At 36.2% G+C, this 576,716-nt stretch overlaps 1 protein-coding gene, 1 non-coding gene and 1 pseudogene across 3 annotated transcripts; 1 reads left to right on the top strand and 2 right to left on the bottom strand.

Moving 5' to 3' along the window:
* LOC120366006 (uncharacterized) overlaps positions 1–16,472 on the bottom strand; it is a 19,677-nt pseudogene extending 3,205 nt beyond the window's left edge.
* Positions 16,473–108,050: 91,578 nt separating this feature from the next.
* On the bottom strand, positions 108,051–108,182 carry LOC120366235 (small nucleolar RNA SNORA51). The gene has a single exon (XR_005580970.2). It is a non-coding gene; the product is annotated as a small nucleolar RNA SNORA51 (small nucleolar RNA).
* Positions 108,183–175,604: 67,422 nt separating this feature from the next.
* On the top strand, positions 175,605–576,315 carry COL24A1 (collagen type XXIV alpha 1 chain). Of its 2 annotated transcripts, XM_039473942.2 has the most exons (60): positions 175,605–176,112; positions 185,282–185,343; positions 198,234–199,606; positions 210,212–210,265; positions 212,905–212,958; positions 226,883–226,936; positions 230,433–230,486; positions 267,183–267,227; positions 271,786–271,839; positions 273,231–273,275; positions 281,014–281,067; positions 284,019–284,063; positions 302,398–302,451; positions 304,393–304,437; positions 312,521–312,574; positions 312,651–312,695; positions 312,941–312,994; positions 313,191–313,244; positions 317,979–318,032; positions 350,034–350,087; positions 366,856–366,909; positions 367,978–368,022; positions 373,125–373,178; positions 376,836–376,880; positions 407,732–407,785; positions 409,125–409,178; positions 410,508–410,561; positions 411,900–411,953; positions 421,993–422,046; positions 422,340–422,384; positions 422,504–422,548; positions 428,412–428,465; positions 440,720–440,773; positions 442,528–442,581; positions 443,151–443,204; positions 444,592–444,645; positions 444,805–444,912; positions 463,635–463,688; positions 465,314–465,421; positions 470,965–471,018; positions 471,224–471,277; positions 472,065–472,121; positions 474,598–474,651; positions 487,801–487,854; positions 487,950–488,003; positions 493,500–493,553; positions 494,702–494,809; positions 524,328–524,435; positions 526,347–526,454; positions 526,547–526,600; positions 527,147–527,209; positions 529,189–529,242; positions 534,958–534,993; positions 544,240–544,275; positions 544,381–544,407; positions 560,603–560,668; positions 561,265–561,433; positions 568,085–568,194; positions 570,584–570,799; positions 574,800–576,315. In XM_039473942.2, the coding sequence occupies exons 1-60, from the start codon at positions 176,057–176,059 to the stop codon at positions 574,944–574,946; spliced, it is 5,145 nt and encodes a 1,714-aa protein (XP_039329876.2). In that variant the 5' UTR covers positions 175,605–176,056; the 3' UTR covers positions 574,947–576,315. The 2 variants fall into 2 exon arrangements, with proteins under 2 accessions (XP_039329876.2, XP_074237217.1); XM_074381116.1 differs by lacking the exon at positions 271,786–271,839.
* The last annotated feature ends 401 nt before the right edge of the window (positions 576,316–576,716 follow it).

Here is a 576,716-nt window from a genome sequence, read left to right as displayed (position 1 = left end):
AAATAGGGATGTGGTGTTTCATGACTGAGGGTGTGGAAGTATCCCAAACAGTGGGGTTAACTACGGATGGGGGATAAGGAAAGGTTGCATGTTTTAGGGTGGGAGGTTGGAGTAGAAGAAAGTTAGAAGCACCACAGGGGTCTGGGTGGATGTGTTGGGTACTGTGGGGAACATGGAAATGGACAGTAGTCTGGAGTTCTGAAAGGATGTCTCTGCCTAGGAGTGGAGTTGGGCATGAGGGCAGGACTAAGGAAGAGTGAGTAAAGGAAAAGGTGTTCAGGGAACAGAAGAGTGGAGGGGTGGGTCAGGGTTTGGAGACTTGTCCATCAGTTCCCACAACAGAGACTTTGGAGGACCTGGTGGGTTCTGAAAAATTAGGTAAATCAGAGTAGGTTGCCCCAGTATAGATTCATCAGGATTACCCTTGGCTTGGATGTAGAGATAGTAGTTGCCAGGGCCTCCATTCCAGGGCACCATCAGTCTACAGCGGCAAGGCAGTGAGATCAAATGGGAGGTTTTGGCTGGCTCAGGAAAGGATGGGGGCAGTCCTTCCCAGGCCACCACAGTCCGACTTCCATTGGGGTCCTCCACAGAGGGGGCACGGCCTGGTAGGCTTACCTGGGTTTGGGCATTATCTGGCCCAGTGGCCTTTATTGCCGCACTTGAAACAGCCACCAGGTGGAGGTGGATTACTAGGAGGCTTCCACGTGGAGCTGTGTCCCTATAGGCCTGTAGGGCCCCTGATGGCAGAGGCAAGCATTTGAAATTCTGCCTGTTTATGCCTTTTAGTTTCCTCATCACAATTGTTAAAGACTTTGAAGGCTAAATTAAGAACGTCTCATTGTGGGGTTTGAGGGCCGTCATCAAGTTTCTGAAGCTTGTGTGGGATATCGGGGGTAGATTGGGAGATAAACTGAAGATAGCGGTTCCTCTGGGCTGGCTGGGTCTGAGCTGATATACTTTCTCATGGCTTCAGTTAAACGAGAGAGAAAAAGGGCTGGGTATTTGTTGGGACCTTGAGTGATTTCTCAGTTTTTCATAGTTGACTGCTTTACAGGCACCCTTTTTGAGTCCTACAAGGAGACACACAATTACGTGGTCTTGATGGTGGTGTCCAGGGGGACCCTTTTGTTAATCCCAGTGGGGGTCCGGGTTAGGGACTGCTTCTGCGCCTATAGGCTGAGCAGGAGCCTGGTGGTGAATTGTATCAGCACGCACCTGAGCTAAAGTCCAGATATGGTCCTGGTCTTCTGGGGTGAGGATGGAAGAGAGGATAACACAGAGGTCATGCCAAGTTAGTTCCTAAGACTGGGTAAGTTACCAAAACTCTCTAATATAAGAGGTAGGGTCTTCTGGAAATGAACTGAGCCTTTCATTAATTTAAGAGAGATCAGTGAGGCAGAAAGGAACATGAACTCTTACATATCCTTCAGTTTCTGCTTCTTCCCAGAGGGCACTCTAGCACAGGCACTGAAGTAGAGGTGGGGCATGGGACAAGGATGATGCCTGGGTATGTGCGGAAGAGAAGGAAGAACCTGGAAGTGGTTCCTACTGAAGATTCAAGGGGGAAGGCGACTTGAATTAATAGGCAGTGGAGGATAAATAGGGGTGTAAGGTGGAGGAGAATAGGTACATGCAATGCTAGAATTGTCTTGTGAAGAGGATGCTGTAGGAAAAGAAGTGGATATTTTTGGAGGTGGTGCTTGCTGGGAAGATGGTGGCTGAGAAGACAAAGAGGAGGCTTGGGGGTTAGGGAAGGCAGTTGAGAGGGAGAGGCAGGGGCTGAGAGGGGTGGACAGCAGTCTGCTGGTTTGAATGAGAAAAAGAGATAGGGTTGGGAGGAAAAAGGTGATCTGGGCGGCCAGAATGAAGGAGGAGTATTTGAACAGGAGAGCAAGAATTGCAGCTGTCAGGTTGTGATCTGAGTGCAGAAAAGGCTTGGACATAGGAATTTCTCCCCGTTTTTCCAATTGTCAGCAATAATTGCTTAAGTCAGTTAAAGCTGTAAAGTCAAATGTTTCATTTCCAGGCCATTTGGACCCATTATCCAATTCGTACTGTGGCCAGACAGAATTTTAACAAAAGACAAGGCGCTTACGGCGGGTATCTTTCCTAAGGCCTAAGGTTTGCAGGTTTTTTTATGAGGCAGCCTAGAGGGCTGTCCTTTGGAACAGAAGACTGGGAAGTTCCTGTAACCGAGGGTAGGCTGGGGATGACAGGGAAAAGGAGACCATCCTGGATGGCTGGAGGGAGATGATAAAAGCAGTGATCATCACTGCTGCCCTTTTCATTCCTGGAATGGGATCAAATGGCTTAGAGGCATCCCCCTAAGACCAGATGATCAGTGAGTGCCTGGCATACACTGGAGTCTTCTTGGACCAATGTTGGATTTTTGGACCAGAGAAAGCAAGAGAGGCTGTGTGGATTTTTCTCTATTAACTGGGCTCCCAGGAAACTTACCAGTAGGCGAGATCAGTGACCAATGTGCAGTACAGAGAGGCGACTGGAGGCTGAGGGGCTTCCTTTGTCTGGCTGCTCTGGCCTGCTCTCTGGGGCAGAGGAGTAGGTCCACTGGAATGCGGACTGGAGTCCCTCCTGGGTCTTGGCACCAGATGCAAGGCTCTATTATCAGTTCGAACCCCCCGAAAGCACGCCAACAAACAACACGAGGCAGTGTGATGCAACACGCCATTTTAATGAGCACCTGGCTGCAGATGAGTGGAATCCTAAAATGGCATCAGCCCTGAGTGAGGGCGAGGCAGGGGTTTTATAACCTCCTGCAAACAGGAAGTATCCCGGTCTGACATAATGACTATGTGGTACATTGACAGCCTTTCTCTCAGTCTTCAGGGGGTACTTGTCTTCTGGCCTGGCCTCTTCCGGCTTCTGCTCTCTTGCTGACCCAGGCTGCTGGGGCAAGTTGTCTTGTACCTTGGGACCGGGCCTGAAGAGAGAGGAGTTATTCCCCCAAGCTTTCAGGCCTGGGGAGAACCTTTCAGTTATTACTTCTCCTGTTCCTTTCCTTCTCTTTAGTTAGCCTCCTGGATCTGACCTCCATGCAGCTTGGTCTGTTCCCTCAGTTTATCCGCACTGGGTCTCTTATGAGGTATTTTCTCCAGCAATTTTTCTGACCACTAATGTTATTTTCAAAGTCAGTCATTCCCTTTTTCTGTTGGATGTTGAACTTTTAATTAAGAAATCATTTGGGTGTTTTTTTTTTTTTTAGTTTCTGAAAATCTTTTTTTTTTTTTTTTTTTTTTTTAGTTCTATAATTCCATGATATTTTCATTAAAATTCTCTTCTGTCTCTTCCATTTGTTCTGCTTCAGTAGACATCTCTCTTATTTCTGTTCAGTAGACATCTCTCTTATTTCTGTCATCTTTCTTCCCATGCCCTGTAAATGAGTTTAACTTTTCCTGGCCTACTCAAGCTGTTGTTTCCTCAGCATCTGCCAGCAGCCAGTTATACACATCTCTGGGGCAGTAGCAAACTAAGTGGTGGGAGATGCAGTGGCTTCAGCTCTCATGGGTCTGTGAGACCTCTTACCATCTGTTGTGTTTCTGTGAGTAGCTGTTTTGCTCCCAGAATTTTTCAGTCTCAAACAGCCATTCTTTCTCAACTACAAAGATTGGAAAGCCCTTCACTAGAGAGCCACCTTTAAGGTTTTCTGAGGTCAGCAGGTCTGTTGCAGCAAACTGCAAGTGAGGTCCTCTTAGGAAGTGAGCCACAGCAGGGTCTGTAGTTTGAAAAATATACAGCAATTTAAATAATGAATTTGATCTATCTCTGCTGGCTTGCAGTTTGTTCATTATATTTAGGTGAAAAAAGTCACAAAATCATGTTTATTTTTATAATTAAACACCCCTCTGTATATAAGTTCACATATATTGGTATGTACATGGGGAAAGGAATAGAAACCTACACACCTTTTGGTTTGGTTCTGTGTCCCCAACTAAATCTCATCTCAAATTGTAACACCCATGTGTTGAGGGAGGGGCCTGGTAGGAGGTGATTTGATCATGGGGGCGCATTTCCTCCTTGCTGTTCTCGGGATAGTGAGATCTCATGAGATTTGATGATTTTAAAGTGTGTGGCAGTTCCCCCCTCACTCTCTCAATGCTCTTCCTGCTCTGCCATGGTATGACGTGCTTGCTTTTCCTTCACCTTCTACCAATTATAAGTTTCCTGAGGCCTCCCAGTCATGCTTCATGTTAAGCTGGTGGAACTGTGAATCAAACTCAAATCAGCAGGAAAAAAATAATCCCACCAAAAAGTGGACAAAGGATATGAATAGACAAATTGCCAAAAGAAGATATGCAAATGACCAACAAGCTTATGAAAAATTTGCACATCACCACTAATTGTCAGAGAAATGCAAATTAAAACCAAAATGAGATCCCACCTTACTACTGCAAGAATGGCCATAATCAAAAATCAAAAAATAATAGATGTTGGTATGGATGTGGTGAAAGGGAACACTTTTACACTGCTAGTGGGAATGTAAACTAGTATAATCACTATGGGAAATAGGATGGAGATGCCTTAAAGAACTAAAAGTAAAACTACAATTTGATCCAGCAATCTCACTACTGGGTATCTACCCAAAGGAAAAGAAGTTATTATGTGAAAAATACACTTACATATGCATGTTTATAGCAGCACAATTCACAATTGCAAAAATATGAAACCAGCCTAAATGCCTGTCAACCAATGAGTGGATAAAGAAAAAGTGATAGGCCCAGCACAGTGGCTCATGCCTGTAATTCCAGCACTTTGGGAGACTGAGGTGGGTGGATCATGAGGTCAAGAGTTAGAGACCAGCCTGACAAACATGATGAAACCGCATGCCTACTAAAAATACAAAAAGTAGCTGGGCATGGTGGTGAGTGCCTGTAATCCCAGCCCTTTCAAGAGGCTACTCAGGAGGCTGAGGCAGGAGAATCACTTGAATCCAGGAGGCTGCAGTGAGCTGTGATCATGCCACTGCACTCTAGCCTGTGCGACAGAGCAAGACTCCAACTCAAAAAGAGAGAGAAAAAAGAAAATGTGATACATACACATGGTGGAATATTAGCCATAAAAAGGAACAAGATCACAGCATTCAAAGCAACTTGGATGGAGTGGGAGGCCATTATTCTAAGTGAAGTAACTCAGAAATGGGAAAACCAAATATCATATGTTCTCACTCATAAGTGGGAGCTAAGCTATGAGGACACAAAGGCATAAGAATGATACAGTGGACTTTGGGGAGCAGGGAGAAGGGTGGGAGGCAGGTGAGGGCTAAAAGACTACACATTGGGTACAGTGTACACTGCTTGGGTGATGAGTACACCAAAATCTCAGAAACCACCACTAAAAAACTTATCCATGTAACCAAAAACTACTTGTTTGTCCCAAATTATTGAAATTAAAAAAAGAAATAATTTCATTGTAATAATACCAAAGAAAACCTCTTGAATGTCACCTGAAGGTAATCCTAAAAATCTGGATCTCTTGGTGCATCTAGGCTATTCACAACTTGTTGCATGGAAGCAATCATTGATGTCTTGTTAGTCTACTTACTGCCTCCACTTCTGCCTCTGTTCTTTCTCCATGTAGTATGTATTTTCCTCATCCAGAGGGACACATGATTTCCATTATATGAAATGCAGTGCAATTTGGCTTTGAAATAGCTGAGATAAAAGTTTTCATTTGCAATGGGACTATGGCTGAAGTAAAATGATAGATAAGCATTTCTTCAAGTGATATGTAATGGTTGGATTTATGCTTATTTTAAAATTTATTAAAATTTTTATCCTAATTCTGTATATAGCTTTCTTAGTTCTTTACAGTTGGTGAATGCAAATTCTCTATACAGGTCTCAGAAAAATCCCCTGACTTATAAAAAATGTAAACTCATGTCTAGTTTATAAACATGTTTTATTTAAACTAATTTATAAATGTTGAATAGATAATAAATTGGTGGGTTTACTGTGATACCTAGGTAGATACCAAATCAAGGGATGATTTAGAAGATTATTATAATATATTCACACATGACAGTTTAATTGATTCATTGTGATATCCTTTTATGGTAGCATAAATATTTAGAACAATGGTCCATGCTCATAGCATTAATTCTTACTAGGATTAGATTATAGTTGGACAATATAATTACATAAATGCACAAACTGAAGTAAGAGGAATAGCCAGAACAAGATTCCCTAGGCTGATTTACAGTCGTCCGATTGCTGCTGCTGGTGGAAGCCTTAGAGATGATGAGCTTGGTGTAGGAATATTAGTAGCAAGCATTAGCGAAGCAGAATGTTGTTTAATGAGGCGAGGCCATAGGAAATGGTAAAGGCTATGACCCCATAATAAAACTTTATGAGGCCACAACTTCCTAATTCTAAACAGTCAGAAATGAATTAACAACCTCAAATCATTAAAGGCAAAATGATTTAGTTGTTATTCTCCAACTTATAATGAGGCAATTCTATAACCACATACTTTAGTGTATGATTTGGGGATTCCTAAGTAAAGAGATACCTTTACTAAAATAAACTAGTAACTAAGTTGCCTATAATAAATTATTCATTAATAGATTGTAAGAAAGTAATGAAAAGGTGTATTATAAAATGGATAAAAGCATTCTTAATGTGTAATGATCTTTGAGGCAATTGGGAGAGAGGGTATAAAGACAGTTTATGTAGGTATTACTAATTATCAGTATAAATTCTATAATTTCTGTAGTTTTCTTCAAACCACTTATACAAATTTCTTTGTAAGATTATTTCTAACTGTTTTGGCTTTTTGTGTAGATGTTAAGACGTGTTAACCTCTAGTGGTTAAATAGTATAAATGAACACAAAAGTTCCTAATCAATTCTGTCAGTTTTCCCATTGATTCTCTGGCTTTTTCCGAAGAGTCTGGTATGGTAATTAGCAGTAGTATTAGTATTGTGTCACCGTTAAGTATCAATAATGTTTAAAATGTTTTCATAAATAGCTTATTCATATTGGGATCCAAATGAAATCCACATATTGCATTTGGTGGATATGTTTCTTGTAATCTATAACAACCCCCTCCTTTATTGTCATAACATTTATTTATGGATAAATTTGATCATGTGCCCTGTAAAATTTCCCACAATCTGTATTTGGCTCATGACATGTCAACATGTTTCTCCATCTATTCTGTTTCCTGTAAACCAGTAGTTAAGTCCAACATCTCGAATGAATTCAGTACTAAAATTCGGTACTTACCAAAATTTTTTGGCAAGTATTCTTCATAGGTGATACCGTCCGTATGCTTTCAATTGCATCATGCTAAGAGCATGGTAATGTCTGATTGTTACACTCTTATTAATGTCAAAATGGATCAGTGATTTCACATGATGTCAGACTGATTCATTCATTTAAAAACTTAGATCAACTTTTTTACCTAATTATTTTAAGCAGCCATCAATAATCATTACCAAGATCCATTATTTTGTTAAGGAATCTTAAAATGGAGATTTTTCTAATTTTGTCATTCTCCTCATTTATTACTCTGATTTTTCTATAAGCAACCTTGATCAACTGTGCTTATCCTCACATTCAGGTTATAAGAGAAAAGATGAATGTTTGATTCAATTTGTAGAATAATGAGGGAATTTGCAGCAGGCTCCACAAGTGACAGAATATTTTGATTTTATTTTAGTATATTCTGCAGAATATGGAGTGTACCATATAAAAATATAAAAATATTTGTATTTTTCATCTACTTTAATTTACTGTGTGTAGTATAGTTTGGAGTCAGGTAGCGTGATGCCTCCAGCTTTGCTTTTTTTGATTACAATTGTCTTGGCTATGCTGGCTCTTTTTTGGTTCCACATGAAGTTTAAGGTGGTTTTTCCCAGTTCTGTGAAGAAGGTCAGTGGTAGCTTGATGGGGATAGCATTGAATCTATAAATTACTTTGGGCAGTATGGACATTTTCATGATGTTGATTCTTTCTAACCATGAGCATGGAATGTTTTTCCATCTGTGTATGTCCTCTCTTATTTTCCTGAGCAGTGGTTTGTAGTTCTCCTTGAAGAGGTCCTTCACATCCCTTGTAAGTTGTATTCCTAGGTATTTAATTCCTAGGTATTTGTAGCAATTGTGAATGGAAGTTCACTCATGATTTGGCTCTCTGTTTGTCTGTTATTGGTATATAGGAATGCTTGTGATTTCTGCACATTGATTTTGTATCCTGAGACTTTGCTGAAGGATATTTTGGGCTGAGATAATGGAGTCTTCAAAATATACAATCAGGTCATCTGCAAATAGAGACAATTTGACTTCCTCTTTTCCTAATTGAATACTCTTTATTTCTTTTTCTTGCCTGATTGCCCTGGCCAGAAGTTCTAATACTATGTTGAATAGGAGTGGTGAGGGAGGGCACCCTTGTCTACAGTAATCAAAACAGCATGGTACTGATACAAAAACAGAGGTATAGACCAATGCAACAGAACAGAGGCCTTGGAAGTAATGCCACACATCTACAACCATCTGATCTTTGACAACCCTGACAAAAACAAGCAATGAGAAAGGATTCCCTGTTTAATAAATGGTGCTGGGAAAACTGGCTAGCCATGTGCAGAGAGCAGAAACTGGACCCTTTCCTTGTACCTTATACAAAAATTAACTCCAGATGGATTAAAGATTTAAACATAAGACCTAACACCACAAAAACCCTAGAAGAAAACCTTGGCAGTACTATTCAGGACATAGATACAGGCAAGGACTTCAGGACTAAAACACCAAAACCAATGGCAACAAAAGCCAAAACAGACAAATGGGATCTAATTAAACTTAAGAGCTTCTGCACAGAAAAACAAACAAACAAACAAACAAAACACCAACTATCATTAGAGTGAACCGGCAATCAACAGAATGGGAGAAAATTTTTGTAGTCTACCCATCTGACAAAGGCTAATATCCAGAATCTACAAAGAACTTAAACAAATTTACAAGAAAAAAACAACCCCATCAAAAAGTGGGTTAAGGATATGAACAGACACTTTTCAAAAGAAGACATTTATACAGCCAACAAACATAAAAAAATGCTTATCTTCACTGGTGATTAGAGAAATGTGAATCAAAACCACATTGAGATACCATCTCGTGCCAGTTAGAATTGCGATCATTAAAAAATCTGGAGACAACAGATGCTGGAGAGGATGTGGAGAAACAGGAACGCTTTTACATTGTTGGTGGGAGTGTAAATTAGTTCAACCATTGTGGAAGATAGTGTGACAATTCCTCAAGGATCTAGAAATAGAAATACCATTTGACCCAGCAATCCTATTACTGGGTATATACCCAAAGGATTATAAATCATTCTGTTATAAAGACACATGCACACGTATGTTCATCGCGGCAATGTTTACAATGTAAAGACTTGGAACCAACCCAAATGCCTATCAGTGATAGACTGGATTGAGAAAATGTGGCACATATACACCATGGGATACTCTGTAGCCATAAAAAAGGATGAGTTCATGTCCTTTGCAGGAACATGAATGAATCTGGAAACCATCATTCTTGGCAAACTGACACACGAAGGGAAAACTAAACACCACATGTTCTCAGTCATAAGTGGGTCTTGAACAATGAGAATACATAGACACAGGGAGGGGAACATCACACACTGGGGTGTATCAGGGGGTGGGGGAGCTAGGAGAGGGTTAGCAGTGGGTGGGGGGATTGGGGAGGGATAACATTAGGAGAAATACCTAACATAGATGACAGGGGGATGGATGCAACAAACCACCATGGCATGTGTATACCTATGCCAGAACTTAAAGTATAATTTAACAACAACAACAAAAAAGAATGTATGTGCGTGCAGTTATGTGTGTGTGGTTTGCATTATTTTGAGGTTTTGGTTTGTTCTTATTTTTCTTACTTCACATTTATGTTTTTAAAGTTGTTTTTTCTTTCATTTATTTTAATCATAGCAGTCCTCCCCTCATCCATGCTTTCACTTTCTGTGGTTCCAGTTACTCACTGTCAACCATAGTCAGAAAACAGGTGAATACAGTACGATAAGATATTTTGAGAGAGAGACAACATTCATGTAACTTTTATTACAGTATATTGTTATAATTATTGTTTTATTGTTGTTGTTAGTCACTTACTATCCCTGATTTGTAAATTTAACTTTATCATAGTTAAGCATGTGTAGGAAAGGCATAATATATGATATGGTTTGGATCTGTGTCCCCGCCCAAATCTCATGTCAAATTGTAATCCCCAGTGCTGGAGATGGAGCTTGGTGGGAGGTGATTGGATCTTGGGGGCCGTTTCTCATAAATGGCTTAACACTGTCTCTCTCAGTGATAGTTCTGTGATAGTGATTGAGTTCTCATGGGATCTCATCATTGAAAAGTTTGCCACCTCCCCCAACCTTGGTCCTGCTCCTGTCATATAAGACATCTGCTCCTGCTTTGCCTTCTGCCAGGAGTATAAGTACCCTGAGTCATCCCGGGAAACAGATGCTGCCATGCTTCTTACACACCTGTGGAACCATAAGCCAATTAAACTTCTTGTTCACCCAGTCTCCAGTATTTCCTTATAGTAATGTGTGAACAGACTAATGCAGTATATATAAGGTTTGGTACTGTTCGCAATTTCAGGCATCCACTGGGGGTCTTAAAATGCATACCTTGAGGGTGAGGGGAAATTATTGTGTAGTAAAAATATGGTCTTCATAATTTCTGATGTTGGGAATTTATTATCTTTCTCTACACCATCATTAATTTTCTATGTCTTCTTTATTGTGTTTATTATATCTATTATAGATTAATACTGTAAGTCTCCTACAGAGAGTGTGTTTCTGCCCATTTTTTCGTTATATATCTAACATTTTTATTCTGCATACTTTAGCAACCTCTACATATTTTTCTTCATATTTGCATAAATTGTGCCAATTTCATTGTTTCTGTTGTTCTTTGTTATTTTGTTTCAGTACTTTCTCCTGGAGATAAGGAATTTAATACTTTTCCTATCTTTTCTTCCCAGTCTGAGATTATAAATTCTCATTTATTGTTTTTATAAAAATAAATATGAATAGCCGGGCGCGGTGGCTCAAGCCTGTAATCCCAGCACTTTGGGAGGCCGAGGCGGGTGGATCACAAGGTCAAGAGATCGAGACCATCCTGGTCAACATGGTGAAACCCCGTCTCTACTAAAAATACAAAAAAAAAAATTAGCTGGGCATGGTGGTGCGTGCCTGTAATCCCAGCTACTCAGGAGGCTGAGGCAGGAAAATTGCCTGAACCCAGGAGGCGGAGGTTGCGGTGAGCTGGGATCGTGCCATTGCACTCCAGCCTGGGTAACAAGAGCGAAACTACGTCTCAAAAAAAAAAAAAAAAAAAAAAAAAAATAAATAAATAAATAAATAAATATGAATATATGCTTTCAAATAGCTAAAAGGATATTGAATGTTCCCAATACAAAGAAATGATCAATGTTCGAGATGATAAATATGCTAATTACCCTCATCACATCACTATACATTATAGATATGGAAATATCACTGTAAAGCTATGAATATGCTGAATTATTAAAATGATAAAAAATTAAGGTGTAACCATGTATAAAATAATCATTTAAATTTATAATTTTATTGTTAGCTGATTTCATGTTCTTTTTGATATCAAAACTCAACTGTTATTTTTGGTTTACCTTTAATTTTTCTAGGATATGCTTTAAACATTTTATTCAGTAATTATCCCTACTTGGCATATATTTAGCATTCTCTTATTCAGGATTTCTTTCTTGCCTTCATTTACAGGTGGAAATCTGAGCAGAAACTTTAGTGGGAGCAAACTTGGGGTTACAACTATTTCCTCCAAAGTGCTGTAGAGGTTGCTTCCACCCACAGAATAAATGTCTGAGGCCTTCAAATTATTTTTCTTTAGTGGGTAGCCTAAGTGTTTTTGCTGGGTTTCTATGGATCCTTTTTTACCCCGGAGGTCCCTTTAAGCAATATCATCACTGGATTGATGTCATTAAGTCATCTGACTTAAGATCCAGATATTTCACTTTCTGTCTAGTCTCTCCTTGTCAAAGTAGAATTTTTGAAGGAAAAAATGTGCCTGACACCATCTTTTCTAGAATTCTGTCCAAACAGGGACATATGTGGTCAAATATTCATTTATATAGATAACTCTGGTAACCATGAAGTATCGCTATGTTGTCAGGGAGGATAAGAATGGGTGAAAAGTGAGAAGGAACACTGGAGGCTAGGAGACCCAGTAGGTGACTGTGTCATAGTCTAGCAAACGATAATGAGGGTAGCAGTGGTAGGAATAATGAAAAGGGGATCAAGTCACGAAACATGAGAACATGAAATTCACGTGACTTGGTGACTCGCTGGCTTTTGTGGGGAGGGATGCACAGATTGCTGAGGTACCAGTTAGTGCCATCAACTAAACTAAAATACAGGAGGAAAAAGTGGGGTCGAGGAAGACCAATTTTGTTTCAGATTCCTTTTATTTTTCTTTCCGTATAAAAAAAGAAAATTGTTATTTTGCTTATATTTTGGGTCTGATTTTAACTTACGGGTTTGTCTAATTATTTTCCAATGTATTCATGTGTGTTTGTTGGGGAAGGAATATGATGTTTGATTTAACAAGTTACAGACTTTTTCTGTATTCTTTGTTACTGCATTGTTGCTCGTGTTAAATTTATTTTATTTCCAGTGTCTATATTATTTACATAATAAGTAAACATTTATCATATTTTCAAATGATATTTAGGACAGAACACTGTCAGCCTTTACAGTTCTAAACAAATGCATAAATTAGTTTCTAATGATCATAATAGCTTTGAGATTAGATGAAGCTCTAAGTTAATCACAGAAAAATTCTAAACAAATACTAACTCATTTAAGAGGTTGTAGAAAGTATTAGTCCAACTTGAAATTTATGTTATTTATTGTAAACTTCTTTCACTGACAAATTAAAACATTCCCTGTAAATTGTAAGAAGGGGCCCACACTTATTCTGGGAACTCTGACGATTAAAAAAAGCATATTAATGATACTTCAGAATTACTGTGAAAGAGCTGAAGAAGGCAGTCTTTCCTTCCATTCTTGAGTCACTGATATTTAAATAAGAGGGATTTGGGGCTTCCTGATTTATTAGGATAGATTTTTTTTCTTAAAAAAACTATAACAAAAAATAATACGTAATCTAAAAGTTTTTCAGTTTGAGCTTAATAAAATCTTAGGATTGGATCTTATTGTTTTGAAATTTATTTATATCACACATGAGGCTATTTTTCAAGTTTTAATAAAGGCAATTATTTTTCATACTTTATATTTTTGTTTCTTCAGTGATTTTGATCTCATAAAGTTTTCAACTTTAGTTTATCATTAATAATTTAAATACAAAAGTAGTAATTTTTTATTTAAAAATAAATTCCAACAATACCAAAGAATATGATGTGAAAATATTACTTCAGCTGCTTCTCATCCCAGAGCCCATTGTCCAAATTAAACACTATTCATTGTCTATTCATCATATTGCTTAACCTTTAAAGAAAGCCTAATTCTTTAACTTTAAATAATTTAGTCCAGGGGAGGAATAGTATCTGGTTCTCTTACAAATAAAGAACTAAATATCAATCATTTTAAATTTTAGTAACTCACGAGATACTGAATAATATTGGAAATGTTTGAACCTCTTAACTTTAGCAACATTAAGATTGTCTTATTGTTGCTAAAATGACCAAGTAAACTTTCTTCATTGTTTTGAGTAAGAACATAAGCTACACTTTTAAAAACATGTTTTTCTATATTTTTAATAGATATAGCAAGTTTCACTATTCATATCAAATCACCATGTAATTGTAGTGATCCTAGTACAATTTAAAATGAAAAATATAGTTTATCAATGCTATTTTAAATGTTATTCATCTTAATATAATCCTTTGAAGGCTTGGATATTCCAATATCCAAGTTTTAAAGTAGTTTGTATACACCCAACATGCTAGCCACGACTTTAATCATTTCCTCACCAGAACTTCAATTATGCCAAGCACTTTTTAATTATCCTGTTGCCCACAGGTCTATTCTTAGTAAAAGTCTGACTTTTATAGAGGCAGTCTTCTCCTCTGTGGCAAAAATCAACTCACCACTTAGCAACCCCACCCATGAAAAAGCCCCATGAATTAAAAGCTACTAAATTAAGTGTGTATTTTTAACAGCTTCAATTTTAAAGTCTATTTCGGCATAAAAGTTGAAGACTTTTTTTGAAGTACAAAAATGCTATGTTGGCATTTCCTGGTATTTTCAGAATGCAATTTGTTTTTTTGGGTTGTCCCTTTTACAAAGTTAGTTTCTTATAACATCATTTTTTTTTTAAAGGAAATATATGTAATCAACTTGCCTTATCACTTTGTATTTTTTATCTAATTTTAAAAAAGCAAATTCTGAACCAAGAAGAACCATGATAGTTAAAAAAAGAATTTATGTGTGAAGCAGGGCTGTAGGATAGAAGGAGAGGGTTTGGGGGCACAGGTGGAAGCAGAGGAAGCACAGAGCCGACGTGTAAATGGGCTCAGTGTTTCACGCACAGATCAAAACCGGAAACACAAATCCAGAAATTCAGAGAAAGTAAATCACGTAGAATTATTGTGCTTTTCACTATTTTCATTTAATAGTAATGGAAAATCTGTCTTTCCCACTTAGTACAAATAGAATACAAAGTCATTTTAGGAAATGCTTGTATAAGGCTAATGCTTATAAGATATATTAAACATGAGTATATAATATATTCATTCAAGAAATAATTAGAACCTGCCATGTAGAAGGTCCTCTACTTCTGTTGGGTCACAGTGTAGCTCCAGTACATGATTGTATTACGATCCACTTTCAGAAAATGCAGTGTCCAAAAGCTGAACTTAGGAAACATGACACATACTGTACCCTCAGTCAACACATGTTGTTCTTGTTTTTCCTGGCTTTCATCTACTACAGTAGTTGAAATATCTAAAAATTCCCCAGTTTGCCTTACAGATAAAAGTTGCTTGATGAGGTTCTGGCTAATGAGATATAAAGAGAAATCACTGATACCACACAGCCTCTTTCCAGTGTGGTCTAAGTGCTGCTTCATTCACCTCGGGTGGTGGAGCAGAGAAGCCAGAAGAGTCCTTGAAGGTGTTCTTGGCCCGCTATACTATCTGTGGACCTCCTACTCGGGACTTCCTATGGCATTAAATATAAACCCCTCTTCCTTGTTTAAATGACAATTTGCTGAGGTTTCTGTTACTCTTAGCTGCATGTGTTACTGACTCAGGAAAAAATTAATTGGGCAGTAAGCATGATGGCGGTCTTCACATTCCAAATTGTGATGAACAGTCTCTAAGATGGCTCACAATGATCCCTACTTCCTTCACAGACTTTTGTATTTCCTCTTCCACTCTTTACCAGGGTCAGTTTGTGTGATCAATAGGAAGTGGCAGGCGTGAGGGTTGTTGCTTCTGAGGTTGTAAAGGTTACAGTCGCTGGGGCTCTCTCTCTGATTCTTTGCTCTGGGGAAGCCAGCTGCCATGTTATATGAACAGCCCTATGGAAAGGCCTACACTATGTTAAACCGGAGCCTCCTGCCAACAGGAGCTTGGAAGCTAACTCTGTTGTCCCTTCAGATGATGGCTACCTCACAAGAGATCCTGAGACAAAGCCACTTAGCAGTGTCCCTTTCAGATTCCTAACCCTCAATAATAAATGTTTGTATTTTTTAAGCCACTAATTTTTAGGGTGATTTATTACTTAGCAATAGAGAACAAAGAAACAATTGGATTGATTGTAGTATCTTAAATGGTGTGCTTTAAAAATACTCAATTTGTATTTTATTCATAGTTCTTTAATAACACATTTTGGTATAGGAAATGGATATATCCTATATATATATATATATGTGGGCAAATTTTTTCATATTGAAATATAAGTCCTTAAATGTTTGCTATTAAAACTTTTTTGGCCTTCTTAATGTTTAAGTAGTATTTACTCACTCATTTAATATGTGATCTAGATAGAGTTCACTATACAAGTCAGAAAATATTCTGGCTTTCATGGATTGCTACTCTGGTGTGGGAGGCAAATAATTGAACAAATAAATAGACAGTTTTATATAGGACTAATAATTGGGAAGAAAATAAAACCATTAAATGATAGACTCAGGATGATGATGGCTGGGTTTTGGAGAGAGTGACTTAGGCTAGGAGGAAACGTTTTTACTGAAATCTGAATAGTTAGAAGAAGCCAGAAATGTAAAGGTCATCCAAGCAGAGCATGTAGAGAGTGCAGAGGCTAGGTGGGAATTCTTTTTTTTTTTTTTTTCTTTTTTTTTATTGCATTTTAGGTTTTGGGGTACATGTGATGAACATGCAAGATTGTTGCATAGGTACACACATGGCAGTGTGCTTTGCTGCCTTCCGTCCCCTCACCTGTATCTGTCATTTCTCCGAATTCTTAACTTGCTAAAGCAATAGAAATAAGGCCATTATGGCTGAACCACAACGAATGAAGGAGAATGAGAGGAGGTCCTGATTCCTTGAAGGTGGCTTCTTGTTGCTAGAAACAAAGTAGACAGGGCCAGGCTTTGTAGGAATGGTAAGAAGTTCAATGAAAGCCACTGGAGAATTCTAAGCAGGGTAACATCATGATTTATGTATTGGTAGCAATCTGTGGGGCTGCTGGCTGTAGGCTGAATAATAGGGCAGGAGGATGCAGAAAAGCTAGGAGGCAGTTGTGCTTGGCACACAGTAGGAACTGTATGAGTGAGTGTGTGCTAAGTGAATGCATGAATATGAATATGTCAGAGTCAGTCAAGAATGACTATAGTTTGGGTCAGTGTGGTGGCAGTGGAGATGGAATTGTGTGGACAGATTTGAACTATATTTTGGAAGTAGAAACAGTAGAACTTAAAAATCCTCTGGAAAAGTGCATCTGGAAAGGCAGAGAGGGAAAAAGCAGACTCAAGAAAAAATAACTCCCACCATTCTGGTTTAAGCAACTGGGTAGATGAACATGCATTTATAAGTTGGGCAAAGACTGGAGGGGTGGGGAGTATATTTGGGAGACAAAAGCTTTTGTTGGTTTTGAAATATCTGTGATACTTTCATGTGAAGATTGTAATCAGAGAACTCAGCTGGATATTTGACTACATTGCTTATAAGAGGGGTCAGGGCTGGAGAAATAAATTCAGGGGCCATCACCAGTTTCTCAGAGATTCATAGTGCAGGCTAATTCATATGGGCTTTCAAAACCAAGCTTCATTGGCTGTGAAATCTTGTCATGTTGAAGGGAGCCATCAGATTGAGATAAAAATATATAGATGCTGTTTAGATTATGACACTGGATGAGGTATAGCTCTAGAAGAAGACAGGGCTAGTGGAGCTTAAGGGCACTACAGCATCACAGTGATGCTTTAACTTTGATGCCATCAAAATAGAAGTCACTTTAGAAAATGTTCTAAATAGTTTCCAGGTGTTTGTAGAACTCTCTTTTTTTCAAGGAAATTGACAGAATTTTGTATCTCAAATTCATCTTGGCTTAGTACTTTCTCTAGCATTAGAGTCATGTGGCTTTTTGTGTCTTCTTAGAAATAATAGTCCTCATTTCTGGGATTGTAGATGGTTTTCTTGAAGTTATTTTTAAAATATGTAGTATTTTCATAGAAAAAAATAATGCAATAATGTACCTGCTGATACAGTACATTGATTATGCATGCCTTTACTTCTTAATACAGTCAGTATACAAAAGGGAGCACAAAAGAAAAACAAAGGAATTCTGCTACTCATGATCTTACAATTCTGTGTGATAGGTGTCTGTTAGCAATAATAGGAAGCTACTTCACACTTCAGTAGTGATCTGAAAACTTTTGAACTTGCCTTTGAGTTTGCCATGTCTGCATGCAATTCCTGCACTTATTTGAGTTACATGAGGTTGCATGTTCTTACAAATGAGAGTTGAGAGTTCTCATTTGAAAGCAGTCCAGTTTTGCAAAGCTCTAACAATGAAAGCAACTCACTCACCAGAAGGCAATGTAGATGTCTGGCTCACCAATGGAGAATAAGTGACTTCGTGGTGGTTAAGCACCAATAAGAGGCAGTTTCAGGAATCTAAGACAGGAAGGCTGCAGTCATGTGCAATTTAGTGGCAAGTCTAGTAAGTATGATCATTTCAAAGCAGCAATGAAGGTAAATGATATTTGGAGATATCTCTAACAACGGTAATGAGAGATGAAAATATCTGTGGTTACTATTGGTGGCAAAGTGACTTGTTCTGCTCCTACAATGGTGATTTGCTGTCTACATTCATAATGAAAGGCTAAATGTCAGTTAGAAGTTTAATGAAAATAGCCTGGGCTCAGTGACTCATGCCTGTAATTGCAGCACTTTGGGAGGCCGAGGCAGGCAGGTCACTAGAGGTCAGGAGTTTGAGAACAGCCTGGTCAACATGGTGGAACCTGTCTCTATTAAAAATACAAAAATTGGCCAGGCATGGTGTTGGGCACCTGTATTCCCACCTCCTCAGGAGGCTGAGGCAGGAGAATCACTTGAACCCGGGAGGCAGAGGTTGCAGTGAGCCAAGATCGAGCCACTGCACTCCAGCCTGAGCAACGGAGTGAGACTCTGCCTCAAAAAAATTTAAAAAAAGTTTAGAAGAGGCCGGGCGCGGTGGCTCAAGCCTGTAATCCCAGCACTTTGGGAGGCCGAGGCGGGTGGATCACAAGGTCGAGAGATCGAGACCATCCTGGTCAACATGGTGAAACCCCGTCTCTACTAAAAATACAAAAAAATTAGCTGGGCATGGTGGCACGTGCCTGTAATCCCAGCTACTCAGGAGGCTGAGGCAGGAGAATTGCCTGAGCCCAGGAGGCGGAGGTTGCGGTGAGCCGAGATAGTGCCATTGCACTTCAGCCTGGGAAACAAGAGCGAAACTCCGTCTCAAAAAAAAAAAAAAAAAAAAGTTTAGAAGAAATAAAGATGTGATTTCCTTTCCCCATCCATGTTTATGCATGTATTTGTGGACCCCAGGTAAGAGCCCTTTGTTTAAGTGTAAATTAAAATAATATGCCTGGGTTATTTTAACATTTAACATGTTGCAGTTTGAGGGGATCACTATTGATCTTTTTTCACTATTCATCTTTTCTTCCCCACCTGATTTTAGGACAAATTGAGAGTAACTGATGCAGGAATAAAACACAGAAATCAAAATAAAGGGTTTACTGCTGAAAAATCTGCTTGAACAAGCTAGTTAACATGTCTTTCCTGAATGAAGCCAGCTTATCCATATGCCTCCATTGTCCCTCAGGAGGCAGAATATGTAAAACTGGAACTCTGTAGACTGGAGGATCCCAAAGTAAGGGCCAAGCTGTACATTTATCAATCAGGAAAGCCACTCCACCCTCTATGCAGCCCCTACAATTTGAAACAAGCATTCTTCCTAACATAACACGTTAATTCATCAGTTTATCAGTTCATATAATTTTTTCCTTGAGATTTTTGTGAATAACTATAGAAAAATCTATTTCACCTGGCAATATATAGAAAAAGGCACAACATAATGCTGAAATGCAGAGAATATTGTTGCACGTAAGATGTTGATCAGATGTTCTAAATGCAATTTGACAACTGTGTGAGAGGGGAAAAAGGTATATTCAGAAGGACTTAGGTGAAGCTAGGTGAATATTTTCATGACAGGATATTGGTCATTGATATGAAGAAACTAGAGGAATGGACTTGCTGAAAGTTAGAGGAGTCTAGTTTATCTTCCAACAGGCTTTGCAGCCCTGTAAAACTGTAGAAATCAGAAATTTGACAATAATTTTAAGATAATTTATATTTATTTTTTATGGAATGCCATGTTTATCTTTCTATATATAACATTTCCTGGTCAGTATTAATATATATCCTTTATTCAAATTGGAAAATAAATAAAAATGTTTTATTTATTTATTGTTTAAAAAATTATTATTCTCATTCTTTTTTAAAAAAAAAAACAGTAAAGATCTGGGTAAATAAAAACATTTTAGAAAACCACTTGAGGAGTACTATGAGCCAGGCTCTTTTCTCCACTTAAAAAAAAATTATTAACTCACTTTTTTTCCATAACTTTTTGAGATACTATGACAACCACTTTGCATTTAGAGAAAAAGAGGCAGAGAGTGATTAAGAAATCTGCCCAACACTACATGGATAGAAGCTGGGAGAGCTGGGATTTGAGCTTCTGTATGCTAGTTCTGGCATTTGTGAAGTTCTCACCTAATAAAAATTATCCGAAATTGTAGCCAAAGCAAGTCAGTTCTATAGGCACACAGATACATTTGTAATGTACTTTTTTAAAAGCACAATAGATCAATTCCTGCTGGCATTATAGTTCCTTTAACTATCATAACTTCTCTGATTTTTCAACACCATCTGTCATCCATATTCTGCAGGCATAGCCAACTCAGTCAGTGTCCACTCAGGCAATCAGAATCAACAGACAGAATGTAGGACACAAAACTGGCTGCAAACATGTTGGAAGGGCTAGAGAAGCAAAAAAGGGAAGCTCTGTTACCTAGAGATTAGTAACTTCCAGAAGTCACAGCTATACTAGTGCAGGAGAAACAGAAAGGAAGATGCTGCTACCCAGAGCCTGTAATCATTATGCCCTTGATGCTGCTGGAACCCCACTGCAGGTGCTTTACATGAAACAGGGAGTTAATGCTCTTGCTGATACTTCACGGATCCAGGATCCCAAAGTCATCAGCTGCTGTCCCTGTTGCAGCCTAGGGAAGCTTTCCTACTGAGGCTGTTGGGATACCTGCTACTGCATCTACTGTCTGAGCCATGCTGCCTGAGCAGATGTCCAGGGCTCGGGCTTGCCTGCTGCCGTTGTTGCTGTCACCATGTTTTTCAGAGCTACTTCCGGAAGTGGAGAAATCCTCCTCATTTCCATTTTTTTCCAGTGCCTCCCATTTCCTCCCAGAATGTTAGATTCTCTTTGAGAAACAGTTGAAAAGAAAGTTTGAAAAAGCCTCAGATACATGCAGATTCTGCCTCCCTGCAGTAGAGGAAAAGCATAGGGTGGAACTGGAGCTGAGAGCTAATGACTAATGAACAAATCATTCTTCAAGACATTTACCTTCCCTTGAAATGTTTCCCTTCTTTTACCATATTTTCCATGTCATTATTCTTCCACAATTCTGCATGATATTCTCTGTTAATTATTGATGCCCTGGTTAAGTTTATTTGCTCTTTCTTAAGGTTAATTTTTCTCCTTTTCTTTGAAACTTGAATTTGCAGGTTCAGCTTGTGTGGGAGTTTTCATCTCACTCCTCTTCAAGACTCCTTCACTATCAATTTTTTGGTTGATTTCACCAACTCTCACCCCACCATCTCTAGACTGGGCCATGGTCTTAGTTGGTGTCTTGGACTCCTGTGGCTTGGTGTCTTTGGGGATATTAGAGATCCAGTCACTGAGCTGGCAAAGGAAACACTGTCCTTGCTTCTGGCTTCAGGAAGAACGCCTTGGTCTGTCACCCCACACAAGTCCAACTCTGCCTATGCTGCCTGAGGCTTCGTGTTGCAGGTAATCTGTTATCCTGCTTTTGAATGTGGCTATGACTTTTCTTTATATATCTTTAAAAATGTTATTACTGGCATATTTACAGTGAAAGGAAGAATGTAAAGCATGCACTGAAGTGTCACAGTAATGGTAAATTTTAATGATTATAGTTTATAATAATCCTATCTGTCATAATACATTTATTTAGTTGATTTGCTTGGATTTTCTAGGTAAGTAATCATGTTATTCAAGAATAATGAATGCAACCACCATGTAATCATCACTGACTCCATGGCAAGTCCACTCTACCTTGTGCTTTGTATACTTGTCAAGACTCAGAAATGGGCAAAGTAGATCACTGGTGTCTTTCAGTGGAGTGCTGGGCATTGCAGAGGAGTCTTGGATTATCTGACTGCAAGAATTGACTTTTTACTGACTGGGTGGTTTTGCAGCTCTGCAGAGGTAGCTGTTAAATTGTTGAAAACTGCTAACAATGCAGCAAATTCTTATTCATACCCATGCAAACAAATTTTGACTGGTTCATTATAAAGCTCTATAAGTCAGATTCTCGTTTGAACAAATCTTACTATCTTATTGGTTCCCTCAGTAATTGAAGAATTGAATAAAATCTTTGACATATGTTTATTTTATAATTGTAGAAGGGCCATAATATTACTGTTTTGAAAATTATACTTTAGCATACATAGTATCTTTTAGTCTTCACAACCTGAGAGGTAAGTATCATTCCCATTTAATAGATGAGAAAACTGAGACTCAGATCAAATGTTTGTCTACTCAATGTAAAATTAACTAGTAAGTGATCAAGCTGGGATTTGAATGCCAAATTTTGCTGTCTTCAAGCTTTGCCTTTAAGATCTATGCTCTTATATGTTTTTGCTTGCCTAGAGAAACCCCATTTACTCACAAATAAAATGATTAAAAAATATGAACTTTGATAAAACAATATTAACTAATATTTGTTAAGTGATTACTATAAGCCAAATACCAAACTAAATTTATTTGGATTAATTCATTTAAGTGACAATGAGAGAAGTGAATTTAAAGAGGTTCAACAGCATGCTCAAAGTTTTTCATGCTATTTCTAGTTTTTTCTCTTCTTTCTCCAAATGCCTAATTTTCCAATTAGCTGCACATTAGAATCATCTGGATATCAGCATATCTTAAAAGTTTCCTAGGTGATTCTAATATGGAGAATCACCATGTAATAGAGATGACTTATCCTGCTTCCCTAGTTGACACCTAAAAGAACTGGACAAATCTGCAACATTTGTTTTGGTTTTCCTGCTGTAGCTTAGAAAGAGAGTAATGGTGCTGAAATCTGTACCATCCTGAAGCTCGAGTGTCTAGATGAATGCAGGGCTTAGCTAAAAGCATTTGAAAAAGCATCCCAGCTGAAGGTCAAATCATAGCAGGAGCACAGCAATTGAGAGAAACCATGTTAGTGGTAAGAAAATGACTTTTACATGGACTCACTAAATGATTAAGAGCTGCCTTAATAATCCAAACAATAACATGTAAGTGTCAGCATTTGCTAAAATTATTTCTTCTTGTAATTTAGAAATGATTTCAATCACTTATTAATATTTTTTATAAACATCCTTATCCCCTTGTCCACAGAGGCAGACACAGGGGACTGGCTACTCCAAAGTCATTTACAATCTTTCCTTCTTGCCTCTTCATCATTCCTTGAAAGCTAAGACATTCAGCTTTCCAGCAATCTTTATATTAGAAATAACCATGTGACCCAATTCTCGAGCAGTAAGATGAAAGCAGTTGTTATGGTATGAAACTTTGAAACATCATTTTAAAAGAGATAAACTAAGAAGCCTCTGCCTCAAAAATATAGATAAGCCTTGAGGTGGTTGAGCAGACATCTTGTGATCATATAGAGAAAAGCCACAGGCCAAGAATGGTGGAGCAGAAAAATAAAAGGACTCTGGATTCTTGATGATACTGTGGAGTCATGTACCATTCCTCAAGAGCCTTATATCAGAAATTTTATCAAATAAAAAAGTCCCTTAATTATACTGTTCACTCTTGGTTGGTTTTTCTGTTGCACCTGAAGGAAACTCTAACTGATACATTTGCCAAAACATGGAAATAAAAATATATTTTTTGTTGTTGTTTTATTTTAAAACACACTGTTAAACAAAAGCTTCTGAAAGCAAATGACAGACAATTTAATCAAGCCCAATAGGAAATCTACACAAGTCACGTCTTTTGTTTTTAAGTTAGTCATGTATTGTTACCTTCTACCTTAGTTTCTATTCTGGTTTCAAATTGAGTGATAAACTCTAGTAATACATACCCAGAATTTTTCTAAACTAACTCCTATTATTTCCTCTTTTACAATAATAATTCATTACAAAACCTAACACTTAATAGAAACCAACTTTCTTCTCTTATATTTAATTGTAATGCAGAAATCTGGCAGCAGGATCAACTGTGATATTTTGTAATGTAAAACTCCCAAGTAACTTTTAGGCCTTTAAGCATCTCATCATGGGAAACATGATTAAATATATAGTAACATTGTTAGAAAAATGTGTCCTGTTTTATTGAAGCATCTTGCTGCTTTCTTTTTTCACCTTTTCTTGTTTTTTTTTTTTTTTATAATAATTCTACCCAATTCTCAGCCAGTCTTGTTTGTTCGTATTTCAGACTGGTAATGTAGTAAAGAAATAATTATTTGTGATCACTGAAGAATAGTTTGATCAATAAAATAGATTAAATCTAGAATATCCATATTAAAATAGTGAGTCAGATAATCAGAAGAATATCATAGTTGCTCACTTACATAATTTTTAATTTTTTAGAGACAGAGTCTCTCATTGTCACCTAGGCTGGAGTGCAGTGGCGTGATCATAGCTCATTGCAGCCTTGGACTTCTGGGCTCAAGCTGTTCTCCTCTCCCAGCCGCCCAAGTGGCTAGTACTATGGGCAAATGCCACCATGCCCAGGTAATATATATCTTTTAAATTTTTGTACGGACGATGTCTCCCTGTGTTGTCCAGGCTTGTCTTGAACCCCTGGCCTCAAGCAATTCTCCTATCTTAGCCTCCTAAAGTTCTCGGATTACAGGCATGAGCTGCCATGCCCAGCCTGCCCTATATAATTTTTAGATAACTTAGTATAATGTACTTAATTCTAAAATTTTTCTGACCAGAGTACATGGTCTTTTCTACCCAGTAGAGCTTACATTTCTTTTAAGAAAGTTTTCTTTTATAATTACCCATAGGTCAACAATTTTAGCCTTTTCAGAAGAAGAGTGAATTAACTTTTCAAAACTGAGTAAATTGTTAAACTCATTATGAATGATGCAAGTGACCCATCCAATACTATATAGATTTTCCTTCTTATCTTTATTATTAATGAAGTAAAACACAATCATTTAGAGTTTCTCAAAGGAGATAGAATTTAACAATATTTAGGGTGTGGGCCAGTGTTTTAGAATGAACATGTCATTTCTTCATAAAAGTTTCATTAAACACATTTACTGATGTTTTGCACTGGTGGAATTTTATATCTGTCAGAATTCATGATTCCATTCAGTTGTTATAAGAAAAACTTTAGACAAATTAAGTTTAATGGAGTTTAATTGATCAAAGAATGATTTGTAAATCAGGCAGCTCTCAGAACCAAAATAGGTTCAGAGCAATTCTGGTGCTACAGCATGGTCAGATAATATTTATGGACAGAAAAAGAAAAGTGACATTCAATAAATAGAAGCGAGGTACTGAAACAGTTGGATAGGTTACAATTGGACATTTGTCTTATTTGAACCTGGTTTGAATAGTTTGCTACCTGTGATTGCTCCTTGTTACAAGAGTAGGTTATAGTCTATTTACATATCAAGTTAGGATATATCTCTCTATGCATGGAGACACCTTTAGGCAAAAGTTAAAATATGTAGGGAGGCAGCTTTAGGCCAAACTGAATTTAACAATTACCCCTTCAACCTCTCAATTTTACCATAAACTTTAATCGTAATGTCACTTTCTGTCATTACTATAAATGGATAGACTTATTTGGTCTTATTATAGAATTCACAAGTTTTATTTGGTCTCAGCTCCCATCGGTTTTGAGATCTGTGTGCTTCTTAAAGGTTTTGGTTTGATTATGTGGAACATAAGCATAAGTGATTCCATGCTGGGTTAGTCTAGTCTGTTAGGGCCTAGTGCATGAGTTCAGTCCAAAATAATGGCCTTCCATAATTTTGTGTAGCAAATCTTAGATAAGAACATGACCAAAACTTAGAGCTTTATTTCTACTCTCAGTTACCATCACTTTGGGGTTCTAGTCTCAACAAGTCAGTCATAGGTAACAGTAGTGTGTCCTCATGATCACATGTCTTTGGGTTTTGTTATTCTAGCTGAAGAGGGACCATTTGGCATTCTGCAGATGGCTGCATGCACAAATTTAAAACTTTTCAAAGAATACAGCACATCAGGGAGACTACTATTATGGCTATCAAAAAGATAATACTAAGAGTTTGGAGTATGCTCCTTAGCCACGTTTCCTATGAACAAAACCAATCAAAATCAAATAGATCAAAGAATGAGCCAGAGGAGGAATGTACCCATTTTAACAAAGCAGCTTGTTGGTTAATCCCCTGTGACTGAGTCTCTATAATACCTGATGTATTCATTTATGTAATAAGAAGTTTCAAAACTGCACAGATTCCTCTCTTCATAGTTAATCTACAGCAATTTTATTATCTAATAAAACTTAAGCAAGAGAATTTAAAGAAGTCTGTTGTGCAACCATAGCCTTTGCAGCTGAACCTACTGTAGGGCCTATTATGAGTAATACATTTCTAAGCATTGCCTCATTTATATTTACTTCAAGCCATGGGAAAGGGGACCTAAAAATGATGCCCATCCAGAAGAGTGAAGACTTCCTGGCAATGTTCTTTTAACCTAAGATCTAGGTTAAGAGGAGTAAACAATGTTCTGTTTCTGATTGATGATGAAACAACTAAGGTACTATTAAAATTTCTAGCCCATATTGGCCCTTCATTTTCCATCCATCAAGGCATAAGTTGCTTAGGTACATGGTTGGATGCAAACTCCTCCACAAATTAAAGCATACCCCATTGGTACACACAAGTCCCCTTTCCCAGTTATATTGTTCATAGAGGTATAAGCAAGGACAAAATTAAGAGAGGTAAAGTTTTATGATGGCAAAGAATTCTTGATGCATGATGCTGGGAAAGCTGTCCATGTCCAGGATATTGTCTGCTTTTGGGGAAAGACTTCCCTGATTAGCTTTACCTTAAGGTCTCTAACAGGTGTACAGTTCTGAGAGTCTGAAGGGGCTGCTCTGAGTTGTGTGATTACAGCCATGGTTTAGTGTTCCAATATTTTGCTACAGTGTTGGTGGCAAGGGCAGACTTCCTCTATTATTGTTCCCATAAAACCCAGCCTCCAAGTTGTAGATCATGAAGGGTTTGATTGTCTTAAGTTGGTGGATCATGAAAAGTTTCCTTTACCTGGTGAAATACACTTTGGCATAAGACATTAACGTCTTGCAGCATTTAGTCATATCAGAGGTTATGAACAGAATACATATGAGTTTCTGTTATTAGGAACATAGGCCTTCCAGGTGACTATTCCATGGGGATCAACTTATGTTTCCCATTGGAAGTGGATTTGATTGTAATCAATTTATAATATCTTTGACTGAGACAATCCAGTTGATTCAGTTTGCTTTACCTAATGCCTTATTTATCTGTAATACCTTATTTAACTGTTTTATAACTTGTCCAGTAAAACAAGTAACTCTATTGCTGGAATTTCCTCCAGGAATACCCCATGAGGGAAACACATTTTCTAATAACCTTTTAGCTACTCTTGTAGCATCAACCTTCCTATATGGGAAAGCTTCTGTACAACCAGAAAATATGCAGTGAATATGGCAGTTGAATGAAATCCCTTCATAAATGACCCATCAGATTGAAGAACTGTACTTGAAATTTTGGTTCTCTTATCAGGATTATGGCTTTGACAAACCAAAAATTGGTCATCAACCATTACAGAAATTTAGAACAGTCACCACACCAATGTTTTTTTCCCCAAAATTTGGATCACTGTATCTCTTCCATGATGAGTCATGGAGTGCAAAGCTTATAATGAAGCTTTAAGGACTCGGGAAGCAGTCCAGGCTCCATGAGTCCATGCTTAACATTTGGTTTATATCCTCTTAAATTCCTGTTTTGTTTCTCTAATTCAGGTGTGTAGCACTCTTTTTGAAATGTGTTATCATAGGTGATTTGACTCGGGCCATGTACTTTATTGGAATTGCATATCTTAACAATTTCAGTACTTATAAACTTCGTATGAAAATCTGCAAATGTATTTCCTTGATATTTAATTAATTCTAGTCTGCTTGGGTAAGAAATTTTATAAACCAGTTTCTTTATTAGAGTTCTGAGAATTCTTACCTAGTCCAAATAATATGATCATAAAGTTATCAGAAACCTGTATTCAAGAGTGCTGGTCAGGGTCCTTTCCATCCTTTCCATGAACCTCCTTAAAGATACAACACTTTAGGATTATAATTGCTTTAAAGAGCGTTCAGAAAAGGCATCAGAATTAATCAATTAACTGGAGATAACCTGACTTAAAATGGTTATAATTAAAGACATAATTGACAAGAAAGTTTAAGTTTTTCTGTGGCCTACAATAATTTAACATAATAAACATAGTATCATGCCTGATAACATACTATAACATATCAGAATTTTAGAAATCTCATGCCATTTTGGAAAACAATATAACTCAGAAAAAGGCTAAACATAATTTCTTATTTGACAATGCTTGCCATATAATTCAACATATCAAACAAGCCTATTTATTATATCTCTTTTGAATGCTTCAAGGACTCTCTGTAGCACCCCAAGGTTAGTTTGAAGTCAAAAAGACTTAATTTTGCTTTTGAAATTTGATGTTGAGAAGCCCATCAAATATGTTAACAGTTTAAAACACCTGATCAAAATAGGCTCACAGATCACTCTGAAATAATAGTCATTCATTTAGCCAAAGTAATAATTAAAAGATTTTAAAAAGCAAAAACCTTTACTTTTTAATATAGGGAAGACCTAGTTTTCCAAATAATCAAAAGACCTAAAACAGACATCATAAGCACATAAAAAGTGTTTCTCTTTCTTTCCCCTGCCCCTCTTTTGCAGTTTACTCAAAAGGTGAACAAAAAAACTTTTTACTATCTCTTATTACATTGCTGAAAAATCTTAAAAATTTTTTCCCATGAGATATTCTAAGGAGGACCTGAGAACCTGTGCCCCACTGACACCTTACACTAAAATTAACTCCAGATGGATTAAAGACTTAAACATAAGACCTAAAACCATAAAATCCTAAAAGAAAACCTAGGCAATACCATTCAGGACATAGGCATTGGCAAGGACTTCAGGACTAAAACACCAAAAGCAATGGCAACAAAAGCCAAATAGACAAATGGGATCTAACTAAACTCCAGAGCTTCAGTACAGCAAAAGAAACTATCATCAGAGTGAACTGGCAACCAACAATAATGGGAAAAATTTTTTTGCAATCTACCCATCTGACAAAGGGCTAATACCCAGACTCTACAAAGAACTAAAACAGATTTAGAAGAAAAAACAAACCCATTCAAAGTTGGGCAAAGGTTATGAACTGACACTTTTCAAAAGAAGACGTATATGAAGCCAACAAACATATGAAAAAATACTCATCATCACTGGTCATTAGAGAAACGCAAATCTAAACCACATTGAGATACCATCTCACACCAGTTAGAATGGCGATCCTTAAAAAATCTGGAGACAACAGATGATGGAGAGGACGTAGAGAAATAGGAACACTTTTACACTGTTGGTGGGAGTGTAAATTCCTCAAGGACCTAGAAATATAAATTCCATTTGATCTAGCAATCCCATTACTGGGTATATACCTAAAGGATTATAAATCGTTCTATTATAACTACATATGCACATGTATGTTCATTGCAGCACTGTTTACTATAGCAAAGACATGGAACCAACCCAAATGTCCATAAATGATAGACTGGACAAGAAAAGTGTGGCACATATACACCATGGAATATTATGCAGCCATAAAAAACGATGAGTTCGTGCCCTTTGTAGGGACATGGATGAATCTGGAAACCATCATTCTTAGCAAACCGACACAAGAACAGAAAATCAAACACCACATTTTCTTACTCATAGGCGGGTGTTGAGCAATGAGAACACTTGGACACAGGGAGGAGACCATCATACACTGGGGTCTGTTAAGGGGGCTAGGAGAGGGACAGGAAGGTTGGGGAGGGATAACATGGGGAGAAATGCCAGATATAGATGACAGGGGATGGAAGCCGCAAACCACACTGCCATGTACATACCTATGCAACAATCCTGCATGATCTGTGCATGTACCCCACAACCTAAAATGCAAAAAAAAAAAAAAAAAAAAAGGAGAAAACAAAATTCTAGCTTTGTATTAGTATAATTTTGATAGTAATGCTCAGTGTTTAGAAAACACTTATAATTCCCTTCTAATTTTAGCTAGCTTAATTGCACATAAAATTCCTTTCACAAGATTCATCTTTCATAAACCTACAGTCTTTTCTCTTTTTCATTCTGGGACAAGCAATCATTGTATTTTAATACAAAAGTTCTTTTTTCCCCCTAAACTAAAACACATCTTTCGTGTAAGCTTCACTTACCAAAAACATGTCTTACTTTCCTTATAAAAGGAGTTGTTTTAATTACCATATGTTAATTAGATTTTTAAAACTCTAGTAACCTTAATTTATCATGAAAACGTAGAACATAAGCAATTTTGAACTGTTTTATACCAACATTTTTGTCAGTGATAACCATTTCTTAATTTTTAGAAACATGTTTCCTCATAACACAATTTTTATGTTTATTAATAAACCCAAATATATTTAGCTTCTCCATACCACATAAAAATGTATCAAAATGTATAAACTTAAATTTATGCTTAATAATTAGTGTTTCAGTGTTTTAACTGACTTAGAAATGGCCCAGACATTTAACAAGTAGCTATTACTTAATTTAACATGACTTTAAGATTCAAAATTGCTAAAAACAATTTTTGAAATTATTACAAGTACATTTATAAACTTTTATTTCATGACACATCAGATTTGATTTCTCATTCTTAATAAGTATAGCTGAAGTGCTTATTATACAAAGCTAGCCATTGAAAGATGTTACTTCTCTGTGCTTCCGTTTCTCATCTACAAAGGAGAAAATAATTATCCCTGTGTTCTAAGGATTAAACAAGATTAGATACTGGTAGCATTTAGAACAAGGCTTGACATATAGTAGCTATTTTGGACTAACTATAGGTAACTTCTTACTATTACTGGCATCATCATCATCTTATTTCCCTGCCTCCTTCCTTTGTGGCACTTTTCAAGAGCTGTAATTACATTGGTTATTTACTCATTGATTGTCTGCAGCACGTATAGCATGATAGAATGCAGGGTCCCATGGTAAGATGCAAAGTAGAGGGAGAGGGCCTCGTCTACCTCATTGGTTTCTCTCTCCTTTACATCCTCTTTGAGCCTGGAGCACAGTAGGTCTCAATACGTTAGACATTTCAGTCATTCTCATTATCTTGTACTACATTTATCATTGTTCACCATGCCGTATTTCTTGAAACTTTTTTTTTTCTTTCCTCGTCTTCCTCTGCCCATATTTTAAAATGCCAGGATGTGTTTCTGTGAGTGTAAAGGACAGAGCCAAGGCATGGATGGTTGAGACCAGGTGAGATTCTGGGTATCCAGTGGAGCTGGTAAGAATAGGAAGGATGCATGGGGCTGCTGATCATAAATGGAGAGGAGAACACTGGACTGAGCCAATGGGGTAAATTTGGGAGTAAAGGGTTTGGGCTTATTTTTAAGGCTCTAGATTAACTCAGTATAGATTAGGCCCCACTATGCATCACACTAAACTGGCATTAGATAAAAAATATAAACAAGAGAGTTTCAAGAATGGCATCATCAACAATGACAAATGTAGTATGAGATAAAGAGAATGGTTGAAAAGTCTAATGTATTGAGACCTACTGTGCTCCAATCTCAAAGTAATAAATATAAAGGGGAGAGAAACCAACAAAGTAAAGGAGTCTTCTTCCCTCTACCTTGCATCCTACCATGGGGCCTTGTTGGTCTTTGCCAACAAGGATATCAAAATATAGATGTGGATAAACAAAATATAAACCAATACTTGAAATTAACTATAGGAAGAGCTGTGTAGAGGTGTGCACAAGGTGCTGTGATGGTAATAAAGAGTAAAATCTGCTGTCTCAGGGCCTTGGGATAGAGAGAGGAGTAGAAATGTGAAGAGAGCCTTGAATGTATCGAACCAATCAGGAAAATAAAACTCAGGCTGCAGAAATAGCACATGCAAAGGTATAGAAAGATTTCTGATTAATATTCAATATGGTGGATGGAGCTGACATGAAAAGATCCCCAAACATACAGAGATCCTTAGCATTCCTGCAATTGTTACAAAACAGATCCAGCTTTGGGAAGAAAAAATTTTATATGGGCTTTAAATGAATTTCATTTTGGAGTAAATTGTTTCTATAATAATATTCCTTTTTGTTTTTTAATTGTACTATAGGTTCTGGGGTACATGTGCAGATCTTGCAGGATTGTTACATAGGTACACACTTGCCATGGTGGTTTGCTTCCTCCACCCCCTGTCACCTATATCTGGCATTTCTCCCCATGTTATTCCTCCCCAACCTCCGCGCCCCCTGCTGTCTCTCCCTTAGCCCCCACTCAACAGACCCCAGTGTGTGATGCTTCCCTCCCTGTGCTCATATGTTCTCATTGTTCAACACCTGCCTATGAGTGAGAACATGCAGTATTTGGTTTTCTGTTCTTGTGTCAGTTTGCTAAGAATGATGGTTTCCAGATTCACCCATGTCCCTGCAAAGAACATGAACTCATCCTTTTTTATGGCTGTGCAGTATTCCAGGGTGTATATGTGCCACATTTTCTTTGTCCAGTCGATCATCGATGGGCATTTGGGTTGGTTCCAGGTCTTTGCTGTTGTAAACATTGCCACAATGAACATATGTGTGCCTGTGTCTTTATAATAGAACAATTTATTATCCTTTGTTGGATCAAATGGAATTTCTATTTCAAGGTTCTTCAGGAATCACCACACTATCTTCCACAATGGTTGAACTAATTTAGACTCCCACCAACAGTGAAAAAGTGTTCCTTTTTCTCCACATCCTCTTTGGCATCTGTTGTCTCCTGATTTTTTAATGATTGCCATTCTAACTGACATGAGATGGTATCTCAGTGTGGTTTTGATTTGCATTTCTCTGATGATCAGTGATGATCATATCTTTCACCCACTTCTGAATGGGTTTGTTTGTTTCTTGTAAATCTGTTTCAGTTCTTTGTAGATTCTGGGTATTAGCCCTTTGTCAGATGGGTAGATTGCAAAAATTTTTTCCCATTATTGTTGATTGCCAGTTCACTATAATGACTGTTTCTTTTGCTGTGCAGAATTGTTTCCCTAATTTATGGCTTGACTTGATAGATAGAGCTACGACTTAATCTTGAGAATTCCTAACATTGAATTCTACCTTTTATGTGCCAATTTTAGACAGGAGTGAGAGTAAATGGTTATTTGGGATGGGGTTATGGGTGAGTTGACTAGGAGTAGATGGATAGGTGAAAGACTGAGAGATAGATGCCAAGAAATCCCATAGAGATTTCAGATGGTATTGCTTTACTGAAGTTCTGCTTGGACAATATACCCAGATGCAATAGTGACCTGGGAAAGCCATCTACATCTTCTTATGTACCAATTTCAGATTTTATTATCATAATGACAATAGTTATTGGTATCTACTGTGTATCTGACATTATCCTAGGTTCTTTCTATATATTATTTCTAATTATCCTAGAAGAACAGTTTGAGGAAATTGAGACCTAGAGAAGTTAGGTTACTTACCTAAGATAATACAAACCTCCATTTACATAAATCTAAAGCTCATATTTTTCCTACTGTATCACAAGCATGATTTCTACTTTATTCTGAGCAAGGACACAATTATTTCTGTGCCCATTTGCAAACCTAATCACTGGTCGCTTCAAGAATTCTCTCCAACTCTTGGAATACAAAGGGCAGCTAGGAATGACACTGCTATCCCATCTCCATGATACCGCTCCTTTAGTATAAATGATTTCTCTTCTAGTACTGAATGACCTTCTGCAATATCAAATGCTTTCTTTCATGCTTGGAAAGGTGGCTGCCACAGTCAATTTACTTCTGACATCTATTTCATGCCTCTCCAGAGAGAATTAGCAGCAATTATTACCAGCTATCAGATAATTTACAAAATCATTGAAATGGCTAAAAGAGCAGACTCTAGGCTGCACTACTAGGAAAAACTCCCCATTTCCAAAATCACCCAGCTTTTGCATGGCCAAGAATCTTAGAATCTCCGCCTGACATTTTGGCAGGAAACTGATAACGGGAGAACATTTTGTTAATGATAACCATTTCATAATTTTAGAAACGTGTTTCCTCAGAACAAAATTTTTGTTTATTAACATAAAACTGCTGTTGATGCCACTATCAGCAGGCACAAAGTGGAATGCTTTCTTTCCATTAAGCACCAGCTTCATGAGCAGGTGATCTGTGCATTCTTTCAGGGTCCCCATGCATGGAGTTTAATGCTCTGTGGTTACCATCATGAAATTCTTAAAAATTTATCTTTTAATTAAAAGTGAAGTCCTTTGCGACAATAGAGTATGTCCTGGGAGACCTTAGCTCTTCTTCTTGCCACCTTCCTTTCACAGCTTGTCAGCTAACAGCTCCCCTAACCCAGACATCTTCCTGGGCATGGCCCACCAATCATTGCCTCCCTTCATCCCTGGTGGAGCTGTGGGCATGGATAGGAAGAAGATTGAGGTTAATTAGAGTCAGGTGCATGCTCCCAGGGCATCCCTATGCAGGACAGGGTAGGAGAGGGCAAGGCTGTGGCAGTCCTTGCTCAGGATGGTAGCATTGCAGAACATTCAGTAGGTGACTTGGCAAGGCACACCTCTTATCTCCATCCAGGTGCTTCATGTATTTGTACATGAGGGTGACAATATTCTTGGGGGTGACTCAACAACCTTGAGTAGCTACGGCCAGCAGAGGGAAAAATATTCCTGATTGAACTTGTGGAGCCTTTGGTCTTGCAGCTGGTAGGAGGGAAACCTCATAGCCAGTGGGCTGCAAATACACCGGATAATAAGCACTGGTGAGAATCTGCCTTCATATCTGAGTATCCTCACATTCCTGGGACTATAACATTCAATAGCAAAAAAACAGACAAACAAAACACCCTGATAGATTGTGAGTAAGATCAGGGAAAGAAGAAAGGAAGAAAAAGCCTTTTCCTGCCTTTCATACAGGGGTCCTCACACTTTAATTTTGTATTGGGTCCCCCAAATTATGTGGCAAGCCATGTCTCCACTTAGTTAGAATCCAAGTCTTTTGAGTGCATCTGATTGGTGGAATCCAAATCACATCCTAAACTCTGATTATAAGGGAGTCTGAGAAACATAATTTCTAGCTTTCCAAATTCAGGAGTACTAGAAGGATGCTGGAATGGATACTGAGCAAAGCAATCCATTTTAGAGACCCCATTACCTCCACCATGGCTCTGGCAAAGAGTGGCACCCTAAGTTCTGTGGGGTAGGGGCTGCATCTGGCTCATTTACTTCTCTATCCCCAGTTCAGGCTATAAGATCTGCCACATAGTATGACCACAATATTTGTAGAGTTGAGTTGCAAATTATCCATTTTCATATGCTATATTTATGAACCTATACATTTAATGGTATAACCTCTCTTACCATTGTTCATATTAGCTGGAGCTCTTTGTTACTAGTGGAAAATTTGTACAAAAAATGCAGTAAGTTAGGGGAAAAAAGCAGGTAACTGAATTCTACTTACTGATTTCTTTTCATGTACTGGACATAGCTAATGCAAACATGACACCATATGTCCACTGCACTTAATGAATTAGATCACTTTCTAGGCCAGTATGAAAATATTATTAATGTTTATCTAGTCACAGAAACTACAAATATGAAATTACATTTCTTTCAGTCTTCACCTTTCAATGTTCACAAGCTGAGATTAATTTCAAAGGGAACATGTTTCTGGCTGAGGTATATTAAGGGTGGGCAAATCACTTTTAGAATATTCAATGGAAAAATTAGTTTGATTTAAAACAGGAATGCCCTAAGCAAAATCAAACTTTTCTTAATACTTCTTACCATCTCCAAAATGGAAAGTAAGGATATTTCCCCCAGAATGTTTTAATTAAAAAGGGTTTTGAAATATGCATGTATGTATAAAAATGTCTCTTAATTACAAAAATATAAAGTTAAAGCTTTTACCCGAGATTTAATTAATAATCTTAATTGTATAGTTCTGGAGTGGATGATGGTGAGGACAGCTGGGAATTTGATGGATGATATGATCATCCAAAGCAATTCAGGAAGCAAAGCTACACCTATCAGAACTTCCCTGACTATCCAAGAAGTGGTAGAGGGTAGAGGGCTTGCTCCAAAAATTCTTTACATTTAACAGGATAAAAAAGGTCTTTGGAATCTCCATCTTTAGAGGCTCTGCTCGGGGACTGTATCGTGGAAATCTGGCCTGATAGCCTGAAAGGTCCTGAAATAGATCTAGTTATAATTTAGAACATATGAGTTACTTCATGGGAATCAATGAGCCAATTGTGCATGGTTACCGGTTGTGATGGCCTGGAGGCACAGCCTGGCCTTTGAGCCAAAGTAGGGAGTCAGAGAATTCTGGGTTCCTTCAGGAAATGTGGAGCAGATAATGTTGATTTTTATTATCCAGGTAATCTTGTCTTCCACATCAACTTGACTGCAGGATTTACCCTAATCTCTTTTGCCTCTAAAGCAAATGCTTATATTTAGAAAGAATAACTATAATATAATTATAAAATATAATGACAATAAAGGTTATCCACCGGGATAATCCAGAGTAATTTCCCCATCTCAAAATTTGTAATTTAATTATATCTGAAAAGTACTTTTTTTGACATAAGGTAACATTCATAGGTTCCAGGGATTAAGACATGGATATGTTTTGGAAGGAGCCATTATTCAGCCTAACAAATATGCTATCTGAGGATTCACTAAAACTCCATCCAAATTACTACCTATTTTCTTATTTTTTATTTTTTTATTACAGAATGATGGAGAGAAGGAAGACTACTTATTTTTTAAAAAATTGTTGTCATAAACCTATAGTGGTATAATCAATACCAGGTGTTTTTTTCTTTGTTGTTGTTTTATGTTAAGAGACATGGTCTTGTTCTGTCAAATGCAGTAGCATGATCATAGTTCACTGAAACTTTGAATTCCAGGGCTCAAGTGCTCTTCCCACCTCAGCCTCCAGAGGAGCTGAAACTACCAGCATGTACCACCACGCTCAGATAATTTTTAAAATTATTTTTGTGGAGATGGGGTCTCCCTATGTTGCCCAGGCTAGTCTTGACCTTCTGGCCTCAAGTAGTCCTCCTGTCTCAACCTCTCAAAGCATTGGGATTACAGGTGTGAGACACTGTGCTCAGCTCAATATCAGGTTTTGAAAGAAGTTTATTTTAAAAGAGAGTTGTTTGGGGGAACATCTGAAAACACAATTTCTATTTTTAAATATTCAGACTAATTTATAAGTCTTCAAAAATCCTGAGGGTAGGGTTTGAATGAAATTTTATTGTGGTTCTGCTGTATATGTTATTGAACTTCCTAAATTATCATATGTTTCTGTGTGTTTTTGATCAGCCATGTGGAAACTATAAGACCTGGAATCTGGAGTGATTCAACACTATTTAATTTGGATCGCCCTGAGACTAATAGGTTACACTTTGAACTAAATTAAGGCTGAATTAATAAATGTTTTTTGATGAGTTTACACCAACAGGTCATTTAATATGTCCTAACTGATCTTGAGCATAGCTATTGAATTATTATTGCTGAAGTTTAAATGGAAAGGCAGATAGCTTGTTTCAGGATCCAAACTTTAAATACAAGGACAATCCCAGCTTTGTTCATTGTTGTAAGATTCTGAGTGCCATCTAACTTACTAAGCAATTTTAAATTTGTCCTGTTTTTGTTAAATATTTTGGTAAATTAGAAAATGTAGCCTTTAGAGCTCATAAACTCTCTTGGACTTGCCTATTTTCTGCTGTTTCAAATGTCAGTTATAGCCAGCCATTACTGTACTTGGGTCTTGTAGTTCTAGTTCTTTTAGTGGAAACATGTCTTCAGTACACCTAGAACTTCTACTGAGCATAGACTCTATGCCAGCCATGATGTGAGGGTTAGAGTAGATATGAAGATATCTAGGACTTGGTCCCTGCTACTTGTACCCTGTGAGCTCTGGACTGGGGCCAGGTTTTATGTAACTTTAATCTCCAGCATCTATCCCACTTTGTGGCACATAGTCAGCTCACACTGCCAGCTTGCAGTCAGCTCACATTTCTTCATTAAATGGACATTTGTTTAATGAAACTTTTGTTCATTAAGTAGTTACTGAATGAATAAGTAGTCTAGAAATTGAGCTGCTAATAAAATAAAATAACTGAGATAGAATGCTTATATCTTTAAATCACTTCTAAGTGAGGTATTGGAGGTCTGAACAGGGCACTCTGAGACCCCAGAGAATGGAGCTACTAAATCAGCCAAGGAGAGAGTCATGTGATTCAAGCCCTAGAGAAAAGGAGTCCAATTCACCGATTCACCACTTGTCTTAATGTACTTGTTCTTTTGTGTATTTAGTTTTGATGGCCTGATTCTCATTTGGTCTCCATAATAGTGTTTCATAGAATGTTGGGTTCCTTGCTGCTTATGCTGGAAGGAGCAGGGAGGGAGTGACTACGTGGGGGAGAGATGGGGAGCAGAGCCAGCACACAGTAAAGCCCTCATAGAGAGAAAAGAGTCTGGGGAGAAACTATGGGCAGAATGCTTGGGAAACAGAGAAAGGAGGAAGCTGGGGCTACTTCTTATTTCTAAGAATAATGTATTTATGCAAAGTTGTTATATTTAGGGATATATTCCATATGAATATATATACCCTGAATGTATCTTTCTCTTTATGACTCACATCCTCCATCTCATTGGAATCAGCAACATGAGCTGAGCCTACTTCCCATCTTGCCCCTAGCAGAGGTCTCCTATCTCTGTCCTCAGCCCTTTCCAGCTGCAGCAGCAGGAAGTTGGGTAAAGACAAATTAAACATTCCTTAAAATGCTGCTATGAAAACAAAATAAAAACTGGTCAACTAAAAGTTTACATAAATATTTAAAAGCTATTAAAAAGATCTCATTCAATATGAATTGCTGTAAACTTTATAAAGAGTTCTAAGGAAGAAGAAAATTTGGCAAACTCTTCTTGTGGAAAATTGGCTTTCTGAAGTTTGATTTTTGGCAAATTGACCCAAAACCAGTCTTGAAGAAATAATACACATTCACCTAGAATAGAAATGCAAATATTATGAGTGATAAAAGATATATAAACATAGATAAAGATTAAAAATATAAGTAAAATGATCATGCACAATTTTGGCATTCAAGAAAAATCTAGATAGAATAAATTGTTTACCCTAATCAAAATTAAGAAAAGGACAACAATCTCAATAAATCAATAACATACAAGAATTTAAAAGTATTTAAAACTACTTTTTTAGAGGCACCAGATCCAATAGATTTTTCTGATGACTCCTATAGTAACAAAGATGGCACAAAAATATCAAAGCATGTATCCCAATCTTGGATATGATAATGAAAAAAAATCTCCAAAAAACTCGAAATATATCAAGTCCAGAGCATGTAAAAAAAAAATAGAGTATGACAATAAACTGATTTAGTAGAGTTTTCCCTCTGTGATGCAAGAATAGTTTGAAACAGGAAGTCCAGCAATATAATCAACTATATAACAGATCAAAGGGGAAAATATAAGAACTTATTTCTATAAATATTGAAATATAAAATTTGTCATTCCTTCCTAATAAAAACCCATAGCAATAAAAGACAACTTGCTTAATATGATAAAAAGACTTTTTATACAAGTCAGCAACTACAGAAACAAATATGCCTGGTACCAAAACCTGGAGGCATTCTTATTAAAGCGAAGAATAAGAAAAAGAAACAGTAACATTATTGAGAATATTTTATTTTGTCTTCTAAGCATCTTACAGATTGCACTATTCCACCCCTTTGACATTTACATTTGAAGTAGCTTGTTTTAGCCAATAGGTTGCAGCCAGAAATGCTGTGATTCCTTTAAGGTCAGAGTAATTATTTCTGGCTGGCAATCTCTACTGCTCCCTGTTCTGATTGCAGAAGCATGTGTGCAGAAGGAGTTTCCATGGCAGGAGTAAGTCCTTACTTAATAATAACATCAAATGTGAATGGACTAAACTCCTCAATTAAAAGACATGGACTGGCTGAATGGATGAGAAATCAATACTCATTGATCTGTTGCCTGCAAAAACAACAACAACAAAGCACTTCACCTGTAAAGTCATGCATAGACTGAAAATAATGGGATGTAAAAAAAAAATTGCATGCCAATGAAAACCAATAAGGAGGAGGAATAGCTATACTTATATCAGACAAGATAGATTTCAAGACAAAAACTACAAGAAGAGATGAGAAAGGTCACTATGTAATGATAAAGGGGTCAATTCAGCAAGAGGATATAACAATTTTAAATATATATGCACTCAACACTGGAGCACCCAGATATATAAAGAAAATATTATTAGAACTAAAGAGAGAGATAAGCTCCAATATAATAACAGATGGAGATTTCAACACCCCACTTTCAGCATTGGACAGATCTTCCAGACAGAAAATCAACAATCAGCTTAATCTGCACTATAGACCAAATGGATCTAATAGATATTTACACAACATTTTGTCCAAGAGCTGCAGAATTTACATTTTTTTCCTCAGCACACGGATCATTCTGAAGACAAACCATAGGTTAGATCACAAAACAAATCTTAAAACATTGAAAAAAATTGAAATACTATCAAGCATCTTCTCTGACCACAATGGAATAAAACTAGAAATTAATAAGAGGATTTTGAAAACTGCATGGAAACTACAATATGTTCCCAAATGACCAGTGGATCAATGAAGAAATTAAGAAGGAAATTGGAACCTCTTTGAAAGAAATGATAAAAGAAACACAACATACCAAAACCTATGGGATACAGCAAAGGCAGTATTAACAGGGAAGTTTACAGCTATAAGTGCCTACACCAAAAAAGAGGAAACCCTTCAAATGAACAATCTAAGGATGAATCTTAAAGAATTAGAAAAGCAAGAGCAAACCAAAGCCAAAATTGGTGGAAGAAATAATAGAGTGGAAAGAAATGAAATTGAAATGAAAAAAACAATGAAACAAAAAGTTGCCTTTTTTGAAGTGAAGGAAAATTGACACACCTTTAGCCAGACTAAGAAAAACAAAAGCAGATTATTAAAATAAATATAATCAGAAATAAAATAGGAGACATTACAACTGATACCACAGAAATTCCATTAGTGGCTACTATAAGCAACTGTATACCAACAAATTGGAAAATCTAGAATAAATAGACAAATTACTAGATGCGTACAACCTACCAAGATTGAAGCAGGAAGAAATCCAAAACCTGAACAGACCAATAACAAGTAATGAGACTGAAGCCCTGATAAAAAGTGTTCCAGTAAAGAAAAGCTGGAGACTTGATGGCTTCACTGTTGAACTTTACCAAACATTTGAAGAACTAATACTAATCCTACTCAAACTATTCAGAAAAGTGCAGAAGGGAGGGAATTCTTTCAAGCTTATTCTGTGAGGCCAGTATTACCTTAATACCAAAACAAGACAAAGACACACTAAAAAAAAAAAAAAAAAAAAAAAAAAGAAAGAAAGAAAGAAAGAAAACTATAGAGTGATATCTCTGATGAATATTGATCCAAAAATCCTCAATAAAATACTAGAAAACCAAACTCAACAATGTATTAGAAAGATTATTCATCATGAAGTGAGATTTACCCCTGGGATGCAAGGATGGTTCAACATGCACACATCAATAAACATGATACATCATATCGATAGAATAAAAGATAAAAACCACATGATCATTTCAATTGATGCTGAGAAAGCATTTAATAAAATCCAACATCACTTCAAAACAAAAATCCTCTAAAAACTGGGTATAGAAGGAACACACTTCTATATTCAACATAATAAACACCATATATGACAGATGCACAGCTAGTATCATACTGAATGGGGAAAAACTGAAAGCCTTCCCTCTAAAATCCTGAACATGACAAGGATATCCACTGTCACCACTGTTATCAGCATAGTTCTAGAAGTCCTAGCTAAAGCAATCTGACGAGAGAAAGACAGATATAAAGGGAATCCAAATTGGAAAACAAGAAGACAAATTATTCTTGTTTGCAGATGATACGATGTTACATTTGGAATAATCTAATATCTCAACTCAAAAAACCTGTTTGAACTGATAAATTCAGGAATGCTGTAGAGTACAAAATCAGTATACAAAAATGAGTAGCATTTCTATATGCCAAAAGTGAACAATGTAAAAAAGAAGCAAAAAAGTAATCCCATTTACAACAGCCAGACATAAAATTAAATACCTAGGAGTTAATGAAAGAAGTGAAAGATCTCTGTAGTAAAAACTATAAAACACTAATGAAAAAATTGAAGAGGACAATGAGAAATTGATAAAACATTTCATGTTAATTAAGTGGAAGAATCAATATTGTTAAAATGTTCTTACTACCCAAAGCAATCTATAGATTTAATGCAATCCCTATCAAAATACCAATGACATTCCTCACAGAAATAGAAAAAAAATTTCTAAAATTTACACAGAACCATAAAGACCTAGAATAGCCATAGGTATCCTATACAAAAAGAACAAAACAGGAGGAATCACATTATCTGACTTCAAAATATACTATAGGGCTACAGTAACCAAGACAGCATGGTATTGCATAACAAAAGACAAATAGACCAATGGAACAGAATAGAGAATCCAGAAATAAATCCACACACCTACAGTGAACTCATTTTTGTCAAAGGTGTCAAGAACATATACTGGGAAAAAGATATTTATACTACATTTAATTTTCTTTATTTCATCCTGTTAAAATGTCTACTTGTCTGTATACATTATAATTTAATGCTCTATAAGGATACTAGTAAATAGTATATAAGTATGTATACTTAAATATGTGAACATTATGTAAAGATGGTTTATAGGTTTAAAAAAAAAAAAGCATTCTCTGAAAAGACATGTCCAAAAAATGTCCACTTTTTTCTATAACTGTTGCTAATCACTGTGAGCTGTGTTGTTTGAGTGAGAGAAAGCATACTGACCACAGCAAGACTCTGCTTGTCCCCTCCACTCCCCTCCCTCCCCTCCACTCAACATTCAGTTGACTGAATGTTAATAACAAAGTGACTCCAGAAGATCTGTCCCCAGGGTTCTGCATTTCTCCTTCAATCTTGTGGTGGGTCTTGGAAAGTCACTCTTAACACAGCAGCAACAGGGATGGTAACAGGTGGAACAAGCAAATAATTTTTTTTAAAAAAGTATGACATCAGAGGTCTTACCTACTAGGTATGAAAACATACTATAAAGCTTTATTACTACTATTATTTCTAATGACATTTATTGAAGGCTTACTGTGTGCCAGACACTATGCTATGTTTTATATACCTGATGTCATTTAATTATCTTCCAAACCTTACGAAGTGGATAGCAATTTTAATACCCGATACTTAGAGGAAGAAACTGAGGCCTAGAAAGATACACTTGCAAAAATTAAATAGCTAGTAAATAATAAAAATAGAATTCTAATCTAGACATTGTAACTCTAAAGCCATGTTATCATTACTATCAATATAATTTTGACTACATAAAAAAGAAACAGTAGAACAGAGTTTAAAAACAATATAGCCATATTTAATGGATTTCACCATATGATAAAATTGACATTTACATCAATCTAATAATTATTGAATTGTCTGTTCATTGAAAAGTAATTATTATGTCTCATACCAGAAAGATATGTCAGATATTAAAAAATAATTATATAAAAAAATAGAAATAGTACTAAAAAATATAGAACACATAGCAATCTGGTGGCTGTAAAAGGTAAGTCAGGACCCAGGCAGGTCAACGCTGCAGTGAGCTGTGATCAAGTTACTGCACTCTAGCCTGGGAGACCCTATCTCAAAAAAAAAAAAAAACAAAATAAACAAACAAAAAAAGAAAACAAAAAAAAAAAAACCAAAGCACCAAATTAGTGAGGGTTTGTACATAAGCAGAAACCTATTTGCTGTTTCAGCACCAAAACTGAGAATTAGTGAAAAGAAAAAGTTATAAATAAAGAAGTTTCAAACTTTGGCTGGAGACTGTTAAAATATCCTCTAAGAAGTATCAGGAAAAGGAAATATTTATCTTTCAGTGCTAATTCAATCATTTATTATTGACATTGTTTGATACATATGGATAAAAAATCCTGTATTAGTTAGAATAAAAAGGCACAGTCCCTGAATGGCATAATATAAGAAAAATAAGCCAGTTGCTCACACCTGTAATCTCAGCCCTTTGGGAGACTGAGGCAGATGGATCACAAGGTCAGGAGTTTGACACCAGCCTGGCCAACATAGTGAAACCCTGTCTCTACTAAAAATACAAAAAATTAGCCAAGCTTGGTGGTGGGTGCCCGTAATCCCAGCTACTTGGGAGGCTGAGGCAGGACAATCACTTGAACCCAGGAAGCAGAGGTTGCAGTGAGCCGAGATTGCGCCACTACATTCCAGCCTGGGCAACAGTGTAAGACACTGTCTCAAAAAGAAAAGAAAAATAAGTGAATAAGAATAGCAAAATTCGACTAAAAGTCTTGATCAATGACATCATGTATTTTTAAATTATATTATTTATATTACCTTGAAACTATAAAACAATGGTCAAAATAGATTGTAGAAACTTCTGTTTCTGATCAAGATGGAGTAATTGGAACCAGATTCTTCTTTCTACCTCTGACAACCAAAAAAGAAAAAAAAAAAGGCAAGAAAAAGGACAACATACAGGACACAGTAGTTATCAGGATGCTGGACATTAGGCATCCTAAGAGACAGGAAAGTAAGATGAGCCGTATGGTTGCCCCAGCTTACTCTCTTTAGAGAATTTCCAGGATGAAGTGCTGAGAGGGGACATCCAGGAGAGTACAGTGGACTCTGAGTTGAGGAGACAGAGCTGAGTGTCCTGGGAAACTAAGATGGCCAGAGTCATAGGACACAGTACTGGAGAGCAGAGACCTGCAAAGAGAGATAACTTAAGAGATCTGCAAAGGGGTCCTCTCAAGTAGTCCGACGAATACAGATTAGCACTTGCCTGTGAGGAAACTATGTGAAGCCCGAGAAGGAAATCCCCAAACATATTAGAGGAAGCAGTGCCCAATGCTCACACAAGGCTGAGAGTGGTGCCCGTTGCCACTATCCAGACTGAAAAACTCCATAATTCACCGGATATTTGCTACAGTGCACAGTAGGGTCTTGCCTCAGTGGTGAATAAGTAGCTCAATACTCAATGTATTGAGTACCGCTTTGGGCCAGCCTAACAAACCTGAAGGATAAAATTGTTTCCAAGCATCTCAGAACAAAGCTCACAAATACTTGTAGAAATACAAAAATATCCAGCACCCAGTAAAACAAAATGTACAATGTCTGGTAGTCAGTTAAAAGTTACAAGACAAACAAAGAAGCAAGAAAATATAAACCATATTTGGAAAACTTTTTCAATTGAAACAACTGAGAATTTACAAAATGTTAGAATTAGCAGACAAGGACACTAAAGTTATCAGAATTACATTTTATATGTTTATAAAGTTAAGGTGAAACAAAATATTTTGAAAAACAAAAATAAAACAAGCTACATTGAACTCTAGAGATAAAAGCTGCAGTGGACTCACAGAAGATTAGACATTGAAGAATAAAAGAGTAGTGAATTTGAAGACATAGCAACAGAAATGATCCTAAATGAAGCACAGAGAGAAGAGAAGTAAAAAGAGGAAAGGGCATCTGTAAGCTTTGGGACAATTTCAAACATTCTGATGTTGTGTAATTAGAGTCTCCAAAGGAAAGGAGAAAAAAGGAATAGAAAAATAAAGGAGTAAACTCTTAAAAATATGTTTTCCAAATTTTACGAAATCTCAAAATTTATAGACTCAAGAAGGTCAACAAACCCAAAGCACAGGAAACATGTAGAAAACTACACCAATGTGCATCATAATCAAAGTGCTCAAAACCAATGACAAAAAGAAAATCATAAAAAGCCATCAAAGAAGAAAGATGTTATACATGCAGAGGAACAAAGATAAGGATGACAGCATAATTTTCTTTGGAAATTGCAAGTTAATTCACCATGAAGCAACATCTTTAAATTACTGGAAAAAAAAAAAGTCAACCTAAAATTCTACATTTAGAATTCTATACCCAGAAAAAAAATCTTTAAAAAACAAAGGTAAAATACTTTCTAGGCATAAAACACTGAAAGAATTCATCATCAGCAGATCACCAGCACTACAATAAATGCTAAAAGATGTCCTTTGGACAAACGGAAAATTATTAACTATGTATAGAAGGATACATCACAGTGACAGCATTAAAGGACATGTGTTACAGTCAAAAGCTTCAAAGAAAAGGATTTGGAGAGGCTAAAGGTAAGCTCCAAATGTCCTCCCTCTACAGAGAGTACTTTCTTCCTAATATCAGAAATATGATCACGATGTCCACTTTTGCCACTTCTATTCAACATTGTGTTAGATGTTCTAGCCATTGCAGTAAGGCTAGAAAAAGAGTAACAGACATATAGACTAAATAGGAAGGAATAACACAGTTGTTATTCACAGACATGATCATCTACATATGAAACCCGTGGAAATCTGCAAAGAAACTTGCTAGAACTAATGACTTTAGCACGGTCACAAGATATAAGATCTATATACAGAAGTATCTCTACATACTAGTAAAAATATTATTTACAAAAGCAGCAAAAACATGAACAACTTAGGGATGAATCTAATAAAGGTTGTGAAAGACTTGCACATTGAAAACTATAAAACACTGGTGAGAAAAATTAAAAAAAAACCTAAATAGATAGATATGAGCTGGGTGCAGTGGCTCATGCCTGTAATCCCAGCACTTTGAGAGGCTAAGGCAGGCAGATCATTTGAGGCCAGGAGTTCAAGACCAGCCTGGCCAACATGGTAAAACCCCATCTCTACTAAAAAACCAAAAATTAGGCATAGTGGCATATGCCTGTAATCTCTGCTACTCAGGAGGCTGAAGCGTAAGGATCCTTTGAACCTGGGAGACAGAGGTTGCTGAGATCATGCCACTGCACTCCAGCCTAGGTGACAGAGCAAGACTGTCTCAAAAACAAAGCAAAACAAAAAACAAACAAATAAATAGATATGTCTTGGTCATGGGTCAGAAAACTTGCCCTGCCCCCTCCATTAAATGTATAGATTTAATGAAATTCTGATCATAATCCCAGAAGTCTCTTTTGTAGGTGTTGATAAAAAAATTATAAAGTTTATATTGAAATGCAAAGACCTAGAATAGGCAAAACAATGTTGAATAAGAACAAAGTTAGAAGACTAACACTGCCTGATTTTAAGGTTTATTATAATAGAGGAAGCAAGATTAGTTGTACTAGTGCAAAGATGAAGAAATGGGTCAGTTGAACAAAATAGAGAGCCTAGAGTACACCCACCAATTTTTGAACAACTAATTTTCAACAGTCTTTTTAACAAAAGTTGGAAGAAAAGGAACCCTCAGTCCATTTCTTAACACCATTTACACAAATTCACTACAAATTGATCACAGATCTAAACATGAAACGTAAAACTGTAGAACTTCTAGACAGAAACAAAATCTTTACTGTCTTGAATTAGGATAAGATTTCTTAGGCACAACACTGAAAGCATGATCTATAAAAGAAGAAGTAATATATTGAATTTCATCAAAGTTAAAAACTTCTATTCTTTGAAAGAAGAAAATGCAAGCCACAGAGAAAATACTTGCAAATCGTATATCTGATATATCATCTATATGATACATTTGGGTAAACTTATATCCAAAATATTTAAATAACTCTCAAGATTTAATATAAGAAGACAAATGAACTAATTAAAAAATGGGCAAAAGATTTTATCAGATTCTTCATCAAAGATGATGTATAAATCTGTTTTCTCATTGCTATAAAGAAATACATGATACTGAGTAATTTATAAAGAAAAGAGGTTTAATTGGCTCATGTTTCTGCAGGCTGTACAGGAAGTATGATGCTGGTATCTCCTGGGCTTCTAGGGAAGCTGAGCCAGAGCAGGCATCTCACATGGTGAGAGCAAAAGCAAGAGAAATGAGGGGAAGTACTACACACTTTTAAATAACCAGATCTCACAGTAACTCACTATCAGAAGAACAGCACCAAGGGGTTGGTGCTAAACCATTCACAAGAAATCCACCCCTATGATCCAGCCAGCTGCCACCAGGTCCCACCTCCAATATTGGGGACTACACTTCAACATGACTTTTGGTTGGGGACACAGATCTAAACCGCATCAGAAGACAATATGAAGAGAAAACAAACATATGAAAATATATTTAGTACTATTAATCATTAAAAACATGCAAATTAAAACCACAATGGATAGCACCACTTATTGTCAGAATCACTAAAATTTAAAAGACTTATCATACCACTGTGAAGGAACTAGAATTCTCACACACTGCTGGTAAGAATGTAAAATGATACAACCACTTTGGAAAACAGTTTCTAAGTTTCTTTGGTTGATAACACCATACGAACACTTGAATATAAAAGTTCATAGCATATTTACTTGTAATAACTGAAAACTGAAAATAACCCAAATGTCTATAAACAGATGAATAAACAACTGTGTTGCATTTATATAATAGAATACTACTCAGCAATAAAATAGAATTAATTGTTGGTATATGCTATAGCAGAATGAATCTCAAAACAATTATGCTGAGTAAAATTTAAAAGGTCAAAAAATACTACATACTGTATGATTCCATTCATTTAAAATTCTAGAAAATGCAAACTAACCTAGAGTGGCATAAATCAGATCAGCAGTTTCCTGGGGATCTGGACTTTAAAATTACAAAGAGGAACAAGGAAACATTTTTGAATGATGGAAATGTTCATTATCTTGATTGTGATGATGGTTTTGTGAATATATACATACGTCAAAACTAATCAAATTGTATACTTTAAATATCTGTGATTTGTTGTTATATGTCAATTACACATCAATAAAACCGTTTTTTTTTTTAAAGTTTGTATCTAAAAGGATAGTAAAAGTACTCTCTTTTGAAGGCCAGATTTCTATAATCTGCAGTTCTCTGTTGTAGAGATATGCATCCAGAATTTTTTTTTAAGCATGATGAAATGGCTTTGACAAAGCCATAACAGTCTGGCTAAATTCCTTATTTCCTAGGTGACCTTTTAAACTCTCATTCAGAGGCTGCTTGATTCTAGCACACTTCAATTAAGCTTGGTAAGTTATAAACAATACATTCGAAGAGAGAAAGGACAAATATTTCATGGAGTTCCAGTGAAAAGTGATTATCAGTACTGCAGGAAGTGAAAAGAATTTTGGACAGTAGCTGGAATTTCACTATGAAAGCATTATCTAGTAATGAGTATTCATTGAGATAACCAAGGAGATCGTCTTTTGTTTAACAAGCCTGGTTAAAATGTATGGACTACAAAAAGATTTCTGTCAAAAATAAGATGAAAAAGGTTTTTAATTGTAAAAAGATGATTCTTGGTTATGTGAAAATCTTATTTAGGTGGCATACCTCATTGACCCACAATGAAGTGCTTTTGAGGAAAGTTTTGAATATTACAGAAAACAGTTGGAATCAAGCTAAGTAAAATATTGGAAAGAATGTGAGAGAATATTCCAGCATTAGAGGCAAAATAGAAAGGTTCACTCCAATCCTTTTCCCTTTATGAATGTGCATGTGTCTTTGGTTTCCTAAAGTGCTTTTTGTGTTTAAATTGACAGGAAGGGAAGAACAAGTCTTAATGCCTTATGGCTCCAAGATCTGTTTTCCAGTCATTTCACATATGGCTCAGAATGTTAATAATGGAAAGCTGATCTATGTTGACTACTTGCCAGTTTTATTACTTAAACTCATTCCCTAACAATAAATCTTGTCCTTTCAAGGAAAATTCTGGAATTAAGCTCAGAATTCTGATGGTATAACTCTTCTGGTACTGAAAATTACATCTACCATTCAAAGCATTATGAACAAAGCATATGCTAAACCTGTAATGAAAATTTTTGCAACATCACATTTCTAGGAACTCCATAAGAAGAAATCATCCATTCAGTAAGATCAGTGAGAGCAAATGAACACTCCAACAGACTGAAACAAAAGCATCTTTACAGGAGACATGAGTGCCTGAAAGCAAAGAGAACAGGGTCCCCACTGGCATGGCCCAAGCCTACTGTGGCATGACCCAGAGAGATGAGTCAGCTGAGCTCAATGGGCAGCTCCCATACTCCTCTCACAGTTCAACAAGCCAGCATACAACCCAAGGAGATAGATAATAGTGATGCCGTGCTCTGTAGAGGGTAGTGGCAACAGCGGGATTTCTTCTGGAATCAATCTGTATGGGCCAGATGTTTCTTCTGACTATATTGCCTTTGACAGTGTATAATCCAAAATTGTTTCCTTGGCCTTCCAAAACATTTTATAAGCTACCTAACAGCTGCAATAAATCCCTTTCTTCTTAAACTAGCTAGAGTGGATTTTTGTTCTCTACAAAACAGATCCTGCCAGTAAGAACCCACTAGTTTTTGTTGCCATTATTAGGAAATAAGTTAAGCCATTATAAGGGGGGGAAAGCAGCTCCGAGTACAAGGGCTTAAATGTTTTAGAAGCTTCTTTTTCATATCACAGTTCAAAATGAATATCTGGGCTATGCTCCATAAAGTCATCTAGATACCCAGGTTGCTGGGGCAACTCTGCCTTCTTCTACATTTGGCTTTCCTCTGTAGATCAAATGTGTTTTCTCCAGTGGTCATCAACTTCACTGGTTTCACATTCCAGGCCACAGAAGGGAAAAAAAGAAAATACAAGGGGCAAACAACTTTATTTTGAAAATCACAAAGCAGAAGTTGTTGCTAAAACTTAGGCACAGCATGGTAGCTGACACCTATAATTCCAGCACTTTGAGAGGTTAAGGTTAAGAGGATCACTTGAGCCCAAGAGTTTAAGACCAGCATGAGCAACATAGGGAGATATCATCTCTACAAGAATTAAAAATAGAATAAATTAGCCAGATGTGGTGATGCATGCCTATAGTCCCAGCTACTTGGGAGGCTGAGGTGGGAGGATCTCTTGAGCACTAATCAAGGCTACAATGAACTGCAATCACACCCCTGCATGCCAGCCTGGGTGACAGAGCATGACCCTGTATCACAAAAATAAAATAAAACCTAGAAGCTAAAACCAAAACTAAAAGCTTTCCCAAGAGAATGTGGAAAACATAACCTGTAACTGTAGTAGCCATTAGTCTAGCCAAAACTCGACGGGTGTGGTAGTTCTCTTAGTAAAAGAAGAAGAGAGGATTGAACCTGGGAAAAACTCCAAAACTTTACTCAAGAGGGCATCATCAGCTTTTGAGACTTCAGTTGGCCCCTACAAATGGGCTTTTACTCTCCTCTCTTTCCTTAAAGCAAAAATTCCTGCAGGAAGCCTCAGAGCAGTGGACAGATCAGAGAGCATACTCCTCAGTCCCTCTATCTGAGTAGCAATATAACAGTGAGATGGTCATAGCTATCTTTACCCTCTTAGTACAAATAAAACATTTAGATTTTAAAACATCAACTCTACTTCCAATGTAAAGCATCCTCTGTGTAGACATTATGAGATACAGAAGTCAGCAAGGCTGGCCTGGCTGCTGCCCTGTAGATGCTTTCATTCTAGGATAGACAATTATACTGAGTAATTTTTTGGCAGTTGATTATTTAATTAAGAGTGCTCCAAGGAAGTATAAAATGGATATGTGTATAAATGGATATGTGTCATAAGTATATGATACAAGAATTTGGCCTAGGCTGAAGAGATTACAAATGTATTTTCCTCTTAAAGTGATATTTAAGTATAAAAAAATTATGAACAGATTTACTAGTGAAATAAATTTATTTCTGCAAGTTGGCAAATTGTTTACATAACCTTTCTATTTCACTCTTCAGTTACGATTTGGAGAGTTTTTTTTTTCATAAAAACATGTCTCAATATTTTTTGGGTAGGTATTCATTTACCAGGCTTAAACACGGAGTGTGAAAATGTAGGTGGGCATGATGGCTCACACCTATAATCCCAGCACTTTGGGAGGCTGAATCAGGAGGACGGCTTAAGCTCAGGAGTTTGAGACTAGTCGGGGCAACATGGAGAAACCCCTTCTCTACCAAAATACAAAAATTAGCTGGGCATGGTGGCGTACACCTATAGTCCTAGCTACTTAGAGGGCTAAGGTGGATCACTTGAGCTCAGGAGGTTAAGGCTGCAATGAGCCATGTTTATACCGCTGGACTCCAGTCTGGGCCACAAGGTGAGACTCTGTCTCAAAGAAAAGGAAGAAGAAGAAGAAGGAGAAGGTGAGGAGGAGGAAGAGGTGGTGTGGGGGCGGGGAGTTTCTATGGGGAAGTTAAGGGATAGGGGCTTCTCATACAGGAATTGTCCTTTGCAACATACAGGCTAAAATATTCTATGTGCAAGACAATCAGTAAAGCTTTACCATTCAGAAACCAGTCAATGTCCTTTTCAATATCAGTTAAGTTATGATTTCAGGGACTCAGGATAAGTTTCCTTATTAAAGAATGGGATGTAAGCCATGAATTATAAGACATCCCCCAGGTGGATTAATTTGGAAACCTGCCAAAGTGACGTCTAAGTTATCATAACCTTGATAAGAATTTGTATTTATCTGAAAGCTAATAAAAATCATTATTATCTTTCTTCTCCTTTCACATTACAGATAATAGGAAACTACACATTTTACCACCTGTTCTAGCTTTTTCACTTACTACAGCTTGGAGATATTTTGATTAAAAAACTTTTTTAAACAAAATCATAGTATTCCATTTTATAAATATACTATTAATGTACTTAACCAGTTCCTTATTGGTGAGCATGTAGATAATTTCCAATATGTTGTGTTGTAAACAGTGCTTCAGTGAGTTATATCCAAATGTATTTCATTCTTATGTGTTTGTATCTATAGGAAAAATCCTAGCCCATTTGGAATTTACCCTGGGTTAGGGTGTGAGCCATACATCAAACCATATTTTTTTTTCTCTATGTGGCTTCCTTGTTGTTCCCAGATGATTCACTGATAGCACCTTTTTTTTTTTCACTGATTTGGGATATCACATTTATTATATATTAAAATTCCATATGGATTTAGGTCTATTTCTGACTATACATTCTGTTGTGTTTGTCTGTTTGCCTATTCATGTGTCATTACAGTAATAATTACTGAGACTTTATCTGACAGAGAAAAATCTTCCTTTATTGCTTTTCGTTTGCAGAGATTTCCTATTTTTTGTTTCTATTTCCATATGAGCTTCTTTTTTTTTTTTTTTCTTTTTTTTTTGAGATAGGTTCTTGTTATGTTGCTCACACTGGTCTCAAACTCCTGGGCTCAAGCAATCCTTCTCTCTGAATAACTGGGGTTACATGTGCATACCACCATGCCTGGCTTATTTTCATATAAACTTTAAAATTACTTCTGGTCTAGTCTGATTCTAAAAAAAAAAACAACCAGATTTCACTTTTATTGAAATCACATTAAATTTATAGATTAACTTAGAGAGGTTCAACATCTTGATAATATTGACTCTTCCTATCTAAAATGCCTTTCCATTTGTTCACGACTTCCTTTTATCTTTCAAAGAATATTTTAGTGTTTTCATCCTTAGAATACTCAGCCTTGAACATTTCTTTTTAGGCTCATTACCTTGCTATGGGGTCTTTTATTCCATTGTATTTTCAATGGATATTGATTGTATATATGAAAAAATTTGCATATTAATTTTGCACGTTGCTAATTCACTGTTTTGTTCATTTGTAGATTTTTATTTAACCTTTTTGAATTTTCTAGATATATGATTTACATATAGTGATAGTTTTATTGCTTTGTTAATTCTCACATCTCTAATTTCCTTATCTTGCATAATTGCATTGGCTAGCACTTCTGGTACAATGTTAAATAATAGTGATGATAGGACCATTCTTGCCTTGTTCCTGAGTGGGGGTGTCCTAATATTTCTCCCTGAAATATACTACTAATTTGGGAGATGAAATAAATTTTTTCAGTATTCAAAGATGTAACCAATGATAAATTCTTAAGAATTTCATCAAGAATGGTTATTAAATTTTGTCAAATACCTTTTAAGTATATATGAAGGTAAAGATAATCAGATTATTCTCCTCCTTATACCTACTAATTGGTAGTTATCAATAGATTAATGGATTTTCTTGTATTGAAACTTCTTTGCAGACTTGTAATAAATCCTATTGGAAATGATACATTTTTCTTTTAATGTACTGCCGGATTTATTTAGGAGTTTTCTTTAATATTCATATATGATATTGAAGATAGTTTTCATCAGATTTTACCATCAGTGTCCTTTTTGCTTTATCAAAATAATCTAGAATTCTTTTTGAAGATCTTGTAAAATTGCTCAGAGAAATAATTTCTACCTGGTGTTTGGCCAGGGAAAATTGGGAAGAGGTGGCAGTAGCTCTTTGATGGATTTTTGAGTTTCTGTTTATGAAAATTGTGCTACTTAGATTTTATGTCTTTTCTAAGCTTGGGTAGAAAATTGTCCAATTTATTAAGATTATTTTTCACTTTATGTGCATTTCTTCTCATCACTTCTCATTTTATTAGCACATTTTTCATACTTTTCCTCCTTTTCCTACCTCATGTACATCACTAGCTTTAGAATTACAACTGTATTATGAAATATTCATATAGATTTACTTATGTGCCATTTTAAGTGATATCTTTTTACTCCAGATAGTACACATCTAAGAAAATCAATATATTTTTCACCTGCTTTCTTTGTCGTTTATCTTCCAATGTTTTTGTTATAATTTCTACCATATTAGGGCATACAATATTAATATTCTCTAATGTCACTCTAATCTCCACATTTTTAAGCCTCAGTTCTATTTTACATATATATCTGCATATATATCATGAATTAAGTAATTTACAGATGACATGATGAGAATAACTTATAGACATTCAATTATATATCTGCTTTAAGTAAATTAAGCAGAAACATCAGGAAATTATAAACTCAAACAAAATTGAACTCTTATATCCAACAATTTGAAATGAAACATGAACTAAAACATTTTTCTGGCAATAATCCTTTTCATTTGGCCTTTTCTGTTCTCTTTCCAACAACCCCACCTCAAAAAAAAAAAAAAATCAACCAAGAAATCAAAAAGCAGCTATACAGTATCCTCAAATCCATTTTAAATCCACATATGGTTTGGAAATATTTGAGACCTAGCCATGTATAAGCAAAGGCAGATGCTTAACTTTTCTTTTAGTTGACAATATCAGTATTATTAATTCTGTTGGATGATATTAGAAATACTCTCAGTTCTACCCACCAGAATATACCATTGTAACTTAAGACAACATCCTAGAATTGATAACCTCTTCTCCTTTCAGATCCAGGAGCTATTCCACAATTCATTCGTCTTGAATAGACTCCAAGAGCTTCAAGAGTGGGCTTCTGGAGCCCATTCCAGCTCCATTCTTGTTTCTTGGTCCCTCTGGAGCTGGTCTGGCCTCCAAAGGTCTCTAAATGTTTGATGAGTTCCAGAGTTAATTTTTGTTGATGCAATGGCAGTTGGGGGCACTACAAAAGAAAGTCATGGGTCTATTGTTTTTCTCTATTTTTGCATAGGTCACTTCACTTTTCTTAGTTTTTAAAATATGAATAATACCTTCCTTGCTGATTTCACAAACTCTGTTTTATTTGGATATGAGGGCTAAATTAGCAATGCATGTAAAAGTACTTTACACAATGTGTAATACTAAACAAATAGGAGAATGACATTATTTAATCTTGTTTGGTGTCAGGTAAAGGGGAGGAAATAGCACAGAATCACTTATATCATAGTCTCAGTGATAGAAACCGGTGGAAGAGAGCACATAGTAAGACTCTAAAATTATGTTTAATTTTCATTATTCAGCTACATACTGCCGTGTGCTAAATGTCTAAGTCTCCATTAATTATTCATCAGAGCTGGCAAGTGTAGCTTGACATTTGATCTATACACCTTGCCTGGAAAGTATATCAATGTCATCCCTATTCTTGGAGTTGCTTTCCTGAATAATTTTTATCAACACATTGGCACCAGCTGTAGCTGCAAAAACATTCAAAACAGCCATATTTGAATACTTTAAAATCTAGTGAATAGAAATTTTATTAGACCTAACAAAATTGTTGCCAAATAGGACATTTGAGAGCAGGATAAACTTTTGAACATATTTTAAAACACAATGGTGTTTAAAGCTTATGAATATAATTTTTTTATCTTGGGAATTTTGGTAGTCTGACTCTAATCAGTGTGTCCCTGAAACTCTGTCTGTGGAAGAAAAGGAATACAGCAAGTTGACCAAATAGAAGTTCCCACTGATTGTCCTGCTCTACCCCAACAAAGATACCCACTTAACAACCATCTTCATGAAAAAAGCACCTTAGTAAATACCAAAAATCAAGCAAGCATCCACAGTACCTAGTTTTAACTTCGTATTGCTGAAAGAGGCACTAAAGAGGGTAGGAGACAGCCTTGAATCACTGATGCCACTCTTCCCCCACTCCCCCCATTCCCTGGCAGCTTCTGCATAGCATGGAGAACGAATCTGTGTACTTGGAGCAATTGTGAGACATTGCACTGGATTCAGTGATGCCTTGTCACAGCAGAAAGCAAAACAATTCTGAAATCAGCTGACTCCTGCCCACAGAGGTAGTATTTAAACCAGCTCTAGCTAGAGGGTACTCACCCAGCCCAGTGGTTAGCAGTTGAGTTTTGGCAAGACTTGCCACTGTAAGCTAAAGTGCCCTGGGGCCTTAAATAAACTTGAAAGGTAGTCTAGGCCACAAGGATTGCAACTCCTAGGAGAGCCCTCGGCCTGAACTGGGCTCTGAGCTAGTGAATGGGGGCAGCATGAGACCTACTGAGTCAGTAGCTGGGGCAGATAGGGGAGTGTGTGCACCACCCCTCCCCCAACCCCAGGCTGCGCAGCTTGTAGCTCCAAAACAGACCCATTCTTTCTGCTCAAGAAGAGGAGAGGGACAAGTAGGGAGAACTTTGTCTTGTATGATGGATACTAGCTCAGTCACAGTAGAATAGGGCACCAGTCAGAGTTTGAGGCCCCCTTTCCAGGCCCTAGCTCCTGGACAATGTTACTAGATTCACCCTGGGCCAGAAGGGAAGCTGCTGCCTTGAAGTGAAAAATTTAGTCTGACAGGACCAAACACCTGCTGATTAAAGAGCTCTTGGGCCCTGAACAACCAGCAGTGATATCCAGGTAGTATATTATGGGCCTTGGGTAAGACTCTGAGACTTTCTGGCTTCAGGTGAAACATCACACATTCCCAGCTGTGGTGGCTAAGGGGAGAGACTCCTTCTACCTGCCAACATCAGAGGGGAAAGTTAGGGGGCTTTGCCTTGCACCCTTGCTAACAGCTTGGCCACAGCAGGTTAGAGCACAAAGCAGGTTCTTAGGGTCCCTGATTCCAGGCCTTTGCTCTTGGATGGCATCTCTGAACCTGTGCTAGGCCAGAGTGGAGCCCACAGCCCTGAAGTGTAAGTCCCAGGCCAGGCAGAATTCATGACAAGCTGACTGAAGAGCACTTGGGCCTTAAGGGAACACTGACAGCAGACTGGCAGGACTCCCCATCGGCCTGTGATGGTAGCCACTGAATGAGCCTTCTCTGCCTATGGAAAGGAGAGGGCAGAGTGGGAAGGGCTGCACACTGTAGTTGAGTGACAGCTCAGCCACAGTGCAATAGACACCAGGTAGACTTCTAAGGTTTTTGACTCTAGTCCCTGGCTCCCAGATAGCACCTCTGGACCCTCTAGGACTTGGGAGAACTTGCCACCCTGAAGGAAAATACACAAACCTGGGAGACTTTACTGCCTGCTGATTGTAGAGCTCCAGGGTCTTGAATAAACATAGGCAGTAGCCAGGTAGTGGTTATAACAGGCCTGGATGAGACCCAGTGCTGTGCTGGCTTCAGGTCTGACCCAAAGCAGTCATAGTGATGGTAGCCACAGGGGTGCTTGTGTCACTCCACCCCTAGCTCCAGGTGGCTCAGAACAGACACAGAAACTTTGATTGTTTGGGAAAAAGAGAGAAGAAGAAGGGTCACTGCCGGATAATTCAGAGACTTATTCCCGATCTTATCCAAAATCATCAAGGCAGTACTTCATGAGTCTGCAAGAACCAGAGTGTTACTGGACTTGGGATGCTCCCGAATGCAGACATAGATCACAATTTTAGGTCCTTTCAAATACCTGGAAAGCCTTGTCAAGAAAGACGGGTAAAAACAAACAAGACCAAACCATGAAGACTATAATAAATACCTAATTCTTCAATGCACAGACATAGACGAATATTTGCAAGCATGAAGACCATCCAGAAAAAATGTGACCTAACCAAATGAACTAAATAAGGCACCAGGGACCAGTCTTGGAGAAACAGAGATATGTGACCTTTCAGACAGAGAATTCAAGATAGCAGTGTTGAGGAAACTCAAATTCAAGGTAACATAGGAAGGAATTAAGAATTCTATCAGATAAATATAACAAATAGGTTGAAATAATAAGAATCAAGTAGAAATTCTGGAAATGAAAAATGCAATTGACATTCTGAAGAATGTATCAGAGCCTTGTAATGGCAGAATTGATCAAGCAGAAGAAAGAATTAAGGAGCTTAAAGACAGGCTATTTGACAATATATAGTCAGAGGAGACAAAAGAAAAAAAAGTGTAAAAACCAATGAAGCTTGCCTGTGGGATCTAGAAAATCGCCTCAGAAGGGAAAATCTAAGAGTTATTGGCCTTTAAGAGGTGGTAGAGAAAGAGATAGGGATAGAAAGTTTATTCAAAGAGATAGTAACAGAGAACTTCCCAAACCTAGAGAAAGATATCAACATCCAAGTACAAGAAGGTTGTAGAACATCAAGCAGATTTAACTCAAAGAAGGTAAGCACTTTTACCCCTGAATAGTATATCTAGTAAAAATGTTCTTCAAAAGTGAAGGAGACATACTTTCCCAGATAAACAAAAGCTGAGGGATTTCATCAATACCAGACTCATCCTCAAGACATCTAATAGTCAGACTTGTAAAGGTCAAGGTAAAGAAAGAATCCTAAAAGCAGCAAGATAAAAGAAACAAGTAACATACAGTGGAGGTCCAATATGTCTGGCAACAGACTTTTCAGTGAAAATTTTACAGGCCAAGAGAGAATGCTGAAAGAAAAGAACACATTTACCCCAGAAGATATATATCCAGGGAAAATATTCTTCAAACATGAATGAGAAATACTTTCCCAGACAAACAAAAGCTGAGGGATTTCCTCAATACCAGAGCCATCCTGCAAGAAATGCTAAACGGATTACTTCAATAAGGAAGAAAAGGACATAAATGAGCAATAAGGCATCATCCGAAGGCACAAGACTTCCTGGTATAATAAGTACACAGAAAAACAGAAAATATTATAACTATGGTGTGTAAACTACTCATCTTAAATAGAAAGACTAAAAGATGAATGAATAAAAAATAATAACTACAACTTTTCAAGACATAGTATAGTAAGATGTAAATAGAAACAAAAAGCAAAAAGCAGGGAGTCAAAGTATAGAGTTTTTATTAGTATTCCTTTTGCTTATTTGTTTGTTTATGCAAAAAATGTTATCAGCTTAAAATAATAGGTTATGAAATAGTATTTGAAACCTTGACTGTGATTTTTAAAATCAACTAGATTATTATTCAAAGAAGCCTACCAGTTGGGAAGAAAATTTTTGTTACACTGGACTTGGTTTACAATGATTGGATTTTTAACACCAAAATTCTGACAAAATGCCCTCTAATAGATAAGCCTCTATTACCCATTAGAGATACTCTGAACCCATGCTTTAGAAACAGGCTTAAAGTACACAAACTATCACAAGCATTGAATTGGAGATTGCAAACAGAAACAATCTTGCAAAATTCTAGCCTTTTCCATTTTTCTTCAGATTATTTGTAGTTTAGGAAGAGAAGGAGACAAGAAGTCTTCTAGTTTCCAAGGCTTTCAAGGCCTTTGAACTGCCAGTCTACAGAAATTTCCTTGAGCCACACATGAAGATGACAAAGACAATTTAAAGTGAGCATTGACCTTCATTTTCTATAATTAAAATTATTAATGAGAATATTTTGATAATATTGAATTTACTAGAATGAGTCAGTCAACATACTAAGTACTTGGCACACATGATCTTGTGTAATCTCATAACAGTCTCACGTGGTGAGTATAATTACTCCATGTCATCAGTAGGTTCAGAAAGCTCAAGAACCTTGTTGAGGTCTAGCCACAAAGCTTGTGTTCTTTCTAAATTTATTTTTATTTATTTATTTATTTATTTATTTATTTATTTATTTATTGAGACAAGTCTTGCTCTGTTGCCCAGGCTGGAGTGCAATGGTGTGATCTACGCTCACTGCAACCTCCGCCTCCCGGGTTCAAGTGATTCTCCTGCCTCATTCTCTCAAGTAGCTAGGATTACGGGTGCATACCATCATACCAGGCTAATTTTTTTGTATTTTAGTAGATACAGGGTTTCACCGTGTTGCCCAGGCTGGTCTCAAACTCCTGCGCTCAGGCAGTCTACCCGCCTTGGCCTCCCAAAATGCTGAGATTACAGGTGTGAGCCACTGCACCCAGTCCAAAGCTTGTGTTCTTAATCATGATAACCCCCCTCTTTTTTTAAATCTAAGCATGCTTTCTATTTTTTTAACTTTGGTTTGTAATACTATAGTATGGCAGAACTTCATCACTTTTCTTTCAAAAATTTAAGAACAATAAAGACTTGAGTAAATACATATGGACAATGTGGACATTTGGAAAACAAATGTTAATTTTTAGACTTCCTATTGATATTTTACTTGAAGAATTCTTCTGAAATATATGTATATTCATCCACCGAAACTGGCATTAGGCCAAAGTTGAACTCTCCTCATGCCCAGTGAATGATGACATTTCCCAAGCATCCATTTGACATACAAATATGCTGAACTATGGATAATATCTAACATGAAAAATGTGGAAAAAGAACCATCCCAAACTTGTGCTGATTCCAGGCAATTTATTTTCATCCCATCAAACTGAACTCATTCCTCCTGGAAATGCAATTAATTCTTTAGGTGAAGAGAATTTTAAAAACCTGCATTTGAACATCAACTTCCTCTTGGAGGAGCTGAAAACTAACTCAGGTTGCTCACAACTCATGCAATGTTGGTTATTTCAGTCTCTGGATGAGCTTACCCATTTCTGATCTTGCTCTATTGAGAGAAACTTGAGTTTAAATGCTACTATCAGTTTTATTAATTTTGTTTTACTAATTTTATATCTGAAAGGGACATAAATTAGTAACAAATGTTTTATTAATTTTTAATCTTACAGAATTTATCTATTCCAATGTGTAATCTTATTGGCCCAAAATAAAATTTCCCATAGGAATTTAATTTGATTAGATTTACTATGTATTTTTAGTTGAAAAAGACATCTACTAAAGTTCACTAATCTCATAGGTTTATGCAGACATATTTTTGCCTAAAGCTGAGCATATTTGAAAGTGAGGCAGTAGCTCAATAAATTGTGATGCTTTCAGTCAGATGATTTCTTTCTTCAGGTGGAAATGAGAGGCATTTCTGTGTTCCATTAACATATGCAAGTTAAATGTAAGGTTCACGTGACCTGTCCAGGCATGGAGATCACACGATTCTTTAATGACTGAAATATTTTTACATTTCAGCAGTGCTTTCTATGCTATTTGTGTTAAATAATGTTTTGGTCGTCTGTTTTACAGACAGGTCATCTTATCTTCACAACTAACTTTGGAAATATAAAGAATTCTGTCATTTTAACACAACAGAAAATTCTGTCATTTTAACACACATTTAAAAAATTATAGTATTATTAAGTCTTAGGCAAACATACACTACTTCTGGCAGTAGGCAATGACTGTGTATGACAAAAGCAATACAGTACATGAAGACTGGATTTTTTGTTGTCGTTAAAAGGGGATGGATTAAGAGTTTTATTCTGATAAATTATGAATTTCTGCAACATTCTTTGCACACCACCTCTTTCTCAGAGGACTAAGACTTGTGGAGAATTAGGAGGTAGAACATGGAAGCAGGAAGTTGGCTCCTTCCTAGAAATTTGTGGTATTGTACGGATAGATCCTCTGTGCCAGATAGCAACATTTTCTGTTTAGATGATCCTGCCAACATGGTATTGCTCTTGGGAAAGAAAAAGATGCACTAAAGGTACAGCAGCTCCACAGACCAGGCTTTTGCCACCCTGTACGCACCACAGAATTCCAGCTCAGGTTAAGAGAAGTCACTGGGAAAAACCGTTCTGAACTTCAACAACTTTGAGCAGTATTAGAGAACAGTTTGGTCTCTGTTGGCTGATTGAGAGCAACTACATTAAGCTTTCTAAGCCTCAGTCTCTTCTCCTGAAAAATGGGGTTCATGATACATATGAACCATAGGTCTGTTTAGAATTGAGTGAAACAAAGAATGAAAATACTTAACACAGTGCCTGACATATTTTAAGCTTCATTAAATGATAAATTTTCTTTATATTTTTATACCATGGCTCAAAATATGAAATTCTTGTTATTGCCAGAAAAAGTCAAGCTAGGAATAACAATTTATTTGGCTGGACATCTGTGAAATTTGCTCTGGGGAAGAGGTTTCAGAATACTGTATTAGTGCATTAGTGGCAACAACAAACCCAAAGAAGCAAATGTATAAAATCTTTACTTATGTGGCATATCTTCAACATATTTGAATGAGTGAGTCATTTATGCTGGAAAAAATCCCTTGTTTGTTATCGATAAATTTATCTCACACTCTATCTCACCTTTCACTGCCTTTTCTCTACAGAATAGTTTTAAGAAGTTTTTTTAAAGATGAAGCCTTGCTCTGTCACCAGGCTGGAGTGCAGTGGCATGATCTTGGCTCACTGCAACCTCCCCCTCCCAGGTTCAAGCAATTCTCCTGCCTCAGCCTCCCAAGTAGCTGGAACTATAGGTATGCGCCACTACACCAGCTAATTTCTGTATTTTTAGCAGACAGGATTTTACGACATTGACCAGGATGGTCTCTATCGCTTGACCTTGTGATCTGCCAACCTCAGCCTCCCAAAGTACTGGGATTACAGGCATGAGCCACCGCACCCGGCCAGAAATTGTTTTTTCTTTAAAGTTCAGTTTCAGTTTGCACTCTAAAACAGAGAGAAGTAACAAAACAGTAATAATCCACAGGCCACCTCAATGTATCCAGATAAAATAAATAATTGGGCGTTTGGTGGCTGTGGTGATAATGGTGATTTGGAGGAATTTGTATTTCTGACCATTAAGTTTGCCAAAAGTCCACAGACTGCCAAGAGTCTATCAGGAAATCAATAGAATTATTCTCTTTCCTAATTTATCTTCACTAAACTTTCAAGGAAGGCCTGATGTGTTATGTTTAGTACCGTGAGATCTATGATCCCTTAACAAAATCTGGTTCCTAATTTCAAAATACTCCTACTTCTACTGGCATGATCAAGAGACACTTACTATATACTTGCTATCTATGAGGCACTATGCTAGATTCTGCAATTACCAGAAGAAACTAGGAAGAATCCTTTTCCTCTAAAGTCTTATTATCTAGTTGGAAGAATAGGGCATCTGTAAGTTCAAGACTGAGTTCTTTGAAGATCAAACTATATTTTATTATAGACTGTCTGTAGGGTCAGGATGTAAAATGGCATCAAAATATTGGATCAGCTCTTACCTCTTGGCTCATTTCACTCATTGTTGTACTTAAACTTTAATGTGCTTCTGAATCACCTAGAGATCTTGTTTAAAAGCAGATTATGGTTCAGTGGGTCTGGGGTGCAACCTAAGATTCTCAATTTCTAAAAAGCTTTCAGGTGATATTGATGCTGAACACATTTTGAAAAGCAAGTCTCTAGAGCAGTGGTCTCAAACTGGGTGCACAAAGAATCACCTAGGAAACAAAAATCTTGATGTCTTCAACCCTCTTTACAGGTGGAAAACCCCCCAGTCCCCCCGATTCCACACAAGAATCTGGGAGATTTTGCCTCTCCTCAGGCTTCCTGGCCTCAATCAATAGGAAGTCAAGAATGTGCCCCACAAGCTTGGAGCAAGAATGCTCCTCTCCCAGTTTGGCAATTTTACATATTGCCTGCAAAGTGGGTGAAAAAGAAAGAAGATGAGAGACAGGAATCCATGTGTCATCAGAATCATGCAGCCACTCCAAAATGTTCCAAGTGTTCCTCCAAGTCATACTAATAGACCAAGGTTCTGTGGTGTTTCCTAAGTATTTTTAAACTAAAGCTTACAAAAATTGCATTTATTTGAGTTTCCACATTGGAAGTACATATTTATCACAGTTTCTTCACTGTACATGGGGAGGTCTTAATGTTAAGAATGATATTCAAATAAGAATAAGTATTAGCTGAAAACATAGGGGAATGAAAGCAATTATATATTTGGAATATTGAGTAGTTCGGATGTAGTGTTGACTTCTTTTGTATTAGTAGCTTCTAACTTTACCTGTATGAATATGCCAAATTTATAGATGCTGAAATTAGTGAGGATATAACTGATGAGGTCAGATAAGATAAATGTCTCTCTTTTTCTAAGCAGAGTTGAATTTTACGATTAACTGATTCATATATCTTCCTAACTACATGTGAAATATTTTTAATGCTGGTCCACCAAGACTTTTCAATAACTTCTTTGAGCTTGATTAATGACAATTTAATGATAGCAAAACGATAGTTAAAATGAAATCTTAGAAATTGAGGTTTTTCTTTTTTTACTCTCCTTATGAAATATATTAGTCTGATACACCATGTTCCTGCCTACCAAGATATTTTCTTTCAGAACACTGATTTTAACCAGTCTTTCACCAACCACTTCCCTCCCAAATCCTTCCACTGTGCCTTTGGAACACATAGTTCATCATGCTTTGTTGAACAAGGGTATATAATAACTACCCATAATTGTTACTGAGGGTTTTGTTGTTTAGCTTTGCTTTCATCGAATCATTAAAAACTTAAATCAAAGATATCATCTTAGATAATAGTTTTATTTTATTTTTAACTGAACTACATTAAAAGAACAAATGCAAATTAAGGAAGGTAGCATTGGAATAAATTAAAAGCATGCTAGATAACTGACTCTATTAGAAATCTTTTAATTTAATTTAATTTTGAGATGGAATTTCAAACTTGTCCCCCAGGCTAGAATGCAATGGTGCGATCTTGGCTCACTACAGTATCCGCCTCCTGGGTTCAAGTAATTCTCCTGCCTCAGCCTCCCAAGTAGCTGGGATTACAGGCATGTGCCACCACTCTTAACTAATTTTGTATTTTTAGTAGAGATGGGGTTTCACCATGTTAGCCGGGCTGGTGTTGAACTCCTGACCTCTGGTGATTCACCCAACTCGGCCTCCAAAAGTGCTTGGATTACAGGGAAAAGCCACTATGCCCGGCCTTGGAAACCTTTTTAACCGCATGATTTAGTCAAACAAAAATCATTACCTCTCTTTTTTTAAGCAAATAATCTCTACATATAAATTACAATGAGCAATGTATGGGATTATGAAGCATAAATAGAATTTTGATGGCATGTACTCACATATGCTCCCAAACATAGGTTAATATGCAGCACCCTTTCATTTGGTAGTTGGAAACTGAGACCCTGGCAGGAGTGATAAATATTGGAATTAGGATCTTGATAGTAGAGCATGTAGACATTTAATCTTCTACTTAGGATTTGAAATGCAATAAAATAGAACCAGTTTCACTCTCCAGATTAACGCTTACTTTTGCATGTTGTGCCTTGAAAAGGAAAGTAGCAGCAGCCACAGTGTCCACCTTCAGCACGAAGCAACACATGGTGGCAATTCCATGCTCACAAGGGGCGATTCAGCATGGCTACTACACGCCTGGTGTGATGCCTCAGATGCATGCACAGCACCAAAAAGGAGCTGGGTTTCTGCATGAAAATAATTTCTACCAAAGTGCCTTCCAAGAGAAGCATTCTTCTAGTTGGTGTTTGGCCTCTGATTTCATTCTTCTAGTCGGTGTTTTGGTTTCTTTTTCTTTCACTTCAAAGAACTTAATAAAAAAACAAACAAAAAAGTATCTGGAGTATGTACTTGCCATGGTACCCAGAGGCAGACAGGATACAAAGACCAGTCTACAGAAGGCACAAGCCCAGTGGGAACTTGGAGGGGCTTAATAATGGTAGCTGTTATATTATGGAAACAAAGGGCATCTGTAGGATCTCCAGACCTGGGTCCAAGCTAAGATTTATCCATTTCATATTTGAAATTAGTTTTGCTAACTGAATTCTCATGAGTAGAGATGAAATCTGCATGCTTGCCTGGATTTTACAATCAAGTCTATCAGAAAGATCAGCCATTCACTTCTCTGGGCTCAGGCTTTTCAGTATTTATTAAAACTCCCACCCCATGGTCCTCTCTGACTCTTGCTATGTCTGCCTTTTACAACTCACTGCTTCTACTTCCTCATTACTCAGTCTGGCCTCTGCTTCCACTTCCACAGCCCTCGTCTGTGCCTATCTTGTTATCAAATCCTTATCTTCCTTGATCTCTTTGCAGCAATTGACATAAGAAATAATCTCTCTGATTCAAAGTTCTTTCTATCTTGGTTTCCATGGCAGGTCTGGCTACTCCTTCCCAGACTTCTCCAAAGGTTTCTCCTCCTCCCGGGTGTGTTCTGTCTCAGCTCACTCCTTATCCTACACTTTCTCTTAGCAGTCTCATCCATTTCCATGACTTTAACCACCACATGCGTGCTAGTAAGTCACAAATCTGTTTTCTTAGCAGCAAGGGAACTCCAAATTTTTACATCCAAACTGTTAGTCAGCATTTGCACTTCTTAGATCAAAGACACTTTTAGCTCACATGCACAAAATGGAACTCATTATCTCCTTCAGGTCTGCCCCTTTTCACCCATTTGCTTAAGTCAACATTGTGTAGCTTTTCTTTTGTGCCCCCTAGCACTTTGCAAATAATTTTATTAAAATGTTTATTGCCCTATGTTGTAATTATCTTTTTAAAAAATCTGTCTTCTAGCCAGTTGTGGTGGCTCATGCCTGTAAGCCCAGCATTTTGGGAGGCCGAGGTGGGTGGCTCACCTGAGGTCAGGAATTTGAGACCAGCCTGACCAACGTGGTGAAACCCTGTCCCTACTAAAAATACAGAAATTAACTGGGTGTGGTGGTATGCTCCCAGCTACTAAGGAGGCTGAGGCAAGAGAATCGCTTGAGCCCGAGAGGTAGAGGTTGCAATGAGATAAGTTCGAACCACTGCAGTCCAGCCTTGGCGACATAGCAAGACTCTCAAAAAATGATGATAATATAATTATATCTTTTTTATGAAGACTGTTACCTAGCACATGGTTTGTCACAGAAGAAATCATTAAATGACCTTGGCACACAGGAATGCTAGATAATGTCTCAAACTAGCTGGGTTGTATTTCAATTTAAATTACAGCATGCTGGGCATGGTGGCTCATGCCGGTAATCCCAAAACTTTGAGAGGCCAAGACAGGTGGATCACTTGAGGCCAGGGGTTGGAGATCAACCTGGTCAACATAGCAAAACCTCCTCTACTGAAAAAATACAAAATTAGCTGGGTGTGGTGGCATACACCTATAATCCCAGCTACTCCAGAGGCTGAGGCACGAGAATTGCTTGAACTCAGGATGAGGAGGTTGCAATAAGCTACGATGGCGCCACTGCACTCCAGCCTGGGTGACAAAGTGAGACTCTATATCAATCAATCAATAAATTTATTAGTTAATTAAAATACTAAAACACCCACTTAAAGTGTAAAGTCATCTTTAACTTTAATGACTGAATTGGCTGTTTTTGCTGTTCACACAGGTAATGGATTTCTTTGCATTCAGTCTTTGTTAGGTATCAACATTTGATAATCTTTTTTAAAAAATCAACTTTATTTAATTAAAATTTATATCCAATATAAAATACACCAATTGAAAGTGTACAAATATACCCACTCATCACCCCAATCAAAATATAGAACATTTCTATCATTCCAAATATTTTTCTCTCCCTTCTTTTCACATCTGGTCCTAGGCAACTAGTAGTCTGCCTTCCATCCCTATAAATTAGTTTTGTCTTTTCTAGAATTTCACATGAATTAAATCAAACAGTATGTATTCATTATGCCAGGCTTCTTTGGCTCAACATTGTTTTAATTTATCAGTATTATTGCATGCATCAATGGTTCACCCTTTTGTATTACTGAGTAATATTCCATGATAGAGATATACTACAATTTTTCCATTCACCTATTAACAGATATTTGGGTTGTTTTCAGTCTGTTTGTTTTTGTTTTTGGGGGGTTATTTTTTTTTGAGACAGAGTGTCCCTCTTGTTGCCCAGACTGGAATGCAATGGCACGATCTCGGCTCACCACTACCTCTGCTTCCCAGGTTCAAGTGATTCTCCTGCCTCAGCTTCCCGAGTAGCTGAGATTACAGGCATGCGCCACCACGCCCAGCTAATTTTGTATTTTTAGTAGGGACGGGCTTTATCCATATTGGTCGGGCTGGTCTCGAACTCCCGACATCAGGTGATCCGCCTGCCTCAGCCTCCCAAATTGCTGGAATTATAGGCATGAACTGCCCCACCTGGCAGGTTGTTTCCAGTTTTGACCAATGGTTTATGTATTTGCCATGAACATCAATATGCAAATCCTTGTGTGGACATGTGCTTTGCCTTTGTTTTGGGCAATAACATAATAGCAGAATGGACTGTCATATGGTAAGTATCTGTTTAACTTTGTAAGTAACTGCCAACCTTTCTCAAAGTGTTTGTACCATTTTACACTCCCACTAGCGATGTATGAGAATTTCAGACAAGGTGTATCCTCCTCTACACTTGGTATAAGTCCTTTTTAATTTTAGCCATTTTACTGGGCATATAGTGATATTTCATGATTCAATTTGAATTTTAAATTTGGTTAATGATGTTGAGGACAGCCTCTTATTATGATGTTTAGTATCAGCTAGTTATTGTTAATATTATACGAGTCATCACTTTATCGACAAGCTAAACATTAACTAAAACATAATCCTTTATAATGCAGTGGCAATACTGTAGCCTTGGAGTCAAAGTCAAGTTTAGATATTGACTGCCACTTACCAGCTGTAACTCTGGGCAAGTTATTCTTAGCCTTGCAAAATCAGGCCAATAATACCTATATCCTAGCATTGCTTTATGATTTTAAAATAATAATCATAGAGTTGTTAGCACAGTGCCAGATGGTAGAAGCTCAATAAGTGATAACAGTTGTTATCAATCTAATTATTTTACCTGTACTCATACCTACAATTAAAAGATATGAACTGGCAAATTGTACCATCAATGTAAAGAATCTTTGCTAATTAAAATAAAAACACCAAATGCTGCTGATTTCTAAAAATATGTTTGCTGAAAATTATTTTTGCAATCCAATTGAGACTAGCATTATCAGTATTATATATAAAGACCACAGAGAATATCAAATGAGTTGGCAAACTATTTGTAAAAACAGAAATACAAACTAAGATTTAATATATACATTTGGCTTTGACTAAGCATCATTTCTTGGAAGATAGCAGCTTCAGTGGTTCCAGACATCTTGCAGCAGGCTCCTTCTTGTCATTATCTCTGAGAAAACTGCTCTCATCTCTAGAAAAGAGTAGCTCAGATTGCCGCTAGATTCTATTACCCTGAATTGTCTTCAAGCACAAAACTATATTGATTTTTCATATTCATTTACTCAGCACTAAATACCAAATGCATACTATTAAATTGTTTATAAAAATAATTTATCTTATTGCCTAAATCTTTAGTTCTGGAATGAAACATTACAAGTACTAGTATATATCTTATCTTGTTCATTGCTGTATATTCGGCACTCAATAAATTGTTGATGCTGAGGCCACCAACATGTGTAGGTAATCAATAAACATCTGATGAGTGACTAATCAGTCAATTAATAAAACAAGAAGTACAAAGTCTCTGAGATATGAAACACTGTGGCCTTTTTAGAAACTGCAGTTTGTTTAAGGTAAAGGCTATGTGCTAGGGACAAAAATAACAGTATTTGCTTGCCACTTCCGTGTCTGGTTATGCCGAGACTTGTACTTATGGTATCTCATTGCAGCCCATGACAACTTTATGAGATCAGCACTATTATTAACCCCACTTTATGGGTGTGCAGGCTGAAGCTCAGAGAGATTAAGGACAAACACTGGTCAGTAACAGAATCCAAAGAGAGACAGAGACTCCCAGATGACTGGAAAGGCTCTTGGAAGGAGTTTGAACTCTATCCTGCTGGCAATGACAGGACAGTGCAGATTATCAGACAAGAGAGTAATAAAAGCATATTCATCTTATTTGCGCTGATTTGTGTTTTAGGGAGATCACTGAGAGGTTGTACAGACAATAGAGTAGAAAAGGGCAGAAGTCAGGGAGCTCAGTGAGGAGGCTATGAAAACACTGCAGCAAGAGATCACGGCAGTGGTACCAAATAGGGCAAGAAGGGCTGGATTTAAGGGATTCCTAGGAGGCAGACAGAACTCAGTGAATAACCAGATGTGGTTATAAAAGAGGGGAGGCTCTGAGGATGACTCAGGGGATGGATGTGTGGTTTGGATATCTGTTATCTTGCATCCTTCACACTCCCAGTCCCAATATTTGTCATAGGCTTTCCAAAGCCCATACTTCCTTCGTGACTCTCAGGGAAAGCCTGAGAGTTAGCACACTGATGGGCTGTTGGTAATACTGGAGATCATGCTGCATCGTGAATATGAAGTACTAATGTGGAAATAAGTTAGGGACAAATAGTTTCCTTTCATCATAGTTCCACCCTGTAGAAATAATTATGTTATCTGTGACACTGCACAAGTAATATTTCAAGTACTACTCCTCTTCAGTGAAACCAAGGCAGAGATTAGGTTTCTGGAGGGTGTGTTTGTGTGTGTGTGTGTGTGTGTGTGTGTGTGTGTCATATTTTATTTTCAAAGGTTTTTATTGGTAGATTTTTTAAAAAGCTTCATTACATGTTCAACTAGTTTATTGTTTCTTAGTAATTTTCTCATTCTATGCAGCTCATATTTCATACAGACCTCTGAGGAGGCACTGAGCTCTTTCAGGGGTCTGTGTTGTGGTGTGCTCAACAATGTACTTCTGGCAACTCTGTGGATAGGAGGAAGAGCTCAACTCCTTACAGCTGCAGCCTCCCTGCTGCTCCTCATAAAGGAAACTGCCTCATTACACTAGAAAGCTTCCTTAAAAGAAACTTCTGAGGCTTTACTCGGTTCCAGAGATGTTCCAGACTCTTAAACACAGATCAAGGTAGGCTTCTACCAACAATCCAGACTATCCAACAACAGACAACTCACAATACAAATTCTGGGCAAGTAGACCCTGAAATTTAACTCCTCTCTCTCTTTAAGTTGTTTTTATTGTCTTCAGCCAGATAGATGGTTGAAAGGAAATGCTAACCAACAAATAATGGTTGTCTAAGGAACCCTCCCAGTCCAATGAAAGACTATGCCTTCCATACTATAGGAGACACCGTGTCGTAAGTGGGTGTTTCGTACTCAGTTGAGTAAAAAAACAGGTTGATCTTAAAACTGTTAATGATAGAACACATGGCATAAATTATACCGTAAACTCCAAACAACTCTGAAATTATAAACATTGCTTAGTCGAGGCTTTTCTTTTAACGACGCCCTGATGTCTCTGGCATAGGCTAGTGATTTCAGTCAATGTTATTTTACTTGAAAGGAGGAACTTCTTTTCCAAAAAAAAAGAGTCTCTCTAAGAAAAACTGTCTTCCTGGCTGACTTCATGAAACATCTTGCTCCAATGGCCTGTGTCATGTCATGCTCGGGGCTGAGGAGAAGCAGTATGAGGTGGACAGGGGTTTGCGTAAAGTCATGTGATGAGGAGAAACTGCAGGCCTGGTCCTGACATAGGCAGGAGGCTGACTCAAGTCAGTGCCAACTATGACTAAAGAGAGACAACTGAGCTCTGAGCCAAAGTGCTTAAGATCTGGTATGGAGTTAGCACTGAATTCAGAAGGGCTTCCTGTATTTGCCTATTATGATAGTTCTCTAGGAATGGGGAAGCAGAGAGGTGTTTCGTAAATGATAAGTATATGATTTACGTCATTTACAGCTGACTTTTATTGGGTACTTGTTAGAAGCTGGGCACCTTGACCAAATATTTTATGTAATTTTCTCATTTAATCTTAACCCTTGAGGTAGATACTATCTTTATCTCTTCATTATGGATGGAAACTGGTGGTTCCAAGAAGTTAAATTTTGCCCAAGGTCACATAGCAGGTACATGGAAGCCAGGATTCTAACCCAGGGCAATCTGACTTAAAACCTGTACCATGAACTATTAACAGCAATGTTATGCTTCCTCCCTGGGGATTAAATAAGATAATGTGTGTGTTTTAGAAATAGCAAATGCTATAGAAGTGATGGGCTTCTGGAGTCAGAAAAGCAGACCCATCCCACTTCTTAATGGCTCTGAATGCTAGATTTGTCAGTAAGATACTTGTTCCCCAGCCTTTTGCTCACAATATTGGAGATCCAAGTTGGAGACCAAAGAGTAGCCCATGTTTGGTCATCATGGCACATCATGGCCTTTTCTTTCAGTGCTGATCTGTTAACAAGTATTTCGCTGTCCCTAAGCCTGATTTGGCTGGAGGCTTTTCATCATAAGCATTTTTTGCTTGCTAACCTCAAATTACACTTTTACTCCAGGCTTGTCAGCCTGTAAATAATGCTATTGGTTAGGTAGGAGAAAGGTAAGAAAATGGAAACAGTTTGATTCAGTTAATTCCTGCTCTTGGAAAAACAGATGCATGCCTGCCCTCCAGTTAATGGAAAGGTAGTAAACACTCTCTTTGACAGGAAAAGGAAAACTTAAATGGAGTTAAGTATCATTTATTTATCCAGAACACATTTTCTCCTAGCCGAAAATAGATTAGGCAATGGATCTAGCCAGCACACCTCTCTAATCTGACAGATCCCTGCCACGTGGGGATGCTTTAGTGCAAATATTCCATAGTCCCTGAGTTAGTCATATGGTACATCTCCCTATGTCATACTTACCGAATGACTCCTCAGTAAAGTCTATACTCTGCACCAGGTGCTGTGCTGTTTGGATGATAAAGAGTCTCTGTTCCAGAAGGGGCCACAATATAGTGGGGAATTATGGTATAAACAAAAATCATAATAGAATATGAAATATGCTATGTGAAAAATGTTGAGTAAAGTTCTAAGGTGATGCAGGAAAGAGAACCTGTAAACTGCCTCTAACTCAGGGAAAATAGCGTGAGAGTAGCCTGTCTGTGTTAATCTCACAGCAGACTTTAGAGAAGCAGGCAGTAGACAACTTTGATTCTTCATTTCTGATTCATTTCTCATTCTCAGCAGCAAATTAGGGCATGTTGACGACTAAAGAAGTAGATATATAAGTAAAATTCAGTATTTTTACCCATCTTAATTTAATGAATGATAACTTGACAGTCACAGAGCCTATACCAGGTGTGATGGTAGGGGCTCCACCTGTAAGATGGGAAATACCTGCATTCTATCTTACAGGTGGTACCAAATCCAGCACTGGGCAAATTCAACAGCTTTAGTACCACATGGCACTGCATATCCAAATACAGAGATCTAACTAATGAGAGACTATATTTTATAAAGAATTATTTGTGAGAAGCCTTTAGATATCATGAATATAGCCTGTACTTATGAGTTACTTCTGTCCCTTAGTAGCTACGTGAGAGCCTAGCAAGTTGTTTGCTTTGCTTTGCTGTGCTGAGTCTCAGTTTTCCCACATATAACAAGGATAGTAAAAAAATGATTTAAATGCACATGTATATATGGCTTTTAATAAATAGCATTGAAAAATGCTATATATATAGCATTTTAATATATAGCATATATACATACCATATTTTCAAGCTTCAAAATGCTATAAAACAATGATTACTATTAAAAGTTCTGTTTAGGTAGTTACCACTATATGAACTCCCAAGAGCATCTTGTATGCAGAATACCACTAGGGAGATGGATAGAGGACAGGTTAGTCCCTTGAAGATATTTTGGGAAGATATTACAACACAGATACTCTTGAAATGTGAGCTCCTCTATGTCCATATCACATTTTCAGCAGTTTCCAGAATAGCAGTTCCTGACAGTGTTTCCACAGTCATGACCTGTGTTATTAGAACAATAATCTTTGAAAAAAGATGCTTATGAACATCACCAAAAATAATCATAATTTCTCCTGTAGTAATAGATGGCTAAAATAAATAATAATTATAATTTGGATTTGTGACTTTTTCCCTCCTTCTACTTGAAACTTGAAAACTTTAAAAAATTATCTTTGCAAAAAATAATTTTTTTTCTTTTTGGATGTAAGAACTGTGGCCCAAAATTCAATCCAAACCAAATTTCAAATGTGGAGTTATAACCCCTACCTCTGCATGGAAACCACAGAGCCCCTCAGCCAGAGTGGCAATTGGCAGTTCTACCTTGGTCTCCGAGGACACACACAGTGGGATACCAACCAAGAAAAAGAACAGGGGAAGAATATGAGGGGAATGCTAAAACCATCTGTACAGAGTTGGGTTTTATATGCTGCTGCTACAACAGGATTCTTCTTGTTGTCTTAACTAGAGTCCTGTCTCCTTCCCATGATGACATTTGAAAGAACCTCTTGCAATACTGATTTCAGAGAGTCAGTGTTTTTTAATATAGGAGTCATTAGAGTGGGGGTCAGGAGATAGAGTTCTATCCTGGCTTCGTCATCTCATGGCAGGAACCTTGCCCTCTCTGTGACTCGGAAGCATCATCTGTAAATGTGGATATTAACCACTGTAACCACTTTGCAGGTCATGCTGGGAAAAACACACTGAGATGTATATAGCATTACTTGAGGCTTTCACACTAGGACAGACCCAGGCCTAGCCCCTCTAGATACTCAGACTCTGGGGTGCTGATCAAGAGAGAACATAACTGTCCTGGAGCCCACATCCTCCGTTCCTTTCACTAGTCTAGAGTAGGGGAGAATTTTCTCAGAATACAGGCTCTAACAGAATTCTTTCCCTGTGGTCTGTGCCCACCACCCCTGCCTCCAGATTGTCCAGACAACATTGGGAGTAGTATCTACCTAGGACTGTGCCAGAAGGACCAACAGGTCACTGCCTAATTTTTGCCCATTATCCAGAAGCAGTGGTCCTAGGACCATGGGCCTGGGCCTCCAGGATGAAGGCCCTTTGTCACTGCCAACCTGTGGTCTGGGTCATGGATCCTATAACTCTGGTTCACAGTACCAGTAGTCACTTCTGTTTTCCAACAATAGCTAAGATTGTTCTTTTTGAATTCCCTGTTCTCTGAAAGAGGGAAATTAATTTAAGCCCTTAGACAAATATGTTTGAAAGATGGCTATAATGGGTTTTAAGTAAAAACAGAATGGAAACCAAGGAATCTAACAATTAAGGCAAAAATTAACGAACACCTCCTCTATCTGAATAGAGATATAAATCTCTGGTTACAGTTGTGCTACAACACCATTGTGGTTTATTGTCCCATTAAGTGGCCATCAATGTTGTCTTTTATTGGATCTGGTTCACCACATGATGGTCTTACCTGAAGATAACATTTAACAACAAATACCCAGTGAAAAGACTAGTTTTCTTCTTATATCACCCTCTGGTCATGATTTCCTTCTTCTTACCTTTCTTCTAGAATGTGTTTATGCATAACATGTGTGTGTAGTCTTCAAAAGAGACTAACTTATAACTAGCGCAGGCATAGGTACAAATAGAGACTGCCCCAGTATTTATTTGTGGATTATTTTTCTACATTTTTTCCATTTCTAAATCCTCCCAAAAGACCAATTTTCTTTGGTAACAGAGAATATATTTCTCTTTAAGTTTGTAAAAGGAGCTACATAAAATTCTCCAGACACATGTTGAAAATGTGTGGTCAAACTGGCATCTTTACTTGGAAATGGCCGGTGGTAGAGAATTTTAAAGTTTGTCTGATGATACCTCAAAGAGATTTTTTTTTCAGTGGAACATTAGGCCCTCAATTATGAATAGTTCCCACATTTCAGCCCTCCCAGTAGACCTTTCAATTTTAAGCTGTTTTTGTTATTAATGAAAAAATTCATTATTCATTTATGAAGTGTTTCTTCTTAGTGTTTTGACTTTAGAGAAGGATTTAATTTAGAACGTTAACCTGTGGAATAAACTATGTCCCACGTGAACTCATTTAGAGACAGATGAGTTTCTGTAGTATGTACTGTATGATCAATTGCATTTATCCAAAAGTTGCCATATTAAAGGGACTCAATAGGCCTATTGTTCATGTAAGATTTAAACTATGGAAAACTTGCTTTTCCAAACAATAAGAACGAAGTTCCCCTCATAGCCTGGAGTCTACTGCTTTGCTGATGCAAGATGTCAAGCCTGCTGCAGTTACCTGATGCAAGCAAAGATTAGAACACATCTGAAACACAGCTGAATATTTTATAAAACTGAAGCACAGAAATAGATGGAAAAGAAAATGACCCAGGCAGGAAGGAGGAAAATAAACTCACATGCCCATAAAAAATCTGAAAGGAAGGAATTGGGAGAAGTTAGTTTATTTCACATATGAAGCAAAGTTGGAATTAATTTGCTTAGAAGTTGACAAACAAGATGCTAAGGTGTAGTTAATTAGAGCCTGGATCTTGCCACCAGACAAATAGGGGTTTAAATTCCTGCTTGTCAGATTACTAGCTGAGTGACCCTGAAATTTGTTTATTTTCTCTGTGGCTGCTCCTTCATCGGTAAAATGGGAAAATAATTCCTACCTCAGAGAGTTATTGTGATAAGTAAATAAAAACAATTTTCCTAAAGTTCTAAGCAGTACTTGTCACTTTATTTAGTGCTCAATAAATTGGAAGAAGTCCAGAAAATTTCAGCTCTGTCATAGGTAAGAACTATTAAATGCTTTTTCTTTTACTATTTAAAAAAATGTTAGGGATATATAATTTATATACCCTAAAATTCGCCCACTGTAAGTGTATAATTCAATGATTTTTTAATATAAATTTATAGAGGTATACAACCATCACTGTGATCCAGCTTTAGATTTAGAATATACTCATTGCCACAAAAATTTTCTCATGTCTGTTTGAAACTGATCTCTGCCTAGGCAACCACTAATCTGCTTCCTGTCTCTCTATATTTGCCATTGCTGAATATTTTATATAAATGCAATTATACAATATGTCATCATTTGCGTCTGGATTCTTAGCATAATATTTTTTATATTTATCCTTATAGCATATATCAGTTTCTTACTCCTTTTTATTGCTGAATAGAATTCTATTATATGGATATATCACATTTTTACATTTATTCACCATTTACATTTATTTATTTGGCTTGTTTCCAGTTTTAACAGTGATTAATAATGTTTATGCATACATTCGTTTACATGTGATGTTTAGACATATTTTTATTTATCTTTCTTGGGAGTGGAATTGCTGGATTCTGTGGTATATTTGCATTTAACACTTCAATAAACTGCCACTGTTTTCCAAGTTTCTGCTCCATTTAGTATTTCCACCAGCCATGTATGAGCATTCGTTTCTCTGCATCCTCATCAACACTTGGTGTTTGCCTGTATTTTTTTTGTTATAGTCATTCTAGTGAATATGTGGTGATATCTCATTGTGGTTTCAATTTTCATTTCCCTAATGACTCATGATGTAGAGCATCTTTTCATGTACATGTTAGTAGTCTATATATCTTTCCTGGTGAAATATCTTGCTCATTTTTTAATTGGGTTTGTCTTTGTATTATCAAGTTGTAAGAATTCTTTATATATGCTAGATGCACATTCTTTATCAGAGATGTGATTTGCAAATATTTCCTCCCAGTCTGTAGCTGATCTTTTGCACTTAAAAAGACACCATTAAGAAAACAGTTCTAAATTTTGAAATAGAAATTTTAAATTTGTCTAATTTTATTAATTTTTAGTAGATTTAATGAATTGTGCTTGCTTTTCCTTTCATAATTAAAAACACTTTGCCTCACCTGAGGTCACAAAGACTTTCTCCTATTTCTTCCAGTTTTATAGGTCTAGCTATTAAATTTAGTTTTATAATCCATTTTGAGTTAATTTCTGTGTCTGGTTTGAGGTAAGAATCTAAGATCATATTTTTGCATGTAGATATCCAATTATCCCTACATTTATTTGTTGAAAAGTTTATCCTCTCCCTCATTGAATTATAATGGTACCTTTGCCCCAAATCAAATAACCATACGTGTTAAGTGTTTATTTCTAGGCTTTCAATCTGATTCCATTGATTCATATGCCTACCATCTTTGCAAGAGTCTTGATTGTGTGCAGGGAGTCTCCACTTACATAAATACCACGCTGTCTTGATTGCTGTAGACTAAAACTAAATTTTGAGATTAGGTGATAAGGAAGCATAAGTCCTCCAACTTTGTTCATTTTTTTTCAAAGTTGTTTTTGTAAATGTAGATTCTTTGCATTTTTATATAAATGTTAAGATAAACTAGTGAATTTCTATTAAAATGCCAAATGGGATTTTAATAAGCATTACTTTGAATCCATGGACCAATTTGGAGAGGATTGTTACCTTGACAATATGGAGTTTTAAGTAGATAAACATGGGATGTTTCTTTGTATATTTAAATCTTTTAAAATTTCCGTCAGCAATATTTTGTGGTTTTAAGTGTAAAAGTCTTACATATATTTTATAAAATGTAGTCCTATTTTATATTTTTGATGCTATTGTAAATGCAATTATTTTCTTAATTTTATTTTTAGATTATTTATTGCAAGTACAGAAATGTAATTGGTTTTTGTATATTGATCTCACATTCTGTGAACTTGCAAACTTATTTGTTAATTCTAATAGGTTTTTAATGGTTCCTTTGGTATTTCTTACATATAATAGTATGCTTTCTGCAAATAATGACAGTTCTTTCTTTCCAATATGAATGCTTAATTTTTCCCCTTACTTCATTCACTACAATCTACAATATGACATTGAGTGGAAGTGGTGATAGAAGAAATATTTGCCTTGTTTTCAATCTTAGGGAGCAAGTATTCTGTTTTTCGACATTAAGAATCACGTAGCTATGGAATTTTTCAGATGTTCTTCATCAAGTTGAGGCTATGTTCTTGTAGTCTTAATTTGCTGGGTTTTAATATAAAAGGATGTTGGATTTTTTTCAAAGTCTTTTCTGCATCTATTGAGATTCTCATGTGATTTTGTTCTATATTCTATCAATATAGTGCACAACAGTAATTGATTTTTGTAAGTTAAATCAACCTTGCATTTCCCACATGAATCCCATTTGGTCGTGTTGTAGAATACTTTTTATATGTTGCTGGATTCACTTTGATAAATTTTGTATCTATGTTTATGTGGAAATTTCTATTGTTTTACTGAAATGACATTTTCTGGCTTTGGTGTTAAAATAATACTGGTTTCATAGAATTAAGTGTTCTTGTCTCTGTTTTCTTAGAGTTTATAAAGGATTAGTATTCTACCTTTTTAAATTGCTTGATAGCATCCACCACTAAAGTCATAAAGGTACCAGAGCTTTTCTCTATGGGATGATTTTTAATTGTTAATTCAATTTATTTACTTGTTATCAATATACTAATATTTTTTATTTTAAAAATAATTTTTGTAGTTTCTGTCTAGGAATGTGTTCACTTTATTAAATAAGTTGTCTAATTTGTTAGCATGAAGTCATTCCTTTTCATTTCTGTAGGATCAGTAGTAATGAATCACCTTTTTTCATCCTTGATTTTGTTAATTTCTGTCTTCTGTCTTTTTTCTTAGTCAATCAGCTAATGATATGTAAATTTTGTTAATCTTTTCCAAGAAGCAACTTCTGGTTTTATTGTCTCTGTTGTTTTCTGTTTCTATTTCATTAATTTCTGTTCAGATCCCTGAGAAACCAACATAATATTCCAGAAGTCTCATCTTTACCTTTATAATCTGCAATTCTGACTCATTCAGAAGATGTTTAAAATTAATAAATAATTACCAAAATTTAACCGAAGGAAATCCTGAAATACAGTGTTGGTCTTTGATGATATAGGGAGTGTCTTCAAGCCTTCTCCAAGGGGCTTTTTCAACCCATGAATCTCCAAATTGCCTTCCTGCCATTTGCAAAGCTTTGCAGTCATATAGTGTCTACATTCAGTCCAATCATTCAGAAAACACTCTCCAAATCTGTTTTCCATAAATAGCCCATATGTATCTCTTCTTACAATTCTGTTTTGGAGAAGCCTCTTCCTTAGTAAGAGAACATGTAAAAAAAAATAATCTAGCAAAGGTAATCATGATATATAATTCATAAAATAAAACATCTTCAGCTCTCTTGCTACCTCATAATCCATTTAAAACAGAAAAATAATAAATGAAAGTCATTTTGTCCCTTAGTACACAAATTTGTAGAAAAAAACTATGCTTTTAAAAGCATCATTTTCTGTTGTTGTGAGGTTATGTTGAAATCCATTTCCATCAAGTACTTCTGCTTGAGGTTGAAGAAGACAGAAAGGAACTACCTTTTTAAAGCATAATAACTTGAAAACTGGTACGAGAAATATGGCAAAAGAAATAGAGTGATAACAGGTCTGCAGGCTGTGAATAAATTTTTTTTTTCTTTTTTTCAGAAAGCCCTTCAAATGGCCAATGTTTTTCTAAGGAAAACATCAAAGAAAGGACCCAACCAAGACTACTTGGGAAAGGTTTCAAAATCCTAAACCTAGACTGCCCTCTTGAAAAATGGCTCCTTGTAAACTGAACAATTGTAGTCAAGCCAGTTAAATGCACTATGATTACTCTGGCTAATATTTCCTTTTTTCTGTGGCCTCAAGATTTTAAAAAAACTACCTTGATATATTTTACAATTTTACCAATAGTGCAAAAATAGCTATCAAAACTTGTCTGCCCCAGTCCTATTCCATGATAGTGACAAATTAAACTACATCTAGCAGATTGCAAGGAGCAACTTCTGAACTTAGAAAAGTATTCTAGAACTAGCATGACATGAGTCCATAGGTTCCCAAGAGACTGCTGGGCGGTCCTGTATAGTACACGTGTTTTTGGGTTTCTGCTCAGCTTTCTGATATGTATTCCATGTCTTGGCTGCCTTACTTCTCTAGAAGTCATCCCCCAGGAATTGGAGTAAGCTTCTTGCTTTACCTGGATGTACTGCTTTGTACCACAACCCTGCCCAGAGGATTCTGGAATATCAGACTGGTAGACCTCCTTGTGATTTTGTGCATTGTGTTGTGATTTGGATTACAAGTGTCCCTATTCCATCCCATAACCATCAATGGTTACGCCTGTGTTCCTAGCAGCCTATGAAACAGTATGAACTCTGTACTAAGATCACACAAAATATAATTACATCCAGAGAGAGTTTAAAGGATCAGTAATGCAGAGATCTGCTGAATCTGTAGGGAAAATGTGCAGATGTTTGGAAAAGTCAGTGGGCTTACCAGTCCTTGTTTTTTTCCTTTGGACTTAAAGAGTAAATGAGAGAAGCCCTTCAAGCTGTAACAGAAACCAAAAGCTTTTAGTTGAAAGGTAGTAGTAGTCTTTTACTCTGCCTAATCAGGCCACAGATGAGAAAGCCAACTCAGCATCCAGCTTTCTACTGTGCAATATTAGGTTTCAATAGTAGCTACCCATGTGAAACCAAGCCAGGCGCTGGCCCAGCAAACTAATTCCAAAATGTAATTAGGGAGGTAGGATTTGCTTGGGGTGGAAGCTGGAAAGAATTAATGACAACTCATGAGTAGAGTGGGTAATGCCAGGAAGAATGGAATATAGCATAGTAACAGAGCATCAGGCACCAGAATGCCTTGCTCTCCTGCTGCTCTTCAACCCTACCCTGCCCACTTCCTTGTGGAAGCCAGGCGTGTGAGTCCCTCAGTAGCTTTCAAAATGAAAGACGCATGGCTGCAATCTGATGTGAAATGACCATGACAGCTATCATAAAAGGCAAACACTTAAGAAAATTTGCGGTGAATCTTATGAAGAAGAATTTGTGTCTCTGCCTGTCTGTTAATGAATCTGTCTGCTTCTTTCTTGAGTGTTAACCAAGTGAACACCTGCCTGACAGAACACTGAACAAGATGCCCAGTAGAAGCCCTCAGGGGAATACTGTTCATTGAAAGTGTTTTTGCCCCTTTAAAAAAATAAATCTGGGTTAACAAAGGGTTTATTTTCATGGTAGCAAGAGACTCAGCTATGTGTGGCCAACAGCTCTCTTCCACTGAAGATAACCTAAGAACTTTCTTGGTGTGGGAATTCCAAAAGCCTTTTCCTTGGAGCTCCTGTGGCAGTATTGCAAATGATGCTATGTCACGCTTGCCCCAGGAGCTCTTGCTCCACTCCTTCCTCTGTGAACTATTGTGCATTGTGTTGTTTGTATTCACTTGCAGGTGTATAAGAAGTATATTGCCTCTCAGAGTTTATCTCTTTAAATTACTTACTGAAAGTTGCATTTGAAATTAAGCAAGTAGCAAATTCTCATAAGGGAAACATTAGACAAATGCACTATAAATTTCTGTCACATAGCAGAGGGATGGATAGTTTCATGTCACTGTGAAACCATACACCGTTAAGAATTGAAAGGGACCTAGTAGGTTATGTAATATAGTCCTCAGCATGACAACCCCATTCTACCTGAATGAAATCTCTCAAGCTTAAGTAAAGAGTAAATATGTACTTCTTGGGATTTGGTGTGTTTCAAATCAACTATGCATTTTTTAGGGAAAATGTAAGTCTCTCTTGTTTTTATTGAGAAGCTACCAAACTGCAAGTTTCCATCCTAGCTGGAAGTGCTCTCTCTCTTTCCACTGTCTATCTGCTGTGTTCAATATATTTAATGCTTATCTGGCACTTATTTTGTATGATCTTGATTGCAGGTTTTTAAATGTGCCTACATAATCTCTGAATTAATCTGGAAATAAAAGTACATCAACTCTGGCTACATTAGTCTCTCTACCCCCAATTTCATCAGCTGGTATATGAAAAGTTTTTAAATCTAATTTTTTACTCCTTAAATCAAATTTTTCCAGCTACTTCTGAAAGGGCGGGTTCCAGGATACTTCATGAAGAGCTATCTACTAGATGGCCCTAATCTCAAACAAACCTTATGCACAATCTGAGCTTGAGCTTCCTCATCTGCAATGTAAAGACACATGACTCACTTAGTGCTTCTAAAACATCTTCATTTGGGAACCTCTGATGACAGGGAAATTAGTTCCTGTTTTCTGAGCTTGAGGCTACTGGCCATAAGTCTGACTTTCTTTTAAATTTCACTGTTTTTCTTCTTTTGTAAAGTGTCTGTTCATATCCTTCACCCATTTTTGAATGGGCTTGTTTGTTTTTTCTTGTAGATCTGTTTTAGTTCTTTGTAAATTCTGGATATCAGCCCCTTGTCAGATGGGTAGACTGCAAAAATTTTTTCCCATTCTGTTGGTTGCCAATTCACTCTACTGACTGTTTCTTTTGCTGTGCAGAAGCTGTGGAGTTTGATTAGGTCCCATTTGTCTATTTTGGCTTTTGTTGCCATTGCTTTTAGCGTTTTGGTCATGAAGTCCTTGCCTATGCCTATGTCCTGAATGGTTTTGCCTAGATTTACAGGTGGCCAACAAACATATGAAAAAATGCTCATCATCACTGGTCATTAGAGAAATGCAAATCAAAACCACATTGAGATACCATCTCACACCAGTTACAATGGCGATCATTAAAAAATCTGGAGACAACAGATGCTGGAGAGGATGTGGAGAAATAGGAACACTTTTACACTGTTGGTGGGAGTGTAAATTAATTCAACCATTGTGGAAGACAGTGTGGCGATTCCTCAATGACCTAAAAATAGAAATCCCATTTGATCCAGCAATCCCATTACTGGGTATATATCCAGTATACCATTACTGGGTATATATCCAGTATATATATATACAAAGGATTATAAATCATTCTACTATAAGGACACACGCACACGAATGTTCATTGCAGCACTGTTTACAATAGCAAAGATCTGGAACCAACCCAAATGCCCATCGATGATAGACTGGATAGGGAAAATGTGGTACATATACACCATGGAATATTACACAGCCATCAAAAACAATGAGTTTGCATCCTTTGTAGGGACATGGATGAACCTGGAAACCATCATTCTCAGCAAACTGACACAAGAGCAGAAAATCAAACACCGCATGTTCTCACTCATAGGCAGGTGTTGAACAATGAGAACACATGGACATAGGGAGGGGAGCACTACACACTGCGGTCCATTGGGGGGAAATGGGGGAGGGACGAGGGGTGGGGAGGTGGGAAGAGATAGCATGGGGAGAAATGACAGATACAGGTGAGGGGAAGGAAGGCAGCAAACCACACTGCCATGTGTGTACCTATGCAACAATCTTGCATATTCTTCACATGTACCCCAAAACCTAAAATGCAATAAAAAATTAAAATAAAATAAACATCAGTTTTTTAAAAAGGAAAGTAAATTTGCAGTGTATTCTGCTACCTATCTTGTACAGCAAAACAACTTTTGCCCCAATCTTCAAGTCAAATTAAAACTCAGGCTGTGCCATGTTATTTAACAGCTTCATGCACCTCTGGTGCAGAGTAATGTTTTTCAGTTTGAGACATGAGTCATCTCTCTATGGCCTTATACTTTACATAGCTATTCATTGTAATCCAGCCAACACTGGTAGAAGACATACTATATGTGTGGCACATAGCTAGACTGTAGTCTTGAACTAGGGTGTTACATGCCCCCACTGTTCAGAGGCTGATTTTTGGCCATTTTCTTGCATAAATGGCACATGTAGTGAGAACTTAGTGATTACAGTCATGAACTGCATAACCACATTTTGGACAATGATGGATTGTATATACATTGGCAGTCCCATACGATTATAATGGAGCCAAAAAATTCCTATTGTCTAGTGATGTAATTAGCCATTGTAATGCTCTAGCCCAACACATTACTGACTAGTTTGTGGTGATACTGGTGTAAACAAACCTAGTGCTCTGACAGTTGTATAAAAGTCTAGCACATTCAATTATGAACAGTACATAATACTTGATAATATTAAGAAATATGTTATCAGTTTACATATTTCCTGTATTTTTATTGTTATTTTGGAATGTACTCCTACAAAAAAAAAGTTAATGGTAAAACAGCCTTAAGAAGGTCCTTCAGGAAGTATCAGGAAGAAGGAATTATTATCATAGGAGATGACAGCTCCATGCATGTTATTGCCCTGAAATCCTTCCCCTGGGACAAGATGTGGAGGTAGAACACAATGATATTGATGATCCTGACCTGTGTAGACCTAGGCTAGTGTGAATGTTTGTGTCTTAGTTTTTAACAAAAACAGTTAATGACTAAAAATATTTTCTTATTATACTTCTAGGATGCATGTCCAGAATGTGCAGGTTTGTTACATAGGTGTATACATGTGCCATGGTGGTTTGCTGCTTCATTCTCAGCAAACTGACACAAGAACAGAAAACCAAACACTGCATGTTCTCACTTGTAAATGGGTGTTGAACAATGAGAACACATGGATGTTGAACAATGAGAACACTGGGGCCTGTTGGGAGGTCGGGGGCTAGGAGAGAGATAGCAGGTGGTGGGGGCAAAGGGGAGGGACAGCATGAGGAGAAATACCTAACCTGTAGATGATGGGGTGAAAATAAAAAAATTTAAAAAAATATTTATCGAGTAAACGTATAGAGAAAGAAAATATTTTTGTACAGCTATGCAATATGTTTGTGTTTTAAACTAAGTGTCATTACAAAAGAGTCAAAAGGTTAAAAAAGGGAAGTTTATAAAGTAAAAAGTTTACACTAAACTAAGGTTAATTTATTATTAAAGAAATAAATTAAAAAAAATTAGTGTAGCCTAAGTATATAATGTTTATATAAAAATGATGGTAGTTTACAGTAATATTCTAGGCTTTCACATTCACTCACCACTCACTCACTGAATCACCCAGAGCAACTTTCTAGCCCTGCAAGCTCTAATCATGCCCTGTAAGTGTCATATATAGGTATACCATTTTTATCTTTTATACAAGAATTTTACTGTACTTTTTCTGTGTTCAGATATGTTTAGATATACAAATATCATTGTGTTACAATTGTGTACAGTATTTAGTACAGTAACATACTTGTACAAGTTTGTAGCTTAAGGGCAATATCTATACCATATAGCCTAAGTGGGTGATAGGCTACACCATCTAGGTTTGGATAAGCACACTTTATGGTGTTCACACAACGAAGAAATCACCTAATAATGCATTTCTCAGAATATATCCCCGTTGTCAAGTGACCATAGCTCTCCTTGATTTTCAGGTCATGGTCCCTGGAGCCTGAAAGTGTAATGGCAGTGTCTTAGTCTCTACATGAAGGAAGGGTTTGAAGGAGAGACTGAGCTCTCCTTAAGCAAACCAGTTTTGCCTTTGTCTTTTTAAGTACATTTTTACTGAAAGCTTTGATTTTTATAGATATCCTTTATCCAGTTGAAGAGTTCTATTTCTAGATCTCTGAGGGTTTTGAACAATAATGTTGAATTTTATGAAAATTTTTCCCCAGCTATTGAGATTATCATATAGTTTTTCTTTTTTAGTTTAATCTGGTGAATTACATTGATTGATTTTGTTTGTTTGTTTTTGAGACAGGGTCTCGCTCTGTTGCCCAGGCTGGAGTGCAGTGACTGGACATAGCTCACTATAACCTCAAACTCCTGGACTTAAGGGATTCTCCTGCTTCAGCCTCCCAAGTAGCTAGGACTACAGGTACATGCCTCCATACCTGGCTAATTTTTAATTTTTTTTTAAAGATGGGGTATCACTATGTTGCCTAGGCTAGTCTCAAACTATTGGGCTCAAGAGATCCTCCCACCTTAGCTTCCCAAAGTGCTGGGATTGCAGGTGTGAACCACCATGCCCAGCCCATTGATAAATCATTTAAATGTTAAGTCAACCTTGTATTACTGGAACATGTGTATTATTCTTTTTATATATTATTGGATTCAATTTGCTAAAAATGTTTTGTTGTTCATGGGAGTTATAGGTTTGTAGTTTTCTTGTCTTTTTCTCATTTTTGTGTAAGATTAATGCTGACCTCATATTTTGGTATGTATTCTCTCCTTTTCAATTTTTTGGAAGGATTTGTTCAGAGTTGATAATATTTCTTCCTTATATATTTGGTAGAATTCACCAGTGAAGCCATCAAGGCTTGGAGTTTATTTTAGGATAAGGTTTTTAACTACCAAGTCAATTTACTTAACAAGTACAGGTCAGGTTGTCTATTTCTTCTTGAGAAAGCTTTGTTGTTTGTGTCTTTAAGTACATTTGTTCATTTCCTCTATGTTGGCATATTTATTGGCATAAAATCATAATATTCACACATTATACTTTTAACAGCTGTAAAATCTGTAATGATGTTACCTTTATACTCTTTAAAATTACTGTGTCTTCTCTGTTCCTGATCAGTCTAGCTAGAAGTAGGGAGTGAGACAGAGAGACAGAGAAAAACAGTCTCACTTTGTCACCCAGGCTGGAGTGCAGTGGCATGATCTTGGCTCACTGCAACCTCCTCCTCCTGGGTTCAACAAGGCTAATTTTTGTATTTTTAGTTGGAGATAGGGTTTTGCCACATTGGCCTGGCTAGTCTTGTATTCCTGGCCTCAAGTGAGCCACCCGCCTCAGCCTCCCAAAATGCTGGTATTACAGGTGTGAGTCACCGCACCCAGCCAGAGGTTTGTAAATTTGAGTGTTTGGTTTAGTTGATTTTTTTTCTATATTTCCTGTTTTCTATGTTATTGATTTGTCCATGAATTTTACTTTTCTATTTATCTTTGGTTTAATTTGCCCTTCTTTTTCTAGTGTGTATAGGTAAAATCTGAGGTCATTAATATCTTTCTATTCCTGGTTTTCTTGCATCCATGCCCTGATCAGTATTCAGGTGAAGCCTCTGCAGAGCTGCAGAGTTCTCCGTCTGAGCAGCTGTCTCTTCTCTGGTACTGTTTCCTATGAACCCTCACTGCCTTACTCTCCTTAGATGCATCTCCTCAACTCAAGATGTACTTTGTGTACCTCATATGTTTTCCCATACCCTAGAAACTCTTTTGTAGAAAGTTGGGGTACTTGTAGGGCTCACTTTGTTTGCTTCTCATCTCTTAGAAACCACCGTGCTTTGTTGCCTGATGTCTAGTGTCTTGCAAACTATTGTTGTATTCATTCTGTTTATCTTTAGATAGTTTTAGACAGAAGAATAAATCTGGTTCCTGTGACTTCATTTTGCCTCAGAGAGGAAGTCTGGACTGTGTTTCTAACTTTTTTCTGTGTTTTTATCCCCGTCTGTATCTAGTATAGTACCATTTGCATGGATCAAAGCTCCATGTGTATATATAAAGTATACAGGTATACAAGGCAGAATGCCTCTGTTTTAATCCCCTGTGCATGGAATAACTGATTATGTGCTTTGAGCAATCATTTAACCTTTTTAAATGTAGTAATCTATCCTACTCAGTCTAAAAATAGCAAGAATTATCATATAGTGAGCCTGTCCCATGTGACAAGCATGGTGCTAAGAGCTTTACATAATAATCTAACGCTCACAAAACAGTTTTGCAAAGATTATCCCATGTAATCCTCACAACAATTTTGTATGACAAATTTTATTAATCTACATTTTATGATGAGGAAACTGGTTCTTTGGCCAACTTAAGTATCTTGCCTCAAGGTTGCTCTACTCAGCTGGTTTTATTCTCAGAGTCCAAACAAGTCCCCTGCCTATGTCGTACTGTCACACATTTTGCACGTTTGTAAAAATTAAAAGAAGTAGAATGTAATGGTTAATTTTACATGTCAGCATGATTGGGCTAAGAGATGCCCATATAGCTGGTGAAACATTATTTCTGTATGTGTCCATTAGAATGTTCCCAGAAGAGCATAACATTTGAATCAGTAGACTGAGTAAAGAATATCACTCTTTCCAATGTGGCTGGGCATCATCCAGTCCACTGAGAGCCCAGGCAGATCAGAAATATAGAGGAAAGGCAACTTTGCCTTCTGCTTGAGCTGAAACATTGGTCTTCTCCTGCCCTTGGGCATCAGCCTCTCAGTCCTCTGGCCTTCAGGCTTAGACTGAAATTACATTATAGGATTTCCTGGGCCTCTATCTTGTAAGTGGTCAGTACTGAGACTTCTAAACTTCAACTAATAAATCTCTTTCTATATAAATATATATCCTATTGTTTCTGTTTCTCTGGAGAACATAGACTAATATATAATGAATACAAAAATGCTTTACAGAATGTATAGCCTCGTGAAAAATAGTAACATTTGGTAAATAATAATTCACTATCAGAAAATTAATCTCACTTCTGACTAGTTCTGTATATAACTCTAAAGCCAAAAACAAAACAAAACCATCAGGATTTCCAATTTCTAGAAGAAATCTTCAAGGACTTTGAGACATTTTGTTGTTTAACATGTTTGTAACTCATTATGAGCTGTAAACAAGAAGAATTCAAAGTTTACTTCACAGATTTGCTAAAATTGAAAAGTATTTCTCTTTGTTGCCTAAATCAAGATTGCAGATACAGGGCCCAGTTCATTTTCTACATATTGGTCTTTAATTATCTACACTTTGCTAGTTAGTGCAGGACTCAAATGAAGTGAATATTTTATCTTGTCATCTGCTTATCAGACACAGCTGGAGCAATAAGTTCATTCTGCCTGTCAAGCCAAACTTCAGGCTAAGTTAGAGCGTCTGCTCCATGGGGGGAAAGAATATGACTTGAAATGATCCAGGCAATGTACATTTGGACAGGCTTGCAGACTGTTCCACATTTGTTGTAAACAGTTTGGGAATCTACAGTCACATCTAAGGTTACATATGGAAAAAATGTGTGTTTTTTTTTTCTTTTGTTGTTGTTGTTGAATAAACTGTGCAAATAAGAGGAAGGAGGGAGCTGGCCCACTCCTTTCTTGCTATGTGAGAATGCTGACTTTACCATTTTTAACAAAAAGAACTCAGGCTTTTCCTTCTTGAATGGGCCCCGACACAAGGTTGGGTTCACTAGAGGGAGAAAAACTTTATGTGGACTTTATAAACAAATAGAACAGTTTTAGAGTTCTGATTGCCTTGTAAGTTTTTAAGACATGTTCTCAAGTTAAATAGCAGAGCACAAATCAATGTAGTGTTTTTAATGCATTCATGTAGAAAGCTGCTGAAATTGTGAATTCCAGCTCTCTGAAAGGACTGAAATGACAAACTAGAATGCTATTTATTTCTCTTCTTTGGAAATAAAAACCTGCTTGTTTGTTGTTTTTTTTTTCCCTTTAGTTTCTAATCTTGTCTAGCAGAAGTATTCACCCATAGAATGTATTCCTGTCCATCACTTCCCTCTGGTCCTACAAGCTATTTCATGTTAAGCAGAATTTGTTTCAGAACAAAAACACTAGGAACACTGAGTTTTATTTTCCAGTCAGAAAGTGCCAACATGCAGATTAAGAGTTCAGTACTGGGGATTCCTGGGCAAGGTAGCTGAATAGAAACAGCTCTGGTCTGCAGCTCCCAGCAAGATCAATGCAGAAAACAGGTGATTTCTGCATTTCCAACTGAGATACCCAGCTCATCTAATTGGGACTGGTTAGACAGTGGGTGCAGCCCACAGAGGGTAAGCTGAAGCAGGGTGGGATGTTAACTCATCTGAGAAGTGCAAGGGGTAGAGGAACTCCCTCCCCTAGCCAAGGAAAGTTGTGAGGGACTGTGCCTTGAGGAACGGTGCACTCTAGCCCAGATACTATTCTTTTCCACAGTCTTTCCAACCGGCAGACCAGGAGATTCCCTCTAGTGCCTACAACCACCATGGCCCTGGGTTTCAAGGACAAAACTGGGTGGTCATTTGGGCAGACACTGAGCTAGCTGCAAGAGCTTTTTTTCAGACCCCAGTGGCACCTGGAACACTAGCAAGATGGAACTGTTCACTCCACTGGAAAGGGGGCTGAAGCCAGGAAGCCAAGTGGTCTAGCTCAGCAGATCCCCCACAGAGCAGCAAGCTAAGATCCACTGGTTTGAAATTCTCACTGCTAGCACAGCAGTCTGAAGTTGACCTGGGATGGAAAGAAAACTAATGAACAGAAAGGAATAGCATCAACATCAACAAAAAGGACATTCATACAGAAACCCCATCTGAAGGTAACCAGCATCAAAGACCAAAGATAGATAAAGCCACAAAGATGAGGAAAAACCAGTGCAGTGTTCCAAACACCAGAACACCTCTTCTCCTGCAAAAGATCACAACTCCTCACCAGCAAGGGAACAAAACTGAATGGAGAATGAGTTTGATGAATTAACAGAAGTAGGCTTCAGAAAGTTGGTAATAACAAATTCCTCTGAGCTAAAGGAGCATGTTTTAACCTAATACAAGGAAGCTAAGAACCTTGAAAAAAGGTTACATGAATTACTAACTAGAATAACCAGTTTAGAAAAGAATATAAATGACCTGATGGAGCTGAAAAACTCAGCATGAGACCTTTGTGAAGCATACACAAGTATCAAGAGCTGAATCAGTCAAGCAGAAGAAAGGACATCAGAGATTGAAGATAAACTTAATAAGATAAAGCATGAAGACAAGATTAGAGAAAAAAAATAATGAAAATAAATGAACAAGAAATATGGGACTATATGAAAAGACCAAACCTGCATTTGATTGGTATACCTGAAAGTGATGGGGAGAATGAAATGAAGTTGGAAAACACTCTTCAGGATATTATTCAGAACGTAAAAAGATAAACCAACATTCAAATTCAGGAAATGCAGATACCACAAAGATACTTCCCGAGAAGAGCAACCCAAATACACATAATCGCCAGATTCACTCAAGTTGAAATGGAAGAAAAAATGTTAAAGGTAATCAGAGAGAAAGGTCAGGTTACCCACAAAGGGAAGCCTATAAAACTAATAGTGGATCTCTCTACAGAAATCATACAAGCCAGAAGAGAGTGGGGGCCAATATTCAACATTCTTAAAGAAAAGAATTTTCAACCCAGAATTTCATATCCAGCCAAACTAAGCTTCATAAGTGAAGACAAAATAAAATTATTTACAGAGAAGCAAATGATGAGAGATTTTGTCACCACCAGGCCTTCCTTACAAGAGCTCCTGAAGGAAGCACTAAATATGGAAAGGAAAAACCAGTTCCAGCCACTGAAAAAAACATACCAAATTGTAAAGACTATAGACACTATGAAGAAACTGCATCAACTAACAGGCAAAATAACCATCTAAAATCATAATAGCAGGATCAAATTTACACATAACAATATTAACCTTAAATATAAATGGGCTAAATGCCCCAATTAAAAGACACAGACTGGCAAATTAGATGATGAGTCAAGACCCATTGGTATGCTGTATTCAAGAGACCCATCTCACAGCCAATGACACATATAGGCTCAAAATAAAGGGATGGAGTAATATTTACCAAGCAAATGGAAAGACAAAAAAAAGCAGGGGTTACAATCCTAGTCTCTGATAAAACAGACTTTAAATCAACAAAGATCAAAAAAGACAAAGATGGTAAAGGGATCAACACAACAAGAAGAGCTAACTATCCTAAATATATATGCACCCAATACAGGAACACCCAGATTCATATAGCAAGTTCTTAGAGACCTACAATGAGACTTAGATCATACACAATAATACTGGGAGACTTTAACACCCCACTATCAATATTAAACAGATCAATGAGGCAAGAAATTAACAAGGATATTTAGGATTTGAACTCAGCTTGGACCAAGCAGACTTAATAGACATCTAGAGAACTCTCCATCCCAAATCCACAGAATACACATTCTTCTCAGCACCATGTCACACTTATTCTAAAACTGACCACATAATTGGAAGTAAAACACTTCTCAGCAAATGCAAAAGAACAGAAATCATAACAGTCTCTCATACTACAGTGCAATCAAATTGGAGCTCAGGATTAAGAAACTCACTCCAAACCACACAACTACATGGAAACTGAACAAACCCTCTCCTGAATGACTACTGTGGGTAAATAGCAAAATTAAGGTGGAAATAAATAAGTTCTTTGAAACCAATGAGAACAAAGGCACAATGTACCAGAATCTCTGCGACACATCTAAAGTGGCCTTTAGAGGGAAATTTAGAGCACTAAATGCCCACAGGAGGAAGCAGAAAAGATCTAAAATCAACACCCTAAAATCATAATTAAAAGACCTAGAGAAGCAAGAGCAAACAAATTCAAAAGCTAGCAGAAGACAAGAAATAACTAGCATTAGAGCAGAATGGAAGGAGATAGTAACACAAAAAGTCTTTCAAAAAATTAATGAATCCAGATGGGTTTTTTGAAAAGATTAACAAAATATATAGACCACTAGACAGACTAATAAAGAAGAAAAGAGAAGAATCAAATAGACAAAATAAAAAGTGATAAAGGGGATATCACCACTGATCCCATAGAATACAAGCTACCATCAGAGAGTACTATAAACACCTCTACACAAATAACTGGAAAATCTAGAAGAAATTCCTGGACATATACACTCTCCCAAGATTAAACAGGAAGAAGTTGAATCCCTGAACAGTCCAATAATAAGTTCTGAAATTAAGGCAGTGATTAATAGCTTATTAACCAAAAAAAGCCCAGGACCAAATGGATTCACAGCCAAATTCTACCAGAGGTACAAAGAGGAGCTGGTAGCATTCCTTCTGAAACTATTCCAAACAATAGAAAAAGAGGGACCCTGCCTAACTCACTTTATGAGGCCAGCATCATCCTGATACCAAAACCTGGCAGAGACACAACAGAAAAAGAAAATTTCAGGCCAATATCACTGATGAACACCATGCAAAAAGCCTCAATAAAACTGGTAAACTGAATCCAGCAGCATGTCAAAAAGCTTATCCACCAGATCAAGTCAGCTTCATCCCTGGGATGCAACACTGGTTCAACATATGTAAATCAATAAACATAATCCATCACATAAACAGAACCAATGACAAAGAACATATGATTATCTCAAAAGATGCAGAAAAGGCCTTCAATAAAATTAGACAGTCCTTCATGCTAAAAACTCTCAATAAACTAGGTATAGATAGAACATATCTCAACATAATAAGAGCCATTTATAACAAACTCACAGACAATATCATACTGAATGGGCAAAAGCTGGAAGCATTCCCTTTCAAAACCAACACAAGAGAAGCATGGCTTCTTTCACCACTCCTATTCAACATAGTATTGGAAGTTCTGGCAGCACAATCAGGCAAGAGAAAGATGTAAAGGATATTCAGATAGGAAGAGAGAAAGTCAAATTGTCTCTGTTTGCAGATGACATTGCTGTATAGTTAGAAAACCCCATGGTCTCAGCCTAAAATCTCCTTAAGCTGATAAGCAATTTCAACAGTCTCAGGATATAAAATCAATGTTCAAAAATCACAAGCATTCCTATACACCAATAATAGACAACCAGAGAACCAAATCATGAGTTAACTCCCATCCACAATTGCTCCCAAGAGAATAAAATACCTGGGAATACAACTTACAAGAGATGTGAAGGACCTCTTCAAGGAGAACTACAAACCACGGCTCAAGTAAATAAGAGAGGACACAAACAAACAGAAACACATTTTATGCTTATATATAGAAAGAATCAATATCTTGAAAATGGCCATACTGCCCAAAGTAATTTATAGATTCAATGCAATCCGCATCAAGCTACCTATGACCCTCTTCACAGAATTAGGAAAAAACTACTTTAAATTTTATATGGAACCACAAAAGAGCTCACATAGCAAAGACAATCCTAAGCAAAAAGAACAAAGCTGGATGCATCACACTACCGGATTTTAAACTATAGTTAAAAATGCATCAAACTACCTGATTTTAAAGGCTAAAGCGACCAAAACAGCATGGTACTGGTACCAAAAAAGATATATAGACCAATGGAACAGAACAGAGGCCTCAGAAATAATGCCATACATCTAAAACCATCGGATCTTTGACAAACCTCACAAAAACAAGCAATGGGGAAAGGATTCCCTATTTAATAAATAGTGTTGGGAAAACTGGCTAGTCATATGCAGAAAACTGAAACTGGACCCCTTTCTCGCACCTTATACAAAAATTAACTTAAGTTGGATTAAAGACTTAAATGTAAGACCTACAACCATAAAAATCTTAGAAGAAAACCTAGGCAATAACATTCAGGACATAGGCATGGGCAAAGACTCCATTACTGAAAGACTAAAAGCAATGGCAACAAAAGCCAAAATAGACAAATGTGATCTAATTAAAATAAAGAGCTCCAGCACAGCAAAAGAAACTATCCTTAGAGTGAACAGGCAACCTACAGAATGGAAGAAAATTTTTGCAGTCTATCCATCTGACAAAGGGCTAATATCCAGAATCTACAAGGAACTTAAACAACTTTAAAAGAAAAAAAACAAACAACCTCACAAGAAAAAAAACAACCTCATCAAAAAGTGGGCAAAGGATATGAATAGACACTTCTCAAAAGAAGATATTTATGTGGCCAACAAACATATGAAAAAAAGCTCATCATCACTGGTAATTAGAGAAATGCAAATCAAAACCACAATGAGATATCATTTCATGCCACTTATAATGGTGATCATTAAAAAGTCAGAAAACAACAGATGCTGGAGAGGATGTAGAGAAGCAGAAACACCTTTACACTGTTGGTGGGAGTGTAAATTAGTTCAACCATTCTGGATGATAATGTGGCGATTTCTCAAGTACCTCGTACCAGAAATACCATTTGACCCAGCGATCCCATTACTGGGTATGTAGCCAAAGGATAATAAATTATTCTACCTTAAAGACCCATGCACAAGTATGTTTATTACAGCACTATTCACAATAGAAAATACTTGGAACCAACCCAAATGCCTGTCAGTGAGAGACAGGATAAAGAAAATGTGGCACATATACACCATGAATACTGTGAAGCCATGAGAAAGGATGAGTTTATGTCATTTGCAGGGGCATGGATGAAGATAGAAACCATCATTCTCAGCAAAGTAACACAGGAACAGAAAACTAAACACCACATGTTCTCACTCATAAGTGAGAGCTGAAAAATTAGAACACATGGACACAGGGAGGGGAACATCACACACCGGGGCCTGTCAGGGGGTGGGGGGAGAGGGGAGGGATAGCATTAGGAGAAATAACTAATGTAGATGACCGGTTGATGGGTGCAGCAAACCACCATAGCACGTGTATACCTATGCAACAAACCTGCAGCACATCTGCACATGTATCCCAGAACTTAAAGTATTAAAGTGAGGGAGGGAGGGAGGGAGAGAAAGAGAGAGTGAGTTCTGCCACAGTTGGCCAACAAACTAAAAATATTTCTGTTGAAATAACCCAGAGTAATTATCTCTTCATTCATCCATTCATTCAACTATTTGAAAATAGTTTTTCTCTTCTGCTAAAAGGATGTAATTCTTTAAATAAGCAGCCACTAGAAATTCTGGTCCAATCACATGGCTTTTTTCATTGAGAAGCAGTTTCAGATTCCTGACTTCCATTTTGAAATTTTCTGTGGGCATACTAAGGCAGTTCAGGAAGATGGCAGTATGTCCTTTGGATCACCAATGGATCAATCAAGATGAGACCTATCTCATTTATGTTTGTATCCCCAGTACCCAGGTCAGTGTCTGGCATAGAGCAAATTCTCAATAAAGGCTTGTTGTGTGAATAAATAATGAAGGCTTTCCTGTCTGGATTCCAGTGGAAAATGATGAAAGGATCAGAAAATGATTTGTATGTTCCTTGAAAGAAACAGACCATATTGAGATTCAGTGATGATTCAGACTGGATTTCCAAAGTATTATCTGGATTTATGATTTTATAATTATTTTCAGCATTGAGTTTTCAACATTGTATGGGGTCTAGGTGGGAACGTGTCTTAGCCTTTTCGCTGAAAAAGCCTTCTTGATCATGATACTAAACTGCTTATGAGCAAAAATCAGAAAGCTACAGAAAGGTCTTCTTTCATGTTAGGTTTTCTTTAGCTTAACCTTAGCAGAGCCCAACTAACCAAATAAGAAACATTGTTTGAGTGGGAAATTATTCCTGCTAAAACATCTTAACTCTAGAACCTGTGTAAAGACAATGTAAATTGTCTCATAGGAAGTAATTATTCATCACTGACTTGTGTAGCCTTATTCTTAAAGTTTTGTCTGTTGAAACTTTAGTCTTAGTTTTATGAGCTTCATAGAGAATGCTTTAAAAAGCCAGTCTGTGACATGTAGCACTGATAAAATTAAGCTACAGATGTTTTGCATATTTTCACACTGTTTTAATGAAACAAAGATGATGATTAACACACAATATTGGAAAAAGTCACTAGTGAAGTGAAGGGATATAAGCACTTACTACCTGTGTGACTTTGAGCAAGGTGATCTATCTTTTAAAACTTCAGCTTTATCTATAAAATAGTGGTGACTACTACTGCATTAGATAGTTGTGTAAATTATTTTGGTTAAGATTTATTAAATGGATATCATATAGTAGGCATTTAAAAGTGTTAATTTTGAGACCGTATTCTAATTTCTCATTAATGTTCATATAGCATCATTCAGAAGTAATAAAGTTTTATGGATAAATATTTAATCATATCCTAAAAGCTTTTTAATGTGGGATAAAAAAGCTTACTGAGCCAAAGAAAGAACATGGGGCCCTAGTAGTGTTTCTGTCTCCAGTGAGTAATTTAATCTTGGGTAAAACCTCTTATAGTCTGCTTATAGTTATTCATCTCCAAGCCTGAACTTACATCATTCCAGGCCCCAGCAACTCCCTTGCTAAGAACTACTTTGCCATTATATAAGTTTCTTTTCTTTTAGTTGATTATATTATTGAATAATTTATTTTTTATTTTTATCTAAGTTGAACACATAAGTTTAAAATACTAATAGTACTGAGTCCTATAATGAAAAAGTTAGTCCTCCATCCTCCACCACTAATTTTAGCCAACCACTTTCAAAACACTTTTAATGGTTTCTTTGGGAATTACCACCACATATCTAAATAGCATTCTTACACTGGTATTATTGATTGTTTTGTCAGTCTCATTATTTATTGACATACCTGTATAGGAAAGAAGAATATAACACTGCTATCATAGATACACACACACACACACACACACACACACACACACACACACACCCCTTCTGTTCCATCCTTCTCATACAGTATGTCATAAATTTTGGTTAGATATTCAAAATTTACATTATTGTTCACAGTTAATTCAGTCTAAAAATATAATAATTATATACACTTGTATTGCTTTCCTTGCACAACATTTTTGTTTCCCTAAAGGTTATAAATTTATTGCTTTTCTGTTTGTTTTCTTCATAATATCACGAATTCATTCAAAAATCTTTACAAAAAGTATAAATATCATTTGGCTACATATAAATACATCTGGTAATGTCTCAGTTTGTAGAATAAATTGCACTTGAAGTTCTCCATTCTCTTACACCAAACTGGACTAGCTGCTCTGTAGCTGTACCATGTAACTGAAAACTTACCTCTTATCACCATCTTCCTGGAATACTCTTCCTTTCTGTAATGAATCCTCTTTTTCCTGGATTTACATCTTCATTTTACTCTCTCATTTTGGAAAAGCACATCCTCCAGGAGTGTTTTCTATAAAGAAGATAATGGTTTTTGTTTTTGAGATCTTTCATATCTGAAAATGTCTTTATTATATACTTATATTTGATTGATAGTGTACTGTGGTATAGAATTAAAGATAAGAAATATATTTTCCTACAGTTTTTTAAAATACGTATTTTATTGCACTTTAGGTTCTGGAGTACATGAGCAGAACATCCAGGATTGTTGCATAGGTACATACATGGCAATGTGGTTTGCTGCCTCCATCCCCCCACCACCTATATCTGGCATTTCTCCCCATGTTGCCACTCCTCAACCTCCCTACCCTCTGCTGTCCCTCCCCTATTTCCCCACAACAGAACCCAGTGTGTGATGTTCCCCTCCCTGTGTCCATGTGTTCTCATTGTTCAATGTTCAACACCCGACTATGAGTGAGAACATGCAGTATTTGATTTTCTGTTCTTGTGTCAGTTTGCTGAGAATGATCGTTTCCAGATTCATCCATGTCCCTACAAAGGACATGAACTCATAGTTCTTTATGGCTGCATAGTATTCCACAGTGTATATGTGCCATGTTTTCCTTGTCCAGTCTGTCATTGATGGGCATTTAGGTTGGATACAGGTCTTTGCTATTGTAAACAGTGCCTCAATGAACATATGTATGCATGTGTCTTTATAATAGAATGATTTATAATCCTTTGGATATATGCCCAGTAATGGAATTCCTATCTCTAGGTCCTTGAGGAAGTGCCACACCATCTTCCACAATGGTTGAACTAATTTACACTCCCAGCAACAGTGTAAAAGTGTTCCTATTTCTCCACATCCTCTCCAGCATCTGTTGTCTCCAGATTTTTTAATGATCGCCATTCTAACTGGTGTGAGATAGTCTCATTGTGGTTTTGATTTGCATCCTCTAATGACCAGTGATGATGAGCATTTTTTCATATGTTTGTTGGCCTCATATATGTCTTCTTTTGAAAAGTGTCTGTTCATGTCCTTCACCCACTTTTGAATGGGTTTATTTGTTTTTTTTTTTTTTCTTGTAAAATCAGTTTTAGTTCTTTGTAGATTCTGGATATTAGCCCTTTATCAGATGGGTAAATTGCAACAATTTTTTCCCATTCTCTTGGTTGCTGGTTTGCTCTAATGATTTTTTCTTTTGCTATACTTTTCTGGAGTTTAATTAGATCCCATTTGTCTATTTTGGCTTTTGTTGCCAATGCTTTTGGTGTTTTAGTCATGAAGTCCTTGCCTATGCCTATGTCCTGAATGGTTTTGCCTAGGTTTTCTTCTAGGGTTTTTATGGTGTTAGGTCTTATGTTTAAGTCTTTAATCCATTTGGAGTTAATTTTAGTGTAAGGTGTCAGGAAGGGGTCCAGTTTCTACTTTCTGCACATGGCTAGCCAGTTTTCTTAACACCATTTATAAACAGGGAATCCTTTCCCCATTGCTTGTTTTTGTCAGGGTTGTCAAAGATCAGATGGTTGTAGCTGTGTGGCATTGCCTCCAAGGCTTCTGTTCTGTTCCATTGGTCTATATCTCTGTTTTGGTACCAGTACCATGCTGTTTTGATTACTGTATCCTTGTAGTATAGTTTGAAGTCAGATAGTGTGATGCCTCCAGCTTTGTTCTTTTTGCTTAGAATTGTCTTGGCTATATGGGCTCTCTTTTGGTTTCATAAGAAGTTTAAGGTGGTTTTTTCCAGTTCTGTGAAGAGGGTTGTAGTTAGTTTGATAGGGGTAGCATTGAATCTATAAATTACTTTGGGAAGTGTGGCCATTTTCATGATATTGATTCTTCCTAACCATGAGCATGGAATGTTTTTCCATCTATTTGTGTCCTCTCTTATTTCCTTGAGCAGTGATTTGTAGTTCTCCTTGAAGAGGTCCTTTACATCCTTTGTTAGTTGTATTCCTAGGTATTTTATTCTCTTTGTAGTAATTGTGAATGGCAGTTTGTTCTTGATTTGGCAGTTCGTTCTCTTTGAGTCTGTTATTGGTGTAAAGAAACGCTTGTGATTTCTGCACATTGATTTTGTATCCGGAGACTTTGCTCACCAGTTTCAGGAGATTTTGGGCTGAGATGAAGGGGTCTTCTAAATATACAATTATGTCATTTGCAAATAGAGACAATTTGACTTCCTCCTTTCCTAATTGAATACCCTTTATTTTTTTTTTCTTGTCTTACTGCTCTGGCTAGAACTTCTAATACCATATTGAATAGGAGTGGTGAGAAAGGGCATCCATATCTGGTGCCAGTTTTCAAAGGGAATGCTTCCAGTTTTTGCCCATTCAGTATCATATTGGCTGTGGGTTTGTTGTAAATAGCTTTTATTATTTTGAGATATGTTTCAGGGATACCTAGTTTCTTGAGAGTTTTTAGCATAAAGGCTGTTGAGTTTTATCGAAGGCCTTCTCTCCATCTATTGAGATAATCATGTGATTTTTGTCTTTGATTCTGTTTGTGTAATGGATTATGTTTATAGACTTGCATATGTTGAACCAGCCTTGCATCCCTAGGATGAAGCCTACTTGATTGTGATGGATAAGCTTTTTGATGTGCTGTTGCAATCAGTTTCCAGTATTTTGTTGAAGATTTTTGCATTGATATTCATCATAGATATTGGCCTCAAGTTTTCGTTTTTTGTTGAGTCTCTGCCAGATTTTGGTATCAGGATGATGTTGGTCTCATAAAGTGATTTGGGAAGGATTCCCTCTTTTTGGATTGTTTGGAATAGTTTCAAAAGGATTCATACCAGCTCCTCTTTGTATGTCTGGTAGAATTCGACTGTGAACCTATCTGAACCTGCACTTTTTTTGGTTGTTAGGCTATTAATTGCTGCCTCAACTTCAGCCCTTCTTATTGGTCTTCAGGGTTTTGACTTCTTCCTGGTTTAGGCTTGGGAGGGTGTAAGTGTCCAGGAATTTATCCATTTCTTCCAGGTTTACTAGTTTATGTGCATAGAGTTGTTTGTAGTAATCTCTGACGGTAGTTTGTATTTCTGTGGAATCTGTGGTGATATCCTCTTTATTGTTTTTTATTGCATCTCTTAGATTCTTCTCTCTTTTCTTTTTTATTAATCTGGCTAATGGTCTATCTATTTTGTTGATCTTTTCAAAAAACCAGCTCCTGGACTTACTGATGTTTTGAAGGTTTTTTTTTTTTTCTGTCTTTATCTCCTTCAGTTCTGCTCTGATCTTAGTTATTTTTTGTCTTCTGCTAGCTTTTGAGTTTTTTTGATCATGCCCCTCTAGCTCTTTCAATTTTGATGATAGGATGTCGATTTTAGATCTTTACTTGCTTCTCATATGGGCATTTATTGCTATAAATTTTCCTCTAGACACTGCTTTAAATGTGTCCCAGAGATTCTGGTACATTGTGTCCTCATTCTCGTTGGTTTTGAAGAACATCATTATTTCTGCCTTCATTCCATTGTTTATCCAGTTGACATTGAAGAGCCAGTTGTTCAGTTTCCATGAAGTTGTCCAGTTCTGAGTGAATTTCTTAATCCTGAGTTCTAATTTGATTGCACTGTGGTCTGAGAGACTGTTTGATATGATTTCTGTTCTTTTGCATTTGCTGAGGAGTGATTTACTTCCAATGATGTGTTCAGTTTTAGAGTAGGTGTGATGTGGTGCTGAGAAGAATGTATATTCTTTGCATTTGGAATGGAGAGATCTATAGATGTCAGGTTTTCTTGGCCCTGATCTGAGTTCAAGTCCTGGATAGCCTTGTTAATTGTCTGTTTCATTGATCTGTCTACTATTGACAGTGGAGTATTAAAGTCTTCCACTATTATTGTGTGGGAATCTAAGTCTCTTTGTAGGTTGTTAAGAACTTGCTTTATGTATCTGGGTGTTCCTGTATTGGGTGCCTATATATTTAGGATCATTAGTTCTTCTTGTTAGATTGATCCTTTTACCATTATGTAATGCCCTTCTTTGTCTCTTTTGATCTTTGTTGGTTTAAAGTCCATTTTATTAGATACTAGGATTGCAACTCCTGCTTTTTTTTCTCTCTCTCCATTTGCTTAGTAAATCTTTCTCCATCCCTTTATTTTGAGCCTATGTGTGTCCTTGCACATGAAATGGATTTCCTGGATACAGCACACCAATGGGTTTTTACTTTTTATCCAATTTGCCAGTCTGCATCTTTTGATTGGGGCATTTACGCCATTTACATTTAGGGTTAATATTGTTATGTGTGAATTTCATCCTGCCATTTTGATGCTAGCTGTTTGTTTTTCCCATTAGTTGATGCAGTTTCTTCATTGTGTCTATATGCTCTTTACCATTTGCTACATTTTTGGAGTGGCTGTTACTGGTTGTTCCTTTCTATGTTTAGTGCTTCTTTCAGGAGCTCTTGTAAGGCAAGCCTGGTGGTGACGAAATCTCTCAGCAATTGCTTGTTTGTAAAGGATTTTATTTCTCCTTCATTTATGAAGCTTAGTTTGGCTGGATATGAAATTCTAGGTTGAAAGTTTTTTTCTTTAAGGATGTTGAATATTGGCCCCTACTGTCTTCTGGCTATTAGGGTTTCTGCGGAGATATCCTCTGTGAGTCTGATGGGCTTCCCTCTGTGGGTAACCTGACTTTTCTCTCTGGCTGCCCTTAACATTTTTTCCTTCATTTCAACCCTGGTGAATCTGATGACTATGTGCCTTGGTGTTGCTCTTCTTGATGGATATCATTGTGGTGTTCTCTGTATTTCCTGGACTTGTATATTGGACTGCTTGCTAGGTTGGGGAAGTGCTCCTGGATAATATCCTGAAGAGTGTTTTCCAGCCTGGATTCATTCTCTCCGTCACATTCAGGTATACCTATCTACGTTTGATAGGTGTGCCTGAATGTGACGGAGAGAATGAATCCAGGCTGGAAAACATTCTTTTCACATAATCCCATATTTCTTGGAGGCTTTGTTTATTTCTTTTCACTCTTTTTTCTCTAATCTTTCCTTCTTGTTTTATTTCATTGAGTTGATCTTCAATCTCTGATATCCTTTCTTCTGCTTGGTCAATTCAGCTATTGAAACTTGTGTATGCTTCGTGAAGTTCTCGTGTTGTGTTTTTCAGAACGATCAAGTCATTTATATTCTTCTCTATGCTGTTTATTCTCATTGGCATTTCATGAAACCTTTTTTCAAGGTTCTTAGTTTCTTTGCATTTGGTTAGAACATGCTCTTTTAGCTCAGAGAAGTTGGTTATTACCTACCTTCTGAAGCCTGTTTCAGTCCATTCATCAGAATCATTCTCCATCCAGCTTTTTTCCTTTACTGGTGATGAGTTGTGATCCCCTGGAGGAGGAGAGGGATCCTGGTTTTGAGTGTTTTCATCCTTTTCGTGCTGGTTTCTTCTCATCTTTGTAGATTTATCTATCTGTGGTCTTTGTAGTTGGTGACTTTCAGATGGAATCTCTGAATGAACCTCCTTTTTGATGATGTTGAAGTTATTTCCTTCTGTTTTTTAGTTTTCCTTCTAACAGTCAGGCCCCTCTGCTATAGGACTGTTAGAGGTCCACACCAGACCCTGCTTGCCTGTGGATCACCTGTGACAGCTGCAGAACAGTAATGGTTGCTGCCTGTTTCTTCTTCTGTTATCTTTGTCGCAGAAGGATACCAGCCAGAAGTCAGACTGAGCTCTCCTTTATGAGGTGTCTCTTTGGACATAGGGGAGTTGGGGAGCTATTTGAGGTAAGAGTCTGTCCCTTATAGGAGCTCAAGTGCTAAGCTGTGAGCTCCATTGTTCCATTCAGGCCTGCTGGTCAGGTACATTTAAGTCAGCTGCAGTGGCACACATAACTGCCTTTTTTCCCAGGTGCTCTGTCCTGGGAAGGTGGGGCTTTATTTATAAGTTCCTGGCATGCTGCTGCCTTTTTTCAGAGATGCCCTGCCCAGCAAGGAGGTAGCCTAGTCACAGTCTGCCAGCAGAGGTGTTGCTGAGCTGCCATGGCCCTGTCCAACTGCTGTGTAAACTTCCTTGCCATTTTGTTTACAGAGATATAGTTAGAACTGCCTTGGTATTGGCAATCTGCCTCAGTAATGGCAGACTACCTCTGTAATGGCAGACTGCCTCGGTAATGGCAGACTCACTCGGTAATGGTGGATTGCCTTTGTAGTGGTGGACTGCCTTGGTGATGGCAGATGCCCTTCCCCCACAGAGCTGGACCATTCTGGGTCCAGCTGTGCTTGCTGTGAAACTACAAATACAAAGCATTTCAGATTACTGGTCTTTGTGGGCGGTGGGACCCACTGAGCCAGATCACCTGGCTCCCTGTTTTATCCCCCCCTTTTTTTTAGTTGAATGGGTGGCTCTGTCTCCCAGGCATTCCAGGTGCCAGTTGAAATGACCACCCAGATTTGTGTGAGTTTTTGTGCAGAGACCCACTGTGCTGGCTGAAACAGCTGTGCTGGAAACTTGTGGTGCTTTTCAGCCCGAGAATCTCCTGGTCTGTGGGCAGTAATAACTCATTTGGACATGTGGTGATCACTCACCCTCTTCATTGTTCTCACTGGGAACTGCCCTCCAGAGCTGTTCTATTCGGCCATCTTGGATCTCTGTCTCTACGGATTTTAAAGCATTATCCCATTATCTTTCAGCTTCCAATATTGCTATTAAAAAGTCAGATGTTATTCTGATTTTCAGTACATTCTAGGTGAACTGTTGTTTAGTTTTAATATCTGTAAACTTTAGTGTTTTGAAAGTTCACAGTTATATGTTTTTATGCAAATCTATTTTCATTTTTTATGCTGGTTTTTTCGTGGAATCTTTCAAACTGGGAATACATCTTTCCAGTCTTAACTACTTAAAATAATTTTCTTCAAGTAATAATTCTAACATACTCAAAAGTCACAAATTGAAAAGTCACTTTCAAAGTTGTTTCCTTTGTCATTAGAATTACTGCTTGACCTCATTTTTATGTGAATAAAATGGCTGGAGTTAGAAGAATAGGATAGGCACTTCTCAACAAATGTTGAGTCATTGAATTTTCTGGGATAAGTTTCTTTAACCTGTTATAAAATAGGTGCTTTTCTGATTTACGGTATGTGATGAATAAGACCCATCTTGTTTTCTAAGATAGATATACCACTGGAAAATCCATTTTCAACCAAACAAAATGGAAAACATTCATGAATAGCTTAAATGCTTCCCAGGTGAGAACCGTATGTCCAATAATAGAGTGTCATAAAATTTATTTCTCGTTTCTTGGTACTATAATACATTGCTAATATATAATATTAGCATATATAATATAATATGTATTGCTGATATATTAGCAATGAATAGGCACCATTCACTCTAAAATTGAGGAATTCTTAGATTTGCATTTGCAAATGTAGTAAATGCAATTTGACAGGAATGTGCATTAAAAATAACCCTTGGGAACATGTTGATATTTACTTTACAAAACATTTATTAATGCCAGTTTTTCGTCATTTCTATTCAGAGCTGTGAAGGAAAAAAAGTATTTCTAACAGAAAAAGACTAGGGTTAAAAATTAGTATAGCTAGCATATATTCTACTAATTATGCTTATCAGAGCAATTTTTCTATAGAATTCCAACCTCCTTTATTAGACATTTTAAGAAAATCATAAGTTCCATAGGGAAATTTATACACATTCCCTTATTTTTGTTTTACTGATTTTTAATTAAAATCTTTCTCAAATATATTATTTATTTGGCTAACTTAAACCAGGACCACACTTTTAACAGATTCTGCTGAATATTTATTTTTATAAATGCTCCTCAACTGAAAATGAAGTTGCATCCTAATAAATTCATTGTAAGTTGAAAACATCTAAGTTAAAAATGCATTCAATACTCCTAACCTACCAAATATCGTAACTTAGCCAAGTTGACCTTAAGCATTCTCAGAACACTTTCATTAGCCTGCATTGGGCAAAATCATCTAACTCAAAGCCTATTTCATAATACAGTGTTGAATATCTATTGTAACTTGTTGAACACTGTACTGATAGTGAAAAACAATGGTTGTATGAGTATTCCAGTACCATTTTTACTGAATATGTATCACTGTGTCACCATAATAAAGTTAAAATATTATTAGTTGAACTGTCATAAGTCAGGGACTTTCTATATTATGTAAATTTTTCCTGGTAAGTCAGGATCTTCATTCTACATTAAGGATTATGTTAAGTTTTAGGGCAGTTAAGTCCTCAGGGACCATGAAGTCATATAGTGCAATTGACCCTAAATTTAATGCTTTGATAAAATTATGGTTTTTGAGAATGAGCTTCTATTGCTCAGTAAGAAAAAGCAAAGCAACCCAATTTTTCAAAAATGAACACACATTTTACAGAAGAGGAATAAGAAACAGCATGTAAACATATGAAAAGATTCTCAGTCTCTTGGTGAGTAGAGAAATACAAATTAAAACCACATTGAGTTACCACTTCACATCTTTATTATAAGATGTCTGACAAAACCAAGTGTTAGTGAGGACATAGAGCTGCAGAACTCTTTTATACTGCTAGTAGAAATGTAAATTTATATAACTCTATGAAAAACAACTTGGCATTACACAATAAAGTTGAATATGCTCATCTTAACAACCCAGAAATTCCACCCCTAGGTATAAATCCTGAAGAAAATCTTATACATATGTAGAAGAAGATGTATATAAGTATGCTCCTGACTGTATAGCTTATAACAAAAACTAAAAGAACCTAAATATATGTGTGCTATAAAAGAGAGATAAATTGAGTGGGATGTACCTGAAGTCCCAACTACTCAGGAGGCTGAAGCAGGAGCACTGCATGAGGCCAAGAGTTTGAGACCAGCCTGTGTAACATGGTGAGACCCCGTCTGATGTGATTTGGATTTATGTCGCTACCCAAATCTCATGTGGAATTATAATCCCTAATGTTGGAGGAGGGGCCTGGTGAGAAGTGATTGGATCATGGGAGTGGATTCCCTCCTTGCTATTCTCACGGTAGGAAGTGCTTGTGAGATTTGGTTGGTTAAAAGTATGTAGCACTTCCCCCTTTGCTCTCTTAGTTTCAGATTTTTTTTTTTAACTTTTTTCTCGATTCTATGTTCCCCCGTTCACAATACAGACCAGACACAGGGCCTGAGCTGAGACGCATATGGAGTAGGTTTACTCTACCTCCTGTTTCTATACAGTCAATTTAAGAACACAGCCTGTAGTAAGCATCAGGAGGCTTCAGATATTTCTTTATAGCAGTGGGAAAACAGACAAATATACATCTCTAACAAAGTTTTTTAAAAATAGCTGAGCACTGCACTCTAACCTGAGCAATACAGTGAAATTTCCATCTCTCTCAAAAAAAAAAAAGAGAGATATGAATTATGATGTAGTTATACACTGGAATCCCATCCAGCAGAAAAATTACTGCATTAAAACTACATGCATCAATATGGATGAATGCTATAGTGTTGAGGGAAAAAAAGAAAGTTTTAGAAAGATATGTACAAGCATTATTTATATAAAGTTAAAAATCTGGATATACTAAATTTATATTTTGTAGGGATATATAAAGTTTGCATCAACTATAAAGAAAAGCAGAGAAATTATTAACAAGATATCCAGTGTATTTACTTAAAAGGAGGTTAGGTAGGAGTATGATCACAGAGAGACATATAGAGGAATCCAAATGAATGGTAATGTTCTATTTCTTTAGTATCATTTCATTCAACCGATATTAACTAAATGCCCACTATGTGCCAGGCACTGCTATAAGAACTTGGGATACAAGTTCAAGCAAAGCAAAGAAACTTTCCTTCATGGAGCATGTATTCTACAAGGAAAGGCAAATAAATAAACAGAATGTAAAAAATTATTAAGTTATTACTGTGTTAGAAGGTGATAAGTTCTATGGAAAAATAAGTTGAAAAGGTAAGGCAGATTAGAGTGGATGTATAGGTTGCAGAATTAAATAGGATGATAAGGGTAGGGTTTCACTGAGAAGGTAACATTTGAGCTATGGTTTGGAGGAAGTGTGCCACATGGCTGTCTGGGGGGAACAGCATTTCAGGCAAAGGGAATAGCCAGTTGGTTGATCTTAAATATGCATTTTCTTCCCCAAGCGTATGAGCTGCCAGAAATAGAACAAAATGATTTGTGAGAAGAATCAAATGTCTAGAATGAATGGAAACTTAAGATTCAAGAAGAGAGGTCTCACAGAAGTTTTATATTTCTCTACCCATCATTCCCCTAAACCTAGTCCCCTGCTCCTTAAGAATACACCAATTAGCACTAAGGAAAGGGAAGAAAAGTTAAGCAAAGGATAGGGTTGGGATAGAAGAGGAGGGAGAGAAGAAAGGAAAACTCAAAGCACTGCTACTCAGTTGAGATGACATCAAAGCAATTTCTGTAATTAATAAGAAGAAATATTTTGTTAGACAAATTGCATTTATTTCAATGTTACTAAAAGGACAAGGGAAAAGCTTAGGAAAAGGAAGACAAACAAGGTTCATCCCTGGGACTCCATACTCAAGTTCCTGTAATGTTTTCAATAGCACTTTTGACAGTGGTGGTGAATTCACTTACAGTGAAATGTTGTCAGAGAGAGAGGCAAAAGTTTGGGTTTTCTATATTACTTAAAAGAAACAGAAGAGAACAGTGTGCTTTATAGACATTCAAAAGATTTGTACAGATCTGGGAATTTTAAGGAAAAGAAATCATGGTTGGAAATGAAAACGATACTTGGTCCCCTAGGAATTTACAACTTGGAGAAAACAAATGCATATGTAAGCAAAGAAGTGAAAGAGGTAGGTGGGAATATGGAACTATCCAGGCAATATGTTCAAGCACTGGTGCTCTGGTGTGGGCTGTTTCTAAATTCCAGCATACTGTTTATGACAGTTCATCCTCCTGAGACTCCTAAGGCTGAGGGCAGAGACAATGTTAATGAACTACTTACTTCTGGTCTAGCACAGGCCTTCCAGCCCCCCTCCCACATTCCATTTGATAAGTCAACCCCATCCAGCCTTAACATACATAACATTTCGATAGTCAAATCTCACCCTGAGTTGTGACCCCAGACCTGACCTAGGACTCAGGAAATAAAGGTATCTTTCCCCAACACATCTGAGACAACGAGAAATATCAAGGTGGAAGATTTGAACTAAGCCAAGAAACATGCAGGGGAACTCAGATGAAAAAGTCTCTAAGGAAGTATCAGTAGAGTCCAAATCTGGGGTGTGGGGCAGGAACAGAGCACCAAGAGTTCAGAGCTAGAATGGTGAGAGCAAGCACAATCAGGCGAGAATGAAAAGGGAGGTGAGAGCAGGAGCTGAGAGGCTTGAACATCTGTTAACATTTGCAGCTTGATTGTATGGGTTTGTGTGGGTGTGTTAGCCTGGCTTAAAAGTATCAAGGGTGGGGCAGCCATTTGGCACGACCCGAAACCACATGGACCTCCAGTGGTGGAGCTGAGAGGCAAGGCTGGAAAAGACTATGCACCAGCAGCAGGTAAAGGCATTTTAAACAGGAAAAACTAAGCCATACCATTTCTCATATGAGAAGAAAAGGAAAGAGTATTCGGTGTAACTACATGAATATGGACCCTGACATTGCATTTAAACTTCTCCATTTGCAAAGTTTTGTGACTTTGTGCAAATAACTTGAAATTTCTGAGCCTAATGTTTTTCATCTTTAAGATTGAGATTTTAATACCCAACTCACAGGTATTGATATTGTCCCATATAAAATAATATCACATATACATATATTTACATATGAATTGATTGCATAGTGCTTCGAACACAATAGATGTGCAATCATCGGCAGTTACCTTCTTCCTCTCTTGTTATCGTCATGTTCCTTGATGAATTATTAAATTAGTAATTATTTATCAGTAGGTACTATTTTTATAAAATGTAAGTGAACTATGGACTTCAGTTAACAAAAATGTTTTAATACTAGTCATCAATTGTAATAAATGCATAACTAATGTAAGATACTAATAATAGGAAAATCTCTATGGGGAGACAAGAGGGAATTTATGGGCACTCTGTACTTTCCACTCAATTTTCTATAAACCTAAAACTTCTTTTAAAAATAAAATCTATTAATTAAAAAAAATTTTCTTATCTTCACCTGCAGGTGAAGATAAAAGTCAAAGATACGGTCTCTACTTCCAAGAATTTTACAGTTTAATTGAAAACACAGATATCCATTGGAAAAGAACTATGTTGTGGAGATCAGTCATACCTTTTTAAGAGGTTAAGCCAGGATTTTACAACAGCACAATCGACACATTGCACCACATAATTCTTTGTTGTCAGTGCTGTCCAGTGCATTTTAGGGTATTTACCAACAAGTCTCCAGATTTTGTCATGTGTCTCTTGGGAGACAAAATTGTTCCTGAATGAGAATACCTTAGTTAAATAAGAAATCTTCTTCTTTCAACCCCACTTTCCATTGATCTATCAGCAAGTCCTGTAGTGTCTGGCATTTTCTTACCTTAGATTTTATTTTTGCACTATGAGATATGCCCTGCAATATATCCACCACTAAGACCAAGTCTCCATCATCTGTGGTCTGGACCACACTGGTAGACTGCTAAATCACCCTACCTGGTCTCACTGCTTCTGCGTTATCTTCTTCAATTTATTCTTTCTGCAAGAGCCAGCAATCTTTTAAAAATATAAATCTAAAGCATATCAATCATCCTATGTCAACCATCTTATGCTGAGATTCTCCACTTAGGCAGCATCTTAGTGAGGATTAAATTCCAGTCTGTCTCCACAGCACAATGTGACAGCTGAAGCCCCTGCTTAGCATTTTACCCTTCATCTCCTGCCTTTTTTCCTGAGTTTCTTGGAACCTTTCCCTGTACATGCCCAGCTTAGCAATCATCCAGTACTTTGAGTGGAAACTGCACAAAACTTTTTGGTTTGCTTTCCTGCAATTCTTACTTCCCTGGGATTTTGCCTTTTAAGAAAAAAAAAAAAAAAAAAAAAAAAAAAAAAAAAAAAAAAAAAAAAAAGAAGCAGCAGCCAGGGTGAATATGAAGCTGTGTTTCACTTATCTCAGGAATCATAGCCCCTCAAGTCCTATCAGGGTTGGTTACTCTCCACTGGCTTCAGGCTCTTGCTTTGTGTGCTTCATTTAGATTTTGAAGTAATTTTCAGTGAGAGGAATGCTCAAATTCAAGTTATTCCATCATGTCTGGTACCAGAAGTCCTTACACAGAGATTTTTTAAAATCTCCCCAAGTGATCCTAAAGTGTAGCCAAGTTTGAGAATTGCTTCAAGTGGTTTATCACTGCATTTAGATTTAACAATTTGCAACAAATTTCCTTGACCTATATGTTCCACAAGCCCCAGGGACTGCTCTGCCTTATTCACTGCTTTATCTATATCATTTGGAACAGTATCTGGCATATAGTCAGTTGAATTCGATATAACGTAAAAATTAATCTACAGTATAAAAATTAACATGAAAGCCATCACAAAGAAAGATCCCACTTTAAGGACAAATGAGGAGCATAAAGAATGCAGTGGCAGCTTAGAGAAATGAAAAGATGACTATGGCCCATTATTAACAATAAGAAGCTTTCCAAATTAAAAACAAATTAATGCCCCATCTCTCTACATGAGTCTAAGCTTCAAGGTTTTTATCTAATTGCACTGACTTTAAATGGAAAATGAGGTCAATGGAGTATGAAGAACAGTTTTTGGTGATGCCACAAAATGTGTGTGTCGGTGTTAAATACTTCACTGCTGGAATCAACAACTTCAGAGAGATCTTGTAAGAAAATGATTTTAGCTAAGGAGTCAGAAAACTCCAAAGAATATGGTTGGCAGTTTTAGACTTAGTAACATTGCAGATTAGAGGAACCAGCTGCCCTAGCATTTGAATTTGCTAAAGTGTGAACTCAAATCAAAGCCATATGAAATGGTAAAAACAAAACAAAATTTGCTGTCAGGATCTCAGAGTTTAAAGAGATTAAGGAGACTGGGTGCAGTGGCTCACGGCTGTCATCCCAACACTTTGGGAGGCTGAGGTGGATGGATCATTTGAGGTCAGGAATTTGAGACCAGCCTGGCCAACAGGGTGCTTCTTCTTAAAAAATACAAAAATTAGCCAAGCAAGGTGGTGCACTCCTGTAATCCCAGCTAATGTGGAGGCTGAGGCAGGAGAATTGGGTGAACCTGAGGCAGGGAGTTTGTGGGGTGCTGAGGTTGCAGTAAGCCAACATTGCACCACTGCACTCCAGACTTGGTGACAGAGCAAGACTCTGTCTCAAAAAAAAAAAAAAAAAAAAAAAAAAAAAAAAAAAAAAAAAAAAGAGAGAGAGAGAGAGGGAGATTAAGGAAAGCAAGGACAGCATCATGCTCTCTTAATAAAGGTCCTATAACTTGAATTGACATTGGTCTAAGAAAAAGAGGAATGGCATATTTTTTCCACATATCTGAGGCCTTCATTGACCCCAAATACCTTATGTGTCTCTTCTTTGGGTCTTGGAAAACAGAAGGTTTTCTAGGTTTTCTTAGTACCTCAGAGTGACTAATAAAGGGAAGGCCAGTGAAATATCTTGGTGTCCTTGTTATTCCTGTTGAGATAATTTATATTTCATAGTATAAATTCATCCTCCTTGAAATTTTTAGTAAAGTCTCATACAATCACAAACATACATGCAATACAATCTAAAAAGCCAGGGTGGGGCTGCCTAGCTTTCTGTAGAACTGGTTACTTAAAGCTCAAAAATTAGATATTATAAACTGAAATAAAAACATCTGGTAGGTACGCTGGATAGTTTTATTATTGCAACTGTGTTATGTAGGGATTTGGTAAAAATAATAGTGAGGCTAACTACTGGGGAACCGTGTTTTTCTCAGGACCTGGGAAACTGAATCCCAGGGATGGCCCAGCTCAGTATAACCCTTATTCATTAGGGAGCTGACACTTCTGGGCTTCTATCATAGCTACAATACATATTGGGCATATGCCTTTAAAATGAGACCTCCAGCTTGGAGAAACCACAATACTGGTGGGCTGAATGCACTGCCTCTGAACGTATAAACAGTTGTATTAGTTTTCCAGAGCTACTGTAACAAAGTACCACAAACCATGTGGCTTAAAACAACAGAAATGTCAAATCACACAGTTCTGGAGACTAAGATTCCAAAATCAAATTGTTGGCAGGTCTGTGCTCCCTCTGAAACCCATGAGGGAATCCCTTCTTGCCTCTTCCTAACTTCTAGTAGTTTGCTGGCATCTTTTGCATTCCTTGGCTTGTGACCATGTAATTCAGATCTCTGCCTTTATCACGTGGCATTGTCCCTGTGGGTGTATCTTTTTAGAAGGACTAGTCCCATTGGCCTAAGGACACACTCTACTCCAGTATGACCTCATCTTTACTAATTACAACTGCCACGACCCTATTTTCCCAGTAAGGCCACATTCTGAGGTATTAGGGCTTAGGACTTCAACATATCTTCCTTGTGGGGAACACAGTTCAACCCGTAATAGCACTTAACTGAATGATCACATCAACCATACTAGAGATAAGAAGAAGAAAACTATTTCCTCAGTGACAGACCCTCATTCTCTACAGACGATATTCTACTGGAGTGAACACAAACAGCTACATGAAACATGCCTCATTCTCTCTGCAGGGTTCTCTGCTTCTCTTTTTTTCACAATTGATCTCTCTTTGTTTAATCATGTGGAAAAGAGCCATATACCATTCACTGGTGACAGTACAAAGTTTTGACTGAAAGAAAGCCTCTATTGATATTTATGGAGAGTTATTAGCCATTCACTTGGGCTTCATGTTTGCTACTGCTTCCAAGAACTCAAGCTGAAGGATGCAACTCTACTATTTTCTGAACTAGCCTAACAGTGAAAATCAGAAAGTATCTGCCTTTTTGTTTTTAATCTGCCTTTCCAATTTGTTTGCCAAGGTCTTGTCTCCCCTTGATAGAAGCCATTCACACTTCACATTCCAGCCAGTTGACTTGGCTCTGAGGTTATTGGAGAGATGGGTGAGAAAGAAACTGCCAGACTTTTTTTTCCCTGACTGTCTGGAAAAAAAGACCACTAAGATCTTAGAAAAGAGCATCTATGCTCAGAGCTCCCTCAGCATTGGTAACTGTTTGAAGTTTGAGGAGATGAGAAGCAAACATCCAGTTTATAGCACTGTTATTACCAGGATTTTCCTCAGGAGCAACAGCCAGCTGTGTATGAAATTGTTAGGAACACCAGAGGAAGATATTTACATAACAGTAGTGCTGAATTTGCATATGTCCACTCAAATTATATCAACTGTTTCAAGACAGCTTTAGAAGTTAAAACTGTCTTACAGGCATACTTCATTTTATTGCACTTTGCTTTGTGGCACTTCACAAATACTGATTTTTTTTTCTCTTTTTGGAAATTAAAGTTACGTGGCAACTCTGTATTGAGCAAGTCAGAGAAAGTGCTTTAGGCCCTTGGTGAATAAGAAAGTATAAATCATCATCTTGCTGATATTTATGTATTGACTAAATGAATTTGTTAAAATAATTTTAAACTTAGGGATAGTTCTAAATATGAATATAGATCACATTCAAACAGGTAGTATGCATGTATGTTGCATGGAATACAGAGCTATCACTAGGCTTAAAATGCTGCAGAATTATTGTGTTCCAAGGAGAGAATTGGTGCTCATTTTCTGTTTCTCTGCTTTCGGTTTCAATTTTCCTGTTTCTCAGAGATGCTGAGCATGAAGCATGCGCTTGGCAGAGAGCATCATGACATTTCAAGTCTGCTAAACTCTCCAACCTGCGTAGGATTTCCTAGAGTTTAAGCAAATATCAAACATGTGATCAATGCTTTATAAGACGTTGATAGTCTTTCTACCTCTCCTCCCTGCCCTACCTTTACCTCACCCCACCCCACTAAATAACCCAAGCTCCACTGGAAGGGAAACATGAGCAGGATAAAGGCTGATCTGGTTCTGGATTGTTCCAGGATCACCTTTTCTGAAAGATGTCCTTGTCCATTTAGAGGGAACTTATGGAGTTGGGTGAACTTTTCAAACCCCAATTTGCCTTTGTCAAGTGAGAAAAACTCTTTTGGGAAACAGCCAGTCCCACCCTGAATTAGTCTATATTAAACTATACCAGGAAGCCCTCCTGCCTCCCTGCCTCCACGTTGGCCTTCCACAGCTTTCTAACCTACCTTTTTTTGCACTGCCTAGACTATGTTTTCAGCCCATATGCTCAGGAGGTATAAATGCCTTTTGTTTAGAAAGCTGTAAAAAGGCAGCTTGGGTGTCACTTGTCGTTATTTTCCCAAGGAGAATTCTGGCCCTCGTTGAAGCTGTGGGTTTGACAGTTTCCCAGGATTTCTCACAATCACTTTTTCTTTTTCTTCCACAGCTTAACGCTACTCTGCTCCCTTTGCTGCCTTGCTGTTACATTCATTAGGAACTGTGTTGCCACAGTTGCTTTTTCTATTCTTGATATTTGCTTAGGCTAAAATATCAGTCTTGTTCTGGCATGATGCTGGGCCAAATTAGAGAGAAAGGCAGGCATTGAATCTCAAATCTTCAAAATTCTGCGAATCCGCCAAGTTTAACATTTCTATGAGAGTGAATGAGCAGGTTCCACATTTGTGAGTTTGGGAAGAAAGTAAAATTTTCCCCTCTGGATCCATGATAAGATTTCCTTTTTCTAGTGTGTTTGATGTAACCAAGCACTACTCTGTAACATACCAGGTGCTGTGGGCCCAAGATGAACGAGGCATCATCCCCATCCCCAGGTTGAGTGCATGCCAGCTCAACCACAGGAAATCCCAGTCCCCAGGCTGTGCCCACACTGTTTGATGAACTGAATCCTGAGCAAATGTAACTTAGAATATGCCTCATGTTCAGCCCTCTGCAATGAACTGTTACCCTTTCAAAGGAGAGATAAGACCTCCTGGGAATTTCCAGTATCTAGGACCCTACATGTAATCATTCCCTCTGTTAGATACTGGGTTGCACTTAAGAGTTTATAAAATATTCCTATAATATTCCTTTAATTACCAAAATCTGTAATATGGTCAGGACAGCTGCTATTATCCACTTTACTGATAGCAAAACTGAGACTGAGATCGCATGACTCAGGCAGCCATGGTCAGGCAAAAGAAAAGCAGTTACAGAGCTGGAACTAGAGTTGAGGCCTTCGCAATTGCTCCTGTTTTTCTTGCCACAATTTACTCAGACTCAATAATCTAATAGTAGTCGTCTAAAACCATTCATAACATTTTCATGTGTCTTTATGATAGATAGGAGAAAATACAAGTTTAATCAACTTGCTACTAATATACTGAAAATAGCATCTCTACCTCAAATCTTCATTTTAGAACAAAGTGAGAACAAGGCAAAAAAAAATTAAAATGTGAGATTATATAAATTGGTAGTTAAGAAGTCACTTTGGACAAGTTGCTGAATTTACTAAACTTCCATTTCTTCACCAGCCAAATGGGAATAATATTAGTATCTATTTCATATATAGTAAATGCCCAAAACAAATATTAGCTATAATTATTGCTATCATAATTATAATTTTAATTATACTAAAACAAACAAAATCAAATATTAAGCAACTCTGGCTAGTTTGGGATGTAGCCTTCTTGAGAAAACTGTTAGGTTGGTGCAAATGTAATTATGGTTTTTACCATTAAAAGTTACTTTGCCATTACTTTTAATGGCAGAAACCAAAATTACTTTTGCACCAACCTAATAGAAGTCAAGTCCTGAGTTCTTTCATTGAAAAGGGAATTTTTCTACATGGTATTGCTTTTGAGGAATTCAGGAAAAAAGAGAAAGGTGAAGATGAGGAAAGAAAAAGAAAATTAGCCATAGCTTTACTCAATCAGTAAAGGCACCATCATGGTGTCTCAGCACAATGTCATGTTTAGATATTTACTTGCAAAAGAAAATGGATACCTTCTTAGAGATGTGGATGCTGAGGTAGAGGTTAAGAAGCTGACAACTGTGATTTAAAGAGAGTTCAGGAGTTTAACCTTGGAGTGGTTCAAGATCTCCTAGGACATCTTCTGGGAGTGAAATACAGAACTCAAAATAACAATACTGGAAATTGACATTTAACATAACTCATAGACATCCATAAAATTTATAGCTTAATGAGCCCATGCACATATGCTTAAGGAAGATAAAGTGAGACAAACTAAATGGGAAAATAATCCAAATTAACATTTCTTTGAAATTATTTTTGGATTATAAAATTCAAATATGAAAAAGCTGTAAGCCTTTATGAAGCAATTACTGATTACTTACAAAAAGGGTCTGGATAAATTATTTTGCATAGTTTTTCCTAATTAAGAAATCCAAACAAATTGGAAGAATTTTGTATTTTCAGATAGGGATATTTGACCTGCACTGTGCAGAAGGGGTGGGGATACTATGGTTTTGGAAGGGCCTGACCTGGAACATTCATTTACATGCTGCAATTATGTTCTGGTTTGGTCCAGAAGTACTTCCCCAAGGAACCACCTACAGTATCAGTGGGTCAGAGTTTACTTTGGATTGAATAAAGATGAGGCATGTGAGAAGCTTACACATACACATTTTTTTTTAATGCAGGAACCACAGTCTTTTCCATTTCCTCTTTAAAACTGAAGACTGGGAAATTCATTAAGGAGACAAATTCATTCATTTGAAACATGTTATATAACTCAGGATTGTTAGATCAGGAAATGAAATGGAAAAGCCATTTCTGCCATCAGGCTTATAGCAGTCTGTGGTGGCATTTTACTACTTAATGTGTGTTGTTGGGGACCATTAGCCTCAGGTGGCTTTACATCAAAAACTTTAATCTGACCACTTGTACTTGTTTTATATGGATATTTACAAACTTTTAAATAACTTTTTATAGAAATTCGTAGCCTATATCAAGTTATACAAGTGGTCTAATCACTGGCAAACGTTATTCAGTGCTTGCAAAGTTATATACTTTTAATTATGCTGAGATATTTTCCTGAAGAAATCAAGCATAGGTTTGCCTGTTTCCTTTTCACATTCATTACTTACAGCATCTAGAAACTTCCAAAAGTATTTTTTGCCATAAGAGGAGCTTATTTATGCGAGGAGGCATCCAGTTCAATTAGCTCTAATCCCATTAAATTATGCAGCTACTTCTTTATGCCTTATGATACATATGCTATGGTATAATGACAGATGCCTTGTTTGTATAACCTGATGCATTCATTATTTTGGTTTCAATTATGCTTTTATGAATAACCTGTACAAAAGTCATGCAATTTCCCTTTTGTTTCTCATGTTTCCCATTGACCCTACTCCTCCAACTCCTTTGTGAGATGAAAGACAAAATGCATACATATAGAATACAACACTGTTTCAATTTGTTTGAATTCTTAAGTGAAAACAGTCACTCTAGAGTTCACCATAAAGTAAGGCAAAATCCCAAAATAAGCTTTGGTAATGTAGTCACCAGGAAATTCCTATGGAAGAACGTCTAATATCTGTGCTGATGAATAAGACACAACCCTTCTCAAAGTGACTGAAGCAAGGTTCTTAGAATATAGTAGATAGTCAATATATATGCTTGTTGAACTGAACCACTGATGTAACTTGGGAGATCTGACCAATTACTACAGAAATAGAAGGTTTGGGGGAAAATGAAGTTTCTAAAAACTTCATGGGCTATTATAGCATAAGGATGTTAGTGGCATCCCATGAACTGACTTTGAAGAAGGGAGAAAGATGACTGGAGGAAACACAGCATTATTTCAAAATTTTTTCGTTTGATAGTGAATGTCTAAATTTATAATGTTTCATTTATATAACATTTTATATATAATGCTTAGTAGCAGTAGTTGAGAGTATATTCAAATTCTCAATCTTAGAGGAAGCACCACCACCATTTCACAATTAAGTGTAATGTTTACAATAAGTTTATTGGTAAACAATAAAATTTATCTAATTTTTATTTATCAAACAATTTATCAAATTAAGAAAGTTTCTATTTCTAGCGTCTAAGAGTATCATGAATGGATATTAAATTTAATAAAAATTTTAAATATGAATTTTAAAGATAATCATATGAGTTTTTTTGCCTTTTGTTCTATTAATGTGGAATATTGCATAGATTTTGAATGTTAAATCAATCTTGCAGTTCTACAAATCTAATTTGGTCCAAATGTATGCTCCTCTTTATATGCTATTGGATTCTGTTTGCCAGTACTTTGTTTAGGAGTTTTGTCCTAATGTCAAGAGTGAGACTGGACTGTACTTTTTTTCTTGCACTGTCACAGTCAGGTGTTGGTGACAAGTTTGTGCTGGTTTCAAGCAGACTCTTCTTGGGCTTCTCTGGGCCTTGAAGAAGTAGGCTACCAAGAAGTAAATGCTCTACATAGAAAGGAACCATGGATAGCTCTAGGGACTAAAAGTGGCCACCAGAAAGAAACTGAAGGCTCAGTTCAGCAGCTGCAATGAAATTAATTATTCCAACAACCTGTAGGAGCTTGGAAGTGGTTCTTTCCCCAGTCAGGCTTCCAGATGAGAACATGTCCTGGATGATAACCTTGTTTGCAGCCTTGTAAGACCCTAAATAGAAGACCTAGATTGGTTATCCCTGGTCTCCTGTACCACAGAAACCATAAAATAATAAACATAGGCTGGGCATGGTGGCTCATGCCTGTAATCCCAGGACTTTGGGAGGCCAAGGTGGGTATATCGCAAGGTCAAGAAATCAAGACCATCCTGGCCAACGTCACGAAGCTCTGTCTCTACTAAAGATACAAAAATTAGCCAAGTGTGGTGGTGGGCACCTGTAGTCCTAGCTATTCAGTAGGCTGAGGCAGGAGAATTGCTTGAACCCAGGAGGAGAAGATTGTGGTGAGCCATCACACCACTGCATTCCAACCTGGTGAGAGAGCAAGACTTCATTACGAAAAAAGAAAAAAAGATGATAAACACAAATTGTTTTAATCATATAAATTTGTGGTAATTTGTTATACAGCAATAGAAAAGTAATATATTTTCTGTTTTTTAAAACATGTTCCATCAACATTTGAGCACTTCCTTACCTTATGACCAACAGGATATTCCTGGCTCAGCTTGTACTTTCTCTGAATAAACATGGAATTAATCATTTTTCCAAGGATCTCTGCTACCTTTTAGTGGAGAATGGAATTTAGAAAACAAGACCTGAGTGCTAGGTGTGCTAGGTGTATCAAAACTCTTAAGAGTGTTTTGTTCTTAAGCCTTCCCATTGGATAGAGCTAGGGAATATGTGTGTGTGTGTTTGTGTGTGTGTATGTTTACTCAAATTTACATCTATGTTTATATCAATCTCTATACACTGCAAAGCATAGGTTCTTACTGAAATCCTGCATTCTAATCCAGGACCACAGGATTTATTCCACTTTTCTTTCTTTCCATATTTGTAGCTCCCTTCTCTGATAGAAGAAACCTAACTCCTACTATTCTCAATATGTTTGCTTATTAGAGAAATTCTTTCTTTGTGTAACAATCACCCATCATCTTCATCATCTCCCTTGCTTCACAGACTCCCTCCTCACTCTGTGCAGTCTCTACCAATGCCCTACTACCCTCAAAGGCAACTACCTTGCTAGGTCCCATGTAATAGATTATGAACTAAATTATCCAAGAGAGAAGAAGGTCTAGTTATTCTTGATTAAGCACATGAAAAAACATAGGAATAATGTGAAGCCCAGAGTGATGTTCTATTTCCCCAAAGAGTATGTACCTTGTAGCAGGCAGCTAAGGTCCTTAGCCATGCCAGTTCACTTAACACAGACTCGTAATTGAGCCGATTTGAAACTGGGCTTTCATCACTAGAAGGGCTAGTTCAAGTTGACTCTTACTCCTAGTTTCTAATCCAAAGCCTCTCTCTTTGGAAACCCTTGGACTCCAGCTTTTGTCCCCACTAGCCCCATGAGGCTGACAAAAGCTTTACTCAGTTTCTCAGCTACTTCTTCTGGAATTGGAAGAAACCACTAGGAGAAAAAAGGCCCTCAAAGCAGGTCTCAGCTCTCTAAAAGTTGCTTCTTCTTCGAGGTATTACCCCTATAATTTTTCACTACATTATTGGCTTTCTGATGTATTCAAGAAATTTTTAAAATATATTTTGGCCAATTATCCTATTAGTATCACTACGAGATTGGTACAAATTATCTAGTCCTTTGTTACTGGCAGAAAAGTCTTCTATTGGTAGCTTCCTATTTTTAAAGGAACATATAGTGAATTCTTAGTGTCCTTAAAACATTTTATATGCTTTATCTCATGTAACTTTTATAAATGCCTTAGAGATCAGTACTATTATCAACCTATTTTATAGTTGAAGATCTAACATTTAGTGAGATTCCCTATCTTGTGCAAGGTCACATAGCAGTAAGCAGAGACCGACTCAGATCTGTCTGACTGCAAAGTCCAGGATTAAAATATTGACCTGTGTCATTTCCCACCATTAACTTTCATAGCCTAGAAACTAAGCACCCTGTAGAGACAGTCTTAGTTACCAGTCTATTCAGACAATTTAGAAAGGGAAGAGAGCAGAATTTTTTTTATTTACTTAAATCACTCTGAGACAGGGGACAAAAATAGCATTCAAGTTTGGGCCCACAGTGTCACATTTATTTCTTCCTGTTATCCAAACAAGAACTGTGATGGATTTTAAATTAAATTAAGTTACAAGATTCAAACAGGGGAAAATGTCACCATCCTAAACCTACGTGTATATATTTTGTGGTATAAATTAACTCACAATTCAGGATTTCCTTTCACAATTTTCTTTCCTCCTCCCATGGTAGGAATCTGTCAGTTGACATAAAATTGCACACCATGACCGGATGTGATAGAGGCAGACAAGCAAGTTGTGTTTCACTGATGCATCTGGACAGGAAACCCTAAATATGGTTTTCTTTTCTTAAAAAAAGAAATCCCAGCCACATATGTTTTTGTTTTTCTTCTCAGCATTTGGTACGTGAAAACATAGAGCATGTTATTGCAGGTAGCAATTTTCCAGAGAAAAAAATATTTTAAAAAGATTTTAGGAGCCTTCAAATTCTTCCATAGAGGAAGATTCAGGTATTTTGATCTGATACTTTAAAAAAATATATATATATATATATACACATATATATATATATATATATATATATATATATATATATACTCTTTTGTGTACAAACTGGAACAAGTGGCCTACATTTTCTTGAAAATTTTAGGAAATTACTTCTATTTCAGAAATACTTTCTAACAACAGAATGTTATTAATGAGAACATGAAACTTGATTTCTGAACTTCTAATTTCTCTGTGGACCACACTTTCATTGTATCACCTTGAATTTTGAAACATAACAATCTGGTCTTGCTTCAAAGAAGTCAGAATGTCTTCCAAGATGATAAGCACTCTTTCTTATATGGTATTTGTGAAGTCTGTAAAGAATAAAGGGCTGATGGATGTTGACTGATTTCTCCTAGTAGACTGAGGCATTACATGCTGATTCTAACTACACAGCCAAATGTAGAGTAACTAGAAACAGTATTCTAGGATCTCTCTGCACTGCTCTTTTATCTGTTTTGTCTCTCTTCCTGTTTTGACTCCAATTAAGCTGCTAATAATTTTCTGTAACAGCTTCCCATTTGGTTGGTAATATTTGATCATAGTCAAGTTACATTGTACCTGGATTTCAGAATGAGTAACTAAATAGATATAGGGGCATTTGACCACACAAATCATGTTTCAGCTGATGTAGAGTCTTCTGAGAGAAGCAACAATATACAGTCACCCATCAATATTCCAGTAGAGCTGCTTTTATTGAATCGAGTTGGTGTAATCAGGTCTGGACTGAGAAAGGTGAGAACCCTAGATAAGGTGATAATGAAGCAGCCATCAGACTAATGTGTTTAAACTACTTTTTGGCCTGGCGTGGTGGCTCACATCTGGCCGAAATCCCAACACTTTGGGAGGCTGAATCAGGTGGATCATGAAGTCAGAAGTTCTTGACCAGCCTCGCCAACATAGCAAAATCCCATCTCTACTAAGAAAATACAAAAATTAGACAGGTGTGGTGATAGGCACCTGTAATCCCAGCCACTTGGAAGGCTGAGGTAGAAGAAATCACTTAAATCCGGGAGGTGGAGGTTGCAGTGAGCGGAGATCGTGCCATTGTATTCTGGCCTGTGCAACAAGAGCAAAACTCTGTCTCAGAACAAACAAACAAACAAATTAAAATTACTTTTCATTAATTATTTAGTGGAGACAGTGAAAAATTATTTCCAGTAGTGGAAATAAAACACTACTGACTTTATGTTTTAAATAAGAAATTTATAACATGCAATTGCTGGAGCTAGACAATTTCTTGGGAGGCATGTAAAGTTATGTAAAATGTGAATAAAATAAATCTCCTTTTTCACAGTAAATGCTTCAGTCCTATGAGTTACTCAGATTCAGAATTTCAGCTTCAGATGCCTGGGAGATGGCTGGTCTCAGAGCTGGTAGTATAGCTACATTGTACCATAAAACTTATTCATATATACCTCAAAAGATTAAACTAGGAGATAAGGTGTGGGATTTTTTTTCCCTCTATTGTGATCCAATAAAACAATTTTTTTCACTGTCATTTTTATATTAATAGTGTTTGGGGTACAGGTCATTTTTGGATACATGGATAAGTTCTTTGGTGGTGATTTCTGAGATTTTAGTGCACCCATCACCTGAGCAGTGAACACTGTCCCAATGTATAGTCTTTCATCCCTCACCGACCTCCCAATTGTCCCTCCTGAGTCCCCAACGGGACAGTTTCTTCAGCAGATTCTCATTTGGTAAGATCAATTTCTGTTTTACTAGACACGTATGAAGTCACGTATAAAACTCTGAGTCAATTGGTACTGATTTTCTAATTCATTGAAGACACTGTTTTAATGTTTCCTATAAACTAGCACCCTAGGAAAATGCCTTGCAGGCTGGCCCCTTGCTTTAGCTCTTGGTGTGATATTATCTGCTATACTGTGCCCTGAATAAATTTGTCTTTAAAAAGAATCTTTATGATTTAAATTATGTCATCTTTATTAGGGGCATAAGAGAAATTCCATTTTAGTCTTAATTCTAAGAATTATTTCTAAGCAATTGGTCAGTTTTTACCTAAGCACTATGAATTAGGCAACCAATTCCATTTTTTTTTAGTTCTTATTACTAAAACATTGAGTCAAATGAATAACCTACTCATAGAAAACTCATGGGTAGAAAGAAACATGTTTAAAATTAACTTTATCCCTGGCGTCATTTTATGTTCCTTCCATTGTTTTTCTTTCCTTCTTTTATTTAAGCTATCTTGCCTTATTTTAGGTATCCTCATAAGCTGCCCTTAAACCTCTCTGGAATGAGAAGAGTATATAAAAATAAGTCCACAGTTGCTAACTTAGTAAAGACTTTGCTCATTAGATTTGCAGAAAGTGAACAGTATGCTGAAGGAACGGAGCATTGTTTCATAAATGTTGGAGAGAGGCTTCCAGGAGATGGGAACGGGTCTGGGGGTCTGCACAGCAGGGAGAAGTCACCACCAAATAACTTATCCATGTAACCAAGAACAACCTGTATCCCAAACACTATTGAAATAAAAATTAAAATGAAAAAAATTGTCCCTTGAGTCACAATAGGGGAAAAAATGCCACACTTTATCCCCCAGTTTAATTTTTTGAGGTACATATGAGTAGGTTTTATGGTACAATGTAGCTGTACCACCAGCTCTGAGACCACTCATCTCCCAGGCATCTGAAGCTGAAATTCTGAATCTGAATAATTGATTGAAGCCCTTATTGTAAAGGAGAGCTGAACTGGCACAGCACAGATGACAAACGACTTGCTTCACGGTTCTGCAGAGGATAGGCTGGAAATGCTAGTGGAAATAATTGCTGGAAATGCTAGTGGAAAATTTGTTGTGTGCCTCAATCTAGCAGTATCTTTACTCCTATTCATTGCTACTTCTCTCCAAGACATACACCTGGGGTTAATCATATTGAATTACCTCTAACAAAACTGGCTCATGATCCCCCTTCTCTGACACTTGCCTTTCTCACTGAAGAGTTGTCCCTATTTGTTCTGTCTCCCTGCTAAAAGCAGACTGAACCCAATGTGGACCCCTGACTCAAGTGCAGAGATCAGATTCTCTCTTCTCTCTCTGAGCATGGAGATGAGACTTAAAGGTGCTAGCTATACTCTGTTCATTGCTTGAACAAAAATGTGTGAGGCCAGAGTTCTGTTCACAGAGCAGAGAACCCTTCTCAGTGAGAGTTCAGAATAAAGCCGGGCACTTAGAGCAGCAAGAATAGGATACTAGTGGAGTTTCCAAAGTTACACTTTCTGATTCCAGCACGTCATGAGGTCCAGAAATGGTTCCTGCCTCCTGTTTGCTTGTCATTCTCCTCCTCCTATGGCCAGGGTAGCTCAGGTTGCTGTCCACCACTTGGAGTAAATGATGCTTCACTGAGACATTAGCCCTGAAAATAAAATATTTCCAGTAGACGTCACCAAAGATGAACTTAGGAACTTAAACACAATACTCATCCATTCAACAGGTATTTATTGATGGCTACTATACTGGATCTCACATGGAATAAATCACTGAACCAGATATGTCAAGCTGTTTGCTGTCTGACAGAGGATAAATCTATAAACTCGGTTAAATGACAATGTGGAGAAATATTTACTGGCAGAGAAATACATTTGTAATAAATTGTTAAGTAAATAAAGGAAATTAGAAAACAGTATGTATAAAACATTTATAAAACCATATATAGTATATGTGTATCATACATATATGTGCACATACATATTTTTTCTTTTAATCTGTACATATATATTTGGCATATATACCACACATATTACACATATATCATGTTTCCTTATAGACTGGGAGATAAAACAAAAATAATGTGAGAACTTGAAGGATATTCAAATATTAAAAGTGATTATTACCATGGCAAGATGATTATAGCTGATTTTTATTGTCATACTTTTTCCCACTGACATGTATTATTTTGAATAAAAATTATAAATAACAATATCCTTTTGGAAATTCTTCAAACATGTAAAATAATACGTATTTTGCAAAATCTATCAGCATACATGCATCTTTGTAAACCACAGAAAAAGATGAAGTCAATAACTAGTTAACATTTAAATGTATACCCAATAAGAGGTTGGATATTAGAAAGCTTTGGAGAAACAGCAACATAAACATGCTTTTCAATGTAACATTTCCAACTAAATGACATTATTAAAAATACAGATAAATTTTATTTTTTGTCATTCAACAAATATTGCATGCTTTCCATGTGCCAGGCACAATTCTAAGTTCTTGGGAGGTACATCAGTGAATAAAATTGACAAATGTCCCTGTACTCAGCAACTTATATTCTTTTAGAAATCACCTTTATTAGAAAAACAGAAATTATCTCTTGGAGTGCAGAGTGTGCAGGAACAGCCTCTATAAGTACCAGGTCTCCTGCTTCATCTCTGTCTACTTTCCTATGTGTCTGCCACGATGCTGGGTGCATGGAACACAAGCCCATCATGATGGAAGTCTTGCACTCAGTCGTCTCACTGTCCCCAGGAATACACAAATAAGTAAAGGACAAATTCACACAGCGTGATAAGGGTGAGTAGGGGTAAGCCCAAGGGCCATGGGCATGCATTAAAGATAGAGCCACTGTGGGCTTTGTTTTGGGGATGAAGTGAGGAAGATTCATTGCCAGGAGGAGACACCATCTGAGCTGAGACCTGAAAGAGAAATAGGAATTATGCAGGTGAAGAGGCCAAAAGAAGGGGATTTCATGGAGTGAAAGCAGGGATAAACAGGATAGATATTGGGGAATGTATGTATAGTTAGAGCTTAATTTGCAAGCTAGAAGTGACCAAAAAAAAAAAAAAAATGGGATAAAAAGAGTGAGCAGAGGCTGTGTGCTGTGTCATTTAAGAGGCAATATTGTGTAGTACTCAAGAGTGTGGTTATGAAGCCAGGCTTTGACACCTTTTAGCTGCATGACTCAGGAAGCAACACCTACTCTGTTGATTAATTTCCTCAGCTATAAATTGTATAATGGTACATAAGTCCTTACGTGAGTATTCAATGAAATGATCTATGTAAAAAGTACTCAGAAAAGAAAGAACTTCTTTTAATTCCTTTGTGCTGCTTTAACAAAATACCTGAAACTGAGTACAGTTGACTCTTGAGCAATGCAGGAGTGAGGAGGGATGGCCCTCTGGGCAGTCAAAAGTCTATCTGTAACTCTCAACTTCTTCAAAATGTAACTAACTACTAGCCTACTGTTGACTGGAAGCCTTGCTGATAACATGGACAGTATTTATAGCTGCTCCTCATCACTTGTATTATCACCTGAGCTCCCTGGCATTAGATTCTCAAAGGAGTGTGAACTCTATTTTGAACTGTTATCTGCGAGGGATCTAGGTGTATGCTTGTTATGAGAATCTAATGCCTGATGATCTGTCACTGTCCCCCATTACCCTCAGATGAAACTGTCTAATTGCAGAAAAACAAGCTCAGGGCTCCAACTGATTCTACATTATGATGAGCTCTGTAATTATTTTATTATAATTTATAATGTAATTATAATAGGCATAAAGTGCACAACAAATGTGATGTACTTGAATCATCTGAAAACCATCCCTTCCCAGGTCTGTGGAAAAATTATGTTCTGGGAGACCAGTTCCTGGTACTGAAAAGGTTGGGGACCTCTGCACTAAACCATATTCCCAAGCCCATTATAACCCCACAGATACAACCAGTAAAATACCTTCCTTAGGGCATTTCAAGATGAGGTGGTTCTGGGCGGGGCAAAAGTGTGATTATGACCTATAAACAAATGGTTATAAGTTGAGAGGATGAATACTATACTTGAAAATATGATGATTTATAGAAAAATAATTTTAAATATCAATCTCTTAGTGATTTTGGTGAAAATGTTGAGAGTCTGGTATACAAAAAGCCCATAGTGAGAATTAGGGCCTAAGTATGACCTTGAGTACATTCTTTCTTTGAGATTTGTTTTTTTTTTTTCCTTTCCCTAAAAGAACTGGACTAGCTGATAACAGGTCCTGGGCAGCTCTAAATTGCTATGGTGCTGTGATCCCTGGTCAGCCTCCAGAAGGAGAATATAATGGACTCTTAGATGAGAGTGGGCTTCTTCAGGCTTTTATAAGTCATGTGTCCCATTCTCTGGCTGGTGACCAACAGTTTAGGGGCATGGACTTGTGGTGAGCAGGACTGCACCCAGAGAAACCTTGAGAAGCCAAACAAAGTCAGTGCTCTATTGTCAGCTTGTATCTTTTCTTTTTTAAAAAAAATTTTTATTAAGTTCCAGGACACATGTGCAGGACATGCAGGTTTGTTACAAAGGTAAATGTGTGCCATGGGGGTTTGCTGTACCTATCAACCCATCCCCTAGGTATTAAGGCCTACATGCATTAGCTATTTATCCTGATGCTCTCCCCACTTGCCTCTTTTCTTGTCTCACATTCTTCCTAATCACCTCCAGACTCTTAATGTCTTCCTCACACCTGTGTACATTGCAAAATTTTCTCACTAAGTTTTCTCAGCACATTTTCCCATGGTGTCTGCCTTCACAGCATTTCAGGCATTTTCAAATGTATTCCTTCAGCATCTGAATTTCACTTTCATTATTCCCCAGAGGCTGGCTAACTAACTAGTCAGTTGGAGAAATGAATCAGGGCCACGGGGGTAATGGCTGGTAGTAGCCTAATCCCTAATATGACAGTGACCATTCAGGGACTTAGTCCCAAGAATCTAATGTGGCAGGGTTAGAGGAACTTTTGGGGATTTCATAAGCTACTATATTTAACACCACGTCTGGATGAAGAATTAATTTGCATATTGTCAAAGAGTTTTCTTCAGTTTAAGCCAACAGAGCAAATTTTTATTAAGTGTGACTATGTGGCAGGGCTTTGAAGTCTTTTTGCTCTCATGCAAGTTCCAGTTGAACTCCAAGGGCAGTTCAAACAAATGTTTCCAGTTCTGGAAAGGGCTTCTGCACTCAACTCCTGCCTCTTTTCCAAGTCCTATGACCTGGGAAATATAATCTTCATAGAAACCTAAGGTCCCCATTACTTTTCTTTGTCTTAAACCCAAAGCAAATGCCAATAGATTAACCTCCTGCTTTCCACTATCCAGGCTTCCCCTGACCCCTCTTACATCTCCAGAATCACAGGTACTTCCTAAGGAAAAGGGCCCTGATGTCAAACAACAGGGAAAGGAAGAGAGCACAAAGCTGGGAACGTAGCATCCGTGATATAATAAAGATACGTATTTCTTTGGAAGTAGGAAATGCAATACATCATGATGAATACCACACTGCTGGTATCTTTTGAGCATAAGGTTTGGAAGTTTTCACAGAAATGACTATTCTGAGCTGGGCTTTGAAGGATGAATAAGAGCTTTCCAGTTTAAGCAGTAGACAAATTCCATGTCCAGGGAAGTACATGAGCCAAATTTGAGAGTTGTAAGCATGCATAGGGTAATCAGGAGAGAGCATGGAGTAGGGTGAGGCTGGAGCATAGTACACATGGGACCAGGGCTGGGAGATGAAGTAGAAAGGTTGAGTGACTGAGATTAGAATTTGTGTATTTGGCCTGAAAAAAATTCAATATATAAGAGTAAATGGGAATGAGTCTTAACATTTTCTGGGACCTAGGAAGCTCTATTACTATGTTGGAGCCTAATGGGAGAATCCTGCAGTAGTCAGGAAACACAGATTCTAATCCTGATTGTGTCTAAACCAAGATTATCTGGTGGCATATTTCTTGAGTGATGTAGCAGCTGGACCAGGTGATCCAGGTGCTTTTCTGTCTTTCTCTGGTTTTAGGAATGTCAAACATAAAATAATATCATTTTGTAAAGGTGCCACCCATGGCCCCAGGATGTGTTCCAGGGGAAGGACTGTTACTGAAATACCATTATTGGTTTCTGCCAGAAGCATCGTTATAGTAATGACTTTTTATTTTATTTATTTTATTTCACTTTTTAACTCTTCAGGAAATACTGGCCAAGTCAGATTCCTACACTTGTTTACTGGAAAGCACTGGCTGTTTTAGTTAAAAGCCAATTGTAGTTAAAAACTCAATTTAAAAGCATCGAGGGAGGGCTGTGTGTGTGTGTAGAAACTACCATTATGTCTTGGAGTCATTCAGAGATTTGAGTGGAGGCGTACTGGCTAGCAACAAGTGTGGCATCTGTTGAGTAGGGTGGGATGAAGAAAGCTGAAATTCATGTTGCTATTAGCAGACACAAGGTAACTAGAGGCTTGAGTTTATATAGACCACGTTTCTACCCTTCTAGGCCCTCAACTTCGGGATTGTAGCCAAATTGTCTGTGCGTAGGACACTGCATGAAGCAGGCATTGCTATGTAGGGACCATGGTGATCCAGCTGATCTGAAAGAGTCCCAGCTCCATCCATATTATCTGTGTGATTTGAGTAACTTGTTGAACTTGTGAGAGCCTTGGTTTCCTCATTTATAAAATGATCCTTCATAGGGTTACTATTAAGATACAATGGTGATCAATATCTGAAAATGCCTGGCTCATTGCATAAGTTCTCAGTAAACTAGAATTATTTCTTCCTACTGAGTCATAAGCATCCCCCAATACAAATTGCTCAGCCTTTCCTTCTTTAGATGAAATCTTCCTGGTTCCTTAATGCTTTTGACTGAGTCTTGTTTCCCAGCCTCTCATTATCTCTGCGGTTGTTTACAAACTTTGCTTTAGTGCTCCTTTGGTGACATTTGAGAAAAGCCCAGCCTTTGGGAGCTGACAGCCACAGTTACATGCCAGTCTGCTTCATTCTCATCCATCACACTCCTTCCACTTCTAGTATCTTCCCTCCTCCTGGGATGCGAGCCAAGCTGACAGAGTTTAGCCACCATCCCCACCCCTTCCCAAATGGTGGTGATGACTAGTCCTTACAGCAGCCACTCCTGAGACCAACTCTTGGCAAGGGTTCAGTTGCTACCAAGAAGCAAATCCTACCCCTGCAGCTCCTTCCTTTCTGGGGATGAGGGAGTCATAAAAAAAAAAAAAAAAAAAAAAAAAAAAAAAAGGGAGGGTTTCTCTGTTGCAAGTCTATCTGTAGCATTTTTAATTCAGCAATGGATAAAAAGAATATAAATTCTTTGAGGGTCCAGAATTGACACCACTGCCAAACAGTCTCCTATTAGTGCATAACTAATGCAAAACCAATGCATGGCTGGATATCCAATACTGGATAGTTACTTCAACTTGAACTGAACTGAAATAACATTTTTTGTGTGTGTGCTAAATGTGACCAGCAACTATGAAATAAGAATCCCTGAAAGTTTTCTCATTATATAAAAAAAATTATGTGCTTGCTTAATTAATATGTTTAGCAAACATTCAAGTGCAGATTGTATGCCAGACTCTACTCTTAGGGACTTAATTTGTGTTTGTATTAAATGATAATATTTGTAACATTTACAATATAACTAAATCTGTATCTTTTTTAGTTAGTGTGTTTTATCTCTCACAGTACTATTTACTTGCCACAAATGTCAAATTGAGGTTGAAAGCAGGTATGCCTTTGTCTGGAGTAGAATCAGATCCCGTAAATAGAATCTTTGGATAAGCCTATTTGTATATAGCACCGTAGCCTTCATAGTATCTGCATTTTAGGTTAGAATAATGATCTAGTGCCTCTACCTAAAACATTTTAGAATTCTCCTCACCATCTAGATTTCACTAATTCTTATTCTTTCAACTGAACAAAATGTTTGAGTGCTAAGAAAGTGCTTGACACCTTATTTCACTAACTACTTGTGCCTTTCCAGAATATTTACAACATTAAAATGGTGGTATGGTGGTGGTAATGTTAAGATGAAACTAAGAAATAGAAATTTCCACAATAGAAACCAGAAAAGTTCCTGGCTTTTATGTAGCTTCTGACTCTTAGAATCATATACCACTAAAATTTGTCATAATGACCAGCAAGGGATCTACAAACTTGGTTGTTTGGCAAATTTTGATCTTTAAAAGAAAGGTCAAATCGAATTTTACTTGAAAACTTCAAACAGGAAAAATGAATTTGGAAGATCCCTTTTGAGGCAGTTATTAATGCATTTAAATCTCACCCCAAATGGTCAGTTCTCAATTGTTATACTATTATTAAGGTTTCCTTGAACTTACTCTGTGATTCCCCAATGCATTTCAATTGATAATTGGATTATATTTCAGGTAATGCCTTCCATAATTATTTTAATGCACATTTTAGGTGCAAGAAACTGTCAGGAAGCTAAAAGTCTGCCATATGATATTAGATTCTTAAAGTTTTTCAGTCCAGTTGTTTAATTCAAAACTGACTTGTTTTTGCTTTAAAAAAAAAATCCTTTAAAAGAATTCTGGTGCTTTTTTTCTTCATCTCTTCCCTGAAGTTGGGAGTAAAAAAAACCAAGTCTTAAAAATATTTGCCTGACTAATGAACAAAGGAATGAATCCTCTTAGTTCTATGCAGGAACTGTGGGGGTTAGCATGAGTCATAGCATCATTTCTGGGGGTCACTGGTTCTGCTGAATTGTTCTTGAGTAAGGAGCACATGCTTGGGGATGCTTTTTTAGTATAAATATGATGTAGCATCTCAGCATGGTAGTTAGGAAAACTTCTCTGTATTACAAAAATACTGATCAAGAACATTTCTCAAGGTAAATTTAATTCAAGAGTGTCTAACCCTGTCCAGTCTATCGTCGATGGGCATTTGGGTTGGTTCCAGGTCTTTGCTATTGTAAACAGTGCTGCTATGAACATACATGTGCATGTGTCTTTATAATAGACTGGACAAGGAAAATGTAGCACATATACACCATGGAACACTATGCAGCCATAGAAAACGATGAGTTCATGTCCTTTGTAGGGACATGGATGAATCTAGAAACCATCATTCTCAGCTAACTGACACAAGAACAGAAAATCAAACACCACATGTTCTCACTGATAGGCAGTTGTTGAACAATGAGAACACATGGACACAGAGGGGAGCATCACACACTGAGGTCTGTTGGGTGGGGGTCAAGGGAAGGACAGCAGGGGGTAGGGAGGTTGGGGAGGGATAACACGGGGAGAAATGCCAGATGTAGGTGATGGGGGGATGAAGGCAGCAAACCACGTTGCCATGTGTGTACCTATGCAACAATCCTGCATGATCTGTACATGTACCCCAGAACCTAAAGTACAATTTAAAAAAAACAGTGTTTAACCTCCTTCAAATTACTAGACACTCAGACAGTAAGAATGGACTTTTGTAACTGCTACACATGCTAACTTGACAAAACTATTTTTATTTATTTGTCTTTTTTTGAGATGGAGTTTCACTCTTGTTGCCCCGGCTGGAGTGCAATGGCACAATCTCAGCTCACCACAACCTCCACCTCCCGGGTGAGACTTCTTTTTTCTACTAGTTCTCAACACCAGAAATTAAATGAAATGCACCAGCAAATGGATACTTCTCCCTGCCTCCTTGTTCTCACAGCTTCTCTTTGTTTTTGTTTTTTCTTTTTCCTTTTTTTTTTTTTTAAAAAAAAAAAAAGGTTTAGAAAGTAGACAAAAGTGGAATTTAGTTCTTGACTTCTTCCCATCTATGTGCTAAACTCATTAATTGTTTCTTTTCCTAATCAAAGGAGACATTAATTACTAATCTTTGCTAAAGCTGTCAGGCCAATTTATTGACTGACATACTGATATTTTTTTGTCTTCTCTTGTAAACAAACATTTCAACAAGATCTATTACAACCATTAAAAACTACAATTATTTCTACAAATACCATGATTCTATCCATGGAATATGAAGAAACATGATATTTGGTTTTCATATCTTTTGATACAGCTGCACGGTAAAAGGATTTAAATGCAGAAAATCAGACTCTTAAGTTAGATCCACCTATGGAGCCACCCAGCCATGAGTGAATCTCTGGCTAAGGAGGCCAAGTGCAGGAATTTTGTACATGTATACATCAGAGTCTTCCCGAGAAACTTATGAATATGTTTCATGTGTGTGTGTATGTATATATGCATATGTGTATATGTGTATGCATGTATGTGTGTGCACACATCTGTATGTGTATGTGTGTGCATTGTATGTGCAAGTGTATGTATGTATGTATGGAGTGTGTATGTGTGTGTGTGTGTGTGTGTGTGTATAAAGAAAGTTTGAAACTTTTAGGCAGTTTGGAATCTCAGACAGGTGCTAATTTAGTCTTCAGGCAAAATTTCTTTTTCTTTGAGAAACCTCAGTGTTTGTTATTAAGGCCTTTGATTTGTTGGATGAGAGTTACTTACATTTTTGAGGAGAGATTCATTTACTTAAAATCAACTGATAATAGACATAACCACTTCTACAAAACTACTTTCACAGTAGTACCTGGATTCGTGTTTGGTTAAATAACTGGGACTATAGCCTAGCCAGGCTGACACATAAACCATCATGACAGATACTGTGAAGCACAACATAGGGGTTCAGATTATGCTGTTTCATGCCTCCATGCCTTTGTATGAACTGTAGCCACCATTTGGAATGCCCTCCCTTATGTTGTTCCTTATTTCTGAATGAGTTTTCTACTTATTCATTCAGATTTTACCTCCTTACTAATGTATGAGCTATGAGAATGGAAAGATATAGAGATTCAAAAACAATTTAGGAAAATTAATAGGACTTGGCGACTGATGTATGTGGAAGTGGGAGAAGAAAAGGAATTATATGATAACTCCCAGGTGTGTGCCTTGGGTGTTGTAACTGGCGGTATCATTCACTGATGCAGAAAATGAAAGAGAAAAGTAGATCTGGCAAAGAAAATCATCATTTGGACACATTGAATGTGAGTTGCCTGTGAATCATCCAGGTGAAGATGTGCAGAGGGAAGATAAGGCTAAAAACAGAGATCTCAGCTATAGCGCTCCAAACATATAGATCTGAGATGAGTCCATATGTAAATGAGAGTTAAAACAATGGGAATGGAAGAAGTCACCCAAGGAATTACACAAAGTGAGAAGATCAAGGACAGAATCCTGGAAAACACCAGAAGAAGAAACAGGCCAAGGGAGGAAAGGCCTTTGAAGGAGACTGAAAAAGAATTGTCAAAGAAGTAGAAGGAAAACTAAGCAAATGTAGTGTCACAAAATAAAAGCAACTAATTAGTGTCAGATGGAGAAGCTAAGTCAAATAAGGTGAGGTACAAAATGTTTTCCACTAGCAACAAGGCTGTTGGAGATCTTGGAGCAAACATTTCCAGTAAAATGGTGGAGGTGAAAGCTGGAGTGCAGTAGGATAAAGAATGGATAGAACATCAAGAAACAGAAGCAGTGGCCTGGCTCAGTGGCTCATGCCTGTAATCCCTGCACTTTGGGAGTCCAAGGCAGGTGGATCACAAGGTCAAGAGTTCAAGACCAGCCTGGCCAAGATGTTGAAACCCTGTCTCTACTAAAAATACAAAAATTAGCTGGGTGCGGTGGCAGGCGCCTATAATCCCAGCTATTCAGGAGGCTGAGGCAGGAGAATCACTTGAATCCATGTGGCAGAGGTTGCAGTGAGCTGAGATCATGCCACTGCACTCCAGCCTGGGCAACAGAGTGAGACTATCTCAAAAAATAAAATATAATAATAATAAAAGAAATGGAAGCAGTAACTGTAGATGAATCTTCCATTGACCAACATTCACTTTGTAAATAGAGATTAGTTCTTGTATTCTAGCAGTCTGATTTCAGGAGATTGAAACTACACCATGATTTAAACAGGAGAATTTTAATAGATATAATTAAAATAATTAAGCTATGATAGTAAAGTAACCATAGACTATAAGAATACTCTATATATGGTACCCCAGAGCAGAAGGAGAGAGAGGCACAAACTTGAAAGGTGGCATCCTTCCTGAGACTGCGGTTCAATTCTCATTGTAGAATATGTAGTTGTACTCAGGGGATGGTAGGAAAGTTTGCTGGTTTGCTGGTCAGGACTGCAGTCACAGGACTAGCAGGGAAGAAAACACTGGAGGGCAGGCAAGGCTGAGAGTCATAGCTGGTGGCCAGTGCCTGGAGTGGGACCTTAGTGGTGCTGGAGGCCTGGTGTTCACATGGGGAGGAAAGTGAGGTTGAGAGGGGCACAGCATCAAGAGGATTGTGGGAGATGGATCCAAGGACTGGGGTGAGTGCAAAGAACCAGGGAGCCAGTGCCAGAAGGAGGCTGGAGCACAGCCTGTATGGAGAAGGCAGCAGGAAGATGATCACTAGGCCATGCTGGGGCTGCAAAGCCCCTGAAGGACAATGCCTTCTGGGCTAGAGGCTGAGGCAAGCACCTCCAGATGTCACCACACCCACACTGTTGACCCACTAAACTACAGGCCAAAGCCTCAGGAGAGCCCTTCTTCCTGCAATGTCTCTCAGGGTTCTCTAGTAGAAAGCTTAATATCATGCTCACTTCAATAGAGAAATGCTTTATCACAGAGCATATGTTGAAGGCTGATTTGGAGCTGAAAGACAATTGATATTGGCACAGACTCCATACATCTTGCTGCTTTGTTTACTGGAGACCTTTCCTTCCATCTCTGGTAAAGATTAATGGGATAGAATTGAGGAAGCAATTAAGCTGGGATATCATGAATTTGCAGCAGCTCCATTTTGCAGAGCTATTTGCTTTTTCATCAGTTTTTAGCCATCCAGGCATATGGATAGAGAATGCAGATGGAGCATTGATCCCAGTTTGGGTTTTACTGGTGAGAGTGAAGAGGGAGATAGTGATTTGTGTACCAAAGTCTTCAGTGAAAGAAAATCTCCAAGAGACAGTAAATAATGTTACCAAGGAGGGCTAGGAATGGGACTGTGGGACAACATGAGCCTCAAGAGGGATAAACTTTTACTAGAGTGGGGATGATCAGTGGTTTGGAAGCAACTTAGGGAAGCCAGGAGGGCCAATTTCTCCTCTTGGCTCAAAGGTCTGAAGAGGTTGAATATGTAAGGAAGTCAGCATTGGAATAAAGGATCCAGAGACCATAGTAAAATAGGAGGGATAGTCAATAGCAGATGGCATCTGAGGTAAGGTATTTCTGAGCAGTAAGAGCAGGACAGGGAAGGGAGCCTGGCCCTTCCTTAGGGAGCTGAGAAAAAAGCACGCGGGACAGCTACTAACCTCAAATGTCCTAACTTGGCCACAAGTTTGTTTGTTTGTTTGTTTGTTTTTATATTTGAAGTGGTATTTCTGGTATCAGAGATGTGACCAGGGCTGCCACAAAACTTATAAAAGGGATTGAGGGTCCCATTCTAGGCAGGGGCTTTCTCAGTGCTCAGAACGGTAGTCAGAGTCCTGGTTAGGGTTCCAGGATGCTTGTGAACTCTTTATTATTTGCTTTTAACTTAGGTATTCTCTTAGTATAAAAACAATGTAACCACGCTGCAGAAAATTTGGAAAGTGAGAAAAAATAAAAAACAATTTCATCGACCCTAACATAATGATTTGGAAGTTTCTCCTTCTAGAGCTTTTTTCCTATGCACATTTAAAAATCTTGTTACAGTGATACACAATTTTATATCTTTTCACCTAACAAATCATAGACATTCTTAATGTGCTGTGTGGTCTTCATAATTATAATAAAGGTTTATGTAATAGTTCTTTCACTGGATGCATTATAATTTATTCATTTCTTTATTGTTAGACTGATTTTCTCAGAATTGTTAACAAGTTGTTCAGTGAACTATGATCTGTGGTCATGGCTGTGTATGACTATTCATTCATTTATAAGCCAGAGTCAGTATTTCTAAAATTCTTGTACCCAGACCACAGCTATTCATGAAGAGTTTCCTAGGCTACATTTTGAATTCAACATATCTTTGATGACATCATAGTGGAATGTCTTTTGTTCAAGAGGGAGGTCCACAATTCTATCTGATATTTCTTTGACTCAGCATCAAAGGCTTTCATGCATTTTTAGTCTTTTATAAGTCAGAAGTGAAAGAAGATAAAGGAGCTCAATGTCTTTAGAAATAACACGTTTTTCAGTGACTAGAAATCTGGAAGCTTATTCATTGTATTTCTCAAACCACCCTCACCCCTGCTTTCCCCAATTCAGCTCCAGCTGCTTCTCACAGTGTTTCAGTTCTCACCTGCACAACTGGATAAAATATTAAAGTAGAGTAACATAAACTCATAAATGTGTCTTGGGATGGAGTTTAGTTACCATCTATGAAAACCCACATTTTAAGGTGAGTAGTGTTCTTTGGCAGCAAGCCAGTCACTGAAGAGACTGGATATTCTCACAGTACAACTGAAGAATAAGGCAGGGAACTGGGGATGTGAGGAAGCCTGGAACTCAGTGCTGAATCAGTGAATCACCACCTTAGGAGCCTCATCCTCCCCAGGTCTAGGGATAAGATTAGTTTCCAAATCTAAAATGGTGCCCTGCCCACAAGTTAGGGTTAAGTGACCTTACCTGTAAAGGTCAGAAAATGCAGGGCAATGGAATCAAGTAAGTAGTTCTTCCATTATCACTGTGAAACCAGAACTATGTCAGGGATGTTGGAAATAAAACAACTGATATCAGTTCCCAAAGAGGACTGTTAAGGTTTAAGAAACTTAGCAGCTTGTTGACTTACACTGGTCATTTGAAATCAGCTATTTGGGAAATATTTACAACACAGAAATTAGCACCATAGAATTACACCACAGAAATGCTACTAATCAGGACCAAAATCTGATTGCTAAACATTTACCAGAACACCTCTTGGGGTACCTCCACTTTTAGCAATAGGCAACTTCACTTTTTCTTTTTGCTGGAGAGGCAATGTCTCTGAATCTCAGTTTTCTTATCTGTAAAATGTGAAACCCAGCATTTACAGTGGAAAAATATTTTAGAAATTATGTGGCCCAAACTTTATTTCACTGATGCTTATTAGCTCTGACCAGAAGGTGGTGTATTTTTTTTTTTTTTTTCTTAGAGACAGAAGTCATGAAGGCATCTATCACTTAAGTAGGATAATCCACGTGACCCTCTCAGTCCTGAAACAGGATTCTTAGCAATTGCAGCCTGATTCTTAGCAATTGCAGTGCTTGGCACATTTTCATAATTGATGGTGATGAGCCAGGCAGCAATAGAAAATCCCAGACTGGGAGCCCAGGTAGCCAGGGTCATAGAAAGGGAACTCAGTCCAGGACGAAGCAAGTAGGTCCTTGTGGTTTGATGGGTTAAGGTGTCATCTGATGAGCTGAGGTGAAAGATTAGATCTGGGCCAGGCCCAGGTGGCTCATGCCTGTAATCCCAGCAGTTTGGGAGCTGAGGCACACAGATCACCTGAGGTCAGGAGTTTGAGACCAGCCTGGCCAAAATGACAAAACCCTATCTCTACTAAAAATACAAAAATTGGCCGGGCACGGTGGCTCAAGCGTGTAATCCCAGCACTTTGGGAGGCCGAGGCGGGTGGATCACAAGGTCAAGAGATTGAGACCATCCTGGTCAACATGGTGAAACCCAGTCTCTACTAAAAAAAAATACAAAAAATTAGCTGGGCATGGTGGCGTGTGCCTGTAATCCCAGCTACTCAGGAGGTTGAGGCAGGAGAATTGCCTGAACTCAGGAGGCAGAAGTGGCGGTGAGCCGAGATCGTGCCATTGCACTCCAGCCTGGGTAACAAGAGTGAAACTCCGTCTCAAAAAAAAAACAAAAAACAAAAACAAAAACAAAAAACAAAAATAAGCTGCGTATGGTGTTGCGCACCTGTAATCCCAGCTACTTGGGAGGCTGAGGCAGGAGAATTGATTGAACTTGGGAGGTGGAAGTTGCAATGAGCTGAGATTATGCCACTGCACTCCAGCCTGTGCAACAGAGTGAGACTCAGTCTCAGTCTCAAAAATAAATTAATAAATGAAAGATCCAAACCCAGCCAAGTCAGAGGTTTCATTCAAACAGATGGGACAATTATCTGAGAAGTCTAGGCAGTAGGACAGTAGATGTAAGAAAATAATTAGTTTTCAGAAGTTGATGCTGAAGTTCAGGAAAAACAAAAGTCTTATCATTGGCAGCACTTGAGATCCTAAGTCCTATTTCAAATTGCCTAGCATACACATTACATATGCAATATCAAAGCTTGGCATTGTCAATACACACTTCTAGAATGTAAAATCCACTGTGCCCTTTCCATGAGGAATATAGGCCTTTTGTAAGAAGGAAACAGTCTTGATTCCTAGTTCAAAAAGATCCTTGAAAGACATCTTTGGAAAATAGATGAGGGGATATACTTTTTCCTCTAGACGCTTATTCTTTTCATGATATGTTAACCTTTTACTGCCATGCTTTTTCTTGATCCCAATCAATGTTGTGATTAAATTTGATTTCAGAAACCTATTTGTGAATTGGCTTGCTGCATCCAGTTCAGATTTTAATTAAGTTCACTAGCCTTTCTTTACCTGCTAACAATCAGAGGACCAAATAAATCATCTTTTGATTGAGCAACCGAAAACAATAAATCCCTTTCATTTAAGTGTAGGGATGCCAGTGAGGAAATAGAGTTCTTTCAGTCATGGCCAGATAAGTGCTGGCATCAAGACATAAATATGGTCTCTGAGAGACAGGTACCAATGGAGACAGCTCATATGAACTTGACTAGGAGATAGAGCTATTCAGGGGCCCAAATCAGAGCCCAATTAGGGGAGTTTTATTCAAAGGATGACTTCTCAGATCACTTATCCTGATCAAAGACAGCATTGCTCCGACAACACAGGATGAAAGTCAATCTTGAGGTGTGTGGATTCAGGAAGACACCAGGCATGATATTATTACAGATGTATTGCTTAGAATGTCTCATTTATCATAGTAACTAAGTGATGGAAGAAAGACGTCATGTCCACAATATCACTAATAATAGCTAATGGATATTATTCTCCCACAAAACAGGGGTTCTTAGCCATAGTTGAGTCATGCTAAGTTCTCCAGTAGCAATGTCAGCATTCTTCACTTACAAGTCTGGCACAAAAAGGCACATTTAAGTTTATTTGACAGACAGCCTGCATGCAATTTCTTCAATACTGGAAGATCACTGCACCTCCGTTGTTTCCCCATGTACCTTAATTTATTTTAATCTTTCTCAGTCTCACCTTTTTTTCTGCTCCCTATTGCCAAGTTCATAGACTGTAAATTTTTTGGCATTTTATTAATTTTGTTACAGAATTAAATTAGTCATTTGTCAAATTAACCAGCATGTGGAAGAATTAATGTCAAAAATATTTTATTAATGTTTATTTTTCCCTTGAGTTTAACTTCTAGTAAAGGAAATCTTACTGACTGCAATTTAAATGGGATTTGATCAATATATACTTATTAGATACTTATTAGATAAATGTATACCACCTAAAACATACATTATTAATTATAATAGTCTTTTCTAGAAAGCCAGCAAGAGTTCCTCACAATGTTTTACCTATAATGCCTTAATAAAATATTGATATCATGGATTACTGTAGTCAATTTTTCCCCTGAGGGTACCTACTCACATGTATGAATAATAAAAAAAAATTTTCCGCTTATTCAACAATAGAAACATTTTTATTTTGAGGGTACCAGAGTGGACAGGAGAAAATGGAGTGAACATGGGCCACTAGACAAAAAAGTCTTTGCTATCATCCACTAAACAGTACTAAATCTGCATGACCAACGTGCTAATTATAAAAGATGCCATCTGTGACACTCACTCAAGAAAACAGGACTTGGGCAAACTAATAAAGTTGAGATGAGGACAAGGGCATGGCCTGAAATTAGGCACGTGGTGTTATTAGTCATGGGTGCTAAGGGCAATGGTAAACACGATATTAATGGGTAAGAACAAGGTACATGGCTAGTGTACAATACTGCTAGCTAGAGCAGAAACTGTTTTGTCTTAAGAAAGCATATCTTATCTGGCCCTGTGGTTGTTGAAAAATTGGGGGACTGATTGATTGCACTTCACAACTGATGGACTGTGTGGAATGTACCGAATGAGCACTGATGAATAACAGCTGTTTGTGATTTCCAAAGCCAGCATCAAGAAGGCCAAATAAAATTAAGATGCTCTGGCATAAAACAAAGACATCATTGTAATCATCAGGATGTTTTTACACATTGTCCTAAGACCGTTGTGTAATTGTCTGACCCTCTTGATAAGTTATCTGCCACTGATCCAGTTATTTTGGGAAATCAGACATCCATGATTTTAATCGTGAAGGACTGAAAGATGACTATTACAAATTAATGGCCATGCAAGGCATCAGTGGTGGAAGAAGTGCTTCTCCATTAGTCCTGTTCAGTGGCTTTTCAGTGCCTTTTTTCTTTTTTAAATACTTATTTTCCATTATTATTGAATATTTCTACTTGGAGATATGTAATTTCCTTTCCCTATGGTGCTGTCTTTTTTCATCCAGTGGTGTCACAATACCAAAAGAGTTGTCCCCTGACATCATAGTTCAATTCCTGGGAATGCTAGATAAATTCTGAAGTGACTGTTCTTGTCACTGTTCATGTTTTATAAATGTTTCTAAAATGTTTCCGCAACAACTAAACAATAAATAAGTTAACTTACTTATAGCCCCATTGATTATTGTTTATGGACAATTGAACATAAACCCTTTTAAGGAAAAAGATTCTGGAATAAATTAGGAATAATTGGATTAAAAAAAAATCTTGGTCAGACCAACCTTAGTCAAATCAAACTACTCAAATTTTCCTTGCCTTCTGAAGTTTAAATTCTTGATTAATTAGAGCTAGGGTGGAAATGTAAACTCTAAACCAAATGAATTTCTATAACTACCACATTCTAGCAGACAAAGCATATTTTAACTTTTTATCCTTAATTCAGCTCTCCAGTGCTTTTAAGAGGCTCTGGTTGTTTACTTGAAGGTTGCAGGAAACTTTGAAAGACATTATCTATAAAACCACAAGAAAAAGCTGCTATAAAATTAATATCGAATTCAAAGTATTTCTGCTCTCAGATTGTAAAGCTTTTCTGTTTGGGAGAAAAATGGATTACTTCATGTCTTAATCATCATTTCAGTCTTGTTAATGAAGTTTGCAGCAGGCACCAGTGAGATGTTGCTGAGATCAGATTGTCATGTAAAGCGTCTTTGTACTAGTTTAGCACTTTGGCGGGACCTCTCAATCATCTACCAGTATGAACAGGGATACTGAAACTCAAGGTCATCTCTGCTGCTCTATAAGTGTGTTGGAGAAGGGGGTTGCAGTGTTTGAGATAAACAAATGAAGCCAATTTCTGTAAACGGGAATCCAGAAATACAGGGTCCATGCTTAGGGGATGGGAAAAAGTTTTATCTGGTTGAGAGCTGAGAAGTAGAGAGAAATGAGAGTTGCGCTGTAGAGATTTACCTTCAAAGTTTAAAATTCAGAGTCCGGTTTGGATTAAAAAGAAAGGTGCAACTCATGGTTTTGCTCAGCAACTTTAGATCTGTTGCAATGATGGACAGGCCTATAGAAGTTTCACCAGCAACAACAAGGTTGTTATCAGGAAATATAACATTGGGGAAACATTGGTAAGACAGCTTGACTTACTTCTAGAATGGAGACATACTTGTACAGATGTACAGATTACCAGAATAAGCTCTCCATCCACCCATGTTTAATCAAAATAAACTGTAATACTATCTGTATGTCTCTTATCTATGCAAATATGTTTAGATGGTGTTTCTTTTAATCTGATTGTGTCCTAATTCAGCAATTCCACTTTCTTTAAATACTCACATGTTCACCTATACCTACCTATAGCCACTCCAGATTGTCATTGCTTTCAATCCCATCTGTTTCAACTTGAATTTAGTTACTATTTTTAACCCAAGTGTAAATTGCCTCATTAGCACCACAGGGCTTCTCCCAGAGCAATTAACTGCTCCCCAGCAGCAATTAATTTATCCTGGCCTAAGTGATTCCTCTGGCACTCTCCAGCTCCCTGAACTGCCTTTTGAAGAAAAGTCTTTGCCTGCTCCCAGCTGCTTTTGATTCTTTCACTGAGTGAGGGCTACAATTCAGCTTAAAGGACTCAGATTCTTATTATTTAGGAAACCATTTTTAAAGGACCAAATAAAGACAGATTACTAGTCTCATTACACAGTGCACAAAATGGTGGGTGTGGTGGGGTGGAAAACAAAGCTCTAACATTGATGCAGCCTTTACAAGCACCAGGAATTCTGCAAGGCACTTTACAGACGCTCATGCTGGATGTCCACCATATCTTCTTTCTTCTGTTAGCCCATTTTAGAAAAGAGGAAATGGAGGCCCAGTCCCACAATTTCTAAGAGAAAAAAAGAAAACTGGGATTTGAATCTAGATCTGCCTGACTCCAAGACTACTGCACTTTTAAGAAGTAAAAGAAAAAAGTGTTGATAAAAATGTAGAACGAGAGAGTGCAATCAGGATAAGACGGGAAAGAGCATGGAGCTGACCGACAGTGTTCATGCAACCAAGGGAGCGTCTGTATTTCATCATTGTGTGCTTGGTGCCTCAAGTTCAAATATTATTAGAACGCAAAGTTCCACAAGCAAAACAGCACTATGACAGATCCCCCAAAGAACCTATCATTTCCCAAAACTTTTCTGGAGAGCCTCAGACTCAGAACAAACAACTCAGGGTAGAAATTTAAGCTTGACCACAGAGATTCCTTAGTATGATACGCTGGATTTTCTGATTTAAAGAACCTTTGATCTCCTTCCCACTTCAGAAAAGCCTTTCAGACTCCACAAAGGACTGCTGGAAAAGAAAAGATTTCGGTAAGGTCCTATTAGTTTTGTCATTAATTCTAATGAATCACCCCCATAAAACTGCAATTCTGTCTCTTTGCTTTTGATAATCATTTGAGATAGCAAGACTTGTGATCAAAAATATTTTAAACTATATTAAGTGACGGTATTGCTATTATAAACACACAATGAATATGTTTAATGATTTCATGTACTAATTAAAAAGCTTGAAAAACCTGGTTCTCTGTCATAGTCCCCCAAAACTCTTTGGGAAGAATACTGTATGGTAATCTAGAGCAGACTGCTGACATTTCCGTAAAGGACCAAAGAGTAAATATTTTCAGTTTTGTGGGCCATACAGTCTCTTTCGCAGCTACTCCATTCTGCTGTTGCAGTGCAAAAACAGCCTTAGACAATATGTGAACCAATGAGCATAACCGTGTTCAATAAAACTTTATTTATGCAAAGAGGCAGTGGGACAAATTCGGCCCACGTGCTATCCTTTGCCAAACCCTGGTCCTGAGCAGTGGTTTTCCAGGGATGATTTCTGGATCATCAGCAACACCTGGGCATTTGTTAGAAATGCAAAATTTGGGGATCCTGCCACAGCCCTATTGAACCAGAAACTCTGGGGGGACCCACTTCTGTGTTTTAACAAGCCCCTAGGTAATTCCGATACATGTTAAAGAACCACTGATCTAGTGAAAGGTAACATTTATTGAATGTCTGATTTGTTACAGGTGCTTCCAATATTTTTTTCTCATTGAATTTACAACAACCCTTTCAAATTAGATAAATCAGATACTTTTCTTTACAACTGGAGCAGCTAGGGTTCAGAGAGGTTATGATGTATCAGAGATCAACAATTATTAAGGAATGGAGCTAAGAGTCAAACTAATGACTGGCTGACTCCAAAATATATCTTAGCTAAAACATCACCAAAATCAACTCAGATCAACCTAATCCCTCCTGCTGATTTTACATGTGACAGAATTAGGAACCATATAGATTAGGGAAATTTACCCAGCTTATTTCTTATTGCTCCCAATTTAGTAATCTTTCCTTTGCACCAGGCCAGAAGTGCAAAGTGAACAGAAATCTTCTGCAAGTGCTGGGACAGAATGTGAATACACCTGAATAGACAATCTCAGGCACTGCTTGGAATGATGGAAAGCCTCCACTCCATCAAAAGGAAATCTAGCAGGTTCCACGCTGCTAAGGCAGATACTGAAATTGCCTAGTCATTGAACCATCACTTGGGTCTGTGACGCTGGCATTTCATCCAGCCCCTCGCCAGTGCCAGGATATAAAGACAGACAGGTGATCTCAATTGTGTGCTAAAGATTTAACAGGGAAGAAGAAAAGGCTATTGAGCTTCTATTTATGCTAGGTATTATTCTGTCTGCTTTATATATATTATTTCAAGTAATCCATTTAAGAATCAACAAAGTACTAATTATTCCATTATGTAGGTAAGAAAACTAAAAATTAAAATAAATGTAACTGAATTGGAAAATATCCTACAACTGTCTGGACACTATGTAACTCCAGAGCTCTTTCTTCTCTTCCATACCACCTGCTGACCAAATCGTGGCTGCTCTCTACTACTTAATGACCTCAGTGTGTGTTCATAAGTTAGGGAGCTGATCCTGTGCCCTCTATCCTCTAGGTATAACTAGGATATCTCAAAATGCACTGTGCGCTTTTGGGTGAAAGGTTTTGTGTTTGTTTTTAAAATGCCAGTAAAATCAACTCCAAAAAATGTGAACAAAAGCAATTAAGAATGAATTTGAATGAACATTCTTATAATTTGACATTTTGGAATATAATACAAGACCACTTTGTTATAATGGCTCTCCCCTTTCCCCAGTTTCAATGTTTTCTCATACATAACACTCACAAGTCTGAGCCAAAGATCCATAAAGCAATATTTTCCCCCATATAATGGTTTCCTGCACATAGAGTTCAAAAACATGGTCTCCTGGAAAACATTATAAAGACTTCCACAGTATTAGAATGTAACTCACACTCCTTCAAGATCACTAAAACTACTTAAACATATCCCCATGTTTAAAACACCTCTTTCCGTAGTTGTCTTTCCATAGTTTATAAATATCATTCCCCTCCAAAAAAGTTTAAAAGGAAAATGAAGTGTGAAGTTCCTGCCTACAAACCATATATTTTAAACAAAATCCAACTGAAAATATTTTTAAAGCTTTGTTTCACAATGAACTTAAAAATGGAGAAAATGGTTCCCAGCTTCTGAAGTGATTACATTAGTTTCCTAGAAATGCCAAAACAAAGCATCACAAATATCACAACTTAAAACAACAAAAATTTATTCTCTTGCAGTTCTGGAAGCTTAATTAATGTCCAAAACAAGGTGTTGGAGGCTTCCCTCTCTGTAAATCCTCGAGGGAAGAACCCTTCTTTGTCTCCTGGCCTCTGGGGGTTGTGAGTGTTCTTTGCCATTCCTTGGCTTGCAGCTGCGTCATTCCAATCTCTGCCCCCATTTCACAAGGTCATCTTCTCTGTTTATCAGTATCTATGAGCCCGAATCTCTCCTTTCTCACATAGACATTAGTCATTTGATTTAGGGTCCATCCTAATTGAACATAACTTCATCATAACTTGATTACATCTGCGAAGACCCAATTTTCAAATAAGGTCACATTCACAGGTGCTAGGGGCCAGGACTTCAACATAACTTTTCAGGGGATGCAATTCAATCAACTACAGTTATCAAGTAAATATATCTGAATTTTACTTCAGTCATGAGAATAGGTTTACAAGTTTTTCAAAATCTTTGCTTTTACAAGAACTAATTTATTTTCTAGAAGAAAAATTTGGTTTAAGTCAGATTTTTGGTTAATAACCAAAGTGGGTATACTTACTGCTTCTGGTTGGTTTTGATGAATGCCATTATTCTTATTAATTTGTTCTCTTAAAATGATTTGATAGTGACAATAGAAATTGCATAACTATGTATAACTTACTGTGTCCAACATATATGTAGTGCTAATCCTTTAATCTTAACAATAATTTTATGAAATCAGTACAATTTTACCCTCATTTTACAAATGAGAAGACTGGGACTAAGAGATGCTAAGTAGGTTGTCCATTGTCATGCAGCTGAGTAGTAAGTGATATGTCCAAGATTCAATATCTAATTATTTGGTAAAGAATTCGTATTTCATTTCACTGAGGCAGGAAACCAACCTACCCCGCGGTGTGCCAATATGTTTCCTTTTTTTAGTGTTCCCTGTGCCAAAGTAACTGGATCAGGTATATTTCCTTGACGTTCATTCAACAGCAAAGATTTGTCAAGGATGTTTTCCATGGGTTAGGCACCAGAAATTTAAATAATTAAACAAATAAACAAATACAGACTTTAGAGCAGTCTACTGTTTAATGGTTGCCAAGCTAGCTAAAGAATGTTAAAACATCATGAATTATTTTACCTTCTTCTTTAACCCTCAAAGCAAGCAATAGCCCTCTGCTGTTTGTCTTTATGCAATCAAGATTTGTTTAAATTAACATGCATCTGTGTTGCATCAAGAGCAGAACATGACATAGTCAGAAACGGAGTAGGGGAAAGAGGTGGGAAAAGGTAGTGAAGAAGAGAAGGGAGAAGGAGAAACTGGTTATCTGGCAGCACCGAAATGTTCCTTCTGTCTAGGACCAGCATTTAACAGATTTAGAAGGGAAGCCTGAGGATACAAATTCCTATGGACCTTTGGCTCAAGGCTCCTCTTAGTTGCCAACTACAAACAAGGAATGCCATGACCAGGATACAAGCAAAAAGCCATCTTCTAGAGTTATGTAGAAATAGGAATGGTATAAAATTTTATTTGCCAGTGACGACTCCTGAACTGCTAAAAGAGTTTTGCAGTCTAATCCCCAATTGCCCTTTACAAGTGGAAAACTTAAACTTTTAGTAGAATGTGAATGGCTCAGAGTCGTACAATGGGAGTGTTTTTTGCTTCAATTCCTTAGCTCACAGGAACACCTAAGTATATTCATTGCTATTGCTCATGTTCTTCCAGTTCTATTGGTATCTTAGTTTCACATTTGTGACTGATTCAATGGAAGACTTGTTTCAGTGTAAACACTGTGTGGTAGAGAGGTTTTATCTGGTCTACTGTAGCCAAGAGGTGATAGTCATGGAAGGTGGAAGAAAAGGAGAGAAATGATTTCACCACAAGATTAAATAGATGCTCATTCCCTTCTCATAAAAAATAAAAAAAAAAATTCTTAAGTTTTTGCAAACATTTTCTATACTATAACTTGCTTTTAATTAAAACTCAAGGAAAGTCTTGTATTTTTTACTATTTAAAGAGAATATTTAAAGGTAGAATAATACTGTGCATGCACAAATGGTGATCAATTTTAAGTATAATTGTTAATAAATTAGTGAAACTGTCCTATCTACCAGCCTCCCTTATACCTTACATGCAACATGAACAAAAACTAAATCATCATTGTTCCTCTTAAACTTGCTCTTGATCCTAGATTTCCTATGCAGTTAATAGAGCCATTACCACCTAGTCATCCAAGCCAGAAACTGAAGTCATTTTATACCCATGGGGTACTTCTGCTTCTGCTTAAGACTAGATTAACTGGCACAGGGCTAGTGTCCTGCCACAGACAACTATAAAACTGAATAAAATATGTGAGGCGACTATTTCTAAGCATTAGACAATAGGCAGCACAAAACTGTAATCTCTGAGAGAAGGAAAGCTCATTCTTGCCCTCTATCTGGGGACAATTTCTTGACACTAGCACAAGGCATGCTGGAAAACTTTAGAGTTCCCACACAAACAGAATGGAGAGACTGAGTTAATGTCGTTATCATCTCAGTCATTCAATGGAAACTCCAGTAAGGCTCTACTTTTGAACAAGGACCGCCCTCCAGAATAAGACCTACTGAAGATCCACTGTGATGAAGCCTCAGCCTCCAAACTGCTCCTGTGTAGAGATGAATATGGCCTTATAACAGGGACTTGGGAAACACCTTGGACTGTCCACAGATCCATGCTAACTAAGTGTAAGACTAAGCCTACCTAAATTCAAGTTGATGGGCCAGCAATTGAACTACTCCTAGAACAAAAATCAACACTCTTCAAAAAAAGATAACTACCATATGTCTCCACGATAAATTGTCTACAAAGTTTGTATATAAACAAAAATTATTAGACATGCAAAGAAATCCCATAGTCAAAAAACTAAAGGATGATTACTATGAACCAACCCCAAGAGTGCTCACATGTTAGCTTTAGCAGAGAAAGGCTTTATAGCAGCCATTATAAATATGCTAAAATAAAGGAAAATGTGTTCAAATCAGTAGAGGAAAATAATAGTCTTTTGTTTTTGGGTGGGGCGGGGGGTGTCAGACAGAGCCTTGCTCCATCACCCAGGCTGGAGTGCAGTGGGGAGATCTTGGCTCATTGCAACCTCTGCCTCCCAGGTTCAAGTGATTATTGTGCCCTAGCCTCCCAGGTGGCTGAGACTACAGGCACATGCCACCACGCCTGACTGATTTTTGTATTTTTAGTAGAGGCAAAGTTATCTCAGTAAAAAACTAACAGCTATTTTTTTAAAAAAGCAAATGGAAAACATACAGTGGAAAATTACAATTAAAATTTAAAAGTCACTGTGTGTGCCTACTAACAAGCTGTAGATAGCAAAAAAAAAAAAAAAAAAAAAAAAAAAAAGTGTTCGTGATCTTGAAGAAAGAGCCTAGCATCTTCCAATCTGAAGAACAGAGAAAAAGAATTGAAGGTAAATTCTCCAAACTGAAGAATGGAGAAAAAAATTGAAAATAAATTTTCCACTGTGAAAAACAGAAAAAAGAATGGAAGAAAAATGAATAGAGGCTCAGGGCCTTTTGGATAATATCCAATTATCTAAGGTATATGTATTAGAGTCCCAAAAAGTAAGTAGAGAAAACTTATTTGAGAATATACTATCTGAAAGTTCTCTAAATTTGATTATATTGACTTAGATCCAAGATTTAGGCAGTATTAACATAAAGAAAACAATTTATGTAGGTACATAATAATTAAATATTGAAAACCAAAGGGAAAATCTGAAAAGTTGAAGGAAAAAAAGATATATTAAATACAGGACAATGATGATACAAAAAAAATGACTAACTTCTCATCAGAATCAATGAGGGGCAAAAGACAATAGAATTCTATCTTTAAAATGCTGAAACAAAATTTTAAAAACTGTCAATCCAGTTTTTGAAGGATTTTTGAAATATCCTTCAAAAATTCTTATAGTGAAGACCTTCACTATAAGAAATGCTAAAAATATTCTTCAGAATAAATGGAAATACCATATACAACTTCAGTCTATAGTAAGAAAGGAGAGCACTGGAAATGGGAAATGAATGGGTCAGTATAAAAGTCATCATTAAAAGATAAATAATATAAAGTGAGGTTCGTAGCTACGTGAAAGTAAAAGATACAACAATAACAAAAGGAGGGTAGGTGAGTGGAGTTATACTTTTCTGTAAGATTATTACACTTGTGACATGAAAAGCAGCACATGGGAAGTATGAGTGTCAGGTATAAAGAATGAAGTGGTGAATTATTGGACTTCAAATAGTCTTTGATAAATATATATATTTTTAGTGCTAGAGCAACCACCTAAAAATAATAATAAAGAGGTAAAGTTGCAAACCTAATAGAGGAAGCAAAAGAAATACTAAAAACATATTTTATTAAACCAAGTGAAGTCAGGAAAGGAGAAAGAGAGGAATAAAATATTTGGAAACATTTGAACAAAAGGGAAACAAATAGCAAGATAAATAGAATAGATGATAGATTATCCACAGCAGCTTTATTTATAATAACCTCAAGCTGGAAACAACCAAAGTGTCCATCAACAGTTAAGTGGATAAATGAATTACGGTATATATACACAGTGGAATATACTCTGCAGCAAAAGAGAAACCAGTGCACACAACAACGTGGATGAGTCTCAAAAACATCTGAGCAAAAACAAGCCAGATAAGAGGAAGTATCGTATAGGTCAATTTTCATGAGAGTCTAGAAAAGGTAACACAAATCTATAGTGCTAGAAATAAAAATTCAGTATCTGTCAGGGTCAGGGATGGGGTGTGTGTGTGTGTGTGTGTGTGCATGTAAGGGAGCTGGGAGTTAACAGCAAAGAGGGATGAGAAGACTGTTGAGGTAATGGAAATGTTCTTTATCTTGTTTACAGTGATGGTTTCACAGGTGTGTACATTTGTCAAAATCATCAAATGGTACAGCTAAAGTGAAACATTTAAAAAACGTATCTGTGAAATCTATTCTCTTCTCCTTGGCTACCAGTAAATCCATGTATATTGAGCCCAGTCCAGGCTCTTTCTAGAAATGTCATACTGATCTCATATACTATTTGCTGGTAGTTATCAGATTGTTTATTTTGTGCTTTAGTACTAGCCTTTCTCATCAGAGAGAAAAATTATAGAAATTACAATGACAGTTAGTACCAAAAGAATAAAGTTTTCCTGTATTTCTGAATTTTTCCTGAGTAAAATTCTGAGTGTTAGAACCATCTGGCTGATTTCCTAGCAAGGGAAATACCGGAGTGTTTTTTTTTTTTTTTTAAAATGAAGTTTCCTTCCTGGGAAAGTAACTTTTCCCTTAAATAATGTAGAGATTGAGGGGAATGTATAAATTTTTATAAATATGATTTCAAAAAGTTGTTTTGATACTTTATCTTTTGTTTCAAATGTTTTGGCCATTCTTAAGCAAACATTTGAAGGTTCATAAGAAATGCAACATGTTACAGCTATTTAAAAGTTGATTTTATTACATCATTTTCCTCCTAATCATTTTGGGTTGATGATTTCATATTTAATTTGGAAAAAAATGCAGTTTGTCCAAGTTTAGATAATGTCTAATTTAATATTAATCTGTTTTCTTCTTATTCACTTAGTAGGCTTTAATGCTTATTTTAAAATTCACATACACACATTCACACATATAGGGCTCGAAAATATTTAAATATTATGACAATTTTGTTGTTTGAAGACTTTTTACTTAAAAGTCACAAGCTGAGTTATGTTTAGAAAATGTCAATTTAATATAAAAAATAAAACCCATCCTGAAATATTTTTTAAGAAACTGGATTAGGCAAAGGACTTGTTGAGGAATAGCTAGAAAGTGATGCTGTCTAGAGAAGAGAATAGGTGAATAATCTTGAAAATACACATAAATATAAAAGGAATCTTTGAGAGAGAATAAGCTAGGAAGCATAATGAGAAGATATTTGGCCAAAGAATGGATGCTCTGGGTCCATCATATTTCAGTTCTCTCTGCAATTGCTGAAAAAGACTCTCATGAGAACAGCTATCATATCTAAATCAGATTTAGAAATGACATAAAGAAGAATACATTTCTTCTTCATGGAATAAATTCTGAGCACAAAATGCCCGGTTGTGACTGTTGTATCCTTCAAAGTCCAATGCCATTTTGATTTCCAGTTGCCCCATCCCTTAGCGCGCTCTCCATTTCCTGAACTCCATTGGCACTAAACTGTCTGCAACACTCGTAACATGGATGTGATACTTTGTACTGTATTTTGATTAGTTTTATAGCCTTTGGAGGGCAGGGGTTGTACCTTTTTACATTTACATCCCTAAAGCCTTGGACAGTGTTGACATATAGTAGGTCCTCCTCAGTGATAAGGAAATGTTATTATTAATGTATAACATGCCCCTCTGACATCTTTTCACCCAACATCGTATCACTTAATATTTACTGCACTTTATAGTTGTCAGTTTATTTGGTAGAATTCTCCTCTAGACTAGAAGATTCTTGAAGTCTGATATTGCTTTATTCACTTTCTTACTCTCATTGTCTTGCACAGCATAGTCTAAGAAATATTTGTTGGAAAAAAGTATGAATGAGAGAACTGGACCAGAAGGAGTAGATTTTGGTCCTCTACAACGAATTGGTTCAGAAAAATTGAACAAGTGACTTAGCATTTGTGTCTCAGTTTCCTCATCTATATGTAAAATAAAGGACTTGGATTTGACAGAAATCAAAGACCCCTTACAGTTCTATGATTCTATGATTTGATGATGATGATGGTGATAGCTTAAAATAGAAAGTACTTGCTTTAGTTAAAATGAGTTAATGAGTTAGTTGATATCAGCTCTTAGCAACTGGCTTTCTCCTGCCTCCAAACCTTTTGTCCTGGAACTCTAAGGACTGCACAAAGGGGTCCTTGCTGAAGATTTGGAGGTGCTTGGAAATAACATCATTGGTTTGAGGAATTCTCTAAATCTATAGATACAGAAACCCTGAATATCTTACATACATCTCTTGAGTACTATGTACACACATTGCTCTAAGCTCTTGATGTATTATAAGTCCTTGCAACACCACCATTTGACAGATAAGGAAACTGACACAAAGATATCCAAGATTATACAGCTAAATAAATGATAGAGGCAGAATTCAATTCATTACTGACACTAAACAAAGGATATTCGAATGGTACAGTTTATAGAAGCTCCCTTTCTCGTCCCCTGCAGGAATTGGGGGACATTAAATATGCATATTTCAGACTTTGGGACAACAAGAATGTATTGCCTTCATCCCAAAACAGTTTTTGCTTAAGTGTAGACTACAGAGATGATTCCCAGACTATTCAGTTTGGAAAGCCAGTTACCATTCCTTGGAGACCACAATGGGCTTACGTTAACTGGTGATCTCAACTTCATCCAGATCTGGTGGATCTTGGGAGCGGATCTTGTCTGAGGGAACACAGCTGTGCTGTCAGTCAGCATTTTAAGGCAGGTGGGCCTCATTATGAGTTTGAGAACCAAATAAAGGACTTGGTGGTGAGGGTTTCTCTCTCCTCCCAGCCACAAGATGGAACATTTATCAAGCAGCTCCTTGGAGGGATTTTACTCTGTTTCTTTCCATTTTCCTGGGATTCGTAAACCTTGTAATGTGGGACTGAGAACAAAGGTAATTCTGGTTTATGTTCTTATTCATGTTTTCTTCATTCGTTATGTTCCCATATTCTTATTTAATAACTGTAAATAGAACTATAACAGAGCCTTTCTTTGTCACAGGGGGAGTTTTCTGCCGAGGTACTGGCAAGTTCTTTTACTCATCCTACAGGAACCAAAATGTTTTGGCCATTAAGTTCAAGTCTTTCAGCAAGCATTATTTATGAGACAATCACAGTTATTATTTTGGCTTAGACTCCCAAAATATTTGCAGCAATTTCTAAGTGGGATATGCCTGGCCCTTGACTCGGAAAACTAAAAAAGGCTCATGTATTTCTCCTTAATGAATTCAGTCAGTCCTGGAAACCTCAAATATTAAGCAAAGAACTCCCAAGGATTTGTAAATTCACATATTCTGATGAAACAGTAAGTTTTTGTAGTCATTAAGAAGTACACTCTTGGCGTGGAAACCAAATTCTTACCAGGGAATGGGTCTCTCCTGTTCCTGTGAAATGCAAATGACTCAGTCAGTTGTTGTCCTGCTTCCACAGCTCCAGGGGCCGGGGACTCTCAGTGAAAAGGTTTTTCCCCATTTTTGGACAACTCTAATTTTTACAAAGCTCTTATTTCGATCTGAAATTGTATTGCTGCACATTTTACCAGTGTGGATATCCTTTTTGCTCTTCCTTATGGGCTTCTCTTTCTCTGCCAGGCTTATTTAATTTAGGTTTTCCTAAGAAACTAATACTCTTTTTTTTTTGAAATGGAGTTTCACTCTTGTTGCCTAGGCTGGAGTGCAATGGCGTGATCTTGGCTCGCTGCAACCTCCACCTTCCAGGTTCAAGCAATTCTCCTGCTTTAGCCTCTTGAGTAACTGTGACTATCAGCACCTGCTACCGTGCCCAGCTAATTTTGGTAACTTTAGTAGAGACAGGGTTTCACCATGTTGGCCAGGCTGGTCTTGAACTACTGACCTTGTGATCCGCCCACCTCAGCCTCCCAAAGTGCTAGGATTACAGGAGTGAATCACCATGCCCGGCCTGGAAACTAGTATTCTTATTTCACATACTGTCCCTGGACAATCTATGTTTCACAGTTCATGCTCACAGTGAAAACTGTATCTCAAACCCATATTTTCATTCTGAGCTCCAAGTCAATATATTCAATCACCAACAAATCTACCTGTCTGCCTCACAGGTATCTCATATTCAGTTCATCCAAAGTTGGTTTTACCTTTCCTTAGATTCCTGAATTTAGTGAATGATGCCACCATCCACTCAGTGTCCTAAGTCAGGAACCAGAAAGTCTACTTGGATTTTTATCATCAGTCTTTTGTTAGTGCCCTGTTAAAATCTCATGTATATTTCTTCCTGCCCAACTCCACTACCAGTGGTCTTTGTTGTCTGTTGACTAACAATCATAAGAAGTTCTAAACTGCATCCCTGTTTCTGGCCTCACCTCCTTCAGTCTTTATTCTTCTCTAGATTGAACCACCTAACATTTAAATCTCTGGCCATCATGTACTCAAAATTCTTGAATAATTTCAGCTTGTGAAAGGATAAGCTTAATGTATCTGATGACATTTGAGATCCTATACATATACATCAGGATGGCAATAATATATAAATAATTTGGCTAATAATTCCTATAACTAAAAAACAAAAATAAAAACAATTTTAGAATGAGGAAAAGATTTGACTAGATATTTCTTCAAAGAATATACATGTATGGCTAGCAAACACTTGAAAAGAGGCTTAATGGCCTGGTGCACAGTGGCTCAAGCCTGTATCCCAGCACTTTGGGAGGTCAAGGTGGGTGGATCACTTGAAGCCAGAAGTTTGAGACCAGGCTGGACAACATGGCAAAACCCCATCTCTATAAAATTAGCCTGGTGGTGCATGCCTGTAGTCCAGGCTACTCAGGAGGCTGAAGCAGGAAGATCAGTTGAACCTAGGAGACAGAGGTTGCAGTGAGCGGAGATGATGCCACTGCACGCCAGCCTGGGTGACAGAGTGACTCTGTCAAAAAAAAAGTGAAAAGAGCCTTAACATCACTAATCATTAGGGATATCCTAATCGAACTGCAATGAGGCACTTTGCACCCATTAGAATGGCTACTTATCAAAAAAGAAAAGTGGTGAGAGTATGGCAAAACTGGAACCTTTGTGCTTGTAGAAATATAAAATGGTGCAGCCACTATGAAAACAGTGTGGTAGTTTCTCCAAAATGGAATTAGCATATGATCCACCAATTCTACTTCTGAGTATATACCCAAAATAGTTAAAAGTAGTTGTGACTTTGAAAATAAAAAGAATTGGAAGTAAGGACTCAAAGAGATATTGGTACACCTGTGGATATAGCAGCATTATTCACACAATAACAAAAAAAAACAGAAGCAACGCCAAGTGTGTACTGATGAATGAATGAACTGAAATTTGGAATGAGTGAATAAACAAGATGTGGTGTATACATACACTTATTCAGGCTTAAAAAGGAAGGAAATGCTAACCTATGTTACAACATGGATGAACCTTGAAAACATGGTGCTAAGTGAAAATAGCCAGTTAGAAAAGGACAAATACTGTGTTGTGTAACTTCTATGAGGTACCTAGAGTAGGCAAGTTCATACAGATGGAAGTGGAATGGTGGTTGCTAGGGGCTGCAGGGAGTTAATGTTTAATGGATACAGAATTTTGGTTTGGAAAGATGAAAAAAGTTCAGGATTGGATGGTGGTGATGGCTGCACAATGATGTAAATGTGCTTAAAGCTGAACTATACACTTAAAAATTGTTCAAATGTCCAATTTTAGGTTGTGTATATTTTATCACAGTTAGAAAGATCCTCTGAAACCTGATTCTTGGCTCTCTGCTCTGGTCTACCAATACGAGGTCTAGCAGCCTGAACCACTTGTAGTTTCTCAAACATACTAGGCTCTTTGTGCTGACCAGCAATGTTTTACTCCTCCTTCCAGTTGCTGCTCAAATCTAGGGTACCCAACCATCCCAGTTTGCCTGAAACCAAGGAGTTTTCCAGGATTCAGGATTTTAAGTGCCCAAACTGGGAAAGTTTCAGGCCAACTTGGACAAGTTGGTCACTCCATGCAAATCCCAACATTACATCATTTCCAAATTTGATGAGCATTCTCAAGTGACCTCATTTAAAGACTTAAAAATTTCACTTTGGAAAGGATCAACATCAGGACTCTGCAAGTACTAAAAGAAGTTTATGTAGGTTCATATCTATTCATTAATTAAAATTCCTTTAATAATAATACAGCATATTCTTTGGCTTATGTTATCTAAAACGTATTTCTCTGCTCCATGAGAGTATCATAAAAATCTAGTCAAATGCCTTTCTAAGATCCAGGTAGATAAACTGTATTGAAATGCATTTCTTTGATCACCAGTTTTGTCCACCTGTCCAAAAAAGAAATTAGTCTGTCAGAGCTTGCTCTTTGTGAACTCACAATGGCTTCATGTGCTCAGAGCTGCTTGTGTATATGTGTATGAACAATTGTTTCAATTAACCTCTCAACAACTTTATTTATTAAAAATACATATTCTAACCTGTACCCACATTGTCGCAGATTTCCTAGGTTTTCAAAGTTATTGAAGCTGATAAAAAGAAAAAGGATTTTCATCTTCTGACCATATTAGATTCAGTGACCAGTATTAAGCAGGATTTGTGTTACTGAAATAGTGTCTCCCAACGCAGAGCTCCTACCTGCTAATACCTGGTGAAATAGCTGAGCCCAGCGCCAATACAAACTCTAAGAATTCATAGAAACGTTTGTTTCACATGTAAATAAACTATGTGAATACACATTTATTTATAAGGATATAAATACAGGTCTTGATTAGTGGCAAGTCAGCAACATTAAGCCAATAATTGTTACCATTTGGAGAGGTTTGGAGGCAGATGGATCTTGGTTTAAACTGATAGCTTAAGTAATTGCAGCATTTGATTTAAGTTTTGTATCCAAGTGAAAACAGGCTGTTTCTGGTTGTGCTGGGTTTGGAGCATGCAACTGGGGAAGAGAGCCTTTTCCCTCTCTGAGGATAGTTTGTTTTTGCAGTGTCAGCTTCATAAAAGTGGCAAGTAAGAAGCAAACTTGAAAGGGGGAAAAGGGGTTTGTTAATGTACAAGATTTGTGATAATATCTTTATTGTGTCACAATAATTGGATTTAACTTTTCTATTTCTGCCACTATTCCGGATGTTGTTTTATAGTTAAACATCATCGATCAACCAGCATGATTTCACTACCTAGTAATAGTAAAGATAATAATATTGTTATTAATATCATTATCATCAGAAAGGTCTGTCTTCCTAATGTGACTCTGCTATTCAAAGTCGTAGCTCTGCAACTATCACTTTGTCTTTAAGTCTATTTCATCATTTGTAAAATTGGGTTTAAAATTCTCTATAATGCAGATCAGAAAGCATGGTTAGGAGACAGTAACATTTACTGAGCATGTGCTGTGTGCCAGAGACTGTATGGCATCTTACATAGATTATTTCACTTAATCTTCACAGCACCCCTGTGAACATGGTAATATTATCCTTGTTTTGCAAACAGGGAAACTGCAGCTGAGAGACATCACATAATGTACCTAAGGTCCCATAGCTTTTAAGTTGCAAAGTTAAGGTTTGATTTACACTGGGCCAGATCTACTCTACTATAGCACATGTAGATGTGCACGGACTTCTTTTTATCTGTATGTCTACCTGTAGAAATGTAGACACATGAAAAGAGCATTGATTCACACATCCACAGTGGAAGGGGGATTTTACACATTCCTTTGGATTTCCTAAAAAGCCTGTATGATTTCACTGACATTTTAGATCAAAAGTAAGGGAGTTAGGAGACTTCCAAAGTATCACATAACAAAGGTAATATTTATATAATATTAAAAATTTCACCAGTTATTTTCATAAATGTACTTAATATCACATTGCATTGAAAAGAATCCACACGAAGCTTATATTCATTCATGATGTTCAAATGCTACCTAACTTTCATATAATGGAAATATGCAGTCTGCTATATGGGCTCTAAAATCCTTTCACGTGTGTTCTTTTATAAAAGGCTACTCAGGGAACAAAACTCATCCTAGCTACTGTCGTCTAGAGATGTTTCTCTAGCATTTTATTCAAACCAAAGTCTAAACCAAAGATTTTTAGGAAGAACATCCATCTCTCCTAGAATTAGTCTGGTTACCCCTGAAGGCATACTCTAATTCTTTCCATTTCTTGTATTTCCTAAATACTTTCTATCCACATTTAGTATTTTGTTAACCAAATACTCCATACTGTGGGGCTGACACTAATATAATTCTAAATACTTTCTCTTTTAGTATATATTCCAAAAATATATTTTTCCGGTCCTAAGCTACAGATAATTGTGTTTTACATTATCAAGTATAGTAGTTGTAAGAATGGGAAACTTTTTAAAAACCAAAACATCCTCTGAGAAGAAAATGATTGGTGATTACAGTGGCCAGCTACCATCCTAATTCCCTAGTTTTGGAACAGTTTAATCATCAAGGTGTTCTCACATTTCTTTTTATTTTAGTAATTTTTTTTGTTTGTTTGTTATTGTTTTTGAGATGGAGTTTCGCTTTTGTTACCCAGGCTGGAGTGCAATGGTGTGATCTCGGCTCACCGCAACCTCCACCTCCTGGGTTCAGGCAATTCTCCTGCCTCAGCCTCCTGAGTAGCTGGGATTACAGGCACGCGCCACCATGCCCAGCTAATTTTTTGTATTTTTAGTAGAGACGGGGTTTCACCACGTTGACCAGGATGGTCTCGATCTCTCGACCTCGTGATCCACCCGCCTCGGCCTCCCAAAGTGCTGGGATTACAGGCGTGAGCCACCGCGCCCAGCCCTTATTTTAGTAAATATTAACACAAATTATTCCATTAACAATTTAATTCCATTAATTTAAAAAAGTGTTGTAAAGCCTTTAAACATGACTGAAATTTCCTCTGAGGAGAGAATTAATTTATATGTTAATAAACTAGTGCCTTTTGGTCAATATGCTTCCTAAATTAAAATGTGGAAATAGGAGCTGAATAGACAGACTTGAAATAAAGACCAGTGATGAAAGAGAAATAAGTTTGTTCTTGAATTATGTCTATTTCTGTAAATGTGTGTGTGTGCACATGTGTGTGCACACACACACCAGGTTCATAGGAAAACAATCTCGATTTAATAACCTGTGTGCAATACTAAATAAAACAAGAGGAAGGGAAATACCTCACATAATTAGTCCATACAGTTAGCGTAAACATCAATTTGGATTAGAAAAACTATGGGAGAAATGTAAACTAAAAATTGTATGACAGAAAATAACTTTACAAGGCACAATTCAGAGGGCAAATTTAAGAAATTTCACCTTGGATTACAGCTCCCGCCTGTAATCCCAGCACTTTGGGAGGCCGAGGCAGGTGGATCACCTGAGGTTGGGAGTTAGAGACTAGCCTGACCAACATGGAGAAACCCCTGTCTCTACTAAAAATACAAAATTAGCCAGGTGGGGGTGATACATGCCTGTAATTCCAGTTACTTGGGAGGCTGAGGCAGGAGACTCACTTGAACCTGGTAGGCAAAGTTTGCAGTGAGCTGAGATCATGCCGTTGTAATCCAGCCTGGGCAACAAGAGCAAAACACCATCTCAAAAAAAAAAAAAAAAAAAAAAAAGAAAAAAAAATTTCATCTTGGAATTCTTGCCAATCTGAAGCCTTTGAGTTTGAGATCTTTGAATAAATACAAGTGTGCCTATGTTGGAAATCTTATTTTAGAGCACAAGAGAGTCAAATATAATCATTTGGATTCATTTTTTCTATTGGATGAAAGCCAATAGTTCTTGGTAAATGTAGTTATATTGAGCCCTACTATTAATCACACACTCTTCTTACTTTCATTGCTGCCAGGAAACAACTGTGGCAGACAGATCTGGCTGGCACAGAGAGGTCAGAAATGGGAGAGCTCTTCCCAGGCAAAGATGTAGATGAGCCTTAGAGGAGACATGGACAGATTAACCAAACAAATGCAGAAGTCTTTGAAGCTAAAACTCAGAGAATTTATTTTCAGTGGGGAAAGAAATATCATAACTCTCGCTATACTTTTTTTTTACAAGAATCTTTAATTAAGTATTACTTGTTCATATACTGAAAAACAAAATTGTTTTGGCCCAAACCTTGTTATAAATTTTTCAAATGTTAAAAGCTTGGATTTGGGGTCGGGAGGGCACATAGAGCTTTCAAAGTTACTACTAATGTAATATTTCTTATATTATTGTTTTTAAATTTTACATACACATGATGAACTCTCTTCCAATGATACATTTCTTGAAAAAACTTTAACATTAGGAAATGCCATTTAGTGTGTTTCTATGATTCTAAGTGCCTCAATTAGCTGTTAGCATATCTGCAAACTATTACTTGAAAATTATTTTATTTGTGTACATCTAGAACATATTGCATTCTAATTATAATATGTAACCTTAAGCTTTTTTTCAGCAACTTTTAGAACAAAGTTTGGTCTTGTGAAAAATGGGGGAAATTGCTAGAGGAGATTAAGGAAAAGTAAATCTAGGTAGAAACTTTACTTTCATGCCTGAAATACCTATTATTCCCAAAGAATTTGGGTGGAGATAGGCTAAAAGGTTTAGAAAAGAATATATCTCTGTAGAGAGTTGTCCCCCAATCAGTCTCTCCCTGTCTCCAACATGCTGCTACATCTGGTATTAGGAGCACATTGTTTGTAGCAATTAATTCTTAATGGGAAGAGGCAGTCAGGGGAGAAATCCTCAAAGTTTCAAAGACAAATTCCGAAGTACCAGTTTAAATCTAACTTTATATAAACATTTGAAAATTAGTGGGCTCTCTGGTAATCGGAATTGTGGCTTTTGGAATTCATTCAGAAGGGGTTTTAAATTGGTAATGCTGACAGATTGTGAAGGTTCAGTGGTATGAATGGCACCTCCATAACACTTTACTATATGGGCATAATGCCCATTGTAACAAACATCCCTGTGGCCATATTTTAATCTTTTTTAACTTAAACTTTACACATACATATTTGTTTGAAGGAAGGACCAAAATATAATATCAGAGTAGCTAGTGGGACAATCTGCTAGATGCATGTTTCCCTTCTAATTTATCTTGTTTGGTGTGTATTCTTGTTTGGTTGCCTTCAAATTCATTATTCTCCTCCATTTAATTCACTTTACAAATGAACAGTATGAATCTAGGCTAAATGGCTAGATTTGTGAGACAGCATACAGGAAGAATAAGACACAGGTAATTGGGATGACAGAGGTAAGTAATTAACAGACAATGGGCTTATCTTAGTTCCTGGAAATTCCAGCTTCTGTTTGCACAGGCAAGCTAGGCTACAGTAGGTGTGAAATGACCGAACTAAATTAATTCAGCCATTATGGAAAGCAGTGTGGTGATTTATTAAAGAATTTAAAGCAGAAGTACTATTTGATTCAGCAATCCCATTATTGGGTATATACCCACAGGAATTTAATAAATTCTACTACCATAAAGACACATGCATGTGTATGTTCATCACATCACTATTCACAATAGCAAAGTCATGGAATCAACCTAAATGCCCATCAATGGAAGACCCAATAAAGAAAATGTGATACATATATGCCATTAAAAAAATGAGATATGTCCTTTGTAGCAACGTGGATGGAGTTGGAGGCCATAATCCTAAGAAAATCCTAATGCAGAAATAGAAAACAAAATTCCATATGTTCTCACTTATAAGTGGGAGCTTGAGTACATATGGGCACAAAGAAAGGAACAACAGACACAGGGGCCTACTTGAGGGTAGAGGGTGAGAGGAAGCAGAAGATGGAAAAACTACATATTGGGTGCTATGCTTATTACCTGGGTGATGAAATCATCTGAACACCAAACCCCTGTGATGCAATTTACCTGTATAACAAACTTCCACCTGTGTCCCTGAACCTAAAATAAAACTTAAAAAAAAAAAAACTGTTGAACTGGATAAACCTGAGATCCTGCTCAAAGGGAAGTGATGGATAGGATTGGAATGGTTCATGGTTAGTACTCTGCAAAATATGTCAAAAGTGTCTGTTTCTATCTAAGGGAAATACTATTTTTCTTGTGTAGTCCCAGTCAACACGTCACACTTCCCACAAACACTCAGAATCAAACACCTTTCTAGCAGCACAGGACCCAAAGCAGCAAGAAGACCTTGGAGATCCACATGGAAGAACACATTATGTGGGGCTCACGAGATCAAGGACCAGGCAAACCAAGAAAGGAAAATCATTCTGCCAACTGTTTTAGATATGCATTTGAATAAATTTGTAAGAGACAGAATAAAGGCCCGTAACAGAGAAATATTCTAGCATAACCAGATTTAGGGATGAAACAGTGACAGCAAAGAGGATCAACATTTGAGTAATAGAAGACAGGACATCCAGACAGAGTCAGAAATTGAAAAAATTTTCCCACCAACCAAGCTAAAGATTTCATCAGTTTCCCTTGTGAGGAGGAACTGAGATATTTTGTCATTTGTAATCTGTTGTATATAAACATGTATGAGTTAACTATGTGATGAAATGTAGGTAGTTCTCTTCCCAAAGTGAATATTGCCATTTTCATGACTTTTTTTGTCATTTGCTTAAAGTTCCTAGTTAAAGAGTCCTTTCAGCTATTGGCATGGGCCCTGCATCCCTTGTTACTTTAATAAAGTCTGTGCCTCTAAGATACCTTATGTTCTAAACATAGAAAAAAATTTAAATTCCAGGACCCATATTTTAAACTGAGTGACATTTAAGCATTCTTCTCTCAAATGTTTTATCAGTTTCCAAGGCATCATTACCATTTTGTGCTAACATAAAAGAACCCTTAGTCTAAGCATGGTGGCCCATCCCTGTAATCCCAGCACTTTGGGAGGCTGAGGTGGGCAGATCAAGCCCAAGTTCAAGACCAGCACCTGGGCAACATGGTAAAATCCTGTCTCTACAAAAATGAGGCAAGTGTGGTGGTATGTAGGCACCAGCTACTCCAGAGGCTGAGGTGGGAGGACTACCAGAACCTGGGGAGTTTGAGGATTATACCACTCCAGCCTGGGCAACAGAGCAAGACCCTGTCTCCAGAAAAAAAAGAAAAGAAAAAAAAATACCTCCTTGAAGATGCTCTAATCTAATAGAGAAGAAAATGAGGCTAAGTCCATATTATTGAAAGGTCCTATATGACCCTTCCAGCCTCATTGCTATGTTGTGGCCATTACAACTGTAGGTTCCCAGTAAGAGTGCCAGGGCCTTTTATATCTGTATGCAATTGCCCATATTGCCACCTCTGCCCAGATTGGCTTGATTTTTCTTGTCTACTTGGCAAATAAATACCTTCTTATTTGTAAAAATCTGAACTTTATATCTTCCCACTCAACCACAGTAGGATTGCGTTCTATTCCTTTGTGCCACAGCTGCCCTATATCACCATGTTGGTTATTCTTATTTTTTTTCTGTCATCTATACCAGTTGGTTTTTCTTATTAAATTCTGTCCCTGCAGGTTACAAGCTTCTTAGGAGTGATAATTAAACCATATATCTTTATAACTCCTGGTCTTAGAACATTTCCTGGTGCATGTTAGACATGCAACTCCTTATTTAGTTATTAATTCATTCACTCATTCAATAAATATTTAAAAATGAAATTTCAATTAAGCCACTTATTCACTTATTCTTCCAGGTACACAGGAACAAGAGTATTTACCCATTAAGAGATTTCACAGGCAGTCTGTAAGTATTGTGTTGGTAACTAAATCAGGAATGGCTTAACATGTTAATATAAGATCACTAGTCTGTCTGCATTAAGATTACATGTAATGATTTTAACAAATATTGTTGTTAAAAATGCATATTCCTGAGACTCACCTCAGACCTAATTAGAATCTCTAGGAATCTGTAATTGTAAAAAAGAAACTCATGTGACTTATATTCACACTAACATTTGGGAATCATTGGATTCCAAAGAGCTCAAACTTCAGAAAATGAGCGATCTGAGCCAAGGCCCCAAATCTACCTATTACTTGCTGTATGACCTGAGCAAAGTAAATTAACCTCTTAAAGCCTCAGTTTTCTTACTTATAAAATGAATATAATAATGTCTCCCCACTGGGCAGTTGAAAGGATTATGTAAAATAAGGTAAACCACCTAGAACTGTGCCCATGACACAGAAGTGTGTGATAATATCAGTTATTTCTTTGTCTCCCTACTCCAGCTTCGCTTTGTTCCTTAAATTCTCTTCAGCAGTCAGACTACCTGACAACTGCATGTGTCCCTGTTTATAGAGTTCAAGCAATATTGACATCATCATAATAATTTTGAATATGATTGTTTGAACTTACCATATGCTAAAATATTTACATTTTTAAAATCTTGTAGAAACTAAATGGATTTTGATATGGGCTATATAGCAATTTTACTTTGGCAGAAATGGATATCCCTTTTCTCATTTTGTAACAAGACTTGAAATCATCTGCAGGCATTCATTGCCTCCCTATTAATTTCAGAGACTGGCCTGGTGCAAATTAACTTTTCCTCTTCTTCCACGGAAAAAATGATATTTTTATGATCTTTCATAATATTGCCATTATTGTTGCAAGAACCTTATTCCAAAATATGGAAAACTTTCTTCCACTTCTACACCTCAGAAAATACTCTTACCATTTGTCTGTTTTCCTTTTTTAAAAAAATTGTGTGGTTTGTATTCACTTTGTAATTGTTGGAAAAGAGAAAATATAAATTTCCCCTATTGAATTTTCTAATGTACTTAGTAAGGTGAGAGGAATTTTTGCTAATGGTGGTGATAGAGAATCATGTGACTGACTCAGTATTCTTTTTTTTTTTTTTACATTTCTTCCATTTATTAAAGAAAAATCTTTCAATTAACCTTTAACGTTCTCCGCCTCCCAATTATAGCTAATGAAGACATTCCCCCACTTTTAAGAAAACTAGTTAATATAAAAACCAACCAACAAACAGTTTGCATACCTCTTTCAAATTGGTGTCATATTAACTTATTTATCCAGTACCTAAATTACCAAAATTAAAGAACCATCAGAAAATTAGCATATAAGAAAACTGCTAATTAATGTTCAGTATGACTACTCATTCTGAAGTGCCTTGTTAATAATTAAAGAATATTAATTTATTTTGTTTTATTTTCTATGTTATGAAATTCAGAAGCCCATGGCAATGCTCAGTTATCCAGGACATCAAACTGAACTGAAAACAATAGATATTATATTTTTAATTTTATTTCAGAAACCTATAGATGGACTCAGCATTCTTATGTGTCATCACAGGCAGATGACTATCCACAATTAGTTCTCAAATGACTTTAGAGGATGCTATTCTATCATGGGTTTCTATGAATTAGATTGTCTATTAAATTTGGTAGCATTTTTATTAGTATTCATGTAAAAATACTAAACACTTGAAATAAACCTTTGAGAAAGTGTAGTGCTAATCACAAATGGGGAAATAAACCTTATTATAAAAGAATTAAAGATATAATGAAACATGAGAGAAGCAAGGTATGTGGCCTTAACTTTAATAATTCCAAATGGCAACTATTACTGAAATGCTTCCTTAAAAAAAAAAAAAAAGGACTATGTTTTATCCTTACCTACATTTGAAATTAAAAATCTTGGTTTTTGTCCCATTATTTTCTTATCTCAGCCTGCTTCTCTTCAGTTACCTTCTAAATGAGATTCCATAGATATTCAAGCAAACATCTGTCAGTTGTGTGTAACTATCTCAGCAGATTGAAAATTCTCTGCAGTCCAATTCCATTCACCCTATTCTTTTCATTAGTAAAAGAACAATCTTTCCCCTTATATTATATGACATTGTAAAAATTAATATCTGGTTAGTAGAAAATTAGTCTTGGGAGCACTGAATATGAAAAATTCTATCTCTGAATGGAGGCATATCCACCTGCTATTTTATAATTTCAAATACAAATTCTACCCTTCCAGGAAGACTACTCCAGTAGAGGGCTCCAGCTTGCTTTAGCTTGTTACGGAGAAACAATCATAGGGAGATTTTTGAAGATGAACTTTCAATGTGGCATTAACAATGTAGAGTTTTCCCCCTGGCATGACTATACAAGTGTTTGCGTATCTACCTATTTGGTTGTTCTAGAGTCAAGCTGAATTTATGACTCTGCCTTTCTCTAGCTACATGAACACATCTTAATTCATTTATTGATGTATTTTTGTTCCTTCCCTGGATTTTTTTCCATGTTAGTTATTCCAAACCATCCATATACTCCTCAGGACCCCAATCTATTTCCCTCAATCTTGAAACTGTTATGTCCTTTTCTGATTTATGTAAATAATACATGCTTATCATAAAAAATAAAAATAGCAAAATATAAATGAATAAAGGAGAAAATTCAAATCAGCATCCCTAATTTTATCACCCAGGAATTCTTTTTATGCTACTATTAATATTTTGGCATATTTCCCTTCAATCTTTTTTCTAGGATACGCAATATATACTATTACACTCATATATATTGTTTATAGTTTTTTTTTATCTTGTTCATTCCACCTAAAATATTTTAAGAACTTTTTCATGTTAAGTAATAGTCTCCCTAACATTATTTTTTCATAGTTGCATAGTATTGTGTGAATGTACTATGATTTGGTTATCTAGAAATACAGTAACACTGTAATTATCATCCTTATACATATATTTTCATGGGCAAGTCTGATTAGTATTTTTTTAAGATTTAACATTTCTAGATTTAAAAAATATGAAAATTTTAAGGCTCTTACTGAGTACTGGCAAGTTTCCGTCTAGCTGTCTCTAAGAGTATCTGCTTAACCCTGCCCTCACCAACACTGGATGTTATAATTTTAAAAAATCTTTGTCATTTGCTCTGGGAGCTTACTATATTAACTTGCATTTTTTGAACTGAATTAAATTTTTTATATGTTTTGGGCTAATTTTATTTCTTCCTATGTAAATTGCATGTTCTACACTTCTATCTATACTCATTACTTTTCTTAATGGCATAAGAAATCTACAGCTGGGCACAGTAGCTTACACATGCAATCCCAACACTTTGGGAGGCCAAGGCTGGTGGATCACAAGGTTAGGAGTTCGAGATCAGCCTGGTCAATATGGTAAAACTCCATCTCTACTAAAAATACAAAAATTAGCCAGGCATGGTGGCGCACACCTGTAGTCCTAGCTACCCAGGAATCTGAGGCAGGAGAATCACTTGAACCTAAGAGACAGAGGTTTCCGTGAGCCGAGATCCCGCCACTGCACTCCAGCCTAGGTGACAGAGCAAGACTCCATCTCAAAAACAAACAAGCAAACAAAGAAATCTTCACATGTTAAAGATCCTGACATTCTATAAAAATAATGAATAAAATCTGAACTGTTTTAAAATGGTCAAAGTCATGAAATAACCAAATGTTCTAGTTTGCCTGGGACTGAGTGGGGTTCCCAGGACATGGAATTTTCAGTGCCAAAAGCAGGAAAGTTGGGAAAATGGTGATGGGTTTGTCATTCCACCTCAGAAACTTTTCCAGATTAAAGGAGACTAAATGCACCTAAATACAAGATGTGATCCTGAAGTAGGAAAAATAGGGGAGTTTCCTATGACATACAGAAATAATTTATGAAATTTGAATAGCTCCATCCATTAATTAATAGTGCTGTATAAATATTAATTTCTTTATTTTGATCATTGAACTGTGGTTGTGGAAAAGAATATCCTTATTTTGGGGGATTGCACACAGATGGTAGGGGTTAATTGGCATAGTGCCTGCAGTTTATTCTCAAACATTTCCGAGAGAAAGAGGGAGAATATAATAACATCAACATGGTAAAATCTTAACATTGCTGAATATATGGGAAAGGGCATACAGAAATTCTTTGTACCATTTTTTCTATAAATTTGAAATTATTTCAACATAAAAGTTATTAAAGATGTTAATTATTTGCCATGCACTATAAATAAATTAGGTTCTCTTTTAAAATTGGCAGCATTTTTATGTTACCCTAGTTTGTCATTTGTCTCTTCACTGGTTTATATTGTATGAGATTTTTGTTTCTTTATTTTATGACTTGGAAATTTTAAATTGCACTACATTAAGCTTTGTCTTTCTGAAAGACTGCACATCTTCCAGAGCAGGCATGAATCTGCCTGATGATTCTTATCCCCAGTTCTTTTCAAACTGTCTGTAACCTATTGCTGTCCCACAAATATTTGATATATTAGTAAATATAAATAATCTTTTTGGTTTTACCTTATGCTTTTATTCTTAAAAGAGACTTCCTCACCTCTAAAGAACATTTTTACATATATTTATTTCTAAATCTTTACAGAATTTAATATTTTTATACTGCATTAATGTATATGGAGTTTTCCTTGGTATACAGCATGAGATAGTGATACATTTTTTCTTCCTTTAGATAAATTGTTTCAGCACTATTTATAAAGCAGGTCTTCCTTTCTATCTAGTTTTGAAATGCCACCTTCGTTATATACCGAATCTTACATCATTATAAAAATCTATGGCAGAATGTTGTGCTGAAATTTTTTTTCTTTCGAGAAGAAGGGGAATGGAGAGAGAGAGAGAGAGAGAGAGAGAGAGAAAGAAATTATTGAGAGCATGGACTTAATCCAGAGCCAGTTTGAACTGGTTTAAATATTGATGATCAGGCCAGGTGTGGTAGCTCATTATTTGCTTTTAATCTCAGCACTTTGGGAGGCTGAGGTGGGTGTATTACTTGAGGCAAGGAGTTCAAGACCAGCCAGGCCAACATGGCTAAACCTTATCTCTACCAAAAAATACAAAGAAAAAAAAAAAGTCAGGCATGGTGGTGCATGCCTGTAGTCCCAGCTACTCAGGAGGCTGAGGTGGTGGGAGAATCACCTGAACCCAGGAGGCAGAGGTTGCAGTGAGCCAAGATCCTGCCACTGCACTCTAGCCTGGGTGTCAGAGTAAGATTACATCTCAAAAAAAAAAGAGAAAGATCAGTTTTGTAATTTCAGGCTATTTAACCTTTTTCTGCCTTTATTTCTTTCTCTTTATAAGGAAGATAATAGATAATATCTAATTAATAGAAATTTAAAGAATAAACTAAGTTTATATATAATAAACACTTAGAATAAATACTGATTCACAGTAAACATTATGAAGTATTTGCTAGATTGTTTTTTGAGCTCCTATACTATTATTTAATAACGTTATATGCTTCTTGTTTTATCTCCTTTGGTTCTGTATGGTTTCCTTTCAGTTTCTGGAGCCTACGTTTATATCCTTCACTCTCCATTCTCTGTTTTGATAGTCTCTTCTTTAAAAATAGACTCTACTGTCAAGGCTTCAAATACCATTTTGTGCAGATGATGAATAAATCTAAAACTCTAGTTCTAGCCTTTCTCCTGAACTCTCTCTTTTACTCTATTGAATCGTTCCAAAAGAACATCTTACCATGGTCTTAAACATAATGTCTCAATGTGAATTAGTTGTCTTACCCCTTGACATTGGCCAATATCATAATTTCTTTTTCATTCAGGCTTTCAATTTCAGCTATGCCTTCAATTTCATCTATGCCTTCTCCCTTCCCAACCTAACCTATTATCAGATACTGATTAATTTTAATAATGATTCTCTTATTTAGCTTTTCTACCATTCCTACTATAGTTCAAAATATTAACCTATCTCAACATCTATACCTAACTTATCCTCCTTTCAATCCTGGCATCTGATGCTGACTCATCTTAAAATAGAAGTGTGGATCAATCATTTATCAGTTTGAAAGTCTAATAGTTTTCTATTGCCTATAGGAGTAAATCCTAAGCAGTAGAATTTAAACTCCATAAAGGGAAGGATTTTCATGTATTTTGTCCACTGCTGTAACTCAGTGCCTAGAAGAATTCTAGGCACGTAGCAGTTAACACGATAAATGAACCCTTATCCTGACATTCAGGGACTTTCATAGTTTGCCTTCAAACTCTCTTACAACGCAGAAACCTCTAATTCAGACTGATGAATTTGTTCCTTTTCTCTGAATATAATGTAGATATACTCTTCTTGGTCCATTTGCTATTAGTCATCTACTCTCTACTTCCAATCAGACTACCTTTCTCCTCTCTATCTTTGTAAGTCCTTTTTGCTTTTCATGGACCAGTTAAGTCCCTAGATATCTGCTTAATCTGTCTTGACCAATTGATCTATGCTAATCTCCATCATCCTATAATGTCTATAGCAGTTAAAACTTATATTGTTTATCTTTTACTGGACAAATGCTCCTTCTCCCCAGATAAATACACTCTGTCTGAGGCTATGTGTGCCCTTTGGCATCTTCTGCATGATAAGCATTCCACTGACTCTCGCTAGCAACTATCATCTTCTTATACTCAAATAACCTGAAATACACTTTAGTAACTTCATTTCATATAACATTCTATTCTTCAGACTCAATATTGTAAACTGAATAAAAGTCTTGATTCCTCAAGTGTCTGATGAAAAAATGTAGGCAGAGATTGAGTTACTTAAGATCTGCCCAATTTTCATCTATTGTTCTTTCCATCAAGCCAAATTAGCTGTCCTTCTTTATCTGACTAGTAGTAAAAAGCAGAAAAACCAGAATTTAAGGCTATTTAAGAATGTCTGTCTTCCTTCAGTTTTGGATTTCCAGGAATATTTCAGAAAGCTGTGGCTGTTACAAAAACTGGGGGAAGATTTTACAATGGCAAGTACTGTGAGGTGAGCACCTGAACTAAGGGATCAAAGTTAACATCACTAGTAGGTGACAAGGGCACATCATCACTTCAGTGTTGTTTATGAACAAAATACATAACCTTCACCCAATCATGAGACTATATCACACAAATCCAGAATGAGGAACCTGCCACAAAATGACTGCTTAGTGCACTTCCAAAGTGTTGAGATCATGAAAGACAAAGGAAGACAGGACTGCCACAGACGGGAGGAGGCTAAGACCTAACAATTCAGTTAATCACTGTGGTAGTTAATTAAACACAGTGTAGGAGCCTGAGTAAAATTCTGGGCCAGACAAGGGACATTAATAGAAAAACTGACAATATTTAATAAGATTTACAGATTGGTTTTTAGTATTATATTGGTGTTGATTATCCAGGTTAAAAAATTTTTTTTGTGACAGAGTCTTACTCTGTTGCCCAGGATGGAGTGCAATGTCATGATCTCAGCTCACTGCAACATCTGCCTCCCAGGTTCAAGTGATTATCCTGCTTCAGCCCCTCCGAGTAGCTGGGATCACAGGTATGCACCATCAAGCCCGGCTAATTTTTGTATTTTTAGTAGAGGTGCGTTTTCACCATGTTGGCCAGGCTGATCTCAAACTCCTGGCCTCAAGAATCTGACTGCCTTGGCCTGCCATGCTGGGATTACAGGCATGAACCACTGCACCTGGCCCAATTGTCCAGTTTTGATAACTGTAATTTAGTTATGTAAGTTGTTAACATTAAAGGAAGCCAAGGGAAGTGTATATAGGAACTCTACTGTTGTGTAACTTTTCTATAAATCTAAAATTATTTCAAAGTAAACAGTTAAAAAATTGAGGGGGTGGGAAATTCTATATTCTTGCACTTAAGAAATTGTCACACTTGTGAGTCACAGTGTTTTCATTTGCCAGTATGATCACCTTAATCTTTATAATGTGTGTATAATGTGGGATCCCTTTCAGCATGTGGAGGGGTCGTTAGCTGTGGAAGGCACACAGGATAGACAAAAATTTGGAGAAATGACACTCAGTGATATACAGCATTCATTCAACAGACATGCCAGGTAAGTGCTAAGAACACAACTATGAACAATGTAATAGACTTCTGGCCTCTCAAAGATTTCAGTCTTATTAATAAGGAAGATAAAATCAGAACGTCTTCTTTATGGGGTTTTTCGTTTTTGCAAAAATCAGAAGGTGGACTTCTTAATATAAGGCAGTGAGGGCATAGACACTTGTGTCAAAAGAAGAAATTTGTTAGAAAAATTGGAGAAGGTATTCAAGTTGGTAAGGCGGTGGTGTGTTTGTGTTTGTGTGTGTGTAAGAGAGATTGAGTATGGTGTGTGTGGTGTGCTGTTGATGTGAACCATTAATACACACTTGTAGGCAAGAAAAGGCTGAAAGGTGAATTACAGGAGAAACGTAAGTCGAAGGTGTAAGGGGGACAGACTGAAAGGAAAGAGTGAAGGGAGGAAAGGTAGAAATGAACACAGTTAAAGTCATTTAATAATACCACTGAGGCCACTGGCCTAACTGCAAAGAAGGCAAGACGGTCACAGGGGAATGAAGACCTACTCTAGGTGTGATTTCAGAAGATGTGGGTGAAGAGGGTAGAGAAAAAGATTGGGAATAGGAGATAAACAAGAGGAAAACATCAGACTGGGGACTGCTGCTATGGGGAATGGAACATGAACACCGAGTGGAAGGAAGGATACTAGCCGCCTACAAGTGGTAAAGGAGAGCATCCAGGTGGTACCCAGGCGGCCAGGAGCGCGCCGCGGTGCAGTCGGCCCAGCCCGACCCAGAAGGGCTGGCTAATGGGGGCGCCTGGGCCAGGAGCTGGGTCGGGAAGGTTGCGGGGCAGAGGGGGAGGTGTGCGCTGTGTTTGGTGATGTCACCGCAAGTCAGTGAGCAGTGAAATTTAACACCGGTCGGATTTGCTTGGCTCCCCTTCTCCCAGGCAAAGCAGCCGGCGGCAGTCCATGCCGAGCGCCTGCAGTTGCCACCGGCACCCTCGCACCAACTTGATTTCCGAAGTGGGTGTGTGTGCTTGTTTGACAAATGTTCAGGCGCGGGCTGTTTCCAAGGACTTCCTCCCCCACTTCATCTCCTTCCCTACCCCCACCCCTTTCTCCTCCCAGGCCCAAAGCAGAGGACTCCACTGGAGTCACAGAGTCGCCTTTGAACCGCAAGTGAACTCGAGTGCTGCACTGGCAGCCCGGCTCCCGCTGCTGCTGGCGCCCGGTGGCCTCCCAGTGAGGTTTACCTCCTCGCCAGCCCTCCCCGGGGAGCGCAACCCTGGGCTCGTTCCTTACCGAGCCAGGCAGGGAGCTAGGAAGCCTGTCCTCCCCTTCGGGTGCTATTTCCTACCTCCCCCGACTTCAACCCCCACTCTTTTTTTCTTGTTGTGGGTTTGGAGCATGGTTTTCATGTGATTTTTTCCCCCTTTTTCATGGACAGTACCTGCACCGTAAGCAGTTCAGAGTTGGCTTCTGTTTTCCGTTAGCGCTTTGCTGCACGGACAAATGCATACAAATGCATTTAGGAGCCCACAGGACAAGGCGTGGAAAAGTCTCCCCCACGGCAAAAACGTAAGTAGCCCACCCGCCTGGGTAGGGTAGGGGTTAGACCAACCCCTCTCTCCACCCCCTGGTTCTACTGAGCCTGATGGAAATCTGCGGTCCGGCTCCTTGGCACTTTTTGGTCTTAGGAGCGGGAGAGTATCCGCGGGATGTTCCCCTTGTCTTTTCAACTTGTAAAATACTGAGTTTGAAAGGATGCCTCATGCCAGCGGGTCTCAGACAGTTTATGCTAAAGCCATCTTGTGGCTCGAGAGGACAAGCTCGCTGGCACGACTCCCAAAGCCCAGGGCCTCGGCTCCCGAAGCTCCAGAGCCAGGCTCGGATGATCTCCCCCTGCTCCAGCTCCTGCTGCCCTCTTGCGCCCTCCTCCCCTTCTTCTCCCGCAGGGCCCGGGGAAGTCCCGCTTCCCGGTGATGCATCTCAGGGCGTCCAGCCTTGTGATTGCTGTGACGCTAGAGGTCCCCCACGGTAGGTGTGCGCAGACTGGACCACTGGACACAGGAATGAGGCAGGGTCGCCCGTTGGGGGAAGGGGCGTAGGGGCGCTGCTTTACTAATCCCCTCGTTAAAAGACCAACATTGCCCATCCAAGCTGAGACTGCGCCCAGATTACTGCTGTCACTGGGGAAGTGGCACTCGAGGCGGGGACTGGGGAGGGGATCAGGACACGGGGGCGGGCCTGCCCCTCCTGGGGAGGTTTAGGGCAGGTCCTGACAGGCACCCCACCTCCCCTTTGGATGCTGTACCTGCTCCCACGTCTTTACTGGGAAAAGGGACCAGGGGTTGCGCGGCTTTGGCTGGACGCCCTGGTCCCCCTGGAAGAGGTCAGGGGGTTACACAAGTTTGCTTCTGGCCCCTGGGTGAGAAGGGTGAACACGGCTGTGGAAGTCTGCAGAGAGGCTGCCCCTCAGGAGGGTAGGTGGGAGGAGGGTAGGGAACAGAATTGACCGTGTCAGCTGAGGGCAGGCGGAGGCGGGGTGCAGAGAAAGGGAGCCTTGTGGCGGTGTTTGTGTGAACATGTGCTTCCCAGCCGCGTGTAAGCCAGCCTGACTGGGGCTTGCGTGCGTGCTCTCTGACCCCTGGAAACCTAGCTGCTGGGCTTCCAAGCTGCCCAGATGCACCTCCACGCACACTCGCATCCTCATGCAACAGTGAGGAGGAAACCACCCAACCTCCGCAGCCCCGGCGCGGTGCTGGAGGCTGGGGAGTCCCAAGAGCTAGTAGAGGTCAAACTCTGCGGGTTGCCTTCTCAGAGCGGCTTAGGCAGGTCGCGTGGGGTTCCCAGGCAGGAAGTTTCCCGCAGCTGCTACGGTTCTCAATAAACATCCCTCTGTGTGGACCAGCCTGGAGAGCAAGTCCGAGGTTGCAGCCGATCCTGCGGAACTGGCAGATCTTTCCGCTGACCAGGGCGGGTGCAGAGGGGCTCTAGCCACGCTGCCCTGGAGACTCCGGGAGAGGTGGAGTGAGGCCCTCCACCTCCTGCCCAGCCAGCCTCTGCGTGCTGCCCTCGCTGCCATTCTGCCCCGAGGGCTTTCCCTCTGCCACAGCGCGAGGCCCACGCTGGTGACTAACACTCCCCTTGGTAGTTGTGACCAACCTCGTGGGTTAAAGCAGATCTGTTCCTGGGTTCTGTCTTGTCTGGTTTACACTTCCCTTCCAGACGCTCCCAGAAAAGGCCCTGCATAAATTCTTGGGCAGTTTGGGGTTTGTAAATTGGGTCCAGATGATTCGGGGGGAGGGAGACAGAGAAACCAAATAGAATGAATTACACCGGAGGAACTTCTGAAGAAAAATTATACAGCGGAGAATGGGAAGAGAACCCTTGTACAGAGACGTGGGGATGAGTAGCAGGTTCTGGATGAAGGTGTTTGTCTCCCATGACCAGCAGAGGCCTTGCAGCCCTTGGTTATCTCATAATATCCAATGTGTTCTATTACAGGAGCCGTTGGGGATGGGCTGCAGAGAATTAAGGGCAATTCATAATTACATCAGATTACAGAACTCACAGCTCCAATCACATACATGCGAGCTTAGGAGAGATAATGATTGGGCTGAGAAATTCTTTCTAGAAAATCCAGTTTTCATAAATAATTCGAAATTTTTCAGTTTGAAAAATAATGCCACCAACTATTCAGAGTTTGAAGCTGGGGGCGAGGGTGGGGGGTGGATTTGGAAGAAGCAGCTGATTATGATGTCAGGCCACTTAGAATCCCCGATGAAATTCCTGAGTTTTATTTTCCTTTTGTGGTGATGTTGTGTAAGAGAGGGAATGCCTCTTAAAATCACAGTTCTGATTAGTCACCCCAAAACATTTCCAGTTTAAAACTGGATCTTTAAAGACACTTTCTTTCATGGGGTCTTTTATATGGTTGCCTAATGTGAATTTGTAGAATTAATAAAAGGAAACAAAATCCCAAAGTCAGCTTTAGATATCTTGATTTAACACAGTATCAGAAGGTCTCCCAGGCAGGCCATTGTGATAATTAAAGACTTTCATAACAAAAAAGGATTTTTTGAATATAAAGATCAATTTCCTAGATGGCATGAAATTCTATTTTTTAAAGTTGCTTAGTTATCTTTGTGTTCAAATAAATGTTTAAACTGATGTCTCAGGGAGAGGAAATGTAATTTATGGAAAGTACTTTTGAGTGTCATTCAGACATTCTGCTTGGTAATTTGTGAAATTCAGAATAAAAGTAAATTTTATTATGGGAATTAGAATAGCTGTGCTAATTTCCTCAACATGCCTTGCAACTATGACTTATTTTAGAATTTATCACTCTGAGAAGTAAAGACAGTTTTATTTTCGTTCCCATAAAAAGCTAACATTCTGTCATTTGCTTGTTCATCATTCACTATTGTATTTATTCAGCACTTGTTTACTGAACTCCAACTATGTGCCCAGTGTGGTTCTAGGCAGCAGGGATACAATGATTGAGTATAACAGATCTACAATTGCTACCATCCCCATGTGCCCAGTCTAACAGAGGAAATAGTAAATGAAACAACCAAGTATAACAAAATGAGATGAGGGTATACACATGAGGGGCACCTAGCAGTCTTGGGTGGGTGGGTGGGGTAGGAAAGGCTAATATTCGAAGGAAAAGGTAACCAAAGGGAATGAAATCTAGACTGAGATCATAGTGAAAAGACCATGAAATTTTCAAGACAGAGGAACAATAAAAGGCTCAGAAGTGAGACAGCACAGTAGTACATTTGAGGGCCTGAAAGAAATGGGTTGGAGTACACATTCTAGGGAAGAAGTGACTGGAACTGGAGCTGGAGAGAGAAACAGAGACAGATTCTGAAAGGCCTTTAAACCATGTTTAACAAGTAGAGGTTGGGGAGACTTGACTTTTCTTGATTTGGGAATCAATGTACAGGTAGAAGATGCCAGAGAAGTATGTATTTGTTGAAACTCAAGACCACCTGATAGTTTCATTGACTGAAGATTCTCTGATTCATTAATTTATTTGAAAATCTCTGATTCATTAATTTATTTGAAAATCTGTGCCAGGAACTTTACTAGACTAGGCAATACTTTAACATTCTCTGTGGTATTACTAGGCCAGACTAGTTTAAGATGTATTTTTCTTCCCTCCTACTAATTGGACTCTAGACACTTTGATTCTATGAAGTTCTTAAGCATTTATCTCCCTTGTACTGCATGTTTTGCTTGAATGTTTGGAATTTAACCGAAAGCTCTACAGGTTGAGTACTGCTTATCTGAAATGCTTGAGACCAGAAGTGTTTAGAATTCTTAATTTTTTCAGATTTTGGAGTATTTGCATATATATAATGAGATATCTTAGGGATGGGACCCAAGTCAAAACATATGTTTCATATGTATCTTGTATGCATAGATGGAAGTTAATTTTATATAATATTTTTAGTAATTTTGTGCATGAAATGAAGTTTTGACTGTGACCCATAAGGTCAGGTATAAAATGATTCTAGTATGGCATCATTTAGGCACTCAAAAATTTTCAGATTTTGGAGCATTTAGGACTTTGGATTTTCAGATTGGAGTGCTCAACCTGTAATATGCTTCACACTAGTTTAGCTATATAAGTACCAACTGAGTTGAATTAAGTCTGAAAAATTCATCGTAAGTACATTAGTGACAGTACTACTTTGCTCCCTGAATCATCCAACTTTATGTACACTGCTTTGATGAAAATTCTTTTTTTTTCAGTTATTTTGAGAACAAAGAATAGAAATTTTACTATTTCTGGATCTTAGTAGCTAGTAAAGAGCAAAATCTGTAAAGCTGTCATGACTTAGAGAAGTTTTTGGCATGTAAATGTAGTGTGGTGGAGATTGTTGAAATTATTGATTTATATCATGTGTGTGTGTTTTTCAGATTAGTTCACCATTTTCAATTGGTTTAAAAGAAGGCCTCCAACTCATAAAAATGTTGCCTATTCACAAGATTTCACAAGTCCTTCTTACTAGTGTAAATGGAATCTATGTAGGAATGAGCATCAGTAACCTGAAGACATATGTTATAATACCTAAGAGTCTCATGGGTACCCTAAACAAAAAGATTTCTCAGATTTCCCTAAAGTAACTTGGATCCTTTGAATAAAGAGGAAGTTGAATGGCTCTAAGAATCATCTAGGAACAATGCCTGGGATGGATATTATTCATTTACATGTTCTGAGTATGGTCTTTAGATACCTATTTTCTGCCTTATCCTCTTTAGGCCTTTCCCCTCACATGTCTGGTTATGTTTGGACTATGACTGATGTCAAACTGAAAATGTGACTAGCAGCCAGACTCATGCAGAGTGTTTCTTATTTTGTTAGATACCAATATCATGGGTTATATTTTTTGAGCCTTTATTAAGTGTTTGTTACCATACTGTTGACTTCTTTTGGACATGGTCTGATTTTGTTAAATGTCTGAGTATATGTACTTCTATAACTTCGTATTAATGACACATGGTCCACATATACAAACCAGTGAATGAAAACAAACGTGCTTTGAATATTTGAAAATGTTCATGTTTAATATACCGACAAGACTATTTGTGGGAGTAAACTAAATATATAAATGAATTAACAACTCAGTAGATTATTTTAGGTTACTTAAATAGTATTTGACCAAAACTATAGGAAGACCTTTATAGTTTTGTGGGTAAACAATGAACACTTTATATATTTGTGTGTATATGTGTGTGTACAAATTTGCAAATTACTTAGCAAAATGTTATATATATTTGTATATAACATTTATGTATGTTATATATATTTGTATATAACATGTATGTATGTTGTATATATATACATATATATATATATATATATATATATATATATATATAAAACATTTTGCTAAGTAGTTTTATAATTTGCTTTTTGTCTTTTAATGCCAATATACTAATGGGATCCCATCATACATACAAATTACAGGATTTTACATTTGGAATGTAAAACACAAAAACACAAAATTAGTATTATGTCTTCACATAATAGATGAGTCAGCTAAGACCCAGAAGAGGACAAAGAACAGCTGCTTTCCTAGAGGACTCTACCATCTACTGCTAATGTGGAAACTTGATAAGTTTTATTTGTTTAGGAAACATATAGTAAATGTAATATCATAAGGGGGAAAATCCAAAGAAACAAACCTAGTCCAACAGACATTTCCCAAGAATCTTGGATTTACTAAATAGTTTATACAATGACGGAGTTTGGTTCTTTATCAAACTGACTATGCCCATGAAACTTGATCCTTTCTCTGTGAGCCCACTTCAGAGACAAGAAAGTTAAAATGAAAATTAAGGAAAAAAAGATGAAGACTTCCATATATGCTACCGTAGCAGATTTTTTAAAATTCTATTTCCCTTCTCTCTCTTTGACCATCTAACTAAAAATGCCTGTATTTTATTTTACTTTTTCCAACTGTTAAAAGAATCAAGTCCATAAGGAAAAAGTGAATTCCTCAGTCATTGGGAGATAGTACTTTTGATTTTTCCTTTTAAAAAGTATATACTGTCAATTCCATGTAACACATGGGTACACTAGAGATAAAGATGAAGACCTGCTGTTTGCTCAGATATTTACTTTCATGAAAGGTAGGCCTTACAGAGGTATAATAAAGTCACAATTAATGTATCAAAAGTACAGAGATGGGGGGAAAAATTCATTCCCCTTTAGAGACAATGGGAAACTTCATGGAGCAAGTATTGATATAATTAGGCTTTGTTTATACTTAAGAATGACAGGTGGAGACTGGGAGGGCATTTCAGATGTGTACAGGTCTTTCCAGGGAATGCAGAATAACTTGGTATGGCTGGAACTTTGGAGATATCGGGGTAGTGGGATCCATATTACTAAAAAAGGAAATTGAAGCTGAATAATAGGGGCCTTGAATGCCTTGTAAGAAACTTTTCCTATTCTTTTTCAGTTGGCTATTAATTTGGGTTGCAACCAGACAAAGAGACTCTATTTCAGTCATTGATCTTTACTATTCCATTAGTCATCAGCTTTCATACATAGGTACATTTAAGTAAGGTATGGCTCAACTGATTTGTCATAATCCCTAAGATCACCTGTCTAAAGGATGTTGTTTGATGTGTTCAGGTTTTCCTGCCTCACACCAGGAATGGACTTGTTAACATGTTTATTTCCATTTTTCTCCACTGAGGTCATTGGGGAAGTTTATGAGTTTGCTGAATTGCTAAATGAATAGTGCTGGCTGTTGTGCTCGTCATTAGTTATTTTTAAAAGAAAAGTACCTTTTGGGTTGTTTCTATGCATCTGAGTGAGGCTGATTACCTTGGGCAGGTGAGACATGCTTCCACTCACACTGAACTTTCTTCTTAAGACAGCATAATTCAGATGCACTATCCTTCAATGATTGTAATCCTAAGTAAGCAGTTTTCTAGTCTCACTGATATGTATCCTGACAGTTATATGTTGAAATATAAATTTGAAAGGTAAATACCCTCCTTAGTCAAACTCTAAGTCACATTAGGATACATCCTAGAGAGTGCAGGCATCATTTTAATCTTGCACAATGGTCTTCAACCTTGTTTACACATAAGAATCACTGGAAAATGTTTTAAAATGTCTGTGCCATGGACACATTAAAGTCAAAATCACTGTGGGGCAGGGACAGAAAGATTCAATTATTAGTAGGTTTTAAAACTTCCCAGGTAATTCCAGTGTTCATCCAAGGACTAAAAAGATCCCAAACAGGTGGACTTTATATCATCTCTTGAGGCTCATTTATTTTAGAGTGGTCCTCAGAATGTAGTCCCAGATAAGTAGCATCAGCATCACCCAGGAACTTGTTATAAATGCATATTTTTTAGCCCCAGATCTACGTAGTCAGAAATTCTGGGGATGAGGCCCAGCAATTATTAACAAGTCCTTCATGTCATTCTGATCACACTAAAATTTGAAAACCACTGACCGAGTGCAATAGGAAAGGATTTGAAAAGGGCCAAATAATATTTTAGGGTCATGGCATAAAATTATATACATGTGATTATAAGCCAAAGTAAAATCTATTTAGATGTATTTTAGTGACATTGTAAATATAAATACAGTGAATGTTCTAAATAGTTTTTTTCTCAGAGTTTGGTACACATAAAAATCTGCATTAGAATCACCCAGTTAAAATGTATGCCTCCTGGATATCCACCCCAAATTTTTGAATCATAATCTGAATTAGCAATTCAGCAAAATCAAACTTCCCCAGTGACCTTAGTGGAGAAAAATGGAAATAAACATGTCACCAAGTCCATTCCTGGTGTGAGGGGCCCAGAATCTGCATTTTTTTTACAAGTTCCTCAGGTGAGTCTAACATTTGGGAACCATCCATCTAAATGAATAATGTCAGAATGTTTTATGGGCCTCATTAAAATATATGGTTTACTTCTTTATCCATATCAGTTGGGATTTCTGCAATGATTCAGTTGATTTGTTTGTAGAGTTAGTGACAGTTGTTAAGTATTCTATTAAAACCTTATTTCATAAGAGCTGTGCTCTGGACTCAGTACGGCCATAGAATGTTCATTTTCAAAATTAACAAAGGATAAACACCATTTGAATACAAATGAAATTTGTGTTCCATTATAAATAGTCTAATTTTATATTTGTTGGCTTAAACTTTGTAAAAAGATCTTACATTAAGATGCTTCTTATGCTAGTTGATAAAGGTAAAAAACATTTTATTAGTAATAAATAGAAAATGTACCAATTATTACTAGTACATCACGAATTTAATAAAAAGGAATTAATGGTTTATAGGAAGCTCTGTAATCGCTTTGTACAGAACTGTGTTTTGCAAATATATCATTTGAACAGTCCCTGAGTTAGAATAAAAAACAGAATCAGGGTCTATATTAGCAAAATTAGGTAAAGAAGTATTATTTTCAGCAGGCTTATCTCTTGTCAAAATTATTTCTATAATTTTCATTTTGGAGGTATATACAGCCAATTATAAAGAATGCTCAACAAAATCTATTAAAAGTTTGGTTATACTAACAATGTCACAAAGGATTTTTGCTTAGATAGCTCATCATTACAAAAGAACACTTTAAGTTGCAGTGATCGGGTATTGTGCTCACAGCTACTATTAATCCAAATGCCCAGTGTTGACATCTACAGACCATTGCTATTTTAAAAGCCAAAGAATCATGAACCTAGCACCAGTGATTTAAGTATGATATTCAAATGGCTTTCACATATAACCATTAATTTAAACAAATAAGTTTCTATTATCACTAGAGTTAAAGAACCGTAATTTACATTATTTTTGTGGAAATTTCTATTACTTCGTAGGAAATTGCATATATGGTAATTTAACATAATATATGATGATAATACCACCTATACTAGTTCATATTTATTGAATGTGTCCTATGTGCCAGGTACTGTTTTCTGTGCTTTACATGAACTTTTTATGTTAATCTTCAGAAAATCTTGAGACAATTTTCACAGATAAAGCAACTAAGGCATAAAATGATTAAAAAGTGTGCCCAAATCACATAGTAGGTGGCAAAACCAGAACTTCACTTCAGAGCCTTTGCTCTTAACCACTGTGATTATTAAAATATCATGCTGTTTGAAATAACAGTTCAATTATTAATATTACATAGACTTTGTTTTGGATTTTGTATGATTGTAAATGTCCAGTTTTTCCCATATGCCTTTTTCTTTTCCTAGGAAAGCATTTCTTCATTTTATCGTACTATGTGTAGCTGGCGTTGTTCATGCACAAGAACGAGGTAAGAAAATTACGTTTTAATTTATTTGCTTGCTTAAAAATTCTACTCCCAGACAGCAAAAGTGCATAACTTTTAACTTATCATAACCTTAATTTCAACATTAAACAATAAAAAAAAATTCCACCCAGTACCATGAGAATGTAAGGTTAAAGAAATCAATTTTGGGGGGAAATATGACCTTTAAGAAATTACTCATATCTTCTGTCTGTGAAATTGCTTACATTTTTAAGCAAACTCTATAAAAGAGAAGTTTTGTACAATAAAAAGGCTTTGTTTGTGACTTCATTTTAAGTGGGAGTTCTTGGGGGTGGCAAACTGACTGAATTACCTTTGCACTTCTTGATACAACAAAAGCATATAATAAATGTTCCGTCTAGATTTGCATCATTAAGAAACAAGATGGAATTTGTATACTAGTGGGCTTAGGATTTTATTTAAATCAAATGGGGAGGTTTAGAATATAAACCTAAACCTGTTTTGTTTGTGTCTGCTAGCTAATTACTCTGGTAATATGATGATAGAGTTTCAGGAGTCTATGTATACCCTAATTCATTCATTTAAACATAATTAAAGTATTTTCTATTTCCTGTGTAATATCCTATTGCCAATGATTGAAAATGTAAATAAGATAATGTCTCTAGCATCAAAGTGAAAAAAATGCCTTTGTCAAAGGCTAAAAACATACCAAAGTCAAAGAGAAAAATCCTAGAACTGTGCTGGACCTACGGATAATATTACCAAGGCCTCAGTTTTTTGTTTTTGTTTTCTCCTCTACCTTAAAGGTAGCAAAGCGCTCCTCTGCACAGGGCTGCCAAAGCATTAGTTCTGACAGAACCAAGTTTTCAGTTCAGTGATCAGTTTGATGAACCCCTTGTCAGTTTGATCAATTGATCAAATAACAGTAAGAAAAGGACAAGTAAACCAATTATGAATGAAATCTGTGCAAGGTAGAAAGAGGGCAAAAAGGAAGAGTGGTACTCTGGTTGACCAAATTGACAGGTAGATACAGATAAATATTCTTTCAAATATCACATAGATGAATTAAAATATTTCTTGGAAGACGTTTTCTAAATCTCTATTATGGAAAATGGTAATGATTAAATTAAGCCACATGTCACATGTAACTTCATGATTCTTGACCAAGACATTTACGTTACTTCATTTCACTTGAAGTAGCCATGAAGAGGAGAAAAACTCTCTCAATTTACTGTTATTATCACTGTTACTGTTTCTGAGAACTTACTCTGAACTGCTAGTCACTGTGCTAGTAGAATATGCATTTTCATCACTACTGCCTCATCACAGGGTTTTGTAATTATGGCCATGATAGAATTGCTGAAAGTAAGATTAAGGAGAATAGGTAACCACCTCTAAGTAACAGCCTAATTAATGGAAGAACCAAGATTCGAACTCGTATTTTGTTTGCAGAGTCTACAAATTCCTTAAAATTCAGTCTCCTAAAGCCACAGAGAAGATAAGGAGAAAAAGAATAACAATTACTAATTAGGTATGTGTTTTGTATCATGGCCTTTGCTGGTACTTTGCAAATATGATTCTAATCACCATAATGAACCTGCAGAGTAGGTATTATAGATTAAGAAACTGAGGCTCAAAGAAGGGGCTCACCTACAGCTTAGACTTGAATCTAGGTCTGTCCATCTCTGAAGACAAAACTCTTTCCCTTAAACATCCTCTAGCTTCACAGTTGTCAGACACTGGCATTATGAGTTTAATAATTCACCAAATGTATTATTATCAAAATATTAGAAACCCATGCAAAGAAAGACATAGGGAAAATTAAATATTGATGAACAGATTTTTTTAAAAATCTAAAACCAACAAAAGGAGTAAATGAAAGAAACAATACATCTCTTTCACTTTTAAGATCTCATTTTTGGAATATAAAATATATTCTTTTATTTCAGGGCAAGCATCATAATTTTCAATTTTATACACCTAAAATTTTATTGCTGATTCTTAACAAAAAGAAAAATCCTTTAGAAAACCTCTCAGACTTTAGAAAACTGGATATTTTTGAGCACAAAAAAGAAATGGAAATAGTATATTATCAGAAACTTAGAAACACTTTTTTCCTAAATGAAATTTTCGTTTAAATTGGCATGATGTAATATATAACATCTAAGCAAGAGACTGGAAAACGATTATCAGAAACATTGTGTTTTTATAATGATCACAGATATCATTTATATTAATACTCCTGAATATGTTTATTTGAGGTATTATCCTAAGTTAGACTTCTCAGAAATAAATATATGCTTATGAGATGTTTCAAAACTTAAGTATATCAAAGAATTACAAGTACTATACAAAGTTTAAATGTCAACTTGTATGAGAAAACATATATCAAAAAGCAGTATCCTTTCCCCTTACTCACTCCTAATATTCTGTGCCCAAACTCTTTTAGCACCTTCTTTTGGTTTTTACATCTATATTTAATACTATAATATGTTTAAATATTATGTTGACTTCCTATTAATGATGAGGATTTAACATTTCTATACTATTCTCTGTGTCTTCTTTCTGTCCTTCTATTCTCTCAATGTAGTTTTATCACATTTTTGTTTAAATTAATATTCACAGTGTGTAGCTTATTATGACCATGTGTATTTTTTAATCAGTGAGCCATGAACATTTATATTTTTCTTATAACTATTATGAGAATGCCTCATTTTTTTTGTTTGCTTTATGTTCTATGTCACTATCACTAAATCTCATATATTTTGAAATATATTTCCCCCCAATACTCTAGAAAAACACCAAATACTCTAGAAATTTGACTTTTTTCTTGGTGATTTTCTTTTGCATGCTAAAATCCTGCTCTGCTATCGACCAGTAGTTTCTAAGCTTCCAGTAGAGCTGATATCTGTGTTAGATGGAGTTTCTTGGAACTCTTGTTTCATTTTTCATAGTCTATTTCCTTATTTGGGTGGAACGTATCCTCCAGTTGCATCCTGAGAATATGCACTTGGGTGGTGCATGTTTTAGAACGTTCCATTTCTAAGTATGTGTTTATTCTCAGTCTTACAGGTAGTTCAGGTGAGTATAAAACTTTAAGCTGGAAATATTTTTCTCTCAGAATTTGAAAGGGTTTCATCTTTTGCCTTTATCTGGGTTGCAGACTTTTAAATCTGATGTTATATTAATTATTGATCCTTTGTATGTGACCTTTTAATTTCCCTTTTAATCTTTTAAGATCATCTATTTACCTTCAGTGATTTGGAATGTCACAAGAATCTGTCATGGTACAGGTGTTTTACCATTCATTGTGCTGGGCACTTAGTAGGCCTTTTCAGTGTGGAAGCATCCTTAAATTTCTGGGGATTTTTCTGTGGTTTTTTTTTTTTTTTTTCCTGATATATTTATTTTCTCTTTCTTCAATAACTTTTAAATATCAAATCTTTAATATTGAGCTCTTTATTTTCTTATTTTTAGATCCTATTTTCCATCTTTGTTTTATGTACTACTCTATATGAGATTTTTCATCACTTACTATTCCAAATATTTTAATTTTTCATTTCTGCTGTGTTTACATTTTTAAGTGCTTTTTCACTGAGACTGGTCCTCCTCCTTCTTTTTTTTAAAGCATCCTGTTCTCATTTCTTTGATGCAGTGCCTACACTTTTCTCTCTAAGGATAAGAATGATGATTATTTTCAACTTTTCTTCTGCTTTCTGCATTGTCTTTGTTCTAAACTTTTGTATTGGTCTGTCTTTTATGTTGGAGAGGTTCTTTATAAAGTATGCGGCTTTTCTATTACCATCTAAAAGTAAGACACTGACTGTGTGTGGAGCTCATGCCTATAATCCTAGCGCTTTGGGAGGCCAGGGTGGGTGGATTACCTGAGGTAAGGAGTTTGAGACCAGCCTGGCCAACATGGTGAAACCCCATCTCTACTAAAAAATACATTAACAACAACAACAACAAAAATAGCCAGGTGTTGTGGCACATGCCTGTAATCCCAGCCACTTGGAAGACTGAGGCAGGAGAATTGCTTAAGCCGGGTAGACAGAGGTTGTAGTGAGCAAAGATGGCACCACTGCATTCCAGCCTGGCTGACAGAGTCAGACTCTGTCTTAAAAATAAAAAAAAAAGGAAGACAAGAAAAATATGTCTGACAACTGTTTGAATGAGCAGACTAGTTAACTGAGATGTTTTACAAAGAGGATGATCAAGTAGAGACCTGTCTCACTATTTTGTTATGCTATACATGTCTGAGGCTGCAGAACTTCTCTAGAGAAGGATCCTTCAATGTCCTACATGTAGAATATAATCCTGGTTGCCACTGTTATTACAGTTAAGTGATACAGAGGTTCTTGGGTTGGTGGAGGGGAGGCTTGTCTCACGATTTTGTATGTCAGTTTTAGCCAAATCCTGTCTCCATGTGGTGCTTCCCTTCCATTTTCCTCTATGATTGACTCAATGCTTTTGTGTCATTAACTTTTGATCTCCTTTATTCTGGAAGCTTCTTGAACAAACTTTCAATCCTCCACCCTCATATATACCCAACCCCCAATTTGAAGCCTCAATGCCAAATTCATTGATTTGGTGCCTTCAATTCTCGAGCCTTTTCAGGACTTTGCAATATGAATCAGACTGCCTGTTACTAGCATTTGCCTCTGTAAGCCCTTAGGTTCAGTTTTTTCAGCTCTGGTAATTTCTTCATGTGCTTTTCATTTTCTAAAAATTTGTTGATCTTTTTTGTCTGCTGTTGTCTCTTCTACTCATTAACTTTGTCCATGTAGTTTTAAACCACATTTCCTTATTCCCGTGTTAGTAAGATTTTAAGAATGAGAAGAAATAAGCATTTATGTGATCTGTCATGGTTTCAGTTAATTCCCTTAGATTTTAACACAGCTAAGAAAAAACATTTTAAGTACATTTAATTAATATAAATTGTGTATATTTTTATGTCCAAGTTTTAGATGTGATCTAATGAATAAATGATTCTATCTCAAGAAAAATTAATTATATAAGCTTGAGTTTTCTTAGAATTTGACAGATGTAGACACCCTTTCTTACCTAATATGTGTATTTTCCTTATTACTTTTCCTATGTTGGTGGGCTGGCTGCCAGTGAGATATTGACATAGGTACCATACTTCTCTATGATGAGTTGTACCATGCATAATGTGTAACTAATTCTTAACATGCACATCTTTCTCAGGTTCATGATCTCTAGGTGTGAAAACCACATGTGTAAAAATCTATGTGTAGAACACTCATCTTGAAGAATTTCCTGTAGAAATTAATCTGCAATGTGTTTATTGTTAACAGAAGCAGTTCATTGTAGCTGCAGTAACAAGTCCTTTCTGCCAAACACGTGTATGGGCACTTAGCCAAAACTTTTATACATAGCTTAGAGCTTCATTTTTCATTTTATAAATAAACTTGCATTTATCTCTTTATACAGAATAGTTGTGCTATTTAAACTAAGAATACTTTAAAGAAACAATTCCTACCTTTAACATACCCAGTGTGACAGTGGTATTTAAACACAGGTGTTCCAGAGCTAGCAGCCTGGAGTTAAATCCAGCTTCCACCATTTATTAGCTAACTGACCTTGAGCAAGTTTCTTAAATACTCTAAGCCTCATTTTTAACAACTCTAAAGTAAAGAAAATAATAATACTTACTACAAAAGGCTGTTGTGCGGATAAAATAACATGTGAAGTGCTTAGCACAGTGCCTGTTACATAAGGATACAGTAACTTTGAGTAAAAAGAGGGAATATTCCAGATCCTTTTCTTTCCCATATCCTCATACTATTGAAAAGCAAAATAAAACAGTTTATTTTAAACAGTTTCCTTTAGTTCCTTAATTCAGTGAACTGGAGCTAGGAAGCTGTATTTGAGTCTTGATACTGATATTGATGATGTAGCTGAGACTATAAAAAATAATACAAAGTGGATATTGGGCAATTATCTAGTTCATTTAGTCAGTTTGTGTAAATTGGTAAGAAAAAGAAAAGTGTGTTGATGTCTGTATAATCTTTCTCATTTGCAAATTTGGTGATTTTGTTTTAAATAATCATATTCGTTCTTTCCTACAAACTGGAAAGAATATAGCTTTGGGGACTTAGCTGATCAAGACAAATGAAAATTTAAAACAGGGAAAATTCATTAAATTTAAGTGCCATGTTATATTAATTTAGTTATTTAATATTTAATAGTTAATTCTATTAAATTTGTTATAATTTATAAAGTGATATATTACTCTTTTTATCTAAAAATTTATAACTTTCTCTTTTTTTTGAGGAGGAGGAGGAGTTTCACTCTTGTTACCCAGGCTGGAGTGCAATGGCGCGATCTCGGCTCACTGCAACCTCTGCCTCCTGGGTTCAGGCAATTCTCCTGCCTCAGCCTCCTGAGTAGCTGGGATTACAGGCAAGCGCCACCATGCCCAGCTAATTTTTGTATTTTTAGTAGAGACGGGGTTTCACCATGTTGACCAGGATGGTCTCAATCTCTTGACCTTGTGATCCACCCGCCTTGGCCTCCCAAAGTGCTGGGATTACAGGCTTGAGCCACCGCGCCCGGCTATAACTTTCTTTTAAATCTTTTAAGCTACCAGTTACTAAGAAATGTAAAAATCTCTCCATTTTGAGGGGTAAACATAATAATGCTGTTCTTGTTCTTCCAATCTGTGATAGAATTTCATTGCATATTGAGATATAGTGGTTCTTTGGTTCTCTGTACTTGTAAAATGAGTATAACCACTGGATCTCCCATATCTATTTCTTTAGGCATATATTGTATTCCCCCCAACAGAGTCAATTGATATAGCCAATGAGTTTAATGTCAAAGACTTGGTTATGACTCATAGTTTTATCATCTACTAAGACTTAATTTCTCCTTTCTCCCGCTCTCTTTCTTCATCTATTTCCCCTCTCTCCTCCTTCTCTCACCCCCTTTCTCCTTCTCCCTCTTCTGTCTTTTATTCTAACTTGTGACAGCAATATCAGTACTGCTTACTATACAAGTTTCAAATGAAAGGCAAGTAAGTTTGGGCTGTCTGTGTTCATGTAGAATGTCAGCTTTGTAAGCTTAGATGACTGATTTTATTAGCATGCTGAGAGAGGATCTATTTCTCATTAGTGTTTAACAAAACAACAACAAACAAAAATTGCACTGATGCCTTAAAGGAGAGGTAACACTTGAACTGAGCCTTATAAGATGAATAAAGGTTGGCATGAAGGCATATACTTAGCAGGACTTTGAAGGGATGAAATAAAAAAACAGATAAGCTTTGTTATGGCAAGAAATTTAAGGAAGAATAAATACAGAGAGTGGAGAATGCTGCGAAGTGGGCAGATATATCAGTGAAGAAAAAAATCAGTAAGGGGTATATATTAATCTGTTTTCATGCTGCTGATAAAGACATATGCAAGATTGGGCAATTTACAAAGGAAACAAGTTTAATGGACTTATGTTTCCACATGGCTGTGGAGGCCTCACAATCATGGTGGAAGGCCAAGAGAAGCAAGTCACATCTTAAATGGATGGCAGCAGGCAAAGAGAGAGCCTGTGCAGGGAAACTCCCCCTTATAAAACCATCAGATCACATGAGACCCATTCATTATTGCAAGAACAGCATGGGAAGGACCTGCTCCCATGATTCAGTCACTCCCACCAGGTACCTCCCACAACATGTGGGAATTCAAGACAAAATTTAGGTGGGAACACAGCCAAACCATATCAGGGTAGTATAAAGTTAGAGAGCTGTCCCCAAGACCATCCTTACTTCTGACATTAGCTTCAAGTTAAGGGGTCCCCAAGACTTCTCTCAGCCTCAGTAATACTCTAGAAGGACTTACAGAACTTACAGAGACTTGTTAGAGTATTCACTGCAGTGTTATATTCACAGTGAAAGATACAGATTAAAATCAATTCAAGGAATGAACTAAGGGTCTAGAGCATCCTGAGAAGAAAGAACAGTAAGTACAAATGCCATGAGTTTAAAATTACTTTAGTGGGTTTAAGGATTAAGAAAAATACTAGTTTGCCTGGAGCAAAGTTAGGTTAGATTAAATGATAGGAGATGTGATCAGAGAGATAAGAAGGGAATAAATGGCATAGGTGTCTTATAGGATGGAAAGTCATTGGAGGATTTTGGTTAGAAGAGTAGCATAATCTGCTTCACACTATGAAAAGATAATTCTGGCTTCTTGTGTGGTTGTGAGGCTCTTTACTGAGAGAGACACTAAAGTAAGAAAAATGAGGTTTGGGGAAAATACATTGAAGTGGAAATGCTTTTGGAACATCTAATTTCTATTGGATAAATTCAATAGACAATTGGATATGCAAGCCCAGAAAAGAGGTTTGTGAGTCAGCATATGTGGTTGCTGCAGCCATGGTTTCGATGAAGTCATTAAGCCTGGTATTTAGAGTAAAAAGAACAAGGCGTTGTCTTGGTGACACCACCATTTATTTTACACTTAAGAAGCAAATAAAGGAAGGAGATACAGTCAGTTCTGCTATTAAGTAACACATACCTTTCCTAAATTTCACCATGTTAAGAAATTAGCTTTAGAGGATTGCCTGCATGCAGATTTTGCTTCTGCACTTCCTAGTTGGGTGACCTTGGGCAAATTAACTTTTCTGTGACTTACTTTTCATAACTCTCAGATGGTGATAACAATAGTGCCTACTTCATACAGCTATAGTGAGAATTATGTGACTTAAAACATTAAAGTTCTTAGAATAATATGCAGTACATGGAAATTTAATAATTGCTGCTGTAATTCTTATTATTAAAAAATGTAAAGCACCTAATATAGTGCTGGGTTGATCATCAAGATTCTTTAAATGGTAACTGATTTTCTAAGTAGCACAAACTGGATTGATTTTGTATGTAAGGCCACTCACCAAGCAAGCAATTTACTTCAGGTGACGTAGTTATTTCCTGTTGTAAACATTGGTAAGGCATATCTAAATTCAACTCCAAATTGTGATTTGGTGATACCCAGGTCCAGATATAAATTAAATGTTCAAGAGTCTGACCTCTGATTGAAAGCCTTTCTTCTTCTTCTCTCCCCTACCCTTATTATTTATTTATTTTTTTGGTCTACAGTTCTCCCCAACTCAACTCATATGTGTCTCTAGCCTTAAATGTTTTCTAGTCTCTCCTCTTAACATCTTGCTCAAACACATTTGCTAAGTGTATTCATACTCAGATATGAAAGCTTAAAATTAGGATGACAATTTGATGATTTCACTTCAGGTACCAATTTTCAGGTACCAATTTCAGGCTATCTAGATAGTATTCCTCACTGAGATTTCTGCAGGGCAAAAGTGATTCTGCCATGAATAATTAGTGACATTTGCCAAGGGATATGTGGAGTGGTGTGGGGAATATAATGGCTGAGAGGTTGTGTGGTGGTGCAGTCAGAGAATTTGAAGTCATGCCGATTGGGCTCAAAAGCAGCCCAACCAATTATCAGCTGCATGACCTTGACCAAGTATTTTAATCTCTCTGTGCCTCAGATTTTTCATTTGTGAAATGGGTGTAGACTTTAAACATAAACTTGAAACCAAGAGATATTATCTTCCCACTTCTGTTCTTGGATGTCATACAAAAGAAAAAAAATGAATGAAATTATAAACAGATTTAAAAACCATTTTCAGTAAAACTAGGGGACTAATATAATCTGCAAACTCCCAAAATATGCTGAGAAAAGCAGGTGCCACGTGGAATAAAGTCAATAGTGAGACTTCAGAAAGCACCAGCAAAACCAGACTTTCTGAAGATGAAAAGCACACCCCAAAATACACCTTTAGCCCTTGTACACAAGTGCTGTAAGGTCTGGAGAAGGCAGAAACTGCCAAGGGGCAAGTGTAATAAAGAAGCACAGATAGTAGCTAAAATGGATTAGTGGGGACAGATCTCAGAAAATGCAAAAATCTAACGAGATGAAGGATTCATTCTGAAGCATATATCAATGTGAGTGGATATGGAGGAGGGAGAAAGAAGGATTATACATAGAGCTGACTAAAGAAGTCCTCCTGAACTAGATTTGGTTCAGAGAAGAAGGTGGGGCTAGAAGCTGTTTAAAATGAAACTGGTAATACCAGAGCAGAGCCTTTGGGTTTTGAGACACGGAAGTCATGGCCCATCCTCTTCTTGAACCAGCATCTTTCTATAAGTTACTAGGCTAGGAATTAATGAGTAAAAGAAGTTGGCACAGCACAAGTAGAAATACACAATAAGGAAACATGTAAGGAAAATGAGAATATACACACACAAAATGTTTCTATAAACAGAAAAATATTCTGACCAAATATATTCCCCTTATCATCTATATAAAAAAAGATAGTAAGGCAGAAATAAAAGAACTCAGGGAAAAGTAAAAGAAGGCAAGATATTAAAAGAATATGAATTGTGAGCTTGTAGAAATCAGAAAAGAAGTCACAGAAAAATTACCTCACAAATCAAGATGAAATTGGAAGGAGCACAAAGAGAAAGTATACTTTGTAGGAAATAGCAAAGAGAAATAACAAAATCAAACAAAAATGAATTTAAAAAACAATGAAAAGCATTACAGAAAAATGATACATATAGAAGACAACAATTCAATATACTTAAAGAAATTTTTGAAGAAAACAACCAAAACTATGAAATAGAACCAATATTCAAAGATACAATTCATTAAAAGTTTGCTGAAGTAAATTTAAAAAGATTTGAATCTATGCAATGAAGGGGCATACTATGCACCTGGAAACGTTTATCAAGAATGATCGATATGGAGCCACATTCTGATAAAATGACTGCATTTCAAAGATAAAGAACAACTCTTTGGAGAATGTTGGTAAAAATATGAACTCACTTGTAAGGAGAAAAACATTTAGTTGACTTCTGATTTAGAGAGACCACTTGAGAACCATGGAGCTACAGCTGCAAAATATTCAAGAAAATAGAGTATCATGAAAAAATTTTATATCACATGAAATTTAAGTTACAACTCCACAAACAATCAATTCTGAAAAGTTCAACACTCAGGAAATGTTCCCATAAACCCTTCTTGAGAAAACTAATAGAGGATAAACTTCAGCCAAAGAGAAGTGACTTGGGAAGCTACTACAAAAGGCTGGCTCTATTTGTCGAAAGAAAATGTGGATAAAAAAGAACATATATGCCATATAAAGTAACAATGTAGGAATGGTACAATTACCAAAAAATAGTAGGAGAAGAGAGGAAAAAGATGGAGAGTAGATTAATTTTGCCGATTGCCTTATCTGAAGAAGCTGGTAAATATTATGCAAAGTTGGTAAAATAAATGAAAGAAATATAAGGATATTTAACAATGAAAAGGTAAACACTGAGAAAGATACTCCTGTTGACTAATATTAAGATGGTATGGGAAAGGGTTAAAGGGAAGAAAAAATAAAACATTTTTCAAAGGAATATATGCCTAATGAAAGGACTAGGGGCATTATATACATTTAAAATTTTAAAGGAATCCTGTAGAATAAAAATACAAAACCCTTCTAAATCTGAAAAGACATACAGAAAGCAAAGCAACTGAAACAAACTACATAGCGAAAGACTTCAAAAATTAAAGTGGTAAAACATAATATAAAATAATATGACAGGTTAAACAAACCATAATATTAGCAAATGTAGATAGATTTAGTTTATATATTCAAAGAAAAAAATTTCAGATTGGATCAAAAACAAATGCAACCCCTTTGTCTTTACCTAAAACAGTGTTGCAAAGTATAGGAAAAGAAAAAGGCAAAAGTGTATCAGACGAATGTAAACAAAGAGACAGTCAGAGGAGGGGAGCTTAGTCTTACTACCAGTTAAGGTAATGCCCCCCCCCCCCACAAAAAACCCAATAAACTAGCCATCAAAGGTCTTTTTGTAATTCCGAAAGGTGCAATACTCAATAAGTATGTGAACCGTATGATTATGCATGAAAACCATGATATCAATATTCATAAACCAAAGACCACAAGAGAGAAAAGGCCAAATAAACACACTTCTGGTGAGAGACTTTACCTCTCAGTCGATGGGAGATTAAATGTATAAAAACAAACAAGAATATAGAGGATTTAAATAGCATAAACAATTAGGTACAACTAACTGGTAAGTATTAGATTTTGTACCTTAAAACACTTTTCCGAGAGTTTATGAAATGTTATTGAAAATTGACCACTTACAAAGCTAATTGAGTTTTAAAAAACAAAGTACTGATTAGATACCATTTTCTGCTCATAGTACTAGTAAGTTAGATTGTAATAACAAAATCAGAAAACAGAAAGACCCTTCTAACTGAAAATTTAAAACTTTTTTAAACCATTTGGGTCAAGGAGAAAATACAAATAAAAATACTTTTCAGAAAACAACAAAAATGAAAATACTACATATCAAAATTTATGGGATGCAGCTAAAGCAGCACTCAGAAAATTGTATAGCTTAAATGCCTTATTATTGAGGAAGAAAAGAAAAAACTAAATACAGAAATTAGCCAGGTATGATGGCATGCCCTTGTGTGCCAGCTTCTCGGGAGGTGGGAGGATCCCTCGAGTCCTGGAGTTCAAGGCTGCAGTGAGCTATAATCATGCTGCTGTACTCCAGCCTGGGCAACAGGTGGAAACCCTGTCTCTAAAATAATTAATAATAAATAAGTTTTGGGTTTAGAGATTGTCATGTGTACAGGGGGAGGGGCATGTACTTGATTCAAATTATTGAGTATAATGTCTTACCCTCTACCTTTCTATTTCTTATTACCCATAATTATTGAGAGAACATGCTTATTTTGGAAATTACTGCTGCTACAAGGAAGATTTTCTCATATTCAAACATTTATATGAACAGATGAATGCGTAAAAGTAAGATTCTTTCTCTCTCTCTCTCTCTTTTTAATTTACAGGCATAGATATTCTTCATCAACTAGGCCTTGGAGGCAAAGATGTAAGACACTCATCATCAGTGACTGCTGTACCATCATCATCTACACCATTACCTCAGGGGGTCCGTTTAACACAATTAGGTGTCATTTTAAAAAATGATGCTTACATCGAGTCTCCTCTCATGAAAATTTTACCAGTCAACTTAGGGCAGCCATTTACAATATTAACTGGGTTACAGTCACATCGGGTGAACAATGCATTTCTCTTCAGCATTAGAAATAAAAATAGACTGCAACTAGGAGTACAGTTACTACCTAAAAAGTTAGTAGTACACATTGGAGGAAAGCAGCCTGTAGTTTTCAGCTACAGTGTTCATGATGAGCAATGGCACTCATTTGCCGTTACTGTTGGAAATCAAGTTGTCTCAATGTTTGTTGAGTGTGGAAAGAAATATTTTAGCACAGAGACTATTTCAGAAGTTCAGAGCTTTGATTCTAATAGTGTATTTACCTTAGGAAGTATGAATAATAATTCTGTCCATTTTGAAGGAATAGTATGTCAGTTAGATATTATTCCTTCTGCAGAAGCATCTGCAGACTACTGCAGATACATGAAAGAGCAGTGTCGCCGAGCAGACAAACACCAACCTGAAACAAGCCTTCCTTGCACGACTCTCATACCAACTAAGATACCAGAACATTCTCCCCTGCCCAAAGGATTTGCTGAAAAAGTACTGTCAGAGGATTCATTTACTCAAGACAAAAGCATTCCAAATATCATAAATAATGATTCTGAAACCGTGTATAAGAGACAAGAACACTCGATATCAAGATCGCAGTTAACTTCTCTTCATTCAGGAAATGTCTCTGCTGTGGATCTCACAAACCTTGGGATTCAGGCCAAAGAAATGATCACTGAGAAAGATACTCAGACAAATTTAAGCCTGTCAGTGACCCCTCATCACCTTAGTGAGGCAAGAATGAATACCAAGAAGAAATTTAATTCTCTCTTAAATGTATCTGGCAATATCACGCAACATGATGATAGAGTAACTGGTCTGTCACTGTTTAAGAAGATGCCATCTATTCTTCCACAAATAAAACAAGATACAATGACTAATCTCAAGAAGGCTATCACAGCAAATCTGCACACTAATGAACTCACAGAAATGCAACAGATTTTAAACACAACATTGTATAGAGAGACAAATGAGCCATCTGTGGATAATCACCTTGATAAAAGGAAAGAAGGTGAATTTTATCCTGAAGCTACATATCCCATCGAAAATAGCTATGAAACTGAGCTTTATGATTATTATTATTATTATGAGGATCTAAATACAATGCTCGAAATGGAGTATCTGAGAGGGCCAAAAGGAGACACTGGACCTCCCGTAAGTTTTATTTTAATTTAATATCTCTTAATATGCTAACTTACAATACAAATTAAAGAGCGTTCTCTGGATCAAACAACACATAATGGGTAAAATCCATCATAGAAATGTGTCCTGGCATAGTAAGAGAATTTATGAATTTATGCTTGCTGTAACACATCTGCCAGAATGTAACCCTGGCTCAAATATTGTGCTTTTGTTCTTCAATTGGTAGGCTGAAAGGTTACTTAATTCTGGAAAAGTAGTGGGCAAACTATTTTTCTTGTTGATTTGAAATTAAATCAGAAATTCAACTGCTAAATATAGGTCATCATTCTTTGCATTTTGAAAATCAGGATGAATTCACAGTCATGTTAAGAATACAAAAGATACAGTAGATTAAAGAAAAAATATATTAAATACATCCACTAAATATTCTTACAGCAAAATAGCATCTAATGGATTAAAATAGAGTTGAAAACTTACTTTAGATAGAGATTATTGTGTAGTGAATCACTGACTGTGCTTTGTGATATGGTCAATTTATATTTATGGGTTAATTAAAGCTCCCCTTGCCTAACACACACAAAAACACCGGTTATCAATAATTCAATGGAAAACAGCCAAGGCACTTGTTTAATATCTTATAAACAAAACTGTGAGATAATAGACTGAATTTTTCAGCTCTGAATTTCTTTTCTTATATAGGTGGGAGTTAGAGATCAACATTTGAAAATTTCTAAAATCATTTAAAAAACACTTAAAGCCATTTAAAATCACAGTGTTGAAAATATTTTCACCTTTCATATTTGTATACTTTAACTTACCTTTATGGCTTTAGAATTTTTTTTTTCAAAATTGCAGGTAGACTAAAATATGTCTTATGTAATGAAAATAAAAATTTGAGGTTTTGGTTTAGCTCTAGAAATCACAGAATGGGAGAGGTGGAAGCCACTTTCTTAGCTTGTATTTTCTTTGTGGTTATTCCTAGAAGTGATTTGATAGGTATTGAGCCACTCTTGTTAGAGTAAATATTTAGAAGTTTAAAAATAAAATATGAAGAATATACTATTATAAAGAAATTAGCTCTTTATGACAATCATCAACATATTGGTCATAAAATGGAATCACTGGGAATGTCATATTAAACAAATAGTTATGTAAGCCATTTAATTTTTTCAGAAAAAGTCAGTCTGATCAGATGAGCATTGACCTCTTCTATAAATTCAAAAATAGTCATTCAATATTGGCAGGTGAAGCAGAAATATTCAGCAGATACTTACATAGTCTCTGCTATATGCAAGGCAGGAACACAAAGTATGTATAACCCAGTCGTTGCTCAGAAAGAGCTTATGTTTCATAATGAAGATAAAGGAAGCACATGTATAACTATTTAATATATCTTGTGGTAAAGTAGGATAAATGCTGAAGAGGGATGTGAATTAAGTGTATGGGCAAGAGATGTTCAAAGGTAAAAAAAAAAATAGTATTTTTTGATGGAGTCTCTATGAAAGGTCACTTAAAGCTGAGCTATTCAGAGTAAGTTCTTGCAGACAAAGTTAGTTATGACCTAAGCTCTACAAATGGGTAAGATTTTGATAGGTAAGAGGACTAGGTGAGTTTTTTATAATAGCATAATAGCTTTCATTTATTGAGTTCCTTATAGAAGATGCTCTACCAGTCTCTTTATGTATATAATCTTAAAAGAACTTTGTAAAGTTAGTAGCATTATCCTCATTTTTCAGATGAAGAAACTGAAGCCCAAAGGAGTTAATGTACTTGCCCGCGATGACATTGCTGGTAAATGATAGAGGCAGGATTTGAATCCAGTTTTTCTTCCGCTAAAGCAGACAAAGAAAGATCCAAGCTTGATGGTGTCAGCTTGTGGACTTTCTTAACTGTCAAATGATCATTCTAACTTTATCTTGCTCTCAAAGGGAAATTTTGCAGGTTTCTAAACAGAGGTATTAATCAGAAAGTCCATCTGGTAACAGTGCCCAGGATAGGAAGTTTCTGTTACCATCTTGGTGTTAAAGGACTAGAACATTACCTATGTTATCAGCAGTGAATATGCAAAGGAAAAGTAGGATTTAAGAGATTCTGAAGGAAGATTTCATAGAACTAGGAAATTAATGGGACCTAGGGACCAAGGAAAAAGGAAAAGAATAAAAGATGACTATCACATTTTAAGCTTGTAGATTGCGAGAATAGTGACATCATTATTAGAAACCATAATTAAGAGGGAAAGTCAATTTTAGAAGAGAAAAATGAAACATTTAAAGAACTGTTGGTAATTAAGCTGTTAGAAGAGTTGGGGAAGCTGAAGCAAAGAACAGATGTCAAGGCTGGGGATAATTCCCATCAGATTATAGTTGAAACTATAGAATTGGATAAGATTTTCAAAGAGAGGAATGTGGCATAGAGTCACCAGTCAAATCAGGGGGACATTCACTTTTTGGTTGTAGAAGGAAAAAGTAGAAGTGTGATGAGAAGTCAGATGGGAGAAAAGAACAGTGATATCGAAATTTAAAAAAAAAGCAGTATCAGAAGGCTAAAGAAGAGGGTTTTGAGAAGGAATTGATCAGCAGGGACAAAAGAAACAGAGAAGTCAAAGAGAATGAGGACTGAGAAAAAGGGGTAATCTGTTGGCTATTTTGATGAGGAAGTCATTGAACTTTGAGAATCGAACTTCAGCACAGTATAGAAGATTTTAGAGCTAATGAGTGACTGAATGCTGATAAAACAATGAACTTGTAGAGATTATTTTACTTCTTGAAGTAGATGTGACTGAAAAGCCAGCCTGGTTTTTCCTACTTTTAGGTGACAATTTTTTCCTTCCTATATACCCATGCAGTTCTTTATCTTTGAAGTTCTTTAAACCTATTAGGTTCTGAATCAGGTTTTTAGGGGGTACTCTTTTGATCTGAAGATTACTTTTTATTATAGAAAGACTTCCACTTATAATAATCAAATATTGCTTGGTTCCCTTTTTCTAAATTCTTCAGGCATACCAGTTTGCATATGTTGAATGTCATTTGTGATGACAAATGGTATTTATTATCTTCTCTACACCCTTGTCATTATGATTGCTCTTTCCCATTTCATTTTGTGTAAACTGATTTCTTCTATATATTCCTACCCCTTTATTGATTTTTAAGTTATATGTAATCAGTTTTAATTGCTCTGACTTGACTTTCATCAAAAAGTTTCTTTTTTGCTCTTTTATATATCTATATATATATTTTGGGGGGGAAGGAAAAAAGAAAAAGAAATAAAGAAATAAAGAAAGAAAGAAAAGAATGAAAGAATGAAAGGGAGAAAGAAAGAGGAAGAGAAAGAGGGAGAGAGAATGAGAGTCTTGCTTTATTGCCCAGGCTAGAATGCAGTCTAAAAATGGGTATTGAAAACCTCTCTTGTGCCGATAATTGTGCTTAACAATGGAGACAGGAAGGAGTAAGGGAGGAAAATAACAAACAAGCAGCCAACCAATGTTTCATTTAAACCTGTGAAATGCTATGCAGTTACTGAGGAGTGATTTACTTCCAATTATGTAGTCACTTTTAGAGTAGGTGTGATGTGGTACTGATAAGAATGTATGTTTTGTGGATTTGGGGTGGAGAGTTCTATAAATGTTTATTAAGTTTACTTGTTCCGGGTCTGAGTTCAGGTCCTGGATGTCCTTGTCAATTTTCTGTCTCGTTGATCTGTCTAATATTGACAATGTGATGTTAAAGTCTCCCACTATTATTGTCTAAGTCTCTTTATAAGTCATTAAGAACTTGCTTTATGTATCTGGGTGCTCCTGTATTGGGTGCATATATATTTAGGATCATTAGCTCTTCCTGTTGCATTGATCCTTTTACCATTATGAAATGTTCTTCTTTGCCTCTTTTGATCTTTGTTGCTTTAAGGTCTACTTTATCAGAGGTGAGAATTGCAACTCCTGCTTTTTATTTATTTATTTATTTATTACTCTCCATTTGTTTGGTAAATCTTTCTCCATCCCTTTGAGTCTTTGTATATCCTTGCATGTGAGATGGGTCTGGATGCAGCATACTGATGGGTTTTGGCTTTTTATCCAATTTGCCTGTCTGTGTCTTTTGATTGGGGCATTTAGTCAATTTAAATTTGGGATTAATAATAATATATGTGAGTTTAATAATGCCATTTGATGCTAGCTGGCTGTTTTGCCCATTAGTTGATGTAGATTCTTCATTATGTTGATGCTCTTTACCTTTTGGTATATTTTTGGAATGGCTGCTACTGGTTATTCCTTTCTATGTGTAGTGCTTCTTTCAGAAGCTCTTGTAAAGCAGGCCTGGTGGTGATGAAATCTCTGAGTGCTTGCTTGTTCACAAAAGATTTTATTTTTCCTCACTCATGAAGCTAAGTTCGGCTGGATATGAAGTTCTGGGTTGAAAGTTCTTTTCTTTAAGGATGTTGAATATTGGCCCTCACTCTCTTCTAACTTGTAGGGTTGCTGCTGAGAGATCTGCTGTGAGTCTGATAGGCTTCCCTTTGTGGGTAACCTGACCTTTCTCTCTGGCTGCCCTTAGTATTTTCTCCTTCATTTCAACCCTGGTGAATCTGACGATTATGTGCCTTGGGGTTGCTCTTCTTGAGGAATATCTTTGTGGTGGTCTCTGTATTTCCTGGAGTTGAATATTGTCCTGTCTTGCTAGGTTGGAAAAGTTTTCCTGAATAATATCCTGAAGAATATTTTCCAGCTTGGATTCATTCTCTTCGTCACATTCAGGTACACCTATCAAATGTAGATTAGGTCTTTTCACATAGTTCCATATTTCTTGGAGACTTTGTTCATCTTTACCCTTTTTTCTCTAATCTTGTCTTCTCGTTTTATTTCATTGAGTTTGTCTTCGACCTCTGATATCCTTTCTTCTGCTTGACCAATTCGACTGTTAAAACTTGTGCATACTTCACGAAGTTCTCTATTGTGTTTTTCAGCTCCATTAATTCACTTATACTCCTCTCTAAATTATATATTCTCGTTAACATTTCATCAAACCTTTTTTCAAGGTTCTTAGTTTCTTTGCATTGGGTTAGAACATGTTCTTTTAGCTCACAGAAGTTTCTTATTATCTACCTTCTGGAGCCTGATTCTGACAATTCATCACATTTATTCTCCATCAGACCTTGTTCCCTTGCTGATGAGGAGCTGCAATCCCCTGAAGGAGGAGAGGCATTCTGGTTTTGGATATTTTCAGCCTTTTTGCGCTAGTTTCTTCCCATCTTTGTGGATTTATCCACCTGTCATCTTTGTAATTGCTGACTTTCAGACTGGGTCTCTGAGCAGACATCCAGCTTGGTGGTGGTGATGTTATTTCTGTTTCTTTGTTTTCCTTAGGTGGACGCCCCTCCCCCACAGAGCTGGACCTTCCCGGGTTTAGCTGTGCTTGCTGTGAAACTCTCAACCGTCAGCGTTTCCAATTGTTGTTTTTTTTGTGGGGGTGGGACCAGCCGAGCCCGATCACCTGGCTCCCTGCCTCAGAGCCCCCTTTTTTTCTTTTCCTAATTGAATGGTCGATTCTCTCCCAGGTGCCCCAGTCACCCTCCGAAAAGGTGTCGGGATCTATGCAGTTTCCTGTGTGCAACCCGCCAGCTGAAACAGTGGTGCTGAGATTGCTGGCACTTTTCTGCCTGGGAATCTCCTGGTCTGGCTCCTGGCTTCAGTCTCCTTTACAGTCAGCTGAATGGGCGACTCTGCCTTCCTGGAGCTCCAAACGCCAATTAAAAGGGCACCCCTCTTGCGTACTCCGCACTGAGAACTGCTGTGCTGAGAAGCTGGCAAAACAACCGTACCAGCCAAAAGAGTCACGCTGGCAACCAGTGGGGCTCCTCCGCTGGGAATCTCCTGGTCTGTAGGCAACAAAAATTCATCTGGAAGTCTGACGTCCACTCCCTACACCTTCACTGGGAGCTGCAATCCTGAGCTGCTGCTAGTCGGTCATCTTGGATCTCTCTCCCTGCTCCTTTATAATTTTATATCTTCCAAGGTCTTCTTTGAGCTTTATTTTTGTAGATTAATATCATCTTGAAATTCTTTGAATATATAATGAACTATGTAACTTAACTCTTTCTCTGTTGTATAGAGTAATTCCTCTTCTGGTAAATGATTTTCATCTACTTTAAATTTATTTTCCTGTCCTCCTACTTTTCCCTTCCCCCAATATCTATTTATAAATTCTCTACTGATTGCTCTCTGGTTGTTATTCATTTTTAAAATAAAGGTAACTCTATCTGGGCTATTTGTTTTAGAATGATATAGGGAGAGGCGTAGAGAAGTAAGGTGGAATGCTGCAGAGTCAAATGTAGATTGCTGCCTAGAACACCATCCTACCATATTTGTTTTGCCTTCTACCCAGAGGCATGAGTCCTCTCATGTTCATGCACAATTTGTTGTGAAGCCCTTTGTATCATGGGTTTTCTGAGGAGTGATACGGTGATTTGTGTTTTTCTTGTATTTTGTTCCTGCTTACCAGAGAGGGGTTTGGTTGTAGATCATAAAATGATATGTTGTTCTTCTTCAGCTCTACCTTTTCTACTCTTGGCTCTTTGAGGTTGGGTTTTTACAGGGTCATGAATTATATTTCTTGTGGCTTGCCCATTCCCTTAAACCTATTGTTGTAATAAAAAAAATTCTGGAAATGGATTTCCAAGACTAATATGTGTCCAAGGTTTGAGGTCTGAGGAGGTTTTTGGTTTTGGTTATCTCTTAACACCTTCATTCCACAGTTCTCAGTATTGGGCAGATAATCATATTTCGTGGTTTGTGCCTATGGCCTTTCCTCATTTTACTGGGGATGAAGTTTTCTTCTTTTGGTGCTTTTTGCTGTTTTTGAGGGAGGGAGGATAGTCTGAAAAATGTTCTCACTCTGATATCTTTTATCAAAATTCTCTAGAGATCTTTTAAAAACATGAATCATATAATGTTATTTATCAGCTTAAGTCCTTCAGTGGAAGAAGATTATAGCTCTTAAACTGAAACTCTTTATCCTGACCTGGGCAGCAGGTGATATGGCCCCTGCTTACCTCTGCAACTGTGTCTTACCCCACTTTTCCTCTTGCTCTATTAGTTTTCTTTTAATTCCTCAAAAAGACTGTGTCTTTTCTTTGTTTGGTTTGGTTTTACTTATGTCCTCATTCATTCATTCCTGTCTTCTGGAATTTTATTTTATTTTATTTTTCGGCTTCTATTCATCTTTTAGGTCTAACTGTATACTTCTTCAGAAAAGCCTTCTCTGACATCACAATATAAATTAGGTCCACTATGCTAATCTTTTTCTTGGTTGCCTATTCTTTTCCTCCATATCACTAAGTAGAATTTGTAATTATGTGTTTATCTGTTAATGTGTGTCTTTTTATCTAGACTGGAAACTCCAGGAGGGTGTGATGCTTTATAATGCTTGTTGAGTGAGTGAATGAAAAAATTTTAAAAAGTATGTAAGATGCAGGGCTTCCAACATTAACTGACCAGGGTTTATTATCTTTTAGAAGTATTGGTCTATCAGATAGATTTACCTTAATTGTGTATATTACCCTAGTAATAATAATATATAACAGTCAGTGATTGCTGTGCCTTATGCATACCTTAAAAAAGTTAATTAGACTACAGTTTACTGGTTAGCTACTATATGCCAGGCACAGTGACAGGTGTTTTATATACAATAGCTTTAATTCTTACAATAACCCTAAAAGATCAATTTCTATCATCAATATTTTAAAGATGAAGAAACTAAGGCCTAGAAAGTGTAACTGACTTATCCAAGGTTATTCAGCTAGTAAATGATTGAGGCATGATTTGAATCTACATTGTACAATTGCAAAGCCATTGCTTTTAAAATCAAATTGTACTTTCTCTTAGTAACAAATAGAAAGATAAAGTGGCTTTTTTAGTACTTAACTTTAATTTATAGAATATAATTTATTCTCCTCAAAAATATCTTCTGTAAAAATTATGTTTCTTCTCTGGTATCTAGAAAATGCCTGTTAATATGTTGTCAAAGATTCAGAAATGCAAAATTGTGAAGACGTGATAGTTGATTTTAATTTAGTCTTTATTAAACAACTCAGATATTTTCATCATGACATAAAATATACATTCATTCTTTCCCCCCTAGTATCTAATATTAATTGCCTCTTAGTTCAGGCTGCTATAACAAAATTACGTAAACTAGGAGGCTTATACACAACAGAAATTTATCTCTCACAGTTCCGGAAGTTGAGAAGTCCAAGATCAAGGTGCCGGCAGATTTAGTAGTTGGCCAGGGCCTAATTTCTGGTTCATAGATGGTACCTTCGTGGTGTGTCCTCACGTGGTGGAAGAGGAAAATGAACTAACTGCCTTAAGCCTCTTTTACAGAACACTAATCCCTGACCCATCACCTGCCAAGGTCTCCAGCTCCTACTACCATCACTTTGTTTAGAATTTCCACATATGAATTTTGGGGGACACAAACATTCAAGCCATAGCAAACTGCCTTTTCAATGTGAGTGGAATAGTGTTTTCTTTTGTCACAAAGTAGTGAGACAGGGCACTAAACCAAGCTAGACATTTTTAAAGAAAGCTTTCCATTTACTTTTTCATTTTAGTTCCAATTTATCCTACTTGCTCTTATTTTTGGGGAATTTAAATCAACAGCTGCTAACTTTTTTATTATAGCAACAGGACCAGAATTAACTTGAAAAGAAAGTCAATTTTTCTTGACAAAATGTTGATTTTGTCAATTTTTCTTTTACTCAATTTTTATTGAGTAAAAATCAATATTTGATGGAAATTAGTGATCTGATAATGGCTTCTCAGAAAGGAGAATGCCCTCAGGGGCTGAATAGAAATAGCATTTCTCTCTCAATATTAGGAAATACAGGAAAAGTTTTATAAAGTTAGGGGGTAGGAGAAGAAAAAATACAACTAGAGGAAAAACATGGGCGGTTTGAAATATATAATGATTATCAGAAAACTGCAAATAACTGTAATAAAAAGAGAAAGTCTCCAGGAGTAGTTAATATTTTAAAAAGTCAAATGAGAACTATGCAAAATAACTGTTATTTTTCAACAAAATTTACTCATTTCCCTCTTGTCTTTTTGAATTGGAATGATCCTTACCCATCAATCCATTTTCCCTCTCCTCCTTTGAAACTCAATGTAAATTTTAGGTGTACCGGGCCATGCTGTAGATTAAACTGTATGAAATTATGAAATTGTAGGTTAAAAAACTGTCACATGGGCCAGGCATGGTGACTTACGCTTGTAATCCTAGCACTTTGGGAGGCTGAGGCGGTTAGATCACTAGGTCAAGAGATCGAGACCATCCTGGCCAACATGGTGAAACCTCGTCTCTACTAAAAAATACAAAAATTAGCTGGGCATGGTGCCGTGCACCTGTAGTCCCAGCTACTCAGGACGCTGACACAGGAGAATTGCTTGAACCTAGGAGGCGGAGGTTGCAGTGAGCCGAGATCGCGCCACTGCATTCCAGCCTGGCGCCTACAAACAGAGCGAGACTCTGTCTCAAAAAAAAAAAAAAAAAAAAAAAGAAGAAGAAAAAAATACTGTCACATGTTGGCAAGTACATATGATTTAACCTGGATTCACCTCTTTATTTTTTATGTGTAATCATTATATAAACATAGTATAATGAAGCAAAATAAAGCCCATAAGGTCACAGCACTTATTATTGGTGAGGCTAGTATTTTAACCCTGATGTGTCTAATCTGAAAGCATGTACTATTTTTGCTGCAATAATGAATGAATATTTGTTAAATGGAGTATGTGTATGCTCTGTAGACACCGAGACTAATGCCATATCAGCAGAGTGCTCAGTAACAATTGAATGAGTGAACAGATGAATGAATGAATATGTGTTCAGGCATATCACAAATGAGCATTTATTCTTCCACAGTTGATTGTTAAAGTAAGTAAAAAAAGACAACATTAAACTGTATCTGGAGAAGAAGTAGTATCCTATTTCTTATTTGATATATTTAACATTTAAATAACTCAGAACACTTTAGCAATTGATCAGTTTTTGCTCTCATATTTTGTTTGGTAAATATTTAACTCTATTAGTGACTTCCTGGTGTGCTGCAATTGGTGTAAGTTAGATTTATTAATGAATATACAAGAAGGGTCTCATTATAACCGTTTAACACATTACACAGATCCTAGGTATAATTCTTTTCAAAGAACATACAATGACCAGTGCTTTCACTTTTCAAAGCAAATCTTCTTTTGAATTGTGTTTGAAGAAAAACTTGTAGTTGTTGGTCTTCAAACCCTAAATTGATTTCCTCCTTTCGTAGCAAAAGTAAATTTAGGTAAAAAATTACCCACAAAACTACTAGTTGTGGTCCCTTTAAAAACCAGATACAGTGGCTGTAACCGTAAGTCATAGACTTCCTGCTACCATTTCTGGCCAGATTAAAGAGGCCATTTGAGCTTCAGCGAACCCCTGCTGATTTGGGTAAGGGGATTCATGTTACTTTAAAATCATCATCAGCTGGGAACTGGGACTGAAAAAGAGTTATCTTGGGTGGAAATCTTATTAAGACTTGTAAGAAAAAATGTGTCTACTATCACGCCTAATGTCTTGGCATTTGTTTTCCAAGGGTCCACCCGGTCCGGCAGGTATCCCAGGTCCGTCAGGGAAGAGAGGTCCACGGGTAAGCAGATGTGCTACATTTCCTGCTGGCAGTGAGAATTTGTAACTTTCCAACATGCTTTTTCTAGTATTGTACAGTATGTACTTCCTTTGGAAACCTGCCTGGATCTTCAAACTTAGCCCTACCTTAGCCAATTTAAGAGAAGTTTAAGAACACATGCAGCCTCATTTATTTTGAATGTAAACACACAGCCAAAGCATTCTCTGTGAAAATGTCCAACAAAGATAATCAAATTTGTAAATTACTGGCTGTTCTGATGCTACTAATAACATTATTCTTACTTATAAAGTGATCTCAATGGTGTAAGGTCCGATTCATTTGTTTAGGGAAATGAAGAGGAGTGGGCTGCTTTAAAATAGTACATTCCTGGATTACATAGTGGAAAATACTGCAGCTATTGACTAGAAAAAAACTGCCCTGAGGAAAAAAAGCTGCCTTAAAGATCAGTAGTTTTTCACATTACACAGGTCCAACAAAAGATTTATTGCTATGTTAGAATTAGTTTCTTTCAAACTTAAAAAAAAAAGTGGATTTTTTTTTACTATAGAAAGTCTTTGTTCAATGAATTAGAAAAAGAATTCTATGACAAATGCAAATACCTTTTATAATCCACTTTGTTTTTGTTCTGATTTTTATTTAATATACAAAGATGATAAAGAAAAGTTAATCTTAAGTATTACTTTGTCTGTAGCCACATCAAACTCTTGTCCATTTAAGGCCTAAGATAAATTCTCACTGGGCTCTAGCTGTTTCGTGTTTAAAAAACAATTCTCTGTAGTTGATGACCTATCACATTTCTCCCATAGCCCCTTTTAAACCTTGCTCATTCTCCTCTAGCCCGTGAGTTATTCCTGTCCTCCTACTTTGTGAGAATTTGGATCCTCCTTTTCTGAGAAAGTGGGCCCATCTTTGTACTCATTCTATTCCCTCTCCACTGCTGACGTTGTTCTCTAAACAGCATGAACTTCAGGTTCAGAATCTCCACCTATTATCATAATACCGCAGTTTCCTTCCCTAATATCTTTTTTATCCTCCATTTATTTTTTTAATTCTCATTCCCTTAAGGAAGAGTGTTTTTTTTTTTCCTCAAGGCTAATTATTTTACTTGCATTCGTAGTTTCATCTTATCTAAGTTAAAAGTTGCAACTTCACATTTTTTCTCTCCCTAAATTTTATATTATTTGGCAACAACCAACAAGTTATCCCTTTTTCACAAATCCCAAACTTTCATTGATATTAATTTTTCCTAAAGCTGTTGTTTTGGCTCACTGTTGTTTGCAATACTGAGCTTTATGAAATAATAATTTATATCCATTGTCCTTACTTTTACATCAGAAACTCATTCATTAATCTCCACAAATGCTTGTTAAAACGGACTTTTGGAAGACTACCAATGACATGTGTCATAACATCTATTCTTTTTTTTTTTTTTTTTTTTTTTGAGACCGGGTCTCACTCTGTCACCCAGGCTTGAGGGCAGTGGTAGGTATCATAGCTCACTGCAGCCTTGATCTCCAGAGCTCAGGGCATCTTCTCACCTCAGCTTTCTGAGTAGCTGGGACTACTGGTGTGGGCCACTATGTTTGGCAAATTTTTTTGATTTTTGGTAGTGATGAGGTCTTGCTGTTTTGCCCTGACTGTTCTTGAACTCCCAGTACACATGATGCTCCCACCTCAGCCTCTCAAAGTGCTAGGATTACAGGTCTGAGCCACCACACTCGGCCAAAATTTAATCTTTTTTCTTTAGTTTTCATCTTGTTAGATGTATTTTCAATATTTGCATTGCTGACACCTCTGTCTTTCTGAAGCATTCTGCTCTTTTAATTCAGAATTGAAGAGACAAATAATTATTAACTCCATGTTACGTGTTAAGAGGGAAGCATCGCTGAATAGCACAAAAGTAGGGTACAAAACCAAAGTAAGTATAGGGAGCCTTGACACATGGACAGCTTTCTGGAGAGAGTGATCTGTTCCACCATTTACTGGTTGTACAAGCTTAAGTTTCCTGATTTTTAAATGGGAGTAAAAATAATAATCTTGCAGGATTGTTGTAAGGATTAGTAATGAGAAACACAAAGCATTAACATAATTCCTAGCACATAGTAGGTACTCAGAAAATAGAATCAATTTTTGAATTCAGATTGTATAATTTATCAGTGATATGAAACGAGTGTAGCTAGTCAATGTGTTAAGTACTACACTAGTAATATTTTTAAGAGTCTCTTTTCAAAGAATTTATAATCCTGGGACTAAATAGAACATGCCGTATGGCAGTTAAAATAGAAATAAAGTATTTAAGTAACAGATTAGAACAGTGTAAGAAATGCCCCAAGGGAATATACAATCAATTGGTAAATGAATTTTACATGAAGAAATTTCTATGTAAGTTAGTAAGAGAGAGATATTACTTCATGTTGTTGTGGCTAGGATTTAAAAGTGAGTTGAGATCTGAAGAATAATTTGGGTAGGTGTAGGGGACAAGCTAACGGAAGTAGATCTTTAAGATGTACTTAATAACATTAGCAAAAACTCAAGTGCAGAAAGGGATAACACATGTTGAGAGGGAAGTAAGCAATGGTACTTTGTTCCATTCCAATATGTTCCAAGAGTGATGACTTTTTTTTTTTTACTACTTACAGGGCATACCAGGGCCACATGGAAATCCTGGGTTACCTGGATTACCTGGTCCAAAGGTAAGTGATTACTAATGAGTATCACATGATTTTCCTGACATTAAAAGAAGATCCCTAACATTTAAGGCCAGTCTTGGTACATCAAGGATCTCTGTCACCTCCAGAGCATGAGTCTTCAACATGATTGTCTTAGCCTGGCAAAGATCTGAGTTTGTCTGAAAGCCCACCATATTTGGATTTGTATTCTTAGTGGTAAAATCAGGTACAGACCTGCTTAATATTCCAAAATCATTATTGTCAAAAATATGATGGCAATGTATGGAAACCTCTGAAATATAAGATTATGATTTGAGTAATTTACCTTAAATTAAGGCCATTTTAATTTTTAAATAAGCACCAAGGAAGTAAAGTATTATTTACCTGCTCCATACTTCCCTAATTATTTTTACCTGAAAAATTTCTGAAGGTGTTTAAAGAATAATCAAATGTTTATGAAAACAACTAACCTGAAATCTATATACAGTGTACGTAACTGTATGGTAGTTATATGATAGATAATAGTGTGATCGATAGTAGTGAGAACATAGAAATCAGTGTAGAATAATACAGATACACAAGTTGATTAGCTTGAAAGAGAGTATGGGCATGGAAATATCACTAAATGTAAATATAAAATATTTAATGGTATCTGCATTCCCATTAAAATAAAATATTCCCATTCCCATTACATATATATATGTATTAAATTATTTATATATTTAATACTTCCCAATTAAAATATTCCCATTCCCATTATATATATCCTATATATTAAATAAATATATATAAAATAAAATATTCCCATTCCCTTAAAATATATAAAATAAAATATTTCCATTCCCTAGATATATATATTCTTAGTTTGTTCAGGCTGCTATAACAAAATACCATAAACTGAGTAGTTTCTAATCAACAGAAATTCATTCCTCACGGTTCACACAATTCTGGAGCCTGGGAAGTCCAAGGGTAGAGCACCAGAAGATTTGGTATCTACTGAGGGCCTGCTTTCTGGTTCATAGGCAAAGACTTCTCAATGTGTCATCACAAAATGGAAGGAACTAGCTATGCCTCTGGGGTCTCTTTTATAAGGGCAGTAATCCCATTCATATGGGCTCCACCTCCAATTATTACATTGGGGATTAGGGTTCAACGTATAAATTTTGACGTCTATTACATTAGGAAGAGAAGGAAAGAAAAAAAGTGTGCATATGAGTGATGACAGAGTTTGGGGAACAGATTAGGTAAGTATTAGGATTTTGGTTGCCAGTAACTTTATGAATCTTTCACATGCGGCCCCCTGAGGCCATTTATCCGGCCCCCCGCCGCACTTCAGGAAGGGGCACCTCTTTCATTGGTGGTCAGTGAGAGGAGCACAGTATGTGGCAGCCCTCCAACGGTCTGAGGGACAGTGAACTGGCCCCCTGTGTAAAAAGTTTGGGGACGCCTGTTTTAGGGTCTCACCCCTCTGCTTATCAGAGATCACATTCAGAAGTAAACATGTAATCATACAGATTGGGGTTAAGAACAGAAGTTTTGGAATCTGACAGATGTGGGTTCAAAGCTCAGCTTTTTCAATTTGAATGACTAAAAGAAAATTGCTTGCTAAGTCTCATTAAGCTGCTTTTCTTTTCTGTAAAATGGGGAGAACCATAGTACCTACTCATAGCACTATAGTGATGGGTAAATACATTAATGTGAGTAAAACTCTTAACATGGTGCTACCATGTCATAAGTAGTATCATTATTATTAGTAATAATAGCATATAGCAAGGATAATTCAAATCTAAATTTCCTAAAATTTCTCACCTGTGTTGACAATTTTTTTGAGTTCAATAAAAGTGCCTCAGAGAAGAAAAACAGACTCTTTAAAATCAAGTCTGGATAAGTAATAGGGAAGAAGATAGATGGTTTCTAAGGAAATTCGAAATTTGTTTTTCAGTTTGTGGTTCCATCGCCCTTCAAGCTTTATTTGGGGACCTTATAATTAGTCTAATAAGGTTAAAGTAGCTGTAAAGGCTCAGATTATATTTCTCCACAGGGCTGAATTTATACTGGGTATGTATTTGTACTAATTGCCTCCTCTCCACAAGACCCAGGAGACATAAAAGGAGAGGGGAATTTCTACCCGGCTTATATTATTTTCCCTCTTCTAGGTTGGTGCAAAAGTAATTCCAGTTTTTGCCCATTTACTTTGGCACCGATCTAATATTTCAGCCAGTAGCAAACAGTTAGGCACTCAATTTAACTCTCGATCTGCAGTGGCAAGAACCAGTTTACTCCATGTGGAGAGTCCTTTCTTAATAAGCACTGTTGCTCTTTCAAAATAGAAGCAAACAAAAACAAAAAAAAAATTGGAAAATAGGATGAGGAGACATAAAGCTAGAGATGGTGAAAAGCATTTTATTTCATTGACTTCTTAAAATGTGTATACATATTTAGAAGAAAATATTTGAGAAAACGAAGAACTTTGTATCAAACTAAAATTATCCCTGTTCCAAGATTGAACACATTGTAATGGATATTCCAATTCTCTGATTTGATTATAAGAATGTAACAAATTATCTATCACATGTACTCAGAAAATATGTATCAAAAATAAAATTTAAACATTCAAAACAGTATTTTAAAATACTGTTTGGTATTAATATATGTTTATGGCAAAATGATCTAGGAAAGAAGGAAATGTAATCTCAAGAGTCTTCTTTAATATTACATTTAGTAGGATGGATTTAATTTTGACTATAACTATTCATCAATAAGATATTTTGTGAACACATATATGGAGGATTGAAAAACCTCCACTTATTTTGCAAAAAATTATGCCTATTGGGGATTTAATTTTATAAACCTGAACAATAGTCTTTAATTCATATTTGGTTTAAGAATTTATTAACTGTCCAAACTAGCCAAAACTGACCATGATTTAACTGCATATATTTGTGGAAGGTAGAGATTTGTGGCAGGTGTTAAAAAATCACCATTGTGTCAAAAATGTATTATGTAAAGCTTGTAGTGTTTGATTTAGTGAAACTGGTTTTCTTAGATACTTAACATGTATTTCTAGAGTAATCAGGATTAATAGAAAATTCAAGTTTTATACTTTATAATCCTCTTTTATCTAATATCTGCCACTTATATTATGTATAACATCTCATTTAATTTTATTCCAATCATAAGTACTATGAAAGCAGGCTTTATTATCTTCTGGTTTATACAGAAGAAAACACTTGAGAGAAGTATACACTTAACCAAGGTAACACTGTAAGTGGTAGAGGCAGAGACAAAACTGGAAATGTCTTAGTCTTTTCCTTACACTAGGTTGTCTCTCCCGACACAGTGAGGAATTCTTTTAAAATAAAATATTACCATTCCCATTATATATAATATATATTTAATATATAAAACACCTTAAGAAGAAAGGTCAGAAGTAGAGTTACCTAACTTAAAGAAATTATTAATTTATTTAATAATGGTAACAAAGTAGTTATATCCCAAGGTTCCAGATTATCCTGTGGATAATGATAGTAATATAAAAATTCTATGAGGAGTGAAACTGCTTCCTAATTCCTGAGGGCTGTGTTGTTAAATTGTTAAATAATAGAAGTATAAAGTGCCATACAAAAATTTAGTGGATATTCAGCAATTTTTTTCAGCATGATTTAAAATAGAGAAAGACTATTGAGATCATTAGCTGAGAGCGTTAGCTGAAATCAGGAGACTGATGGTAGAAATGATGTTCTTTAAAAAAAAAAGAAAGAAAGAAAGAAAGAAAATAAATTCCATTTCCTGTTTGCCAGAGAGAATGGCCTTTTTCTTATTAAATGCCACCTGGGTCCATAGTTTATTATATTTATCTATTAAATGAACTATATTTCTATTTATTTGCAGGGTGATGGAAATGTTTATTGCTATTAATTGAACACATGCAATTATGCTGTAGATCTTTGAACATGAGTAATGAATACACGTAGAGTTGATGTCTACCATGTGCTTACAATTCCAGTCCAGGCAATCTGTGGTCAAGACAGTTCTTCCTGAAAAAATGCTTCACAGAGGAAGCCTAAAACCTTCCCACAAACATTCACATCTTACATTAATTTAGTCAGGACCAATACTTCCTTCAAATTTAATCCAGTTAAATGGAAACATCTAGCCTTAACCCATAGTAACAATGTTTCATTAATAATATTTAATATATTAGTATATATATTAAGTATTCAACACCAAACAGTAGTATCTTAATGTTACATTCTATCCTTGGTTATGACTGTCTTCTCCCATATCTCCATCATGTATTTATCTTAACTAGAGGTACAATTTTTCCTTCGATGTGAATTAAATAAAGATCTTAAATAAAGATGCTTACTCACACTAAGAATTTTTTAGTGGGTCAGATTGCCATAAAAAAATAGTCAGTCCAACATTATGAAAATGTAAAAAGTGATATGGGAACTGGGCAAGATGACCAACTAGACACAACACGTGGAACAGCTGCTACTGAAGACTGGGATTTCGCACACTCTTAACACATCTGTAGAGAAAGGGCACTGACAATGGACAGAGGGAAGACACAGAAGCTGGACTGAAGAGGGAGGAACCTGGGAACCCTGCATGGCGCTGCTTCACATCAGGACTCATTCATGAACCCCAAGGACTCTCGAGGAACAGGTGAATTGAACTGGCAAGGAGCAACCCACTTTTGCCATGGGCCTCCGGAATTCTGGCAGGAGGAGACCCCTTCACCACCACAGACACTTGATTGGCAGAGAGAGCTGCTTAGGTAAGTGGTAAGGGCAGCACTCCAGCCAGGGTGAAGCCCGAGGGTTTGGTGCAGGAGCATCTGTAGTGGAGCATGGCCAGGGATGCCAATCCCCCTATGCTCTCCTTGCTCCCATAGGAGACTTTAGCCCTAGGGGAACTGTTCTCCTAGGGTAACTTTAGCCCATATGTAAACTCTGCAGGGTGGTCTTCCCTATCAGATGGGCCCGGTCTGATCTGAGATTTCCTTGATCTGCTGTCCTCTCCCAGGGCACCCAATGCTAAACTGCAAACAGATCAACCAGGCTGGGTCCCTGGGAGCCTGCATTATAACTCCTGCACTGTTGGACTGTGCCTGACCAGCAGAGCGGCCCTCTGGACATGCAACAGCTTACCTGTTCCTTCTCCCATTGCAGCATCCCTAGGCCCCATGGCTACTCCCCATATTGCTTTGCCAATGCATGTGTGTGCAGTCAGATATTGCCTTCCCTGCTCTACCGGTATGCATGTGCACCCTGCCCTGCCACTGATGCTGGCGTGTGTGCACTCCACCTCCCCTCCCTCTGCCATACTGCTATTGCAATCAGGCCCTTGGTAGGCACAGAGCCTTCCAGGACTGCCCCTGCCAGCACCTCACCCCTGTACCAACACTGCCACTGGAATGAAACTAGGCATGAAGAATAGTGGACCCTCTCCCACCCTGAGCAGCCACCTTCACCTGTATAAACACGCACAGAGGGCACACACAATCCTGCACCTGCCAGTACATCACCCCTGTGCTAACACCACCACCTGTGTGACCGCCGCCTTCCTGAGTCATGCTACCTCTGCCACTGCTGTAAATGCCTGCATGAAGGCTGGTCCCTCAGCACCTGCCAGCACCCTGCCATGCTGCTGCTGCTGCTGTTGCTGCTGCTGCTGCTGCTGCTGCTTCTGGCATGTGCAAACAAGGACAGATCCCACTGTTACCACCCTATAAAGCACTTTGTCTGGCGCCACCCACTGGAGTGCTGTGACCAGAGGTCTAGGAACTCAGCTCCCCTCAGTGTAGTGGCTTCCTAACCTTGAGGAGCCAGAGAACAAAGTCAAGGCCCAGTGTCAGTTACTCAGAGCTAAAGCACATATTTCAGGATTGTGAGTTGAGCCTTGGCCCCTTAAAATCTTCCAGAAATGAGACGAATTGACTGAGCCAAACTTATACCACGATAAAACCCTCAAGTTCATCAAATAGGATAAAAGAAAAAAACCATTCAAAGGACAGCAACTTCAAAGACTGAAGGGACATCAGCCCTCAAAGAGGAGAAAGAACCAGTACAAGAACTCTGACAACTTAAAAAGCCAGAGCGCCTTCTTTCCTCCAAATGACTGCACTAGCCCTGCAGCAAGGCTTCTGCACTGGGCTGCGATGGCTGAAATGACAGAAATGTAACTCAGAATATGAATAGGAACAAAGATCATTGAGATGCAGCAGTAAGCTGAAATCCAACCCAAGGAAGATAAGAATCACAATGAAATGATACAGGAGGTGACAGACAAAAATAGCCAGTATAGAAAGGAATGTAACTGACCTGATAGAGCTGAAGAAAAAAAAAATAAGAATTTCCTAATGCAGTCACAATTGTTGAAACAGACCAAGCCAAAGAAAGATCTCAGAGCTTGAAGAGTGACTTTCTGAAGTAAGACAGTCAGACAAGAATGAGAAAAAAGAATGAAAAGGAATGAACAAAGCATCTGAGAAATATGGGATTATGTAAAGAGAACAAATCAATGACTCATTGGTGTTGCTGAAAGAGATGGTAAGAATGGAAACACCTTAAACATATTTCAGGATATTGTACATGAGAAACTTCCCTAACCTAGCTAGAGAGGCCAACATCCAAATCTAGGAACTACAGAGAACCCCAGTAAGATACTTTACAAGAAGATCATCCCCAAGACATATAATCATCAGATTTGCCAAGGCTGAAATGAAAGGAAAAATGTTAAAGGCAGCTAGAGAGAAAGGTCAGGTCACCCAGAAAGGGAAGCCTATCAGACTAACAGCATACCTTTCAGCAGAAACCATACATGCCAGAAGAGACTTGGAGCCCATGTTCAACATTCTTAAAAGTAATTCCAACCAAGAATTTCGTATCCAGCCAAACTAAGCTTTGTAAGCAAAGGAGAAATAAGATCCTTTTCAGACAAACAAATGTTGAGGGAGTTAGTTACCGTCAGACCTGCCTTACAAGAGCCCTTGAAGGAAGCACTAAATATGGAAAGGAAGGACTGTTACCAGCCACTACAAAAACACACTATGTACACAGACCAGTGACACTTTAAAACAACCATGCTAATAAGTCTGCATAAAAATCAGCTAACATCATGAAGATAGGATCAAATCCACATATATCAATACTAATCTTGAATGCAAACAGGCTAAATGCCTCAATGAAAAGGAATAGAATGGCAAGCTGGATAAAGAACCAAGACTCAATGGTATGCTGTCTTTAAGAGATCCATTTCATATGCAATGACACCCATAGGTTCAAAATAAAGGGATAGAGATAAATCTACCAAGCAAATGGAAAACAGAAAAAAGCATGGGTTCCTAATTTTGGACAAAACAGACTTTAAGCCAGAAAATATCAAAAAGACAGAGGGCATTATATAATGGTAAAAGTTTCAATTCAACAAGACCTAACTATTCTAAATATATATGCATTTAACACAGAAGCAACCAGATTCATAAAGCAAGTTCTTAGAGGCCTTCAAAAAGACTTAGATTCCCATGCCATAATAGTGGGGTACTTTAACACCCCACTGACAGTATTAGACACGTCACTGAGGAAGAAAATTAACAAAGATATTCAGGACCTGAATTCAGCACTGGATCAAATGGACCTGATAGACATCTACAGAACTCACCATCCAAAACAACAGAGTATACATTACATTCTTCTCATCACCACATGGCACATACTCTAACATCGACCACACAGTTGGACCTAAAACAATCCTCAGCAAATGCAAAAGAATTGAATTCATACCAACCACTCTTTTGTACTATAGCAAAGTAAAACTAGAAATCAAGGCTAAAAAATTGCTCAAAACTATACAATTACATTGAAATTTAAAAACCTGCTCCTGCATGATTTCTGGGTAAGTGATAAAATTAAGGCAGAAGTCAAGAAGTTCTTTGAAACTAATGAGAACGAAGATACAAATATGAGAATCTCTAGGACACAGCTAAGGCAGCCTTAAAAGGAAATTTAAAGCACTAAACACCCATATCAAAAAGAAGTATCTTAATTAAGATACTTCAGCTGTTAATCAACTTCAGCAACGTTATTGATCATCTTTTGAATTGAACCTTTTACCAACCTAATATCACAGCTAAAATAACTGAATAACCAAAAGAAAACTAACCTCAAAGTTAGCAGAAGACAAGAAATAACCAAAATAAGAGCTGAACTGAAGGTGATTGAGTCATGCAAAAATTGTTCAAAAGATCAACGAATCCCAGAGCTGGGTTTTTTTTTCTTTTTTTTCTTTTTTTTTTAAAAATAAAATAGACTGCTAGACTATTAAGAAAAAAAGATTCATATAAACACAATTAGAAACAACAAAGGGATATTACCACTGACCCCACAGAATACAAGTTATCATGAGGGAATATTATAAACACCTCTCTGTACAAAAGCTAGAACATTTAGAAGAAATGGATAAGTTCCTGGACATACACACCTTCCCAAAAATGAACCCAGAAGGAATTTCATCCTTGAACAGACCAAAAATGAACACCAAAACTGAATCAGTAGTAAATTGCCTATCAACCAAAAAAAGCCCAGGACAAGGCAGATTCATAGTCAAATTCTACTGGATGTACAAAGAAGGGCTGATACCATTCCTACTGAAACTATTCCAAAAAATTGAGGAAGGATTCCTTTCTAACTCATTATATGAAGCCAGCATCAGCCTGATACTAAAACCTGGCAGAGATACAACAAGAGAAAACTGCATGCCAACATCCTTGATGAACATTGATGCAAAAATTCTCAACAAAATACTGGCAAACTGAATCCAGCAGCACATCAGAAAGCTTATCCACCATGATCAAGCAGGCTTTATCTCTGTGATGCAAGGTTGTTTCAACATATGCAAATCAGTATGTGATTCATCACATAAACAGAAATAAAGACAAAAACCACATGATTATCTCAATAGATACAGTAAAGCCTTTTGATAAAATTCAACACCCCTTCATGTTAAAAACTCTCAACAAATTAGGCACTGAAGAAACATACCTTAAAATAATAAGAACCACCTATGATAAATACATAGCAAACATTATACTGAATGGGCCAAAGGTGGAAGCATTACCCTTGAAAAGCAGCATAAGACAAGGATGCCCTCTTTCACCACTTCTATTCAACATAGTATTGGAAGTCCTGGTGAGAGCAATCAGGTAAGAGAGAGAAATAAAGGGCATCCAAATAGAAAGAGAGGAAGTCAAACTATCCTTGTTTGCAGACAACATGATTCGGTATCTAGAAAACCCCATAGTCTTGAACCCAAAGCTCCTTCAGCTGTTAATCAACTTCAGCAACATTATTGATCATCTTTTGATGATGCTAGATAATTATATCTGTAAGATCCTCAGATCCTCTGACACCAGTTAGATATCCAACAATTCAATTTAGTTCTGACAACAGCTTACCAGAGTTAGCATCAGCCTCCACAGTTTTTAAGACAGAGTCTCACAGGACTTCCCAGACTTCAGATGCCAACCAAAAATGAGATGCCCAGACCACGGACACTTCTGCTGGGCAAACTATAAACTCAGGGGTTCCCATGACCCATCTTCTCAGATTTAATATTTTACTAGAATGGCTTACAGAACTCAGGAAAACACTTTACTTACTTTTACCAGTTTATTGTAAAGGATACAACTCAGGAACAGCCTAATGAAAGAGAGACATAAGGCAAAGAATTGGAGATGGGGAGTGCAAAGCTTTTATGCTCTATCCTGCCATACCACCTTCCCAGGAAATCAATATGTTTGCCAACAGAAGCTCTTCAAATCTTGTTCAAGAGTTTTTATAACCCAATTTCCAGTGCCACCTCCCTCCTTTCTGTGGCAGAGGCAGTAGGGGAAAGTTTTGACCACACCTCAGCTGCTAACACCTTTACCCATGCCATCATCACCAATGGCATGGACTAGGGAAGACCAGCAGAGTAGACTCAACTGGTATCCCTGTTTCCCCTTGTCCCCAACCCCAAACTATTCTCCACGTGACAGCCAGAACTATCCTACAGTATAACCGGATGATGCTATTTGCCTGCTTAGAACTCTTCAATGAATATTCAACACAATCAGAATAAAACCCAGCCAAAATCTTTACCACCAAGGCCTTACAGAATTGGCTCCTACTACCTCTCTGATCATATTCCTGACACTTAACCTCATCCAGCTATTCCTCAAAGATTGAATCAAGGCCTCTGGATTTAGTGAACTGTTGTTTTTCAGTGTTTTCATCAGGAATGCAAAAGTAGTGATTTTTAATTCTAGCATTCTTTTATTTAGTAGCTCTTTCTTTAAAAAGAAACTTCCATTTATCAACTATTTTGTTATCCTGAAGTTCAATTCTGTAAGTAAGGGATATATAAGGATACATTTTGAATTACAGTCAATATGATTTGCTGATAGATTACATATATAGCGTGAAAGAGAAGAGTCAAAGGTAATTCTAAGGCTTGAGCAGTTGAACAGCTTCCATAACAGTATTATGGAAGCTCTCATCTGCTGTAATGAGGAAGAACTTATTTTCAGGTTTTTCTTTGTATGCTTGGTTTGGTTTCAGCTGGTAGGAGATCACAACTTTTCATTAGTCCTTTTAAAGACTCAACATTTGGCTTTGTTAATTTTCTCTATGGACCACATTACATTTCATTGATTTCAACTCTTTATTGTTGTCTTCTTTCTGCTTATTCTATCTGTAATTTATTCTTCATTTTCTAGCTTAAGGTGGAAAGCTAAGCCACTGATTATTAACCTTTTTTCTATTCTAATATTAGCATTTAAAGTTATAAAGTTTTCTTTAAAAACATTTAACTGCATCTCACAAAATTTGATATGTTACATTTTCATTATCACTCAGAAATATATAATTTCTTTTTTGACCTGGTTATTTAGAAGTATATTGTTTCTTTATTTTTCTAATTTAGTTCCATTTTGATCAGAGAGCACAATGGTAGAATTTAATCTTTTAAAATTTACCAAGGCATTTTATGGCTCAACATGTGACCTGTTTTTGTCAACATTCTACGTATACTTCAAAAGATTGTGTTTTGCATTTATTTGGTGTGGTGGTATATAAATGTCAATTAGATTATGGTGGTTAATGGTGGTGTTAACCTCAGGTCAGATTTCCCTTTCCCCCCTATATTTTTGTATGTCTAGAAGATTTTGTATATACTGGATATTGTGGATATGTTTAAGGATGTTAGATTCTGTTACATCTTTTGAAACCCTTTGAAGATTGTTCATATTCTGTAAATGGTTCATCACCTTAAATTTACAGGTTTGGTAACTTTTTACCAAAAAAAAGTCACCTGAAATTTATAGTTTTGGTAACTTTTTAACTTAAATTTACAGTTTTGGTAACTTTTTAAAGGACAGATTTGTTTGTTTTGCTCTTAGTGTGAGTCTCAGTTCAAGGTTCTCATATTTACTTCTAAAGCATGGGGCTTCCATGTTCTAAAGGGATGTGGTTAAAACCCCAAACTGTTTCTCCTGTGGTGACCAGCAACTGATATTTGTGTTCAATTATGTTAGCCTTCCACCTGCTGCTGCTGAGCTCTTTGGAGTCTACTTCATGTAAGCACATGTTAGTGTCAGCCAAGGATTGAAGAATCTATATCCAGCATTTTGGAGAAACTCCTTTCTTTTCTTCTCCTTTCCTTTCCTATCCTCTGCTCTGCTCTCCTTTCCTTTCTTTCTTTTCCTTCTTTCTCTCCGTCCTTGGTTTCTTTTCCTCTTGCTTTTAATTTTCTTCCCCAGTTTACAGTCAATCTGGCAGCACCTTACTCTGACCTCTGACACCATTAGCAAAAGGTCTATTTCTGCTTTGAGTGATTTTAATAATAATTGTTTTTAGTCCTGTTATTTTTAGTACTAACTACTAATACCTTTATAATCGATAGAGAATTTGGCCCTAAAGCTTGTTATTGTTCATCTGATTTTACAGAGGCAAAATCTTAAATTGAAAGATTAAATGAATTGTTTGGTGTTTTCACTCCAAATCCCAAGGCCCTTTTAATTATATTGAGTGGACTCTAAGATAAATCTGTTCTAACACGTTCGTGGTTCTTAATAACTTGGGGAGTTTCCCTCCCTAGACTGAGGGCCCTCTGGAAAGTCAATAACAGTCTAAACGGCTTAACTGTGATAAAAATGATTTTAAACTCTAGCAGATCAGTGGGATAGTTGGAATTTTGAGTAATGAAGAATAGGCAATTTCCTTTTCTTCTTACTCATAGTCAAAAGGATATATGCTTCCTTTAACAAAAGTCATGTAGAAGTAAGTAGAAGTCAGTACTAAGGTTCAGAGTCAGTTATGATTAATTAGTGAATTTATAAGAATTGTATAAAATTCCAAAGAGGATTTGAAAAACTAAGTAAGGTGAAAAGTGAGCTAAGAGTATAACAGTTGATACGAAATGAGGAAGAAAATAAGAAATTTTGGAGTTTTCTCCTTTAATACAGGAAGGAGTTTTCTCCTTCAATAAAGAAAAGTATGCTCTACTTCACTGATATTTTAGGTCAGGTTCACATTATTCAATAGTCTTTGCTGCATGCATTCTATATTAGGATCAGCCCACAATTAGCCAAGTTAAGAGCATTTCCTCCTTACTGACTTGAAATTCCCATTCTAAAACATGAGTTGATCAATTAACTCAATCGTATTTGTGTAGAATAAGAAGAAATTTGACATATATGTATTAAATGTGTTGCCCAGACCTATAAAACATGTGAATAAGAAAAAGGACCCTTTTAAAATCTAATTTTTATTGCTCATTTGATTGCTTTTGCCCACTCTATCAATTTTTATTATATTTTTTCCATAATTAATATATATATTTTATTATTATACTTTAAGTTCTGGAGTACATGTGCAGAATGTGGAGGTTTGTTACATAGGTATACAAGTACCATGGTGGTTTGCTGCATCCATCATCCCATCATCTACATTAGGTATTTCTCCTAATGCTATCCCTTCCCTATCCCACCACACCCTGCTATTCCTCCTCTATCCCCCAACCCCACAACAGGCCCTGGTGTATAATGTTTCCCTCCCTGTGTCCATGTGTTCTAATTTTTCAACACACACTTAAGAGTGAGAACATACAGTGTTTGGTTTTCTGTTCTTGTTTTGGTTTGCTAAGAATGATGGTTTTCAGTTTTATCCATGTCCCTGAAAAGGACATGGACTCATCCTTTTTTATGGCTGCATAGTATTCCGTGGTGTATATGTGCCACATTTTCTTTATCCAGTCTATCACTGATGGGCATTTGGGTTGGTTCGAAGTCTTTGCTATTGTGAACAGTGCCACAATAAGCATACATGTGCATGTGTCTTTATAATACAAGGATTTATAATCCTTTGGATATATACCTAGTAATGGGATTGCTGAGTCAAATGGTATTTCTATTTCTAGAACCTTAAGGAATCACCACACTCTCTTCCACAATGGTTGAACTAATTTACTCTCCCACTAACAGTAATATGTGTGCATTGTAATGTTTGGGAAAATATTTAAACTTGGAATGGTATCTTAGAATTTTAATGAGTATCATAAGCAGTTTTACTAAAGTAATAGTCTTTCAATGCTAAAAATAACTCAATATGTCACAAAAATGGAATAGATAATATATCTTTACCTAGGTCCTTCAAGAAAAATATTTCAGTAGTAGTATAACTTTATATTTATTAGATTAAAAAAATCAACTATGTTTAGGGAATTTTTAGGAATATTCTCATTTAAAAATAAAGTGTACATTAAAAAACTAACCAGTGCCTATCTCAATGTAAAATTATTTAACACCATATAATAGATATCACTTTTGGTAATAAATACCTGAAGATATATGACATATTATATGCAACTTATGCTTCACCAATTATTTTGTCACTATTTTACCTAGGGTCCCAAAGGAGATCCAGGATTTTCCCCAGGTCAAGCCATTCCTGGAGAAAAGGTAATTATTTGACCATGAAATGAAATTATGGTAATATATTTCAAGCATTTTAAACATTTTAAAAAGTAGATTTTACTATATTAGTCAGAAGAAAAAATCATAAGAGAATTAATTATTGGATTTTAATGAAGGAAGAACTATTTGAAGAATTAAGCAAATTATGTCATCAGGTTCACCGATTTAAATCTTAACATAACTTTTATTAAATGTTTACTTTGACTTGCCCTGCTGTACTATCTGCCAATGAGGGGGTGGATGGGGTAAAAAATTAGAGTAGGATGTAGTCCTACCAGCAAAGGTTTTGCTGTTAATACATATGCACACAATAATATATACATTTTAATGCCAATTTGCATCTTTTTATTTTTATTTTTATTTTTTTGAAAAAAGAATAATAAGAAAAAGAATAAAGAAGAGAAAGAAAGAGAAAGAGGAAGAGGGAGAGAGAATGGGAGTATTGCTTTATTTGCCCGGGCTAGAATGCAGTCTAAATATGGATATGCCTATAATTGTGCTTAATAATGGAGACATGAAAGAAAATGAGGGAAGAGAATAACAAATGAGAGGCCAACCAATATTTCATTTAAACTTCTAAGTTGATATGATGTGGTATTAATAAGAGTGTATATTTTGTGTATTTAAAGTGGAGAGTTCTATAAATGTTAATTAATGGAATAGCCAGATATACAAGACTTATAAAGAGACTTAGACTCCCACATAATAATAATGGAAGACTTCAACATTAATATTTGACAGATTAATGAGACAGAAAATTAACAACGATATCCAGGACTTGAACTCAGATCTGCAACAAGTAAATTTAATTAACATCTTTTTAGAATAGTTTCACATACTTTATGTTGTTTAAGTACCATGGTAACTCTCTGTGAGAGAAGCAGTCATCATTATCTTGTGTTCCCATGGAGAAAACAGAATTCGTAGATTTTAACTGACTTATCACATGGACAGTAAATGGCAGAGTTAACGATGTATCAAAATTTTCTGACTTCTCATCCAATATGCTTCTCATTTCATCATAATGCTGTCAATACAAACATATGCATATTTAGGTAAAAACCAGTTTTAAAGCAAAGATAACTACAAAAACTTTATTGGGAGAAGGATGCTGATTTCTAGTGGGGATAAATACAAATGGAGTCTTAGGAGGACATCTGGGAAGTTTTGTTTAGACAGGTACTTTATAAATATAATGTAATTATGAAATGTTTTTGTTTATGTAGCATACTTTCACAAACTTTAAAAACCCCTGAACAATTTTAGTGCTTCCAAAATTGATCTGATCTTATTGGCTTACAGAAACTGTCGTAAAGTTTGAAATCTGATCTTTTTATCGGCTTACAGAAACTGTTGTAAACTTTAAAGAAAATCATATAATTACTCTACAGATACTATACGGAAGAATAAATCTCCCCCAAATTATTTTATTTTGTTTTTAATTTTTTTTACTGGTATACAATAGTTATACATATTTTGGGAGTACATACTCAACATCTTTTAAATCTAAAATTTTAGTAATTTTATTATTTTGGTGGAACTGAGTTCATTGAGTCCAAATAACTTGGAATAGAAGATTATTACTATAAACACAGTATTTTTATACTGTCTTAATTATTGCAAAGACAAAATTATGCAATTTGAGAAACACGAGGGCCATATTTTAAAATATCTAAATATAATATATTTGATTCCTTAACTTAAAATTTAAAAATTAGAGGCCCACTCAGTTTTGGTGACTATTTTAAGTAAAACACCTAGATTAAACATTCATATTTATATAAAATGCTTGTTTTTTTCTTTCCCTGTGGCTTCTATGAGCAAAATATAGGGTGATTCAATATGGGAGGTCAGACTTGGAAACATGACAGTCTTCTTTTTACTTTTTTAGTTACTTATACACTAACTGTGGTTAAAGCTGTAAGAGAAACATACTGCGATATAAACTTTAATAGTATGTTGTCATAGAGCTTTAGTAAAATTTTACTTTTAAAATTAATAGAGGTATTCCTAAAATGGTAAAATTTAAAAATGGTCTCTTAGAAATTGTACTTATATTAAATTGGATTCAAATATGCCGAGGAAACAGGAAACTGGTTATATACATAAATATGAATACAAACAAAATACAAACATTAACTTGGTGGAAGTAGAGGGGGATTGGCAAACAATTTTATTTTAACCATTTAGCCATTTGTAACAGTAAATATGTGGTTAATGGTGAAAGAGAAAAAGAAAGGGAGGGTTTAGTACTTCACCATGTAACATTCACGAAGTAACATCTGTAATAGACCATAACACAAGTTTCTAAGCCCTTTTGGTGCTTAGAAAGAGCATGCATAGATAGCTTTTAAATGGTGTTAACTTTTGCTTTCGATAAGACAGGTGAGATGACATTGACATCATCATCATCACTATCATCATTATCATCCTCGTTTTCCAGATGGAGGCATTTGAGGAGAAATTAAATGATTCCTTCATGACTAAAGCTAGTGGAAGAGGACCAGCCTCTAGTCTCTCCTCTTTCCTGGCGCAGTTTTCTCTTCTAAAAAGTCAGTGGTAATCGGTAAAGCCTAGCCTGTTGCAGCCAAGCACATGATGGACTTCCCAATCAATTTTTGCTCGTTACTCTGTTCTGTGGAGCTGGCACGGCAGATGGAAGGCACCAGCTCAGCTCCGGAAGCGAAGTACCCTCTGTGTGTCACGTGAACCTAGCTGGTCCCACCACAGCCCATGAGATTCTCTCTGGGCCTCCCACCAGGCTGCAGGTCCTCACAGAAGTAGAGTTGGGGGGACACCTCAACAGCTGCTTCCCAGAGCACTTGCAGACTTTTTAAGGAAACTACCTTCTTTCTTTCTATATTTTTTTTTTTTTTTTTTTTTTTTTGTGAGACAGTTTCACTCTTGTTGCCCAGACCGGAGTACAGTACTGCGATCTCCACTCACTGCAACCTCCGCCTCCCAGGTTCAAGAGATTCTCCTGCCTCAGCCTCCTGCATAGCTGGGATTACAGGATCCTGCCACCATGCCCAGTTAATTTTTTGTAATTTTAATCGAGACAGGGTTTGACCATGTTGGCCAGGCTGATTTTAAACTCCGGGCCTCAAGCAATCCGCCTGTCTCGGCCTCCTAAAATGCTAGGATTGCAGGCCTAAGCCATGGCGCCCAGCCCTACTTTCAATTTTTAAGACATGAAAGACCTTAAACTGAGATGAAGTTTGATAGCAAGGGCATTCTTACAGAAAAGAATATCAGAGAAAAAAGATAGAGGATATGGAGGTGGGAAAATACAGTCCAGTTATTAGGCCCTAGAAGAGGTAAGAAAGTGCATGAAGCCTCAGAAACAGGCTTAAAGATTGTGAAGATTGGAAATGACTGTAATAAGAGCTGATGTCCAAGATTAAAGGTAGCTTTAATTTTCAAAAGAACTCTAATTTTCAATTCTCTTTCATGACATTAAACTTCTGTGTTTTATTTATAGGGTGATCAAGGCCTTTTTGGATTAATAGGCCCCCCTGGTATGCAAGGTGCTAAGGTAAGGTGGAATTTTACTTATTTATCTTTTTCTTCAGGGATGCTTGTTCTGAAATATAATTGGATAATGTATGGATCTTGGAGGTCTTCAACGGCTATGATCTCGTTTTGAAATTGAGCCTAAATCTAATGTTTTAAAATTCCTTTTCTCAACAAAATTAGGATGCCATCATCATCCTGGAAAGTGGTGCCAACAAAAGGTAGAATCTTATGAAAAATAAAAGAAGGCCCTTCAATTAATGATGGGCACAGAATTCACTTGCGAGAAAAAGTCAGTCATTGATAGAATATTGAAGCTTTCCTTTTTTAAAACTGTATCAGGGAAATGACCTACTTCTGAGACCTTGAAGTCACTTTGTAACTTGTATATGCCTAAAGGGAGATTTACTTGCTTATAGGTAATACATATGGATTTGTTAAGGGGTTCTTATTTTATTGGGAAATAATAATCTCTATCTTGATGTATATACAGATATGAAGCTTGAAGGGTAGGATGGAAGTGAGGATTGAAGAGAGCTAGTTAAAAAGCAGTAGTCATGTGCATATGACTTAGCTTTTTGTGAGGTAGAAAAGAGTACTGACACAGCCACAATAATTATTTTATAAAATATATCTTGTACTTTCCTGGCTTAACAGAAGTACAAATTCTTTTCCATCTGTTCTGCTTGCTTTTTTCCCCAAACACTAAGTGATTGATTTTCTACAGGGAATGAGGAAAACAAAAAATTTCTTTCTAAGGTGTTAAGAGCATCAAAATGTTATAGAGCAGTATTTGACTTGATGTGGATATCCGAACACATGTAATAATGAGCTGTGTTGTCATCTTAATATTTCATCTTATTTTCCTCTTGGGAGGCTTAGGTTGCAAGGGGTGTTCAGGCCCTAGTTGCTTGGTTCAAATCCCATTTGCCATTTTGTAGGTTCCATCAACTGTGGGCAGGTTGCTTAAATTTAAGCTTCAGTCATCTCATTTGTAAATTGTGAAGATAATACTATCCACTTCATAGGGAGTTTGGGGGAAGACAGAATGGGATCATCCTTGCAACACAGTGTCACATAAATAGTCATCCCTTAATAAATGTAAACCGTCAGCTGTTTATCTGGTTTTGGAAATAATCCTGACCTCTTTTGCTTTCTTTCATGACCCCTGTTACAGGGCTGAGTTGTAAAATGCTGAAAAAGTACTCGTGAGAGTATTTTATCTTCAATGACCACACCATTATTTTAATGTCCTTCAGGCTAGTCTTCATTCTAGACCTTAGAATCTGGTAACTCCCTTTAGACTGTTGCTTGCCCCCAAGGAGACATGAAACTGCAGAGTGATCATTTCTTACAGAATTAATCTTGATATACCGTCACGAACTGTTTATTTTGTGCTTCTGAGTATACATCGGACTACTCATATCTCTTAGGAGATTGTACTGACATAGACCATCAAACAAAGACCTCATAATATGGATATGATCTCAGTTACTTTAGTTGATGTTAAATATACAGTTATTGCATCCTATGTAGTGACACTGTACATGACAGAAGAAAAAACTAATTACTTTTTGTAGTTAAATGATATCTGTGGTTCATGAAATTAGCACTCCAGAAAGGAATATACTAAGTAAATCTTGAGTAGTTTCTGTGTAGAAGAAAATATAACATGCAATCTCTAGGCATAAATATTATTTATGGACAAAAGAAAAAATACTTTGATTTTAACTATTAGAGCAGATTATCATTTTAACTTGGAAGCTGTACTTGCTTAAAGCAGAATTACTAACTTTCAGAGACCTGTGTACATGTTATATAGCCCGTCAGTATTTTAAAATATTAAGAATATATTCTTTTTGGTCTCTGTAGTATTATTTTGAATTCTTTTTTTCTAGTAAAGTCATATAGCAACATACTGGGCCATGAATTGAAAATCTTTTACAGATTTCTTGTTTGTCTTATAAAACAAGACAAACAAGAAACCTTTAAAACCTTTTCAATTTGGCTTTTATTATTAGCTTCTAGAAATAGACCCTATAGAAGTCAGGGATCTTGGTGTATTATCAATTAGGAGCTATTGTAGGATCCTCTCTAGGCAAGGTTTAGTTGAAACTATTTAGAAAGTGACTTACTTTCTGATAAGGAAGAATCTCTGGCTCACTGTGATTTGACAGTAGTTCAGAGTAGTGTTGAAATATTTGAGATTATTTTGTAATATTTCTTGAAATATTTTCCCCCTTTTCAGAGTGTCTCTATTAATGGAAACTGTATACAAATTTTTTAAAAACAAGTATATCTAGGAAAAGGATATAATGGCTTAACTGAAACCTAAACTAATTCTCCACCTAGCAGGCTTGGGATATCATACTCTGTATGGTATGTCTTACTTTAATATGAGTATACAATAGAAATACATTCAAAATGAACTTGATATACTATTCCTATGGTTTGTATTAAAGAGGAAAGGACAAGACTCATTATTAGGTAGACTGTTCAGGTTAGTTGTGAGCTATTTATTTTTTATTGAATTAACTAATTTTATTCGTTTTTGCACCACTTAAGGCACTCACAGAATTTCTTCCTGCAAACAGGATCCATGCTAGGACACCCAAGAATAGTGGCTCCAATTAGCTGTAACCTAGGGACTCCTCCTTTTCCTTCATCCTTGCAGTTCTCCCCAGAAGTGCTGGATGAATTCTTAAGATTGATAGAAAGATTTAACTTATTTATTTTCTTTTTTTTTTTTTTTGGTTTGGTTTTTTTTTTTTTTTTTTTTTTTTTTTTTTTTTTTTTTTTTTTTGAGACGGAGTTTCGCTCTTGTTACCCAGGCTGGAGTGCAATGGCACGATCTCGGCTCACCGCAACCTCCGCCTCCCGGGTTCAGGCAATTCTCCTGCCTCAGCCTCCTGAGTAGCTGGTATTACAGGCACACGCCACCATGCCCAGCTAATTTTTTTGTATTTTTACTAGAGACGGGGTTTCACCATGTTGACCAGGGTGGTCTCGATCTCTTGGCCTCGTGATCCGCCCGCCTCGGCCTCCCAAAGTGCTGGGATTACAGGCATGAGCCACCGCGCCCGGCAACTTATTTATTTTCTAAGTGAGAAAACCACGATAAGCCCAGAGAGGTTAAGATAATTCTTCAGGGTCACTTTGGAAGTGATAGTAGGATCCTGAAATCACTGTGCTTTTAACTGTCCAGTGCATATTATAAGAGATGAAATGGTACTTAGGTTTTGGTTAATACAAAGTAATTATATCTTTTTATCTGTTAAACTGTTTTATGAATTACTATTGTAACTATTACTACTTACATTAAAAGTAGCTATTTTATTTATTTATTTTTTTCTTTGTGTGTCTTTTTAAAAAATATATATTTTATTGCACTTTAGGTTCTGGGGTATGTGTGCAAAATATGCAGGATTGTTACATAGGTACACACATGGCAATATGGTTTGCTGCCTCCATCCCCTTCATCGCCTATATCTGGCATTTCTCCCCATGTTATCCCTCCCCAATCTCCCTACCCTCTGCTGTCCCTCCCCTATTCCCCCATAACAGACCCAAGTGTGTGGTGCTCCCCTCCTTGTATTCATGTGTTGTCATTGTTTAACACCCACCTATGAGTGAAAACATGCATTTTTTGATTTTCTGTTCTTGGTCAGTTTGCTAAGAATGGTGGTTTCCAGGTTCATCCCTGTCCCTACAAAGGATACGAACTCATTGTTTTTTATGGCTGCATAGTATTCAATGGTGTATGTGTGCCACATTTTCCTTGTCCATACTATCATTGATGGGCATTTGGGTTGGTTACAGGTCTTTGCTATTATAAACAGTGCCGCAGTGAACATACATGTGCATGTATCTTTATAATAAAATGATTTATAATCCTTGGGGTATATACCCAGTAATGGGATTGCTGGGTCAAAGGGAATTTCTATTTCTAGGTCCTTAAGGAATCGCCACACTGTCTTCCACAATGATTGAACTAATTTACACTCCCACCAACAGTGTAAAAGTGCTCCTATTTCTCCACATCCTCTCCAGCATCTGTTGTCTCCAAATTTTTTAATGATCGCCATTCTCACTGGTGTGAGAAGGTATCTCAATGTGGTTTTGATTTGCATTTCTCTAATGACGAGTGACAATGAACCTTTTTTCATGTTTGTTGGCTTCATATATGTCTTCTTTTGAAAAGTGTCTGTTCATGTCCTTTGCCCACTTTGGGATGGGTTTGTTTGTTTTTTTCTTGTAAATCTGTTTTAGTTCTTTGTATATTCTGGATATTAGCCCTTTGTCAGATGGGTAGATTGCAAAATTTTTTTCCCCGTTCCCTTGGTTGCCAGTTGACTCTAATCATTGTTTCTTTTACTGTGTAGAAGCTCCAGAGTTTAATTAGATCCCATTTGTCTATGTTGGCTTTTGTTGCCAATGCTTTCAGTGTTTTAGTCATGAAGTCCTTGCCTATGCCTATGTCCTGAATGGTTTTGCCTAGATATTCTTCTAGGGTTTTTATGGTGTTAGGTCTTATGTTTAAGTCTTTAATCCATCTGGAGTTAATTTTAGTGTAAGGTGTCAGGAAGGGGTCCAGTTTATGCTTTCTGCACATGGCTAGCCAGTTTTTCCAACACAATTTATTAAACAGGGAATCATTTCCCCATTGCTTGTTTTTGTCAGGTTTGTCAAAGATCAGCTGGTTGTAGCTGTGTGGCATTGCCTCCGAGGCCTCTGTTCTGTTCCATTGGCCTATATATCTCTGTTTTGGTATTAGTACCATGCTGTTTTGATTACTGTAGCCTTGTAGTATAGTTTGAAGTCAGGTAGTGTGATGCCTCCAGCTTTGTTCCTTTTGCTTAGCATTGTCTTGGCTATGCAGGCTCTCTTATGGTTTCATATGAAGTTTAAGGTGGTTTTTTCCAGTTCTGTGAAGAGATTCCTAGGTAGCTTGATGGGGATAGTGTTGAATCTATAAATTACTTTGGGCAGTATTGCCATTTTCACAATATCAGTTCTTCCTAACCATGAGTATGGAATGTTTTTCCATTTGTTTGTGTCCTCTCTTATTTCCTTTAGCAGTGGTTTGTAGTTCTCCTTGAAGAGGCCCTTTACATTCTTTGTTAGTTGTATTCCTAGGTATTTTATTCTCTTTGTAGCAATTGTGAATGGTAGTTCGTTCTTGATTTGGCTTTCTTTAAGTCTGTTATTGGTGTAAAGAAATGCTTGTAATTTCTGTGCATTGATTTTGTATCCTGAGACTTTGCTGAAGTTGCTTATCAGTTTCAGGAGATTTTGGGCTGAGACGATGGTGTCTTCTAATTATACAATCATGTTGTCCACAAATAGAGACAATTTGACCTCCTCCTTTCCTAATTGTATACCCTTTTTTTTTTTCTTGCCTGATTGCTCTGGCTAGATCTTCCAATACTATATTGATTAACAATGGTGAGAGAGGATGTCATTGTCTGTGCCAGATTTCAAAGGGAATGCTTCCAGTTTTCGCCCATTCAGTATGATATTGGCTGTAGGTTTGTCATAAATAGCTTTTATTATTTTGAGATATGTTCCATCAATATCTAGTTTATTGAGGATTTTTAGCATAAAGGGCTGTTGAATTTTGTCGAAGGCCTTCACTGCATCTGTTGAGATAATCATGTGGTTTTTGTCTTTGGTTCTGTTTATGTGGTGAATTGTGTTTATAGACTTGGCGTATGTTGAACCAGTCTTGCATCCCTGGGATGAAGCCTACTTGATTGTGATGGGTAAGCTTTTTGATGTACTGTTGCAATCAGTTTGCCAGTATTTTATTGAAGAATTTTGCATCTATGTTCATCATGGATATTGGCCTGAAGTTTTCTTTTTTCATTGAGTCTCTGCCGCGTTTTGATATCAGGATGCTATTGGTCTCATAAAATGATCTGGGAAGGATTCTCTCTTTTTGGATTGTTTGGAATAGTTTCAGAAGGATTAGTACCAGCTCCTCTTTGTATGTCTGGTAGAATTCAGCTGTGAACCCATCTGGACCTGGACTTTTTTTGGTTGGTAGGCTATTAATTGCTGCCTCAACTTCAGCCCTTTTTATTGGTCTAGGGTTTCAACTTCTTCCTGGTTTAGGCTTGGGAGGGTGCAAGTGTCCAGGAATTTATCAATTTCTTCTGAGTCTACTGGTTTGTTTGCATAGTGTTGTTTGTAGTAATCTCTGATGGTAGTTTGTATTTCTGTGGATATGGTGATGATATCCCCTTTATTGTTTTTTTATTGCATCTATTTGATTCTTCTCTGTTTTCTTTTTTATCTGGCTAGCGGTCCATTTTGTTGACCTTTTAAAAAAAACAGATCCTGGATTTATTGATTTTTTGAAGGGATTTTTGTGTTTTTGTCTCCTTCAGTTCTGCTCTGATATTAGTTATTTCTTGTCTTCTGCTAGCTTTTGAGTTTTTTTGATCTTGCTCCTCTAGCTCTTTCAATTTTGATGAAAAGTTGTCAATTTAAATCTTTCCTTGCTTCTCATGTGGGCATTTATTGCTATAAATTTTCCTCTAGACATTGCTTTAAGTGTGTCCCAGATTCTGGTACATTGTATCTTTGTTCTCATTGGTTTCAAAGAACATCTTTATTTCTGCCTTCCTTTCATTGTTTATCCAGTCAACATTCAAGAGCCAGTTGTTCAGTTTCCAGGAACTTGTGCAGTTCTGAGTTAGTTTCTGAATTCTGAGTTCTAATTTCATTGCACTGTAGTCTGAGAGATGGTTTGTTATGATTTCCAGTCTTTTGCATTTGCTGAGGAGTGATTTACTTCCAATTACATGGTCAGTTTTAGAGTAGGTGTAATGTTGTGCTGATAGGAATGTATATTCTGTGAATTTGGGTGGACAGTTCTGTAAATGTCTATTAGGTTTTCTTGGTCCAGATCTGAGTTCAAGTCCTGGATATCCTTGTTAATTTTCAATCTTATTGATCTAATATTGACAGCGGAGTGTTAAAGTCTCCCACTATTATTGTGTGGGATTCTAAGTCTCTTTGTAAGTCATTAAGAACTTGCTTTACGTATCTGGGTGCTCCTGTATTGGGTGTGTATATATTTAGGATAGTTAGCTCTTGTTGCATTGATCCTTTCACCATTATGTAATACCCTTCTTTGTCTCTTTTGATCTTTGTTGGTTTAAAATCTGTTTTATCAGAGACTAGGGTTACAACTCCTGCTTATTTTGCTCTCCATTTTCTTGGTAAATCTTCCTCCATCTCTTTATTTTGAGCCTGTGTGTCCTTGCACATGAAATGGGTTTCCTGGATACAGCACATGGATGGGTTTTGACTTTTTATTCAATTTGCCAGTCTATGTCTTTTGATTAGGGCATTTAGCCCATGTATATTTAAAGTTAATATTGTTATGTGTGAATTTGATCCTGCCATTTTGATGCTGGCTGGTTGTTTTGCCCATTAATTAACACAGTTTCTTCATTGTGTCAATGCTTTTTACCGTTTGGTGTGTTTTTGCAGTGGCTGGTACTTGTTGTTCCTTGCTATGTTTAGTGCTTCTTTCAGGAGGTCTATTAAGGCAGGCCTGGTGGTGACAAAATCTCTCAGCAATTGGTTGTTTGTAAAGGATTTTTTTTTGTCTTTAATTTATGAAGCTTAGTTTGGCTGGATATGAAATTCTAGGTTGAAAGTTCTTTTCTTTAAGGATGTTGACTATTGGCCCCCAATCTCTTCTGGCTTGTAGGGTTTCTGCAGAGAAATCCACTGTGAGTCTGATGGGCTTCCTTTTATGGGTAATCTTATCTTTGTCTCTGGCAGCCCTTAGCATTTTTTCCTTCATTTCAGCCCTGGTGAATCTGATGATTATGTGCCTTGGGGTTGCTCTTCTTGAGGAATATCTTTGTGGTGTTCTCTGTATTTCCTGGACTTGATTATTGGCCTGCCTTGCTAGGTTGGGGAAGTTCTCCTGGATAATATCCTGAAGAGTGTTTTCCAGCTTGGATTCATTCTCTTCGTCACATTCAGGTACACCTATCAAATGTAGATTAGGTCTTTTCACATAATCCCATATTTCTTGGAGGCTTTGTTCATTTCTTTTCACTCTTTTTTCTCTATTCTTGCCTTCTCTTTTTATTTCATTGCGCTGATTTCAATCTCTGATATCTGCTTGGTCGATTCAACTGTTGAAACTTGTGTATGCTTCGCAAAGTTCTTGTGTTGTGTTTTTCAGCTCCATTAAGATATTTATATTCCTCTCTAAGCTGTTCATTCTTGTTAGCATTTCATGAAACCTTTTTTCAAGGTTCTTAGTTTCTTTGCATTGGGTTAAAACATGTCCTTTTAGCTCAGAGAAGTTTGTTATTACCTATCTTCTGAAGCCTGTTTCTGTCAATTCATCAGACTCATTCTTCATCCAGTTTTTTTCCTTTGCTGGTGATGAGTTGTGATCCCTTGGAGGAGGAGGAGGAAAGGCATTCTGGTTTTGGGTGTTTTCATCCATTTTGTGCTGGTTTCTTCCCATCTTTGTAGATTTATCTACCTGTGGTCTTTGTAGTTGGTGACTTTTGGATGGGGTCTCTGAGTGGATGTCCTTTTTGTTGATGTTGAAGTTATTTCTTTCTGTTTTTAGTTTTCCTTCTAACAGTCAGGCCCCTCTGCTGTAGGACTGCTGGAGGTCCACTCCAGACCCTGCTTGACTGGGGATCACCTGGGGTGGCTGCAGAACAGTAAGGGTTGCTGCCAGTTTCTTCTTCTGTTATCTTTGTCCCAGAAGGATACTTGCCATATGTCAGCCTGAGCTCTCCTTTATGAGGTGACTCTTTGGATATGCTGGGGTCAGGGAGCTCCTTAAGGAGATGGTCTGTCCCTTATAGGATCTCAAGCACTGAGCTGCGAGCTCTGTTGTTCTATTCAGAGCTGATGGGAAGGTATGTTTAAGTCTGCTGCAGTGGAACTCATAACTGCCTTTTTTTCCAAAGTGCTCTGTCCTGGGAAGGTGGGGCTTTATTTATAAGTTCCTGACATGCTGCTGCCTTTTTTCAGAGCTGCCCTGCCCAGCAAAGAGGTAGCCTAGTCACAGTCTGCCAGCAGAGGCACTGCTGGGCTTCTGTGGGCTCTGCCCAGCTACTGTGTGAACTTTCTTGTGGTTTTGTTTATAGAGGTACAGTTAGAACTGCCTCGGTAATTGCAGTCTGCCTCAGTAATAGCAGATTGTCTTGGTAATGGCGGACTGCCTCAGTAGTGGTGGACTGCCTCGGTAATGGTGGATGCCGTTCTCCCAACAGAGCTGGATCATCCTGGGTCCAGCTGCACTTGCTGTGAAACTCTCAGTCCAGAGCATTTCAGTTGCTTGTCTTTGTGTGGATAGGACCTGCCAAGCCAGATCACCTGGCTCCTTGTTTCAGCCCCCTTTTTTTCAGTTGAGTGGGTGGCTCTGTCTCCCAGGCATTCTAGGTGCCAGTTAAAACGGCCACCCAGATTTGTGAGTTTTTATGCGGAGACCCACTGCACTGGCTGAAACAGCTGTGCTGGAAACTCGTGGCACTTTTCAGCCTGGGAATCTCTTGGTCTGTGGGTAGCAATAACTTATTTGGAAATGTGGTTTTCACTAACCCTCTGCATTGTTCTCACTGAGAACTGCACTCCAGAGGTGTTCCTATTTGGCCATCTTGGCTTTTTTCAAGTAGCTGTTTTACTGTGTGCAGTGTTCTAGTCTGTCTGCTGAGCTGTTTCTTTTAATATTTAAAACAACTCATTGAAGCCAAGAGTAGTTGTGCACACCTATATTTCTAACTACTTAGGCAGCAACAGCAGGAGGATTGCTTGAGTCCAGGAGTTCCAGGCAGTAGTGCAGTATGACCTTCCTGTGAATAACTGCTGCTCTCCAGCCTGGGTATTAGCAGAGTGTTTTTAAACAAACAACAACAACAAAACAACCCATTGAGACAGATCACGTTTGGTATGTCATAAATAAGTTAATTGAGTACATAAGGTTTAAACCACACTTTCAAGGCCATGCAACTATTATTTGGAAGGTTCAAGACTCAAATCCAGGCCTGTTTGACATATATAACTGTGCTCTTAATAATTTGGACACTGCTTCTCTATTAATTAATTTATTGTTTAACACCCATGATGCAATTATTTGTTCACTTAATAGTGCCTTGTAAATTCTGTAGGCTTGCTTTTTTGTTTGTTGGTTTGGTTTAGGTCTGCCTCTATTATTTCAAATGACCTATCTTTAAGTTCAGAAATTCTTTCTTCTGCTTGGTCTAATCTATTGTTCAGGCTCTTGATTGTATTTTTTATTTCATCCATTGAATTCTTTAGCTGTGGAATTTCTGTTTGGTCTTTGTTATGTTATCTATCTCTGTTGAATTTCTCATTCAAATCATGAATTGTTTTCCTGATTTTGTTGAATTGTCTGTGTTCTCTTTTATCTCACTGAGTTTCCTTAAGATTATTGTTTTGAATTCTTTGTTCTGGTATTTCATGTATTTTTTTATGATTGATGCCTCTTACTGGAGAATTATTCTGTTCCTTTGGAGGTGTGATGTTTCCTTGCTTTTTTATGTTTGATGTGTCCCTACAGTGATTTCTACATATGTGGTAGAAAAATTACCTCTTTTAACTTTATGTAGTGAGTTTTCTAGAGAAGGACTTATTCATTTGAATGAGTCTTAGGGTGTTGTTTTGGTGGGGTATATTGGCTTTTGTTCTAGATGGACACAGTAATGTAGCCTCCATGTAGTTTCTTTAGTTGTAATCCATGCTAGTAACATTTATGCATATCTCAGTAGCCTAGGATAAGGGAGTTTCTGGTGGTGACGGTGAGGCATTGTCAAGGGTGGGCTTTCCAGGCTGTTTCTCAGGTCAGGGGAATGTGCTTGTAAATGGTAGGGCAGCCAACTTGGGGCTGGAGTTGTGGCTATGGGTCTGTTACTCTGACCAGAAGCATGTTAAGTCAATATTTGTTTGATACTGTTATTAAGTATATCTGACTACCTCTAGCATGTTGCAAGAGGAAGTAAAATACTGTTTTTCATGAAAGCCAAGGGAACAAATATAGTTTTGGATGATAGATAACAATGACTTCATTATTCTTTTTCTCTGGAAAGTATCTGTAAATATTAAAAATTTTCTGATAAAAACCAAACTCAGGTAATTCTTAAAGTTAAAACTTCTGCAAGAAAGTTATGAAACACACTAACAACTCATTAAAACTATTGAGGTAAATAAATAGATGATTAATACAAAAAAAAGACTTGAAAACTAAAAGTAAAATTGAGATAGAGAACACAAGCAAATTAGCAGCAGTATTCTCTTCAGTCTTTAATAGATTGAGTGGTTTGCCTCTTTGTTTTTCCCCTTTTATCCATCCATTCGCATTTTTTGAAACTAATATTAACATTTTTAACAAGCAATATGTTTTCTCTAGGTTGATTATATTGCCCTAACTAAGCCAACTTCATGTAACTCTTATTTTCCTAGGAACTGAAGTATATTTTTACTTCTTACTGTCTGAATTTTTGCCAAAAAACAGATAAATTTGATCCAGAGTACATGCTTGGCTGGATGGAAGACAAGAGTCCTAATTCTGAATTTGGAATCAAGATGGATTTTTAAGTTTTTTAGTATAGCCAATCAGTTGCTATATTAAAATGGGAAGCCTTCTATTGATAACTATAGGAACATTAGCAATCCAATCAATTGAAACGGTTTTTCTAGGTTCAAGAAGATAAGCCATATAGAAATTAAGCACCTCTTAGCACACAGCTCAGGGCAGTTGTGAAATATGATGCACCACATTTTAAAACAGATTTTTTATAAGTAATATATGACAGTATTTTTCTGAATATTGAAAAATCCTCTCACTTTAGTGATAATTATAAATCAGCGTGAATTTTTATTTTGTTTTGAGAGAACTATTTCAATTTTTTAAAGGATTCTTTCCATTGCATAGGAAGTACACAGTAAATATCTGTATAAAGTTGGACAGAAATGAAGAACCAAAAGCATCAAGTGGAATGCACTGTGACTTATCAGTCACCTAAAAAGTATACAGCTCTTCATAAACTTTTTAAAGTAAGGATAGTACTACAGAGCTCTACCAATACTGAATATATAGATAAGCACAATGACCAAAAAAAAAAAAAAAAATCAGAGTTGGCATAAAAATTAGCACCTGCAGAAAGAAAATGAAGAATTCTGCTCTTCTGTAGCCAGCTCTATAGATCCCTCACTGGCTCGTTATTCCTACAAAAGTCTGTAGAGCTGTGTTTCACTTTGAGTTGTTCCCCAATTCAAGTGTAGTACTGAGTCTAATACAAATGCTGCTGCTTGAGGGTTGTGCTGCCACCACTGTTCCCATCTCTGCAATCTGCCATTCACTAATGGTAGGGGAAGCTGCGAGCAAGGTATGACAGTACTGAACTCTCCAACAGGCAAACCAGTGGTTACCAAAGTGGGGTAGTTTTGGGGACTTTGCAAACTTCCCTGTGTCCAAAAAGATATTTTCCTCAGTCTGGCTCATATGATTGAAATTCCAACATTAATGACAAATTTGTTTACCTAAAAGTATTTCAGTTTCAGGAAGTCTTTTTAAATGTTTCTGTGTCCTCAGAATAAGCTGTTATCTGTGATTTAGCATCATTTTGAGAATTCATCTATCATACTGCTTTTCTATGTGAGAGTAAGGTGAGAGGGACTAGAGACAGACGAGACCAAAGAAAAAGCCAAGTACTGCTTAAAAGAGATTAGCCAGTCCATATTGTGAGGAGTTTGAGACTAACATTGGCATGAGTCTGTTGTATGCCTGAGGGAACTATGTTCTAAGTTTGTTGTATGCCTGGGGGAACTATGTTCTAAGTGAGAAGGTGGGCAGAGTAGAGAGGTTTGTGTTGTATTCATCCTGTAACTTAAATGTCCCCAAGTTTTCCACCTATCTGGGATTATTCTTTTATTTAATGTTTTTAAAAAGATAATTAAAATGTTTATTCTTAGAACATTAGGAAATTATGGCCTTACCCCAAGAAGTGCTTACATTATTGTGGTTGCTGATTTTCATCTTGTTCTAAATTCTTGCTTAGTGATACTTTTTTGATAAATATACCATCCTATTTTATCACTATTTCTCAACTTTGCCATAGTTTTTTCTGGTTACTTTGGTCAAACCATGGTTATAGGCCTTTGTTGTATTCCTCAAGGCATTGCTGGCATGAGTCCTATAATACTTGACAAACTTTACTAGAAAGTTGTAATTACCTAATCTGTAGAATAAGGCTATTACATTGCAGAGAGATAAAATTTAATGTTGGCTTTCAGACAATAATGCAGTAACAGTGGCTAAAGGAAAATACATGGATTTAGGAAATATGGTATAAGTTGCTTAAAAGTAATGTAAGGGGCCGGGCGCGGTGGCTCAAGCCTGTAATCCCAGCACTTTGGGAGGCCGAGGCGGGTAGATCACGAGGTCAAGAGATCGAGACCATCCTGGTCAACATGGTGAAACCCCATCTCTACTAAAAATACAAAAAATTAGCTGGGCATGGTGGCGTGTGCCTGTAATCCCAGCTACTCAGGAGGCTGAGGCAGGAGAACTGCCTGAACCCAGGAGGCGGAGGTTGCGGTGAGCCGAGATCGCGCCATTGCACTCCAGCCTGGGCAACAAGAGCGAAACTCCGTCTCAAAAAAAAAAAAAAAAAAAAAAAAGTAATATAAGGACTGCATTTCATTCACTTTGGTATTGCACTTCAGTGTCTGGCACATGACAGGCATATATTATGAGTGAATAAATATTGCTGCTCTTTTTTTTTTAAGTAAGTGAATTTATTAAGACAAAACAGTCACATACAAATCTCAATCTTGTTATAAGAAGGAATTTTCTAGTTTCCCAAAATAAAACACAAAATTTAATTTTTTTTTTTTTTGGTTTAAGCAACAAATTTATTTTCTCACAATTCTGGAAGCTAGAATTTGAAGATCAAGGTGTCAACACGGTTGGTTTCTTCTTCTTTTTTTTAATTCCATTTTAGGTTTGGGGGTACATGTGAAGAACAATCAAGATTGTTGCATAGGTACACACATGGCAGTGTGATTTGCTGCCTTCCTCCCCCTCACCTATATCTGTCATTTCTCCCCATGCTATCTCTCCCCACATCCCCACCCACCATCCTTCTCCCATTTCCCCCCAACAGACCCCAGTGTGTAGTGCTCCCCTCCCTGTGTCCATGTGTTCTCATTGTTCAACACCCACCTGTGAGTGAGAACATGCAGTGTTTGATTTTCTGCTCTTGTGTCAGTTTGCTGAGGATGGTTTCCAGGTTCATCCATGTCCCTACAAAGGACAGGAGCTCATCATTTTTGATGGCTGCATAATATTCCATGGTGTATATGTACCACATGTCCTCCCAAGCCTAAACCAGGAAGAAGTCAAAACCCTGAATAGACCAATAATAAGGTCTGAAGTTGAGGCAGCAATTAAGAGCCTACCACCCAAAAAAAGCCCAGGTCCAGATGGGTTCACAGCCGAATTCTACCAGACATACAAAGAGGAGCTGGTACCATTCTTTCTGAAACTATTCCAGATAATCCAAAAAGAGGGAATCCTTCCCAAATCATTTTATGAGACAAACATCATCCTGATACCAAAACCCGGCAGAGACTCAACAAGAAAAGAAAATTTCAGGCCAATATCCATGATGAACAAAGATGCAAAAATCTTCAATAAAATACTGGCAAGCCGATTGCAACAGCACATCAAAAAGCTTATCCACCATGATCAAGTAGGATTCATCCCAGGGATGCAAGGCTGGTTCAACATATGCAAGTCCATAAACGTAATTCACCACATAAACAGAACCAAAGACAAAAACCACATGATAATCTCAATTGATGCAGAGAAGGCCTTTGAGAAAATTCACTGCTGCTCTTAAATTCCATTGACTGTCCCCTCACCTGAGCTGCTTCTCAGAGCACCACCTCCTCTCTGCTGTCTTATTTTCACTAAGTCCTCTGGCTGCAACCACCCCTCATTTTATTTCAGGTTGGCTAAGCAGAAATAGTTAACCTGTTGCTCCTCACTCAGTGATGTTGCCTTTTACATGATTATGCACAATGGTTAGTTCACCTTTGCCTCAGCTTCCCAAGACCAGACACAGGCAAAAGATCCAGGAAAGTTGCCTCAAACAGAATAGCAGTTTTCTTCCTCAGATAAAATTGTATAACTAACCCTAAAACTCTGCAGTTGTTCTAGTCACATCTTTTTGTCCTGCTACTTATTCCATAAGCCAGTATTATGTAAATGATGTATAGTTCCTGCCTTCAAGTAGTTTACTGTCTTAAAAAGGAAACAGATACAGACTGAGCATCTTAAACCTAAAAATTTGAAATCTAAAGGGCTCCAAAATCCAAAATATTTTGAGCATCCACGTGATGCTCAAGGAAATGCTTACTGGAGCATTTAAGATTTCAGATTTTCAGATTTGAGATGCTCAAGTGATATAGTGCAAATGTTCCAAAATCCAAAAAAATTCAAAATCCAAAATGCTTCTGGTCCCAAGCATTTCAGGTTCGGGATATGTAACCTATGCAAAACTAATCAATAAAGTATTATGATAAATTATAATTATTATATATTATACACATATAAAAAAATTACATTATGTAAATATATAAAAATTATATTTATATAGATAAGTTAGTATATTTATATGTTATATACTGTATCATTATATTTCTGTTATATAAATATATATTTTTATATAGATATGTTATGGCAAGTGTGATTATGAAGCTATGAAAGGATTATTATAATACATAGAAGCTTCTTAGATAGAGGGTCACATAAACTTCCTGGAGGTGAGGGGTAGATGGATACAGGAAGCAGGCAAAGAGGTGACATCTAAGATGATTCTTGAGGATGAGCAGAAGTTATCCTGATGATATTGTACCTAGTGGGCAAGTATGCTATCTACACATAGATGATGCATAAGCAGAGGCTGAGAGGTAAGAAGCACTTCTTTGTTCGTGAATCATGAAGTGTGAGGAAGGAGGTGTCAAGAGATAAAGCTTGAGGAGTATTGAAGGACCAATTTATAAAGGGATTTATAGGCCATATTAAAGCATGTAGAGTACACTATTGTGTTGTAGAGAGCTACTGCAGGATTGTAAGAAGGGGAATGCCAGAGGCAAATCCTTTAGGCTCCAGAATTTCTTTAGCACTTTTGTGACCTCTAGAGAAATAGGCTTCTACCTTTCTGAAACCTAAAAGTTTGTGAAAGGAGGCTTGTTATAGAGAGTGGAGTGATTATACGGTAGCTGCCTTATGCCATGTAGAATACTTTCTCATGTGTTGGAAAAGTCTTAGTCTCCGTGAATGTAAGTTCTTCCCATTTAGTGGGGGAAAAGAAAACTATTAAAAGGAGCAAACCATGGATATATAAAGTGGACATAAAATGGAAATTATAAGAGCATTGAGAGTAATTCTCAATGTTTATATGCAGGCAGTCCTTACTTTATGTGGTTCCAATATACATATATTTTGGTTACCACAATTTAATTACATAGCATCAGTTCCCGAATAATACAATTCATATTTCATTTACCACAGTATATTAAGTAGTATATTAAGTATGACTAACTAAAGTACAGACTTTGCTACTGCCCTTTAGTCCACAAATCACTTCATAAGTAATAAAGTGCATCATGACCGATGACCAGTCAAGTAATTTCATTCAGTCTGTTGGTGATTGCTCACTTCATATCTGTTATTAATCATGCACAGACAGTAAAGTTTTATTGCATCATTGTTTTCCAGTGATAAACCCATGTGATATTTTACACAGATGAATAATTGAAGAAGTATTAGCTAACAAAGATGAAAGAACAGTAAGTAAAGGAGTAGTGATAACATACGAGTTTTAAAAGAAATAGCTGACCATGAGACACTGCTGACATTTAAGACTCTACATATGCAGCCATGGAAATTTATTACAGATGAACTTTTAGACAAAGATGAGTAAAGTGGTTGTGATGTGTAGGACAAGGATGTTTCAGAGAAAGTGACACTTTCAAAAAAAACTTCACATTAGAAGAACTCTTGGAAATATTTCATGACATTGAAAGTGCAAAGGATAAAATGTTGGGAATTGGTCCAAACTTAGAAGCAGATATGACAATTTGCCAAGGCATAGGAAATATGCTTGCTTAGTATGGTAATTTAGACAAAAACAAGAAGGCAAACACTTTCAAACTAATTTTGATAATTTTTTTCAAATAAATAATGCTTTAATTTCTAATGTTTCCAATTATACTAAATTAATATTAGTAGAATTTTTTTATTTCCCCATGCAACTATAACCAACAGTAAGAGAGTTTTTAACACTTTGAGAAAAATATTTAAAGGTCATGGAACAATTGTAAATTTTTCAATTGGTTATTAAGATTGCTTTGTACAATTTCAGCTTGCATGATTATTTTATGGTCCTATGCTACTGTGCAAAGTGAGGAGGATCTTTGTATAAATGATACTACTATTTTCCTTATGATTAAACATTTTATTTATATATTCAAATCTTAATTACTGGAAGAAGTTTGAAATTGGTTTCTTTTATAACCACTAGTATTTCTGATTTTGATCAATTGTATCTTTTTTTTTTTTTTTGTCCTGTCTGGTCACTTATTGATAACATATTTTCAGAGCTAAAATTTTTGTTAACATATTTATTACAATTAATGTATAAAATTAGATTATAAACTCCATTTATTATTGGAATTCTTGCTGAGGCAATTTATGTATTTTAATTTTTGTAATTATGTAGTAAGTGTATATATTCATGAGGTACATGAGATATTTTGGTACAGGCTGCAATGTATAATAATCACATCATGGAAAAGGTAGTATTCATCCCCGTAAACATTTATCCTGTGTGTTACAAACAATCCAATTATATTCTTTTAGTTATTTTATATTGTAAAATTAAGTTATTATTGACTATAGTTTCCCTGTTTTGCTAACAAATATTAGGTCTTATTCTTTCTATTTTTTTGTACTCATTAACTGTGCCCCTCTCCCTACCTCCACCTGATCTCCTATTCCCCTCCCAGCCTCAAATAACCATCTTTCCATTCCCTGTCTCCATGAATTCACTTTTGTGATATTTAGATCCCACAGATAAGTGAGAACATGTGATGTTTGTCTTTCTATGCCTGGATTATTTCACTTAACCTAATGACCTTCAGTTCCATCCATGCTGTTCAAATGACAGAATATCATTCATTTTTTATGGCTGAATGATACTCCATTTTGTATATGTACCACATTTTCTTTATCTATTTATCTGTTGATGGACACTTAGGTCACTACCAAATCTTGGCTATTGTGAACAGTGCTGCAATAAACATGGGAGTGCAGATATCTCTTTGATATATTGATTTCTTTTCTTCTGGATATATGCCCAGTAGTGGGATTGCTGGATCCTGTAGTAGTTTTATTTTTAGTTTTTTGAGGAATGTCCAAAGTGTTCTCCATAGTTGTTGTACTAATTTACCTTCCCGTGAACAGTGTATAAGGGTTCTCCATTTTCCACATCTTCACCAGCATTTGTTACTGCCTAACTTTTGGGTATAAGCCATTTTAACCGGGGTAAGATTGTAGTTTGGATTTGCATTTCTTTGACAATCAATAATGTTTAGCACTTCTTCATATGCCTGTTTACCATTTCCTTGTTCATTTTGAACAATATCTATTCAAATCTTTTGCCCATTTTTAAATTGTATTATTAATTTTTTTTCCTATAGGGTTGAACACCTTGTATATTCTAGTTATTTGTCTCTTGTGAGATAGGTAGTTTGCAAATATTTTGTCCCATTTTCTGGGTTGTTTCTACACTTTGTTGATTGCTTCCTTTGCTATGCAGAAACTTTTTAATTTGGTGTGATCCCATTTGTCCATTTTTGCTTTGGCTGGCTGTCCTTGGCAGGTATTACTTAAGAAATCTTTGCCCAAACCAATGTCCTGGAGAAGTTCCCCAATATTTTCTTGTAGTAGTTTCATATTGAGTTCTTAGATTTAAGATTTATTTTGAATTGATTTTTGTACAAGGCAAGAGATAGGGATCAAGTTTCATTCTAATGCATATGGATACCTAGTTTCTTAACCACCATTTATTGAAGAGTGTCTTTTCCTCAGTGTGTGTTCTTGGCAACTTTGTTGAAAATGAGTTCACTCTAGGTGTGTGGATTAATTTGTGGGTTCTCTATTCTGTTCCTTTGTTCTGTGTCTGTTTTTATGCCAGTACTATGCTGTTTTGGTTACTGTAGCTCTGCAGTATAATTTGAAATAAAAATCCTCCAGTTTTGTTCTCTTTGCTCAGGACAGCTTTGGCTATTTCGAGTCTTTTTGATTCCACATAAGTTTTAGAATCGTTTTTTTCTATTTCCGTGAAGAATATTATTTGTATTTTGATACAGTTTGCATTGAATCTGTAGATTGCTTTGGGTAGTATGGATATCTTAACAATATTGATTCTTCCAATCCATAGACATGGAATATCTTTCCATTTTTTGGTGTCCTCTTCAATTTCTTTCATCAGTGTTTTATAGTTTTTATTATAGAGGTCCATTACTTATTTGGTTAATTCGTAGTTTACTTTTATGTGTGGCTATTGTAAATGGGATTGCTTTTTTATTTCCTTTTCCAATTGGTCATTGTTAGCATATTGAAATGCTACTGATTTTTGTATGTTCATTCTGTATCCTATAACTTTACTGAATTTGTTTACCCATTCTAGTAGGTTTTTTTTTTTTTTTTTTTTTTTGGTGGAATCTTTAGATTTTACCAGCTATAACAATATATCATCTGCAAACAAGGATAATCTAACTTCTTCCTTCCCAATTTGGATGCCCTTTATTATTTTTCTGTTGTCTGATTGCTCTGTTAAGATTTCTAGTACTATGTTGAGTAACAGTGGTGAAAGTGGGCATCCTTGTTGTGTTCTAGATCTAATAAGAAAGGCTTTCAGCTGGGTGCAGTGGCCCACACCTGTAATCCCAGCACTTTGGGAGGCTGAGGCGGGGGGATCATGAGGTCAAGAGATCAAGACCATCCTGGCCAACATGGTGAAACCCCGTCTCTACCAAAAATACAAAAATTAGCTGGGCGTTTGGCACACACCTGTAGTCCCAGCTACTTGGGAGGCTGAGGCAGAAGAATCGCTTGAACCCAGGAGATGGAGGTTGCAGCAAGCTGAGATTGTGCCACTGCACTCCAGCCTGGCAACAGAGGAAGACTCTGTCTCAAAAAAAAAAAAAAAAAAAAAGGCTTTCAGTAATTTCCCCATTCAGAATGATACTAGCTATGGGTCTGTCATATACGGCTTTTATTATGAAGAGGTATATTCATTTTATATCGAGTTTTTGAGAGTTATTTTTTAATCAAGAAGGGGCATTGAACTTTATCAAATGCCTTTTCAGCATTAATTGAAATGATAATATCATTTTTGAACTTCATTCTGTTGATACGATATACCACAGTGATTGATTTGGGTATGTTGAATCATCCTTACATCCATTAGGTAAATCTCACTTTGTCGTAATGAATGATCTTTTTAAGGTAGTGTTGAATTGAGTTTACTAGTATTTTGTTGAGAATTTTTGCATCAATATTCATCAGAGATATTGGCCTGCAGTTTTCTTTTTTTATTATAATTTAAGTTCTGGGATACATGTGCAGAATGTGCAGGTTTGTTCATAGGTATACATGGATCATGATGATTTGCTGCACCCATTTCTCCTAATGCTATCCCTCCCCTAGCCCACCACCCCCTGACAGGGCCCAGTGTGTGATGTTCCTCTCCCTGTGTCCATTTGTTCTTGTTGTTCAACTCCCAGTGAGTGAGAACATGCAATGTTTGGTTATCTGTTCCAGTGATAGTTTGCTGAGAATGATGGTTTCCAGCTTCATCCATGTCCCTGCAAAGGACATGAACTCATCCTTCTTGATGGCTGCATAGTATTCCATGGTGTATATCTGCTATATTTTCTTCCCCTGTCTGTCATTAATGGGCATATGGGTTGGTTCCAAGACTTTGCTGTTGTAAACAATGCTGCAATAAACATATGTGTGCATGTGTCTTTATAATAGAATGATATATAATCATTTGGGTATATACCCAGTAATGGGATTGTGGGGTCAAATGGAATTTCTGGTTCTAGATGCCTGAGGAATCGCTACAGTGTCTTTCATAATGGTTGAACTAATTTACACTCCCACCAGCAGTGTAAAAGCATTCCTGTTTCTCCACATCCTCTCCAGCATCTGTTGTTTCCTGACTTTTAATGATCACCATTCTAACTGACATGAGATGGTATCTCAATGTGGTTTTGATGTGCATTTTTCTAATGACCAGTGATGATAACTTTTTTCCATGTGTGTTTGCTGCATAAATGTCTTCTTTTGAGAAGTGTCTGTTCATATCCTTTACCCACTCTTTGATGGAGTTGTTTTTTTCTTGTAAATTTAAGTTCTTTGTAGATTCTGGATAGTAGCTCTTTATCAAATGGATAAATTGCAAAATTTTTTGCCCATTCTGTAGGTGGCCTGTTCGCTCTGATGATAGTTTATTTTGCTGTGCAGAAGCTCTTTAATTTAATTAGATCTCATTTGTCAATTTTGGCTTTTGTTGCCATTGCTTTTAGTGTTTCAGTCATGAAGCCTTTGCCCATGCCTATGTCCTGAGTGGTATTGCCTAGGTTTTCTTCTTGGGGTTTTACAGTTTTAGATCTTACATTTAAGTCTTTAACACATCTGGAGTTAATTTTTGCATAAGGTGTAAGGAAGGGGTCCAGTTTAAGTTTTCTGCATATGGCTAGCCAGTTTTCCCAACAACATTTATTAAATAGGGAATAATTTCCCCATTGCTTGTTTTTGTCAGGTTTGTCAATGATCACATGGTTGTAGATGTGTTTGGCATTATTTCTGAGGCCTCTCTTTGGTTCCATTGCTATGTATCTCTGTTTTGGTACCAGCATCATACTGTAGCCTTGTTATATAGTTTCAAATCAGGTAGTATGATGCCTCTAGCTTTGTCCTTTTTGCTTAGGATTGTCTTTGCTATACGGGCTCTTTTTTGGTTTCGTATGAAATGTAAAGTAGTTTTTTCTGATTCTGTGAAGAAAGTTAATGGTAGCTTGTTGGCTATAGCATTGAATCTATAAATTACTCTGAGCAGTATGGCCATTGTCACAATATTGATTCGTCCTATCCATAAGCATGCAATGTTTTTCCATTTGTTTGTGTCCTCTTATTTCCTTGAGCAGTGGGTTTGTAGTTCTCCTTGAAGAGGTCCTATACATTCCTTGTAAGTTGTATCCCTAGGTATTTTATTCTCTTTGAAACAACTGTGAATTAGTGACTTCACTCATAATTTGGCTGTTTGTCTATTATTGGTGTGTAGGAATGCTTGTGAGTTTTGCACATTGATTTTCTATTCTGAGACTTTGCTGAAGTTTCTTATTAGCTTATGGAGATTTAGGGATGAGACAATGGGGTTTTCTAAATATACAATCATGCCGTCTGCTAACAGAGACAATTTGACTTTCTTTCTTCCTATTTGAATACCCTTTTATTTCTTTCTATTACCTTATTGCTGTAGCCAGAACTTCCAATACTATGTCAAATAGGAGTGGTGAGAGAAGGCATCCTTGTCTTGTGCTGGTTCTCAAAGGGAATGCTTCCAACTTTTGCCCATTCAGTGTGATATTGTCTGAGGGTTTGTCATTTTGAGATACATGCCATCAGTACCTAGTTTATTGAGAGTGTTTAGCATGAAGAGTGTTGAATTTTATTGAAGGCCTTTTCTGCATCTGTTGAGATAATCTTGTGTTTTTTGTCATTGGTTCTGTTTACATGATGGATTACATTTATTGATTTGCATATGTTGAGCCAGCCTTGCATCCCAGGGATGAAGCTAACTTGATTGTGGTAGCTAAGCTTTTTGATGTGCTGTAGGATTCAGTTTGCCAGTATTTTATTGAAGATTGGTGCATCGATGTTTATCAGGGATATTGGCCTGAAATTTTCTTGTTTTGTTGTGTCTCTGCAAGGTTTTGGTATCAGGATAATGCTGGCCTCATAAAATGAGTTAGGAAGGAGTCCCTCTTTTTCTATTGTTTGGAATAGTTTCAGAAGGAATGGTACCAGCTCCTCTTTGTACCTCTGGTAGAATTCAGCTGTGAATCCTTCTGGTCCTGGGCCTTTTTTTGGTTGTTAGGCTATTAATTACTCCCTCAATTTCCGAACTTGTTGTTGGTCTATTCAGGGATTTGACTTCTTCCTGGTTTATCCTGGGAGCATGTGTGTGTCCAGGAATTTATCCATTTCTTCTAGATTTTCTAGTTTATTTGTGTAGAGGTTTTTATAGTATTCTCTGATAGAAGTTCATATTTCTGTGGGATCAGTGGTGATATCCCTTTTATCATTTTTTATTGTGTCTATTTGATTCTTCTCTTTTTCTCTTCTTTATTAGTCTGGCTAGCAGTTTATCTGTTTTGTTAATCTTTTCAAAAAACCAGCTCCTGGATTCATTGATTTTTTTTTAAGGGTTTTTCATGTCTCTGTCTCCTTCAGTTCTGCTCTGATGATAGTTATTTCTTGCTTCTCTAGTTGTTTTAACTGTGATGTTAGGGTGTCGATTTTAGATCTTTTCTGCTTTCTTCTGTGGGCATTTAATTCTATAAATTTCCCTCTAAACACTGCTTTAGCTGTGTCCCAGAGATTCTGGTATGTTGTGTCTTCATTCTCATTGGGTCAAATAACTTATTTCTGCTCTAATTTCATTATTTACCCAGTAGTCATTCAGGATCAGGTTGTTCAGTTTCCATGTAGTTGTGTGGTTTTAAGTGAGTGTCTTAATCCTGAGTTCTAATTTGGTTGCACTGTGGTCTGAGAGATTGTTTGTTATGATTGCCATTCTTTTGCATTTGCTGAGGAGTGTTTTACTTCGAATTATGTGATCAACTTTAGAATAAGTACGACATGGTGCTGAGAAGAATGTATACTCTGTTGATTTGGGGTAGAAAGTTCTCTAGGTGTCTATTAGATCTGCTTCGTCTAGAGCTGAGTTCAAGTCTGAATATCCCTGTTAATTTTCTGTCTCATTGATCTGTCTAATATTGACAGTTGGGTGTTAAAGTCTCCCAATATTATTGTGTGGGAGTCTAAGTCTCTTTGTAGGATTACATATATAAAGCAAGTCTAAGAACTTGCTTTATAAATCTGGGAGCTCCTGTATTTGATGCATATATATTTAGAATAGTTAGCTCTTCTTATTGCGTTGGTCCCTTTACCATTATGTAATGTCCCTCTTTGTCCTTTTGATCTTTGTTGGTTTAAAGTCTGTTTTATCAGGGACTAGGATTGAAACCCCTGCTTTTTTTTTCTTTCCATTTGCTTGGCAAATATCCCTATATTCCTTTATTTTGAGCCTATGTGTGTCTTTGCACATGAGATGGGTCTCCTGAATGCAGCACACCAATGGGTCTTGACTCTTTATTCAATTTGCCAGTTTGTGTCTTCTAACTGGGGCATTTAGCCTATTTACATGTAAGGTTAATATTGTTATGTATGAATTTGATCCTGTCATTATGATGCTAGCTTGTTATTTTGCCCATTAATTGATGCAGTTTCTTCTTAGTGTTAATGGTCTTTACAATTTGATACGTTTTTGCAGTGTCTGGTACTGGCTTTTTCTTTCCACATTGAGCGTTTCTTCCAGGAGCTCTTGTAAGGCATGCCTGGTGGTAACAAAATCTCACAGCATTTGCTTGTCTATAAAGGATTTCATTTCTCCTTCGCTTACGAAGCTTACTTTGGCTGGATATGAAATTCTGGATTGAAAATTCTTCTCTTTAAGAATGTTGAATATTGGCCCCCACTCTCTTGTGGCTTGTAGGGTTTCTGCAGAGAGATCCACTGTTAGTCTGATGGGCTTCTCTTTGTGGGTAACCCAACCTTTCTCTCTGGCTGTCCTTAACATTTTCTCCTTCATTTCAAACCTGGTGAATCTGATGACTGTGTGTCTTGGAGTTGCTTTTCTCAAGGAGTATCTTTGTGGTGTTCTCTGATCTTGAATTTGAATGTTGGCCTGTCTTGCTAGGTTGGGAAAGTCCTTCTGGATAGTAACCTGAGGAGTGCTTTCCAACTTGGTTCTATTCTCCCCATCACTTTCAGGTACACCAATCAAACATAGGTTTGGTCTTTACACATAGTCCCATATTCTTGGAGGCTTCATTTGTTCCTTTTCATTCCTTTTTCTCTAATCTTGTCTTCAAGCTTTATTTGATTAAGTTGATCTTCAATCTCTGATATCCCTTCCTCCACTTGATAGTTTGGCTCTTGATACTTGTGTGTGTTTCATGAAGTCCTTGTGCTGTGTTTTTCAGCTCCATCAGGTCATTTATGTTCTTCTCTAAAACTGGTTATTCAGTTAGCAGTTCTTCTAACCTTTTTTATCAAGGTTCTTGTCTTCCTTGCATTGGGTTAGAACCTGTTCCTTTAGCTTGGAGAAGTTTGTTATTACCCACTTTCTGAAGCCTGCTTCTGTCAATTAGTCAAACTCATTCTTTGTCCAGTTTTGTTCCGTTGCTGGCTTGGAGTTTCGATCCTTTGGAGGAGAAGAGGCATTCTGGTTTTTAAATTTTTCAGCTTTCTGAGCTGGTTTTTCCCCACCTTTGTGGATTCATCTACCTTTGGTCTTCGATGTTGGTAACCTTTAGATGGGATTTTTTTGTGGACATCCTTTTTGTTGGTGTTGATGCTGTTTCTTTCTTTATTTATTTCTTTCTTTTTAATGGAGTCTTGCTCTGTCACCCAGGCTGGAGTGCAGTGGTGCGATCTTGGCTCACCACAATATCCGCCCCCGGGGTTCAAGTGATTCTTCTGCCTCAGCCTCCTGAGTAGCTGGGATTATAGGTGTGCACCACAATGCCCAGCTAACTTTTGTATTTTTAGTAGAGACAGGGTTTTACCATGTTGGTCAGGCTGGTCTCGAACTCCTGACCTTGCAATTTGACTGCCTTGGCCTCCCAAAGTGCTGGGATTACAGGCATGAGCCACTGCGCCTGGCCGATGCTATTTCTTTCTGTTTGTTCACTTTCCTTCTAACAGGCCCCTGTGCTGCAGGTCTGCTGGAGTTTGCTGGAGGTCCACTGCAGACCCTGTTTGCCTGGGTATCACCAGCAGAGGCTGCAGAACAGCCTGTTCCTTTATCTGGAAGCTTTGTCCCAGAGGGCCACCCACCAGGTACCAGCCAGAGATCTCCTGTATGAGCTGTCTGTCAACCCCTGCTAGGAGGTGTGTCCCAGTAAGAAGGCACAGGGGTAAGGGACCTACTTGAGGAGACAGTTTGTCTCTTAGCAGAGCTCAGGTGTTGTGCTGGAGATCCACTGTTCTCTTCAGAGCTGGCAGGCAGAAACGTTTAAGTCCACAGAAGTTGTGCCCACAGCCACCCCTTTACTCAGGTGCTCTGTGCCAGGGAGATGGGAGTTTGATCTATAAGCCCCTAACTGTGGCTGCTGCCTTTCTTTTAGAGATGCCCAGCCCAGAGAGGAGGAATCTAGAGAGGCAATCTTGCTACAGCAGCTTTGCTGAGCTGCAGTGCGCTCTGCCCAGCCCAAACTTCCCAGCAGCTTTGTTTACATGGTGAGGGGAAAACCACCTACTCAAGCCTCAATAATGGCAGGTGCCCCTCCCCTCACCAAGCTCCAGTGTTCTAGGCCAACTTCAGACTGCTGTGCTGGCAGCAAGAATTTGAAGCCAGTGGATTGTAGCTTTCTGGGCTTGGTGGGGGTGGGAGCTGCTGAGCTAGACGATTTGGCTCCCTGGCTTCAGCCCCTTTTCCAGGGCAGTGAATGGTTCTGTCTCACTGGCATTCCAGGTGTTACTGGGATACAAAAAAAAAAAAAAAAAAGAAAACCTCTTTCAGCTAGCTCCATGTCTGCCCAAACCACTACCCAGTTTTGTGCTTGAAACCCAGGGCCCTGGTGGTATAGGCACCCCAGGGAATCTCCTGGTCCGTGGGTTACAAAGACTGGGGAAAAGCATAGTCTCTGAGCCAGATAGCTCCATCCCACAAGGCACAGTCCCTCACGGCTTCCCTTGGCTAGCGGAGGGAGTTCCCTAAATCCCTGTGCTTCCTGGATAAGACATCACCCCACCCTGCTTCTGCTCACCCTCTGTGGGTTGCACCAACTGTCTAACCAGTCCCAGTGAGATGAGCCAGGTACCTTAGTTGGAAATGCAGAAATCACCTGGCTTCTGTGTTGATCTTGCTGGGAGCCGCACACTGGAACTCTTCTAATTTGGCTATCTTGCCCAGGTCCTCTGCAATTTTCTTTTTTTGATATGTCTTTGTCTTGTTTTGGTATCTTGGTAATACTGGCCTTGTCGAATGAGTTTAGAAGTATTTCCTCATCCTCTATTTTTTGGAACAGTTTGAGTAGGATTGATATTAATTCTTCAAATGTTTGGCAGCATTCAACAGTGAAGCCATGGGGTCCTGGGCTTTTCTTCTCTGGGAGACTTTTTATTAAGGCTTCAATCTCATTACTTGTTGGTCTGTTCAGGTTTTCAATCTTGGTTTGTGGTCCAATCTTGGTAGGTTGTATATGTCTAGGAATTTATTTTTTTCTAGATTTTCTAATTTATTGGCACATAGTTGCTGATAGTCAGGTTTGTCAATTTTGTTTTTCTTTTCAGAAAACTATGTTTTTGTTTCACTGGTCTTTTATATTGTGTTGAAATGAATTTCAAATTTATGTCCAGTCTGATATTTATTATTGCTTTTCTTCTACTAATTTGGGGTTTAGTTTGCTGTTGCTTTCCTAGTTTGTTAAGACCCATCATTAGGTTACTTATTTGAAATTTTTCTTCTTTTTTGATGTAGACACTTATAGCCATAAATTTTTCTCTTAGTACTGCTTTCACTGCACCCCATAGGTTTTTATAAGTTGTGTTTTCATTATCATTTGTTTGAAGAAATTTTCCAATTTCCTTCTTAATTTCTTCAGTGACCCACTGGCCAATTCAAGAGGCATATTGTTTAATTTTCATGTGTTTGCATAGTTTCCAAAATTCCTTTGTTATTTTATTCCTTTGTGGTCAGAGAAGATGGTTACTATTATTTTGGCTTCTTTGAATGTTTTAAGACTTGTTGTGTGACCTAACATATGACTTCTACTTGAGAATGATCCATATGCTGAGGAGAAAAATGTGTATTCTGCAGCCAGCGGATGAGATGTTCTGCAGATGTCTATTAGGTACATTTGTTCTGTAGTGCAGATGAAATCTGATGTTTCTTTGTTGATTGTCAGGACTGTCTGTCCAATGCTGAAAGTAGAGGTATTAAAGTTTCCATCAATTGTTGTATTAGGGTCTATCTCTCTTTTTAGTTCCAGTAATGTTTAATTTTTTTATCTGGGTGCTTTACTGCATATATATTTACAATCATTGTATCCTTTTGCTGAATTAACCCCTTTATTAGAATACAATGACCTTCTTTGTCTCATCTGATAGTTTTTGTTTGGAAATCTATTTTGTCTGAGGTAAGTATAGCTATTCTTGCTCTTTTTTGGTTTCCATTGGCATGGAATATCTTTTTTTAAATCCCTTTATTCTCAGTCTATGTATATATAGGTGAGGTGGATTTCTTATAGGCAACAGATCATTGGGACATGTTTTTTCATTCATTCAGATGCTCTATGTCTTTTGATTGGAGAGGTTAATCCATATACATTCAATATTATTACTGATAAGTAGAGACCTATTCCTGCCATTTTGGTATTTGTTTTCTGGTTGTTTTGTGGTCTTCTCTTCCTTCTCTCCTCCCTTCCAGTTTTCCATTTAGTGAAGGTGATTTTTCTTTAGCAATACGCTTTGATTTCTTGCTTTTTATTTGTTATGTATCTGTTGTATGTTTTTTTATTTGAGGTTACCATGAGGCTTGCAAACACTATCTTATATCCCATTATTTAAACTGATGACAACTTAGCACTGATTGCATAAATCAACAAACATGCAAAAGGAAAACTGATTTTAAAAAACTCTATGCCTTAATTTCATCCCCATTTGTAAACTTTTTTTCTAGTCTTCTTATACCGTCCTGGAAAGTTATAGTTATTATTTTTAATAGGCTTATCATTTAGTCTTTCCATTTAAGTCAAGAGAAATTTATATACCACCAGTACAGTGTTATATGAGCCTATGCTTTTCCATGTGCTTACTATTACCAGTGAGTTTTATACCTTCAGATGGTTTCTTCTTCTTGCTCAGTAACATTTTTTTTTTCTGATTGAATGGCTCCCTTTAACATTTCTTGTAGGACAGGTCTGGTGTTGATAGAATCCAGGAGCTTTTATTTGTCTAGGAAAGTCTATTTCTCCTTCATGCTTAAAGGGTATTTTTGCTGAATATACTATTCGAGGGTAAATTTTTTTTTTCTTCAGCACTTTAAATATGTTGTGCTACTCTCTCCTGGCCTGTATGGTTGCCACTGAGAAGTCTGCTGCCAGATATATTGCAGCTCTGTGGTATATTATTTGTTTCTTTTCTTTTACTACTTTTGGGATCATTTTTTAATCTTTGACATTTGAGAGTTTGATTATTAAATACCTAGTCTTTTTAGGTTAAATAGGTAGTCTTTTTAGGTAGTCTTTTTAGGTTGAATCTGCTTGGTGATCTATAACCCTCTTGTACTTGAATCTTGTTATCTTTCTCTAGGTTTGAGGAGTTTCAATAAACCTTCTACCCCTATCTCTTTCTCTACTTCCTCTTTAAGGCCAATAACTCTTAGATTTTTCCTTTTGAGGCTGTTTTCCATCTTTTAGGTGTGCTTCATTGTTTTTTATTCTTTTTTTTTTCTTTTCTCTCCTCTGACTGTGTATTGTCAAATAGTTTGTCTTCAAGCTCACTGATTCTTTCTTCTGCTTAATCAATTCTGCTATTAAAGGACTCTGATACATTCTTCAGCATATAAGTTGTATTTTTCAGCTCTACAATTTCTGCTTTAATTATTTCAATCTCTTTGTTACATTTTTCTGACAGAATTCTGAATTCCTTCTTTGTGTTATCTTGATTTTCTTTGGGGTTCCTCAAAACGGCTATTTTGAATTCTCTATTTGAAAGGTCATATTTCTCTGTTTCTTCAGGATTGGCCCTGTGCCTTATTTAGTTCATCTGGTGAGATCATGTTTTCACAGTGGTGCTGTTACTTGTAGACGTTCACTGGTGTTTGGGCATTGAGTTAGGTATTTATTGCAGTCTTCACAGTCTGGACTTGTTTGTGTCTGTCCTTCTTTGGAAGGCTTTTCCAGTATTTCAAGGGATGTGGGCCCCACACCCAATAACCCTGTGGTTTTTGTAGAGGTACTGCCTTGGTGGTCTTATATAAGATCTGAAAAAATTCTCTGGATTACCAAGCAGACACTCTTGTTATTTTCTCTTAATTTCTTCCAAAAAAAAAAATGGAGTCTCCGTCTCTCTCTTTGTTGGGCTACCTGGAACTAGGGGTGTGGTGACGCACACCTGTGGCCTTCATCACTGGAACTGCCAGACCTGAGCTACTGGGCCTCACCCAAGACCCTTCCCTTCAGACTGATGAATTTCCCCCAGGCCCAGGGTACGACTAAGGATGCTTCTTGGGAGCCAGGGATTGAAGTCAAATACTTTAGCAACTCACTTGCTGTTCTATTCTACTGTGGCTAAACTGGCACTCAAACCGTAATATAGAGTCCTTCCCGCTCTTCCCAGTACTTTCCACAAGTAGATGAGCCCTTCCCTGTGGCCATCACCACCAGTCTATGGGGGTTTCTGTTAGGGTTTCACCAATGTTTACTTAAAGGCTAAGGGCTCTCTTCTATCAGCTTGTGTTTAATGCTGCCAGTCCTGGAACTTCAGGGCACTAGGCTACGTACAGAAATGCTGTCTAAGATCCTAGGCCTAGACTCAAGGACCTCAGGAGCCTAATAATTGTCCTACCCTACTGAGGCCAAGCTGGTACATAGGGTGCAAGACAAAACCCCTCTTTTTTCCCCTTTGCTTTTCTCAAACAGAAGGAGTCTTTCACTGTAGCCACCCCAGCTGGAAATGTACTGGGCCACCCCTGAAAGCTAGCATGTCTCACAGCCCAAGGCCCACAGCATACTCACTGGGTATCATTGGTGGTCATTCAGGGTCCAAGGACTTTTTGGTCAACAGGTGATGAATCCTGCCAATACTGGATCCTTCCTTTCAAAGCAGCAGGTTCCCTTTTGACTCAGGGTGTGTCTAGAAATGTTATCCAGCAGCTAGGGCCTCAAATGGGGGTTTGTGCCCTGTTCTACTGTGGCTGAGCTGGTATCCAAGATGCAAAACAAAGTCCTCTTTACTCTTCACTCTTCTCTCCTTATGCAGAAGGAAAGACTCACTAACTTTCCTTGTTCTGAGCTGCACTGCCTGGGCTTGGGGAAGATATGGTACTCACACTCCATTAGCTATGCCAGCTATTGTCTCCCTAGTTCACTGACTGTAACCTCCTAGCACTAGGAATTGCCTAGGAGTTGTCATTGTGTTCTAGACAGCCTTTGAAGTTTACCTAGGGACCCCAAAGTACTTCAGCCTATGGTGATAAGGCTTGCCAAGAAACAAGTACCTTGAGGATGTGTGATTCCCTTGTAGCTAGGGCTTGTCCAAATGCTCCCACTGTGACAGGGCAGCACTGAGTTCAATGTAAAGTCTCCCAGTCACTGAGCTTTCCCTTCCTAAAGTGCACATATTCTCTCTCCACACTGCAGGGCTACTGCAGGGAACGGGGTCGGGGGGTGACATTCACTATTCAAGACTGTATCTCTCGTCCTCCTCAGTGTCTCTTTCCACCGTATGAAGTTAAAACCAGGTACTGTGATTGCTATTGCTCACATGATTTTTGCTTCTTGTGACGGTGGTTTTCTGTAGGCAGATAGTTGTTAAAATTTGATGTTCCAGCAATGAGGATGAATGGCTTAGGCTTCTATTTTGCCATCTTGCTCTGCCCTCTTTGGTAAACCAATTTTATATTATAAGAAAAATTAAGACAATTCTGTAATTTATTGTAATGTGTTTTAAATCTTTTTTGAAACAATTTGTAAATTTTCCTATTGGCATGCCTTAAGGAATATATTCAGTTTTTTTCAGAATGCTAATCAGAGAAAAATCACGTGTTAGGGAATCTTTTTCGTTATTCTTCCTATATGAGTATAGCAAATGATGACTCAAATAATATTTTCAAAAGACTATAATATAAATTAGTTTTTAAAAATAAAATCCCTAGATTGGAGCTATGCCAAAGCTTGAATGTAGGCAGTTTTCCAAGGAATTTTTATCTCCTTTGCTTTTAAAAACTTTGCAGACTAGTGTTTAAGTAGAAAATAAATGAGGCATATGGGAATAAATAAAAGTCTTTATATAATGTTGGAGGTAACTTCAGTATATTACAAATATATATTTTAAAATAACAAAAAGGTAGTCTTTATTACATTTCATTTTAACATTCAGATAATACAGTTACCATATTAAATACTCAGAATCTATTTTCTACCCAAATGATTCTCAGAATCATCCAGGTCTTTCCATTTATTTATTCATTCATTCACCCAAGTCTCTGCACCATTTAATTACTAAGCAACAACGATGTACCAGGCACTGGGGTCAACACAGCAAGTAAAACAGAGAGCTTAAATTAAGCTTAAGCTTTTTCAAGTGCTTATGTATCATCTCTAACTCTACCACCCAGGCTAACTTATAGTTATCTTTGACTTAGACTGTCATAATAGCCTCCTCCCCAACCCACTGTCTTTCATTTTTCCAACTCCAGAGTCCCATCTTTGTTTTAGAGCATTTAAGGAAGTGCCCCATGGGAGCCTGAATCTGGGTTTTCTCTGATATGTACATTCACCTTATATGAATTCTTCCTCTGTCTCCAAGCCTGAGGTAACTCTTTTTTTTTTTTTCTTTTTTTTCTTTTCATTTTTTGAGATGGAGTCTTGAAGTCCAATGGCACAATTTCAGCTCATTGCAATGTCCGCCTCCTGGGTTCAAGTGATTCTCCTGTCTCAGCCTCCCAAGTAGCTGAGATTACAGGCACATGCCGCCACCACACCTGGCTAAATTTTTCATAAATTTTATAGAGACAGAGTTTTGCCATGTTGGCCAGGCTGGTCTCAAAACTCCTGACCTCAGATGATCCACCCACCTCAGCTTCCCAAAGTGCTGGGATTATGGGCATGAGCCACTGTACCCAGCCATTCTGAAGTAACTCTTATATCTGCTTTGTTTTTTATTAAGTGACAACTACATTTAAAAAAAGTAGTGACTTTCTTATAGATTCCAGTATTCACAGAATTTAAGCAATAAAATAATTTAGCAGCTGGATGCAGTGGCTCACGCATATAATACCAGTACTTTGGGAGGCCAAGGCAGGTGGATCGCCTGAGGTCTGGAGTTTGAGACCAGCTGACCAACATGGTGAAACCCCATCTCTACTTAAGATACAAAAAATTAGTGGAGCATGGTGGCACATGCCTGTAATCCCGGCTTCTTGGGAGGATGATGCAGGAGAATCACTTGAACCCAGGAGGTGGAGGTTGCAGTGAGCCAAGATCACACATTGCACTCCAGCCTGGACAAAAAGAGCAAAACTCTGACTCAAAATACTACTACTACTAATAATAATAATAATAATTAGCAATAATTTAATTGAATGCTGTCATTTTGTAAATTGAGACATTGAGGTTAACAGTATGGCTAGTTTGTGGTAAAACTGGATGTAAAACAAGTCAAGATGGCTTGATCTGTTCATTGTTATTATCAGTAAAACAAAAATTGCTTTATTTAGGCTCTCTGGATTGCCTAGAAAGGGAACTTAGGATATCTCAAGGAACAGAGTGAATTATTTCAATCCTCTCTGTAGCAATAAGGAAACAGGGATCCCATGGAATCTGAAACTAGGTACTGTTTTAGATGTACCAGGCACTGGGGACACCATACGTGACTTGGTCTGACATACACACTGATTCAAAGCAGCTGTATCTTAGCAGCATTAGTTTGTGAATCTTTTATTGTACTTTTCTATCAGTACTTTTCTACTTTGTCTGCATTTGCTTTTTTGTGATATCTTGTCCTCTGACAATTGTCTTAACATAATTTCTACTTCTAATTTTTATGTATCCTTTGGCTTTCTTGTAGCATCTCAGCAACCCTGCTCTTCCTCTTAGACTTTCTTTGTGAATCTTTCCAGCTCCCTCCTACCCCCACTGTTAAGTACTTGCATTTTTCTATTGTTGTTGTTTTAATCAACTTCGTTTTTTAAAAAAAGATTTTTATTGGCCCAGTTGTCCTTTGTTTTTCCTTCAAAGAGGTTGCTATGTTGCCAATACTGGACTTGGGCTCCTGGGCTCAAGCAACCCTCCCACCTAGGACACCTGAGTACAGGAACATCATTTGCCTGGCCCAGCTTGGTTTTGTTTAAATAAAATCCCTTATTCCAAGACTTTTTTTATAGGCTACTGGCCTATATGGTCCTCTCTTAGATTAAGTGTCAAGTCCTGGGACTGAGGTGGGGAAGGAGTGAGTTCATTAAAAACAAATCACGACTGCATGGTGCTGCCGTCTTGTCAGAGTCTCCGAATGAAGAAGAATCCCTTTAGAGAGAAGTGTAGATACAGAAGATACTATGATTAACATATATACACATAGTTCACTCTTATGGAGTGATTTGGGGAAAATAAGCTAAAGAAGAAATTGTGCCACCACTGTGTTTTGTTTCATTATAAGCTAGGGAGGAAACTAACTGCTCAGAAAAAACAAGTGGTGGCCAAAGAAAATCAAGCATGTGGTTAGATTGAAGGGTTCACAGAATTTAAAATAAATAAATAAATAAACACATACTTTAAAAAAAAAAAGGAAAAGGAAATAGGTTCATGGCAGAGAGTCTCTGTAACCTATGAGCCTCCTACCCTGGCTGTTTATTCGTCATCCTCCAGGAACCTTCCAGCTCACACCCTTATAGAATTGCTGCCTCATCCCAGGGAGCCACCACCACCCACCACCGTCTTAGTGCTGAGGATGTTTCTTATCTCCTGTTGTAAAAAGTGAAAAAATTTAGCTTTGTGTATATTTTTATTGTGGAATTTTGTGTAAACATTTGGACAACTGAGCACAGTATGTATTATGTAATTAAGCTAATCATCTCCCTTTAAAAATGTAAAAACAGTTTTTTTTTTACATTTAATATTGTTAATTTAACAATATTAACAAAAGTTAAATTGTTTTATGTTTAACATCACAAAAGCTATTGAAAGCATTTCTTTATTTTTCAAATAGGTACCTCTTCTAAATGACATTTTAAAACCAAAGCATCATTTCCTTCTTTAATCCGTTAATCCATACTCATCTCTTCTGATAAACTCTCAGTGATGAATACTGAATAATTCTTTCACTCCATTAGGCTATATTCTGAAACTGAGGAAATTTGTCTTTAGTTTGCAATATATTAATTGGAAGTTTTGATATTTGTAAACTATGATTTATTTCAGGTTTTTGAGTTATATTTTAAATCCTTAAGAGAAAAGGAACTTCTTTTGTTCTTTTATGTGCCTCAAAATCCTTTGATAAACAGTAGATCAAATCACTGATTTCTATTTAGAACTATACAAATCTTGGCCGGGCGCGGTGGCTCAAGCCTGTAATCCCAGCACTTTGGGAGGCCGAGGCGGGTGGATCACGAGGTCGAGAGATCGAGACCATCCTGGTCAACAAGGTGAAACCCCGTCTCTACTAAAAATACAAAAAGTTAGCTGGGCATGGTGGTGCGTGCCTGTAATCCCAGCTACTTAGGAGGCTGAGGCAGGAGAATTGCCTGAGCCCAGGAGGCGGAGGTTGCGGTGAGCCGAGATCGCGCCATTGCACTCCAGCCTGGGTAACGAGAGCGAAACTCCGTCTCAAAAAAAAAAAAAAAAAAGAACTATACAAATCTTTATTAAACTATCCAAATCTTTATTTCATTCTTCCTGTCCTTTCTTTTAGTGTCCTTCATTTCGCTCCTACATCTTTCTTGAGGAAGGATATTGCTTACTTTATAGCTTTGGGTGTTAATGCTAGAGATTATGATTTTCTTTTGCTTTATTATTTGGGAAATATTTTTGTTAATAATTCCCTAGACTTTATAGAAACCCTTTTGATGAACCTGTGAGCAGCCTCATTCATGGGTTATTATGACAATGATTTGGGTTAGAGGAACTGCCTGGATATGATCCAATGTTTCAATAATTACAAACATTATGTCTGAGGCCAATTTGTCCTAGCATTATTGAACTAAAACTAACTTTTTAAAAGCTTCAGCAGATAACATATCCATTGCTAGATACAAACTTTATATGAAAGATATTGTGTTTCAGTCTCTGTTCAGTACTATGCTATCATTTTAGTTGATAGTACCAAGTCATTCAAATAACATGCAAGATTAATTATTAATAAGAATTAGTTTGTTATTTAATAAAAAATTCTTATTAAAGAAAAAAGATTAGATTTAATAAGAAATAAATTAGTAAAAATTAAATTTGTATTGATGAGGAAACCAAAAGTTGGGCTATAAGGCAGCTTACAACCTATATTTCATTATTTGGCTTATGTAAGTTTATTTTTCATCGCATGTTTTCACTTATTCTTTTGCAGGGTCTCAAAGGACATCCTGGACTCCCAGGACTTCGAGGTGAAAAAGTAGGTACTTCCTTTATAAGACTTGTATCATGTGTGGAAAAGACATGTTAAAGAACTCCATTGAGAGATTATTTTCCCCCACTTTTTCAATTTTTCTTGTCATTGATTTTTACTCTGTTTAGTGCAGGACAGCCTTTTAATTGATTAGCTGTAGATCTTTTTATTTAAAAAACTATAATGGACAATATTTCACTGTTAATTCCCTTTTACTTTTGCCTCATATGTTTCAGACCACTAACTCTTAAAATTCTGCAGTTCACAGACCCCTTTGAGAATCTCATGAAGACTGTGAATCCATACTGTGAATCCTTTCCCAGAAAATATACAGGTCCATCCTTTCCCAGAAAATATACAGTGCATGTGCACACACAGATACACACACACACACACACACACACACACACACACACACAGACTTGATTTTTTTGGTACAATTTCAGGAGCTTACCAGTTCACTAATGCCTAATCCATAGCTGTTTGTTCCCTAACCTTTTCCTGAAATGCAAATTAATTTCAGTAACAGTCCAAATTAGAATGGTACATATATTGTTGTCCATAATACACATACACACAATATTTAAAAGTCAAAATAGTTTTGGAACTATTTAGTTTTTGAACTATATTACCAGAAAATATTATTATGTCATAGAAAAAATATCTCTTATAGTGTGTAGTATATTGACAATATAGCATAAATATAAACATGAAAAGGGTAAGCTATTAGAGACTGATTAAGATGATGGATACCATTATTAAAGAATAAGCACAGAGACTCAGGAAGCCCTAAAAGGAGATCCAGGAAGAAATGGGATGGATGGTACCTGAGGGAAAGCTATAAATGAAGAAAGAAAGCCAATTTTCCCTTTCATTCATGTGAAGTTAGACAGTACACTGTTCAGTCCCTGAAACACAGCTTTTCAAGATTACTAATTACTAGATGTGGCAAGCAAAGTAATACATGTATCTGTAACACATGTAATATTGGTTTCCTGCAAATCAAACATGTACTGAAAAGCATTTGAGCATTTATGGAAGAAAAAGATGAGAAGGGTAAGTGAGATTAGTCCTTGGGGAGAAAAAAATTTGTAGGATACTGCTTTGGCAGAAACATGGATTCCAGTGGAGGCAACCTGATACTTCGCAAGTGAAAAATTGGCCATGTGTCATTACTGACCAGTTCACTCACAAAACTGCTCCATAAACTATTCCTGGTGGTGTATATGTTATCTCTGAGGGTAATATACTTTTTAGAACAGTCTAAAACCAGTTTTAAAGGTTGGAAAATGTATATTGTAGTCAGTTCTTGCTTTCTGTTCTATTTGTTTCCAGGAAAAAAAAAAAAGAGGCAACATTTGTGTTAACTTTGAGAAACAACTCAAATAATTTTGCATTTTAATTGTGAAAATACCATGGACATTAGGAAGGCATAATTGACTTGCTGGAAGACATTCATGTCTTGAAAATTTGTAATTATCTATCAATTGGTCAGCAAATATTTGGAAAGGCAATTATATCATTTATGTGAGGTCTAGTAATAAGAGCTCATTTACTTAGAGGTCATTTACTTAGAGCTCTTGTTATTTGCCTAACTCTATTACTACTAACTACAACCTTCCTAGTAGTATAATTATTCAGTTTTACATATATTAATTGATTTGATGCCCTGCAATACTAAGAATTATTATAGTTACTTCCACTTTTAAATATATTCTTACACATTGTTCTATTTTATCCACAAAATGAGTACTGTTACTCTATTTTACTAATGAAAAAACAGAGAAACCATAGTAGCAGTGCTGGAGCGGTGCCGGGATTCTGAAGAAATCTGACTCAGAACGTGTGTTTTAAGTGAGATTAGGGCAGGCTTCCTAATTTTCTGTTCCTAATTTCTCAAGGGGCTGCTGAAATAGCTGTATCTCTGTTACTCCATCCAACCTATAGATCTGAGTGAGCCAACTTTTTAAAAAAATAGTCTGTCTTTAAGTGCAGGGTGACTTAAGTCATGCTGTTTGTTTTGAGTTTCTTTTGACTTTCTGTGGTTGTCTCAGTGATTTTAGGGTGCGGTTGGCTCAGAATATATTTAGGCTGTATAAAGTTTATACTGAAGTTTTACTTATTTATTTTGTTTACTGGTATTATAGTATAGCAGAACTTAGACACTGAGTGGAATTCTTTTGTGCCTTTCTCTGCATAGCTAAAATGTGTTAGCTAGATCTCTACATGTTGCTTTAACACCCGCTGTGACAATTCATTTGAAATAGGATTTCACTTACATTCTGTAACAGATTGCCTTTTTACTGATGTCAGTTAATTTAATTTGACTAGGAAAGAAATGGAAAAGGAATGGTGGTTTTCATTAGCCAGATAGATAGTGACCTACAGAATAAAAACAGCCTTTTACATTTGTTTTACTCCTTTCTGTTGGCATACCTAAATAAAGGTTTTGTAAATGTCTAGAATTGTAGGCCTGTGTGTTTTGGAATTGGATGGGGCATAAAGGAAGGCAATTGTAAATATATTAGAGCAAATTTTAGAGGACTTTCCTTGGAGTGCTGTTGGACCTTTTTTGCACTTCAAACCCACAGTAGGGAAATAGGCCTTTGAATGGTGCTCTCTGGAATTAGACTTCCTGATTTAAGTCCTAACTTCCTACTTACTAGCTAAGTAACCTTCCGTTGGTGACATAAACACCTTATGTCTCATTTTTTCCTCATCTTTTGTAGAGGAATAATAATATCTATCTTATAGAATTTTTGAACAGATTGAATAAGATAATACATATAAAAATACTTGAAATATTGCCTGGCACATGATAAATGCTCAATAAATATTATAGAAATAAAATATTAAGTAAGTATATAATATCTGATATCAATTGGGGAATATTTAGTATGTAAAAATGGTTTCTGAAATTCATAGCGTATAATCTCTCTACATGTAGACAAGAATTTCTTCTGTAATCCTCAGAAGGCTACTGTTTATTCACATTCTCTCCAGTTGCCCATTGTCATAACTTCTGTGTATCTTAGTTTCTTTAAATGTAGAACGAAGAATAAAGTATCTCATAGACGGAAAGCAGATATAAAGTGCTTAGCAAATAAAGAGTGCCCAGTAAATGTTAATTTTAGGTCAAGGGAAGGGAAGGGGAAATGAGAGACAACAAAAGTGAGAGATGGATTCTGAAGTAGAGAGAAGAAATTCAGCTATCATCCTCTATTTTTCATTTCCTTGGGCTGTTCTTTCTCTAAATTTTCCAAAATTTTAGAAGTTTTAGCCTATCTACACTTAAAGTGGAGGTAACACTCTTCCATCTACTTCAGAGCAGAAGGACCAAGTGCAATTATCTTTCATTCTGTCATTTATAAACAAACAGGAAAAGAATTTTGTGTAATAAATAAAAAATCTAGACAACTTAGCATTGTCATCAGCTCAACATACCTTTTTCTGACATTTTCTTGGTTCAAGAATTATTTAATAGACTTAAACTCTGAATAAACTGATAAGTAAATGAATAAATGAATGGTGTATGAGTAAAAAAGAGTAATTTTTTTTAAAATAAGTCATAATATTTTGTCTCACTTTTTCACCCAGTTCAAGAGCAGTTTTCCTTTCTTATGCCTTTGGGTCTCCATCTGTCAGCCCTCCCTGAGCCAACCTTGTTTTAGATCAAGAATACAAAGTTGCAAATTCCAAGTGCGTTTACTATCTGTCTAAGTCAGTTTGGGCTGTTAATAGCAACAGACCATAGATTAGGTGGCTTATAAATAACAGAAATTTCTCACAAGTCTGAGACCAGCATGGTAGCATGTTTAGGTTCTGGTGAGGGCTATCTTTTGGATTACAGACTGCTGACTTCATATTGCATCCTCACATGGTAGAAAGAGGACTAACTAGCTCTCTGGCCTCTTTTTATAAGGTCATTTATCCCATTCATGACGGCTCCACCCTAATTGCCTTCGAAAGAGCCACCTCTTAATACTGTTAGGCATTATCAGCAGGGTTAGGATTTTAACATGAATTTTGAGGCACACAAACATTCAGCCCACAGCACTATTCAAATTTACTAGATCAGACCCATGTCATGTCAGTATCCATTTACTTAACTAGACTTATTGTAAGGTTAAGTTTAGGAAAGAAGTAGAGGTTGGTTTTGTGGTTTACTGCCCCTCAGTCTTCTGGGGCTCATGCTCAGATAGTTAAGGAGTATTGCAGGATAATTGAGACAAGAAAAAGTACAATCTACTGGTAAAAATGTTACTGGTAATTAAGAAATTTACCAGCTCTTCCTCTAGAATAAATGTCTCTTTTAGCTATGGATTTTTCCTTCGTAGATTGTCATTATTAATGATCAATAATATATCATTTAGGACCCTAATCTAATAGCTTTACTTTTTTGTCCCTTTCACATAGGTACTTTAAGTTATAGAAACCATGTTTAGGACTTGGTATTTTTATGGGGAAAAATTATTTCCAAGCTTATGTACTATAAATACACCAAATATGTTTCCTTGGGCCTCCTTTGGCTTTGTTGTACTGTTTATTTTATTTATTATTTCAGGGAATTCCAGGATTGGCTGGTAATGTTGGTTCACCCGGTTACCCTGGCAGGCAGGTGCAGTAACTGTATTTAGACTTTTCTCTTTATGTTCCTATTTCTTAATACATTGTATTTCTGATTTTGAGAATTTTCAAATAGTTGTTTTTACTAAATAATGAATAACTCATAGAGAAATAATTTCAAAATCAAAGTTGTAGAAATCCATTAAAATTTTTCTGCAGAAAGTTTTATTTAAAATCAGAATGGGGCTTTTAAATATTTGATGTGATATACAATGGAACCTTCAAAATTAAAATGCCCAAGTGTTAGTAAGTTCTTAAAACAGTCCTGATTGTGATTTTACAGTGCTATCACTGAACAAAATAAAGTAATTGTAAGAGTTAAGACTCCCTTTAACAAACATCATTTTTATAAAAACTTGAGAAACAGTATACCACTACCAAACACTTTTATCTGAACTGAATTCACTTATTTGCATACTGTTTTAAAAATTCATTCTAATCATTTTATATGTATTCCCTTATAACTTCTAACTTTCTCCACTTCATATAGATTAATAATAGAACAAGGTTTATTTCCTAAGTTTTCATGAATTGAATACTTCTAAAGTTAATTAGGCCAGGTGTGGTAGCTCATGCCTGTAGTCACAGCACTTTGGGCAGGCAGATCATGAGATCAGGAGATTGAGACCTTCCTGGCCAACATGGTGAAACTTCATCTGTATTAAAACTACAAAAATTAGCTGGGTGTGGTGGCGCATGCCTGTAGTCCCAACTACTTGGGAGGCTGAGATAGGAGAATCACTTGAACCCGGGAGATGGAGGTTGCAGTGAACTAAGATTGTGCCACTGCACTCCAGCCTGGCAACAGAGTGAGACTCTGTCTCAAATGAATAAATGTGTAAAGTTACATTTTTATCTGTGTTATTCTTAAGAATGAGGGAAGTAAATAAGCAAAAAAATAATGTTAACAAAATTCAATTTTTTAGGACTTTAAAAACACTTGGAGCTATTCTATATTAGACTCTTACTATCAAATGATAATATGTTATATGAAAAATATAAAACATGAATATATAAACATATTAACATTGATCTAAAATTTAAAATATATTTTTTAAAAAATTTATGGGAATGTCTTTAGAATAAGTTAATTAGAAATGTTTTAAAACAACACAAATCGTCTTCCAATGAGAAATAATGTAATAAAAAAATTTTAAATCTAACAATGTGTTAATGTACTTTATATATCTAAAATATATTTGTGTATAGATTATTTCCGATGCCTCTTTTGGTTCAGAAATTCTAAAATTCCTTAACATTCGTAATCTGAATTCTATAGTTTTGAAAATGATACCTTTTTATATGACCTTTTTATTGATCTATTTATTAACAACTCTTTAAAAAGTACTGTAGTATGATGACAATGTCTTTTGTTTACACCAGGGTTTAGCTGGACCAGAAGGTAATCCAGGTCCTAAAGGTGTACGAGTAAGTAGGCACTTCCATCATTTTGTTAAGCATGCTTGCCTGAAAGTAGAATGAAATATATAAAATGCTTATCATTTTTACACTCTCTTAGTAGCTTTGAATTTAATTCAAATTTAGCCTGAATACACTTGCTTACTACAGTAGTTACTTTCACTTCTATGGTGACAGAAAGCAGTTCCATTGTGGTAGATTTTGCATCATTATTTTATATTTATTTCCATAGCATAATGTCTGACATGTTAGAATGTGCTCTATAAACATTTGTAGTATTATTTATATATGAATGGATACAGACCTAAGGAAGCCATGATATGAAAAATATGAAAAGGTAAAGAGCCTGGCGCGGTGGCTCAAGCCTGTAATCCCAGCACTTTGGGAGGCCGAGGCGGGTGGATCATGAGGTCGAGAGATCGAGACCATTCTGGTCAACATGGTGAAACCCCGTCTCTACTAAAAGTGCAAAAAATTAGCTGGGCATGGTGGCACGTGCCTGTAATCCCAGCTACTCAGGAGGCTGAGGCAGGAGAATTGCCTGAACCCAGGAGGCGGAGGTTGCGGTGAGCCGAGATCGCGCCATTGCACTCCAGCCTGGGTAACAAGGGCGAAACTCCGTATCAAAAAAAGAAAAAAAAAAAAAAAGAAAAGGTGAAGAAATTCATAGTAGTTCCAGGCTGAGATTTTATTATACAAAACCTGTCAGGAATAAAGAAATATCTGCAAAGAAGGAAATAACCTTATTGTATCCAGAACATCCCATTTTACTTCCAAACCATTAAAGGAAATGTTAGCCATGTTTAATCAATAAGGAAGCAAAATACAAATAGCTATATTACATTGTATTGGTCACTTTTTGCATCACTATAAATACCTGAGGCTGGATAATTCATGAAGAAAAGAAGTTTAGTTGGCTCATAGTTCTGCAGGTCATGCAGGTATGGCTCCAGCATTTGCATCTTGTGAGGGCCTCAGGAAACTTACAGTCACAGCAGAAGGTGAAGGGAGAGCAGGCACTGTCACATGCCAAGAGTGAGAGCAAGTGAGAAAAAAACAGAAGGTCCCAGACTCTTTCACACAACCAGATCTCACGTGAGTTGAGAACTCACTTATCACTAAGGGGATGATGCTAAACCATCCATGAAGGATCTACCCCCATGATCCAGTCACTTCTTCCAACACTAGAAATCACATTTTAACATGAGATTTGGAGGGGGAAAACATTCAAACCATATCATATATATAGTGTTTAAAATTTTAAAAATATATTTTAAAAATTCTTTATTTTTAATACTGAAATATTTTCCAGAGTCTACATTTGTGCCTTATGTTATCTAAAACACTTTTTTTAAAAGAAGTAAAGCATAAGGTATTTAAACAATATGTGCAATAATGATGTCTTACATTTTAAAAAATTATTAAACATTTCCAAATACTTTCATAGGTATTTTATTCTTTTATTTTGCCATCAGCTCTGTGATGTAGGAGAACAGGTTTATCATCCCCATTTTACTGATGAGAGAAATAGTAAGCTAAGGAACTTAATTGATTTAGCAAATTATAGCTGGCTAGAACTAGAACCAATGTCTTCTCACCTTTAGCTCTGACCTCTTTCCATTAGCTCATGCTCTCTTTGTTCTTGCATTAAGTAACCATATAATGAGGAAATGTCATGTATTTTTTATTAGAAATTGTACTTAAAACACATGTTGACTTGGATTTGGGAAGAAGAGATTACTGCCAAGAACATGGGCTATGGAGTTACATAGGCTTTTTTTCCTTAATACTTCTTTTACTAGCTTTGTGACTTTTGATGTTATTTCCATCTCTCTGTGCTTTGTTTTTTTATCTTATTATTTATTAAATGGTTATGATGAAACTTTTCAGATAGTGTGAAAAATTCAACAAGATTAGCATTTTTAAGGTATAGTGTATAGTATATGGCATGTATTTACTATGGATTATATAATTGTTATTTGAATTTGAGAGTTACTTCTGTTCATGAACCATTAACTCCAAGAAGTATATGCAAAATATATTTAGCACTGTTCAAATTACTCTTGTTGCATTTGGCATCTGGCTTCAGTGATTCATATAACTATGTTCTTCTATGTACTATTTTCGCATTGTATTATACATCCTTTTGTTTTTTCTTTTTCCCATTTGTATTGAAAATTGTTGTCGAGGCTGTAACCCTCTTAAGTGGTACTTTCGGTTAGGTTTTCACACTTTAGTTAGGTTTCACACTTGGGAATATGATTGGAATAAGTAGAGAGTTTCACATTCAGAAAGGCTCTCAAATGTAGATTGAAAAATTATTTTAGATTCAGGGGTATGTTCAGGTTTGTTACATGGGTATATTGTGTAATTTCAAGGTTTGGGCTTCTAGTGATTCTGTTGCCAATGTAGTGAACATAGTACCCAATAGGTAGTTTTCCAACTGTTGCCTTCTTCTGGCCCTCCTTCCTTACAGAATCTACAATGTTTGTTGTTCCCATCTTTGTGTCCATGTATACCCAACGTTTAGCTCCCATTTATAAGTGAGAACATGCAGTATTTTGTTTTCTGTTTTTGTGTTAATTTGCTTAGGATAATGGCCTCCAGCTGCATCAATGTTGGTGCATAGGACACAGTTTTGTTCATTTTTATGGCACTGTAGTATTTCATGGTCTATATTTACCACATTTTCTTCATGCAGTCCACTATTGATAGGCACTTGGGTTGAGTCTACATCTTTTTTATGGTGAATAGCACTACCATAAACATATGAGTGCAGCTGTATTTTTGGTAGAATTTATTTTTCTTTGGATATATACTCAGTAATGAGATTACTGGGTCAAACAGTAATTCTATTTTTAGTTGACAAATTTCCAAACTTGTTTCCACAGGGCCTGGCTAATTTGCATTACCACCAACAGTGTATAAGTTTTCCATTTTTTTCCGAAATCTCATCAGTATACGTTATTTTCTGAATTTTTGATAAGAGCCATTCTGACTGGTGTGAGATGGTATCTCCTTGTGGTTTTGATTTACATCTCTCCGATTAGTTATGTTGAACATTTTTTCATGTTTGTGGGCCACTTGTATATCTTCTTTTGAGAAGTGTCTGTTCATATCCTTTGCTCACTTTTTAATGAAATTATTTGTTTTTTTTTTCCTTGTTGATTTCTTTAAGTTCCTTATAGATTCTGGATATTAGTCCTTTGTCAGATGCATGATTTGAAGATATTTTCTCCTATTCTGTAAGTTGTCTATTTACTCTGTTGATGGTTCTTTTGCTCTGCAGAAGATCTTTAGTTTAATTAGGTCACAATTGGCAAATTTTGTTTTTGTTGCATTTGTTGCTTTTGAGGATTTAGTCATAAATTCTTTCCCTAGGCCAGTGTCTATAAGGGTATGTCCTAGTTTTTCTTCTAGGATTTTTGTAGTTTGAGGTCTTATACATTAAATCTTTAATCCATCTTGAGTTAATTTTTATATATTAACTCAATCAGAGGTAGGGGTCCAATTTCATTCTTCTGCATATGGTTAGGCAGTTTTCCCAGCACCTTATTGAATTGGGTATTCTTTCCCAATTATTTATTTTTGTTGGTTTTATCAATGATAAAGTTGTTGGAGGTTGTAGGATGCAGCTTTATCAAATGTAGATTTTTGACATTAACTTCAAATATAGTTAAAAAGACAAAAATCATGGAAACACACTTACAGGATAAGATGTTTTTCACTTGTGTGCTGTTATTTGTAAATGCTAAATGTTATGCATTGTACACGAATATTTCATGAATCATGATAAATTAGCTTTTCGTTGGCAGTTATTTGATTGTATTGTTTGGTATTAGCAGAAATACTTTGGCAAATGTAAACATTAAAAACAAATCATAATTTTTAAACCTGTCTTTGGCATTTCTCTATGTAATAGTGTGCTACCTGCTCCCAAAAGTGAAAGTGTATAGAACCTCTCCCGACCCTCTAGTGCTCCTGCCGGTGATACAAAATTGCTTCTAACTGGATCTACAACCTTCAAACCAAAAAGCAAAAATTTATTATTATTTTTAATGGTTTTTTGTTTCATTCCACAGTAAACTCTAGTTTAATGGTGGTATTTTCAGAATGACCTCAACTCTGTGTGTTTCTTTGTTGGGTACTGCTGACATCTTTCTTCTGTTAGAATCAGTGTAATGATGATCAAGAAACCTCTATAATACATCTAAGCAATTACTTATAGCATTATTCTATTTAAGATATCTAATTTTAAAATGTTCCCCTTACACTGTAAAGGCTATGTTGGAGTTCTGACTTCAGTTTTTGAGTTATTCATTGATTATTTAGTTCACTGATAAGTATACACCAATTAGGGTGTCTTTTCTTTTTATTTATAACAAAAACTCCTGTTGGATGTATTAAAATAAAAGTTAGTTGACTTTACACTTGAAGTCATCAACAGATAATTCTCAAAATGTACACAGCTTGTCATCATAAGCCTAAATGCTTACTTCTATATGCTTCACTTTAAAAGAAATATTTCCCATTCTCCAGCTGCTTGGCTTTCAAGTGAGAAAATTATAGGTGTTTTCATTTTATCAAGGTTATGTATAAGGGAACAAATTCTTTCTCACTCTTTTCTTTTAATTTTTGCTTGTTCATACAATCTGTGAAACATTAGGTAATTTTAGACATCTTTGAAAAGGAAAAATGCCTTAAAAAGTTTTCAAGATGGATGGCAACATTTTTTTTTTTTTTTTTTTTTTTTTTTTTTTTTTTTTTTTTTTTGAGACGGAGTTTCGCTCTTGTTACCCAGGCTGGAGTGCAATGGCGCGATCTCGGCTCACCGCAACCTCCGCCTCCTGGGTTCAGGCAATTCTCCTGCCTCAGCCTCCTGAGTAGCTGGGATTACAGGCACGTGCCACCATGCCCAGCTAATTTTTTGTATTTTTAGTAGAGACGGGGTTTCACCATGTTGACCGGGATGGTCTCGATCTCTTGACCTCGTGATCCACCCGCCTCGGCCTCCCAAAGTGCTGGGATTACAGGCTTGAGCCACCGCGCCCGGCCGATGGCAACATTTTTAATGGCAATACTTGACTAAACTCTAAGGAACTAAAACCTTCCAGAAGTTTTTATTCCAGGCAACTTAGATAAGATTCTTGATACATTTTTCTCTTTCCTTCTTTTTTTTTAAAAAAAAGATAAAACATATATAATGTAAAATTTTCTATTTATAAACCCTCTTGAAGTATATAGTTAGTGGCCTTAAGTACATCCACATTGTTGCACCACCATTGCCACCATCCATCTTGAAAACTTTTTTCATCTTCCCAAACTGAAACTCTGTACCCAATAAACAACTCCCCATTCTCCACTGCCAGTCCCTGGCAACTACTCTTCTACTTTCTGTCTCTATGAAACTGACAGCTCTAAGTACACCATGTAAGTAGAATCATACACTATCTGTGCTTTCATGACTGGCTTACTGCACTTAGCATAATTGTCTTTAAGGTTCATCCATGTTGTGGCAGGTGTCAGAATCCTTCATTTTTAAGGCTAAATATTATTCCATTTTATATATATACAACACTCAGTTTATCCATTCATCTGTTAATGAATATTTGGGTTGCTTCCATTTTTTGACATTTGTGAATAATGCTAGAATGGGTATACAAATGACATTTACTTTTGTAATGCTTGAATTCCTCAGTATTTGTTATTAGGGAAGCATTTCCTCTGAAAAATCACCCATTCTGTGTTTCAAAATAAGTTGCTTTTATTTAGAACTTAGTAAAAGTGACCTCCTGTATCTCTACTTCAAATTCTTTTATACTTTGGCTTTTCTCTGTATCCATAAAACTACTCTTCTCTCACACCCCTATTTCACCTTCTGTCTGATCAGTGATCATTCCTATTAGTTTCTCCTCAGAGCTTTAGTCTATCTTTAAGACTTCAGACATATCTGTCCTTCAGACTTTTTTCTCTCAGAGCTTTTTCTATGAACCCCACATCTCCCAATTCCCTGCCATGATCATCATATTTGAATACCTCATTATAACCACAAATTCAAAATAACTAACAAAACTCATCCTCTTTACATCAAATTCAGCTTTTTTGTTTGTTTTCCATATTTTTATCCATGGTTACCATTTGCCTATCAATCCAACTGTAAACTTTAGAGTCATCTTTCTCTTCATTCTTATAGACAGATAAAGACCTGTTTGAATCACTGTAAGTGAAAATATGATTATATCAAAACTGTGTCTAATTTTTTGACTCACAGTGTAAATTGCAGATTTTCTTTCATAGCAAAAAAGACTCTTCATTATATGACCCCCTGCCACCCTTTCCAAAGTCACCTCTTGCCCACCAATCACACAGACTATTTGCAAATTTTTGTAAATGCTCTGTCATTTCATTCTGATTAATGACTGATGGCATATTGTTATGCTTGCCTTTTCTTTTCTTCAGGACTTAGCTCAAATGTTGCTCCTCAGTAAAGCACCAATAATCTTCTCTCTAGGCAAAAGTTGGTCATTCTGCTTCCAAAGTTCTGATTGTCTATTTGGCATATCACCTATTACTTAATCATGTCACAATTATCATATGATATTACAATTATTTATTTGTATGACCCTCTTTTCTAATAAACTATGTACTTCTTGAAGGCACTGATTTTCATATGCATCTATATAAACCCAGTGCCTGACACAAAATGGCTACTAAAATAATGTTTGTTGAACCAGTGATCTGGACCCCATAATTCTTCAAATGCAGACCACTTACAGAGCCTTCTAACAGATTTGCCTACATTCAGTGTTTCCTGTCATGGCCATATGCTGTATCCTACCAACAGATTAATATTTTAGAAATACAGCATAACATCAGTGCACTACCATACTCCCTAAAATCAGTAGCTTCCATTTGCCTAATATATGAAGTCTAAAATTTTTATTCTGAAATTTAAGGCTCTCTTTAATCTAGTCCCCAAACTACCATATACTTTATCTGTAAAATTGATGAAATGGGTTATTTTCCCCAGTGAGATATAACGAAATTATGTTAGAATGAAGTACCTTGCATTATTATTTATATGTATTGCTTGTTTCTCAGAGCAGACTGGAATCATTATTAAGGCAGGATGGGTCTTACACAGAAAGCATTTTACCTATAAAACCATCTTACACACAAAGCATGTTATATATAAAATGTGATCAATTACTATTTACAAATACTGCCCAGTTGTAACAAAAACTTCATATCATGTCTCTATTTACCCTAATTGCTCCCGGAGCATTCTTTCTGAAGCTTCTGCTTATCAAGATTTTACTTACTCTCTAGACCTATCTCAAGTGACAGTCTCCTTTGAAGTCGTCTTTGATTGCCTTTGCCTCCTGCCACATTAAAATGTATCTCTTCTTCCACTATACTTACATTCTTTTGTTACCTCCATTCTGTCTTAAATTTTAGCTATTTATAGTCATGTATTTTCTGCCCACTACAAAATTTAGTGAAGGAAATTAGTTGGGCTTATTTTTATTCATCACCGTTTCTTAAATTATATTTTGTATATTTTTTTAATGGGAAGATTGATCTGTAAGTTTTGGATAAAAAGTCAATTAGGTGAGGAGAAGTTATTCACACTTGTGTCTTATAATTTCATACTACTACAAATAAAATTTTTAGTACTTATATTTAGAATCGCTTATGGGGAGAATATTGAAATGAAATAATATACAGATTATTTTCTTGTTTTAAGGGTTTTATTGGCTCTCCTGGAGAAGCAGGACAACTGGGACCTGAAGGAGAAAGGGTAAGTCTGTTGCCTCCAAATAGTATTTCTAAAGTGATACACTTATGATAATGTACAGTGGTGGTCATAAAATCAGATGTCAGGGAAGTCATCTTACCGGAGTTAGCAAGCCACGTTTAAGGAAAATCACCTACCAGAAATGTATTTTGACTTTTGAGAATCTTACTGAATTTTGTTAAAAGAAAGTAGAATGATAGAAGTATATTTTAAATTCAAATTCTAAAAATACATGCCAAAAAATCTCAAAATGTCTAATTATGAAATTTTTATTTTGTAATTCATTATCTTTGAATATAAATTCTTGACGTCTTGATTTTGAGAGCAATGTACAGTAAAGAATTTAGCCTCAGAAGATATGTTTTTGTTTAATTTAAGAATGAAATTTAAGACTGAAACAGCTGTTCATAAATACGAGTACTTATAAGTAAAGGTGGAACCTTTGCAAAATGGTTTGTTACACTTAAAAACATTAATGAAGTTATTTATAAGAGTTATGGCATTGCAGCTTCATCATATCTAGTTTTCAGAGCTATATGCAATCTATATGCAGTGATTTCTCTTTGATATCTTAATTTACATTGTCAGTATTAATTGAAAACAGTAGAATTGAACAATGTTAGTATATCATCATAAAATTTGAAATTAGAGAATCATATTCAGAATTCAGCCTTCGCCCCTATCATTATAAGAATGCAGTTCAGGCCAAAATGTTATCTTTCTGGAAAGTGATTTTTGTAAATGAAGGTGAACCAGATCCTTTGCTAAATAAATTTTTCAAATATATGGTTTTTAGTGAGCAAATTAAACTATATTTTATTGTAATTACTTGTGAATGCCCCTGCAGTGAAAAAATAATCAAAGAGTTTAAATGTGCTGTAATGATAATCAAAATGCCTAGGCATCTTTGGTGAGATGAGCTAAAGATTTTCCCCTGGTAAACACAGCAAGTTATTTTGTTCAATAGCAAAAAATATCTTCAGCATAATTCTACAACTAAGCCACCTAATGTGCATGTACTACAGCAGACTAACAGGTGATGTATCTCATTGAGCAGGCAAAGAATTGATCTACTCTTCTTGACTCAATGATTCCAGTTTACATTGTTAATTACTCTGCTGCTCATGATACAGTCCTTTTCTGATCCCTCAACATGAACTTATTTCTCATAAATTATTTAATAAACCAAAATTGTATGTCTTTGTAGAAAGTTGTCATCTTGGATTTAATGATCTTAAGCCCAGCATTGACACTGGCCATCAATAGGCACAGTGCTATAATCATACTCACTAATTTTTACCAGTCCATATGAAAATATCAAGATGTTTCTCAACATATGAATACAAGACTAGTTCTTGATATTGGGCCCATTATGGGTACCATGTCCTAATATTATTTGGATATGTCAAAATTCTTATTAAAACTATGAATAATATAGCTAAAAGGGTGTTATGTTATAAAGCAGTTAAGTACAAAAAAGCAGAAGGAAACAGGATACAATAATGCTAAGCACTCCTGAAAACAAATGGAAAGAAAAAGTCATTTCAGGGAGTCAGTATTGTACATCTACATGCATATTGTGTGTATACACATACATACAAATGAAACATGTACACATATATGTATATATATGAAAAATGCTTATATAATTCTGTCTGCACTATTTGACTTCTTAATGAGATTTAGGAAGGCTACTGAAAATTTAGAAATTTTTTTTAAAAGGTCGTGTTATGTAAATATGCATAAAGTCTTAATGAATGAGTCCTCTTTTTCACCTGTAAACTCTTTTTTGATGATCTGCTACATGAGTATTTTTTAAACACTATTGACTTGAAAGTGAATGGATTACTTCAACCAACGATGTCTTCTGACTTGTCTGTATGTACTATTAATCTCAAGCTACATGGTTGTTACAGACTTCTTAGTCTACAAGTCTCAAAGTGATTGTATCAAGTAAGATGCTTTAATCTGTAAATAACAGAAAACCACAGTTCAAACTGGCTTAAACATAAGGATATTTTTAATGATGATGATGATGACAATAGCAAATGATTTATTTAATGTTTTCTATATATGAACATTAAATGTTTTAAATGTATGTACATATACATAACATTTAATAAATGGTTTATATACATGAATTAACTTCTTTATATAGGTATATATAAATGAAATTTTAAATAAACTTAAATATACATGTGTATGCATATATATATACACACACACACAAATTAACTTCTTTATGTATAAAACCATTTATTGAATGATAGGTATTGTTATTCTTCTCAGCATAGATGAAGAAAATGAGGGACACATGGAGAAAGCAACTTGTCTTAGACTATTACTATACAGTTAGTAAGAGCAGAACCAGGATTTGACAAAGGTTGTCTGGCTCCAAAGCCTGGATGCTTAAGTACTGTACCCTGCTGCTTCTTACATGACCAGAAATCCATGTTAGGTGGGCTCTAGATTCATCTCTCTGCTTTACCTTTTCTACTGTTGTCTTTAACCTAAGGTTCATTTCCCATATTATTGCAAGATTGCCAGTGCACAGGTCAAATGTGCAGTGGCAATCCAGACAGAGAGAGGAAGACAGAGAGGAGGGTGTTGTCCCTTAGATATGAAAAATAAGACCTTCATGTTCATCTGGTTTTGCCAACTTTGGGAATATGCCTATCTCTGGACAAATAACTATCTCCAGGGAAATGTCAGGATCCCATTTGGAAGTACAAATGGGATGGATTCCTGAATAAAAGGAGAATTATGTTTTGAATAAGGAAAGAGGCTGCCTCAGTTAAATTAACATATTAAGACTTTTCTGACTATCACATCAGTTGATAGAACAATTTGTTTCTGTCTTTGCATACTTTATTAATTTACATTGGGGGAAAAAGATCTATAGTACCTAATTCATTCATTCAACAAATATTTTCTTTTTCTTTTCTATATTCTAGGGCATTCCTGGGATCCGTGGAAAGAAAGGTTTTAAGGGGAGACAGGTATCTCAAATTGTGTTTTTTGAGGTTCATTTTAAAGCAGCATAACCTAGTTATGTGTTCTTACCTATTAAAATATGGAGATACTTTTTGCTTTTTGTTACTGTTGTTTATAATCATTCCATTTTAATTTTTGCCCCTTGAATAGTATATCAAATAATACTTGAGAATATAGAGAAAAATTTAGATTAAAAAGTAACTCAACTTTTAACACTTCTAACCCTTTTACTATACCAGTGGGGCAAACCCTTATCTCTATAGTAAGGAGCTGAAATGTCACAGAAAATATGTGAACAATTTGAAACACAAATGGTAGTACTATTCAACCTATTCTACATGACCAGATGTTGTAAAGGCTGAACCTCATGTTCTAGAGGTTTTTAAAATGCCTGCTTCGGCTGTTAATTCAGAGATTAGTTTGCTACAGCTTCTTGTATTTTTGGGTTAAAGAAATCAAGGAAAGTTAATTTTACTAGGTAATATAATAATTTCAGAGATGGGAGGTAATTTTGACATCATCTAGTACCCCATTTGTTAGCAAATGAGAAAAATGTGGTCCAGAGAAGCATCCTGAGGTTCTCCTTGTTAAGCTAGTATAGTCTGTGAAGATAAAAAGTGAGATTTTTTTGTAATGGCTTTTCTAAAATTGGCATGCCTGAATAAAATCTTAATGGTAATGCTAAGGGACGGCAGCTCTCACCAGAATATTCAGATCATTTTGAAACATTTTATCCTTCAAGCTTTGCAATATTCCTTGAAGGTAAAACAGAGTAAGTATTAATGTCACCATATTATAGGTGAGGAAAATAAAGCTTATTTTGTTAAAAGACTTGCTCAGATCAATTAGCTAAAAGTGGTAAAATCAGCAATTGAGCACAGCTCCTCTGAATCTAAGTCCAGAATCCTTTTCCTTACTGCTTAGATTTTTCTGCTGTCTTCTACTGACAATGCTTTGAAGAGGTATGATTTATTTTTTCATGACATCTGGCCAAAATAAGATACAGTTATTTTAAAGTTTAAAGATTTTAATGTATTAAGATAAACTTACCAAACTGTTAGGAAATACAAAATAAGTCAGACGTTTTGTTTCCCTGCATTTATGTTCAACTTAAAAGCTAATCTTACAATGATTATAACAGCAGAAACTGCCATCACCATTGCTATTATCACCATTTTTAAGTTCTCAGGCACTGTGATAAGTATTTTGCATGCCATCTCATTTAACTATACCCTCTTATCCTTGAATACATTGGTATGCTCATTTTTTTTTTTAGGTTTTAGCCCTCATATACATACCCCAACAGAAAATACCTTTCTATTTATTAGGTATCCAATTTCTAATCTAAAATTCTAAAGATTGGCAATAGGTGGTTTGTTTTCTTTAGTCTTATTTTCTTCATTCTGTATCTTCAAATTTTCATCCTTCTGCTATCAATGTATGCTATTAATAAAAGAACCAAGAAAATCGTTTGCCATAATATATAAATTACTTCCAATGCTTAAAATGCACCTTACCCTTTAGTAACTATTTTAAGTATACAGAGTCTGAAAGCTGGGTGCCAGTGTCTGACGCTTGTAATCCCAGCACTTTGGGAGGCTAAGGCGGGTGGATCACTTGAGGTCAGGAGTTCGCAACCAGCCTGGCCAACATGGCGAAACCCCATCTCTACTAAAAATACAAAAATTAGCTGGGTCTGGTGGTGGGTGCCTGTAATCCCAGCTATTCAGGAGACTGAGGCAGGAGACTCACTTGTACTCAGGAGGCAGAGGTTGTGGTGAGCTGAGATCGCACCACTGTACTCCAGCCTGGGCGACAGAGTAAGACTCTGTCTCAAAAAAATAAATAAAATAAAATAAAAATAAATAAATAAAATAGAGTCTTAAGGCGAATAGCTAATCTGCAATGTCACCATTTTGGACATTGATAGGCAAATTGAGTATTTTTTCAAAGCCCTGTTATCACTTAGATAACCACCTATTATTTCACTTGCTAATATTGCTGATCTCGTGTAACAATTAACTTGATTTTGGTTTTGGCAATGTATAGGTAATTTCTAGTTTCCTACTCTATAATGAATTATAAAATTATCCAGAGAGCTTTATAGACAACTTCTGGTTTTGTAATCCAGAGGGAATTAGAAAATTATCCAACAGGAGTCCATTGAATTTTAAAAGGAAGTTTAAGAAAACAGTGGAAAGATAGTGAATGAAATGATTATGGGGCCCTTGTTTGATTGCACTGTTCTTTTTTAATTACAAAATTTGCAAAGTTTTATTGCTTTTAAAGTATACACATTTGTAATAGATTTATATCTTTAGAAAAATTACATTTTGAAAAACATATTCATTTTTTTCTGACTAATGTTTATTATAAAAAGTCTTTCTAGTGCTGTAATATATTATGTATGCTATATGTACATTTTATCATTTTTACCACAAAACGATTTGTCTATATTTATAAGGAAAATGTGAATACTTAGAGTGAAATGCATTTACAGCCACATGTCAACTTACGGCAAGGCTGACCCCAGAGACAGTCCCAGAATATATCATCCTATGTTATAAATGCCCCCCCTTATTCTTTCTCTTTATTATAAATAAAATCATCTTCAAAAGGTGATTTTGCATCATAGGATTCTTGTATTTCAATTTAGATGGTTAAAATTCCATGAGAATCATGGCCACTTATTACTGTTTTAATAACAGTAAAAGGAAAAGATCTCTTGATAATCTTTTCACTCACTTTGATTTAGAAAATAGTAGGTATGTAGAACATGAATATGGTCATGTTCTTATGGTAATTTATTAAATTAAATATACTATTGTGAAATACAGTGGCAGAACTAAAAGATTCCAGGCTAATATGAAGTACATGGGTGACACCCATACATTTGAAAGAATGTGATAGAAACCTAAAAATTAGCTGAAATCTGAACGTGCCAGTATCTGAGAAACTTTTGGCTTTGCATAAGTCAAAGACTTAATTTTCTGCTGATTTGAGAGGTATTTAGAAGTTTGGAATGATATTTCATTGTAGTACTTCTGTGTAGATACCACATTGTTTCATTTACTATCATGTCGAATAGTATTAGAAGATGTACTTTATCACAAATATCACTTATGCTTAATTATTTAAAGTGATATTTTCAAAATTTTTTATTTTTAATTTTTGTGGGTACATCGGAGGTGTATGTAATTATGAGGTACACGATATGTTTTGATTTTTGGGTTTTAAATTAGCTAGTTTCCTTAAATTTTAGGTGGAGCAATATAGTCAGTCTTATGAGCATGGAATATGATTCAGTTTTAAATAGTTACAACATATAATTTATAGAATAATAGTAGTTATTTTTAGAGCAATCTGTAAAGCTTTATTGACATTTTACACTTAGATTTTTTAAGTCTCTGAATTTAAGGCCAGAAATTAGTGACTTACTTCACTTTCTGTTTTATGTATTATGTGAAACAGTCTGACAGTCAGTACAGTGAAAGCAATAGCCACGAAAAACTTCAAAATCTGAGTTCATGTCTTTCTACATATTGATCAGGATAAGTTTCTTTGGACTACTGAATTAGATTCTTAGCTGTGTAGTAAAGCTTCATGTTTTGTATGAATAGTTTACAAAAATAGTCATATTATATATACATATAGTCACAGAAGTGGAGTAAAAGCCTTGTCTAAAATTGTCTAATAAGTTAGTAATGTTACTAGTTTTACATTTGGAGGCTGCTGCTATAAATCATGTGCTCATACTGCTAGCCAAATGATCACTTATTTCCCTGAGTAAACCAAAGCATGGAATTAAGTTGTTGTGAATGAGCTTAGTGATATCTGTGTTTTTCTTTTAATGAAATTATGGACTTATAAATAAGTGCTATCTTCTCTTAGTATAAATACTTTATGAATGCAATTGAAATTGACAGATTTTAGAATAGCATATTATTTTGGTTATTTAAGAGGTAATTATTTGTATGTTCAAATATAACATTTGTGTTAACATTTATTTCCACTTAACTCTTATTTCCCAGAAAATTCTTTCTTCCCAAAATTAAATATGTATTCAATGTTTATAGATTTGATATTTATAACACACTTTCTTTTTTCAATCAGGACCATTAGTTTGAAGTAGGAGAACTGTTTTTGTTAGGAATTTAATATATTTTAGAACCAAAGATTATTTTTAAATAGTTATATTAACAAATTCACTTGTTCATTGGTCTTATATTGTTTGCATTTGAAATGTTTTTTTCTTATATTTTAAGCCATTTTTGATTTCAGGATTTTAGCATAAATACTTACTAATCACAACAATTATTTTTAAAGACCTCCTGCAATCACAGTTAATATTAATCAGTATATCTGTGTACTCATGCTTTTGAGTATACACTCTCTACATGTCACAAGTAAATCAAAACCTTATTGTTAATTAATGTTAGAGGATATCCTGGGGCTCTCTTTGCCTTCAATAAAACTAACCTTTGAAGACAGAGAAGCCCAAGAGGCTATTATTGATTCATCCTTTTGCTCTCTGTCTGTGGGTATTTGAGTTCAACTCAAGTTCATTCTCAAGAGATTTCAGGAAAAAGCAAGGTAGTAGACCATCTTTATTGGTCAGGAGCCTTTAAACACTGTAGAACTACTACTGTTTTGTTTTACCTGCTTTAATGTCTTTATCTGAGAATCTTCATGGAACGTGTGTGATGTGAGCCACATTCTTTAAAAGCCTGTACACTGATTCATAACAGAAAAAAAAAAAAAAGAATCCTGTTTAAAAAAACAAAGGGGAGGCAGGGAGAGAGGATTTATGTATTTGTTCGCTTCAGATTTCTTATTCCTCACTCCAAGTAGCTTCCTTTTTAGTGCAAAGTTTCCAAACTTTATTTTGTAATGCTCAATTGGGAAATTCTATAGTACCTATTTTTAAAAAGCATTTACAGAGCTCTCAGCTTGATGTAATCAGTAGTCTCTGTCTTGCACCAAGTTAGCCATGCAAATTTATATGGCTTCACAGATGTAAAAATTTTATGCCAGAACTGACTTGCCAGGATAGAAAAGTAAAATGAAGTTGGAGATGACAGTTAGTTTCAACAACACCTGAAAAACTGTTCTCAAAATACTGATGCTTTTCAAGGAATTTTTCAGACCCTTAGAAATTGATTATAAATAATCAAATAACATTAAAGTTTGACAAAAAGCAAAACTGTACTTAGTTTTCTTCCTATGAAGATAAAAATATCACAGCCTAGAACGGTGGGCAAAATAACACCCTAAGGCACCCAGACTTCAGAGATGTTTACTTTACTAACTATAGACAGGAGTGCCTGCTCCTCTTTTCTCATGTGTTTTTCTGTTAGAGGGGTGTATTTGACATAAACTGTATTTTGGCTTCTAAATCTAGAGTTGGAATTTCAAAATATAAAATCCTGGTGTCAGACATCTGTTATTAGTTTTTATCTTTAGCCTAAGACAATCTTAAATACATATTGCATAGTAGCATTTCAGATGCATACATTTTGTGGAGAATTTAGAGACAGTGCTTTTTTGTTGTTTTGTTTTGTTTCAGGAAAAGAATGCAGTTAGTTTAATCATAAAGTACAACTCTCACTAGAACATTTTGAAAAAATTGTTATTTCTTAAGTGATTCTGCCTCCTTCAGGAAAATGTATTTTCTGGGTTCTACTTTACTAGTCATAGTCTGTAATAACTATATTTGGCTAACTATAATATGACAGATGTATGGAAGTTTTCAGGACTTTGAATTAACCCCACCACAGGGTTGGCATAGATGCTAGCAAGAGGGACATCCACTGAACTGCATGTTATGATTTGGAGGAAGTCCAGGCAGAACATGATTGATTTTATAGAGATGTGACACCAGTGGGTGGGAATTTAGGTAAGTAATTATATTCAGGGTGGATAACATAAGGGACAACTCAGAGAGCCTTCAAGGTTATCAAAATCCTAAGTGTGAGTGCATATATGGCAGTTAGGTCTAGCTTGGGCTCAGGGATTATATTCTCTATGTGGGCAAATCTCAGGAATAAGGTGGGACCCTTATTATTGAGAGATAGAATATGATGTTGTCTACCACATCTTGTTTTTGGACACAAGAAAAAGGGCACAACGTGATAATCAGTCTTTAAGAACGAGGCCAGAACTTGGATCTGGGAACTGAGACCCAAGTTATCTTTAAGCCTGCCTTGATGCCAAATCTCCATGAATTGGGCCAGACCTACTCACATTTCTACTGAAGGTTAGAATTAGCCACAATTATGAGGATAGGGTTTACCCTGAGTATGGATCAAATTGTCTTCACTGTGAGGAAAAGAAGGGTGCAGAGATTAGATCATCACAGAATACTTATTATTAATGCCTGTTTAGTATATAACCTTCTATGATAATTTTTATTCATCTCTACTTCAGATTAAATATGTTGTTTCTAAACCTTCCTCTAGAAAGAACAAAATATATTCTCCAGAAGAATTTTTGCATTGCTTTTGTTTTTTAAAAATTCTGCAAATGTAGTCATTGTGAACATTTTATAGTTATCTTGGTTCTCTTATTTTCCTAATTATTTTATATAAATTTAAAAAATTATTTGTGGAGCTAAGAAAATAATGCTTTCACTGGATACACTAAGCAAAAAGCTTTCCACTGTTTAAACATATTTAAATATACTACCAAGTATAATATCTGTGAGTGATCTAAAATATTAATATCACATACTCAGGCCTATCAAGTCTAATAAACTTCTTTTGGTCTTAGTGTTTAATAACTACCATGTTTGATAACAGTACCATTGTTAGACCCAGGCAACAGAGAAACTTGCTCTGGGCTCTGAGTTTTAGAGGGCCCTGCATATCATATATTTAAAATACTTGAGTTTTTAAAAAATACTTGAGTGCCTCTGTCATTCAGGATGCAGCATTTAGCACTGCCATTGCATGCTCTATAATCATAGGCATTTACTCTTGTTACTATGTATTAGCTATCTATTGCTGTGAAACAAATTAAGTTGGTGTGGTTTGAAACAACAATAAATATATATTATTTTTATAGTTTCTTTGGGTCAGGAATTTAGTAATGGTATAGTTGGGTGGTTCTAATTTATGAGGTTATAGTTAAGATTTTGGTTAGGGCTACTGTCACCTGAAGGCTTGACTGGGGGTTGGAGGAGCTATTTTTAAGGAAGTTCACTTGTTGGCCAAGTTGGTGCTAGTTGTTGGTGGGAGGCCTCACTTCCTCCCCATGGAGATCTCTCCACAGTGCTGCTTGAGTGTCTTCAGAACATAGCTTTGGCTTCCCCCAAAGTGAGTGGTCCATGAGAGCAAGGTGATAGCTGTAGTATCTTTATGACCTAGCTGCAGAAATCACACATTGTCACTTCTATATTCTTTTGGTCACATAAGCCCACGATAATTGAAGGTGGGTCTGGAGTATATAAGAGCATGCATACCAGGAATCAAGGATCCCTGAGGTCCATCACTGAGGCTGAGTACCACAGTTTAATGATGTTTAGGCCTCAGAGAAATTCTTCTCCACATCTCTTGCCTGTATCTTCATGTCTGAATGCCATGAAGTGGTACCATTCTCATGCTGGCAACAGAAACTGCTTGAGTTTGAGCAGGCAGTAGAAGCATTTCAATAAGAGGAAAGAGAGATTAATTACCCAATTTTACTCTCAGCATAAATGCAATAGAATCTTGTATGATAAAACTATCGTTTGCTGGTAATTCAAAGCTTTTATTATCTTTTCTTTCTGTTATGATTTATTGTTCCTGAGGTAATAGAATTAGTGAGATATTTGCAACAGATGCCATTGGAGACTGACAAGAATTTTGCATTATTAAACAGTTCATATTATTATTAAATTTGTCTTTACATAGGTATAGACACAAAATTCATGAAGCAAGATAAGATTTTTTTACAGTAGCAACAGATGGACATGAAATGCTAGAATGATGAAGTTTAAAATGTAGATACTTAATAAGACTGAGTCAAATTTTTTTAAAATACAAAAATTATAATACTTTTAATTTATTATAATTTGCAATAGAAAGTAGATGGCAGTAGAAAATCTTCAGAGATGATCTTAAGTTCTTAAAAACTAGAAACAACAGTAGCTAATATTGAACATTACCTACAGTAAAATTTGTAAATAAGACTTTCTATATTCTCTAAAGAAGATTTAATTACCAATTTAATTAGTTTTCTGTTTCTGTTGATAGATAACAAACACCACAAACTTAGCAGCTTAAAACATTACTTTATTATTGCGGTTTTTATGGGTCAGGAATCTAGGTGTTACTTAACTGAGTGTTCTGCTGTGGTCTTAAGTTTACAGTTGAAGTGTCAGACAGGCTGCATTATCATCTGGAAGTTTTACTGGGGAAAAGTTTATCTGCAGACTCATTCAGGTTGTAGGAAGAATTCATTACCTTAAGGTTGTAGAATGGAAGGCTATGGCTCTTTGCTGGCTCTTGGCTATGGGCCACCCTCAAGACCTATAGACTGTCCACAGTTTGTAGAGGTCACCCACAGTTTCTTGCCACATGGACTTCTCCAACACAGCTGCTTACTTCATCAAACTCATGAGAGAAGTCTCTATCTCTAGGCTGCTAAGACAGTCTTACACAGTATAACATAATCATGGCAGTGATATCCCATAACCTTTGCTATATACGATTTGTTAGATGAAGCAAGTCATAGCTGCTAGTTACACTCAAAGGGAGGATGTCATAGAAAAGTGTGAACACTAGGAAATGGGAATCACTGGAAATTAACTTTGAAGTGTCCACCACACCTATCATTGGAAATAAACAAAAAAATTATTCACAACTTGAAGAGATGAGTTGAAATCCCTAAAACATCATACTCTTTATCACATGAAATATTTTAACTGATCAAAATAATCAAAATGTGGAAAAGAGAACTACATGCAACACAGAAGCAACAATGCAACTCTCTGGCATGCCCGTTAGAAGATGAAGGCCACATTCGTGAAACTGGCAAACTGAACAAGAAAAGCAAAAGCTCTGGAGCTTTCCTGTCTCTGTTGCATGATAATCCTGGAAAATGACCATTATGTCCTTTGGCAATGTGAGAGTGTTTTTAGGAAAACACAATTTGATTTAAATTAATGATGATAATTTTCTAGCAGGCAAATATAACAAAATATTTCATTTTTGAACGTTCTTTCAACTGGAGAAGGAAATTATAGAGCCTGTCTTTTGTATTCTAAGATTAAAGGGAAAAATATGTATTTTGTCACTACTGTTCCATATTTCACAACCACCCTTGAAGACCATTTTTTGGCAATGAAGCTATGTGGCTACAAACATTTAGGCTCATGATTAAAACAATATAGAACCTCATCTGTCTTAAAAATATTAATGCAGCTATTAGCATTAAAAAACAATGGAATAAATAAGCAATGAAATATTCAACAGTATAAAACATTGGTATGATATTCTTTAAAATAAAATGTTATGTATCTAATAAAGAGCGAAATAATGCCTTTGTGGCATTAACTGCAATATTTCACAAAACAAGAAGCATCTAGATTTTTTTTTTTTAATTGCATTTTAGGTTTTGGGGTACATGTGATGAACATGCAAGATTGTTGCATAGGTACACACATGGCAGTGTGCTTTGCTGCCTTCCGTCCCCTCACCTGTATCTGTCATTTCTCCCCATGCTATCTCTTCCCACCTCTCCACCCCCCGCCCCTCCCCCAATTCCCCCCAACGGACACCAGTGTGTAGTGCTCCCCTCCCTGTGTCCATGTGTTCTCATTGTTCAACACTCGCCTATGAGCGAGAATATACGGTGTTTGATTTTCTGCTCTTGTGTCAGTTTGCTGAGAATGATGGTTTCCAGGTTCATCCATGTCCCTACAAAGGACGTGAACTCATCGTTTTTGATGGCTGCATAATATTCCATGGTGTATATATACCACATTTTCCCTATCCAGTCTATCATCGTTGGGCATTTGGGTTGGTTCCAGGTCTTTGCTATTGTAAACAGTGCTGCAATGAACATTCGTGTGCACGTGTCCTCGTAGTAGAATGATTTATAATCCTTTGGATATATACCCAGTAATGGGATTGCTGGGTCAATGGGATTTCTATTTTTAGGTCCTTGAGGAATCGCCACACTGTCTTCCACAATGGTTGAATTAATTTACATTCCCACCAACAGTGTAAAAGTGTTCCTATTTCTCCACATCCTCTCCAGCATCTGTTGTTTCCCGATTTTTTAATGATCGCCATTCTAACTGGTGTGAGATGGTATCTCAATGTGGTTTTGATTTGCATTTCTCTGATGACCAGTGATGATGAGCATTTTTTCATATGTTTGTTGGCCTCCTGTATGTCTTCTTTTGTAAAGTATCTGTTCATATCCTTCGCCCATTTTTGAATGGGCTTGTTTGTTTTTTTCTTGTAGATCTGCTTTAGTTCTTTGTAAATTCTGGATATCAGCCCCTTGTCAGATGGGTAGACTGCAAAAATTTTTTCCCATTCTGTTGGTTGCCGATTCACTCTACTGACTGTTTCTTTTGCCGTGCAGAAGCTGTGGAGTTTGATTAGGTCCCATTTGTCTATATTGGCTTTTGTTGCCATTGCTTTTGGCGTTTTGGTCATGAAGTCCTTGCCTACACCTGTGTCCTGAATGGTTTTCCCTAGATTTTCTTCTAAGGTTTTTATGGTATTAGGTCTGATGTTTAAGTCTTTAATCCATCTGGAGTTAATTTTGGTGTAAGGTGTCAGGAAGGGGTCCTGTTTCTGCTTTCTGCACATGGCTAGCCAGTTTTCCCAACACCATTTATTAAACAGGGAGTCCTTTCCCCATTGCTTGTTTTTGTCAGGTTTGTCGAAGATCAGATGGTTGTGGGTATGTTGTATTTCCTCTCAGGCCTCCGTTCTGTTCCATTGGTCTATATCTCTGTTTTGGTACCAGTACCATGCTGTTTTGATTACTGTAGCCTTGTAGTATAGTTTGAAGTCCGGTAGTGTGATGCCTCCTGCTTTGTTCTTTTTGCTTAGAATTGACTTGGCTATGCGGGCTCTCTTTTGGTTCCATATGAAGTTTAAGGTGTTTTTTTCCAGTTCTGTGAAGAAGGTCATTGGTAGCTTGATGGGAATAGCGTTGAATCTGTAAATTACTTTGGGCAGTATGGCCATTTTCACGATGTTGATTCTTCCTAACCATGAACATGGAATATTTCTCCATCTGTTTGTATCCTCTCGTATTTCGTTGAGCAATGGCTTGTAGTTCTCCTTGAAGAGGTCCTTTACGTTCCTTGTTAGTTGTATTCCTAGGTACTTTTTTCTCTTTGTAGCAATTGTGAATGGCAGTTCGTTCTTGATTTGGCTCTCTTGAAGTCTATTACTGGTGTATAGGAATGCTTGTGATTTTTGCACGTTGATTTTGTATCCTGAGACTTTGCTGAAGTTGTTTATCAGTTTCAGGAGATTTTGGGCTGAGATGATGGGGTCTTCCAGATATACAATCATGTCATCTGCAAATAGAGACAATTTGATTTCCTCCTTTCCAATTTGGATACCCGTTATTTCTTTTTCTTGCCTGATTGCTCTGGCTAGAACTTCCAGTACTATATTGAATAGGAGTGGTGAGAGAGGGCATCCTTGTCTAGTGCCAGAGTTCAAAGGGAATGCTTCCAGTTTTTGCCCATTCAGTATGATATTGGCTGTTGGTTTGTCGTAAATAGCTTTTATTGTTTTGAGATACGTTCCATCAATACCTAGTTTATTGAGGGTTTTTAGCATAAAGCGTTGTTGAATTTTGTCAAAAGCCTTCTCTGCATCAATCGAGATAATCATGTGGTTTTTGTCTTTGGTTCTGTTTATGTGGTGAATTACGTTTATGGACTTGCGTATGTTGAACCAGCCTTGCATCCCCGGGATGAATCCTACTTGATCATGGTGGATGAGCTTTTTGATATGCTGTTGCAATCGGTTTGCCAGTATTTTATTGAAGATTTTTGCATCTATGTTCATCATGGATATTGGCCTGAAATTTTCTTTTCTTGTTGAGTCTCTGCCGGGTTTTGGTATCAGGATGATGTTTGTCTCGTAAAATGATTTGGGAAGGATTCCCTCTTTTGGGATTGTCTGGAATAGTTTCAGAAGGAATGGTATCAGCTCCTCCTTGTATGTCTGGTAGAATTCAGCTGTGAACCCATCTGGACCTGGGCTTTTTTTGGGTGGTAGGCTCTTTATTGCTGCCTCGACTTCAGACCATGTTATTGGTCTATTCAGGGTTTCGGCTTCTTCCAGGTTTAGGCTTGGGAGGTTGCAGGTGTCCAGGAATTTACCCATTTCTTCCAGGTTTACTAGTTTATGTGCATAGAGTTGTTTGTAATAATCTCTGATGATGGTTTGGATTTCTGTGGAATCTGTGGTGATATCCCCTTTATCGTTTTTTATTGCATCAATTTGGTTATTCTCTCTTTTCTTTTTTATTAATCTGGCTAGTGGTCTGTCTATTTTGTTGATCTTTTCAAAAAACCAGCTCCTGGATTTATTGATTTTTTGAAGAGTTTTTTGTGTCTCTATTTCCTTCAGTTCTGCTCTGATCTTAGTTATTTCCTGTCTTCTGCTAGGTTTTGAGTTTTTTTGATCTTGCTCCTCTAGCTCTTTCAATTTTGATGATAGGGTGTCAGTTTTAGATCTCTCCTTTCTTCTCATGTGGGCACTCATTGCTATATATTTTCCTCTAGAGACTGCTTTAAATGTGTCCCAGAGATTCTGGTATGTTGTGTCTTCGTTCTCATTGGTTTCAAAGAACATCTTTATTTCTGCCTTCATTTCATTGTTTATCCAGTCAACATTCAAGAGCAAGTTGTTCAGTTTCCATGAAGCTGTGCGGTTCTGAGTTAGTTTCTGCATTCTGAGTTCTAACTCGATTGCACTGTGGTCTGAGAGACTGTTTGTTATGATTTCTGTTCTTTTGCATTTGCTGAGGAGTGATTTATTGCCAATTATGTGGTCATTTTTAGAGTAGGTGTGATGTGGTGCTGAGAAGAATGTATATTCTGTGGATTTGGGGTGGAGAGTTCTGTAAATGTCTATTAGGTTTGCTTGTTCCAGGTCTGTATTCAGGTCCTGGATATCCTTGTTGATTTTCTGTCTGGTTGATCTGTCTAATATTGACAATGGGGTGTTAAAGTCTCCCACTATTATTGTGTGGGAGTCTAAGTCTCTTTATAAGTCATTAAGAACTTGCCTTATGTATCTGGGTGCTCCTGTATTGGGTGCATATATATTTAGGATCGTTAGCTCTTCTTGTTGCAGTGATCCTTTTACCATTATGTAATGTCCTTTTTTGTCTCTTTTGATCTTTGTTGCTTTAAAGTCTATTTTATCAGAGATGAGAATTGCAACTCCTGCCTTTTTTTGCTCTCCATTTGCTTGGTAGATCTTCCTCCATCCCTTTATTTTGAGCCTTTGTGTATCCTTGCATGTAAGATGGGTTTCCTGGATACAGCACACTGATGGGTTTTGGCTTTTTATCCAATTTGCCAGTCTGTGTCTTTTGATTGGGGCATTTAGTCCATTGACATTTAGGGATAGTATTGTTATGTGTGAATTTGATGCTGTCATTTTGATGTTACCTGGCTGTTTTGTTGGTTAGTTGATGCAGATTCTTGATTGTGTTGATGCTTTTTTACCATTTGGTGTGTTTTTGGAGTGGCTGGTACTGGTTGTTCCTTTATATGTGTAGAGCCTCTTTCAGGAGTTCTTGTAGAGCAGGTTTGGTGGTGATGAAATCTCTGAGTGCTTGCTTGTTCACAAAGGATTTTATTTTTCCTTCACTTATGAAGCTTAGTTTGGCTGGATAGGAGATTCTGGGTTGAAAGTTCTTTTCTTTAAGGATGTTGAATATTGGCCCCCAATCTCTTCTGGCTTGTAGGGTTTCTGCTGAGAGATCTGCTGTGAGTCTAATGGGCTTCCCTTTGTGGGTAACCCGACCTTTCTCTCTGGCTGCCCTTAGCATTTTCTCTTTCATTTCAACCCTGGTGAATCTGATGATTATGTGCCTTGGGGTTGCTCTTCTTGAGGAATATCTTTGTGGTGTTCTCTGTATTTCCTGGATTTGAATATTGGTCTGCCTTGCTAGGTTAGGGAAGTTTTCCTGGATAATATCCTGAAGAGTATTTTCCAGCTTGGATTCATTCTCTTCATCACATTTAGGTACACCTATCAGATGTAGATTAGGTCTTTTCACATAGTCCCACATTTCTTGAAGATTTTGTTCATTCCTTTTTGCGCTTTTTTCTCTGTTCTTGCCTTCTCTTTTTATTTCATTGAGTTGATCTTCGACCTCTGATATCCTTTCTTCTGCTTGGTCAATTCGGCTGCTGAAGCTTGTGCATGCTTCACGAAGTTCTCGTGTTGCGTTTTTCAGCTCCATCAATTCACTTATACTCCTCTCTATGCTGTCCATTCTCGTCAGCAGTTCGTCCAATCTTTTTTCAAGGTTCCTATTTTCTTTGCGATGGGTTAGAACATGTTCTTTTAGCTCATTGTAGTTTCTTACTAGCCACCTTCTGATGTCTGATTCTGTCATTTCATCACCCTCCTTCTCCATCCAGTCTTGTTCCCTTGCTGGTGAGGAGTTGTGATCACTTTTAGGAGGAGAGGTGTTCTGGTTTCGGGAGTTTTCATCCTTTTTACGCTGGTTTCTTCCCATTTTTGTGGGTTTATCCACCTGTTGTCTGTCTCTGTCCCAGGGAGTTGGAGCTTTATGAGTTTCCGTTGCACTACTGCCTTTTTTGATTTTTCTTTCAGGTCGGACCCGCCCAGCTAGCAGCAGGCCTAGCCTCTTCCTGCCCGCAGGGGCTTTGCTGAGCTGCTGTGGGCTCCGCCCAGCTGCCCTGAGCTCTTCCCTGTAGTCCTTTTTATATGGGTGTAGTTAGAACTGTCTTGGCAACGGTGGCCCCGCCTCTGTTATGGTGGACTCTCTCTGTTGTGGCAGGTTGCCTCGGCAACGGCGGGTTGCCTCGGCAACGGCAGCCTGCCTCCCCAGCGGTGGAGAGTCTCAGTAATGGCGGAAGCCCCTCCCCCACGGAGCCGGACCGTCTGGGTTCAGCTGTGCTTGGTTTGAAGGGCTCAACCCAGAGGGTTTCCAATTACTGTTTTTGTTTTGGTTGTTGTTGGGGGTGGAGGGGTGGGACCAACGGAGCCTGATCACCTGGCTCCCTGATTCAGAGTCTTTTCTTTTAAGTTGAACGACCCCGCGTTCTGGTCGCTTGTTGAAAAGGCGCCGGGATCTCCTGTGCTGAGACTCACGGCTCCTGGCGGGTTTTTTGCCTAGGAATCTCCTGGCCTGACTTGCTATTTCAGATGAATGGGGTATTCTGCCGTCTCAGGGCTCTGCTCGCCAGCTAAGAGGGCTCCCAGACCAGTGGCTTTTGTACGGAGAACGGCAGCAACAGGGAGTGGTCACAGCAGCCGCGCGGGCGGAATCAGCCCCGCGGGGGCCAAAACAGCCGCACCGGCTGGGACTGCGATGCTGGCGACCCCTCTGCCTGGGTATCTCCTGGTCTGTGGGCAATAAGAGTTCGTCTGGAAATGCGGCATCCACTCACCCTCTGCACTTTCACTGGGAGCTGAAGTCCTGAGCTGTTCTTAGGCGGCCATCTTCCCAGCATTCCCCGCATCTAGATTTTATAGAAATTATTTCAAAAATTGATGATACATGATCAACATATAAGAAAGATTAAAAGAATAAATTAACTCTATCTAGAATAGAGAATTAAAATGAAATGTTTAATGAGTAATAAAGTGAGAAGAGAAATAATACAAAAGGGCTGGGTACAGTGGCTTATGCCTGTAATCCCAGCATTATGGGAGACTGAGGCAGAAGGATCACTTGAAGCTGGAAGTTTGAGAACAGACTGGACAACAAAGTGAGACCCCATCTCTATAATGATAATAATAATGAAAAATACATTAAAAATTTAAAGTAGATATTACTCATTCCACTAAGTTATTTCAGGGGTAAAGTCAAAGTGAACAATTAATATACATGTTTGTGAACTACCAGAAGAATAAGAAGTTGAAATTAATTTTAGTGTTTTTATGCTGGTTATAGAAAGTACCTATTTTGTGATAAGTGAAGAACTGATCACAGTTCTTTCCCCTCTGCTCTCTCCCATCTTTCCTCTCCTAAACGGGGAGAAATTACTAATTTTGAGGGAAAGTGAGCCAGGAAGGAGTTTCTTCACTGGATGCAAGGAACTGGGAAGGACTGGGGAGAACAGCGCATTCTTTAAGCAATCCTTAGCGAATTCCCAAAGATGTCTTCAGCAGTCCCTCTCCTTGTTCAGTCTGATTCTTCGTTTTTTAAGAAGAACCTTATTGAAGTATAATTCACATGCCATAAAATTTACCTTTAAAATGCATAATTTGGCAGTTTTTAGTATATTCAGAATTGTGCGACCATCACAGTATCTGATTTTACAACACTTTCCTCACCCCTAAAAGAAATTCTGTACTCATTAGGAATCACTTTCCATTCCTCTCCCACATCACCAGCCACAAGCAGCTACTAATCTACTTTATGTCCCTGTGAATTTGCCTGTTCTGGACATTACACAGTAATGGAATCATGCAGTGTGTCCCCTATACTTTATTATTTCACAGAGGTTTCTGGAAAACCTACTTACGATCTCTCTTAAAAAAGTCAATCATCTCTTATGTTTCAGACTTACTGTAGTATATGTCCTCTACTTTTTCCATTACCTGTGCATCATAAATACTTTTAAATATCCATGTTAGCTCATACTGAATAGGATAATGTATTGCAGATTTCCAAGCTTGTTGACAACAGAATTTGACTTCCAAAGACAATGAAAGTAAAAATGCTTGCTTGAACTTCAGCTGACTTTGAAGGGAGTATGGCTACAATATGTTTGACTACACAGATGGTTTTTACATTATCCTTTGATTACAGAATAAGAGAAACTTGGCTCCTAGTAGGAGTTAACTGTATTTTAGAAACATTGTATATTTTTTCATTGTTAAACTATATTTTAAGTTTAACCTACTCACATTTGTTCTGGGAACCAGTAATTTTTGGCAGTCTGTTAAACATAATATTTAAATAGATATTATTATCTATTTAATAGATATTATTAACTTGCCTAAATAGATTATAATATTTATAATAGATAATAGATATTATCTATTATAATAGATAATGGATAATAGATATTATAATAGATATTATCTATTATAATAGATAATGGATAATATCTATTAAATAGATAATATTTAATAGATATTATTAACTTGCCTAAATAGATTATAAGAATTTAATGATAAACCTTTTTTTCTAGAAATTTTCGTAAATGAATATTATGAAAATGTTTATAATAGTAAGTCTTATAAACATTTTTATAAAATAGCCTCTCAAGTGAGCTTTAAAGTTGAGGAATGGTAAATCTTTAGAGAAAAATTGTAGTAATACAAGGTAAAAATGGCTGATCACTGAGTTATTTTACAATAAAATTTATAATGAGAAGGTTTGTTATTTTACCATCCTTCATAGTTTTACCATGTAGAATTCTCAGTAGGCATTTGGGAAGCTTTTAATTTTCACCTCATTTTAAGTTTGTAGTACTTATGTGTACTTAAAGGACTTTTTGTTTTACATGTATGGCTTGGAATGATGATTTAAAGTATTCAGTATAGCACAGTAGAAAATGCATGCACTCTAAAATCAGTCTGCCTCCATTCACATCTCAGTTCCACTCATCGTCAGTGGTCTAACCTTGAGCAAGTGACTTACAGTCTCTGTGCTATACTTCCTCAAAGACAATATGAGAATATTAGTATCTACTGAATAGATCTGTTATGAAGTTTAAATGAAGTGTGTATATATGTGTATAAAGCCTTTAGCACATGGTAAGTGCCTAATATTACTTGCTAGTTTATTCTATATGGGGTGAGTATAGGAACAATTTGTAATAGCAGAGATAACTGAAGATTGGTCAGCCAGAAATCTTCGTCATGTTTCCTTTCATTTGGTGATTCTTTATGTATGTTGAACAAACTTCTCCAATTTAACTTTCTGTATATGCTATGTGGCATATAAAATAATTTTTATAAAATACAGAAATACTGTGTTTACTTTATTTGAAATATTGTATTTAAAGTCAATTAAGTGTGTTATGCAAAAGAATGTTTGTTGCATTACAGGTTAGGAAGTAGTAAATAAATATTTTCTATTACTAAATTCTTTATTAGAAAACACAGCAAAAGTGAATTCTTTATATATATTGGCATTCTTATTCTTTCCCTGTGACAGGGTTTTCCAGGTGACTTTGGAGACAGAGGCCCTGCTGGTCTTGATGGCAGTCCTGTGAGTACATTATGTTGGTCCAACCTTGCAGTCTTAGCATCATTCATACTTCATGGCACTGCACTTACAGTCCCTATTATTGTATTTGTGAATAAACTCTATTGGAAAAACAACCTCCACACCACTATGCACATTCCAGTTTGTGATTTTTCACCATGAGAAATAAGCCAAAAAAATTTCAAATTTTATCATGACAGTCAATCATTAAAATTAATTATTTTGGCAATGTTAGGTGTAACTGCTTAAGTAAAAATATTAAAAATATATGATCACAATGCTGGCTCTTATACATGAAAGTATTAACAAGCCTTATATAAAAATTCTGTACTCAGTGATTGCTCTTTGGATTCAAATCTGTCATTGATCCACCTTACTTCTTAGTGTTTTATAGAAAATTTTTCTACTTTGGAATTATTCAGCTATCAATGTTCAGATTGAGAAAGAGTTATCATTCTAAAATTGTTTAATTACATCATCAAAGAATGATGATGGATTGCTATTTTTTGTCACTAGGTAGAAATAGCTTTATTTTTTGCCCTTAAAAAGCATCCAATAGCTGTTCCCCAATCGATGACATTCACGTGTTCTTTTCATAAGATCTTAAAGTGAATTAAAACAAGCACAAAATCTCTGTAGCCCAAATTGGGAATAGTTCCAATAATTACACATAAGTAAATCACTAGCATAAAGAGTTTAAAATAGTTTTTTTTTTTTACTTCTCTTACCAAATTAAAACTATATTTGCTAATTCAGTGAATTTAGCCAAGATTTCGTTTGTTATAAAGCATAGCAGGTAAGAGTAGAACTAATTTTCAAATAAGTTGTTAAAAACTTGAATGATGTTTTAAGTGGAATGTTTACCATTTTTTCTTGCACGAGTCTAAGAAGCTTTTTATTTCAAGCATAATAAAGTAAACATTTAGTCATTTAATGCCATTTCTGTACTTGTATACCTAGTGTGAAGCCATTTTACATAATTTTTTGTCAGTTACATATTCATAAAGTCTGTTAAGACTCCTAGAATATTTAAAGTTTTCTTTTTGAAATCTCTTAATTTAAAATGTAACATAATAATGCTTCTTCAGGAGCATTTTGAGTTTTTAAAATCTTTAAAATGCAAGAGTCAATTTGGATATATTTAGTTTACTGGTTTATAATTCTTTATAGCATATTTGCTGCCTTTGTTTTGAAACAGAATTTGAAATGCAAAAAAGAAGGCCATTTATGTACCTTGTGCCTTGTAAATAATGTGACAGTGACATAAAGTGAACTAGGAATTATCCTGAGGACTGTAAAGTGTAATGACAATGAGTTCAAAAGACCAATCACAAATCAGCTGGAAAAATTAATAATGATCATTATAATATGATATTTATATACATATTTTAACAGTGTTGAAAATCTCAAACATTTTATAGTGTTTTTACATATGACAATTTTTATTGTGATTTTTACAATGAGAGCAAATATTGGTGTTAGTTTTAATGAGAAAAGTGAAGATTAGAGAATTTAAATAATGTACTACAAAAGAGTCAATAGTGTTTTAAACTGCCTGAAAATGGTTTTCTAATCCTTCATGCTAACCACTTGTCTTTTCATAGAATAGAGAGCCTAATTATGTGTAACAATGCTGATTATTGATGGAATTTACTTCCTTGGTTAAATACACAGGGGGGCAGAGAGAATGCTAATCTTAAGCTAGGTGGTAGTTCTGGCATCCAAAAGCATGGAGCCAAAGGTACATGTGAAGGACGTAAACTGCCACCATAAGTTTATACTCCTCAAAAGGATGCATAAGATGAGGGAAGTTTTAGAAGTTAGCTATAGTAGAAGGTACATTTTGATGTATTCTTAACTAGAAAGTTTTGTCTTTATCTTCAGAAATACCCTTAGTAGGTGGGAATCAAATTTACTAAGTATTGCACATTTCTTTTACAATAGGGACTTGTAGGTGGCACTGGTCCTCTGGGGTTTCCTGGGCTTAGAGTGAGTACCACTAAATATCATCATTCTTAAGAAAATATTTTATTTTACAATTTATATGTGTTAGATGTGTTTTAAAAACTTGGGAAAATGAGAAGTTTTACTGTCATTGTTGGTTATCAACCTTGATTGAATGTATTTTCAACCAGATATGAATAATTAGACCAGTAGTATAAGTCAAAAAATTAATTGTATTTTGATAAAAAAGATATATTTGTATAGACCCATTTGTATGTATGTATTTGTACCTGTGCACTAAAGGATACTTAAGATGAAGTTTCGTCGAAAGCATAAGACATAGAAGACCCACTTCTTTCCTTTTTAAAACACTTTTATTTTTAATATATAATAGTTGTACATATTTATGAGGTACATGTGATATACTGTTACAAGCAAAAATGTGTAATGATCAAATTTGAATAATTGGTGCTTATATTGCCTCAAGCACTTACTATTTCTTTGTGTTAGAAACATTCTAATGTCACTCTTTTATTTTGAAATCTTTGATCAACTATTGTTAAAAACAGCCACTCTGTTGTGCTATGGAATACTAGATCTTATTCTTTCTAATTGTATTTTTGTACCTATTAACCATCCCTTTTATATTCCTTACCCCTACTCTTCTCATATATTTAGCTCCCACATATTAGTGAGGTCATGTGTTAGTTACCCTTCTGTGCTTGGCTTATTTCACTTAATGTAATGACCTCCAGTTCCATTCAATGTTGTTGCAAATGACAGAATCTCATTCTTTTTTATAGCTGAATAATATTCTATGGTGTATATGTACCACATTTTCTTTATTCATTCATCTGTTGATGGACACTTAGGTTGCTTCTGTGTTATTGTAAATAGTGCTGCAAAAAACATGGGAGTGCAAATGTCTGTTCAGTATACTGATATCCTTTCTTTCAGTCCTCTTTCCCTTACCGATAGTTGTCCCAAAGCACAAGGTGACAGCCTGGTCAAAGAAATCACAGCTCAGCATGGTGGCTCATGCCTGTAATCCAAGCATTTTAAGAGGCCAAGGCAGGAGGATTACTTGAGCTTAGGTGTTTGAGACCAGCCTGGGCAAGATGATAAGATCCTAACTCTACAAGAAAAAAAAAAGAAAATTAGCCTGGCCCATTGTGGTAGCATGGCAGCTCTGGTGGAGCCCCCTCCCTGACATTTGGTTCACTTCTGCCAAGTGACTGCAGACTGCCCCTTATATCTACTTTTGTCCCTTTTCACTTCTTGCAGAGCAAGCCTGGGTTTGAGGGTTTGTTGGAAATGGCCTTTGATGACCAAGGATACTAGTGTGTGTGTGCTATGTCGTGTTCTGCGGTGAATGAGAAATGTGGACTTCCAGCTCTTTTGTGAAAAATGAGATGGACCTAAAAAGTAGGTCATCTGGGATAGGAGTGGTTCAGTGTTGGGGATGGACAGTCACCCAGCCATGCTCCACCAGGCCACCAGTGCACATTTGGCTGGTGATCTTCCAGGTGCATGAGACCTGCTGTTCACTGATTCTCCACTCCAGTTGGTGGCCTCCAGGATGGAAGCAGCACCCCCAGGGCCATGTCTTCAGCATATTACAAATCCTCAGAGTAGAAATTCTTGCTGGGGCTCTCTGTGGATGCTTTTCTCACATGGTTTAAAGGGGACACTGCTCTAAGCTTTTGACCTTATACTTGTGTAGTAAAAAAGATTTGGGTTTTTTTTTTTTCTTTTGTTCTTGAGAGGGTTGTATTTTGTTGTTGTTTCCTTTTGTTTTTGTGTTGGCCTTTCCTCTTTGTCTTTTCAGGTAGACCAGATATTTGAAAGGGCAGGTGCAGCTAAAGGTATAATGTGCAGCTTGTTTATATATTATTTGGGAAACTTACCTTGGATAGGAAGTGGAACTATAGATTCTCCAAGCTGGTGCTGGCACACTCTGCCTTGGCCCTTTCCCTCGGGTTCAGTACCTATTGTTTCTTCTTTCAAATATGTGATTGCGCTAGCTCTTTCCATAGGAAAGAATTCTCCTTGCTTAAATAAAAAAAGTTTTTAAAAAATAAAGCTGAAATTTTTTTTTTAATTAGCTGAGTGAGGTAGAGCACGCCCATAGTCTCAGCTACTTAGGAAGCTGAGGCAAGAGGATCCCTTGAGCCCAGGAGTTAGAGGCAGCCCCTGCACTCCAACCTGGGTGATGAAACAAGACTCCATCTCTCTAAAAAAATCAAATAAATAAAAAATAAATAAGTCGGGAGCTCACTTATTGGAACTGTGGTAAAATTTGAGTCAGCATAAGCTTTAACTTACCAGCTTAGGATAACATGAGTATGGGATTTAAAGAACCTGTGGGTCTGAAACATTTAAACTTTTATCTAATATAATGGTAAGATTTGAGTAAAGCAGTAATAAAGTTTCTGAGGGTGCCTCACATTTATTTACTATTACTATCAATGGACTAGCCACAATTGTTAAGTCATTCCATTCTCAGATCAGCCCACCTTAGCTTCTAAGTGTTTGAGCCTAGATTTGAAGCCAGGTGATCTAAATCCAGACTAGAGAATTCTGTTGGACTCTACCACTTCCTTAAAACTTACACTACCTTAAAATTTATATTATCAACCTTATGAGATTTCTTTAGTCTTTTCTGAGAAACTCTGTGTGATGGTGCAACACTATTGACTGTTTTGTTTTTGTTTTCTTCTGAGAACTTAGAATGGGGCTAAACCTGTAAGTATTAGTCAATGTGTAGAGAAAGGAAGTAGGCAAAAGAAGTTAGATTCCAAAAACGCTCATAATGCACTTTTTATTTAATCTATTAGCATGGAGTTGATTAGCTAAAAAGCTTCTGTTATTACTCTCTAGATTAAGACCAACATTTTAAAATATGGCCCAAAATGTCTAGTCTGGTTTGGTTCTTATCCACATGTTCATGACATACTGTTTGTATAATAGCAAAGCTGTTTATTCTCAGATGGCATGCAGCATCTTTGCTACAAGGTCTTTGCACATGTTTGTCTACCTGAAACACTCTACCTCTACTTTTCTGCTTGTTTCTTATTTATCTTAACTGAAAGCAAGTTAATTACTTCCTAGGTATAATGGGGGTACAGGCATTGGGTAAATACTCCCATTCCAAATATGATAAATTGGCCAAAACAAAGGGGCTACAGGCCTCATCAAAGTTCGAAATCCAGTAGAGCAGTCATTAACATTTAAATAAATGATCTGTTTGACTCCATGTCTCACATCTAGGACACACTGATGCAAGAGGTGGGTTCCCGCAGCCTTGAGCAGCACCGCCCTGTGGCTTTAAAGGGTACAGACCTCCTCCCCATTGCCTTCACAGGCTGGCATTGAGTGCCTGTGGTTTTTCCAGGTGAACAGTATAAGCTGTTGGTGTATCTACCACTCTGGGGCCTGGAAGATAGTGCCCTTTTTCTCACAGCTCCACTAAAAAGTTCCCCAGTGGGGACTCTATGTGGGCATGCTGACCCCACATTTCCCTTTTACACTGTCCTAGCAGAGATCCTCCTTAGGGCATCACCCCTGCAGCAAACTTCTTCCTAGACATCCAGGCATTTCCATACATCCTATGACATCTAGGCAGAAGTTTTCAAACCTCAGTTATAGACTTCTGTGCACCTGCAGGCTCAACACCATGTGTAAGTTGCCAAGGCTCGAGGCGTGCACCCTCTGAAGCACCAGCCTGAGCTCTGTGTTGGCCCCTTTTAGCCACAGCTGAGATACAGGGCACCAAGCTCAGTGACTGTACAAAGCAGCAAGGCCCTGGGCCCGGCCCAAAAACCATTTTTCCTCTCAGCCCTCTGGGCCTGTGTTGGGAGGGGCTGTTGTGAAGACCTCTGACATTCCCTGGAGACATTTTGCCCATTGTCTCAGGGATGAACATTCAGCTTCTCATTACTTATGCAAATTTCTACAGCTGACTTGAATTTCTCCTCAGAAAATTGGTTTTTCTTTTCTATTGTATTCTCAGACTGCAAATTTTTCAACCTTTTTTATGCTTTGCTTCACTTTTAAACATAAGTTTCAATTCCAAACCTTCTCTTTGTGAATGTATAAAACTGAATGCTTTTAAGAGCATCCATGGCACATCTTGAATGCTTTGCTACTTAGAAATTTCTTCTGCCAGATATCCTAAATTACCTCTCTCAAGTTTAAAGTTCCACAGATCTCTAGGGCAGAGGCAAAATGCCCCGTTCTCTTAGCTAAAGCAGAGCAAGAGTGACCTTTATTCTAGTCCCTGCTAAGTTTTTCATCTTACTCTGTGACCACTTCAACCTGGACTTTATTGTCAAAATCACTATCAGCATTTTAGTAAAATCCATTTGATAAGTCTCTAGGAAGTTCCAAACTTTCCCATGTCTTTCTTTCTTCTTATGAGCCCTCCAGACTTCCAATCTCTGCCTGTTACTCAGTTCCAAAGCTGCTTCCACATTTTCAGTTATCTTTATAGCAGCACCCATTCTCTGCAGCACTAAGTTATTTTGTTAGTCTGTTCTCATACCACTATGAAGAAATACCCAAGACTGGTTAATTTATAAAAGAAAGAGGTTGAATTGACTCACAGTTCTGCATTGCTGGAGAGACCTCAGGAAACTTACAGTCATGGTGAAAGGCACCTTCTTCAGAGTGTGGCAAGATGGAGTGAGTGCAAGCTGAGGAAATGCCAGCAGCTTATAAAACCACCATTTCTTGTGAGTCTCACTCCCTATTACGAGAACAGCATGAAGGAATTCTCCCCCATGATCTGATTATGTCCACCTGGTCCTGCCTTTGACACATGGGGATTATGGAGACTACAATTCAGTTGAGATGTTGGGTGGGGACAGAGCCAAACCACATCAGATACTAAGAGTCATCTTTATAATCTTCATTTGTTCTAAATTGATGTAGATGGTCCTTTCTACTTTTCAAAGTAGTTTCATATACATATGTGCTCCTCAATGAGTTGTAAAGTAGATAAAGCAGTTATTGTTACTTCCGTTTTACATTCATTACTTTTTAAAAATAAAACAATGTGAGGACCTTCTAAATAGCTGAACTAGCTGCTAGGTCTAATAATATGAATAAGTTAAGATTCTTATTTTTGGCAACATTATAATTTAATGGCATAGAAGGAAAAATAAGTAGTGTCATATACTGTGATTACTGCTATAATGGACTAAATGTAAAACCACTGAGAAAGGAACAATTTGTGTTATCTTAGAAAGTCAGAGTAGGTTTCACAAAGGAGATCTTTTGGGGGCTCTGTCTTGAAGATTGTATATGAATTGGGGTGAGGGGGAAGAGTTCTTTAGATAGAAAAAATGCTGTGTTTAAATATAAAGAAGATAAGGGGAAAATGAATGTTTTGGAATGGAAAGAGGAGTAATGGGATTGTAGCATAGGAAGGAGGGGGTTGGGAAGAGAATGGAAGGAACTGAGGTTTTGAAAGTAACTTGGAAGGATTATGAAGAATCTTTATATTTCATAGTAAACAGTTTGTCTGCTTGCCCAGAGCAGCAGCCTCTCCTTTATCTCTCAGTTGTTCCTTTCTAGCAGGTATAGTTTCTGCTAAGAGTTGATATTGCTTTATCTAAATTATTTCCTTCCATGCAGTTGGTCATCATTGTCATCTGCTTTCCTAGATTAGTGACAGTGCATATTACGTGTGAGTATGATGGGTGTGAGTAAAAAGCACCAGGTAGAACTCACAGTTCTTTCTACAATATACTCATATGAATCCTTAAGTGGCCAGTGACTGCTCTTTTTAATAAAATAACTTTTCTTTGGATATATTTCTTTGACTTTAACTCAGAAGTTCTCAGTGGGAGGCTCCTCTGTCTCTGATGCTATATCCCAAACACCCTCAACAAAGTTCCCTTGCACGAAAGTATTTCTTCTGTCTGTTCCACATTCTTATGGAAGATGAGTTGGTAGGTAGGGAATGCTGAAGGACTTTCAGGTTACCTTTATAGAACTGAGAACTGAATTGCTTTCAGAAAGCTATAGTTTCTCAGAACTAGGATTTCCACTCAATATGTGACATGCTGTTTCTTGGAAATTTCAATTCTGCATTATGCAATTTTACTTTATAGCTCTTTATTTTTATATATGCTGATACTTACTATTTTGTGATTTTTCTTGAGTCACTGAAAAGTAAAAATAAGATATTATACATATAAAGTACATTCATCTGAAGATGCCAGTAATATACTTACTGAAGAAGGTTAAGAATATTATATTATCTGTTTAAAAAAAACAGCAAGACATAAAGATTTTCTGTGTGTTCATAATATACTTCTTTCCATACCTACTTGGATTACTTTTTGCATAATTTCCAAACAGAGATTTTTTTTTGTATTTTTCTAACCTATCATAAGTTTAAAGCTATGAACTTGGAACAAACGAGCTACTGTAATCATAAGCATAACTTTTCCTATTGACATAATTTGAAATTACAAGCGTGATGTATTAATATTACACACCTATTAAGTTGGAAAGTATTACCCTTTGCCTCTAACAGTGTCATATATTTCAGGATTAAACATGTTGGAAATAATTTATCTTAGCTATATTTCACAGACTTTAAGACTCATCCGTAGAATGTCATCTTTTCCATTCTGAAATTTGTATTATATAAATGTAGACTTATTAGAAATGCTGTTATGTTAGGATATCAAGCTCTAGAAATTGCCATTTCAAATTAATCCCTTCAGTATTCATTCTACACTTTATTTCGTAACTATTATGTGCCAGTTATTATGTTGGGTCTGAGAAATTAAAAAAAGGATGAAACATGATTCCACTGTCATAAAATGCACAGACTAGTAAGAAAGAAAAAAAAAAGTACAGTGCCTTATACTAAGTAGTGTAGTAGAAGGGCATTCTAGAACTGATAACTGTCTCATCAAAGGTTCTGAGCATTTGATAGGGGAGAGCATGTTCAGAAAAGGGAGGGCAGTCCACTACAGCCAGAATGTGGGATCTGGGGGAGGGAGAAGTAAAGGGGACGGGAAATGAAGACAGTGGAAGAAAAGGAAACTGTAAAGATTGATGGAAGCCTGATAGAGAGGGCCTAGGATGCTATCCTAAGAAATTAGAATTCTAACTACAAGGGGCATCATTTTTAGCATTTCACAAATGCAACCTTAAGAGTTCCTTAACATTTGGAAACTAAAAAGAAAAGTGTGAACTAACTTACATTTCCAGTATAAAGAGTGATACGGAAGCCAGGCAAGGAAAGGTAGTGAGAGAAAGAAGGAAAAGGAAACCTCAGTGACACAGAAATTATAACTGATCCCAAACTACCAAGAAGTACCATTGTTTTTTTCAAATTTTTCTTTCATACCCTTATGTTGCTATTGCCCTTTGTCTTCTAAGATGATATATTACAGGAGTTTTTTTCTAAGTCTCTTGCTTGCAGGAGATAATAGTGGTAATGTTTTTGAGGAATTAGAGATTCAATTGAGAACCTTGATGTTACGGATTGTCTTTTTTCCTTTTTTTCTTCAACAGTGTCTGGTACATATTGTGCTTAGTAAATATTAAATTACGAATAAACGAGATAAGCCCAGAAGAGTAGAGCCTTTTGTTTGCCTCTGAGTTTATCCCTGAAGTTTTGATAAATGTTCTTATTCTGCAAATTTGAAATCATAAAATCAAATCAGGATGTCTGACATATAGTAACTGCTCAATCAATATTTGCTGAATAAGTGGTTGAATTAAAACTCGAAGACAATCAAATGAAGTATCTGTTAACTACTTCCTGGGAGCATGGCACTAAAATACTTTTTAAAGATGTCATCTAGTTGAAGAAATATTGCAAGATGAATGTCATGGACAGTATTATAGGAGCTGAAAGGAGGAAAGAATCTGTGGACTAGACAAATATGAAAAAGTTTCAGAAAAAATGATGGACTTCACTAAAGCTTGAAAGATTGGTATGATTTATAAATGTGGAGAGGAAAACAAGTTGTTGAAGAACACGGCACGTATAGGAGCTTAGTGAGATGACTGGTTTGGGTTCATTAATTTATTAATTCTGTCACATTTTCTTTCTAATCCTTATGAATGCTTAATGATGCATTTCTTTCTTACGCCTTTTCAGGGCAGTGTTGGCCCTGTGGGACCAATCGGACCTCCTGGAATTCCTGGCCCAGTGGTATGGTTCTATTCTTATAATGGAGATTTCCCTTTAATATCTCTATGGTATCACAGAATGTCACCTTTTTTTGTAGGGCCTTTCAGGGAATAAAGGACTACCTGGAATCAAAGGTGATAAGGTGATTTAAATATTAATATTATAAAAATAATTTTTATGACATTTGTCTTTTGCTTTTGAGTCAACACAATTTATGAAGTATTTTGTTTTTATTGACGGGGTCTAATTTGTGGTATCAATTATATTAATTTTCCTCAGAAGTAAGAAAAATAGAGAAATTATTCTTCTGTAATGGATATTTGCTTTCCTACAGTATTGCCATGTTTGTGATACATAAGTTTCTTTGCATGAAATTGTGCTTTCTAGGGTGAACAAGGCACTGCAGGAGAGCTAGGAGAACCAGGGTATCCTGGAGACAAGGTAACGTTTATACCATTAGTTTATCCATGTATTTTGTTAGAATATGGTATCGATATGGTTTTGAGTTCTTGTTTGAAACTTTTTTCTCAATATTTTAGCACATTTTCATGAATATTTTTGGCAGTTTGTAAATAGTGCTAATCTGCCTTTTGTGGTATAATGACTTTCTCTTCTCTCTATTATTCTCTTCTTTTAGGGTGCTGTTGGTTTGCCAGGACCACCAGGGGTGAGAGGAAAGCCAGGACCTTCAGTAGGTTTGAACTTTTGCTCTGTTCTTTCTGATTGACAGAGTGCATGCCATGGCATGAGTCTTGACACTGTTGATCTAAGTAGGGTATAAGCCTACTGACTTTGCATTTGTCTCCTCAGTTTTAGAACATAGAAAATCTCAGGTTTTCAGTTGACATTCCATAGACTTTTGTACCTCCCTCTACTCCCAACAACAGACCAAAGCCTAGTTTCTAGGAGTTCTAAAGATCTTGGTCTTATTATTCTGCTGAATCGATTATAGGCAATATTTAAATTAAATAATAGGGTTTTAGTCCAGAAAATACAAAGTATCTTAAGTAATACTTAACTTTTTGAAAGATCAGTTTTTTTAAGGAAACAGTCTGAAGAAAAGGCAGCATGTTTACACTCTCTTGTGGGACCAAATATTCTAAATGCTTTTATTTTTCCTAACCCTTTTACATCAATTAGATGAAAGAAAAAGATAATTAATAATTAAAGCTATTTAAAGAAAATGATTTAAATATTTAAATAAAATGATTTAAATAGCTTTAATTATTAAGTAATTTTAGATTGATAATTTTTTGAGTTTTATGTTAACAGCAATATAAGGTATCTTTTAAATATGTATCTGAATATTAAAAATCATAACTATTGTTGCTAACATTTACTGAGTATCTACACAATACCAGGCAGTATTCTAAGGAATATACATCTAAATTAATCCCCACAACAATCCTATGAAGTTGGTACTATTATTATTCCTATATTATATATTAAGAAAACTGAGACACGGTGTTAGAAAATGCCTAAGGTCACCTGGGTGGCCACCTACTTAGTAGGAGACCATTCAGAAAAACCTAGGCAATCAGGTATGTCAGAGCCCATGCTTTTAGCTACTGTGCCATACTGTTTTAGTGTTTAATATTTTAAGATGGTTTTAGGATTTTAATATTGATTACAACTCCATGAAGGTAAAGGTGATTATAGATAGAAAAAAAATAGATATAGGATTCAACTCTATGAAAAAGGTGAAGATGATTATACATAGAAAAAATAGATATAAGGTTATAATTTATTAATGTTGCCTTAAAATACACATTTAAAAATAAAAGTGTTGTTTTCCTGAGCAGTTTATTATGTTCCCTCTAACTCTACCCTTCCAGCTCAGGATTGTTAATGTTTTTTATCTCAGGAAGCAATATTAAATTATAGAACTTTACCCTATTCTTTGTGACTTCTAACAGTGACAGCATTCTATATACATCTTTTAGGAATTGTTTAACCTAAAGAACAATTTTTGTCATCTAGTCAATGAAATGTTAGTGGTGACCTTTGCTTATACCAGTTTTCGTGTCCTTGGTTTATTGCCATAAGGGCTTAACTAGTAAGTCATGGACCCTCCCTTGTACCTTTGAGTCTTAGAAACTCCAGAATGCATAAATTGGATCAGGAGAATAGGTCATGAAGCTAACAACTTCTGTTTTTCAAGGTTGGTTCTAAACTGTATAAAGACATTCTGATATTTTCAGTGATTGGCAAAATAAGACCCTAACTTTTTACGTCTTCATTTTTTATAATGTTACAGTTTTCTAGCCCTTGATAATAATAATATGAGATGACACAATACATGCTCTAAGGGCACTATTAACTAATAAATTATATAAGTAGTATTTTGTGCTTCACAACTATTTTTTTTGAGAAAACTAGAGTCAACTATTTTACTTAAACAAGGCAGACCATTTTAGTGTTCCTTACTCTTTGATTAAATTTATGTTTATAACCTGTTTATGGGAGTAGAAAAATCACTGGTTTGAGAGACAAAGACCTGGATTTCTGGTCCTAGCTCTGGCGCTTAACCTGCCAGCTATGACCTTGAGCATTTAACCACCATGGTACCAGTTTCTTATGTTTAAAGTGAAAGTTAGGCCATATCATGTTTAAGGTTCCTTATAGTCCTGTGATTATGATGCTTTTCTCTTTTAGAAACAGTACCTATTACTATGCCTCTAGTGTAAGCTAAAGAAAAGGCAGAGAGCCTATTTCACCTTAAACACATTATCTTAAAACCCTTAATATTTTTTTTCCTGAAAGAAGTCACAATAAATGCTAATTATGTTCTTTTTAGGGCAGGGAGCAAGAGATAGTGAGAGTGAGGCTTTTACTTGCTCAGTTTACACCTTTCTGTACTATTCTAATAAAGAAAATTAATGTCAGCAGGGATTACTTAAGTAGGGAGATAATTATTTTTTATTTATTTTATCAAACTTTTGAAAACTACTTTGGGCTGAAGATCAGGTAGGCATTTATGAATTAAAATTAGTGAGATGGACTTGTCTTTAGTCTCTTCTTGTATTTATTGCTTGTTTGTATCTTTGTTTAATTAAAGAAATGTTTTTAGAGATAAGGCCTCCCTCTGTTGCTGGGGATAGAGTGTAAAGGTGCCATCAAAGCTCATTGAAATCTCCAATTCTTGGGCTCAAGTGGTCCTTTCACCTGAGCCTCTCAAGTAGCAAGGACTACACGTGCCCACCACCATGCCAACCTAATTTTAAAAATATAAATTTTTTAAGAAACTGGGTTTTGCTTTGTAGCCCAGACTAGTCTCAAACTCCTGGTCTCAAGCTATCCACTCACCTCAGCCTCCCAGAGTGTGGGATTAGAGACATGAGCCACTGCACCTGGCTCTGTATATTATTAATAGAAAAACTGTAGATATTTGACCGGGAAACCTTTCCTTGTTATGGAAGGTGACATCTGTTTGATGAAAAGTTACTTGTGCAGAATCAGTTATTATATTAAAAAACAAACTTCCACCCTCAATTATATAAGTTAATACCTATCTAAAATATTTGTTTACTGTCATGGAAAGAATGCCAACATCACAAGGATGTCTTCCCTATTTAATAGATCCTACTTTTGATTTTCTGTTACCTAAGAGGTTGATGTTACTAATTGATATTGTTTCCAAGTGGATCTAAGTTGTAACACGAAATAATATTTTCAAGATATAAGAAGGAATATCTTTATTTGGAAAATTGTTACAAGACTGGAATAGGGAAGTTTTGCTCTATAAGTCTTTTAAAAAAAATAGAGAAAACTACCATTCTGAGGTTGTTAGTAAATACTCTTTCCTTGAACCAGAAAAAACAAACACAGTTGTTTTGTCCTATCCATTTTTTAGCTAGAGGCTTATATCATTTGTAGAGGTTTAGTTAATATTAGCCAGTTATCTAAAAGTTACTTAAAATGTCAGCTTTTATAAAGCAAAATTGACATTCACAGGAAATTTGCAATTGAAGTTTTACAAAACAAAGAGTAATTCTGAAGAACAAATAAAACCATTACATGATTTCTGTTTTTAAATATCTGATTGTCAATCAGCTTTTCTGAAAACAAAGCCCTAGGGTATTTTATCCTCACTACTTAGAAATTTAGCTTTGTGGTTGGATTTTGCCACTAGAGGGCTCCAATGAGAGCCCCTCACCCCTTCTGTATCTCTTTAAAGAGAGATGCTTGTCATTGTTAAGAACATCAGTATACTGATTCTAACGGATCACAGATTTTGTTTTTGTTTATTTGGAAAGAGAAACTTAAATGAGCCTTTCTATAATATTTCACTGCCTATCTCTAGATTTGATTGCAGTAGTTGTATTGTGTCCTGTTTCATGTCCAGGTACCTCAGCACTGAGAATGAATAAAGTGCATATAGGAAACTGCTTTAACTTTTGGAAAATGGGCAATCCCATGTTGTAACTTGCAAGTTTAGGTGATCTGAGGCATATTTAAATTAAATTTGAAGTTCATATAGAAAATTAATGTGACAGAAATAATGAATTCAATAGTTTTTCTTATGAAAATAGGTATTATCAGACTACTGACCTCCTTGTTGCATACTTTCATCTCTTGAGAGTGTTGCCAGCCTTCTCTAGTTTCGGCTTTATACCTACTTCTATCTCCTGTCACTTTCTCCTTTAACCCTGATTTCACATCTTGATCATGAATATCAGAAACTAACTTCAGAGATACGGAAACTGAATCCTCAAAACTTCAATTAAAGGATGCAAACAATCTAGGAATTCTATGTATGAGCCAGGAAAGCAACAAGGGTTTGAAGAAAAGGATTAATGCTTGTAAAATTGGTTGACATTTAATGGGTACCTCATATGTTAGGCACTATGTTTAGCACTTTACATAGATTATCTAATTTAACTCTCTAATGACACTTTGAGAATGTTAGTACTTTTGTTATTATTTCTATTTTATTGATGAGAAAACTTGAGGCTTAGAGAAATTAATCAACAAGGATTTCAATCCAGGTGAGTCAAAATTACTAATTCAGGCTACTTACAGTATACAGTATCAAAGGGGAAAGGAATTTTCTGAGACAGCCCTAGGACTATAGTTGTTTATAAAAGCAGTTTCTCATCTAGAATTCCCTATCTTGTTGAGTCCAGCTTTATTGTCTTATCTCTGTGAAACACACATTAAACACACAAATTTTTTTCTTGATTTGAGCACTTGGCTCATTAATGTGTTTATATCACTAACACTTAAGAGTGAATGTATGTTAAACCTATAAACATTTAAAAAGTTTTACAGTAATGATAGTTACACATTGTTTCAAAAACGTCATTACAACCTTGTTTCACGTAATAATATGATGACTGCTGTTTACTTACCATATGCCTGTTTCTTCTTTTAATTATGTTTATTAAGTTAATGTTTGTACTTTGATCCTCCTCCCCCATTTTAGGGCCAAACAGGTGACCCAGGACTCCAAGGACCATCTGGCCCTCCAGGACCAGAGGTAAAATATTGGTGGAAAGATAATAAATTTGAAACAAAATGGTGAAACTAAAACTTGTTTGGTAAAACATTAAGGAAGATCATCTTTAAAGTTTATATCTGTGTAAATAGTTTAGACTAAACGTTTTCTGTTCTGTCACGAGGTACACAACAGGGATTCTAAGGAAACAGAAAATGCATTAGCCATATTTTCACACTGATTGGGATCACAGCTGATTTATTTGTTCTGCATAGCTATTAATAACAAGTACTTGAGGCTTGCAACCAAATTTCAGGACAGAAACTCCACTGAAATATTAATGTAAAATGTTTCCCATTGTTACTATCTCCATATATCATTTAAATCTCGTACAGTATTCTAAAATAAATACAATTAAGTCTATAGTACATATATCAAATTTGTTTGTATATTCTTTAAAATTTTAATGGTTGATGTAGAGTGGCTTTCTTTTCTAAAAGTCTACATAGAACATAAGCTTCTGACATGAACCATTTGGATTTTTAAAAATCATACTATAAGAACTATGAGTCAATGATATACTACATGGAGATGAAACTTTTGAAGCTCACATGCATGTACCTGTATGTGTCCACAGACACACACACAGGCACACACATGTCAGTGTACATACATATTTAATTCAGTCATAGATTCAGCAGAAAGCAGATAAATTAAATTTGGCATCAGAATAAATAAGTTATAGCAATAATGTCATAGTGTCAAAGTAGTAGGCAGAGTTTCTCAGACTACTACGGTACTTATGCTTTCTCCCTCTCTTTGTAAACCATAAGATCTATTTCTTACTTCGCAGCTGTCCTTCGGGGTTGGCTGATTTCTTTAGAAAATACCTATTCTTACGTACTGTATGATTTAAAAACACATTTGGTATTGATAGTTTAAAAACCTAAAAAGCAGGCTGGGCATGGCACAATCCCAGCACTTTGGGAGGCTGATGTGAGAGGATCGCCTTGAGTCCGGGAGTTCAAGACCAGCCCTGGCAACTTAGTAAGACCCTGTTGCCACAGAAAAAATTATTTTAATTAGCCAGGCATGGTGGCTCACGCCTGTAGTCCCAGCTACTCGGGAGGCTGAAGTGGGGGGATCACTTGAGCCTGGGGTGGAACTACTGCGCTTCAGCCTGGGTGAGAAAGCAAGACCCCGTCTCAAAAAAAAAAAAAGAAAAAAAAGAGCCTTTGAAACTACATTGTACCTAGTTTTATCAATAGAGAGGTAACTGGAAGTAAAATACAGTAGTATATTGCAGTCAGCATTCTGATAAGAAGGAAATTGAGTAATTAAAACTTCAGATTAGTATAAACTTCTCCATATGAGCCTAGAATTTTAAATCATTTTTAATGAAAGATTTCCTGGAATGAATAGTATTTACTGGGTTGTCATACTGAGGCTACATAATCCATTTTAATTTTCATTATCTTTAAAGGTTATTTTTATGACTGAATTGCCCTATCATTACTACAGTTACAGATGGTACATACCCTAGAAAGGGCTGTGTTACCTCCTTGCTGTTAGTATGGTTTTGCGTCATTTTTCGTCTTTCTCATAAAGTTTGGTTAAAGGATGCATGAGCCATGTTTTGACTTACTACTTGGTCTTCCAAAGATGCTTCTTCATTTCTCTCTTCCCTTTAAAATTTATAATATCCATCAACACTGAAAACATTGTCTCATTACCTTTGATTTCAGCATCACTAATATAAGGTCCTGAGCCCCAGTCTTTTCACAGTACCCGTTCTTCCTCTTCACATGTTAACTTTTTTCATGGGACTAAAGATGTAACCTGTACTCTCAAGAACTGATGCTAGATTCTTTTGGGAAATGAAGACTATTCCAAGGAGCATAACTTTTTCTTGATTATAAAAATATAATACATAAGCAACTATATATGAGACAACACTTTTATCCAAATCCTTCTCAACATTAGGCTTTTAGCAGGTTCAAAAATTTTTCATAGTGTATTTAGCAGTAAATCAAGCCTGAAAGGTTTCTGCTTGCATAGTGGATGAATTTTCTCAGGTAAAGGGTCTTAAGCATTATGCTAAATTTAGACTTTATCCAGTATGCATTAACCAAAGGTATTTAAGCAAGAGAATGGAATTATCAGCCTTGTGCTTTATGCAAGGCAGCAGGGTGAAGGATAAAAGAGAAGGAGGTGGGGAGGGGTGCCAAGGATATGAACTAAAGGTTATTTAGAAGGATAGTGCAGCAGAGTGGGGAATTGATGATGAGGTCCTGTGACAATAGAGAGGAAAACTTAGAGAATTAGGAAATATAATTCACCACACATAAAACATTCAGGTTAGCTCATTCCAATTGTGAAGGAGAGGAATAAAAGGCAATTTTAACATTTCTTGCTTGAAAAGTTGGGTAGAATGTGAATCATCATTCCAAAAATAGAAAATAAAAGAGGAAGAGGAGGAGGAGAAGAAAGAGATTCAGGGTGGTGGAAATGTTTCGGCTTTAAATCTTTTAGGTTTGAAAGGCCTTTAGGAGATACAGAAAATTAGTATGCTACATGTCTTAAAACTGTAGGCCTAAAGCTGAGAAAAGTAGACTAAAGATACATATTTGTATAACCATCTGCATAGAGGTATTATATGAAACAATCTAATCGAGGAATTAAAGTTTAAAAATACTTCACCTGGAAACTCACCCATAGAACTACATTCCTTGTCTACAGTGCAGTTAAGTTTTAAGTTGATAATAAAAATACAGTAAAATAAATTTTGGTAGCTGAAAAAAAATACATTCCTAAGTAACTTATGGTCTAGAGAGAAGAAACATCACAATGGAAATTAGAAAATATTTAGACGTGAATGAGAACAAATTACTATAAAAACTTGAGTGTTGCACCTGAAACAACATTTAGAGAAAAATGTAGATATAAATGCATTTCTCTTGAAAGCAGGGAAGGTACAAAATAAATGAGGGTTTTTTTTTTTTTTTTTAACAGCGTAAGTGTATGGATTTGTTTAAAAAGAAGAAAGAAGTTTAAAGATGTCAAATAGAATAGTCTGTTTTCTTAGTCTTGAGACTAAATCTCAAGAGTAAGGGGACTGTGCAGGAGAAAGGAGGTAGAGGAGTTCTGTGAAAAGGAAGTGAGAGAGTGACTGTGGACTAATAAAATAATTTCTGAGTTGTTGGTTAAGGTAATTTTTGGGTAAGCCTTCTTTTTTTGAGACGTAATCTCACTCTGTCACCCATGATGGAGTGCAGTGGTGCCGTCTCAACTCACTGCAACCTCTGCCTCCCAGGTTCAAGCGATTCTCCTGCCTCAGCCTCCCAAGTATCTGGGATTACAGGTGCCCGCCACCACACCCAATTAATTTTTGATTTTTAGTAGAGATGGGATTTTGCCATGTTGGCTAAGCTGGTCTCGAACTTCTGACCTCAGGTGATCTGCCCGCCTTGGCCTCCCAAAATGCTGGAATTACAGGTGTAAGCCGCCATGCCCAGCCCAATTTTTGGTTGGTTGGAAACGTATGAGGCTTGTGCCTGAAATATATCCACAAAGCTCTGTACATTTTGTTGTAAGGAGATTTCAGATTTGAACACAAACTTCCTACTGGCCAAAGGGATGACACGTGATCAGTGATATAATTCTTCTCTCTCTTGGATTACAACATATTATTCAAAAGGAGGGTAGCAATTCATTGTATTAAGTCATTTCCATTTTTCAGTATAGATGGGTATTATATTGTGAAAGCATAATACAGTAAAAGTAATTCTATTAGGGGCCAAAATGCTAACTTTTGTTAGTAACTAGGTGATAAAAGGTTTAAGTTAGTATCTCAAAATTACAGAATTTTGGGGTTAACATCTCCTGAATGAGAATTGAGGATTTAGTCTCAGTACCTTAAGCAAATTACTTCAGCTCCCTGGGCCTTTCCTCGTCTGTAAAACAGAAATAAGAGTAGTACCAACCTCATAAAGTTATTTTCTTACACACTATTAATATGTATAAAACACTTCAGCATGTAGTTAACAGGAAACATTCAATATGTGTCAGCTGCCACCATCATCACCACCATAATTGAAGGTGGGACAAATTGTCTAGACCCAAGGCAGAAAAGCCTGGCCAGTTCAAGATTAGAAAGAACACCAATGTAACTGGAGTGAGCAGAATGAATGAAGAGTAAAGTGGTATACAATGAAGTTGGAAAGGTAGACAGGGAAATATTACATATGCCCTCATAGAGGGTAATGAGAAGTTTGGATTTGTTTCTAAGTGCAGCAGGAAGCCATGAGAAGCTTTAAATAGGGCAGTGGCATGATCTGATCTGATTTATGCTTTTCAGAGGTTACTCTGGCTGCTGTGTGAACATAAGACTGTGGGGAGAAACAATGCTGAAAGTAGGGAGATGATTTAAGGACATTATTTTACTTATCAAGGCACACCTTGATGATATCTTACACTGGGGTTGTAAGATTAAAGAACTTATTTGAATGAATAGTAATTTTAGTTTTTTATAATAAAACCCTGCCAGCTATAGAATAGTGATTTTTCGACCTTAACTGAGCATCACTATCACCTGTAGAATTTTTTTTAAGGCTGGGCATGGTGGCTTATGCTTGTAATCTCAGCACTTTAGGAGGCTACAGTGAGAATATTGTTTGAACCCAGGGGTTCAAGACCAGCCTGGAGCAACATAGTGAGGCTTCATCTCTATTAAAAAGAAAAAAAAATACAGATGCCCAGGGCCAAGCCCAGAAATGCTAAATCAGAATCACTGGGGGTTGCTCCGTAGGTGATTAACAGAAATAATAAAGAACCACATCTTATTTTTCTGTTCTTTACGGCAGCAGAATCTTTATCTAACAGAATGCGAGTGTTTCACACCAGTAAGTTACAAGATCACAGAAGTCAAAACATTCTCCTTGTTTTCTGCATGGAAATTATCGTCTGATTCTGTTTTGGCAACCTGGGAAAATTATTACTACCATTTACTGCAGCAAAGCAGGACACATTCTGTGAATGTTTTTTCAAAACAAAGTGGTAAAAGAAAGACACTAATACGCTTTGCTGTGAATTTTTTTCCATTAACATTTAATTTGCATAGGAGCTGGAGCAGAGAAGGAGAGCTGGATTGCCTTTACAGTACAAAGTGAATGTGATTCAAAAACAGTTTTATAGTACTCAGAGCATATGTAGGAGCCTGAGATAAGAGTAGGAGAAGGGCAGGTAACTTAGAAGATAGTCTCACAGACAGAAAAAATAATCCAAGTCAGCACAGTGAACTGATTATATATGTTGACAACATTGTATAGTCATAAAATATCTTGCAGTTGTATTTATTAATCATTATTATTTCCACTGAGCAATTAGGTTAAATTCTACACGACTGAAATCACGGCTAAGCCTTCCTCAGTAGCTGCCACTGTTACCACTTTGGAATACTGTAATTGGTGGTAAAGCTGAGTTTATTCATGGATAACTACAAGGTGTAGAAAAATAATTCATACTTCTTCCTTTAAAACTATGTAAGGAAACTCATTTTAAAAGTATACTTATATATATATATATATATATATATATATTTTTTTTTTTTTTTTTTTTTTTTTGAGACGGAGTTTCGCTCTTGTTACCCAGGCTGGAGTGCAATGGCGCGATCTCGGCTCACCGCAACCTCCGCCTCCTGGGTTCAGGCAATTCTCCTGCCTCAGCCTCCTGAGTAGCTGGGATTACAGGCACGCACCACCATGCCCAGCTAGTTTTTTTGTATTTTTAGTAGAGACGGGGTTTCACCATGTTGACCCGGATGGTCTTGATCTCTCGACCTCGTGATCCACCCGCCTCGGCCTCCCAAAGTGCTGGGATTACAGGCTTGAGCCACTGTGCCCGACCAAAGTATACTTATATTAAACAATAATTTTAACTGTATATTTTCTTCCAGAAAAGTTGGAGAAATCATTCAGTAAGGCAAACCTATATAGGACAAAGTTAGATAAGTTTACTACCCTCCCTACTTTTCCTCATCCTCTTACTATTTTTCAGTGTTCTCACCTACCCGCTGAGTTATCCACTCTCAGCTTCTGGTTAATCTTTCTTGTGTGTTGTGTATATGTATATGTTTTGCTTGTTTAAGGGACAGAGGTATGTGTATTTCCTTACACTTTTTGTTACATAAAAGATTACATACTATAGATACTTTTTTGCACTCTGCTTATTTTACTTAAAAATACATCCTGGAAATCATAACACATTAATTCATGGAGCTCTTCTTTATGTAATTTTGTAGCTACATAGTACTTCATTGTGTGGATGTATCACAGTTTATTCAGTCATTCTCCTACATATAGAAATTTAGTTTATTTCCAGCATTTTGAAATTACAAACACTGCTGCAATGAATAAACTTGTGCTTATGTATCTCTGTACAGTTGGAGGTGCATCTTCATGGTGAATTGCTAGAATTGGATTGCCAGGTCAAAAGAAGACATTGTTAGATATTGCCAAATTCCTCTTCAAAAGAATTGCATTCCTATCAACATTTCTCTAATTACAACACTTCTCTCACCATGAGTGAGACCAAACATCTCTTTATGTTCGACGACTGTTTTGTAATCTTTTGTGCAAAATGTCTGTGGTTTTTGCCCGTTTTTCTACTAGGCATTTGATCATTTTACTCTAAATGTTTAAGAGTTATTTGTATGTTAGGGAAATCAGCCTTTTACCTTTGATAACAATTGCAAGTATTTTTTTCCCAAGATGGAGTTTCGCTCTTGTTGCCTAGGCTGGAGTGCAACGGTTCAGTCTCAGCTCACCACAACCTCCGTCTCCTAGGTTCAAGCGATTCTCCTCCCTCAGCCTCCTGCATAGCTGGGATTACAGGCATGCACCACCATACCTGGCTAATTTTGTATTTTTAGTAGAGACAGGGTTTCTCCATGTTGGTCAGGCTAATCTCGAACTCCCAACCTCAGGTGACCCACCCGCCTTGGCCTCCCAAAGTGCTGGGATTACAGATGTGAGCCACCACGCCTGGCCAATCTTTTGACTTTGTTTGTAGTGTTTTTTGGCATGAAACAGCTTTACAGTTTTACATAACCAAATTTGTCAATCTTCTAGGGAATTTGGATTTTGAGTCATCATCAAATAATCTTTTCCTGTATCAAGATTTTAAAGAAATCACCTATGTTTTATTCTGATTTCTTCTAGTTTCCTTTTTTACATTTAGGTCTCTGATACATTAAAAATTTGTGTGTGTGTGTGTGAATGTTGTGTTTTCTGTATTTCATTTCACATTTTTCCAAATGACTACTTAGTTTTCCCAGAATCATTCATTAAATAATCTATCTTTGCTTCAGTATCATAGTTTATTTTAAACTATGCTACCTATATAATACACAGTCACACACTGCATGTATCATTTCAATGATGGGCCTCATATATAACCCTAGCCCTGTAAGATTATAACAGAACTGAAAAATTTGTATCACCTGGTGATGTCATATAAAGCCTTTGTAACATCATTACTCACATGTTTTGTGGTGATGCTGTTAGAAACAAACCTACTATGTTTCCAGTCATATAAAAGTGTATAGTAATGCCCTGGACCTTCCCATTCACTCACTACTCACTTACTAATTCACCCAGATCACCTGATCCTGCTGGCTCCATCCATGGTAAATGCCCTATACAGGTATACCATTTTTTGTCTTTTATACTACATTTTTGCTGTACCATTTCTATCGTTATGTAGATTTAGACATACAAATACCATGTGTTACAATTGCCTACACTATTCAGTACAGTAGCATACTATACAGGTTTGTAGCCTAGAAGCAGTAGGCTATACCACGTAGCCTAGGTGTGTAGTAGACTCTATTATCTATGTTTGTGGAAGTATAGGCTATGAGGTTCACACAGTGATAAAACTGCCTGGCAAAATATTTCTCAGAACAAATACCCATCATTAAGTGATACATGACTGTACTAAATTTCTGCTGCTTGTATCTGTATCTGTATTTTATTTTCTATTCCACCTGAACAGTTGTCTGCTCATGTACAAGCACCACCTTGTTTTAATGACAGCAGCTTTATGGTGTGTTAAGATGTCTGGAAAGGTTCGGAGTCCTCTGAGTTTTTCTTTTTCAGTGTTTTCTTGGCTACACTTGCATTCTTGTTTTTCCATATAAACCTTAACATCAGTCTATCTAGCTTCATTAAAAAATATCATTAGTATTTTTACTGGTTTAAATTTACACTTATAAATTAAGGGAACACTGACATCTTTATGATGTTGACTCAGTGTTTTCCAGAACAATGGTTGTCTTTCATTTGTTCAGATATATTTTTGTGTTTTTCAGGAGTGTTTTAAATTTTTGTTTAGGTTTTACACATCTTTTGTTAAATTCGTTCCTAAGTATTTTATATATTTTTTTTTGTTACTGCAAATGGGGTTTTCTCTGCCATTATATTCTCTAATAGATGTTTATGTGTCCGAAGACTGTTGATTTTTCAATGTTAATTTTATATCCTGTTACCTTAATGGTTTCTTTTTTTAGTTAGTTTACCATTGATCTTCCAGAATTTTCTTGACATGCTATCATGTAATATTCAAATAGAGATCGTTTTAGTTCTTCTTTCCTACTTTTTAAACCTCTAAGTTAATTCTCATGGCTAATTGCACTGTAATACCACTAGTACAACGTTAAAGAAGTAGTGAGCATCTGTGCTCTGTTCCTGATGTTATTGGAAATATTATAGTGATTCCTCATGAAGTGAATGCTGGCATGAAGATTAAAATATTTATATTTTGTTATGTTAAAGAAATAGGCCAGGGATTGCTTAAGCCCAGGAATTCAAGACTGGCCTGGGCAGCATGGCAAAACACCATCTCTACAAAAAAGTTACAAAATTAGCCTGGCATGATGGTGTGGACTTAAAGTCCCAGCTCCTCAGAAGGCTGAGGTGGGAGGAACACTTGAGCTCAGGAGGCAGAGGTTTTGGTGAGCTGAGGTTGCACCACTGCACTCCAGCCTGGGCGACAGAGCAAGACCCTGTCGAAAGAAAGAAACAGAGACAGAGAGAGAAAGAGAGAGAGAAGGAAGGAAAGGAGGGAGGGATGGAAGGGAAAGAAAAAAAAAGAAAGAGAAGGAGAGAAAGAACAAAAAAGAAATATCCATTTATTTATATTTTCTTGAATGTTTTAAATCAGGAAAGAATATTTTGTCAAATATATATACTTGGTTAAAGGCTTTATATGTCCAACATGTATCATTAGAGAAATTCAAGCCAAGAAGAACAGAGAGACCAAGAGACACAAGAGAATTTCTTTATTGGAGCTCTGTCTGATAGTGGTCTTACTGCCCGAAATGGCTGCCAGCCCTGCACAAAGGAAGATACCTTGCTTATATTGTTTTTGGCGTGGGAAGATAGAGCAGGAAAAAAAAAAAAAAAGTCTTATACAAACACAGTTAGTCATTGACTCAGACAAGTCTTACAACCTCGAGAATACATACCCTCTCTATGTGGTTATTTTGCTCTCATGACTTGCAGCTAGGGGAAAAAAACAGGTTTTTACAGAAATACGCTTTTGAGCTGCAGATACAAAGATATGCTTGAGTTCCTTATCTAAGAAGAAGGCGGCTATGCTGGGTCTGCTTTAGCTAACTGCAGGCAATTTTAAGCTGAGAGGGGTGATTTACTTGCTCCTCTGTTCTTTATCATTATTTTTGTGGCCTAGTCTTAAAACTTATTATCTATTCTAAATGAATTTTCTATTTTTAATTTTGTTTTTCCTCCTCAGTATGAAGATAATTATGTATTTTTTCTTTTTGGATCTATGTATATGGTATATTAGTGGATTTTTTTATTGACCCAACTTGCATTCTTAAAATATATTTTACTTGATTGTGGTGGTCCCATTATCTTCTACAAGAGTGGTACATTTGTTACAATTGATGAACCTACATGGACACAGAACTATTACCCAGCATCCATAGTTTCCATTAGTGTTAGTGTTCACTCTTGATGTTGTACTTTCTATGGATTTGGAAAATGTATTATTTTTTAAAATCTACCATTATATTATTATACAGAGTATTTTCACTGCCCTAAAAATCCTTTGTGCTCTGCCTATTCAACCCTCCTCTCGCCTGTCCCCAGCAACCTATAGGCACTGATCTTTTTACTGTCTTAATAATTTTGCCTTTTCCAGTATATCAGGTAGTTGGATTTGTACAATATGTAGTTATTTAGATTCGCTTCTTTTACTTATTAAAATGCGATTAAGATTCCTCCATGTTTTTTCATGGCTTCCTAGCTCATTTCTTTTTAGCACTGAATAGTATTCCATTGTCTGGATATGTCACAATTTATCTATTCACCTGCTAAAGGACATCTTAGTTGCTTCCAGATTCTGGCAGTTATGAAGCTGCTGTAAATAGTCATATGCAGAGTTTTGTGTGGATATAAATTTTCAACTCGTTTGGGTAGAATTAAGTAGTGTGGCTGCTGGATCACACAGTTAAAGTATGTTTAGTTTTGTAATAAACTCCCTGCCTTCCAAAGTGGCTGTGCCATTTTGCATTCCAACCAGCAATGAATAAGAGTTCCTGTTTCTCCACTAGCATTTGGTGTCAGTGTTCTGGATTTTAGCCAGAATGTGAGTATGCAGTGGCACCATGTTGGGTTTTGTTGTTGGTGGTGGTGGGTTTGTTTGCTTTTTGAGACAGAATTTCACTATGTCACTCAGGCTGGAGTTCAGCAGAGTGACCGTGGCTCACTGTAGCCTCAACCTCCTGGGTCTAAGTGTTCCTCCCACCTCAGCCACCTGGGTAGGTGGGACCATAGCCATGCACCACTGCGCCCAGCTATTATTATTATTATTATTATTATTATTATTATTATTATTATTTGTAGAGACATGATCTCACTGTGTTGCTCATGCTGGTCTCAAATTCCTGGGCTCAATCAGTCATCGTACCTTCCCCTCCCAAAGTGCTGGGATTAAAGTCATGAGTCACTGCAACCAGCCCACATTGTTGTTTTAATTTTGCAGTTCCCTAATAACACATAATGTGGAACATCTGTTCATATGCTTATTTGCCATCTGTATAGTCCATCTTCCTTGGTGAGGTGCTTGTTACAGTCTTTGGCCTATATTTTTAACTTTTTGTTGTTGTTGTTGAGTTTTAAGAGTTCTTTATATATTTGGGGTAACAGTTCTTTACCAGATGTGCCTTTTGCAAACATTCTCTTTTAGTCTGTGGTTGTCTTCTTATTCCCTTGACATTGTTTTTTGCAGGACAGAAGTTTTAAATTTTAATGAAGTTCAGTATGGATTGTGCCTTTGGTGTTATATCTAAAAAGTAATTGCCATACCCAAGATCATCCAGATTTTCTGCTATATTATCTAGGATTTTATAGGATTGCATTTTACAGTAGGCCTATGATCTATTTTGAGTTAATTTTTATGACAGGTATAAGGTCTGTGTCTAAATTCATTTCATTTTTGCATGTAGATGTCCAGTTATTTCAGCAACATTTGTTGAAAAGACTATCTTTGCTCCTTTGTCAAAGATCAGTTGACTGTATTTATATGGGTCTACTTCTGGGTTCTCTATTCTGTTCTGCTCATCTACTTATCTATTCTTTCTAAAATTACCATACTGTCTTGAATATTGTAGCTTTATAGTAAGTCTTGAGGTCCAATAGTGTCAGTCCTCCAACTCTATCCTTCTCTTTCAAGTTGAATTGGCTATTTTGGGTCTTTTGCCTCTCTGTGTAAAGTTTAGAATCAGTTTGTCAGTATCACAAATAACATGGGATTTTGTTTGGTATTGCATTGAATCTATAGATAACATTGGGAAGAATTTATTTAATTCTTTTTTATTTCTTTCATCAAAATTTTATAGTTTTCCTCATATAAATCTTGTACTTATTTTCTTAGGTTCATACCTAAGTATTTCACTTTTTGGCACTGTGTTGTGTTTTTAATTTCAAATTTCACTTGTTTATTGTTGGTATATAAGAAGCCAATTAACTTTTGTGTGTTAACCTTGTATCCTACAACCTTGCTATAATTGCATGTTCATTCCAGGTGAGTTTTATTTATTTTTTATTTATTTTTTTCCTTATTTTTTACATAGCTAATCATGTCATCTGTGACAAAGACAGCTTTATATTTTCCTTCTCAATCTGTAGCATTTTTATTTCTTTTTCTTGTCATATTGCATTATCTAAGACTTCTAGTATAATGTTGACAAGGAATAATAAGAGGGGATATTCTTGCTTTGTTTCTTTTCTAATTTCTTTTTATTCTTTTTTTAATCCATAAAATTATTAAGGTCTTATTTTTTCTCTGATCACTACTTTAAATGTATTCAATAAACTTCCATATGTATGTGTTTAATTAAAATCACTTTTCAATATTTCATAATTTCACTTTGTATATCCCTTCTCATCTAAGAATTATTTAAATAGGCAATTTTTAAAGTTTCCAGTGGGAGAGCTTTTTAGTTTTGATTTTGTTAATAATTTCTAGTTTTGTTGCATGGTGATCAGAGACTGGTTTTTAAATTATTATTTTATAGAATTTACTGATCTTTTTCTTTTTTACCTAATGTGTGGTAACTTTTTGTGAATGTTCAGTGCCTTTCTGAAAAGACAGTATATTCTTATTATCAGGTGTAAAGATTGGTATGTGGTGACTTGCTCTTCCTTATTGATTATGTTGTTTAGATCTGCCGTATCTTCACTTATTTTTATTTTACATGATCTGTCTGTGTTAATAATGGACTGTGGCCTCTGTCAATTCAGTTGCTCTTGGAGCCAAAACTGGTACTTTACTCACTCTTTCACTATCTATTTTACACCCCTTACCCTTAGCTATCACCTCAGCGTATCTTGATAGCTTATGTAAACCGTCATTGCTGAACGGGATGTATGTTTGACAGGAGTACAAGAACAACGTGCCCAATGTATCCCTTGAGTTTTACATGTATTCTTTCCTGCCTTTATTCTATAAAAGCAATCTTACTTCCTTTTGTTTATCAAGGTCAATTAGTCATGCCAGTGTGGTAACTTTTCTTTTTATTTTCTCAGACCTTGTCACAAGAAGTCCAAAGTGCTTTGGTAGCAGCCATAACTTTTAGTTTAGTAAGACCTTTATTGTGTCTCCTGTCAAAAAAGACCCCACTTTGGGTAACAAGATTATCAACCCTGTAGAGTTCAGGGTGTGGTGAAGGAAGTGCAGAACACACTGTGTCACTGGGAGTGATGATAAACAGGACCGTACCTGCTTCCACCCCTTTGTCTTTAGACTCAAGTGTTCATCCTATGTGGGACACAATTCCATATACGGGCCAGTGATTTAATAAGTCCACTGTGTCCCAAAGGGTGGTACACCATTTTTTCATGTTGTTTTCTTTTAACTGGCACATCAGTTATAACTTTAGAAGGCTGTTCCAATGTTACCTGAGGCTAGATGCCTCTAGATTGGGCAGAACAAAAGCTAATGAATTATATTATGGGCCTACTCCTGGCATGTCCTTCAGTGTATAGAGGGTCTCCATTCTGGATGCTGTGTTCTGTGAGGTTTCATGCCTGTGGATCAGGCATTCTGTAAGTTCCTAGATAGTGGTGCTAGTAGAACTTTAGACAAGAAAGGCAAACTCTTACCCAAAATAAATATCCGTCTCTGTGAGGATGAACTGCTGATACCTCCAGGTTGGAAGGAGCCCAATGTAAGAAATTTGCCACTGAGTAGCTGGTTGCCCTATTCAAGAAATGTTGCTATATTGGGGACCTTCTTGGTCTTTTTGCGGACAAATAGGACTTTCAGAGGCAGCAGAAGCTGGAACAGCCTTGGTAAGTGATGGTACATGCTGTTGGGCTCATATATAACTTTTTTCTGTGCTACCAGGTCTTCTCTATTCATGTGACACTCATGTCAGTGTGGGAGTGACCAAAGATGAAGGCTGGTTAATGTCAACTAAGTCATTTTGTCTACTTGGTTTGTTAGTACCTCTTTCATGGTATATGCTTCCTGGTAGGCATTAGTGTGTGAGATAGAACTCTTCACATTCTTTGCCTAATCCCACATGTCTATTTATGTGACTCTATCTCAGCTCTCTGTCTCTCTTCTATTTCTTTTCCTCCCAGGCCCCTGATGAGATAGCCATGCCATTGATTACTGCCCAGGAATCCTCACTTCAGGTCACTTCTCTTATCACACAAAAGATGATGAGCTGGTACACTGCTCACATACCTACCCATTAGGATGACTTTTTTCAGGGTACTTACGAGTGTGCCTTTTATGCTGTTGCTATCCATTTTCAACTAGAAGTGCTTACGAAGCTGACCCAACCATAAACCAAGTTCACGCTTTTTCTCCCCCTTCAACTAGTCACATGGGAGCTATTTTCTCACCCTAATACATATTCCTTTAGTTATAAGCCAGGAGAAGGGAACTTCAGTGAGTGTAAAGGTGACATTGTGGTTTGGGCTACATATTAATGCAGCTTACTTGTTCCCTCTGGTCCCACTTGGGTTCAGTCCTGTATATGACATTTCTCCCGTGTAATGGATTGCTGCTTGGGCCCATCCGAATTTATGTCTTGGCAGCCTGACAGAACCCAGGACATAATGGCAAGTTCTAAGTGTGTGGTTACTTAATGCCCCATAGTCAGTGTCCTTCCTTTATCAGGTTACAGTAACACCAAAAACTGTTTCTCAAAAAGCATATTTTTTCTACTTCAGATGAAATGGACTTACTCCAGAATCCCAGAGGCAGCACTTATTTCTGTCGCTGCAGACTGCCATAGGCTCTGTACTGCATTTTTCCCACCCTAATACCTCCAATACTAGAGAGTCTTCTGGATTAAATGTACAAGTGGTAGGACTGATTGTACCATGACCTAGACTTATGATGTTGCCCTTTCCTATTCTGGGTGCCTCTCAAATCTAGCAGCTCTCACTGTCACTTGGTAGATGGGCTAGAGTAGGCGTTCCCAAACTTTTTACACAGGGGGCCAGTTCACTGTCCCTCAGACCGTTGGAGGGCCGCCACATACTGTGCTCCTCTCACTGACCAACAATGAAAGAGGTGCCCCTTCCTGAAGTGCGGTGGGGGGCCAGATAAAGGCCTCAGGGGGCTGCATGCGGCCCTCGGGCCCGTAGTTTGGGGATGCCTGGGCTAGAGTATTCCTAGGTATAGAATGGTTTGCTCCCTGGACCCCAAAAGGCTTGCCTTTCCTTTTTCTGTGGTGGAGTATGTAAGACTGTCAACTTGCTCTTGCCTTAGTGGGTCTGTTCAAGTATATCCCTAACCTTTGGGATCCTAAATCTTCAGAAAATTGGCCAGCTTATGAATCTTTGAAAGGTGTGTATCCTACCACCTTGAGTGCATGTGTCTTGCCAAATTCTCTATTGTGCTAACGATCTCTTGTTCATCTTGTTCAACCAGCATGACATCATGTACATAGTGGCTTTGGGTGATGTTCTGTGGCATTCACTGAAGGTCCAGATCTCTTCAGACTGGACCTGTATCATATGACAGGGACAGAAGAACACAGGAAAACTAGTGCCTATTGTCCATCCTACATGAATGCAAACTAGTGTTTTTTTTTTATTTTAAAGGAAAAATGTACATTTGCTTAATTGGTGACTATATACAATTTATGGGAAGACATAGTAATCTTCTCTAGCAATGATACTACATCTGACAAAGCAGCTGTAACTGGGGCTGTGGTAGTCTACAGTCACTCTCCAGAACCTATCTGATCTCTGCAGGGGCCTGCCTGGTGAATTAAGCAATGCTGTGATAGCGACCACCACCCCTACATCTTTTAAGTTTTTAATGGTGGTACTAATTTCTGATATCCCCACACACACAATGTGACTGACAGTCGTAGAGATGTAAGTGATTGATTGGCTGATCATCGGCACCCAAAGATCCACCTATGGGAATATTTCTGCTTTTTATGCTCTTCTTTAGACAATCCAATTCTTACTATTCATTTTCAACAGATCTTTCAGGATACCTATTATATATGCCAGTCACTAAGAAAAAAGGTGCTGCGGTGAATTATATTAGGTTCTGACTTCAGGAGCTTAGAGTCAAGAAATCAGTATTCAATTCTCATACCATGTCAAAGCCTCTGCTGTCTCTGTCTGTCTTTTTCCCAGGGATTAGGTTTGAGTAGGTTTGATAAAATAAAGATCAGATCATCCCTTGAACGTCTAGAATCAGTACAGTCCTTAAAGAAAGTTGTAAAATAGTCAAAGAATTTTTTTTTTCTGAGGCTCTTAGTCTCTCCTTTATGTATATACATTTTTCCCCTTGGGCATGTGTTCTCTTTCATCTCAAACAATTGGTGTGCTCTGTTTTTCCCTATAAGTTCCCCTTCCCGTCAAAGTTTGTTTTTATTGAAAGACCTGATAAATATATTTCACCCCCAGCAGTAAGCGATTAAGAGCATACTGTAATGCAGTCTTCTTTCAAGGATATTTACATTTCAGCACTGAACAGATACCTGAAACTACTGTAAAATATTGTTAATAAAAGAATTTAAGGTGTCATTTAGTGAGCAGGGAAAAACTTATGGATGACTAGAAATTTTTATACCTCTCAACTTAATCATACCATGCAAATGGTCATCTGCTCAACTAAAAAGGCAGGACAAGGCTGGCACCATTTCTTACTAGTGACTTGTAATATGTGCCTATTAATCACTGTAAGATAGATTAAAAACTAAAATGTTATCGATAATTTAGGAAAATTTAGTCTAGTTGGGAACTCTGAGTTTCCTAGCTAGTGCTAGAAGTCACTAGCAAGAAATAGGAGTTGGTGAAAACAAAGAATTCTGAAGTCTTTGTTGTAAATGCTATTTGCCATTGGCATTGAAGAGAACTGTTCATCATTAAAGACCAGCTGAACAAATGTCACTTCAAACCACTTCAGAGCTTTTCTTCTCTTCTTAATGTTTTACTTATTCTAGGCAATGTAACAGTGATAACACTTGCATATGCTGTAACAATGAAATGAAAGGATCTGTGTATTTAGCTTTTCACAGAATTATAAATATAGAGGTGTTTCAAGATAAAACATCATTTGCCTTAATAAATAAGATTTATTTTTTCCATACTGTGTTTTTGTCTCTTTTAATAAAAACATGGAAAATGCTTTACAGGAATCTTTTCTATTTCTTTAAGCATAGTAGTATCAGTTTTGAGCACTAATCTCCTGTATCCTGTCAGTTCTGGTAGCAGAGCACCTTCTAATATGGTAGCAGGATGGTTAGAATGTTTGTTGATTCAGCTGTTAAGCCTCCTAGGCTACAGAGATTGCCAAATATTTGAATTTTGGATAATGTACTTCGTATATGGGGCCAGCTGTTTATGACAAAAATGAAAGAAGACCACTAATCACAGCGTTGCCAGAAGTCACCAAGCAATGGGCCCTCTCTTTCCATCAGGGTGGTCTTCATTAGAGTTAAAGACTGAAGTGAGTTTTGAAAATCTGGCTATATCAAGTAAAAGCATACTTTTAAACTCCAGTTTTAGTACTTCAGTGGACTCAACTGAAATAAGCTAGCCTGTGGCCAGCTGTATTAATTGATTAGAATGTAGTGGATTCCCTTCACCTAAACGATTTACTTCTTTGATAACTTTTATGACTTGGATTTGGATGAGAAATTTCGTGTTTTTAGTTGTCACTTAAGTCATGCTGAAAGAGTACATGTGATTAAGACAGTCAATAAAAAAAATTATTAAGTTTCTACTGTGTGCAAATATGTGCCTAGTAATCACTGTAAGATAAATGGAAAAATAAAATGTGATCAATAATGTAGGAAAATTTAATCTAGTTGGGAAGAACAAAATATAGATGTAAACTGTTAAGTAATGGTGATGGCATCATGTGAAAATTAAGGAGTTGTTACAGTTCAGTGTTAATAGACATAGATTAACATAAAATGAAATAATAGAGAAGGGTTCATAGAAAAGATGGTCCGTGAATTGGATTGTTTATTAATAAATTGCAGGAAAAGGGGAGGGCATTCCAAGCACAGTGAACCACCTAAGCAGAGCCTAGAGATCTAGGTTATATGCATGATGGATTTACAGGAGTGGGTAACACTGGTTAGCTGATACAGTATTTTTGTGTGTTGGCACAGAGTGACAAATAAGGTTGTAAAAGTAGGTTGGCATCAAATTGTATAAGACCTTATATTTCAAGCTATGTCAGAGGCAACATATTCAGTGGTTAGGTAATCTGGACTAATGTTGCAATTCTTGTGTTGTGAAAAAATATGAGACCTCCCCTCTCATCTCCCAGGTGAATCAGCCAAAGTTCTATTGCTTTGCCTGGTTTTTGCCCATACTGGTCACAAATTTTCATCCTTTTATGCTTGTTGTAGATAGGAGTCTCTGTAACTATTGTCTTATGCCTACCCAGGATGAATCTTTTTTTTTTTGTATTTTCTTTTCTCTTTCTTATTTTACTTTTTTGAGACAGCGTCTTGCTCTGTTGACCAGGCTGGAGTGCAGTGGCGGGATCATGGCCACTTGCAGCTGCAACCTTCCAGGCTCAAGCAATCCTGCCACCTGAGTCTCTCAAGTAGTTGGGACCGCATACCTGTACTACCACATCCAGCTAAGTTTTTTATTTTTTGTTTTTGTAGGGACAGGTTTGCACTGTGTTACCCAGTCTAGTCAAGGTGTCCATCCTCTGCACTCACCTCAGCCTCACAAAGTGCTGGGACTACAGGTGTGAGCCACTGCCAGGGCTAGAATCTTAGTACTAGTTGTTACGACGTTGCAAACCAGAAACTGCTCACCAGATTGATGAGGAAGTCTTTCTGCTCAGAAGAGAGTTAGCAACAACTTGGGCAACTGTGTTTTGTTTTGTTTTGTTTTTTTGAGACGGAGTCTTGCTCTGTCATCCAGTCTGGAGTGCAGTGGCGCCAACTCAGCTGACTGAAACCGGCACCTCCTGGATTCAAGCAATTCTCCTGCCTCGGCCTGCTGAGTAGCTGGGACTGTAGGTGCATGCCACCATACCTGGCTAATTTTTTTATATTTAGTAGAGAAGGGATTTCACGATGTTGATCGAGCTGGTCTTGAACCCCCGACCTAAACTGATCCACCCACCTCTGCCACCCAAAGCCTGGGATTATAGGCATGAGCCACCACACCCAGCCGGGCAACTGTCTTTTAACTTATTTCCCTGTGCTTGGTCTGAAGCTGTCTCCCCAAGTTCCTCCTCTAAACAGGCAATAAAGTGGAGGACCACTTGTTGCCTGGTTGATTATAGATTTGGTTGCCATTTCATTGCCATTTCCCATGGCCTTCTGTCAAGTCCTATGAATCATCTTGTGAGACCCTAATACTTCCTCCTTCAGAAAGCTATGTCTCCATCAGTATCCATTCTCATCACCAAAATTGTAAGATTCTTGAGATTTTATCCTATTTGCAAACTAACAAGTTAGCCTGACAGTTTCAATGATTCTGGTAAAAGACACAAGCTCCTAGAACAATGACAAAAGATAGTTTAATTATTCTTGGCAAAAGTAATATCCAGAATAGCAACATTTTTGCACTGATTCGCTGAGCTCCACTTCTCACAGGGTAACAAGAAGAAGGCTAGATGATGCTTGCAAATTTGGTAGGTTGCTGAGAGGTGGGAGGGTTATTATGGGGAGAAATGCCAGATATAGTATGCACCTAAGGTAAAGTAAATTAAAAAAAAACAAAACACTTATTTCTCTTGTTTAAAAAAAAAAAGCAAAAATTCGGTAGGTTGCATTACATAAGAAGAATCTGAAGTTTAAGGAGACTAAACCTTTTATAATGGGCAGTCATAAAAGATAACGTATTCCAAGAGATACTATCTCTATTATCTTGGACAGTAAGCTTTCTTTCCTGCTCTTTGCTTCAGGAAGCAATACAAAAATCTCTGAAAAGATTGACTAGAATACTACAAAGTCAATTTCTCATTTGCATAATATGTGGAAATACAAGGGACCAGTGAAGAATTATCTCTCATGTGAAGTTAAATATTGGAGGTACAAAAATGGGTCAGATATGTTCTTTTTCTGCATGAGCTCACATTTTATTGGAATAGAGAAATATGCCCTTAATTACAGTCTAGTATGAATAGTGCTTACTAGCCATATTAACAGAGTTCTCTATGGATGTAAAACAGTCAGCTCTGATTCCGACTGAGGTGAATTATGAAAGTTTTCATAGATCATGTTACATTTGAGTTGGTAACAAGTTCCATGATGGAAGAACCAGAATAATGGAATACGTGGAGTACATGGGTGTTTGAGCAGTGACTTGAAGCAATAGAAGGGATTTATCAAGTAGAAACAGAGGGCAAGGGTGTTCCAGCCAGAGGGAACAGCTTTATAAAAGCACAGATGTGCAAAGAAGCTAGATGTATTTAAAAAACTACAAGTAGTTCAATGTTGTAGTCAGGTCTCTTTCCATTGCAAGTGACAGAAACTCAATTTGAACAGTTTTAAGAGAAAAAAATAAGAATTGGCTAATATAATCGGGAAGTCCAGTGGTGTGTGTGTCTAGAGATTTGGCTAGGTATAGGAACTTGATGAATATAACCAAGACACTCTGTAAATCTTATCCTGGCATTTCTCTGTTGGCTACATGCACAGCAACACATTATAGAAAAAGTGGTCGTTGGCAACTCTAGGTTTTTATGGCCCTCAGAGTTAGCAATCTAAGCAAAAGGAAAGCACACTTTTTTTCCTTATATCTGTAGCAAAAAATTTCCAGCCAATCAGGCTTTGACCACATGATCATTTTTCTTTTTCTTTTTCTTTTTTCTTTTTTTTTTCTTTTGAAATGGAGTCTCACTCTGTTGTCAGGCTGGAGTGCAGTGGTGCGATCTTGGCTCACCGAAACGCCCACCTCCTGGGTTCAAGCGATTCTCCTGCCTCAACCTCCTGAGCAGCTGGGACTAAAGGCATACACCACCACACCCAGCTAATTTTGTGTTTTTGGAAGAGCCAGGGTTTCACCATGTTAGCCAGGATGGTCTTGATTTCCTGACCTTGTGATCCGCCCACCTCGGCCTCCCGAAGTGCTGGGATTATGGGCATGAGCCACCACGCCCAGCCCATATGATCATCTTTCAATCAATCGCAATAGCAATGGAATAGGAATACTGTAATTTGCAAGATTTAGGTCTTTTTCCCACCCCTGGAAACTGTGGTGGGGACCGGTGTACATGGACTGAGAAATGGAGAATGGTGTTTTCCCAAAGAGATTTGTTAGCAGATTGAGGAAATGTCCTTTACATTTCACATCTTTAGTGCCCAGTATCTACTTATACGCTCTTGCCACTGACATAGTTTTAAACACACCTTTGCTTAACATAGTGGAGGCACCTACACAGCTGAAAATGCACTCTTCTTTCTCCAAAGGAAGGAAGCTCAGTGTACTGGCCAATTATTGCTTACATCTCTAAGGCCAAGTTCTCAGGGTAAGGTGCATTCTTTTCAGTGAGGCCTAAATATATGCCTACATTTCAACTAACAACTTTCTAATATATACTTTAGAAAGAAAACAAGATATCTCATTTGAAGAAAGAGAGAATGTAAAACAATACAGAGTGTGCCCAGACCCATAACTGTGTATCTAGAACAAAAGTAGATAATTGCGACATGCCAGTTCCTCATAACAATGTAAATCTTTTTTAATCACCTAACTTCCCACTACATGCTGTAAACATACACACATGGAAAGGGAGAGAATCTTTGAGATAGAAACTCTCCAGAATATACTCTCTGTGAAGCCAAGATTTTTTTTGTTTTCTAGTATATGATAAATGCCAAGAACAGTGCCTGATACATGGTAACTACGTGTTGACTAAGTGAATTGATATTTTTTACTTAAGATATTTGTAAGAATTCTGAGACAGAAATATAGATATTGAATACCTAAAATTATACTTAGCCAAAAATATGCATTAAATAATAGTTATGCTGTTACCTTCAAATAATTCAAAATCTGAGCTCCACTGATTGTTTTTTATATATTTTTTATTCTACTTTATATTCTGTGATACATATGCAGATCATGCAGAATTGTTGCATAGGTACATACATGACAATGTGGTTTAGTGCCTCCATCCCCCTGTCACCTATATCTGGCATTTATCCCCATATTATCCCTCGCCAACCTCCCTACCCCTCACTGTCCCTCCTCTGGTCCCCCACAACAGACCACAGTTTGTGATGCTTCCCTCCCTGTGTCCATGTGTTCTCATTGTTCAACATTCGCCTATGAGTGAGAACATGCAGTGTTCGATTTTCTGTTCTTGTGTCAGTTTGCTGAGAATGATGGTTTCCAGATTCATCCATGTCCCTACAAAGGACACGAATTCATCATTTTTTATGGCTGCATAGTATTCCGTGGTGTATATGTGCCCATTTTCCTTGTCTATTCTATCATTGATGGACATTTGGGTTGGTTTCAGGCCTTTGCTATTATAAAGAGTGCCACAATGAACATATGTGTGCATGTGTCTTTATAATAGAATGATTTATTATCCTTTGGATATATACCCAGTAATGGGATTGCTGGGTCAAATGGAATTTCTATTTCTAGGTCCTTGAGAAATCGCCACACTGTCTTCCACAGTGATTGAACTAATTTACACTCCCACCAACAGTGTAAAAGTGTTTTTTTTTTTTTTTTTTTTTTTTTTTTTTTTTTTTGAGACGGAGTTTCGCTCTTGTTACTCAGGCTGGAGTGCAATGGCGCGATCTCCGCTCACCGCAACCTCTGCCTCCTGGGTTCAGGCAATTCTCCTGCCTCAGCCTCCTGAGTAGCTGGGATTACAGGCACGTGCCACCATGCCCCGCTAATTTTTTGTATTTTTAGTAGAGACAGGGTTTCACCATGTTGACCAGGATGGTCTTGATCTCTCGACCTCGTGATCCACCCGCCTCGGCCTCCCAAAGTGCTGGGATTACAGGCTTGAGCCACCGCGCCCGGCCGTAAAAGTGTTTCTATTTCTCCACATCCTCTCCAGCATTTGTTGTCTCCAAATTTTTTAATGATTGCCATTCTAACTGGCGTGAGATGGTATCTCAGTTTGGTTTTGAATTGCATTTCTCTAATGAGCAATGATGCTGAGCATTTTTTCATATGTTTGTTGGCCTCATATATGTCTTTCTTTTGAAAAGTGTCTGTTCGTGTCCTTTGCCCACTTTTGAATGAGTTTGTTTTTTTCTTGTAAATCCGTTTTAGTTCTTTGTAGATTCTGGATGTTAGGCGTTTGTCAGATGGGTAGATTGCAAAAATTTTTTCCTATTCTGTTGGTTGCCGGTTCACTCTAATGATTGTTTCTTTTGCTGTACAGAAGCTCTGGAGTTTAATTAGGTCCCATTTGTCTATTTTGGCTTTTGTTGCCAATGCTTTTGGTGTTTTAGTCATGAAGTCCTTGCCTATGCCTATGTCCTAAATGGTTTTGCCTAGGTTTTCTTCTAGGGTTTTTATGGTGTTAGGTCTTATGTTTAAGTCTTTAATCCATCTGGAGTTAATTGCTCCACTGATTTTTATATGGGGACAAGTTCAATGAATAATTTCTATTTTCTCTCTAAAGATCTTCAAATTATTACCAACTATTGCCTACCAAAAAGGAGTATCTAAAACACCTAATAACAATTACCTTTTTTTGTTACAGCTTTATAGAGGTATAGTTAACACACAACAAAGTTATGTGTTGTACAATTTGATAACTTTTGACATATGTATAAATTGCAAACCCATCACTGTATTCGTCCCTTCTCAAACTGCTATAAAGAAGTACCCGAGACTGAGTAATTCATAAAGAAAAGAGGTTTAATTGGCTCACAGTTTTGCAGGCTGTACAGAAAGCATATGGCTGGGAAGTTGCCAGAAAACTTAACAATGATGGTGAGAGGTGAAGGGAAAGCAGAGACTTTTACATGGCTAGAGCAGAAGGAAGAGAGAGAGGGAGAGGTGCCACACACTTTTAAATAACCAAATCTTGCAAGCATTCACTATCATGAGAGCAGCACTGAGGATAAAATCTGCCCCCATGATTCAGTCACCTCCCACCAGGCCCTACCTCCAACATTGGGGATTAATATTTGACATAAGATTTGAGCAGGGACACAGTCCCAAACCATATCAATTAACAAAATCAGGATAGTGAACACACACATCAAACACGCGAATTTCCTTTTTTACATTTGTAATCCTTTTCTGTCTCTCCTTCCCCCTCCCTCCTCAGGCTTCCATGAGGGGAATCTGCCTTTTGTCATTATAGATGATCCAATTCTAAATATCAAATAATGGCCAGAACCGTTTATTTTTGAATTATAACTTAACTATAGTTTTATGTAGACTTTAGAGGACTAAAAGTAGACTTTCCAGTAGACTTTGTTGGTTCCTTTAAAAGCGATGTCAAAAATACTGCGAATATCTGGCTTGTGTCTGTAATCTTAGCTACTTGGATGTCTGAAGCAAGAGGATCACTTGAGGCCAGGAGTTCAAGACCAGCCTGGGCAACAAAATGAGACCACATCTAAAAAAAAAAAAAAATTTAGTTAGCTAAATGTGTTGGTGCACATCTGTGATCATGCCACTGCACTCCAGTCTGATTGACAGAGCAAGACTCCATCTCTTAAAAAAAAATATTATAAATACTATTCAAACAAAAGTGTTATTTGGAACACAAAATCTATGTTTTGTCAGAATGAATTTTACTGTCTTTGTAGTTTTGTGGATTTTCTCTGTTGAGTTTTCAGGATGCTGTACATATGGAATTCAGCTGTGCTGTGCCATATTTTCTGCTCAAATATATATAGTTACAGAAGGGAAAATATATGAATAGCAATAATCACTACATTTCTCAGCAGTATCATGATGGAAAATATCTGGTTTCAATGGCTTTTAGATCTAAAACAGCAAAAGAAAATGAAGGAGAGGCAGATGCCTAGATGGATTATTTTGCATTTTCCAGAAACTGTATTTTCTGTTTGTGATTTTCTCAGAAGACAGAATAGTTTCTTCATTTGCGGTTTTCATGCTTCCCTGTGCTAAAGCTTAGTTTCTATAGTTTACTGGGGAAGTGAATTTCTTACTTTTGCCTTTTGAATTTTTTTTTTTTTTTTGGCATTAACTTTTGGATAGTTTATTCTCACTCAGTAAAGCCTATTTTAATGTTTTTGTTTTTTATTATTACTTTCCTACCTGGGCTTACTGACATGACATGTGCTTCCATAAATGTTAGAAAATAAAATCTTGTGACTGTATTCTGGATCCTTGTCTTAGACCAAAGTATCCTCTTACAAAACCTCTCTCCCTCTGGATGCATTTTTACTTGAGTATGTAAAATTTCAGTCCAGTCTATAGAAGCTAGACTAGTTTTTTTTTTGTGTTTTTGTTTTTGGGTTTTTTTTTTTTTTTGGATAACTTTGAAACTGCCTAATTGAAAAAGTTATTATTAAATAGAATTCATTTTTAATTTGGTCATCAATTCAAGCCATCAAATGTTTATTGAATGTACTGTGTATACACAACACCAGATGAGGCTTTGTATAACTTTGCCCTCAAGAATTCATAATTTACATGTTGTCTTTATTAATTATATTTTTTAGCCTTTTTAATGATTGTTTTTCCAAGGGCTATATTCATCTCCACTTTGTTCAGACTTATAAACTACTCAGAAAATACATTTAAGCCAAACTATACTGTGTTCTTGTATATTTAAAGTACAGTGGATATTAAATCAATAATTGGAAATTTTTCATGAGACTTAAATGGCATAAATGTCACTCTTATCTATAACAACAGGATATTCTAAAGCTACCTTGGAAAATATCAGAAAAGTTTCAATTTTCCAAAATATGTGATTTGTTTTAAAGCTATTATTATAATTTAACATGCTTCTAAAACAAGCCAAAATCTGAGCACCACTGATTTCATCTGAAAACTAGCTCAACTAACAAATTATATATTCTCTCTAAAGATTTTTAAATCCTTGCAAATTGTTGCCTAACACAAAACATATGATTATCTAAAATACTTAATACTAAATACCTTTCTTTTTACAGTCTTACTGAGATATAATTGACATATAATAAGCTGCCTATATTTAAATTTTACAGTTTGATAATTTTTAACATATGTACAACCTCTGAAACCATCACTAAGATCGAGATAATAAATCTATATGTCAAACCTAATAATTTGTTCACCTTTTATATAATACCTTATTTTTCTCCCTCTTGTCTTCTCCCTTTACATGCCATTTCTTTTCTTTTTTTTTTTTTTTTTTTGAGATGGAGTTTTGCTCTTGTTGCCCAGGCTGGAGTGCAATGGCGTATTCTCGGCTTATTGCAACCTCCACCTCCTGGGTTCAAACAATTCTCCTGCCTTAGCCTCCCAAGTAGTTGGGATTACAGGCATGTGCCACCATGTCCAGCTAATTTTTTGTATTTATAGTAGAGACAGGGTTTCACCATGTTGGCCAGGATGGTCTCGATCTCTTGACCTTGTGATGCACCTGCCTCAGCCTCCCAAAGTGCTGGGATTACAGATGTGAGCCACTGCGCCTGGCCCATGCCATTTCTGATCTGCTTTTTGTCACTCTAAATTAATAGGAATTTTCTAAAGTCTTTATATAAACTGACTCATATAGTATCTACTCTGTTTTTTGTCTGCTCAAACATATAGAATTACAGAAAGGAAAATATATGAATAGCAAAAATGACTACATAAGCATAAGACATTTGAGATTCGTCTAGGTCGCCACATCCAGGTTGTTCATTTTATAGATATATTGTAATTAGTTTGTCCATTGGATTTATTTATTGATTGATTCTTTATCTACCATATTTTAACTTGAGGGACTACATATTTCAATAGAAAACAGAGACTTAAACACTTCTACTGGAAAACTACTAAAGTACTCAACGTATATAGCACATAATATAATTTATTCTGTTAACACACTGTAGCTTGCAAGCTTCTGACTACTGCCCAATAAGAATGACAATATTTTACTTTTATGATTTCCCAGGAAACTAATGGAATTTGCTAATGCTTCGGTTCCCAGGTTTTGCTTTAAAAAATGCATGTGAGTTAGTCTCCAGCCTCTAATGATTATAGAATAATAAAACTTTGTTTTTACTGGAGAGGATGCTGAGTCACTCTTAGTATAGCAAACAGATGTGAGAGGTCTGAAAATAGAAGACATATTTTCACTTATTATTTTTAAAACTACTTCTTTTTTCTGCTTCTTGGTAAAAATTGGTGGTCAGACTAGTTCTATTAAGAAGGCACCAGAAGCCAGGCTGCCGTTCCTTCCCTTCACTGAGGTATTATATTTTAAATTGTGATGGGATGACGTAGGTAGTAAAACACGTTGTGGGAGAAAATGTTTGAACTTGTTAATGTTTTCTGAAGTATTTTAAATTTATAAAAATGAATTAGAGCATCTTTATCAGATTTTTGTTTTTGTTTTTCTTCCTGTATACTTTCATGCTAATGTAGTTTTTAAAAATGAGAAGCATGGGGTCTGATGATGTACTTTTTATCTTTCAATCTGTAAGCTTTCTGAAATTTTGCTACTTGGAAAAGATGTCCATGTCATTTGATGTACATTTTGAGCACTAAATTCATGTATTTTTAAAAAAAGATTTCCTTTATAGATGTTATCATTAAAGTTCAGTTGATACAGTTAACTCTGGTTTTAACATATTAAAATGTGTTATTTAAAAGGCAAGATCTCTATTTGGTAGCAACCCAGGTATGAACTTTTAAATTCATGAAAAGTTTCTTTGACCAGGATTCTAAACTCTGTGTGAGAAGGAAATAGAGATCTTTTTCCTCCTTTTAATAACTTGTGCTTATATATTTGTTAGCTTTTCAATAAAGTTTTAATTTTAAAATATTCAGTTTGAATGACTATACTATGAGATCAGCTGTGCTGATGTCTTTTTCTCCTATTATCCTTGTCCCTACCAGTTTGTCTTTTTAATATTTCTCCACTGATACTCTAATGAAGTTTTAAGGAGCAGAGATTCAAACATAAATTCAATATTACATGTTTACCCAGAAGTCACCTCAGCAATTTTTTTCTTACCATTTTATTTTAAAGTAAAACATAGACACATAAAACTGTATAAAACAAATGTGTATCACAAACAGTTATAAGACAGACTCTTGTAACTACCACACAGGTCAAGAGTAAAACTGCCACTTACTACCAGAAGCCCTTATGTGTCCCATGAAATCACAAGCCCAGCTCTCCTCCCAGAAGTAAGCAGTTCCTCCTTTTTAAAAAATAGTTTATCACTCAAGTGGGCATCTTTAAAAACCTATAGTTTAGGCTTATTTGTTTTATTTGCTATGTCTTTCACTCTACAGGTTCTCTCTCTATTCTGTTTTCCCCCTTAAAATTTAGCTGTTGAAGCTCCCCAGCCATTCTGCAGAGTTTCCCACAGTCTGGATTTTGCTGATTATAGTCTCATAGTGTAGTGCTGCCTGTCTCTTGGCCCTGTGTGTTTCCTGTATATTGGTAGTCACGTAACGAGGCCTTAACATATTCAGGTTCGTTTTTGGCAAGACAATCAGTGGTATTCTGTTCTTTTATCAGGAAGCACATAATGTCTGGTAATCTCTCTTTCTGTGTGTGATGTTAATAATAGTTGATTCTCAGTACCTAGATCAATTAGATTATTTGTGGCATTGCAAAATGGAGATATTTTAATCCTCTTATTTCGTTTTCACTTATTGGCTAGAATACATCCCCTCGTCTATTGTTTGGTTACTAGTGGTACACTAAGGCAGAATAAATGCTTGATTTTTCACCTTTGTTTACCATGTTGCAATATAACGAGTTAGCTTCCTTTTATCCTTTGAACATGTACAAGTTTTGTTGTTATATCATTATGAACTTATGAATTTAAACATTTGATGTGTTTCAGTCCATCGTAGTTCTTATCCTTGCTGAAGGTCATATGGTCCCATATCTGACCCAGGGGATCGTCTTCACACACCTACCAAGTGTTTTTAATATGACTCTAGTTTTGATACCTTTGACAGTTTTCTTGCTTTCTGGCATGATACTGTGGGGTCCCCCAACACCTGGGCTGTGGAACTGTACTGGTTTGTGGCCTGTTAGGAACTGTGCTGCACAGCAGGAAGTGAGTGGCAGATGAGCAAGAATTACTGCCTGAGCTTCACCTCCTGTCAGATCAGCGGCAGCATTAGAGTCTCATGGGACCACAAACTTTATCGTGAACTGCATATGTGAGGAATATAAGTCGCATGCTCCTTATAAGAGTCTCATGCCCGATGATCTGAAGCAGAACAGTTTCTTCCCGAAACTACTGCCACCCCCACAATCATATGGAAAAATTGTCTTCCATGAAACTGGTGCCAGAAAGATTGGGGACCACTGTGATAGTGTGTTCCAGGCTTATCCGGAGGATGGACAGGACTTTTAATTTATTCATGCGGATGCTATGAATCAGTGCTCTAAATTGGCCGAAAACCAGTACTGAGGGGCTAAAACTAGTCATGGAATATATACTTTCTTTCAAAAAAAAAAAGGAAAACCAGTTATTTAACAGCAGCAACAACAACAACAACGACCAAGCATTTTTTAGGCACTTACTGTATGTACCAGATGTTGTACTGGTTGCTGAGAATATGGAAGTGAATAACGTAAAACTGCACTCGAAGAGTTTACAATCTAATAGGAAAACAAAATGAGCCAAAACGGTACATTAAGGGACTTTGTAGGGCTTCAGGATGGTGTGAGAGTTCATAGAAGCGACCAAATTCAAGGTATGGAGGTCAAAGAAAAGTTCGCAAATAAAATATTATTCAATCTTCTATTTAAAACGTAAGCATTCTAGGTGAAGAAACTTAAGGGAACATTATTCAAGGTGGAAGAAACAGTATATGCAAAAGTTCAGAATTGAAAGAGAATGTATATTATCAGAGTAAAAAAATTGTTCAGTGAAATGAAATGCTGGGTGGAAGAGGGTAAAGAAGAGAAATAGAGACCACCAAATCACAAGACCCAGTAAACTATGTATTAAAGAATTTGAATTCTATTCTGAGGCTGGTAACAAAGTAACATGTTCAGCTTGCCTAGAATGATCAGTCTGGCTACGGAGTGAAAATGCAGGGAGGGAGGAACATTAATAAGTAATAGGAAAATAGAGAAAGTGACTACTTGCCCTAGGGTTGTGGAGGCAGGTTTATAGAAAAGTGATTCAGATTGACAGCGAATTAGGAGATGTAATGGATGGGTCTTAGTAAATGATTGGAAGGTGGTGGTGGTGGTGAGGGAAAAAGAAGTACTCAGAATATATAAAAAATATGAAAGTATTCAAAGTATATGAAAAATCTGTTACACAGATTTTTGGTTTGGAAACTGGTGGATTACTTCAAGGTGATGTTCACTCAAATAGTGAACACAGGGTGAGGGAGGAACATAATGGAGAGGGTAATAAGTTCAATTTTGGACAATTAGCCAGTGTTATAGCAGAAACAAGAAATGTCTTGATTAAAGTCCATAAGAATCTCCCCTCCAAAACATATTAACAAAGGGTGTGTTCTAGAGAAAGAGTATAAAATTATCAGGAAAAGAATCTAGATTTTTTAAATTGCCATGTATACAAATAATAGCATAGGTGAGTATGATTCCCTTTGATTAGTAATCAACAAGTTTGTATTAAACTGTTCCAGAACATTCAGAAATCTGATCTTGTGATCATCTTTCTGTTTCCACTGCTTTTTCTTTTGCCAGAAATGTCCCCAATTTATATTTTTTCCTCACAGAATCCAAGCTTTAAAGCTAAGTCAAGTCATTTGTGTCCTAATCCAGACTGGATAAGTTGGTATCAGTTTCTTATTTGTTTTTCTTTCCAAAATGAATATCCCAGAAACAACCTTGCTGTTCCATCTTACTTCATATTTTTTATTCCCGTCACAACTTATCCCTTCACTGAACTACCTTTTCTTGTGGATGTTCATGATTTAATTTCAGTTTTCTTTACGTTTAAATATGCTGATTCTTATACTTCTTTTACTTTTTTTCCTTCATTCATATCAATGGAAAATCATCTATGACAAAATCAATAAAATGAAACCACAGTTACTAGCTTGTTACAATTATTGAAACAATATGATGACTCACACTCTAATTCATTATTTCAGCAAGAATTCTAATCTGATACTTTTAAAGCAACATTCTAGGCCTTTCCCCAGCACAGATTTTATTTAACACTGTGAAACATTTATATATTTTTTTCATTTCTTGAGCCAAGTATTTTAGACTCCAAAAATGTAAAATCGTGATTCTCATGCAAATTTAAAGTAAACATGAGTCAAAGATTTTATTCAACTTATTAATTAATGATAGAATCTGTAAGATAATGATTCATAAAGCCCTTGAGAACTTAAGTATTTAAAGACAATTAAATATGGGGATGTTAGAATAAGATAGTTGGGTTACATACAAAACTGATTAATTCTATATATTAACCCGTAATTTGGGGGGGCTTTTTTTAAAAAAAATCAGACAGAAGTTATTTGCATCTCTACCTAACAAAAATCTATAAGTTAACATGTAGTTAGTAAACAGTGAGTCCAATGAAGTACATTCACCTAATCTTTTGTAGCCCTATACCATATGATATTGAAAGAATATGTCATACACCTTTTACCATTATTTCCACATTGTGGATAATTTTGGACTAAGACTTCTACTCTCTTAAACTGAACTGGAGGACCTCAGGATTGTTTGTGAATAACTGATGAAGTAAATTCTATTTTAGTACAGTTTGTAAGTTCTGTATTCCAATATTAACTGCCTAACTTAACTAATCTTTAATATTGAATTTTTGAGGAGTATAAGTTGCTTTAACTGGGTATGAAAGAATGACAAAAGAAATTTTATATGCTAAATTGATTTAAAGTCATTTTCTATGCAATAAACTCTCTACATTTTTATATTCTCTAGGGTTTTCCAGGAGATATTGGGATTCCTGGACAAAACGGCCCTGAAGGACCAAAGGTAAAAATAATGATAGTAATAAGAGAGAGAGAGACCAAATAATTGTGGTTATCTAGAGATCCTGATTCTCAATAAATGGGAAAATATTTCAGGAATATCAGAGCATTTCTGGATATTTTAAAGCTGTCTCAGGTGCATTTAATAAACTTGAGGTTTCAGATAGTTACAAATGATTTTTCTGGTTTGGTATGAACTGAAATTAAGGGTGACAACATTTGCAAAATCACTCAGAAGAATTTTTCTGAAGAGATGGTGGGGTGGGGGACTCTAAAAAGCCATAGCATATAAATGGCAGAAAAATAAATAAATGGATGAGTATTTCCTGAGCACTAAAATCCTTTAGGGATGTAAGAGATCCATTGATTAAAGTAAAAGAAAGCCTATAGTGTCTGTGAATCTCTACATGGCACAAAATACCTGGAGAAACCTAAGCATTTTTAACTTACAAGTGAAACCACAATTATTAGCTTATTACCATTATTGAAACTCATCATGATGACTCACATACTAATTTGTTATTTTAGAAATGCTTTTAGTCTAACCATTTTAAAGCAAGATTCTTGGCCTTTTCCCCACACGGGTTTTATTTAACACTACGGTATATATATAGATTTAGTGTTTGGAATGTACACTAGGAAATATCCCTAGCAAAACTTTAAATACCAAGATTTGCCATTCAGACTGATGGGGAATGGGCATTGTGAGCAAATAAAGCATTATGAATTCACATGTAAGGATGAAATAGCCTGAAGTTGGGAAAATTGGCAAGTTATGAAATCAACTGCTATGGAGGTATCAATGGGAGAAGAAAAGATGAAATGATAGAAGATGAAGCTGGAAAGAATCTTAATAATAGCTATGTTTGTTAGTGTTTTAATGTTGAGTAGTGCAATACTCTAATAAATTCTTTATAGGCACTGTCTCATTTGTAGTCATCTCATTTAATTTTGAAAACAGCATTATGAGGTAGTTATTCCTGTTTTACAGATGATTAAGTTACTCAAAGTCACGTAACTTTAAGTTATATAGCCAGAATTCTAACCCACATATGATTTAAAAGTCTGAGCTCTTACACCTTTAGCTTTGATATTATTTAGAGCATTCAGTACCATGCTGAAGAGTTTCTACTTTATCCATGGGCATTATGAAATAATCACAGATATTTGAGCAGTAAAGTATCCTCGATGGTTGCATTTTAAAAAGATACGTCTTATGTCAGTTTAGAGGATGGTTTAAAGAGGGGAGAAACTGAAGACAGGAAACTAGGCAATAAATAATATGGATATTTGAAACAGGTAATTCATTCCGCAGATATTGGCTGCTTCTCATGGCAGCCATCATGCTAGAATGTAAGGGTACAAAGATTCCTACTTTCAAGAAAAGAGTCCTGATCCCTACTTTCGAGAAACTTAAAATCTAGAGAAAGATATTCAAGAAAACCTTGGTAATAATCGCAATGAATAATATATAATTAGCCATACTGTGAGAACACCAGGATCAGGGAAATCAAATTATGTTTTGTAGGGAAGATAGCACTTGAGCTGACATGTATGAGTAGGAATTTATGAAGCAGAATGTATGGCATTTAGGAAAAAGAAACTAATGAAAAGGTGGAGGTACGATATTTGGGAAATATATATACTAGAAATTATTTGTTGTTGATCTGAATTTCAAATATAACTGAACAGCCTATAGTTTATTGGGCAACCCTACCTGCCACCTACAAACTTATACCTATATGCAGGGATCTTTCCACTTTCCTTTCTGTCTCTGTAAAACTGTTCCCTCACCTCTTCAAGTTCCACATATATTTTGCATCAAATCCTCTCCTGACTCCTCAATGACCTTATACCATCAATTATCACCTTGATTCCAATCTCTCCTTTGATACAATTTTCCCCTTTGCCCTTAAAATCATCACTGCCAATCTTGTAGTATAGGCCCCCTTTATTTTTCACCAGGATAGTGTAATAATCCTCCAATAGTTGTTCTTCCTGCCTTCAATCTGGCATTTCTTCCTATCTGCCTTCAAGCTGCAGACAGAATGATCTTTTAAAGAAGAGATCTCATCATGTCACTCGTTTGCTTAAATCCTTCAGTGACCTCCACAGTTTCCATGTCAAGGCTTATACTTTACTTTTAATGCAGCGTTCTTTATGACCAAACTCTGCCTCTATAGATTTATAGTTATACAGTCATATCCACCATCACTCTTCCAAAAGCATCACTTCAGCCAAACTATTTAGAGTGCCAAACCATGCCATATTTAATCAAATCTCACAGCTTCTTACATGCCATTATTTTTGTCTGGATATATATGTTCCTGTACCCTTCTTCATCTAGTTAATACCTACACATCACGTATAACGTTGTCCAGGAAACTTTTTTCTGTTCCTCTCAAATCTAATTGGAATATTTTTCTATGTTCCTGAAAAAAAAATCTATCAAGCACTTATCTTTATGTATTATAACTTCTGCTGTGCTTATCTATTAGGCTGTAACCTTTTTGACAGAAAAGATTAATTGATTTTTTATATATCAGAATAACTAGAATAATATGGATAACACATATAAATAACTCAATGAATAGTGGTTCAGTGGATGACCAATGGAATGACTTTAGTTTTGGAAGTAGAAACAAAACTACTTGGTAACTGATTAGCAGAAGGGATGGAATAAAGAGAAGTCAAAGATAAAGCAACCTTTGACTTGGGTTACTGATGTGATTCAACTTAAATAGGCAACTCCAGAAGAGGAGCAGTTTTGGAAGATGGAGACAATAAGAAACTTGATTCTGCTTACATTTAGTTTGAGATACCAGTTTGACGGTACCTCAAACTAAATGTTAGAAATAATTAATTATTTCTATCTAGACGTACAAATAATTAATAGTTAATAGTAAACCAAGTTGCAAAGCAGAAATAGAAGCATGAGGGAAGTTGAGAGAGACAAATAATGTAGAGAATGGAGCTGAGGATTTTTCCTACCTACTTTAGCCCTTCACCTGGTGCACACATAGGAACTTGAACTTTATACATGTATAAATACATTTATTTATACATTCATTCAATAACTTATTCAACTTTTATTGAATTTCTTCTGTGTTAGGGCAAGTAATAAATGTGGGATTATAAAGATTTCTAAACTTGTTCCACCCCAGATGAGGTTACAATTTAGTGAAAGAGATTAAAAAAAATAATAATTACAAAATATAAGAAGTTTTATATAATAGAGTTGGTGAAGTGCTCTGAGAGCCTAGATAACTGAGCAATAGATTCTCTTCTGGGAAATTGGGAAATAGGTCCAATAATAGAACTTAATGTTTTCAAGTGTGCATATCATACTAGGTGAAAAGCCAGAGAACTTTCAAAATTCTCTTTAGTTTGGAATTTTTGTTTCTCTTGAAGTTTGTCGGAGAACTGAAGAAAGCCAACTGACCTATTTAGTATTCTTTTATGACAATGATCTTTAGAACTTTCTTCTCACTACTTCTTTTAGTTTTGAAATTAGAATGTCAAAAGTGGGGCAAAAGACTTGAAAGCTAGACGTTTTAATGAACACCAATGGTAGTAATCACTACCCACTGGAAATTCAATCATCATCTAAGTTTATTCAGTACACATGAGTTCAGAGAGTCGTTAGTACCAACATGAGACTAATTGATGTTATACACATCACTGAATTTTAAAAGAATGATTTTATCAAAAGAACAAGAAAATAATGTAATTTTCCATTTTGTAGATTCTGAAGGATCTGTTTTTGTCTCTCTTCTTGATCCTTCTCATTTTTCTTGAAATGTTTTCTGGAAACAGAGGGGGGAAAACAGCCAAACATACCCTGTTAACACAATGCGTTTCTTTAGCTGGGTGTACTGTATCATAGAAGCAAGCATCTTAAAACTTCTTTTATTTTTGTATACATGTCTGGTTTGGAAAATGAGAATGATAAAAGTTGCTAAAGCTATGTTGTGGTCATTGACAAAATCATGTGCACTGTATTTGAAATAGATGGTTAGCCTATTTGCAAACAAGCTAGGTTCTTTCCAGAGTGATTTGGCACAGCTATAAAGAAGGCTTTTATTTTCTGTTCATTTTCTGCCAGTTCACTAAAAACCTCGAAGTAGGATTTGAAACTTGTGTTAAATATAGTTCTACTGATTATGGAGTTGTATGTGTATGTATATTTGTAGTAAGATATAAAACATACAGCAGTAAGCCTTTTTGAGAGCTACACATTTTGGGAATCTGCTTTCAAGAATCCCGTAACATTAGCAAAACCAGATCCTTTGCTGCTTACTGCAGAAGGTAAGAGTAGCAAATAAATATTCTGTATTCTCCAGTAAACAGAGGAATAATTTATTTGTTGCTATAAAGGTTTGTGTTTTTACTTTGGGTATGGAATTAAGGATGCTAAAAGAGGCTATTTTTGGCTCTTTCATAGCAAACTTGATACGTTTTTAGAGAAAGCTTACTATTTGTGGGATTATGTTCTATAATATATGGAAATAGTTCTTGCACTGAATTAATATCATATGTCATGTATTTATCTGTATAGAGGTAAGCTAACTTGGTAAGAGGAAGATGTATAACTCTATGCAGTTTACTAAGATTACTTTGACCTAGTCCTGAAAATTTATGTTCTATGTAATATACCAAGATTGTACACAGATTTCTTACATAAGACCTTTATTCTCCAGGTAGCATTTAGTCAGCTAAGAAATGTTTATGGAGTTTGTACAATGAGCAGGGTACTGTGTTTAAGCAGTGACTCAAAAGCAGAATTAAAACATGGTCTTCTGTTTGTTAGAAACTTGTAATCCTCTGGAAACATGAGCCCTCCATAAGTGAAAAGGTATAAAGCACAATAACCAGGCAACATAGGATAAGTGAGTAGGAAGGAGTTCAGAGGAGAGAATAATCTGTATGGTCAATCTTCTGAGAAAATAGGATTTTGGTCAGATTGGTTGGATTTGGCCAAGTAGAGCCAAGGGATGAGAGATTCTGTGCAAGTGGTACAAAATGAACACTGGAATGGAAAGCAGAAGTAAACCTACCTGACTTAAAAAAAAGGGTTGGGTGGGTGGGTAGGAAGCAGATTATGACAGATGTTAAATAGAAAATTAAAGAGTTTAAGAGCAAGCATATAACATGAAATATACCCTCTTAGTAAATTTGTTTTACTCATTTGTTTATTGTAAAACTTCAAATGTATACGCATTGATGTACAACAGATCTGTGGAAATTTTTCATTTTACATGACTGAAATTCTGTACTCATTGAACAGCAGCTTCCCATTGCCCTCCTCCCTAGAACGCTTGACAATTAGCATCCTACTTTTTGCTTGAGTTTAGCTACTTTGCATACCGCATATAGATGGAATTATGCAGTTTTTCTTTTGTGGCTGGATTATTTGACTTATTTCACATAATGTCATTGAGGTTCATCCGTCTTGTATCATATGACAGGATTTCCTTCTTTTTATGGCGGAATAATATTCCATTGTTCATATATACCACATTTTTTTTTTTACTTTTTCATCTGTCAATGAACATTTGGGTTGTTGACACCTCTTGGCTATTGTGAATAAAGCACAGGAGTACAAATATCATGTTTATATCAACAGGATGTAAATATCCAGTTTTTAGCCTGTTTATATTGATGTAAGCAGGATTTTTGCACTCCTGTAAGATACTATTTTCAGTTGTTTTGATGAATATTCCAAAGTCTTTTCTCAAATTTTTAGCCCAGTAATTTTATTTTTGCTATTTGAGTTATAGGAGTGGTTTATAAATTTTGAATATTAACCCCATTTCAGATTCATGATTTGCAATTATTGTTTCCCCTTACATAGGTTGAACTTTTCACTCTGTTGCTTGTTTCTCTAACTGTGCAGAAGCTTTTTAGTTTAATTAAGTCTCATCTATTTATTTCTCTTTTTGTTGCATTTGCTTTCAGTTTCTTGTTCATGACTTCCTTGCCTAAGCCAGTATCTAGAAAATTTTTATGCCAGTGTTATCTTCTATAATATTATAGTTTCAGATCTTAGATTCATGTGTTTGATTTATATTGAGGTTTTTTTTTGTGTATGGTGAGAAATGAGGATCCAGCTTTATTTTTCCACATGTGGCTTGCAGTTATCCCAGTATCATTTGTTATATAGGATGCCCTTTCTTTCCCCACTTTATGTTTTTGTTTGCCTTGTTGAAAATCAGTTGGCTGTAAATATTTGGCTTTATTTCTGGGTTCTTTTTTTTTTTTTTTTGGTCCATTGGTCTACATGCCTGTTTTTTTATACCAGTACCATGTTGTTTTGGTAACTATAGCCTTGTAGTATAGTTTGAAGTCAGGTAATGTGATGGTCCAGATTTGTTCTTTTTGCTTAGTCTTGCTTTGGCTATGCAGGGTCTTTTTTGGTTCCATATGAATTTTAGTATTGTGTTTTCTAGTTATGTGAAGAATGATAATGATATTTTCATGGGAATTGCATGAATTTGTAGATTACTTTTGGCAGTGGTAATTTTCACAATATTGATTCTGCCTATTTATGAGCATATGATATGTTTCCATTTGTTTATGTCATCTATGGTTTCTTTCAGCCGTGTTTTGTGGTTTTCTTTGTAGAGATTTTTTACCTTCTTGGTTAGGTATATCCCTAAGTTTTGGTTTTTTTTTTTTTTCTTTTTTTTTTTCGCAGCTATCGTAAAAGGGGTTGAGTTCTTGATTTTGATTCTCAGCTTGATTGTTATTGCTGTATAGCAATGCTACTGATTTGTCTGTGTTGATTTTGTATCCTGAAACTGTGCTGAATTCATTATCAGAGCTAGGAGTATTTTGGATGAATCTTTAGGATTTTATAGGCATATGATCATATCATCAGCAAACAGCAACTGTTTGACTTCCACTTTACTGATTTGGATGCCCTTTATTTCTTTCTCTTGTCTGATTGCTCTGGCTAGGACTTCCAGTACAACGTTGAATAGCAGTGGTAAAAGTCAGCATCCTTGTCTTGTTCCAGTTCTCAGCAGGAAACATTTTAACTTTTCCCCATTCAACATAATGTTGGCTGTGGGTTTGTCATAGATTTTATTATCTTGAGGTATGTTCCTTCTATGCCAATTTTGCTGAGAGTTTTAATCATAAAAGGATGCTGAATTTTGTCAAATGCTTTTCTGCAACTATTTCAAAAATCATATGAAATAATCATATGATTTTTGTTTTAATTCTGTTTATGCAATGTATCACATTTATTGACTTGCATATGTTAAACCATCCCTGCATCCCTGGTATGAAACCCACTAATCATTGTGTACTATCTTTTTGATAAGCTGTTAGATGTGGTTAGCTAGTATTTTATTGAGGATTTTTGCATCTATGTTCTTCAGGGACATTGTTCTATAATTTTCCTTTTTTGTCATGACCTTTCCTGGTTTTGGTATTAAGATGATACTGGCTTCATAGAATGATTTAGGGAGGATTCCCTCCTTCTCTGTCTTTTGGAATACTGTCAATAGGATTGATACCCATTCTTCTTTGAATGTCTGTGAATCTCTCTGGTCTTGGCCTTTTTTTTTTTACTGGCAGTTTTTAAATTACCATTTCTATCTCTCTGTTATTGGTCTGTTCAGAGTTCCAGTTTCTTCCTGGTTTAATCTAGGAGGGTTGTATATTTCCAGGAATTTATGCATCTCCTTTAGGTTTTCTAGTTTGTGTGCATAAAGGCGTTCATAGTAGTGTAACTGGGGGACAGGAGCAGGGCTGCAGGGATCCCAAAGATGCTCACTGTTTGCCGATCGGATGTGTTTTCCCAGGTCCTTGGGCCTCACTCACCCAAGAATGGGAGAGGGCCCTCATGGCTTGGTGAGCTCATTCAAGTAAGTATCAGACCCAAAGAGCTTTGTAGAAAAGCAATTTATTAGGCAGAGAGAGAAAAAGAGAAATAGGAAGAGAGAGAGTGCAAGCTCCCACGCTGTTGTGGGAGGGGATCCCAGAGGGTGAAATCCTTATAGGTAAGGGAGTAGGGGGAATTTAACCCAGGAGTTGCTCCCGCCCCATTCAAGTTGCCTTCCAGTGAGAGGAGCTTTTCCAAACTTCCTCTGGAGTGATTGATCTTTGACTCTGATGCTGGATTGGTTGCCTGGCTTGCAATAGAGCCCCTCCTTCCAAGGCTTTTGGTGGTCTTTTTAAACAAAGGAAGCTTACCTAGACAGGAAAGTTAGACAAAGAATTCTAATCTCCCAGATGGAGGGGGGTGGTTAGAAGTATGGTCCTGGGAAGTTCTTACCTTTGAACCACACCCCTTGTGGACCCCGGAATAGAAGTTAACATAGTCCCTCAGTAGCCTTGAATGATCTTTTGTATTTCTGTGATATCAGTTGTAATATCTCCCATTTCATTTCTAATTGACCTTATTTGAATCTTCTCTCCTCTTTTTTTTTTTTTTTTTTTTTTTTTTGTTAATCTCACTAATCACCTATCAATTTTATCTTTCAAAGAACCAGGTATTTGTTTATCTTTTGTATTTTTTTGTTTCAATTTAATTTAGTTCTGCTCTGATATTTATTATTTCTTTTATTCTGCTGGGTTTGAGTTTGGTTTGTTCTTGTTTCTCTACTTCCTTGAGGTATGACCTTAAATTGTCTATTTGTGCTCTTTCAGACTTTTTGATGTAGGCATTTAATGCTATGAGCTTTCCTCTTGCTACTGCTTTTGGTGTATCCCAGAGATTTTCATAGGTTGTGTCACTATTATCATTCAGTTCAAATAAATTTTTAATTTTCATGTTGATTTCATTGTTCACCCAGAGATCATTCAGGAGCAGATGATTCAATTTTCATGTATTTACATGGTTTTGAGGGTTCCTATAGGAGGTAATTTCCAATTTTGTTCCACTGTGGTCTTAGAGGGTACTTGATATAATTTCTTTTTTCTTAAATCTTATTGAGACTTGTTTTGTGGCCTCTCGCATGATCTGTCTTGGAGAATGTTCTATAGCTGGTATAAAGAATGTATATTCTGCAGTTGTTGGTTAGAATGTTCTGTAAACATCTTTTAAGTTCATTTGTTCTAGAGTGTAGATTAAGTTCATTGTTTCTTTGTTGACATTCTGTTTTAATGACCTGTCTAGTGCTGTCAGTGGAGTATTGACTTCTCCCACTATTATTGTGTCACTATCTATCGCATTTCTTAGGTCTAGTAATTGTTATATAACTTTAGGAGCTCCAGTGTTAGATGCATATATATTTAGGATTGTAACATTTCTCTGTTGGACTGATCCTTTTATCATTATATAATGTCCCTCTTTGTCTTTTTTTTAAACTGTTGTTGACTTAAAGGCTGTTTTGTCTGATATAAGAATAGCCACTCCTGCTCACTTTTAGTTTCCATTTGCATGAAATACCTTCTTCCACCCCTTTACCTTAAGTTTATTTGAGTCCTTCTGTGTTAGGTAAGTCTCTTGAAGACAGCAGATACTTAGTAGATGGATTTTGTTTTTCATTCTACCTTAAGTGGAGCATTTAGGCTATTTACATTCAAGGTTAGTATTGAGATGTGAGGTACCATTTTATTCATTGTGCTAGCTGTTGCCTGAATACCTTGTGTGTTTTTTTATTGTGTTAGTCTTTTATAGGTCCTATGAGATTTATGCTTTAAGGAGGTTCTATTTTGGTGTATTTTAAGGTTTGTTTCAAGATTTAGAACTCATTTTAGCAGTTCTTGTAGTGCTGACTTGGTAGTTGCAAATACTCTTCGCATGTTTGTCTGAAAACTACTTAATCTCCCCTTCATTTATGAAGCTTAATTTTGCTAGATACAGAGTTCTTGATTAGTAATTATTTTGTTTGCAGAGACTAAAGATAGGAATCCCTTCTGGCTTATAGGATTTCTGCTGTAAATCCGATATGCTTTCCTTTTTAGGTACCTGATGCTTTTGCCTCACAGCTCTTATGATTCTTTCCTTCATCTAGATTTAGATAACCTGATGACTGTGTGCCTGGCAGTGATCTTTTTGTGATTAATTTCCCAGATGTTCTTTGATCTTCTTATATTTGGATGTCTATATCTCTAGCAAGACCAGGGAGGTTTTCCTCAGTTATTCCTTCAAATAAGTTTTCTGAAGTTTTAGATTTCTCTTCTTCCTTCGGAACACCAGTTATGCTTAGGTTTGGCCATTTGACATCATCCCAAATTTTGTGAAGGCTTTGTTCTTTTGTGTTGTTCTGTTCTTTTATCTTTGTCTTTGTCTGATTGAGTTAACTATGAAGCCTTGGACTCTGAAATTCTTTATTCTACCTGCCCTAGTCTACTCTTGACACTTTCCAGTGCATTTTGTATTTCTGTCTTTCTTTCCAGAAGTTGTGATTATATTTTTATGATATCCATTTCTCTGGAGAATTTTTCATCTATAGCCTATATTGTTTGTTTGTTTAAATTTCTTTAAGTTGGTTTTCACCTTTCTCTGATATCCCCTTAAGTAGCTTAATAATCAACCTTCTGAATTCTTTATCTGGCAATTCCGAGATTTCTTCTTGGTTTTGATCTACTGCTGGGGAGCTAATGTGGTCTTTGGAGGTGTAATAGAACCTTGTTTTGTCATATTACCAGAATTACTTTTCTGATTCCTTCTCATTTGGATAGCCTGTTTCAGTGGAATGATCTGGAACTCAAGGGCTGCTGTTCAGATTATTTTGTCCTACAGGGTGATCCCTTGATGTGGTGCTCTCCCCTTTCTTCTAGGAATGCGGCTTCCTGAGAACTGGACTGCAGTACTTGTTATTGCTCTTCTGGGTTTGGCCACCCAGCAGGGCTACCAGGCTTCAGCCTGGTGCTGGAGATTGTCTGCAAATTGTTCTGTGATTTGATCCATCTTCAGGTCTCCCAGCTGTCGATACCAGCACCTGCTCTGGTGGAGGTGGCAGGGGAGTGAAGTAGATTGTGAGAGTCCTTGTTTGTAGATATGTTTAGCATGCTGGCTTTCTCGAATGCTGGTTGTGTAGCAGTGAAGTTGTCATATGGACAGACTCAGGACCTCAGGTTAGCCAAAATGTTGCAGGCAATGGAATCAGCTGTTGTTTTCTTCTTCCTTGAAATAGGATTATTTTGTCATGAGTTGCCATAATATCCTGAGTTGATTGGCCTCCAGCCAGGAGGTAGAGCTTTCAAGAGAGCACCAGCTGCGGTAGTAGAAGGGGATATAAGCTTGCCCTAAGTTGGCCAGAATAAGTATTTGAATTTCTCAGGTGATGGGCAAGGCCATAAAGCTCCCAAGAGTTTATGTCTTTTGTGTTTGGCTACTAGGGTGGGTAGAGAAGTACCATCAGGTGGGAGCAGGTTAGGGTGGTCTGAGCTCAGACTGTCCTTGGGCAGGGCTTGCCCCACCCATTGAGGGGGGTATTTCTTGGGGCAGTGGGGTTATGTTCCGTAGGGTATTTTGTTCCATAATAACCTCTGTCATCAGGGAAGTAGGAGAAAGCCAGTAGCATTAGGCCTTACCCAGCTCCCATGCAGTTAAGGAGGCTGGTTTTGCTCCTGACAATGTGTCCCACTAACACCACTGAGTTTGTCTCCTGGTACCCTGTGCTCAGCATTCAGACCTTGCCCCAGGCTGTTAGGCTTCCCTGTTGAGAAAGCAAGCAAGGCTTTCAGGCCTCATCCCTCCCTGCCTTCCTACACTCTTGGCCATGGCTCTTGTGCTACTCTCTGCAACAGTTCCCGTTCACCCTCAGATTCTGCTCAAGAGAGTTTGCATGTAGTCAAAATTATTACAAAGTTTGGTTGGAATCTTTTTTCAACCTGTGACTCCTCCCAGATTCTGCTGGCTGCCTTCCCTGAGGGCCCTAGTGAGATATAGTCAGAGATGGCTTCCCTTGGTTTGAACTGGAGAATGGGAGTGCCTGCAACACTCTTCCTGCTGCTACTTCTACTTTTATATTTCATGCTAAATCAGGTTTAGCTCTAGGTAAGGTTAAATCCTTCTCCTGTAATCTGGATTTTCAGGGTCTCCAGTGAAGATATGTGTCTGGAGGCAGGTGTTCCCCCATACACACTTTGGAAACTCAGTTTTTTGCCTGTCTTACAGGATTTGCAGCATCATGCCATTTCTTTCAAGGGATCTGTGAAATCCTTAAGTTTTCCTGGTATTTTGCTGTAGTGGTTCTTGGAGCAAAAGTCCATTGTGTGGGTCTCCACACGCTATTCTGTCTGTCCAAGTGGAAGCCCCTTCCCTACTACCATTCCCAACCTCTGCTAACCACCATTCAATTTATTCTCCACTTCCATGAGATGGATTGTTTTCCAGCTTCCCATATGAGTTGGAACATGCAACGTTTGTCTTTCTGCATCTGGCTTATTTCACTTAATATAATATCCTCCCATTCTGTCCCGGTTGTGGCAAATATAGAATTTCATCCTTCTTATGGTGGAATAATATTACATTGTGTATAATATGTTACACAACGTTTTCTTTACCCAGTCATCTGTTGGTGGATACTTAGGTTGATTCTGTATCTTGGCTATTGTGAGTAGTGCTTAAATAAACATGAGAATGCAGATTATCTCTTTGATATACAGATTTTTTTTTCTTTTGGATATATACTCAGCAGTGGAATTGCTAAATTATATGGTAGTTCTATTTTTACTGTTTTGAGGAAACTCCATACGTTTTTCATATTAGCTATATTGATTTACATTCCCACCAGTAAATACAAGCATCACCCTTTCTCTGCATCCTCACCAGCATTTGTTATTTTCTGTCTTTTTAATAATGATCTTTCTAACTGGGATGAGATGATATCTCATTTTGGCTTTGATTTGCATTTCTCTGATAACTAGTGATGTTTAACATTTTTTCATTTATTTATTGGCCATTTGTCTGTCTCCCTTTGAGAAATGTCTACTAATTAATGTCTTATATAAATGGAGAAAGGAAACTGGTATTTATTAAGTCCCTGTTATAGTCTAGATATCATTTTATTTATTCCTACAGCAAACTTATGATGCTGATGGTAATGTGATTCTATAGATTAAGAAATAGCTTACATCTCTAGTAAACTGCAGAACTGGAATTCAAATCCACATTCAATTTCCAGTTCTGCACATTTTAACTTTTTTAAAATTTGTGTTTAACATATGATAAATATGAAACATATTTATCAAACAGCTTAAACAGTGATGATTTAAAAAAAAACCCTATTAAGGATATTAAATAGAACATTGGAAGCCCCTTGTGTATCCCTCTCTAATTGTGTCTACCTCCTTTCTCCCTGTATTTAGAGGTCACCACTCTCTTGTTTTTGCCATTCTTTTATCATCTATATATATTCCTATAATATCTGGTATTTTGCATGTTTTAGAAATTCATGTAAATGGATTTCTACTATACATATTATTTAGTGACTTTCTTCTTCCATTCAGTTTTGTCTTTTCATCTTAATCCAGGTTGATACATATAATTATAGGTTAATTTTTAATTTACATTGCATAGTATAACCCAGTATATAGCTATACTATAATTTTTTAATTGATACTACTGCTGATAAACACTTATGGCCTTTCTTGTGTTTGGTTTGCACAAATGCTCCAGGTGCGCCCAGAGACTGTAAATTCCCATTTGAGGATTCAGTATTCTATAGATGGCCATTAGATCAAGTTTTTTTAATATAAGTGTTTAAGTTTTCTCTATTCTTGTGGTCTTTATCTGCTTGACTTATGGAGAAAAATGTCTTAAAGATTTCCCTTTCTAATAGTGGATTTGCCCATCTCTATTTTCATATTCATCAATTTTCACTTTTCATACTTGAAATTTATGTTATTAGATGCATAAAATTGATGGTTTTTATTTCTTCTTGATGACTATAGCCTTTAATCATTATTTAGTTACACACTTAGATAATGTAGTTTACCTTAAAGTCTACTAGATCTAATAATAATGTAAGTATATCACCTTTTTTGGACTGGTAAATGCCTTACATATTTTATGTTTTAGGTGTGTTTCTTGTAAATGGCATATAACTAGATTTTTTTCTCTTAACTCAGTTTTTATTTTTTCCTTAAGATTATAATTTGCTTTTGAAAGAAGAGAGAAAATATAGCCTAGGTTTGCCTGTTTCACTTAAAGGATTATTTCTGGTTCTGTATAAGTGGTTCCGTCCTCTGAGTAAATAGCTTCAATGAGAGAGTTAGGGGAACCTAATTCTGTTTAACCAATCAGCCCTCTGCAGTATATACTCTGGATATGGAGCTGAGCCTGTTTCTCACATACACACTCTAATCTTAATATTATATGTTCTTAGAGCCTTTTGAACCCCAGGAGTTGTTCATAATTTTTTGTCATATGCTTATTTTTATCTACAAATTTTTATTAGCCTATCATAACTCAATAAAAAATTATTTTCACATATTAAAAATATTCTAATCCTCCCAGAAAGGATTTTGCTCCTTTTTCTAAATTCTTATTTATGCTTTGCACATACCTCTACATCTGTTACAACTCTTAATGTAATATTTTTTATTTTAAAGGATCATCTCCCATAATAAAGTATGAATTCATTGGAAACAAGGACTCTGTCTTATAATTGCATATTTAGAGCTTCATATTGTGCTGTTAATTGAGCCTTATACATAGTAGAAATTAATAAAATGTCAGATGAAAAATGAACAAACAGATGAATTAAGTGATTAAATACTAGCTGACAGGTGGTAGAATTCAAATAACACAACATTCGAATTCTGTACCTCTCGTCAGTGTAGACACTTAAAATCTTCACTTTGAATTCTAAAAGAGCAGTTTCAGATATTGAAGGCAGTTTGAAATCATTGTTATCAATCAGGATTATTTCAGTTGTAAGTGGTGGAAACCCGGCTGAAACAGGCTTAAATAAATATGTGAAAAGTTAGGGGATTCAATTACAACTGAATTCAGGACCCTAAACAATATCAGAAGAGCCCAGTCACTCCCAACTTTCTCCATTTGTTAATTTATTGACTTCATTCTCAGGCTGTTGCCTGGATGGTTTCTCACTCTTCAGTTTTACCTCATTCTTAATGCTTTTCCCAGTAGTGCCCCTGAAGTTTGAAATGTGCTTCAATTAGGCTGAGTTGGGTCCCTTACTCATTCCTGAACCAGTCATTTTTTCTGGAGGTGTGCAATATATTGACTGACTTAGAGCGTCTCACATGTTCACAGTTACAGTCAGAGGTGGAGTCACCTCCCTTCATACATGAACTAAGGGTAAAGAGAATTTTTCCTTAAGGAAAATGAGAGTGCTTTTGCCTGAAAGAGGGTTAATGTATGCTGGACTGTCATAAGACACAATGTGTCCATTTCTGTAATCTAATCCATATCTTACTTTTAATGCAGAAAGCTACATTAAAAAGTTAGGTTATTGCCTAAAGTAATACAGTTTCTTGAATGGTGTTGTTTGCGTAACAAGCTTGCCATAGTATATTATAGACTTTTAAACTGACTGAGAGTTGTTCATTTTTTTTTATTGTGTTAAAGTATAGAAAATACAGAGTGAAATGTAACATGAAGGTGTAGCAGGAGCGGCCACAGGAAACAGATCTCTCAGACACCAAATACAGAAGGAAGGAGGGTTTATTTGATCGGGAGCCTTGAGTGATAATCTGTCCAAAACCCAGCTCCCCTAACAAAGGAAGGTTCTGCCTTTATATAGGCTTGATGTTACACATGGAAGAATCTTAGGTTTATAGCTTAACATTTGAAAAGGGTCTCAGTTTACAGTCTCAGGAATTACATATGAAAAGGTTTCGGTTTACAGTTTTAGGAATGAAAAGGGGAAGTTGATCTGAGATGCCTGGGTCTCCCTCTTCAAAGGAAAGATTCCCATGTAGTTTATCACTCTGCTGCATTTCAAAACAAGATCAAAGTCACCTGAGTAGATTTGCTCTTTGGTATAGTTCTTTAAAAATTATGTAAGTACAGTTAAAAATTAGATAAAACCGCTTAATGGTTATAAAACAACTAAAAGCAATCATTCAAACTATAATTCTAAAAAGAGATTTAGAACTTTGCCAGCATCTTGTATAGTTAGGAGAACAGAACTTATGAAGAAAATGCTGCCATTTTGAATAGATGTCATGTGGTGTTTTCTGATTTAGGACTTTTAAAATAGTTAAAGCATTTTCATTCAGAGAGCGATTGATTTTTAACTACATATATTTTGCTTAACAAAATACTTTCTTAGTCTTGAAATTTCTAGTCAAATTCACACTCACTTTCTTCTGCAAATTCTCCTTCTCTTTTTACCATCTTGTATCAAAAAGGGAAATAAGTTAAGGAATATTCTTCAACTAATGAGTAATGAAAAACTAATGCATTCTTTAACTAACAAATAACGAGATCCAGACTCCGCAGATCTCTTAATAGGTATTAAAACACTATTTGTTTCCTCCGTCTGTTTTCAGACTTTGTGAATACTGTATTATATGTTTATTGTACTATTATCAGTTTAACAATTGGACCCATTGCTTTAATTTTAGAATGACTTTTTCTGAAAACGTGTCTAGAGGTTTAAGAATAAAAGACTGAGCAGATTATTTGAATATTAACTTATCATTTAGAAATAAGTTTACCCTATGTTTTTAGATGCCCTGTAGTTTTCTGCTTGTCTATCTTGCCACCCATTTTGATAACCTCTCAATGAGAAATGAATGGTTTCCAAAAGTATTGTCCATCTCCACATTAATGCTGATTGGTCAAAATGTCAGTTGATCTGAAATTTCTCCTGTGTGCATTTATATTGCTTTTATAGGGACTCCTTGGAAATAGAGGGCCTCCTGGACCTCCTGGCCTCAAAGGAACTCAGGTATGGAAGAAGTGAATATCCAGTCAGCAAGGTTTTTAGTTCAAATTTTCCCTTTTTATTTATTGTAGGACTTCAGTTTTTGCTTAAACACCATCAGATTTCCAGTTACCATTTTATTTTCTTTTATTTATTTATTTATTTATTTATTTAGACGGAGTCTTGCTCACTTGCCCAGGATAGAGTGCAGTGGTGCAATCTTGGCTCGCTGTAGCCTCGACCTCCTGGGCTCGAGCAATCCTCCTACCTCAGCCTCCCAAGTAGCTGGGACTACAGGTACACCACCGTGCCTGGCTGTTTTTGTATTTTTTGTAAAGACATGGTCTTTCGACCCAGGCTGGTCGAAATTCTGGCCTCAAGCAATCCTCCCATCTAAGCATCCCAGAGTTCAGGGATAACAGGCATGAGCCACTGCACCCAGCCTTCAAATTAATGCTTAATTTTGTCAGTTATGGAATAGAATTTAGAATCATTTTATGGTGTTCTGAATTCATTGAATGATTTATGTCAGTGGTTTCCAGTGGAATGTCTGAAGAATCTGAACCCAGAATCTCACTCATATGTACTAGAATTTATATTTACTATTTGTGACTACTTTATATTTTTGCTCAATTCACAAATAAATTGTATTTTAATTTAATTGTGAATTGAACAAAATGTTTACCAAACAAATAATATATACTATGTAATTCTAGGGAGATCTATTTGTACTGTTCAGGAAAAAAAACTTTTTTTAAAGATAAATCAATGTATTTAGTAAATATGTCTGTAAATGGAGTAAAAACATTGCTTTTTAATTCTCTTAGAGAATTATGAATACATTTTTTTCTATGTTCATCTTCAGTCTCTATCCATTCATATAGTTTTTGGTCCTTATAAGAATGCATCAGGTTCACACAAAAAACCTAAAGTGTCCTGGGGTAGTAGAGTTCAAAGTACAAGAAAATCACAGCATTCTTTTCATCACATCTCAGAATGAGCTTCACATTTTAGAATAAACAGAGAAAATTAGAGTTTACATTTTTAATACTCATTTTAGGCCATAATATGTTCTGATTTTCTTTTTTTAAGGGAGAAGAAGGACCAATTGGACCCTTTGGGGAGCTGGGGCCAAGAGTAGGTATCGTATAAATAATTTTCCACAATTATTTTTCTTGAAGATAGCTGTTCTATAAATGTTTTTAACATCATAACATTTTACATTATGGTGAAGAACAAAAATGAAAGCAAACTGTTTATAATCCCCAAAATAAAATAGGCTAATAACTGGAAGTCTCAAAGATATTTTGAATGATGTTATGGCTACTACATAATTACTTGTTATTTCAGTGGTCTATGGACTTAGTAATTTGTGCAAATTATTTATAAATTTCTCAAAATGCAATAGGAAGGTAAATACTTTAGCCATTGTAGTAATATTCTGAGATTTTCTGTTTTCTAAGTGTGTTAGTAAAATTATGAAAGGCTAATAAGATGCATTTTCTGCCAATTTTTTCATCAGATAATACCATGAGTGATATATGAATTATTTGTTTTCAAGTTCTAGAAATGAATTATTTAAACATTTCTGGTATGCGTGACTAAAGTTTACCTTATCATGAAATAATTAAGGTATATGTGTTACATTTAAGAGGCATTAGACTCACAAGAAATACATCTCATTTCTTTTCTTGACAACATCATAGAATACTGGTTCTTTTCTTTTTGAGACAGAGTCTTGCTCTGTCATCCAGGCTAGAGTGCAGTGGCACCAATCTCGTCTCACTGCAACCTCCGCCTCCCAGGTTCAAGTGATTCTCCTCCCTCAGCCTCCCAAGTAGCTGGAATTACAGGCGTGCACTACCACACCCAATTAATTTTTGTATTTTTAGTAGAGATGGTGTTTCACCATGTTGGCCAGGCTGGTCTTGAACTCCTGACCTCAGGTGATCGACCCACCTCAGCCTCCCAAAGTGCTGGGATTACAGGCATGAGCCACTATATGCGGCAAAAGTACTGGTTCTTAAAATGCTTTTACATTGAAAAAGACTATAATTATTTCTTTCACATCTTTACCTTACTAGCACATATATTGCTACTATCCCTTGGGAAAAAAAAAAAAAGGGTTTTCATTTTATTTTTTGTGAGGAGAATTATATAACAGAAAAACTGTTATTTGAGCCCAATAAAATTGATCTTATTTAAAATTTACTTCCTTGGCAAACAGGAGAACCATATTCACCTCTGGTCTAGTCAGTCTTAATGTTAATTATTATTGTTTCGCTATTAATTGAATATCATTTTGGGGCCTAATATTGCTGTAAATATATGAATCATCTTTAATCCTGAAAACAACTCTGTAAGATATTGTTTCCATTTTTTAGGTGTTAAAATAATGTTTTAATATTACATGCTCAAGTATAACACTCTCAAAATCAATACACTATGATAGAATTTAAGTAGTTATGACCCTATTACTGATACTCTGAATTGCTTGATTTCAAAGAGATTGAAAATGTGCTCATACCAGATGCCAGTAAGACTCTTTCCATACTATAAATATGTATAACTCTATTTAATATACCACACAGTGCTTGAAAGGTTGTCATTAAAGATAAAAGGAATGTCTCGCTAAGGCTCTTACCAGCCAGTGGAAATTAAAAAAAGAAATGATTTTATGAATATCATAGAAATATCTAATAATTCAGGCTCCTAACTATTTTTCTTGTTCTGTATATCTAAATTAATTAGGGAACAATTGATATTTAACAATAATAGGATGGTTTTCAGTTCTCTGTGTTTTGCTTGGTAGAAAACGATTCAATAATTTCAAGCAGGCAAAAGCAAAAATTAGAATGTTTTTACTAGAAGTCCAAAATACAATTGTAAGTGGCTATAGCTTTTATGTGTAGTAAAAACAGAATGTGAGCCAGAGGGTTGTTCTGTTTCACTTTATTTTAAGAAGAAAAATATAAGAATATTTCTTAATTGACAACAGCAATAAAATCCAATCTAGCAGGGGTTCCTAACCCCCAGGCCATGGACTGGGAGCAGACGTTACTGCCTATATTAGTCAAGGTTCTCTAGAGGGACAGAACTAATAGGATATATATAAAGGGGAGTTTATTAAGGATTAACTTGCACAATCACAAGGTTCCACAATAGGCTGTCTGCAAGCTAAGGAGCACGGAGAGCCAGTCCAAGTCCCAAAACTAAAGAACTTGTAGTCCAATGTTCAAGGGCAGAGAAACATCCAGCATGGGAGAAAGATGGAGGTTGGGAGGCTAAGGAAATCTCTCCTTTTCAAAGGTTTCTGCCTGCTTTTTATTTGCTGGCAGGTAACTAGATTGTGCCCCCCAGATTAAGGATGGATCTGCCTCCCCCAACCCACTGAGTCAAATGTTGATCTCTTTTGGCAGCACCCTCACAGACACACCCAGGATCAATACTTTTTATCCTTCAATCCAATCAAGTTGAAGCTCAGTATTAACCATCAAACTACCTGAGCTTCACCTGCTGTCAGATGAGCAGCAGCATTTGATTCTCATAGGAGCTCGAACCCTATTGTGAACTGTGCATGCAAGGGATCTAGGTTGTGCAATCTTTATGAGAATCTAATGCCTGGTGATCTTCTGAGGTGGACCAGTTTCATCCCAAAACCATCCCCTGCCACCTCGTCTGTGGACTTGCTCTCCCCCGTGATCTTATCCTCTGTTCTTTTCAGCTACTCACTGCTATAGTCATATCCTTTACTTTGTCATTACCAGTGATAGCAACCTCTCATTTTCAGTTTTAAACTTCTCATTCTCCAACCACCATCTTTCTTTCTAATACTACATTCTCTCTTGTTATCCAGCCTATCGGCCCCAATAGGAATGCCAATGCATTGATTCTGTTGCTTTTGTGTCTTGTCTCCTTTATGATCCCTATTCCTCATCCTGCTTAAAAAATTATAATTACTTCTTTTATTACATTCTGAGTTCTGTCTTCAAACATATTTATTCTTTTGCTTTTCTAAATTATTACTGTATACTTTGTTTCTTCAAACTCTGTTCAATTATCTCTCATCCTTATTCTTAGCCTTTGCCTTGCATCCTCGTTCCCTGAGAAAATTGAAGTAACCAGAAGAGAACTTACGGTTTTCTGCCATTGCATCTCTCCACCTTCTTCTATCTATACTCTGCTTTCTCTCCTATTGTTGTGGATGAACAGGACATTTTTTAAGCTGAGGAAAACTCCCACTTGTTTACTGCATACCCTGTCCTCTTGTCTACTCAAGATCATTGGTCCAGCAATTCTGTCTGTCTCTCCTACATTTTAGTTCTTTTCTCTATTTGGAATCATTCCTATCACCATATAAAGCTGCTGTTGTTCTTCTAGCTTAAAAATAAAAACTGTTTTGGTCTCAGTTTCCTTCCAGGTGTTATCCTATTTTTATCTTTACCTTTTCAGTAAAACTCCTCAAAATGTTGTCTATACATGCTCTTTCAGTTTTTCTCCTCCCTCTATCTGCTTAAAGCACTTTTGTTCCCACCAGTACAATACAAATGATCTGATAAATACGATCAGTGGTTTCTCTATTGCTGAATCCAGTTGTCATTTCTCAATCCTCAAAGTCCTCTTATTACTCAGTACTTATATTCTTCAGAATTTGACAAGATCACTCTCTCCTCCTAGAAACAATTTCTTTACTTCCATGATTTTCCTTCTAACTTTCTGGCACCAAATTACATATTTTTCTATTTTCTTCAAATTCAAAGTTTTGGAATACCCCAAAGCTTGGCTTGTGGATTTCTCATTTCTCTCTGTATTCACTAGCTAAATTACCTTATCCAGCCTAGGGCTTTAAATACCATTCAAAATGCTGGTGATTACCAATATTATTTCTCCCTATCAGATCTTTCTACCTGTTAAATTCTGGACTTGTATAACTACCACAAGATCTCTCCACTTAGATGTCTAACAAGCATATCAAACTAAAATATCCAAAACTCAGCTTATTATTTACCCTCCAACCCTATTTTCAGTCTTCCTCATTTCGTTTGGGCTGTTACTCTTACATTAAAATCTTGAGATTCATTTTTTATTCTTCTATTTCTCCCACCTTTCACATGTGACCCACCAGCAATTCCTGGAAGCTCTACCTTCATATTATATCTGGAATCTTACCACTCTGCTACCACCCTGATCCACACCCCCATCATCTCTTACTTGGGTTATTGCTCTAGACTCTTATTTGAATTTCTACCCTAGAATCAAAGTGATCCAGTTAAAACTTAGATCTTATCAGTTTTCTCCTTAAAGCTTGTCTAAGGCTTCCTGTCTCACTCAGATAAAAGTCACAGTCCTAACTGCAAGTTACAAGGCCCTACATGACCTGACTTCTCATCCCCCATTTCCTCCTTTGACGTCATCACTTTTCTGGTCTTCTCCTCTCAATTCTTCAGGTTTTCCTGGTTCCTCCAACATACTACACACATTTCAGCTGTAGTGCCTGTGCACATGCCCTTTTTCTCTGCCTGGAATACTTCTCCTTCAGATATCCATACAACTTGTCCCTTTCTTTAGGTTTTTACTCAAATGCCACTAAACTGTCAGCTGCCCCAGGGAGTGGCACTCCCTAAGCGAGGTTAAGGGTCATGGGTCACACTCTTCACAGAACTCTAGGATCTCTGTTCTCTCCCTAGGCCTGGGAACATAGCTTCTCTCTCTCTCTGTCTCTCTTATTGTCTCTCTTATTCTCATTGTCATCAAAGACAAGTCACTTCTTATCTTCAGACTCTCTGAAAACTCAAGTAAGAATACAAGTAATCTGCAAACAGATTTCGGTGAGGCTTCTTTCCTGAAATCTTACAAACACTTTCAGTGAAACTCCCACAACAGTTTATATATCCCTTCCTGCTTAATTTGTTGCCTTTCATATTACCACTGCCTAACATACTGTTTATTTTACTTATTTTATAAGATGTTGTTATCTTCACTAAAATATAAGCTCTATGAGGGCAGGTATGCTCAGTGCAGTCCTCGATCCTCAGCATATAGAACTGTTCATGGCACTTACTAGACAGTCGGATATTTGTAGAATGAATGGCGAATGAGTATGTTGAAATACATTTATCAAATAATCTTAAAGCATTTAATATTTTAGGAATAGTCTGAATTCCATATATCTTAGGAAACTGTCAAAAATGAGAGTGACTAAACATATATACTTTTTTCTTTTACTCTGTCTCTTCTAGGGAAAACCCGGTCAAAAGGGGTATGCAGGCGAACCAGGACCAGAAGGCTTAAAGGTAAAGCAACTGACTTTATTATCAGTTTTAAAATATAATTTTTATAAAGATAGAATTATGACTTGCATGCAAATATGAAATGAATGCATCAACTTAAAAAGAACCAGTAAGATGTTAAAACTGTTACAAAAAGCAATAGAGAATCTGTATCTTTATATCTGTATCTATTTATATGCAGGTTGAGTATTCCCTGTCTGAAATTCATGGGACTAGAAGTGTCAGATTTCAGATTTTTTTGGAGTTTTGAACATTTGCATTATACATGCTTACCAGTGGAGCATCCCAAATCCAAAAATCTGAAATTCAAAATGCTCCAGTGAGCATTTCCTTTCAATGTCATGCTGGTTCTGAAAAAGTTTCAGATTTTAGAGCATTTATGATTTTGGATATTCAGATTTGGGATGCTCAATTTGTGTATCTCTGATTATGTCTGTATCTATATCTATATCTATGTATGTGATTTAATAAAGAAAAATGTTAGATAAGATTTTTGGGTTACATACAGGGCAATAAACCATAACTTCTGGGGTTATCAGTTCTACTGGGTAGAAATCTACAAGTAAATATACCTTTACTAAGTCTGGATCGTTTAATCACTAGTAAACAGTGAGTCTGAGTATATACACTAGATAATCACTGGGTCACCTTAATTATTTTATGATATTAAAAAGATACCTCACTCATTATTTAATTCCAAGGTCTTGGATAATTTTTTTATAACACCAACAAATATAAAGTAATACAGTAGTTTATTATGTACAAAATTGAGGCCTGAAAAAAACTGATTTATAAGAATTGGTAAGTTTTGCAAGTTTAAAATGTAACTATAAATTGACATAGTCACAGCATTGTTACTGAGTTTCCTAAAACTAGATTGTTTATATTAGACTCATCATTTTCATGTTGCTGGAATCTAAGGAGAAGCTGCACAGCACTTTTTGAGATTGATAAAGAAATGTGAGCTAAACTATATTTTTAATGTGTCAGTATGTATGAGGCTGAAATTATCCTGAGGCAGAATATGTGTACCTGACTCTTCCTCAAGTTACATACAAAAATCCTCAGAAAATATGAGAGTAGTATTTATAAATAGAGGCTTAATCACTTCTCCTTTACAGGGATTAACAAGTCTCCTTTACTGTACTGCCAAATAGTGCTTAGAAATCCAACTGTGAGGTACCATCCAGTAAAACCGGCAAGAAACGGAATCTTATTTATATACTTTCCCTAGAATCACTCCAAAATCTAGGTGGCTTCAGTGTTGCCTAGTAAATGGAGGAAATTCTGTAATGTTCCTTGCTCCCTAGCTGTCACTGAAATTTGTGTTTCAGTGCATCCTGTAGCTACCAACTGGGACTTGACTCTCCCTGGGGGAATTAGTTAAGGATCACACTCTTTACAGAACCCTAGATCTGTGTTCTCTTCCTAGGCCTGGGGAAGTAGCCTCCCTCTCTTTCATTTGTCAGACAAGTAGCTTTTCACCTTCAGACTCTGAAAACTAAAGTAAGAATGCAAGTAATCTGCAAACAACTTTTGCTTTTTGACTGTTAACACAAACCTCCCTTAAAACTAAGTAGCACAAAGGGTTCGTCTTTTTTGGAATTTAAGAAGGGTGATTTATGGGTAAGGAGAGAAAAATACTAGAAAATTAATAATTCATATATTATTCTTCCATAAATTTTCCATAAAAGCTGTCTAATGAGCTCCCTGCTTAGTTATTACAGCATACTGCAATGCTTCACTCTTTACTATTTATCTAAATACATACAGAAACTGAAAAGAAAATTTGTGTAGACTTTGAAAGTTTATTTCAGTTATCACTCATGATGAATATTAGGTTTCAGTGCTTAAAATCACCACTATCCAATAGAAATACAATATGAACCACAGATATGATCCACATTAAAAAGTGAAAAGAAACAAGTAAAATTAATTTTAATAGTATATTTTATTTAACCCACGATATTAAACTATTATATCCTTTCAACATGTAGTCAATATTGAAATTATTGAGATGTTTTATATTCTTGTTTAGTAGAAAGTCTTTGAAATCTGATGTATTTTTGTATTTATATCACATTTAGATTCAGACCAGTCTATTTCACATATTCAATAGCCACACGTCATCACTGGCTGCAATATAGTTCAGTATCTTAACACCTAACTGGAATATAATTATTAATGTTTAGACAGTAATTAAGTTTAGACATAACGTATTTTATCTGTTTCTGTACACAAAATGTATATTGCTGTTAGAGTCAGTCTCTGTTTGGTACTTTGAACTTAATCTTTTACCTTTCATCAATCTATACCCTTGCAAATGCCATTCCTCACCAGGAGGTAAGAATGGCCCTTTCTCATTACCAATGTAAGTATCACATATTTTTCAGGGCTCCACTTACAGCTTCATAACCCATTATTAAAATCATTAATGTTTGGATTTTTGAAAAGTAATATGTTGCATATATTTTATTTACCACTGCCAGAAGGGTGTGGGATAGCATACCATAATCAGATGCATTAATAATTCTATAGTGAAACATAGGTATGTTCAGATTAATTGGAATAAATTAAGACTGTAAATAGCCTCATTCAGAATAAAATAAGCTTTACTGCTAAATCAATCCAAGTTAGGTCAAGGTTGCCACCAGATGAATTGTGAAAAACTTTGAGTTTTCTGAGCTTTATGGACTGCAAAATTGTGTTTCAGAGTTTATGAACATGCATTACTTCTCCAGCTCTAGCTGCTTGAGTTCACAGGGTGTCTGCTCCTAACACCTCCTTTAGCACCTAACCTGTGGCATGTATTCTTTCCTATTTGAGCAAGTAGAACATCCCTGCGGGAAAGGCTTTAATTTTATTCTTCTTCATATCTTTCACAATGCCTACCACTCTGCCTTTTATAGAGTACACCTCAATAAATATTTTATTTTTAAAAATTTTATTTATAAAAGTGATTAAAAGTCATGAATAGAAGAATATTTTTTAAGAAAATAGATTATTACTTGATATGGTATGGATTTATGTCCCTCCACAAATCTCATATCAAATTGGAGACGGGCACAATGGGAAATGATTGGCTCATAGGGGCAGATTTCCATTTTGCTATTCTTGTGATAGAGAATGAGTTGTCAGGAGATCTGATGACTTACACATGTGTGGCACTTCCTCCTTTGCTCTTATTCTCTCCTGTTCCAACATGTGAAGTTGTGCTTGCTTCCCGTTTATCTTCCACTGTGATTGTAAGTTTCCTGAAGTCCTCCCAGTCATGCTTCATGTTAAGCCATGAAACTGTGAGTTAATTAAACCTCTTTTTTTCATAAATTGCCCAGTCTTGGGTAGTTCTTTATGGCAGTGTGAGACTGGACTGATACATTACTATTTAAATGAAACTAAAGGGTAGGCCACATTTCATAGAAATACTGAAACAGAGTTTTAAAAAATTTTTATTTTAAGTTCTGGGGTACATGTGCAGGATGTGTAGGTTTCTTATATAGGTAAACGTGTGCCAAACTAAAACAAAATTTTAAATAACTGAAATTTCTTTTGCCTTTTTCTAGCTTATGACTAGATAATTTCATTAAAAATAATTGAAACTGTCATGAATAATCCAGTTTGAGAAACACGTTTTTGCAACTTTATATTCTTTTTTGACAGGGAGAAGTAGGAGATCAAGGAAATATTGGAAAAATTGGTGAAACAGTAAGCCAATTTTATGCTCTTTTTTTTAGTCAACTGTAAGCATTTTTAGGAATCATATTAACCATGATTATGTTTGCTGTAATCATGTTACTCAGAGTAATTACTATCCACTACAAATGTGAACTTCCTTGTGATGTTTCTGTTGGCAAATAAAACCAATTATACAAAAGAGAAATGAGAGGAACACAATTTATGACATTTTCATTCAATATAAACTACATTTGTGCCTTTAGAAACATTGTTTCTAATAGTTGGATTTTAGTTTATTCTGATAGCTTCAATGTAAATTTGACCTTAACATTTTTCTTTTTCATATATATATAATTGTACTTTAGGTTCTGGGGTACATGTGCAGATCTTGCAGGATTGTTGCATAGGTACATATATGGCAATGTGGTTTGCTGCCTCCATCCCCCTGTCACCTATATCTGGTATTTCATTATTTATTTTATTTTATTATTTGTTTTTGAGATGAAGTCTTGCTGTGTCACCCAGGCTGCAGTGCAGTGGCATGATCTCAGCTCACTGCATCCTCTGCCTCCTGGGTTCAAGCGATTTTCCTGCCTTAGCCTCTCGAGATAGCTGGGATCACAGGTGTGCACCACCACACCCAGCTAATTTTTGTATTTTTAAGAGATGGAATTTCATTATGTCAGCCAAGCTAGACTTGAGCTTCTGAACTCAAGTGATCCACCTGCCTCGGCTTCCCAAAGTGCTGGGATTACAGTCATGAGCCACCTCGCCTGGCCATTTTTCATTATTCAAAAGCTTATTAAATCATAAAAGAATAACTTGAGGGTAATTTTTCTTTAGATTTGAAAAGTTGAGGTAAACTAAGAGATATTGAGCTGGAAAATACAATTGTGTTCCTCAAATAAAGATTGAGTTGTTAAATTAATATTACCATGGAAGAACAAAGCTTCATGTTGCATTTGAATCAGATTTGTTACAAGTAATTTTACCTTCTACAATGAAGAAAGCCTGCCAAAATATTCTCTAACAAAATAACTTATGCAGCATATATAAAGTGGAAAATTAAATTAACACCAGGAAAGTGAATTTATTTACAGAGTGTGCTAAATTAATTGTCACAAAATAGATAATACCATTTCTTACGACTTAAAGTTTTTTTTCGATATGGTTGTTTTATATGCTTAAATAATTAAATAATTATAAATCATAGTCTTGTGATAAAACAATGTGATAATTCTGATACACATTTTTTGTCATTAATTGTTAACAAAAATAGGAAGAGCATCTGTGTAGTCTTAAAAGATCATTGCCGGCCAGGCGCGGTGGCTCACGCCTGTAATCCCAGCACTTTGGGAGGCCGAGGCGGGTGAATCACGAGGTCAAGAGATTGAGACCATCCTGGTCAACATGGTGAAACCCTGTCTCTGCTAAAAATACAAAAAATTAGCTGGGCATGGTGGCGCATGCCTGTAATCCCAGCTACTCAGGAGGCTGAGACAGGAGAATTGCCTGAACCCAGGAGGCAGAGGCTGCAGTGAGCCAAGATCCTGCCATTGCACTCCAGCCTGGGTAACAATAGTGAAGCTCCGTCTCAAAAAATAAATAAATAAATAAAAAATAAAGATCATTGCCATACCCAATTAATCCTGAATCACTGGGAAAGTTTCAAGGAAGTATTTATCTGAATTAGATTATTAAAGGCTTCTAATCAAGTATGACTGTAACTTATATTTCTCTAAGATTACTCATTTATGAGTGACAAATTGCTTAAGAAATATATATAAAGCTAGCATCCAAAGTTAAAATGCTAATGAAGAACATATTTTCTTAAAATAACATCTTACATATTAAACTTTTAAGTGTTATTTATTTAATAGTTCTGGACTAACTCCACACAATATAAGAACTCACTGCTAGTGCTTTCCAAAGACGAAATGGACTGTCATGGCAGGTAGTAGATTTTTGTCAGTGGAAGGAAAGTAATATTTATTGAACATTTGCTATGTCCTAGATATAATGCTAAGTGACATTTTATATTATGGTATTTCATTTAATTGTCAAACAGCTTTAAAAGATACATTTTGTTATTCTAATTTTTAAAATTAGGAATCTGGGGCACACTGAGTAACCAGGTCAAAGTTACATAGCTAATAAGTAACTGAACTGAGATTTAAACACAGAGCTCCAAACTCAAAATCCAAATCTCTGCATTATGCCATGCTTAGATATTTTAATATTAGTTCAATAGCTATTTCATGTTAATGTTGTAGAGAGTCTTTAAGTATCCGCTAAGTTATTAGACAAAAAGACCTTTCCAACTTCGAGATTCTATCTTTCTTGTTAAGGATAGCACATGAAGCCTTCTTTAAAAAATTACTGACTAGATCGAGTTGATTCAAATATATAAAATGTCTAAAAAATATTTTTGGCTCTCAGTAATTCCCAGCTTTCATTTTGTCTTTCCAGTTTCCAAATTTTAGAAACATAGTTCATCTAATTCAGAGTTCTGTTGCCAAGAAAATTCTTGAGAGATATGAGAAGATATGGTTGTACTTCATGACATCTATCTTGTAATTGTAGTAGCTGATTTTTATTTTGTTCAATCTTTTTATATAGCCATTAATTGCCTTTAACTGGCCTTCCTCCAGGTTTATTTGTTTCTAGATTTATACCAATTAGAACTCAATTTGTGATACAATGTGTCAAGCACAGCAGTCCTACCTGTATTTCATGTCTACCTCTTGTAATTATTTACTATGTACAAAGAATTAATTTTCATGAATGTGCCCCAGATGAGTCTCTGATTTCAAAAGTTATCCTCTTATCTTCCACATTCTAGCATTCAGATGTTTAGAAGTAAATCTAGAATATCTAACCATAATTACCAGTTTTCTCTGTCTTAAACTGTCTTGGCCGAAAGTATTTGAAAAGCTATAAAGGGAAAAAAATGTACTTTTTCACTATTGGCCAAGAGGCTAATATTGGGATCAATGGATAGACATTATAAGAGAACAGCTTTTTGTTTAATGTAGACAAGAATATTTTAATAGAATGCACTCAAATAGGCTCTCCCATAGAGTGATTTAACACCTTATTGTTGGAAGGTTTGATGAGTATCTTCAGTCATTTATTATACAGATATTGATTATATCAGGCACGTTTTTAAACATGCAGTTCCTACTTTCATGGACCTTACAGTCTATTGGAGGTTTGACAGATATTAGTCACATAAAGAAATATACAAACTCTGAATCATTCTATAAAAGAAAAGTAGAAGGGACTATGACATGGGTGCGAAATTTAGATCAACTGATGAGAGAAGGCTGTTTTGAGGAAATGACATATGAGTAGTGATCATAAAGAATGATAGGAGTTAGCCCAGGAAGGGGTGGGGAAAAGACCTGTCCTGGAATATGCAGTATAATATAGTTTCCAACTTTGCCACTTACCTTGCTGTGGAGAAATTACTTAATGTTTCTAAATATTTGGGTTTTGTTCAGCAGTGAAATGACGGAAATAACTATCTCATAGATTTTTTATGATGATTAAACATGATAATGTACATAAAGCACTTATCACAATGCCAGTCATGTGGTAAAAACTTGATAAATGTTAGCAGTTGTAGTGGAGGTTATTGTTATGTGTTATGGTAGCTGTTTTGATAAACTGAAATAAAGTTGGTGTGGAAAGACTGATGAACAAAGGGAAAAGGTATATGAGATGATACTATTGAAGGAGTCATTAATCAGTCATTTAGGACCATGTTTATTACTTTGCACTTGATCCTAAGGTCAATAAATAATCACTGAAGGTATGCTAAGTAAGCCAATGTTATGATTTAATTTGAGGTTTAAGATCAATCTTGTTGCAGTGGATTGGGAAGTTAGAACATGACTGTGAAGAGCAGAAGTGGAATAAGATAACCAGTGAGGATGCCACTGCAGTGGTCTGTATGAGTGAGTGGAGATAAAGAGAAGTACATATATTTGGGGAATATAATCTGAGGTAACAGATTAGAGGTAGGCTGCAAATCAGGGAAGGATACTAGTCAGTCCCCAGTGTACAATAGGCCTTTGACAAGTAAACTATTTAGGATTTATCAGAAATATTCTGGAAACACAAGGAAATGGTATATATTATGTCTCAGAATAATCCCAATTCTAGGAATCCATGACTATTTTCTAAGAATTCTGATGCTTCTAGTCTTCCCCTCACCTGCCAATTTGCCTTCTTTTCTCTGGGCCTTGTCTGTTTGTATTTATTTATTTATTTATTTTAATTTCTGGATACATGTGCAGAACATGCAGGCTTGTTACATAGGTATACATGTGCCATGGTGGTTTGCTGCACCTATCAACCCATCATCTAGGTTTTAAGCCCTGCATATATTAGGTATTTGCCCTAATGTTCTCCCTCCCTTTGCCCCCCCATCCCCCAAAAGGCCCCAGTGTGTGATGTTCCCCTCCCTGTGTCAATGTGTTCTCATTGTTCAACTCCCACTTACGAGTGAGAACATGAGGTGTTTGGTTTTCTGTTCCTTGGTTAGTTTGCTGAGAATGATGGTTTCCAGCTTCATCCATGTCCCTGCAAAGGACATGAACTCATTCTTATTTATGACTGCATAGTATTCCATGGTCTATATGTGCCACATTTTTTTTTAATCCAGTCTATCATTGATGGGCATTGGGTTGGTTCCAAGTTTCTCTGGCCCTTTTCCAGTTGCATTATATCTTTCTGAAGTTGGAGCAAACAGAACTAGAGTAAAATGTTTTAGAGGCAGTAACATCACAGCTTTCTTCATGAATTCTATTATGTTTTCTTTACTGTTGATGATAAATCAATGAGCTCTTTTACCAATAATGGGAAACTGGGGATATCTTTGGCAAATAATTAGTAGGGACTTCTAGGATCATTTTCTGGTCTGATATTTAAATGTAAAATGTGGATTTATTTTTTCATAGAGTTTCCTTGATTACATTTTTAGTTGCCACATTTCTGCCCACTTGAAGATAGTCAGATGATTGTCCTGTAGTCTGGTCACGTTGTTTCATCTCTTAAAATATAACCCAACTGATTTGATTTACCACAATTATTCCTTTACTTATAGACTTTGGTGAACAAAGGGAAAAGGTATGTGTGATGATTTCATCATTTCCAATTTAGTAAGATTTCATGAGAAATCTGTGTCCTCTCTGTTTTCTGCCTCCGCTCTGGTGTGCTAATATATAATAAATGACTGATGACCAGAGAGGAAGAAGAGGAAAGGCCATGGATAATCCTCAAAATCAGGTACTCTGCTTCTCATTATAAAACCTTCAGATTAGTTGTTTCCAAGCTGGGTTATAAGCAATTCATTCAAAAGCAAAAAGAGGAGGAATCCATGGAGGGAATAAAAAGAAATAAACATATTTATTGAAGGCCCGTTAATCTCATTTAATCTTTAAACAACTCTTATAAAATATTCTTATTGCATTCTGTAAATGAGGAAACTGAAATGTATTGAAGTTATGTAATATATCCAAATTCATACAGCAAGTAAGTAGCAGACCTGGATTTCAAATCCAAAATTTTTATCTCCAGTTCCATGTCTCTTTTTACTGCGTCAGGTAATCAACAACTTGTTCTGGTTTCTTTTTTGTTTTGTTTTGTTTTTGAGATGGAGTATCTCTATCACCAGGCTAGAGTTTAGTGGCACAATCTTGGCTCACTGTAGCCTCTACCTCCTGGGTTCAAGCAATTCTTCTGCCTCAGCCTCCTGAGTAGCTGGGACTACAGGTGCATGCCACCATGCCCAGCTAATTTTTTTGTATTTTTAGTAGAGATGGGATTTTACCATGTTGGCCAGGATGGTCTTGATCTCTTGACCTTGTGATCCGCCCACCTTGGCCTCCTGAAGTGCTAGACTTACAGGTGTGAGCCACTGCACCCAGCCAGTTTGTCCTGTTTTAAAATTTAGAGTGTGTCCTTCAGAAGTATGGTTAGGAGATGTGAAAAAGGGTAAAATAAAATTTGCTCTGTAATATCTTTTTATTTTTATTTTATTTTATTTTATTTTATTTTATTTTATTTTATTTTATTGAGGCGGTCTCCTTCTTGTCGCCCATTCTGGAATGCAGTGGCACCACCTCAGCTAACTGCAACCTCTGCCTCTCAAGTTTAAGAGATTCTCCTGCCTCAGCCTCATGATCCAGAGTAGCTGGATTATTACAGCTGGAGATTACAGACACATGCCACCATACCCGGTTAATTTTTGGATTTTAGTAGAGGTGGGATTTCACCATGTTGGCCAGGCTGGTCTCAAGCTCCTGACCTTAGGTGACCCGCCTGCCTCAGCCTCCCAAGGTGCTGGGGTTACAGGTGTGAGCCATCGCGCCTGGCTGCTCTGTAATATCCTAAGCCAAGTTGGAAATTTACTTTTTAAAATATTGTCAATTGTTATTTGCCTCTGAGAAGTATGGAAACATAGCATAATGTATTTGTGATGGAACAGGTGACTCATACCTGTAATCCCAGCACTTTGGGAGGCTGAGGCGGGTGGATCACCTGAGGTCAGGAGTTGAAGACCAGCCTGACCAACATGAAGAAAGCCTGTCTCTACTAAAAATACAAAATTAGCTGGGTGTGGCGGTACATGCCTGTAATCCTGTAATCTCAGCTACTCAGGAGGCTGAGGCAGGAGAATCACTTGAATACAGGAAGGCAGCGGTTGCGGTGAGCCGAGATAATGCCATTGCACTCCACCTGGGCAACAAGAGTGAAACTCTATCTCAGAAAAAGGAAAAAAGAATATAAATTGTAAAAATTTTTTGCTCTGACTTTTAAGACCACCTGCAATGTATTTCTCACCTGTCTTTACAGTTGTTATTCCTACACTTTTCAACTTACTCTCTATCAGCTGGCCACTCAATATCCATTAAACATCACTTCCTTATTGATGCTTTTGTTTCAAGCTGTTTCTATAACCTCTAAAGACCTTCACTTTCCCATTCTCATTGTCCACCAAGCGTCAACTTTCAAGATCCATCTTAAATTACGTGCTCAACCATGTAGTCTTTCTAATATGCCCAGTTAGATTCCATTTCTTCCTTCTTTAGGCTTTTCAGCACTTTTATCTACATTATTATGGTTCTTAGCGTGCATTGTTTGATTCTGAGTAACTTTTTTACTTGAACTATTGATACAGAAAACTCTTCTACAGCAGTGACTACTGGCTTTATATGTTGTGCATTGACACTAAGTGTATGTTGAACTGTGACAAATTAAGAAGGGTAATTTGAAAAATGTATTTGCTACTGTCTATATGCTCAGAGGATATTAGTGTGCTTAATCTAGTCTGAAAATGTGATAGATTCTTGTGAAGTAGTCAGAATAAGGAAGGACATTTCAATGGGAATAATAGCATGAGAGTAAAACATGGAGGCATGAAATGACCTGGAGTGTTTGCAGAACTGTACTGTAAGCAGTTCATGACAGCTGGAGGGAGGTAAGGCACAATGAGCCACAGATCACCTAGCTTCTACTAGTTACCTGTAATGTCCCACCCACCTTCTTGAACTCACAAATACTCCTTTTTCCACAAGTCAATGATAGTATCACTTCCATACTATACATCAGGTACCCTCTGTATTTTAGATATGTTTCTATTACTACTTCTTGCCCTTTTTTATTTGCATGTCTTTTCCCTTCTGGACCTTAAGTCCTTTAAGCACCATGGTTTGTGCAGCAAAAACTAAATCATGAAGGGTAACTTCTGTTTATGAAATCAGTAACAGATGAAGGTAAATCCAAAAGCTTCCCCTGATCTGTAGTTTTCAGTAAAGTTAAAACTTATGCCTAATGCTTACTGGGTTCAAACCCGTACTCATCACCTTTCTTCTAAAGTTCAATCCAGCCACTTCTCTTTGTATTTTCTGTAATTGATACCACATTCTCCAGTTACCAGGTGATGAAAGCTCAGCATTTTTTTGTATTCCCTCTTTTCTTTTGTACTTACTTTCAGTGAGTTACTAACTTTTCTGTATATGTAAAGTTTTGCATCCATTCTTTACAACCTTAATCCACTGGCTCTTTGACACTCTCACTATTCCACAGATATTTTTTGGATACCAATTGTTTGTCAGACATACCGTTAGGTGTTACAGATAAATGGTTAAAAAAAAAATTCTTCTTGCTTTGTATATGTTGGTTGGTAGACAAGTAAAAATCCATTATGATACAATATTTTATGACTATAATAAAAGAGCACTGCAGTTTTTGTGGGATAATCAGGGGAAGGCGTTGGAAAAAAAGTCAGCTCTCGAGCAGGACCTTGAATAATGTGGAGAAGTTTTCTTAAAAATGTAAGAAGGCTGTAGGCAGCACTCTAGATAACAGGATATGTACAGAGGCTGAGAATCATGAGAGAACCAATATATAATGAATAACAATTAGTTTTATACCGCTGGATCATACAGTGAAAGGGAGGAAGGAGAAAAGAAAGGGTCTGAACAAGGAGTAGACAATGATGAACTAATGAGGAACCCTGTATATATGCCATCCACAGTCATTAACATTCTATAGCAATATGGAGATAATTGAATTTATAGTAATATTTTGAAACAGTCATATTTGCCAGTTAGAAATGTCGTGCTGCTGCAAGACAAAAGATAAATTGGCGATAAAGGGAGACCAATAACAAAGTTATTGCAGTAATATTAAAGAGAGATGACAGCAAAATGCTTCAACTTGGACAAAAATGAAGAGGAAAGTTATTAAAGATATATAAGCAATAAAGCAAAAGCTCCATAAATTCAAGGACTATATCTTATATACAGTGCCTGGCAAATAATATATATTCTATAAACATTTGTTCAAAGATTAATGATTTGGATCAACTCTATTTCAGTTCCCTTTGAAATGCCCTAGACTTCCATCTCTGTATATATATCCAAATTTTATCTATCCCTCAAAGGCCCAGCTCAAACACTACCTGTGAAGTATTTTCCCTAAGTCTCTGAGCTGAAAATAAACCTTATCTCTTGTTAGATTTGATAAAATGTAGTCTTTTATCATTTTTAACACTTCCTTCTTTGTGTATTAGATATTCCTAAACTCTTTGATTATAAATGTCTTAGGGAAGAATCCATGTTATCCTTTCTACTTATATTCCTCATACTGTCTAGCACCAGTTGCTCAATAAATATTTGTTAAATGAAAAAGTGACAATCATATCCAACTATGATTTTGTATACAAAATATCTTAGAATAATATAACAGAGTGGGTAAGAGTAAGGACTCTAAGACCAGATTCCTTTCACAGTATCATAGAAGATACCAATATTTAATGATAATATAAATAGAAACAAAGACACTGAAAGATGAAAAATTGTCAAAAGTGTATCAGGAAAGAATGTTAAGCAAAAGTTTCAGAAAACCTCATAAAGATTAAGTAATCAGCAATTCTTTGTATTTTTTAATGTTGTACGTCTCTTTTTGATTTGCTGCTAGATTCAGCTTGCCAGTATTTTGTTGAGGATTTTTGCATCAATGTTCATCAAGGATATTGGCTTGAAGATTTTTTGTTATTGTTGTGTCTCTGCCAGGTTTTGGTATCAGGCTGATGCTGGCCTCGTAGAATGAGTTAGGGAGGAGTCATTCAAAAATATAGTTCTTTGACTCCTTGGTGTTGCTAAGTTGTGTTGGTATACAGAAACACATGGTAACATTGCTTTTCTTAAGGATCATCAAATCTCAAAAAGTGAATATTTATAATAGAAGAAACAGGGTAAGAGTGAATGGTTTATTTCGTTACCAAAAATTTCATGCTACATAATTTAGTTACTAAAGAGGATAAGTATAGTGAGAGTTTATGGTGGTTTAAAATAGTCAAGAGACTTCTTTTAAAAAGTTAAGACTTGATTTATCACTTACAAAGTAAGAATAAATTGATTATTTTTATCTGGAAACATGCATGAGACTTCATGGAGTAATTGATAACAGTACAGAAAGTGATGGAGGCAGGGAAAAAAGAAATAAACTGTTTCAAAAATACCAATTTCAAAGAAACACAATGGCCTGAGAGAAAAACATAATGAAATAAATTCTTTTTTTTATTCTTTGAAATTATTTCTTTTTACATTTTCATATTTCCATTTTAAGTTTTCTAAAATTTAATAATTTTGAGCAGAAATTTTTTTTCTTAAATGGTGAACACTTAAAATTTTAACCCCATCCCCCATTCTGATATACTAAAGTCATCGTTATCAACACAATTCTGGTTTTAGGCTATAAAATCTGGAGGTCTTCAGGAGTCATGATGGTTGTGGAATTGTTTGCTATGCACTATATGTCCCCAAAGTTTTTGGTTTTTTTTCCCCAGATTATTTTGAAATAAATTCTTATAGCATACATGCCTGACTGCCAAATTCCGTAAAACTTCTGTGATGGAGGAAGTGTCAGGGAATTGGGGGATTTCCATGTACTGCTGATAGAAATGAAGTATTCTTAAAATTATTCTCTTTTTAATATGGGAAAAAATTACAAATAGTTATTAGCCTCAATTAGAATGTTATATTTTAGGAAGCAGTATAGTGTAATGTCTTCTTAATGTGATACATGCCGCTTGAAATTCAACCAGTTACACTGATTTTTTTAAGTCAGCTTTTTAAAACAAATATTTTGTTGCCCATAACAGAATTATCAGAGGTTCTTTATTGTTAAAGTATCAGTTATTTTTTCCTTTCTGATATCAATAGATATACTGACAGGAGATGTCCAACATGAAAATATGTCCAATAGTCACTTATTTTCATTAAGTTTCTGGTTAGAGCAGCATAGATGAAACTGAGAGAATATACATGTTCTGAATAAGGCAATTTGATTGGCTTCAATTTTCCTTCTTCATGACACCTATACTAACCTCCATTTCTTCCACTGGACTGGGGACACTAGATTGTAAACAGGTGGGTTCACATTTGTTTCCCGATTAACACATTCCTGGCGTATGGCAGAAATTTAGTGAATAAGTGTTGGATCGAAATATTTGCCAATCTGGTGACCATCAGGGACAGTAGAGTTCTGTGTGTATTTGCAAAGACAACTGTGTGCTCATCTAGTTTTTGGTAGGTAAATCTAAAGTTGTATATATGAGGATGTGAACAAGGATGTTAAAGCACTGATTTAATTGCCAAGATAATAACCCAGTAACCCATGAGGAAATTGGGACTAATACTAAGTAGCTGTTCATGCCATCTGTTAATTATTTTACATTTAACATCTAATCTAATCCTAAGGTTCTGAAACTCAGGATTGTCCCTTTTGTTCTGTATGAAAAGCAGAAAATACACACTAGCTGGATTTCTTTCTTTTTTATAGTCACTAATTTCCCATATTGGCTAGCCGGGGTGTGTGTGTGTGTGTGTGTGTGTGTGTGTGTGTGTGTCACAGAACAATTAAAAATTGCAACAGAATAGTAGTTCTATTTCAGTTTGAATATTGAAAATTAAAGACTGCCATATAAAAATGTAGTGCTTTTCATTAAATAATTGTTACATAAGAAGGAGAAGGAATGAATGTGTTATTTTAGAAAGTGCACGGGTTTTGAAGTAAGATGTATTTCAATTCTGATCCTGGATTTCCACTTCCTCACTTGCAAAACTTAGGGTAAAATCCCTTTTAACCATGTTCATTGTCAGGGATAGAAAATTAGAACTTCTTTGGGTGAAGCTGGCATATAGAAAGTGCTTATTAAATGGTAATGATTGTATTTATTGTACTGCTGTTGCTACAGCATAAAGAGAAGAATAATAAGGCAGTTATATTTCTCCTTTTCCCCAAGTTTTTCGTGAAGATATCTTAGGACACTGTGTTGGAGGGTCCCCGAATCACTCCCAGGTTCAATGATTCACTGGTAGGACTCAAAGGACTCAGCTTATAGTCACACCCATGACTAAGATTTATTACAGTGAAGGATACAGAGCATCAGCAAAGGGGAAAGGCACATGGTATGAAATCCAGAGGAAACCCCTTGCAGTGTCCCAGAGTCCTCTCCCGGTGAAGTCACACAGGATGCACTTAATGCCCTCAACTCAGAAATGAGTTGTAACATCTTAAATATTGTTTACCAGGAAGGCTCATTACAGACTCTGCCCATGATTTTTATTGGGGGTTGATCACATAGCTACCCTCTGGCTTGATAGCTAAATTCCAAACTCCCAGAAGATAAACAAGTGCTTAGCAGAAACCATATTATTTGCACAAACAGTTGAGGCACAATGAACCACTCTTGCCAGTTTTGGAAATGCTGGGTACTGTCTCCAAATCCAAATTCCCCAGACGGCAGCCAAGAGCCAATCTTTGTAAACAGGTCGTTGTAAAGATGGCAAACTCAAGCCTGCTCTCTTAATTTTTTTTTTGCCCAGATGTGCAGATGAAATGTTCATAGGAGACATTATTTGAGGAATTTTATCTTCCAAGTAACCAGTAATTTACCAACCAAATAAGTCTTGAAGAACTATATCAATATTCCTCTTGAGAACATTTCAAAGACTGAAAGATACAGTCACTCAAATTGCCTATAGGAAGTCTGAAAGTGGGTCCACTTACCTCACTCTTAAAAATCCAGAACCACCTGAAATTAGAACCATCCTCCACTCTCCCCACTCCAAGATCTAGCTTAGTATATGTATCTGGTCACCCCATAATTAGGCCAACCTATACGGCATCTGTGGCAGTAGTTAGCAGCAAGTCAGTTGCTGATGGTCTTAAGGTCTTAGACATCAGTATTCTCAAGGATGAGAACATTGCTTGCTTTTTTCTCCTCTATATTTTACGGGACTCCAGTACAAGAGAAAGGTCATACAAACCACACTCAAGGTTTAACTTAAGGAGTCACGTAGAATTTTTTAAGTAAAATTGTTTCAGCTTTTCAGTCAGTCAGGGCATCCTTAAGCTTCAGGATTTTCAGTACAATGTTGTTATGTATTATTATATTTAAGAATCTCTTCTCAGCCAGGCATGGTGGCTCATGCCTGCAATCCCAGTACTTTGGGAGGCTGAGGCAGGTGGATCACAAGGTCAGGAGTGTGAGACCATCCTGGCTAACATGGTGAAACCATGTTTCTACTAAAAATACAAAACATTAGCCGGGCATGGTGGCACATGCCTGTAGTCCCAAATACTTGGGAGGCTGAGGCAGGAAAATTGCTGAGGCAGGAGAATTGCTTGAACTTGGGAGGCGGAGGTTGCAGTGAACCAAGATCATGCCACTGCACTCCAGCCTGGGTGACAAAGCAAGACTCCATCTTAATAAAAAAAAACAACAAATCTCTTCTCTCTACACAGAGGAAGTGTCTCACCTGTGAAGTACTAATGAGAGATTTGGGCTATAATCTCAAAAGACCAAATCCAAAAATATAATTCTGGAAAGAATAATTTTAAAAATTATTTTTAAAAGATTTCTTTACATTGTTAAAAGAAGTTGCATTTGAGAAACATAAAAAAATATGACAGAGCACTTCATAGGCCACTTTAATAAAATAGGCAATGATAACATAAATATTTTTGCAAGCATAAACACTCAAATATTCAAATGACAGTTGCATGGATATATCAGTTAGAAGCAGATTAACTATATTCATAAATAAATCGGCCAAAAAGTGAAATGTATAAAAACTCATATCACCTATGGTTGGTAATTGTCTATACCCAGCTTTATAACTGCAGCCATCTGAAATACTGTGATAGAGAACCTAAGGCTTCTGACAAGATCAATACAGAAGCTGCAGTGAGTCACCACTACATATGCAGTTTCCCAAAGAGCTGAGATCTTTAGAAATTTTATCTTTCACAAATGCAAATGTACAAAAAGGACATCTCTTCATTTACTGGGAAAGTTCAACGTTTATACACACAGTGCCTACACACACTGTCAACATTGTGACAATGCACTTTCATAGAGTCAAATTCGCAAAAATGTAAAATGAATTAGAACATTCTAAAAGTCTTTTCCTAATTTAGACTTCCAGTTTGGAATGATATGAAGTTAAAATACATAGCATAGCAAATTGATTCTATGTGTGAGGGGGTAGAAGTCACACATTATTGCATAATTTAGAAGGAGAGATTTGTACTTTTAACCTGCATTTTCACTTCTGTAATCTTTGAAACACCTGCTGCATTTGTAGTTAGAGAGTGGTTGCTGTCTACACATTTTATAAACATATGTTGTCTATTTGAAAATCTCATTATTGCTCAACTGTTGCAATTAAGTGGTTTTCTGCTTTTACTATACCAATAGTAATGGACTTTTAAACTTTTTTACCATTAAGTAGCCTGATACGCTGATCACACTCTTTTGGTGAGGGAACAATTTCACAGATCTCTTCCATTTTGTTGTAAGGAATAAAGTATGAAGCAATGATACTCGGCTTCCCCATAGCAAATTTGTGTTAGCCAGGTTTCTTCAGAGGGACAGAACCACAAGGTTATATGTAGATATATGAAAGGGGATTTATTAAGAGAATTGGCTTACATGATTATGATGGCTAAGAAGCATCACAATCGACCATATACAGACTGGAAACCCTGGGATGCCAGTAACTTGGTTCAGCCCAAGTACAAAGGCCTCAGGACCATGGAAGCCAATGATGTGACTCAGTCCAAAGCTGAAAGCCACAGAATGTGGTGTAAGTCCTGGAGTCCAAAAGCTGGTACACCTAGAGTTCTAGTGTCCAAGGCAGCAGAAGAAAAGTCTGTCCCAGCTCTCAGAGAGTGACCAATTTTAATTCTGTATTGGTTCTCTCCAGGCCCTGAGATATTGGATAGTCCCTGCTAACAATGAGGGCAGATCTTCCCCACCTAGTAGTCCACTCAGGGTTACATACTAATCTCCTCTGGAAACACCCTCATAAACACACCCAAAATAATGCTTTACCAGGTTCCTAGGTATTCCTTAGTCCAGTCAAATTGGCACCTGAAATTAAGTCATGTCTACCCCTCATCAATTTGGCGCCCATAGGCAAATCCTCACACCATATATAATTTCCAAATAAAGGCAGTAATAAGGAAGTAGTTCCACCTAATGTGATGTAACTAACATTGCATTGTGATTTTCTCTTGTATTATCCTGCATACAACTGAAATACACTAATCTCTGGATTTAATTGCATTACCCTGCATACAACTGAAAACACACCTTCTCCGGGTTTCAACTTTCAGGATTTCAACATTAGGGATTTTAATCTTTGAGGATTATGATTTTTGGAAATTTAGACTTTAGAAATTTTGATCTTTTATGATTTTGATCTTTCAGATTATGACAGTCAGGACAGTGGCACCAACTAATGAGAATACTAATTTACCTAGTGTATTCTACAATGTAGCAAAGCCAAAATTTTAGAACTCCTGATAACCAATAGTACTAAACTGGAAGGCACAGAATGAAGCCAAGGAAAAACCAATAACTTTCCTTGTTATTAGGCCAACACCATAGAGGGTAGATATCCAAAACCAACACGAATAAGTGATACGAGAGAAAATAACAATGCAAGAAAAAAATGAGAAATGTGGCTGTCTATCATTTCATTCTGAAAATGATGTCTTCACCTTTCAGAAAAGTTTTCTAGGTTTTTTGGAGCATATCTTAATGATGCTATCCTATACTTGAGCTCTAAAAATGTCATATGTGTCTATCAAATGGTATTTCAAAAAACCATAGTCTAGCTGGCAGAGAATTTCAAAAGGATTTATTATTGCCTAAAGAAAGAAAAAAAGCCATTTCTTGAGAACATCTTTTTCCCTGTATGATCTCCAGTTTTCCATCTTTATTTTTTCATAACTTAAACAAGTAAAGACTTTAACATTCCTATGTTTAAGTACACTGTGGGAACTTCTATAATTTCAATATATTAATTGAGAAACTGACATCTAATTTATGCTGTGCAATCATTCTATATATATTTACTGAGTACCTACTGTTTGTCCAGTATGGTGCTAGACAGTGATATGAGCATTGAGATGAACATCACAATTAATGGAGCACAGCTACTACATTCAAAGAGCCCACATGAGATTAGAAAATTAGACAAGTTTTTAGGATTAATGAAAACAATAAAGTAAGCTCTCTGCAGTCACAAAGTTTGCTTCCTGTAGATATGTCAGGAAATAGTTTCTTAGTGATACTGAAGATTCAGAATGCTGGAAACACCTTCTTCACTATGAAATAATAAAAGAATTCCAATTTTTTTAATATGTGTCTCATTCTTACCTGTTCAAAAGATTTTAAATACCCTCTACATAGCTGAATGCTTTTCATTTCTTGTATTATTAAAATCAGAATTTCAGATCTGAAAAGTATGAACAGAATTATCTAGTCCATCCTTTTTGTTCTTCAGATTAGGAAGGTGAAACCCAAATTGGTTCAAAGACTTGCTTCAGAATTGAAGATCTAAGCTGGAACTCTTGTCTTCTAGTAATCCTCCATACCAGGCTGTTATTTTCCTCATTTGTAGTAAGAGAGATTTGAGGGGAAAGGAATGTTGACAATGAGGAGAGGCATCAGATGGTAGATTTTCTTACTCTGACTTTGTCTTTAGATATAATCCGAAGTCACAACACTCATGAAGTCTGCATGGAAGAAATATAAAACTAATTTAACAATTTACATGTGAAAATAATGTTCTGCATATAAGCATGTATTCTCTGAACACTCCTGCATTAAGAGTCTTGGGAAGAGCTTGCAATTCAAATGTTTTGCAATACAAGTGCCATAGCAAGAGAATTCCTCATATTTCTCATCCAAGTTGCTTTTCTTTGAAACTAAGTAACACCCTAAGTTCAATTAAGTTAGGTAGATGATATTCACATTATCATCTTTGATTTATTACCAAGAGACTCATTCAAAAGGGCAGGCTATGTGAACAACATTACCAGGCAAATTTAGTGCAGGGAGTACAGCACAAGTTGCCTTTCTGTTTTCGAGTTTACCATAACATAAGTGTGAGAGTAAAAGCATCTGTTGAGTAGACATTCCAGGCATATTCTCTTGATCATTGCCAGATCTTCCTAGGGCAAAACTTTGTTCTGAACTTTTATTTTATTACTACATTTTTGATCCAAGAGTCAAATAGTTGTTAGAGAAATGTTAGAAGCTGAAATCCCTATTTGAATACCAAGCAGACCATTCAGTTTTATAAAACCTTATGTATCCAAACGTCTGAAGCAGAGGAACTGTGACTCCAGAATAGACTATTTTCTAATCAGAAATCATGAAATGCTTGTCTTATATTTCTAAATTTAATTGATAATAAAAAACATTATCTATTATTTAGTATACCTGGCATGTATTATGCTCTCAATATGTTTCTTGACTAAATAAATGACAATGTATTTTATGGCACTTTTGTAAAGTGTTAATGAATGCAGATTTATATAAAAATTGCTTTTTCTTCCATTCATCCTCATTGTTTGTAGGTAGTTTATCTTCAACTTTTGAAAACCTTAATAAGACAAATTAGGCATACTCTTAGGTTCAAAGACTAACTCAGTAAGGTAAGCACAGGTGCGTAGTCATTATTTTTATTTAGTTATACTACTACTTCATGCCAGAATAGAAATGAAGAGACCTATCCTATGTTTAGTAACATATGATTCAGCATAATCTCTGTACTACATCATTTCCTCATCTGGTTTATTTGAACTCCTTAGACACTATATACTGGTATAGTAAAATTCTCCAAGTACATTATATAAGCAAACTGCACATAATGAAATAGAAATAGACCTAAAGAAATTTTTGGTAACTATTCCAGAAAAAAATTATAATAAGCTATGATTTTTGCTGCCAAAGTGTCTTCAGTCTTTGGTGAGCTCTAAACGTTTTCTTCTCCAGCCAATCATCAGGAAAAGATTTATTACTTAGTACAAAGGAAAAGGAGGGATGAGTATTTCACTCCAGAGGCTGTCTCAGAGTATCTCTATTAGGTTGGATTTGGGATACATACCAAATGCTATTTTAGTAACACTTTGGACCTGGGAGCCAATTCTCAGAAACCACATATATGTAATGAACAATTTTCTTCCTTATAAGAAGGCAGGATAAAACATTCCATGTTTTCTAAGTATAGCAACATTTCTTACCCAGACATTGAAACTACAGTGTACATTAGGAGCCGCACTGCTAGGTTTGATAGTTGTGTCCATCAAGTGTAAGTGAACATTGAATAAAGGTATAAATTCTGTTTTTCCCATAGCCACAGATTTTGGTCAATAGGAGATTCTATCTTAGTTATTTCCAATATTCTCAACAATGAGGATCATTTATAGCAGTTATGGTTGGATGTGTCTAGTCTACTCTGAGTGGTTGTGTATAATCTTGCTGACGCCTTTCAGTATTCCCATGGCCCTCAATGGATTGAGGCCCACAGTTAGGGAAAAATTGTGAGCACACGATGGATTTTCTAGAAGCAAACTGCTGAGATGGCATTTCACAACAAGGTATTTACTAGGAAGCAACAGTTGTGGAAAGGACGTAGGGGAAGAAGGATTGTGTAGAAGAAGAACTCAATGTGTGACACAGTCCCTACTAAGTTTCAACCAGCCCTACAAGAAGCTCTGAATCCTTTATGACCCATCTGAGTAGTCCCATGCTAGGCTTAAATAACTTGGCTTTTATAATCTACTACAAGCGATCACTGTATAAGGTGCGCCCTGGGAAAGGTCTATGTACCTTTGGTCAAGAAGGCTCTCTGGAACTAAGGCAAACCAAGAAGCTACTGACAGCTTGGGCCACACAAATTCTTCCTTGAAGGAGTATCTTGGTGGCACATCTTGGTGTTCACCACAGTCTACCCCTTGTGCTACTTAGATCTACTTCTTCATATCTTTTCAGGGAGATGCTCTTCTAGGATACTAGTGGATTCTCTTCCTGAGGGAAACGTAGTAGAGGAATTAGTGGTACGAATTACAGCCCCTAGCACTGCAGCTGATTTTAAGACGTCAGTGATATTAATATTCTCCCCTTTCTCATGGGGAGAGAAACAGGAATGAATTAATTGTGCCAAGAGGGTGACTTATTTTTGCCTCCTGGTGCATGGACATAGGGGAATTGAAGTGCTCAAGAGACTGCCATAGCTTATAGTTCAGTGAGACTCTCACTGTGTCACTTGGTGAAAATGTGTCTTCTTTGAGGATGAGGGCATTTGTTTTGCAGAGCTCACATTTTGAGGGAGTGGAAAGCACTGGGACATTGAGAATGATAGTAAATGAAATTAATGCAGCTTCCACACCTTGGTTTCAGATCCATCAATATTTCCTATTGGAGACCCAATACCATATAAATGTCTTTGAATCCATGTATACTTCATTCTATAGGATAGTGTCTTAGCTTCATAAAGCATTATCTCCTAGCTGGCATTTTAGCCTGTACCCTTAGCACACCATTCCAATGCTCTCTCAAGTTGGAAATTTCTTGGTGTGCTATAGTATGACAATGAGATCTCATGGTCATAGGCCCACTTCCATGCCATGTTTGCTATAAAATGAGTCCCCTGGCCGGGTGGAGGGGCTCACTCCTGTAATCCAGCACTTTGGGAGGCCAAGGAGGATAGATCACCTGAGGTCATGAGTTTAGACCAGCCTGGCCCACATGGTGAAGCTCCTTCTCTACTAAAAATGCAAAAAATCAGCTAGGTGTGGTGGCAGGTGCCTGTAATCCCAGCTACTCAGGAGGCTGAGGCAGGAGAATTGCTTTAGCCTGGGGGGCGGAAGTTGCAGTGAGCTGAAATCACAGCACTGCACCTCAGCCTGTACAACAGAACAAGACTCCACCTAAAATAAAAATAAAAATAAGAGTTCTCTGCTCTGATGTAGTATTTTGGGGATACCATATGATAAATTAGACACTTTGTAAGCCATTGAATACTGGTGCTAATTGAGGCCTCAGTGTGGGAAAGGCAACCCATTTTCAAAGCATGTATCATTTCTGGTAGAATAAATCTTTGGCCTTTCCAGAATGAAGTTGCCTTCAACTAGCTGGTTGAGCTTCTCAAAGAATGGCACCATATTGTGGGCTTAATGTTGTTCTCTGTTGTTGGCAGTTCAGATATTCAGTGGAAGCAGTATTTATATTAGCCTTATGAAATGGGAACCTATGATGTCAGACCCATGCATACCTTCCATCTCTTCTACCATGTCCATTCCATTCATATACCCATCATCTAGCGCTGAGGTGACTCATGATCAAGGCTTGCTGATGTCAACTTTCTGAGTCATTGTGTCTACTTCTAGGTGTTCTTTCATGTTTGACCCTCTCTGGTAAGTACTGACATGTGGTACAAAGATCTTCACACTTTGTGCCCACTCCAGTATGCCCTCCCATATTCCTTTTTCTCACATATTCTTGGCCCCAGTCTTAAAATTTTCTTCCTTTTAGGTGCCTAATCAACCAGCCAAGTCACTCACAAATTTCCATTAGTCCGTACATGTTCTAACCTCAAGCAACCTCTCTTTCTTACAAAGTGAATGATCTGGTACACTGCCCGAGATTTGCCCGTTAGGAAGATGTTCCCTGTTGCTGCCTTATAAGGCACTTCTGGGTGAAGCTGCAGTGCAGCTGCCGTCCATCTTCAGTTTTCACCTATGTACCAACCGTACCCTCCGTAAACCAAGTTTAGGCTTTCTCCTTCTATGACAGCTGGTCATGAGGGATTCCCCAGAGAGCAAAGGTGTTAGCTAAAGAAGAGGTACTGGCTGGGGCTGGGAATATGAGCCGGTTGTTTATGCAGTCTGCTTGTGCCTCTGTCTTGCTCATATTCCATTCCAGATTGCACTGGAACTGCTTAGTCTTATGACTCAGCACTTGGACCCACCGTAGGAGCTTGTGCAGTCTCCTGGAGTCCTTGTCAGAGTGTTAATTCCTATATCTTAGAAAGTGCTCCCAAATTAATAAACTTTTCCATATCTAATATTATGTTACTTATGTTATGTTATATTATGGTTCTCTTGATCAAGTACCTGTACAGTCAGATCCCACACATATGCCCTATTATCCTTCCAGTACATACTGATGAGATCTTTTATTCCCTTTGTGTATAGTCTTTTCTGCCTACATCAGGTCCAGCAAGTTCCCAAGTGAGTTACGCTGTGATTTAACCCATGTTAGGGCATAATGGCTAGAAGAGGAGGTGTTGTGAATTCTAATTGGGTTACGTTTTCTTCCAGGGGAGAGGTTGTGTTAGGGGAGAATGCTAGATTATAATAAAAAGTAGGCCACTTCGGTAAGCTGTTAGAGTTCAGAGACTAGCAGTTCAAAATCTTCAGGGACCTCTGCCCAGATATTGTTTTCACAAGTATCAGAGTCTCATTTTATTTTTCCAACCAAGACCCTGACTTTGGCCTAACAGACTTGTCTTGGTTAGGAGTTGAACCTTCTCTGGAATTTGATCACTCTATTAAATCCTGGGCCTTTACTCAATCTTCTCTGCCATCCCCCAGAAGGAGAGAAGAGCCCAACCAACTGTTTGGACCATCAGAGTAGTCAGACATTGGGCCCAAATGGCCAGACATTTATACCCCTGCCCTAATCAGGCTTTGGACATAGGCCTCTCTGGTAAGGCCTAAATCTTGAAGGAGCTGATTACAGGGTTAATAAGATACGTCATTAAAAGGGAACGTGGGTGGCTTACCTCTGTTTCCACTACTACAGCTCTATCGAGGTTGTTAACTCATTCATTCAACATATATTAATTACCTTCTGTATCCCAGGCGATATGGTAGGCATCAGGAATACATTATCAGACAAGACGTCGTCCCTGCTTTACAGAGCATAGACACCAAAGCACTTAAAGTCACATCTTCCTAAATGGTACAGGATGAGGCACAGTGAGCTAAAGTAACTTGCTACAAGTCAGGCTGTCAAATACATAAATTCTTAGCTTATAGACTTCACTTGAAAATAGGAGTGAAGTGATCTGGAGGTTAGCTGTTTGTAAAGAATGATGTATTTACAAATAAACAGAAAGGATTCTTTCATACTTGTCAAGTGATAGAATTGCCCTCCAATGAAAAGATCTGAAGAAACACTATGGAAAAAAATAAACAGTATTCTACTGACAGTTCACTTTGTTCCTATATATAGTCAACTTTATGTTTTGTTTTTCCCACCCAACTCGCTAAATGTTATTATTATTAGCATTTCCTCCTAATCTAAGGACTTTAATAAAAAATATTTTAAAACATTTTAGTTTCAAACAGGAAATATTCTAATTTAAATCAATCTTTAGTTAATAAATAAGATACAGTTACTTCAAAAAATAGAAGGAGAGAGTATTAAAGTTTTTATAGACCATTTTGCAAAATGTATTCTTTTGCCAAGAGAAAAATGTTTTCAATTATTATATGGTGGTCTGGCTCTTGAAACACAGCATATTCTGACTAAAACCTTGGTGTTTTTTTTCTTATTGTGTGTAAGATGTGGAATCAGTGTTTTGAAAGATTTTTAATGTAAATTCTTGGCATATATTGACGATAATTCTGGCTATGGCTCAATTACTGTTTTGTGTTTTCTTTAAATATCTAGCAGAATTGACCTGATCTTTGTGGGCCATATGGTCTCTATTGAAATTACTCAGTTCTGCCTGCATAATGTGGAAATAGGCATAGATAATAAGTAAGCAAATGGGCATGCCGGTGTTCCAGCGAAACTATTTACGAAACAGGCAGCCAGCTCTCAGGGCCATAGATTGCTCCCTCCTGTTTTATCTGCTATTCTGTAGTAGTTCATCTTCTGGCATTTTTGGCTATCCACTTCGTATTTTAGTTATTAGTTATATTGAAATTGACTACTGTAGTATCTTATTCATGATAGATACTCAATAACTAATGAAATGTTATGCATTTTATCTGTCGGAAAATGTATGTTATTCCAACAACACTAATTTAGAATGTTCCTGAAGAAGTGTATAACTCAAAAATACATATAAAGAACTAAAGAAAACTATTGGGAGGAGTCAAAGTCTTAATAAAATATCAAATCAGGAACTGGTTTTTTGAAAAGATCAACAAAATAGACCACTAGCCAGACTAATAAAAAAGAAAAGAGAGAAGAATCGAATTGATGCAATAAAAAATGATAAATCAACACCAATTCCACAGAAATACAAACTATCATCAGAGATTACTACAAACAACTCTATGCACATAAACCAGCTAATCTAGAAAAAAATGGATAAATTCCTGGACACTTATACCCTCCCAAGACTAAACCAGGAAGAAATTGAATCCCTGAATAGACCAATAACAAGGTCTGAAGTTGAGGCAGCAATTAATAGCCTAACAACCAAAAACAGTCCAGGTCCAGACAGGTTCACAGCCAAATTCTACCAGATGTACAAAGAGGTGCTGGTACCATTCCTTTTGAAACTATTCCAAACAATATGAAAAGAGGGAATCTCCCTAATTCATCTTATGAGACCAACATCATCCTGATACCAAAACCTAATAGAGACACAACCGAAAAAGAACAACTTTAAAAAAAAAATTAAGAAGGAACAAAACCAGAAGTCATCCAGGTCTCTATTTTAAGGAGCTATAGTAGTAAATATAAATAAATTATAACCATTTCCACATGCACATAATTTGCCTTTGACCACTTTATAGTTGAAAATATAATCTTGCCCTGATTCTCACTTGCATTTGTTTTGATTCTGACTTGCATATATGGTAAGAAGTAAACGAAGGTTATATGATGCCTTTGCACAATGCATACCTTCCCTACTTGGAGCCTTCCCAGTGTAGGGAAGCTATCTAGAAGTGAAAAACTGGCTAGGAAATAGTCTTTGGGAAGAGATTAATCCTGCTATCCTCTCTCTGTTACAGTGTATTGGTCCCCAAACAATCATGATAAATTAGGCCATCATGTTTAAAAAATTTATTCTGTGAAACAGAGCAAAAATGCAGGTTTTTAATATAATTTAATGTAATTTTTAATGTAATTTATTCATATCTATCAATATTTCAAGATAGACTCTCTAAGAGGACAACTGTCTGTTGGCTTACTTCATCACCTTTCCTCTAATAGTGGCTTTTCTCCTGAGCTTACTGTTTCTTTTAATGATGATACCATTGTCCTCATACCCGTCATTACCTTGAATCCAGACTATTATAATAATGGTAATTATTATCATTTCTGTTTGTCCTATTTTCTATTTTTTCCCATTTCTGCACATTAAACACAGTGATGTTAAAATTACCACCCATTCAAGTCCAGGATATGATTACATTCCTCCTTTACTGAAAACCAATAACAATTCTTCTACATGCACACATTCTTCTGCAAATACCACGAACACAAATTTATCATTTGGTATTCAAAGCCCTCAATAGTATATAACCAATAAATCTGTCCCAGCCTATTCCCCTGCACATATTCTGTATCCCAGATAATCTGGATTAACTTTATATTTGCAAATGTTTGATCATTTGCTACTTTCCATCTTTCGATCAAAACATACCCTCTACTTGGAATACACTTTCACCATGTCAGTGTATGACCATACCTGAAATACTGCCTTCTCTATAAAGTCTTTTCTTATGTTTTCAACCATGTATAATCTCCTCGGCTTTTTTGTTAGATATTATTTTACTTTTTCTTCTGTTAACTTATAGAAAAATGTAAGGTATATTTACTTTAATCCAATTTACTGGATTTTGAATTGCTTAGTATATTTCACTCATCTTTATATCCTCTCCAGCTCTTAGCACAAGATCTGTTACATGAACAAATAAATATGCTAAATTCATTTACTTCAGCTCAGTTTGCATTTATTGAAGAAATTGATTTGCAAGTATGCTAAACTGGAAATTGATCAGTGCATTTTCTGTGAGATTAACTTTTGAATAAATCAATGGAGCTAGATTTCAAAGTTTTTCAATTTTATATCAATATGTGAATTCACTCTATTTTTAGTATAACACTAACTGCCATAACAAATAAACCTAAATATTTTTTGTTGGTTTAACACAACAGAAAGTTAATTTGCCTGTGTTAATTGTGTGGTGAAGGTGTTCCTAAGTATCTTTCCCCTGCAAGATGATTAAGAAAACCAGGTGCTCTCTCTTGGTTTTTGTTGTTGTTGTTTTTATTTTTAAGAGACATGGTCTCACTGTGTCACCCAGGCTGGAGTGCAGTGATGCAATCATAACTCCACTGCAGCCTCCAACTCCTGGGCTCAAGCCTCCTGCCCCAGCCCTCTGAGTAGCTGGGTCTACAGACACAGGCCACCACACCCAGCTGGTTTTTTGTTTTTCTTTTTTGTCTAAAGACAGGGTCTCACTTTGTTGCCCAGGCTGGTCTTGAACTCCTGGCTTCAAGCAGTCCTCCTGCCTTGACCTCCCAAAGTGCTGGGATTACAGACAGGCATGAGCCACCATGCTTGGCCCAGGCTCCCTCTTTCTTGTGGCTCTATTTGCCTCTTAGGCTCATTAGCACTTGGGGTGAAAGTGAAGAAAACCATGTGCTTCTCCTGTTAATAATTGGTATGTCATATCAGTTTAAAAAGGCACATTGCGCCAGCCAGGCGCGGTGGCTCACGCCTGTAATCCCAGCACTTTGGGAGGCCGAGGCGGGTGGATCACACGGTCAAGAGATCGAGACCATCCTGATAAACATGGTGAAACCCCGTCTCTACTAAAAATACAAAACATTAGCTGGGCATGGTGGTGCGTGCCTGTAATCCCAGCTACTCAGGAGGTTGAGGCAGGAGAATTGCCTGAACCCAGGAGGCGGAGGTTGCGGTGAGCCGAGACCGCTCCATTGCACTCCAGCCTGGGTAAAAAGAGTGAAACTCCGTCTCAAAAAAAAAAAAAAAAAAAGGTCACATTGCATCAGTCAGTTTAGGCTAAATTATACTGCAGAAAGAAACAGTCTCAATATAAGTGATTTACAGAAATAAAGGTTTATTTCTTACTTACACTCTCTACACTGAGGGTTGGCTATGACTCTGTTACATGTCATCTGCATTCTGAAGCTCAGGCTTAAGGAGCAGTGCCTGTGTGGGACATATTTAGTCTCATGGCAGAAGGAAAAAAGAAACTGACTTAAAAAAAAAGTGGCACAGGTCACTTTCAGTTTCTATTTATTCGAAATTACATAGAGAAGAATGATATTAGTAGGATGGGGGTATATTCCTCCCACGGTGAGGGGCACTCCAAATTATATGGCCAAGTCTGACATCGGTAGCATAGGGATGTATAATCTGTCAACAGAAAGGAGCCGTGAATGTTTCAGACGGTAAAATAATCTACCATACCATTTTTTCTCTTCACATTTTAACATTTAAAAATTAAGGTATTTCTCACAATCAGTGGTAAATTAAAATTGCTTGGGAGATATTTTTTTTCTATTCAGAGATTTTTAAAATGTTAGTATATCTTACAATCGATATCTTAGATTTAATGAAATTTGGCAGACTTCAGCTTTAAATGTCGTTGTCTAATTCACCTATTGTTTCCAAGTGTGTGGACAGTTTCAAAGAGCAGTAAAGACTTAAACAGCAGATAGACTTAAAGCCTGTGTGTTTAGATTCCTTACCTCTGATATAAACCTGTGTTGGCTTGCTTATTTTCATGCTATAAAAACATTAGAAAAATTGAGTGAGAGAAATTTGCAAAGGGAGAAAAACAGAAAAATCATCAATAGAATAGAAAGCTTAGAAATAAGCTATGTATAAGAATGGCACCATAAACCAATGGGTGGGTAAGAAATATTATTTAATATATAGTATTTGGAAAACTGGGTCTCTGTATGCAAAAAACTAAAGCTAGATCCCTTTCTTATACCATGTGAAAATTGAGCTCCAGATAGATTAAAGATTTAAATAGAAAAGTTAACACCTATAGAAAAGAATGTCCATTATTTAATGACATAGAAATAAGGAAAGCCTTCTTAAACAAGATCCAGAAAATACAAATCATAAGACTACATAAAAATTAAGGACTTCTTGTAAATGAAGGGTATCAAAAATAATCTTACAGGTGATTGATCACAAGAAGGAATTTAGAACATCCAAAACCAATAAGGGTTGGGCATGGTGGCTCACACTTATAAACCCAGCACTTTGGAAGGCCAAGGCAGGTGGATGACCTGAGGTCAGGAGTTTGAGACCAGCTTGGCCAACATGGTGACATGCTGTCTCTACTAAAAACTACAAAAAATTAGCTGAACATCGTGGCACATGCCTGTAATCCCCAGCCACTCTGGAGGCTGAGGTAGGAGGATCAAGCTGAACCTAGGAGGTCAAAGTTGCAGTGAGCTGAGATCACATCACTGCACTCCATCCTGGGCAACAGAGCAAGACCCCATCTCAAAAATAAATAAGAAAGTAAAACCAATAAGAAGTTTATACTTTAAATATGTAAGAATTCCTGAAAATCACCAAGAAAATATAGGAAATCTTAATGGAAAAACTTGAGCAAAGGACATGGATAAGAATTACACAGAAAAAGTCCAAAATGTGAACACACATATGAAGAGAAGTTCAGACTCACTAGTTATCAGAGAAAGTCAAAATTAAAAAATGAGCCACCACTCTATACACAGACATCAGCCCTTCTCCTAAAGTTGTGTATATTATTCCCATGTGCCTTATGCCACTAAGAAATTAGATTATTATCGTATGTGTTTTAAAACTTTACACAAAACACATAATGATATATCCTTTTGAAAAGGATTTATGCTGTTTTCTCACTCAACATCATATTCCTAAAATGTTTATCTGTGTTGATATATACAGATCTGGTCTATTAATTTTAGCTGGTGTTGAGGTTTTTGAGGGTTTTTTGTTTATTTGTTTCTCAGTATTGGTAATTCAAGAGTTTTCTTTATTGTATGAATACATTTCTGTTTATCTGTGTCTATACTGATAATGCCAATGATTCTACCTTTGTACTTAAACTGTACAGAAGTGACCATCTTTCTATATATCTTCTAGTACATACATGTGAAAGTAGAATTCCATGTCAACAACTAGAAGTGCTAAGTTGTAGATTAGGTGCATCTTCAATTTTACTATATGTAATAAATTGTTCTCCAAAGTGATTGTACCAATTTAAACTATTTCCTGCTATATATGTATGAATTCTTCTTTCCCTACATTCTAGCCAACACTGTGGTGTTGTCAGATTTGACATATGTTTTTGGTTAGACTTTTTAAGGTACTGAAATAGTTTGGAGACGGGATCTTGCTCTGTTACCCAGGCTTACTGCAGCCTCAACCTCCTGAGTCCAAGCAATCCTCCCACCTCAACTTCGTGAGTAGGTAGGACTACAGGAACTTGTCACCACCCCCAGCTAATTTTATTATTGTTGTTATGAATAGATTATAGAAATATGGTCTCCCTGTGTTGCCTAGTCTGTAAGGAAACTATTTTTAATCTATGTTTTATTAAAGATATCCCATGGGCATGGCTGGAAGCCAGTGAACTATCCACTTTTTAGTGAGAACCTATATCTTCCAGTTATGCCCTTTTGACTGACTGCACCTTATAATACGTGAAGTAAAAAACTCAGATGCCCTGTTGGGACCAGGCAGATAGTATAAGTAAGTAAAACGGGCCATATACAAGAGACAATAGTGTAACGAAGTAAAGAGTGCATCTGGATGTAAACAGTACAAGTTACTTAGTTCTGTCCAGTATTTGCCTTTGAGAATGTTTGTCTGCATTTGCTAGGTCATCTGAAGCTAATAATTTTATAAATCTTTATATGTATTTATATATAAAATATACAGATTTTTAAATGTTTTTACGTAGTTCAGTTTAGTAAATGCTATAGGCTAAGCAGAATACCTTTGTACATTAATTGTTCTAGTGCACATGGGATAAGCTAAATGAGCCTACTCCATTTATTCCCCTACATCATATGTCTTAGAAGAAGGATTTTTCACTTTGGGAGGCCAAGGCGGGTGGATCACTTGAAGTCAGGAGTCTGAAACCAGCCTAGCCAACATGGTGAAACTCCATCTCTGCTAAAAACAAAAAGATTAGCTGGGCATGGTGGCATGTGCCTAGCTATTCAGAAGGCTGAAGGAGGAGAATTCCATGAACTCAGGACGGGAAAGTTGCAGTGAGCCAAGATCATGCCACTGCACTACAGCCTGGGCAACAAAGCAAGATTTCATCTCAAAAAAAAAGGTAAAATAAAAATTATTTTTTCCCCATAGATTGACTAGTCTGTGTTCAATTTCTGTTGTTTTGTTTACTGTCTCACAACAGAGAGCTCTGTTTCATTTTTCCTGCTCAGATTTGGTTGACTGTATTAGTTAGGGTTTTTCAGAGAAACAGAATCAACAAGATACAGATATAGATAGATAAGGAAATGGCTCACATGATTGTGGAGGCTTAAAGAAAAAAAATCCCACAATCTTCCATCTACAAACAGGAGATCCTAGAAATCCAGTATAGTTCCAGCCCGTTCAAAGGCCTGAGAACCAGAAAAATCAACAATGTAAGTTCTATCAGAGTCCACAGGCCTGAGGCCTGGAGCACTGATTATTTAAATTCTATTTCAAGTCCCAAGGCCTGTGAACTAGGGGCCAATGGTGTCCTAGAACAAAGGCAGGAGAAAACTGATGTCCTCCCTTAAGCAGTCAAACAGAGAGGGAATTTTCCTTTTCTTTCCTTTTCCTTTTTGTTATATTCAGATCCTCAACAGATTGGCCAGTGCCCACCCACATTGGGGAAAGCAGTCTGCTTTAGTCTGTGTACCTATTTAAATGCTAATCTGCCCTAGAAAGAATGCACACTTAAATAATACTTAACCAAATATCTGAGCACTCTTTGACCCAGTGACCTTGACACATAAAATTAACCATGACAGGCCTCCCCACTGTCAAGTTGACACCCAAATGCATCTCTTGAAATCATACTTAACTTTCAATTAAAGACTATAACAAGGCCATAATTCTGCCTAACATATCATTATCCTGCATGTAATCAAAACTCAGTAACATCTTTTCCAGAAGAGGACATAAAGTCCTTGAGTGATATTTACTCTTCTCTTTTATATCCTGTAACTTAAATATTATGATGTAAAATTAAATATTATGATGTTATAAGGTCAATACATCTTATGTTATATGATAAAGAAATGAGATGCCAGGAGTAGTGGTTTATACCTATAATCCCAACACTTTGGGAGGCCGAGGTGAACACATAACTTGAAGTCAAGAGCCTGTCCAAAGTGATGAAACCCCGTCTCTACTGAAAATACAAAAATTAGCTGGGCATGGTGGCACACGCCTGTAATCCCAGCCATTCGGGAGGCTGAGGCAGGAGAATCACTTGAAGCCAAGAAGCAGAGGTTGCTGTGAGCCAGGATTGTGCCACTGCACTCTAGCCTGGATGACAGAGTAAGACTGTCTCAAACAAACAAACAGAAAGAAATGAGAAGAAAAGAACCAAAGATATTTGCTGTACACACACACACACACACACACACACACACACACACACACACACATTCATAACAAAATAATGAAATACTCATGACAATTATAGTCATCATTTCTATAACTGGTCACATGGTCATAACTGGTATTTAAAACTACCTTCTTCACTACCCATTCTTTATTCCATTTGCCATCAGCAGCACTTCAACTGGTTGGGATCTGTACCTGGTGGGGTATTATGAACTGAATGTTTTTATCCTCTGCAAAATTCATATGTTGAAATTCTAATTCTGATAGAAAGTCGTAGACCACATAGCTACACAAGGAGGAATTTTACTCCAAGATAAAATTTAGGCTAAGTTAGAAAGAGACATATTGATTACAGGTGACTTAAGACCCAGGTACTACAATAGCAATGCAATATGTGTGTATTTTCTGTTTGTTTGTTTTTTCTTAAAGGGACCTGTAGGCTTACCTGGAGAAGTTGGGATGACTGGAAGCATTGGTGAAAAGGTAATTTTTTTATTATTTTGTTTTATAGGAAGAATTCTAGGCTAAATTCAAAGAACAGACTTTCATATGATATTTTACATTAATTAGAAATCACATATAACTTTAGCACATTACTTATACTGACTTAAATATATTGAAATATAGCTAATAGCATGTATGATTCTAATTTTTAAAGGACAGAGTACCCTTTTGATTATAAAGATATGATCTGAAGAGAAAAGATGAAACAGTCTAGATTTCTAACTAGAAAATGTCTAAATCAACTTCATGAGAGCAAGCCTCCTGTGAGAGGCTTGAGAGAAAGCAGTTTTGAAAGAGAAGAATAAGTTACCATTTACCTTTCTCTCTCCCCATCTTGTGCTTGTTCCTATTCCCATTCTTACATTTTCTTGGACTAAAATATCATCTCTCTTCTTCCTTCTGTTTTTTCAAAACCAAACTGTTGGAATCATCTGAATTTCCATCCCCTCTATGAAGTTCACAGACTCCTCTCATTCTTCCTAATTTTTTCACTTTGGGACTTAGAATAAGGATCACGTAGTCTAAAATTTACTTTCCCTCTGGTTGTTTCATCTCTGTTAATATCATGTCTGCAGTTACTGAGGGTAGAATTTAAGTTTTTCAAATATCCCTTCTAACTCTCATGTACTACATTCTTAATTACTTAAGTACTACATACTTAGTATACACTTACGGATTTTTTTTACTAACAATGTAACAAAATATGATTGCAGTTAAAAATGTTTAGCTTTATAAACGTTTTCACTCATTCAGTTATTTCTGTGCTGAGTTAAATCTTCTAAAATTTTGATACTCTTGAAAATTTTAATGTGAATCAGTTTAGTCTTTTTAAGCTGCTATGACAGATTTGATTATCATGACCTTCCAGAATTATTTCTTATGGCACTTAATTATGGTAGGCAGACTATAAAATTTTTTAATGGTTATCCAGATTTGTTAAATTTTAGTATGCTTTGATACTTTTACTATTCTCATATTTTTATACCTCATCAAATAGTAAGCATTTCTTACAAAACTTTAATGTATGATATGTGCTCACTTTTAAGTCTTATTTATCCGTAATTTCTGTATTCTTCATTTTAATATGGCCTTTAATATTTTTCTTCTGAAAAAAGTCTTGATAATTTTATTTTATTAAAAGTCTAACAATTTTAAGATAAAAAGTACTACATTTGTAAATTTAAAAGTTATTGAAAATAAGAAAGAGGTATGCATATAAGATATGATTCTGATTGACAGTTTTTCATTCTAGGCTTAGCTCAGTCATGACTAATTAATATGCCTCTATGTTACTCTTTTTTCTTTGTTCACTTAAAAGGGAGAACGTGGAAGTCCAGGCCCACTAGGTCCCCAGGGGGAAAAGGGTGTTATGGTAAGAGCTCAGTGATTTGAAAAATATGTGTCCAAAGAACTTAATAAAAGTAAGGCATTCCAGAGAGGGAATTGCCTGGGCTGGAATTTAACTGAGTGAAAAATGCTAAATTTCCCATAGAATTTTATTTTTAAATGAGTTATCTCCCAGAATGCTACGTGATACTAAGGTACTAAAAAGCATGTAAATGAGATGGCTTAGTCAAATGATTCTTGTTTTAGGAGAGGAATTTAATCACCACAATTTGCTAAAATGAATGAAGAAGAAAATTCAATTAGAATTCTACATCTCTGGTTTCTCTTCAGATTATATAAATCTTCCACCTTTTTCTATTAGAATTCTACTTAATTTTCTACAGCTTATAGTTGATATGACACATACCATCATTGCCATTCTTCATGAGTTTGTGGTCATGATGTAGTTTTTTGACATATGAGAGCTCAGAATCCAGAATTATTCTTATTCTTTTATATTTTTAATATAGGAAATTGCTGAAAAATGTTATATCTGGGTTGCATTTTTTTAACTTACTAAATAGTTTCTAAGTATGGCAGGAACTAGAGTGAATGACTATTATCAATGAAAGGATCTTCCATACAGAAAATACCATGCAATGGATCTGGTAGCACATAGTACTATCCACAGATTGATTTTAACTAAGTTATTGTTCAGTTTTAAGTTCTATATTATGAGAAAAGTCCTGTAAGTGTTTTGGTTTTGCTTTTTGTTTTGTTTTGTTTTGTTGTTTTTAGCTATTTCCAATTGCTGTCAGCTAGGAAATTTAGCATGCCTATAAGACTAATTAACTTCAAGAATCATGACCTCCTAAGGCATTTTCTGAATCAGTGTTAGTACCATAAAGTGTGTGATCCTTCTCAAGTTTGAAATGCTAGAGCGTTTGTCCACATTTACATTCCTTTATTAGAGAGCTCCTAGACCTCTCTGAAAAGGACATGATTTCATAACCTATATAACATAATATATATCCTTGGATAAGATAACATAATCTTCAGAAAAATGAAATGAATATTCCCTTATCAATAGGCTGTAGTATGTGATTTGGCTAGCAATTTTCTTGTCTAGGCAAAAACCTTCTAATAAATGGAATACAGTTTCTATGTAAATAAAACTATATAAAAAATGTATATTTTTATCTCTATGATCTCTCTGCAGGACATTTCCCATAGCCTTTCATATCTTGGTTAGAAAAGAAACGTTGTGTCAAATTATCGCTTTTTACTATTGTTTATAATTTACTGGTTTATCTTCAATGAATATAATTTAAAGTAATGAATATTTTATGTCTTTTATATTTTACTTAAATTATAGGGATACCCAGGTCCTCCTGGGGTTCCAGGACCTATCGGTCCATTGGGATTACCTGTAAGTACAGGAAAGACTTTATGATTCCTTCTAGAATGTTTATGTTAATTTAAACTCATCACTTGTCATGTTGTATTGTTGGTTTTTATGCAAAGTATGTCATCTGTAAACTAGTGGAGACTGCTTCTTTCCCTACTATATAAAACACTCTTGAATAAGTCATGATATCTTGAACTTCCTCACCTCTACTTGGTATATAACCAATTTCAGTTCTGCAACCTAAACAAAAAATGCTTTAAAGTTTCTTTTGAATAACCACATAGAAGGGAACAGGATTAGTAAGATTAGAAGTTAGACCAATTGGATAAATAAGTCATAAGTTTAAGTTCCAACGTATTTTCCTTAAAAATTTTTAAGTATGATCACACAACCAGATAAAATTCATAAAATATATATTTATTAGATGAAAATTAGAGTATTGAAAATATTCCATTTATTTGCAAATAGATAATGAAATATTCCCCTAAATTAATTTTGCTTATCAGAATCTGACAGCTGTTGTGAACTTATGAAAAAGATCAGTCATTAAGATACCCTGAGCAGAACTTTTCTTATCTGTGAGAACTTTTATTATTTGTGAAGCTTCTGTTTTAAAAATAAGCCCGATTTTCTAATATATTTGTAAATATGTTGTTGGGTTTTAAAATTAGGAAAACTAGTCTAAGGAAGAGTTACTGATCTCTTTAAAAAATAATAAATTTGAAAGCCTAGCGTTTACTTCATTTTTATCTACCTTAGGTTAATTTATAAATAAATTTTGTTTTCCAGTTGAGTCTTAAAGGCTATAGCTATAAAAATAATTCATTATAATTGACTTAATAATAAATAGCAACTTAATCTCCATTGCAGGCATTTTTATAGCATAGTAATTTGGAACATTTTGTGGCATTTTTTATGGTAACAAAAGAAACCTATTTTTATGTGATGGGATTATCATAAATGTCTAGGATAATATTAAAGAAATATTACCGTGATAGCCATTGCTTTTTTGATGGGCCAGGAAGATTAGACCGGTCTGACTAGCTGAATGGATATCTCCTTCCTCTATCACACCGTATGTGTTCCTTCTGAAAACAACTTGGTCAGTGCATATTAAAAGCTTCTCCATTCTTTTTTCAGGGTATAAACACCCAAATATTAAATTTGCCCAAATAGTAGAATATTTCAAAAGCAGGATATTGATAGAGGGCAGCATGATGAAAGCATATTTTTAAGGAAGACTGATCAATTTTAAGAATGTTTTAGGAGAATGATATATATTATATGAAAGATTATGGCTGTTGTTCTGATCGTATTCTTGTGACTTCTACAACTGATTTTTAAATTTGCAATATGTAGGGTCATGTGGGGGCAAGAGGACCACCTGGGAGTCAAGGTCCTAAAGGACAAAGAGTAAGTAATCTAAGGAAAAAAGTACATTAAGCCCCCCCAAATTACTTCAAAAATAGTGGTAAATGTGCAACAAAAATAGCATCATACCTGCTAGAGTTTTGCTTAGATCTTGTCGTTTTTTTGTATTTTCATTATATTCTATGAATATCATTATATTTTATATTTTCATTATATTAGCTGAATCCTACATTAATTGAAAGATGACTCATAATCATTTGTAGGTATAAAATCACACTTTTCCATTTTAACTTTTTACATATATCACTAACTCATACTTATTCCCAACCTCCGATTCCATTCTTTGAGAGAATGGTAAATGTGAAGATCTTTAAATGAATTATTTCTCTACAGAATTACATAGCAAGGAAAAATAATATCATGACAAAACAAAAGCAGTAAGAAATGGAACAGAGATACCCAAGATGAATAAGAACTTATTAATTGTAAATCAGAGTTATTATAATCATTGTCTAATAATTATGTATACAGAATTAAATAACATCTTCATCTCTTTAAGTTGTATCTTAAACATTAAATCCTTTTCAAAGAAATAAGAGCCACCATTTATTACATGTCTGTCATATGCCAGGCACTTTTTCACATATTATCTCAATACTCAAAACCAGGGAGAGATATTATATCTTTGATATTATAGTTGAGGTAACCAGGGCTCCCAAAGTTTAAGTATATGGCCTCTGTAGACACACAGAGAAATGACACAACCAGTATTCAAGCTTTAGTGTGTCTGACTCCAAAGCCCATGCTATTCAATACCACATGGAATATCAGGGAGTATTTTTTAAGTTAATTTGGGTATGTGGGCTTTGAGGACTTTGTGTTATACCTTGACCTTACCTTGATTTAAATTTTAAAACATATGAAGAAAATATTTTAAAATTCTAAAAACATCCTTTACCTAACAATGGTTAAAAATAAAAAAAAAAAATAAAAATAAAAACTGCAGTTTTCCTGTTGGCAAATGGAAGAAGGGTGTTAATGAATTCCCAGTTTGAAGTAACGACTTTAAAGTTATGTCCTGTGTTTTGGTGAAGCTTGAAGAAAGAGAGCAGATTTGCCTTTATTATTGTTTCTTTTTTGAAAAACGATTTTCCTTCCTGCATTACAGATTTATAGTCTGTGGTCATATCTATCATATATTAGCTCGAATGAGATTTAAAATAAAATAAAAAATGATAGATGATTTGTACTCAAACTGCCATTTAGTGATTAGTACCCTGCCAGCGTTCAGTATTTAGTTAGGTCAAATATGTTTATTCGACTTCATATTAGTCGTAGTGAGAAAGCTCAACCAATTTGTGACGAATGAAAAAAAGAAGAAATACTTATTTGTCCCTTTTGTTAATTAAGTAATTTGGGTCTTTAGTCAGAAGCTGTGTGTCTAATCACAGCCTTTTCCTAAACTCCTTTGTGCTGTCTCATTAGGTCACATGGAAAGTTCGTTTGTTCTCATTTTCTAAGTTCACCATGATCCTATTACTGTTTCCTGATTTGTCACTTTGTCATCAATTCCTACCTCCCCAAGGATCTATTTTTCTCACGTACTTCAAATACGTTTTACTGATTCTCTCCCCAAATGGCTCCTCGTCACTTTTAAACAGGAAAGCTTTGTTTAGAAATAAGGGCTTTTCTGCCACTGCACTCTAGCCTGGGCAACAGAGTGAGACTCTGTCTTAAAAAATACATAAAAATAAAAATAGAACTAGGACTTTTTTCTTCTTACAAGCTTTCTTTACTGGAAGACTATTTTATGTAAACAGTGAACATTGGGCATACATAAAAGGACTGAAGACCAGAATATTTCAGAATATTTGAGAAAGAAAATAGTATTGGGGAGTTCCCTTGTAGTAGCCACTGAGATATTCCTATTTTTACTCTTTTGTCTCTTCAATCCATTCCCCACTAGGGCTGTAATCCCAATTCTCTAGACCCATTCTTCCCTATGTTTTTCACTCACAAAAAAATGAGAATATTGATCCAGCCTACTAAGATAAATGAAAAGGGTACCTAATTGAGGATTCCTGTGTCTGGCCTTTCCTTGCTACCCCAGAGGTTGAGGAAGGTACTATTTTCAGCACACCTGTAATCTCTTTGTGGCAAATATGTGTCACAGTATGTTGGAGGGAAGCTCTGCCCTAAGTACATTTGCACTGAGGCCACACAGAGAATTTTCATTATGGAACTAGTACTTATACTCTCTTACTGTTCTTTCTGTGATTTCTGCTGTTAACGTGTGGCCCCCATGGTGATCGTGAGTGGTAGGACTGCTCCCAGGAGCCTGTTTTTACTTGGTGCTCTCCTGCTCATCCATCCACCATACAGCTATCTAACATTTACTGATTCCCTGTAATTTGTCAAACACTATTAGTTGAGAAACATGGCATAAAATTTACAGTATTATTATTAATCCTACATACTCTAAGCTTTGTTTCTCCCTGCATATTTAGCTGAAGAATAATTAAACAAAATGAAGTATATACCAAAGCTAATTAATATAATACGCAAAATCATGTCCCTTAAGTAGACAATATAAGCTAGCAGATTCTCTAATACAGTACCAGAAATACAATGGTTGAGCCTGTTGGTCACTAGAAATCAGCACAACATCAGCTGCACATTGAACGCTTCAGAGGTAGGCAACTGATTCCTTGGTATTACTCCATTACATGCCTCTGTGTCCAGCTGCCCACACAGGAAGATGACATAGAGCAAAGTTAACCTCACCTTTTTCTTGACCATGAATAGGCAATGATCTTGAGACACGTTTAAGTTTACACTGTTTCTCTAGAGGGGCAGTATAGAGGCGTACAACTTAGTATTTTTATTCAGACTATCTGCTTAAGATTTAAATAGGAGGGAAAAATTAAAATAACTATATTAGAAATATATAACGTTTTAAGGTTTTTTATGGAGGAAGTAAAATTGATCTCCCTATAGAAATTCAGACATTTGTCCCTTTCAAGGCAATGCTTACCACATAGGGAGAAGCAGTCCTCAGTGTTGTATTTAGATTCAAAGCTAGGTTCACTACCTGAAGCACTCCAAATGATAAGGCAGAGCTTCCTCTGTGGTTCCTTCTCCTGAAATAGTTTATAACAAGAATAGAATCAAAAGGTTTTTTTCTTCAAATTACTGATAATGTTAGTTTTTGTTTAATAGAATGTTTTGTTTCAGCTGTGTAAATCAAGAGCCAGAAAAGACTGCTAGGCCTAATAAGTTAGGTACGTGAGTGATTTGAAATTAATAAAGGGATCAAGCCAAGACACATAATGGTTGGAAGAAAATATAAATATACTGAGTTCAAGTTACAGAGACATTTGTTTATGAACAAGAGCTGTTTTCTTCATTCATAGATGCCTAGCCTATCAAACTTAATTATAGGACTTATAAAGATGGACTTGGAGTTCTCGTAAAAGTCTTCCTAAACAAAAGAGTGTGCAGTTTATGTTAACGTCTTAGTTAATCATACTTTTTTAAATGTTAACATTTATGTGAAGTAGTGATTCTATACACTGATCATTCATGAATTTAGTTATTGCCTATAATTCAAATAGAATTTATTTTGTAAAACATGCTTAGTTTATGTAGCTGAGCTATCAAATTTTTATTTCTGCTATGAGAACTTACTAATACAGCTCAGTGCAGCCAACTTTAATTTTCCTAAGAGGGTAAATATTAGATTTTCCCTTTAGCCAGTGTAGTTACTCCAAGAGACTATCCATGAGATATTTTTAAACAGTTATTTTAAAATGTTAACTATGCCAGATTTAGGTGTCTATTGTAATGCTATTTGCCTAACTTTCTTATAACCTGTCCTAAAGCTTATTTTTTCTTAGAAGTCAAAGCAGGCATATATACTAACCCATAAAATAACTTCTATCATCGATATCAGCATGAAACTTTATTTTATGATTTATTATTTTTATGATTTATTTTATGATTCTTTTATTTTTATTGATACATATTTGTACATATTGATGGGGTGAGTGTGATTATTGTTACATACATAGAATGAATAGTGAATAAGTCAGGGGTATTCTATTCATTACTTTTATCATTTATCATTTCTATATGTTAGGAATATTTCAAGTCCACTCTTCTGGTTATTTTGAAATACACAATAAATTATTGCTAACTATAGTCACCCTACTCTGTTATTGAACAAAGGAACTTATTTCTGTTTCATTGTGTGTTTATACCCACTAACATCCCTTTATCTCCCTCTCCCACCCATATACCCTTCCCAGCCTCTGGTATCTATCATCCTACTTTCTGCTTCCATGAGATAAACTTTTTTAACTCCCGTATATGAGTGTGTAGGGCAGCCAGAGATCACCTCCAGCCACCATTTTAGCCCTCAGTGGGCTCTTCAGCGGGATCTGGAAACCAGATTCACACCGGCAGATTAACAAGAGACAAGTATACAAATTATATTTGTTTTGTGTGTATATGGGAATCTTCACAAGAGAGTGAAGTCTGAAGTGGCCAAAACAAGATGCTTTTTTATACTTCTTAGACAAAGAGTGATAAATTTGAGAAAAAAATGACAGGACAAAGAAAATCTGGCTAGAATGGTGAAAGTTTCCAGGGAAATCACTAGGAGATATATTGTGGGGTTTGGGGGAGCATGTAAAACAGGTGGAAGGTAAGAGTTATTAAGTATGTGTATTCAGGTCCATTGCAGACTTCAATTCTAAGTCTCTAGTGATAAGGGTTATTTACTGGTATGGAGAAGGTACCCCTCCCAGAGGAATTTTTATTGCTTGCTGCATGCAGGAAGAGACAGATCAACTTGCCCTTTTGGAAACAATTTCTCCCGTATTTTCATGACATACTTTGGGATGGCATGTCCTTCACTCCTTCAAGTGAGAACATGAAGTATCTGTCTTTCTGTGCCTGGGTTATTTCACTTAACATAATGACCTCCAGTTCCATCCATGTTCCTACAAATTAGCAAATGTCCCTTTGATATCTGATTTATTTTCCTTTGGATAAATACCCAATAGTGGGATTGCTGGATTGTATGGTAGTTCTATTTTTTTTTTTTTTTTTTTTTTTGAAACAGTCTCACCCTGTTGCCCAGGCTGGAATGCTGTGGCAGGATCTCGGCTCACTGCAACCTGCTCCTCCCAGATTCAAGCAATTTTCCTATCTCAGCCTCCTGAGTAGCTGGGATTACAGGCATCGGCCACCATGCATAGCTAATTTTTAATAGAGACGGGGTTTCACCATCTTGGCCAGGCTGTTCTCAAACTCCTAACCTCAGGTGATCCACCCGCCTTGGCCTTCCAAAGTGCTGGGATTACAGGGATGAGCCACCACACCCAGCCTTTATTTTTAGGTTTATGAGAAATCTGCATACCCTTTTTCGATAGTGGCTTTGCTAATTCACATTCTCACCACCAGTATATAAGAGTCCCCTTTGCTCTGTAGCGTGGCCAGCATCTGTTGTTTCTTGTCTTTTTACTAATAGCCATTCTTACAGTGGTGAGATGATATCTCATTGTGGTTTTGATTTTCATTTTCCTGATAATTGGTGATGTTGAGCATTTTTTCATATATCTGTTGGCCATTGGTTTGTCTCTTAAGGAATGTCTGCTCATGTCCTTTGCCCACTTTTTAATAGAATTATTTTTTTAACTACTAAGTTGTTTGAGTTCCTTGTGCATTCTGGATATTAGTCCCTTGTCAGATGAATAGTTTGCAGATATGTTCTCTCATTCAACAGGTTGTCTCTTCACACTGTTGATTGTTTCTTATGCTGTATGGAAACTTTTCAGTTCATTATTAGTACCATTTGTCTATTTTCAGTTTTGTTTCCTGTGCTTTTGACGTTTTATCCCAAAAATCATTGCCTAGACCAATGTCATGGAGCTTTCCCCCTATGTCTTATTCTAAAAGTTTTATAGTTTTGAGTGTTCATATTTAAGTCTGATCCATTTTGAGTTGATTTTTACATATGGTGAGAAATAAGAATTTAGTTCTTCTATATCTGGATATACAGTTTTTCTAACAGTATTTATTGAAGAGATCATCCTTTCTCGATTGTATATTCTTGACACCTTTGTCAAAAATCAGCTGGCTGTAAATGTGTAGATTTATTTCTGGGCTCTCTTTTTTGTTCTGTTAGTCTGTGTGCCTGTTTTTTACTAGTACTGTGCTGTTTTGGTAACTATAGTTTTGTAGTATATTTTATTTTATTTTATTTTATCTTTTAAAGATGGGGTCTCACTCTGTCACCCAGGCTGGAGTGCAGTAATGTAATTATAGTTCATTGCTGCCTTAAGTTCCTGAGCTCACAGGAGTCTACTGCCTTAACCTCCCAAGTAGCTGGTTCTGCAGGCATGTGCCACCATGCCTAGCTATATTATAAATATTCTGTAAAGACAGGGTCTTGCCATCTTATCCAGACTGATCTTGAACTCCTGGGCTCAAGTGATCCTCCCTCCTCGGCCTCCCAAAATGTTAGGATACAGATATGATCCACCACACCCAGCCCAGTAGTATACTTTAAAGTCAGGTAGTATGGTTCTTCTAGCTTTATTCTTTTTGCTTCAGATTACTTTGGCTATTTGGGCTCTTTCTTGTGTTCCATGTGAATCTTAGGATTATTTTTTCTGTCTCTGCGAACTCCTTATCTTCCACCACTCCTTCCTCTCCACTCCAAACAAACCTACATTTCTAATTTGTTTTCTATTGATGCTGTTATCTTCTACCAATTACTCAGTAATAAAATATCAAAGAAAGACATACAAATTCCAGGTTGTAAAGGAGTTTTAAGGGCCCAATTAATTACTAGTGGACACATTTTCAGTTTAGACCTTACTTGTTTTTTATAGTATTTTAGAATGTTGGCCACTCATTCCTTTTTACATTCTTTCAGCCTTCTTCTTTTGTTACTCAAAAATATTTAGCTGGGTTTCTTTTGAAGCAAAAAGAGAAGAATTAGGCATTGAAGGTGCTAGAGAAAAAGAATCAATAAAGACTGCTTAAATTTCAAGGTGAGGGTTGAGGGTGATTATTAGAGCAAAGTCCTGAGGGACCTTCATGCTTAAAACTTGAATCGTCCTAGCCAGGTTTTGTGGCTCACACCTGTAATCCCAGCAGTTTGGGAGGCTGAGGTGAGCAGATCACGAGGTCAGGAGTTTGACACCAGCCTGGTCTATATGGTGAAACCCCATCTCTACTAAAAATACAAAAATTAGCTGTGTGTGATGGTGCATGCCTGTAATCCCAGTTACTTGGGAGGCTGAGGCAGGAGAATTGCTTGAACCTGGGAGTTGGAGGTTGCAGTCAGCCAAGATCACACCATTGTAGTCCAGACTGGGCAACAAGAGCGAAACTGTCTCAGGAAAAAAAAAAAAAAAAAAACTTGAATCATCCTTTGAACATTGTTCTTTTTGCAGTTTTAGTTACTCAGTTATTGAAATTCTAAGCATGCCCTCTCATCATAACTTTGTTCTTGCTGTTTTTTCTGCTATAGTGATCTTCCCCAAATTATTCACTTAGCTTACAATCTTACCTCTTTTAGGTGTCTATCCACATGTCACTTTAGAGAGACTTTTTGGGCCGCCATATCTAAAATAGTCCTCCTCACATTGGATACCTTCTAGTCCCTTATTTTTCTTCATTATACTTAACTACATATTTTTATTTTATAGCTTAGTTTTACATACTCATTTGCTGGTTTATGAATTCAGAGATTTGTCTGTTCTCCCTACCATGTCCTCTGGGCCTAAAACAATGCCTGTCTCGTAATAAGCACTCAGTATACATCTGCTGAATGAATAACACATGTTAAAATTACTGATTGGTCCAGGCGTGGTGGCTCAAGCATGTAATCACAGCACTTTGTGAGGCTGAGGTAGGCAGATCACCTGAGGTCAGAAGTTTGAGACCAGCCTTGCCAACATGGCAAAACCCCTTCTCTACTAAAAATACAAAAATTAGCCTGGTCTAGTGGCACGCAACTATAATCCCAGCTACTTGGGAGGATGAGGCAAGAGAATTGCTTGAATCTGAGAGTTGAAATTTGCAGTAAGCTGAGATCATGCCATTGCCCTTCAGCCTGCGGGCAAGAGTGAGACTTCATCTTAAAAAAAAAAAAAAAAAAAAAAAATTACTGATTAAATTAAGTCCATGCTCCGCAACTTGATCTTCAAGGTCTTGCACAATAAGATTGTAGTTCAGTTTTGCACTCTTTCATTGGAAAATAGAGCAGAAAGGAAGCTGGGGACAGATTATGGAGTACCTTGAATATAGACTTACAAATTGTAGGGCTGGAGCTATGGCTTTAACAGATCCTCATGAAGTGTGTGTTCTGTCCAAATCATGAATGTGCCTCAGAGGATCAAGGAATGCAGTTACCCTAAGAGTTCCCAAGAAGAGAGTCCTATTATAGTAAATATCTTTTAATAATGTAAAGCTAAACCAGAGCTTATCTCAGGTGGGATACAAGAGAAGATGCTGAAACCTAAAGGGCTCCTTCACATCTGCATGTTGTCCCTCAAGATTTGTATCACTGGAAATCTTTAGCATCAGTTTTCTGCCAAATGACTTAAATGTAAACTTCAGTCCTTTGCTTATTAATCCCAGTCTTTTTTTCCACTTATGTCTTACTATTTCTCTACATGTAATCAATAGCCTAACCAACAAACTGCTTTTTTATTCTGAGTACCTTCTTTCATGCCTCTGTCTTTTTTTCTCATACTATCCCCCAATGTAGAGTTTCTTCTGTTTTGAATAAGTCTATGAGAGCTTGACCCTAGCTGCTAAAAATATCTTCATTCCCATTATAAATGTGAAGGTTGTCTTCCTGTTTGAATTCTTGTTTTGGTCCTTGGATGTCTTATTTTTATATATATTATTGGGATTTGTATATTTGTATACTTTACCTTTTCATTCTATAAGCATCATAATAGAGAAACTTTCTCTCAATTAAAAATCACCATAACACTTAATATAATTCCTTTTCCACAGGTATTCAGGTAGAAGCTGTAGAATTGAATCAAGTCCCTTTAAAAGGACTTTAAGACCTTCCAAAGAAAGTTATAATTTAACGGAAGACTATTCTGCCATTTTATTAGAGAATGACTTTTGCAATGGTTTTTTTGCAGCTAATTATTGGATGAACACTGAGAAGTTTTAAATTTACACGAATATTTTCAGTAGTATTTTTCTATGTCTTTTCTGTGCCCCTGCCATCTCCCAGTAACTACTGGCAAGCAGTTGCATAGCAGGTACAATGCAGTCAACACTCATTTTCTTCCATTTTTTTCTTTTTTTTCATTCCAGCTAAACTTTCTTTTTCTTCAATTTTTATTTTTACGTTCAAGGGACACATGTGCAGGATGTGCAGGTCTGTTACACGGGTAGACATGTGACATGATGGTTTGCTGCACAAATCATCCCATCACCTTAGTATTAAGCCCAGGATCCATTAGCTATTCTTCTTGATGCTCTCCCTCTCCCCAGGCGCAGTGTGTGTTGTTCTCACCATGTGTCCATGTGTTCTCAACATTCAGCTCCCACTTATAAGTGAGAAAATGCAGTGTTGGTTTTCTGTTCCTGCATTAGTATCATTTTCTAATAATGTGAAGAGAAGAGCACCATTTAAAAATATTAAACTTAAGGAGACTGTTTAGAGAAACAAATCCAGGAACGTTTAAGTCAGAGTTGGTTAAGAATAAATTCTGGCTGGCTGCTGAGTAAATTATAAAGTGAACAAAATACTCAAATAACACACCTATATTATAACCACCTCAACTACTGAGTTAGCTATTTTTGTTCTCATTTGACTTACTATTTGTCATTAAATCTTAAAAACATGGGCTGGTCTCCCATGCAGACAGATTGAGCCATACGCCCAGCTGTATTATTTTCTGTAGTCAGGGCATAAAAACAAGCAGAAGGAGTTATCAGCTGAAGAAGGGCATAGTGCCTTCATCTGTAAGGACACACAACAGTTTAAAAGAAAAAGAACATTTCAAATTAACAACAGGATATTTTTTTTCACCTCTAGGGACCAAGAGGACCAGATGGTCTCTTAGGAGAGCAAGGTATACAGGGTGCCAAGGTAATCATTGATTTTTCTCATTTCGTATGCAGTTAAATTTTATTGAGCCCGTATGTCCTACTGGTCTAAAAATGTTGTATTTTCTTATAAAAGTATAGGTCTAAATTTTCTCTTTGCCTAAGTGTGAAAGACATTAATTTTTAGTACACACAGAGAGATGTTTTCTTTTCAGTGTTAAACTATACACTGCTATCTTTTTTGTATGTTAGTGTATGCATCTTTTTTGTATGTGAGCACATGTAAGAACATAATTCACATTCTTACTAACTCACCTGGCTTCAATATTTTGTTAGGGTGAAAAAGGAGTTCAAGGAAAAAGAGGGCCTCATGGTCTTACTGTAAGTAATCAGACATTTCACACTAAAGATGAACATTTTAAGTCTTTTTTTGTTTTTCTTACTATGACTAATATTTTCGGAGGGGACTACTTGACTCAAGCATTTTCTTTCTTGTGTAGGGTAAGACTGGAAACCCTGGAGAAAGAGGAGTTCAAGGGAAACCCGTAAGTAATAAAAAAAAAAAAAAAAAAAACCCCGGCTATGAACAATTTTTATCTACTATTTTTGGGGGAGAGGGGCTGCTCAAACAATGTTTGGGGGAATTTTTTACAAATAAAAATTATATATATTTGTAGTATACAATGTGATATTTTGATATATGTATAAGTTATGAACTGATTACCTCTATCTGCTTTATTCTCTGATACAACTATTATATAGTACTCAGTATATTGGACTGAAAGAATATAAGTTCTTGTACTCCTTTAACCATTGGGTCTTTATTTTATTTGAGCAAGTTGCTTACCTATTCTGGGCCTGCTTTGTACCTATCCACACTGGTGGTTATAACTGTTACTTTTACTCTAGTTACGATAAATTAGTTTTACTGTCAAACCCATTTCAAAATAAAATGGTGTGACATACAAATAATGAGGCATTAATAAAGCTAACATAATAAGAAACTTTTTTCAGGCTTCTTGCCTACTTTTCTTTTAACTCAACTTGGATTCTTTTTAGACTTTTGGAGTGTAGAGCTGTGGGTGTCATTATACCTTCCCATGGCATTGCTTAAGAGTTGTTAATATTTTATAACACTATTTTCCTACCGTTAAAAATCTTACCAGGATTATACACTTTTTCCCTGAGAGGCAATAAGTTCTGTGGTTATCATCACTAAGTAAGAGGGAAAAAATGTTAAATAAAGATTTACACATACATGCTTACTTACACATAGACACATTTTAAGCTTAAGTGTATGGGTATTTTTACTTTCATTCAGAATTTTGATTTTTAATGATGACATTTTGATTTGTTATATACACATATATGTGTAATATAAAGTTATAAAAATAGATAATAATATAAATAGATTGCAGCTCAGGAGACAGAAAAGGATAGAATAAAAATGTTTTAGCTGCTATAGTGTTAATAATGGTCTATGTAGTAAATGTCACTGCATTTGCTTGTTCCTTTTGGAAATCCGCTGCCCCCTGCCGGCAGTTTCCAGTAATAGCATTGTATTTAACAGTGGTCCAACCTAAAATACCAGAGGCCTAAGACAGAAAATAAATGACTATGTCTGGGAAAGAACTTGTGCGTGGCATTGTATTATTGATTAACGTTATCCTCAAAGAATATTACTTGAGTTTTAATATTCATCATCTGAGTTTCTATTATATCCATGTAAATAACGTTTGTATAGTTTATGACTACTTTACTGTATACAGTGCTGATAGATTGCAGTGAGTGCAAAGTTTGGCGTTCAGTTTCATTCCTCTCATTTAAAAAAAATAAGGCCTAGAGAAATAAAATTACTTACTCATTTTGTACATTGTTGACCTTCCCTAGAATTTTACCTTCGTTTTCAGCCCATCAAAGTATGCTTGTATAAATGTGATACTTCAAGTTTGACTTTCTCAATTAAATCAAAGATACTAGAATCATTTTGTAACCTTACCCAGTGGCAAACATGTCTCATAGACTACTGGAAGAATTAACTTACCTTAATGCATGGCATGGTTGACATTAAATATGAGTTTATAATACTTACTGAGGTTTACTTAGCTCTATACCTACATTGTTTCCTTCTCCTTGATTGAATTGAGATCTCGGGGAAGCTGGGAACACTCAACTGAAAAAGGTCAAACAGACCCCAAAGAGTTATTTGATCTTTCAGCACAGTCTTAGTGTCTCTATGTACTATAGTCATTTATGTACTATTAACACCAGGAAGTGCTGTATAATAGAAAGATAAATTTGAATGCAGATTGACCTTTGGTCTCGTGTATACTCCTAAAACCTGTGTAACATTGTTTAAATTGGTTAGGGCTGGGCATGGTGGCTCATGCCTGTAATCCCAGCACTTTGGGAGGTAGGGGCAGAAGGCTCTCTTGAGCCCAGGACTTCGAGGCCAGCCAGGGCAATGTAGTGAGACCCCCCCATCTCTAAAAATATATATTTTTTATCTGTAAAATGAATTTTTATAAGTGGTTGGGATAAGAGTTCTATTATCCCCTCCATCTCTAAATTATCATAATTTTAATCCAGGAATTAAATGAAAACTGGCAACAGACAGTGTTCTGGTAATTCAGATAACTAGTAAAAGTGTGTTTGTCTGTGGGCCAGCACTGTTTCCTGTATGGTACTTGCCTCCCATATCTCTGACTCAAAAGAAAATCAGGAAGAAAGACCACAATCCATTATGTAATTCAGGTGTTAAGGCCTGGATCACTATTTTAGGTTCTCTAAATAATATAAAAGCTATCATACATAACTCATACATTACTGAGTTTTTTATCTAGCTGTTTTATCAGTTTATGAGATAGAGGTATAAAAATTCTCTAACTATAATTTTTGTATTTCTCTATTTCTTCCTTTTATTCTTTCCCCTTTTGCTTTATGTATTTTTAAATTCTATTGTAAGTGTATTCACATTTATAATTATTATGTCCTCCTGATCAACTGATCCTCTTTTTATTAAAAAATATTCTTCTCTATTTATCTTCTGGTAATACTTTTTACTCCTAGTAGTAGTATTTGTTGTGAAATATCTGATATTAACACTAATATAAAGTTTCTGCAACCTTCTTATGCTTGCTACTTACATGGCATATCTTTTTCCTTAATTTCCTTTCAACCTATCCATGTCTTGGTATTTAAAGTGAATATCTTATAGTTGGACCTTGCATTTTATTCATTCTGGCAATTTCTGCCTTTTAATTTGAGCATTTGCTCAATTTCAATATAATGTCATTATTGATATGGTTAGATTTGGGTCTTCCATTTTATGATCTGTTTTACTTTGTGTCCTTTTTGTTGTTATTGTTCAGTGTCTTCTGTTGGCATTGAATAATTTTGATAATTCTATTTTAATCTGTTTATTGGCTTTTTAGCTGTATTTCTTCTCATTATTCTAAGTCAAGGGTCAGCAAACTTTTTCTGTGAAGTGCCACAAAATAAGTATTTTATGTAAATACTTAACACAGGTGTAAGAAACTTGCCAACAATATAGGTCCATTTACTAATACCTTTTTATGCTGTAATTGTTGGGTGTATTACATCTACATATAAACTACACATTGCAAAATTATAATTTTTGCTTTAATATAAATATAATATTTTTATAATATATGAAATACATACTTTAGAGATGTTTAATGGGGAAATAATGTTTATCATTTACCCACATATTTGCCATTTCCAATGCTGTTCATTCCTTTCTGAAGATTTGTGTTTCCAAACGGTGTCACTTTCCTGCAACCGATAGAAAATCCTTCATGTTTACTGTGATAAAGTCTACTAGTACATATTTCTCTTAGTTTTTGTTTATGAAATGTCTTTATTTCTCCTTTACTTTTGAAGTATAGTTTCACTGGATATAGGATTCTAGGTTGACAGATTCTCGTGGGTTTTTTTTTTTGTTTTTATTCAGCACTATAAAGATAACTTGCCATTTTCTTTTGGCCTCCAGTATTTCTGATAAGCAGTCCACTGTATGTATGTGTGTGTGTGTATATATATATATATATATATATATGTGTGATATTTTATATATATGATACTTTATATATATGATATTTATATATAAATAATATATATGTATATATAAATATCATTATTCCCTTGTATATAATGTCTCATTATATTGTATTGTACTCAATCATATTGGAAGCCATATATTGGTTTTGCCACTTACTAGCAGTCTTGACTTTGTACAGATTACTTCTCTGAGCTTCAGTTTCCCTATCTTTGATATGGGAAATCTTTCATAGTTATAATAAATGTATAACAAATGATATTTATTATGTTCCTAGCACAGGCTCTCAATAAATAACAACCAAAATAGTCATTATTATCCTCATTATCATAATTACTAAGTTGAGGTCATGGAGTAGGGAGTTCTAAAAACCTTAGAGATAATTTTTATTTTATTCCAGCTTGTACTTTTCCTCTTTATCCCCAATAAAAATAGATTCTGTTTAAATTATTTTGCAGCTTTGCAAAAGGGCTTTGGTGCACTATCAACAGCATTAAAAGTACATGGCAAACTTGATATTATTTGTAAACATAGTACAAAGAACATTGGGCAGACATTATTTAAAGTTCTGAAGTTTTCTGTATATATCAGTTGCTCTACTAGGCACAGAGAGATTCCTTATAATGATCCTATCTCTTAATTAAGGAGTCTGGAGTAAATAGGCAGCTTATCATTTACATGACTGAAACAGGGCCTGAGTCAGATGGGAGTCCATAATTATACATATTTCCCTTTCTCTAGCCAGAGAAACTAAACATAGCATTAATGATTAATGATTATAACTTAGAAGAATATCTTCTAATTTAATGTCATATTTTTTGAAGCATTTAGTTTTTAAGATAAAATTGTAATTGTGATTAGCTGTATAGTTATCAACTTTCCCAAGACCAATAATATAGAAGATGCAACTTACAAATGAGTCATCATGTTACGTATTGTCAGTAGTCTTCAGTGTCTTGCACACAGTAAATGCTCAATAAATCTGACTGAGCCCGGAGAACACTCAGAATTTGGTTTAGTGTTCTATCAACTTCGTATCTGAGACTCTTCTTTATGATACTACAAAGAATGTAAAGACAGAGAAAAAAGGAAGTTACAGATTCAGTATGGTTTTTTCCGGTTATCTAGGTTTTAAGACTCCTGTGCCTTGCCAGGGTTTAAGGGTATAAGTCATACTTATTAACACATCACAAGAACATCATTATTTTTGGAAAAAAAAACTTTATATTAACATTAAAACTGTAAAGAAATCCAGATTTAAAATAATTTTAGATAATTATTTGTCACAATATAGGAGTGAGGATTAAATAAAAATAGAGGTAGATATAAAGAACTCCTACAACTCAAGAGTTTTTGAAAAAACAACCTTATGAAAAAATGAGCAAAGGACTTGAATAGACATTTCTCTAAAGAAGATATACAAGTGGCCAGTAAGCACATGAAAAGATGTTCAACATCACTAGTCATTAGGGAAATGTAAATCAAACCGTGATGGGATACTGTTTCACAGACATTAGAATGCTGCTATAAAAAAAAGAAAGAAAGAAAATATTGTGGCCAAGGATGTGGAGGAATTGGAACACTTGTGAATTACTGCTACAGATATAAAATAGGGGGTCTGCTGTGGAAAACAGTTTCGTGATTTGTCAAGAATTTGAACAGAGAATTACCATGTGATCTATCAGTCCCACTTCTAGGTAAATACCTAAATAATTGAAAAAAGGGACGCATACAGACACTCGCATACCCATGGTCATAGCTACATTATTCACAATAGCCAAAAGTTGAAAGTAATTCATATTCTTTGATAAGTAAATAGATAAACAAAACGTGGGATATGCATACAATGGACTCAGCCTTAAAAAGTGGGAAGTTTTGACACATACTACAAAAGGCATGAACCTAAAGACATTATGCTAAGTGAAATAAGCCAGTCACAGAAAGGCAGATATTGTATGATCTCACTGATATGAGGTACTTAGGCTAATCGAATTCATAGAGACAGAAAATAGAATGGTAGTTGCCAGGGAATAGGAAAAAAGGGGTGATGGGGAATTAATGTTTAATTGGTACCAAGTTTCAGTTTGTGAAGATGAAAAAGTTCTGGTGATGGTTGTACAACATTGTGAATGTACTTAATACCACATAACTGTACATTTTAAAAGTGGTTAAAATAGTAAGTTTTATGTTATGTGTATTTTACCACAAAAAAAAAAAAAAAGAAAAGAAAAGTTGGATGGAAGTATCCATAAGGAAAGCTAAGGTAAGGAAACTGTCTAAAACATCTCCACGCACCACATTTCCTACAAGTTTTGCCTTTATTTGTCCAGGGTTTACAGGGATTGCCTGGAAGTACAGGTGACAGAGGACTTGCAGGAGAACCAGTAAGTTTATCTTTATACTTTTCTAATTGTGTATTTCTCATAATGTACATTTACCTTTATATTATTGCTCTGTTGTGCTGTAGCTGGTATGTTTTAGAAAGCAACATTTATCAAAGACACCACAGACTAATTACACAGAATGAAAAGTAATAGTTTTTTTGTGCCTATCTGGTTTCATATAGTCAAATATGGTACTATTTTTCTGGAGCTGTTAAGTCTGAGCATATTTCTGTTTTCAACAAAGAAAATTCTGTTTTATTGAATTTCAGAAATTCTCTTTCTGAATGGCTTGCTGTTCTTATAATTATTACATTGCCACACACATACAATCACATTTGTGAGGCAATTTTTATAATTAGAAGACCATACAGAGAGAAGCCAAATTCTACATCTGATGGGCCAAAATGTGCAAACATGACAGAAATGCTGTTACATCAACATTACAAAACCTTACATCAATATATAAATTTATGAAATGGTTATGAAACAGTTTCATAAATATGAGTCAATTATAGAGTTTCCATGGAAGGTAAGTTGTGACAAGGAAAGACCTTGTCACACCTACTTTCTTACAATTTATTCTTTATTGCCAATGAAGTCATTCTTCTGGTTAATGGTGTTAGATGTAATGTGCTATAATGTGCTTCTAAGATATACAATACAATATAGTCTTTCAAACCATTTCATTTATTTTATCATCAGTTCACACAAAGGTTTACAGGTGGCCTTTGTATAATTCATTTAGTTTGTAGCAAATGGATAATTCTAACAGTTAAAGAGCTATTTTTACCATAGGTTTTTCTTCATTTTTATACTTAACTTATGATATAAGCTCTCAAAACAGTAAGTAAAGATTTGACAGTACATGTAGTTCTTTCCAAATAAAGAATCTTAGATATGTTGTTGATTTTTTTTAAGCTAAATCCTTCTTGGTTTTCTCTCCACTATGTATGTCTTAACCTGCCATTCCAATTCTGATATTTATCTGACCTAAAATTATGCAACTCTCTTTAGCATCATTTATTTAAGTATATTCTCTAAAAAGTCTGTAACTTGCTTGAAATAAGAGACAATTTCTTATATCTTTGTAATCCACTTTCCTGGTATAATGTCTGATATATATACATTATATCTAATATACATTATATATAATATACATTATATCTATATAATATATACTATATATTATATAAACACATATATATGTTATACACATTATGTATATACATTATATATGTTATATACATATATATAATGTGTATAACATTATATAAGTATATATATATATATATATATATATATATATATATATCAGACATTATACCAGGAAAGTGGATTATACATATATATGTGTGTGTGTGTATGTGTGTGTGTATATATATGTACATATACATTTTAATCACATCTTGTACTTACAAATATATATATGTAAGTATACAAATATACAAATATATATACATATACATATATATATATATGTGTAAGTACAAGATGGGCATAGAAAGGAAGCAGGTGACAAAACACGCAGTTTTATGAGGGCTATTGTCAACAATTTTTATTTTTATCCTTAGAACAAAGAATGTTATTAAAAGGCTGGGGCTAGCTTTATTATCAGATTATTTAGTTTGTTATCTAATATCTATTTTGTAAACATCAGTCGAATCACAAATTGGAAGGAGCCAAGAATGGTTGGCTATTGTAATAATCCAGATGAGAAACAGCAGTACCTTTTTTACGATTAGAGAAAAGAAGTGGACAGAATGATTCAAAAGGAGATAAAATCAACAGGAAATAAAGATTCTGTATGTGACGTATAATTCTTAAATTTCTGGCTTATTGAAGAGTTGATGGTGCTATTCACTGAAACAGAAAAAAAAACACAGAAAAGTAGGTTTGAGAATGGAAGATTATAAAATCAGTTTAACTATGCTGAATTTGAAGTGTCTTTGAGAAACATGAAGTTGGCAGTTGGATTCAGAGCAGAGGAATGACTGAAGTTAGAAAACATTGGATTCATTGCTTATAGGAAGAGTATAGAAGACAGAAAAGAAAAAGATCTGAGGCTGAGGATTGAAGAACTACAACAGTTACAAAATACTGGCAGAAAAGGATGAAACTGCACAGGAAACTGAGAGAATAAGAGGAAAATCAGATAGGAGTTTCAGCCATAACCATAACCCATCTTAAAATCTTCATGACAATATTAGATCCCCTTAGAAATATGTAGGTATAAGGTAGGATAGGCAAACTACAGCCCTCAGTCCAGTTATGCTTCTGTAAATCAAGTTTTATTGAAACACAGCCATAACATTCCCTTATACTACAACAGCAAAGTTGAAAAGTTTTGACAGAGACCGCATGATCCACAAGGCTAAAATACTTACTGTCTGGCCCTTTGCGAAAGAAAAAAGTTTGCTGACCCCTGAGGTACATTTTAATCACGTATGTACAAAAAGAAAATGTCTAATCAATGCAAACCTGATAACAAACAATGTCCCTTGGTTTATGTTATGTACAACTTGCACAACTGTACCCAGTTGCCCTCAGTAAGAGGAGAATGGTGACATTTGTTTATTCTTTCTTTCTTTTATTATTTTCTTCATTTATTCTTCCATTTCAGAAAACAATTTGAAAAAAAAATCTCCTGAACTGAATACTGTTAATGTCTCTAAGTACTGAAAACTGCCTTTAAAGAAGTAATGAGGGGAGTGCTATACTCTAAAATCAATCCTTCATAAGCTTGCTTTGTAATATCCTGTCAATTTAAAAATATTATCTTCTAGCTACTATTTCTTAGATTCCAGAAGTCATTTCCACTTACCTCAAAAAATAGTTAGTAGGATTCTCATGCTAACTAAAAGTGTATAATAAAACTTCACTCACTTTCCCATTAGATACCTTTTAAAGGTAAACAAAGTGGCAACAGTCTTAGTGACAAAAGATAAGAGTAACCTATATCAGCATCTCAGTAGAATTTTGACAATAATAAAGTCAAAGAGAGCAGCCAAAATGGAGCTGAAGATAAATTTCACTGACAAATAATTGTAAAAATCTAAACAAAAAATTAAGTAAAATTTTATCAGAGATATAAAGAATTACCCACCTCAGTGAAGTAAAAGAAATATTACAATCAAGGAAAAGTTAGTTATTATTAAGAAATCTATGAATATATCACGGATATAATGAAAAATACAAAAATAATCTAAAATTCAACAACTATTTTTGATTCTTTAAAAATCATTGTATGAAGTTTTTAAGTTTAATTAGATCCCATTTATCTGTTTTGGCTTTTGTTGCTATTGCTTTTAGTGTTTTAGTCATGAAGTCCTTACCTATGCCTATACCTCTTGAAAGGTATTGCCTAGGTTTTCTTCTAGAGTTTTTATGGTGTTAGGTCTTATGTTTAAAACTTTAATCCATCTGGAAATAATTTTTGTATAAGGTGTAAGGAAGGGTCGCAGTTTCAGCTTTCTGCATATGGCTAGCCAGCTTTCCCAACACCATTTATTAAACAGGGAATCTTTTCCTTATTGCTTGTTTTTGTCTGGTTTCTCAAAGATCAGATTGTTGTAGAGGTGTGGTGTTACTTCCAAGGCCTCTGTTCTGTTCCATTGTTCTATATCTCTGTTTTGGTACCAGTACTATGCTGTTTTGATTACTGTAGCCTCATAGTATAGTTTGAAGTGAAAGGGCTAATATCCAGAATCTATAAAGAACGAAAACAGGTTTACAAGAAAAAAACAAACAACCCCATCAAAAAGTGGGTGAAGGATATGAACAGACGCTTCTTAAAAGAAGACATTTATGCAACCAACAAACATAGGAAAAATGCCCATCATCACTGGTCATTAGAGAAATGTAAATCAAAACCACATTGAGATACCATCTTACACCAAGGCTGGTGGGTCACATGATTAGAACGGCAATCATTAAAAAATCTGGAGACAACAGATACTGGAGAGGATGTGGAGAAATAGGAATGCTATTACACTGTTTTTAGGAGTGTAAATTAGTTCAACAATTGTGGAAGACACACGTAGTGATTCCTCAAGGATCTAGAAATAGAAATACCATTTGACCCAGTAATCCCATTACTGGGTATATATCCAAAGGATTATAAATCACTCTATTATAAGACACATGCACACGTATGTTCAGTGCAGCACTGTTTACAATAGCAAAGACTTGGAAACAACCCAGATACCCATCAATGAGAGACTGGAGAAAGAAAATGTGGCACATATACACCATGAAATACTATGCAGCCATAAAAACAGATGAGTTCATGTCCTTTGCAAGGACATGGATGAAGCTGGAAACCATCATTCTCAGCAAACTTGACACAAGAACAGAAAACCAAACACCATATGTTCTCACTCATAGGTGGAACAATAAGAACACATGGACACAGGGAGGGGAATATCACACACTGGGGCCTGTTGGAGGGTAGGGGGAATAGGGGAGGGATATCAGGGGGTAGGGGTATTGGGGAGGGATAACAGGAGAAATACCTAATGTAGGTGATATGGGGATGGATGCAGCAAACCACCAGGGTATGTGTATACTTATGTAGCAATCCCGCATAATCTGCACATGTACCCCAGAACTTAAAGTATAATATAAAAAAAAGTCATTGTATGGAGGATGAGTATGGTGGCTCATGTGTGTAATCCCAGCACTTTGGGAGGCCGAGGCAGATAGATCACTTGAAGTCATGAGTTCAAGACCAGCCTAGCCAATATAGTGAAACCCCACCTCTACTAAAAATACAAAAGAAAAACAAATAGCCAGGCGTGGTGGTGCACACCTGTAGTCCCAATTACTCAAGAGACTGAGGCAGGAGAATTGCTTGAACCTGGGAGGCAAAGGCTGCAGTGAGCTGAGACCACTGCACTCCAGCCTGGGTGTCAGAGCAAGACTCCATCTCAAAAAAGCAAAAAAAAAAATTATTGTGTGTGAAACACAATTTGACTTGTAGCTGAATCCAGTCTCTCCCCCGCCAAAGAAAAACTGAAAAAAATCATAGTGTGAAAGTTGTCAGAATCAAAATGGAGTCAATGATGTTAAGAAAATAGAAGAAAAACCTGACAAATAGAGCCAGAGGCCATAAAGAGAGAATTCTCATTCTTAGATGCCTGATAACACAAACTATCACAAAAAATTACAAAAACGCAACCTTGCGCAAAGGACATTTACACCTATATACAAAAAATACTTCTGAAAAGACTTCTGCCCAGTAACTGCCTGTCCAGCCTTGGACTGGTGTCACTATTGTTTTTCATATTTATATCCAAGGATAATCATTTCAAAAACAATTAAATAATCCTTCTGATTTTTCCTTTAAAAACCATTGGCTTCCTTTATCTCCCTGAATATGTACATAGCTTACTAGGGCATGCATATCCCCATTGCAATATTCTATTTTAAGATAACTACCTTATTTCTTTTAGAGAGTCTCTTTCTCTTTGTTATTTAGGTTAACAACAGTAAAGTGTTTTCTGGGCTGGGCCTGGTGGCTCACACCTGTAAACCCAGCACTTTGGGAGGCCATGACTGGTGGATCACATGAGGTCAGGAGTTTGAGACCAGCCAGGCCAACGTGGTGAAACTGGTCTCTACTAAAAAAAGAAATACAAAAATTAGCTTGGCGTAGTGGCTCACGCCTGTAATCCCACCTATTCAGGAGGCTGAGACAGGCAAATTACTTGAACCTGGAGGTTGAAGTAAGCAGAGATCGTGCCACTGCACTCCAGTCTGGGTGACACAATAAATAAGTAAATGATAAAATGAAGTGTTTTCTGGTCTGAAATGTATGGACTTGGAAGTCACCACTCCCATCCTCACTGCAAGAAAAAAGATGAACACACTGAAAATCAACAACTCTTCTTAAATCTATCAGAGAATTAAGGACACAAGACAAGCTACTGCCCCCATAATGGAGAGACAGACAGGTGAACACATAGCCCACATCTGGACAGTAGGGACACTTTAAACTGTAATTAGCAAGTTACTAGAGACTCAGTATAGACCAGCTGGAGTGTTAAAAAAAAACTCAGGGCCCAGTAATTGGGAGGCCCCTACATGTTCCTGAGTTTTTACTTCCTCCAGGAGCCCTAACAGGTTCTCACTTTAAAGACAGAAAAATACCTCCTGCTTCAAGCAGAGGGAGAGAGATAGTATGATTTTGAAACATATCTAGAATTCTCTGATCTCCTAACAGTGCTTGCCCTCCAGGGAAATTAGTAAATAAACTGGTGTTTTACCAAAGATCAACTGACCTTTGGGAAAGGAAAACCTAATTTCACCTCCCTCTAGCCTTCAGTTAAAGGAAAAGAAATATTCTGCTCCAGCCCTCTCTGACCTTTGACATGGGAGAAGGGAAATATCTAACTCAGACTCTCTAGAAGACTGAGACCAAATCATAGAACTGTAGAATGCTCCTCCTACACTCATAACTTACAATCACATCAGTGGGGCTCCCCTGCACTAACAGATTATAGCTAAAGGAACTGTGCTACCAGCCCATTTAAAGAGTCCCTCAAAAGGTTAAAGAAAACAGGGGAGTCAAAAACAATAACATTAGAGGACATTTTAGCCTCAAACACCGCAACTACAACAACCATTAAACACAGCCTAACCACCAGCCAGATAACAAAATATCACATTAAAGGCCTATTCACCTTGGCTTTATTTATATTTACATCATGTCTGGCTTTCAAAAAAAGTTATAAGGCAAGCTAAAAGACAAAAACAGTCTGCAGGACAAATAAGCAGAAACAGACTCAAGGATAGCAGACATTTTGGAATTATCAAACTGGGAATTTCAAAGTGAGAGAGAAATAAAGTTTTTCTCAAACAAAAATTTAAGGAGTTTGTCACTAGCAGACCAGCAAGAAGTGTTAAAGAAGTTCTTCAGAGAGAAGAAAAATGACATAGGTAAGAAACTCATCTAGGAAAGAAGAGTGTTAGAGAAGGAATAAATGAAAGTAAAATAAAATATTTTTATAATTCTTAATTGATCTAACAGATAATTTGTACAAAATATTAATAGCAACAGTATATTTGGTATTACATCTCATGGATAAGTCAAATGTTACAAGGAACCAGAGGGAGGAATTGTTATAAAGTACTAGCACTACTCCTGAAGTGGTATAGTGTTCTTCTAAAGCGGACTTGATCAATGGCCATAGCACCCTGAATGTCCTCAATCTTGTCTGATCTTGGATGACCCTAAACAGGGTCAGGACTGGTTAGTACTGGGATTGGAGATGACCTAGGAATACCAGGTGCTGTAGGGTTTTTTTAAAAAGGAAGAAAATGGACCTGGGTTAACTGTAAATATGTATTGCAAACTCTAGAGTGGTCCACTTTAAAAAGTTTTAAAAGTAGTATAGTTTGTATACTGAGCCAAGAAACAAAATTAAATCATATAAAATGCTTAATTAAAATGAGATGCCAGGATAGGCATGGTGGCTCATGCCTATAATCCTAGCACTTTGGGAGGCTGAGGCAGGTGGATCGCTTGTGGTCAGGAGTTCAAGACCAGCTTGGACAACAGGGTAAAACACCATCTCTACCAAAAATAAAAAATTAGGTGGATGTGGTGGGATGCACCTGTAGTCCCAGCTACCCAGGAGGCTGAAGTAGGAGAATCACTTGAACCCAGGAGACAGAATTTGCAGTGAGCCAATATATGCTGCTACACTATAGCCTGGGTGACAGAGTGAGACTCCATCTCAAAATTAATTAATTAAAATAAAATGAAATGGGAAGCCAAAAAAATAAACAGAAGAAGACCAAAGAAGCAGCAGCAATAAAGAACAAAGACAACAAACGAAAACTAACAACTATGGTATATACCAACTCAACTATATCATAGTCACTTAAATGTCAATGGTCTAAGTGAAGCAGGAACAGCTGCAAGAAACAGACCTCTCGGACACTGGACTAGGAAGGAAGAGGTTATTTATGTCGGCTGAGAGCAAGGCAACATGTTTGTCTAATAGCCAAGCTCCTCTAACAAAGAGAAGCTCTGCCTTTATATAGGCTTACAAGTCTAGATATTACACGTGAAAGGGTTTTGTGTTTACAGCCTTAGAAATTACATGTGAAAGGGTCTTGGGTTTACAGCCTTAGATATTACATGTGAAAGGGTCTTGGGGTTACAGTTTTAGAAATTATATGTGAAAGAGTCTTGGGGTTACAGTTTTAGAAATTACATGTGCAAGGGTCTTGCAGTTACAGTTTTAGAAATTACATGTGAAAGGGTCTTGGGGTTACATTTTTAGAAATTACAGGTGAAAGAGTCTTGGTCAATGGAGGAGGCGTTGGGTGGGGGTTTGATCTTGTTTAGGTAAAAACAATGCCTTCCAGAGAGATTCCCCACACTATGCCTGCTATCTATAGGAAGGCGATTTATATATAATAACAAAACCGGGCAAACACATCACAAGGAAGGAAAACTGTAGACCGATATCACTCAGGAACATAGATGTAAAATCCTCAACAAAATATTAGCAAATTTAATCAAACAATGTATAAATGGAATTCTGCATCATAACCAAGTGGAATTTTTTTCAGGTATACAAGGCTGTTTTAACATTAGAAGGTCAATTAATATAATCCATCACCTCAATAGGCTAAATAAGAAAATACGATATAAAAAGATGCAGAAAAATCATTTGACAAAATCCAGCACCCATAAAAACTCTCAAACTTGGAATAAAGGGGAACTTCCTAAGCTTTTTGAAAACCAAGTTTTTCTAAAAACCTTATAGCCAACACTACACTTACTGATGAGAAAACTAGATATTTTTCCATTAAGAACAAGGGAATAGGGAAAACACGTTCCTCCTTTTTTCAATTTTAACTCCTATTCAGCATTGTACTGGAAGTCCTAGCTTGCACAATAAGAAAAGAAAATAAAAAGTATACAAATTGGGAAAGAAATAAATCTTTCTTTGTAGATGGCATGGCTGTCTGTGTAAAAAATCTTCAAGAACTGATTTTTAAACTCCCAGAAGTAATAAGCAATTATAATGAGATTGTAGCATAACAGGGTATAAGTTAATATACACAAGTCAATTGCTTTTCTATATTACCAGCAATGGATAATTGGAATTTAAAATGAAAAACACAATCCCATTTACATTAACACCAAAAAGGAAAGAAAGAAATAGGTATAAGTCTAACAAAATATAAACAAGACCTATATGAGGAAAACTTTGATCAACGAAATTGAAGATCTGTATAAATGGAAGGATATTTCATGTACATGGCTAGGAAGATCAACATTGTTAACATATTAATTCTTCACCAATTGATCTATCAATTCAATGAAATGCTCATCAAAATCCAAACAAGTTATGTTGTAGAAATTAACAGATTCTAAAGTTTATATGGAAAGCCAAAAGACCCAGAATAACCAATGCAATATCAAAGAACAAAGTTAGAGAACAGACACTGACTTCAAGATTTACTGTAAAACTGCAGTAATCAAGACAGCATAATATTGGCAAAAGAATAGACAAGTACAATTGACCCTTAAACAACACAGGTTTGAACTGCAAAGGTCTTCTTATTTGTGGATTTTCTTTCACCTCTACTACCCCTGAGACAGCAAGACCAACCCCACCTTGTCTTCCTCCTCCTCAGCCTACTCAGCATGGAAACAATAAGGATGAAGACCTTGATGATGCCCTACTTCCATTTAAGAATACAGGATTCTTTATTCTCACTTACTTTAAGACTGTACTATATAATGCATATAACATATAAAATATGTGTTAAACAACTGCTTATGTTATTAGTAAGATGTCCAGTCAACAGTAGGCTATAAGTGGTTACATTTTGGGGGAGTCAAAAGTTGTACTCATATTTTTAACTGTGCGGGAGGTTGGCACTGTCACCCTTATGTTGTTTTAAGTGTCAACTGTAGATCACTGGAACAGAATGGTGAGCCCAGAAATAGAACACAGATACACTCTTTGTTCTACACAATGTACACAATATATAGACACAAATAAAGTGATCTGCGGCAAAGGAGCAAAGGCAATACAATTGATAATCTTTTCAACAAATTATGCTGAAACAAATAGATATCCACATGCAAGACATGAATCTAGATGTAGATCTTACACCTTACACACATGCACACACACCCCTACACCCTCAAAATGAATCCTAGACTTAATTGTAAAAAACAAAACCATAAAGCTCCTAAAATATAAACACAGAAGAAAATGTATGTGACCTGAGATTTATTGATGAATTTTTATGATGAGTATTTAGCTACATCACCAAAAGCACAACCTGTGAAACAAAAAGTTGATAAGTTGGACTTCATTAATGTTTTTTAAATCTGCATTGAAAAGGCGCCATTAAGAGAATGAAGAGATAGTCCACAGACTGGGAGAAAATATTTGTAAAGCATGCAACTGATAAAAGACTTGTATCCAAAATATAGAAAAAAACATTTAAAAGTCAACAATTTTCTTAAAAAAAAAATTAAAATGTTGACAAAAGATGTGAACAGACACCACACTAAAGAAGGTATAGAAATAGGATAGAACCATGTAAAACTATGCTCAACATCATTTGACATTAGTGAATTGCAAATTAAAACAATGATGACGTACCACTGTCCACCTGTAACTTTGATAATACCAAAAGTTGACGAGGATGTGGAACAACAGGAGCTCTCATTCATAGCTGGTGGGAGTGCAAAATGGTACAGCCACTTTGGAAGACAGTATAGCAGTTTTTTACAAAGCTAGGCATACAGTGATCACACTCCTTCATGTTTACCCAAATGAGTTGAAAACCTACGTCCACACAAAAACCTGTACAAGCATGTTTATAGCAGCTTTATTTATAGGTGCAAAAATTTGAAGCAACCAATGTGAACCAATATGTCTGCTATAATTGGACCATGTTTCCCCAAAATTCATATAGTGAAATCCCAATCCCCAAGATAATAGTATTACAGGGCAGGGTCTTTGGGATGCCGTGCCCTAGTGATTGGGTTTAGTGCCTTTATAAAAGAGGCGTGAGAGAGCTCGCTCACCCCTTCTAACAAGTGAGGACACAACTAGAAGGCACCATCCATGAAGCAGAAAGTGGATCTTCACCAGACACTGAACTTTCCAGCAACTTGATCTTGGACTTTCTAGCCTCCAGAACTGTAGGAAATAAATATCTGTTGTTTATAAGCTATTAATTCATACTATTTTGTTATAGAATCATGAGTGAACTAAAACAGTGTCCAGTGAATAAATGAAGAAACAAACTGTGGTTTACCCATACAGTGGAATATTATTCAGCAATAAAAAATAAATGAGCTATCAAACCACAAAAATTTATAAAGGAACTTTAAATGCATAGTTAAGTTAAAGAAGTTAAGAAGTTAAAGAAGTCAGTATGAAAAGGTTACATGCTATATGATTTTAACTATATGACATTCTCGAGGGGTAAAACTATAGAGTCAGTAAAAAAAAATCACACATTTACTTCTTTAAGATACAATTTTATTTGTCACATATTTGCTAATAATTTTAAGTAGATGAATGACTATCTCATGAATTAAATAAGATACCTTGTCAAAATGCTTAGCACAATGTGATACTTAGAAAGTGCTTAATAAATGTTGAATGAATGAGTAAGTTAGAGAAATAAAAGAATGAATACCACTCTTTTCTTTTTAATACATGAATAGCTTAGTAAGTTTATTTTTTAAAACACACATGAGGCTGGGCACCATTACGCCTGTAATCCTAGCACTTTGGGAAGTTGAGGTAGGTGGATCGCCTGAGGTCAGGAGTTCATGACCAGCCTGGCCAACATAGTGAAACCTCACCTTTACTGAAAATATGAAAACTAGCCAGTCATGGTGGCAGGTGCCTGTAAAAGCAGCTACTAGGGAGGCTGAGGCATGAGAATCGCTTGAACTCAGGAGGCAGAGGTTGCAGTGAGCAGAGACTGTGCCGCTGCGCTCCAGCCTGGGCAACAAGAGCAAAATTCTGTCTCAAAATACACACACACACACACACACACACACACACACACACACACACATGAATCAACTAAAGATATAATTTTGTTTATACAAAGTAAAGTAATATCTTGATAAATGTATTATGTATTTCTATAATTATGTATTACGCAAATCTGTGTTACAAAACTCATATCTAGTTGCATACGTTTACTGACATAGCGTAAATTTTTATTCTCATGTCTTAAATTTTATTTTAATATAGGGACTGCGAGGACTGCAAGGTGATGTTGGACCTCCTGGAGAAATGGGCATTGAGGTAAATTTTTTGTGACTCTTCCTCATAAATAGTCTACTTTTTTTAAGACTCTAAGATAAAATTAATAATTAGATATATCTTATGAAGAATATTTCTGTAGTAATGTTTCATATTCAGAAAAAGCCTAAAATTTCATTAAAAGCAGAGATGATCATTATATGTCTAATTGTATACGTATGAAGTTCTCCTCTAATAATCCCATCATTGAAATGACAGAACAGCAAATAGATAAGAGCTTTCCCTTCACTGATTTGAAGTTGACTTGATAACTTTTCATTCTAGGATATTATATACCCTGTATAGAAGAATACTGAGACATTACCCAATATAGGATATATTTTGGAATTATAAGCCAAATTTGTAATAAATATCCAATCATTTTATTTCTATTGTTTATAACTTTAGCACTAAATAAATTAAACAAATTCCTTCCTTGGCTGGTGTGAAACTGCACTCTCTTGATTTGCCACTTCACCTTCTCATTAGCCTTTCTCAGTCTTGACATGAAGTTGCCCTTTTACTTCCTTGGCTTAGTGATCCTATATCACAGTGACTTTAATTACCAATATCACTCTGATAGCTCTCAGCTTGTTGGCTCCATTGTATGCCTCTCTCCTCAGATTCAATTATTGATTTCCTGTTATCTTTTTAAATATCCACCTAGATATCACACAGACATCTAAAATTCAAAATATCTAAACCAAATTCATTACTTTCCCACTGTTCTTCCTCTTTTTATTTATATCTCAATGAAAGATACCCCTTTTACCCAATAACACAAAACTGAGAGTCATCCTGGATTCCTTCTTCTACCTAATCCTCTCCAATCAGCTATCTTTTTGTTTTGAATGGGCCTCTCCCTGCCTATTCTCTCTTAAGTCTACCCTTTCCTTTTTATCCCTATTGCCAGGGCACTAGACCCACACTCTTATACCATGTCTCCTCCAACTCCCAATATTCCATCATCTACCTGCTACCAGTTTATCTTTTTTGTATCATTCATTTCCTCTAAAGGTTTCAAGAGCTCTCATGGTCTTTAGGATAAAATGCCAGTTTCTTAACATGATCAGTAATGGTTTTTGTGATCTAATTTCTGCAGACCTGTTCACCTGTGATGCCAGTAAAACTCTTCTCCCCAAAGGGAAGAGGAGGCACACATAGTGTGCTCACAAATAAAGTAAATATCTCTAGGAGACAAAAATAGTTGTAACATCAGCAATTGTAGGAACTTTAGGCCTGGAACTAGCGAGAGGTTGCAAGAAGTTATATGATCTCAAAGTAAAAAAAACTGAAAGCTTCCCAACAAAAATGAACCCACCATGAAAGAAGGCTGGGAAAGAAGCTCAGAGAGAGAGAGAGAGAGAGAGAGTGTGTTATAATATGAAAAAATTAATCTCTTATTTGCATATTTTTTATGAAACCAATAAGAAAAAATGATTTTTTTAAGGAAGCAGATTCCTAAACACACAACAGAAAGGGAAAGGAAGAACAAATCCTTTTGGATGAGATTTAAAGAATGAGAGAAAGGATTAGAAGAAACAGATCTTAAAATTCTTAATCTTAAGTGAAGTTGTTTTGACATTTGAACTATTAAAGGCTGTCAGAAACTATCTGTTCTTATGCTATGAAGTTTATAAAGGGACAGCAATTATGCCCTTTTGGACACAGATAGCTCACCCTTGAGTTCAGTGTTACCACCATCTTCTTAGGAGATTGTTATTACCTTTGTGATGTGTCAAATTATTCTCTTGTAGGGACCTCCAGGCATTGAGGGAGAGTCTGGTCTGCAAGGCGAGCCAGGTGCAAAGGTAACCTTCTAAAAAATAAAGGAGAGTCTCTAAACTTTCACTATTGAATCCCCAACATTTGCCACCATTGAATTCCCTACATTTGCCAACTTGAAAGCAGGTGGGAGCCCTCAGATAAAAACAAGAAGTGTTTTGGAACTCCTATTCCTTATGACAGCAGTCCCCAACCTGTTTGGCACCAGGGACTGGTTTCGTAGAAGACAGTTTTTCCACAGATAGTGGTGGAGCAAGGGATTGTTTGGGGATGAAACTGTCCCACCTCAGATCATCAGGCATTAGATTCTTTTAAGGAATGAGTAACCCAGATCCCTCAAATGCACAGTTCACAAGCGGGGTTTGTGCTTCTATGAGAATCTAATGCTGCCACTGATCTGACAGGAGGTGGAGCTCAGACGGTAGTGCTGACTGACCAGCTGCTCACCTCCTGTTGTGTAGCACAGTTCTTAACAGGCCTTGGACAGGTATCCTCTACAGCTCAGGCACTGGGGACCCCTGCCTTATGACATGTCCCCATAATTAGACATGCAGTCTTAGTAGAAAAGAGTTTAATCTTTCCTTTGTTTATTCAGGGAGATATTGGACTTGGAGGCAGTGTTGGAGGAACTGGGGAACCAGGGTTACGGGTGAGTGCCCTTTGGAAACCTTTTTAATACACTAACTCCCTTCTTTCAGAGACTCAAAACTTATTAGTCTAAGCACTTTAAAAAATAGCCAAATAAACTTTTCTGATACATTATAGAAAATATTTGGTTTTATTTCATAATTTCAAATGCTGCATGCCAAACCTTGTCCCTATTCTAATTCAGTAGCATTTAGTCTTAACCTCCTATCTCCTTTTCTCAAAATCAGGTATACTCTGTAGAACCCTTGCCAAAAATGTGGGGTCGCAGTGATTGTCACTAATGTTAGCATTAAGAAGAAATTAACAAATAGAGTGATCAACTCTCAGGATAGTTCCTGACCTAACAAGACAGATAAAAGATTGAAATCTAACTTATTGATTTAATTTGCTCTAAAAAAACAAACAAACAAGCAAACCTTTTAGCACACTGGTTAGGTGGAGAAAAAAAAATTTAATAAAAAATAAGAAAAATTAAAAATGGGGAAAAAAACCTTACAATCATGCAAAGCTAACAAGATGCAAGGACATAATTGTAAATTATTGCAATTAGATAGCTTTGAGAAGTTATGCTAATATAGACAGGCTTTATTTTGAGCTGTGATAAGGAGTTTTTTTCCTAAGATAACTTTAAGAGATACTTGTTCACTAAAAGGCAAAGTAGGGAGATAGGTTTTGTATCTGGCTTTTTCCTTTTTACTTTCTTTGTGTGTGTGTGTGGGATGGGGTGATTGGGAGGTGAGGATAATAGAAATGTCAGTGACAGTAAAGATGGAGCAACTGTAAATAAGCGCTAATTAATTTACTTTTAAATAATTTCAATATCAAGAGAGCCAGTCTTACTTTAGTAGCTTCATAAGGAATGGCTCTACATTTCCGCAAGTTCCATATCTAAAAAACAACTAATTAATGTATGAGAACATTAATCTTTACCTCTCTACGGAAAGGGAGAAAATATGGAAACTCTAAAAATCTGGTGGGGTGGTCATAACTGAATCAAGTTATATTAACCTATGTAAATTCAATACAGCAAAGCACTATAACTTTATGGCATGTAGTATTTACATTTCTTGAACTCAGAAATATAAGTCTAGCTGTATAAAATTCTAGAGCTACCAAATGGATATATATCACCTTTAATTATCTAAAATTTATTAATATTATGGGTTCATTTTATATTTGAATTTATGACCCTCTGAATCATGAAATCATCTTCAGAACTAACCAAGGCAAGCTAAATCATGCTCATTATACTGTCAAATTCTCTTTAGAAATAAAGTAGTAGAAATGAACAGAAATTTGCTATTTTCCATACATGCTACAGGCTAAAAATAAAATAAGATAAATTATATAGCAAAAAAATTAATTATACTGTTTCTACTACAAAATAGGGTGAGCCAGGAGCTCCTGGAGAAGAAGGTCTTCAAGGAAAAGATGGGTTAAAGGTAAGTTATACTTTTAACATTATATATAAAATAGATGTTTGGTAAAATCTTTAAAATATTAGACATCATTATTTTTGTGTGCCAAACAAAAACCTGCTTATTGTGTAGCATAGTTATTTCACTGCATTCCTTTACAAAAATTTTTGTATTGCATTACAGGGAGTTCCAGGAGGAAGGGGAATTCCTGGAGAGGATGGAGAAAAAGGAGAGATGGGCTTACCAGGAATTATAGGGCCCTTGGGTAGATCAGGCCAAATGGGCCTTCCGGTAAGTACTGCTGTGTTCACTTCAAATACTAAGTGAATTCACTGCCTGTATGTGTGCACATGCACACACCTACACACACTCTGACCTCTTTATAGATCCAGTGGATAATTGTATATGTGGAACTGTGGCTTGAGAGAAGGACAAGTCAAGAACTGGTTATCAGCCCTCCTAAGATGCAAAGAGGAAAGATACTTTTTCGATAAGCCATGGAACTTTTGTCATAAAGTATTTATAAAGCAATCTTTTATGTTGTCTCAAACTTAGTTTTATTAAATATTTTGGATCTTTATTCATATAACTGACATTATCAAGTAATATCCTATGGATGAAACAAGAAGTTCTTTGCAAGCATAATATGAGCTATCATATCTGATCCTAAATTTTGATATTACTTCAAGGGAAATTCTAAACATTGTATTGAACAAATTCTTTTAGCTCAAGGCAAATGGAAGATGTGAATAAATAATGAGATTTGCCGCTGAGCAAGATGGCTCACACCTGTAAACTCAGCACTTTGAGAAGCCAAGGCGGGCAGATCACCTGAGGTCAGGAGTTTGAGTCCAGCCTGGCCAACATGATGAAGCCCCTGCTTCACTATAAATACAAAAATTAGCCGGGCACCATGGTGTGCACCTGTAATCCCAGCTACTTGGGAGGCTGAGGCAGGAGAATTGCTTGAACCTGGAAGGCAAAAATTGCAGTGAGCCAAGATTGTGCCACTGCACTCCAGCCTGGGAGACAGAGTGAGACTCCATCTCAAAAGAGAGAGAGAGAGAGAGAGAGAGAGAGAGAGAAAGTAAGTAGCATCTTTTTTCTTCAAATGTTTAATTTATATTTGTTATGTTCTTCCAAATATAGCTGTCTAGTCATTCTGCTGTTTCATCTGACTGTTCACTTTTTCTTATATCCTATCTTTAAACTGGATTATCCTCAAAGTTATTATCTTTATTTCTCTAAATGTTCATGACTTTGGAGATATTCTCCTATCTCGGAAGTCTTTTGATGCTACCAGAAAATGGATTCTCCTTCCTCTGGACTCTGGCAGTTTTATTCTGCCTTTTAAAGATTGCAACATTTAAGCATATGGGTCTTTCCTCCAAGAGGAAACAGAGCTCTTCAAAACCAGATGCTCTGTCTTTACTCCTTTCCATAAACCACAGTACTCTGTGCACCAGTATTTCCACATGGGGGCTCAGTAAAGACTGAGGAACTAATTATGAGTGAACTGATCATACGGGTAGACTGGAAGACAAAGTAGCGGTTTACAAAGTTTATAATTTTCAGCTTTTTTTCTGTCCTTCTCTTTTCCTCTGGTTTCTAACCTGAAGATCACTGAATGGGCCCTACTCCAGTGAGCTCACTTAGGTTTGCAAGACTAAGAGGAAAGCTCTGTCTGGAAGAATACAACAAATATCGTAAATGAAACACAAACTACCTGTTTTAACCATTCACATTTATCAATGACTCTAATTTCTTTAGCAGCAATTAAACTAATGTTATAACACATCTACCCCAAAATAATAGCAAAATAACATTTGAGGAATGAAGATAAACCAGAAGTATCAGATATTTTTGAGTTCTGGCAAATAGAATCTTTTTTCTCTTCAGTTTTATTGTAGTGGGTGCCCATTTCTTCTCTGTCCTGCCCTCTCAGTCCTGGAGAACTGTGGTGGGTGTTCCACCACAGCAAATACAAAATATTTAGAGGTCCTCCCAAAAATTATCTTCCTTTTTTTTTTTTTTTTTTTTTTTTTTGATACGGAATCTCACTCTGTTGCCCAGGCTGGAGTGCAATGGCATGATCTGAGTTCACTGCAACCTCCACCTCCTGGGTTCAAGTGATACTCCTGCCTTAGCCTCCCAAGTAGCTGGGACTACAGGTATATGCCACCACACCTGGCTAATTTTTGTATTTTAGTAGAGACAGGGCTTTACATGTTGGCCAGGCTGGTCTGAAACTCCTGACCTCAAGTGAACCACCCGCTTTGTCCAAAGTGCTGAGATTACCATGCCCAGCCCCCAAAATTATCTTAAATATCATTAGTCCAAACACTAAACAATGTAATTTCACTTTTATATTGTCATAGAATCCTCCCAAGAGCCTATAGATGTTATTATTCCCTATTTACAACTGGGGGAAAAAAAACTTAGAAAAAGCTAAGAGATTTGTACAAGATAATATAGAAGATGGCACTGCTTTAAAATAATAAATAAATAAATAAATTATTAATAAAGACTTTTTTTTAATACAGAGTCTCACTCTGTCACCCAGGCTGGAGTACAGTGGCATGATCTTGGCCCACTGCAACTTCTGCCTCCTGAGTTCAAGTGATTCTCCTACCTTAGCCTCCCAAGTAGCTGGGCATCCAGGTACCCACCACCACACCCACCTAATTTTTGTATTTTCAGTAGATATGGGGTTTCACCATATTGTCCAGGCTCATCTCAAACTCCTGAACTCAAGTGTTCCTCCCACTTTGCTATAATCCCAGCATCCCAAAGTGCTGGGATTATAGACGTGAGCTACTACACATGGGTGATAAAGACACGTCTTATAATTTCTTTATTTTCTGACCTTGTATCTCTAAGCCTCCCTTCCCCATATGGTAACCAGCTTCGGCCGTATATTTCGCTTTTCTAGAGTTTTTAATAATTTTCATCTTTGTTAGAAGGCTCATCCTTCTTCCATTAGCATCAGGCCTGGACCCACAGAGAAGCCAAGTAACAAATGCCAAGAAAGTGTGATTATCTTCCTGATAACTCTGTCAAATTTGTTTTTATGTTAAAAAACCATCAACAGTTATGCATACTTTAGCATGTATTTTTTTAAAAACCACTGGCATAGTTTCCTAGCAGAATCCTAAGAGTTCATAGGAAGGGAAAAAAACAGAAAGAAAAAGGAAGGTCTGAACATATACCATAGGCTAACACAGCAAGGAATCCCAAAGAGGGATGATGCAGTATGACAGCTGGTGACGGGCAGAGCAGTGATGAAAAAGGGGCTCAAAACAAGGCATGGAAAAATGATAAACACAGGTTTCTTCTGCTTCATAGTGTTTCCCAGGAAAAATCATGTCTTGTACACATCTTTGGTGCCTTTTTTTAGTAACATCACATGTGTGTGTTTTTTATTCTTTTTGTTGTTCTCCTTGGAATTTTAAATGGTTTTCAGCTCATAAACACAATAAAAATACCATGGCATATTTTTTAAAAGAGTTTTGCGATCCAAGGAACTATTGCTTAATCAGACAGCCTGATGCTGGATTTATTTTTGCACTTTAAAAATTCTTCCTTAGGCAGTGTCACAAAGATGCTACCTTGGATTCATACAAAACAAACAAGAAAGAGAGTAAGAAAAAGAAATAAAACCTTTTTTTTTTTTTTTTCAAGAAAAGAAAAGATCTTACCTCCTAGAAGATTGAGGAATGAGATCTGGATTGAAAAATAAAGCAAGGGAAGCATCAGTGTGAATTCCAAATCCAGGAGTTAGATTTCTTTAAACAGAAAGAAAAATTGTATATTTCATATTTGAATCTTGTGCTAAAATGTTCAGTTTCCTAAATACATAACTCTGTGTGAGAAAAGAATTGGGAAGCATCTGAAAAGAAACATCTGCCTGACTTATGGTCTGTTATCTATGCTAAAAAATCTACCACTGTGTTATCTAAGATCTGAACAGATGTGCAACCATCAACTTCTAAGTTGGATATATTCAAATGAAATTGTCCTGTTTTTTATATTTAGGACAAAATTTGGTTGGATTTATTGAAATGTAGCTTTTACTGTCTGTTTAAGGTGGTGTGATATTAGGTAAAGGTGACTATCTTAAGAAAAGATAAAAGGAAATAAAGTGCCTTCTTCAAATAAGTTTTTTAAATAAGATCTTAAAAGTGAAGTCATAAGATGAGAAGAATATCAATAGTTAGAAAAGAATGATAAGATATACCTGTCTCTTATTTCTAACAGTTTCCTTGGAAACAATCAGTTGGGTTAATGGCATTAAGTGACATCATGGAGTAAATGGTTATCTAAATCTTTATCATCTGAATGGTTTCTGTGACTCAGGTGTTAGGCTTGTTTATTCTGAACAGCCTAACACCATTTTGTAACATACATTATAAAGCAACACAAATAGCAAGCCCTGCACTGACCACTTTGTCCCTGATATCCCACTGTTGGGATACAATTGTTGAGTGAGTCATTCTTTGGTTTATATATTCATACATGATACAAAATAAAGGGATTGGAGCTATGCAGAACTTCCCAAGATGGTTGTGTCAAGAGGGATTGTAAGTTAGCAGGGCTCTGTTTTTTCTATTCCTGTATTAGTCAGGAAAGAACCTTGTATGTCTTTTTTAACATAGATTTTCTTTGGAAGTAAAAATTCCATGGCTTTTTAAAAAGCGTTATCTTAACACTTTCTAAATTTTTATTCAGCCTTACAGACTGTGATTTTATAAAATGTTTTTGTTAATTCATGAATTTGATGAAGTTTTTGAGTACCTTCTATGAGGCAAGAACTCTACTAAACATTGGGGATACAGTGGGGAACAAGACTACCAAGTTTCCTGATCCTCAGATGTTATAATCTAATGAAGAAGACTGACAGATTAAAAGATCATTGCAGTGCCTGTAATCCTAGGACTTCGAGAGGCCTAGGTGGGTGGATCACGAGGTCAATAGATCGAGACCATCCTGGCCAACATGGTGAAACAGCTTATTTCAAAAATTAGCTACATGTGGTGGCACACGCCAGTAGTCCCAGCTACTCGGGAGGCTGAGGCAAGAGAATTGCTTGAACCCGAGAGGCAGAGGTTGCAGTGAGCCCAGATTGTGCCACTGCACTCCAGCCTGGCGACAAAGCAAGACTTTGTCTCAAAAAAAAAAAAAAAAAAAAAAAAAAAAAACCAAAGAAAAAATCATTGCAGATTGTGATAATGCAATAATGGAAATAAACATAAACATAGTAATGAAAGAGAATAACTTATTATGGGTTGGAAAGCCAACAAATTAGAGAACATATTTCAGCTAGGGTAGTGAGAGAAGTCTTCTCTGGATAGGGGACAATTACATTGAGACCTAAAGAGTAAAAAGGAGCCTATCATGCAAAGAACTGTGGGAGGATCCTTCAAGATAGATAAAGCAGCAAGGGCTGAGATAGAAAGGTGAGGATGAGCTAAGTATTTTTAGAAAACTAAATGAAAGCTATTACAGCTGCAGCATAATAAATAGTGAAAAGTTGTTTGAGATGAGCTTGAAGAAATAGGTAGGGAGTAGATCATGAAGGACTTTTTAAGCCATGATAAGAAATTTGAGTTTTATTCAAATGTGGTTAGTGTTATTGTCTATCTCAAGAAATAAAGCAAATTACAGGAAAGAACAAAATAAATTTCATTTAGGAAAGCACATCGTATGCCAAGACAATTCGGTGAGAGAAAGAATTGTCTTTTCACCAAATAGTGCTGGAACAACTGGATAGCCACATGCAAAAGAATAAAGTTGAACCCTTCCTTATACTACAGAAAAAAATGAACTCAAAATGAGTCATAGGCCTAAATGTAAAAGCTAAAATGGTAAAAGTCTTAGAAGAAAACATAGGCATACATCTTCTAAGATAAATTGAACTTCATTAAAGTTAAAATTTTTTGATTCAAAGGACATAATCAAGAAAGTAAAAAGTCAACTCACATAATGGGAGAAATACTTGAAAATATCATATATGATAAGGGACTTGTATCCAGAATATATTAACAGTCTGATAATAAGATAATTAACATAAATGAAAAATGGACAGACTTAAATCTCTCCAAAGAGTATATACAAATGGCTAATAAGTACATGAAAAGATACTCAATATCATTGCAAATATTAGAAAAATGCATATCAAAACTGCAATGAGATACCACTTCATACCTACTAGGATAGTTAGTGTTCATGAGGATATAGAGAAATTGGAACCCTTATACATTGCTGGTAAGATATAAAACCTGCAGTTTCTTTATAAACCAGTTTGGCATTTCCACAAAATGTCAAACATGGACTTACTTTATGACCCAGCAGTTTCATTTCTAGGTATATATGTCCAAGAGAGTTGCATTCAAACAAAAACTTGTACAGGAATTTTCACAGCACATGGTTTATAATAGCTAAAAAGTAGAAACCCAAATGGGCAACACCTGATGAATTAATAAATAACATGTTAAATATTGTTTGACAATAAAAAGGAATGGTGTATAAGTACATAGTACAACATTGATAAGCCTTAAAACCATTATGCTAAATGAAAGAAGCAATTCACAAGAAACCATGTATTGTACTTTTATATGAAATGTCCTAAATGGGCAAACCTATACATACAGAAAGTGGATTAGTGATTGCCTAGGGCTAGAGGGGTTAGGAAGAAATGGGAAGTGACTTCTTATAATTATGAGATTTTGGGGGGGAGTGATGAAAATGTTCTAAAATTGATTTTGGTGATAGTTGCATGACTATTTGAATATATTAAAAATCATTGAATTGTGCACATTAAACGGGCACATAATTCATATATATTATATGTGGATATCATGTATGAATATATATGTATCATGTGGCTGTCACATATGTAAGTGTAAATTATTCCTCAGTAAAGCTGTTTAAAAAAAAAAACAGATATAATGTGATACTTCTGAGACAAAACAGCTACTTTCACAAAGTCTATAATAGTGAATCCCAACTGGTTCCTCTATTTTATCAGTAAGCAACAGCAAGCTGACTGTTCTCAATCAACAGGACATAGAAATGACATATGCAAATTGTATAAAATATCATTTTTTAAAGGGATGGGGTTCTTGCTAGGTTGCCCAGGCTAGACTTAAACTCCTGGGCTTAAGGAATTCTTCTGCCTCAGCCTCCCAAGTAGCTAGGACTATAGACACACACCAAAAAAAATAGTGTTCTTATTTCTACAATTATTGACTAAATCTTACACACACAAAAAAAAAAGTTGCTATTTTTCCTATGTGCCCTGCAAGCCTCTAGATACACAAATGGGTTGCAGTGGGCAATGTTAACTTTTAAAAGCCAACATTTTAGAGCAAAATATTACTTATACATTTCAGGGAAAGCACTAAAATAAACCAATCTACCAGCAGTAAATATTGACATCTCCCCCAAAAACTATAATAACAACATATCCTTGAAGAGAAAAATAGTGAACAAATAGTCAGGGGAGACCTTTCTGATTATAATAACAACAAAATACAACATAGAATAAGGCAACCCCTTTTCTCACACATAATGGCTTCTTTATGTGTAGAAATTTACTGTGCAAAAATTCCTAATACATTTATATACATTGTTCCCTAGAAGCTAAAAAGAATTAGAAAAATCTCTCACTGTACTTTACCTTTTACTCACAAACCTTGGTTTTACTTTCAATATTTAGTGCATGTTCTTTAAAATGTTATTTTCCTACTAGCGAATACCTAATAGATTAGCTTACTGTCTAATTAGGGTTAATTATTTTCATCTTTAGGCACACATTCTGTCATTCATTTATTCATTCATTAAATGTTTATTAAGCCAGACACAGTTATGTATGTTAATGTTACAGTGGTGAACAAAACAGACAAAGTTCATGCTGTCATGATGAAATTTATCAGAATTTATATTCTAATGTGGGAAGGCAATGTAAGCATGAATGATAATTTTGGTAGTGATAAGTGCTGTGAAGGAAATAAAAGGTTGAGTGCAGTGGTTCATGCCTATTATCCCAGCACTGTGGAAAGCTGAGACAGGAGGATCACTTGAACCCTGGCGTTCAAAACCAGCCTGAGCAACATAAAGAGACCCCTATATCTACCAAAAATTTTTAAAATTTTGCTGGTATGGTGGCTTACACCTGTGGTCCCTGCTGCTTGAGAGGCTGGTGTTGGAGGATCTGCTTGAGACTACTGGGAGGTCAGGGCTGCAGTAAGCCATGACCACAGAGAAAGATGGATGGGATGCATGGATGGATGGATGCATGGATGGGTGGATGGATGCATGGATGGAAGGAAGGAAGGAAGAAAGGAAGGAAGAGGGAAGGAGGAAGGGAGGGATGGAGGGAGGGAGGGAAAGAAAAAGGAAGGAAGGAAAGGAGAAAGGGAGAGAAAGAGGAAAAAAGAAAGGAGAGAGAAAAAGAAGAAAAAAAGAGGAAGGAAGGAAGGGGAAGGGAAGGAAGGAAAGAAAGGGAAATAAGAAAAAAGAGAGAAGAAAACAAAGAAAGGAGAGAGAGAAAAAAAAGAAAATATGTTTTGGGATGTGGAGTGACTAGATAAAGGGGCTGCCTACTTGTGGTGGTCACAGAAGTACTATCTGACACTGCATTGAGCCAGGCACCTAAGCATGGAGAAAGCCAGCTATGTGATTATCTGAGGAAAAGAGATTTCTAAGTAGAGGGAATATCTAATACAAAGGCCCTAAGACAGAAGCGGTCTTGATCTATTTTTAAAAAGAGAAAAGAAGCCGGGCGCGGTGACTCACGCCTGTAATCCCAGCACTTTGGGAGGCCAAGGCGGGTGGATCACGAGGTCAAGAGATCGAGACCATCCTGGTCAACATGGTGAAACCCCGTCTCTACTAAAAATACAGAAAAATTAGCTGGGCGTGGTGGCGTGTGCCTGTAATCCCAGCTACTCAGGAGGCCGAGGCAGGAGAATTGCCTGAACCCAGGAGGCGGAGGTTGTGGTGAGCCGAGATTGAGCCATTGCACTCCAGCCTGGGTAACAAGAGCAAAACTCCGTCTCAAAAAAAAAAAAAAAAAAAAAAAAAAAAAAAAAAAAAAAAAAGAGAGAGAGAAAGAAAAGAAAAAAAAAAAGGAAAAAATCCCTGTATCTGGGGAATAGTAAATAATTGGAAAACATGATGCCAGAGAAATGTAGGAGCCAGATCATAAGGTATTATAGACCATGATAAGAGGTTTGGCCATTATTCTCATTGCAATGGACAGTCATTTGGAAGGTTTTGAACAGGGAGAAGGGTGTGATTAAAATGGTTAGTGATTATTTGGGCTTTTATGAAGAAGAGGATTATGCGGGGTAAAAGTGGACCAAATTACTTAGAAAGTTTTGGCAGAGGTCTAGATGAAAAATGATGGTGGCTTGGAATATGAGAAAACACAGTATAAGTGAATAATGATCAGATTCAAGATATATTTTAGAGGCATAGCTGACTGAATTTGCTCCTGGTTTAGATTTTGAGAAGATGGGATAAAGTAATAAATAACAAACCCTATTTTAGCCTAGGTAACTGAGTGGATGATCATGTCATTAAATGAGTAACAGAGCGACAAATTTGTACTTTGAGATGTACAAATATATAACTGCTTTATTTCTGGCTCATCTGGTTTCCCTCACAGGCTCCTACTTACTGATTAGTGCAATGCAATTGGGGCAGGGGAAATGGCAGCAGGCGAAAAGAAAGTTTTAAATCTGATTTAGTTGAATGCTGAAACTTACTATAATCATATAAGGTCATTTCTTCAGGTGCACAGCCTATCAACATGCTTAGTCTCACAAACGTATCAGTCCTTGACTTCTCTCTTTTACTCCTTTCCAACAATTGAGTCTGTGTGTCTTGTGACAAGGATGAGGATGCTCTGGATATTAATGCAGGTGTTGTTCATGCTCATTAGACATGGTCATCTTCCCTCAGTACCTACCCTGCTGGTTTCTGGTGACGATGTTTGCATCTAGTAATTTTCTTTTCTTTCTTTTTTTTTTTTTTTTTTTTTTTTGGAAAAGAGGATTCCCTTGCTGAACTGGCCTCACATCAGGTCCCACTAATTGCTATAGATCTCTCCGAGGTCTGCTGTGGTTCTTATTCAGTACTAGTCAAGGAAACCTGCTTCTCAGCCCTTATTGTAGAGGTGCATATTCCTAGAGTAGTGATCACCCCATCCCTGCCACGAATTCACCAGCTGTTTTTGAGTTGCCATCTACATCATATAGGAATTGAAGAGTAGCTCAGGAAAATTTAACCATATGGTATTCCTCATTTTGACTTTGTTGTGTAACCATATTGATAGGGCTACACACCAGGTGATATCTATATAAGATACCTTTCCAAATTCCAAAAAAGTAGTTGGGAACAAAGATCTCTCTCTGACAAAACTCAAAAAAAGGGAAAATATGTCTCTTTCTCTCCTCTTTTGCCTTCCCACATTCTCTTATAGCCAAAACAAACAAACAAAGCAAAACATACAGACACCTGAGGCTGAATAGGCAAAATCCTCATATTCCAAGAGGCAAGAAAGAAGACCATTTTACTCTTTTTCAAATTATTGCCTCATTACAGTGAAGGTGGGGAAGAGTAGGAGGAAAGCAGTTTAGGGATAGGAAGAGGGATTTTTGAGACTTTGGTTTTAGACCATGAAGTTTAAGATACCTCATAGAAATGCAAAGAGCTATCATTAAATAGAGTAATCAGAGGGTCAGTGTGATACAGTGAGAATAGGTGATATAACTGAGGAATCCTTAAAATACAGGTCTCTCAAAACCATATCATTAAATGCAAATGAATCAGTCTGCTTCTGAAAGACTTTTGGGTAAACAATGAAATTAAGGCAGACATCACAAAATTATTTGAAACTAATGAAAACAATGTTACAACATACCGGAATCTCTGGGACACAGCTAAAGCAGTGTTAAGAGGAAAGTTTAAAGAACTAAATACCTACATTTAAAAGTTAGAAAAATATCGAATTAACAGCATAACATCACACCTAGAAGAACTAGAAAAACAGGAGCAAAACAACCCCAAAGCTGAAATAACCAAAATCAGAGCTGAACTGAACAAAATGGAGATGAGAATAAAACATACAAAAGATCAACAAAACCAAAACTTCATTTATTGAAAGAACAAATAAGATTTATAGACCACAAGCTAGGATAATAAAGAAAAAAGGGGAGATGAAATAAACAGAATTGGAAATGACAAAGGAGACATTATCATTAATGCCACAGAAATACAAAAAAACCCTCAAAGTTTATTATAAACACCTCACTGCACACAAACTAGAAAACCTAGAAGAAATTCATAAATTCCTGGAAATATATAACCTCCCAAGATTGAACCAGAAAGAAACTGAAACCCTGAACAGACCAATAATGAATTCTGAAATTGAACCAGTAATATAAAAACCTACCAATCAGAGAAAGTCCAGGACCAGACAGATTGACAGCTGAATTCTAGCAGAGATGTAAAGAAGAGCTGGTACAAGTCCTACTGAAACCATTCCAAAAAACTGAGTCAGAGGGATTCCTCCCTAACTCATTGTATGAGGCTGTTCTGATACACAACAAAAAAGACGACTTCAGGCCAATATCCCTGTTGAACATAGATGCAAAAATCTATAACAAAATACTAGCAAACTCAATTTAGCAGCACATCAAAAAGCAAATTTATCACGAACAAGTAGGCTTTATTCCTGGGATGTAAGGTTGGTTCAACATATGCCAATCAATAAATGTGATTCGTCACATAAATAGAACTAAAAACAAAAACATAATTATCTCAATAGGTACAGAAAAAGCTTTCGATAAAATTCAATATGCCTTCATGTTAACCCTCAACAAACTTGACCTTGAAAGTACATACCTCAAAATAATAACAGTCATCTATGACAAACCCACAGCCAAGGTTTTATCTAACAAGCAAAAGCTGGAAGCATTCCCCTTGAGAAATGGAACTCTTACCACTCCTATTCAACATAGTACAGGAACTCTCAGTCAAAACAATCAGAAAAGAGAAAGAAAAGCCATCCACATTAGAAAAGAGGAAGTCAAACTTTTTTTGCAGATTATATGATTCCATACTTAGAAAACCCCATAGTCTCTGCTCACAATCTCCTAGATCTGATAAACAACTTCAGCAAAATTTCAGAATACAAAATCAATGTACAAAAATTAATAGCATTTCTATACACCAATAACATCCCAACTGAGAAACAAATCAAGAATTTAATCCCACTCACAATAGCCATGGAAAGAATAAAATACCTAGGAATATTTGGGAGGCCAAGGTGGACAGATCGTGAGGTCAAGAGAGTGAGACCATCCTGGCCAACATGGCAGGTGAAACCCCATCTCTACTAAAAATACAAAAATTAGCTCAGTGTGGTGGCATGTTCCTGTAGTCTCAGCTACTCAGCTGAGGCAAGAGAACTGCTTGAACCCAGGAGACAGAGGTTGCAGTGAGCTGAGATTGTGCCACTGCACTCTAGCCTGGTGCCAGAGTGAGAGTTCATTTCAAAATACATATATATATATATATATTCGTCTCTCTCTCTCTCTCTTTCTCTCTCTCTCTCCATATATATATATAACCTAGGAATACAGTTAACCAGGGAGGTGAAAGATCTCTACAATGAGAGTTAGAAAACACTGCTGAAAGAAATCAGAGACAGCACAAACAAATGTAAAAACATTCTATGCTCATGGATGGGAAGAATCAATATTGTTAAAATGGCCATACTTTCCAAAGTGATATAAAGACTCAATACCATTTCTATCAAATTACCAAGAATGTTTTTCATAGAACTAGCAAAAGCCATTCTAAGATTCTTATGGAACCAAACAAGAGTTCAAATGGCCAAAGCAATCCTAAGCAAAAAGAATAAAGCTGGAGGTATCATACTACCTGACTTCAAACTATACTACAAGGCTACAGTAACTAAAACAACATTGTACTGTTACAAAAAACAGTTACACAGACCAATGAAACAGGTTCGAGAACCCAGAAATAAAGCCACACAACTACAACTAACTGATCTTTGACAAAGGCACTAATAACAAGCAATGGTGAAAGTTTAGCTTGTCAGTAGATGGTGTTAGGATAACTGGCTAGCCATATGCTACAGAAGATACCTTTCATCATATACAAAAATCATTTTAAGATGGATTAAATACTTAAATGTAAAACCTAAAACTATAAAAACCTTAGAGGAGAACCTAGAGAATACTATTCTGGACATCAGCCCTTGCAAAGATTTCATGGCAAAGACTCCAAATGCTATTGTGTCAAAAACAAAACTCAGCAAGTGAACCTAATTAAACTAAAGAGTTTCCGCACAGCACAAAAAAACTATCAAAAGAGTAAGCAGACAACCTAAGAACAGGAGAAAATATTTGCAAATTATGCATCCAACAAAGATCTAATATCCACAACCTATAAAGACCTTAAATTAATAAGCAAAAAACAAACAACTCCATTAAAAATGGGTAAAGGGCTTGAACATACACTTCTCAAAAGAAGACATACATGTGACCATCAAGTATATGAAAAAATGCTCAGTGTCATCAATTTAGGGAAATGCAAATCAAAACCACAATGAGATACCACCTCAGACCAGTCAAAATGGCTGTTATTAAAAGTCAAAAAAATAGATACTGGTGAGGTTGCTGAGAAAAGCAAACACACACTGCCTGTGGGAATGTGAATTAGCTCAGCTACTGTGGAAAATAGTCTGGAGATTTCTCAAAGGACTTAGAAAGAACTACCATTCAACCCAGAAATCCTATTACTGGGTATATACCCAAAGGAATATAACCCATTCTTCCATAAAGATGCATGCACGTTTATGTTCATTGCAGCACCATTCACAATAGCAAATACATGGGATCAACCTAAATCTCCATCAACAGTGGACTGGATGAAGAATATGTGGTATGTATACACCATGGAATCCTGTGCAGCCATAAAAAAGAACAAGATCATGTCCTTAACAGCAACATGGTTAGAGGAGACATGCAGCTGAAGGCCATTATCCTAAGCAAATTAATGCAGGAACAGAAAACCAAATACCACATGTTCTCACTTGTAAGTTGGAGCTAAACCTTGAGTATAAATGGACACAAAGAAGGGAACAATAAACATCAGGACCCACTTGAGAGCGAAGGATGGGAGGAAGGTGAAGATTGAAAAACTGCCTATTCAGTTTTATGCTGCTTACCTAGGTGACAAAATTATCTGTACACCAAGTCCATATAACACATAATTTACCCACATAACCTGCACATTTACCCCTTGAACCTAAAATAAAAGTTAGACAGAAAAAAAATAAAAAATAATACTCTGGTTTCTGTGGCATGTGCCTGTACTTCTAGAAACTCCAGACTGAAGTGAGTGGATTGCTTGATCCTAGGAGTTCAAGTCCTGCCTGGGCAACATAGCAAGACACTGTTTCTAAAATAAATAAAAGTAATATACAAAAATAGATTCCATTCTTTTTCACCAGCAATGAGCAATTAGGTATTTTAAAATGCAATTTCCAACACAATTAGCCACAAAATTAAGTATCTAGCAATACATCTAAACAAAATATTTGTAAAAATTATATTCATGATAGGAAAACTCAATAATATAAAATTATCAATCTTCCCCTAAATTAGTCAATACATTTAATATAATTTCAGTCAAAATTCTGATGGGATTTTAATAAAACTTGATTGATAAAAAGGGCCAATATTGAGACAATTTTAAAGAATAAGTTGTGCAGAGATGGGATGGCTGTGGAGGAGGTGAAAGAACTTGACCTATCTGATATAACTCATTATTGAAGCTAGAGTAGTTAAGTTAGTGGCATGTTCATTCACAAATAAACAAATCAATGGAAATTGAAGATAAGGTAGAATCAGATATATTTCAAAACTTGACTTTTAATAAATTTATTATGCACTACAGATCTATAAGGAAATGATGAACTATTTAATAAATGGTACAACTGGTTATCCAAATGGAAAAAAAAAAATACTCTCCCTTACACAAATGCACACATGCATGCACACACACAAACACATACCCTGCAAAATTAAATTCCAATTTAATTAAAGGCTTAACTGTTAAAATCAAAACCTTAAAACTTTTAGGAGACCATTTAAGATAACATTTTATGATCTTATAAGGAAAGGGGAAACAGTAAAGATTTTTTTTTGAGAAAGAAAAAAAGAATAATAAGAAAAAGAATAAAGAAGAGGAAGAAAGAGAAAGAGGAAGAGGGAGAGAGAATGGGGGTTTTGCTTTATTGCCTGGGCTAGAATGCAGTCTAAATATGGGTATCCCTATAATTGTCCTTAATAATGGAGACATAAAAGAAAATGAGGGAAGAGAATAACAAACAAGGAGCCAACCAACATTTCGTTTAAACTTCTAAGTTGATATGATGTGGTACTGATAAGAGTATATATTTTGTGTAATTAAAGTGGAGAGTTCTATAAATGTTAATTACATTTACTTGTTCCAGATCTGAGTTCAAGTCCTGGATATCATTGTTAATTTTCTGTCTCGTTGATCTGTCTAATCTGATCTGTTGAAGTCTCCCACTATTATTGTGTGGGAGTCTAAGTCTCTTTATTAGTCTTGTATGTCTGGGTATTCCTGTATTGAGTGCGTATATATTTAGGATCTTTAGCTCTTCTTGTTGTTGCATTGATCCTTTTATCATTATATAATGTCCTTCTTTGCTTCTTTTGATCTTTGTTGCTTTAACGACTATTTAGCAGAGACAAAAATTGTAACTTCTGCTTTTTATTTATTTATTTTAGCTCTCTGTTTGGTTGGTATATCTTTCTCCATCCCTTGTTTTGATTGAGTCTTTGTATCCTTGAATGTGAGATGGGTCTGGATGCAGCATACCGATGGGTTTTAGTTTTTTATCCAAATTGCCTGTCTGTCTTTGGATTGGGGGATTTAGTCAATTTAAATTTAGAATTAATGATGATATATGTGAGTTTAATACTGCCATTTAATATTAGCTGGCTATTTTGCCCATTAGTTGAAGTAAATTCTTCATTATATTGATGCTCTTTACTTTTTGGTATTTTTTTAGAAAGACTGATACTGTTTGTTCCTTTCTATGTGTAGTGGTTCTTTCAGAAGCTCTTGTAAAGCAGGCCTGGTGGTGATGAAATCTCTGAGTGCTTTCTTGTTCACAAAAAACTTTATTTTTCCTTCACTTATGAAGCTTAGTTTGGCTGGACGTGACATTCTTGGTTGAAAGTTCTTTTCTTTAAGGATGTTGAATATTGGTCCCCACTCTCTTCTGGCTTGTAGGGTTTCTGCTGAGAGATCTGCTGTAAGTCTGATAGGCTTCCCTTTGTGGGTAACCTGACCTTTCTCTCTGGCTGCCCTTAGTATGGAAGCAGTAAAAATTCTTAAGACAAAACACTAAGAGAGAAACAGAGAAAATGATCACTTTGACTGCGTTAAATTTGCAAACATGTGTTAGTCCAAAGTCATAATAAACAAGGTGAGAAAATAAGATACAGGCTGGGAAAAAGAGATATGTGACATATAGAATGAGCACAATGTAAGTATGTATAAAAATGCATACATATAACTCAATAAGGACAGCCCAGTAGAATAATGGGCACAAGATAGGAACCAGAAATTCACATGTAGATATAGATGTCTAATAAATTTATGAGTATCTATTCATTTTTCCATAATAACCAATAATATAAATTGAAATGATAAATAACATAATTCTGCATCCATTTTAAGTCTCATACAATCAAGCATTATAGGAAATAAGGAGTAAGTGGAACTCTTAAACATTGCCATTGAGAATGTAAATTGGCAAAACACTTTGGAGAACAATTTGACAAACATCTGATATGCTTGAAGATATATATATCCTATAACTCAGCAATTCAATTTTAGTACATACTCTATAAAAACTCTTGACATGAGCACATAGAGACATGTACAGGGTGTTTATTCCAGCATTGTCTGTAATAGCAAAAGAAAACCACCAAAACATTAACCAATGGGAAAAATGCATAAATAAGTTGTGGTTTGATAATAACATGGAATCCTGTAGCAGTTTAAAAAAATGAATTAAAGACACAGTAATTTCAAAACCAAAATGTGTTAAAAAGAAGTTTCAGGAGAACACACTAAGTATGATACTGCTTTTTAAAAATTTTTAAAGATGCAAAATAACTACATATTGCTTGGGGATACAAATGGAGTAAAATAATTAAGAAATGTGTGGGAGCAATAAAATTCAAGATAATGGTTGCATCTGAGTAGGGAAGAAGGGTGATGTGTTTGGAAAAGTATATGTTTAATGTGGGGCTTCAATTATATATATGTATACATATATATACACACACATATATAGGTTCTATTTCTTAAAGTAGTTGGTAGGTAAATGGGCTTTCATTGTACTTTTTAACATCTTTACATGTACTTAAATATTGTGTAATACACTTTTAGTAAACAGCAGAGGCTAATAACAACTAACATTTTTAAACTCTTTAATACTCCTTTCTAAACTTTACAAGCAGTAAGATATTTACTCTTAGGAGATCTTTGTAAAGGTTTTCTTATACCTCTTTTATTTAATAGGAATCTGAGGCCTTTACAAATTAAATAATCTACCTATGGCCATATAGCTGTTAGGTGCCAGAGCCAGAATATGAAATGGGAGTAGTCTGACCTGACTTTCAAAAGCTCACACCTTTATTCTCTATGAAGTTTAATCAACCTCTTTTTGAAAGGCCTCATTACCTTCAAAGAAATCCTCAAGCTAGTGCAACTATCATTTCTACCTCTGGATGCAGCTATAACTACAGCAATAGAGCTCAACAGCTTTGGCCTCTAAATTCAATGGTTTTCTGAGACTAGAAGAACATTTGCTCAGGAGCATAGTGTATGAGTCATTTCCTTAGGTATCTGTTTATTCGTTCAACAAATATTTATCTACAGCCTACATAGCACAGTGGTAAACCACAAGTTATTTCTTGTCTACATCATTTTTTCAATTTGTCAAGATTTTGGGACCCAAATTTGAGATTTCCATTTTCATTTCCAGCAAATGCAGGGAATGTTGTGATTAATAACCATTTTAGAACTTGCAACCTGGCTTACTGTGGAATTCACTTAAGCCTAACCATTGTTTACCTGAAACTTCTTATGGTGCCCCACTTTATACTAAAAAAAAAAAAAAAAAAAAAAAAAAAAAAAAAAAAAAAAAAAGTGTATATTGAAAACTTTTAAACTACTTTTAGCTAAACAAAGGACAAACTGAATGAAAATATTATTTTTAAGTTTTATATGACTACCTCCTTTTTCTCTCCATATTTCCTTCTTTTTTCACAGATCAAAGAATATCTCTTTAACTTTCTACTACAGTGAGATTTTGAGATTTTCCTTTACTCTATATTAGGTATATTGAAATTTTCCTTGACCATATACTAGATGTATTGTATACTCTGTACTTTCTTTCGTATGTGTGTGGAGACTTCCTTGGATAGGCAGCAGTCCTGTACTTTCCACAAGATGCTGAGCTCCCAGTAGCTGATAGAAATGCTGAAATTGATGCATTTGGGTTTATGTTTTTTATTTCTATAAACATTTTTATACAGCCTGTGACATAGAAGGCATGAGTTAACTTTAATTCCATTCTTTCTAATTAAAATGGGTATACTGAATCTAAGTAATATTCCAGCTATAATAATGAACAGTGTAATTTTGTCTGTCTTGGCCAGCTTGTGTGTGTGAACTTTATACTTAATAACAGCTGTACCTCTAAGTCATTGTGACCTCTTTTTAAGTGATTATACAAACCTAATAACAGGAAAAGTAACCCTCATTTTTACTTCTTGTCTAATTCAGTGATTATCTGATAGAAGAACTCAAATACTTCATCTCATCTTTTCTTTAACCATGTATTTCCTTTTTTATATTGAATATTTTAGGGGCCTGAAGGAATTGTGGGGATTCTAGGGCAAAGAGGTCGTCCAGGGAAAAAGGTAATTTTTTACATCTTTTTATAAAGGTTTTCTTTCTTCTGATGTGCCTAGCACTCCATAGACTGCTCTAATGTTTTTATTTGTACTAGATAGTAAAGTATTAAAGAATTATAAATGTTGCTTTAGAAGATACATTTATATAAATTAATATTTAATTTCAGTTAGGAGTACTTATTATCTTGATTATTTGAAGGCAAATTTTCCATTTTGTAGTTTGTAAAAAAAATCTTGGCTTTTTCTTCTTTCTCTTGTGTGCCAAAAATTCTTTTAGTAGACCATGGGCAAGAAGAAAGATAGAAGGAAAATACTATATCATTTGTACTATTCAATAGCAACTTTAGTAAAGTATTTGAGAGAAAAGAATGAAACTATAATTATTTGTTGTTAATATGTTTTTCTAAGTCGATTTTATTTTTCCATGTGTTAGGAACTACAAGAATATTTTTACTTGTTTACTTTATATTTTACTAAAACATAGTTGTATTTATAAAATTCTAGTATATTATAATGAAAATTTCTGTTTCTATAAATATGGAATCAATAATCTATTCAAATGTTGATGAAACATAGGAATGGCTTTCCCATTGGACTGTGACAGTTAAGAATTATTTATTACAATTAACTTCAAATCACACCATAATTTGATTTCAAGGATCCAATTCCAGCATTTCTGCTAACATATACCTAGTCAGTCTTTTTCAGAATTTTTAGACAGTCGATGGGGAATAAATAATAAAGAGAAATGAATGAGGTAACATTTAGTTGCCATTCTTATTCATTTAAAATAATTCCAATATTGAAGTTTTTTCATCCCACATAGTATTATGTCTAAAATCAACAGTAGTAGTGAGACAGTGCAAGTCTTTATATAATAACAATCTGCACCCCTGGAAAAATAAAATAAATCCTTTTAACTTTTATGAATCCCAAAAATTTCCTAACCAACCGGGTTCACAGTAGTTTTTCTTTGTCTTCTTGTTTATCAATAATAGAATAGGTTGGTTCTCACTTAAGAAAATGAAGAATAATGCAACATTTTTAACAGCGCTATATTTTGGTGCTCAAGAGGGGTCAGTTTGTTAGTCAGGCGCAGCGGCTCACGCCTGTAAGCCTAGCACTTTAGGAGGACAAAGTGGGTGGATTGCTTGAGGTCAGGAGTTTGAGACCAACCAGCCTGGCATACTCCAAGCCAATGAGTGATGGTCCTGAATGTACAGAACTGTACACTGGAGCTCTTTTTGTATTTAACAGACTTGCATTGAAATTCTCTATAGAAACAGACGTTTCAAAGAGCTTATGTTTTCTTATAGTAACAGTACATACATGCATACTTACATACATATTTAGCAAAACTAGAAATTTTAAAAATGGTTATTTGGAACTCAACATGAGCACCAGATATCCCCTGCTTGTTTGGTCAAAATTATTTTTTTTAATTCTTTTCCAAAATTACTTTTATTTTTAAAATAACTTATATGGTGATGGTCTATTATTATTGTTAGTGGTGGTCTGTAATATTGTTAACCAAATACTCCTCAGGAGCTGTTCAGGAATATCATATAGCTAATTAATATAAGTATAAACTTTTTTTTCTTACTTGTATCTCTTACTAATGTCATTCACAGGGTGATAAGGGACAAGTAGGACCCATGGGAGAAGTTGGAAGCAAAGGTTTTCCTGGAAAAGTTGGAAAAAGTGGTCCTAAGGGTGCCAGAGGAACGAGAGGTGCTGTGGTCAGTATTTGATTTGCTTCCAGAACTGAGTCACTGTGGATGGGAAAGAAATGTATCCATGCCCTTAAAGTTTCATCCCTTGATTAGCTTTACAGAGAAGCCAATAGTTCCATTGAAAATAATCTACCTCCATGGGATGTGGAGAATTGTAAGCATTCCACAGTACTTAAATGGCTTAGTGGTTTCTGGACATGACAAGAAGAGGGAAAAAACTGAAAATGGAAATAAAAGATGAAATGAGGTTTTAAAAAATAAGATTATAACTCCTAACCAAAGTAGGAAATTTTATATGGCCTGCACTTAAAATTGGGATTTAATATCTGTATAAAACTATGCCGTCATGGTTGACAAATTGCTTTGAAAATTAGGTTTACTTGAAATGGATTTTCTTTCTCTGGTTGGAAACAAACCTGCTTTATCTGAATATTATTTTTCTAACCAATCGTAATAAATCTAATATCTAATTTTATCTTTAATCTTAGGAACTTTGTATGTTAGGAACAAGTATAGCATGAGACTTCTGAACTCATATATTATCAAAATTATATTGTGAATATATTTAGACCTGTTCAGAAAGTCACAGCATGAAAGAGATGCAAAATATTTAAAAAGATTATCTAATTGAGTCTTCTGTTTCATAGCTTTTTTACAAAATTCCTGTGTATTTCCATTTAGTGTAGTCTCCATTTAAGTGTCACAAGTGCTAGGCTTTTCACTATAAAGCTTCTTAGATATTATTGCATAATCCATTTGTTGTCTGAGGAAAGTTTGCTTCAGGTTCATTTTCAGTATTCCATTCCTTACTGTGATCTAGGCCTTTCTTCCTTTCTTTTATTTAAATTGTGAGTATTTCTCTGTCTTTGACCTGTGTGTAAGTTGATATGTTCCCAACCTACCTTCTCAAGAGGTTTCACCAAATTTGCGTTCACACCATCAACATTTCATATTGCTTCTGTTGATGTTCGCCAATTTGATAAGTGAGAATGCATATCTTATTTTTCTTTCTATTTACACTTTCCCAGTTGCACTCTTTTCTTATGAAAGCTGCCTATTCATATATACTGCACATTGAATTGTTGCCTTTTTCTTACTGATTTGCAGTCACTCCTTAGATGCTTAAAATAGTTATATAATTTTATTAAATATGTTACAAAATATATTACAAATGTTTTTTCTTTCTGTAATTTAGCTTTTAATTTTGTATATTTTTTTGCTGTATAGAACATTTTAATTTTTATATAATCAAACTCGTCAGTCTTTTCCCTTATAGTTTCTGTATTTTATTTTATTAGAAATGCCTTCTCTACCTAAAGTGTATAAGAATATTCTTCCATATTGTTCTAATACTTTTATAACTTTATTTTTACTCTTAAGTCTTAAAGATGTATAGAGGTTTTTTTTGGTTTTTGTGTTTTTGTTTTTGTTTTTTTGGTATATGAGGTGTAGAAGACTAATTTTATTTTTTCCAAACTGATAGACAGTTGTCCCAATTCCGTTTGTTGAGTGGCCAGTCTGTTTTCTGCTTTTTTGAAATGCTATCATTACCATAAACTGAATTCTCAAATATTCATTCACGTTTTTATTCTGTTTTATTCTCTGAATCTGGTAGTTGATTTCTGGATCAATACAACACTATTTTACTTACTATACTATTGTGATACCTTCTGTTCGGGAAAATACTTCATAATTCATTTTACAAAATAGTTTGTTTCTTGCTATGACTTCCTCTCATGTGAACTTTCAATTTTCTTCAATGCTGAATCTTTCTATAAACACCATATATCTTTTTATTTACTCATATCTGCTCACATATTCTTCAGTAAAATATTTCCCTTATCTCTGTTCTTTAATCTGTCTTGTTAGGTTTATTCTGAGGTTTTGTTTTTTGTTTTCTGTTTTGTTTTGCTTTGCTTTGCTTTTGAGTTTTATTGTCAGTGTCAATGTAATCCTTTCTCTGTTACATTAACTTAGTGATGCTGTTGATACTGTTACATTTTGATCTTACAGCCTCTTTAAGGAATGTAGATGATTCTCATTGATTCTTTAAGTAAATAATATTGCCTCCCCCTATTTGCTTCCCTGAATTACTACGTTGATTAGAACTTCTACTATAGCAGTGAATAGAAGTCATGATGAGGAAAACCTTGTCTTGTGGGCCCGTCTTTAGTGAAAATGCTTCTAATGCTTCTAATGTCAAGTGTTGTTTACAGTTGTTTTTTAGATATACCATTTATTTGTTTAAAGAAATTTTTTTTCTTTTTTTTTTTTAAACGGAGTTTTTGCTCTTATTGCCCAGGCGGGAGTGCAATGGTGTGATCTTGGCTCACCGCAACATCCACCTCCCAGGTTGAAGTGATTCTCCTGCCTCAGCCTCCTGAATAGCTGGGATTACAGGCATGCGCCACCATGCCCGGCTAATTTTGTATATTTAGTGGAGATGGGGTTTCTACATATTGGTCAGGCTAGTCTGGACCTCCCCATCTCAGGTGATCTGCTCGTCTTGGCCTCCCAAAGTTCTGGGATTACAGGTGTGCGCCACCATGCCTGGCCCTCTTTTCATTCTTAAATGAGAGTTTTGACGAACAGTAGATGATGAATTTTATTAAATACTTTTACAACATTTGTTTAGATAATCCCATGCTTTCTCCCCTTTGTTTGTAAATATATGAAAATTCATTAGTAGATTTCCAAAAGTTGAACCAACCATGAGTTTCTAGGATAAATTTTACTTAGGTATAGTTATATTATTCTTTTAATGCAAACAAATTCAATTTTTTTAACATTTTATTTAAGAGTTTTATTTTAGCATATTGCATTTAGTTTATCTTAAAAATTTTGTATTCGTATTTGTAAGCAAAATAGACCTATAGGCTTTTATTTGTTTAATGTATACTATCCTTATTGGATTTAGGTATAAGTGTTAAACAAGTCAAATAAAATAGGTTGGTAAATTTTTCATATTTTTCTGTGCTCTGTAATAGTATGGAACATAGATATTTTCTGTTCTTTAAAGGTTTTATAAAACTTGCTGTTAAAACAATCTGAGCCTAATGTTATTTTATTAGCAGATCTTTGACTTTCTTTTCAAATTTTGTAACTTCTTGAATTTTGAAATTTTTTTAAAAAATTATTTTATCTATATTTTCATATTTAGTAAGTGAAATTTGAAAACCATTTTCTTATAGTTAAAATTTTCTTTCTGTGATTATGTCCTTGTTTCTAATGTTGTTTTATTGTGTCTACTCTTTTGCCAAATATTTTGCTATTTTATTAGTCAGTTCAAAGTGTCTACTTTGTTTTTCACTCAACTTTTTTTAAATGGTTTTCTGTTTCACTAATTTATGCTTTAATATGAATCTTTTCTTGAATTAAATGTCTGGCCCATTTATTTAATAAATGTGTTAAGAAGCTGTTTTCTTTTGAGCTACTTTGGCGTATTTCCATATTTTTATGTTTATGTTTTTGCCATCATTTGCTTATAAATAGCTTGCAATTTTAGATTTTATTTTCTCCTGAAGAAGAGTTATCTTAAAGGATCTTTCTTTTTAAGTAGATTTTTAAATTTTTATTGCTCATTTTTAATTACATTGCATTATAGCGAGAGGATGTGACCTATATAATTTCTGCTTTGAGGAAACTTATTAAAATTTTATTTGAGGCCTACTATAGTCAAGTTTTGTCAAAAGATTATGCATTCCTTTTTTTTCTCTTCTTTTCTTTCTTTCTTTTTTGGGGGTGGCTAATAAACAGTTGTAAGTATTTCTGTTAAATAAAGTAGTTAGCTAAGTTACTTAAATCCTTATAGCTTTCTTACTGTTTTTTTCTTGCTATTTGATTCATTGATTTCTGAAAACAGTTTTTAAGGTCTGCCCATCATATTTTCTCTTATTTTCACTTATTTTTGGGAGGTTACATATTTTGCATATATATCTTAGATACATTAACGTTCATATTTTCTTTTTTGAATTGCACACTTTATTTCTTGTCTTATTGGCTCCACGAGTTGCTTGGAGTCAGCAGCAGCTTTTAGCACTGCCTGCTTTTTGGGCAGCAGTTTCTACACTCATTCACTTATCCTCTAAGCAAATGCTGCAATCAGTTATACAGCACAAGTAGAAGAATAGGAATACCTGACTGTTTTCCCCAATTAGTCACCTGAACCTATCCTGCCCCTTCCATGTCTTGACTTTAGCATGTGAAATTTCCTTAAGACTGTTTACACATCTGCAACAATTTTTTCCTTTGCGTATTTTCAGTTCTAGTTTTCTTTCCCAGATTACAAAATATTGGTCCAAAAATGACGTTTACTTATTATCCAGTGTTGTTATTACAAATAAATAACTTTTTTCTCTCTCTTTTAGTTGCATGGGACTATTAAAATAAGTATATGTCATTCAGCCATCATGAGCTAATGAATACTGAGTAGTTACATTCTAGTCTAGATTATTCACCTAGGTAGTAGCTGAATTCTTATTAATGTTTTAAAATTAATTTTGTGCAATATCTTTTTTAGACTGAAACTTGTTCTTAATTTACTGATCAACTATTAACCATTGATCAGTAAATTAAAACTCATTTACTGATCAATGAAAATTAAGACTCATTTACTGATCAATGAAACCAACTATTAACCCTTGATCAGTCTTATTACTGATCAAGGGTTAATATTTGCAATATTAACTTTTTAGAACTGGGACTTTAAAGAAATCATCAAATATAGTGAAACCATATGATTAAAAGGAATACTATAGATGCAGAATCCAGTGACTTGATTCTAGTGTGATATTTGGCAAGTCTCATACCTATTCTGTTCCTTAATTTTCTCATCTTCTATTTGTTTTGAGACTCAAATAGGAGAGTCAATATGGAATGTTTTTGATAATATCAAATATGGGACTTTTTCATTTTTTTTAACTTTTTTCAATTGTCTGAGCAATCTATTCATTAGGCTAGGGGCATTTGCTGATTAATCTTTGACTTACATCTTTTCACCATCTATAAAACATTGATAATAAGAGTATTTTTAGGATAACTATAACATGCAAGTTGTCAACAACTTCTATTTTAACAACTTTGGCCATGACTAAAGCCATATTCATCAAAGCATCTGAAACTAAGATGAATATGGAGTTCTGGATCCCATAGTGACAATGTCAAAAACCCTCAGGTTGCACTCTCTAATATTCAGTGACCCACAACTACCACAAACTTTGACAGATGTAAATCACACTTCCAATAATGTTGTCAGGGATCAGCAGGATTCTGAGAACTGAAAGTATTTTTTAGATATGATTAAGGATGTTTATATCAAAAATAAACCAAAAAGACATTTGTTGTAGAACATTTTGTTTTCAGAAAAAAAAATAAAGACAAAAGTTTTTTTTTGTCTTTTGGATGTTATTTTTTGCTTTCTGTTTTCAAACTAGAGAAATATCAACTATGAAAAATCTGAAAGTAACAATTTAAAAAATAAGAGTGTAAGTCTAATAATTTAAATAATTCTTTGCTTTCTCTATCTCACTAATATTTACTTTGTTTTTTAGGGACATTTAGGATTGATGGGACCTGAGGGAGAACCAGGAATTCCAGGGTACAGGGTAAATACTTATAATCGAAAAAGTATGTTCGCATGAAAACATTTTTATTAAAGATGATATCCCAAATATGCAAATTATATCTGTTAAACCTTTCTAACATATTTAGGCCTCATCCTCCTAGACAGTGAATCCTATTTTTCATTTCAGAATAGTATATCTAATACCTAGGTAGAACATGTTTAAATGTCTGCTTGTCCTTTTGTAGGGCCATCAGGGTCAACCAGGACTCTCTGGGTTGCCAGGACCTAAAGGAGAAAAGGTTTGCGTATATATTGGCTTTTTAACCTTAAGGTTAAACATTGAGTTTATGAATTATTCCTGAAAGACTGCATGGAGAAATTTTCAAGGAGTAAAAGAAGCACTTTTAAAGTTAAAAATGTTACTAATTCTGAAAGAAGAAAATAAATATGAAGGAGCTAAAATTTAAATAAATTATTAAAATATCTTCCATGGGTTGTTTCAAGACTGAGCTGAAATAATATTTTGAAAATACTTTGCAATCTGTAGAGCTTTGTAAAAGTGAAATTAATTAATTATTTAAATAAATTGTAAGGCTCTAGATTAAATAATTAATTATAGCACATGTATATTAGGAGTCTTTGGGTCAGGAGAGTCAGGATCAAGCAGTCTTGACTGTTGCCCAGGCTGAACTCAAACTGATCAAGTAATCCTCCCACCCCAGGCTCCTGAGTACCACAGGTGTGTACCACCACATCTGGCTTATTTATATTAAAGATTAAAATTTTTTGATGATTTAGGAATAACTACAGCAGTACTTTTAATTTGTAATATCATTGAAAACCTGATATTTTAAGAAAATTTCTGAGCTGCTTCTTACATAATTAAAGCATATTGATACTTCCAAGAAGAACTCTGTGCAAATTACAACTCTGTATAAAATATCCTATGCTTCGTTTCTTACATCAAAGTTTTCCACTTAAAATCAAACTGCATTTCCTAATACATTAAAAAATAATAGGTTGTGTATTTTTGAAGGTTATTTTATTTATTGAGTTTTTGTTTATAAATCGTTATTTTCATTTTAGGGCTATCCAGGAGAAGATAGCACAGTCCTAGGACCACCTGGACCTCGAGGTGAACCAGTAGGTCTTTTTCTAAAATAATTCTGATTATTCAAGATAAAATAAAATTATGTAATAGATTCACAACACAAATTACATCTTTTCAAGGAGTTTTCTTTTGTTAGTTTTATAACATGATTTGATAGGAGAGCAGTATTTATGGTCACAAATCTAAATGATATGAAAGTCTTTAATATAAAAAATATTAAAGGTCAAAATTCTTAGCATAACATATTTCTTTAATTATATTCAGATTTATTTCTAAATATTAAAAAATCTTATCTAAATACTTCTCATGTCAGTTTACACACAGTTGCCAAGTGATTTCTAATCTCCTCTAACCAGTTATTAGAACCAATAACCTTTAAAGATCACTGCTCTGTAGTGTCATAATTAAAATCTTAAGGGAAACTATAACCATGGTTTCTAAAAAGTAGCTATTATAGTTTTGACTATCTGAATAACAGTCTCTATGTCCATGTTTGACTAAAACAATGTCTAAAGACCATATGTAAATTAAATGGATTAAATGAAAATTCTTAGTTCATAAAAATAAATATTATATAATTGGCTGTGTTTTCCATTTCTCTTATAGTATTATATAGAGTAAAAGAATCCTAAGGCACAAGGATCAAAACATGTAGTCACTCCTGGTATTTTGATCTGGCTCTTTGGAGATGGTTGAAAGTTATACTTTGTCTTCAAAATAGGAAAGATTCTAAAATTTTCTAATTAAATCAGGCCATCTCATATAAAGGCAATAGGTATATAGGTATCTAAAGGAATATGTAAGCTTCTTTATCAAATAATATTCTAGTCTCTCTAAACCACTAAGAGAGGAAAATATATGGAAATAATGTAAAAATGTTCAAGCAAATGGAAAAAAATTGGCAAAAGAGTAGTAGTGGTTGTTTTTCCCAGATTTAAGTATGCCAGGATCAAAGAATGTCAGCTAAAATGTAGTAAATATAATAACAGTCTAGCATAACAACAATAGTTTTATCCAGTAGACACGGGACAGGCATGAAACTTAAACCACAAAGATTCTAAATAATTAAAACAGAGTCAGGGATTATGGTATTGACACTATGTCTCTTACCTTTCTCCACAAAAGAGTAAGTTAAAATTTGTCAATTAATTATCTATAATAAATTCTATGTTTTGCCAATTAATTTTAATTTAAATTTTTGTTCAGGTGGAAGGTCTTAGTGGGTGCTGATATTTGTATTTCATTTAGTAGTAGATAATTTGATGATTTATTATATTAAATATTTTCTATTAGAAATGTTCAGGAAAAGTAAGTCTGAGTTTATTAGGTTAATTTCTGGCTTAAGGATTAAAATTAAGTGTAATTTTTTAGGTTAATTTATGTCTTGAGAATTAAAAATTTCACAGATTAAATAGACTTTTATTCTGTGACTGTGTCTTCCTCTCTTGCCCAGGCTGGAGTGCAATGGTGCAGTCATGGCTCACTGCAGCCTCGAATACCTGGACTAAGTGATCCTCTCGCCTCCTAAGTAGCTAGGACTGCAGGCTCATGCCACCAGGGCCAGCTAATTTTTATTTATTATTTTTTAATTTTTTTAGAGACATGATCTTGCTCTGTTGTCCGGGCTGGTCTCAAACCCTTGAGCCCAAGCGATCCTCCTACCTCAGCCTCCCAAACTACTGGAATTACAGGCATGAGCTATCACACCCAGCCAGCAATAGACTTTTTCATGAAGAATAGTAAAGTAGGATTTACTGTATAAATATCTTTTAAAAGATCACTTAAACATAATCTTCTGTAGTCAGTGGAATTACGTACTGAACTATCCTACTCAAATCTTTTTCAATCATTTTACCATTTAGTAAAAATGTAAATTATTTTAGCATCATTTATAACATACTGTACTCACTGAAACATTTTGTTGTTTCATTGTCGCTGTTGTTGTTGTTTGAGACAGGGGCTCACTCTGTTGCCCAGGCTGGAGAGCAGTGGTGGAAACATGACTCACTGCATCCTTGATCTCCTGGCCTCAAGTGATCCCCTGCTTCAGCCTCCCAGGTAGCTGGGGCTATAGTCACATACCACTATGTCTAGCTAATTTTCAAATTATTTGTAGAGACAGGGTCTCACATTATTGCCCAGGCTGGTCTCGAACTCCTGGGCTCAAGGGATCCTCCTGCCTCAGCCTCCCAAAGTGCTGGGACTAGAGGTATGAGCCGCCACACTAGGTGAAAATATTCATATTTTTAATTGGGCCACATTTTTCAATAATTTTCATAGTAGAATCATTATAAGATTTCTTTATATAATTCAGTGGTTAGTGTATTTTGATGTTGTTCTTGTTATCATTGAAATTCAATATTTTGAAATTATTTAATGGAACTAAACAAATCATATATTTGGTTTTATTTTTTGACAAAAGAATAAACCACACTAATTGTATCACCTGCATTCACATATACTTTGATCCATCTGTAAAAGTGATTGTTTTGTGTGTGGTCTCTATAGGGTCCAGTTGGGGAACAAGGAGAGAGAGGAGAGCCCGGAGCAGAGGGATATAAGGTAATTTCAGGTTATACCCCTTGCTTCTAAATTTAAATAGTGTTTTCTGTGTTTCTATTCCATTTCAAGTGAAAATAAGCATTATTGAGAGAATTAGTAATGTCTTTTGTTTTTAATCCTAGAAGAAACATCTGTTAACTCTTCCTCCTTCCTAGAATCATCTTTGTCTTTTCCCACTTCTGCTTTTTCTCATCATTCAGATCTCAACTGAAATGTTACCTCCTGAGAGGCCTTCTCTAACTGCCCTATCTAAAAATAGATCTAGAACAATCACTCTGGACCTTAATACTCGATTTCCTTCATGACATTTTGTGCTATATTTTCTTGTCACTTTTTAAATATATTCATTTCTTTATTGTTTATCTTCCTCCACCAAAATGTAGGATCCATGAAATTAAATCTTGTCTCTCATATTTATCATTATATCCCCAATTTCTAAAACACAAAGTTTCTGGTGTATAGTAGGAATTCAATAAAGAGGTGTCAAGTTAGTCATATAATATCCCTCTCAGGAATGGAAAAGGATAAGAATTAACTTAAGCCTTTGTATTGACTTTTTTTTTCTTTCTTTCTTTTTTTTTTATTGCATTTTAGGTTTTGGGGTACATGTGATGAACATGCAAGATTGTTGCATAGGTACACACATGGCAGTGTGCTTTGCTGCCTTCCGTCCCCTCACCTGTATCTGTCATTTCTCCCCATGCTATCTCTTCCCACCTCCCCATCCCCGCCCCTCCCCCATTTCCCCCCAACAGACCCCAGTGTGTAGTGCTCCCCTCCCTGTGTCCATGTGTTCTCATTGTTCAACACCCGCCTATGAGCGAGAATATACGGTGTTTGATTTTCTGCTCTTGTGTCAGTTTGCTGAGAATGATGGTTTCCAGGTTCATCCATGTCCCTATAAAGGACGTGAACTCATCGTTTTTGATGGCTGCATAATATTCCATGGTGTATATGTACCACATTTTCCCTATCCAGTCTATCATCGTTGGGCATTTGGGTTGGTTCCATGTCTTTGCTATTGTAAACAGTGCTGCAATGAACATTCGTGTGCACGTGTCCTTGTAGTAGAATGATTTATAATCCTTTGGATATATACCCAGTAATGGGATTGCTGGGTCAAATGGGATTTCTATTTTTAGGTCCTTGAGGAATCGCCACACTGTCTTCCACAATGGTTGAATTAATTTACATTCCCACCAACAGTGTAAAAGGAAGTAGTGAATGTATTGACTTTTTATTGACTTAAGGCTTAAGTCAATTCTTATCCTTTTCCATTCCTGAGAGAGAGAGTATATGACTAACTTAATCAGCTAAAATTAGACTTTGTGTGTAGAACTTGTTCAGTGTTATTTTTTAGAGTCACATTTGTTTTGAGAATGTTCTGTGTCCCTGCCTTATATCTCTTCTCTCTCTATTTACATAGTCAATTGCTTTACAGAGTTAGAGGTTGTCTCCTGTCTTCCTATAGTTCCTGTCTTATTCCTTTGCTCATAGCATTCTCTACTTGCCTATAATATTATGTAATCTTTACTTACATAAATCCCATCTGTCCTTCAGAATTTCACTCAAATCTTTTTCACTGATCCACTAATAGTAATCTTACCCTCTCCTGTAGTCTTGTAATAATATTATTTAAATCATTCAACACAAATATTGTTATTCTTTTTTTGCTAATTGTTATTTTATTTTATTTATTTACTTATTTTTTTGAGACAGAGTCTTACTCTGTCACCAGGCTGGAGTGCAATGGCGCAATCTTGGCTCACTGCAACCTCTGCCTCCTGGATTCAAGCAATTTTCCTGCCTCAGCCCCTCAAGTAGCTGGAACTATAGGCGCATGCCACCAGGCCCAGCTAAGTTTTGCATTTGTTAGTAGAGACGGGGTTTCACCATGTTGGCCAGGATGGTCTCGATCTCTTAACCTCATGATCTGCCCGACTCAGCCTCCCAGAGTGCTGGGATTACAGGTGTGAGCCACTGTGCCCAGCCGCTAATTGTTTTTTTAATGTGTAGTGTCTTCGCTCTCCACCTTGCATGTCTTCTTTCTTTCTTGTACAATGTCTGGGTCTCAGCCCTGTATATAATAAGCTTTTAGTAATGAATTGATGAATTAATTGTCTGATACATCTCTCTGTCAAGGTAAAATTTCTGTGATCATGTCTGAAATTCAGATTTATATTAGCCAAACTGAGTGGACAAAGTGATAGACAGATGGTAGGTAGGTAGGTAGGTAGGTAGGTAGGTAGGTAGGTAGATAGACAGATAGATAGACAGATATCATTAATTAGCTGATTTTTCTCAAGCCAGAGGAATCTGAAAAATTAACTTTCACTTCCGAAAACTCTCTTTGAAGCAGATGTTGAGAGTATTTCTAAATGTTTGTGAAATTATTGTGATGATCATTTTTTTTTCTGTTTTCAAAGAAATATTTTTAGTAGGTTATATGTGTTCTGTTTCCAATTTACATAACATTTGTATCTACAAGTGCTTCCTAACCCAGGGAACTGAATGAATTTACTTGAAATTTACTTTTCTCTGAGTTGAGAAGTCAACCCAACTACTTCCAGCATAATTTGAGAAGCTCTTAAAGTTCTTCAGCTTTTTCTGTGCATGACTTCTTCACACAGTCTCAGACAAATTAGGTTCTTGCATTACCTCCTTTTGGCCTCTGCCAGCTGCAGAACATTCAGTAGCTAAATCAGTATATTTACCAGCAAATGGGCAGTTAAATATTCACTTGAAAGGAGGTAAGAATTTCCTCACCTGGCTAGCAGAAGGAAAACTGCCAGCATTATTCTGGACAATCAGTCATTCACTGTTCCCTAGGCTCACTGTCTAGTCTACTTCTCCTTTTCCTTCCTTGTATACCCCTGATTAAGTTTTTGATGTAGATGTTTTATAAACTAGCTTAATCCATGTCTTCCTTTCTGTCTTATTTCTTCCTAAGGCCTTAGGCTTGAGGGATCATTTTATTTATTGACGATTCTATGCTAAACAGTTAGCCATCTTGTACCAGACAACCATGCTACCTTATTGCTTAGATACCTCAGAATCATGAAATATCCACCTTTCTCCCAGGCCAAGTTTTCTCCCAGCAAAAGTTTGATTTATACAGAGGAACCATGCTTTATGTAGAATTAGGTTATCTTATTTTAGCTTCAGAGGAGATTTTTAAACGTTTGCTTTTCTTTATGGATATTGTATATGTAATGATTTCACTCTTCTTAACTGATGGTTAGCATTATCACCAAGCTTCTTTATTATGATATAAATACATGTAACATAAAAATTACCATTTTAACTATTTTAAACTTTACAATTCAGTGACATTTAGTACATTCACATTGTTGTGTACAGGGGAGGAAAAACAACTTTTTCTTCCATTCTTCTGAATTCTTGTCTGGGGACCCTATAATAAAAGACAGATTAACAAGAGAAAAGCATACAGATTTATTTTATATGAGTTTTATGTAATGTGGGAGCCTTCATAAAGAAATAAAACTCCGAAGAAACAGTTAAACCTGAGTGTTTTTATGCTAGGTTTGATGAAGAAGTCTTAGAAGAATGTGATAGGCCAAAGGTATGGGCTAAGGTTAGTAACCTGGGGAAAACTTAGCAAGGACTGTTCCTTAGAATTATTCTCTGCGTTCCTTCTTTTTGGAGATAAAGATGCTCCTTTCCTCCAGGTATAGGGAGGGCACCTATCACATGAGGGTCTTATGATCTGCATCAAGGGAAGGTAAGAAAGTCCTTTCTGCACATACCATTCCTCAGATTCTTGCAGCTTCAAATATTCAGTATTCCAGGATGTCATATTTTGGTAGTGTGTCTTGAACCCCATCATGTGCAACCATCACCACTGTCTAGTTCCAAACATCTTCACCACTTCCAAAAGGAAGCCCCTACCCATTAACCAGTCACTCCCTATTCCTCCCAGTTTCTGGAAACCACTTTTTTTTTTTCTCTGCATTTGCGTATTCTGGATATTTCATATAAATAGAATCATACAGCATATATCCTTTTATGCCTGGTTTCTTTCACTTAGCATAATGTATTAAAAGTTCATCCGTATTATAAAATATGTCAATATTTTATTCTCTTGTATTACCGAATAATCACCTGGCTTTTACAAAAACGTGTTTATAGTCACAAACATCTTTACAATGGTGGTGAACTCATGATTATCCTGCAGGAGAAAAGAAATGGAATGAATAATGCATATTTTGCGTCTGTTTGTTAGACATTTTTAAATTCTTCTCACTAACCTTTGTTCTTTTTTCACCTTGAAGAAACTTAGAATGACAAAAATCAAGAGCTGTGCTCATTATTATTATTATTTTTTTATTGCATTTTAGGTTTTGGGGTACATGTGATGGACATGCAAGATTGTTGCATAGGTACACACATGGCAGTGTGCTTTGCTGCCTTCCGTCCCCTCACCTGTATCTGTCATTTCTCCCCATGCTATCTCTTCCCACCTCCCAACACCCCCGCCCCTCCCCCATTTCCCCCCAATGGACCCCAGTGTGTAGTGCTCCCCTCCCTGTGTCCATGTGTTCTCATTGTTCAACACCCGCCTATGAGCGAGAATATACGGTGTTTGATTTTCTGCTCTTGTGTCAGTTTGCTGAGAATGATGGTTTCCAGGTTCATCCATGTCCCTACAAAGGACGTGAACTCATCATTTTTGATGGCTGCATAATATTCCATGGTGTATATGTACCACATTTTCCCTATCCAGTCTATCATCGTTGGGCATTTGGGTTGGTTCCATGTCTTTGCTATTGTAAACAGTGCTGCAATGAACATTCGTGTGCACGTGTCCTTGTAGTAGAATGATTTATAATCCTTTGGATATATACCCAGTAATGGGATTGCTGGGTCAAATGGGATTTCTATTTTTAGGTCCTTGAGGTATCGCCACACTGTCTTCCACAATGGTTGAATTAATTTACATTCCCACCAACAGTGTAAAAGTGTTCCTATTTCTCCACATCCTCTCCAGCATCTGTTGTTTCCCGATTTTTTAATGATCGCCATTCTAACTGGTGTGAGATGGTATCTCAATGTGGTTTTGATTTGCATTTCTCTGATGACCAGTGATGATGAGCATTTTTTCATATGTTTGTTGGCCTCCCGTATGTCTTCTTTTGTAAAGTATCTGTTCATATCCTTTGCCCATTTTTGAATGGGCTTGTTTGTTTTTTTCTTGTAGATCTGCTTTAGTTCTTTGTAAATTCTGGATATCAGCCCCTTGTCAGATGGGTAGACTGCAAAAATTTTTTCCCATTCTGTTGGTTGCCGATTCACTCTACTGACTGTTTCTTTTGCCGTGCAGAAGCTGTGGAGTTTGATTAGGTCCCATTTGTCTATTTTGGCTTTTGTTGCCATTGCTTTTGGCGTTTTGGTCATGAAGTCCTTGCCTACACCTGTGTCCTGAATGGTTTTACCTAGATTTTCTTCTAAGGTGTTTATAGTATTAGGTCTGATGTTTAAGTCTTTAATCCATCTGGAGTTAATTTTGGTGTAAGGTGTCAGGAAGGGGTCCTGTTTCTGCTTTCTGCACATGGCTAGCCAGTTTTCCCAACACCATTTATTAAACAGGGAGTCCTTTCCCCATTGCTTGTTTTTGTCAGGTTTGTGGAAGATCAGATGGTTGTGGGTATGTTGTATTTCCTCTGAGGCCTCTGTTCTGTTCCATTGGTCTATATCTCTGTTTTGGTACCAGTACCATGCTGTTTTGATTACTGTAGCCTTGTAGTATAGTTTGAAGTTCGGTAGTGTGACGCCTCCTGCTTTGTTCTTTTTGCTTAGAATTGACTTGGCTATGCGGGCTCTCTTTTGGTTCCATATGAAGTTTAAGGTGTTTTTTTCCAGTTCTGTGAAGAAGGTCATTGGTAGCTTGATGGGAATAGCGTTGAATCTGTAAATTACTTTGGGCAGTCTGGCCATTTTCACGATGTTGATTCTTCCTAACCATGAACATGGAATGTTTCTCCATCTGTTTGTATCCTCTCTTATTTCGTTGAGCAATGGCTTGTAGTTATCCTTGAAGAGGTCCTTTACGTTCCTTGTTAGTTGTATTCCTAGGTACTTTATTCTCTTTGTAGCAATTGTGAATGGCAGTTCGTTCTTTATTTGGCTCTCTTGAAGTCTATTACTGGTGTATAGGAATGCTTGTGATTTTTGCACGTTGATTTTGTATCTTGAGACTTTGCTGAAGTTGTTTATCAGTTTCAGAAGATTTCGGGCTGAGATGAAGGGGTCTTCCAGATATACAATCATGTCATCTGCAAATAGAGACAATTTGATTTCCTCCTTTCCAATTTGGATACCCTTTATTTCTTTTTCTTGCCTGATTGCTCTGGCTAGAACTTCCAGTACTATATTGAATAGGAGTGGTGAGAGAGGGCATCCTTGTCTAGTGCCAGATTTCAAAGGGAATGCTTCCAGTTTTGCCCATTCAGTATGATATTGGCTGTTGGTTTGTCGTAAATAGCTTTTATTGTTTTGAGATACGTTCCGTCAATACCTAGTTTATTGAGGGTTTTTAGCATAAAGGGTTGTTGAATTTTGTCAAAAGCCTTCTCTGCATCAATCGAGATAATCATGTGGTTTTTGTCTTTGGTTCTGTTTATGTGGTGAATTACGTTTATGGACTTGCATATGTTGAACCAGCCTTGCATCCACAGGATGAATCCAACTTGATCATGGTGGATGAGCTTTTTGATATGCTGTTGCAATCGGTTTGCCAGTATTTTATTGAAGATTTTTGCATCTATGTTCATCATGGATATTGGCCTGAAATTTTCTTTTCTTGTTGAGTCTCTGCCGGGTTTTGGTATCAGGATGATGTTTGTCTCGTAAAATGATTTGGGACGGATTCCCTCTTTTTGGATTGTCTGGAATAGTTTCAGAAGGAATGGTATCAGTTCCTCCTTGTATGTCTGGTAGAATTCAGCTGTGAACCCATCTGGACCTGGGCTATTTTTGGGTGGTAGGCTCTTTATTGCTGCCTCGTCTTCAGACCATGTTATTGGTCTATTCAGGGTTTCGGCTTCTTCCAGGTTTAGGCTTGGGAGGATGCAGGTGTCCAGGAATTTATCCATTTCTTCCAGGTTTACTAGTTTATGTGCATAGAGTTGTTTGTAATAATCTCTGATGATGGTTTGGATTTCTGTGGAATCTGTGGTGATATCCCCTTTATCGTTTTTTATTGCATCAATTTGGTTGTTCTCTCTTTTCTTTTTTATTAATCTGGCTAGTGTTCTGTCTATTTTGTTGATCTTTTCGTAAAACCAGCTCCTGGATTTATTGATTTTTTGAAGAGTTTTTTGTGTCTCTATTTCCTTCAGTTCTGCTCTGATCTTAGTTATTTCCTGTCTTCTGCTAGGTTTTGAGTTTTTTTGATCTTGCTCCTCTAGCTCTTTCAATTTTGATGATAGGGTGTCAATTTTAGATCTCTCCTTTCTTCGCATGTGGGCACTCATTGCTATATATTTTCCTCTAGAGACTGCTTTAAATGTGTCCCAGAGATTCTGGTATGTTGTGTCTTCGTTCTCATTGGTTTCGAAGAACATCTTTATTTCTGCCTTCATTTCATTGTTTATCCAGTCAACGTTCAAGAGCAAGTTGTTCAGTTTCCATGAAGCTGTGTGGTTCTGAGTTAGTTTCTGCATTCTGAGTTCTAACTCGATTGCACTGTGGTCTGAGAGACTGTTTGTTATGATTTCTGTTCTTTTGCATTTGCTGAGGAGTGATTTATTGCCAATTATGTGGTCAATTTTAGAGTAGGTGTGATATGGTGCTGAGAAGAATGTATATTCTGTGGATTTGGGGTGGAGAGTTCTGTAAATGTCTATTAGGTTTGCTTGTTCCAGGTCTGTATTCAGGTCCTGGATATCCTTGTTGATTTTCTGTCTGGTTGATCTGTCTAATATTGACAATGGGGTGTTAAAGTCTCCCACTATTATTGTGTGGGAGTCTAAGTCTCTTTGTAAGTCATTAAGAACTTGCCTTATGTATCTGGGTGCTCCTGTATTGGGTGCGTATATATTTAGGATCGTTAGCTCTTCTTGTTGCAGTGATCCTTTTACCATTATGTAATGTCCTTCTTTGTCTCTTTTGATCTTTGTTGCTTTAAAGTCTATTTTATCAGAGATGAGAATTTCAACTCCTGCCTTTTTTTGCTCTCCATTTGCTTGGTAGATCTTCCTCCATCCCTTTATTTTGAGCCTTTGTGTATCCTTGCATGTAAGATGGGTTTCCTGGATACAGCACACTGATGGGTTTTGGCTTTTTATCCAATTTGCCAGTCTGTGTCTTTTGATTGGGGCATTTAGTCCATTGACATTAAGGGATAGTATTGTTATGTGTGAATTTGATGCTGTCATTTTGATGCTACCTGGCTGTTTTGTTGGTTAGTTGATGCAGATTCTTGATTGTGTTGATGCTCTTTTACCATTTGGTGTGTTTTTGGAGTGGCTGGTACTGGTTGTTCCTTTATATGTGTAGAGCCTCTTTCAGGAGTTCTTGTAGAGCAGGTTTGGTGGTGATGAAATCTCTGAGTGCTTGCTTGTTCACAAAGGATTTTATTTTTCCTTCACTTATGAAGCTTAGTTTGGCTGGATAGGAGATTCTGGGTTGAAAGTTCTTTTCTTTAAGGATGTTGAATATTGGCCCCCAATCTCTTCTGGCTTGTAGGGTTTCTGCTGAGAGATCTGCTGTAAGTCTAATGGGCTTCCCTTTGTGGGTAACCCGACCTTTCTCTCTGGCTGCCCTTAGCATTTTCTCTTTCATTTCAACCCTGGTGAATCTGACGATTATGTGCCTTGGGGTTGCTCTTCTTGAGGAATATCTTTGTGGTGTTCTCTGTATTTCCTGGATTTGAATATTGGTCTGCCTTGCTAGGTTGGGGAAGTTTTCCTGGATAATATCCTGAAGAGTATTTTCCAGCTTGGATTCATTCTCTTCATCACATTCAGGTACACCTATCAGACGTAGATTGGGTCTTTTCACATAGTCCCACATTTCTTGAAGGTTTTGTTCATTCCTTTTTGCGCTTTTTTCTCTGTTCTTGCCTTCTCTTTTTATTTCATTGAGTTGATCTTCGACCTCTGATATCCTTTCTTCTGCTTGGTCAATTCGGCTGTTGAAGCTTGTGCATGCTTCACGAAGTTCTCGTGTTGCGTTTTTCAGCTCCATCAATTCACTTATACTCCTCTCTGTGCTGTCCGTTCTCGTCAGCAGTTCGTCCAATCTTTTTTCAAGGTTCCTATTTTCTTTGCGTTGGGTTAGAACATGTTCTTTTAGCTCATTGTAGTTTCTTACTACCCATCTTCTGAAGTCTGATTCTGTCATTTCATCACCCTCCTTCTCCATCCGGTCTGGTTCCCTTGCTGGTGAGGAGTTGTGATCCCTTTTAGGAGGAGAGGTGTTCTGGTTTCGGGAGTTTTCATCCTTCTTGCGCTGGTTTCTTCCCATTTTTGTGGGTTTATCTACCTGTTGTCTGTCTCTGTCCCAGGGAGTTGGAGCTTTATGAGTTTCCGTTGCACTACTGCCTTTTTTGATTTTTCTTTCAGGTCGGACCCGCCCAGCTAGCAGCACGCCTAGCCTCTGCCTGCCGGCAGGGGCTTTGCTGAGCTGCTGTGGGCTCCGCCCAGCTGCCCTGAGCTCTTCCCTGTAGTCCTTTTTATATGGGGGTAGTTAGAACTGTCTCGGCAATGGTGGCCCCGCCTCTGTTGTGGCGGACTCTCTCTCAGAGCTGTGCTCATTATTATTAATGCATACTTGTTTGTAGTGACACACTTTATGTGTTATGTATGATAACCTTTCTAAAAACTTGTCTCTGGTCATTAAGCTTATATTTGAGTGTCTGCCATGGGCCAGGAGAAGAGCTAGGGGCCGTGAAAATTACACTGGACATCCCAGACACAATCTCTGCCACCATGGACATCACATATATATAAAAAATAAAGAATAAGAACACTTGATCAGTATAAAAATAGACATAGTGAATTTTAGCTTTAAAATTTATAACTTTATTTTATGTTATTTCATAAAAGGAAAAACAATTATAGCTATCATCCTACAAACTAAAACTATGCATCACATAGATCAAGATAAATTTATTTGAGTCTTGAGAGAGCCAGAGGGCCTGGAGGGAATAAATGAATTATCCTGGCAACAGCCACTTTTTAAAGCTATAAATGGAAACATTTTATTTAAAGATATAAATGGAAACATAAATATCCAAGATTAACTCAAGCTAAACTTAAGAGAGAAGTCCCAGAAAAACCCTGAATAAATTATGTTATAGCTCAAAGTTCTTTTTATTTGGGTTTGGCAATGGTCCTAGAATTTTTACACACATGAAATAACTAAATCCCAACTAGGCCTTCACCCCTTAGCATCTGACGTGCAGATCTAAATAGCTATTGGACATCATCACAGGCACCTCAAACTCAGTATATGCCAAACCATAATACCTCATTCTGTCCAAATCTGACCTGATCTTACTCTTGTTATGTCCTTATTTCAGTGAATAGTATCCAGTCATTCAGGTGTCCAGGCCAATAGATGAATCCTTTCTCCCTCTCTTTCTCTCTGTCTCTCTCTCTCTCTCTATCTTTCTCTTATACTCAATCTCTCTATCAATCTTTTTCTTCCCCATACCCCTACTCATCTCTCACATTCAGTCAGTGACTTCTTTTGACTCTTAAATGTTTCTGGAATCTAGCTACTTTGTCCTACTTCAGTACAGGCTCTCATCATTGTTTGCCAAAATTATTTCAGTAGCTTCCCAATTAGACTCCCTGTCCCCAGTCATAGCTCTCTCAGATCTGTTTTCTACCTAACATGTTCTGTCAGATGCATCCCTTTATTTCCCATGCTATTCCCTCTGCCAGAATGTCCTCAGTAACTCATTCTTCAAGATTGAATTTACCACTTCCCTTATAAAATCTTCTGGAAGTTCCTTTGGCTATTCAACTCATCCCACCACTAATATTATCTAACAAATTCCATCACTTTCCATAACCTCTCCTGCATAATTTTGTAATAACATTTACTATGGCATATTTAATTTTTACCATTACGGAAGAATGGTCATAGTCAATTTTCAGAGGGATAGAATGGACCAAAGTAATAGTAATGAGACCCTTAGAATGCAGGTTTATCTTGATGAGATTTACATTTATACTTCACAAAGCCAGGAGAGGCAGTTGGTTATTCTGTGATCATTCTGAAAATATTTCTGTAAAACTGCATATAGGGATGGTGGAAAAGCCGTAATTTGGCATGATAGTTCGGAGTTTTGTAGTTTGCTCATATTCTCACTCTCACTTCAGCTCCAGCTTTTCACCAGCCACTGCTTTCCTGAATCCTGTTTGATAAGTGACCTTCAAGTAGTCATATTTACTTGTACCACACTCTCTTGATTGAGCAGATTCTGTTAATTGCTGGCTCTGCTCATGTTTTGTTAAGGGTCACGTGTGATCATGGCTTTCCCTTTAGTGTGGCCATGTACTATATAGAAGCTTATAGAAGATTTCCAGACTAGCCTTTCTCTCTTGCCACTGTTCACTTTTTTTTTTTTTTTTTTTTTTTTGAGAGGGAGTCTCCCTCTGTCGCCAGGCTGACATTCAGTGGCGCGATCTTAGCTCACTGCAACCTCCACCTCCCAGGTTCAAGCGATTCTCCTGCCTCAGCCTCCTGAGTAGCTAGGACTACAGGTACATGCCAACATGCCCAGCTAATTTTTTATATTTTTAGTAGAGATGGAGTTTCACCATGTTGGCAGCATGGTCTTGATCTTTGGCCTTGTGATCTGCCCGCCTCGGCATCCCAAAGTGCTAGGATTACAGGCATGAGCCACCACGCCCGGCCTGCCACTGTTCACTTCCTTAAACAGGTTTCATTTCCTTTATCAGGAAGTTGAAACTTAAACTATAAACATTTGCCTCAGAATACAAACAGAAGACTTCAGTTGACCTTTCTGTAAAAATAAATATTGTAAGCCCATGTATGCAATCTCATCTTCTAGCCCAGGAGATGGGACTGTTAACTTTCCTAAGGCATTCTTTCTGTAACATACAGAAAATAGGAAGAAAGAAGTCTGATTGAGTAGAACAGCAGGAAAGGGGATAAAAAAGATTACACGCAGAATTCTTCCTGCATAACTCTCATCTGAACACACTTCTGGGTTGTTACTAGTTTCTGTTTACACACTTGAAAAGGAAAATGTGGTAGGTCAGCATTTCGTCTTAGGAGAACTAAGGTGATGACAGATTGCTGAATGTCAGAGTCATGTGGTGTTTCTTGGTATTATATCCCAGTCTTCAGCGCAGTAAATCTACTGTCCAAATAGCTGTGAATTTAGTTTCAGCTAAGTAAAATGGAGACTATAGTACACTTTCAGAGGAGGAAGAACTTGAAAAAGAAATGTATTCTCAAACTTTGTTCCTTTGGTAATTGAGTCTATTAGTTTCCTCAGGCTGCTACAACAAATTACCACAAAATAGGTGGCTGACAACAATAGAAATGTAATTTTCTCAGTTCTAGAAACCAGAAATCCAAAATCAAGGGATCAGCAGGGCCACACTCCCTCTAGAGGCTCTAGGGCCACATTCTGCCTCCTCCAGTTTCTGGTGGCTGTCAGCATTCCTATGACTGCATCTCTCCTATCTCTGCCTCTGTCTTCACCTGGCCTTCTCCTCTGTTGTCCATGTCAGTCTACCTCTGTGTGCTTTTTAATGGATTTAGGGCCCACGTGGATAATCCAGGATAATCTTATCTCGAGATCCTTAACTTAACGACATCTACAAAGACCCTTTCTCCAAACAAGATCACATTTACAGGTTCTGGGGATTAGGACATAGACACACATTTGGGAGGCTACCATTCAACCTGCTACATTAATTCACATTTAAAAAAGAAGAAAGAAAGAAAGAAAACCCTAACTTATTCTTGGTCACCATAATATCCAACAGCTATTATGTTCTTGTCTATTTCCAAGAAGAATCATAATCTATATGATATTAAAATTAAGCTTTGCAACACTTTGCTACCATTTTAAGTAATAGTATCCTATTCTCTTAAATCACATGTCTCTATTTACTCTAATAATGTAATCTTTTCTATTTCTAGGGACATGTGGGTGTGCCAGGACTAAGAGGGGCCACTGGACAACAAGGACCCCCAGTATGTTTTGAAAGCATTATTTCTAAAAATTAACATTAATGTAACTTATTTGGTCTCTGCTTCATATGTGATTTTTATTTTGGTTTCTCCTAAAGGGCGATGCAGGTGACCAGGGTGAACAAGGACTGAAAGGAGAGAAAGGATCTGAAGTAAGTTGAAATTATTTAAGGCGATTTGAGATTTATAGCTAGCAGTTTTAGAAAGCAGGAGCACAAGAAGTTGCTATTTATTATAATTCAAATTCTCATTTATTACTGTGGAATATGGATCACTATAGGTCTCTAAATAAGGTGTTTTTCAATAATTATGCTAATACAGAATTATTGAGTCCTTTGTTTTGACTATTATCCAAATTTTTCTTTACCAGAAGCCTATTCTGGCTTTGTGAAAATTGCCTAAGTTGTCTCACATTAATAATATGTTCTTGAGTTTTCAAGCAGAAATATCAACAAGCCTTAAAACTAATATTATAAGGTAAAGCAACATATCAGTCAAACCTATATGATTGTTGTAGAAAGTATTAAAGAAAAAAGGCATTAAATGGTAATTGTTAAAGCATGGTAAGGAAGACTTTGTTTACGACCATTGCAATAGGTATAGTGCCCACTGCAATGGGATTTTGCAGTGGGGAAGAGAGATTGGACTCAGCTCCAAATATAACACAGGCAAGTAGGAATTCATAACAAAGGAAGAGATTGAGTATGAGCAAATGGAAAATTACTTAAGAGGAAACACCAGGGGCAAGGGGAATTTTGGTTAAACCAACCTAACAAGATTTTTGCTGAAGACAGGCCAAGTTCATCAAACATTAACTGTGGGATAATCAGACATCAGCTGGGGGATGGTAGAGTATGAGGAATCCAATTAGATATCAAATATCAAAAGTGATCAGATATCAAGAGTGAAGGTTCTTGCGAACCTGACTTGGCAGCGTTTGTTGCTAAAACTGGATTTTACAAGGAAGTACATGGAGGGCCTGGAAGGTTCAGAAGCCTGACTAAAGTTCAACCAAGTAAAGAATCATTGTTGTAAGAGTGGAAAAAGTTGTTTAACTATGTGACACAGCCTCATAATTGGTTTAAAAGATGTTTTTTCATAAGGCAAATCAAGTATCTATCAAGCAAACAAAAAATCTGTTGGTTTACTGAATTTAGTCTTCTTTTTCCATGTGGCCAGATAGACACTTCCTCCGTCTTACATAGCAAGCGGCTTTGTCATGTGCACCTTCAGTTCATTGCTGCCTTGTTTTTCAGGCATTCTGACTTCACATGCTATTGATTTCAGATTAAATTCTTAAGAAAATGCACTCGAGTTAATAATAAATTAGATGAGAATGGTTAAAAGTGGCGAATTTGAGATTGTGTTTCTCCTGATTTGTTAAGCAGTCTTCACCCACACTTGTGTTTTCCACTTATGGGAGTAAGTAATAAAATGGGGTTGAATCAATTATGTTAAATAAGCATTCACTTACCTAGAACCCATTTTGAATAGCCTTGGCATCTATTCAGTCACTTTCTGTTAGGTTCTCTAATAAATAATATTAATAAAAATGTCCTATCAAAGATAATCCTAAACAAGAAAAAAAGCAGAGAAAGAAGATAGTTTACTCATTCACTTAGAATTTTTAATATCCAAATTGGAAAAAGTCATGGAAAACATTGGAAACCTGGAACACTGCTACTGCTGTCATGCTTCTTATATTTGCAATAAGTGCCTAAGAATGCAAGTGCTATTTGATCCTAAAATGTCTACTTTTTTAGAATTAATACTTTCATATTTACAGTTTAATGTCTACTTTTTTAGAATTAATACTTTCATATTTACAGGTTTTCTTTTACCATCTTGAGAGATCTCAGGAATAAGACATTTTCTGATGCTTATTAGCATATGTTAAAATTATACTAATGAATATCAAATACTCTTACTAGTCAACTGCCTCTCTAGTCTACATGGTCAACTCTGCATATTGGAGCTGAAAGATGCTAAGAAGCCATAGTTTAATTTCTGTATAATCCAGGCGAGCTAGTTCTTTCCTATTTTGGAGAATACTGGCATACAACCCAAGGACACATTAAAAGGCCTCTTAGAATTTAAAAAAGTATTAATTGCTACAAGAATAACAACTGACTGTGTATTATTCACTAGGGACACCTTCAGTGGCCAGATGGGTCCTGTCCAATTCCTGTCATCTTGTTTTTGCAAAGCTTTAAATTTATTTTTTAGATTTGGAAATGGCCCTTTAAAATCATCTGGATAACCCTCTCAATTTTCAGATGAAGAAATTTAAATCCCAGAGAGATTATGAGTTACCTAAAATCACAGAACCATTTAGCAAGAGAAGCAATACTAGAAACTTTATTTCCTAGCTCCTGTTATTATGCAGAAGACTATTACTTGTAATCTTTTAAAAATTAAGTAAAATATGATTAATTTAACTTAAAATATGATTAATTTAACTTATGTCCATTCAGTTTGCTCATTGGACATAAGACTGTGGGCAGCTGTAAAGAAAAAGTTAGAGCAAGTCAAAACCAATTGCAGAACCACTATATTTTTAAAAAGATTTTTAATGCAAATGTGAGTGAACTGTTTTATAATGACTCTCAAAGACCGAGACTCAAGCCAAAACCTTTTTCTCCCAAAACAAAATTTCAGATTTCAATGAATTAAAATTTCTTGGTTAAAAAAGAGAGAATCATTTTTGCTTAACTTTCTAAATCTATTTTTGCTTTATAAAGCTGCCTTCTCAAAGAGTGTTAGAACTATGAAGTATCTAGATAACTGTCCTTCAGCCTCATTTAAACAAAAAATAACAAGGGTTTGGATTGACATTGCATATTAAAAAATATTTCCCTTATCAAAAGAATTAGATTACTTTCTCTAGTAGTCTGTGAGCCAATATAGTCTCAATGAACAGAAGCCTTTTACAATGGATCCAATTTCAAATGGGCCACTATACATATTTTTTTGTGGTACCCAGGCAAAAAAGAAAGCACAATTTTATATGTACTGTATATCTAATCTATTGACTGCCTTTAACTCCATTCACTCAAATATCCTACATTTGATTAGAGTTTTCTCCATTCACTCTCTTCTCAAATTTGGAGTTACATATAGTAGGGAAAGTGGGTGGAAAATAAGTTCAGTTTTCAGTCATCATCTGTTCACACTAGTGTCCCCTGAAATGCACATCATCCTTTTGGCCCACAGTTGCTATCATCACACTGTCTTGGCATCCACCTTGGCCCTCCTGGCAAAAGTACTTTGACCTATGTTGGCATGTGCAGCTATTTTCTCATCTCAGGTACAAGACTTCCTCAGGCCTCTAAGGGCCATCATCTTCTCTTCTTTGTCACATATAAATGACATTCTCTGCTCCCCACACCATACAGGCTTCTTGGAGGACTCAGAAAGGCATTCTTAAACCCATTGTTTACTCTAATTATGATACTCAGTATACTTTATGTGGACTTCTCAATGAGGATTTTAGTCTTCTTAGGCATCACCCTTGCGCCCAGATCCCCAAACTTATCTGAGAGCACTAGTGTTTCTCTCTACCCTAAGAAAGACTCAAGAGCAGACAGGGCATTGTGGTTCACACCTGTAATTCCAGCACTTTGCAAGGCCGAGGTGGGCAGATCACCTGAGGTCAGGAGTTTGAGACCAGTCTGGCCAACATGGCAAAATTTCATCTCTACACAAAAATTAGCTATGTGTGATGGCGCATGCCTGTGATCCCAGCCACTTGGAACTGAGGCAGGAGAATCATTTGAACCTGGGAGATGGAGGTGGCCGTGAGCCGAGATCATGCTGCTGCGCTCCAGCCTGGGTGTCAGAGTAAGACTCTGTCTCAAAAAAAAGGGAAAAAGAAAGTCTCAAGGACAGGATGAGGGGCAAAGGGTTCTTTTCAGAGATCGCTATCAGTATCTAAGTTTTGCTTGTCTTTTGCTTCTTCTTTTCTTTTTCCCTGACTTGAGGATATTTATTCCCTTATGTGAGAAAAACTGTTACATTATTATTTTAAATCTATTCTTTACAGTGTAAATTTTATTATTTGAGTCCTTTATAACAAACCTCGGTTTTTAACTTAAAGATAGGCTTTTAATATTTAGGAATCAGGCTTTTGTGTTTAAAAAACATGATTTTGAAAGTGAAAATATATTTTTTTTCAAACTGTTACCTCCATTATGAGTTTTGTTGAACTATTTTAAAATTCATAAGCCAAGGAAAAGTCTATCTTGAAAATCAAAAGTACAGAACAGATATATCTCTTTGCATAAAAAGAAATACTGTAAAGGAAAAAATACACACATTGATTAACATAATTGCATATTATCATGATTCACTTGCTATTTAGTAAGTATTATTTAAGATGACTGAAATTACAACTTTTTTCCAATATTTAAAGTGGTCTTTATTTTGCTTTTTTATTGTGTTAGGAAAGACATATTTTACTTATAGGGATCATATGCTCTAGAAATGTGTATACTTTAATTAAACCTAGGTCACCAACTGTCCCACTTTCTAATTTGCTCATCTTTAGAAACATTTTGCATTAGTGACTTCTAAGACAAGTACAATAGTTTTCAAAATTGGAAGTACAACTCACAACACTTATATCTTTCTGTTATCAAATCCTAAAAAAGTTGGATTTTTATCTCTTAGAGAGGATCCTCCTTTTCTCTGTGACAACAGAGAGGATCCTCCTTTTCTCTGTGACAACATATACTATTTCTTCATAAAATGTTTAAGCTCATTGTCAAAAAACATAACATGTCTTAAAGTTGTTTCTTTGTTATTGTTGTTAAACTGAATCTTTAGCACAATTTGTCTTCAAAATTAAATAACTTAACATCCTATTTTAGTGAGATTATCCTGTTTATGAGAACTTATGATGATTTCTGAGAAATGTGTCTGGTAATGAGAATATGATTGTTTTTCTTATTTGTGAACCAAATCACTCTTTTCCACATTTTCTTCTTTAAATACTTTTAGAATATCATCAGAACAATGGCATGATTTGCAAGAGCAAAGTTCCTAACTATCCTGGCAGACCCATTACTGCTGAATCAATTATGACTTAAAACATCTCACACATGGAAAAACAAACAATTCCATGGGAAATAAATATCTTTTCCTTGAATAACAAGTATGTTCTTCTCTGTTCTTCCAGAGAAGCACATTTTAGGCTATCAGTTCATGTTCCTCTTAGCACACTATAAGCGCTTTGCAAGGAGGAACTTTGCCTTTGCCTTCCAAGCACATAACAGAGTCCCTGATACATGATACTCAATAAATATTTACTGAATTAAGTAAGTATGTAGTCATTTTCAAAAGGAGATCAAGGCCCTTCCTGAAATAGGGACATTTATTAAATAATCTATTCACTTCCTTTTAGAAGTACGTTTTAAATTCTTAAATCATATAATTTAGAGCTGCAAGGAAATTCCTAGATGATCTTGTCAAAGTTTCTCATTTTGAGATGAAGAAGCTGACTCCCAGGAAAATTAAATGGCAATCCCCATGATATACAACTAGTTTGTGCTAGTTCTTGCTGCAGCATCCAGGTCTCAGTGTTCTTTTCTATGGCTTCAGTTTAAGTAAGTTTATTATAGTCCATTGACAACTGTCCTTTCCATTTTTAGGGTCATAAGGGGAAAAAAGGAGCTCCTGGTCCTTCTGGGAAACCTGGGATTCCTGTAAGTAACAGGACTCTTTTATCTTTCTTGCTTTTCTAAATGGAACTGGCAACTTTAGCGAGCAGAAGAATTTGGGGCCAATTATGTCATCATGTTGGTTAAATCGGATTGTCTTTTTAAAAAAATTTAAACCCATGCTAGAACATGGAGGGAACAAAATATGGCCATTAACTTAAAACCAAACTTACTGTTTAAATATAAGTCCCTGCAGTTGGAGGATGCTATTTTCCTGAAGCCCTCCCTATTATGAAGCCCTCCCTATGGACTCATGCTTCTGACAGTGAACCACTGAAAAACAGGGAACTTAGAGTCATAACATGAATGGTGACAAAGGTCAGAGATCTTCAAGCATAATTAAAATGACATGAGCTAGATTTTAATTAGAGACTCAGCCTCTCATTCTCTAGTCTTTAAAAAAATGTTAATCTTTTCATCAAAGACAAAAATCAATTTTTACCTCTCCATCAGTTTCCTCTTCTAGCCAGGCAGATATATATAGACTGGATGTTTAGCAAAGACTTCTACTGATTTCTCCTAGCCAAGGATTAGATGACTGCTTTGGGTAACCTCTATTGGTTTGAAAAAAAAAAAAAAGAGAAAATGAATATAAATTATAAGCACACTCAGATCAGAGATCCTTGCATATAAAATTCAGTTGCCCAAGGGTCTAGAAACAAAATGTTCAGACCTTGCTTCAGTCATATAATTATCTGATTCAAAGTGGCAGTGAAAAAGCCGTAATTTATTTATTGGGAAAAGAACACAATACAAGGTTTGGCAAGTGGGAAATGATAGCCTATATCCTAAGCTGACGGGTGCCTATAGCTAACCTTTTCTCCACGGTTATAGAAAGTATTGGTTGACACAATGAGAAATAGCAGGGAATTACGCTAAGGCCCATACAGTTACACAGTAAATTGCTGATTATCTCGGCATTTTTGTTTGGGGAACTTTTAAAGACTTTTAAACTTTTAAAGTTATCTGTTGAATCCAAATAGTAAATTGTTAAAGAATCCAGGAAACAGGAAAATTTGTCCTAAAACAGAATATGAAAATGTTAACTTCCCCAACTCAATAAATAAAAAAGTATTTGTCATCTTAACATCTTTTCAGCATATCTACAATCCAAATAATTTTTAATTATCAAGGGACTTCAAGGCCCACCTGGACCAAAAGGCATACAAGGATACCATGGAGCAGATGGCATTTCAGGACACCCTGGAAAAGTTGGGTCACCAGGAAAACAGGGACTTCCTGTGAGTAGTATGGATATCTCTTTGCGTATTATTTCTAATATATGTGTCTCCTTGCTGACCATAGATATTTTGGCTATTTTAGGTTTGTCATTGGCTCCAATTAATCAATTCATTTCTTTAATAGTTATTTTGCAGTTGTATATAAGATTTCCTGGAAATGTCAATAGGTACATTCTCTTAAGTATTTTATATCTACTAACTCATATTATTAATATTTCATGCCATTTTAAAAATATAAAAGCTGTTAAGAACTATAAAGAAACAAAAATTTAAGGACTACACAACCTGGCTATACTTTGAGTTTATCAAATGTTTTAAGCCACCTTTGGAACACTTAGGCCTAGACAGTAACTCAAGGCAGGTTCTTTGAAAAATCATTTTCCCTTTACTTTCATTGCCTCAGTATTTTATAAGAATTGTGTGAATATTTTCTCTATGTTCTTCTAATTCACTCATTGTGATAGGTCCATCAGCTGTTTCTCTTCTAACTGATGTGTAGTTCTCCATGCTATATATTAACGATATTTTAACTACCAGAAGAACTTTTGGTAGAATAGCAAATCCATGTCTAGAATATGCATCTATCCCTGTGAGGACAATCACAGCTAGCTCTAACTGGTCCCCTTAGGAGCATTGCTGTGTTGGGAGCTCAGTGTTGGCCTCTATTTTTGGCAGGTTTGGCAGTCACCAGGGGTGGTAGCCAAATCAGCATTGGTGAAGAAAAGTCCACATTGTTGGATCTGTGCCAGTGGGCCCATTGAACAACCACCATGATTATTATGGAAAAAAGTAATGTAATAATGTAAATTCCCTCTTATTTTTATGCAGATTTCTATCTTACTTATTTGATCAGAAATTTAAGAATCATATTTTTGTTTTTGCTTAGCTATTTTCCTTCTTTCCTTCCCTAATATCATCCTAATTAAGACATTTTAATTCCAGGTTGTTTTTATTTTAAACATTAGAAATAAACACATACTTTTAAAAATACAGTAAAACTTACCCTTTTAAATTTCTGCTCTTTGGATATAACTATCTATTGATTTGTTGTTCTTTTCTTAGGTAATAAGTCAATCCTATTGTTTATTCAAATCTAGGATGGTGCTATACCTAAACTCAAATACAAACTAATATTCTTTTTCACTACAATGAGTTATCTCATTTGTTTAAAAAAATGAAATGATTACTTATAATTATTTCACTAATAAACATACAGTCAGATTCTCTGAAAATATGACTACTGCTAAGAAGCCCTAACATGGTTTCTATTTGTTTTGGAAGAAACATATCAGAGCCTCACAGCATCCGGTTAAGGCCTAGAAAACTTAGCCAGGCTGAATTTTTAATTAAAATAAATATTGTATAGACTTTTGCTAGTAGTATGAGTCTAGTTAAAAGAGATTCATTTGATATCCCGGTCTTAAAGGGAGCTCATGCACTGGGCTTCCATCTTGATGCTAATCTCCAGACTCACCATGTGATAGTCTTACAATGAGATTGTGATGTCTTTAAAATACAACAGTAAAACCCTTTGAATTAGTCTGAGAGTCTATGTTTTTGTGGATTAAGTTTTACTGGGAAATGTTATCGTGAATCTTTTCCTATTGCTTTGAGTAAGATTTTTGAGAATTCAAACAAGGAAAACCACATGTGAAAATATGTCATATTTGTTGCTGCTATACACAAGTATAATCATGGAGGCGGGGTGGATGGACCCAATAGTTTATAAGACTAAATAGCAAATTGTAAGTACTAGCAGTAGTAAATACATTTATTTAATAATGCATTATTAGTAATTAACTTATTAATTAATAGGATCTGGAAGTCATTTGTTCCCAGGCTAAAACACTACTAATCCAGATATTAATTCCCTATGTGGATAATAGAAACCAGTATCCTACATATGAGTTTAAGAAAAATTTCAGCTGTTATATTTATGAGATACTCATCAGAACATTAGTGGCACATCAAAGTCATTAATTACTTTTTACTTAGGTCATTTAATGGTTCATTGTGACAAATAACTTCTTTGTAGCAATATGTAATACCTAGAGATCCCTCAAGAAGGACTGAAAATGTCATGGAATGAAGACATTGATATGGATTATAAAATTATGGACCATTTTCTCTTGAGATCAGATATTATGGAAATCTGAATGGCCTGGTTACACATTTTGTCTGTTCTTTCTGGACCTGCTAGGTAGCCTAGTCTCAATATATGCCATTTTTATCTAGGAAAATTGTAGTATGGCACTGATTATCTGTTGCTTGTTTCTAGCAAGAAAATAGACATTTTCTAACAACTCTATATTTTTCTTCAATATTGAGGTAATACTTAAAGGATAGCAATTCAATGGCTAAGAGAAAGCCAATACAAAAAAAAAAAAAATACTGAATTAACACATATAAAATGTTGATTTCATTCAATGCCACTCTAAACCTTATTCCTAGACTCTGTCACACTCGTTTTTTTGTTTGTTTTTTGTTTTTTGTTTTTTGTTTTTGAGACGGAGTTTCGCTCTTGTTACCCAGGCTGGAGTGTAATGGCGGGATCTCGGCTCACCGCAACCTCCGCCTCCTGGGCTCAGGCAATTCTCCTGCCTCAGCCTCCTAAGTAGCTGGGATTACAGGCATGCACCACCACGCCCAACTAATGTTTTGTATTTTTAGTAGAGACGGGGTTTCACCATGTTGACCAGGATGGTCTCGATCTCTCGACCTCATGATCCACCCACCTCGGCCTCCCAAAGTGCTGGGATTACAGGCTTGAGCCACCGCGCCTGGCCTCACACTAGTTTTATTTGCTGTATAGGCAAAGGCTCATTCCTGAAATCAAAACACTGGCTCTATCTAGAATACACAAGAATGAGGGGGTCTTAAGGCCAGATAATGAGGCTATTAGCGTTCTAGAACCCAATTAGGACTTTGGGATATCAGACAAGTCTGTTTGGTTTAAACAAAAATCTACTCTAGCTAACCTAAGCAGAAAACAAATTATAAGATAGAAATTGGGTTGCTTAGAGAATCAGCTAAAAAGCTTGAAATCCAGGGTCAGAAAACAGTCTGAAATTAAGGATTTCTCACAACAGAACACCCCAGGCAAGAAGTAGTCTAGTTAGGATGCCACCAATGACATTGGCACCAGTCAACACCATTGGAATCTTGGTGCCAATGCTGCTGTGCTGTGAGTAACTTCTAAACTGTCATGCCTCTTCATGCCACTTTTCAAGATTCAAAGACCTGAATGAGATGGTCTAGTAATTTGACCTATATCACCCACCAGAGTCCTGGATGCCAGAGGAGGCAAAAAAAAAGACTTTTGACTTTGGCTTCTTTTATTTTTAGGGTTTTCTACTCCATCTGTCTTTTACCTTAGGTACAGAATTGTTGGGATAATCATATTAATGATTTTATGGCATACTATCTTCCTTTAGTTTTTGCATGGACCTAGTCTTAGGCTGACTTCCTTTTATCCCTACTCTCATTGCCCTCTCCCTAAGACAGCCCATTATTTTGTATGTTTTAAGGTATATTTTTATCTGTTATGTGTTTTTCCAAAAATATACTACTGGTATTTATGCCTGTCTTTAATTATGGAAATGATATTAAGCCATTCTGCATCTTATTTTTTTCACTTACAACTGGGATTTAAAGATACATTCATATTGCTATAGGTATATCAGCTCTTTCTCTTCTAACTGATGTATAATTCATGCTAATATATCGACTACACAAGAACTTTTGGTAGAATAGCAAATCCATGTCTAGAATATGTGTCTACTTCTATGAGGACAATTCCAGCTATTATAGCTCCAACTAATCTCCTAGGGAGCATTGCTCAGTGCTAACCACTACTTTTAGTGGGTTTGGCAGTCACCAGGGGTGGTAGCCAGATCAACCGTGGTGAAGAAAAGTCCACATTGTTGGATTTGTGCCAGTGGGCCCATTGAGCAACCCTATGATTATTACGGGAAAATGTTGACTGATATCCACTCAAGGTCCATCTTGTTTACCTGATTTTTGAGAGCCTACTCTATGGAGGATGCTCTCTGTTAAGTATTTACATGGAATATAATTATCTCATATTGATTCCATTTTGAGAGGTTCATCTAAGTTTATCTTCCTCAGACCTCCTTATCATTAGTCTCTCAAACCCATCATTTGCAAGTGCCTGGCCAGCTGGTCAACCTGTTATCCACTGCTCTCTGAATGAGTGTAGATCCACAGTTGTAGACATCTCTCCTTCTAACTATATTGCCTCGAGTTCTACTTACTAGAAAGAATTCACTTTACTAACATCTTTCAAGCTCTAATGCAGCCTGCAACTGTACGCTTCTGGCCGATGTTGACAATCAATGCAGATCTATCCATGAATCAGGCCTGAGCTTTTTCCTCCTTCATTAACTGATAAAGGCAATTCTCTAGGAAAGCTGAAGGAACAATGTCAAAACAATGGGAACAGGTGTCGTGGAAATCTGAATTGCCTGCTTACACATTTTGTCTGTGCTTTCTAGACCTGCTAGGGCCAAGTTTCAATACATGCCATTTTGATTTAAGAGTAGAATGCTGGGGTATACATTCAGTTCTGCAGTTCAGTGGATTAGATTATCACCCAGTTCATAATGGGCAAAACAGAGAACATAGCCATTTCACATTCCAGGTTCATTCATTCCGTTTCAACCAGAGCAACCTTAGAGCTGCATTCCAAATGATAAATCACATTTGACAGAGAGGGCATGGCCTATCTCCAAAATCTTACAGATACAAGCAGGGTTTCTCTTATGGGAGATTATCAAAGGACCCAAATAGCATCTCTACCAGTTACGGAGCCTTCTCATATAATTAGAGTTGCTCAGTTATGAGGTCCAAATATTAATAGCATTATAACTTACATCCTGAATCTGCCACAGAGCCTTTTCTTAGTTCAGGGTCCACTCAAAACTAGCAACCTGGCAAAAGACATGAATAGACATTTCTCCAAAGAAGATTTACAAATGATCTGTAATCCCATGGAAAGATGTACACATCACTACCATTAGGGACATACAAATCAAAACCAAAATGAGATATCACTTCACACATGTTAGGATGCTATTATAAGACAAAAACAAACAAAAACAGGAAATAACAAGGTTGGCAAGATGTCAGAGAAAGTAGAACAGTCACATTACTGTTCGGAATGTAAAATGACACAATACTGTAAAAACCATTATGGTAGTTCCTCAGAAAATTAAATATTGAATTACCATGTAATCCAGAAAGTCCACTTCTGGGTATATATGCAAAAGAACTGAAAGCAGGGATGTAAAAGATTTTTTAAAATAAATTTTATTGTATGAATTGAAGATATGCAATAAGAATTTATAGGATACACATAGTAAAAAGACTACTACAGTGAATCAAATTAACATATTCATCATTAAAGGTATTTTTACACCAATGTTCATAGCAACATTATTTATAATAGCCAGTTAGTAGAAACCACCCAAATGTCTATCAATGATTGAATGAATAAACAAATTGTGACATGCAGTGGAAGATTTTTCAGCCTTAAAAAGGAATGGAAATCTGACACACTACAATGTGAATGAGACGTGAAGAACATTATGCTAAATTAAACAAACCAGACACATAAGGATGAATATTGTAATCTCACTTATATGAGAAATCTATGAAACTGGCAAAACTGGGGCTTAGTCAGGAAGTGTTCTCGTCTTCAAGGAATATAGGAAATAATTCAGGAGGGAGCTGACAGTAAAGTGAAGGCAAATAGTATTAGTTCATTCTTGCACTGCTGTAAAGAAATACCTGAGACTGGATAATTTATAAAGAACAGAGGTTTAATTGGCTTACAGTTCTTCAGGCTTTACAGGAAGCATGATGCTGGCATCTGTTCAGCTTTTAGGGAGGCTAGAAGGTGAAGTGGGGGCAGGCACATCACATGGTGAATGTAGGAACAAGCAAGAGAGAGAGAGAAAGAGTGAGAGTGGAGGGGGTGTTGCCATGTAGTTTTAAATAACCACATATTGTGAGAACTCACTATCATAAAGACAGCACCAAGCCATGAGGGATCCAATCCCATGATCCAAACAACTCCCGCTGGGCCCCACCTCCTGCTTTAGGGATTACAATTCAACATGAGATTTGGGCAGGGACAGATATCCAAACTATATTACAAAGCATGTTTCTCAGAGCCACAGAGTATAGGATAATAGCTGTTGCATAGATAGAGCAGGGCTACCCCATAAGCAGGGTATTCCTCATAGATTGCTGGCTAGCTTGCTTTATAGCTATTCCTTAATTACATGCTAAATAAGGGACAGGTTATTCATGAATTTTCTAGAAAAGGGATGGGGCATTCCCGGAACCAAGCAAGGGTTTCCCTCTGCTCTTAAACCATTGAAGGTAACTTCCAAGTATTGACGTGGCATTTTTAAACTATCATGGTGCTGGTAGGAGTGTCTTTCGGCATGCTAATAAGTTATAAATAGTGTATAATGAGCACTGAGGGCAACTAGAGTTCATTTTTTTCACTATTTTGGTTTAAGCTGGTTTGGGTTAGTTTCTTTACTGTACCCTATTTTAACCGGATCCTGTTTTGATCACCAGGGTCATAACCAGTGCTTGGAAAACAAGTCCTGCTGACCTCCTACTTCACTTAGAATAATCAAATTCAGAGAGACAGAAAGTAGAATGGGGCTGCCAGGGTTTGGTGGAAAGGGTAATGGAGAGTTATTGTTTAATGAGTGTAGAGTTTCAGTTCAGAAAAATAAAAAGTTCTGTAGATAAATGGTAGTGACAATAGTACAGCACTGTAAACGTACTAGTGCCACTGAAATGCATACCTAATAATGGTTAAAATGATTTTTAATATATATTTATTTAATAGATATAAACATATATATTTATATATTAAATGATTATATATATACATATATATGTCCACAATTTAAAAAAAATAAATAGATATAAACATACATATTTATATATTAAATGATTATATATATATACATATATATATATATATATACATATATATATATATCTCCACAATTTAAAAAAAACAGCAGCCTTACAGGTTACTCAGAAAATGGATTAGAGCAAAACACCTGAATCTGGTATAAGTTGACTCCAAAGTCACAGAGGCTCACCAGAACTATACCTCTTTTATTGTGATGGTCAGTCAGTGCAAAGTACAACAATTTATCTCTACTTTAGAGGAGGTATCCTGATGTGCCCCCAAATCATTATTCCTGGAACTTCACCCATGAAACTGCCTTTTCAACATTATGGCAGTCAGAGGATCTTGCTTCTGACCTCCAAGCTGTCCTTGATCAAGGCCAAGCTAACTCTGGGAAGAATTTAGTTCATAGTTTAACTTGAAAGCAAGGATGACAGTAGTCACACCTTAAAAGTATCCCCTTTCTTGCTCAGGGAATGAAAACTGCCTTTGTACAACTAATTAAAGCCCACAAGAATAGGATTATGGGAGAGACCTGAGCTCTGCTAAGATGTAGGTATAGTTTCTATAATTCCTTGCTGCTCAGGAGTCATACGGCCAGAGATTACAAAATGGTATAGTTTCTATAATCCCAACTGCTCAGGAGTTATATGGCCCGAGGTCACAAGATTTGTGACTTCTCTAATTGCTTCTATAGATAATATCACTATTGTTGAACCTAAAATTGTTTTTTCTGAGATATCTTTTTGACTAACTCCACCAGACTCGTGAATCCTGACTCTACTGATCCTGTGTCCCCATCCAGAAGGAAACTCAGCACACAAGGACAGTTTTCCGCATTCCTATGATTTCCCCAACTCATCAGTAGCACCAATTCCCTAGCTGCCTGCCCATCAAATTGTCCATTAAAACCCTAAAGTTTAAGCCTTCAGGGAGACTGATTTGAACGATAACTCCAGTTCTCCCATGTGGGCCAGCCTTGCATCAATTAAACTCTGCCACAGTGCTGTAGTCTCAATGAATTTATTTTTGTCTATGCAATAGGCAGGAAGAACCCATTAGGCCCATTTATCAGGCCCCTGAACTTTTAAATTCTATCCTCTGGTACACCTTTAGGGTGCTTGTTCTTTTCTACTCTCCAAGTCCAGTTTAATGGACCTGAATGATATTTTATGAGTTATCCAGACTATAAAGATATCTGCTCAGTGTGTTTTGTGACAGAGAAGCAAATTGAGTTGCATAGCACAAGGTAAGACAGGGAAGGGATACTGCTTTTCTTGCCACATAAAGATAAGAAAACTGCTTCTAATTATCTTTACTGATAAGAATGCAGATAGGAAATATTTTTGCCAGGTTAGTAGCTGCTCTTGCCAGTGGCTATATTGTTTAGTAAAGATACTATATCAGAACCTTCAGCTGTAATTGGCATCATCTCCCAACCCATTAAGTTTGTAATACACTACCAGTTTCTTCAAGGTTTATCTGTTGTTTGCTATAGCCAAACACATGACTTAAATGGATGTGGAATATATTAAGAATTACTACTCCTATATCTTTCATGTCTTTACAGCAATATGTACATTTTCCACAGGGATGGGAGTAAAATGTACAGGTTTTCACAAGGATGTGTTATTATATTAGATTTATTATTGGTGAGAAGGGGACAGGAAGGGATAGTTGTAGAAACATTCATTTGTGTCTTCCCATCATACCAAAATAGTAGCCTTTATAAGTTAAGAAGTTTCACTATGCTCTGAAATTGCAGGTGAGAAAAAACGCCGAGCTTACAGTCCTTACTGGGCCCACTTAGAAAAGAAATTGGATCAAAACTCCATTTATCACTTGGCCCTCATAAGCTTCCACTCTGACCAGAGTGCCCTAATGATATTTTTTTTTTATTTCCAGGGATTGTCATCGGGTTATAGCTAGTATCTTAACAGTTCTAGAAAGGCTTTGAATTTTTCTTTTCCCAGTGTTCAGTCACCAAGTAAATGACTATAGGTCTCTCTCAAGAATACTTAGGGGATGAGTTATAACATACACCTCTGACCACATTGCAGTGTTTTTTCTCAAAAAGAACCTACCTTCTTCTCAACCAGGGGATTCTGATATAGGAACTGGCTTGAGACTGAGAACTGAGTGAGAATACATGAATCCCAAGCACAGGGGCTTAAGTAAAATTTATATCTATAAGACCTACAATTTTTCCACCTATATGTTAATATATTCTAGTACACTATGATATATTCAATTCCTATGGCTCCTGTGTTCAATTAACCATCTCCACAGATCTGTGCAGCAGGTCAAAACAGTCTGATTCCAGTCCATCCTTATAGCTTATTGTGATAATGCTCCTACCTTCTCTCTGATGGCTAAGCACTGTAACCTGGATTCTACAACTCAGGGATTCCAGTGTTCCCATATATATCAGAGAACCTAATTTCGATGATATTCCTTGACTATGTGGTAAAGAATGTTTTGAGCCCTTCCAGGGGCTGTGGTTAGAGGCTAGCTGATCAGATTGCAGTAAGAATCATTTCCACATTTTCATCTTCCTGAGCTTTTGAATCCCTTTCTATTATGAAGGAAGTTGCAGCGTTCCAACCTCGTTGACTATAGGCCACAATTGAGTCCAGGCTTCAAATTGCCAATCTACTGGACTATTAACGGTGCTCCCAGGCACTTGAGTAGGGGCTACCTCCACAAGCAAGGAAGATCGAGAGGGATTAGAGGTTCAGAGTTCTTAGTCTTGCCCTTGTCTGTTCAAATGTCCCCATTTCTTGTCTTGGGGTTCTACTCTTTCTTTACCAGTGTTCTTATCTTAGCATAGAATCAAGCTAGTTGAAGATGTATTAATATGCAAATTCTGCAAGCCTTACAGTGGGTTGGGTCCTCAGTCATAACTGCCTTGTGACTACAGGAGACTTTATTCCTGTTCATACCCCTTTGGTAAGGCACTGACCAAGAGCTAGAGTAAAGGAGCCTGTTGGGTCATAGAGCAGGGTAGAGACTGGATTTCAAAAGGAAAACAGATAAGATCCAGCCAACCTGTTTAAAAATTCTCATTTATGTGTGAGTCAATATCAGCAGTCCATTCTAGTATTAGCAAATCACATTTGGTGAACAGACCAGCCTGTTCTTTTTGTATGGCCCATGAGCTAAAAATGGTTTTTGCATTTTTTTAATGGTAGAAAGTAAAAATCAAAAGAAGAATGTTTTGTGAAAAACATGAAATTTGAATTTTGGTATTTATAAATTATTTTATTGGAACACAGCCACAGTAATTTATTTACATATGGCTACTTTTACACTACAACAGCAGAATTGAATAGTTCACACAGAGACCATATGGCCTGCAAAGTCCAACAGATTTACTGTCTGGCCCTTTTACAGAAAACATTGGCTGACCTCTGCTCTATTTGTATTATCACACTATTCTTATTGCTGTGGTTCTGTAGTATGTTCTTACATGTAGTAGACAAGTCCCCTTTATTTAAACCTCTTTTCTTAAGGTTGATTAGCTAGTTACAGACTTTTATTCCACATAATTTGAGGTTCAGTTTGTTGAGTTTCTCTAAAAATAAAACAAAAACTGGAATTGTTGTTAGATTTGCCTCGAATTTATAGATTTCTTTGGAGAAAATTTGTATCTTATAATTTTAATTATCTAATATAAAAGCAGGAAATACCTGTTTCTATCATTTTCTAACAGAATTTCTTCATAATAGTAATGACAAAATTCATACAATACTTAGAACATGTCAGGTAACATAAGTGTTTTAATGTATTAGCAAGTTTAATCCTTACAACCCTATGAGTAGGTATAATTTTACTTCTTATTTTATAGATGCAGAAACTGAAGCACTGAGAGATTAAGTAATTTCCACAGTCACTACAAAGGTGGTCTAAAACTCCATGTTGTTTGTCTTTATAAATTGGCAGTATTGCTACTCAATAAAGGCTTTGTATATTCTTATTTTTATTCTGTTTTCTAGGTAGTTATTACTTATTTAAATAAGCACTACTGATTTCTATCAGTTATAGTCTAATATGGCTGAATTTTTTATTTTGAATAATTTACCATTATGATTCCATTGGGCTTTTCGGTAGATAATATCATCTTCAAATAATGGCAGATTTATGTCTTTCCTTAGATTCATTTATTTTTCTTTCCATATAAGCTGAAAGTAACCTTGAATATTATATTAAACAATAGCAGCAATCATGCAAATTCTTCTACTGCTCCAAATGTTAGAGGGAATGCATCTAATTTGCCACCTAGGTGTAGTGGCTCATACCTGTAATTCCTGGCTCTTTGAGAGACCAAGGCAGGAGGACCTCTTGAGGCCAGGAGTTCAAGACCAACCTGGTCAATATAGCAAGACCCTTTCTCTACAAAACACTGTAGCATGTGCCTGAAGTTACTCAAGAGACTGAAGCAGGAGGATTGCTTGAGCCCAGGAGTTAGAGCTACAGTGAAGTATGATCATGCCACTGCATTCCAGGCTGGGTAATAAAACAAGATCCTTAAAAAAAAAAAAAAAAAAATTGCTATCTGAAATCTGCATCTCCTTTGACCTGTTGATATGGTTTGGCTCTATATTCCCACCCAAATCTCATCTTGTAGCTGCCATAATTCCCATGTGTTATCGGAGGGACCCAGTAGGAGATGAGTGAATTATGCTATCCCCGTGATAGTGAATGGGTCTCACGAAATCCGATGGCTTTAAAAATGGGAGTTACCCTGCACAAGCTCTCTTTTAGTATCTCTAACCATGTGGAACTGTAATAAACCTCTTTCTTTTGTAAATTGTTCAGTCTTGGGTATGTCTTTATCAGCAGCATGAAAATGGACTAATACACCTGTCCTATCCTTTTTTTCTTCTTATTTCCTAATTTCCTTTGGATGACCAAAATGTCTGCTGCTGGCTTAAAAATTATTTGTTTTGTTGTTCCTTTTGTGCAGTTGTGCTGAACATAATAACCAAATGTGTATTTATTTATATCTATTTATTTGTTTAACATATCACTATCTGTATCTTCCCTCTAACAAAACAAATACTTTCACATATTCTCATATCACTCCTCTCCTTCATCATTTTTGCCTCAATTTTTTACTTTTAGTCTTTATGCATTTACTTTCTTTTTATTTCTGTTATTTCTAGCCTCTTTTTTAAATAGTAAACTTAATAAACCTATTTGATAACCATTACTTTCAATATCCTTTGTAGAATCTCCTGAATTTGTTTCTATTATTTCAATGCTTTCTCCAAAAGTTGTTTTAATATAGGTCTTTGTGAGACAAACCTTCTGATGTCTTAAATGTGAGTATTACCCCCTCATATTTATATGACATATTCAATATTGTACTGGAAATTTGAGTCAATTCAGTGAGGTTCTAGTTAATGTAACAATAAGAAATAAGAGATGTCTAGTTTGGAATAGAAGTAAAACTGTCTTTATTTGCAGACAACATAGAATATCCAAAATCTACAGAAAACTGAGTTTAGCAAAGTTGCAAGATAGAAGATTAATATATAAAAATTAAATATATTTCTATGTACTATCAATTAAGAATCAGAAATTGAAAATTTTAAAGCAGTGCTATTTACAGTAGTGTCAGAGTGTGAAATATTAGGGGTAATTCTGACCAAAAAAAAATAACTGCAAACCTATATACTGAAAACTATAAAACATTGCTGAGGGAAATTACAGAAGTCCTAAATAAATGGTTTATATACTATTTCTTGGATCATAAGACTCTATATTGTTTTCTTTTCTTTTTTTTTTCTTTTTTTAATTTTTTTTTGAGATGGAATTTTGCTCTGTCATCCAGACTGGAGTGCAGTGGCAGGATCTCAGCTCACTACAACCTCCACAGCCTGAGTTCAAGTGATTCTCCTGCCTCAGCCTCCAAGTAGCTAGGATTGCACGTGCATACCACCACGCCCAGCTAAAATTTTTAGTAGAGACCAGGTCACTATGTTGGCCAGGCTGGTCTGTAACTCCTGACCTCATGATCCACCCACCTGGGCCTCTCAAGGTGCTGGGATTGCAGGTGTTAGCCACTGCACCCAGCCTCTATATTGTTAAGATATCAATTATCTTATATATTGGTAATATCTAAAAATGTTAAACATATTTCTAACATATAACCCAGCCATTCTATTCCTAGACAAGATAAATGAAAACATATATTCACACAAAAACTTGCACATGAATGGTCATAGCAGCTTTCTTTGTAATAGCCCAGAACTGGAAATGAATCAAATATCTGTCAAAAAGTGAATGGCTAAATAAATTCTATTACATATGTACAGCGAAATGTTAGTCTTAGTAAAAAAGAATAATATACATACCACAACATGGATGAATCTCTGAGTAATTATACTGAGTAGGGGGAAAAAACAGGCAAAAAAGGATACATGCTGTTTGGTTCCACTTATATAAAATTCTAGAAATCTCAAAGTAATCTGTAGTGGCAAAAAGCAAATCGGGTTTTCAGGAGATAGGAGTGCATGTGGGAGGTATGGAAAGGAGGGCTCGCAGAAGAATACGAAAAACTTCTATGGATAGTGAATATGTTATCTTGATAGTGGTGATGGTTTAATAGGTGTATTTATTATGCCAGTTTATCAAACTATATACTTTGAATTTTACTTGTCATTTATACTCAGTGAAATGGATATATAGAGATAAATATCTACATATATATATTCATATGTTATATGAGTGGGGAGGAGGAAAGAGATGACACTGGAGTTAACTGGAGTTAGTAAATTGGGAATAATAATTGTAGGTGGAAAAGCAGGAAAGAAACATTTAGGCAGAGACAATAGCATATACGAAGCTAGGAAGAACAGGATGTGCTTAAAGAATCAAAAAAAGTAAACTAGTTATTCTAGTTAGCAAAAGGAGAAAGAAAAAAAAATCAAAAAAAGACCAGTATGGCTAAAGTTTGGTGAGCAAGATGTAGAGTAATATGGTTTGATGCTGTTGAGGTATACAATTACCATATCATGGAGGCTATTGAAGGACATATTAAGATCATTGGGCATTATCTAAAGAGAGTAGACTCCATTGAGATTGAAGCTCAGGAGAGACATTATCTAATTTTATATTTGTAATGGATTCCCTCTGGCTTCAATATAGTAAATGGATTGGAAGGTGACAAGACAAGATGCAGGAGACTAATAAGACTTTATTGCAGTACTCCAGGCTACAGGTGTTCATGGTTTGAACTAGACTGATGAAGTGTAAATGGAAAGAAGTGGATGGATTTTAGGTAGTATTTAGGATGTAGCTTTAATAGGACTTGACATTTGATTGTGAGACATGAGGGAGAGAGAAATAGCAAGGGTGACTTCAAAATTTCTAACTTGCACAGGTTTCCAACTTAATACCTTGTGATGCCTGCCCATCACTGAAAAAGAAAATACTATATAGGAGGCCTAATTTATTTATTATTTATTTATTTATTTATTTATTTTGAGACAGAGTCTCGCTCTCTCGCCAGGCGCCAGGCTGGAGTGAAGTGACGCGATCTTGGCTCACTGCAACCTCTGCCTCCTGGATTCAAGCAATTCTGCCTCAGCCAGGAGGCCTAAATTTTATGGGCAAGATTATGACATTCAAGTGGAGATACTAAGTCAGAAATTAAATATTCTCAGCTGGAGCTGAGAAAGGAGGTCACATAGGAATTTGAGGGTCATCAGAATATACATAATATTTCAGTCAGAGTCCTGTTAGGAAGCAGATGCTCAATTGGAATTTTGAGGAAACTACCTACAGAAATGTAGACAGGGTGAAAAGAGTCAACAAAGGGTGCAGGGAAACCCAGAGACTATCAACAGTAGGAAGTCATTACTCTCCTTACACCTGAAAGGGTAAAGAGAAGAAATGAGGTTATTAGAATCAAGTTGAGATCAGGAACTGTTGGAAAAGAGATATCTGACAGGAGCTATAGTTGAGATTAATCTAGCCATTGCCAGAATGCCAAAGACTGGAGGAAATGGGAGAAATAAATAAATATATTCCTTTTCTCTCCTCTCACTTTTCAATATCCTAGTGGTACATCACATTGGCCAACACCAACTGGAAGCCAGAGGGCAAGAGAACCCCAGTGATGCAGTCCATTGAAAGTCAGATTTCCAGGACAAGTTGCAAGATAGAGAAGGGGTGGTAAATGGATCTGGGGAACAAATGAAAGAAAGCAAACACAAATTTTGTTAAGTAAACAGTAAGAAGGAGGTCCAGAACCAAGCTGTGAGGAACTCTAACATTTAAAAGTCAGATAAAGGAGGAAAAAGACTGAAAGGCATGATTATAATAGGTAAGAAAAAATGAATGTGATGTCATGGAGATTTAAGAAAGCATTTTCAAAAAGGAGAATGTCATCAACATATCTAATCTTGAGAAACTGTGTTGGACACTTGTATTATTAATTTTGTGGGTTTTCTGTGGGGGTTTGTCACTTGAAGCAAGGATGTATGCTCTGACTTTGGCCTGATCAATTAGCTATATTCACCTTCATATGGGGAGTTAGTGATACACAGAGGCAGGGATGGTGGAGAGTCTGTTCTGGTGGCAGTGGTAGTAACATCAGCAGCTCCCAGTTTCCAGGGATGACAGTGGCATCAGTAATAGTGTTCAATGACCAGCAACAGATGTAGTACATGCTATAGTGTCCAAATTCTGGCTTCCTGACATCACTTTAATTCTGCCCATTTCCAAACCTGATTCTCCAGGTTTACATGTGACTATATGAGCTACCAAATGTGTTTTCAATGTCTTTTCTGCCATTGTTATCCAGAATTAGTTTCTGGTATTTGCAAGTAAAGACTCTGACTAGTACATAGATCTAATAAAGTGAAATAATGACCATGTATTTTAGTAAATGGAGGTCATAAGTAACTTTAGCAAGGAATCTTGTCAGGTTGTGGGAAGGAATAGGATTGGAGTTCTTGAGGAGAGAGTGAACAGTGAGAAAATCAGGACATTCAAACCACTTAATGGAGAAGTTTGGTTCTACAGGAGAAAATATGGCAATGATGAGATAATAAACTTAAAATAGAAAGTTATTTTTAAATGAGAGAATCCTGGCCATATTTACATGTTCATCAGAAAGACCTAGCAGATATGGAGAAGTTGAAGACATAGTCAGGAGAAGGGAAAATCTGAGTATGAATTAGACAACAAAACCTGCATATTCTAGCTCCACTGCCTAAGTTAGTCTAATTGGGAACCATTAAAAAAAAAAAAAAAAAAAAAAAAAAACCAGTTCTGAGCCACAGAACAGATTCTGTCCCTTTATGTATGACTGGTACAGAAAGCTGATTGCACTTTGAAAGAAACAAATGAATTACAGTTATGTTAGATACTGCTCCAATATACCTCCTAGGGTCATGAAGTTGAATGCTAACTAATATTGCCATTAGTAAGCAATTAGCTACCAGATGGTAAGTCATCATCTGCTGCTTTTCAGCATTTTCACAGAACAAGTTAGGCAAATTTTACATGCATACTTAGGATATTAGGATGTCATAGTGTTGAAATGTTTTGTATCCATCAAAATTAAAATAACTGTTTCTTGAGGATCTCTTTGTAACTTCAAGGTTTGCACATGCTGTTGGTATTTATACACATGGAAATATTTTCGATAAATGTCTCTGCTCTCTGTAGAATCTTTGATATGGAATCAGAATTATAATGCTTTATAAGGAATCATTCTGCTGTTCAGTGAAATAAGGTAGCAATGGCTAACTGGGAATTAAGGAAAGTGATTTCTAAGAGAAATATTTCTCAAACCTACTGTGGTAATAGAAAAACTACTTTAGAGGAAATAAGGCCATTTGTAAATACTAGCAAGTTCCTTGGAATATTTTCAATAGAGGATAAGGACATCTTTCCATTTGTCTTTTTTTTTTTTTTTTTTTTAAATCACAGCACCATGGTATTCCTTGGCTTACCTTTAAAGACTGCTGGGTTTTTCCACTGAGAAAAATATTTATTCTGAGATTTTTAGCATTATGCAACTGCCTGATTTTCCTAAACAATGTTCTTTCTTTTTTTTTTTTTCTTTTTCTTTTTTTCTTTTTTTTTTTTTTTTTTTTTTTGATGTGGCCAAGGAATTAAAGAATTCTTGGCATATTCACTCTGCAGTTTCAATGTTTTTTCAAGGTCATGTGACTATAACTGAAGGACAGTATTGGGGAGGCTCACCGTTGCCTGTGTGAATTTTATTCTCTACAAATGAGTGTTTTGAGGCCAGTCAACTTAGTAAATGAGTCTACCATGCTGTTTTCATCGAGTTGGACTTCTGTACAAGCATAGAACCTCAATCATTAGGAAAAAGCAAAAACAACTTTTCCTTGCAAAGATCATAAATCCATTTGTCACCAAAAGGAATGCTTACCAGTCTTTTTATTTATTTTTTTTTTTTTTTACTGCTGCAGCTAATAAAACTAGTCATTGGAAAAGAGGGAAAGAAATAAAACTAACGACTTGACTTAGGACGAATCAAGGCCTTTCAATCTTGACTTTGCAGTATGCCAGGTGAACACAGGCATAAGTGTTGCCTAAAATGAGTTTCTTGTCTTAAAGGAACTTTGAAAATCCTGAATTTTCCATTTGTGGATTGTGTCCAGTATAAGGAGGAAAAACATACTTCATCAACACCGTTGTAGCAGGACCACCATCGAAGCTTCTGTTAGGAAATCCAGCCACCCTGCCACCCATCTAGGCTGTATGTTCTCATAGGCTAGTCACACTAAAGAAACTTTTCTTTCTAAGAAGATACATTTTTTTCTTCACAGTGTTTCGGAGAAAGAGACATATCTTCATGGCCAGATCTACATTTCTACATTTAGCAAATCCTGTCATCTCCTTATTAATAGGTTGATTATCCAGTTATGGCTTATCCTGATTGCTACTTTTTCCCTCCACCCCGCTTCCCGCCCCCTCCCCCCCACCTACCAGCTGCTTGTTTTGGCTCATTTTCTACTCATTAGGAACTCTTCCAGAGCAACAAAGCTCAGTGTATTTGGCAGCGTATTGGCAACAAAATGAAATATCTGTTAAAGGATATAACTTTCTTAGTTGAATTTTCCATGACTCCCAATCAGATAGAGTTCATACTCTTTTTTTTTTTTTTTAATTGAGGCAGGTTATCTCTCTGTCACCCAGACTAGAGCACAGTGGTATTATCTTAGCTCACTGTACCCTTGAACTCCTGGGCTCAAGTGATTCTCCTCCCTCACCATGCACCACCACACTTCACTAATTTATTTTTTTTTATTTTTGTAGAGATAAGGTTTCACCATCTTGCCTAGGCTATCCTTGAACTCCTGAGCTCAAGCAGTTCTCCCACCTCAGCCTCCCAAAGTGCTGGGATGACAGGCATGAGCTGGTTCATACTTTTTATGGAATGGTGTTGCTTCATGATCCAGCCTCTATTGACATTTCCAGACATATATTCTACCTTACTTCTGATGTGTGCTGTGCATTTCAGTCATAATCTTAGCTAATAATTATTAGATGCTTACTGTGTTCCAGGTGCTATTCCAGGTACTGATATGTATTAAGTGATTTAATCCTCACAAAACCTCCATGAAGTAGAGATAGCTGTTATATCCAGCTTACAGAAAAGGAGACTGAGACCAAGAGAGACTAAATAACTTCCCCGGGGTCAAACTCACAACAAGTAATGCAATAAGAATTCAAACCAGGCATCTTAGTTTCAGAGCCATGCTTCTTCAAGTATGCCTATTTACTTAGCCCTCAAATCCTATTATTTCCCTCACTTTCTGGCCTTTGTATATGTAGTTTATTCTCACTGCTTAGAAAGCTCGTCCATCTTTCCCTCTAACTTTATGGTGATCTTTTAGGACTTAATTGAACTATTACCTTCTTCATGCACTTTTGTAGTCAGAGTTGAGCTTGTTTGCTCTGAAATTTTGTATGCTCCATATACTGCCTCTATCAGAGCATGGATGTTGTCTTCCTGTCTTTCTCTCCCAAGAGTCCTGTAGAATCGCCTTGCACAGTGTGAGGCCCATAGGAGAAGTTCAATAAATATTTGGGAATTGAGTGTTCTTTGAATAGTTGTTAGGACTGTGGAGACCTGGTTTTAAAATCCAGATGTAATAGCTATTTAACATCTTAAGTACCATTTATAAAATGAGTACAATAGTATTATACTTAATCCATATGGTTTTTATAAGAATCAAATGAAATATTGTATGTAAAATGCATGGTATACTATACATGTACTTATTGGGTACCATCTTTTCACAATAATAAATATAAATGGTAAAGCTGACATGTATTCATTCAAAAAATATTTGTTTAGTGCCAACTAAGAGCCAATAATTAGGGAATATAGCAGTCAATAATAGGCAAAAAAAACTGCCCTCATGGAGTTTGGTGTGTTCATAAGGTTTTGGAGGAATCAAATAAGATAGTATGGGAAGATTATTTGTTATTTTTGAAATGAAAGGATAGACATTTATTTCTCTATAGTGGTCTGAACCTAGGCATATCTAAGAGTTAAAGTATAGATGAAATGTCTTCTTTCCATCCTTGTTGGTCCTGTGATTGGATGTCGAGACCTGGGTAAAGGAAATTTCATAAAATACCCTTATTTTGTCAAATATCATAGTAGCATTTGCACTATTTTTCAGAATTGATAAGCCATCAGTTGCAAATAACTTCTGTGAACTAAAACAATGTCAAAATACCTGTATTCATTAAGGTTGAGCAAGACGTTGTATATTCTTGGGCATAAATGTGAGTCAAACAGACCTGTCTTCACTACCTTAAGACCTGCCTCAACTGTGCTCTCAGTTCCATAAGCTTTAATATGTTTAGATATTCAAAACTAAAATTACCTCCTAACTTTAGTATACAGCTCATTCATAAATCTTATTTCTAGCAATTGGCTACATTACTTTTGATTGGCACTGCAGGAAAATGTTATGAATGCTACATTATTTATATAAAATGTAGCCTTGCATATAATCACCTAATAATTACTATCCCACATATGTTTAAACAGCCAGTCCTCTGCTAGGAAGGATATATTTAGCAAACCAAATAAAATTAGAAATTCCTACTTAAACAGAAGTGTTTTGAGTTGCTCAGAGTCAAGGAAGTAAAGTATTATTTTAACTTCTGGGTTTGCTGGCTTAAGAAAAAAAATGCAGTACTTAACATTGCCTAATAATCCAGGATATTATACTTATTTTTGTACTACAGAAAGTAAATTAGTTTTAAATTAATTTTTCTTACTATCACCTCACATAGTTAAAACCATATAAATGTAATGCTATGTGCACATGAAGTGCCTGGCAGAAGAGAAAGAAAAAAACTTTTTAAAATAAAATATTAAGGTGGTACTTTAAAGAAAAATATCAATTAATATGAAGTTCAGTTTCATTTTAAATTTATCATTCTATGAGAAATCAATAAAATTAATATTCAAAATATCTGTAGTGTCACTCAGCATAATTTTAAAGATAATATTTTTAGTTATATTTAAAATGTGGATTTTTATTGTTGCCTGGATTTAACAAATTTTATTTGTCGTTGCTTATTTTTTAATATAATATATATGTTTCAATATATGTTTCAGTCCTAATGAGAATAAGACAGCTAAACCAAGGAACTGGGATAATAACAGGGTGACACTTTCTTTGATGTGTTTCACTATTATATACACATAAATCATCATCATTCCATAATTTGTCTCTGTATCTTTCTTCTAAATATGTGCATATAGCCACATTTTCCTTCCCAGATCTTTCCATTCAGTTTTAAAATGAAGGCAAATTTATACTAAAACAATTTCTTCCTTTCCCCAGAGGAAAGTCAAAGTGAAAAGCAATGCTTTCTTTCCTTAACTGACACCAGATCAAATAAAATAATATAGACCGCAATGCTATTTGTTTCTGACAGATGGAAGGCACTCAATAAAAAGCAACTCTTGTTGTTTTGGTTGATGTTGTTTTTATCATTACTGATCCAACTACTTTAGAGTCCAAAAGCTTAGGAAGCCATGAGTTTCAGTCCTGTCAAAACTGAGAGCACTTTCATGCTAGGTTTAAAACTTATTTCAGTAGAGAGACTGGCTCCTATCTGAGAATAAAGGAAGTTTGTGGTCATGAGATGTCATGTACTCTTATAATTACATTAATTTTTAATACACATGTAAGCTGTTCATTAATTTTTGGTGTCTCTGACCAAACTTAATAGTAATTATAGTTTTATTTTCTTTTTAAAATTTGCCCAGAATGATTTACCATATGCTGAATGGTTTTAGACCAGTCATTTAGAAGACACTGGAAAGAATGCCTAGGGTTAGCATCTGTTTCTCTTGCAAACAGAATTAATCAGCCATCTGTGTATTCATAATAAGAAATGTTTGTTCTTTACTTGTATAAAACATTGTTTGGAACTTTGGACAGAACACTTTGCTGCCATCCTCAAATTTTTTTCTAAGAAACCAACAAGCATAGTAAATGACTTGGAATATATTCATTCTACTGGGCTAAATATCTGATAGCACTGCAAGTAAAATGAAGTTGCTAGTATACCATTAACCCTAATCACTAGGTCTGTGCTCATTATTTTCAGTCAAAAATAACTCTTGACTTCAGGTGTGTTCAGTAGTGTCTGAATGTCCATTGTTATCACCCAAAATATACTTTTTTTTAATTAGAAAATAAAGATCTTTGAAATTGCCTAGAATTATAAGTTAGGCGGAGTGGTCCTATGTCAGAATTATGAAATTTTGAGGTATTTTAAAATCATCTAGGATAATCAGTTCTAATGATACATGTCACTACAATATCTATTACTTCATATCTGGGGATAAGAGGCTTATAAACTTGCAAGACAACCTAATGCTTTTTTAAAAAATTCTTACAGTGATCTACATCTATAATTTAACTTTTCAACTGTTGTAACATTTCAACTGTTTTGTTACTTTATTTTTTCCTTGCTTACAGGCCCTTCCCTTCATTTTGCGTATATGACCTTTTAAAATCTGCTCTGTCTTCAGGTTTCTTTAGGTCTTTCAACTATTTTTGTTTTTATTGGGGAGGGTGTTATTCATCCGAATTTTGTTTATAAAATTCACCTTTCCTGTAAAGTTATATCCCCGTTGGAAACCTGGTCATTGGTATAACACCTGTGTCTTCTCTGAGCATTTTTGAAAATTTGTATCCCAGAGTCTCAGATGACTATCATCTGCATTGATGAATTCTAAAATGGCACCATCACATGACTCCAGGGTTCTCATCATTCATGTGGAAAGTGCACTACCAGATAATCTATCCCATAGTTATGGAACAAAAAGGCTCATAGACAAAATTAAAACAAATATAAAACACATAGAAGCCAGGGGAAAGAAACAGGATAATTTAATACAATTAGGATGAGGCACAAGCAACTTGGAAGAACCACATTATCTGAATCCTAAGTCCACAGTATGGATCTCTAGCTCTTGCTCTCTCTGTCTCTCTCCCATCTCTCTTCTTCCCTCCCCTTCTCTTTCTCTATCTCTCTCTCTCTTTGTTTTCTTCTCTCTCTTTCTCCCTTTCTCTTTCACTTTCTCTTCCTCCCTCTTCCTCCCTTTCACCTTCTAGGAGGATTTTGCCCTTGTAATGGTGGTCCCTTCAAAATATTGAGCACCACTAATGTAGATAAATGGTGAGAGATCTTTGGGATAAAAAAGACTTAAGGGTCAAGCTGAGAAACAAGAACCTATATCCCATATGTACCTCCCTGTAAGCAGCCAGCATAGGGCATGAACCTAGTAGATATAAAATACATTATTTTAGTGAGTTTTGTGACCATGAAGAAAATCTACTTAGAAAGGGTAATTTTTAAAATACATTTAATTATTTTTTACCATAAGGAAGAAAATAATAAAATATATGATGACATATTTTGAAGAAATTGTTATTTGAAAAAAGAGGAAAAATGATTTAGTAGTAAATTCAAAATTGACTTTACTTTTTAAATCCCATTCTCTTAACCAGGACTTCCACAGAAATGACTTTACTCTATCTTGAGCCAGAACATCTCTCCCATCACATTTATAACTTTAAGGGCATTATCTTTGTATAGTGATCATGATCCAGTTTTTTCTCACTGATTTCTTTTCTGATTACCACTAACTGTAACTTCCTTCCTCAGAACCACTTAGAAATTTACTTTATATCTCTCTTCTCTAGAATTTTTTTAAAATTTTGCTGTCATTATAATTATTTATATAGTACATTCCATCACATTTCATCTTTTTTGTTTTTCTTTTTCTTATTTATTTATTTTGAGACAGGGTCTCACTCTGTTGCCCAGGCTGGAGTGCAGTGGCACGATCATGGCTCACTGCATCTTCGAACTCCTGGGTTCAAGTGATTCTCTCACCTCAGCTTCCCAAGTAGCTGGGACTGCAGATGCTCACAGTACCATGCCCTGGTTATTTATTTATTTGTTTCTTTGCAGAGATGGGGTGTCACTGTGTTGCCCAGACTGGTTTCAAACTCCTGGGCTCAAGTAGTCCTCCTATCTTAACCTCTGCCAAAGTGCTGGAATTACAGGAATGAGCCACCACAGCTGGTCTCATGTCTTTTATTTAATCTTAAGCTTCTTAAAAACAAGAACCATATATTATTTATATCTATGTTTTTAAAGGGATTCCCATGGTACCTTCCTTACACATAGATCATATTCAATAAATATTTGTTGAATACATGGAGAAACTATTTAATAACCCAATTTAATATCCTAGGAATCAAGTCAGAAAGTAAGTCATTTCTAGAAAAGAAGTCAGCAAACTTTTTCTGTAAATATAAATAAATATTTCTGTAAATATTCATATAAATATGAATAAATTTTAGGCATTGCAGGAAGAAAAATCAAAGGTATTACTTATGAACTTATATAAGAAGAGAGAAATTTTTCATAAAATTTTTATTCATGAAATTAAAAATGTAATTCAGTATAAATTTTATAATACAAGACTAGTAATGAGAAAAATGGCATAGTTTGTAGAGGATAACATTTAGCTTATTAAAATCTGCTTTTTCTGTGAGTTTCTTTAGGTTTTCAGCTGGTTTTATTTTATTAAGGAGGATGCTATTCATCAGAATTTTGTTTTTAGAACTTGCCTTTCCTGGGCAGATCACCTGAGGTCAGGAGTTGGAGACCAGCCTGACCAACATGGAGAAACCCTGTTTCCACTAAAAATACAAAATTAGTCAGGTGTGGTGGCACATGCCTGTAATCCCACCTACTTGGGAGCTTGAGGGAGGAGAATTGCTTGAAGCCGGGAGGTGGAGGTTGCGGTGAGCTGAGATTATGCCATTGTACCCCAGCCTGGGCAACAAGAGTGAATCTCCATCTCAAAAAAAAAAAAAAAAAAAAAAAACTTGCATTTTTGCCTTTTAATATGTCATTACATTGTAGATTAATAATTTCCAATTAAAAGTTAGGTAGAAACTCCTCAGGTGCACAGTCAAATGGATTTTGAAATATGGAAATGTATTGCATCTAGGTCTAAGATATGCTATTGGATCTGTTTGAGTTCAGAAAATCTACCCACCATAAGCTTTGCAAATTTGTCCAATAATTCTTTTTTAATACATAGTTGTCAGTTTTATTGCATGTTAGCAGAATTCACTTCTGATTATACTGATGTAATATTTTAACTTCTTTGAAAATATTCTCACTTGTAGTCACCCCACAGACTATACAATTCTTCCATCTCTCTATACTCAGAATTGACTCCTTGAATTAACAACTAAGCAGTATTGCTAATTTCTATTGACTCATCAAGAACCAACAGACAGTGTTGGTGGGGAGAGAAGAAAACAAGAAAAAAACCTTTTTTTAAAATTTACTGTTGATCCTGCACTGGTATCCTCAACATTTCAAGCAGCTATTCTTGCCAAAAAGCTAACAATCTTAAATAGATGTATTTTTGTTACATGATTTATTTAAGTTGTTGATAAAGGATTTTCATTATTGGGCTAATAAATGAAGTGAACACTCAGAAACAACTTCAGTTGCAGCCTCATTTTCATTTTGTTGTGAAGAAATTCTGCTGTGATAAAATACTCCATGTTACATTTTCTTTTTTTTTTTTTTTTTTTTTTTTGAGATGGAGTTTCGCTGTTGTTACCCAGGCTGGAGTGCAATGGTGCAATCTCAGCTCACTGCAACCTCTGCCTCCTGGGTTCAGGCAATTCTCCTGCCTCAGCCTCCTGAGTAGTTGGGATTACAGGCACGCGCCACCAAGCCCAGCTAATTTTTTTGTATTTTTTTAGTAGAGACGGGGTTTCACCATGTTGACCAGGGTGGTCTCAATCTCTTGACCTCGTGATCCACCCACCTCGGCCTCCCAAAGTGCTGGGATTACAGGCGTGAGCCACTGCACCCGACCATGTTACATTTTCTAATTTTTGTGACTGTTGCATTCCTGTGAGGTAGAAATCTTATATTGCATGCCTAGTCTGATAATGTTGATATATACTGTATAATTTTTAAGCATAGCTATAATATTGTTACATAGTAAATATACAGGTTTGCCATCTAATTTGATAACAAAATAATTCATCTTCCATGGTGTCTTAAAAGCACAATATTCAAAGTCCACTTTTCTTGTTTGATATGATAGTGTGAACTTGTAATAAGTAAAATAAAGTGTCACAGTAATACAATATATGTTCCACTTGAAATGTGGAACTAACTGCATCACTGCAATTTGTAGTACACCAAGCAACAGTGCAAAGCAATGAAAATGCCACATAAGATCTCTAGCATGAAACAAAAAAAAACCTTCAAAAAAAATCAATCCAGGAGCTGTTTTTTTTTAATTAATGAAATAGCTCACTAGCTAGACTAATAAAGAAGAAAAGAAAGAAGAATCAAATAGACACAATAAAAAATGATAAAGGGGATATCACCACTAACCCCACAAAGCTACGAACAATCATCAGAGAATACTATAAACACTTCTATGCAAATAAACTAGTCAAGAAGAAATGGATACATTCCTTGATACATACACCCTCCTGAGACGCAACCAGTAAGAAGTTGAATTCCTGAATAGACTAATAATGAGATTTAAAATTTAGGCAGTAATAAGTAGCCTACCGACAACAACAACAACAAAAAAAAGCCCAAAACTAGATGGATTCACCACTGAATTCTACCAGAGGTTCAAAGAGGGGCTGGTACCATTTCTTCTGAAACCATTTGGAACAATTGAAAAGGAGGGACTCCTTGCTAACTCATTTTATGAGGCTGGCATCATCCTGATACCAAAACCTGGCAGAGATAACAACAAAAAAAGAAAACTTAAGGCCAATATTCCTGATGAACATTAATGCAAAATCCTCAATAAATACTGGCTAAATAAATCCAGCAGTACATCAAAAAGTTTATCCACCATGATTAAGTTGGCTTCACCCCTGGGATGTAAGGCTGATTCAACATATGTAAATCAATAAAATGTAGTTCATCACATAAACAGAACTCAAGGCAAAAACCACATGATTATCTCAGTAGATGCAGAAAAGGCCTTCAATAAAATTCAACATTTTAAAAACTCCCAATAAACTAGATATCTAACATACCTCAAAACAATAAGAGCCTTTTATGACAAACCCACAGCCAATATCATACTGAATGGGCAAAGCTGGGAGCATTCCTCTTGAAAACTGGCACAAGGCAAAGAAACCCTCTCTCATCACTCTTATTCAACATGGTATTGGAAGTTCCGGCCAGGACAATCAGACAAGAGAAAGGGTATTCAAATAGGAAGAGAGGAAGTCAAATTGTCTCTGTTTGCAGATGACATGATCCTATATCTAGAAGACCCCATCATCTCAGCCCAAAAGCTTCTTAAGCTGATAAGCAACTTCAGCAAAGTCTCAGGGCACAAAACCAATGTTGAGAAACTGCAAGCATTTCCATATACAAACAGCAGACAAGCAGAGAGCCAAATCATGAGTGGACTTCCATTCACAATTGCTACAAAGAGAATAAAATACCTAGGAATACAGGTAACAAGGGAAATGAAGGACCTTCTCAAGGAGAACTACAAAGCACTGCTCAAGGAATCAGGGAGGACACAAATGGAAAAGCATTCCATGCTCATGGATAAGAAGAAACAATATTGGGAAAACAAACATACTGCCCAAAATAATTTATAGATTCAAAACTATGCCCGTAAAACTACCATTGACATTCTTCACAGAATTAGAAACAACTATTTTAAAATTCATATGGAACCAAAAAAGAGGCTATATAGCCAAGACAATCCTAAGCAAAAAGAACAAAGCTGGAAGCATCATTCTGCCCGACTTCAAACTCTACTACAAAGCTACAGTAACCAAAGCAACATAGTATTGATACAAAAACAGAAACATAGACCAGTGAACCAAATAGAGAACTCAGAAATAAGACCACACATCTACAACCATCTGATCATTGACAAACCTGACAAAAACAAGCAATGTCAAAAGGATTCCCTATTTAATAAATGATGCTGGGAGAACTGGCTAGCCATATGCAGAAAATTGAAACTGGTACCCTTCCTTAAACCTTATAAAAAGATTGACTCATGATCAATTAAAGACCTAAATGTAAAACCCAAAACTGTGAAAACCCTGGAAGAAAATCTAGGCAACACTATTCAGGACATAGGAACGGGCAAAGATTTCATGGTGAAAACATCAAAAGCAATTGCAACAAAAGCAAAAATTGACAAACGGGATCTAATTAAACTAAAGAGCTTCTGCACAGCAAAAGAAACTATCATCATAGTGAACAGACAAACTACAGAATGGGAGAAAAATTTTGCAGTCTATTCATATGACAAATGTCTCATATCCAGAATCTACAAGAAGCTTAAGCAAATTTACAAGAAAGAAAAACCCCATAAAAAAATGAGCAAAGAATATGAACAGACACTTCTCAAAAGAAGACACTTATGCAGCCAACAAACATGAAAAAAAAAAAGCTTAACATCACTGATTATTAGAGCAATGCAAATCAAAACCACAATGAGATACCATTTCACACTGGTCAGAATGGCGATTATTAAAAAGTCAAGAAACAACAGATACTTGCGAGGCTGTGGAGTAAGAGGAACACTTTTACACTGTTGGTGGGAATGTAAATTAGTTCAACCATTGTGAGAGGCAGTGTCGTGATTCCTTGAAGACCTTGAGGAACCAAGGTCCAGAAATACCAGAAATACCATTTTACCCAGCAATCCCATTACTGTGTATATACCCAAAGCAATGTACATCATTCTTTCATAAAGATACATGCATGTGCATGTTCATTGCAGCACTATTCACAATAGCAGAGACGTGGAATTAACCCAAAGGCCCATCAGTGATAGACAGTTAAAGAAAACATGGTACATTTACAGCATGGAATACTGTGCAGCTATAAAAAGGAACAAGATCATGTCCTTTACTGGGACATGGATGGAGCTGGAAGCCATTCTACTCAACAAACTAATGCAGGAACAGAAAATCAAACACCTCATAGTCTCATAAGTGGGAGCAGAACAATGTGAACATGTGGATACAGGGAGGGGAATAATACCACTGGGGCCTGTTGGTGGAGTCAGGGCACAGGAGAGGGAGAGCATTAGAAAAAATAGCTAATGCATGTTGGGCTTAATGCCTAGGCAATGGGTTGATAGCTGCAGCACATCACCTTGGCACATGTTTACCTATGTGACAAACCTGCACATCCTTCACATGTACCCCAGAACTTAAAATGAAATTTAAAAAAGAAGATCTCTGTCATAACTACCCCACTCTGCTATTGTTGTGCAAATACAGCCCTAAACAATACATAAATGAATGAATGTGACTGTCCAGTAAAACTTTACATATACTGAAATTTTAATTTCATATAATTTTTCCAAGTCTTTAAACATTGTTATTCTTTTCAACATTTAGTAAGAACTATTCTTAGTTCATGATATCTACAAAAACAGGTGATCGACTCAATTGAATTTGCAAACTATAGTTTGCCAACCTGATTGAGGATTTGGTTTTAAGGATATACTGTTTTATTGCTTCACTTTATTTCCAGTTAAACCATTTTTAGCAAATTTTCTGGAAGCATGTATGGTTGAGGAATAGAATTTTCTTCTTAAGGAGACTTATATCAGTTATTAGAGTTGTCATGTACACCAGAGTATAATACAAGCGTTGGAATACAACAAACACACTTTACATCTTTGCTATATAAGTAAGAAGGTACTGGTGGACTTTATACTGCTTCAGTGTTTTTATTTTAAAAGCCCACCAAGATCATTGCATGAACTATAGAAATTTCAAGTGAGTGGTGGGTGTTCCTAAAATAGTATTTAGACATTTTATCTTTAGAGAAAGAAGCCCAGGATAAATCCTGGGCAGCATGCTAACGGCAGCCTTTCAGGATACAACTCTTGCTACATTTTATTGAGCATCTAAATTGACATCTTAGAAACTTGCGCAGTTTTCATTTCTTATCTGTGTTGTTCAGGGCATCAGAGGCAGCCCAGGAAGAACAGGCCTTGCTGGAGCTCCAGGTCCTCCAGGAGTAAAGGGTTCATCAGGCTTGCCAGGAAGCCCAGGAGTTCAAGGCCCAAAGGTACTTTAACATTTTGTTCTGATGGTGAGTAGTATTGGCCATCCTTACAGGCCCTAAGTTCATTGGCTAGATCACAGGATGGTAAGATTAGTAGTTTTTGATAGATTTTGGCTAAGTGTAAAAGCATATTACAGAAAGAAAAAGTATGTGGCTTTGACATACCCATCTCCCATGATAGCCTCAGTGCATGTTATTTAGCATAACAGCTCTTTGACCCAGGACTAGTGATGCTTTTAAAAATGCTCATTTTGGTTCTTTTGCCTTCTTTGTCATCTGTCTTCTCCTCCAAAACAGAGAAATCTTATTTACTTCCAGATAAATACTTTCTCAAATACATTTCCTTTTCCTCTGATTCTGAACCTAACCAATCAATTAATAAATCTGATAACCATACAGACTGTTTCTTAGAGTCAATATGACAGTAATTAAGTCTTATATTGCATTTATTGTGTGGAGTCTGTCACATGTCAATAGACTTTCCAAACAAAACCTCTCTTAGAAATATCTCATGCAGGATTGACCCAGACAACTTAGAAATTAGTCCAAAAGTCTTAGGCTTATAAGACATTGGCACCCTTACCATTATTACTTCTTAACCCGTTTTTCACAGTTCCACTTCTAAAGAATTTTCAGATTTCTGATTGACGTGGGTAAACTGAAAATCATGATCTACTTGCTTACTGTTTACAATGTTAGTCTTCTGTTAATGTTTATGTCATAAATACCACTTTGTACTAAAACCCAAACCAGGAAAAGAAATAAAGAGCCTTACCTTTTAGATTTGAATTTGTAATAAGAATCCATATTTGTCAAGTCCAAAAGTTGTACAGCTTTGTCTCACGACAGTGAGATAATCTGTTAATCTTAAAGAATCTTTGGCCAAAGTCTACCAAACATCATTTTTTATTAACGTATTTCTAAAATTCACCTGATTTCTAAATTTTCTTTTAGAAATGATGTGAAAGATATTTCAACTCTCATTTCAAAAATAAAAATCAGTGGAAAAAGACTTGACTTTTAAAAATTCAGTAATATGGTGATTAAGTATATACTTAAAATGAACTTTCAGAGCATAAAGACAATTCATAGCAAAAGAACCTAGGGAGACAGATAATGGAAATTTTTTATTAGTGGAATTAAAAAGATAATTATGACTAAAACCAGGATTTACACTTCAGGAGACTACTCTTTTTCTGATATTAGATAGCTGAATCATCTCTGGATGTTAGGGAAAACACAGAAAAATTACATCAATTCAAAATATAAGTTCTGCCCAGGCACAGTGGCTAACACTTATAATTCTACCTCTTTGGGAAGCCAATGCAAGATTACTTGAGGCTAGTAGTTTAATACCAGCCTGGGCAACATAGTGATATCCTGTCTCTACAGAAAAATAAAAAATTAGCTGGGTGCAGTGATGTGTGCCTGTAGTCCCAGCTACTCAATAGACTGAGTTGGGAGGATCACTTGAGCCTAGGAGTTTAAGGCTACAGCAAGCCATGATCACACCACTGCACTACAGCCTGAGCAACAGAGCAAAACCACATCTCCAATAAAAAATAAAATAAAGAAATAAAATACAAGTTCCATCACATATAAACACACTCACACATACCCACCCTCACTATCCTCTTTCAAGCCTTACTAATTTTATAGGTTGCCCCTTCCCTCATCTTTCCACACATCACCACAGTCTCTAGAATTTCCTTTTCCCACTGCTACACTTCTGATTCATTATAATTAAATATTACTTATGTGGAAAATATTGGTGAAGAGGATGATCATGCAAAATTTGATTTTCCCAGTGCCTAGTATTGTGCCTAAGGATGGGCCTATATTTGTGTTTCATTCAAAAGCCAATATGTTTATATGTTTTAAAGTAAAGATCACCTTTCTTTGTTCTATCCGTAGGGTGAACAAGGGCTACAGGGTCAACCTGGAATTCAAGGTAAAAGAGGTCGCCGAGGAGAACAAGGTGATCAAGGACCATGTGGAGAGCCTGGCCTGAAAGGGCAGCCTGTATGTCCCACCTCAGAAATTCACCAAGCACTTACTCTATAGAACAGGATACCATTGTACAATAATTATTATCATGTCAATTCACATTGCAGGGAGAGTGTGGTGTTCAAGGTTTGACAGGTTTCCAAGGATTCCCAGGCCCTAAAGTATGTTTACATATTTTCTTCTAGTCTTTTAGCTATCTAGAAATAAAAGAGATGTTGAAATATCAGTATAGCCTCTAACCTGAGCTTTTTAAAAAATTTGTAAAATTTCAGTTGGTACATGTTTATATATTTGAGATTTGAATATGTTTGATTTTAAAATTATGTAACTATATATCTATTATATTACATGCTTTTGTTTTCTTTCATTCCTTTTCCCAAGCAGTTTATTATTAAAATTTTCAAACATACAGCAAGGTTGAGAAAGTTTTACAGTAAATGCCTATACCCGTTACCTAAATTTTATTATTTACATTTTACCCTGCTGGCATTATTATGCTTATCCATCTATGTATCCCTCTCTCCCTTTGTTGATGTATTTTCGAGTAAACTGTAGGCCTCAGTACACTTCTTTCTGTATACTTCAGCATGCACAACAGTATTATATCTCATTTTTTAAAGATCAATTCTTGATAGATGGATATGAAATAATTTTGTAAAATGTTCATGCAGAGCTACAAATTGTATCTGTTTCTTATTTATATCTAGGGTCCTGAAGGGGATGCTGGCATTGTTGGAATATCAGGTCCTAAAGGTCCTATTGGACAGAGAGTAAGTGGAAAGTCATTCTGCCTATCCAGAAATTGTGGTTCTTTGCTTACTGTAGGGCTTAAGAGCTCTAAATGTAATGTACTTCAAATAAATAACTTAATAAAATGACTTTTAATATAGAAACTCATAAGGGCACACACAGAGTTCAACCTTTTGCAGTTCATATTAGTTGGAACAAAATACCTCATAGATCACCCATAATTCCCAGTCTTACTTAAAAAAAAAGAATCATCAGATTTACTGTGAAGACTGGATAATGTGTTTATTAACTCACACCAGGAACAAAAACAAACAGCAATTTCATGTTATAAGTATTAATACAACCAGAGACCACCTCCATGCACTACCTGGAAGAATACTGTGTATGAACAGAGCTCTTCAGACCAGACTGAAAATATTTCCCAATAGCTGTGTTTTCCCAGCCCAGGGGCAGGTATACCAAGAGAGTGATGAGGAACTGCTTAAACAGTTGCAAAAAGCAGGGTCTAAAGAACTGCAATGAGTGCAGAACAGGTAGCAATGAGTGCTTATAATTGCAAATTGCAATAGGACAAATAAGCCAACAATGGTTTCTGATTATTGTTTTTACTTTTTTGGTTTTTTTTTTCAGTTTTTATTAAACAAAACTTTCTAATTGATGAGATGTTCTATAAAATTGAAAAGAAAAAAAAAACTTCAGGTAATGATTTGGCTGTGGTAGTAGCGTCTCTATGACTAATAGCAGCTGCAAGGGCAAGTGTAGAAAGAAGAGAGAGAGGACGAAGGAAGCAGTTCAGATGTAGGAGAAAGGTATCTTAAATAACTGTTAAATGGAAGTCAAGCTTTTAAAATCCTACACCACTTTCCTAACTCTTACAATAAATTGTTTTCAATAATGCAAAGAGGGCCAGACACGATGACTCGTGCCTATAATCCCAGCACTTTGGGAGGCCAAGGCAGGTGGATTGCTTGAGGTCAGGAGTTTGAGTTCATTAATATGGTGAAACCCCATCTCTAATGAAAGTACAAAAAAACCAGCTGGGTGTGGTGGCATGGGCCTGTAATCCCAGCTACTCTGAAGGCTAAGGCAGGAGAGTCACTTGAACCGGGATGTGGAGGTTGCAGTGAGCCATCACACCACTGTACTGCAACCTGAGTGACAGACTCCGTCTCAAAAAAAAAGAATGCTAATTCAAAAAAATAAGGCAGAGAAGAGTATTGTCATGGTAATTGTTTGTTTAAAGACCTTTCTCAGTATTTCTTCAGCTATAAACGTATCAGTTATTTTCATGGTTTCTGAAGAACAAAGGAAGCTGAAATTTGGGGGAAAAAAACTAAAACGAGTATATTATATTCATTGAGAAATTATAGACTCTGTTTCTACTTTGGGAAGAATTGATCAGAGATCCAGCTTATTCAAGGTTACCTTCATAATCAAATAACAGCTAAAGTTTTAAAAGCACTTTTCATATTTAATTCTCACAATGGCCCTATGAAGTAGGTGTTCTTATTCCTGTTTTACAGGTGAAGAACTGAAGTTTAGTTGGTCACGTATGCTGCCCTCTGCTTCCTTCCTCTACTTTTTCTTTATGTCATGCTCCGTGTTACCCAAACATCTGCTCCTTCAACATCTGCACAGAAATGTATTCAAAAACCTGTTCATCATTCTATTCTTTTTTATATAAAGTACTTTTATTTGTTATATAATGACATACATATAAAATGCATCATTGAAGTTATCACCACATAAAAATCATAATGCTGATTTATCAGTTCTTTATAAATTATGCAGATGTAACTCTCCTGATAGGATACTTTAATCATATGCAGAATTGTGTCACATACTGTTAACCATGATTATAATTTATGCTAATATCGTAAGATTTTATACTAAAAGTGATAACTATGTAGACATGGCTCTTTTATCATTGCACAAGAGATTCTCTGGATTTTTTTTAAATTATGCTAACTGTGAGACTGTTTTTCTTTTACCTGAACAGGGAAACACTGGTCCCCTTGGAAGAGAAGGTATAATAGGCCCAACAGGTCGAATTGTAAGTTTATCATAATACAGGTCTTTTGTACTGTTTTTTCTTTAATCCTATTTCTAGAATAATCTACAAAAAATCAGCCTGGGTATTTGAGAAGCAAAGGGCAAAAACAGATGTACATTTTCTTCTGGAAGATGATTCCTGAGAAGTTAGGGACCATATGTGTAATGAAGATAGTATAAATATGTAGGTAGGCACTTATAACTAGAGTTGAGAAAAGAAATAGAACTGAGTCAGGAAGGGGAGAGCATCATAAACATAAAGATGAACACCTGAGCAATAAAAATGAATTTGCCTTTTGAAGGAGAGAACATAGATAGCAAAAGATGTGCAGATAGCCAAGATTTGAGTTTTTGCAAGTACCCGCTATAAAGGAAGGAGAAAATCATTCGTGAGAATAGCAGGTGTTTCAAGAAAGGAGTAGTCAACAGTAATCTTTGAGGGAATAAGTTGTAGTAGAAGATAGAGTAGAGATTACAGTGATGAAGGAAGTAGTAGACAATATTTAATAGTAATATTCTTTAAATTCTTACAACAAAATTTTGTGGTAGATATTATTTTCACTTAACAGATGAAGAAACAGATGAGGTTTATAGAGGTTCATCTAGTCATTCAAGGTGATAGAGCTGGTGAATTACATAGCTGGTGTTTCTTACTTCAAGAGTAGTGCTCTTTCCACTCCACTCATGCTGTGTCTGGAGAGGAAATTAAGATACTGTATGCCAGTGCTTTAAAATATTTGGCTATGAAATAAAACAGAGAAATGAGACAATGATTGATAAAGTGGTGTTGGGAAAGTTTTGCAATACTGATAATAATATAAACAAACAAGGAGCACAGTAGAAGGGGTCAAATTGAGACTCAGAGAAGAAAGATTCATTTCCTCTGGGGAATTAATATTTTGAGTTATCTGAAATTTATATATGGACACAGATAATTTAAAAATATAAAAATAGAATGCTTCCAGTATTTAGTACCACTGTTCTCTTTGATAAATTTAGAGAAAAAAACCACCAAAGTTACTGGATATTTCAACAAAAGAAGTAAAATGTATGATTCATTATTTTCTAGACTCGACATTTGCCACTCAGAGCTGTATAAGATTTTAAGTGGGGGAATTCTCATATTTCAGTGAGTGGTTTTTTAGCAAGCTAAGGGACACATACTGTTCTGATTAAAGAATAATTGTTCTCCTCTGTCAAAAATGAGATGTATTAATGTGTCAAGGAAAATATAATTTTAAAATAACTCAATTAAAATATCTTACTGTGTTTTGTTTATAAATAGTCCTTAAAGACATTTATAATATTCAGTATATACATCAATTTTTTCCATATTCAATGTTTTCCATTCTAAGTAGAAAAGTTCATTATGAAAGAATAAACATTTAAGATTGGAGAAAACATTGTGAAAAAAATACTGGTGAGGGGTGATGGGTTTGCTTTTCTGATAAGAAAACAATACTACAAAGTCATTGTAAATGAAACGATATGGTTTCATTTACAAATACTACAAAGTCATTTGTAAATGAAACTATATGGCTTCATTTACAATGAGAAGTTAGGGACCATATGTATAATGAAGATGGTGTAATGTATAGGTAGGCGCTTATAACTGGAGTTGAGAAAAGAAATAGAACCGAGGAAGGGGTGAGTACAAAGAAATAAACAGATCAGCATAACAGACAAGAGCCCAGAATTAGATCCAAGAATATATAGGAATTTCCTTATAACAAAATGGCATATCATTGAGGAAGATTGGGCTGCAAATAATAGGAACCCTGAACCCAACTAATTTAGCAATAAGGAAATTTGTATCACATTATATGAAGGGCTTCATTTTTGGTTAATTTGGTGACTCAATTATCTTATCCAAGACCAGGTTCTTATATCTCTCTTATATCTCTATGTCTCTACCCTGCTATCTTGAATGTTGGCTTCATAATTAGGCTTATAGCAAGATGACTACAATTTCTCAAGAACCACATCCAGATATAATTATCCAAGGGAGAAAAGTGACATATAATCCTGTCGTGGCCAAAATAAGAATTTTTAGAAGTCTTATATTACATTTTTTCATATCTAATTGGCTAGCATTCAGCGTGATGCTCACTCCTACATCAGTGACAGGGAAGAGAGATGGATTTACTTTGAGTATCCTACTGCTGTAAGAAATTGGAACTCAGCCTGGGCAACACAGTGAGACCCCATCATTTAAAAATAAATTAGCTGTGCATGGTGGTACATGCCTATAGGCCTAGCTTCTTGGGAGGCTAAGACAGGAAGATTGCTTGAGCCCAGGAGTTTTCCATTACTATGGTGAGCTGATTGCACCCATTGCACTCCAGCCTGGGCAAACAGAGTGAGACCCCATCTCTTTAAAAATGAAAAAAAGAAGAAAAAAATTGGAAATCCATTTTACTGAAATTATTTTAATCTTAGATGAACTGTTAAAGACTTTAATGTAAAAAATAAAACAATAAAAATCTTAGAAGAGGCCATGCGCGGTGACTCATGCCTGTAATCCCAACACTTTGGGAGGCCAAGGTGGGCAGATCACCTGAAGTCAGGAGTTTGAGACCAGCCTGGCCACATCGTGAAAACCCATCTCTACTAAAAATACAAAATTAGCCAGGCATGGTGGCACATGCCTGTAATCCCAGCTATTTAGGAGGCTGAAGCAGGAGAATCTCTTAAACCTGGGAGGGGGTGGTTTCACTGAGCCAAGGCTGTGCCATTGCACTCCAGCCTGGGCAACAAGAGCAAAACTCCATCTCAAAAAAAAATTTTTTTGGAAGAATAATCTAGAAAACTAATGTATAGTTTAATGATTGGGGAGACTTATAAAAGAACTGAAAGTATATTTGAATACTTGAAAATTGTTTAATTTTGTATGGAGAAAAGATTCCATGAATAAAGTTTAAAAGTAATCTCAATTGAGAAAAAATATTTACAAAGCATACAACATATAACAGGTTAATACACAAAGAGCTCAGCTGGGTGCAGTAGTTCACACCTGTAATACCAGCACTTTGGGAGGCTGAAGCTGGAAGATTGCTTGAACACAGGAGTTTAGACCAACTTTGCCAATATAGCAAGATCTAATCTCTATTAAAAAATTAAAAATGAGCCTGGCATAGTGGCAGATGCCTGTAGTCCCAGCTACTTGGGAGGTTGAGGTGGGAAGATCACTTGATCCCAGAAAGCTGAGACTACGGGGAGCCATGATTGTGCCACTGCACTCCAGTCTGGGGGAAAAAATATTATCTACCTATCTATTGATATGGATATTTGTGTGTATCCAGATAGAGAGAGAGAAAGAGATAGGGATATGTATATATCTATCTGTCTAGACAGACATACACACACACATATACCAAGAGCTCTTATAGTTTGAAAAAGAAAGTTCAGTAGAAAAATGAAAAATATTCCATCAAAAAAGTAGCCAGTGGAGATAAAAAGAACAAATCCAGAAGTTCAACTATTGTTTTATAATAAAAAGACACTCACCTAACTTTAAGTCAGAGAAATGTACATTAAAGTAAAATAAGATATTACATTTAACTTCTCAGAAGGGAATATAGGGAAAACAGTGCTGTCATTGATCACTGGCAAAAATATAAATTACAGTCTTTATGGAAAGAATTGTTAAATATAAGTGCATGTCCTCTAACCATTTCCATTTTGAAAAATTTGTCCCATAAATATAAAAGCACCCAATATAATAATGAAATTTTGCAAAGATTTTTTTTTAAATATTGCTTTTATTGGAGAAAAACTTGAAATTACATGAATACTCATATCTAAAGGAATGATTAGGTAAGCTATACATTAGCCATTTCATGGAATATTATGCAATTATTTAAAAGAAGTTATTGTATCTAGTTTGGCCAACTCAGTTATTTCATGATGTATTGTTAAGTGAGATGCAGAGATGAGTATATAATATTATCCCAATATTATAAGACATGAGCAATGTTCCTCATGAATATATGTGTGTGTGTGTGTATATATATATGTACTTGTCAATATTTGATTAGAAAAAGGTATGAAAAGATACATACCAGGTTGTTAATACTGGGTAGGGAGTGGAAAAGGGTGTATATGTATTTTTAAAGTGCTGTGTAGATATCTTAAAAATCAGGGACCTGGTGCAGCTCACACCTGTAATCCCAGGACTTTGGGAGGCTGAGGTGGGTGCATCACGAGGTCAGGAGATCGAGATTATCCTGGCCAACATAGTGAAACCCCATCTCTACTAAAAATACAAAACTTATCTGGGCGTGGTGGCGTGCACCTGTAGTCCCAGCTACTCAGAAGGCTGAGGCAGGAGAATCACTTGAACCCAGGAGGCAGAGGTTGCAGTGAGCTGAGATCGTGCCACTGCACTCCAGCCTGGAGATAGGACAAGACTCTGTCTCAAAAAAAAAAAAATCAGTTTTTAAAAGTTAATATCCTAGTTTAAAATGAGTTGAGACAAGATGGGAAACACATAAGTAATATAAATGGTGAATAAATAATAAATAGTATTCCTAGCTTGCAAATTAACAAAGAACATGCCATAGATCAGAAGAAATACACACTTCCATTTTTGCAGGTGTGTATATGATTTGAAACTAACTTTCTGGAGGACAGTCTTTAAAAAAAATTTTAGACTGCAAGGGTATTTCTGATGACACTGATAATGATAACAAAAATTAGAAAAAAAGTCTAATAATAGCAAATTTAAAATATAGTTTATTAAATACTAGGTAAGTATTTTAATTATCTAAAGGTAGATTGACATGGAAGAGAAATCATATTATATATATAAATTCAGATTACAGAAAAGATGAATAGTATTATCTCTTTTTTTACTAAAATATATATAATACATATTACATATAACATATATTTTTATATAATGTATAATATATATAAATATAGCATATATATTTTTATATATTATATATGTACAATTTTCACAAAGATGAACAGGAAAATATTAACATGCTTTAAAAGCAGTAAATTCACCCAGCAACAGCAAACTACATTCATTTCAAGTGCATATGGAACAGTCACCAAAATAGAAGATGTTATGGGCCATAAAACAAATATTACTAAACATAAAAGAACTGAGGTCATAGGAAGATTATGCTCTTGCCAATGGAATTAAACTAGAAATCAATAATAGAAAGATAATAGGAAAATCTTCAAGCACTTCAAAATTAAATTACAGACTTCTAAATATTCATGGATCTAAGAGGAAGTCTCCAAGAAAATTAGAAAATATTTTGAACTGCACAGAAATGTATGCAACATATCAAAATTTGCAAGAAAGAGAAGGGAAACCATCCCAGAAACAGTTTTCAAGAGTTGAGAAAAACAAATATTAGAATAATTTAACCCGAATTTAGAATTTCCTTTTTAAATTGTTTTGTATATGATTGTCAGATAAGCTGTTCTGACTTAATTGAATGAATGAGTAGTTATCTCACCTTAAGGTTAGAACCAGAAACAGCAAAAAAGAAAACATGATGAATCACTAAGGGTCTTTTGTTTCCTTTGCTTTATTTAGGAAAAGAAAACTATAACTTATACAAATTAACAAAACAAGTCTTACTAGATAGAAAAAGCAAAAACCTAAGTTGTCAGGTTTCTACATATCATGACATCAGCTACATTTGATACATAACTATCAATAACACTGAACTAACATCTTTTATTTTTTTTCTTTTAGGGACCCAGAGGTGAAAAGGGCTTTAGAGGTGAAACTGTAAGTTTAACTAAATTTGTGATTATAGTAACCCTGACTCTAGGCTATAAGCTCCATGAAAGCAAGGACCCTGTTAGAGTTATTCATTATTATGTCTCTGATATTTGTAGAACAAAAATAAAATTGCAGTTTTCAGGAAGTAGAATTAACCTATTGGTAGATTGCAGTGAAAGCTGATAAACCATAAACATGTTTGAGAACATGCCAATCACTTCTTCCCAGGTCACTGTGTGAAATGGACTATTTGCCTTGTCAGGAGTCAAGAGATGGGGTATGGGTCTTCTTCAGCAGTGGCAGAACAAAGGGACTGCAAAGTATATTTAGGTATATACTCACTGTATCCAGTCAGCACCAAAGAGACCAGCAACACAGAGACAAATCATTAGTTGCATATCAGCCAGTTAGAGACAATGATGAGAGGGTGGCCAAAAGGTACACAGCACTTTTGTGACCTGAATAGCTTATACTGGCACTACTTCCCTCATTCTAGGATTCCAATTCTTCCAAGCTGAAGAAGATACGTTGTCAAGGGGCCGCTTCTCCAGCAGAGATCATGCTGAGCTTATTTTTTAATAAGTTATTTATTGTATAGATTTAACATGATATTATAGGATATATTTAGATAGTAAAAAGGTTACTTATAAGCAAGTAATTTGCTTATAAATAATTTTTGAAGCAAGTTAACATATTCATCTCACATGATTATCCATTTTTTTCATTTTTGTTGCAAGAGAAGCTAAAATCTACCATTTAGCATGTGATCCATGCTTAACTTATTAAGGCAGCAACCATAAATCGAGTACAGACATGGAATGAAATGAAGGAGATTGAAACTAAGTACATAAGACCCATAAGAATAAATGTAAATATAGCAGTAAAGTCTTGCTTAAAAGGTAATGAGATTACATAGTGACAGCTGAGATTCTTGTTTCTCATCATAGGATATGCTTGAGGCTCACAATAAGTAAGTTGCAGTTATAGTAATTAGCTAAAAAAGAGAAATTATGTAATTTCAGATAGACTAAGAATCCCAAAAGGACATTTAAATCGATGTGTTCAATTTGTAGAAGTATGATCCTCACCTTTTTTCAACAGACTTATTCTAACAGGAAGCAAGAACATATGCACACAGTGAAGCTGTATTTCCAAGGAAGCATGAAATGGGGAAAGAAAAAGCACAGAGACTTGGGATTAGCCCATGTTCCACACCAGTGTGGCTCTGCATGCCTCCCCAGTATCCTCCCCAAGTACTGTGACTAGGACATAATTTCCATCGGGATTAGGAAGCCTGAGATACCTATGGCAATGTCACAAGCATTTCATATGAAAAGAAATTGAATGGCTCTGATGGATTACAAATTCAGTAGATTAGGACTGCAATCTTAGGTTGTAGTGATGGAAATATGGCATGCAAAATAAAGCATGTAGTACTACCAGTCATGCTATCCCCAGAGAAAACATAGACAACATTAAAGCACATTAAGAGAAGGGGAAGGATCTGGGGGAACCCACGTCCTGGTAAGACCAGTTGAAATATCTGGGTAGGTTAGCCTCTGTCAGATTCTGTAGCCTGATAACATCCTTCTCCTGTTCTTTGTTCTCTCATCTCACTTTCTGGCTTTTGCACCTAATTATTTCTCTTCCATACGCTTTATGTATCATAGAGAGCCCTTGCTGATCTTGATATTTTGATTTAATGAACATTTCTCAGAACAGACTTGCTAATGTTTTGACCCCACCCTACTTCCACCCCTGGACATAATACCTAGCACTGAGGACCTAGTACAATGCCTGGCACAAGTTCTTCAGTTTTGAACTTAAATGTCCTATTATCAGAGAGGTTCCTGACTAGCCTGTGTGAATAGCAGTGCCCCCACCTTCCTGAGACGTCTTACATTCCTTCTACCTGGGTCTCTACCACCCGACACGGTACATATTTATTTGCTTTTGTGTTTATTGTATTTTCCCTCACTAGAATGTAGCCTTGAAGACACAGACATTTTATCTGTTGATTTTGTTTGTCTGTTTTAATGTCGTGTCCCTCACACCTAGCAGTGCCTCTCTTATAGTTGGCATTTAATAAATATTTCAATGAATTAGATAAAATTTAGTTGTTGGGACATGATAGTTGTCTTCGAATATTTGAAATGTTATAAAAGAGAGGATAGATATAATATGAGTAACTCTAGAGAATAAAATTTAAATGATTTATTTATTGAATTGTATTTTTGGTTTTTGTGCTCAGCTCCCTGAGAGACAGTGAGCTCCATAAGGGCATGAGATATATTTGATACCACCTAGTACCTACCTACCATCATTGTTACCACCTAGTCCCCAGCCTATTGTAGCAGCTGATACATAATTAACACAATAAATACTTAGTGACAAAATTAATAAAATACTGAGGCTAATTTCAGCTCAATGTAATAATGAGCTGTCTAATATAATAAGGAAATGCTAGACAACAAGATCATTTGGCAAGAGAGTGAGCACCTGTTATCAAATCTCCTTTCTATTCTTAGGAATATGCCTTTTACCTAGGAAATTCTTTCCCATACTCTTCAAATTACTAGTTTTATCTGAATATTCAGGTCTTTGCTCAAATACCATCTTAAAGAAGTCTTCCCAGACCATTCTATCATTTCTGGTCATTGTCTTTCCCAGCATCTTGTTTTGTTTTCTTCATAAAAGCACTCATTGGAATTGTTTCCTGCCCCCTCCACTGGAATGTAAACTTCATGAGAGTAGGGAACTTTGTGTGGTACACTGGTTATCAGTGTCTGGAACAGAACTTGCCATGTAATAGGTAATAGTTGACGAATAAATAGTATGGCCTAAAATTAAAAAGTGAAAAGCTCTTTCCAATTCTAGCCTGGTAAAGTAGCATTTCCTGAATTAACATGCTTATTAGATTTTTTAGTCTGTGGGTTATCACAATTCTCTTCATAAACAAGGTGCAGACTTCCAGTATCCAAGGAAGATGGGAAATAGGAACAGTGGCATTTTGCATAGGCAACTAAATTTATTGCACACAAAAAAAGGATTAACTGGCACATTAGAATTATGAGTTTATTTTGTTAAATTGTTGAGTAACTGATACTAAATATCTTCTTTATCACCTCTTTTCCTTCGATTCCATTATAGTTTAAGGAGCTTTATAAAGGTAATCTTTTAATTCCTGGAGATCATTCTGCAATTGTCATAATCCATAAAATGTGCCGTTAAACCTTTTCTCCTTTGTTTTATGGATAAGCTTAGTAACATTTCTTACACTCTCATTGGGAATTTTTGAGTACATTCTACCAGTTTGTTTTCTTTAAAGAGACAGTTTAAATAATTGACTGGCTAAAGACTCCTAAGTGGTTACTGTCTTTCAGAAGATAATACACTCACGGGAGTCGTTCTCAGATAATACTAGTAAATGGTGCATTTTTGGAATGGATTTTATTAGCTAAGACCTAATATACTGAGACAAATAAGAGACTTAAGTCTTTGCACAAAGATCAGAATCACAGCTCTGTGGCTCATGCCTGTAATCCCAGCACTTTGGGAGGCCGAGAGGGGCAAATCACCCAAGGTTAGGAGTTTGAGACCGGCCTGACCAAAATGGAGAAACCTTGTCTCGACTAAAAATACAAAATTAGCTGAGCATGGTAGTGCATGCCTGTAATCCCAGCTAACTTGGGAGGTTGAGGCAGGAGAATCTCTTGAACTCTAGGGAGGTGAAGGTTGCAGTGAGCCAAGATCACACCATTGCAGTCCAGTCTGGGCAACAGGAGTGAAATTCCTTCTCAAAAAAAAAAAAGACATTAGAATCACAACAATCTATCAAATTAGTTTATCGATCTTATTTTAAAATTTTCCATGGAGGAAAATTTATTAAACTGTGCTCTCCTTACCAAGTTTTATAACTAAAAATAACCAAAAAATGAGCAAAACATGATTCAGTGACTTTAAAAAAATACAGAGAAGTTTGCAGGTCATTATACAACACATGAAAACTAACCCCTTTATTATAATTTGGGTTTCTTGATTAGAAAGCTTCATGTCTTCTGTAATTTAACATTGTAAACTCCAGTATTGATCCCAAGTAGGCCCTTTCCACCACTGAGTGAGCTGATTCTGTACTGCCATTTATGAAGGAGTTATTTTTCTTTCTGTTCTATACTTGCTCCCTGTCTGCCTGCCTATGGGCTGTTTTTAAAATGAATCCCTAAGTTCATGTATACATACATATATATATATATATATATGTATGTATATGTGTGTGTGTGTGTGTATATATATATATATATATATATATATATATATATATTTTTTTTTTTTTTTCCTTTGAGACAGAGTCTTGTTCTGTTGCCCAGGCTGGAGTGCAGTGACATGATCTGGGCTCACTGCAACCTCTACCTCCCAGTTCGTGCTTCCCATGCCTCAGCTTCCTGAGTAGCTGAGATTACAGGTGTGCAGCACCACACCTGGCTAAATTTTTTTCTATTTTTCGTAGAAATGGCATTTCGCCATGTTGCCCAGGCTGGTCTTGAACTCCTGGCTTCAGATGATCCACCAGCCTTGGCCTCTCAAAGTGCTGGGTTTACAGGCATGAGCCACCGCACCCAGCCCTATTCATATGTATTTTCTAAACAGAGCCAGAGTTTTATGGCATCCTAAGGAAACTTAGCAGATAGCATGTACAGTTCTCTACACTTCCTCTACTTCAAAACTGTTGTGTTACTGGCAAATTAATCCTGAAAGTTCACAAAATTTCCTCTTTCTATGAGACCTCAAACATTTGAAGTACATTGAGTAAATTTTAGAGTAAGTAATGCAGAGAGGACCGCTGGAAATAATGGGATACAGTTAGTTAAAATTTAACTTAAGTAAAATTTTAACTTACAGCTGAAATAATATCCTAGTGTCAAATACTGGCAAATGCTTTTTTTTTTCTTTCTTGATAGAATCTTGATCTGTCACCCAGACTGACATGCAGTGGTGCAGCCATAGCTCACTGCAGCCTCAAACTTCTGGGCTCAAGCAATTCTCCCACCTCAGCCTCTCAAATAACTAGGACAACAGGTGCATGTCATTGCACTTGGCTAATTTACCTATTTATTTTATTGTTTTTGTAGAGACAGTGTCTCCCAATGTTGCCCAGGCTGGCTTCAAACCCTAGCCTCAAGCGATCCTTCTGGCCTCCACCTCCCAATGCCCTGGTATTACAGGCATGAATCACTGTACCTGGCCTGAAAATAACTTTGACAAAATGTCGCAACTTAAATTATATAACTTAAAGCTATAGAAATAAAAAAAAGAGAGAGAAATCTCAGCATGAATTTTTAGATTAGCTGCTTCATACTATTTAATGAAATCACAAAATATTGAAAAATCCTATTGACACTTTCTCAAATATTATCTCTGAGTTAATGTGTGTTGACAATTCGTGATTAGCAGAGTTGTCTTATTTGCCTCCAAATTTCAAAATGAAGAGGATGTTTTCTGCATTAGAAGGAAAAAGCAGGATATGGGAAATAGGTCCTAAATATTAACACAGTAAGCATTCAAAGCATATATATGTATATATTTCTTTTTAAAATTCATAGATAGTATAAATCATTCACCGAAAAATTATCAAACTTTTTAAATTCAAAAACACTTACCATTACATTTGTACAGACTTTAAATTTTAAATTTTCAACCTGTAGGCATGTGTATACCTTCTTTATCCAGATATAAAACATGAGATAGACGGGGTCCAGTAGCACATGCCTGTAGTCCCAGCTGCTCAGGGAGGCTAAGGCAGGAGAATTGCTTGAGCCCAGGAGTTCAAAGCCAGCTTCGGTAACATAGCAAAACTCCCATCTCTAAAGAAAATTTAAAACTTAAAACACACACACACACACACACACACACACACACCAGGAAGAAAATTGATAAGAGGCCTGAAAAATTGTAATTCTAAAGTGAACCTTGGAGATTATCTTCACTAGACCTATTATATTACAAGTTAGATATCTGAGATCCAAATTTGCAGCAGTTCACTTAAGACCATATAGCAAATTAAGTTATAAAGACAAAACCAGAGCCCAGGTCTCCCAATTCCTACGTGAATGTATTTTTCTGTAAATTATAGTGCCTCTCAGAAAATGAGGGTCAAGAGCAACTTGGTAAGGAATATGGTGTGTGTGTATATATATCCTCCACCTAGACCACATAACAGCTTGAAGAGTTTCTGTTCTTGTTCACAGTCACGCCCTATGACTTGTGATGCTCACTTATTCCATACTAATTACATTACTATCTAGTTCATCTATTATCTACTTAATCTTATTTAATATCACTAAAATTTCCTTTCAAACCAATGAATCTCAAGCAGGAGCCATTTGTCCCCCTAACCCCCTAGGAGACATTTGGCAATGTCTGGAGAAATTTTCGGTTGTAACAACTGGGGGAAAAAAATGAGATGTTAGTGGCATCTAGTGGGTAGACGATAAAGATGCTGCTAAATATCCTCCGATGGAAGCTCCTCTAAAGAAAGTTTAAATATTTAAAAAATACACACATCAGGAAGAAAAAGTGAACCTTGATGATTATCTTCACTAGACCTATTATATCACAGTTTAGATCTCTGAGATCCAAATGTGCAGCACTTATAAACAGCTGTTGATAAATGAGAAAAGAGAAGCTCTGTGCAACTGAGCCAGCCTAAAATAAAGATCATGAAGCTAAATTAAGATTGCATTTACATAAGGGAAATGACAAAAGGAAATGAAATAAAAAAATTTACAAAAAGGAAAAGATTGTAACATACTCAAGTTTAAGGATATACACCTACACATGTTTTTAAAGTATACTGATAAAATATGTTACTTTTGGAGGATCATATGTAAATTCTGGGATAAAGTGGAAAGAGAATCTACTTTCATAGGCAGTTTTTTAAATGTAATCAAATCACCACCATAACCATTCAGAGTAATTTGGTTCCCCTTCAGAATTAACATAGATGGCCAGGCCTGGTGGCTCATGCCTGTAATCCAAGCACTTTGGGAGGCCAAGGCACGTAGATCACTTGAGGCCAGGAGTTTGAGACCAGCCTGGCCAACATGGTGAAACCCCGTATCTACTAAAAATACAAAAAAAAAAAAAAAAAAAAAAAAAAAAAAAAAAAAAAAAAAAAAACCTGGGCATGATGGCTTGTGCCTGTAGCCCCAGCTACTTGGAAGGCTGAGGCAGCAGAATCGCTTAAGCCTGGGAGGCCAAGATTGCAGTGAGACGAGATTACACCACTGCACCGCAGCCTGGGAAACAGAGTGAGACTATGTCTCAAAGAGAAAGAAAGAAAGAAAAAGAAAATTAACATACACAATCATAGTGTTGTTATAAACTACTTTTTTTTTGGAGATAGAATCTCACTGTCACCCAGGCTGGAATGTAGTGATGTGATCTTGGTTCACTGCAACCTCTGTCGTCCAGGTTCAAGCAATTCTTGTGCCTCAGCCTCCCAAGTAGCTGATACTACAGGCATGCGTCACCACACCTGGTTAATTTTTTTGTTTTTAGTAGAGAGGGAGTTTAACCACGTTGCCCAGGCCAGTCTCAACTCCTGAGTTCAGACAATCCGCCAATCTTGACCTCCCAAAGTGCTAGGATTACAAGAATGAGCCACTGTTCCTGGCCAATAAACTGCTTTATCTGGAATAAAGAGAAAGTGAATCACTTCATCTTAATGGTGTATTAGCTAGAGTAATAAAAAAGAATTAATACAATGTCATATTGTTAGAATCATATTTTTTTAAAACTTGGCTAGTTTCCCTAACCTATGTGGTTACATTGGGGTTGCCCTGCCCTATCTTGCTGGGTTTGAAATATTTTGTTTGATCATATTTGTGGTGATCTGACTTGTTCTGGATAACAAGCTGAAATGAACTTTATAAAATCAACAGTAGAAATCATTTCTTATTTTTCTATGATAAATTCCTATTTTGAAGTCAACAATAAGATATATATTTTGTACTGAACCATCAGTGATATTTTGCAAATGTCAGAAGCTTGCTAAGTGGAATGGACTATCACAATTGTTTATTATTTTTACATTATTAATTCAAAATGGAGAAGCATACATAACCAATTTCACATTGACTTCTGTATATTTAAAAGCCTATCTCCAACATGACATTTCTGTGACCTATCATGCAGCATCTGAAGTACATGCATTGGTTGATAATTAAATGAATGAATGATGTTTAAATTAACTAGTATTAACTAGTATTAATTTTAACTAGCATTAACTAGTATTAAAATTAACTGATATTAATTTTAACATCATTCATTTGTTTAATTATGTACACGTTTTATACATTCTCTCCTTAAAATTGTAATCATAAGCCAGATAAACTAAGACATACCTCACAGGTGTAGTGTTGGAGTACTCTACTCTTTTCAAGTTACTATGTATTGTTTGTTCTGGCTATCACAATATATTTAGGATTAACAGCTTTGGCAATACAAGATACTTAATACTAAGTCAAGCATGGTATCAACATTTCCCAAAACTCAGCTGAAGATAAGTGTTGCTTTGCTATCTTTTAACCATAATTGGAGTTTGACTCAATATACTCTTAACATTTAGCTGAACATCTAAGTTACTTTTGAACAGACATACAGAGCCTTTGAGCATTTTTTACAGTAATTACTATTGCTTTATTTTGAAAAATGTCAATATAACTTTTGACATTTTGCTATATGCCTTTTAACTTTTCTAATTTCTAAATTAATACTAATTAATTTTAGTTTCATCCATTCATTTAACTATCTATAAAAATGCAGAAGTATTATTTTGGAGAGATTTTCAGGTGAACTCAACAAGAGCTGGTAGCCAGTTCATAGGTGGATGAAGGAAATTGAACTAAGAGCACTGAACTTTCTATATTTGATGATTCAGTGGGTGGTAGTTAGAAATAATAGGAAAAACATCCTTAGACATTACTAGTATTTAAAAATGTTACACTTATATCTTATTAAAATGAGTAAATTAAGTTTCTAATAATATCAATGAAACAGGAAAATATTCAGCTTGTTTATGAATATGGATGATAGGTAAGTACAGGAGCATATAACTTTTAGAATACTAAAACAATTTTAATTTGTATGACTTGCCTGACACGAAAGGCATGACAGAGTTGAATATTAGTTCTCTTGTTTATACCCAACCGAAAGTATAATATATATATCTTGTATTTGTCTCCATTTCTCCAGGGTCCTCAAGGGCCGAGAGGTCAACCAGGGCCTCCAGTGAGTTTATTTTCATTTATGTCTATTTACCATGATGCTTGTATGCTTACCTTGAGATGTCTACTAAATAAATATGTATTTTTTTTTAAATTTGCTGTGTTCTAGGGCCCACCTGGAGCACCAGGCCCAAGAGTAAGTTTGCTTGGTTTGATTTTATTTTATTTTATTTTATTTTATTTTATTTTATTTTATTTTTTATTGCATTTTAGGTTTTGGGGTACATGTGATGAACATGCAAGATTGTTGCATAGGTACACACATGGCAGTGTGCTTTGCTGCCTTCCGTCCCCTCACCTGTATCTGTCATTTCTCCCCATGCTATCTCTTCCCACCTCCCCACCCACCCGTCCCTCCCCCATTTCCCCCCAACGGACCCCAGTGTGTAGTGCTCCCCTCCCTGTGTCCATGTGTTCTCATTGTTCAACACCCGCCTATGAGCGAGAATATACGGTGTTTGATTTTCTGCTCTTGTGTCAGTTTGCTGAGAATGATGGTTTCCAGGTTCATCCATGTCCCTACAAAGGACGTGAACTCATCGTTTTTGATGGCTGCATAATATTCCATGGTGTATATGTACCACATTTTCCCTATCCAGTCTATCATCGTTGGGCATTTGGGTTGGTTCCATGTCTTTGCTATTGTAAACAGTGCTGCAATGAACATTCGTGTGCACGTGTCCTCGTAGTAGAATGATTTATAATCCTTTGGATATATACCCAGTAATGGGATTGCTGGGTCAAATGGGATTTCTATTTTTAGGTCCTTGAGGAATCGCCACACTGTCTTCCACAATGGTTGAATTAATTTACATTCCCACCAACAGTGTAAAAGTGTTCCTATTTCTCCACATCCTCTCCAGCATCTGTTGTTTCCCGATTTTTTAATGATCGCCATTCTAACTGGTGTGAGATGGTATCTCAATGTGGTTTTGATTTGCATTTCTCTGATGACCAGTGATGATGAGCATTTTTTCATATGTTTGTTGGCCTCCTGTATGTCTTCTTTTGTAAAGTATCTGTTCATATCCTTTGGCCATTTTTTAATGGGCTTGTTTGTTTTTTTCTTGTAGATCTGCTTTAGTTCTTTGTAAATTCTGGATATCAGCCCCTTGTCAGATGGGTAGGCTGCAAAAACTTTTTCCCATTCTGTTGGTTGCCGATTCACTCTACTGACTGTTTCTTTTGCCGTGCAGAAGCTGTGGAGTTTGATTAGGTCCCATTTGTCTATTTTGGCTTTTGTTGCCATTGCTTTTGGCGTTTTGGTCATGAAGTCCTTGCCTACACCTGTGTCCTGAATGGTTTTGCCTAGATTTTCTTCTAAGGTGTTTATGGTATTAGGTCTGATGTTTAAGTCTTTAATCCATCTGGAGTTAATTTTGGTGTAAGGTGTCAGGAAGGAGTCCTGTTTCTGCTTTCTGCACATGGCTAGCCAGTTTTCCCAACACCATTTATTAAACAGGGAGTCCTTTCCCCATTGCTTGTTTTTGTCAGGTTTGTGGAAGATCAGATGGTTGTGGGTATGTTGTAGTTCCTCTGAGGCCTCTGTTCTGTTCCATTGGTCTATATCTCTGTTTTGGTACCAGTACCATGCTGTTTTGATTACTGTAGCCTTGTAGTATAGTTTGAAGTCTGGTAGTGTGATGCCTCCTGCTTTGTTCTTTTTGCTTAGAATTGACTTGGCTATGCGGGCTCTCTTTTGGTTCCATATGAAGTTTAAGGTGTTTTTTTCCAGTTCTGTGAAGAAAGTCATTGGTAGCTTGATGGGAATAGCGTTGAATCTGTAAATTACTTTGGGCAGTCTGGCCATTTTCACGATGTTGATTCTTCCTAACCATGAACATGGAATGTTTCTCCATCTGTTTGTATCCTCTCTTATTTCGTTGAGCAATGGCTTGTAGTTCTCCTTGAAGAGGTCCTTTACGTTCCTTGTTAGTTGTATTCCTAGGTACTTTATTCTCTTTGTAGCAATTGTGAATGGCAGTTCGTTCTTTATTTGGCTCTCTTGAAGTCTATTACTGGTGTATAGGAATGCTTGTGATTTTTGCACGTTGATTTTGTATCCTGAGACTTTGCTGAAGTTGTTTATCAGTTTCAGGAGATTTTGGGCTGAGATGATGGGGTCTTCCAGATATACAATCATGTCATCTGCAAATAGAGACAATTTGATTTCCTCCTTTCCAATTTGGATACCCTTTATTTCTTTTTCTTGCCTGATTGCTCTGGCTAGAACTTCTAGTACTATATTGAATAGGAGTGGTGAGAGAGGGCATCCTTGTCTAGTGCCAGATTTCAAAGGGAATGCTTCCAGTTTTTGCCCATTCAGTATGATATTGGCTGTTGTTTTGTCGTAAATAGCTTTTATTGTTTTGAGATACGTTCCATCAAGACCTAGTTTATTGAAGGTTTTTAGCATAAAGGGTTGTTGAATTTTGTCAAAAGCCTTCTCTGCATCAATCGAGATAATCATGTGGTTTTTGTCTTTGGTTCTGTTTATGTGGTGAATTACGTTTATGGACTTGCGTATGTTGAACCAGCCTTGCATTCCCGGGATGAATCCTACTTGATCATGGTGGATGAGCTTTTTGATATGCTGTTGCAATCGGTTTGCCAGTATTTTATTGAAGATTTTTGCATCTATGTTCATCATGGATATTGGCCTGAAATTTTCTTTTCTTGTTGAGTCTCTGCCGGGTTTTGGTATCAGGATGATGTTTGTCTCGTAAAATGATTTGGGAAGGATTCCCTCTTTTTGGATTGTCTGGAATAGTTTCAGAAGGAATGGTATCAGCTCCTCCTTGTATGTCTGGTAGAATTCAGCTGTGAACCCATCTGGACCTGGGCTTTTTTTGGGTGGTAGGCTCTTTATTGCTGCCTCGACTTCAGACCATGTTATTGGTCTATTCAGGGTTTCGGCTTCTTCCAGGTTTAGGCTTGGGAGGATGCAGGTGTCCAGGAATTTATCCATTTCTTCCAGGTTTACTAGTTTATGTGCATAGAGTTGTTTGTAATAATCTCTGATGATGGTTTGGATTTCTGTGGAATCTGTGGTGATATCCCCTTTATCGTTTTTTATTGCATCAATTTGGTTATTCTCTCTTTTCTTTTTTATTAATCTGGCTAGTGGTCTGTCTATTTTGTTGATCTTTTCAAAAAACCAGCTCCTGGATTTATTGATTTTTTGAAGAGTTTTTTGTGTCTCTATTTCCTTCAGTTCTGCTCTGATCTTAGTTATTTCCTGTCTTCTGCTAGGTTTTGAGTTTTTTTGATCTTGCTCCTCTAGCTCTTTCAATTTTGATGATAGGGTGTCAATTTTAGATCTCTCCTTTCTTCTCATGTGGGCATTCATTGCTATATATTTTCCTCTAGAGACTGCTTTAAATGTGTCCCAGAGATTCTGGTATGTTGTGTCTTCGTTCTCATTGGTTTCAAAGAACATCTTTATTTCTGCCTTCATTTCATTGTTTATCCAGTCAACATTCAAGAGCAAGTTGTTCAGTTTCCATGAAGCTGTGCGGTTCTGAGTTAGTTTCTGCATTCTGAGTTCTAACTCGATTGCACTGTGGTCTGAGAGACTGTTTGTTATGATTTCTGTTCTTTTGCATTTGCTGAGGAGTGATTTATTGCCAATTATGTGGTCAATTTTAGAGTAGGTGTGATGTGGTGCTGAGAAGAATGTATATTCTGTGGATTTGGGGTGGAGAGTTCTGTAAATGTCTATTAGGTTTGCTTGTTCCAGGTCTGTATTCAGGTCCTGGATATCCTTGTTGATTTTCTGTCTGGTTGATCTGTCTAATATTGACAATGGGGTGTTAAAGTCTCCCACTATTATTGTGTGGGAGTCTAAGTCTCTTTGTAAGTCATTAAGAACTTGCCTTATGTATCTGGGTGCTCCTGTATTGGGTGCGTATATATTTAGGATCGTTAGCTCTTCTTGTTGCAGTGATCCTTTTACCATTATGTAATGTCCTTCTTTGTCTCTTTTGATCTTTGTTGCATTAAAGTCTATTTTATCAGAGATGAGAATTGCAACTCCTGCCTTTTTTTGCTCTCCATTTGCTTGGTAGATCTTCCTCCATCCCTTTATTTTGAGCCTTTGTGTATCCTTGCATGTAAGATGGGTTTCCTGGATACAGCACACTGATGGGTTTTGGCTTTTTATCCAATTTGCCAGTCTGTGTCTTTTGATTGCGGCATTTAGTCCATTGACATTTAGGGATAGTATTGTTATATGTGAATTTGATGCTGTCATTTTGATGCTACCTGGCTGTTTTGTTGGTTAGTTGATGCAGATTCTTGATTGTGTTGATGCTCTTTTACCATTTGGTGTGTTTTTGGAGTGGCTAGTACTGGTTGTTCCTTTATATGTGTAGAGCCTCTTTCAGGAGTTCTTGTAGAGCAGGTTTGGTGGTGATGAAATCTCTGAGTGCTTGCTTGTTCACAAAGGATTTTATTTTTCCTTCACTTATGAAGCTTAGTTTGGCTGGATAGGAGATTCTGGGTTGAAAGTTCTTTTCTTTAAGGATGTTGAATATTGGCCCCCAATCTCTTCTGGCTTGTAGGGTTTCTGCTGAGAGATCTGCTGTGAGTCTAATGGGCTTCCCTTTGTGGGTAACCCAACCTTTCTCTCTGGCTGCCCTTAGCATTTTCTCTTTCATTTCAACCCTGGTGAATCTGACGATTATGTGCCTTGGGGTTGCTCTTCTTGAGGAATATCTTTGTGGTGTTCTCTGTATTTCCTGGATTTGAATATTGGTCTGCCTTGCTAGGTTGGGGAAGTTTTCCTGGATAATATCCTGAAGAGTATTTTCCAGCTTGGATTCATTCTCTTCATCACATTCAGGTACACCTATCAGACGTAGATTAGGTCTTTTCACATAGTCCCACATTTCTTGAAGGTTTTGTTCATTCCTTTTTGCGCTTTTTTCTCTGTTCTTGCCTTCTCCTTTTATTTCATTGAGTTGATCTTCGACCTCTGATATCCTTTCTTCTGCTTGGTCAATTCGGCTGTTGAAGCTTGTGCATGCTTCACGAAGTTCTCGTGTTGCGTTTTTCAGCTCCATCAATTCACTTATACTCCTCTCTATGCTGTCCATTCTCGTCAGCAGTTCGTCCAATCTTTTTTCAAGGTTCCTATTTTCTTTGCGTTGCATTAGAACATGTTCTTTTAGCTCACTGTAGTTTCTTACTACCCACCTTCTGAAGTCTGATTCTGTCATTTCATCACCCTCCTTCTCCATCCGGTCTGGTTCCCTTGCTGGTGAGGAGTTGTGATCCCTTTTAGGAGGAGAGGTGTTCTGGTTTCGGGAGTTTTCATCCTTTTTGCGCTGGTTTCTTCCCATTTTTGTGGGTTTATCCACCTGTTGTCTGTCTCTGTCCCAGGGAGTTGGAGGTTTATGAGTTTCCATTGCACTATTGCCTTTTTTGATTTTTCTTTCATGTCGGACCCGCCCAGCTAGCAGCACGCCTAGCCTCTGCCTGCCTGCAGGGGCTTTGCTGAGCTGCTGTGGGCTCTGCCCAGCTGCCCTGAGCTCTTCCCTGTAGTCCTTTTTATATGGGCGTAGTTAGAACTGTCTGGGCAATGGTGGCCCCGCCTCTGTTATGGAGGACTCTCTCTGTTGTGGCAGGTTGCCTCGGCAACGGCGGGTTGCCTCGGCAATGGCAGCCTGCCTCCGTAGCGGTGGAGAGTCTCAGTAATGGCGGAAGCCCCTCCCCCACGGAGCGGGACCGTCCCAGTTCAGCTGTGCTTGGTTTGAAGGGCTCAACCCAGAGGGTTTCCAATTACTGTTTTTGTTTTGGTTGTTGTTGGGGGTGGAGGAGTGGGACCAACCGAGCCTGATCACCTGGCTCCCTGACTCAGAGTCTTTTCTTTTAAGTTGAAGGACCCTGCGTTCCGGTCGCTTGTTGAAAGGGCGCCGGGATCTCCCGTGCTGCGACTCACGGAGTCGGCTCGAACTGCGGCGCCGGCTCCTGGCAGATTTTTTGCCTAGGAATCTCCTGGCCTGACTCGCTATTTCAGCTGAATCGGCAGCTCTGCCGTCTCAGGGCTCTGCTCGCCAGCTAAGAGGGCTCCCAGACCAGTGGCTTTGGTACAGAGAACTGCAGCAACAGGGCATGGTCACAGCAGCTGCGCGGGCGGAATCAGCCCCACGGGGGCCAAAACAGCCGCACCGGCTGGGACTGCGACGCTGGCGACCCCTCTGCCTGGGTATCTCCTGGTCTGTGGGCAATAAGAGTTCATCTGGAAGTGCGGCGTCCACTCACCCTCTGCACTTTCACTGGTAGCTGAAGTCCTGAGCTGTTCTTAGGCGGCCATCTTCCCAGCATTCCCCGATTTTATTTTGTTTTATCTTAGTATGTCATATTAACTTCTTAAATCTTCTTCTATTAACTCCCTATTAAAAGGTGTCCCTTTTGCGTACCTCTGTTTTTTTGGGTTTTTTTGTTTTTTTGTTGTTGTTGTTGTTTTGTTTTTTTTTTGCTAACTTGATACAGGCCTGGCCCAACTACACAAACATGAAGTCTAAGCCTCAGATTTCTTATTTATAAAATGGAGATGGTATCTCCTACTTTCTTAGGTGGTTTCAAGTATTAAGAAGTAAAGCACTCAGCACGTTGTATAATACCTAATAAGCACTTGAAAAACTATCTCCATTTCTTCTTAATTCTACATTCTTACTCTCTTTTTTCAAATGTTCTCTTTTTGCCAGCCAGAGTTATCCACATCTTTGATGTACTTGAATTTTTCTCAGTTGCTGGTAACTCTGGAAGCCATAAAACTTCTCATATGTTTGTTTATTGCGTAACTACTATGACCCAAAACTTGCTCACCTTGTCTCTGAGGCAATGTTTATGTTGCTTCTGCTATTTTCATGCCTTGATATTCTAAGCTTGTGTTCCCTATGCTTTGTATTCATTCTTATATTAGGTAGTCTTTTTGTCTTCCTGCTCCCTATGAGAGGTCTCTTTCCATCTGCAGCCTCACCCACACCCCACTCATTCAGCCTCCTGGTCAAATAGAGTGGTCCTTGGTCACATTTTCTGTGCAAAGTGGATCTACTGTTATCTAGACCACCCCAAACAATGGTCAATTCTGCATCTTTTAAGCCTACTTATTACACATGCTGCTCTGATGTCATTCAGATCTCTGATAGTTCTAGGTGGTGATTTCCTGTGGTCTACTCTCAGCAGATCAGGAACTCTTTATTTCCCTCAGCTTTTCACTGGAGCAAGAAATAACTTCCAAGCAAAGTGCCACAAGGAAGACTGTCTTCTTGAAAACAGGAGACCCATTTATCTGTGATTTTAAAAAATCAAAAATCACTTCCCCTTTCTGGCTATCTGACTAATGTGGAGGGAAACTCTCCCTGTGTGAATATCAGTTAAATGTCTTTCAGTCGGGCATGATGGTTCACACCTGTAATCCAGCACTTTGGGAGGCCGAAGCAGGCAGATCACCTGAGGTCAGGAGTTTGAGATCAGCGTGGCCAATATAGCAAAACCCCAGGAATGGTAGCACATGCCTATAATTTCAGCTACTCAAGAGGCTGAGTCAGGAGAATCGCCTGAGCCAGGAGGTGGAGGTTGCAATGAGCCGAGGTCACGCCACCGCACTGCAGCCTGGCAAAGCAAGACTCCATCTCAAAAAAAAAAAAATAAAAAAAAAAATAAATAAAAATAAAAATAAAAAGAATGTCTTTCTTCAAATCACTTTACATTTGTCTATTCTTCCTTTCTATCTGGATTCTCACAGTCATGGATTACAAATACCGTCATTAATTGCCTTCCCAAATTATAATGACTTTGATATATCATAGCTCACTTCCCAAGAAAGAATAAGTTCAAGTTCTAAAGGATCATACATCATTGGCAAATTAAAGAAATGATTAGTGAAAATTTTCACAGTTAAGTACCAAACTTTGGGACACATATCCCTGTCTCACTTGGTAAATATATGGGTTCCTACACAGCCAAAATAGAGTAAGACATGAGAGGTTTTTGCTCTGAGCAAAATGTGGATGAAAACATGTATATACTTTGAGAAATTAACTAGGAAGTTTAAGTAAGAAAATATATGTGTTGAACACATAACAACTTCTCAGTAAATGCTAGTTTATTTGTTTCCTTCTTTTCTCCCTTTCCCTCATTTCTGTATTCCTTCTTGGCCAATATGAAAACAGATTTCTATATATAGTGCTGTCTTTCTAGAACTTGCAGAGTCCATTGTAGGAAAATAACATTGAGAATAAGATTTCTAGAGCAGAAGTCTAAATGACAATGAGAAGACACCTGCACATTCTTTCTAAAGTTTGGCCTCTATGAAACTTAATTCCATCCCCTCCTCACTCTGCGAGATAGAACTGATCACTTCCCCTTCTTTCATTTATACTCATTTACTTTCATGTTTGGCTTTTCTATTACACTGTGAACCCTCTGAAGGTAGAGACTATTTTTTAAATTTCCCTTCCATTTAAGCTCTTAGTAAGTGTTGAATACATGCCTGCATGAGTTTAAAAAAAAAAAAAAAGTGACATCTCAGGAAATTTCAGTGGGAATCTTCTAAACTAGATTTCACCTGGAGAGAAACAGTGTCTATCAAGGGATAGATTCATAGAAGTAGAGTTCCTCTCAGCAATTATTTCACAGTTATTTCAGACTTTGAGTTGGGGTTCATTGGCCAGTGGATCTTAAGACCAATTTAGTGAGTCTCATTCAGGATTATTTTGAAAGCAAATGAAATAAAATAGAAAAAAATATGGGGAGAGACTGCTTAATATGTATGAAGTTTCTTTTTGGGGTGCTGAAAATGCTCTGAAGTTTGATCATGCTAATGGTTGAACAACATTGTGAATCTACTAAAGACAACTGAATTGGATATTTTTAAATGACTAAAATGGTGGAATTTATGTTATATAAATTTTACCTCAATTCTAAAAAACAAAAAAAAATCAGTACATCATCATTCATGAGAATAAATATGGCTTTACAGAACATTTTAAAGTTAAATATATGTATGTTTATGTGAATCTTGTCATGATATAAAAATGTATTTCTTACTGTGGGTCAAGATAAGTTTGAAAACTTCAAATATAGTCCAACCACCTCTTTAAAGACCTGTGAAACTAAAGTAACTTCCTCAGTTCCCTAAAGTTGAATAGCTAAAAGGAAATGTTCCAAGGAAAGGAATATATAGTGACGGTGAATTGGAATGTGAGAATAGGGTAATGACCAGACCTCAGTATATGTAGTAAGGTATTTAGAAATGAACACAGAAGTGTACAATATGACGTCAAAGTTAACCAAAAATGATTAGTAAAGGGAAGAACAGGGTGTCTATGTATGTCTGTGTTTGGTGTCTAGGATGAAAATAACAATCATTAAAAATCATTAAATGATTAAATGAAAGTTGCCAGGTGGAAAAAAATAAATAAATAATTAAATGAGAGAAAGAATTCCCAACTGATTTATTCCAGTTAATGTGTCAACTGCAGAACCTGGATTGGTGAATTAAGAAGTGGCAGCTGCTGTTATAGTCCTGGTTCGCTAGAATAGAATCAGCAAAAACTTCCATCATGAAGAGGTGTATGACCTGAAATGAGTTTCTATTTGGTCAGCATTTTTACCATCCAGTGATCTTGAAACTTCAGATATATGAAAAATAATACTTCTCAAAATTCTGAGGTGCCTAAACTAGATCTGCTTTTCATTTGAATGATTTGGAGATAATTGTGAAGATTACGTTCCCCCAATGTATAATGCATCCTGCTTTCTAATTCTCCTCGTTATTTCACTCACTAGTCACAACATACAATCAATCTTTATTCTCAGTTTTCTATTTTACATGCATGTTTTTGTAAACATTGAGTGATTTTCATGTGAGAATATGTTCTCTCTAACTAGAGTGCATGGAGGAAGTTATGTTTCCTTTTTTGATCCCCTCACTGCACCTAATGAGAGATTTATACTTAGATGTGGGCACTTAAATGTGACTGAATGACTTCCCAGGCAAATCCTCTTAATACAATTTCTCTGAGCCTGCCTTCCTTAAAGTCTACCTGTGGGTAAAAAATTAATAAATTCAACAAATTGAATGACTGCTATGTGCCAATCATGAGCTAGGCTTTGTGAATGCCTTGGAAATTGTAGGAATATGACATTGTCAAGAAAATGTGTGAGTGGCCAAGTGTTATGAAATTTATTTTCTTACTAATACCTGTTGGGGAAAAAAGTACCTTTTTTATTGAGTTGTTGCTTGCACTGATGGTGGTTAAAATCACAGGTACCTTAGCATGATTAAAGCATCAAACTCTACACTACTAATCTGTTAATAGTCATTGTATTATTTACTGCCACACATAGAAAATCATAATGATGTCAATTAAGACTATCCTGTGATTTGCTCTTCTTGCCCTCTATTGAGGAACATTTTTTTTTCCATTTTTTTTTTTTGTTAGTACACATAGTACAAATGCCCTCTCTATATACATATCGTCTTGTAGAATATCTAGGGGACAGATTCCCAGAAGTTTGATCTAAGGGATAATGAGCATATTTACTTGTTATTTTTAATGGTGGCAAGATATATACAACCAAAATGTTACCGTTTTAACTATTTTCAAGTGTAGAGTTCCGTGGTATTAAGTACATTCACATTGTTGTGCAACTGTTTCTATCCATGCCTAGAACTTTTTTTGTCTTCCAAAACTGAAACTCTGTACCTATTAAGTAATAACTCCCAATTCCTCCCTTTCCCCAACTCTGGAAACCACCATTTTACTTTTTGTCTCTATGAATTTGACTACTCTAGGTACCTCATATGAGTTAAGTCATACAATATTTGTCTTTTTGTGACTGGCTTATTTCACTTAGTGCAATATCTTCAGGGTTCATCTATGTTGTAAGCATATATTAGAATTTCATTTCTTTTGAAAGCTGATTAATAGTCTATTGAATGTATATGCCAGATTTTGTTTATCCAAATGCACACTTATGTTGCTACTACCTTATGGCTATTGTGAATAATGCTGCTACAAACATTGGTGTACAAATATCTGTTGGAGTCCTCACTTTGATTAATTCATGTGGGTATATACCTAGAAATGAAACTGTTATATCATGTAATAATTCCATGTGTAATTTTTGAGAAACTGCCCTACTGTTTTCCATAGCTGCTGCACACTTTACACAACCACAAAAAGTTCCAGTTTCTCCACGTCCTCACCAACACTTGTTATTTTCTGTTGTTTTTTTTTTTTTTACAACCGCTATCCTGATGGTTGTGAAGTGGTATCTCATTGTGGTTTTCACATGTGTTTTCCTAATGAATTGTGATGTTTAACATATTTTCATGTGTTTATTATTTGCATTTTTTTTTGAGACAGAGTCTCTCTCTGTTACCCAAGCTAGAGTGCAGTGACATGATCTTGGCTCACTGCAACCTCTGCCTCCCAGGTTCAAGCAATTCTCCTGCTTCACCCTCCTGAGTAGCTGGGATTACAGGTGCCCTCCACGATGCCTGGATAATTTTGTATTTTTATTAGAGATGGGTTTTCACCATCTTGGCCAACCTGGTCTCAAACTCCTAACCTCAAGTTATCTGCCTTTCTTGGCAGATAGTGCTAGGGATTACAGGTGTGAGCCACTGTACCCGGCCTCTTCTTTAGAGAAATGTCTATTCAAGTTCTTTGCCCATCTGTCGAATTGGGTTGCCCTTTTTTTTTTTTTTTTTTAGTTGTTAGTAAATGGTAGAAGCTCTTTAAATTTTCTAGATATTAATCCTTTAACAGAAAAACAATTTGCAGTTATTTTCTCCCACCCCTTGAGTTGCCTTTTCACTCTCTTGATAGTGTCCTTTGATGCACAGAAGATTTTTTTTTTCATTTTGATATAGTCTATCTACTTTCTTCTCTTGTTGACTGCGCTCTTGGTATCATTCCAAGAAATCATTACAAAATCAAATATTACTAAGCTTTTTCTATTTGCTTCTATTGATTTTATGGTTTTAGCTCTTATGTTTAAGTCTTTGATTCATTTTGAGTTCATGATATAACTCATGATGTAAGTTTTTCTTGTACTTGATGTAAGTTAAGGGTCTAGCTTCATTCTATTGCATGTGGATATTCCATTTTTCCAGCACTATTTGTTGAAAAGACTGTCCTTTTCTCATTGAATGGTCTTGGCACTCCTGTTGAAAATAATTTGATTATAAATGAGAAGGTTTATTTCTGGACTCTCTAGTCTATTTCCCTGGTCTTTATGTCTGTCATTATGACAGTACCAACAGTTTTGATTACAGCAGCTTTATAGGAAGTTTTGAAATCAGGAAATGTGCTGCCTCCAACTTTATTCTTCTTTTTCAAAATTACTTTGGCTACTTGGGGTCTTTACTATCTGTTATATTTACTATATTGTAACTTTTACCACTGCTCTTTATTTGTTCAGGCAGATTCAAGTTTCTGCCTAGTAACCTTTACTTTAGTACTGAATGACTCCCTGCGATGTTTTTCTAGGAAAGGTATGCTAGTGATAAATTATCTCAGTTTTTATTTAACTGGGAATATATTATTATTTCCTTCATTTTTAAAGGAGAGTTTTACTGGAAATAGAATTCTTGGTTGATAGTCTTTTCTTTTAGTACTCTGAATATGTTATTTTACTGCCTCCTCACTTTTATGGCTTTTTGTGGGAAGTTAGCTGTTAATCTGGTTGAGTATCTCTTGGACATAATGAGTCTCCTCTTTCTGCTTTCAGAATTCTTTCTTTGTCTATAGCATTAGATAGTTTAATTATGATGTGTCTGGGAAAGTTTGTGGAACTTCTTGGATGTATAAGTTAATATTTTTGCATCGGACTTGTGATTTTTTTTCAGCCATTATCTCTTTACGTATTATTTGTGTCCCTCTTTCTCTCTCCTTTCCTTCTGAGACTCTCCTCATGCATATGTTGGTAAGCTTTACAGTGTCCTACAGGTCTCTTCAGTCTCTGTTCATTTTTCTTCATTATTTTTTCCACACCTCAGACAGGATATTCTCAATAAACCTGTCTTCAAGTTCACTGGTGCTTACTTCTGCCTATGGAAATCTATTGTAGAGCCTATCCAGTAAATTTTTATTTCAGCTATTGTACTTTTTAACTTCAGAATTTCTGTTTGGTTCTTTTTTCTATAATTTATGTGCCTTTATTATATTCTCTACTTAGTAAGACATCTTTCTCATATTGGCCTTTAGTTCTAAAGACATGGTTTTATTTAGTTTTTTGAACTTGCCTAAAAGAGAACTCTGAGAGTTCATTATTCCACCACTTTTGCTGTCTCCTAGATCTCTTTACCTTCTTTAAACATCGTTTTAATATTTTGTGTGAAAATGGAAGAACATATAAAGCACATATAGTGCACACTGCAGTGGTTGCTTCAAAAGCACTGTGCAGCTGTTTGAGTTGAAACCTAACTAGCCAGTTTTATCATAGAATACCATTTTTTACTGACAGACTACCAGTTTTATTAAGACATGAGTAGTTTACAGATATTTTCTTGAAAAGGAATAAAGTTAGTCTGTCATTTTAAGGAAAACAGCTGACAGAATTTGATGCCAATGATAAATTTCAAGCTCTCAAGCAAAAAATAAGAATTAGAGAAAACATGTATCTATCATTGTGAATTTGACAGATTCCCAGTACTTATGTTCTCCTGATAAGTAGTATGTTTTCCTGATGATGTTAACAAATGTAATTTTTGACATTACGTAAGGAGGAGCTGTATCAGTGTTTGGAAGACCTGCAAAGTTCCATAAATAGTATTTTCAGAATGATCAATATGTGATGTTAATAAAATCATGTATAGGTAAAAGATCTAAGAAAGTATAAAATAGACCAATAGATTTTAGCATAGAAGTACAAAAAGTTCATTGAGATTGGTTCAGTTTTCACATGGAAACTCAGCTTTAAGAAACTAACACTAGAAATGTCAGGTATAGGTAATGGGGGATGGAGGCAGCAAACCACGTTGCCATGAATGTACCTGTGCAACAATCTTGCATGATCTGCACATGTACCCCAGAATCTAAAGTACAATAAAAAAAAAAGAAACTACCGCTTATCAAGTTTTGGTATAAGGTATAATACGAAAGAAGAAAACCCATAATTATTTGAAAAAGATGACTTAAATACTTTTTTTTCCCCACTACATATCTCTATGAGTCTGAATTTTCTTTACAACCAATTGAATACAAAAACAAATAAGAGAATTTAGCTATCATATATTAATCCAGACATTACTGAAATATATGAAAGTATAAAACTGGGTCACCCTTCTCATTAATTTTTTTGTTTTTGAAAATATAGTTAGTTTTTATAAAAATATGTATGTTAACATATAATGGGTTTGTTGGTATTTTAAAGCAATTGACACATGAATAGTTTTTAAATTTGTTTTGGTTTCTACTATAGTAATTATCAAAAGTTGGCTGGGTGCAGTGGCTCACACCTGTAATTCCAGCACTTTGGGAGGCCAAGGTGGGCAGATCACCTGAGGTCAGCAGTGCAAGACCAGCCTGGCCAACGTGGTGAAACTCCATCTCTACCAAAAACACAAAAATTCTCTGGGTGTGGTGGCACAAGCCTGTAATCCCAGCTACTTGGGAGGCTGAGAGGGAAGAGAATCACTTGAACCCTAGAGGCAGAGGTTGCAGTGAGCCAAGATCATACCACTGCACTCCAGCCTGGGTAAGACTCCATCTCAAAAAAAAAAAAAAAAAAAAAAAAAGTTATAATTCACATAAACAAAAAATTTTAAGACCTTTAATAGTATTTAAAAGTGCAAAAGGATTCTGATTCTGAAGAGTTTGAGAACTACTATGTTAGGTTTTCTAATTAAAACCCTTAATCACCAACAGGGGACTAAGTGAACAACAAAAAGGTAGCTATGGTTTAGCACTTAATTCAGTTTTCCATATTTAGTGCCAGTATTTTTGTGTGACCCATATCCAAAATCTGCTCATTCACACAAGCAAGATGGTCAGAATTATTTAATCTGCAGAGAATATTTAGGTTTACCCTCTATGCTACTTGAATAGTCATGCTCCTTCTATCTCATGGCCTTTGTGCCAGGTTGCTTCTTCTGTCTGGAAAGCTCTCCTACCCCTTCTCCTAACAATTCTCATTTATTCTTTGGGTATCAGTTCAAATTTTACTACCTCTTGTAGTAAAAGCCTTCCCTGACCTATTCCTTCCAACCCCTTACACTTCCCAGATTTGATTAATTTCTCTCATAGTTTCATCTACTTTCCTTTCATAACATGTATCTCAATTGGTAATTATGATTTTTCAGATGATTTAATTATTGACTGTCTCCTCTCTAAAATTAAGTTCCATAAAGGCAAGTTTCTTTTTTGCTTACCATTTCATCCTCAATGTGTATCACAGTGTTTGGCAGTATAGATATACAGAATGAGTCAATTATTTTTGAATATTGAAAACATATGCTGAAGCAAGGGAGAGTACATTTTATTGATTATTCCATCATGTTAAATAATTTTTCAAATTACCAACCATGAGCTGAGAGATCTGTTGAAAATGGTTTCCATTATACAAGCCTTCAAATAAAAAGATATCTTCACAGTGTAATGACTCTGAAATAAATTAAATTGTTTGTTTCACTTACACAGATGCCATTTCCCAGAACCGTCTCCCAACTCATGCTTCATTGTTCTCAGATTTTTTTTAAAGAATTACCAAAAAAAAGACTTTTACTAATGGTTATGCTGAGTCTTTTTCTAAAAATATATTTTATTAAATGCAAGAGGAGATTTATTTCATTCTGTATTATTTCTTTTGGGACTCATGGTACATTTTCCAACTTCAGAAATTGTTTTTAAAACCGCAGAAGTATCAGATTAAATTAATGTGGTTACTACCTCAGGACAGTAGTATTTTATTCTATTCCTTCCAAGAATGTAACTGTTAAAAATTACTGCAGTTATTTATTCTTCACTTTACAATTTATTAACTGAGAGGATCATATTTTATTCTCTTCCATTTGAGGACCTTTGTGTGTGTGTTTTCAGGCAACAGAAACAAATAGTTTTTCATTTCAGAACTCTAAACTCTCGTCCTATTTTAATTAGGAGACCTTTGAGATTTGGATGAAGGCGGCATATTGTCCTTCCAGATAGCCAGGCAATATTTGCAAAATCTGTCTAACTCTAAGAGTGACAGACCCCCTTCAGATAATAAGTCTGGTATACTTTAACAGCAGTGCTTTCAGAATTTACAGCATCTACTTTAGAGCACTTAGTGTTGATCTTATTGCTAATCTCAAATGGTTTTGTTTTACACAGAAACAAATGGATATCAGTGCTGCTATTCAAGCCTTGATTGAATCAAATGCTGCCCTACAGATGGAGGTAATATATCTGGTTTTACTTATATTGGCACTGTCTCTCAATATACCAATTAAACAGAAAAATTTTTTGGAGGCCAAAATGTGACAATATCTCAAAGATTATATTTAAAACAGATTGAAAATGTGAAACCATTTTAAGGGACAAAGTAAGTGATTTTAGTATAATTAAACAGAAATATATGCCTAGGATGTTTTGTAAGAAAAAATTTAAATCAAAAATGTAATACTGTTAAAGGATTTATTTGTAAGGAATTTGGTACTATCCAAGAAAGTAGTTAAATGAAGTTAGTCATGTTTCTTAAAATGAGATATATGTATTATCACTACTCATCTTATTTAAACTCTAATTATTCAATGTATAATTTAAAAAACATAATGCAGTAGGCTTAACAATTCTTATGTTAGCTTTAAAACTAAACTTGCGAGTGTGAATTTAATCTTTTTAAAGGGTGAAGGCTAATAAAGCATACACATATGTCTATGCTTCAATATAAACTGTACTTACTACACACAATGGAAACACATTTTTATCCTTCCTTGGCTCATGTTGGTCCTTAGGAGTTTTTTGCTTATGTAATTCTTGTGATGACTTGGCAGAGCTACCAGAATACCGAAGTGACTTTAATTGACCACAGTGAAGAGATATTCAAAACCGTGAACTACCTTAGCAATTTATTGCACAGCATCAAGAATCCTCTTGGCACACGAGATAACCCAGCACGAATCTGCAAAGATTTACTGAACTGTGAACAAAAAGTATCAGATGGTAAGTTCTTGGTTACCTCGAACTCTGATGTCAAATTTCATTCCATCAAGTCAGTGTGTTTGAGATTTCTTATGTGTTCATTACAAATCATAGTTAGTTTGATAAAACCCTAGCAGAAGCCATTTTAATGTCATCAAGAATAAAATACTCTAAGAGGGAGACATGCTTCTGATGTCATCCACCCCTAGCTATATCATTTGCTTACATTTTGTATTTGGAATAAAAATTAAGATAGGCTTGGACCTTCTCATTAACAGACAGCAGCACCCGTCACAACTTGGTAAGTCAGGACTACCAAAGTTAACAACATAAATAAATGTATTATAGATTATCCTTCATCTTACTCCCTAAAAGTATCTTTTTAAAAATACAAAAAGGAATTTAAATGTCCCATTCTAGAATTGATGACCATGAAGATGGGAGTGGTTTGTCATTCTTGGAAGTTTCTCATCTCTACACAGATGCCCCCATTTCTTTAGCCAGAGGTGCAAAAATGAATTTAGATTAGAACAATCAAGGAAAGGTTTTAAATCAAGAAGAGTAAGTCATCAGTTAAATAGGGGAAACCCTGTCTGCCACAAACTCTAGTTTTAACACAATGATGCGTTTGAAAAAATGTATGACTTGAAAAATGCTGATGTGAAAAGTGCTGATTTGAAAAAGCTATGGTATGTTATTCTGTGGTCATTTTAATTTAGTTTATACATATGTATATGTCTCACCTACATGCACTCTCACACACAAACATGTACATATGCACATGTCCAAAACATCTGCTTCTATTCTTGAACTTCAATGAAAACATTCATTTTGTTTATTTAATAAAACACTTCTAAAGATATTTTCTGCCCTAGATTAATATAAAAACTAAAATAATACTTACAATTGTAGCTGCCTATAAAACTTCTCAGCTTGATTCTTTCCCATATTTGAGGGCATAAAAGTGCAACTCTATAGAATTGAAAGTAATAAATACATTGTAAGACATATGAAATTAGTATGAAATCTAATTGAAAGTCTACCTTCCTCATAAGAGAAATAACTAAATGGTGTGTATTATGCAATATTCAAAAGATCTTTATGTCCCCAAATACTTTCATCACTAGGATATGATAAGTGCTTTAGGGAAAAGCAATACAGCAGGGAAGGAGGGATTGATAGGAAGTAGAGCACAAGATATAATTTTTAAATAGAATGATCAAATAAGGCCTCTATGAGAATATGACATTTGGGTGGTACCAGAAGGAGGTAAGAGCAAGCCACAAGAAATCTAGATAAAGAGCTTTCCAAGTACAAAGAACAAATGCAAAAGCCCTGAGCCTTTGAGTGTACCTAGCATGTTTTAGAATTAGCAAGAAAGCCAGCATGAATGGAAGAGAGTGCATATGCGGGAGAATGGTAGGAAATTAAATTAGAAAGATATCAAAAAGTCAGATTGTACAGGACCCTTTAGAGACTACTCAGAAGTCTCTAGCTTGTACTCTTAATAAGATGGGAAACCACTGGAAATTGCTGAGCAAAGAAGTGACATAATTTGGCTCAGATTTTTAAAATATTACTCTAGCTAATATGTTGCAAATATAATGTGAAAGACAGGGGTAGAGGTAGGGAAACCAATGAGAAGGATGTTGACACAATCCAGGAGAGATCATGGTTGGCTGGACTAGAGTTAGTTACAGGGGAAGTGGTAAAAAATGGTTGGATTCTTGAATATGCTTTATGCCTAGTGTTCCATTATTGGAATGCTAAGCATGTGGGAGTTATTTATATCCTACTGCTTAAGGTCATCACCAAGGTCTGATTGCAAAAATTCACAATAAAAAAATTGCAACCTCAGACATAAATGGGTCAAGGTAGAGCCAGTAGTTTTTGTTGATGGATTGGATGTGAGCTTTGAGAAAAATAGAATGGTAAAGGATGACTCTTAAGATTTTGTTTTTGTTTTGTTTTGTTTTTACTGTAGAAGGGTGGGATGTTGTTAATAGGAGATGCAATTTTGAAGAAAAGATCAGGAGTTAAGTTTTAGATATATTTAGTTTGAGGTGTCTGTTAAATTCAAGTAAGAATGTCAAGTAAGTAGTTGACTACTCAAGTTAAGGGTCAAGAGGAAGGTCCTAGGTAAGGGTAAAAATTATGAAGTCATTCGCATTTAATTGGTATTTAATGTCTTGAGACTTTAAAGGAGACAGCAGAAAGGGAACCCAACACTTGGAGCTACTTTTGCCCTCGGTATGTCGAGAAGCTTGGTGACTTCATGGAGGGAGGGGTCAAAAGTTAGAATCTGTGGCCCACAAAAGGTGAGGACTTAGTCTTTCAAAGGCCTGTATTCTAGCAGTAAACTGGAAGAGTATGAACATTTATGCAGACTACAGCTTTGCTTCACGTAATCTGGATAGCTCAGAAAATCTCGAACTTTGAACTTGTATTAAAATGGTTCCAAACTGTTGGCCCCCATTCATAGCTGTCAGAAACAAACAAAAATCTTCTATAAAAGATAACATTATTCTAGGACTCAAATTATTTCCACACATAATTTCAAAAATGCAGTGCCCAGCCCACAATCGATGACAACCAAACACACAAGTTGATAAAACACCATTAATGAGAACTGATAGAAACAGCAGACAATGAAAGCAGACTCAAAAGAGAGGATAAAAGAAGTAGAATCTAAATCTAAAAGTATAATGAACAAGATAAGTCTCTATAGGAACGCTGTTTATTCACTATAATAAGAGAAAAAGCAGGCCAGGTGTAGTGGCTCCTGCCAGTAATCCCAACACTTTGGGAGACTGAGGTGGATGGATCACTTGAGGCCAAGAGTTCGAGACCAGCCAGGCCAACATGGCAAAACCCCATCTCTACATAGAAAAATTGCCAGGCATTGTGGAATGTGCCTGTGGTCCCAGCTACCCAGGAGGTTAAGGTGGGAGGATCTCCTGAGCCAGTGGGGGTCGGAGGTTGCAATGAGCTGAGATCCTGCCACTGCACTCCAGCCTGGGCAACAGATCAAGAGCGAAATTTCTATTTAAACAGAGAGAGAGAGAGAGAGAGAGAAAGAGAGTAGAATATATGTGTACAAACACAGACAGGTGAGTAGATAGGATAGTGGGAGTTTATACAAGTTACATAAGTTTTCTTCAGATGTCTCAGTGAAATTGAAAGGTTATCAGTTGAGGATAAGAATGAAGGAATAGGTATAAGATAGTTAACTATCGTAGTGATAGATAGAGGCTTTAGAGACACATTTGAATTTGAAGTGAAGCCCAACCCAGCCGTTGTGTTTTTCTCCTACCACTTTTTTTCTGTGCAGGTATAGGCATAGGGTTAAGGAGAAACTTATGTAGGATTGAGGATTTATAACACAAGTAGAATGAAATGAGGCAGGGCAAGGGTGTTAAAGAAATTTATAAGGACATAACTATAGTAAGGGACTGTGGGGTTTTAAGCTGGGTAAGAAGGGAAGTGAACATATGATCATGAGAGACAATGAAAAAGTGATAGTAGGTCCTGATGAAACTGAAGAATTATCAGAGTTAGGACACTAGAGGGAATGAACTGGAAAGAGAAGAGAAATGAAATTATGGAGGAGATGCAGTTAGTAATAACAAAAGCTAGGATATGGCCTTGGAAGTTTGGTTAAAATAAGGTATAAGGGTAGGGGAAGGGTACAAGATCATTGGTAGAAAAGTAAGAGGGTTGGGAGGATACAATTCAAGGAACTGAGAGGCCAACATATTGAAAGCATCATCTGTGTGGATTTAAAATCACCAAGAAGTAGGTCATAAATAAATTTTCTGAAAGTGATAGTAAGCTAAAATCATCAAAGAAAAATTGTAGTTGATTATACCAGGAGGGAGTAATGAGTGATGTAATGTGATTATAGTAATTTCAACATGGAGTGTTTTTAGGGAGAAAGTGGAAAGAATGGTCTGGAAGTAGCAACTAAGAGCAAGAAAGATGCCTTCCCATCTTCAGGCACAACCCTGTAGAAGCCACAAGAGAAACAGTGTCCTCAGGGAAAAGCTAGTTTTGAGTCAGAACATTTAGGCTCACAAAAGACATATTATGATATAGGAGTTTAATTGTAGCTCAGCATACCTTGAAAGAAATTGCGGAGCCTCTTCCAGTTCATCATTGTAGAACACAACACCTGAATTCAAAGCATTTTACTCCATATAACAATAAAAATTTGCTTGATGGAAAACCTTTCATAAGGAATTTTTTATTATTAGCTCGTGTAGTAGTAGGATAGTATCTCTTGGAAGAGAAGAGAAGGTGAAAGTAGATATGTGTTCACTCCATTAGGTAAGACTGGAAGCCCAAATAAGATTCTGATGAAAAATTCAGCTGCACTTTCTGTAAACTTTATGAAATATTCAAAATTCTGAAGAAAAAGGACTAGGAATGGTGGACCTTCTTCAACCCTTTCTTCTAATATTTCAATATATCAGTGGTTCTCCAGATGTGATCCCTGGACCAGAATTAGATACTGTTAGAAATGCAGATTCTTAAGCCCCACCCTAGACTTACTAAATCAGCAACTCTCAGGTGTATGGACCAGCTGTGTGTGTTTTCATGATGGTTGATGCACACTAAAGTTTGAACACTGCTACAACTGAGGATCATTTCTACCCTTTGAGCTACGAATTCAGCAAGTAAGAATTTTGAAGGATTAATAGCATAGTTAAGGGGAGAATTTTTTTTTTACCATACTTTAAGTTCTGGGATACATGTGCAGAACGTGCAGGTTTGTTACATAGTTATACACATGCCATGGTGGTTTGCTGCATCCATCACCCCATCATCTACATTAGATATTTCTCCCAATGCTATTCCTCCCCTAGCCCCATGTCCCCCAACAGGCCCCAGTGAGTGATATCCCCCTCCCTGTGTCCATGTGTTCTTATTGTTGAACTCCCCCGTGTGAGTGAGAACATGTGGTGTTTGGTTTTCTGTTCCTGTGTTAGTTTGCTGAGAATTATGGTTTCCAGCTTCATCATGTCCCTGCAAAGGACACGAACTCATCCTTTTTTGTGACTGCATAGTATTCCATGGTATATATGTGCCACATTTTCTTTATTTAGTCTATCACTGATGGGCATTTGGTTTGGTTCTAAGACTTTGCTGTTGTGAACAGTGCTGCAGTAAATATATGTGTGCATGTGTCTTTATAATAGAATGATTTATAATCCTTTGGGTATATACTGAGTAATGGGATTGCTGGGTCAAATGGTATTTCTAATTCTAGATCCTTGAGGAGTTGCCACACTGTCTTCCACAATATCTGAACTTATTTATACTAGAGGGGAGAATATTTGAGTTAGAGGAAGCTCAGGATGAGCTAGAGGATCTTTGCTATGGAGTAAAAATAGAATTAACAAGGACTTCTACCTACTGTAGAAAATGGCATTTGACAAAAACTTGAATTTTCTTGCTTTTTTAATGCAGGAAAACAGGGCTGCCTGATTCAAAAATTTCTGTCATTTGTATTTGGAATAAGATGCTATTTTAATATTCTTGGTCTATTAGTATGAAATTAAGATGCCAGCCCATTGCTTTTCAGTCTGAGTATTTTCTATTGTCTGAGTTTAAGCCCAGTTTTATTCTCTTGGGCACTCAGTGGAAGCAAAGACTGGTAGACTTTCACTAACTATCGGGACTTCAGTTTTTCCCACTGAATGATAGAGTGGGAAAATCTGAAAGAGTACAAAAATGATAAATATTTAATTATGTGTTTTTCTTTTTGGAAACAAAAATGTTTTCTTATTTTTACTTATCAGTATTATACATAAAGATATATTTTTCCTTCAAGAGATCAAAGTTGTTTCCATTTTAAAACAAAATGTTCATTTTAAACTCTAATGATATATAACAGAAATATACACATATACTACATTAACTTCAACTTTTCTATTTTGTGTGTGTGTGTGTGTGTGTGTGTGTGTGTGTGTGTGTGTTTTATTTTTATTTTTTGTTTTTGTTTTATTTTTGTTTTTTTATGTTTTTTTTGTTGTTGTTTTATTTTCAACTTTTCTATTAACTATGTAACAATTCACTTTTAGTTGCTGGGTACATCTTATTTGTAGAATGAAGCAATCAATTCAGCTATTCTATCATTTTGATTAAAATTATGAAACACCCTTAAATTAATAGTGAAGTGAAAAATACAGCATTTTTATTGTCAATTTTACGTAATGCTTGCAGCATCTATTCATTCACTAAATGTAAAAATATTTATAATCTTCTAAGTTTTTAACAGGTAATACTGTGATAATATGTATTTGAAATATGATAATTTATAAGGATGTGGTTGGACGCAGTGACGCATGCCTGTAATACCAGCACTTTGGGAGGTCAAGGCAGGCAGATCGCTTGAGGTCAGGAGTTCAAAGGCAGCCTGACCAACATGGTGAAATCCCATCTCTATTAAAAATACAAAAATTAGCCAGACATAGTGGCACATGCCTATAATCCCAGCTACTTGGGAGGTTGAGGTATGAGAATCACTTTAAACCTGGAGGCCGAGGTTACAATGATCCAAGATCATGCCACTGCACTCCAGTCTGGGTGACAGAGTGAGATTCTCCCTCAAAATTAAGATTATAAGGAGTATGGCATTTAATAACTTTATGTTTCACTCTAAATTAATAGGAAAATACTGGATTGATCCAAATCTTGGCTGTCCTTCAGATGCCATTGAGGTTTTCTGCAATTTTAGTGCTGGTGGCCAGACATGCTTACCTCCTCTTTCTGTAACAAAGGTATGTTACTGAATTTTAGAACATAGGTTGTTATGTTGCACAGTATCAGTGAAAATCATTTTTAAAATTCTATCACTTTAAATTATTATGAATTTTAAGGATAAAAGCAAAGATTAATTCTCTATCAAGTATGACAAAGTGTTATTTTTTTAAAATAGTCACAGTAAATCTTGATACTTTGTGTCTTTTTATGATTTGGCTTAGTTTGGCTTACTCTACTGATTATGTTTTTTTAATTCCTTTAAAATTGTGCAACATATGCTATGTTTTTGTGCATACACACATATTAGAAACTTCCTAAACAGCTGCAGTGTTTGTAACCAGTAATCCATTTCCTGAAGTTTTGCTGAAAATTATATTGTCATCATTAAAAAAATTTTGCTACAAATCTTGCCATTTATAGTTATTATGCACACAATAACCTTTCTTAAACATCCACAGAATACTACTAAAAACTTCCTTTATGAATAATTCTATAAATCAAATGTTTAGAATGAATGCATGTTAGTTTGTTAAACTAACTTACATTGTAACACTGGGAGTTATAACAAATACTTATAAAACTTAAATCCTAGCTGTACCTATAACATATATTGAAGTCAAAACTATGTTTCTTTCTTTTTCTGATTAAACCAGCTTGATATATGATCAAGAATTTCTCATTGACAAAGAACTCATACATGTGCCTATTGTGTGTGCTGTTCATGAGAAGACAGCAGATAAAATTCAGTCTCTTTAGCTGCTTATTATTGAACTGCCCTCTCCTCCTAAAACCCCTCTCTTCATTAACCAGGGCATTCCATCAATTTATCTTAATAGACATTCATCATTATTACCCCTGAAATAGAAAGAGGGAAGGATTCTTCCATTCCTAGGGAATCCATGAACCTCTAATAAAGAGCAGGATGATAGTCCTATTTCCAAAATATCCCCATCATCATCCTCATTCCAGTGGAAGCTGGCCCAGGATTATCGTAGAAGGAAAGAAGATGGGGCTGTGTGAACTGTGCAAAGGAAATAGGAGGAGTGGGAAAGCGGCACTCTAGTTCTTTCCATGACTGAAGCACTTCTACCATTTATTCGATTCATAAACTGAACCCCAGGAAGACAAGAGAAATGCTGGGGTGAACAGTAGACTTGGAATCAGGGACTGGGATTCTAATCTCTATTCCTCTAATAACCTAGGGAATAAAACTGTGATCTGCCAGACGGCCTGCTCTGTGCCAGGCACAATGCTAGGTAAATTACATTTGTCACTTTTAATCCTCATAACAACCATGCCAAGTTGATGTTATACCTCACTTTACTGACAGGGAAACTAAGCCTCAGAAAGCTTGAATATTTTTGCAAGTTTCTGATTCTGATCTGTAAAATGAAGGAATCGGATTACTTAAATTCCTTATTATCTTTCCATATGTATGCCCTTCTTTTGCCTTTCCTCTCATTTCGATTTTTTTCTTTCTGTTTTTCTTTTTGTTGTTTTTTTTTCTTCTATATTACCTCATAATTGATATTTTTCTAACTTTATGCTCAGAAATTAGTATAAATTCCTCAGTGAGAACCATTTCTGTTCACTTACATTATGACCATATCCCTCCTTGAATGACGCTAAAATAATAATAGTAATGTCTAGAGTTACAGGAAAATCTGCCTTCCTGTTCAAGCCTAGGAAACCTGCAGTCAGTCTTCTTAAGTCTGATATTGTCCTATATTGTTCACTGTATTAGGTAATACTTGTTTCTGCATTCATTCATTCAATAAATTTTTATTGACAATTCACCGTGTGACTGAAACTACATGCTAGCAACACAAAGAATAGAATTCTGTCCTTGTCCTTTAAGGTTCTGAAAGTTAAAATTACTCAGCCAAATTATTGTTACAACTTGTAACTCATCTTTGGAAACTCTCCCAAAAAAATCTCAAAGGCAGAGACAGAATTTCAGATTTTTATTAAAAAAAAAAAGTATAAAAGCATTAACCAAAAGCAAATTATTACTACATTTTAGGTAATGTGAAAATTATTTTTATTTTATTAAAATTATATGTAGTAGCCTGATGGTATGCTGAAGCCAGTTCATACAGGCTCAGGAAAGCCAATTATTTACATTTCTTCCCATTGCCATGTACAATGACATCACCTTGGTACTTTGAATTCAGCCATGATGGGAGTGCTTCTACAATAGGAGTCAGGAAATACTATAAATGAGGTATTTTTTCCCCAAGAGCCAGTGGTTAAACATTTACCAGCACACCATTGACTGGCGCTTCAGTTCCAAGGAAAGGAGCTTTCTTGAGGCTGCTTCTGAATGACTTTCCTCAAGTTTTCCTGAACTCTTAGGCTTCTCAATTGCCACGTGTTATAACCTTCATGTTGTTTCTATGGCATTAGTTGGAGTTTGGAGTTGGCAAAGTCCAGATGAACTTCCTTCATTTACTGAGTTCAGAAGCCACCCATATTATCACCATTCACTGTCTAAACACTGCGAGGTGGACAAGCACACAAACAAGTGACCCAGGATTGCCTATTGGTTTCAAGGGATGGAATGGCCAGATTTTTAAAGTAAACACTCTACTTGAACCTAAAGTGCTTTCAGATGACTGCAAGGTAAGGAAATGGCACTTTTAGAATTGTTGAATATTACTAATTTAAAAATGATAAAACCATAAATTAGAATAATTAGAGTAAGTCTTTAATTACAAACTGTGGATACAAAAGGGTAGTAAGGTTTTTTTTGTTTTTTTATTTTATTTTATTTTATTTTATTGCATTTTAGGTTTTGGGGTACATGTGAAGAACATGCAAGATTGTTGCATAGGTACACACATGGCAGTGTGGTTTGCTGCCTTCCGTCCCCTCACCTGTATCTCAAAAGGGTAGTAAGTTTTAATGTGCCTGACTTGTAACTGCATTTTTCAGAATCAATCATTTGTTTATATCATAGCTTATCAATTTGCATCATACCAATTGGTCTTAGATTTTTACATGCAAAACAGGTGTTAATACATAAATTTAATTTTTATTCCCTATATGAAATAATTATACCTGGATGGATAGATGGACAGATAGATGTCAGATAGATAGATAGATAGATAGATAGGTGATAAAATAGTCAGCGCATTTGGATAAATATGTTCATGTGTTTTCACTGATATAACTCTACATCTCATTATTGCATAAAAGGCAAGTTATAGGGGCAGGTAAGTTTTATTTCATTCTGTCAATCCCTATACCTGTTACCAAATATGGATATAATTACATATTGGCTCACCCCACCAGTCAGTATTTGAATGTAGCCTATTTTTTTCCATTAAAATTAAATAATAAAGCCAGGCATCATGGCTTATGCCTGTAATCCTAGCACTTTGGGAGGCCAAGGCAGTCAGATCACTTGAGGTCAAGAATTCAAGACCAGCCTGGCCAACATGGTGAAACCTCATCTCTACTAAGAATACAAAAATTGGCTGGGCATGGTTGGTGGTGGGTACTTGTGATCCCAGCTACTTAGGAGACTGAGGCAGGAGAATCGCTTGAACCCAGGAGACAGAAGTTGCAGTGAGCCAAGATCGCACCACTGCATTCCAGCCTGGGTGACAGTGAGACTGTATCTCAAAATAAATAAATAAACAAATAAATAAATAAATAATGGGGCAGGCACTGTGAGGCATGCCTCTAATCCTAGTACTTAGGGAGGCTGAGGTGAGTGGTTCACTCGAGGCCAAAAGTATGAGACCATCCTGACCAACATGGAGAAACTCTGTCTCTACTAAAAATACAAAAATTAGCCAGGCATGGTAGCACATGCCAATAATCCCAGCTACTTGGGAGGCTGAGGCACAAGGATCACTTGAAATTGGAGGCAGAGGCTGCAGTGAGCTGAGATTGTGCCACTGCACTCTAGTCTGGGCAACAGAGCAAAACTCTGTCTCAAAAAATTATAATAATTAAATAATGGATATTTTTAAAAATCTGTAATTTTAAAACACTATTTGTTAGAGCAGGTGTTGGCAAACTATGTTCAACAGACCAAGTCTGGCCTTCCACCTGTTTTGGTGAATAAATTTTTATTGGAACACAGCCACCCTTAATTCATTTACTTGTTATCTGTGGCTGTTATGATGCTGCAGTGGCAGAGTTGAGTAGATGTGACAGAGACTGCAGGGCCCACAAAATGTAAAATATTTACTATCTGGCTTTTTAGAGAAGAGTTTGCTGACCCCTGTTTTAAAGAATAGAGTTGTCCATGTTATGTATCTCTTGTTAATTATTTTAAGTAGCTTCATTTCCTGTCCTTGTGTACTGTCGAGCCCATGATTTAGTATCTCTTAACATTTCCAAGGTACTCTACTTTTTCATAACATATTGTTTCCAGAAAAATAGTGCTTGAAAAATCATAGGCAAATAGAAGTATATAGCTCTTATTATCTATATTTGAAGAGGTCAGTCTCATCAACACATTTATTTAACTTGTACTCTCTGGCCCAGAAACATTCAGTGACTCACCAGTACTTCTGAGATACAGTCCAGACTTATCAACTGCATTTAGTGCTCACAACAACCAGGCCCCAACCTGCCTTTCTAGCTCAGCCTTCCACAGGCTGTCTGTTATAAACTATAGCCAAACTCATCTGTTACAATAATAATAGTGATAATAATATCAACAGTGCCTACTACTATTTATTAAGAATTTTATTATATGTTAAGTAAACATGCATTACATAAATTATTTTATTTATAATAACATATTCTTCATAAAGAATATATTATTGGTCCTATTTTGTAGGTATGAAAGTGAAGGCCCAGAGAACTTGCTTGAAGTTATTTTGAGCAAAGTAATGCAGCCAATTAGAGTAATTGAAGTAAAAATTTAGCTTTTAAATTGTTTTAAATAAAAGTTAAATTTTAAAATTAAATAAAATTAAAGTAATGTAGCTAATTAGATAATCATAGTCATGAAGCTAATTACAGGAGGAACAAGAAATCAATCCCAGGCATGCCAAACTTCAAACCCCAGGCCTCACTGTACTGCTAGTGACTTTTGATTGAAACTTTATTTAATCCTCACAAGGCTGTGAGGTAGGTTTGTATTATTCCCATTGCATATGTAGGGAAAGTGACAGTACCAGAATTTCTACCAAAATCTGTCCCAGGTCAAATCCATTAATTTAAACACCAAGTTTTGTCCCAGGTCAAATCCGTTAATTTAAGCTAATTTTCACAGCCAATTTCTACTTGCCCATTTGTTTTTTAGTTATTTGTGGTGGTGGTTGTGTGTGTATGTTTGCTTTTTAGTTTTTTGTGGTGGTGGTTGTTGTGTGTGTATATATGTGTGTCTGTTTAACTATGTCATTCATTTTCTCTGGAATGACCTTCTATACCTCACAATCAAGTGGAAATTTTAGGCATACTTTAAAGTCCATCTATATTCCAGACTTTTTCATGAAGCTTTTCCTGAGTACTCTAGTTAGAAATAAGGAATTTAGTACCCACTATTTACATTTTTTATATTGTACTTTCCATAGATATTCTTTTTGTTGTTGTTGTTGATGTTTTTACTCTCTTCAACTAGATTTAGAAGCCACTAGAATTCAGAAACCAGAACTACTTTAGTCATCTTTGTATTTCACAAGCAGTGTAAGAACACCGAGGATTATGTCTTATTCAGCTATGCTAAATATACTTAGTATTCAATAAATATTGCTTAAAAGACTTGAATGAATCTAAAAGTGCCTTTCACACAGAATTTTAGGTCTTGTTATTGTACCAAGTTTATGACTTTTGGCAAGTAACTTATTTTCAATGAGCTTCAATTGCCTTAGCTTTAAAATAAGGTTTGTAGCTTAAATAATCTCTGAAGTTCCTTCAAAATTTAAAATTTGTATCATGATAATTCTGTGAATAAGTGAATTCGCTCCTAAATAACAGCTTCACAAAACTCAATTATGTTTCTCTATTGTGTCTGGTTGAATCTAAATGAAAGGATATTTTATGATATATTTTTGTTCCATAGAATTTATTAGAAACAAAAGAGCATATAGTAATAAGAGAAACAGAAGGCCATGGAAGGAAGAGAAGAAAAAGGGAAACTGTATAAATAGAGAGCTACAGAATGGGGGAGAAAAATAAACCTAAAAGATGATTGCACATAATTATGATTTTAACCATTTCTGACCGATTATGTTTATTTTCTACCTAAAATACAGAGGTTCAAATAGGTTGTTCTCTTTTATTAAATAAAAATATCCATCCTGAAGAATCAGTCCCAAATAAAGGAAGACAGAACAGATGGTTATTACTCATACTAGGAATATTGCAGCCTTTTAATTCATATCTGGTTCAATGATTCACAGACAACTGAAGCAGAAGCCTTTCCTTAGCCACCGGAAGTGAAAAATTAGAACACACAGTGCCATTCTAGAGACAGGAATAAGCCCAGGTTTTCAGTTAAATAATAGTAATTTTACCATTTATTGAGCATTGTTCTAGGTACTTTCTACTTATTATCTCTAATCCTTAAAACAAGTTCACATTATCTGTGAAGGGCATTGTCTACTGAAAGTGACTGCTAATGAAATACATATGCAAGCGTTTTGTTCTTATTTTGCAGATTCAAGATGGCAGCTGGCATAAGGCAACATTTCTTTTTAACACCCAGGAACCTAATCAACTTCCAGTGATTGAAGTACAAAAACTTTCTCATCTCAAAACTGAGCGAAAGTATTACATTGAAAGCAGTTCTGTATGCTTTCTGTAAAGTCTCTGAATTACTTCTGAATTCATGCTGTTGGTCAGGTAATTCCTGCAGAGAGAGAAATATAGACAGAAAGATGCTGTCATTATGAAATGCATGTAATAAAGCATTGGCTAAATCTTAAAGAATCTCAGGAAGAACAGACTTCCTCCTAAGAAGGAGAAAAGGCATTTTTAAAGGACTATGATTGATAAACTATTTAATTCTTTTAAAAATTATATTGATCTCAGCTTTCTTAGAGAATTCCCTAGAACTAAAAATTTTTAAATATGGAATTCTTCAGGGTATCTTACATTTTTGACTGAGCACGTAGTACCCATTAGACAGCTGGAGATGCAGAGCACTATGGAGCAATACTGGCTAATGCTTCCAAACGTGCACTGCTTCTGTCTAAAAATTACAAGCCACAGTCTAATATGTCTTATTTTCCAAAACACTAAGCTGTATTCAGGTCCCCGATGGGCATATACATCTTAGCCGGTGATACACTACCTCTTACGTGTTGCCTCTTTGTGTTGCTTGGTGCTCTTTCTAAAACAAGGTGCTTATGGCTTTCATAGACTATTTTATTTCCTTTTTCATCTTTGTCATTCTTTAAAAGCATATGTACTGGTTACATCACGATATGTTTTGGTTGTTAGTACTTATTTTAATCTGTTTGGTCACATACTTAATAACAAGTAAAACTATTTATGTGAAGTCCTTGTTTTGTTTTAAAATTCTCTTTGTGTATATGGAATCAAAGCCAGCACATTGTAACCTGTGCTTATACACAAAAGAATTGGGAGATTTCTTTGTGTTTTATTTTTTAAATTGTTGTAAAGATTATTATAGGCCAGCTACATTTAGTAGTAGGTTTGGGGTAGAGATTGGGGGTTGTGCCATACTGTTTTTAAAATTCATGATCATCTGGAATGATACTTTGTGTATATATATTTTGTAAAGTTTTAATTCAGCAAATTTTTTAAAATTGCTGCTGTTTTAAATTATAAAAACTTTATATTTCTGCTTTTTAGAAATTATATGTTTTTGTAGTATTCACTGATTTCTTTCACTGTACTTAAATTTAGTGTTAGTACTTTAAAAAATTAATTTACCAGTCTTTAGAGCAACATCCAGAAAAAAAGTATTTTTCCATTTAAAATAGGCTCAGCCAGTTCAATGTTTCCTTGTTATCAGAGAAATGTTAGTTCAGTATTGAAAGAAAAACATTATACCTCTCGGTATCTAGAAAAGCTAGTTCATCCATTATAAATATATCTGTAGCCACAGCAAACCACACTTACCTATCTATAATAAAAATGTGCTTTAACTCATTTTGAGTAGCATTTGTTTTTCCTCTTTTGTTACAATATGCTTTTACTATATGTGATAGCCCGTCTGGTATAGCCTTTCTATGCTATGTATATTTATATTGTTAAGAAATACCTTTTATATACCTGCAAAAGGATTATAGGACCTATTTCCATGACAAAAATAAACTTTCACACATATGATCAAATTATTTTCAACAAGAGTGCCAATGCCATTCAATGGAGAAAGGACAGTTATTTCAACAAATTGTTCTGGGAAAACTGGATAACCACATGCAAAAGAATGATGTTGAACCCTTACCTTATATTACATACAAAAAGTGATTCAAAATGGGAGCAAGTATCTAAACAAAAGAGCTAAAATTATAAAACTCTTAGAAGAACACACAGAAGAAAATCCTTCATGACATTGGATTTGGCAATAATTTCTTGGAATGATACTAAAACATAGTAAGAGAAA

Source organism: Saimiri boliviensis, chromosome 11 (genome assembly GCF_048565385.1).
Source record: "Saimiri boliviensis isolate mSaiBol1 chromosome 11, mSaiBol1.pri, whole genome shotgun sequence".
Taxonomy (NCBI): Eukaryota; Metazoa; Chordata; class Mammalia; order Primates; family Cebidae; genus Saimiri; species Saimiri boliviensis.
The sequence above is the reverse complement of the archived record's forward strand: the minus strand, read 5'-3'. Positions and strand labels throughout refer to the sequence as shown.

Bases quoted from the DNA above. Each gene is read 5' to 3' on its own strand.
- COL24A1 (XM_039473942.2), top strand. From the start codon at position 176,057: ATGCATTTAGGAGCCCACAGGACAAGGCGTGGAAAAGTCTCCCCCACG. The intron at 442,582-443,150 runs GTAACCTTCTAA...TTGTTTATTCAG, and splicing joins AAGGCGAGCCAGGTGCAAAG to GGAGATATTGGACTTGGAGG. The intron at 561,434-568,084 runs GTAAGTTCTTGG...CTAAATTAATAG, and splicing joins TGAACAAAAAGTATCAGATG to GAAAATACTGGATTGATCCA.